The sequence below is a fragment of the Bos mutus genome, chromosome 8 (genome assembly GCF_027580195.1).
Source record: "Bos mutus isolate GX-2022 chromosome 8, NWIPB_WYAK_1.1, whole genome shotgun sequence".
Lineage (NCBI taxonomy): Eukaryota > Metazoa > Chordata > Mammalia > Artiodactyla > Bovidae > Bos > Bos mutus.
This window is the reverse complement of record NC_091624.1, coordinates 67,890,771-68,467,486: the sequence shown is the minus strand read 5'-3', so window position 1 is coordinate 68,467,486 and position 576,716 is coordinate 67,890,771. Positions and strand designations below refer to the sequence as shown.

At 40.5% G+C, this 576,716-nt stretch overlaps 3 protein-coding genes and 2 pseudogenes across 15 annotated transcripts; 2 read left to right on the top strand and 3 right to left on the bottom strand.

Annotated features, from left to right (window-relative positions):
* The first annotated feature begins 628 nt into the window (after nucleotides 1-628).
* On the top strand, nucleotides 629-1,545 carry LOC102277215 (uncharacterized; annotated as a pseudogene).
* Nucleotides 1,546-6,240: 4,695 nt separating this feature from the next.
* KANK1 (KN motif and ankyrin repeat domains 1) lies at nucleotides 6,241-221,211 on the bottom strand. 9 transcript variants are annotated; one of them, XM_070375808.1, is made up of 13 exons: nucleotides 221,083-221,211; nucleotides 144,158-144,283; nucleotides 67,266-67,385; nucleotides 34,734-37,406; nucleotides 23,304-23,495; nucleotides 22,528-22,636; nucleotides 20,835-21,077; nucleotides 19,368-19,455; nucleotides 16,305-16,524; nucleotides 13,904-14,046; nucleotides 10,003-10,203; nucleotides 7,842-7,940; nucleotides 6,241-7,266 (listed from the first exon to the last, which is right to left on the bottom strand). In XM_070375808.1, exons 3-13 carry the CDS (start codon nucleotides 67,300-67,302, stop codon nucleotides 7,204-7,206), a joined length of 4,068 nt encoding a protein of 1,355 aa, XP_070231909.1. In that variant the 5' UTR covers nucleotides 67,303-67,385; nucleotides 144,158-144,283; nucleotides 221,083-221,211; the 3' UTR covers nucleotides 6,241-7,203. The 9 variants fall into 9 exon arrangements, with proteins under 9 accessions (XP_070231909.1, XP_070231914.1, XP_070231910.1 ...); XM_070375813.1 differs by lacking the exon at nucleotides 221,083-221,211 and adding an exon at nucleotides 204,656-204,677; XM_070375809.1 differs by lacking the exon at nucleotides 221,083-221,211 and adding an exon at nucleotides 186,819-186,957.
* A 41,136-nt stretch (nucleotides 221,212-262,347) lies between these two features.
* Nucleotides 262,348-495,617, bottom strand: DOCK8 (dedicator of cytokinesis 8). 4 transcript variants are annotated; one of them, XM_070375802.1, is made up of 48 exons: nucleotides 495,044-495,617; nucleotides 441,763-441,865; nucleotides 428,334-428,509; nucleotides 425,603-425,674; nucleotides 405,895-406,018; nucleotides 401,485-401,697; nucleotides 397,370-397,455; nucleotides 392,166-392,232; nucleotides 389,324-389,473; nucleotides 385,938-386,018; nucleotides 384,435-384,594; nucleotides 382,245-382,375; nucleotides 380,603-380,696; nucleotides 379,712-379,874; nucleotides 348,751-348,868; nucleotides 344,969-345,039; nucleotides 343,775-343,913; nucleotides 343,074-343,175; nucleotides 339,894-339,989; nucleotides 339,014-339,248; nucleotides 335,816-335,980; nucleotides 334,545-334,714; nucleotides 331,800-331,895; nucleotides 327,299-327,394; nucleotides 321,846-321,995; nucleotides 319,895-320,008; nucleotides 315,627-315,782; nucleotides 313,644-313,783; nucleotides 308,127-308,296; nucleotides 304,477-304,619; nucleotides 302,313-302,495; nucleotides 301,843-301,975; nucleotides 300,826-300,913; nucleotides 297,010-297,106; nucleotides 294,847-294,981; nucleotides 293,703-293,855; nucleotides 292,494-292,652; nucleotides 291,774-291,874; nucleotides 290,825-291,017; nucleotides 286,159-286,302; nucleotides 284,611-284,742; nucleotides 284,020-284,154; nucleotides 282,305-282,394; nucleotides 280,039-280,275; nucleotides 277,435-277,578; nucleotides 276,094-276,200; nucleotides 266,454-266,624; nucleotides 262,348-266,079 (listed from the first exon to the last, which is right to left on the bottom strand). In XM_070375802.1, the coding sequence occupies exons 1-48, from the start codon at nucleotides 495,094-495,096 to the stop codon at nucleotides 266,019-266,021; spliced, it is 6,297 nt and encodes a 2,098-aa protein (XP_070231903.1). In that variant the 5' UTR covers nucleotides 495,097-495,617; the 3' UTR covers nucleotides 262,348-266,018. The 4 variants fall into 4 exon arrangements, with proteins under 4 accessions (XP_070231903.1, XP_070231904.1, XP_070231906.1 ...); XM_070375803.1 differs by lacking the exon at nucleotides 495,044-495,617 and adding an exon at nucleotides 484,181-484,199; XM_070375805.1 differs by lacking the exon at nucleotides 441,763-441,865.
* On the bottom strand, nucleotides 360,378-361,200 carry LOC102277786 (tetraspanin-3 pseudogene; annotated as a pseudogene).
* Nucleotides 495,618-522,760: 27,143 nt separating the features above from the next.
* ZNG1A (Zn regulated GTPase metalloprotein activator 1A) lies at nucleotides 522,761-574,910 on the top strand. 2 transcript variants are annotated; one of them, XM_070375801.1, is made up of 16 exons: nucleotides 522,761-523,025; nucleotides 526,935-527,021; nucleotides 529,035-529,131; nucleotides 530,619-530,710; nucleotides 536,994-537,053; nucleotides 538,215-538,252; nucleotides 543,998-544,044; nucleotides 546,301-546,387; nucleotides 547,605-547,649; nucleotides 556,257-556,313; nucleotides 559,080-559,131; nucleotides 564,868-564,936; nucleotides 565,039-565,104; nucleotides 567,211-567,340; nucleotides 568,460-568,602; nucleotides 574,429-574,910. In XM_070375801.1, the coding sequence occupies exons 1-15, from the start codon at nucleotides 522,863-522,865 to the stop codon at nucleotides 568,564-568,566; spliced, it is 1,197 nt and encodes a 398-aa protein (XP_070231902.1). In that variant the 5' UTR covers nucleotides 522,761-522,862; the 3' UTR covers nucleotides 568,567-568,602; nucleotides 574,429-574,910. The 2 variants fall into 2 exon arrangements, with proteins under 2 accessions (XP_070231902.1, XP_005900076.1); XM_005900014.3 differs by lacking the exon at nucleotides 574,429-574,910 and having other exon boundaries at nucleotides 568,460-574,351.
* Nucleotides 574,911-576,716: the final 1,806 nt, after the last annotated feature.

The window sequence follows — 576,716 nt, the reverse complement described above, 5'->3', positions numbered from 1 at the left end:
CTTTATAAACACTCAATATTATTATACAAGCTGTAGAAACAAAGAGTTGCCACTAGATAATAGTGGCATAGCTTTGCAAAATTCCTTTTCAAATTGGGGAGCTAAAGTTCCACACATGGAACAGGCTAAAAGATTTAAATCACAGGAAAATGCAAACAAACAAAGGAAATCCCACAAAGATTAGAGAGTGCAGACACTCAGGTGTCCCATCCAGCAGGCACTGTGGCTGAGATAAGGGGAGGTCCACTTCTAACACTTCTTTCCTTGAGCAGTGGTTCTCAAAAGTGTGGTCTCCAGACCAGCAGCATCAGTATCACCTGGGAACTTCTTGGAAATGCCAGTTCCTGGGCCTCTTCCAAGACCTACTGAATCAGAAACTCCGGGTAGGGCCCAACAGTCTGTGTTGTTACGATCCCTCCTGGGGATTCTGATGTGTGATCAAGTTTGAGAAATGCAAGTTTTTAAGACACAGTAAGTCTCACAAGATAGATAGGAAAGGGTTTTCCTTCCCAAAGAGATTGAGTCCTTAGTACCCAAAGACATCTCAGTAGTGGGTTACCTTCTCTCCTGTGCATCAAGGATGGTCCTGTACTGAGCATCCTTGGAAAACTAAGAAAGAGCCAAATAGTCTCCTGTGTTCTGTGATTCAGCCCCCAATGACACTGTCCCTGCTGTCCACACGTCAGCTGCTAAGCCCTTTGGCTACAGCAGCACCCTTCCTGGCAGCAATTTCAATATCAGTAAAGAAAAGCTAAGTTATGCTGTGGTAACAAATTGCGGCCTAACGTCCCTAACTTAATGTCATCAAGATTAATTGTACTGTCCATAATACACCTGTAACACAGGTCAGCACTGGACCGCTACTCCCTGCAGTCCCTGGGGGAGCCAGGCTGATTTCCATCTGCACACTTGATTCCATGACCACCATGATGGGGAAAAAGAGGAGCTGCACACTGGCTTTGAAAGCTCCCATCAGGAACGGACACGTCATGTCATTTCCACTGATGTTTCATGGGCAAGTCACACGGTCACGCCTACTGTCAAAAGTGGGAGGGCAGTACCCAGAAAAACAACTGGAGGAACTGAAAACCATCCAAATGACTCCTGTTGCAGGTTACATGCTTGGGTCACAATACTCATTGTGCGCGAAGCTGCATACCGACATAAAAGAAGCCGCAGGGGCCTCCTTCTTCTGCCGCTTGTGTGCTCATTCTGTGCGGACGCGGTGCCTCTTTTGTGAAGCGGCAGCTAGGACCCCAGCGCTCACCATGGTGGGTGAAAAGCCCAAGGAAGGAGTCAAGGCTGAGGACAATGATCACATTAATTTGAAGGTGGTGGGGAAGGATGGTTCTGTGGTGAGTTTAAGAGGCATACATCACTTAGTAAACTAACAAAAGCCTACTGTGAACGACAGGGCTTGTCAATGAGGCAGATCAGATTCCAGTTTGACAGCCAATCAGTGAAACAGGCATAACTGCACAGCTGGAGATGGAAGATGAAGATACAATGGATGTGTTCCAGTAGCAGACAGGAGGTATCTACTAAAAAGGGAACCTGCTACTTTACTCCAGAATTCTCTTCTCCCAGACCAAGAAGACATTCTCAATGAGAAAACTGCAATTTGGCTCCACCACATCCTGACGACTACAGTAATAGTTTCTCTCTCCTTTCATTTCCCCTTCCTCATTCCTTTATTGTACATAAAGTAACTGGTGTATGTGTACAAGCATATTTCATTTTTTAACTAAATGGCCAATGGTATGTTTTGATCGACACAAAACAGAGACGGGATGGGGAAAAATACTGATTCCGTGAAAATTCCCCCTTTTCTCCATTAGTGGGATGCTCATCAGCTCTTATCTTTATATTCCAGTAAGTTATTTTGCTCTCTGCTACTGCTGCTCTGCTAAGTCGCTTCAGTCGTGTCCGACTCTGTGCGACCCCACAGACAGCAGCCCACCAGGCTCTGCCGTCCCTGGGATTCTCCAGGCAAGAACACTGGAGTGGGTTGCCATTTCCTTCTCCAATGCATGAAAGTGAAAAGTGAAAGTGAAGTCGCTCAGTTGTTCCCGACTCTTAGCGACCCCATGGACTGCAGCCTACCAGGCTCCTCTGTCCATGGATTTTCCAGGCAAGAGTGTTTAACAAAAAAAACGAACAACGTAAAAATTCTTGCATACCTTGTTCGATTGGAGAATTTTAATGTTTTTCATTTATCATTGTAAAACCAAGGACAATTTTATAACTTTTTTGTATGTAGCTGATACATGTAGGGCAATCAGTCTTTAAGCAGGGATAAATTCCTCTAAAAGAAATGAATCCTAGATAGCTTTCCCTTCAAGTCAAGCATCTTTTTTAAATAAACTCATTTACAAAAAAAAAAAAAAAACTGGCAGGAACTGGCAGGGCAGAGTTCTCAGTCTTACATTCACTATTTCTTTGTTCCTACTGACCTTCAAACAAAATCAATATCTTGGATTGGTTGGTGCAGGATTTCAAACCTGGCCTAGCGGCGCGGTGCTGTTCTGCCGTTGGGTGAGACGCGGAGGGAAGTAGAAGGCCGCCCGGGTGGGGCCAGGCGGACCCGAAATTAAAAAAAAAAAAAAAAATCAATATCTTTTTTTCCCAAGAATATCTTAATTCATAAAATGTTTTTATTTTTTAATAAAAAATATTAAAGTTAATATACCCAAAGGAAAGTGCATAAATCATGAGTATACAGCCTGACGAACGATCATAAAGCTGACCCTAACAGATCAGCTACATAAGGCTAGGAGCAAGCTTGCTGTCGGGGGTGCCCAGCCCCTCTCAGGCCTCTCCTTCCCCTTTCTAATGGGAACACCCCTCGGACTTCCAACACTCATTCATTCAACTCGGATTTATCAGCCAGGGACCGGAACTCTTCAGTCCTGGCAGGTGCTACAAACCCAAGCAGGAAAGCTGATCTTATCAATCTTCCTGTCAGAGGGCTGGCTTTTCCGGGGAGGGACATATTTCAGACAGGGTTTGGTGGCGTGTGTTGGGAGGAGAACTCTCTGAACTTTCTGAGACCCTTATTGATGTGTTGCCTTTATTACCTATTTAAGCACATTCAGCATTTCATAACAGAGCAGATGGAGTCAGAGCCAGAATCTCTTTGCTGCCTGACACATGAGAAGTAAGTGGCCCGCCCTGCTGGCATGAGGTCCCGGACAGCCAGTATTGAGCTGTCCCTGGAACCCCTGGGCAAAGCAGCTCCTGCCCACCTGCAGCTCAGGGGTTTTCTCTTCCTCCCCTTCATAGTGGTTCTAGGGCTGGGTTAACTGGATCTGAGTTGGGGAATGGGGAACAAATGTTTTTCCCCAGGTATAAGAATGCCATTTGGTCTTAGGAATATTTTTTATGCAGCTTCTATTATCTGAAAGTTAGGGATATGGTGCCCATTCCCTTGCCTACGAAATCAATAGTCTTGATGGAGAGGCAGAGGACAGCTGGTTTCCTAAAATGCCAGCCCTTCCTCAAATGTCCTCAAAATTAGGCTACACCGGTATTTTGCCTTCCAGCTTCTCTACAAAATCCTTGCCAGAATTCAGGCCAGGTATCTCAGGGACACCATGACAAGTGCTGACTCACTCCATCTTTCACCCTTAAAGAGCTGATGTGACTTCCCAACTCCTCCCCATAGGAAGTAGCCAGGCCTTTGGTGGGGAGGGAGAGCAAGCCTACGCAGCTCTGGAACACTGTGACCAGCAGTTCAGCCACATCCCTTCAACAAAATGTACTTTAAATATATTTTTATGATCAGCTGGGTTCTAAATTACAGCCATGCTGAATAAGAAGAGAGTAAACATATGATTAGTAATTTCCGTATGGCAGAAAGCACCGAACAGTCTCCGGCTAAGGCCCAGGGCTCAACAAGAACTGTTTTTTCAGTAAAAAAGAATATAGAAAATGGCCTTTGTTCCAAAGTCAAAGCAACAGGCCATGACCTTCTCTTTCCTGTATGGTAATAGTCTTCCTTCACGAGGAAGTGGGGAAGGAAAGAAAAGATGAAGTTAGGAAAATGCTCCAAGAGCTGTCCGCCTGCTTAACTTCCATCACTCACTCATGTACAGAGCCACCTCCTCCTCCTATACCATAAACACAGAAAACAGATTCTGGGCAGCCCTGATCCCTGGCCGTCTGGTAATGACTATTCCAGGAGATGCAGAAACGTCACTGAACGTGGAAGAATGCCACACGAAGACTACTCACCAAAGATAAATGATTCAATGTCAGGTTTCTTGTTTGGCTATAGCTCTCCCCACCCCACCTAACTTGTTTGGAAAAGAGCATATGAATAGCATCCCATAATTCAGGAATGATAACATTCTCAGTGTGGACCAGTGGCCACACTGGGGAACACCTAGGATGCTTTGGTAACAGTGCAGATTCTCAGACCTTAAGAATTGGAATGCTCAGGGTGGGGCCCAGAATTTGTATTTTCATCAGCTCCTTCAGGAAATTCTTATGCATGCTGTGAACCGATTACACAAAAGCCTAAACAAAAATAAAACTGTCTCTACTTGCAGCAGGCTCCCTGGACCCCAAAAGGACTTAAATCATTAGGATTTAAAGAAATGTTATTTCCTTTGAGGGGAAAAAAATAGCAGTTTTCTTACCTGATTCTATCTGCAAGAGCTGTTATATATCTGCAGTATTTCATTATTATTAATACAAAAGTCCGGGATAAAATTCTTCTCATTAGCATACTGGTAACTTATGGGAAGGTCCAGTACTTCATGTATTCTGGGGACTACTGCCAAGAGCAAGGCCTCCTCCCCCCATAGTAAGTGCAGGATTTAGTCCGTTTAGTCATGATGGTGGAGGACAAGGGGTCAGTTTTGTTTTTTTTTCCAACACTACAGTCTCAAGTTTCCTGCTGCTTTATACCTTTTGTCTTAGGGAGGATTCCAGGTTAGTCTCCACATTTCTAGGGCAAGGATGTTCAGGGAATTGGCTGTCACTTAAAGGGTAAGCCTTCTCTTCACTTAAGCTGGACAATACACTGAGGAGTCTCCAGCCCTCTGTTGCCCTCGCTTGGGGACTGTGCCCAAGTGTCCTGCCACAAATCCCTTTATGGAATGGTGCCTCCATAAATTGCAGCTGTCCCAATGGGGGAAGTCAGGCTGGTTTTATAGTGTGCCAAGATCCCAAGATAAAAAGCATTCTAAGTGCCCAGAGCTAGCAGGCAAACAAGGCAGAAGCCAGCATATGTTACCCAGAAGTTAGCTCCATAAATACCTCCTTCCAGATACAACAAGCACTCATTTTCTTCTGCAAAACTCAGCACAAGAAGTCAAATGCAGCACGCAGATGTAGGAATTCATTTTCTTACGCATGGAAGGTATGAGTGCCTTCTCATATGAGTGTTCTCAAGTGAAACAAAAGAAAATTCTGAGGACTGCAAACCACCTGAGATCTTCCTTGCTCAGAAGGCGTGTCATGCTGTTAAGGGGCAGAAAACTCACAGCCCCATTTCTCCTCAAACACCAACTCTTCCACTTTTAATTTATTGTCCTATTTCAGGTCTGAGGGAACTTGGGTTTGAATAACTATCTGAAATGAAATTTAGCACAGATCCCAGAGCAAGCAGGTCCATCAAGGGAGGGAAAGGGGTGCTCACGACTCCAAGCAGCTGTGCTGTCACCTTCCTGGTTCAGTGCCGCATCTCCAGTACACCCGGGCTCTCACAAATGGCACCGCTTAAGGTTCACCACCAGCAACTGTGCCAAAACACAGTTACATTTTGGCTGCCATGCTTCTTCATTTCATATGAGATCATTCCCTTCACCTTTTACAAAGTACCTGAAAACAGGTGCTGCTAAGCCAACAGCATGCTGGAATAACGTGTGTATAGTTTCATCTTTCCTTCCTCATCCCTGCAGGTTTCAACCAGTCACCCAGCAGCTGCCCCCCAAACTAGAGTCAAGGACCAGTGCTTCCGCACCGGAGAAGAGTTAGCTTAGGAGTTAATTGTGAGGTTACCTGTCTGATGAACTGTCTGCCTAATTAGGTCTTAAGTCTGAGACTCCTGCCGTGCAACCTGAGTAATGAGCAGAGCTGGAGATGGAGTCATGTGCTTGGAGGCGTCTCCTTTTGCTGGAGCCTAAGACGAGTGGACAGGGCACTCACCCTCCGCCCATCAGCTTTCGCTGCCGCTGCTGTAAGTCAAAAGGATCAGGGAAGACAGCTGTCAGAAATGAAGCAGGGACAAGTAAAAGAGCTTAATGAAATTTTATTTTGAAAATATGGCAAGAGTCTAAGGCACTTCAAACATTTAAATACATGTAAGACCAAAGTAAATGTGACATGGGATAAAGGAATCCATAAATACATGGAGAACTACACTATGTTTCTCTAGAGGCCAATGGATAGCCAATTTCTCTAACATAATTCAACTTTCATCATTAGACACAGAATTGTGCAATTATTAATAAAAATACAGCAACATTACATGTCATTCTTCATGTCTTCAGTTACTATGGAATATAAAAGTTCAAAATACTGTGTCAATTTTATATAGATACCCTTTGTATAAAATGTCATATAATACAGCCACCTAGATAAAACCAACTCAATAGACTTCCTTTTGTTAAGTTTTATACTTTTTGAGAATCCCACCTTTTATTTTTAAAACCAGAAACCTACCAGCCCAGGCCCGATTCATTCATGATCAAAGTCATCTCAACTTCCTTATTTTAAAATAATAAAGACAAAAGGAAAATCAACAAAACCATCCTGGAATGGAGCTTTCAAAGAGCTTTCCAGTGGGTCCACATTTAGTAAATATAAATACTTGTGGAAAAGCTTTAAAAACACCATGCCAGTGAGAACTTGATACTTTTCAGCAGTGGTGGGGGTGTGGAGAGCAGGAACAGAAGTAACAGAAGTTGCCCACTCAGGTCAGGTTACAATTTCCTACAACTGTACATAACGGAGCAGAGACTCAACAGCAAGTGTGCCCTACACAGAGGGAAGATGGCCAGAAGGGAGGCGTGTGTGCCCTGCCAGAAATCTCTTGCTGGCTCAGCTCCCACTGGCAGCTCCAGCCTTCAGCCCCCGGTTTTCTGTGTTCTGTTTGCTGGTGAGCTCAGGCACAATGTACATTCAGTATCTGTCAGCCCAACAGGAACAATTAGCAGCTTAGCGGTGGCATGTAAATGGACGGCTATTTGCACACAATCAGTCAAACGACCCTCGGTGGGTGGGACCAGGAGATGTCTTCCTTCCAAGTCTAGGGGTGCCCTAGAGACCAGGAAAGGAGAAAAAAAAAACTGGGGGTTAGTCAGTGACCTCATGTAGATCTGTCCTCTGTGACACAGGAACTCTGTGAACACCACGCATGAGCCAGAGCGAGGAGGGCTGGCACCCCATACACGGTCCTCCAGCGGGAGCCGCTCTCAGGCCAGCAGGCTTGGCAGAGCCACCTCCAGCTGTCCTGGGAAGTCAACTTCCTGCTGAGAGGGAACCCTCAGCCCTCAGGACCACGGGCTGCTGCTCACTGTCAACTTTAAGAAAGATGCCAGGAAGGCAATGTGTATTCATGGGCTCAAGATGTGCCATTTGGATAACTCTGTCCAGACTAAACCCTTCCTGTGAGGGTGTGAGGACAAGCAGGCATCCAGCCTCAGCGGTGCTAACCATTAGCACTCCTGGCCCTCTGGGTGGGGCAAAAATGATGAATTCTTACACTCCAGACTCAAACTTTGGTTTTCAGAATCGTCATGAAACCTGCATGTCCTGTCAATTCCCCAAGGAAGGGGGCCAGCTAGTCTGGTGGCTTTCAGCCTGCGTATGAACGCCAAGTGCACAACACTGACCGGAGACGGGGCTTTGGCGAAGTTGACGTGGGCGTACAGCAGGACAGCAATGTCCTTGTGTCCGGCTTCCAGGGCTATCGAGAGTGCGGTGCTGCCATCCTGGAGACGAGATGAAAACAAACCAAGTCGGGCTTCTCAAACTTCCAGGTAGCCAAAAGCTAACAGCACCAGTCCCTCTCAACTGGGTAAGGCTCCCCAGTCTAGCTGTTTGTTCAGCTCTTTAGGAAACCTTCTGGACCTCTTAGGTGCCAAGCCTAAAGGACGTTAGGATGACAGAGGCACAACCCCTACCCTGCCCTCAGATAGGGATCAGCCCGTTGCCAGTGTCATCACCTCATGATGGTCAGTGTGTATGTCTGCACACAGGGGAGTCTCAACAAAAACAGGCTGCCCAGGAAGGGTTCTAATTCACCCATCTAGCCTACCGGCAGGGGGGCAATAGGCAAAGGCAGGGATAGAAACGTTAACTTTTTTTTCTTTTTATAATTACAAATGAGCCATCAAGCAGCGTGATGTCTGTTGATTGCCCTGCAATTTGCCAAGAATCTCTTAGCTTTCCTCTTGGGGAAGGAGTTGGTCCTGTAGCCCTAACCACCCTTGTAGAATGCTCCAAGTCACACCTACATTTAAGCACTGAATCCTGTTGCCTTGCAGGAATATATCTTATGGATATACAAGAGGAAACACTAAATATGGGAAACAAAATGTTCAGTTAGGATTCCATTAAAATGCAGGAATTTAGATGGATATAAAGATGTATCAAGACAAAAACAGTATACTAGACATCAAGTATACCTTAACCAAAAGTAATTAACAATAATAAAAAGACAAAATATGGCACAACTTATTTTCCTTTTAGTCCTGGGATAAGGATTCCCTTTTGGTCACCAGCGGCAGGGAACAATCTGTGTGTGGTTTGAGCCTTAGGGTCCTCCCTCCCACTCTGAATTCTGGGAGTTACTTTTCTTCCAGAGGCCAGCTGGATACCCTCTTGCTCCTTGAAGGATAAGGAAGTAAGCAGGGGACCAGGATTTCTGGAAGTCACTGCGGCTCGATGGCCTCTTATTACAAGATCTACAAGCTGTTCTTTGCTGAGAGTAGAAGTAAAAGCAAACAATCAAGGCACATGAAACACAGACTGCTCTTAAGGAAAGAGAAGCTGGAAGCTGGCCCTCCTCTGCAATGGAGCGAAGGGAATCTGGTGCAACCGCAGCTCACGTGCTCCCGGGGAGGTCACTGCAACCGCAGAGGCCAGTCAGTCCTTCCTGCCAGTGAATGCCTGTACTGACTGGCTCTTCCTGCTGGTGTGGGCCTACAAGGATCTCAAGTGTAGCGCAAAGGAGAATGTTTTCCCTCTAATCTCTTAGTGTCTGGGGCCAATGGAAGCCCTGGTTTCAACCTGTGCTCGAGAGAGATAAACTTTCAAAAAGAGAACCAACCCAGCCAGTCCTCTGGGACCTGGCCCTCTGAATCTTGTCACCACCCAAATGTTAGTTCCTGCACCATGACCTATTGGTTCTCTTCCTCTTTGGTCTGGAGACACCCAGATCAGCAGCTTTCCTCAGAATTTTTTCCAGTTTTCCAGTCAAGGGGTTATCTGGGAATGGGAAAGTTTGGGAACTGGGAGAGGAAGGAGATGAGAGTGACAATGATGGGAACAGCCCGAGAAGGAGTGGGAAAATGTGCTGAAAACAAGCCAAGACAGTCTGGATCCCCTAGCTGATGAAAGGTCACAAATTATTCACTCGGATGGGCCCCAGTGAAGGGTTTCCAAGTGGACCAGGGGCGGGGGGTGGGGCTGGTCCTCTTCTTTCAGGTCACCTGGCAGTTACCCACACCAAATTCGCTTCTGTATTATGAATCTGTTTATCTCCCTTCAGTACACTGGTTCTCGTACATGCCCATCACCTTCTTCCTTTTATAAATTTTGGAGTGAGGCCTATTTCTCTTTCTGTCCTTGGCTTCAGTTAATGGGAATATTAGTTTGTACACAGAAGATGCTGCCAAGCTGGGCTGTGAAGGGAAGTGGCCTGGATGACAACACAAATCCCTGAGGAGGATAAAGGAGGATTTGCTCTCTCCCCTGGTCAAGCAGCACTGCCTCTCCCCCAAGTCCCTGCATGTCACTGGCCTGGAGGCCCCACCAGCGAAGACAGCTTACGTTGTCCTCCAGGTGGCCACTGCAGCCTGGCTGGGCCAGCAGCAGCTTGACGATCTCCACGTGCCCGTGCTCACTGGCACACATAAGGGCGGTGGAGCCCTCGTCGTCCTGAATGTTGACATCAGCCCCGCAGGCCAGCAGGCCCTTCACCATGTCGATCCGCCCGTGACTGACTGCCAGCATGAGGGCCGTCTGTCCTGCCTGTGAGGAGAAATGACAGCGGACTTGAGAAGCACGTGGTGGGTTGGCAGGGTGTGACCCACAGTGCGGCTGTGCTGGGGGAAGGGAAGCAGGGAGAAAGATAATGGGAAAGCATTGACAGGGAATTACTTGGGGCTGGGTGGTGGCAAAAAAAAAAAAGATCAAAGGCAAACCACTTCAGTATTCTTGCCTTGAGAACCCCATGAACAGTATGAAAAGGCAAAATGATAGGATACTGAAAGAGAAACTCCCCAGGTCAGTAGGTGCCCAATATGCTACTGGAGATCAGTGGAGAAATAACTACAGAAAGAATGAAGGGATGGAGCCAAAGCAAAAACAATACCCAGCTGTGGATGTGACTGGTGATAGAAGCAAGGTCTGATGCTGTAAAGAGCAATACTGCATAGGAACCTGGAATGTCAGGTCCATGAATCAAGGCAAATTGCAAGTGGTCAAACAAGAGATGGCAAGAGGGAATGTTGATATTCTAGGAATCAGTGAACTGAAATGGACTGGAATGGGTGAATTTAACTCAGATGACCATTATACCTACTACTGCGGGCAGGAATCCCTCAGAAGAAATGGAGTAGCCATCATGGTCAACAAAAGAGTCCGAAATGCAGTACTTGGACGCAATCTCAAAAACGACAGAATGATCTCTGTTCGTTTTCTAGGCAAACCATTCAGTATCACAGTAATCCAAGTCTATGCCCCAACCAGTAATGCTGAAGAAGCTGAAGTTGAACGGTTCTATGAAGACCTACAAGACCTTTTAGAACTAACACCCAAAAAAGATGTCCTTTTCATTATAGGGGATTGGAATGCAAAAGTAGGAAGTCAAGAAACACCTGGAGTAACAGGCAAATTTGGCCTTGGAATACGGAATGAAGCAGGGCAAAGACTAACAGAGTTTTGCCAAGAAAATGCACTGGTCATAGTAAACACTGTCTTCCAACAACACAAGAGAAGACTCTATACATGGACATCACCAGATGGTCAACACGGAAATCAGACTGATTATATTCTTTGCAGCCAAAGATGGAGAAGCTCTATACTGTCAGCAAAAACAAGACCAGGAGCTGACTGTGGCTCAGACTATGAACTCCTGATTGCCAAATTCAGACTTAAATTGAAGAAAGTAGGGAAAACCACTAGACCATTCAGGTATAACCTAAATCAAATCCCTTATGATTATACAGTGGAAGTAAGAAATAGATTTAAGGGCCTAGATCTGATAGAGTACCTGATGAACTATGGAATGAAGTTCGTGACATTGTACAGGAGACAGGGATCAAGACCATTCCCATGGAAAAGAAATGCAAAAAAGCAAAATGGCTGTCTGGGGAGGCCTTACAAATAGCTGTGAAAAGAAGAGAAACAAAAAGCAAAGGAGAAAAGGAAAGACATAAACATATGAATGCAGAGTTCCAAAGAATAGCAAGAAGAGATAAGAAAGCCTTCTTCAGCGATCAATGCAAAGAAATAGAGGAAAACAACAGAATGGGAAAGACTAGGGATCTCTTCAAGAAAATCAGAGATACCAAAGGAACATTTCATGCAAAGATGGGCTCGATAAAGGACAGAAATGGTATGGACCTAACAGAAGCAGAAGATATTAAGAAGAGATGGCAAGAATACACAGAAGAACTGTACCAAAAAGATCTTCACGACCCAGATAATCACGATGGTGTGATCACTGACCTAGAGCCAGACATCCTGGAAGTCAAGTGGGCCTTAGAAAGCATCACTACGAACAAAACTAGTGGAGGTGATGGAATTCCAGTTGAGCTCTTCCAAATCCTGAAAGATGATGCTGTGAAAGTGCTGCACTCAAAATGCCAGCAAATTTGGAAAACTCAGCAGTGGCCACAGGAATGGAGAAGGTCAGTTTCCATTCCAATCTCAAAGAAAGGCAATGCCAAAGAATGCTCAAACTACCGCACAATTGCACTCATCTCACACGCTAGTAAAGTAATGCTCAAAATTCTCCAAGCCAGGCTTCAGCAATATGTGAACCGTGAACTTCCTGATGTTCAAGCTGGTTTTAGAAAAGGCAGAGGAACCAGAGATCAAATTGCCAACATCCACTGGATCATGGAAAAAGCAAGAGAGTTCCAGAAAAACATCTATTTCTGCTTTACTGACTATGCCAAAACCTTTGACTGTGCAGATCACAATAAACTGTGGAAAATTCTGAAAGAGATGGGAATACCAGACCACCTGACCTGCCTCTTGAGAAATTTGTATGCAGGTCAGGAAGCAACAGTTAGAACTGGACATGGAACAACAGACTGGTTCCAAATAGGAAAAGGAGTTCGTCAAGGCTGTATATTGTCACCCTGTTTATTTAACTTCTATGCAGAGTACATCATGAGAAACGCTGGACTGCAAGAAACACAAGCTGGAATCAAGATTGCCGGGAGAAATATCAATAACCTCAGATATGCAGATGACACCACCCTTATGGCAGAAAGTGAAGAGGAACTCAAAAGCCTCTTGATGAAAGTGAAAGTGGAGAGTGAAAAAGTTGGCTTAAAGCTCAACATTCAGAAAACAAAGATCATGGCATCTGGTCCCATCACTTCATGGGAAATAGATGGGGAAACAGTGGAAACAGTGTCAGACTTTATTTTTCTGGGCTCCAACATCACTGCATATGGTGACTGCAGCCATGAAATTAAAAGACGATTACTCCTTGGAAGGAAAGTTATGACCAACCTAGATAGCATATTCAAAAGCAGAGATATTACTTTGCCAACAAAGGTTCGTCTAGTCAAGGCTATGGTTTTTCCTGTGGTCATGTATGGATGTGAGAGTTGGACTGTGAAGAAAGCTGAGCACCGAAGAACTGATGCTTTTGAACTGTAGTGTTGGAGAAGACTCTTGAGAATCCCTTGGACTGCAAGGAGATCCAACCAGTCCATTCTGAAGGAGATCAGCCCTGGGATTTCTTTGGAAGGAATGATGCTAAAGTTGAAACTCCAGTACTTTGGCCACCTCATGCGAAGAGTTGACTCACTGGAAAAGACTCTGATGCTGGGAGGGATTGGGGGCAAGAGGAGAAGCGAACGACAGAGGATGAGATGGCTGGATGGCATCACTGACTCGATGGACGTGAGTCTGGGTGAACTCCGGGAGTTGGTGATGGACAGGGAGGCCTGGCGTGCTGGGATTCACGGGGTCGCAAAGAGTCAGACACGACTGAGCGACTGATCTGATTTGGGTGGTGGCAGTCATGGAGAAACTCACTTCTTGTGAACTATGAGATCATAAGACCCTAAAGTCATGAGTCAGTTTTCCCTTTGGCTTGGAGGGTCCATCTCATGATAATAAGGAGCTGGGAAGTTTAGAAGATGGTCACAAGTCAACTGTGATCACACCTGGGTGAGGGGCCCTGTGCAGGCAGGAAGACACTGTGATCTGGAGACAGTCAGGGAGCAGTGGCCACTGGGTAGATGGTGGGAATTCCCAGTCACTCACAGGCAGGGTGACCCAGGATTCACGTGCACATGGCTTCAAACAGACGCAATGCAAGGCAGAGAAGGGAGAAGTTTCCACTGTGTGGTTAAGCTGGCGTTTCATGGGTGTGTTTGGTCATCAAGCACATGGACTGTGCTCAGTGGTTAGGAGCATGGCGGGGGCACTTGTGCAGGTCACAGCTATGCCAGCTAGCACAGAACCTGCAAGTAAGTGCACTCACCTGGCTGGCTTTGGCGTTCACATCCCCACAGGCGAAGAGCTCTTCCACGACTTGCATGTCCTTCTCTGCTTCCACGGCAGCGAGGGCTGCCAGCATGATGGGGGTGTACCCTGCCTTATTCTGGTGATCCACGTTACACACGTCTGCAAAAACATGAGTCTCTTGAGGCAAGAACCAGTCTTCCAACAGCATCAGTTGCCCTCCTGAACTGAAGGTGTGGAGTATGGGAGAGCCCAGTAAAATGGCCTCCAGCAGTCAAAGTCCCAGAGTGAGTCAGAAGGAAATGTGAGAGATGTTTTCATACTAAACCAAAGAAAAAGTTTTTTTCTAGGTCATGAGAAATGACAGCAAGCTTTCACAGCCCCTCTTGTTTGCAAATAGCGGTTGAACTACAACAGCTTGGAAGTCTGGGAGGCTGTTCCAAGTAATGGTTGCTTTGAAGAATACAATATAATGTGGAATCTAGACATTAATCTCTGTCTAGAAAATCACCATTTTGGAGTGAAGAAGGTGATCAGACTATAAGGGAAAGAAGGATTTGTAGAGGCTTATGTAGGAACACTGAATATGGTGTTCCCCACTCATAAACCACTGCTCACTCTGAGACCCTGAGCTTGATGCTCTCATGTATGACCCTTCAAATTAGAATCCAATCATATGACACCCAGCTCTAAGAATTGTGGTCTGACAGCAACTTTAGTTAAATCCCGTACAAACTGTCAGGGACTCCTAGACTCAATAAACCAGAACTTATCTAGTCCTGTAATTCTTAAGGAGTCTTCAGGGCTTAAATTAGGCTTCCCAGGTGGCTCAGTGGTAAAGAATCCATCTGTCAGTGCAGGAGACGCAGGAGCTAGAGTTTGATCCCTGGGGTCAGGAAGATCCCCTGGAGGAAGAAATGGCAAACCACTCCAGTATTCTTGCCCAGAAAAGTCCATGGACAGAGGACCCTGGCAGGCTACAGTTCACAGGGTTGCAAAGAGTCAGACATGACTAAGCATATACACACACAGGGCCTAAATTATCCTGCAGGCATCCTTAAGTTCCTTCAGCACTTTCTAATAAAATGAAAGGAATGGGAAGTGCAGGCAAGAAACTTTTTATGTGAGACCAGATACAATTAAAGTGCTTAGGGTGTTTCTGTCATTGAGACTGAGAAGAGACTGTATGGTGAAAAAGTTTTTAAGTTCTAAACAACTGCATACTAGGGACATAATGGTATTTACAACAGTGTGTATTTTTTAACAGAGAAAAGGAAAAAGAAAAGAAAAAAGCTGTCTGATGGAGAATCGGGTGAACAGACATGCTCTTCGAGGCACCTTACTATCTCTGGCATTCGGCTCTTTGCTGATGTTGCTAGTATCCTAGATTTACAAACATTCTTTATGGAGCCGCAATCTCAGTCTATAAAGGTGAGCATTATAAAAAGTGAAGTAAACCCAGAAAAGTGATTAACCAAAGCCATCCAACAATGGAACTAAAATAACTTAGTTTACCAAAATATCCTGCCCATGCAAAACTTCCAAGGGCAGATTAAACTGTTACTTTCAGGAGCAATCCTGAAATCCTGTTCTTAACTTTCCCGGATATTATCCACTTCTCTGTTTAAACAGTAACCTGCGCTGAGAGTATCATCAGCTCTGTTTATAGTCTGGAAAGTCTGAAGGACTTTCCTCTGGGAAGGAGGCTTGGAATTCCTTCCTTTAAACTGGAAACAGTTTTATCCTAACATGACCCTTAAATTGGGAACAATCAAACTTAGAAAAAAAGATAGATTTGTTTGGTCTCTTCTCTGCATTAATCTAATGTTCCCAAAACAAAGCAGAAAAAAATTGGGACAGTTGGGTCAAGAAGCAGAATGGGAAAACCGGACAATTGCATTGCATATTCTAAATCAGATGTTCACACTGCGTTCTCACTCATCAGAGTGAGGTACTGTGGATTCTGTATCCATCAAATTAGAAGTAAAAATACGTATTTCAAAAAGAAATAAAGTGACTTGTAGACTCAAGGTATTGATAATAGGGCTGTTCCATTTGAACAAAAAGTTGAAAGCTCCCTATTTCTCAAGGGGACCCTTCTATGTAACACCCCATTACTCCATGTTTAATACATCCATTGGCTACATTCTCGAATGGAATGTGAGGCATGTGTGTTACCGAGGATACATCTTGCTGAACTGCACCACCGAATATCCTCAATGGCACCTTCCAAAACAGATCTGGAATCTGCTTCAAGCCTCCCATGAATGACTCAAGAATGAGATTCTTACCGTCTCATGGGGCAAAGCAATGTAAAGGCTTTTAGAAGGGTCACCAAACTGAGGAGTGGGTCGGCTAGCTCCTTCGAGATGAGTCACAACCTGAGTCTGTTGGAGGAGAGAAAGGGACTGCTAGTGTACCCGCGTCCAAGAGCATCTTCACGATCTCGAAGTTGGAGTGGGACACGCTGTAATGCAGGGCGGTGTTGCCGTTGCCGTCCGCCATGTTGATGACGTGACGCAGGACTTCCGGTGAGATGGCCTCAAAGGCGGCTATGTAGTCCCCCACCATGGCCGGGATGGCCGACTTCTGGCTGGACACGCGGAACCACTCGTGCTGGAGGGTGTTCAGACAGAACCGCTGCCAAGACACCAAGCAGTTGGCCATTAGCAGTTCTATTTATAGACCTTTCTGAGACCTAGCTGAAAGCCCAAGAAATCAGGCCTTTTATAGTCAAAGTACATGCAGATAGACTTTGGTCTCAAAGAACAATAAAACCCAGAGCCCTCAGAGAAGCCTCAAATTCCAAACTGAAGTATACCTTCTGATTTGCACACACGCACATGTTCTAAATTCTATATCATCGTGCAAGAATTACACCAGGATGCTAAAATTCTAATTCTGCTAGCGATGAGCTGTTCAAAGCTGGGGAAGATACTTACTCTGTACCTCAGTTTCTTCATCTGAAAAATGGGCTAATAAAAATACCTTTCCTTCACCATGTTTGTGATGACAAATGAGGTAATACATGTTAAGTCACTTAGGCCAGGGTCCATTTATTATTGAAATATTAATATTATGTAGGGAGGTTGGCCTTGAAAATGATTTTCATAGTAATCAGGACAGGAGAAATCATTTGACACAATTAGGTTGCCTCCTTCCTGTCCAGTCCAACTTCAACTCCTTCAACATCCATCTCCACAGCACTGGGCTGGAGACCATAACCATGAAGGCAACCTGATTCTTACTACATCCCAAATAAAAATGTTCAACCACAGAAAGAGAATAAAAAGCAAATTACTTTTTGCTGAAACAAATTACTTTTTCCCATCAGGACATCTGCATCTGGTCATCAGCCCCACTTGCCTTCCCTTAGGCTGTGGACACATGAAATTGGCATTTCATAGTTTGGGTCACTTGAATGAAAAGGGTCCTGACCAGCAAAGAATTCATCTAATTTTTCTTTTCTTCTGTTCACTCACATATTCAGATTTCAATTCCTCTGGATACCTCACACAGAAGGAAGGGGAATTATATCATCTGGTTGTCAAACTCTGTTATAACTACATATTCAGTGTCCTGATATGGTTACATGGCCTTGGCGTTGCGATCATTCACATTTGGAACTTTTCATAGCACAGTACTTTAAACATGTCTTTACTGAATGAATATTCAGTTAACAAAAAAATGGACCAATCCTGGGGTGTGTGCTAAGAATATGCTTGACAACTGGGGCCCCAGAAATGTTAAGTCCTCCCTGAGGATCACATAACCTAGTATTATAGGTAAAGTCCCTGGTGGCTCAGTGGTAAAGAATCCACCTGCCAATGCAGGAGACACAGGTTCGATCCCTGGGTCAGGAAGATTCCCTGGAGAAGGAAATGGCATTCCAGGGAAATTCTCATTCCAGGGAAATCCCATGAATAGAGGAGTCTGGGGGGCTATAGTCCATGGGGTCACAAGAGTCCGACAAGACTTAGTGACTAAACAGCAATAACAATGGGGAAGGTAAAAGTAAAAGTATATAACAGCCATAAAATCTGGGGTCTGAAAGCATCAGTTTTAAGTTCAGGTTAAACCTAGTGGGAAATATTAACAGTGCAGCGACCTTTCCTGGTTTTATTATTTGTGACCAAGGTACAGACAGGCACTTAGTCTATACTGATAAGAGTTCAACATGTACATAAATGTCCCCCTAAGCTGGGGACTTCATTTAGTATTTCCTTCTGTAAACATCACTGCTATGCTCCTTTTTCAGTACAATATTTGAAGGTCAAGATTCAGCTGGCTCTGATAAATTTAAGTTTCTAAAGCAATATAAACAGATGTGAAAAGACAGCATAATTTTCAAAAATGATGCCATATAACAAGGTAACACGATTTAGTTGGGATGAAAAAAAACCATGGGATGAGAACTGAAGACAGGTATCATCCATTCCAAGCACTAACTAGCAGCTACTTATAATCTTTAGGGCCTCAGTTAAAGCGGGATAGACCAGGATAGTGTCCTGGTGGGAACACGTATGTCCTTCTCCTGTGCTAGCCATCACCAATTTTTCTTCAGATTGTGTTTGTTATGTGAGGAAAACTATTTGCCTTTCCAGCATTAGGTAATTCCCTAAGTCTCTTCCATCTTAACATTTTGGTTTCATAACTCTACAACTTTGTGAGACCTATGAATCAACTTGTCTCATCAGCTGCAGACTTTGATTATTTAGCATAAAACTTCACATTAAATCTTCCACTAATATGCTAAGATTCAAATGAACATTACTATCTAGAATAACATGAAATGCTATACCTTCTCAATGCACTGAATTCAAGTGTCTACCAGAAGGCTGGTCTAACCTATGAAAGAAGCTGCAAATCTAAACATCCCTAGAGCAACACACCTGGCAAGAACATCTGATTCACCATGGCCATGGAAATATTTATCTGTCCTATGTTATGCTACTCATGCTCCTTAAGGCAAAACTGTCTACCTCTTTGCCGCAGGCATCTAAATCTCTCAAGCTGTGAGAGGCCAACAAGTGCAGTTATTTCTAGGTTTAAAAATAGTGACTGACTGCATTCCACATCAGAGCATAATACACAGTTTCATAATTGGAAGGAATGCTGACCTCGGCTCAGATAGGTTTCTCTTAAAAACACAGGCTAACTTAAAAAATTCCAGGACTCTGCTCCCTGGATCACAAGGTTCTGTAAGCAGCCGGACATGCAGAAAGATGACAAATGGCTGCAATTAGCCCTCCTTTCCATATGCAAGTATCTGCCTCGCAGATGCTCAGCCCCCAAGAAAAGTACAGGCTGGAGAAAGAAGATCTGAAGTCAGGCCTGAGGGAGACATTCACAGGGTCGTCCGGCACACAGGGCAGCAGGATGGTCACTCTGCCCACGCACTAGGAACAGTCTGGGGGGGGAAAGAGTGCAGGCAACAACAGCCCAGGGCCTGCCGAGAGATAGGGTCTATAGGTCAAACTCACCATATCCTTGCTGGTCAAAGCTTTGGGGTCATTTATATTATTTTTCAGTAAGTTGCATGCAGACAACATCTTTTCACTTAATTCATATCTAGAAAGGGGGAAAAATAGAAGAAAGAGAGCTCAAGACTGACTACAGAAGGAAAGGCATCTTTACCTCAAACTCTATAACCCTTTACAAGACCAGGAGCCCTAAGTCAACCTCAGCAGGTTGTGGTGGCGCTAGGTGCCTGCCTGGGAGAGTCCAGATGCCCGAGGTTGGATGCTACATACAGAGCCAAGGCCTCCAGCTAGAGCTCTGGCCTTATTTCATGAGGGTAGCTTTCAGTTTCACCACTTTGGCTTGTGTGGCATTATGGAGATTTTCCACTGCTTTGGTTCTAAGTTCTTAAACATATTTTTACTCTTGAGGGGTTGAGGAGATCTGAATTACCACACACCCACTACGCTGACCAGTAAACCACACATGTGAAATCACATTTGGTGACTCAGGAAGGGTTTGTTTAACCCACATGAAAACATGAACTTAAAAGTCAGATGACATATGGCATATAAAGTATACCTCAATAAAGCTTTAAAAAAAAATAACATATATCAAAATATGGAGCCATTTGAAAATACTTGAAGTATAAAGACACTTACCTTGTGTTAATGCAGTTAAATACTCATTTGCCAAATTAGTTTTCTGAAATGTTCTAGTTATACTTCACATGGTGAAAAAACATACTGAAATTTCCATCTGTTCTGTTCTCTCCTGTTCTATAAGCATTGATTCCACGTTTGCTAAGGCTTTAAAATTGGCTACACTTTTAGTACATGTTTTAGCCAACCAGAGTGTTTGATATTTCAGCTGCTGTTTATGACAGTCCCAAAGCCATTCTTGTGGTGATCCCAATCACTCAATAAGCAACAAACTATGGGCATGTGACTGATCACATCATCTCTACAGTAACTGTGACCTTTGGTTGAGGCCAAAAACTGTTCCTCTCATATAATACCAGTACAGACCCATAATATCAGTAAGGACACCTGTATAAGGATAAATGGGTAACGGTAAAATCTGAAACTCTAAAACGTGAAATGTGTTGGTTACAAAAAATTCCAATATGGCTTTAAGTATAATTGAGGTTGTTAAAACAATGGAAGCTTTAGTGGTGCTTAAGGGTTTGGTGGATGGTGCCTCCACATCCAAAGTGAGATATTAAACAGTTGAAGAAACAAAGGTGAACAGATACCAAGCCCTTCTCTTTGCTACCATAAGAGATCTAGCAGATTATTACTTCTGCACTTGTATCTACTAGCATCAGGACAAGAAGTACACACCTCTAAGGACCAGGTAAAGTTTAGCGCTTTGTTGGAGACTGGAAAAATCTATTAAGATTCAACTGCACAATCTGCACAACCAGACAATTCTACTGCCAAAGTACACCAAACGTGGCAAGGGTCGGGGAGGGGGAGGATGTACCACACCTCTCTCTGATTTCCACCTTCTCAGGTTCGCATTCTGGAACCTGCATTTCATCTTCCACCCTGGTGGACGTGAAACCTTCCACATTAACTGCGTGGTGGCCTTCTGCCATTCCCCGAGTGTCTTCATCCTCCTCTTCCTCCTCCTCTTCCTCGGGAGGATACTCAGGGACATCACACTCGTCATCTGACTCGGAAGAAGAGCTTTCATCTGAGCTGGAATCATCACTGGAAGTGGTTTCATACCTAGGTGGCAATTGGGAGTTCAGGAGATGCGAGGTGCGCCCATGAAGACCCAGTGACAGAAATGTTTATGAAGGGAAAGCTGCTAAATGACTCCAGAAATTTCACCAGTGGTTTTTAGACCCTGCACTTAGAAGTTTGGAGTAAGGTCTACTTAGAAATCTGGTGGTTTTGAATGGGTTATCACTTAAAAGGGATAACCAAGGTTGCTGAGCAGTATCAGATAACCACTTGTAGAAAATAGTATGTATATATATAGCACCTCTGCTGCTGCTAAGTCGCTTCAGTCGTGTCCGACTCTATGCAACCCTGTAGACGGCAGCCCACCAGGCTCCCCCGTCCCTGAGATTCTCCAGGCAAGAACACTGGAATGGATTGCCATTTCCTTCTCTAATGTGTGAAAGTGAAAGTGAAGTCGCTCAGTCCTGTCCGACTCTTAGCGACCCCATGGACTGCAGCCCACCAGGCTCCTCCGTCCATGGGATTTTCCAGGCAAGAGTACTGGAGTGGGGTGCCACTGCCTTCTCCATATAGCACCTCTAGCTTAGTGTAAATCAAAGGAAATTTATTTTATGGAAACCAATTCTGCGGTTGTTCATCTTTCCTGTTCCTTTTCTTTCCCCTTTTCATTCTTCCTATTTTGTACCTTTAATTCTCCCATTGTCCAAGGTGAACAGATTATGTAAGTAACCAACAGTTCCTCTGGTACACGCTCTCCAAACTGTGGGACACATTACCCAATAAAACGCTAATGACTTGGAAAGCAGACACCACTAAGTTAAACCTTTGTGGCACGCTTTACTATAAATATTATCTCAACTAACTCTGCACTATTGTTTCTTGTTGAGCCCATGTATGGATTAATAGGATTAACTGCTTTGATTCAACTGTAGGAGGACAAACAGGCTTGACTATTTATTTACCTGGGCCAATTACAAGAGAAGGAATAAAACAACTAAAACACATTCCATTTAGAAAATGAAGAAGAGATGGCATGGCGAGGTTACTCTTCGGGCAAGAGGCCCTACTATTTTGTTTGTAAGCCTGGAGAGCCAAGCACAACAACCCGTTCTGAAGGAGTGGATGACTATCCCTGGCTCACGGAGCAATGCTCTCAGTCTTTGTCTGTTGCTCAGTCCTGCCACAGGTAAGTTACAAGCTGTCCAACAATGTAGGCAACCTGCTGCCTGCTGCTTTCCTTGAAGACCATTTGTTTCACATCAAAGGTGAGAGGATGTAAATTACTCAGCTTCATCAGGTATCCTTTCAAGAGCGAAATATCCTTACAGAGAGCAAGAGAGGAGAGAGGCCCAAATGCACCTTTATGAGGAGGGAATCTTCTGTCACCCTATACGGCAGCATCCTAGACTAGCACCTTTAAATAGGACTTGGGTAGACAGGAGGCAAAGGAAACAGACCACGTATCAACACTAGTAGCTCCATCTTTCCTTACCCTCCATTAATGCCAACAAACTGAAGATTCTTTTTTGCTCCATTTGAATCTTTGTTGGCATCTTTCTTCTTCATGATGGACTTCAGCGTACTTTCATTATTTGTACATACTGTGGAGAAGTGAATCATGGTGATCAAAATTAATATAATTCATACCCATATAAGTAAGTGAATAGGTATTCTTTATGTACATTCATTTTTTATTTATGTAACTAGAGATCTTGGCATGTATATATGAGAAACTTGTCCAAAATCCACTGGAAAATTGTGTGCATGCAAAGAAAATAATTCAAAGTTCCATTAATAACATTCTTTAAATGCAGAAAAAAAAAAAATCCATTAGTCCTTCCAGACATAACAAAAGCAGTGACAACTAGCATCTATATCAGGCTTTACTGTTTATAAAGTGATATCATATCTCACTTGATCCTCAAAAACCATCTAGGCACTAAGATAGGGATTATTATTAGTCGTTTTTTTTTTTTCAGTTGAGATAAACCTAGAAAAATTTATACCTGCCAGACAGGTATAAATGAAACAGTGAAATGCTGTTTAAAATATTTTGTAATTTGCAACATCAGATGAGTTTTCTTAAGGGGACCTCATTTCTCAAGGGGACTTTCTTTGATAATCTTAAGAGATATTCTAGGCCTACTTCCTAACAACTGTGTAATCATTTTTCCAGGTCAATTTATAAGAAACACGGGCATTAGACTGGAACGCTGACAACTCTGGTCTGTGCTGATGCTGAGAAGGGTTGTGAGTGAGGAAAGTTACCATAGAGGCCAGCGGCTATCTGGTCGTCTGTCAGATTCACTGGAGACAGCATGCTTTCCTGGGTGGGGAAGGTATCCTGGCTGCCGATGGGCTTCCCTTCCGTGGTCCCCGCCTCCTGCAGGGATGTCTGTGAGTTTAATGGCCCTCCTGACTGAAGGCCTCCACACTTACAGGTGTATTCCAAATTACTGCCTGTGAGGAAGGAGAAGGGTGTACAAATGTGTGATGCTAGGACCAGATAAAATGCGCTAAATGGCTTTAAAAACAATTCTTGCAATTCATCATTTTCTCAAGCACTTTTCCGGTGTTTTCTTTCTGCATAATTAGCACTACTATCCAAGCCATCTAAAAATCAAACCCCCAAGGCCTTCTTGACTCTGATCTCTTCCCTTTGACCATATCCGGGTCGGTCCTTCTAACTCCGCAGTGCCTCTCTTCTGTCTGTTCTGGTGCTGCCACCTTACCTTACACTGGACTACCAGTGTAGCATCCTGACTGTCCCTCTTCCTTCACATTTACCCCTCTCCCCACTCAGCTCAAATCCCATCCTTATTCCAGCTCAAACGCAACTTGAAAAACCTCAAAATCTCTCTACCACTCAGAAAACATAGTTCATGCTATCAATACTTAGCCAGATATTCTAACATCTGCCATTTGGCACTAGCTTACCTCTCCAGGGTTATTTCCCACTACACCTGTGGTCTTTTTGGGGTGCATCCCAGCAGGCGGAACTCCTCCCAGTGTAGAAAGTGGGGTCTCCTCTTTTCTCACAAGCACACCTGCCTCAGTTTACTCTCTTCTGCCTGGTGCTGCTCCTTCCCTATGCTCCCTCACATGGACAACCCTCCCATTACTTCCTCTTCCAAGCCTTACCTCATCTCCCCACTGGAAACTAACTCTCCTTCCTCTGAACTCTCAAGGCCCGTCTTTAAGACTCTCCTACAAGATCTATAATACAAGGTACTAGCTGATTCCTTAGACTCCCTTCTTGTCTGTAAATATTTTAAGGGCCTACAAAACTAATTTAATCAACTTTGTTTCTCTCACTCATCTTCTAGATTGCTTTTACTTATGTTAGGTACTTAATATCTGTTCACTGATGAAGCAGAAAAATTGAATTATTATTATATAATTTATATATATATATATATAGGTATAGCACAGAATTTGTGGGCTTCCCAGCTGGTGCTAGTTGTAAAGAACCCACCTGCCAATGCAGGAGACATAAGAAACAGGTTTGATCCCTGGGTTGGGAAGATCCCCTGGTGGAGGAAATGGCACCCCACTCCAGTATTCTTGCCTAGAGAATCCCATGGACAGAAGAGCCTCGTGGGCTACAGTCCATAGGGTCGCAAAGGGTCAGACATGACTGACGTGACTAAGCACGCACACACACACACACACACATAGAATTTTCTACGTGGCTGACATTTCCTAATTCTGTTCATCAACAGCACAGTGCTTCCTCCTTTAGTTCTGTAGGCACTGGGACCTCTCTGGTGCTTTCTTCACAAATCCACCTCCCAACTCAGCATGGACAGAGAGTACTGAATGCAGCCCTTCCAATAATGTTCAACTGCCCCACGACCCGATGTGACCCTTGACAGAGATTAAGAAATGTCTCCAGTGCCTTTTCAGGCTCCAAAATCACTGTGGATGGTGACTGCAGCCATGAAATTAAAAGATGCTTGCTCCTTGGAAAGAAAGCTCTGACAAACCTAGATAGCATATTAAAAAGCAGAGACATCACATCACTGACAAAGGTCCGTCCAGTCAAAGCTATGATTTTTCCACTAGTCATGTATGGATGTTAAGAGTGGGGCTATAAAGAAGGCTGAGGGCTGAAGAACTGATTCTTTTGAACTGTGGCGCTGGAGAAGACTCTTGAGAGTCTCTTGGACAGCAACTAATCAATCTTAAAGGAAATCAACCCTGAATATTCACTGGAAGAAATGATGCTGAAGCTGAAGCTCCAATACTTTGGCTAGCCAAAGCAAAGAGCCGAGTCATTGGAAAAGACCCTGATGCTGGGAAAGATTTAAGGCAAAAGGAGAAGAGGGTGACAGAGAATGAGATGGTGCGATAACATCAATGACTCAATGGACATGAGTTTGAGCAAACTCAGGGAGACAGTGAAGGAGAGGGAAGCCTGGTGTGCTGCAGTCCATGTGGTCACCAAGAGTCAGACATGACTTGTCCACCAAACAACAGCAACAACCAGTGCCTTTGCTTACTTTAAGTAAACAAAGCAGGGCATTTATCTTCATTCCTCCTTTTCCAACTTCATTCATCATTACTTCGAAATTACTACAGTAACCTCCGAAGAGTCTCAACAGTTAATCCTCAAGTGCCAAAACACTCCCTAGAGAAACACCTTCACTAGGCACTTCCCCATTCAAGAACCAACAATGAGTTTTACAATGCAAATACATTAACAGTTTTATTGTTATGAAACCTTAAACAGTCACAAAAGTAGAGAATGGTATAATAAATCCCTGTTTCCATCACTAGCTTCAATAATGATCAGCTATCTGGTTTCATCTATACTGCCTCCAGCCATTCACAATGATTCTTCTGAAGCAAAAGGTGAAGATCCTATCACTTTCATTCATAAATATTTCAGTATATATTCCTAAAACATTCTTAAAAAATAAGCATAAAGCTAAAACCATCAAATCTAAAAAAAAAAAGATAATTTGAAATTATTATATATCTGGTCAGTATTCAAATTTCTGCAGTGATCTCTTAATGTTTTTTAATAGTGTTTGAATCAGAACCTCAGTCCTATATTTCCATTGGTTACTATGGCTTTTAAGTCTTTTAATCCATAGTTCTCTTTCCTTCTAAACACAGCTTTAAAAATACTTTTTAAATTGACATATAATTTATATAAAATAAAATGAACAGAATTTCAGTGTAGAGTTTGATGAATTTTGGTAAATATGCATGTGTGTGTGAGCACCTCCCTAATTTAGCCACAGAACATTTCTGACAACCCAGTAAATGCACACTTCCCACCAGCTGCCCTTTTCTAGATAATCTTCCCACTGGAGGCAACCACTCCTCTTCTCCAGAACTTGGTTTTGTAAACTAGGGCTTTTAAAAGCTCCTCTAGTCAAGGTCCACCTTCTCAAGCAGGTGCCTGAGGATCCTTCACGGTGAACAAGGACAGCTACTTCTTGCCTGGGGTAGTTAAACTGCTCAACAACTCTACCCTCTACTCACTCAGAGTGGTCTGGTGACTGAGTTACTCCCACCTCTCTGCCCTTCCTTACTAGGCTGTCTTAACAGGCCTGGAATTTCAGCTTCCTTTACCAGCAGAATTCCACTCATTCTTTTCAAGGGTTGGCGTCATTTCGATTTCCTGTAATACATCCTGCCCTCTGTTCCCTTGGTCTTATACATCCCTTCTGTGAGAATGTAAGCTCCCTGAAGTCCCTCCGTGCTACATTATGTGTCCTCTGCAGTGCTCTGAACAGTGCTGGATAATTGAAAGACTTCAGTAAGTGCCTGTGTAATTCAACAGAAAGTCACAGGGACTCTGTTAAGTCTAATGAGCAAGGCAAAGAACAATGATAAATGATAATAAGTTCTCACTAGCTGGGTCAGAGGAAATTTGTCACCTTTATTGTCAGAAAATGTTTTTCAGATTGTGTTGAAACTCTGGCTGCTCTTGAGTGACCCAGAAACAATTGCCTGATCTTGATAAAGACCCATTGTTTTTAGTGGGCATAGATAAGATGACACACACACCAGCTTTAAGACTGACAAATGACTGCTGTGTTCAAGTAAAACACATGAAAAGTGCAGCCAAAAAAGTCAAAACTAAAGTGGCCAACAAAATTCAATGGTCTCAACCTGGTTGCCCTTAGAATGCCTGAGTTGGGTGTAAGATACAATCAACTATATCTGCAGATGGATCCAGTATTAGTGGTTTTTAAAGTTCTGCAAGTGAGACTTCGCTCAGTGGCGAGGAATCACCTGCCAACGCAGTAGACACAGGTTTGATCCCTTGTCTGGGGGAATCCCGTATGCCGCGGAGCACCTAAGTCCATGTGCCACAACTATCAAGCCTGTGCTCCGGGGTGGGGGATAGGGGGGTGGTCTGTAACTACGGAAGCCTGCGAGCCCTAGAGTCCATGCTCCACAGCAAGAGAGGCTATCACAACCAGAAGCCTGTGTGCTGCAGCTGGGGAGTGGCCCTTACTCACCACAACTAGAGAAAAGCCCACTCAGCAACAAAGACCCAGCATAGCCAAAAATAAATGAATAAATAAAAAATTTTTTTAAAGTTCTGCAAGTGATTCTAATGTGCAGCCAGGATTACGAACCAGTGAATTAAATTAACCAATCAAAAATTTGCTGAAAACAATGTAAAACTTGACTGTGGTAAACAAGAGTTTAGACTTTCCTTTAAGAAGAGCCAACTCATTGGAAAAGACTCCGATCCTAGGAAAGACTGAAGGCAAAGGAGAAGGGGGTGGCAGGGGATGAGATAGTTAGCTAGCATCACCAACTCAATGGACATGATTTTAAGCAAATTCTGGGAGATAGTGAAGGACAGGGAAGCCTGGCGTGCTGCAGTTTATGGGGTCACAAAGAGTCAGATACAACTTAGCAACTGAACAACAAAAACTCCATGTGAATTATCAGGAATTGTTGGTGGTTTAGTTAGCAGTCCTGGACCACTAATGGTAGAAGTCCATGACTAACAGTAAACGCCATGCAAACAGTAAGGGTTAACAACAGGAACAGTCACCGAACACCTTCAGAACTCTGGTACACCGCCCACGCTGCTCAAAATTCCACAGTGGGCAACAGTTGTGCAGGTACCACTGGGGAGTCAGTGAACAGGGGAGGGGCAACTGCAGTCTTCGGTCATTAACTCAAGCTTATAATGGCCATAAATGCCAGTAAAGCATGAGCTCTGTTTTACAACTTGACCAGATTAGTGATAACTAAGACACAGCAAATGACAGAAATCTCAATGTTTCAGAAAATAACAGCATCCTCAAAGCATTAATCTAATTCTAAAGTACATTTAGCATTTAATATATGGATAATTTTACTACAAGCTAAGGCAAACTGTAATGAAAAATAAGAACTTTTTTTCTTATGTTTTTGACTTTAGAAATGTTAAAGCTATATGCATGCTAAGTCGCTTCAGTCGTGTCCAACTCTCCATGACCCCATGGACTGGGGCCCGCCAGGCTCCTCTGTCCATGGGATTCTCCCGGCAAGAATACTGGAGTGGGATTGCCATGTCCTCCTCCAGGGGATCTTCCCAACCCAGGGATTGAACCTGAGCCTCTTATATCTCCTGCATTGGCAGGCGGGTTCTTTATCACTAGAGCCACTTTTATATATTTTAAAAAACCAATGAAAAACAGAGACAGAGAAGCTTTTAAAGAAATCACCTCCTACAGTCTCCTCTGTGATATTTATCTGTCTAGAACGGGTATTAGTTGTTGGCACATAGCAAATATGTTTCTAAATTTGTTAGAAAATTGGCTTTTATAAATAAAATGGATTTTAAAAGTTGCTTTGTTCACATATTGTAGCTCTTCTGGCATGCTAACTCATATTTTTATTTATAATGCCAAGTACTTTCTGAAAACACAACTATGAACAGTGTGGCCAACTATTTAATTATGTTATTGTGCCAGATTTTCAGTTAAACATTTGATTTGATTTTTAAAGAACATCTAGCTTACTTGTCAAAAAGAAGTAGGACTGAAATTTCTGAATCATAATGGAGGCCATTCATTTAGGCATTTTCTCAAAGTGTAACTAAGAATTCAAATGGGTCTAAAATAACACTTCTATTTTTTCCATAAGGAAAATGGCTTGAGCACAAATGTACCCTTTTCAGTCTACATGTTAGTTTGGGGAACAGACAGTAGAGATTATTCATGAAGGATCGCCTTCACTGGTACACATTGCTTTTGAGTGGAAAGTATGTAGCTTTGATGGAGGAGACAGGACAATCCCTTTCTGTCTGTAGGCTCATCGCTCAGAGCTCTCCTTGAGTACCCATGCTTGTGGCCACCAACATGAAGTCACTAAATGGTGAGAACTGCAGTGTAATAATTTCTAGGGCCATTTTAGTATTTTCCTGAGAGGTACCAGATAGCTGTCATGAATGTAAAAATGAGTATTTGGAAATTAAAATGCTAAAGTGTATCAAGAATCAGATGCTCCCTCACCACAACCCCACCCACATTTAATTACACACCAATCCAAGACTTGACCCAGAAAACCCACACTGACAGGCTGCATTAACTAAAAATTGGGTTAAGCCAATGTGCTCTTGTGTTCTTCCAGATACAGCTAACGTTGTCCTCTCTATCCTAAGCTCATCTTCTCCCTAAACCTCAGAGAACTTAACAGAAGCTGAATTCTTCAAGCACTTTTATTTTCACATTATTCGGTGGCTAACATATACCTCCACAGGTTATCATTCATATTTCTGGTATATGTGTTTTTGCTTACCAACTGGATTGCAAGTTCAAGGCTTACACCACTCTCTCTCTCTGTTTCAGTACCACACTTTGCATACAGTTGACAATGAATTCGTAGCTATCAACTGATCTGAATAGAGATGAGGACAGAGCAAACTTTAAATATGTTTACTGAAATACAAATGACCTGCTGATTGAAGGAAGAACCAGTGATTGTAACCATCAACTATTACCAACAATTCCCTTCATCATTTATGAATGGACATCCAGGAACTAAATGCCACTTCTGTTCTTAAAAACCACCTATCTCTATGCTTTAGCCAGAAATGAACTGCATACTTCACAGATTCATTCAGAGTAGAAGTGTCAAAGTAAACTTGCATCTTTTCCCAGAGTGCATATACTTATTTCACTAATACTCGTCTAAAATGATAAAGCATCAGTTTCTCTTTTAAGAAATTATTTTCAAACAAGAGTCAACTGAAGGGCTCATAAAGGGGGTGGACTGATTTTAAACCTTTATAAAAGATTTTTCTCAGAGCTGAAGTGTTTTTCCCAAGGTCAGTAACAGATGTCCTAGATCTGTAATTTCAATCTGGGCGTTTTGGGGGCGGGGTGGGGACAGTCAGCTATCCCTTTTCAGAGTCTGATAAAAATTATGCACTTTCTTTACAAAAATTCCAAACACAAAACTATTTCATGAAGCTATGGAGCCCAGATTAATAGCACTCATTTTAAGGCTGTTTATTCCATAATATTTCCCAGAAATAGGACCTGAGTGTGCCTTACTGAGTGGTAGCAGTGGGTGGCAGCAGAAAATCATGAATTTGGGGAAAAAATGTTCCTCAGATGAATCTGATGGGCAGTCTGGTGAAGAGCTAATTTTATAGAGTAATTCTGCTGAAAGGGCCCCATGCAAGAAAAATCTAAACCTACCCTCTCAAGACACAGGAGGACATGGTAGCCCAATACCGCTCACCCCAGGTGTGACTGCAAGTTCTTGGGCAACCAGTACCAGACATCAGCTCTCTGACCTCTGGGTCAGAAGACTTTCACACACACACACACAATGTTCCAGAAACATTTGGTTTGGATTATTCAATGCTCTTATAGCATTACTAAAAGCAAATTGTGATTTTTAAAGAGAGGTACTGGGACCAGTAAATGGTATATGATTTGAATTAAGGAAACTAACCAGAAACGGTATTTTGTAACGACCTTATTTTCCCTGTTTTTGCTTTGGCTTGGATGTCTGTCTACAAAATTGCTTTCACAGTTACGGGAATGACTTCAAGTTCATAAATTTTTTTCTTTAGCAAACCCAAGATAACTAAGAGTACAAATATGGAAGTTGATTTAAAAAGCAGTTCTTTTATTTGAGTATGAGAGATGAATTTTCTATAAATCATGTGGCAGGCAGTTAAGTTCCACAGTTATAGATAGTTCTGTTTGTTATTTGCTCAGAGACAGTCACATATTTTTAGAGTATTTGTAACTGCAAGTCATTTGTCTAGAATATTCTCTCTCCTTCTCTCCTCACAGGTAAAAAAAAAAAGAAAGAAAGAAAAAGTAATCCACTTCTCAAAACAAAACAATCCAGTTAATTCACAGAAAGAATAACCATGTTTTTCCCGAGGTTTCTGAGAAACTTATTTCCTCTTAACCTTTTAATTCCACGAAAGAAAATATTAAATACATTAAAAGTACTTTACAGATCATCTTTGATTACCATCAAATTCAGATGCATCAAAACTGTGACATTACCTCTCAAATTCTGAAAAAAATGTCTGTGATGTTTCATGTGAAAAATACATAGGCCATATATGATTCAAATATCAAAAAATGATGTCTCTGAAATATAGAATTGCACCCCTGAACATACCAAACACAAGGGTTTACCCCATGACAGCATGAGGGAGGCTCTCAGTATTTTGTGTTCTTCTGAACTGTTAACTTGTTATAAGCACATATTCCAGTTATAACTTCAAGAAACTGAACAGGAGTGCAAGGCATTATTATCGTGCTGTTAAAATAATGCTATTTTGGATATTAAAAAGTGATACCTTCTGATCTTCAACCCTTGGAAAACTGAAGAGGATTCTCTGGGCTTGGTACTAATATATACCTAGTTTAATTTGGAGCTTCATTTTGAGCTTTGACACAGATTACGGAGAATCTGAATTGAAAATTTATTCTACTCTTTTTGTGTTTTCTCATTGCTGTAGTTCTTTATCTTGATAAAAGTGTTACCTGGAGAGGTGTAACAATGGGGGGCAGGGGAAGGCGATGGCTAGGCAGAATTATGAAGACAAAAATCTGCATTAAACACAAAAGACTATTCATAGCATGTCTGTTTGGCAGTTTGTTCTAGACCTACCTTTCCATTTTTGTAAGTATGGAAAACAGTTAACAGCAAGGACAGCCAGCATTTACACTTTGTGCTGCAGACTATTCCAAACGCTTCATTCATACTGATTCACTAAAGATTCAGTTCAACCCTGTGAGGGAACAAAGACAACCTGTCCTAGTGCTGAGAAGGAACTTGAACCCAGAACACCTGGCTTTGGAGCCCAAAAGTAAATTCTTTAAACTAAAATACTAGGTTCCCATAAGTGATCATTTATATACAGAAATGTATTCTAGACTGTACATGAGCAATGTTCTCTAGTGTTCAGGGTGCACAATAAGGTGGACACACTTTCACTCTTCACAGCCTGTATGTTGAGATCTCTACCCTATCAAGCCGCTTTCATTTTCACCCCATACAACACACACCAGATAATAAAATTTTACTTCTCTAGGTTAAGTTCCCAACCAAATTCCTTCATTAGAACTTTAAAGCAAAATACAAATGTGATGCGAATTACAGAAATACTTTAAAGTTGTTCTTGCGTGCTCCAAGAGGGAGCTGCCACTATGATCAAATAAGTGCTATAAAAAATATTTATGTTTTGTTCATGAATGTTGTAGGTTTCCTGCATTTTAGCTGATTAATTAGGTGTTCATGTGCAGGGTCAGATCTAAACATTGATGTCTGGAATGTCAGGGTGACTGGAAATAGACCAAAAAACACTGCAACACAGCCAGACAAAACCTCCACCCGAGTCTTGATGCTCCGGGTATCAGGCGGATTACACCAACGATACAGCTGAATATTTCTGGCAAGAATGTGAAATAGAAACCCTGGTTTGGGGAGGAGGGAGGAAGCCTAGCAGGAAAACGCTCTTAGAATGGATGATGTGCTGTACCATCTGTGTCTGGAGGTATTTAAGAGTCTCATTTTTGACTTCAACATCTGACATCATGATTTTTAAAAAGCAGTGGAAACAGACATATTATTAGTTACTTAAGACCTTGCTTTAGTTCACACATCATTTTAATCCCTTTAACTAAAATGACTCCCTATATATTCATTAGACTCTTGATTCTAAAAGGCAAAAATCTGTTATACATCAGCTGTCACTGTCATGTTCATTTTTTCTTCCACAATAAGCTATCTGTTTCACAGCACAGTTACTAAAAAATGAACATTAATTCATGTTTGCGGGTGAAACCTCAGAAGATATAAAAATAATCTATTTTGAAAAAACCGTGAAAAAAAAAAATCTATTTAGTCTATGTTAACCATTGCCTTTTTGGCTATCGAGGGAAACAAAGAATTTGAAATTTTTGTTAACTTATATTTAAGTCTCTGCTGCATGTTTTCACATAAATTTAATGCACACCATACCAATCATTTAAAGCATTTTAATTCATTTTATGTGTAGCACTTGGCTAGAGCAGAGTGTGTGCTTTTAGTAACTCTGCAAACCTCACACTACTGTTTAGCATGTCAACAAAAGAAACCAGACTGGCACGCTAGCAGCACTACCCCAAGGATAACAAAGGTCCCTGTGCTCACTGTAAGCCAGTGATGAACACACTGACAATCTTATGGGATGGATGTCCTTTGAATGACCATTTCACAATGAAGTATAAAGAAGGATGACATTCCTTCCCTAAGTCACATTGGTTCACGAGAGGTGAAGAGCCAGGAATGGAACTCAGTGGTAGGATGATAATATGCACAATGAGAACCACATGCAACTGACAAGAGAGCTCATTTTAGTGCGGCTCACAGGGAAATAGCATGTGTCAATTTCTTCATTATAAACTTCAATTTAAAGAAAAGCAAGGGTGAACAGGAATCCCAATGAACAAGGGAAAATATGAGAAAGACAAAAAATGTAAGTCTCTAACAAAAGAAACAGTGTTGGAAAGGCCTCCCTTCTCTCAAGAGTTCTGGCTCCCTGTCAGAGGCCTTCCTGGACCATCCTGTCTCCAGCAGTCCCCACCTCTCCACCATCACTCACTGTTTCTCTAAGTGGAGTTCTTTTCTTCATAACATGTACCACTTCCCAACATATTTAAGTATATTTTTATTGCCTGTGCCCCAACTGGAATAATGTAAGCACTATGAGAACAGGACCCCATATCTATACTTAAAACAGAGCAGGAATTCAATCATTATTTGCTGAATTAATGAATTTGCATGAATTGACAGAGTCTCTCTCCCCTAAAAGTTTTAGTTAAAAACACTTCATACCGGTATTTTTTTTATTGATCGTATACAGGTAATTGTGGTTGAAAACAGTGCAGGCTGCCCTGTGTAAAATCAGCAAGTAAATAACTAAAAGACAGCTATCAAACTAGCAGCCTCAGAAGACAGCCCCTAAGCCAGGCAACACAACTTGGCTTTTCTTCTTCTAGTCTTAGTCCTCAGCCGGGAAACAAAAACTACCAGAGAATGAGAATCAGCAGAGCTGTTTATGGGTTTAGATTCTTGGTTTTCGTTCTACCTATTACCATTCTAAAGTTTTCTCCATGGTTCAAAATATTGGCTCCAGCAGTTAAAAAAAAAAAAATCTCTCCTAGATTTCCACTGTCCCCACCTTCCCTCACTCCTAGGTCCTTCAGAAGTACCACCTACCTGTTTCCTTACCCAAGCTGGTTTTCAGGAAGTCAGGGTGCCTGAGCTCTTCAAGGCTTGCAGACTTCATGACAGAGTTGATTGATGATAAGGTGCTGATGAGCTGGGAGTTGAGGGAGCCAATCTGTGACTGAGGTTCCCCAAAAGCTTCTGCCAGTTCACTGTAGTTCTCAGCCAGCAGCGCCTGCTGTTCCGCCAGCAGCTTCTGGACACGCTCGATGTAGTGATCCAAGCCTGTCTCCATCCCAGACAGTGCCTGGGGCTGGGGGCTCTCCATGAACTCTCCTACAGGCTCGTCCCCAACACCTACACTCCTCCGGCTGCCTGTCGGCCCCACAGTCAACTGGGGAGGACCACATGCTATGGTCCTCATTTTGAGGCCAACCAGATAGTTGTCGTTAATACTGATCTGCCCCACGCCTGACTCTTTGGTCTTCACAGCTGATGGCCTGTCAAACCCAGCGTTGCCAGAGAGCACCGTCCCCACTCCGATGGACCGCATCTTGGTGGAGCTGACGTCCTTGACCCGGCCTTCTCCCACGGCTACTGTCCGCATCTCCACAGTGTGGGTGCTGGTCTGCTTGTCCACAGTGCTAAGGGAAGTGTTGGTAAAGGATTCTGTGAGAGTGGCCACCTCAGTGTTGGTGAACTGGCTCACCTGTTCTACAACTGTGCTGGTGTGCTGGCTCACAGTTCGAGGCACTGCCATGACGGCAGCTTCCACCTGGCTGACAGCCTCTGTGTTCACGCTTCGAGAGGTGCACTCCTTTGGAGAACAGACGGTCACATCAACAGAGCAATCTCCACAGCCAATGGAGCGCACTTCTTTGAGATTCAGGTTGGTCCTGAGGAGTGCCAGGTCATTCACGGACTCCTCCGTGTTGCTGCCGGTTTCACAGACACTGATGTCCATACCTACGCTCTTGTCACACATTTCCACCGAACGCCCAATACATCTGTCATGCATTTCCACCCTTTCCTTAACAATCCACCAATTCATGGGCAGCTCAGGCCCCACCTCTTTATTCTCATGATCGGGCTGGCAGGAGATGCCTACACTACTTGTCTGCACGCATGTCCCCACACATGTGTCAACCACATCCACGTGACTGCCAGCCATTTGGTCTCTGGTGGGTACCACCGCCTCCACCATCTTGCTGAAAACAAGCGGCTGGGCCATCATGGCTTTATCAACTTTTTTCCTCGAGCCAGCAGCTTGCAGCTCTTGCTTGAGTTTAGTCATCTCCCGGTCATGGGTGGTTTCTTTAAGCTGTACTTCCAGGCGATAGATCTTATCCTTTAAGGCTTCTATGGTTTGCTGTTGCAGCTCAATTTCTTTGTCAGCTTCAGTAGTCACTCCAAGCATGGCTTCTGTCACACTGACCCCAGAATTCCTTGTCTCAGTGACCATGCCAACGGCGGCATCCTTACAGGACCTGGCGCCCCTGCAGTACACAACAATGTCATTCATGTCCTCATCGGCGCCCACAGCCACAGACCGGAACTCTTGAGGCTGACACTCCCCATTCCCCCTGAGCTCTGAGGAGGCCTCATAGCTGCTGTCCTGGATCTTCTGCTCCAGGGCCTGCATGTCTGCTGTGAGCTGCCGGAATTCCTTTATCCTCTGGGTGCTCTGCTCCACGCTCTCCATTTCTTCCTCCTCATAGTCAATGTATAATTCCCCACCACTCCTCCGGGTCCTGGACAGCTGTTCCAGCTGGGATGCATTCCCAGCACTGTAAGACCGCTTTCTCACACCACAGACATCGTTCTGGGATGCCGCTCTTTGGTTTTTCAGCTGTGAAGCCAACTGTCTTTTCTCCTCTTGCAGGACAGAGATCTTCACCTGGAGCACAGGGATGGTTCGCACCTGCTCTTCTAGCTCCTTCAGGCGCTTCAAGGCAATGGCCATCTGCTCACGGATGTGTTGCAAGTGCATGGGGCTCACGTTGGTCACTGGTGTGGAGATCCCTGAGCTCAGGGGGCTGTGACGGATGGAGCTCCCCATGGAGGAGGTGGTGGCAGCAGCTGGGGCATAGCCACCATAATCCCCATTGCCTTGGTATCCATTCTGAAGCTGGGGCATGGTGGGATTGTGGTTTCCAGAACCCAGAAAGGAGGAAAGGGAGCTGGTGGAGCCCATGCCTCCAAAACTGGCCAGCCTGGGCCTTCGGAACTCACCAGGTGCCACCTGCATGGTGACTCTCTCCTGCTCAAGTCTTCTCCGGGTCTCCATCAGTGTCTTGGTGACATGAAGGTTGTGTTTTGGGAGTTGTGGTGATGGTGGTGGCAGCTGTCGGCTTTCTGGGATGGTAAGAAAAGTAGGAGAGGTCTCCAGAGGGGCAGGTGGCTTTGAGATTGGGGTTGATGTAACTTGGCTTCGGCCTAGGAGGAATCTGGGGCACTGCCTGTTGTCATCACTGTTGGAGGATGAGAGGGATTCAGTAGAAGTCCACACGCCGTGCTGGCCAGGTGCAGCCCTGGAGTCTGGGCATGGCCCAGATGGCTTCCGTCTCTTCTGGATGTTCACTTTCTTGATGGTGTTTCCTTTCTGTATGTCATCCACGTATTTGAGGAAATCTAAGTCTAGTTGGTAACCATAGGGGGTCTCCACAAAATAGGGATCTTTTTGTTCCCTGTCTTGTTCTCCATTCAGAATATCATCTGCTTTGCCTAAGAGAGAAAGAGGGGAGATTATTATAATGTCATTAACACATACAATGATAAAAACTAGTATTTGTGTATGTTGTAGCACGGTAAGCAAATATGATTTAAGAGCTGACAAATCTATGTTCTAATCCTGAATCTACAACTTAACAAATGGGTGTTAACAAACCTCTCAGAACTTCAGTTCACCTCTGAGTAAAATGGAAATACAAGTATTTAAATCATAAGGCTGTTAAAAATGATTTTTAAGAGCCAGGCACATAGTAAGTCCTTACCAAGTACTTTGAGTTTTTTAAAGAATCATTGAAGACTTGAAAGCATTTTCAAGTAGATAATTTCATTTTCTGTCTACAGTCTTTTGAAGTATAGCAGTCACTAAGACGGCTATTTTATAAAGTGTACTCTGAGGCAGAGAAAGTGAGAAGTCTTAAAATAACGGAACAAGTCAGTGGAGAGCCAGGAAGCCTGGACATGAGTTTGCCCACCTACTGCTCTTTTGGAAACTACACAGTCTTTCTAAACCATGGCTGAGGTACTGCAGAGCCTGACCACCCCTACAAGATCATCATTTGCCTAGACACTTTCCTTGTAGAGAATGCTGGGGCACATGGGACAGTGAGTGACTAACTCCAGCAGCAAGGGGGCAAGAACAGTCTGTGGATAGACTTCAACTATATTCTGTGGCTTCCTATTTAAAAACAAAACAATCTCTATCCCAACAGAGGAGGAGAAGTTGTTTTTGTTTTTTTTTCCCCCCTTTGACTTCTTCTGGACAAAACATCCACTATTTCAAGAATACCTTGTTTTGTATTTGTGATGGATCCAAATAGATGCAAAAGGAGAATGAAAATAAGGGCAAACTTATACTCCAAACACTGGATCATATGGCATTCGATAAACGCTACTTCTGGCTAAACCAAATGGTTAGAAAAGGAAACATGAAACATTCAAGGCATAGATCTTGCTGCTGACCTGAGCTATGCATTCCAAACTGAAAACCAAGGTTGTTTTTGTTTACATTGTAGGATTAAGCAATGAGTTTTCCTAGAGTCATGATAACAAGATCTGCATCTGAGTGTTACGGGAAGGATCCCAAAGTAGTGGCTTAAAATGCAAGCCATCAGTACCCCTACCTCTAGTGTTAGTTGCTCAGTGCTGTCCGACTGTTTGTGACCCCATGGACTGTAGCCCACCAAGCTCCTTTGTCCATGGAATTCTCCAGGCAAGAATACTGGAGTGGGTAGCCACTCCCTTCTCCAGGGGATCTTCCTGACCCAGGGATCCAAGCCTGATCCCCTGTATCACAGGCAGATTCTCCACCTTCTGAGCCAGGAGGGAAGCCCTATGGCTACTCCTATCCTGGGCATAAAAGCCCACCTGCCTGCTGTCAAGGCCCAGGTACTTGCAGCAATTTGGATTGCTGGTATGTGCTTCCCACACTCAACAGTGCCGAATGTGACACCCCACAGTGTTAATGCTCTCAACAAACCTTTTGCCTACATCTGCCCGCTTCCCTCTAAAATGCTGGAAAGAAAAGTACAAAAAAGAAAACTGCCAGAGACAGGAATAAAAAGTACCCTTTGTATCGTCATTTAAAACGCCATTAAGTTGTTCTAGCTGTTAAAATTTGTGAATAAGATTTCAATTCTAAGGCACGTGGATAAAGAATTCTATTGGAAAGAGGTGCTCAGCAGAAAACATTTTCTGACCTAAGGCGCTGATGAGGAGCGCGGCGTCGGAAAACTTGTGCTCCAGCTAAGAGAACGTGTCTTCTTTCTTTCCTTTTTAACTCTACAAGGACAACATGCTCACTCAAAGTATGCAGCCAGACCTGTTTCCAGTGCTGTCTGAAACTCCATAAGCAAAGAAAAACTGCAGGCTCGGGACAGGTAGATTCTAAGCTGGGCTGGCCCAGACCCTTGAGGCCAGCGCTCCCTGCTGCCGGCCGCGGCCGGGGACTGGGCCCCGGGGGGAGCCCCTGCCCTCCCCCCGCCTGCTGGTCGCACACCTACCGGGCGCCCGCTGCGCTCTCGCCGGCTGGCCTGCCGCACTCCAGCTCGCGGGCCCAGGCTCTCCACCCTTCAGAGAAGGAGGGCGGACACCGGGAGACTCGGCGGCGGGCCGGGCGCACACGCCATAGGCCGGGGCCGCACCAATGAGCTCTCAGTGGCCCGGCGACCCCACCCCCGCACACTGAGCGGCTCTGTCCCGCGTTCGCACTGCAAGCAGGAAGCCCGGAGCTTTCGAGAGCGTGTGTTCCTCTTGCCAGTTCTGCCAAGAGTCAAAATAAAGCCGGCAGTTTAAACGTCTCCACAGAGAGACTCTGTCTCTGTCGCACCGGTCCCTTCCTCGTGAAAGAGTGTGTGTTCTGCTGTGGCAACTAGCGGCCTCGGCTCTGGGCCACCTGAACAAGTCGGGACACAAAGGGCCCCACTGTTCACGGCGGGGCCTCGGCACCGCCCCCCCGCCGCGCGCACGGGTTCCCAGCGCCAGGCTCTGCACACCAGAGTTATCCTTGAACAGTGATCATCTCCACTGAGCCTAGGACTGAACGTTTCTTTAAAAAAAAAACTTTTTAAAAACCACCTTGCTTAAAAAAAAAAAAAACCACCTTGCTTAAAAAAACAAACTATGCTGTACACACATATATAAATACAGTACAGTAGTATAAAATTGTAAAGCAACAATATTTCAATTTTAAAAAGAACACGAAAAGGAATTTAAAAAAATATTATGCACAAACCATTTAAAGAAAAAGTCACTCATATCTCACCACCTAGTGGCAATTTTTAGTATTTTGGTATAGCTCTTGTTTTTCTGTGTATGTCTTAACAGCTAATTTTCCCACTTAAGCGTTTTCCTTAGGAAAGGTTAATTTTAGTTTATTACTCTTCAAAACTTTAAAAATGCATTAACGTCAAGGTTTAGAAAACAAAATGTCACACTTTCCAGAGAAATTCAACCGACTTATCTTTAGTTATTTCTGTAGTTCAGGCAAGGTACAGGTCACGCTGAATTATCCCCAGATGAACTTTGGACTTCTAAATCTGGGAACCAAGGGAGGTTAGAATTTAACTGTGTTGAGCTTGATTATTTCCTAATAGTGTTCGATTCAGATTCTCCCGAGGACTTGTAATCCAAATTTCATTCTCTAGCAACTAAAAAGGAAGATGTATTTCTCAAGGTGTCATTTTTCCAAACAATTCTTCACAGTACAAATTATTCTACTGTTAAGTAAAGATACCTAGTGTCATGATTATTTTATTTTCTGCTTTCCAATCTACCTTTACATACATTAACACAAACAGGGCACTTACAGTGCCCTGATTTCCCAACTTTTTCATGTGTTTGTCTTATCTCTCTGTACTAGACTAAAAGCAACAAATTTAATTTTTAAAAGCTCCTTCCTTGCTCTCCCTTCCAACCACACACATGAATTAACAAGATGCTATGAATAAAGATGGTTTATAATGTTTACTGAAGTAATAACTGAATATACAGTATAACCAAGATCTCTGAAAAACATTTAAATACTCTGTAGTCTGAAGTTGCTTGTTCTATATTAGTGTTAAGGACATTTCTTATTATGATGCTGTTTTAGTATTTATCTTTAGGTTCTGGAATCATGGGTGATTTTAATGTTTTTTCACTGGTTTAAAAAAATTTTTTACAGCATATAGGTATTCATCTTTTAAAAATATGATTATAAGTCACTGTTCTGAATACTGAAATAATACACTGGAATGTACTGAAATAAACTCCAAGATAGCTCATATGGCAGAGGAATGTATGGGGCAGTCATAGCAAAGATAACCAAATGCTCCTCAGTATGTGCTACCTCACCCTTCCACATGAACTGGACTCCCTTTGTTTAATTGGGCAAATATAAACACAGTATTTCCCCAGCTTCTATCGCTGTTAGTATGTCCATAAGCAGATTTGTCATGCAACAATCCCCAGACGCCTCCCTTACAAGACACAGGACTAGTTCTTGGACATCCTTTCTCTTTGTTTCTTCTTCTGTCCTGCTGTCTAGAATGCAGATATAATGACTGGAACAGTAGCTGCTACTTTGGACTTGAGATCACACTGAGGGATGGAGGAACAAGGTGCTTGAAGGAACCTGGGTCTATAAGAGCTTTGTGGATCAGAGCACTATACTACTCCTGGAAAACTTACCTCCCTCTACACATTTATGTGAATTTATATTTAATTTTGTTAGCTATTGTTTGCTTGGAGTTCCTGTTACTGAGAGCTAAATTGAACTCTAATGGATACAGTACTCTTTAACCAGTGTTGTCTTCTCCCCCTCACAAAAAGAAAAAAAAAAATAATGAGAAAGAAAATTAGGACCAGATCTTGAAAAGAAAAATGTTTAATAATAAACTGGGGAGATATTACATTAAAACTTTTTCATCACAAAAAAATTGATACATTCAAGAATAATTAAGGAAGTGTAAAAACAAAGTGAAAAAAAGTCTCTAAATGGGTTATTAAGGAGACTGTTAATGCCTAAAAAAGCCCTTTTGGACTAACAGAGCTTATATGAAGCCAGAAACCACTGGCTGTTATCTGCAACTGGAATCCGGAAAGTAACAGCTTCCAGTTAAACAGTCTGGAATCAGAGGGGTGTCCCTGGTGTTTACAAGAATTTTCTGAATGTCTGGAAATCCAGAGGTAGAGACTGTTCCTGGCACCACCTCTACCTTCATTATATAGCATTTATTGAAAGCTTAATTGGGTGCAGAAAATGGTCCTATTCAGTGGAAAGAGTAGGAGGAAGGATTTATAAGAAATAAAAGGAGGTACAGTCTAGATGTGAGATAAATGCCAAACACCTGAAACATAACACTAAGTTAGGTCAGTTACAAAAGTATATTATCAACAAGAACAATCTGATGATATATGAAAAAATGATTAATACTGGAGTTAACCAGGAGATGAATTCTGAAGACAAGGTAAGTGATGACAGAGTAAAATGCAAAGAGGGGTTGATGAGCCAGGTAAGAGTCTAGTAGTGCAAGGAAAGAGGAGGCTAGAAGAGAGGGGGGTGACCTAGTACAGAAGGGGATACTGCACTGGGTCCTGGAGCAGGGGAATCTCATCACTGAGAGGTCGCACACCAGGCCATGTGCTAGGGACTGAAACAATCAACAAGGAGTGTCTTCACAGCTGTGTGGATTAGACCAAGGTAGGGAAAGAGATTAAATTCCAGGGGACCAGTTAAAATGTTATAGTACCCAAATGTGATGTGAGGACCAAATAAAAAAAAATGACACATATATGTTTACCTTATATGTATAGTTAATACTGATTCTTGAAAGACAATTTTAGTAACACCTCTCTCTCCCCCTCCCCCTTTCCTGCCTTTTCCAGTTATTACTGTCTTCCAAGTACTGTTGTAGGAGCTGGGGGACACAGAGTAGACAAAGGAGACAAGGTCCCCCGTTCTCACAACGCTCAGTCCAGTGTAGGGGGCAGGGGGAGGGCGCTCAGGGGAGTGCATGGAAAAAGAAAGAAAAGGCAAGGCAGAAGCAGAGCGAAGAGGCAGAACCACCAAAATTTATATTTGTGTGTTGGCCTAAGTGGATGGGCTTTAATAGTGCTCTACGTGGCTCTTCAGGGTTGACCTACTTCCTAGACACCAAAGGTCAGAGTCCCTCTTGCATCTTCTATCCCCTAACCCAGTTTGCACAGTTTGCAAACTGGGGAAACCAAACACCAAATGTGACAGCACCAACTGGAGACAGCTTCCTAAGTCCAGACCAGATCCCAAAGTATTCAGAGAAAAGCTGAAAACAACAAACTGATGGTAATTCTACTCTTTATATACTCACCAGCTATAAAACTAGTGCTCTGTGACAGAGCTAGTGCACAGACTCAAGAACAATTCGAAATGTTCCTTGCAATTTTTCTGCATTAACAAAGTGAAATTGAGATTTGGCTGTTTCAAAAGTCATTTCGTTTAGATTCATGACATATTATATGGTTTCAACTTTTCAAAGAAGCTAAATTTAATGTCCAAATAATATTTGGTTTGGGAAGACATAAAAAGTAATGTAGTGGCCAGGAGGTAGAAGATTAGAAGGTAAGAAACTAGTCTGGGAGTACTAACCTGCTAGTGGTGTTTCTTAACTGGGGGTGATTTTGCCCCCTGGGAGATATTTGGCAAACTCTAGAGACGCAATGGCACCCCACTCCAGTACTCTTGCCTGGAAAATCCCATGGACGGAGGAGCCTGGTAGGCTGCAGACCATTGGGTCGCGAAGAGTCGGACACGACTGAAGCGACTTTACTTTCACTTTCCCCTTTCATGCATTGGAGAAGGAAATGGCAACCCCCTCCAGTGTTCTTGCCTGGAGAATCACAGGGACAGGGGAGCCTGGTGGGCCACCGTCTATGGGGTCGCACAGAGTCAGACACGACTGAAGCGACTCAGCAGCAGCAGCAGCAGAGACAATTTTGCTTGTCACAACTAGAAGAAGGGGGTGCTCCTGGCTTCTAGTGGGTAGAGGCCAGGATGCTGCTAACAGCCTACAATGCTCAGGACAGTCCTACCTTCCTCTACAAAGAATTACCCGGTCCAAAAGGTCAGTACAGTCAGCCCTCTGAATTTGTGGATACGAAACCTATAGACAGAGACTGTCGACTGTGCCATGTCATTTTATACAAGGGACTGGAGCACCAGTGGTTCTGCTGTCCCTGAGGGTCTTGGAATCAATCTCCTGAGGATACTAAGGGCAGACTGTGCTGTTGAGGCTGAGAGTGCCTCTACTAAAGACGCTGAGCAGGAGCAAAACATTCATATAGCAACTGAAAATTTGACTATATAAGCTGTGTTCTTCAAGTCTTCCATTTTTCAGCAGGACCACAGCATCATGCTTAAGTGACAGGGTAATAAAAATGCCAATTTTGAGCCAGAAACCAGTAAATACTTTTCTATACACCCTACCACAGTGAGCCATTCTTTACTCTGAGTAAAAAGAACTGGAGGTTTACGAAATAATACGTCCTGGTGGACTTTTAAATGGGCAAAACTTTGATATTATTACTCTATCTATTAATTAGGATACAAAGACTTCTTTGTCCTGGTTTCACCACTGCATACTCTAGGCCCAATTACTGACTAGTGGTGCCATGAAAAATAATTGCACCCATGTGCCAACACTCTTTTATGTTTTTCTTCAGCAGATATTCTACCTGACTATTGAAACTGAAGAACTCTGCTAATTCCTATTACTGTATTGTCCCCTCTCACATGAAGCATGAAGATTTTTGCTTAAAGAGCTGAGTCAGTCCCCAAGAAGCACATAATTAAACACAGATTCCCATACTTAAAAGCAGCAGAGTGCAAGCATCCTGCTGTTTAAAGCAGTCAAAAAGACTCAACATCAGCTGAGGCTGAGAGGCAGGGAAGAAAAGCAGTAGGATCAACTCTGAGATGAACTTGATGAGAGAGAAGTTCTCATGGAGTTAATTACTCAGAGTATGAAAGTAATTGAGTTAGCAAATCAACTCTCCCTGGCATGGAGCAGGGGACGGAGAAGACAATGATGTGGAACAGCTCCTTCTAGACAGGTTTAACAGGAAAAGTTCTGATGACACTGTTCAAATTAAGACTGAGATCCAAGGAGCTTCTCATACCAAAATCTACGGGAAACCCTATTTGTTAGAGAATACACAATGAAAAGCATAACAATGTAAGTGTTCCTTCTGTTTTTTTCCAAGAGTGTATGGCCAATGAGATTTTTCTCTTGCTCTTCCAATTACCAAAGAATTGTTTTTCTGTCTGCATTTTTCCCTTATCCATCCAATCATTCATTCAAATGATAAGCACCTATTAGAAGTCAGGGCTGGTTCTATAAAGCCTGAATTCCTGTTCTGTGAAGTTTATATTACCTACTTGATTTCACCTAGACTTCTCTTGGGTTGTAGCTGCTTTAAACGGCTACTCAAATATGCTTTCTTCAAATAAAATGACAACATGAAGGAAAGCAAAAGTGGCTGCCAGAAGTTCATGGGAAATACCAGCTCAACATAACTCAGTTTTACAGGCTTGGTTTGTTTATATGACTAAGTTATAATGTGCTGTTGTTTCTTATATCTGGAACTCTTCACTACTGCTTCTGGCTTCTTCCCCTACATCTTCAGATCTCCTCACAGCTGTTCTTATCTCTGCGTTTGTAACTTGTCCCCACACACATTCCGCTGTCTCCCATCACTGCTCCTTTTCATCCTGGTCCCACATTCCAGGTCTACCTGTCCCCACACCCCAGAGACGGAATGTTGACCTAGGGAAGCTGCAATTGTCAGGCTGAAAGATGGGTTTATTCTTTCATTCAGTAGGTATTTATTAAGAACCTACCATGCAGCAAACACTGCTAGGAGTAAATCAAAAGGGACAGAGAGCCTACCTGGATAGAACTTGTGAACTCTAGGAAACAAAGGATGCATAAAAAACTAACAACTATGATAAGTGCTGTGAGACTAAAGTCCAGGAGGTATGTGAGGACAGAGCAGGAACCCCCACCTGGGCTGGGCATAGAGAGTGTTCTGCCAGGGTGCTGTATTTGAGGGGTCCACTGGGCTAAGTGTGTGCGTGTTTGTGGGGGTTGAGGGATATTTGCCAGGGAGACCAAGATGGGAGAAATTCTAGGTGGAGAAAACAGTGTATGTGAAACCTGCCACTTTTAGGAACTGAGAAGAGCTTTGCATGATAAAGAGAACACGAAGTGAGGCAGAGAGGGGACCAAGCCCCCGTCACAGAGGTCCCTGTGCGTCAGGTTTGTAGTTCTCAAGTGCGTCAGGGAGCTACTGAACACAGGAGTAAAACGGTGAGACTTGTATCTTAGCAAGACTGCTCTGGCTAGATGCTGAAGTATGTATTAAAATTCTCTTCAGCAATCTCCATTCAGTTTCCACAGACTGTTCATGTCCCTATGAATTTTTCTTGTGGTATCGCAAATTCCTTTGCATTGCGTGAGTTTTAATTACTGAACTAGGTAATAAGTGTTAGCCTTAGTGTTAAAACAAGGAGAACTTAAAAGCCTGCCTGTGTTTGGGGGCAGTCTGTGGCCCACGTCTCCCCCCTAAGCTGTTCAGCGGGAAACAGAGAAGGCCTGACGTATCTCAACTCCTCTGGGCAGAGCTGCAGACAGGGATTGGGTTTTTGTATTCATCCTCTGGGGCTCTATCCTTGACCTCATTCTGCTAATAAGAAAGAAAATATTTTCTTTAAACCAATGGATGACTCACTGTAGAGAAAAATGATGGGATTTCCTTTTCAGAAGGTGATTTAAGTACAATAAATCTAATCTGGGAGGGACAGATGGGTGGCATGAGTGAGGGCAGGAAGAAAGAAGAGAGGACATTTTAGGGAATGCAGGCCCTGATTGAGCTTGTTGAGATGCAGAGCACAAACTTGCTCCATATTTGAAACTAAAATGGGCACAGCAGGGGCCAAAGATGTCTGTGAAGCAAAGCTGGCTGACCCTGGCAGCCAGCAAGCGTCCTGGGTCCGCAAGTGTCCAAGCGGAGGAGAGAGGGACAGATGGGCGGCATGCTAGTGCAGACCTGCAGTGCTCCCAGCTTCAGCCCCTGATTCTCTGCCCACGCTGATCAGGGGCTGAGTTACCCAAGGGAAGGCTAAAGATAGAGAATACGGTCTGGGAGAATGTAAGCAATACATCCTGAAAATTCAAGACTTCTACCCACCACGAGGTCTCTGACAAGCTGAATTAATTTCACATCAGCTGCCCTCTAACCACCTGAGTGCTCTCTCTGCCTGCCTGACAAGGATCTTGCTGCAGGGGACCCCTATTGTTTGAACTCAGACAGCAGGTTCTACCTACTCCTTATTTATCTCAGTTGTCAGCACACATCAGAGTAGCTATTTAAAGAGTGTCAGGGGTCTAGTTAGCTCCCAAACTCACTTTTGGGTTCTACTGTCCAAACCTGGGATAATTTGGGCATCAAAATAATAGGATTAATGATAGTAGCAGATGACAGTCCACTGAATAAATCAGGTATCTATGAGTCCATAATGCCATAAGAAATATATAACAGAGTTCCAACTTACAGTTCAATAAATAAAGAGTTATGAAAACAGTAAATCACCATTTAACAACCATTGTAACAGTACGTGACTCAAGCAGGAATCAACGGATGCTGAATCTAGTGTGTACAGACTTCCTACTGAAGAACAGGAATTTTGGCCTCAGGATGCCTCACACAAAACAGCTTTCGATCACTAAGGAGAAAATGGTGATACTGTGGAGCAGAAAGCTGATCAAGAACCATGTGGACTAGGTGATAAAGGCTACAATCACAAGTCCCTGAGGCCCTGCTCTGAGAAAGCACAGGATCAGTCCTCCTGGGTTTCTGCTTGGAAGGTATGGCCTAAATCTGGACATGTCAACAGATTTACCTGAAAGACATCGCACAAAAAGGACAGGTCCCTATCTTTCTTTAGGCCATGCCACACAGCTTGCAGGATCTTAGTTCCCCAACTGGGGACTGAAATCAGGACTCTGGTAGTGGAAGCATGTAGTCCTAACCACTGAACTGCCAGGGAATCCCCAGGTCTCTCCTTTTAAAACTGTCAAGGTCATCAAAGAAAGGCTAAGAGCTATTTCAGATTGAAGGAGATTAAAGAGATATGACAAAAGCATGTCTTTATATATATACCCACACATACAAGTACATGTATACATACAGAAAGAGACGAAGCAAATATGGCAAAATATTAACCACTTGAGAATCTGAAGGTAGGTGAAGGAGGCAAGAGAGTTCTTTCATGAATTTTCTCTAAGTTGAAATTATTTCAAAATAAATTACATAAATGTAGATGATGATAACCTTCCTCTACTTGTGCCTCCAGTGTCTCTGGGGTACGTGAGAGCAGTCAGCCAGTCACCGGGGAGCACAGCCAATCTGCTGCTGCTCATATGCAAACAGAGCAATCTGTTTTTTATCAAGACTAATGTCTCTGCGCTCCTATATTACATATTCTTTGAGGAATTTTACATTTGTTTGAGGTATCCCTGGAAACTTGCAGGGACTTCTCAAATATTAATCTTGCAGATTGGTTGCCAAGAGCCCCATTACAGAAAACAGAGTTCCAAAGTTCATTTCTGTCGCATTAAAAGTCTTCAACAATTTGGCCCAATCCAGCACTTCCCAGTCCCCAACCCCTCTTCCTCCCAGAACCTCAACATACCAAGGCACTTTCAAGCCTCTCTGCCTTCGTTCACTCTGTTCCCTCTTCTGAGCATGCCCTTCCCCAGACTCTTCCACTGATCACAACTGGGGCCCAACCCCAAATTTCCCATCATTTGCAGAGTCTTCTCTTATTCCTAATTGCTCTGTCCTGGGAAGAAATGGTCACCTTCTCCCCTCCATCCTCCTGGAACACTTTGTTAACACACTGACCTGTGCTATGAGTACCAGGCACATGCCTGTCTTACCCCCCAGACTGCAGGTGTGCTGGGGGACAGAAACCAATTAATACTTATTTTTCTATCCCTCAAGGCCTAGCACAGTGCTTGGCACATAGCATGCTCAGTATTTGCTGAAATGAAAAGCCTCATGCCTAGGCATGTACCATTTAGTTAAGTCTGGGAGGAAGAGCTGTAGTGATTAAAATCAGATACTCTGGGACCACAGTGCCTGGGTTTGAAACCTGGCGCTGCCACTTTCTGTTGGCAAGTTAGATTCTACTCCAACTATATAACTGGGAAAATAATAGACCTGCTTCACAGTGTTATTGTGGAGCACTCAGAGTTAGGTCTGTGGTCTATTATTATTTACTATTATTGGATCACCCTCCAGTGTTTGGTGAAGCATACACTCCTGGAATACTAGTCCAGAACTCCTCTCTTCCACCCTGCTTTTTTCCTCCCTGCCCATGGAGCTAGGGTTTGAGGTGTCTGTGATATTTTTCAAAATCAAATAAATGAGTCTGCTAAAATCTTGAGGTCTACCTGGTTTCTGCTGGCTGAAGGAGATGCTGGCTGGGCCCTGCAGCGGAGGTGCATGTGTCTGTGTGTGCACACCAGGGCTCAGGGTGAGTGGAGTGTGGATGCTGGTGAAGTATAGAGAGAGCCCTACTCCAGTATCAATTATACATAGGGAGGAGGTAATATAAAACAAAAGCAAAAGCAGACAGACTTCTCCAACCTTTAAAAATATAACCAAGAGGAAATATTTTCTTCTTACAATATCAAACCAGTTAACCCTAAAGAAAATCAACCCTGAATATTCATTGGAAGGACTGATGCTGAAGCTGATCTCTAATACTTTGGGTACCTGATGAGAAGAGCCGACTCACTGAAAAAGACCCTGATGCTGGGAAAGAATGAGGGCAGGAGAAGAAGGGGACAACAGAGGACAAGATGGTTGGATGGCATGACTGACTCAATGAACATGAGTTGGAGCAAACTCAGGGAGACGGTGAAGGACAGGGAAGCCTGGCATGCTGCAGTCCATGGGGTGGCAAAGAGTTGGACACAACTGAACAACAACAACAACACAATAAGAGGACAAAGGTAAGCACTGATCTTTATGAACTATCCTATTCTCTCTCTAGTTAGGTCATAAGAGCAGAACATTTTTTAACACACTATGCACAGATGTGCATTGTAGAACCACTGAATGCACTTCCATGCAGTTGTCCAGATTGGGGAGATGGTATGATTTTTTCATAAAACAAGTACAGGAGCTATAAATACTTCTGAGTTCACAGACCAGCAATGGGCAGCAAGGGTCTGGAATCACACATGCAGCAACAAGGTCTGTATGTATAAAATGAGAATGTTGGTGTAACTCAATGATTTCCAAAGGTTGCGTCCAGACCACGACCCTCTCACTATACTTCACACAAAGTTCCATAACATCACCTGCTAAGTGATCAAGTGAAGAAAGGAATTAACTGAAGCAGCTGTCAGGCCAGATGAACTCAGGCAGATGGAGCCAGGGGCCTTGCTCTCTAGAGCCCCCTCCATTTGCAGCACTTTCCAGCTTCAAGGTAACAGCTAACACAACCTAACAATCCCCAAAGGCAGCTTCCTTTTGCTGTATCATCAGTCCCACCCTGGGTAGGTCTTAGGAGTTTCGAAGCCAGGCTGCAGGTGAGCAGTGAGAGGAAAGAAAATGGAAAGGGTCACAGTTCCTGAAAATGGAGGACACATTGCAGCAAGGAGGCGTGTGACATTACAGAGGCCATGAGGGTCACACAATGGCCCTCTTCTCCAGTGCTCAGTGCCAAATGGAAGATGCAGCAGCTCTACCCAGAATCTGTCTCCTAATAGTTGAGATGCCTGGGCTCTTTAGGGCTTGTTCTCACAGCCTCAGCAGTGCTGTCTTCTCATGTCCACCATCTGATTTGAAGACTGAACTGCTGAACTAGAGCCTAAATTTATCACGCATGCACAGAAGGGAACTAGCTTGGGGACTAAATGCTGTTTTCCAAACTTTCTTCAAAAATAACACACTGCTCTAAGCGTACATAGGAAATGTGCCAGTTCAGAGGATAATTCTGTGAAAAGCAGAGAACCAGCACTAGGTTCCCAAAGCTAGGGAACTTTGGGACAGAAAGGCTTTTCTAACAAAACATTATGCCTTTTGGCGAGGTGGGAGAGGCTAGCCCTTATTTTGTTTTACCATGTTTACATAAGAAAAAGAAACCAACTTCAAGGCACACTGAGCAGCTCATTAGAAAAACAGCTGAAAACAAATGACCAAAAATGGAGTTAACAACAAGAAAGGAAACTCTGGGAGTTAAGCAAGCCAAGAACTCAAACCTTAGCATATATATATAAATGCAACCTCTCATTCCCATGACAATGACATCTTTATGTTAGAGCCATGGCTAAAGCTGAAACTGTCACTGAACCAAAAATCCAGGACTGAGTTATTCTTTCCAGTCTGTAAGAAAAGCAAATATTTTTCATAACATACAGAGCTTGAGTTTATATTTCACCAACCCCCACCCACACGTCACACTCTCCTCTGTTTTTATTTTTTGGGGATTTTCTTACTTACCCACCCAGAAACAAAATAACTGATTTTCAGCCAGCAGGAAGCCAAGTCTTGGGCCCACTTCCCTCAGCGTTATAGGGCCTGCACACGTTAGCAGGCAAAGAGCCCAGGAGCTGCCGCAGAGCATTTATTTATACCCATTTGGAATTTCCTGACTAACAGCCTGCTGGCCATGGGGTTTAATTCCAGGACTCTCGGCCTCAGTGAGACAGCAAAAACTACCGACGAACAGAACCACTACAAGGGTCTCAGCAACACAGAGGTGAAGACAGGTCTCTCCCAGGCTCCTTCCAGTTTTTCAAACAAACTATGCTCATATTCCTCAGACACATGAAATGCTGCCCTAGAAATGCAGCTGTAATACCTGCTAACTCTTGGAAGAACACAGACAGAAAGGCAGCAAATGTTTCCTCATTCTTCCTGCTGACTTGGTCCCTCCTCCTCTAAACCAGCCAGGGCTGAGAAAAGCTCCCAGTCACGACCTGAGCCAGTGCGCAGGGCTGGACTATGGAGGAAATGATTCAGTGCTATGCTGAACCCAGGATCAGCTGGAAGCGAGTGATTCCTTTTCTTGATTCATTCTTATTTATTGCAACATGCAATTTGAAGGCTAAAAACACTCACATTGGTAAACCACAGACCCAAACCTTTTTTTTTTTTCTTCTTCATAGTTCCTTAAAAATTTTATCCCAACTGGATCATATGACTTTCAAAGACACAGAATTAGTTCCCGAACAAGTGCATTCTGTTTTAGGGGGATAATGTTTTTAAGTGATGTTTTGTTTCTGTTTTAAAAATCTAGTAAGAATCATCTGTCCCTCTAATGGTTTAAATTCATCACCTAAAAAAAGAGAGAGAAAAAGTCCTTTTAAATCTGTTCTTCACCTGTGTGCCTAAGTACACTGGGTAAATGTGACTGATTCTAGTGGAATAAGATTGACTGAACTCTACAGGGCAAACAAGCAAAGCCAGTTCTAAACAGTAAAATGGAGATTAACAAAGATTAAGGAGGACTCTAAAGGGCCCATTTTAAAGAATTCAAAACAGAGGACAGCTATGAGGAGAGAGGCAGTTTTACAAGAATCCCCTGGATCTGCAGTGTCTAACTGGTTCACCTTAGTGCTGGCACACATCTCACCGCACTCCACTTAATACGTTACTCCACCCTCTGCTCCACCTGGTACACTTTTTGAAACAGACATTTTCCTGTGTGAAGCTACAAAGATCAAACTTTTTAAGATGACGTGGGACTCATCTGGGCTTGTTTTACACCAAATAAACTGATTCAAAGAGAAATAACAAACTAATAAAGAACAAAGTTTCAAGTGCCAGATACTTTGAAATAGAGGATCAAAAAAATTCCAAATTATTTTTTGTTTTTATCCAACAACACCTACATTTAGACTAATTTCCCCCTTGTTTCTGGACTTTATAATTTGTTGAGGTATTTACATACCATAAAATTCACCCATTTTAAGTGTACAGTTTTTGATGAGTTTTAGTTAATATATACAGTTATTTACCCATCTCCACAATTCAGTTTTAGAAAACATTCATCATCCTAAAATTTCCTTAGGATTATTTTATCATTTAGAAGAGAAAATTTCTCCTCTGTGCTTCTGAAAAAATTTTGTTATTATTTAGTTACATTATATATTCCAAACTAAGTATTAATATCAAAAGACTTGTTCTTAAGAATTAAACTGAGGAAGACAAAAGCATCTGAATGCAGTATTCCTTTCCCGGAAGGAAAAAAATTCGGCTAAATTTTTATTTTATAAATATTGTGTTCTGGTAAGAACAGAGCTTATTCTGGAAAGCAGTTGAATATAATTATTTTGTCTGTGTGCTTCTATGAAGCCAAGGTCTAACAGAAAAAGTCACTGTATGCAAATAAACATCTAGTCCTTTATCAAGGACAATTTGGGTGGTGGCTCAGATGGTAAAGCATCTGCCCACAATGCGGGAGACCCGGGTTCGATTCCTGGGTCGGGAAGATCCCCGGAGAAGGAAATGGCAACCTACTCCAGTACTCTTGCCTAGATAATTCCATGGATGGAGGAGCCTGGTGGGCTATAGTCCATGGGGTTGCAAAGAGTCAGAGATGACTGAGCAACTTCACTTTCACTTTATCAAGGATGACACAGGTTGGGATGCGAGAAGAATTAAAAATAGGAGCTCCTTCTGCCTGAAAAGCATCAGTTGTAAAGGTTCCCACTGTCGGGAGAAAGACACACCTGTCTGTCTCTACTCTACCTTAATTTATATACAAAAGAAGCCACCGAATGTGATCTGGGAGGATGAAGATGTACTCAGGGTTTTTCCTCTGATAGCTGGGCAGTAGCCAGCAAAAGTGACTCCCTGTGAGAAGGGAAATGGGCTGCAGACAAAGGTTTCTATGACACCATGCTGGCGGGCAGTGTCCCAATGGTCCTTCTCCCTGGATGGTGGTGCAGGATGGTAGCCAAGCATATCGGTACCCACAGTACTTCTGATGCTTATGTAATAGGCTAACTGCATCAAGACTCTTCTCCCAGAGAGCCTGACCCCTAGTCTAGAGATAAAACCAAAGCTAAATGAACTACTGAGTAGTAACAACGGATTACATTTTGGACAACTTAAGGTGCGTATTTCCTGACACAGCCTGAATTCACCTTCCTCCCCTAGTGTGTTCCTTTTCTCCTTGTTACCAACTTCTTAACCCTTTGAGTCTCAAAGACAAAGCACAAATGTGCGTGAATCGTCAGTTTCATAAAGCCCTCCTTACACGCATCCTTCCCCACTGTACAGCACTGTTCCAAAGGCTTGGTACATCTATGAACTCATCTCATCTTCAAGACAACCCTATGAGGAAGCTTATGTCATCCATGCTGCTGCTCCACTGATACATTAATATGACACAGTACTGGACAGCGATGCACTCTTCCCTGTAGCCCTGAGAGGGCAAAGAATAGTGTGTTGGGGGGGAGGGAGCTGACATTTCCGAAGGGTGGGGAAGAGAAAGAACATGCTACTTCTACACTTTTGCTTGTTCCTTCCTCTTCTGGTGTGTCACCACCTGCTTCTCAATTTTTGCAGACAAAAATTCTCCCAGTTTGCAAAGACCAACTAAATAAAGTATCAGTTCTGTTGGAAGCTGTCCCTTATCCTAATGTGGGGTCACCTCTTCCATCCAGGCTTTCAGTGAAGCATGCTTTCTCCTCTATATGATTCGTGCACACATCTGACATCCCTACAAACTTATGGGAGCCCCTGTCTTCTTCATTCAACCAGTGTTGTGCCCCCGGCACTGCAGGTGCCCAGGGCCCATTTGCTCAATGTGATTCCTTCCAGAGGAGCCACACTTTAAGTGTTTGTTTCCTTTTAAAGAACTGTATGATAATGTCAAGGACTCTGAGCCCATGCCCTCATTTCACAGCTGAAGTAAGACTCTGGGCCAGGGGGGCGACAATGCTAACATCAGCTCTGCCAATCAAGGGGAAGTGCCAAGGCTGGAAGCTGTCAGAGCGGACACCCACCATGCCTCAAGTTCGCCACCCTGCTGCACAGTCAAAGCACCTGGGGCTGTTTCCAAAAATGCTGAGTTGTCCCCCCATCTCCACCCCGATGAATCAGAATCCCCAGGGTGGGGCCAGGGGGATTAGCAGTTTAGAAGCTTCACAGAGGAGTCTGTGCCACGGCCAGGGATGAGAACCTCAGCTGTGAACTTTGTAGCTCTTAAGTGTGTCCTTCATCTTGGCTTAAAGGAAGCCGACAGCCAAAATGGGGGCAGCCCCTTAAGTAATTCAAGTAGCCTCAGGGTCAGATCACAAGTTCAAAAACCTTTAGCATCCAGGTTAACAATGGAAAGGATGGAGTTTGGAGGGGTTTGGGAGAGACTAGAAGGCAAGTGTCTTCTCCAGTTGACTATGGCCCTGTGGAAGTATACACTCGTGATCCAGAAAGACGTTTCAAGAGTTGAAGAAACTGGAATTTTCATATGAAATTATTTAATGTAAAAATCTTGGCCATTAATTCAAATTAAAACAAGACCTTGGGTTTGTCAAATAGAATGCACTCCCAAGCCTCAGTTTAATACCAAGCAAGGACTTCACCATATCCATTTGGGATCCAATCTCATCCTGTTTCTGTCCCTTTCCTTCTCCCATTTTCCAGGTGGCCAACTGTTTTCCCCCTCTCATTTGAAATTGCTAGAGTCCTTGTTGAAACACATTGAATACAAAGACAACAACCAAAACAAGAGCCTAGGATCCCTACTGCCATTTCTCTCACAGGTAATCTTAATGTGCAAAAAGACCTATAAGTCTTTATCCTAAAAAGAGACAGGTTGATAGCAAGGTGCTCTGCTATCATGCTCGTGGAGGGCCTGCATTATTTCTGCTATATTTGAGACTTCCCCTCAACCCCTAAAGAATTCAAATACCTTGTTATGCTGTGTAATCCTTTCCTGCCAGACTGGTGAAGGGATGTGACACTAAAACCTGGGTGTCTAAGAGAACTGCAATGACTGAGAAAGTGTATGCAGTTTCTTTCCTCATCACCAAGGCTCCTTCTCCACCCACCTCCATCTTAGCCCGAGGGGGCTGACAGGACCTGAAGGGGATTACAAGGTTAGGACAGGTCTAGCAAGGACTTACAGCTCTTTCTCATCATAGGTGTGGACAGCATTGGGTGTTGGAAGAGGACTCCTCCTTTAGCTGCCTGGATTAGAAGGATCTGCATTTAAAACTTATTATCAGGGAGATTTTCCAAGGAGAGGCCACAATCAACATGAAAAGGGTGTGCCCCAGCGGAGGTGTGTGATTCCAGTTGGGAAAGTGAAATTAGGAAGAGGATGCTATGTATGATGGGCCTAATCTAAAAGACCAAAAAAGGATCTTGTCTTTGTTAAACCTGACCTAACAAAGTGCATTTCCCCAAACATATTTAAGGCTTAAATCTGGAGTCACACTGAATTTCTACATGTTAGGCTTTCTTTATGGTCTGGGTTGCCTCATGATTATTAATTTCATCAAATTTAAACTAGAGACTTTCTCACAATATATTTTCTTCCAAGGTTTGAAATCAACATTTTAAAAAGCCAAATGACATAGTGAACTGGGGCTTGAAACTAAAAGATTTAAAACTTTAAATGAAATTGCCACAGAGACTATAAAGTCTGTAAAATGATGAAGCAGCAAGGACAGTTTATTTCCGTCCGTCTAAAAGAGGTGATAGATCTGCAGAGACCTTTTCCAAACAATTGCGGGTGAGAAAGAAGGTAGACCAATGGCCATACTCCCACCTTAGAGGTTACCAGCTCAGGTTCTCATCCAGTTTCAACCAGTCCACCAAACCGGAGCAGCTAATAAGCAAAAGGAATTGATTGGAGCCCCTCCTCACTCTGGTTGGATTGTTAACAGAGAAAGAAACAGAGAGGTCAAGGGAGCTAGAAAAAGCTTCCCAAACAGCCTCTGACAATATTCCTCTCTGGATGACCACGTCATACCTGAACCCAAGGCATTTAACAGACAATACCATTTTAAGCCTACCTTAGGGGACACGATGAAGAAAATGAAGATCCTATTAACTTTCACTTAGATGTGAGGTATGGGGAGGAAGAATGCAAGTGAGTATGTGTGACACAGTGAAAACCACCTGTTCATGACAGGGCACTACCCAGGTGAACAAGCTGGGAGAAGATTGCCCAGCATATGACAATTTAAGAATGGCAACTGGCAGGGCTCAACTTCACCTCACAGATTCCTAAGCAGGCACTGTGCCTGTATCTTACTATTAGCTGCCCAGTGTTAAGGCAGCACCATGGAGGTGGGCTGTAAACCTTTGTTGGTTGAACATTGGCTATTTTGGGTATAATGCAAGACACGACGGGCATACCATCATACCAAGATGAAGATGACATGAATCCTGCCTCTTAAGACCTCAAAGGTACAGATGAGTGAGACACAACCACAACTCTTACATAAAAGAGAGTGATGGCGACTATTTAACAGGATACAAAGCTCTCCAGAAATAAAGAAGAGGAAGGGGTGAATTCACATTGGGAGTATCTGAGGACACTTATTGAAAGAGGTGTGACAGAAAGCAGGACTTGAAGCATAAGAAGGGTTCATATGAACAAATATGAGAAAGACAGCCAGGTCAAAAGAACAGTGCTTTGGGCAACTCCACTAAGAGGGGAACAGGGTAGGTAGCAGCTGGGATGGCAGAAAAGCCTCTGCTTCTTTCACATGACTTTGGACGGAGCTATTCTCTTACTACCTGGAGTCAGAGAGGCCTGGGAAGGCCAACCGTGATTTCTGCAGGCACCATGACTGAAGAAACAGAAATAGACTATGACTTGTCAAAATAGGACTTCCCTGGTGGCTCAGATGGTAAAGCATCTGTCTACAGTGTGAGAGACCTGGGTTCGATCCCTGGGTTGGGAAGATTACCTGGAGAAGGAAAGGCAACCCACTACAGTACCCTTGCCTTGAAAATCCCATGGATGGAGGAACTTGCTGCAGGCTACTATCCATGGGGTGGCAAAGCGTGGGGAATGACTGAGCAACTTCACTTTCTTTCACTTTGTCAAAATAAGGCCAAACACAAAGGCTCTGAGTGCAGAGCAGAAAACAGAGATTAAAGTTACTGAAAGCTAAAATGTTTGGAGAGACAGAAAAAATAACAAAAGTATTAGAAAGCTCAAAGATCCTTAATCTTGTCAGCTATCCTTAATAAAACAAAATCACAAAGTAGTGAGAATAAGGCCAAAGACAGACCAACTTTCACAGAACCCCAGTGTTGGTCCTTACCAAAGAAGGGAAACAGGCGCCCTCTGCCAAGTGTATTTCTGTATAGTCATACAAAAGTGAGCTACTGAATGAATGAACTGACTGAACTGAATTATTTCTACTGAGCTTTGTATCATTCTTTCCAGTAATTCCCAAACCATACCATGTTCATTTCAATTGACCATGATTTGGAAAGCCTACCTTTTCATCATCAAAATGTATAGAGGATAGAAAACCAAAGGATAATACCCTAGAGGAAAAGCCTCCAGATCTAAGCCCCCTTTACCTTTCTGGAAACTTTTCTGTCTTGGATTTCTTCGTTTAAAATCAGTATCCTGGGGTGGTGTAAGTTCCAGAGGCTGTTTTCTAGTGCCCAAATTAATGTCGGAGCACCACCTTCAGAGAATCCGCAGCTCGTTATATCAGCACGTAGAAGGCGATACTCACAATTACTGGGATTCCTTACAGGACAGGATGACAGGTAACCGACCACAGAGCTAATGATGGGATATGACCGTTTCCCCTCACACTGCCAAACAGCTGTCTCTGTGCCAGAGCTGAAAGCTGTGTAAAGTGTGGTGCTAATGGAAAAATCTGGTGGCACAGGGCTTCAGAATTTTGCAATCTTTTCCTGTAAGCTGCATTGTTGGAATGGTTTGACATGAGAACCATTCCCTCCTCCCTGACTGGTCTATGGACTTCCAGGTCTCCACCCTGCTGTGCTATAAAAATCAGTGTATCATCCGGCTGACTCACCACCTGAAGAGGCGGAGTACTGGCTAGGGGACATGCTGCATGAAGCCAGTAGGTACTTCAACCTGCGCCTCCAGGTCACGGGAAGACAAATCAGTCTTTGTTTCACAGTGGGAGGGAACATACCAAATGGGCCGCCTCAAAAAACATTTCCAGGGGGTGGTCCTGATTTGAATGAAGCATCCTGGTCAATCAGTCTGAAATGCTAGGGAAAAGGAAAGTTTCTTGGTGGATACTCTCTCTGACTATCCACCAAGATGAGGAGGACACTGATGAGGAGGACAGAGAGCAGAGGGAGAGGGAACTTTTTATGTTTTAGTTAGAAGACTGTAAGAACTGATGTGTGTGACTAAGGCTTTAAAGATATTAAGCAGCTGGGCTTATGAATTATTAGAAATATCCCCTCTGTCACTCACTTATATTTCTAATCTAGGAATATTCTCCCCTTTTCTTTCAGGAGACTCTTAAATGTGCCTGCTGTATAGAACACTTGAAATGCCTTCAGCTAACATGTTGATGCAAGAAAAAGGGGACTCAGGAATTTTGGCAGTACAAGCTGAATCAATGTTTTCACAAAGTTATTTGCAAAGTTGATGGAACTTATCAACTAAACCAAATATTGTGAGACTAAATTCAGAAAATCCCATGACTAGCACTTGATTTTATCTAACAGAGATCATGTCCAAAATGCATAGGATCCCTTGGAGAGAGAACTATTCCCTCAGATAAAACCACAAAAAAGGAACTGAAATAAACTTAGGACTTGTGACTAATAAAAAGAGCTATAAATAATAAAACTGCTTCATAAACCATTACTCTAGCATCAGCTCCTCTAAATAAAGGTTTATATGATGAAATGTAGTCATGTCCACAACCTCTTATCCAGCTGATAGAAATGTCACAAACTACTCAAATCTGGCTTGTCACAAACAAGACAGTGTAAGAGTACAAAGATTTAACTTTCAGAATAAGAACAAATCCCATGAATCCAACAATTTGTTTCTTGGCCCAGTTCTTCCTCATGTCTATAGTTCTGCTTTTCATCCTGTTGGTTAGAAAAGCCTTCTAATATTATAGAATATTATTTAATCTTCATTTTTAGCCATGGCTTTCTCCAAGAACTACTAGGATTAGAAATCTGGTCTCTATTTTAAAAGATCCTCAAAACAGCTACATACTTATTTTTAAGCTGTGAGATCACTCGTCCATATAGAATGGCCAGATGAGATCACTGATGCTATATATACAAATGGGCTGCATATTTCAAACACTTCTCTTGTTTTCAGCCTTAATAAAGAACTGCAACCCAAAAGCAGAACCAGGCTTATCCTCTAAAACATGAACATACTTTTCCTAAAGCATATGGAAATGAGTAAATCAGTTATAGAACACTCCAAAAATATCTAACAGGGCAGCCAAGACAGGAAAAACAGAATCATCACTTTTTTTGGACTTAGAACTTCTACAACTGTTTGAATGAATTGTATCAAGGCTCATTTGCCGGTTGGATCTTCTTTGAGGTTTTTATTAGAGAAGGCCACTCAATGTCATTTTAAAATACACTGCCAGAAAAGAGCAAGAATGCATTATTTCTGTGAATGTGAGAACACCACTAATTATTTTTCATGCCAGATAAAATTAAACAGCCTTTGACAGAAAAGGTCTCCAAAGCAGAAAGTGAGCTTTAGTCACTCATTTCCCTCCAAACGCATTCAAACCTTTCTTAGAAATTACACAAAGAAGATGAACAAGAATTATCCCGGACACAGGAAGAAGGAGGGCTCAACTAGCCCACTCAAAGTTCTTCCAGAAAGAGGGGAAGTGTATAATCAGAAACAAATGCCGATACTCACGATGAGAAGCTGGCGGGTGAGCAGGGCACAGAATATTCAAATCCCCATAGAAGGGCTGTTGTAATCCTGTGCCTCCCTATGCAATCTCCAAAAGATAGCAAGAGCTCAAGTTCTTAACATAGCGAAAACTCCCTGTTGGGATTTTGTGCTTTTTTCTTTCTTGCTGGCACCCATGGAGCACCTGGGCAGAAATCGACAACGGAAGGGTACCTTTGCTCAAGACCTAGGACTAGCAGGAGCCCGAATTCTACTCTTCCTACACCCAAGTAGGCTGGTACTTGCTGGGAGATAAGTCATCCTTCCTTGGCTTAGCTGGAGAGCTAATCGCCTGTCTGAAATCTGATGCTTAACCCATTATGACTCGCTCACGGTTTAAAGCAAAAATCTTATGAGGTAAAGCTGGCTACAGCTTAAGACCAAAGCCTTGAAAGTTTATAAAACAGGCAAGCCCTGACAAAGGAGGGACTCTTCAGAGCCTCTTTGGGGCGGGATGAATTCTGGGGTTCTGATTAACCAGACAATTAAGACTCTAAAACCCAGGGTCTGTGTTTGTAGGTGGTCTTGGCATTTTAACACTTAACGAAATTCAAATGTAAATACTTCTTACTTAAAAAAATTACTATCTTCCCAAACGCCATCAGTATAAGAAAATACATTATTTCACTTAGAAATTCAGTGTGGAATTAGCCTTCAGTTAACTAACAACTAACAGTTTCATTTGAAGTCGAAATGATAATCTAATTAAATCCAGTTATTAAACACATCAAATAAAGGGTGAAACTGCATGAGGTACTAAATATACGAATATTTTATATATATATATATATATAGTATTAGAATACACTTGTTCATTTGGCTCTACAGAACAATCACACTAAGGGAAAAAAATGACCCCTGTCAGGACAGACATGTTATTTATAATCATTCTACTTTTGGGTTTTATGTAGTTTTCTGAAATATATACTTTCCCATTGATCTGTTTAATTAGATCTTCATAGATACTACACTTCTGATTTTTAATGTCAACAGAATGCCTCAAACAAAGAAAAATGACTCTCTACTTTCAATTTCTGGGTTAGCCATGGGGGCAAGCCATGTTTTGCCATCTGAACATAAAAGGGAGATTGAACAGAAGAGATCAAAATCCTGGCTGGCTCTTACATATGTTTTTATGTTGGGCAATTCTGTTACCCTCTCAGCTCTTCTGATAACCACTGAACATATCACTTAAGGGAAAATGCATTTAATCCTCTTACAGATTACATCAGGAGACCCCGGAAGGTCAAGAAGGGTACCCACAAATTAAAGCAGCCCCAGTTTCTCTTCAGCTCACCCTCTGTCTTTGGTATAATACAAACACAGAGGTCAGGCCTGACTCACCACCACAAACACACCACCTCTGCCATGCTCTGCGACATTCTTTACAGACGGTCTCAGAAACACCAGGGCCCCTCCAGCCAGACCAGTCAGTGCAAATCGGTCTTGTTCTTGACAAACAGCATTCATATCTCTGCTGTCAGGTTCATCGCAGTGGGCTCAGAGTTCTGTTTGAGAAATGCTCCTGCCCAGAAAAAATATTTACACAACAGAGAGTAGGCTGCACTGCACCACAGCCGTCTGCCTTCTTTGCCACGAGACTTTGACTCTCTCTGATTGACCAGGTCTTATCTGTGGCCTTTGTACTTCATTTAACATCAGCATGGAGACAAAACTTGGAGCCAAATAACTGATGAGGTAACAAGATTTTATGAAAGTTATTTAAACATTTTAAATTAAATATTTTTATGAAAGTTATTTAATTTAAAATGACAACCAAATGGTTAATGCAGTTCAGTAAGTATATTGAATGAGTAAATATGTATCTGTCTGGGAAAATATACATATGTCTAGGCTGTGAAAGAGAATACCAAGAGGGGAGAAACTATAATAGACTAGCAAAGGCAAGTATTAGAAAAAATACAAATGGTGATGGCAAGCATAAAAAGTCATTCACTAAGGCTCATATACCTATTTCATTTAACTGTCAGACACAAGACAATAATTCAGTTCTTTCCCCAACATCCCAGCATCTGACAGAGCCTGGCGCATGGCACCTAAGCAGGTGTTTATTAGATCATGACAGAGATAGCAGGACAAGGAGGATGGTGATTTCTCCTGACTTCTGACCAGCACTTTACATCTTAAAAAGTGTTTTGACGGTTATTGTTTTATTTTTTCTTCTTAACAATCCTGTAAAGAAGGTAGGACGAGTATTATTATCTTTATCTGACAAATGAGCCACTTGTTATTTGGCTTCTAAAGAGACTCTAAACTCTAATTAAAGTTTCACAACATTAATTAGTGTTTACAGAGGCATCAATCAGTACACTGTTTACAACACGATGGGAAAACTTGGGAAAAAGCAGACTGTCCCTATCCCTAAATTCTGCAGAAATACACCAATTTTTCTAACCAATGACTCCCATTTACTTCCTACTTGGCTATAAAAAAAGAGAACAGTTAGTCATGAGCAATTTATGATATTCATACTTCATTACATTAACAAATGACATTAGTGTACTCTTAGTAATACCATAATAAAATACTTTAAATTAATGAAAACAAAACTGGACCAATCAACAGAAGTAGGATGAAGGATCTGGTGAAAAAGACATAAAATTATGACAAACAATTGATAATGAGGGGGTGGGCGGTAAGAAGGAAGATGAAATCTGGAAGGGCTTTACAAGTAAGTTTGCCAGGTTTAGCAAATAAGAGGACACCCACTTAAATCTGAATTTCAGATAAACAAAGGGTTCTTTAATAGTGTAGGAATGACTCTCTTTCATCTGGATACTCTGTTCCCAAGGAGACTTCAACTTCCACTAGAATGTAAGATTCCTAAAGGCAGGGTTTCTGCATATTTTGTTCCCTGCTCTATCCCCAGGGCTCAGAACAATGTTTGGCACATTTTAAGTGCTCAATACATGCCATGTACTGGTAAAGTTTATTTCTTAGGCTTAGATGGTATGTACATGAGTGCCTGTTATATAACCTTTACATTAATTTTTTATGTCTGAAATGTACAGTAATACATTTTACAAGTTACAGTATTAATTAACCACTCTTATAGGGGGAGGGGGTTGGGGGATGGAGTGGGAGTTTGGCACAAGTAGATGCAAATTATTATATATAGACTAGATAAACAAGGTCCTGCTGTATAGCACAGGGAATTATAGTTAATATCCTATGATAAATCATAATGGAAAAGAATATAAAAAAAGAATGTACATATAGGCATAACTGAATCACTTTGCTGTACCAGAAATTAACATTGTAAATAAACTATGTGTTAGTTGCTCGGTCATGTCTGACTCTGTGCAACCCCATGGACCTTAGCCCACCAGGCTCCTGTGTCCATGGGATTTCCCAGGCAAGAATATTGGAGTGGGTTGGCATTCCCTTCTCCAGGGGATCTTCTCAACCCAGGAATCAAACCTGGGTCTCCTGCAGTACAGGCAGATTCTTTGCCATCTGAGTCACTAGGGAAGCCTACTTCAATTTTAAAAAAATCAATGCTTTTTACCCAATCTAACTGAAGGACTCAGTGGGGAATGAGAGTGTAAAATGGCTTGTGAATGGTCCCTTATCCAATTTAAACTCTAGACAGGGACGTGAACATGGGATAATCAGTCTTCAGGTGTGTCTGGCAGCAAGGGCACAGTGTAACCAGGTTGTGCTTTTCTCAGTTGTCTTATTTTGCATCTGCTACATTCCTCAGACCATGAAAAGTGTTTCTTTTGCCAGTGTTCTGACTCCATCGTCACATGGGATTTCTGCTCATGTTCTGAGGAGCCCAAAGCAGTGATTTTTCAGGGGGAGGGGGTAGGAAGGGAGACCTCTTTGGGGCATAACACATTTAGGGGAAGTACAGTTTAAGAAATCATATTTAATATTACCCTTTATTTTTGAAAATGAATAAAACATATATTTACTTCATACTTAACACTTCTACTAAACTATCCAAATAATGTAGTTTTTTTCTCATGGGAAAGATCAGTCACCAGCCTTCTGTTCCAGGTACCTGTCTGCAATAACAAGTCATACCCTGACACCCCAGAAGTCACAAATCAGAGAGTTTTTCTTTGCTTTCAGACTCAGTCCTTAGACCTGTTAGGCAGGCTACCAAGTGAGGAAGGAAGGTTATAACTGTATCATCAGACTTTAAGAACATAGAAAAGTGATACTCCAAGACAAATCAAGTTGGAAAGGGAATTAGGGTCACTTGGGGTAAGTATCTAAACCCCTGAATATAGAATTCTGCCAGAGATACCAGAGGGTTTTGAAGAACAACTTCAAGCCCCCTTCCTCTGAGTGTGTGGAAACAATTAGGGGCAGGAGAAGGAAAGGAGATGATAGCATCACAGGGGTACTGAAACTCACTCAAAACTCTCAAGAAACTTCAGTGTTTCAATTTCTGCCCTTATCAAATATTTGACTAGAGAAACAATAATCCTGACTTTTCTTTCTTCACTTAGGTAAGTTACTGAGCTTCTCTGTGCCATGACACAGGGGTAGCAGCGGTGGTGGTGGCAGTGATGATAACACATACTCTCACAGGACTGCAGTGATGATTAAGCATAATAATGCAGGCAAAGCATCTTGGGTACCATGGTAACACTAAGAGTTCATTAAATGTTAGGTATTGTCATTCACATTATTGATAGCAATCCTGAGCAGAATCTATAAAAGTCCTGAGAAGTCGAGCAGCAGAAAGGACAGGAAGAAGAATGAACAGATTAAGATCAGTTGTTCCATAATTAACAATTGAGTTTATTTGGGTTTGATCTGGGGCAAGCTGTAGCATCTTGTTAGAGGAGATGCTTGTAGCTGGGGTTGCTGACACAGAAAGTCTCATAGGGGGTGAGTGGGCCCATTTCAGAGGTGTACTCCTTCTCCTCCTGATGTTTTACAGCTTACACAACACTTGTAGGCATGTTTCTGATGCTCTCATTGGTTCTAGCCCTGCAGGTTGACATACTTATTGATGTTTTACACATGGAGAAATGGTCCTGCCCCATAATTCATGGTTAATGTAGGAGATGGGTCTCCTGACTCCAACCCTACATTCTCTCCATTACCAGTGCACAGAGACAGCAGCACGAGGACCTTGCACTCAAGTGCTCCACAAGAATTCCCACATATACAATTACTGCTCTCACACGTTCCACTATTTGGCAGACAACTTAGATGAAGAATGAGTACTTGGAGTAACACTTTGGAGAGGTTGTCATCTCCTGCCATATACAGTCTCATACTTTTCTCAGTGTTTGTCCTACAAATTTCTCCAAAATCTTATATAAACAATACAAATTATAGATATGCAAGATATATAGGCTTCTAAGATAATCAAGTAAGAATCAGAATACAAATCTTTACGATTCACAATATCTATAGCTTACTGTATATTTCTTTTTGGATAAGTTAAAGAATGAATATACCCTTCTCTTATCCCACTCCCCCACTGTTGGGCAAAATCAAACAAAAGCTGCTTGGGAGTGGATACTGCTGTTGCTAAGTCACTTCAGTCGTGTCCAACTCTGTGCAACCCCATAGACGGCAGCCCATTAGGCTCCTCTGTCCCTGGGATTCTCCAGGCAAGAACACTGGAGTGGGTCGCCATTTCCTTCTCCAATGCAGGAAAGTGAAAAGTCAAAGTGAAGTCGCTCAGTAGTGTCCGACTCTTCTCGACCCCATGGACTGCAGGCTCCTCCATCCATGGGATTTTCCAGGCAAGAGTACTGGAGTGGGTTGCCACTGCCTTCTCTGGGAATGGATACTAAGGACTGGTTTTAAGCATTCAGACTCAGCTCCTCTCTCATTGTTTGATCCCTCATAAAGAAGTGCAAGAGAAGTATACATTATTCTTGCATTAGCATTCAGGATTTTACATGTATCTTTTAACACTCCAATAGAGTTACCTTAGATAATAATTTACCTAACTGATTTTTGTAAATAAAAACTCTAAAGATAAAAGCAGATTCTGCAAGAGATTAAACAACAACAAAAACTTTAATGGACAGAAACTGCTTTGAAATTCTAGTTATCTAGGCAACTTATTCGGAGAAAGCAATGGCACCCCACTCCAGTACTCTTGCTTGGCTGCAATCCATGGGGTTGCAAAGAGTCAGACACGACTGAGCGACCTCACTTTCACCTTTCACTTTCATGCATTGGAGAAGGAAATGGCAACCCACTCTGGTGTTCTTGCCTGGAGAATCCTAGGGATGGCTGAGCCTGGCGGGCTGCCGTCTATAGGGTCGCACAGAGTCGGACACGACTGAAGCGACTTAGCAGCAGGCAACTTATTATGATTTATCCATTATTTAAAAAGAAGCAACTTGGTCTGAGCAAAGACACACACTAATGCACACACACATATACACACACACTCCAGAACATGGAGTTACCTGAGGCACAGCCGTTAACCTTCGTGGTGTGAGCCATGCTGGCTTGAATCCAATGATAGATCCAGAAAGGAGTGAGGACTCATGCAAATTTTATGCATCAAGTTCCCAAATGCATTCAACCTGAAACAATAAAGAGAGCCCCATCAAAATGGGTCATTTAAAAATATGTATAAATGCAAAGTCTTAGCTTTCTGTTTATAAAGATGACTGCCTATGGACAGAGCAAATCAGAAAAGCAGGGAGAGGCAGCCTGTGGAGCAAGGTGGTGACTGCCCTGTATCTGGCCACTGGATGTTTAGAGTGACGCACCCACAGATGCACCCATGGACAGGGACTGAAAGCAGGTCTCTAAACACAATACTTCTATGGGAGATAAAATAGATTCTCCAGAAATGTGACTTTTTGAGGAAGGTGTCCTTCAAATATAAATATGTATCATTTCACAAACTATTTATGGCTTTTAAACTTATCTTCCTTTCCAAATTTTGCTTCAACAGTTTCATTTTCTCAATTGCAATTTCAAAGCAGTTGTTGCACCAAATGTTCACATTTTTAAAAAAGATTAATTTCATGTGAATTCTCTTGTAAGATCTCAAGTTTTTCACTGATCCAGTCTTTTAAAACTTAAATCTGATCCAGGCAGTCCTCGTCTTAAAAAAAAAAAAAATCTGCTCTGTTCTGTTGGATAAACTTCAAATGACTTAGCATGACATGCAGTTTCGAAACATCAGGGTTTATGTTAGGCAACATATTTCTTATTTTATATTGATTTTCTACTTTAAAGTTAACTGAGATTACTACAAAACATTACAATCACAAAATTTAAAACAAAAAGAAAAAAAGCCCATTGCTCCAACCTTTGCTTCTGCAAAATACCTTTTGAAAAATATTGGTAAGGAAAGCAACAAAGGTACAGACAGGAATATTCCATTTCTTCCACTGTGCCCAAATTCTCACTCTAGACCAACAAAATCTGAAGAAATTGAGCTTAACGAATTCCAAGCTGAGAGATAAAGTGTAACTGAGAGACCTACATAAGCTCTTCCAAACAGGAGAATTCTAAAATAATAACATATCCATATATCCTGTATCCTAATGCAGTTATTGATGTCATTTAAGACCTGTTAATAATACAGTAAAGTACTCAAAGTATGTTGATTAAAAAAACTATTGTCATAACCTATTTTGTTAAAAATACATATGTACATATTTATACATCTCTTTAAAACAATTAGAAATAAATACACCAAAACAGTCATTGTGGTTGCCCTTCAGTGATGCAATTATCCATGATTTTAGCTCCTTCATTACTTTTGTAATAGTAATTATTTATAAAAGAGACATTAGATACTTCCTGTCAACTTGGTTTTGTTTGCTTTAAAATGAACTGGAGAAAGAAAAAAGCATTTTAAAATGCTATGCAAAAGGCAACTATCAAGCCACGGTCATGGAGATTATAAGAGGTCAGAAACATAAGTAAACAAAAAGAAGGAAAGGGGAATCGGCTAACCCCTTTGATCACACAGGGTGAGAATTCCTTACTGCTTAGCTGGGGATCTTTTCTTCACTGTCTGAATGGGTCTGCACTATAGTTCAAAGCTGCAGCTCAGTGCACTCTGAGGGACCTTCTACAGGCTGCTTCTGACAGGCATGCTCCCTTGTGTGGCTTTTCTAGCTACAGTTGAGTACTGCTCAGCTTGCCCGCAGAGACTCAATTCTCACTCTTCCTCTGGGAGGCCTCCTTGCTCCCTGTTGGTCCCCAGTTTCTATCTGGCAGCTCACCAAGAGGACAGGACAGCTCTAATCTCTCTGACTATGAGGTCATCACTTGACATTCTGTTGAAAATAGGCCCTGGTTCAGGTCCATGGCACTGAACTTGGAGAGTCGGAGCTCCGACTCTTTAGGGATAAAGAGTGAGCATTATGTCTGACAAATGTAGCTTTGTTAATAAAATAAGGTGGGCACTGGGAGAACTGAAGGAGGAGTGGGGTGATGAGAGGGCAAAAGGAAGAAGCCCAGCTTCTGGAATTATTCAAGTAATTATACTTTTAAAAGCCAACAATAGCTAAAACTGTCTACTGGTCTCAGTCGAGTCCTGTGTGTGTGTTTGTGCGTGTGTGTATTCTTCCTTCATAATGGCTTATAAATACCACCATTTAAACTCTTGAGGGAAAACTGAAGGCAAGAAGAAACATGCTGCTTGTGTTATGGGTGAATGAAGTATGTGTCAAGGTGTTTGGATGGATATGTGCCCAGAATCTTCAGAGTCAAGCTTCATGAACTTTGGTCCAAGGTCCTCTCCTGTTCTTGAACATCTTTCACCTGGCAGAAGATCTTTATCTCAGATCCAAACTGGTCTCTCCCACCCTCCCCCAAACTGAACAATAAAATCAAAATAAGGACAAAGCCTCAAATTAGGAACCACAGGCATATCACTGGTAAAATAACAAGACATTCCTGTCACTGGGTGTGGATCCTGGCAGTATCTGTGCAGAAACAAGTTTTATATTGTGTTATCGATCTTTCCCAGTTATTGTTCATGCCTGACAGGTGGCTTCAAACTGTGAGGACTCGGTCTTCTTAATGATATGCAGATTCTTATATCACTGCATTGTATAAACAATGAAAGGTTTGGCTGTGATCCATTCTCTGTTCCAGATCAATAAACTGCTTCTTTTCTCTGTCAGAGAAGACTGCAAACCAGTAAATCTTAACTAGTACAACAGTGGCTTGGTTTTGCTGGCTAAGAAAAAGCACTTCTTTGAAGGGATTTAGAAAAATACACCCACAAAGAAAATAATTTGCCTTCTTGCCTGTTTATTTAAAGAGACTGATTTGCATTGAATAACAGCTCCCCAAGTATGGTGCCGAAAATAATGTCGATGCATGAATTAACTTCATAGACGTATTAGTTTAATATGAAACAGATATGAAAAAGAGCTCACTTGATGTTTTATAAGAACATCAGTGAAAACAAATAAGCAAAATTGAAACTTGTGCACTCTAAGCCAGTACTGCCAACCAATCAAATGCCAATGCCCTGGTTACAACCAAGATTATGATGGTGATGGTCACAACACTGATGACAATGCTGATGACCACCAGTGCTGATCAAGCACTTACATTAGTTACTGAAATCTAAAATGTCATCTACTCTGAAGTGTACCATTAAGTGCCATTGGTAAAAAAAGATGTTGCTAATTAAATGCTAATAAAATGCTCCGAAAAATTACATTAATTGTAAGATATATCCTCATTTGAGAAGTGTTAAAACATGCATCTTGAAATTGGTGAAATAATGTTATCTTTAAGGCACTTTTAAAGAACTTAACAGTTATTACATTAATTAAACCTTACAACAATCCTATGAAGTACCAACATCCTCTCTCTACATTTTACAGATAGGAACCTGAGGTTTAGAATTTGCTGAGGTCACATAGCTGGTGAATGAAAGAGCTACATTTTAGAGCTAAGGAATTCACCTACAGCTCATATGCCATGCTTTGTGATTAGTGACTTAAGAGTGAGAGCATGATTGCCCTAAGAAGTAAGAACTCACATGCATAGCGTAAAGTCCCTTTCAAGGAGTTACCTAAGGGATGTATATGCTTACTGCAAGGATGCTTTGTTTTAATCCCTTTTAGGTAGAAAGTTGTGTTTCAGAATTTTATGTAATATTGGTTTCAAAGCAATTACATTTCAAACTTTATTCTTTCAGATTAAATGTTTAAGAGCTTGAGGAGGTACCTCCTCAATATACCATGGTATACTCAATATACCCTGACACACAGGGTATATTTTAGCACTTATTGGTCATAATCTCTTCCAGACTCCACAAGATATCAATCTTGATTATTAATATTGATTCATTAGACTTTGCCATGAATGCCATTTGACAATTTCAAAAAATTCAGTGCTTAAGAAATTTTCCACCACTGAAAACAGGTGGGAGATTCTCAATGGAACTGTAGGAGTTTTTAAAAAATGGATAGGATAAAGGTAGTATAACTGGAATAAGAAACTTGCTGCTCAAAATGACAATTATGAAATGGGAAATAACCATTTTGATGTGCAAATTCTAGAATGTCTTTTATAACATAATGTTTTATAATTTATAAAGTTACAGAAGCAATATAAAGAATTTGACTTAAAATCTGGAAAAGACAAAACATGCCAAAAAATGACAATTTACTATTTGACAATCCTAATGTTGTCATTGTTACCATCTGAGACTCTTCAATATATTGACTATATGCATATTTTAATTACTTCAACATGCTTTTAAAGACCTACACCATCCTAGAATCTGAACCAGTCACCATTTTGTTTCCATTTCAGAGACATAAGATAAACTATCTTATGTTGGTGGCGGCGCAGCACAGGAGCTACCCCACGTCTGAGGTCAGCAGCAGCGGCCGAGAGGAGCTACCCCATGTCCAAGGTCAGCAGCAGCAGCTGAGAGGAGCCACCCCACGTCCAAGGTCAGGGGTGGCGGCCACGAGGAGATACCACAGGTCCAAGGTAAGGAGCAGTGGCTGGGCTTTGCTGGAAAGCTGTGAAGAGATACCCCACATCCAAGGTAAGAGAAACCCAAGTAAGATGGTAAGTGCTGAAAGAGGGCATCAGAGGGCAGACTGAAACCACAATCACAGACAACTAGCCAATCTGATCACACAGACCACAGCCTTGTCTAACTCAATGAAATTAAGCCATGTCATGTGGGGCCATCCAAGAAGGATGGGTCATGGTGGAGAGGTCTGAGAGAATGTGGTCCACTGGAGAAGGGAATGGCAAACCACTTCAGTATTCTTGCCTTCAGAACCCCATGAACAGTATGAAAAGGCAAAAAGATAGGATACTGAAAGAGGAACTCCCCAGGTCGGTAGGTGCCCAATATGCTACTGGAGATCAGTGGAGAAATAACTCCAGAAAGAATGAAGGGATGGAGCCAAAGCAAAAAACAACACCCAGCTATGGATGTGACTGGTGATAGAAGCAGGGTCTGATGCTGTAAAGAGCAATAGTGCATAGGAACCTGGAATGTTAGGTCCATGAATCAAGGCAAATTGGAAGTGGTCAAATAGGAGATGGCAAGAGTTAACATCGACATTCTAGGAATCAGTGAACTAAGATGGACTGGAATGAAGGAACTTAACTCAGATGACCATTATATCAACTACTGTGGGCAGAAATCCCTTAGAAGAAATGGAGTAGCCATCATAGTCAACAAAAGAGTCCAAAATGCAGTACTTGGCTACACTCTCAAAAACGACAGAATGATCTTTGTTTCCAAGGCAAACCATTCAATATCACGGTAATCCAAGTCTATGCCCTGACCGGTAACAATGAAGAAGCTGAAGTTGAACGATTCTATGAAGACCTACAAGATCTTTTAGAACTAATACCCCCCAAAAATGTCCTTTTCATTATTGGGGACTGGAATGCAAAAGTAGGAAGTCAAGAAACACCTGGAGTAACAGGCAAAATTGGCGTTGGGGTACAAAATGAAACAAGGCAAAGGCTAGTAGAGTTTTGCCAAGAGAACGCACTGGTTGTAGCAAATACCCTCTTCCAACAACACAAGAGAAGACTCTACACATGGACATCACCGCTCAACACCGAAATCAGACTGATTATATTCTTTGCAGCCGAAGATGGAGAAATTCTATACAGTCGGCAAAAATAAGACCGGGAGCTGACTGTGGCTCAGACCATGAACTCCTTATTGCCAAATTCAGACTTAAACTGAAGAAAGTGGGGAAAACCACTAGACCATTCAGGTATGACCTGAATCAAATCCCTTCTGATTATACAGTGGAAGTGAGAAATAGATTTAAGGGACTAGATCTGATAGAGTACCTGATGAACTATGGATGGAGGTTCATGACACTGTACAGGAGACAGGAATCAAGATTATCCCCAAGCATAAGGAATGCAAAAAAGCAAAATGGCTGTTAGAGGTGGGCTTACAAATAGCTGTGAAAAGAAGAGAAGCGAAAACAAAGGATAAAAGGAAAGATATAAGCATCTGAATGCAGAGTTCCAAAGAATAGCAAGGAGAGATAAGAAAGCCTTCCTCAGCGACCAATGCAAAGAAATAGAGGAAAACAATAGAATGGGAAAGACTAGAGATCACTTCAAGAAAACTAGAGATACCAAAGGACTATTTCATGCAGAGATGGGCTCAATAAAGGACAGAAATGGTATGGACCTGACAGAAGTAGAAGATATTAAGAAGAGGTGGCAAGAATACACAGAAGAACTATACAAAAGAGATCTTCACAACCCAGATAATCATGATGATGTGATCACTCACCTAGAGCCAGACATCCTGGAATGTGAAGTCAAGTGGGCCTTAGGAAGCATCACTATGAACAAAGTTAGTGAAGGCAATGGAATTCCAGTTGAGCTATTTCAAACCCTAAAAGAGGATGCTGTGAAAGTGCTGCACTCAATATGCCAGCAAATTTGGAAAACTCAGCAGTGGCCACAGGACTGGAAAAGGTCAGTTTTCAGTCCAATCCCAAAGAAAGGCAACGCCAAAGAATGCTCAAACTACTGCACAATTGCACTCATCTCACACGCTAGCAAAGTAATGCTCAAAATTCTCCAAGCCAGGCTTCAGCAACACATGAACCGTGAACTTCCGATGTTCAAGCTGGTTTTAGGAAAGGCCGAGGAACCAGAGATCAAATTGCCAACATCCGCTGGATCACTGAAAAAGCAAAGGAGTTCCAGAAAAACATCTATTTCTGCTTTATTGACTATGTCAAAGCCTTGACTGTGTGGATCACAATAAACTGTGGAAAATTCTGAAAGAGATGGGAACACCAGACCACCTGACCTGCCTCTTGAGAAATCTGTATGCAGGTCAGGAAGCAACACTTAGAACTGGACATGGAACAACAGACTGGTTCCAAACAGGAAAAGGAGAATGTCAAGGCTATATATTGTCCCCCTGTTTACTTAACTTCTATGCAGAGTACATCATGAGAAACGCTGGGCTGGAAGAAGCACAAGCTGGAATCAAGACTGCTGGGAGAAATATCAATAACCTCAGATATGCAGATGACACCACCCTTATGGCAGAAAGTGAAGAAGAGCTAAAAGTGAAAGAGAAAAGTGAAAAAGTTGCTTAAAGTTCAACATTCAGAAAACTAAGATCATGGCATCTGGTCCCATCACTTCATGGCAAATAGATGGGGAAACAGTGGAAACAAGTGGTGACTTTATCTTTTTGGGCTCCCAAATCACTGCAAGTGGTGACTGCAGCCATGAAATTAAAAGACACTTACTCCTTGGAGGAAAGTTATGACCAACCTAGACAGCATATTAAAAAGCAAGGACATGACTTTGTCAACAAAGGTCTGTCTAGTCATGGCTATGGTTTTTCCAGTAGTCATGTATCGATGTGAGAGTTGGACTATAAAGAGGGCTGAGCGCCAAAGAATTGATGTTTTTGAACTGTGGTATTGGAGAACTCTTGAGAGTCCCTTGGACTGCAAGGAGATCCAACCAGTCCATCCTACGGGAAATCGGTCCTGGGTATTCATTGGAAGAACTGATGTTGAAGGTGAAACTCCACTATTTTGGCCACCTGATGTGAAGAGCTGACTTGTTTGAAAAGACCCTGATGCTGGGAAAGATTGAGGGCAGGAGGAGAAGGGGACAACAGAGGATGAGATGGTTGGAGGGCATCACCGAGTCAATGGACATGAGTTTGAGTAAACTCCGGGAGTTGGTGATGGACAGGGAGGCCTGGTGTGCTGTGGTTCATGGGGTCGCAAAGAGTCGGATATGACTGAGTGACTGAACTGAACTGAACATGCTAAGATTTGCTTCTTTAGGTACAAAAGTGGATATATCCAGCTCTTTCACAGACTCTCTCCCATCCACATCCTCTCTATATCACAAAAGTACATCGTCATCTTTCCAAGAGTATGTGTAAGGAAATGCCTCCAATGAAGGGGTTAAAACCATCTTGGAGCCTGCAGATGCCTCAGAGCCCTGCATGGCTCTGCTCCAGCTGGGTTGCTGGGAATCACACAGCTTACGCAACACTTAGAAGTAATGATGGCAAATTTTCTTTCTAGGAAATTTTCTGTGATGGAAATTTATCAGCTCATAACCTAGGCTAAAACCAGGTACTTCCCTGCAAAAAAAAAAAAAAAAAAAAAAAAGACAGTCTGAAGAAGAGTAGACCAATGAAAATTAGAATTATTAAAGTTTGTTTAAAGTTTACCACCTTCACATTTTTTACTTTAGAGGGAAGTAATGTTATGACGCAGGACAGGCAGGGATGTGAAATGGTATTTATTGAGTGCATTGGTTCACCTCTAATGGGGTTTAGGGAAAACAGACCATAGCAGAATCCTAAACCTTGATGTTATAAATAGTCTATATTAGTGAAGCCTTGCTCTTACTTAGGAAGCATCTCTCCTAGTGGTAGATTATGAGTTAAAGTATCAGTGCTTTTGCTTATTCAAATATTAAAGAATCAAACCAATTACAGATATAAGAGAATTAGTTTGGTACAGTTTGAAAGGCTTTTCCTTCATTTCCTATTTAAATTATTTAAAATGTGCAGCTCTTTATTTACTGCTGTAGCAGATATTTTCCCTTTAATTCCTTCTGGATTTTTATGTGATAGTCTCTGTAATTACTTTTGAATTGATCAATATTGTTAATAACAAGTTCAAGGGTACCTGGACTAAATAAAAGGGGATCACAACACATTCTTAAGATTCTTATCTTCCAAAGAGTAGGTATCCAAGTGTGGTTCCCAGACCAGCAGCAAAGCATGACCTTCTGGGACCTACTTAGAAATGCAAAGTCTCAGGCCACTCCAGACCTCCTGAATCATTAGCGCTAGGGTGGACCTTAAGTCAATGAGGACTTTAAAGCCAATTAGTAACATAATATAAATGATCTTATTTTTAAGTAGTTTGCTTAGGCTTTTTATTACCTTTAATGAGAGGTAGGTCAGGGCTCCTTCAGTTATAATATCATGGGGAAAGGACACTGGATCTGGACCTTCCAGGAACAGTTTATTCAGACCAGTCCTTTGATTTTAATTTTCAAAAAAATTTTATTTTCTAATCTTTAGAGCAGAAAGGTTCAGCCATGCTACACAGAAACTTTCCAGATATTCTTGTATTTTCCCCAGAAGATACAAGCTTATTTAAGGGAAACTTAAAAGAGGTCAAGTGCCTAGATCAGAAGGTACTTTATAATTTGCTGCCTGACAAAAGTTCCCCAAAAGTTAAACTGTGTTATCAATACAACACGTGCACTTCAACTGAAAATGGTTATGGGAAAAGCTGGAACCAGAAACGGAATCCGGAGATGTAAAAAGACAGCACTAGCATCCAGTGTACCTCATTCACAGTCAAGTTCAAGTTGCTCTAAACAGGCCATTCAAGCTATTCCAGTAAGGCTGGAATACTGCTATCCTTCAGCTGAAATAAATCTCATTTATGCTTTTATCTTTTTAATATAGATTCAGAACATTCTCTGCTATTTTATTGTCTCAGGCTTTCCAGCTGGGACAAGCAGACTGCTTTCATGACTGTGCAAAAATCTAGCTGATGTTCATCTACCCATGCTTGAGGGCAAATTCTAGTTGATGCAGGGTGGGGGCGTTGGCATCTGCCATGGAGATTTCATTTAAAACTGGGAAATGGCTGAGAATCCCTGTTTCCTGCTGGTGTTCCATTCTACTGAGAGATGCTCTGGGTAACAGCAGTGTGGTGACAGCCTGACGGGTCTCAGGTCACACCCAGGAGGAAGATCTTTGTCCTCTTGTCAGCAATGGGAACTGTGGACTCCTGGGGTTATTCCCACCAATTTCAAATAGGGAGAAGCCACAGATGCTCCTTTTAGTGCCAATTCAGAAGCCATCAATCACCTAACACTTCTGCCACATTCAGCTGGGAAATGCAGCAGGCTAAGGGAAGCCGACTCCATGACAAAGACTTAAAACCCTTTCTCCTCATCTAAGGTCCTGCCTCTTCCTTCTTGAGCATCTCCATTCCCCCTTCTAAAAGACTCTGACAGCAATGTCTCAACTCTACCACGCTAGGAAAAGTACCAGAGCATGGAACCTGCCAGAGAAAAGGCTTCACTCCTCACCTAGGGCAGAAAGGTTGGGCTCAAGCCAAAAACAAACTGAAGCCATGTACCAAGAAGTCTGGCTCACAAAGTGTGCAATTTGGCAGCACTTTGGAGCCAAATGCCATCAGCTTCTGAAATGAGGGCCTTGGGGCATGACTGAACACTTAGGCTTCTGGGTGATAACACCAATTGGGCAGAGTCTGAGACAATGAGGTAGTGAGCAAGATCCTAAATTCAGAAAGACAGGAAACAATGAGATCCAGACTTGCAGGATAAAAGACCCGATAGTATATGTCTATCACACTAAAGCAGAGTTAACTCACAAACATTAGTTTAGAAACAAAAACAAAAATTTCTAGCTGTCAAGGGAAGAGAAAAGTTCACTAATGACACAATAGCTTTATTTTTAATTTAAAATGTCCGGCAACTGTGTTTTTATTTGTTCTACACTATTAAAAAAAAATGACGTTTGTATTGATGGACATTTACATGTGTTGGTCAATATTTTCTAAGCCCCTTGCTACTCCAAGTGTGGTACCCAGGTCAAGAGCAGCAGCATCTATGTGACTTCTTTAAAAAAGTAGAATCTTGGATCCCACTGAAGACATACTGAATCAGAATCGGCATCCTAAGACACAGCCCAGGTGATTCGTACACACACTGCGGTGGGAGAGGCACTGGCTTAGCCCTATTTTCCCCATCAGGCCTCATGCTTCTGAACAGGGTACCTTGTATCCCAAGGGACCCCCCAGGTGGTTCATAGCCTTGGTTGGTCACTGGAATTACTATCCAGGTCCAAGTACATGACCGGTAGTTATGTGGTGATATGGTATTACATTATATGCTAATAATTATCCATGAAGTACTCTGTGGTTGGGGCCCAGGCAGAAGTATTTTTTAAGGCTCCCTTAGGCAATGCCAATGTGCTATGTTTGAGTCACTGGTCTATTTCAGTGGTTCTCAAAGTGTGGCCCCAGACCAGCTGTATTACCAGGGAACTTCACAGAAGTGCACATTTCTTTCTTCCTACCCTCCTTCCAGCCCCTGCTTTACTCACAGTCACACACACGCGTGCATGTACCAAGACTGTAACTGTCTTTACAGAAAGAGAACTCAATAAAACCTCAGAGTTCTCAAAAGGCAGCTGTTCTAGTGTCTCTTTTACACAATTTATTGAACACCTGAAATAAAAATGTTTTACAAAGATGGCATAAAAACCACTTAAAATGAGAATGAAGACAGACAGATACATGTCTAGGCGCTGAGGGGATCATAGGGTCAAACATGCAATGGATGGGGGAACAGCGGCTGAATGGTAGGTAAATTCTACTGTCCCCTGGTGATCTGCGGGGTGTTTACCTGATAGCAATGGTAGTTCCCCAAGTCTGGAAATGCAGCATCCCAACACTCCCCAGAGATTCTGCTTCAGTGAGTCTGGAATGGAGTTGAAATGTATATCCTTCACACACATCCAAGTAATTCTTGTTATCAGAAACGGTTGGAAAACACACTGCCTTATAGACTCCCACTCCCTAGGTCACTGTTTCTCAAAGTGTGACCCTGGACCAGCCATGCCAGCATCACCTGGGAACAAGAAATACATATCCTTGGGCCCACCCCAGACCACTGAATCAGAAAGTCCTCAGGTGGGTCCAGTGGTCAGCATGTTAACAACTCCTCCAGCTGATGTGAAAATCATGGCACCAGGCTATTTTCAAAACCCTAAAGTATTGTAAGTGGAAACTGCCTGCTCTTTTTCAGACATGTAGGTTTTGGTGAGAAGTTCTAGCCTCATCTTGGGCCCTGCCTGTGTCTTTCTCATGGAAGGGACTGTTCTCTTCCAAAGAACAGCACTGAAGACAGTCTTTGGTTGTCATCATAAATTATTCACCTGGACAGGAATAGAGCAGAGTGCACCACCAGAATGAAAGCAGTTATGCTAGTGTGGTAGGAGATTTTAAAAATATCATAAAATTTCACTTTTATTGGAAAGACAATCCAACAGTAACAGGAAACAAAACAAGTGGCTAATGTGGTGAGATGGCTGGATCTTCCTAGTTCCTGTCCTTTCTTTCTCTCTTTCCAGACTGTTGTTCTATCAAGAAACATGTTTAATGCGTATATATGGAACTTAGAAAGATCGTTAACGATGACCCTATAATGCAAGACAGCAAAAGAGACACAGATATAAAGAACAGACTTTTGGACGCTATGGGAGAAGGCAAGGGTGGGATGATTTGAGAGAATAGCATGAAACATGTATATTACCATATGTGAAATAGATCATCAGTCCAAGTTCAGTACACGAAACAGGGCACTCAAAGCCAGTGCACTGGGACAACCCAGAGGGATGGGATGGGGAGGGAGGTGGGAGGGGCATTCGGGATGTACACCCATGGCTGATTCATGTCAATGTATGGCAAAAACCACCACAATATTGTAAAGTAATCAGTCTCCAATTAAAATAATCAATTAATTAAAAAAAAAGAAACATGTTTAACACAAAGGTATGAAAACCAGTTCATAGTCTTACTGTGTTCAAATGCAAGAGAACTTACTTGAAAACGTCGGGAACACAAGATAACATTGACAATAAAGCGACAAGTCTCAGAGATCTTTTGGAACCCGTAAACCAAATGCAAAGTTTTATGGTTTCTAGCAAACCTACATTGCTCAAGAGAGAGGTTCTGAGGCTTTATGAGGCATCCCAAAGAGGCCGGGACCCAAGGAACCTCAGGAAGCCCTGAATTTCCATATATTTCACAGGACACAGATCTGGACAAAAGGTCTAACAAGTTAATGTCCTAAGTTACAAGAGAAAACTGATCCCCTTACCTAGAAACCTCTTTTCCTCTGGCCTTTAAAGCTGCTTGTGAGAACTGGGGACTCATCCACAATAGCAGAATTCGGGCATAAACAAAATAGCAGCCCAAGACAAAGAGCCTGGGAACTGTGTCTTCATCTCGACTTGGCCTGGAAATACCTCCAGGGCTATGAGAAAGTTACTTATACACTCTAGACCTCCAGTTCTTCATAGCTGGACTTGGACAGCCCTACAGACACTTCCAGACCTGACAGACTTTCAGTAATTCTGTTCTAAATCCTGGCCCAAGGGGGCACATGAGGCTCCCCAGGGCCGACATTGCCAGGCTGCAGGGGACCTTGTGCATAGGTCAGCAGGACAGGGATCTTGTCTCACAGGCCCGCACGGCCTCCAAAGTTCCTCCTGGCACAGTAATGGCCAAAGAACTCCTGCCAATCAACATCAAAGGGTGGCTGCAACAGCAGGGCTCTCATTTCTCCTCCAATTCAGTCCCAGAGTGGTTGCTTTTTTCTGCAATTTTCAAATTAAGTTATCTTCCCCCTCCTCAATGTAATAGTACTAAATTTCCAACAATAAAAGTTTAAGAGAGAAAGGGGGAAATCAGCTGTAATTTCATTACTATCAACCTTTTGCTATATAGTTTCCCAGTTCTTCTCTGTGCTCACATACACATGGGTGTACTTAGGTATTTTTCTCCAAATATGTTATTTCATTTCTTTTAACATTATTCACATATTTTACAGGTTCAGTTCAGTCGCTCAGTCATGTCCAACTCTTTACAATCCCATGGGCTGCACCACTCCAGGCCTCCTTGTTCATCACCAATTCCAGGAGTTTACTCAAACTCATGTCCATTGAGTCAGTGATGCCATCCAACCATCTCATCCTCTGTCATCCCCTTCTCCTCCCGCTTTCAATCATTCCCAGCATCAGGGTCTTTTCCAATGAGTCAGCTCTTTGCATCAGGTAGCCAAAGTGTTGGAGTTCCAGCTTCAACATCAGTCCTTCCAATGAATATTCAGGACAAATTTCCTTAAGGATTGACTAGTTGGATCTCCTTGCAGTCTAAGGGACTCTCAAGAGTCTTCTCCAATACCACAGTTCAAAAGCATCAATTCTTCGGTGCTCAGCTTTCTTTATAGTCCAACTCTCACATCTATACATTACTACTGGAAAAACCATAAGCCTTGCTAGATGGACCTTTGTTGGCAAAGTAATGTCTCTGCTTTTTAATATGCTATCTAGGTTGGTCATAACTTTTCTCCCAAGGAGTAAAGGTCTTCTAATTTCATCAATGCAGTCACCATCTGCAGTGATTTTGGAGCCCCCTAAAATAAAGTCTGACACTGTTTCCATTGTTTCTCCATCTATTTGCCATGACGTGATGGGACCAGATACCATGATCTTAAGTTTTCTGAATGTTGAGCTTTAAGCCAACTTTTTCACTCTCCTCTTTCACTTTTATCAAGAGGCTTTTTAGTTCCTCTTCACTTTCTGCCATAAGGGTGGTGTCCTCTGCATATCTGAGGTTATTGATATTTCTCCTGGTAATCTTGATTCCAGCTTGTGCTTCATCCAGCCCAGCATTTCTCATGATGTACTCTGCATATAAGTTAAATAAGCAGGGTGACAATATACAGCCTTGACGTTCTTTTCCTATTTGGAACCAGCCTGTTGTTCCATGTCCAGTTCTAACTGTTGTTTCCTGACCTGCATACAGATTTCTCAAGAGGCAGGTCAGGTGGTCTGGTGTTCCCATCTCTTTCAGAATTTTCCACAGTTTATTGTGATCCACACAGTCAAAGGCTTTGGCATAGTCAATAAAGCAGAAATAGATGTTTTTCTGGAACTCTCTTGCTTTTTCAATGATCCAGTGGATGTTGACAATTTGATGTCTGGTTCCTCTGCCTTTTCTAAATCCAGCTTGAACATCTGGAAGTTCACAGTTCACATATTGCTGAAGCCTGGCTTGGAGAATTTTGAGAATTAATTTACTAGTGTGTGAGATGAGTGCAATTGTGCAGTAGTTTGAGTATTCTTTGGCACTGCCTTTCTTTGGGATTGGAATGAAAGCTGACCTTTTCCAGTCCTGTGGCCACTGCTGAGTTTTCCAAATTTGCTGGCATATTGAGTGCAGCACTTTCACAGCATCCTCTTTTAGGATTTGAAATAGCTCAACTGGAATTCCATCACCTCCACTAGCTTTGTTCATAGTGATGCTTTCTAAGTCCCACTTGACTTCGCATTCCAGGATGTCTGGCTCCAAGATTAATATCCTGGAGAAGGGAACAGCTATCCACTCCTGTATTCTGGCCCAGAGAATTCCATGGACTGTATGGGGTCACAGAGTCAAAGACGACTAAGTAACTTACACACACACACACCCCTATTAATATATCTCCTCTTTTGATATCTGCATAGCATCCTCTTTCATATTTATGCTATATTTTATTTGACCTTTATTTTTGAGTATTCAGATTCTAATTTTTTCATATTACAAACTCTTTAAGGAACATATTTTTACATACAGCTTTGTGTATTTATTCAATAATTTGCTGTGAATCAATTCCAAGAAGTAGATTTGTGAGAAGAAAAGAATGAGCCTGCACATTCTGATGGATAATGTCAGGCTGCCCTGCAGAAAGGTGCCAATTAAAACTCTCACCAAAACTCTGTGGGAGGGTCAATGAAACTGGACTCCATGCTGACCTAAGTTTATTGTTTTCAGTACAGCAACACACCCTTAAGTCAGTGTATTTAAAATCTCTCTGAATACAATTAATATGTTTTCACTAAGTCTGTATTTAATACAGCAATTTTAGTTGCTCAATATGGAATTGTATGTTCATTCTTCATCCTTGGCTCAGAGTGATTTATATTTAATAAAACTCAACACTGTCTCTGAGAGTAAATTTATAGAAAAAATGAATTCTTTCATCCAGAAGTCTGAGGATGAGAAATGCCTGATTACCACATGATATAGGGCTTGGTATGTAACCAATTAGTCAGAACAGAGATGAGAATAAATTCCAGACTTCTGTCCTAAGACTGAAGGGGTCATGATGTTGAGAGAACACAGTTACGGCTGGACCCAAAGTATCTTCTAGAACAATTAGATACCTCTCAGAAGAGGTATCTAATGCACACACATCCCCAAAACAAATAACAGAGAGAATGCTGTTAAAGCAGAGAAGAAAGTTCTAGCTATTGCTGGAACAGTGAGACCAGATTCCTTAAATTACCATTATGGAGCAAAAATTTATACAACCAATTACAGGTTAACATAAAAAAACTTCTGAAGTTATGAAACAAAAGTAGACTTTTTAAAAGAAAGAGAACCAGGAATATGGGGGGAAATACAAAATTTATATGTACTAACAACATTTATTTTGGAGGTGAACTTACAAAAATAAAACCATAGTGTTAAAGACACATGTATATATTATATATAGTGTTGTATGATCATAAAACTCTTAGTTACTATGCTTTACAATAGAAAGGGCTCTGAAAAAAACCACCTAAATCCTTCTTTTGTAGATGAAGGACATTTTGTAAAATAATAGAAGTTAAATAGCCAGAATATAGTCAAACAAACTAGGCAGTAGAGGTCTGTGTCTTTATTTAGAGAAGTGAGGAATGGCAGAGTTGTGCTTTTTTTTAAGGTTTCAAAGGTAGTTACTATTTTTTTAAGGTTTCAAAGGTGTTCACTATTTGTATTTTTTATTTGCTTTGCATTTGCTTTTAACCTAACCTAGCAAATTTGCAGTGAACTTGATCAAACTGCCATGCTTTGACGATCCTGGGATTGCATATACTAAAACAGTAAAGTATCCTCTTGATCTATTTTTTAAAAATTGAAGTATAGTTGATTTACAAGGTTGTGTTAGCTTCAGGTGTACTTTTTCAGATTCTTTTCCATTACAAGTTATCACAAGATATTGAATATAGTTCCTGTGCTATATATATATATATATATATATATACATATACATACACACACACACACACACACAGTAGGTCCTGCTGTCTATCTCCCCTTGACTTAAAAAAAAAGTATTTATTTCTTTATTTTTGGCTGTGCTGGATCTTTGTTGCTGCACAGGCTTTTTTTCTAGTTATGGCAAGCGGGGCCTACTCTCTAGTTGCGGTGTGCAAGCTTCTCATTGTGGTGGTTTCTCTTGTTGCGGAGCACAGGCTCTAGGCTGCATGGACTTCAGCAGCTGTGGCATGTGGCTCAGTGGTTGTAGCTCCCAGACTCTAGAGCACAGGCTCAGAAGTCGTAGCACACGGGTTTAGCTGCTCTGTGGCATATGGGTTCTTCACAGATCAGGGATTGAACCTGTGTCTCTTGCATTGGCAGGTGAATTTACCACTACCAAAGAAGCCCTTCCCTTGACCTTTATTTAAAAATTCATATTAATGCTGGCAGGAAGAGACAAGGAGTATCATTCCATTACGATAGGGATTGCAAGTAGACACACAAAGTGGCACCTTTCTCTTTGTAGAATTCTCTATTTTGGACCTTTCGCTCCAACTTTCACACTGTAAAAGGGGAGGAGGCTGTGGCAGAGAGGCTGCAACATGGGCCCATCCCTCTAAGCTGAATCTTTAATTCAGAGAGCCATACAGGTGGGGAAGGGGCGGTAGACATGTTTTACAACCCCACTGGTTGGCTGCTGTGGGTGAATAATGGTCAAAAACTAGATCAATACCATCTTAATGCATATGTTCACACTGAAGTAAAAACCTTGAGGGGCCTTTAAAGGAATGTCAGCCTTCAAGCTCCAACAAGCCATACCTGAGTGAGAACCTTTCAAGTGCCAAAGCTGCTATTCTGAGTCTGGGTGAACAAACACATGCTCTAGTCTTAACAGCTCACTAGAACCCTGCTGTGATATGAACTGATAATCAGACACAATACAGTGACTTAAATCTCTAAGTTGCATTTCACGATATTACTGGACCAAGTCCACACTCTGAGATCAGTTGCCGCAGATCTTTACAATTCCACTAATTTTCAGGTGCCTTCCTCATTTTTTCTTATGCCTTGAGCCAAGGTGGCCATATAACATATGATCCAGATTGGAACATTTTTAAGAATGCTAAAATGATAAAGAGATGGGATGCTAGGACAACAGGCATAACCTAGGACTATCTCAGGAAAACTGGAACATATAATATTCCTACCTGTAAAGAAGTAACAGAAACAAAAAGTGGGAGGGAAAGGAAAAACAATAAATAGAAACACTGGGTGACTGCTATAAAGACATGCTAGAAACCAACTACAAAATGGCATCTTATACATTTCTCACTGCCATGGGGTTCATTCAATACATCCTTATTAATAAGATACAGTAAAAACGCACTATGAGTGCTAACAAAGGTTGATAGTAATGTGTGATGTCAAAAGAAGCTATGTTATTTCCAATAACCCTTCGCATAAACGCCAATGAAATAATTTCTAGAATGCAAGGCTCCTAACAATACAATCTCCAAACACTCTCCTGGGAATGAATCACATTTGACATGCATTGTTTCTCTCACTTTACCCAGAGTTTCATAAGTGGGTTATCTAAATGGTTTCAGTATTAAAATTCTCCCAGCTTCTATTTTTAAACCAAACATGACAACAAACGCGTCCACACTTCACAATTTTACAATGCTTTCACATGCATTATCTTAGCTAAGCTTTCAAATAGCTTTGTGAGATACCTTCTCCTGTAACAGATAAGAAAACTAAAGCTCTGAGAACTGAGCTGCATGCACGACTTACTGTGCAAGTGCAATGATTATGTTATCCTCGTTTTCTGAGCATCTGACATTCAAAGCCTAGGACAGCTGGTATTCTAAACTATTTTTAATTAATTAAAACTCCTTTTTTGAATGAATGAATAAATTCCATAAGAAAAGGAATTGGTCCATATTTATTCCTGCATCTATGATCTCATTTTATGACCCAGAGAAGGCAAATCTAGTATATATACAGAATTTTTTTAAAGAAAAGGGGGATGTAAATAAAGATGAAAGGAACAAAGAATTTACTAAGTAGCTAATACATCTTAAAGGAGAAGGAATATACAGAAATGGTGATCTCTAATAGGTAGTAGATGAGCTTGGTGAAAGTGAAAGTTGTTCTGCTGCTGCTGCTAAGTCACCTCAGTCGTCTCCGACTCTGCGCGACCCCAGAGACGGCAGCCCACCAGGCTCCCCCGTCCCTGGGATTCTCCAGGCAAGAACACTGGAGTGGGTTGCCATTTCCTTCTCCAATGCATGAAAGTGAAAAGTCAAAGTGAAGTCGCTCAGTCGTGTCCGACTCTTAGCGACCCCATGGACTGCAGCCTACCAGGTTCCTCCGTCCATGGGATTTTCCAGTGTCCAACTCTTTGTGACCCCACGGACTATACAGTCCATGGAATTCTCCAGGCCAGAATACTGGAGTGGGTAGCCTTTCCCTTCTCCAGGGAATCTTCCCAACCCAGGGATCAAACCCAGGTGTCCCACATTGCAGGTGGATTCTTTACCAGCTGAGCCAACAGGGAAGCCCAAGAATACTGGAGTGGGTAGAATATCCCTTCTCTAGTGGATCTTCCCAACCCAGGAATTGAACTGGGGTCCCCTGCATTGCAGGCAGATTCTTTAAATCCAGAAGGCTGAAATGTACTAGAGCAACTATGGATAACACTTTCCCCAAACTACCCACTGAAGGTCTTGGATTGGAGCTGGTGTTTCATGTCTCTGCTGTATATAAGTATGGCCAAAAGAAGTGAGGTCTTTCAGCGCCTTTACTATTTGTTCTTTTGAGTCAACAAGGAAAAAGTAGCTTGGAACAAAAGAGACCCTGGCAAGAACTTTTCCTTCCAACACTTTCCTTTCAGTGTTTTTCCTCACTTGACACCATGGGTGCACACAACTATATTGAGTTTTCTCCTCAAACCACTCCCTTAAAGCAAATTGGAATGATTTTTTTTTTTTTAAGTACATGCATGTGTGTATGCTCAGTCATGTCCAACTCTTTGCTACTCCATGGACTGTAAGACCTCCAGGTTCCTCTGATTTTCCAGGCAAGACTACTGGAGTGGGTTACCATTTCCTTCTCCAGGGAATCTTCTGACCCAGAGATCAAACCCGCATCTCCTACATTGGCAGGAGGGTTCATTACCACTGAGCCACCTGAAAGTCGTGTCTGACTCTATGTGACCACAGGGACTGTAGCCTTCCAGGTTCCTCTGTCCATGAAATTCTCCAGGCAAGAATACTGGAGTGGGTTGCAATTCCCTCCTCCAGTGGATCTTCCCCACCCAGGGACTGAACCTGGGTCTCCTGCAGTGGCAGGCAGATTCTTTACCATCTGACCTACCAGGGAAGCCCCTGTGCCACTTGAGAAACCTTAAAAAAAAATAGTGAGGATTAAATATACATTTAATGGAGAAAGATTAAAGAAACTGAAACACTACACTTTTTTTTCCTGTAACTTTCATTAGTTTAAGATCTGGTCAGTGCTAAAGGTAGATAATTATAATAGAGTAATTAAGTTTCATGGAAAGGCAGAGAAAAAAAAACAAAGAGGTATGAAGTGATAGTTCTTAAATTTCAGCTTCTGTAACTGTTTATCTTATTTCAATAATATAATAAAAGTACATAGCATACTTATAATACCAGTTCAGTACAGTTCAGTTGCTCAGTCGTGTCCGACTCTTTGCAACCCCATGAATCGCAGCACGCCAGGCCTCCCTGTCCATCACTCCCAGACTTCACCCAGACTCACGTCCATCGAGTCAGTGATGCCATCCAGCCATCTCATCCTCTGCCATCCCCTTCTCCTCCTGCCCCCAATCCCTCCCAGCATCAGAGTCTTTCCCAATGAGTCAACTCTTCGCATGAGCTGGCCAAACTACTGGACTTTCAGCTTCAGCATCATTCCTTCCAAAGAAATCCCAGGGCTGATCTCCTTCAGAATGGACTGGTTGGATCTCCTTGCAGTCCAAGGGACTCTCAAGAGTCTTGTCCAACACCACAGTTCAAAAGCATCAATTCTTTGGTGCTCAGCCTTCTTCACAGTCCAACTCTCACATCTATACATGACCACCGGAAAAACCATAGCCTTGACTAGACGAACCTTTGTTGGCAAAGTAATGTCTCTGCTTTTGAATATGCTATCTAGGTTGGTCATAACTTTCCTTCCAAGGAGTAAGCGTCTTTTAACTTCATGGCTGCAATCACCATCTGCAGTGATTTTGGAGCCCAGAAAAATACCAAGAAATATCATAAAATATCAGTATGTAATGAGATATCTACCCAGAGCTTACTTGTCTAGCCACTCTGGAAAACTAATGAGAACAGTTTCTGGAAAACTAATGAGAACAGAAAATAATCAAAGACGTAAACTATAAGTAAAATAATATCTATGAACTTAGCTTAACAGAGATTCCAAACCCATGGCCAATTTACTCTTCTTTCATATGTTCTAAATACCTTGAAGAAAAGTTATGACCAACCTAGATAGCATATTCAAAAGCAGAGACATAATTTTGCCAACAAAGGTCCATCTAGTCAAGGCTATGGTTTTCCCAGTGGTCATATATGGATGTGAGAGTTGGACTGTGAAGAAAGCTGAATGCCGAAGACTTGATGCTTTTGAACTGTGGTGTTGGAGAAGACTCTTGAGAGTCCCTTGGACTGCAAGGAGATCCAACCAGTCCATTCTGAAGGAGATCAGCCCTGGGATTTCTTTGGAGGGAATGATGCTGAAGCTGAAACTCCAGTACTTTGGCCACCTCATGCGAAGAGTTGACTCATTGGAAAAGACTCTGATGCTGGGAGGTATTGGGGGCAGGAGGAGAAGGGGACGACAGAGGATGAGATGGCTGGATGGCATCACTGACTTGATGGACGTGAGTCTGAGTGAACTCTGGGAGTTGGTGATGGACAGGGAGGCCTGGTGTGCTGCGATTCATGGGGTCACAGAGAGTCGGACATAACTGAGCGACTGAACTGAACTGAAAAATTAAATTTGGTTGTTTGGGTACCATATCCCCAGTAGAAGGTCTGTACAGTCAAAGCTATTGTTTTTCCAGTATTCATGTATGGATGTGAGAGTTGGACTATGAAGAAGGTGGAGTGCCGAAGAACTGATGCTCTCAAATTGTGGTGCTAGAGAAGACTCTTGAGAGTCTCGTGGACTGCAAGGAGATCAAACCAGTCAATCCTATAGGAAATCAACCCTGAATATTCATAGAAGGATTTCTGCTGAACTGAAGCTCCAATATTTTGGCTATCTGATGTGAAGAGCCAACTAACTGGAAAAGACCCTGATGCTAGGAAAGATGGAAAGCAAAAGAAAAAGGGGGCAGCAGAGGATGAGACGAGCAGACAGCATCACCAACTCAATGGACATGAATTTGAGCAAACTCTGGAAAATAGTGGAGGACAGAGGAGCCTGGTGTACTGCAGTCTATGGCATGGCAAAGAGTCATACATGACTTAGCAACTGAACAACAACTCCCTAGTAGCCCTGAAACTGAAACTCCAGTTTCTGGTCTGATTATAAAGTCATGGGGATTGCTTGAGAAAGTTGTAGTAACTCAAAGGCAAATTCCTACAGCAAGAGAAGAGAGTTTAAAATAATGTTTAAAAAGCTGAAATGTTGGAGCAAACATCCCTATAAGCTGTATGTTTCCTGGGGACAATAATCTTATTATAAGCATAGACCTAACTTTCTGTAAGAACCTTAAATTTTGTTCTATATATTGTTTAAGAAAGTCTGTAAGAAATGCTCTAAGTTCTTTGGCTATGTTTTTCTCTTTAAAAAAATTAAAGATATAATTCACATGCAGTAAAATTCACTCTGAAGTTTTAGTATACAGCTTTGCAAGTTTGGACAAACATGTGGTCGCTTAATTCCCATCACAATCAAGATACAGGTTAGTTCTATGACCCGGACAAATTCCTCTATGCCCTTCTGTAGTTAATCCCTTCTTCACCCCTGTCCTCTGGCAACAACTGATCTGCTTTCCAGTTTCTATAGTTTTGGCTTTTCTAGAACGTCATATGAACAGAATTGTGCATAATTTTTTAAAATGTCTGTACGGATATAATCAATTTCATAAAATTTTCAAACCAAAATGGTTCAAGTGAGAGAGGGACAGAGAAGATATAATTTGAGGGACAAATTCAGAGCCACTGGGAATGCTCAGCTCTCCAGAATAGAATATTCTCTGGTGAAGGAGCACAACCTATATTTTTACCAAAATATTTTTAACATAATGCCTGGGGATACTTGTATTTTCCAAAGATGTGTGTAACTGTCTAGTTAGATACCCTACACAAACTTAGAAAGACATGAAAGTAAAACCAAAGGTCAAGCAATGACAGTATTAGATGCTGTTCTGCTCTGAACAGTTAGCTCCAGGAGTCTACCAGCATGCTTTTGGTTCTCTTGTTATCCTCATGTAGTCTAGACTAGTATTAAGCACACAGTAAACACTAACAAACGCTTGTTGGAAAAAAACATTTAGTTTCGTGGCCAAGCCAGATCATTAAGGCCAAAAATTAATTTGTGATCAAATCACAAAATAATGCTTGCCCTTGTTTCAGTTGCATAAACCAATGTGTATATTATTAGTTTTTAAACAATAGAGATTTCATTTCTTAATAATCAGTGAAATAAGAGAGGTCACATTTTTAACTTTAGGCCTAATTCTTAAACTCCTAAAAGTTTCAGAGTAGTCCTTTTTACCCGGGTCAATGGTAATACTTTTCTGAAAACAGCAGTACAGACATAAAAAGCATGGGTACTTACCATCTTAAATTGAAAGCACAGTGAGTATACATCAATTCAAAAATCTGTGCTTTGTTTAACTGATTTCCCAGAAGACAATACATAACTCAGTGTGTTAGGTCAGGATTCACTCTACTTCTGTTACAGAAGTTAAAAAGACCAGCCTTACCACAGACACTGAATGGAGAAGAACCAATCCTGGTAAAGAATGATGCATTTTTTATGTAATGACACAGCAAAGACTGCACTAAAATATACATTTTCCCACATACAAAACAAATCAAAGCTAAACCTAGTTCATGTATGTTAAAAATCCTTTGCTATTAAACCAGATTATTATGGGAGAAATCTCCTAGAATCTGAAACAGAATTTTGCATGGACAATAAACAAAAAAATGTATTGCAAAATGATCTTATGCTGCAAAAGAAGCATTTAAAGAGTTAACTAATGTTGAGAGTTGTCTTTAAAATGATGAAGAGCAGATCTTAAAACAAGGTAATAGCTATTTTAAGGTAGTAGTTTTGAAAAGCCTGTGAAAGTTACGGACCTTTTAACCAGAAGATGCACATATGTACACACAGAGACACATCTAAATGAGATTTCAAAAGGAGACGGAGGGCTGTCTCCCTATCCTCAACGGATCCAAAGTTCAAAACTTTTGTTTTAAAGTATAGTGAAAGTGGAAGTCGTTCAGTCGTGTCCAGCTCTTTGCAACCCCATGGACTATACAGTCTATGGAATTCTCCAGGCCAGAATACTGAAGTGGGTAGCCTTTCCCTTCTCCAGGGGATCTTCCCAACCCAGGGATCAAACCCAGGTCTCCTGCATTGCAGACAGATTCTTTACCAGCTGAGCCACAAGGGAAGCCCCTTAACGTATAAGATCTTTCCAAATTGTGATCTAACCAGACACTTTAAAATGACCATTACTTTGCTCTTTTTCTGTTTCCAAATAGGTTTTCCTCTTTTTTTCATTTTGTTTATAAAAAGGTTCATAACATATTAAACATGGAGCTATAAAGTAGAAGAAAAAAAATGATAAATTTACTCAGTTGGAAATATACATTAGGTTTTCCCAGGTGGCTCAGTAATAAGTAAAGAAACTGCCTGCCAATGCAGGAGATGCAGGAGACATGGGTTCGATTCTTGGGTTTGGAATATTCCCTGGAGGATGAAATGGAAACTGACTCCAGTATTCTTGCCTGGGAAATCCCATGGACAGAGGAGCCTGGTGGTCTTTGGTCCATGGGGTTGCAAAGAGTTGGACACGAGTCAGCTACTGAGCACAGCACACACAAACCCACATTAAAAAAATCTTCCAGAACACTAGGGATACTTACCCTCATCATCACTCCAACACTGGGTTAGGAGAGGCAAAGGCTCCAAGGAAAGGTATAGAAATAAAACTCAAAATACTAAAAGGAAGTACTAATTTCTTTCATTGATAGTAGAAGCTAAATAGATGGAAGAGGAAAAAAAAGATGACAAGTACCTATTTACTGTGAATGACACAGAAAGAAATTAATTTGCCTTTAGAAATTCAATTACATTTCAAATGAGAATTACCTGTCACATAAATTCTTGTCTAGCTTGAATTTTTCTCCCTCTCAAAGATGGCAAATTCTATCAGCTGGTCACTCACGGAGCCACAAACCATCCCTCAGTTCTTGTGGCTGAGTGTGCCCATGAGACAGGAATTTGGGGTAGGAAATTTACAAAAGCACTGCTGAGATTAGCAAAAATCAAACACCTGTTCAAAAACCAGACCTGCCACTAAATTCCACTCTCCAATTTTCAGTTTGCTGAAATCTAAGTCAATTCACAAGTGTTACTGTAAAAATGCTTGTTTTTTAAGGTTTGAGAGGATAAGGAAATGAGTCTTCGCATGTTACCCTCAGAGTAGGCTGTTTTCTCCCACTACTTTTAAAAAGCACAGAGTGGCATGAGGATGTCTCCTTCCAAGTTCCTTAGGTGCAAAGCCATTTGCTTTAAAATTCTTTGGAATTCCAATGCTCAGAACACCCTGTACATTGCTTTGTTTATGTGTTTATGATAGTGGTGGTGATGATCTTATTAGCTGTTTCACAGAACAATCCGTTTGGAAAAGGCAGAAAGAATACTAACAAAAAGAGAGGATTATCAAGATGCATGCTCTTCTTTACATCCAATAACCAAAGTAAACATGTGATAAGGTGGATTTTAGTGCAGGAAACAACAGTTAGGTAAAGGACTTTCACTTGTTTATCTGATAAAAACAGAGTAAATACACACAAGCCCAGACTACCTCTAACCATGCTACACACAGCTAACTGCATTAATTATCACTTTCATGGGGAAATCACATTTCTTACAGATGAATTTCTCACCACTGCAGGTCTTTCCCCCACATAGGGAAAATGTTTTCCAGGTTTGGAGTATCACTGATGGTAAATGAAAATTTGATTTGGGCTAGCAACATGGCTCTTGCCTACATCTATTTAAAAACTGACAATAAAATGGAGCACTCTCTTTCAAAATTTCACTGCAACCTAGGCAGACATTTAAAAATGTTGATGTGTGTTCTAAAAAGGTTTTCCATTCAAACAGACATCATCTGCCTGAGCAGTTAGGACAAAGCTGAATATTCAAGAGTCTAATACTTTACAAAGCATAAGATTTGGGATGAGAGATTTGGGGTTCCCTAACTCAGGTGTGGAATTATTCTAAAATAAAGCTATGTACAATGAAGACTTTACCTAGAGCCTGAGACAGACAGGCAGGTGTGTGTGCACGCATACATACACAAACACAGGAAGGCAGAAGGGAATGGCACTGCTTGGTAAAATCATCCAAGATCAGCAGATGGAAAGAAGATGGGCTCTTGAGAAACTTACTGCAAATGATAAGAATGAGAGAAAATTAAAATGGAGACACATATTCAAGTAAAATATGGTGGAATATAATCCTAGACAAAGTAAAAGCTCAGCTTGCAAACACCTGATGAAGCCTGGTGAAACAACCTGTTTAGCATCAGATCTCTGAGGGAAAAGTACATCTTTCAGAGTGTTTCTGTGGCTGAGCCTGGTGGGCTACAGTCCATGGGGTCACAAAGAGTAGGACACGACTTAGCAACTGAGCACACACATGGGACTCCTTTAGGAACGTAGGACTTACACGGAGATATGTTTTTGTATGTACTATGCATTTTATGATGTTTTTAAGTCATCAGCCTTGTTTAGGTGAATGTATTAAAATACACAAAAATAAATGCAGTTAAATCCATTTGTACTGCCGTAGGTTACAAAGAGTAATAGGTCCTAAATTGTTGACCTTGTTATGTCCCTTTGCTCTCTGGCCCCAGCAGTGGCATAGTCAAATTGACTGGCAGGAAGAAGAACCATCCTGTGGAGGAGTCAGAAGGAAATTTCAACACTCAAATGATTCGAGGATCAAAGGAAATCTATGGAAGAGAACTGTAGGGAACCAAGTGCTTCAATGGCAGAAATCAAACTCACCAAGTTTAAGACAACAAAGCTAGGCTCTCCCGAAAGGATGGACAACTTTCGTTTGCCCAGAACTTGGGAGCAGAGAACCAAAACATTCTTTGCCAAATATTCTGCCTCAAGTTGACAATACACATTGGGACACTTCACAGAGCTGGTGCCAACAAGGTAATTTGAGCACCAATGGTGAGGAACCATTTATCTGAGATTCTATCACTATGCTTATCCTGAGCAAAATCAGAGCATCCCTGACACAGCAGCTATAGTTACATCCCTGACAAGCTATAGTTCCCTCCTGGAAATGCAAGACGGTGGCCCAGAAGGCAAAACCTCAGGAAGGTATAGGAGAAGAGAGCTCCTCTGTCTATGGGATTTTCCAGGCAAGAGTACTGGAGTGGGTTGCCATTTCCTTTTCCAGAGGATCTTCCCAACCCAGGGATCGAACCCAGGTCTCCCACATTGTAGGCAGATGCTTTACCAGCTGAGCCACCAGGGAAGTCGAAGAGAGAACAGAGGTAGTTAATATGGAACAGGTGATTTCAGCCAAGGAAGTTTTATAACTCCACAGGTAAGAAAAATAGCAGGAGCAGGGAGCTATATGAGTGAACTCACTGCCCCTCCTTTCCCATTCATTCAGTCAAATCTTGTTTGAAATCAGCCTCTGACACAGAAGGTGTTTGTCTACATTTCATGTCACGTTGGACAGGTCAGGGTTCCAGGGAGTGAGATGAGACCTATCTTTCTTCATGGCACTGGTCTGCCAAAAGAATCCCTGGAACTGCAAGAATCTATGATACATCATGAAAGTATTCAGATGTTTTAGAAGTTGATGAAAAGCCTCAGATAATTACAGTGTCAGTGAAAAAGAACGACAACAGTACACTTTTTGGATGAGCAATGTCTTAGTCTACCACTAACGATGGAGACCATGTAGCTAAATTAATTTGCCCCTCAATGTCTGCTCTACTCATACCTTAATCATTATTTTTGATAAGAACCCCTGGATCTTCAAAATTTCAGTTTCCCCAACAGTGACTGCTGCTACATAAGCTAGGATGTAAAACAGTGGACATTCCATAGGGCTTACAGAGTATGAAGCTGACAAGCAATGCTCAGGATCTGGGAAAAACTACTCTCTTGATAGAAAACGACTGAGCTCCAATTCTTCATTACTGCCCTGAATGATGTGGAACAGAAGGGAAATGAGATGCTTATGATCCAGGTGAGGAAAGGGAAGAGGGAAGGTGGATACTAAGCAAACAGAAATAAGCACCTAGCTTGGATGGTTAGATGTGCAAATAATGAGAAACAAGAAGACATGGCAACTATCTGGTACAAGAACACTGATAAGTCTGAAATTATTCTGATAATAGTCACCAAGGATTTGGTGTATGGCTATCTAAGAGCAATTCCTCACTGTCTCCTGGGAAATTCCTGAATCTCATTTTATGAAAACAGACTGGGCTCTATTCCAGACCAACTGACACTTAAATACAACAATTTAAGTGTATATTGGAGTAAATACTCCAATAATTCTGATGCATTGGGTTGGCCAAAATGTTCATTTGGGTTTTTCCATAAGATGGTATGGAAAACCAGAATTAACATTTTGGCCAACCCAAGACAGTGAAGACAGAATCACTGAGAGTATTAAAAAAACGGTCAAACTCAGAACTAAGCCTCTATGTACCACGCATAGGTGGTTCAGGGGAAAAGAATCTGGCCGCCAATGCAGGTGACACAGAAGACACGAGTTTGATCCCTGGGTCAGGAAGATCTCCTGGAGGAGGCAATGGCAACCTACTTCAGTATTCTTGCCTGGGAAATCCCATGGACAGAGGAGCCTAGCAGGCTACAGTCCATGGGGGTCACAAAGAGTCAAACACGACTGAGTGACTGAGCACACACCATGCAGAAACTGAGTTTATGATTCCTTATAAAAGGGCTAAAAAGGAATGTGAATGAATGAATGAAGAGAGAATATTAATAAATTGTTAATGCTATTTTTACTTTTTATTGGTTGACTAACATGGAATTCTTACTTTCTAATAATAAAAGGGAGGAATATTCTATTCTAAAGACCAGGGCTTCCCTGGTAGCTCAGTCAGTAAAGAACCTGCCTGTAGTGCAGGAAACCCAGGTTCGATCCCTGGGTGGGGAAGATCCCCTGGAAAAGGAAATGGCAAACCACTCTAATATCCTTGCCTGGAAAAGCCCCTGGACAGAGGAGCCTGGTGGGCTGCAGTTCATGTGGTTGCAAAGAGTTGGGCCGACTGAATGAACTAACACTGGTCTCAAAGGAGCTTATTATGAACAAACTGTAACAACATTTCCTTCTGTGGGTTATACTGGTCTTAATATTTGGGGTAAAGAGTTTGCATAAATAAATTCATGATCTCTGGTTCTCTGAAAAGTATAGTAGGGAACAAAGAGAAGAGCAGACATGCCCAAGGACCTCCGAATCTCGTCAGAGATGTGACCTTCTTCATAAAGGTGCCAAATGATCAGAACAGAGAGTGGGCAAGGAAAGTTCCATGGAGCAGAGGAGCTGGGAGAAGGGGATACCTAGGGGATGGAGAGAAAGAGAGCAGGTTTACTGACAGCCAGCCACAGGCTTTGTAAGGGTCACCATGGGAGGCCAAGATATCTACGGGTGGGGTTGGGGAGGGGGGCTATACAGTGAGAAATATGGAGGCCTGTAGTCCTGATGACTGACTCTCCCCATCTGTTCTCCCTAGGTTGGTTACCATAGTAGCATCATTCCCCTTGGCAGTAACTGGTTTGGGAAAGGACATGTGACTCAATTCTGGTCAGAGGGATTTAAGGAGACATTCTCTAGGAAACTTCTGAGAAAAGTTTCCTCAATCCTAAAGGAAATACACAGTGCTGGTCTGGATGTGGTGCTCGGCACTTCTGCAGCCATTCTGCCACCAAGCAGAGGATAAACCAGCAGACGGTGAATAACAGTGAGATGACATTAACAGACTGGGCTTCTGATATCACTGGGCTACTGAACCAACCTCAAAAGCTGCTCTCTGGACTTAAGTTATGAAAAAGATAACATTTTCTTATTGTATAAGGCAGTTTGATTTGGGGTTTTCTTGGGTTAAACACACCTAAAACATATTCCAACATGAGCACTAGAAAAATGAGCTAGAATGAACTTTTGGGGGTCCCCAGACCAGGTTCAGCAATATGGATTTTTCAAGATGGGCAAAGAGAATTTATTAATTAGGAGTGGCACAGCTGGTACTAAGCTTGTATGGCAGGAAAAAGTATAACAAGTATTATTATTTTATTAATACCCATAAATCTTTCATTTCTTTATTTTCTTATGGGACAGAAAAATGAGTGTGTAAAAAAAGTCAAGATTGGTTACAAAATGGTACAGAAACTCATAATATGTGGAAAGAAAAGTCTGTTTTCTCTCATCATATTTGCTTTGCTAAAATACTTACTTTCATTATATTCTTTAATGAGGCACCAAGACAGCTTCCCTGTGGTAATCAATTCTAAGTTAAACCCTCTATGTAGCTTATAAGAAAGGAAATGCCCCCCAGTCTCATCACACACAGACAGTCAATGTGTAGATACAGAATTATGAAAAGTCCCATTTGAAAGGAAGGCTGTGCTTTGTGCCCTAAAGGTTGCTACACTTGCATTTGAAAGTAGAAGTTATTAAAAAAACAAAAATGATAAACTGCTTTATTTTGCATGAAACCTCCATCTGCACCAGTTATAGTATATATAATAAGTAATTATCTTCTCCTAGTAATTATCTTCTCTAGCCAGTTTTAAAATATTTTCCATTCAACTTTCCTTTTAAGATTAACAGTATAATTAATAAGCCATTGATTCTTTTAACTTCTCTTAGAACCTCAAGGGGAAGCACAATTATCTAGACAATCACATGTTGTGGCTATATCATCCCAGAGATCAAAGTGCTGCAGTATGGAATTTCAGCAACATTTCTGGCCAAGAAAGTCTGGCTGCTGATATCTGATGGTAAAGGAAAGTATTAAATCTGACTTCAACAGAAGTTTGATGCCATTTTGTACGACTTGACCAACTGACAGTCATCTTAAAGTGAGGGTCATGTGCCCCTCCTTTTCATTCAAATCTTTATTAGGTGTTGTACAAAAAAGATCTTCATGACTCAGATAATCATGATGGTGTGATCACTCACCTAGAGCCAGACATTCAGGAATGTGAAGTCAAGTGGTCTTAGAAAGCATCACTATTAACAAAGCTAGTGGAGGTGATGGAATTCCAGTTGAGCTGTTTCAAATCCTGAAAGATGATGGTGTGAAAATGTTGCACTCAATATGCCAGCAAATTTGGAAAACTCAGCAGTGGCCACAGGACTGGAAAAGGTCAGTTTTCAGTCCAATCCCAAAGAAAGGCAATGCCAAAGAATGCTCAAACTACCGCACAATTGCACTCATCTCACATGCTGGTAAAGTAATGCTCAAAATTCTCCAAGCCAGGCTTCAGCAACACATGAACTGTGAACTTCCAGATGTTCAACTGGTTTTAGGAAAGGCCGAGGAACCAGAGATCAAATTGCCAACATCTGCTGGATCATGGAAAAAGCAAGAGAGTTCCAGAAAAACATCTATTTCTGCTTTATTCACTATGCCAAAGCCTTTGACTGTGTGGATCACAATTAACTATGGACAATTCTGAAAGACATGGGCATACCAGACCACGTGACCTGCCTCTTGAGAAACCTATATGCAGGTCAGGAAGTAACAGTTAGAACTGGACATGGAACAACAGACTGGTTCCACATAGGAAAAGGACTACATCAAGGCTGTATATTGTCACCCTGCTTATTTAACTTATATGCGGAGTACATCATGAGAAATGCTGGGCTGGAAAAAGTACAAGCTGGAATCAAGATTGCTGGGAGAAATATCAATAACCTCAGATATGCAGATGACACCACCCTTATGGCAGAAAGTGAAGAAGAACTAAAGAGCCTCCTGATAAAAGTGAAAGAGGAGACTGAAAAAGTTGGCTTAAAGCTCAACATTCAGAAAACGAAGATCATGGCATCTGGTCCCGTCACCTCATGGCAAATAGAAGGGGAAACAGTGTCAGACTTTATTTCGGGGGGCTCCAAAATCACTGCAGATGGTGACTGCAGCCATGAAATTAAAAGACGCTTACTCCTTGGAAGGAAAGTTATGACCAACCTAGATAGCATATTCAAAAGCAGAGACATTACTTTGCCAACAAAGGTCCATCTAGTCAAGGCTATGGTTTTTCCAGTGGTCACGTATGGATGTGAGAGTTGGACTGTGAGAAAGCTGAGTGCCGAAGAATTGATGCTTTTGAACTGTGGTATTGGAGAAGACTCTTGAGAGTCCCTTGGACTGCAAGGAGATCCAACCAGTCCATTCTAAAGGAGATCAGCCCTGGGATTTCTTTGGAAGGAATGATGCTAAAGCTGAAACTCCAGTACTTTGGCCACCTCATGCGAAGAGTTGACTCACTGGAAAAGACTCTGATGCTGGGAGGGATTGGGGGCAGGAGGAGAAGGGGACGACAGAGGATGAGATGGCTGGATGGCATCGCTGACTCGATGGATGTGAGTCTGAGTGAACTCCGGGAGTTGGTGATGGACAGGGAGGCCTGGCGTGCTGCGATTCATGGGGTCGCAAAGAGTCCGACACGACTGAGCAACTGAACTGAACTGAAGGTGCTGGTCCTAGGGAGGCAGGGATCAATGATATTGCCCTTGAACTCACAGAACACAGAGTAATGGAAGGAAGTTATTACAACATACTGTAATTTAACTGTATGTTAAATACCGATCCTATTAACATGAGCTGGGATGTACAGAAACACAAAGGAATGGCAGATTACCCAAACTGGAATGTGGGGAAGGGTTATCAGAGGACGTTACTCTTGAAAGGAATTTTAAAGATGAGTAAGTTGTTGGCCCTGAAGGGGAGAATGTGTAGTCTTCAAAGAAGACATATAGCAGATGCAAAGGCAGGAAGATTCCAAAGGGGTGTGTATGAGGGAGTTGTGGGAAAGTAAATATGCAGGGCTTCCAATCTGGCTCACCTGGTTAGGAATCAGCCTGTAATGTGAAAGACCTGGGTTTGACCCCTGGGTTGGGAAGATCCTCCAGAGAAGGGAAAGGCTACACACTCCAGTATTCTTGCCTGGAGAATTCTATGGGCTATACAGTCCAACGGGTCACAAAGAAATATTTGAGGGCTGGAGATGACTAAGGGCTTTGTATGCTAAGCTGTGAGGATTACAATAAACTATGTAAAATTCTGAAATAGATGGGAATATCAGACCACCTGACCTGCCTCTTGAGAAATCTGTATGCCGGTCAGGAAGCAACAGTTAGAACTGGACATGGAACAACAGACTGGTTCCAAATAGGAAAAGGAGTACGTCAAGGCTGTAAATTGTCACCCTGCTTATTTAACTTATATGCGGAGTACATCATGAGAAACTCTGGGCTGGATGAAGCACAAGCTGGAATCAAGACTGCCAGGAGAAATATCAATAACCTCAGATACACAGATGACACCACCCTTATGGCAGAAACTGAAGAACTAAAGGGCCTCGTGATGAAAGTGAAAGAGGAGGGTAAAAAAGTTGTCTTAAAGCTCAACATTCAGAAAACTAAGATCACGGCATCTGGTCCCATCACTTCGTGGCAAATAGATGGAGAAACAGTAGAAACAGTGGCTAAGTTTATCTTTTAGGGCTCCAAAATCACTGCAGGTGGTAACTGCAGCCATAAAATTAAAAAACACTTACTCCTTGGAAGGAAAGTTATGATCAACCTAGATAGCATATTAAAAAGCAGAGACTTTACTTTGCCAACAAAGGTCCATCCATCTCATCATGTATGGATGTAATAGTTGGACGATAAAGAAAGCTGAGCACTGAAGACTTGATACTTTTGAACTGTGGTGTTGGAGAAGACCCTTGCAAGTCCCTTGGACTGCAAGGAGGCCCTACCAGTCCATCCTAAAGGAGATCAGTCCTGGGTGTTCATTGGAAGGACTGATACTGAAGCAGAAACTCCAATACTTTGGCCACCTGATATATAGAGCTGACTCATTTGAAAAGACCCAGATGCTGGAAAAGATTGTAGGCAGGAGGAGAAGGGGACAACAGAGGATGAGATCGTTGGATGGTATCACCAACTCAATGGACATGAGTTTGGGTAAACCGTGGGAGCTGGTGATGGACAGGGAGGTCTGGCGTGCTGCAGTCCATGGGGTCGCAAAGAGTCAGACAAGACTGAGCAACTGAACTGAACTGAACTGAAGCCAAGCTAAGGAGTTTGGATTTTATTTTGAAAGCAGTGGGAATCACTCAAAGTCATCTAAGCTCCAAAGCCACAGGTTTGGGTTGGTTTCCGGAACTGCTACTCTGGCTGACATGAGGAAAATGACCTGGTGAGTGGAGGAGGAACGTGAGAGCAAGGAGACAGAGTCTTAGTAGTTGTTCATCCTGAAGTGTGAACAGCATAACTTTCATAGATAATTCTGTTTGCTGGGCATAAATTGCCCTATATGTTTAACCAGTTTTTAAGTCAACTTATGAATTCAAGTCTTCTGTCTCAAAAGCAAAGGAGTAAGAAAATATCTGTGGGTGGGTGGGATGCAAACATGCTAACAGTGAACAGAAACAGCAACAGCAGATACATATCCTCCTAGAACTGCTTGTACCAACGCAGCTGTTCCCATCAATCAGTCATATGCTAACCCTGGCTTTTTTTTTTTCCCCCAAATTTATTTGTTTTAATTGGAGGCTAATTTCTTTACAATATTGTAGTGGTTTTTGCCATTCATTGACATGAATCAGCCATGGGTGTACATGTGTTCCCCATCCTGAACCCCTTTCCTACGTCCCTCCCCATCCCATCCCTCAGGGTCATCAAAGTGCACTGGCCCTGAGCATCCTGTCTCATGCATCAAACCTGGACTGGTGATCTATTTCACATTTGGTAATATACATGTTTTAATGCTATTCTCTCAAATCATTCCACCCTCGCCTTCTCCCACAGAGTCCAAAAGTCTGTTCTTTGTATTTGTGTCTGTTTTGCTGTCTTGCATCTAGGGTCATCGTTACCATCTTTCTAAATTCCATATATATGTGTTAGTATACTGTATTGGTGTTTTTCTTTCTGACTTACTTCGCTCTGTATAATAGGCTCCAGTTTCATCCACCTCATTAGAACTGATTCAAATGTGTTCTTTTTAATAGCTGAGTCGTATTCCATTGTGTATATGTACCACAGCTTTCTTATCCATTCATCTGCTGATGGACATCTAGGTTGCTTCCATGTCCTGGCTATTGTAAACAGTGCTGCGATGAACACTGGGGTGCATGTGTCTCTTTCTATTCTGGTTTCCTCGGTGTGTATGCCCAGCAGTGAGATTGCTGGGTTGTATCGCAGTTCTATTTCCAGTTTTTTAAGGAATCTCCACACTGTTCTCCATAGTGGCTATACTAGTTTGCATTCCCAACAACAGTGTAAGAGGGTTCCCTTTTCTCCACACCCTCTCCAGCATTTATTGCTTGTAGATTTTTGGATCACAGCCATTCTGACCGGCATGAAATGGTACCTCATTGTCGTTTTGATTTGCACTTCTCTGATCATGAGTGATGTTGAGCATCTTTTCATGTGTTTCTTAGCCATCTGTATATCTTCTTTGGAGAAATGTCTGTTTAGTTCTTTGGCACATTTTTTGATTGGGTTGTTTATTTTTTTGGTATTGAGCTGCATGAGCTGCTTGTATGTTTTTGAGATTAATTATTTGTCAGTTGCTTCATTTGCTATTATTTTCTCCCATTCTGAAGGCTATCTTTTCACCTTGCTTATGGTTTCCTTCTTGTGCAAAAGCTTTTAAGTTTAGTTAGGTCCCATTTGTTTATTTTTGCTTTTATTTCCATTGCTCTAGGGGGTGTGACCCTGCCTTTTTGTTAAGACAACAATCAGGTCTTGACTAAGTTTTCTGTAGCCTCTCTCATTTCCCTTTGTTGATGTTCCACAGTAAGCTCATCTTTGCTTTCAATTAATTACCTTTATTCTTATCATTATCTCCTTTCTTCTTAAATTGAGCACTCATGTTCCACTAAGAGATGAGCTAATATATGCACAGTGCCTAGTACAGGGCCTGACATATAAAGGGTATGAAGTAAATAAACTATTATTATTTTCTGCTGTTTACTGCACTTTTATCTCCCCTAGTATAAGCCTTGGGAGTCCCTGAGCCCAGTTCTCTTATATTTGGACTATAAACTGCAACTCTGAAACACTGTTTCTCTAGTGAGAATTCAGTAGTGTTGTTCTGGACCTTCACTGGGAAAAAGAAGATTCAGTATTTGTTATTTATATTTGCTTCATAGACCAATGCATTTTCTCTCAAGACATGTGTCTGGATATTTATGACTTGTTTGTCTATGATGTGCCTTACAGGAACCACAAGGATAGTTAAGTTACTGAATCATAAAATGTCATTGCTTTTCCTAGCAACTCATCTGAGCAGATGGCAAATAACTATTTTTACGGCTTGTTTCTCTATTACATGTAGAAATATTTATTAACATTGTATTTCTGTTGCATGTGTGCAACCAAGTTAGGCAGCTGCCAGGAAGGCTGGGGGAAGGGAGAGTGAATGGTCATACATTCAGGGTTTTGTCTGAGCAGGTGAGCAAGCCTCACCTGGGGGATGGGAAGCAAGGAACACCCACTAATTCCTCTGAAGTAAAAAAGATGTTAAGCAAGGCAACACCAACAGTCACCCAGAGTTGCTCTCACCACATAAGGCTATATTTCATTAAACCTGAGATGTCACCATCACAAAATGAACAGTATTTTATGTACCACTGAGAAATCAAAAGCACTTAAGTGGGGAATTGAACAGACACAGGAGTCCTACATGAAGCTGGGGCACCGAAAGGCCAGAGAAGTAAGCCTGCCACACATTAAGAGATGGCAATGAGAACCTGGAACTGCGTGGAGGGAAGGGGGACCTTCCCAAGGATTTGGGAAGCCCATACGTGGGTAGGCTTGCATCCTGAATTCCCACCACCAGTTTGGTCTGAATAGCCTCAGGCAGAGACTCTCATGCCTGGTCTGTTTGGCAGTTCCCAGTGACTGGCAGAGGCAAACTCTCAGAAAGACATGAATTTCACTGGCAATTATAAGATGCATCCCAATCTCAGATATATTAATGCATAAAACTAGGTACACCGAGGAACAGAAATACAGAAATGCTCACCTACAGTGAGGCCCATCCCAGGCATTATTTGGAGTCTGGAGTGGAGAATAAGGAAACCCAGGAAGAGGGCAAGACAGAAACCAAAGTTCAAAAAGCCAGTTATCCAGTAGGTAGCCTCATGCAGGAAATGAAAGCACACGGGAGACAGGCAGGGCGCCCAGATTTCTGGAGCCAGAAACAGGTCTGCACAAGTGGGCTGGGCCTGGGGCTAAGCCTCTCTCCACTTGTTTCTCTGGCTTTCAGAGCTGGGACAGAACCTCTCCCAGCTTTACTTACTTAGCAATAAAATGCAGAAAATACTTTCTACAGAATCACTGAAGAAATGGAACAAGCAACTGCATTTTATAAGTATTTCATATACTATTAAAAAACACTGTGACAATAAAAATTATGCTTATTATTCTTGATATAAATATTTTAAATGCTCTTTTAGTCAGACTTTGTGATTTCTACTTTATTAATATAATTTTCATTTAGCAGACGGCTGTGTATAGGTCAGGCACTTAATAAGTCCTTATTAACTAAACAAATAAACACTACTAATTTTGGCCCAAACCTTACTCCGCCCTAAATTTCTGAGGTACCACCACTACTGAAAACACAAAGGGGAGAAAAGACAAAACACCTGACCCCCGCCTCAGTCTAGAGCATGATGTATTTATGCTTAAATAAGTACACAGATCCTACACATCCACCCTTGGTCTCCCTGAAAGTCACATCACAACAAAATCAAAATATTAGCAGGGATGAAGTGCAGGGATGAGACCAACAGACTGAAGGCAGATTCCAGGAGGCAACATTACAATGGACTCAGATGGATGGAAGATAGGCAGCTTCAGTATGGGAGGGCTGTTCCATTACTGGCCAAAAGACCCTCAGCATCACCAAAGAGTATCTTTGACAAAAGGGACCAATGTCTTGTGGCATTTGCTAGTCAAGCTTATTAACAGAGATCAATAGGGAAAGGAGGTCCTTGCCAAGGCACATGCTTGAAATGGGAGGGGAAAGAAAGTACTAGGCTGGATAAGAAACTTGAGGTGAAAGATGAGGGCCTCCATTTCCAACCTGAGTGGACCTGGGTATTCTAAGCAGATGCTGTGGATGAGGGAGAACAGGAGGGAAGGGAGACTTGGGTTTATCCAGGCTCTGTCCTCATCTATCACATGCCTCTGAACTTGGCCATCAAATGAGGAGTAAGACAGGATGCTCTATGGCACAATCTGTCTCTCACACTTTGTGATTTCAGATGCTGTTAATTAAGAAATCTCTTGCTCACTCTACTCTTTGGCCAGGAGTAAAGGGAAGAGTGCTAAGGAGAGAACAAATCAAATAAATAGGAATGAACAAAGACAAAATTGGTGGCTACAGAGAACAGTAGAAGGGGTAAGCTGGTAAGAAAAGATACTGGGAAATACTGCTGTACACACAAAGAATAAAAGAGATTAAAGGGAAGGTTCAAAAAGTTGAATAAAATGCAGGGAAATTTTTGAAGTAATTTAAGGGTGGTTTCAGGATGAAGATTATAATTTGGAACAATGGAGAGTGGGCTGAAGTTGGGAAACGACTTGAGTGATCAGAGAGATGAGCAGTCTAGAAAGAGGGCCAAGTTCTCAAAGTCTTCAAGTATACAGTATGTTCCCCAGGCCAACCCACTCAGGAGACTGATCGTTTTAAAGTATGAGTCCATGTTTGGCAAAAAAGGCTTGAAACTTCTCTTCATTGATTTTATTCTGAACATTTGTTTGAGTATCTCTCAGGATATTTCTTTGGTGGTTATTTAGTTAACAAATCAGGGAAAGGCAAAGACCTATTCAAAATTTTTAAAAAGTGATTAAACAATTTTGAGTTCTGGTCTTTTCTAGACATTCTGTACAGAAGCAGGGATACAGAAATATAGACCTTTGACAATGGATAATTATCAGGAAGATTCAGCACACGTTTCCTGTGGATAAAAAGAGAAAAGACAAAAACACGGAGGCCTGGCACTTTCCCAGAAATAAACAATTTTTCTGGGAAACTTGGACATAAGGTTTATTTTACCTAGGTCAGACTGCTAGCCAACATTTTTGTTGGACTCAAGTTCTTAAAGATTTAAATGTTTCCTATTCTCAACCTTTGGCTTACAGCTAAATACTTAACAGTTCTTATCTGGGGGCCCCACTTGATAAGAACTTGGGAAAATGCACTAAAAATATGTCTTAATAAATCTTTCTCACGATAGGAGCAGTCTTTTTCCTCTTTGAGGAAATCTGGCTCTTATTGCTAATCTGCAGGAATCTGCTACTGAAGAAGGGTGCTGTAGGCTTGTGGGGTCTGCTCTGGACATTAACAACCTTAACTGCCTTTCAGACCCCAGAGCATCTTATAAATGTGGATTTCTCTGACATTTACATTAGGCTGCACTGCCATTTTATTTAGAAATAAATTTAGAAATCAAGGAATAAAAAAGTTAAATAGTCTGCTCAAGGGCATAAGCAAGTCCATGTCAAGATTTCAATTTTAAACTAAAGACTGGGTTTATGCCTCTTGTATTTAGAGGCAGAGTCTCTTTGGTGGTTTATTGAGGAAGTTTTAAGTTGCACTTTTAAAGGAGATAAAAATGCTTTTGTTTAGTGCAACTTTTAGGATGCTTCTCTGCAGCTCTCCAGGTGCATACTAGATTCATTTGAAATTTAAGTAATCATTTACGCATTTATCACTTGCTCCCATTGGATTTTAAGCTTCTTCCAGGACAAGACCCAGGCCTTACTCACCCTCACAGCCATCTTTCACCATGCCTAGAGCAGTGCCCCATCACAGCCTTAGGGGCCACGAGTGAAGAGGTTCACAGATGACTGTCTTCTTTTTGCTCCAAGGGAAGTCTTTTACAGAGGTTGAAAATACAAGTCATCAATTCCAAATAAATTTTATCAGGTTCCAGGAACTGCTCTACTGGTTCAAGTCAGACTACTCCTTTATCCCCTTCTTTTCCTCCCTTGTAAAGTGCCAAGACACAGCACAGCAACAAAAGTGGTCACAGCAAACTGTGTGGTATAAACTTAAGGAAGGGTTGAAAACAATTTTAGTGAAAAATATACTTCATATTAAAAGAAAAAAACTGAGTAAATTTCATTTTTGAAAATCCTGATTCAATATTTCTCTGAATATCATGCAAAGTTTGCATTTTCTCTCCCTTTCTAAATAAGCAGCTTATGTACAGGCTACCAAGGATGCAGAGCAGTGCATAATTAAGTCCAAAACCCCCATTATATAGTCTGAGCTCCCTCAGTAAGAATCTATGAATAACTAAACATCTGCACTTGGGCAAACCACTTACCTCTTATACACTCTTTTTCTTTTAAACCTTGAGGGACTATTGAGAAAATTAGTACTTCAATTTACACAACACTTCGAAGTATGAAATTTTATACAGCCCTATATATTTGTACAATGAGAATGAGTGGTAGAAGAGATTTTTACTGCTGTTATTGTCCAAAAATAACCATTCAATAATTCAGTGGAATTCTAGAATTATTTTTATCTTTCTCTATTTTTCTATATTGATGACATTTGTTAGTTTGTCATTTGTTTTGTCAAATGTATTGTTTCTTACCAAGCCAATAGTTTTATCTTCTTTAATACAGATTTTTGAGTAGTAAAAATGGAGGAAATGGATTTTAGACAAATTAAGAATTTCATGACAGTAAAAAAAAAGTGCTGAGAGGATCCATGGGTACATGGATTCATGCTAGGTTTGCTCAAATGTGTGAGAGACAGAGCCTCAGTAACCAAGCAGAACTCTTGGGGGACTGGTAAATTGTCAAATGGATACAAGCTTTGAGGCTGGGAGTCCTGAGTTTTAAGTGTCAACTCTGCCACTAGTTGGCGTGGGACTCTTGTCAGATAGTTTAACCTCACTGTGGTTTCCTTGTCTGCAAGAGGGACTCACTCACACACACACACACACACACACACACACACACACCACACACCATACACACAGGAGTGACAATAACACAGTAAAGCAGTTTAATCTGGGCAGTTAAGGTATGGGTTTCAATTAGTGCCTCCAGGGTAGTAGGCAGGTAAGTGAATGTGCCAGAAAGGTGCAAAGCTGCCTGGTGGTGACAACAGCACCCGTCCGTTTAGGCACAGGAAGCTGGTCAGAGTATCTGATCTGGCTTCACTTTACTGGGACAAGTCACCTTCCCTCTATATCTGTGTCCTTAAGTGTTGGTGGCACTGTGGTTGTCTTTCTACTTCCTGGACTTATTTTGAAAATTAAATAAGATAAACACAAAAACAACTTGAAAGTAAAAACAAAAACAAACTTAGAAGTATTCTGAAATTATTTCAGCACTGTAGCCCTTAAAGTTTAGATAAGCCAGATGGGAGAAAATAAATCAAAGAATTTGATCTAAGTGTCAACTCTGATAAATCAAATGACTACTACTTTTCAATCTGGAATAGGATCAATTTTTTTAAAAAAGCACATTGTGCACAATGATGTTAAAGTGTGAGATCATATATACAGCACCAAGTACCCAGGGGATGTTCAGCAAATGAAAGTGGCTTGCACAGAAGCAGAAGCCTGGGCCTCCTAGAGCATTTAAAACACCATGTGGTAACTGGATGTCCACCCTCTTGCATCTTCCACCAGGATGTGTGTGAGCTTCTAGACTGCACAGGTGGTTTCATGGGTTGGGGGTGAGGCCTGGGAGAGTGTATTTTAAAAATCCAACTCACTGCAGATTTTGATGGTGTATAGCCAGGGTTTAGACCCACTAACCTAATCCAATATGGTAATCTCCGTCTTCCTCAGAACTAAAGAGGTAAGATATTAACAAATCATCTTTCCATTCTGGTGAGAGGGAACAATCAATAATAAGACTAATTTTTACTGGGTACAGAATTGTGCAAATCCCTGTTGCATGCTGAGAGGATTCAGGAAACCTATTCATGACTGACAAAAGACAGGTACACCTAGAAAACCTCTTCCAAAAATCTTTCTGAACTTCTCTTGTAGGCTTTCTCTTCAAACGGTTAAGGAGCTCCAGTATTAGCTTCAGGAGCTTTGGAATGATCAAAAAGTCAATGAATCCAACAGGTAAGTTTATAGCTGTAATCTGCCTGTTTCATCCAAGATAGCCTTTCATTTATTCTTGTCATGGGCTTCCTAAGGCAGTTTTGGGGATTTGTTCTTATATTCTCATTCTCTCTCTCAATATCTCTTTTTCCAAGAGGCTTAAGCTACACCAGAGGTCCTCAAGACAAGCCAAAGCCTTCTGGCAGAGCGTCCAAACTGTATCCCCTTCACTGGTAAGGGCACAGTCCACACATGAGAGTCAGTGTAAGATGCCACATGGGTTATGTGCATGTTGAGCCAGTGAGAGCAAATGAGAGAGCAGACAGGGCTGGCAAGTGGGTTCTGAGTTGTGCTTGCTCTGCTTAGAGGAGAGGGCAACTCATGATCTTGATGAGAGAAACAGAAAGAAAATGTCAACAGTAGCTGGAAGAATGAATGTTTATTAGTCATGGGAAAGGAGGAAGTGGATGATCATGAAGTTTCAGACTCTACATCTCTAATTGCCCAGAATCTGAGCTCCTTGAAGATTTAGAAACAGAGTAGATTCACCAGTACTAGATCATTCTAAGGCCTTTAAGTCTACTTTCTTTTCCCCTCCAGTAATGGGCCACAGGGATGTTAGAAAACCCTGTGTGGATTCAGATTGTTTTTTGACATGATGTCTTGAGAATCTCCATACTGCTAAGTCAGTATGAAACTCAAACCTGACTTGAGTGCGTGTGGGGGCTTTCCATACACATGTTCAATAAGGTCAGTAATGCTTCATAAAGCTCACGTATAATGATCTAATTCTGGCAGAGCTAATACAAAGAGTTCAAAATTAATTTATCTTTGATAGCACTTATTAACCATTTACCCTGATAACTTTATCTGATATCCATCAACTGTTCAGTTATTCTTTTTATCAGATGAAACCCAAAAGTACAATTCTTAGCTCTAATACATGACTTTACTCAAAGGGTGAAAATGGACTTCAATGAAGGAGCTTGAAAACCAGAGAGACAATTAAACATCTTAGATTTCTGGTATTGAGTATTCTGAAATTATTTCGGCAGTTTAGCCCTTAAATAAAAGTTTAGATAAGCCAGATGGGAGAAGAGCAAATTAGAGAATTTGACCCAAGAGTCAACTCATAAATCAAATGATTACTACTTTTCAATCTAGAATATGATCAATTCAGTTATGTCAAGACAAAAACTGTCAACAGGACTGTAGTCACTGAAAATAAAGAAATGCTACTTTTTATTGCTGATTCTACTCTATCCCAACTTTTCTTTTTCTTGCACATTATTACCTGTTGCTTAAGGTGACCCACAATATCTGGTTTTAGATGATGGATTGTTAAAGAGTTAGTGTCCTATTCCAAGAAAGGCTGGGAAAAGAATGGGATGTGGTTAATGACACTGAATAACACAGAGTAAGAGCATTTCAGAAGATACCAGCGGCTGAACAAAGTCTTGTGGCTTGCCCAGACCTGAACCAGGCAACTGAGAATGTTAACAGAAGAATTTAAACCAGCTAAACATACCTGGAGAAACACTCCCACCTGAGGAAAATCTAGATTTTAAAGTATTTTTAAATTATAGCAAAGAACTAAAATTTTAATTAAAAACTTTTAATATGGGAATATATTATATATAAACCCTCTGAAAACTACAGTAATGCTAACTTGAGAAAATCTGTGTTCTGTAAACTGTATGTACCTAACAATTTACAGGCAAGATTCCTTGTGGATCATTAAATATCTTTATCCACTCTGTCCCTAGCTGAATGCTGGAAAGCTATTATGATTACATAGCAGTTCATCTGATTATAAAAGAATGGCATATTTAGCTATTCTGACTTAATGCCAGCTCTTCTTTCTGTAAATACACTTTTTCAAAGTTTAAGGCAACTTGTGTGTTCAATTGCTCGGTTGAGTCCAGCTCTTTGTGACCCCATGGACTGTAGCCCATCAGGCTCCTCTGTCCATGGAATTCTCCAGGTGAGGATACTCGAGTGGTAGATCTTCCTGACAAAGCGACTGAACCTGGGTCTCCAGCATTGCAGGCGAATTCTTTATTGTCTGAGCTTCCAGGGAAGCCCTAACTGGGCCCATCCAAATCTGATGCTATGCAAAGGGTAAATTATGCCTAGCATCTGTCCTGAGGTAGAAGTTGTTAGGATAACAACTCATTGCTGATTTAGTTTTATTTTACCTGTTTTCTCCTGTCCTACCTTCCACTCAACTAGATAAAAAAGACTAAGCATTGAGATGCCTCTAAGTACTGTATGGCTTGAAAAACTACATTTATAAAAACAATTTTTGAGGCATGAGATGATACCTATCCCAAGCCTCTCAACCTCCCCTACTCCTTTAAGACAAGTATGGACTATGAAGAAAGAACTGAAGATTTGGCCCTACAGAGGACTTTCAAATGACCTCAGTATGTGCTTCTTTAAAAAGAGTGGCTTACACTTAGTTATGGCTTATAGTTTTTTTCTCCTAAGGGTGCTATGGATTGTCACCAATAGATAGTAAATGTAAGTTCAGAAAATGTTAAGTTCACATTTAAAAACATTTTCTTAATTTACAAGTTACCCAAATAAACAATATTAATTCCCTGCTTCTTTCCTCCAACAACTTTATTCTCTATTTTAAGGCTGTAGGTAAGTTTGTTCAAACTACTAGAAGGAGGAGATTGTACTTGGAATAACAGGGTGGAGCCAGTTCTGCCTCAGGACAGACATGAGATGGTAGGAGCCAGAAGAGAAAAGGCAGTCTCCCCACCCAGTATGTACAAGGCTTTCCTACTGAATCAAAGCTTCTCTTCCCAGATGACAAATTTGAGTCTTACTGTTGAAGATTTTTTTTTTTTCCCATTGAGCAAGCTTCCTTATTCATAATCATTCAAAAAATTATTTCATGGACGTGAAGAAGTGAATTAGGTATCTAAAAGTGAACATGTTTTCTTTAAAACTGAAGTCTTTGCTTATAAAGAAATTATGTCCTAATAAATATTTTCACAAGGAGACAATACCATTTTCCTGCATTAAAAATGTGGACCTGTTGGAATTCCCTGGCAGTCCGGTGCTTAGAACTCGGAGCTTTCACTGGTCAGGAGAACTAAAATGCTGCAAGCTGTGTGGCATGGCCAAAAAAAAAAAAAAGTGATCTGGAAGTGAGAATACTCAATCTTTTCTCAGTGAATGCCTCAGATCTACACCACACAGGATCTAGATCTAGAACTGTCTAATGTATTCTTGGAAATACTGTTCTTTATCCAAAGTAAGCTAACCACAGTAGTATTAGCAGAAATAATCTTCAGGAGGAAGTCTAGTGTGCAGGGTAGACAACAGGGGGCAGGTGGGCCATATGTATCCTTTGGTAACTGCCCACCATAAGTGTGGTGTCCAGAGGGTGGTTCCATAAATACTGTTGACTGACAACACCCAGGATTCATTCCTTCCTCCACTCTGCCCACACCCTCTTTCCATGAGATATTCCATTCTATAAATATGTTTTCTTTTTGACAACAAAAGTGATAAGCCTTAAGTGGAGCTTATTCCTGAGAGAAACTTAAGCATGAAAAGAGGAAAACAGAACAAGCAGTGCACAGCGTGTATAGGTGTGTGTCAGGAATTGGCTTGCTGATCTGAGCTTATGCCAACGAAGATAAGTGTGCAGCAGCACCCTATCTGCCTAAATTGGCAGTGGGAAAAATTCAGTCTGAGAAGCAATTTTTCCTATCAGCCCATTTTGCGAGTACCTCCTCCCACAGCCAAATGAAAGAAGAGTAGCTGGCTCCCTATCACCGTGGAGCAGCTGAAAAGGTGACACTGGGCTCTTCCTTGCAGGCAGGCTTCTGGCCAAGAGGAAAAGTATCTTCTCAGACTAAACAGATACACCCAGGTGAGCAAGGGCTGCTGTTTTTTAAAAAATTAGTAAGAAAGTAAAAACCAGGATATTAGACATTTGCCATTCCTCACTTCTTTCTCCTTCCCTCTAACTGATTCCATTTTCTTTTTGAAGACAAAGGACACATCTGGCTTTGAAATATAAATGTCCGACAGCAAAGCTGATAGGTGACAGCTGTTGGATACAAATTGTTAAGCTAAGCCACTGATAACATCAAACCATCTCATTTCCTGAGACAGATTAACATTACTTTGATGCTAGAAATGATATCTGAACAAATACAGAGGACCTAAAAGTTATCCCCACTTACTGAACACATTTTTCACCCTATCATTTCATCGTTATCCCATAGCTAGTCCAGAATCACTGTCAGCCACTCCTGCGTGTTTCTTGTGAAAAAGCACACTCACTGCCACCCAATATGCTTGCAGCTACTATGGACAGCACCCTGTCCATTGCCCGGAGGAAAAAGGAAAGAGGAAACAGAAAAACTCTCTTTCCTGTGAGGTGTAGAAATGAGATCCTGCACGTTCAGTTACATTTTCCTCCTTTTCCACGTCTTCAGTATTTAAAGAGATGTGAGATCACATTTAACTTTCCAAAGGCTGATGATACTGCCATCTAGTGAACACAGTCATCATACCAGAAAGACAAAAAGGTAAGTGCTCATGGGCCCATTATTTCTCAAGTACAGTTCAGGAAGTATAATAACCAACCTATTTTAATCTCATAAGTATCACTTATTATAACATTTTAAAAGAGGGGAAAAGGTACTAAAAGAAGGTTTGCAGTCTATGTATTATTCTTTGTATTATCAGCACAACAGGGGCCTAGAAGCAAACGCTACTTTCCTGTAACGCACAGAAGCCCTGCACTTCCTCCAGCAGTGAGGGCTATGGCTGCACTTATGATCAGCACTTTGTTGATGGCGTAGCCCGCTAATCCATGTGTGGTGAGTACCTGTGCTTTTTTTGAGTAACTAGCTTATTGAATCCTAAAGACCCTGAGGCATGGATCTGGTCACAATTCTTTCCTTGCCTTGGCTGCTGGACAGCACAGAGTTAATCAACCTATGTCTAGTGTATTTACAAGCCCTTACACAATACATGTTCTATCTTCATCCCTCATTTCCTCTTCTGACTATTTCCCTCTGTCTGAGTAGCCTCACCCACTAATCATTAATTTCATTTTGTATATTCTTAAATCACCATAAATTCTTTTCTGAAAGACTGAGTACATACAAACGAAATCCATTCTTGTCATTTGTTATGTGTATGATGCCACAGTGGGAACCCTGATCATATAACCATAAATATATGGAAGACAAGTGTCATAGGTCATGGTGATTCCTGCCTTGTGTGGGTCCCCTTTCCACTTGTTAACTCCTCATTAGAAGAACAGCTGATGGTCAAAACCAGGATTCAGAGTTATTTCTCACTTACAATCACGGTCTTCTACATATTCCAGTATGGCCTCAGAAGACATCATCATCTTAGGGTGAAGGTTAAATTCATCCTTAGGATTTCATGTTAAATTTCTGCAGCTTCTTCACCTTAAGGGACTGCTTTTTCATTTTCCATCTGACAAATTCATTGACTATCACTGCTTTTATACCTTGTCCTATTTCTAAATACCTCTGGAGAAGGAAATGGCACCCACTTGGAGATAAGTCTAGAAACCCAGTTTAACATTACTGGAAACTAAAGTACCGAGTCAGTAAGGAACTTGGCCAGGTTAGCAGAACTCTTCGTTCAGTGACAATTATCTGAGACTTACTAAAAGATTCCTTAGTTTGCCTATTGTTTTTACAGGTAATAAGCTTGGACCAGGCACAATACTAGCAAATGGAATGCTGGGGACTGACAGCTAACAGCCCCACAGGCCAAAAACCACCATGCATGTCAGGTCAACCTTCCATATGAAATGAGGATGGAGACATGGCTGACAGGCAGAGTAATAAGGCAACCTAATTACACTCAGTCTGGAGTAGCAAAATGAGCACATACAGGACAGAGAGGACCTATTTTAGAGAAAAATAATTGTGAATAATTCAAGGAAACAACCAAAGTGCATTATTCTTCTACGGACTCATGGAATTAACATTTCTGTGAAGAATGATCTTATGCATGGGCTTCTTTCTCTTTGCTCAGCCACAATTCCCAGAAAAGTGGGAAAGACTACACATCTGATCTCTGCTGGTAGGTCTAGAAGATGAAACCAAACAGACACTCAGGTCACAGACTTGCAGCCGAAAGCGTGTTCTTCCCTTAGTGTACCAGAACTGTCTCCACTGGCCCTCCTGGCTTTTCAAGCCTAGCCATCACTCCGGGGCCTGGAGTGTACACTTCCTCTTTTATCTAGAAGGATTCTTCAGTGACCTTTAAACCCAGGAAAGCTCAGGCCTGCTGGTTCCAGCTACCTCTTGATAGGGTCAAGGGGGGATGGAAATCACTTAACATTACCTGATACAGGAGACTGTACTTTGTCAACCAGCTACTATAGTAAACCAACACTTCACACTGCTGTGTCTTGCCCAAAGAAGGAACTGCTTCTTGGATTCCATTTTTCAAATCATATATATATATAAAAAAACACAGTACTTTATTTTTAAACTACACAGTATATCATCACTCTTTCCATATCATTCCATTCATCACTACTATCTTTTCTCATTCAATATGACCTGTGCTTAAGGGCTCACTTGGAATGGGACTGAGGTCCCACAGAGAATTTGTATTTTATATACTTCTACACCATGCTCATTTATTAGGATGATCATGCATTTATAATCAAAAGAGTCTTTGATAAATAGAAACTCTAGCCAAATCAAACCTTTAGCCTTGTTATTCTTGTGAATTTATCACAAAGAAATAATTTATAATGGCCTGAAGAAGTACCAAAGACTACATACAATCCACATTTTTAACTTTAGGAAGATGGTTTATAGATTATGGTAATTTAATATTATTAAATACTATTTATTGTTATAATTGTAAAGGCTTTGTAAATGAATGGAAATCTGTACCATCTTAGGTAAAAGTAGTACTCCAAATACACCACATAACTAAAATGTAAACTAAATGTATGTAAGAAAGATGAAATGTTATATTAGAGTAGTAGAATTTATATATAATTTAAAATATTTCACTGATTTTCTTTAACAAATAAATATAAAATACCTGCTACACAGTGGTTCGAGGAAAATTAATTTTACCATAGTTACAGACTAAGATACTGACCTACATCTCCTTTATTTAGAGTTACCTTCATTGGAATTTACAAGCCTTCCTAAATTTTGCTGAAGTTCACTAAAGAAGTTCCAATGACTTAAAAGATAAAACATAGTAGCAGAATCAAGGTCTACAGGGTCTCTCTAAAATGGACTTGAGGTAGGGATTAGAAATTTAAGGAATTCTTAAAATTTACAAACAAATCCATTTAAAATATAAGTCATAAACCTACCAAAGTTCTTTCTAAATAAAAATACTTCAATGGTATCACAAAAACATCATAATGATTAGTTTAATAACATATAAATTTTTTCTAGTCAAACCCAACTATTAGGTGTGGATAGTCTTTTTAAAACATTTTTATTGTTTCAACTGACTTTCCAAAGCCTTAGGGGTCAAGTTTTCTCCCCTTCAGATTCTCAGAACATAAGGATTTTCAGTGATCTTTCAGAATCTCAAGTCCCAGTAGGTAGATGGACAAGAAGGAACAGCAGGAGGCCAGTGGTGACCCAGAAAGCTACCAAGAAGTGTGAGTACGTGCTCATGTGTTGCTTCCCATGCTTCCATCCAAGAAAATGCTGTATCGAAACGATGGGTATGAATGCATCCATTATGCATTATCACCACTGCCTTATCCCACTCATAGACTCAATACTGGCTCAGCTCACCTCCCTTGGCGACAATCTGGACTGTCAACTAGGGTGGAGGCTCTTAAGTAACTTTACGAGTTGGCTTCATCTAGGTAGCTTCTCAGGTGTGTTTCAAGGGTCACACCATAAAAACTGACAACATTTTGTGAACAATGTGTCAGGTCTGTTTATCCCCTTGGTTTGAAGAAGGACAGACTGACCAAATCAGCCCAGCCTAGGTAATGACTACATTACTCTGAGGTAGAGATTGCAGATACAGCCCACCCTTGTGATCCTCAACTCACTTACAGTTTGCACATGCAAATACCCTCAAGTTAACTATCTTCATCTCAGATGCTCTAAGATAATCACCTTTTCCCAATATAACACTGTGCTGCAATTCATGGAGTCGCAAAGTGTCGGACATGACTGAGCAACTGAACTGTACTGAATATAGCATTGTTCAATAGAGATTTTTTTAAAAGCCAAAATATTTCTTTTAGGTCTTAAAGAGAATACACAAATACTAATAAAGGATAGTTGACCTATTTATTGACATAGAATGTGAAACATATCAAATGAGTCATTTATGTTGTAACTCTCAAAGTTTTATACTCTTTACTTCAAAGATTCCATGGTATTAGATACATCACATAGCTACACACATACACATTGAAATTTTCAAAGGGTGAACAAATGATGTATACTATGTACAACTAAGGATAGCAGAAACATGAAAAAGGAGTTGCTATGGTGCTTCCCAGCAACCAGCCTAATTTCAATACCACATCTATCCCAGTGCTTTTTTCTTTGCCTAAAAGTCCTTGCCACCTTACCAAGTGCTTCCCTCCAAGCACAGGAAGTTAAGAGAGCAAGGAAAGGGAGAAGTTACAGACATCCTTATAGCCCTGGAAGTAAACATTTCTAGAACTCTACTTCTGGGTTGGGTGAAGAAAGTAAGGCCGGCCCTTCTGGACTGGGGTGAGGCAGGTATGTGCAGCTGATCCTGGAACTGGGTGGAAGCAGGAATCTGCACAAGAACCAACAAGTTCACAGGAGAGGCAGCGACTGAACGTGTGTTTAGCAGTCTTCACCATCTGTTTTCAAGTGGATTAAGATTTGCCAAATTTAACGTTAGTGCCATCCTGAATGACCCAACAGCATGCAAAGGGATTAAGGAAGGTGAAAGAGGGTATCATTTACTGATGACCAGTCTAAGAGTCAGTTTTAAAGAATGATCCATGAAAAACTCCTAAACTGGAATTTCACTCCCATCCCCAAAGTTTTTCCTAAGGATAAAACACTTAAAAATCCGTGTTTGTTTTCTACATTTGTGATTCTACTTCTGTTGTGTAAATAAGTTCATCTGTACTCCCTTCTTTTTAGATTCCAGAAAACAAACTTATGGTTACCAGGTGATAATGGGGAAGACAGATAAACTGCGAGGCTGGGATTGACACACACACACTACGATATATAAAACAACTAACTAATAAGGACCTACTGTACAGCACAGGGAACTCTACTCAATATTCTGTAATGGCCAATATGGGAAAAGAATCTAGACAAGAGTGGATATATGTATAACTGAGTCACTTTGCTATACAACTGAAACACAACATTGTAAATCAACTATACCTCCAATACATTTTTTTTTAAAGCTACTAAGGAAAAAAAATAAAAATAAAAATCTGAATGGATGATTATGCTTTACCAGTTTCTTCAGGGAGAGGGGGGCCCAGGGAGGCCTCCTTCCCTAGCTCCTTCTTTGCCCTATAGCTGTGCTCAACCTGGACCAACCTGGACCAACTGGATCAACCCACTCACTTCCTGGGTAAACATGATCCTGTTTTTTTTTTTTTTAAACTTAGAATTTTCTTATAGCATGTCATCCACAGCTATTCATTTTTTTTTAATCTCCTCACCTCTCCAGCTGCAGAGAAGGGATGTGTGTGTGCATGTGCATATAATATATATTTACATAAATATAAATATGCATATATTTCTTAGTGTTTATGTTCTTTCACTTCTTTATCCCTTTGTCCAGGCTGATCACCTTACCTACCATAGGAGGGCTTCTTTGTTTTTCTCTCACTCCTTGAAGCCCAGTGTAGATATTTCCTCCTCTAGGAAGCCTTTCCTGATTTCCTCACCTCACCCCACGATAAATGCCCCTTTCTAGTGCTTTCATAGTGCTCTATGCATAACTTCAAAGGGCTTAACATACTGTTAAGATTTTGTTTTTACTGCCTTTTTTTTTTTTGGTTCTTTCTTCAATTAATCCATTAGTTTCTTTGGGGGATGGAGTCTTCTATTTCTTTACTCCAGCACTGACCCATATAGCAAATAATAACTACCTAAAAATCCTTGCTCCATGCTTGAATGAGTTCCACTTTGCTCATATACATGTTGTTGGTAACTGCCCGTATTTTATGCAAAATGGCATACTTAAATGCCTCCCTTTCATCACTTGGAAATCAGATATTATTTCCCTCATGAGATTGCCCTATAGAATCACTGATAGGGAAGATTAAAAAGTGATTAACAGGAGGAGTTCAAGTTCTAGTCTCATACTTTCTATACGCAGCATCTCTTTGAAAACATTTTAACCATAAACTTACAGTACATACACGTTACAAAATATATTTAAAACACATCCTTATAGCAAGACATTTTGTAGTGAAATGTCTTTTAGACTCTTCAGCAGATGGACCTGATGTGCTCCAACCACAATACTGTGAAATTGCTTACTTCACTGCATAGAGTACAGTTTTCCCATGTGTGCCATTCTCACTGCTATTCATTCTTCAGGTTGTTGTTAGCCACTAAGTCGGGTCTGACTCTTTTGCGACCCCATGGACTAGCCTGCTGGGCTCCCCTGTCCATGGGATTTTGCAGGCAAGAATATTGGAGTGGGTTGCCATTTCCCACTCATTCTTCAAGACCCCAAAGCAAATGCCACTCTTCCATGGAGGCTTCCTCAATCAAACTAGACAGAAAGCATCCTCTAAAGCATCCTCTAGTCTCCTACAGTGTTCTTTGCCTTATTTGTCTTTGTATCATCCACCACAGCATGATGTCATGTATGTATATGAGCATATCCAACAGATGCTCAACAACTACCATAGCAACAATGGCCCTTTACAGTTCTTTGTATGTATGATAGACAAAAATGAGAAACAGACTAAATATTCAGCATCAGGGGGACAGCTTAGCAAGAACCATGGCACATAGCACAACAGCATATTATGTTCCTAAAATATGACTTCTGTCCATTTATGAAAACATGCACATAAAATAATGCTGTGTAGAAAAAATACACAAACAGAATATGAATGGTGGTCCAGTTTTTTTAATTTCTGGGTATACATTTACCAGGCAATTTTAAGTTAAATAAACTTGACATTAATTCATGTTATTTTTTGTTTACATTCATATTATATCACATGACACTCATCTTAAATTCTTCTGCATTTAATATGTAGCCAGGGTGGTCTCACTACCTTAGAAATTATCAAAAGCATCCCCAGTGACCAATGCCTAAGAATCCTCTTAAGTGCTTTAATACTGCTTCAAGTCCAAATTCTCAACAGACTTAGAGGAGCTTTACTTGTTATTCAGTAGCTGCTATGAAATACACCCTATCTGAAACCATCAAACCAAGTCATACAAAAAGCCAACTCAAAGCTAACCTCTGTACCCTTGGCTATGTTAAGAGCAAGGGATTCAGTCAGTATGAGTGTTAGGGCAAGCCATGGAGACCAAAAAAAAACAAAGAAAAAAGGATGAGAACCAAGAGGGAGGGTGTCTGTCATTCCATCACTGCCCGCTATCTGGGCCTTCCCCTTCCAGGGACTGCATGCAGCATGGACGGCAGGGCTCACTCTCCGTCCATGCACACCTGAACTCACTGCACTGGGTCACGAGTCCAAATATTCTAAAATAAGGAAATTCTAATGACAAAAATACATTTCATGTCAAATATTTGACTTTAGGGAGTCAGACCTCAGTGTTCTACTTACATCAGTTCTTCCCAAGTTTTAAGAGTCTGCAAATGGCACATACTTGATTTTAACAATCTTTTCCCTACATTTCATTTTCTAAGTCACTTCCTTAGGTGTCACTTAAAATAGAAGGCAGTAGTAATAAGATACTTCCCATCTCTGATAAAAAACGGACCTGGACTAATTTCTTCTTCCCAACATGGTAATGTCTTCAATAGTTTTTTAGTACAATGACAAGAACTTTCTCTGAAAGATTAGTTGTGAGTGGGTGGTTCTACTGTCTGCCTCAGATGCACATATAGTAAACATAAAATGCTCTGACAATTTCATTTCCTAGTGGAAGTGTCACTCACATGAAAGTCACATGACTTTTTCTATACAAATCCAATAGTCAAACAGAATCTTTTAGTGTTTCCTTGTGATTGCTGTGTTTATGCTATCCTTCACTTCTCTTTTTAGCCTAAGAAGGAAATTTTCAGACTACATAAGCCGGATAGCTCCTTCACATCCCAACCCATCCATCACAGCAAAATCCTTTAATATCTTAAGTCCAACATCTACAACCATACTTGTCCAGAATCTGTAAGGCAGGTTTTTAATGATATGGCAGATGAAAACCCATCCTCCTCCTTTTCTCAAGACCATTTTCTTCCAAAAGAATATCTCATCATGAGCTCAGTGTCATCAGATGCTCACACCTTAGCAATTTAGGAAGGGTAACTGTACATGGGGCTGAAGTTAGGGCTTTTTACTTATCCCAGGTATGTTCCCAGTTGCATCATTCTGCCAGGCTTCCTGAATGCAAACTGTACACCACTAATGGGTGTGGGGTGAAGGCACGGGCATTCGTACCAAAGGTCAAGGCAGTCACAACTGATTTATATTTATAGTCCACACACGGCCATATTTAGTGCTTCATTTTGTCTGCCATTAAATACAATACTCTTCCAGTTTGAAGCAGGAGTCTACTCACAGGAAAGAAAGTCAGTCTAAGAGAAAAGTTATGTTAAGGTTCAAGAAAAAGTATGATTGTATCATCTGGGAGCAATATAACTTTCCTCATACCTAGTATTTTATATCTAGGAACCAAAGGCCTGACAATAGCTAAGCCCAAAGGAAAAAAACCCTAATATTAAAAAATCATTTAAAAAATCCTGGCACAAAGACAGAAATATAGATCAATGGAACAAAATAGAAAGCCCAGAGATAAATCCACGCACCTATGGACACCTTATCTTTGACAAAGAAGGCAAGAATAAACAATGGAGAAAAGACAATCTCTTTAACAAGTGGTGCTGGGAAAACTGGTCAACCACTTGTAAAAGAATGAAACTAGAGCACTTTCTAACACCATACACAAAAATAAATTCAAAATGGATTAAAGATCTAAACTTAAGACCAGAAACTATAAAACTCCTAGAGGAGAACATAGGCAAAACACTCTCTGACATAAATCACAGCAGGATCCTCTATGACCCACCTCCCAGAATATTGGAAATAAAAGCAAAAATAAACAAATGGGACCTAATTAAAATTAAAAGCTTCTGCACAACAAAGGAAACTATAAGCAAGGTGAAAAGACAGCCTTCAGAATGGGAGAAAATAATAGCAAATGAAGCAACTGACAAAGAATTAACCTCAAAAATATACAAGCAACTCCTGCACTCAATTCCAGAAAAATAAATGACCCAATCAAACAGTGGGCCAAAGACCTAAACAGACATTTCTCCAAAGAAGACATACAGATGGCTAACAAACACATGAAAAGATGCTCAACATCACTCATTATCAGAAAAATGCAAATCAAAACCACAATGAGGTACCATTTCACGCCAGTCAGAATGGCTGCGATCCAAAAGTCTACAAGCAATAAATGCTGGAGAGGGTGTGGAGAAAAGGGAACCCTCTTACACTGTTGGTGGGAATGCAAACTAGTATAGCCACTATGGAGAACAGTGTGGAGATTCCTTAAAAAACTGGAAATAGAACTGCGATACAACCCAGCAATCTCACTGCTGGGCATACACACCGAGGAAACCAGAATTGAAACAGACACGTGTACCCCAATGTTCATTGCAGCACTGTTTATAATAGCCAGGACATGGAAGCAACCTAGACGTCCATCAGCAGATGAATGGATAAGAAAGCAGTGGTACATATACACAATGGAGTATTACTCAGCCATTAAAAAGAATACATTTGAATCAGTTCTAATGAGGTGGATGAAACTGGAGCCTATTATACAGAGTGAAGTAAGCCAAAAAGAAAAACACCAATACAGTATACTAACACATATATATGGAATTTAGAAAGATGGTAACGATAACCCTGTATGCAAGACAGCAAAAGAGACACAGATGTATAGAACAGTCTTTTGGACTCTGTGGGAGAGGGCGAGGGTGAGATGATTTGGGAGAATGGCATTGAAACATGTAAAATATCATCTGTGAAATGAATCGCCAGTCCAGGTTTGATGCATGATACAGGATGCTCGGGGCTGGTGCACTGGGATGACCCAAAGGGATGGTATAGGGAGGGAGGTGGGAGGGGGGTTCAGGATGGGGAACACATGTACACCTGTGGTAGATTCATGTTGATGTATGGAAAAACCAATACAATATTGTAATTAGCCTCCAACGAAAATAAATTTATATTAAAAAATAAATAAAAGGAAAAAAAACATTGAAACAAAACAAAAAATCCTTTGAAGTATTTTAGAATATAAAAATACTTTGAAGGAAAGGCAATCATAGAGACATTCTCATCTTTATTGACATGAAGATAGCCACAGTATATACTATGTGGAATAAGCAGTGAACTCAGACAAAATTCAGACCATTCTCTGGCTAAATGTGCAATCCTGGATAAGTCATTTAACCTGCCAAGCACTGAGTTCCATTTCTAAAAAATTAGGAGGTTAATGCAAAGAAATAGAGGAAAACAATAGAATGGGAAAGACTAGAGATCTCTTCAAGAAAATCAGAGATACCAAAGGAACATTTCATGTAAAGATGGGCTCGATAAAGGGCAGAAATGGTATGGACCTAACAGAAGCAGAAGATATTAAGAAGAGATGGCAAGAATACACAGAAGAAATGTACAAAAAAGAGCTTCACGACCCAGATAATCACGATGGTGTGATCACTGACCTAGAGCCAGACATCCTGGAATGTGAAGTCAAGTGGGCCTTAGAAAGCATCACTACTAACAAAGCTAGTGGAGGTGATAGAATTCCAGTTGAGCTATTTCAAATCCTGAAAGAGGATGCTGTGAAAGTGCTGCACTCAATATGCCAGCAAATTTGGAACACTCAGCAGTGGCCACAGGACTGGAAAAGGTCAGTTTTCATTCCAATCCCAAAGAAAGGCAATGCCAAAGAATGCTCAAACTACCACACAATTGCACTCATCTCATATGCTAGTAAAGTAATGCTCAAAATTCTCCAAGCCACCCTTCAGCAATATGTGAATCGTGAACTTCCTGAGGTTCAAGCTGGTTTTAGAAAAGGCAGAGGAACCAGAGATCAAATTGCCAACATCCGCTGGATCATAGAAAAAGCAAGAGAGTTTCAGAAAAACATCTATTTCTGCTTTATTGACTAGGCCAAAGCCTTTGACTGTGTGGATCACAATAAACTGTGGAAAATTCTGAAAGAGATGGGAATACCTGACCACCTGATCTGCCTCTTGAGAAATTTGTATGCAGGTCAGGAAGCAACAGTTAGAACTGGACATGGAACAAGAGACTGGTTCCAAATAGGAAAAGGAGTTCGTCAAGGCTGTATATTGTCACCCTGTTTATTTAACTTCTATGCAGAGTACATCATGAGAAACGCTGGACTGCAAGAAACACAAGCTGGAATCAAGATTGCAGGGAGAAATATCAATAACCTCAGATATGCAGATGACACCACCTTTATGGCAGGAAGTGAAGAGGAACTCAAAAGCCTCTTGATGAAAGTGAAAGTGGAGAGTGAAAAAGTTGGCTTAAAGCTCAACAGATCTTAAAGATCTTCAGAAAATGAAGATCATGGCATCCAGTCCCATCACTTCATGGGAAATAGATGAGGAAACAGTGGAAACAGTGTCAGACTTTATTTTTCTGGGCTCCAAGATCACTGCAGATGGTGACTGCAGCCATGAAATTAAAAGACGCTTACTCCTTGGAAGGAAAGTTATGACCAACCTAGATAGCATATTCAAAAGCAGAGACATTACTTTGCCAACAAAGGTCTGCCTAGACAAGGCTATGGTTTTTCCTGTGGTCATGTATGGATGTGAGAGTTGGACTGTGAAGCAGGCTGAGCGCCGAAGAACTGATGCTTTTGAACTGTGGTGTTGGAGAAGACTCTTGAGACTCCCTTGGGCTGCAAGGAGATCCAACCAGTCCATTCTGAAGGAGATCAGCCCTGGGATTTCTTTGGAAGGAATGATGCTAAAGCTGAAACTCCAGTACTTTGGCCAGCTCATGCGAAGAGTTGATTCATTGGAAAAGACTCTGATGCTGGGAGGGATTGGGGGCAAGAGGAGAAGGGGACGACAGAGGATGAGATGGCTGGATGGCATCACCGACTCGATGGACGTGAGTCTGAGTGAACTCCAGGAGTTGGTGATGGACAGGGAGGCCTGGTGTGCTGCGATTCACGGGGTCGCAAAGAGTTGGACACGACTGGGCAACTCATCTGATCTGGTTAGGATAAAATGAGATGATATTTGCAAACTCCCCAACACAATGTCTGGTATACGGTGCCTATTTAATAAATTATTATAATTAGCTTCATCATCATTATTTATCATGTCTCCAGGAAAGAGTTGGAATAAAGAACCCAAATAATCAGAACAATACTTGTTTGGTACTTTGAATATTACCTCTAACTTTAACCTTAAACATATCTATCAACTGTACCCCAAAGTCAAGATTCTATAGGATGAGAAGGTTTTTTTGCTGAAATATAGGGCCAATGACACTCCACCTGCTTCCTCAACCATGACTTAATGTAAAACAAAAGCATGTATGGAAAGTTTAAAACAATTTTGGAAATTTTAAAAGAGAAAAATTTTAAGTGCATTTTCTCTTTTTAATTAAAATAGAACACATTAATACTAACATAATAAATAAAATATTTCTCTGTTGTAGATGAGGGAAAGGAAAAGAGAATGATGATTGATGTAGGAACTATTCAGAATAAGCAACTACTAAATGTTAATGTGGTGTCTCTCCACATAACTAATTACAGGCACCAGGAACAAGTCTCAAACTACTAACCTTTAAACTGGATGCAAGACACCCAACCTATTCTTTGTAAATTCTTTTGGCTGATTGACCATACAATGATTAGTTATCAAAGCTACTTCAAGCTCACTTATGGCTGCAAAGATAATTTATACATTTAAATGTCAAGATATAGCCAGGTATATTTTCAAAACATTGTAACACTAGGCTTAATTTACCAGCTAAGGATTGTACCATATTATACCTAATCCTACTCTCAAATTAAAGTATATCAGAAGTGGGAACAATATGGAAATTTCTTACAAAATGCCAAAGCCAAGAGGAAAATGTACCTGAAGAATTCACCTTTTAAAATTATGATATAAACTTGATTCTTGTTGAAAAAGGAACCAGAGACACTTTCTCTCTACATAAGAAACAGTGGTAAAACCCACGAACGAATTTTGAAGTAGAGCAAAATGCTTAGGAAGATCATTATCACTGTAGACAAACATATTTGCAACTATTATCATCTCAATCATCACACATAAAATATGCCTTGAATTATGCTTTGTTTTCACAGAAACTTCTAGCCAAAAGAGTTTGGATATAATAACAGAAATACAGAGGACCAAAAATTATTCTGATTACTTTAAAATACGGAATGGACGGAAAATGGAGTCAAAAATCCAGAGAAACTGATACTATGTAACCACTCACTAAAAACCACATCACTTTTGCTGTATTCTTCCCCTAAAAGCATACTGCTACTACTGCTAAGTCACTTCAGTCGTGTCCGACTCTGTGTGACCCCATAGACGGCAGCCCACCAGGCTCCCCCATCCCTGGGACTCTCCAGGCAAGAACATTGGAGTGGGTTGCCACTTCCTTCTCCAATGCATGAAAGTGAAAAGGGAAAGGGAAGTTGCTCAGTTGTGTCTGACTCTTAGCGACCCCATGGACTGCTGCCTACCAGGCTCCTCCATCCATGGGGTTTTCCAGGCAAAAGTACTGGAGTGGGATGCCACTGCCTTACATAACCTCAAAGTAAACATCAGAAAAGCTCAAATTCATAGTGGCACCCCACTTCAGTACTCTTGCCTGGAAAATCCTATGGATGGAGAAGGCTGGTGGGCTGCAGTCCATGGGGTCGCTAAGAGTCAGAAACGACTGAGTGACTTCACTTTCACTTTGCACTTTCATGCATTGGAGAGGGAAATGGCAACGCACTCCAGTGTTCTTGCCTGGAGAGTCCCAAGGATGGGGGAGCCTGGTGGGCTGCCGTCTATGGGGCCGCACAGAGTCGGACACGACTGAAGCAACTTAGCAGTAGCAGTTAGCACTGCTCAAAAATATTAGTAGCAAGATCATGAAAGACAAGGAAAGGCTGAGGAACTGTCACAAAGTATAGAAATCTAAAGAGACAGAAAAACTGCATTTAGTTTTTCCTGGATCCTGGAACAGAAAAAGGACATTAGTATAAAACTGTATGTAATGCTAATAAGGTCTGTAGTTGAGCTAAAAGTATCTTATCAACTTAAAATTTCCTGATAACTGATAAGAACACTATGGTTATGTAAGATGTTAACATTAGGGGAATCTGGCTGAAGGGTATACATGAACTCTGTATTATCTTTTGCAACTTTTCTTCAAGTCTAAAATTTGAGAATAAAATAATTTTTATTATTTCAAAATAAAAATGTTTTTTAAAAAAACATATGGTTGAGGAAAGCAACTGTTGTATCCTTACTTCTCGCTTCCATTTGGTTTTCTTTACTTTGAGCATATTTTTTTATGAAAGCATATTCTTTTATGAAAAAAAAAGTATATTCCTCTGCTTTACCTAGTTAACCACAGACAAGCATAGAAAGGTATGAGGTAAGATTCAGTGTGAAAAAATATCACAGTGACCTTCCCCCAAAATGAATATGGTCTGCTTTCTGGAGTTTAGCTAAGCTTTTCAGTTAGTCCAGAACAAAACAAAGTCTAACTTTAGAACATGTTAGCAAATTCCCAAAGTGGTCCTTCTTGGATGGCCAAACAAGAAAATACTAGGTGTTCAAAGAATCTGTCAACCAGGCAAAAGATCTTTTGGCATAAAATTCAAAGATATTTAAGAGTGACTGCCAGCAATGGGTCACTTTTAAAGAAAGATATGTTAGGAGTGGGGTGGGGTGTACAAAAGGCAAAAGAGAGAAAAGCTCAAGAGGTGTATATGTGCTACTAGCTGCTTCCTTACCTGACAACAGTAAACTGGACTGACAGTGAATCTTAAAACACCTTGTTCACAAATCTCACAAACATACCAAAAAGGATTTTATTACTTGCATTCTATTTAGATTACTACATTTATTAGTATATTACATGGGTTAGTCACACTCTTTCCTCCTCTTTCCCTCAAACATTTAATTACTCATTGTGATGCTCTTAGATAACATTAAATAGCATCTATGCCCACAGTAGATAGGCACTTAAAAACAAAAACAAGATCACTTACTGTCCATCAAAAGATATATGCACTTTTTTTGCCTAAGTAATTTTATTTACAGGAATTTACCTTAAAGATATACTCATACAAGTATACACTGACGAAGGTAAAGATTGTTATTTTTTTGCAATGTTTAGAACAGAAAAAAACTGAAAACACACTAAATTCTCATTAAAATATAACTTTTAAACAAAACAGTACAAAAAGGTACTCTGCAGCATTTAAGAAGAATAAGGTCCATCTAGATGTACTGACAAAGAATGTATTCATAATCTATATTAAGTAAAATAAGTTAAAATGTAAACAAAATATAAGTCTACAAAAAAGTGAATATGTGTATATATATTATATATATATGTATATTGTATATATAATATATGAAAGGATGTATACCAAACTTAAGAAGAATCACTCTAGGAAAACATCTGTAGAGACAGGGGGGTTCTTAACTAATTTTTAAAATAACTAGTGGAGATCATTCTTTTACCTTTAAATTTTAAAAACGTAAAAATAATGTATAAGCAGTTGTGTTTCTATACATCGAGAACAAACAATCTAATTGAAAAAAACAAGAAAACGATTTATGATTGTATCCAAAGAATAAAATACTTAAGGATAAATTTAATGGAGACAAAAGACTTACACACTGAAAACTACAAAACACTGCTGAAAGAAAATAAGGAAGACCCATATAAATAGAAAGATATCCTATGTTCATGAATTAGAAGACTTAACACTGCTAAGATGACAACACTATCCCATATCATCTACAGATTCAACACAATTCCTATCAAAATTCTCCTTTTCTCCAGAAACGGTAAAGCTGATTCTTAAATTCATATGGAAATAAAAGGGGATCCTGAATAGCTAAAATGGTACCGAAGGAGAAAAACAAAGTTGGAGGACTCACATTTTCCCAATTTCATCTTACTACAAAGCTACAGTAATCAGAACAGTGTAGTATTGGAATAAGATTAGGTATATAAATCAATGGAGCAGAACTAAGAGTGCAGAAACAAACTCTTACACACATGGCCAACTGGTTTTTCAAGAGGATGCAAAGATTCTTCAATGTAGAAAGATAAACTCTTCAATAAATATGCTGAGACAATCAGATATTCATACACAAAAGAATCCAGTTGGATTCTCTATTGCACACAGTATGAAAAATTAACTCAAAATGGATTAATGTTCTAAATATAACAGATAAAAGCATAAAATACTTAAAAGAAAATAAAAAGGTGAATCTTTCTGACTTTGGATTAGGAAGCAATGGACTCTTAGATGTGACCCCAAAAGCATGTCCAACAAAGGAAAAATAAAGATCCTTGAGCTCTTTCAAAAAAAAAAAAAACTTTTGTGCAAAGGACATTATCAAGACACTCCTGGGCATATATCTGGAGAAAAACATGATCCAAAAGGATACATGCACCCCAATGTTCACTGCAGGACCGTTTACAACAGCCAAGACATGGAAGCAACCTAAATGTCCATCGACAGATGAACAGACAAAGATGTGGTACATATGTACAATGGAATATTACTCGGCCATTAAAAAGAATGTTATAATGCCATTTGCAGCAACATGGATGGACCTAGAGATTGCCATACTGAGTGAAATAAGTGAGAGAGAGGAGAAAAACTATATGATGTTCCTTATATGTGGAATCTAAAAAGAAATGATATAAATGAACTCACAAAACAGAAAGAGACTCATGGGAAGGGCAAGTTAGGGAGTTTGGGATGGATAGGTGAACACTGCTATATTTAAAATGGATAATCAATAAGAACCAATTGTATAGCACATGGAACTCTGTTTAATTTAATGTGGCAGCCTGGATGGGAAGGGGGTTTGGGGGAGAATAGATACGTGTATATGTATGGCTGAGTCCCTTCAGTGTTCACCTGAAACTATCACAACATTGTTTGTTAACAGGTTATACCCCAATACAAAATAATTTTTTAAAAAAGTGAAAAGACAACCTAAAGAATGGGAGAAAATATTTGTAAACTATATATCTGGAAAGGGTCTAATATCCAGAATGTAAAACAATTCTTACGACTCAACAATAAAAACAACGCAGTGTTAAATGGGCAAAGGACTTGAACAAACACTTCTCCAAAGAAGATATGCAAATGGCCAATAAGCACATGAAAAGATGATCAACATCATTAGTTACTAGGGAAATATAAATCAAAACCATAATGAAATAGCACTTCGTCTTAAAAATGGCTATAATTTTTTTTAATAAAGGAAAAATAAGTGTTGGCAAGGATGGAGAGAAATACGAACTTTAAGCATTGCGGGTGGGAATATAAATGGTTCAGCTGTTACAGAAAACAGTTTGGCAGTTTTTCAAAAAAGTTACACAGAATTACCATACAACCAAGCAATTCTACCTCTAGGTATATACCTCCAAAACTGAAAACAGGAACTCAAATACTTATGCACCCGTGTTCACAGCAGTGTTAGAACAATGAAAAGGCAGAAAAACTCAAATGTCCATCAATGGTGAATGGATAAACAAACTGTGACATATCCATACAGTAGAATATATTATTCAGTCATAAAATGGCTGATACATGCTACAATCTGGATGAGCCTCAAAAACACACTAAGTGAAAAAAGCTGACACATAAGGTCACATAATGTATAACACTTACATGATATATCCAGAATCATGACATAACAGAGACAGCACAGAAGGGGCTGCCAGGAGCAGTGGCAGGAGGGAACAGGGAGTTACTGCTTAATACATCTAGGGGTTTTTTTTGAGGTAATAGAATGCTTTGGAACTAGAGAGAGATGGCTGCTGCATAACACTCTGAATGTGATAAATGCCACTGAATTGTTCATTTTTAAATGGTTCCTTTTTTGTTGGTGGTGTTATGTGAATTTCATCTCATTAACAATAAATACAACTTTAGAAATAATGTACAGGTAAGATCAAAACACCATTGCCACTGAGTTACTTTACCCTGGAAGAGTAAGACTGATACCCGTGTGGAAGGGCATTTTCGACACGCAGATGCCTCTCTGTGGAACACTCTAGATAAAGGACTGTCACCAGGGAGAAGAAAACATACTGAAAACCAGGGACTGTAGGTAAGCACTGTCCCCGGGGCAGCGAAATGATCCACTGCCTGAGACACAGCCTGGTTCAAGTTAGGATAAGGGCTGAGAGGACAGATGGCCCCAGATACCTTCAGTCTCTCTTCTCTCCAAACAATCTATAACGATGAACTTCTAAGAAGTACCACCCTCCTTTACAGGTGAGGAAACTGAACCACAGCTTAGACACAGGACGCTGGGGATGAACCTGGAAAAGACGTAACTGATTTGGTATAAAAGCTTCTTGTTATCATTTTACCAAGTTCTAGAAATCAGCATTTCTCCTATTCTTTCAGTACAAATATTCTCACTAGTAATCTATTTGGAAAAACACTCTAAACCAGCAGTAGAATCGCTTTGCAGTTGATTCTCTGGTACTTCTTTTTGTGGTGGGAAATCCCCTTCAGAGTGCATTCACACCAGAAAAAGTAATATCCTTTTAGTTACTTGTTTTCTGGGTCACATTAATCAACTCTTAGTTAATCCTTCTCAACAGGTATCAACAACTGCATTTTACTTTAAGCTATTTGCTTTGGCCATTTCATGTGATCATTAGGATACAAGAAGGCAGCTTCTCATAACTTCTTAAAATCAAACTGTTTCTGTAACAAGAAAGAGTGATATGAGAACTTTTATATCTTTGTCAATTCTCTTAATTTGGAATAAACAAATTATCATCAATACAAAGTGGCTAAATTAAAAGATTTTTTTAATATGTTAGAGGAGGCTGGAATAAAAATGACACGGAATATTAACTCTCCAGACTTGTACTTCAGTTTTCTCAAAATTTTCCACATTTTAATGGTCATTATTAAATATTAAAAAAGATTGCTGGGAGAAATATCAATAACCTCAGATATGCAGATGACACCACCCTTATGGCAGAAAATGAAGAGGAACTGAAGAGCCTTTTGATGAAGATGATAGAGAGTGAGAAAGTTGGCTTAAAACTCAACATTCAGAAAACTAAGATCATGGCATCTGGTTCCATCACTTCATGGCAAATAAATGGGGAAACAATGGAACCAGTGACAGACTTTATTTTCTTGAGTTCCAAAATCACTGCAGATGATGACTGCAGCCATGAAATTAAAAGATGCTTGCTCCTTGGAAGAAAATCTATGACAAACCTAGACAGTATACTAAAACACAAAGACATTACTTTTCTGACAAAGGTCCATATCAGTTTAGTTTAGCTCATTTCAGTTGCTCAGTCATGTCTGACTCTTTGTGACCCCATGGACTGCAGCACACCAGGCTTCCCTGTACATCACCAACTCCCGGAGCTGACTGGGTCTTTTCCAATGAATCAGTTGGCCAAAGTATTGGAGTTTCAGCTTCACCATCAGCCCTTTCAAAGAATATTCAGGACAGATTTCCTTTAGGATTGACTGGTTTTATCTCCTTGCAGGTCTGTATAGTCAAAACCATGGTTTTTCTAAGTAGTCATGCACAGATGTGCGAGTTGGACCATAAAGAAGGCTGAGTGCCAAAGAACTGATGCTTTTGAACTGTGGTGCTGGAGAAGACTCTTTGAGAGTCCCTTGGACTGCAAGCAGACCAAACCAGTCAATCCTAAAGTAAATCAGTCCTGAATATTCATTGGAAGGACTGATGCTAAAGCTGAAGCTCCAGTACTTTGGCCACCTGATGCAAGGAGCCGATTCACTGTAAAAGACCCTGATGCTTAGAAAGACTGAGGGCAGGAGAAGGGGACAACAGAGGATGAGATGGTTGGATGGCATCTCTGACTCAACAGACATGAGTTTGAGCAAACTCTGGGAGATGGTGAAGGATAGGGAAGCCTGGTGTGCTGCAGTCCATGGAGTCACAAAGAGTCAAACATGACTGAGCGACTGAACAACAACAATAAATTTCTAAAATTGTGGAAACTAACAGTTATTACCCCATTCAATATATTTGAATATCCAAAAATTTCTACACTTGTAGATTTGAGTTATTTCTCTACTTCAGCTCATTGGACCTCAAGATATTCTACAAAATGTAAACAATCTCAAGCTTATTAACATTTTAAGATTTTAAAGTGTTTCTGCTTCTCTTCAATCCATGGCAGAACTGGTTCCCATCATTTTATCAAGAGTTCCTGAAATGAGAACTCTGTGTTAAGGTGGAGGATTTAGAGACTTACAAAGTCAAAAAGAAATCATAACTCCTACATTTTTAATCATCCATCCTCCTGGTGTATGATTTACCCCATAATTCCCACAAGAAAATGAAGAAAGTTTTGAAGAACGAGTTATTCTCAAAGTAAATCTTACAGTCAGCCTCTGTCAATCATGTTAGCCTTTTCCCCTGGTTAGCCATTCTCCACCTCCTGCCAGAAAACTACACCACTATTTAATTGCTTTGTGACTTCACATTTTATTAAGAGGCAGAAAAACATAAAGAGCTAAAACAAGGAGATAAGCCCACTGCCGTAAATTGTCCCCTTAAGCAATGAAACTTGCCTCTCTAGTGTAATAAGGTGGGCACTGTGGAAAAACCCCGACAAGTGCAATTCTGCATAAGTCCAGAGCCCCCATCACTTACAGAAACCCTTATAGTTCTCTGGACTGCAGTGCCATAGATCAGAACCTAGGGCAGCCAACTTGCATGCTTTCGAATGCCAGTGTGAAGGGCATAGCCCAGTGAGTCAATTGCTCTCCACTCTACTCCACCTCAAATTTATTTTCTGTTCTCATGGACCAAAAAAAGGGTGGGGGGCAGAAGAGAAAGAAGAGAGACAAAGTTGTAAAAAAAAAATGCAACCTGAGAGCATGCCATCTGCCATCCTGTTTCCCCGGAAATCAAACTACTTGTTACGTAACTCAGTGCAATAGTTAAATGTTCACCCTCGTGAACTCTGAAGAATTTTTTCCTTTCCTACTTTACTGGCTTTCCTGTAAGTCTCCATTCCTTCCTCTGTAGTGAGATGGGTATCATTATCAGATCACACCACATTCCTGAATGTGCCCTAGTCCCTAACCTCTGGAAGATTATATCCAGTGACTCCCACAAATTAAGTAAGCCTTGGTATTTAAAGCCCTGAGAAAATACCAACTAGTAACTTCTCTAGGATGCTGCCAGCCAGAACACAAAGGGTTCAAGTGTTTTTAAAGCCCACTGATGTGTAGAAGAAAGTGGGTTTAAGACAGTTTTCAGGAAAAGCATGCAAGTATATGAGTGGTGTATATGTGTGTGTGTGTATAAACATCTAATATATTTAGTAAGCATTAAAAAAGTCAGAAAAGGTATACAATAAACTCAGCAGTGGTTATATTAAGGTATGGGATCAGAAGCTGGGATGCAAGAGTCATTTTTTTTTCTGTATAAATGCTTTATGGCTTGAATATATGCCAATGGATATGTATTATTTCTGTAACTGATTTTAAAAGCTAAAATATGGAAGAGAATGGTGACTAAAAAAAGAAAAAGAATGGTGACTAATCTTTTGAAACCAAAAATCAAAATACATGTTCTACCAAAGCATTTCTGTCCCTCATTTAAGTGCAAGAGGCAGTTAACTAAAAGTAATTTAGTCACTGGAAAATTGAAGTTTCCAGGTTTCAATAGTTGGGTGTTTTTTTTGTTTGTTTGTTTGTTTGTTTTTAAGGTTGACATAGTATCTAAAACATGACTGTCAAAATTTCAAGATTGTCAAAATTGTCAAAAAAAAATTCAGGTTTCATAAGGTTGTTGTTGTTGTTCAGTCGCCCAGTTGTGTCTGACTCTTTGCTACCACAAGGACTGCAGCATGCCAGGCCTCCCTGTCCCTCACCATCTCGAGTTCGCCCAAGTTCATGTTCATTGCATTGGTGATGCCATCCAGCCATCTCATCCTCTGATGCCCTCTTCTCCTTCTGCCCTCAATCTTTCCCAGTATCAGGGACTTTTCCAATGAGTCGCCTGTTCACATCAGATGAACAAAATACTGGAGTTTCAGCTTCAGCATCAGTCCTTCCAACAAGTATTCAGGATTGATTTTCCTTAAGATTCACTAGTTTAATCTTCTTGCTCTCCAAGGGACTTTCAGGAGTTTTCTCCAGCACCACAACTCAAAGGCATCAATTGTTTGGCATTCTGTCTTCTTTCTGGTCCAACTCTCACAACTGTACTTGACCACTGGAAAGACCATAGCTTTGACTATACCGACCTTTGTCAGCAGAGTAATGTCTCTGCTTTTCAACACTCTGTCTAGGTTTGTTATCGCTTTCCTGCCAAGAAGCAATTGTCTTCTGATTTCATGGCTGCAGTCTACATCCACAGTGATTTTGGAGCCCAAGAAGAGGAAATCTGTCACTACTTTCACCTTTTCCCCTTCTATTTGCCATGCAGTAATGGGGCCAGATGCCATGATCTTAATTTTTTTAATATTTAGTCTAAAGTCAGCTCTTTCACTCTCCTCCTTTACCCTCATCAAGAGGCTCTTTAGTTCCTCTTCACTTTCTATCATTAGAGTGGTATCAACTACACATCTGAGGTTGTTGATGTTTCTCCCACCTATCTTGATTCCAGCTTGTAACTCATCCAGCCTGCCATTTCTCATCATGTGCTCAGCGTATAGGTTAAACAGGGTGACAGCAGACAGCCCTGTTGTACTCCTTTCTCGATCCTGAACCAATCAGTTGTTCTATACAGGGTTCTAACTGTTGCTTCTTGACCCGCATACAGGTTTCTCAGGAGACAGGTAAGATGGTCTGGTATTCTATTCTCTCTAAGAGCTTTCCACCATTTGTCATGATCTACACAGACAAAGGCTTTAGCATAGTTGATGAAACAAAGAAGGATGTTTTTCTGAAATTCCCTTGCTTCTATAATCCAGTGAATGTTGACAATTTGATCTCTAGTTCCTCTTCCTTTTCTAAACCCAGCTTGGACATCTGGAAGTTCTTGGTTCACATAATGCTGAAGCTTAGCATGCAAGATTTTAAGCATGACCTTACTAGCATGGGAGATGAGTGCAATTGTCCAGTGGTTAGCACATTCTTTGGTACTACCCTTCCTGGGGACTGGGATGAGGATTGACCTTTTCCAGTCCTGTGACCACTGCTGGGTCTTCCAGATTTGCTGACATAATAATGCAAACCCTTGATGGCATCCTCCTTTAGGGATTTGAATAGTTCTGCTGGAATTTCATTGCATCCACTAGCTTTATGAACAGCAGTGCTTCTTAAGGCCCTCTTGACTTCCCACTCCAGAATGTCTGGCTCTGGGTGACTAACCACATCATCATAGTAATCTGGTTCATTAAGATCTTTTTTAATACAGTTCTTCCATGTATTCTTTCCATCTCTTCTTGATCTCCCCAGCATCTACTACGTCTCTACCATTTTTATCCTTTATTCTGTCCATCTTTGGGTGGAATGCTCCCTTGATGTTTCCAATATTCCTGAAAAGAACTCAAGTTTTTCCCCTTTTGTTGTTTTCTTCTATTATCAAACATGGCTCATTGAAGAAGGCATTCTTGTCTCTTCTAGCTATTCTTTGAAACTCTGTATTTAATTGGATATACCTTTCCCTGTCTCCCTTGATTTTCACTTCTCTTCATTCTTACGCTATTCGTAAAGCCTCCTCAGATAACCACATTCATAACGTAAGATATTGAGCAAATAGAATAAGTCCCTAAATTGGCAACATTATGTCTTCCTTCCTCTTGGAAATTAGGCCATGGTGGGTGTCCCTCCTGATGGTGGGCCAGCACACTCAGGAGGAATTTGGCTTAAGTCAATGAATAGTTTGTATTTACTTTTTGAAAAAGGACTACCCAAGAAGAAAAAAAACAAAGGCAAGAAATAAAAAACAACATCGGAGTCCCTAAGGACTATAGTTTGGGGTGGACCTCTCTTTGAAAGAATTACAAAAATTGCAATTGGCTACTCTTTAGGGAAAAAATTAATTTTCGTTCATATCTCAAGTTATACTTCTAATAGTTTCATACAGATGAAATATTTTAAAATGTGAAACAGAGCTATAAAAACTACAATAAGAAAATACAGGTAGATTTCTATGCAATCTTGTAGTTAGAGATGTTGCTATTCATTCGGTCATTCTACAAACACTATGTGCTAATAAGCATTAGAGACCCAGTAGATCACACAGACATAATTCCTGTCCTGATGGGAGTCACAGGCTAGAAGGGGAAATAGGAAAAAGAAAATAAATGAAAAGTAACTGCATATTGATGTATGCCTAAAGGGGAAAATCCTGCAGAATTATGACATTGAGAATACTAGAGGGAAAGACCAGTGCTGAATAGGAAAGCATTCTGCCTCAGGTGAAACGTAAGGTGAAGCCTGAAGAAAGAGGACTATGACAACAGCTAACCACTCATATTGTTGTTCAGGCAAGGTTGAGCTTTGGACTTCCCAGGTGGTTCAGTGGTAAAGAATCCACCTGCCAATGCAAGAGACACAGGTTCAATTCTTGGGTGGGGGACAGCCCCTGGAGAAAGAAATGGCAACCCACTCCAGTATTCTTGCCTAGAAAATCCCATGGACAGAGAAGCTTGGTGGGCTACAGCCCCATAGGGTTGCAAAGAGTCGGACATGACTTAGCGACTAAACAATAACCCACTCATGTTCACTCTATGAATAAGGTAGTTTTCTAAGAGCTGTGCATGAATTAACCCACTTAATCCTCTTCAACAAGGCGAGTTAGATACTGTTACAGTGATGACTCCCATGTTACAGGTGAGGACAAGGAGAAGCAGCTTGCCCAAAGATGCAGAACTAGTGAACATGGAAGGCAGGTGAACCCCAGCAGCATGCTCTGGAGCTCTTCTTCTTGAAACTGGCTCTCTAGAGGAAGAGTCTGCCATAAGGAAGGTACATGAGTACACGTGTGTGTACAAGCACATGTTCCAAGCAAAGGAACAGCACCTGCAGAATAGTGGGAGCAGGAAAGAGGTTGACATGCTCCATGAATTGAAAGAAAGCCAATGTGGTGGGAACATGGTGTTCAAATATGAGTGACAGCGGTGAGATCAGACAGCAGGCAAAGCTGGATCACGCCAGGTCTTGCAGGCCATGGTTAGGAGAATGCCACGACTGGCTTAGGCGGGGCTGGGTCAAGATGTGATTACACTTAACAGAGATCACTCTGCTATGTGAAGAACAGACTATGAGGGAACAATACCAAGGCCTTCTTGCTTCATAATGTGGAACCACAGAAAAAAAGATTCAAACCATATAAAATTAAATACTTACTTTAAAAAAAAAAACTGTACAAAATTCAAAGGCAAAGGAGACAGACATCTATAATATTTTTTACATTTAAAGATAGTTTACAATAAAAAGATTTGCAAATTAGCAACACAAAAAGAAAAAGTCCCTTTGGAGAAATGTGCAAGGAACATGAACGGAATATTCACAAAAGAAGAAATACAAATGGCTTATAAATATATGATAAATGTTCACTTGTGCATACAACTGGAAAAGATTTTTTTAATTCTGTGATCTAATGTTAAGAAGAATCTAGGAAAAGAAAACACTTATATACTGTCAGTAGATTATAAACTGGTTGTTTTCCAGGTAATATAGAACAAAAACCTCTTTCTTGACTTTATATTAAGAATAATTAAGGGTAGCCTCAAATTATAGTTAGGGGGACATGCACTGACACATGTCTAGAGGGAGATATTTTAAGTACATACATTCCCTAAACCACACTCTTTATCTACCTTTAATAATTATGCAGCAATGACACTGATATGGAGAGAAGTTTCCAAGGTTGCATATTTGTATTTAAATTTTTTATGTAAGCATATACACACAGAAAAACCTCTGGAAGAATAGGGATTTAATGACGGTAGGACTATGCATTTGCTTTTTATTTTTTTTTATTTTATATTTTCATACAGGTTTTAAAGGTTACACTCTAATTTAGTTATTACAAATATTGGTTCTATCCCCCATGTTGTACAATACATCCATGTAGCCTATACTACACACAAGGCTTTGTATGCATACACACAAAGTGTATCTTTGTTTGCATTGCCCACTCCTTCACCTCTACATTGCCCTTCCTCCCTGCTTTAGTAACCACTAATCTGTTCTCTATATCTGTGAGTCTGCTTTTTTTTTTTTTTTTGCTATATTCACTAGTTTGCTGTATTTTTTTAGTGATATAGGTGATAATGGCTTTTAACACCTATGAGTGCTCAGTCTCTCAGTCATGTCTGACTTTTTGCTACACTAGGCAAGAACACTGGAGTGGGTTGCCATTTCCTCTTCCAGGGGATCTTCCTGACCCAGGGACTGAACCTGCATCTCCTGCACTGGCAGGCAGGTTCTTTACTGCTGAGCCTCCGGGGAAGCCCTTGTAGGAGACACAGGGGACACGAGTTCGATCCTTGGATAGGGAAGATCCCCTGGAGGAGGAAGTAGCAACCCACTCCAGTATTCATACCTGGAGAATCCCATGGACAGAGAAGCCTGGTCGCTATAGTCCATAGGGTCACAGAGTTAGCCATGACTGAGCACACATGCATTTACTTACTTACACAACTGATACAGTACTTATCTTTCTCTGTCTGACTTATTTCCCTTAGCAGAATGCCCTCAGATTCATCAACACTGCTGCAAATGGCAAAATGTCATTCTTTTAACTGAGTAGTATTCCATTGTGTGTGTATATATATATACAACACCTTTATCCATTCATTTGTTGATGTATATTTAGGTTCCTTCCACATCTTGGCAAGTGTAAATAATGCTCTGCTGTGAACACTGGGGAACAAGTATCTTTTTGAATTTGTGTTTTTGGTTGGTGTTCGTATTTTTTTATATACCCATGAGTGGAATATGGTAGTTCTATTTTGAGAAACTTCCTTATTGTTTTTCATAGTGACTGCTTAAGATGGTTCCCTTTCCTGCAAACTCTCAACAACATGTGTGATTTGTGTTCTTTTTGATGACAGTCATTCTGACAAGTGTGAGGTGACAGCTCACTATGGCTTTGATTTGCATTTCCCCAACGACTAGTGATGTTAGGTCATCTTTTTATGTGCCTGATGGCCAACGGTGTTCCTCTTTGGAAAAATGCCTATTCAGTCCTCTGCCCATTTTTTAATCAGGTTGTTTTCTTGATGTTGAGTTGTATGAACTGTTTATGAATGTTGCATATTAATCCCTACGTAGTCATATCATTTGCAAACATTTTCTCCCCTTCAGTAGGTTGTCTTTTCGTTTTGTCAATGGTTACCTTTGGTGTGCAAAGGCAATAAGTTTAATTAGGTCCCATTTGCTTACTTTTGCTCTCACTCCCTTTGCCTTAGAAGACAGAGGTGTCTATCCTCTGTCTCTTCCTTCTCTCCTCCCTGCTTGCTGCAAAGAAGGGGCCTCCTCTGGCCAGGTGCTCAGCTAGCCCATGGTCCTGCAGTCCTGGCCCCTTCAATTCCCTGCTCTCTTCTTGACCTCAATACCCATGCCCCTTCCCTTCCCTCCTCCCTCCTCCCTGGGTCCCTGCCTTCCTTCCAATATGTCCTTACCCTACTCTGCTGCCTCCTCCCATGGCATCCCTCTTTGCTCCTTCCCTTCCCGGTATGTTTCCACCCCTGGGCAGGTGTCCATCTGTACCTCTTCGGCCTATCACTGTGTCCTGTAGCATCAAGAGTACAGATTTACAGTCAGAGGCCTGGAGCACACACTCAGCTCTGCCAGAGTCCGCTTCCATGACCTCAAGTGAACAACTCTCTTAATTCCTCCAAGTCAATTTCTTCCTCTGTAAAACAAGGTTAATGATACCTGCTCCACCTCCCTCAATTATGTTTGAGGATCAAGCAAGATAATGCATGTAAAAGTGCTCTGTGAGGTTATAAAGCACTTTAACATTCTAGTTATTCCTGTTACTTCTCTCCCCTCAATATCCTGACCGTGCATCATCAAGGGAGCCTGACCTTCAGGCTGCTCATGATGTTAACATGTAATAACAATGTCAGCATCTGCAGTTTCTGCTGTAAATTACTAATTCAGTAATGATCACATTTAATTTAAAACAAGTACAGTTGACCCTTGAACAACATGGGAGTTAGGGGTGCCAACCCTCCACACAATCAAACATCTATAGTCGGCCCTCCATCCATGTCTGCCTTCCTCAGAATACAGAGTTCCACATCTGCAGGTTCAATTAGCTACAGATCATACAGTACTGTAGTATTTACTACTGAAAAAATCTGTGCACCCATGCAGTTCGAACCCATGTAGTTCAAGGGTCAACTGCATATAATCTATGGTTTTTTAGTTACATGAGCATGGACTTTTGGAAGATAACAGCAGTAGTCAACAATTACTGAGCTCAAACCAGGAGTCATGCACTTGTTCTAAAATTGCTGATCAATTGTTCAGTTGTGTCTGCCTCTTTGCAACCCCAAGCACCACCCCAGGACAAGGCTTTATTATTATTTCCACTTTTTGATGGGGAAACTGAGGCAGAGCAATACTGCCATGATTTGAACCCAGGCATCTAGCTCTACAGTCCATGCTTTTATCCACTGTCCTGCAATGCCTTTAATGACTAAGTGAGGTCTACAGTGGAGGGAGAGAAACCAGTCAGGAGGCTAAGGCTCGAAAGGATTAGAGATAAGAAGATGGACCTCACCTGCACTCTTTTAAAAAGGCAAATGAAATTATTCATTTGCCAACTACCTATGTTGTTGAGGACTTAGGGTCATCAGGTACTTCCATATTCTGCTGGTGGGAATATAAACTCCCACAACCTTTTGAGAAGGCAACTAGCAGAATGCATCAAACACCTGAGGGATTCCTTCCCACACCGTGGGCTGACTCAACAATGCCACTTCCAGCAATCCGCCCTAGACAGACAATCATGGACGTGCATAAAAGATGTTATTACAATGTTGTTTCTGAAACTGGGTAAAACAACTAAATGTCCAACAAAAGGAGATGAGGTAGAGAAACCATTATATACCAATATAAATGAACACCTTCTAATGTGAAATGATGCTGTAGAAAAGAAGGTAAAGCACATTGTCAAGGGAAAAAAGCATGTAAAAAAGCCTGTTGGTATGGGCTTTGGCATCTGACTGGTTCAAGTTCTGAGTAGGTTCACCAGTTTTCTGAACATGGCAAATTATTTAATTTTTCTGAGCCTCAACTTTCTCGTGTACAGATGGGGATAAGAAAAGCACCAACCTCACAGGGTTGTGAGAATTAATAAAGTAATGTATATAAAGTGGTTGGTACAGAGCCTGGTATGGAGTAAGCCTGTGATAAATGTTTCTCATTTGCAAAAATATCAAAAGTTAACACATATGACACACACACCCCATTACAAATATTTGTAAAAACAAGTATTATAAATAATGTAGTAAAGTTTTAACACTGGTTATCTCTGGAAGTAACAGATTTTTTTCTTTTAAGTTCTCTGTATTTTCTAAACTTTCTTTATTTGAACAAAGCAAGCAATATATTAACATTTAAGTATCTTCATTTTTTCAAGTAGCCTTAACAATAAATATTCCTTTAAATCTATTAAGTTTCTCTAGTATAACCCAGTCTATGCATATTGTGTTTAAGGAAATGGGGTACTTTTATTGATTTAATCTGAAGAGTAATACATTTCCCCCTTTATTTTTCAAACAGCTTGCTCATATTTCATTATATAAAAGTCTTTTCTGCACTCATATATTTTCAGATTAAGAGCACCCTGAAGGGATTATTAGAGCATAAAAGCTAGAAGAAAAGAATAGATTAATGTCTCTTAAAAAGCAAAGTTAAAGAAGAAAAACATGACAACTTCATGATAGTTACATGGGAAAAAAGTATACCTTACCTTAAATATGTAAGGCCAGAAATTACTGCAATAAATATCTCAACTCCATGGACAATTTCTTAGTGTGGTCAAAAGATGGAAGTAATTCAATAGTTCAGCAGTCCATCCAGTACAGCGACAATCATTCTGAAAGAAAAAAAGAGTCTCATTGTGGGAAATGTGATGGAGCAATACTCCTTTCCAATAGGAGAGGGGAATCAATTACTAAAGACAGTTATGTGGTTTATTATGATTAAGGCATTTTCTGGTTGCAGGTGGAAGTGGCAGACCAGAAGTAAAAAAGCCTAGGATATCATCATACCTCCTTTCCTTTAGGAAGAAGCTAGTCACTAGCTCTTGGGTGTCTCACCATCAGTTCACTTCTACTTCATGTGCTTCTCTTCATGTATCCATCAATATGTACATAAATCAGCTCACAAATACCATCACTTTTTATATTTGGTATCTTTGTCATTTCAGAATCAGACTAGCCCATAAGAAATACACGGCCTTTCTCTGAAAATCAGCTCCACGGAGGACCTTCACTGCAAACCGCAGTTCCCCTGGATTAAAACTCTGGGACTGCTTTCATGTCATCCCCTCCATCACTGGCCATGCCAGTATCAGTCCACCCCCACTTTCCCTTCAATGTCCTACTGCTCTCTACTCTTTCACTCCTATGCCTGGTACCTCAATGGGAAAGAATCTTCCTGCCAAGGCAGGAGATGCGGATTTGATCCCTGAGTCGGGATGATGCCCTGAAGAAGGAAATGGCAACCCACTCCAGTATTCTTGCCTGGGAAATCCCAAGGACAGAGGACCCTGGCGGGCTACAGTCCATGGGATCACAAAAGATTTGGATATGATTGAGTGTGACTAAACAACAATAAAACATGCCTCCACTAATACCAAATTCTTTGGCACCCCACCTGTTTACAACAGCAGCCTCTAACCTGGCCTCTCTCTGCAGATCATTACCTATCCAGCTGCTTTCATTCCATTACTTGGGTAACCTTGGATAGTCCCCTATCTTCTGGGTCTCAGTTTTCCTGAGTGTAAAATCAGGAACTGATTTCAACATTCTCCATCCTCATTGTGCTTTGAAGTCAGACGTGTTCAATTCTGGCCTAAGTACTCTAAAAACTCAGACACACTGTATTTCCTCAGAGCTCATTTATTATACATAAGATGGGGATGATATCATCTACCTCTAAGGTTGCTGTAAGAATAAGAACTATGCGATCTAGCACCTGACATACAGCAGGTACAGCAGATATTAGTCACCCCACCCCACCTTACAGGATACCTCCAACTCTGAAGTTCTTTGTTCTTCTCATCTCCAAATCTAGCATTCTATTACATCCACATCTCTTATATCCACAGTCGTAATACATTTCTCTTCCATTAAATGTAAACTCCTTTGCTGGCTTTCAGGTTCCTTCATAATCTGGCTCTACTTTATCTTATCATCCTCCAGCTTCCAACAAACACCTTCTGTCCTAGGCAGGTAAGTCTTGTTACGTTTCAAAGAACACATACTCCTATGCCCTGCTTTTGCAACTATCATCCCCCACACAGGACACAGCTTTTCTTATTCCCTCTGTGAAGCCCATCTCAAGTTCACAGACTCAGAGATCCCACCTTCCAGATAATTTAACCCTCACAGTTTCTCAGTGGAACTGGCCATTGTTTTGAGTTTATTGAGCTTAGCTCTCCAACTGGAAAGTGACTATTTTGATTTTTTAAACTTGTTTTTCATTTTGGCATGGACTACATCAAAGCTTTTACAAATATGGTTTTTGGTTTGTTTTTTTTTTTTTTTTGCATCATCTCTACAAATGCTCGTTGAAATTTATAAGCCTTTGTGCCTTGACCTAAGATTCTCTTATTAATTCCGCTATTTTTGTTGTATGGAAGGAGCTTATTCCATCATCAGTAAGTAGACCATTCGTAGGCAACCTGGGGTCTTTTCATAGAGCCAGAGATGACTTCTAAGTGTCTCCAGTGTGTGTAGATTTTGAGTCCAAGCAAACATATTCTAATTCCAAAAACCATTTTATGACCCAAACTCTTAGCAGCAGCAGGAATGACTCACAGTGAGGAAAGACTAGCTGCTAAACTTTTACCTCAAAAAAGATGAAGCCCTAGGAAAGTGAAGCTTCTAAGGGGAACTAGAAGACACAGTAAAGGTTCAAGGGAGATGGAGGAAGATGAGCCAATGAAAAAGATAGAATGGTTATAGAGGCAGGAGAATAACTGTTACAGAGGCAGAGAGGCACATCAGCCCAAAGAAAGACAAGTGACCTCAAATGCTGTGTATGGAGACCAACAAGATGTCCCTGGATGGAACAATTACTAGGGAGGTCACTGGGCACCCCTGAGGACAGTTTTCAATAGGGCTGGTTCAGGATGCAGACGGAAAAGGATTGAGAAGAAGCTGGGCGAGCAAATGGAAACAAGGAGAGACTTTCCTGTCAAGAATTGTGGTTATCAAGCCAAAGGGGTTATGCTGGTCATTTTCTACCCTGAAGTTTACTTAACAGTCTGATAAAAACGCTCATTCTTATTTCCTTGCTCTATGCCTTTCCATATACACAGAGCTTGGCTACTGAAAATAATTTAATGCAAATCCTTTCAGACTCTCTCTCCTGACACCACTCTTGTGTGCCTGATTTTGGTTCTCTAAGAAACCTTAGAGAACCATTCAACAGCTATATGCTATCAAGTCTGAATGTCTAAATTTTATTTTCCTGCTCAAGATAAATGATAGTTATTCATTTAACAAAGAAAAGGCAATGTATCAGATACACTGAAATGTATCAGATCAACACAGCAAAAGTCCAGATTCAGGTCAAATATCATATGACTTACCTTTGGGTAACCTACATAATACATGCTAACTTGTCAAAAAGATAACTTTAAATATTTCTTTCTTTAAGGGTCTTTACCAAAAGTTTATAAAAATCAAATATGAATAACAAAGAAAATTTAAGCACTATTAGCATTTTTTACTCTCCTTCTATTTTGATATGATGATTTCACATTTATAAACATAATAATTAAATGTGTAAGCATATTAAATTTTTATTAAAAGTGAATTCTAGGCATTATTTTGTAACCTGCTTTTCCCATTTATTTTTATATTGATGGAAGTGTTGTCACTTATTAGCCTCTTATGCCTTCAGTTTTAATGACTGTACAATCATCAATTTTAATAAACCTCTCTGAAGCATTTAAGTCACTTTCAATTTTTTAATATGTAGATAATACTAAGATGGATATCCTCAAACACACCACTAAGTACTTGCTAGGGAGAAAGTCATGGGTCAAACATATGAAAAAATATGCATTTGATATTATTGATAGCTTGTCCTATAGAATGTTTCATTCAATATGTGTTTGAGTGGCATATGCCGCTGCTGCTGCTGCTGCTAAGTCGCTTCAGTCATGTCCAACTCTGTGCGACCCCAAAGACAGCAGCCCACCAGGCTCCCCGTCCCTGGGATTCTCCAGGCAAGAACACTGGAGTGGGTTGCCATTTCCTTCTCCAATGCATGAAAGTGAAAAGTGAAAGTGAAGTCGCTCAGTCATGTCCGACTCTTAGTGACCCCATGGACTGTAGCCCACCAGGCTCCTCTGTCCATGGGATTTTCCAGGCAAGAGTATTGGAGTGGGGTGCCACTGCCCTCTCCGGAGTGGTATACTGAGTAGCATATAAGTGGTATACTTCTCTACACTCCTTCTAAACATGGGTAGTATTAATTCTTAAATTATCCTATCTTACAGATTCCATAAGTTCCCTATTATTAACATATCTCTGAGGTTGAACATTTTTTACTTTTTTGCACTTCTTGTATATGTCCTTTGTTTTTCTGCTACAGTGTCCCCCTTATTTACTTGTATCATCTCTTCATCTATGAAGGCTATTATTAGCTTGGTACTTTAATAATACAGAGAACATGGTATACTAATTGGGAACCTTTGGGTATCAGGAACAAAACCAATTCCAGTCTCTTTGAACCAGAAAGGATTTCTATCACAGGATACAGAGGTGTTCTTATATGAGGATGAACTCTGATATAAGTATTGCAAATAGTTTCAGTTTTTAACTGTATCTCTAAAATGGTCCACCAGTTCACTGGTCTACTTCAAGAATTAAAGAAAATGCAAGTAAAGTCATGAATGTAAGCAATTATTGTTAAAACAAACATAAACTCAAAAAACGCTATTTCTTACCAAACCCTTACTAAGGTGCCTTATTCTTTTGATTCTTACAATGAGCCCATTAGGCAAGTGTTATCATTCCTCTCTTACAGATGAGCTGAATTAAGCATGTATAGTTAGTAAAGTTATAATCAGATATTTATTTAACAAACGAGCTTTGCACTGATGCTAAAAAAAAAAAGAGTTGATAACAGAATTATTCTCAGCTGTATTTTTAATAACATTTCTTAAAAGTCATCTCAGGAACTACTCCGGCCCCTATACCAACAGTAAACCAGGTTACTAATTTCTGCAGCATCTATTCTTTTAAATTTCACATTAGTAATCTCTCTTCTCCTTCCTCTATGATGTGTCTTTACTAATAAGTGCTATTCTGGCAACAAAATAAACAATTCTGTTTAGGAACTAAGGCCACTTCTTTAGTTACTACCAACTGAACCCCGTGACACACACTTTACTTTCTAACATTCCAAACGCTCTTAAAGGTGCTTCAGTTGCTTATAGGCTAGTGATGTCTGCAGTAACAGCACATACCTGAACCTATGCTTTTGTCAGCATGGAAGCAGCACTGTGCTGTATAAATATTTTATGGACAGCTTGTACTGAAATTCTAGATGAGAAGGCATTCACAGATTCTATGTAATATGCTGATTGCTCAAGACCACACATTTTTTATTAATGCTTTGTGCAAGCTTTGCCATTTTCTATGGCATTCCCCTTGATTTAATCTTAAGTATATCCTTCCAAAATATTTTTATTTTTTAATGCATTAGTTGTGCTGTGGCCAAAGCAGTGTCTAAAATAATGGCAAAAGGAAAGCATATGATCACTGAAACTGGATGCACTCACAATTAGTCTAGTCACTGAGAACTCTGAGGGCAAAAGTACATATATGTGAGCCAGGGAGACAAGTTTCTCTGAAGGAATATTAACAGAACTAAATTATCCACTGCCAGAAAAGGGAATCTCTCCCCCACCCTTTTATAAACTCACTAAAGATTTATAGAAATGCTTACTCATTTGAAGGCTATTCTGGCCTTCCCAGGTGGCACTAGTGGTAGAGAATCTGCCTGCCAATGCAAGACATAAGAGACTCAGTTTCAACCCCTGGGTTGGGAAGATGCCCTGAAGGAGGGCATGGCCACCTACTCCAGTGCTCCTGCCTGGAGGACCCTGTGGACAGAGAAGCCTGGCAGGCTACAATCCATAGGGTCACACAGAGTTGGACAGGACTGAAGCGACTTGGCACTGGGCTTCCCAGGTGGCGCAGTGGAAAAGAATCTGCCTGCCAACACAGAAGACACAAGAGACACGGGTTCAATCCCTGGGTCAGGGTGATCCCCTAGAGAAGGAAATGGCAACCCACTCCAGTATTCTTGCCTGGAAAATTTCATGGACAAAGGAGCCTGGCAGGCTACAGTCCATGGGGTCACAAAGAGTTGGATGGAACTGACCACACACACGCGCACACCTCTAGAATACACAGGTTTACAAAATATGGTTTTGGAAACATTCAAGCAACAACAAATGCCTACAACTCCTGCCATTTAGGGGCAGGTACACCACCCATACATTAGCAAGCATGAGGAGAGTGGGGCTATGCCCACAGGTGACTCTCCTGAGTGACTGCAGAGGAGGCAGAGCCACCACCTGCCTTCCGCAGCCAGCACCTGGATAGTTATTGCCTCTAGGGCATGAGGCGTCCTCAATGTTTTTCTCTCCGATCTCTCCTCATTCACATGAGGAGGGGGCTCTGGCTTTCCCGCTTCAGGAAGGCTGTGGTTGGGCTTCCTTAAGGAAAAAAGGGTTTGAGAAGAGAGAAACACCACCACCACCACCATCTTCCTTCATATTAAGAGGAGATTCTTGGAGGAGAATGACTGTGGGACTCAGATCAGCAGAAGATCATACCTATTCCCTTGCAGCATCCTCAGATGTGCCAGAGCCCCCAAAGCCTGACCAGATACTGACTGAGCTTAGTCTCCCAGCTGTGACAAAGCATTCTCCCCAGCCTCAAACATGGCCAAGAAGCAGCGAGGACCAGTATCAATAGATGACCCAGGCTGCTTTCCTGACCTCATGAATTATAGTAAGAATCTGGAACCTTGGCACAACCCTGGGAGAGTGGTGTAGGAAAGAGATAAAAGTCTAATGAAGGTTACTTTCCTGCTACCTTAAGGGAGCAGAAGCTTACAGTCAATACTAAATGGATTCAGGAAAATGCACTATTTCTTGCACTCTTAAGTATGTGGACTAAGAGTGATTTCCAATTCAAATTAACAACTGAGTGAGGATATGAGGAAGAAGGGTTAAGATCTAGTAACCTACATGTTTTTCTGATAATATTAGTTTAACTTCGTTGGCTTTCACCAGTGGATCAGAATGTTATTCAGAATAAAGAATGCTTTTAGAGATTCGTGTGGTTTTTGCTTTATGCAGGCATTCCACCAAGAACATCTGGCCTCGCTCAACACCCCTGCTGTTTAAAGGGTCTGCACTAACAGAGATAGGGGGCTCCAGAGGCATCTGCTGCTGATAGCCATGAGGCCTCATGGAGTGTAGTCACTTTGGAAAATTCGCTGCAATTCATGATCCTGATTCAGAGTCTGGCCCAAGGTTTTTTAGGTTCAATATTCAGATTTTCTTGGAGCCAAAGATAATTACTCCCCCAGAGCGGGGTTAATGAATAAACCCACAGCAATATGTTAATGGTATGTGTGTGGGGGAATGCTTTTGTCCCCTCTATGCAAACTACTCCCTTCTGTGGAATGTTCTGAGCCAGCCACAGGGTCAGAGGCGGGCCTCCCATGTCGTCTCCCAGTGCACACACACGTCACCAGCCATGGATCATTGCACCACTTAAAGACATCAGACCCAGGCTGGGCCAAACTGTTCTCCTCTGGGGCTTGGAAACGGGGGCTGAGGAGCTGCCAGCCAGGCTCTGGAGGCAGGTCGATCTGTGAACAGCACCACAGACAGAGCCGGTCTGTAGCAGAAAGGTGAAGATAAAGCTGAGGGCAATAGAGCCAACATAGTCTTTGAAATTCCTTGTGCTTTCCTGTTTTTTGATTCCAGCTTGTCTCTGAGGATCCTGGATTCTTTGGAGTACTTCTGTATCCTGATAAAGTGCTTCCTAAATCAGTTTTACTCCTTGTAGTCGAAGATTCCCAACTGAATACCAATCTTCCCCTGATACCAGGTTATTAAGCCAACAATGGGGTGTGCTGGGTGAGCACTGAATCAGACCAGAGGGAAGTAGACCCAGGGTGGGGTGGGGAGTGGAGGGGAGTGACGGCAGAGTACAGTCCAGGCCCTCAACTAGAAACACCTCCCTACTGACTAGATCTCTCATCCCTCCATTTCAGTGTTTCCCCTCTGCCACATTGTGCCTCACTGAATTTTTCCAGGGTTGCAGGCTTAATACTTGAATACATTAAAAAAAATACATATTCAAACCTATATATGATCAATTTTTCCTATTTTCAGCAGCAGACATTTTATTAAATCAAGATGTAACAGTAAAACTCTAAGAGTTATGAGTGTGCTCTGCTCTCAGGGTCCACCCTTTGTACAGGCTTGATATCTTAAAGATGAAATTTTTAGCATAGCTTGGGTCAACATTTCAAATAAAATTAAATATTATATACATAGGTGAGAGAAAACAGTTGTCAGAATATTATGTTTTCTGACAGAGAACTGGTAGGGTCTGGAATAATTTCTCCCATGAACATCTTAAGTACAGCTTCTTGAAATGATAAAGAATAGTTCTGTTTGGCAATGATCATTTTATTTTCAATTGTCATCCTTGATTTCTCCTTAAGAACTTGCATCGATGTTATGACAATGTATAAATCTAGCTGCTTATACATGTATTTTTACATTAACAATGATTCAAACTGTGATACAATCTGGGGGAAAAATGAAATATATATATATATAAAGTTTTAAGGGAGAAGGCAATGGCACCCCACTCCAGTACTCTTGCCTGGAAAATCCCATGGATGGAGGAGCCTGGTAGGCTGCAGTCCATGGGGTCGCTAAGAGTCGGTCGGACATGACTGAGCAACTTCACTTTCACTTTTCACTTTCATGCATTGGAGAAGGAAATGGCAACCCACTCCAGTGTTCTTGCCTGGAGAATCCCAGGGACGGGCTGCCGTCTCTGGGGTAGCACAGAGTCGGACACGACTGAAGCGACTTAGCAGCAGCAGCAGTAGCATAAAGTTTTAAAAATACTGTATGTAGAGGGCTTAAGAAAAAAGCTTTGCTCTTTTAAGATTAATCAATCAGAAATGAAATATCTAACTGCTATCCATGTAAATTATATTGGTAATATACATAACTTTGTTACCCTCCATTGCTTGGCAAAAGCAAAAAAAGAAAAAAACATGCATAGGGAATAAGGATCATTCAGTCATCCAAAGCAACTTCCTTACTTGGCATCTATATTTATGAAGTAGGAAGAGTATTTCCACTTAAAGCAAAGAAAACAAAAGTGTGATGGCCTTTTGTTGTTTGTTGGTTTTTATGATCAGATCAGAAAGTGAGCGCCTCTCTGATGGGATAACCACCTGGCTCAATTCTGCCCTTTAAACCATAAGCCCCAGGATGGAAAGCTCTATACCATCCAGTATTTCTCTCTCTTTCTTTCAGTTTTCCGTGAAGGAAGGGAACACATCTGTGGGTGACCTGGGGATGTGGTGGCAGGAAGGCCCCCTTGCTGGACTCTGCACAAGGGAAGGGTGTGTAAGCAGGCAGTCATCAGCAGTCTGCTCTTAGATGCTCTGAAGGATGCCACATTATCTTCAGTGTGCCCTTATCCCCAAACTTCAAATGTGAATCATCTTTACTACCCCAGAAAATTGTAACAGAAGGTACCATTTTAAAAAACCAAACACCTACTCCTCTTGCCCAAAACCAGGAGTTCTCAAATGTTAGCATAAATAGCAATCACTTGGGGATTATTAAAGTACAGGTTGCTAGCCCCACCTTCAGAGTTTCTGATTCAGTAGGTCTGGGGCAGGAGGATGGTTGCTGCTGCTGAGATGGGGAAAGGTGACAATTTGAGAACAACTGCCTTCACCAAATCGAAGTCTGTTGGGCAGGGACACAAACTCTTCAGGAGATGACACAATCATGCACAGTATCAACAGTTGTTTACCAAGTTCCTTACCTTAGGTTAAGGGAACATAATGCTTTATAAGAAAAACAAAGTCCTTCCTCCCCTCCTCCCAACATGCCTGAAGTAAAACTGCTGTCCCAGGAAGAAGCACCAAGTTCAGAAAGAAGCTTTCTACTTCTTGAACACAAATGGCATGCTCTGTGAGCCAATGCACAGCTCCTCAAATGAAAGGGATTATCAACTCTCAGCTATCATCAAAGAACCAAAGCAAATAGCTGAGACTGAGATTACAACTAAAAGATAAGTACCAATGAGGTAGGAGGAACGTACTAATGGCACACACATGACTGGGGTAAGGACTGAATGTAGGAGATCTCATGGAAAGCCCCTTTAGTGCATGGCATAGCAGAGGCAACCCAGGTATTTGTTCCTCTTCCACCTCCTTACTACCCTCTCTGCACCTTGCAGACAGGTTCTGAAAGGCTGCTAAGGTCATCTATTCTGGAGCCTCCAGGGAGGCTGCCCCACTGCTTCCTACCTGAGGTGCATCACCTCAGCAACCCCAAGTGTTTAAACTACATAAACAATTATGGAAAGACTGTATCAAGCCAGTGGTTCTCAAAGTTCAGAGTGCATCACAAGTATGAGGACGGCCTTTAAAAAGCACAAAATGCAGGAGTCCCACTCTTGAGATTAATTCAGTAGGTCTGGGGTGAACCCTAAAACAATCTCTCAGATGTGAACGATGCTGGTTCAGGATCACACTATGAGAATCATTTGTTAAACTTAGTCCTTGCTTACATAAAACAGAAGTCTTTCCTTACACAAATGACTGAGAATATGGATGATGTCATCATGTGACTTATTTCAGGCAAGTACTGTACTACCTTGTGATTTAACTCTCCATATGTAGATTGGAGAAGGCGATGGCACCCCACTCCAGTACTCTTGCCAGGAAAATCCCATGGACGGAGGAGCCTGGTAGGCTGCAGTCCATGGGGTCGCTAAGAGTCGGACACGACAGAGCGACTTCACTTTCCCTTTTCACTTTCATGCATTGGAGAAGGAAATGGCAACCCACTCCAGTGTTCTTGCCTGGAGAATCCCAGGGACGAAGGAGCCTGGTGGGCTGCCGTTCATGGGGTCACACAGAGTCGGACACGACTGAAGTGACTTAGCAGCATGTAGATTGAGATTACCCTCTCCATAATATTGTAAATCTGATGGAAAGTTTTTACTGAATAATTTTAAGGATGTTACCAAGTATCCACTGTTTTTTTTTAATAATACTTTTGACTGTTTTAACTGAAATCATTTGTAACATTTAAGACAAGTATCTGATACCCCTCAATCACCAGAAAAGATGGGAGACCTCTTTATCCTTGAAAAAGATAAAGCCTAGCAAATATAAGCCTTTCTCAAACTTCAGAATACTCTGAGAAGATCATTTTGATTCTTCCTTATGAAAAAAAGAAACACTCAATCAGGTTCCACAGGGTTCAAATTTCTTAAATATATATATGCTTTAAAAAGAGAGGATATGTTCAATAAAGCACTAAAAAATATAAAGGCTTCCTCCAATTGAGAACAGGATGGTACAGGTGTTCATTTCAACCTGGTGGTCCACTGTTTCAAGTTGAAACATATAAGTGCAGGCCATCAATCTTGGGAAGAAAAAGCAGGAATCAAGGCCCATTTCCCCAGAGTGACCCAGTCAACTGGGTCAGGCAGTAGAGTATGCCAAGGAAATGTTCTCAAACTTCATTAATTACTAGAGCCCAGGCTCTGGTATTTCAGCACAGACAGCTGGTGCCCTGCCCACTCACCCTCCTTATGCTCCTTAGCTTTTATGGAATGTTACAGATAGAGAACTCCTGTCTTCTTTCCCAAGAGAGGAGTGGGTCTGCGGTGGGCCTTTCAAATATTTGCAGTCACAGGGCCAAGGCGAGATGCTGCTAATGATGCATCAGTGATTCCTTCTTCTGTAGGATAAGATGACTCCTTTCACTATGAAGACAGACCTAGGTTACCTTGGCAAACATCCTGGAAGCACAGAGCAGAAGTGGATGGGCAGAGCCCCATTAATCTCGCTGTCTGACCCCTATCAGTAACTCCTAGCTTTCTACTCTGAGCCTCTAATTATAGCTAACTGAACTGATAAAAATAAGAAGTGTGTTGTTCCTCTAAAGTCAACATTAACCTATAAACATATAACAGATAAAATTTAATATAAACATAATAGTTGACATTTTTTTAATATTAGACTGCTTAATAGTCTAAGTGTGTACATATTGCCATTACCTTGTAATGTTACAAGATGGACTTTCTCCCATCCATCACACTGATTACAAGGAGGTAATTCTTCACCTTTTCATTCAGAACTTGTAAAAGTAAACAACTATCAATTTAAGGGTGAGGGCTGAGTTAGAGAACACTGTTAATTATTTTGACATTTTCTTTAAAAATAAAAGCAAAATGATGCTTTTTTACTTCCCCGGTGGTCCAGGGGCTGAGAATCCCTGCCAATGCAGGGGAAGCGGGTTCAATCCCTGGTCTGGGAAGATCCCACATGCTGTGGGGCAGCTAAGCCTATGAACCACAACTACGGGGCCTGTGCTCTGCAACAAGAGAAGTCACAGTGAGAAGTCCGCACACCACAACCAGAGAGTAGCCCCCACTCGCAGCAACTAGAGAAGGCCTGTGTGTGGCTACCAAGACCCAGTGTAATCAAAAATAATAAACTAAAATTAAAAAAACAATGCCTTTGACTTCTGTAATCCCTTCTACCCTCACTACCTTTCTTTTCCCACTGATAATGACTTCTGTTATTTCTGACATAAAGAAAAAAAAATCCCAGTTTCTATTTATTAGATAAATGTAGAGACTGACCAATTACAGCAGCAGCACGTCAGCATCATGAATCCTGAAAGTCAGACTCTCTTCAACCCAGCCAGTAATTAAAATTAGCTCAAATATTTTTCTGCAAACATCCTGAAAAGTAAAGCTAGGTTCCTGCTAAACCTAATCTCTACTGTATTAGGTCATATATTATGGCAATGTTTGATAAGACTGCAAAGTATGAAAAAGTAATTCAGGAAGAAATCTGCTGTTTGCTTTAGCTCAGCGAGAAATCACCCTGTTCCAGCCCAAGGAAATCATATTTCAGAAATTTTCTCAAGACAGAAAGATGTATCATTCTCCCAGAAATAGCCACTGTTGTCTGATCACTTAAAATGATGCAAAGAATGCACTGGCATATAAAAAATTCCTGCTTGACATATATGCTCTTTAAAAAAGTATATGGATAAACAACAAGCTCCTACTGTGCAGCACATGGTACTATTAATATATTCAATATCTTGTGATAAACCATCATGGAAAAGAATGTATATGGATAACAGTCACTTTACTATATAGCAGAAATCAACACAACATTGTAAATCAACTATACTTCAATAAAATTTTTAAAAGCATAAATGTTTTTAATCACTGTTTTTTTTTTTTTTTTTTTACCATTACAAGCTAAAGGTATATATCGGAAAATGGAAGGAAAACATTGACTTTCCAGTTCCAACCTGTTTTAAATGGAAATACATGAATAAAGGAAAATGTCTATTTCCTGGGTGGAATAGCAGACACATATACCCAACTACAACAATCCCAGATTCTTTTGCACACAGAACCAAAAAGAAAATGGGAGGAACAGCACTTGGTGAATTTAGGACTTAATTTTATGAGACAGGAAGCTGATGAACAAAATCTGAATCTTTACCAAATACTTATTTAAGCATTTTCCTATGAAATTTTCCATATTTCTTTGCATTGACTTTCAAACAAAATTAGTTGCACTTAATTAATCTCTATGTGTCTAAGCTTCTCAGCTAAGACTATGCTTCAATAGCATTTAAGCATCCATTAAAAAATGGAATTGTGATTTCTCCATTTTCATTTCTAATTTTATTGATTTGATTCTTCTCCCTTGCTAACGGTTTGTCTATTTTATTTATCTTCTCAAAGAACAAGCATTTAGTTTTGTTGATTTTTGCTATAATCTCCTTTTTTCTTTTTCATTTATTTCTGCTCTGATTTTCTTTCTTTCCTTCCTTCCTTCTAATTTTGGGGTTCTTTCTTCTTTTTCTACTTGCTTTAGGTGTAAAGTTAGATTGTTTATTTGATGTTTCTCTTGTTTCTTGAGGTAGGCTTGTATTGCTATGAACCTCCCTCTTAGCACAGCTTTTACTGAATCCCACAGGTTTTGGGTTGTTGTGTTTTCATTTTCATTTGTTTCTAAGCATATTTTTATTTCCTGTTGATTCCTTCCATGATTTGTTGGTTATTCAGAAGCGTTTTGTTTAGCCTCCATACATTTGTATTTTCAATAGTTTTTTTTCCTGTAGGTGACATCTAATCTTACCACACCATGATCAGAAAAGATACTTGAAATTATTTCAATTTTTAAAAATTTACCAAGGCTAGATTTACTGTCCAGGATATGAGCTATCCTGGAGAATGTTCTGTGTGCACTTGAGAAAAAGGTGAAATCCATTGTTTTGGGGTGAAATGCCTTATAGATATCAATTAGGTCTAACTGGTCCATTGTATCATTTAAAGCTGTGTTTCCTTGCTAATTTTCTGTTCAGTTGATCTAGCCATAGGTTTGAGTGGCTAATTCATGTCAATGTATGGCAAAAACCATCACAATATTTTAAAGTAATTAGCCTCCAATTAAAATAAATTAATTAAAAAAACAGAATTGTGTTAAGTCTCTAAGTGTAAATTTAAAGGATATAAGTGCCTGGAAACCAGAGCACATAACCTGGTCATTGTTTTCATGCTAAAAATGTGTTCCTGTAATATTTTTTTTTTATTTAAAAGCAAAGCATAGCTATTTCCTTATTAATTTTTTTAAGCAACCTACTTTTCTTTAACTTGTGATCTTATTTGCTAAATCTTAAGCAATGCATTCCTGGCTAAGGCTTTTTATTTTATTATTATATTTCCCCAGTGTTCATAATTTTATTTTGAGGAGGGCTCCAACATTACAATAAATCCATTAACACCTGTTGCCAAAATAAAACTAGGTAACTTCTGCATTGCCACAACCTCTAGCAATTGTCAACAATCCCTCCAGTGAAGCTTTTCTTTGGCTCTGGCATGTACACAGCTGTATCAAGTGTTGCTGTTTGCCTTGGTAACAATGCCTTTTCTTGTGGAGAAGACATATGACACCACCTTGTTACTCGAAATACCCACAGCAGAGTTGGTGCAGGATGGATGGAACACCACAGCTGGGTGGAAAGGATGTAGAACCACACATCTGGGTTAGGTCTACATCCAGACAGGCACTCACACACCACAACAGGAGTGTAAATTTTTCCATTTTGAAAAGAAATCAATTTGGCAAAATGCATCAAGTGTCTTTAGAGTGGTTCCAGTCATTTTATTTATACATATATATATATATATATATACACACTCACATATTAATAATTTCTGACCCATTCATTTTGCTTCTACTTATATATGCTAAGGGGACAATATTCAAGAAAATTCCTCAGATTTAGGCAAAAATATATTCACTGCTCCCCTACTGTAACAGTAAAAAGTCAAAAACTTTAATTATTGCTAAATTATTATGCAGACATTAAACATGTTTATGAAGTCTCGTGATTAATATAGGGAGTCTTAAATAACTATTAAATTCACATATATATATCCCTCAAACTTTCAAAATACAAATGTTCAAATACTTAGTATACATGACAATTAGTATAAGTTATTGGAGGCAGATAGTTTTAAAACGGAAAGTAAGTCTCCAATGCTCAGTTTCCAAAATAAATAGTGTGAAGCAGGATGTGTTCAGATTTTATCAAATTAGTCCTGCCTTTTATGATGATGACAGTTTCTCTAACAGTCAGTTTAATTTTCTAGTCAGAGTATCTCAGGGACAAAGTCAAGGTCACAGATTAGGTTTCTAGGGTCCTGAGTCTTGATTTCTTTCCATATCACAGGCTGTACACCCAGCTGGGCCCGCTGGGAAACAGTGCAGCCAGACTGGGAGACTCAGTTATCTCAAACTGTTAACCATGATAGGAAAACACCCAAGGCTTCATATTCAGGGCATGTTAAAGACATCACATTTTCATGGTGGTAAAAATACAGCAAAAACTTTTAAAATTAAGTCTAAGCTAACACTACAGAGATACAGCTTTCCTAAATGTCCATATATATACACATATATTTATAGATCTATAAGTATACATATGAAGAATTCAACACATTCTGCAAAGCGGCAAGGACAGATCATACTCCAAGCAGATTACAACAAAATCATCACAGAATTAAAAAACAAGCATTTAAACAAAAACTCAATACATGAATAAAAAGAAACTATTCTCCTAAATAACTGTTTCAAACAAATATAAATCCTAATATGAGACTGTTTTGAAAATAACAAAATGACTTAGAGTGGGAAAGGCATAGAATAAATAAAAACAGGAACTCTACTGATTAAGTCCTATGAGATCTGGTCAAGGTGAACAGAGAGATAAATACAAGCCTTAAGTAATCAAAATAAGTGGACTACATCTCCAAATGAGGAAAAATACTCATTTGTTAAAAGTTACAAAACAAAATACTTCAGGAACAAATGCATTAAACAGAAAATAACAGAAATAGTAAATCCAAGAGCTTGTTTAAAAATCCAGAGGTAATGGAGAAGAAAATGGCAACCCACTCCAGTGTTCTTGCCTGGAAAATCCCAGGGATGGGGGAGCCTGATGGGCTGCCATCTATGGGGTCGCACAAGAGTCGGACATGACTGAAGTGACTTAGCAGCAGTACCCATATTATCAAATCCTGTTACACACATCTCACCTACCCAGTTACTAAAGGCTGGCTGAGCCCCTGGTTCGAGGTGCTGTAACGAATAGTTGACTGACACCTAAGTACGTGACATCTGGTGCTCTTCCCGTCATGTGCCAAGTTCTTAATTCCATCAAAATATCACCAGCCTTATTTGTGTTTAATAAGACATGGTTCAGCTCTTACTCAGCCAATGAGACACACATTCCCTGGTATTTTTCCTGTAAATTAATAGTTGGCTTCAGAGAACTACTTTTTCCTGTGAAGATCATTGCTGGAGTCCTGTCTACATCTTGCTTGCTTCTAGCAACCTACCCTCCCCGGCCCCCAGGACCTGTTTTGTAAATCCTGGCCCCTGAGTGCCCACTGCCTTAGGCATGGCATCTTTGCTGTCTGCTATCTTCCTATTGTGTTGTATGGACTCATGTGTCCTTCATTGCCTCAGTTTCTTTCCTTGTCAAGTTTAGACAGCCCTCTAGCAGATCTTGTTTCCAGCCAGATCAAGCCCCTCTCCTAGCTAAGGCCTGACTTCATCCATTCATTCTTTTTGAAAATATTATAAAGTTACACATGCAAAACAGACAAATCAATGAAACAATAGGCCAGAAGCAGAGCCTGTTCTAAGATGGAGGTGTTTTTTAAAGGGAATCACAAGTCAGTGGAAAAGATTGTACAGGATTGTGCAATAAATGATGTTGGACTGGGGAAAAAAAAAAATGCAGAGGTAAATCTCTTTTAAGTCTACACAGAAGTGAGTACAATTAGAGACAAGGTAAGTACTATGACACACTGAAGGAATATAAGTGAGATAATGATAAACAATACAGAAGTATGAAGTTATGCTTTTCAAAGTGCAGTTGACATAATAGAGGGGCAGCAGGAGGCCTGGCAGAGAGGGCAAATAGTTGCAAATGCAGACTGAGAAGAGATCTCTCCCTACCAGCCTCCCAACACCCCACAGTGGAGTGGATCCAGGGTGGAGCACTACAGCTGGGTACAGAAGCACTGGAACCATCTGTCCCAACCCCAGGGGCTAGGTCTACAGGGAGACAGGCATTCACATACTGCCATGAAGTGGACAATGGTCCCCTTTTTTAAAGAAACTGGTTGGGCAAAAAGTATCAAGCAGTTACAGTTTTAAAAATAAATATTTCTAACTTCTGATCCTGCAATTTTGCATCTAATAATACACACTAATAAAATGTTTAAAAATAAAATAACCCACAGGCTTAGGCACAAATACATTCAATGCCCCACTATTTTAACAGAAAAGCATCAGAAACCTAAATTATTATTCAGACTTTAATATATCCATGAAAACATTAAAATGAGAACATCCTTCATCTATAAAGTTACATGAAAATGGGAATAAAGTTGAGATTATACAAAAATATATACAAAGGAAGGACTGACTGGAAGGAAAATACATCAACATTTTAATAGCATTTGCCCTTGGTCTAAAAACAGCCTTAAGAGACTGATTTTTAAAACCTCTGATGCTTAAATGTGGCGAGAATGAATAAGATAATGCATGTTAAAATGCTTATCACCATACCGGGCACAGAGTTCCTTAAGAGAAACGTAAGTGATCCACATGTAGGATCACCTTCTACCTCACACCTGATCAGTTTGTGCCTTTAGTCAAAACTGATCTTTGTTTAACTTCTAACCTTTGTTTAAAGTGGGAACAATCATAGTTATCTGATAGGGGCCATGAAGATGAAATGAAACAGAGAATGCAAACTGCTGAACTCAGGTATTCAACAAATGTTAGTATTCTCTCTTCTCTTTTTAGGAGACTATAAATTTTGTTTATGCTAGACAGTTCTGAGGGAGTTTAAAAAATTGACTCTAAATTCAATACTACTTAGTCAGTTAAAAAACATTTGCAGGAACATACTCAAATAAGGTCTGGCTCCAAAAAGCTCATGTACTGCTCCAGGTGGCAAACAGGCTTTAAAATGGAGCAACACTGACCTAAAGTTCTCCAAGGAAGCGACCCAGAATGCCACTTTTCAAAAGAAAACATTCTCATGGATGTATAAATAGGTTTAACATTCCCAACCATGGCTTCATTTATATGCTACTTCCAAACTAGGAAATGCTGCAAAAAATTTCCCTGTTGATTCCAACCTACTCAGAAGCGACTTAGAAGAAACGAGTTGTGTTCTGTAGAAGAAACCTTTAACCTAAACCTGTCTGCATGAGGCTGAATGGAGGTAATCATGAAACCATTCTTTCCCAATCCAGTAGTACAATAAGTTAATTCTTAAACACAGAGCTGCTACCATTTTCTCCCCACTAGTAACTAGACAGGAAAACTAGATGGATGCGGCGGGGGATGGAGGGGCGGGGAGAGCTTTATAGGACTAAATGGTCTCCAGCTCTTTGGTTTACTTAAGTTACAAAACTTTGACTAATAAGCCTTTGTTCAGTCATTCAATTGTGTCCAACTCTTTGTGACCTCATGGACTGCAGCACTCCATGATTCCCTGTCCTTCACCATCTACCGGAGCTTGCTCAAACTCATGTCCATTGAATTGATGATGCCATCCAACCATCTCATCCTCTGTTGTCCCCTTCTACTCCTTCCTTCAATCTTTCCCAGCATCAGGGACTTTTCTAATGAATTGGCTCTTTGTATCAGGTGGCCAAAGTACTGGAGCTTCAGCTTCAGCATCAGACCTTCCAATGAACACTCAGGATTGATTTTCTTTAGGACTGACTGCTTTGATTTCCTTGCAGTCCAAGGGACTCTCAAGAGTCTTCCCTAACACCACAGTTCAAAAGCAGCAATCCTTTGGCAGTCAGCCTTCCTTATGGTCCAACTCTCACATCCATACTTGACTACTGGAAAAACCATAGCTTTGACGAGACAGACCTTTGTCGGCAAAGTAGTGTCTCTGCTTTTTAATATGCTGTCTAAGTTTGTCATAGATTTTCTTCCAAGGAGCAAGGCTTTTTAACTTCATGGCTACAGTGATTTTGGAGCCCCTCAAAATAAAGTCTGTCACTGTTTGCATTGTTTCCTCCTCTATTTGCCATGAAGTGATGGGACCAGGTGCCATGATCTTCATTTTTTGAATGCTGAGTTTTAAGCCAGCTTTTTCACTTTCCTCTTTCACCTTCATCAAGAGGCTCTTTAGTTCCTCTTCGCTTTCTCCCATAAGGGTGGTGTCATCTGAGTTTATTGATATTTCTCCCAGCAATCTTGATTCTAGCTTGTGCTTCTTCCAGCCCAGCGTTTCTCATGATGTGCTCTGCATATAAGTTAAATAAGCAGCTTGACAATATACATCCTTGACATACTCCTTTCCCAATTTTGAACCAATCTGTTGTTCCATGTCCGGTTCTGACTGTTGCTTCTTGACTGCATACAGGTTTCTCAGGAGGCAGGTAAGGTGGTCTGGCATTCCCATCTCTTTAAGAATTTCCCAAAGTTTATTGTGATCCACACAGTCAAAGGCTTTAGCATAGTCAATGAAGCAGATGTTTTTCTGGAATTCTCTTGCTTTTTTATGATTCAGCAGATGTTGGCAACTTGATGTCTGGTTCCTCTGCCTTTTCTAAATCCAGTTTGAACATCTGGAGGCTCTCAGTTCACATACTGTTGAAGCCTGGCTTGGAGAATTTTGAGCATTACTTTGCTAGTGTGTGAGATGAGTGCAACTGTGTGGTAGTTTGAACATTCTTTGGCATTGCCTTTCTTTGGGATTGGAATGAAAACTGACCTTTTCCAGCCCTGTGGACACTGCTGAGTTTTCCAAATTTGCTGGCATATTGAGTGAAGCACTTTCACAGCATCATCTTTTAGAATCTGAAATAGTTCAGTTGGTATTCCATCACCTCCACTAGCTTTATTCATAGTGATGCTTCCTAAGGCCAACTTGACTTTGCACTCCAGGATGTCTGGCTCTAGGTGAGGAATCACACCATCGTGGTTATCTGGATCATTAAGATCTTTTTATGCATAGTTTTTCTGTGTATTCTTGCCACCTCTTCTTAATATCTTCTGCTTCGTTTAGGCCCTTACCCTTTCTGCCCTAATTTATGTGCCAATCTTTACATGAAATGTTCCCTTGGTATCTCTAATTTTCTTGAAGAGATCTCTACTCTTTCCAATTCTATTGTTTTTCCTCTTTTTTTTGCATTGTTCACTTAGAAAGGCTTTATTTTCTCTCCTTGCTATTCTTTGGAACTATGCATTCAGATGGATATATCTTTCCTTTTCTCCTTTGACTTTTGTTTCTCTTCTTTTCTCAGCTATTTGTAAGGCCTCCTCAGACGACCATGTTGCCTTTTTGCATATCTTTTTCTTAGGGGTGGTTCTGATCACCACCTCCTGCACAATGTTATGAACCTCTGTCCATAGTTCTTCAGGCACTCTATCAGTTCTAATCCCTTGAATCTATTTGTCACTTCCACTATATAATCATAAGGGATTTGATTTAGGTTATATCTGAATTGTCTAGTGGTTTTTCCCTACTTTTTTCAATTTAAGTCTGAATTTAGCAATATGGAGTTCATGATCTGAGCCACAGTCAGCTCCCAATCTTGTTTTTGTTGACTGTATAGAGCTCCTCCATCTTTGGCTGCAAATAATATAATCAATCTGACACTGATTATCGGGTGATGACCATCGGGTGATGTCCATGTGTAGAGTCGTCTCTTGTGTTGTTGGAAGAGGGTGTGTTCTATGACCAGTGCATTCTATTGGCAAAACTCTTAGCCTTTGTCCTGCTTCATTTTGTACTCCAAGACCAAACTTGCCTGTTATTCCAGGTATCTCTTGACTTCCTATTTTTGCATTCCAGTCCCCTATGATGAAAACGACATCTCTTTTTGGTGTTAATTTTAGAAGGTCTTGTAGGGCTTCCCTGGTAGCTCAGAGGCTAAAGCATCTGCCTGCAATGTGGGAGACCAGGGTTCAATCCCTGAGTTGGGAAGATCCTCTGGAGAAGGAAATGGCAACCCACTCCAGTACTCTTGCCTGGAAAATCCCATGGACGGAGGAGCCTGGTAGGCTACAGTTCATGGGGTCACAAAGAGTTGGACATGACTGAGTGACTTAACTTTCACTTTCTTTTCTAGAAGGTCTTGTAGGTCTTCATAGAACCATTCAACTTCAGCTTCTTTGGTATTAGTGGTTGGGGAATAGACTTGGATTACTGTGATACTGAATGGTTTGCCTAGGAAATGAACCAAGATCATTCTGTCATTTTTGAGATTGCACCCAATCTGAATGCACTGCATTCAGACTCTCGTGTTGACTATGAGGGGTACTCCATTTCTTCTAAGGGATTCTTGCCCACAGTAGTAGATAAAACGGTCATCTGAATTAAATTTCCCCCTTCCAGTCCATTTTAGTTCACTGATTCCTAAAATGTCAATGTTCACTCTTGGTATCTCCTGTTTGGTCTAGTAAGCCTAGTGGTCTTCAAAAGGATATAGGAGTGGACTTGCAAAGGGAAAACAGAGGATGTCAGATTTTAGTGTTTCTTTTAGGCCCACAGGCATAATTGTGTAAGGGTGAGGCCAGTATGCCTTGCTGCCTGAGCAACCACATTTGTGCCAAGTGACTCTGTCTCCCACTTGCTCATCACCTATGAGTACCCCATACCAGTCGGGTATTTACACCACTTTTTGTGATCAAACAAGCTACCAGGATTGAACTGAATTTGTTGGGTCAGAGACCCTCAACATTTCTGAACCACAGACTAATCTGAGATTCTGATAGGAAAAAAAGTAGTGAGGGTGGAGGGAACCTCTGCCAAACAAAGCATACATAAACAGATAATTCTGGATTCAGTTTCACTGACACTTCTCACCTAAAGCCCAAAGGATAGATACTGGTGGTGATTCTACTTCCTATTTGAAAATACAGAAACATATGTATACTCAAGCAATTCTAAAATGACAGATTATATGTTTCAACAATGCACAAGGTACTTACGAGGTTTACTCACACGTTTCAATACCTTATTATTAGTGGCAATGAGAGAAGTCCCATCAGAAATAAAACAGCACATTCTCAAACACAATGCATGGAACTGACACAGACAGAATATCACTCCAGTTACACAATAGCTATTCAGAGCTCTCAGTTAATGGAATATTCACAGTTTGAGACTGAACACAATGCACAAAGAATAGAAACATAGACAAAGTTGCCATATTAGGGGCGTGGATAAGATAATTAGTTTCTGAGCAACAGAGACTTTAGTAAGGGTTTTATATAAAATAAACAAAATTAGTTTCTATTAATGATCAGTATATAAAGTCTGACAAAATACTTCATCAGTTTGCTTTAAACAGTTTTATATGACAGAGCTAAGCTATTCAGACTTGTTTTGCATTTTCTCTTAAACAACCAAAAAAAGTACTTGTTGTAATTCCTTCTACATGTGATTAGATATTACCTGAAATTATAGTATCTGGCTGTCAGAATGATCTGCGAATCAATGCATCTGTTTCCCAATTTGTAAGATATGAACAATAATACTTTTTCCACAAAGATGGGAAGTACATCTTTTCAAGGAAAAAAAAATGTTTGTCTATGTCAGTTCAGCCTATATTCCACAATAATTGTCTTGCATTCATTCAATAATTATGTGAGTTGCAATTATGAGTCAAACATTAAAAAGATGAAATTCAGTTCTGTCCGACTCTTTGCAACCCCATGGACTGTAGTCTACCAGGCTCCTTTGTCCATGGGATTTTCCAGACAAGAGTACTGAAGTGGGTTGCCATTTCCTTCGCCAGGGGATCTTCCCAACCCAGGGATCAAACCCAGGACTCCCACATTGTAGACAGAGGCTTTACCGTCTGAACCACCAGGGAAGTCTATTAAGCAAAATCAGACCCCATTTCTTTCTTGACGAAGCTTATTCACTCCTTCAACCATTAGAAAGATTTAGGTTGAAAATTCTACTAGCTGATAGTGACAGCTAATATTTGTATAACATTTTAAAGTACTATCCTATGTATCATCTCATGCAATCTTCATGATAACTCTTTGAGAAGAATTGATAATTGATAATTACTCATCACATTTTACAGGTTAAGAAACTAAGGCTTAGGAGTCCAAGTGGCTTATCCCCAGCAGTGCAGCTGGAATCCACTGCTCTAATGATATCAAAACACCACCTCATATCACTGGAGTTGGGTTGTGGGTGATGAGAATCAAACATGTGCTAGATCATTATTAGGAATGTAATCTATAGCAGCTTTTTGCCTGTTTCCATCCTTTCAAGAAGCAGAAATTACTAGCTCTGGTAGTGTGTAGAAAACGTAGTTCATTTCATTTGGGAAAGCCTGACTTTCCTTTTTTTTAAATTTTTTAATTATTATTATTTACTTTACAATATTGCATTGGTTTTGCCATACATCAACATGCATCCGCCATGGATGTACACGTGTTCCCCATCCTGAACCCCCCTCCCACCTCCCTCCCCATATCATCCCTTTGGGTCATCCCAGTGCACCAGCCCCAAGCCTCCTGTATCCTTCATGGAACCTGGACTGGCGATTCGTTTCTTATATGATATTATACATGTTTCAATGCCATTCTCCCAAATCATCCGCCCCCCCCGCCCCCACCACAGAGTCCAAAAGACTGTTCTATACATCTGTGTCTCTTTTGCTGTCTCGCATACAGGGTTGTCATTACCATCTTTCTAAATTCCACATATATGCGTTAGTATACTATATTGGTGTTTTTCTTTTTGGCTTACTTCACTCTGTATAATAGGCTCCAGTTTCATCCACCTCATTAGAACTGATTCAAATGTATTCTTTTTAATGGCTGAGTAATACTCCATTGTGTATATGTACCACAGCTTGCTTATCCATTCATCTGCTGATGGACATCTAGGTTGCTTCCATGTCCTGGCTATTATAAACAGTGCTGTGATGAACATTGGGGTACACGTGTCTCTTTCCCTTCTGGTTTCCTCAGTGTGTATGCCCAGCAGTGGGATTGCTGGATCATAAGGCAGTTCTATTTCCAGTTTTTTAAGGAATCTCCACACTGTTCTCCATCGTGGCTATACTAGTTTACATTCCCACCAACAGTGTAAGAGGGTTCCCTTTTCTCCACACCCTCTTCAGCATTTATTATTTGTAGACTTTTGGATCGCAGCCATTCTGACTGGCGTGAAATGGCACCTCATTATGATTTTGATTTGCATTTCTCTGATAATGAGTGATGTTGAGCATCTTTTCATGTGTTTGTTAGCCATCTGTATGTCTTCTTTGGAGAAATGTCTATTTAGTTCTTTGGCCCATTTTTTGATTGGGTCGTTTATTTTTCTGGAATTGAGCTGCTGGAGTTGCTTGTATATTTTTGAGATTAGTTAGTTGTTTGTCAGTTGCTTCATTTGCTATTATTTTCTCCCATTCTGAAGGCTGACTTTTCTAAGTTATAAAAAAACATTAATTTGCCAGAAGTCACAGTCATGGAGCCTCACGGCTGAGTTGCAGCCTGATACACAGCTCCATTCACTGACTGATTCCTACAATCTTGTGTGTGTGTATGTGTGTGTGATTTGTTTTATTGTAATATTTGCTTTACTGTGGTGGTCTGAAACTGAACCTGCAATATGTCTGAGATATGCCTGTATGTATGCACGTGTATGTGTATGGATATATATATGTATGCATATATACACACACATATGTGTGTATGTGCTTACTAGATCAGTCATGTCTGACTCTTGGTGACCCCTTGGACTGTAGCCCGCCAGGGTCCTCTTGTCCATGGGGATTCTCCAGGCAAGAATACTAGAGTGGGTTGCCATGCCCTCTTTCAGGGGATCTTCCCAACCCAGGGATCGAACCCAGGTCTCCCACATTGCAGGTGGATTCTTTACCATCTGAGCCACCAGGGAAGCCCAAGAATACTGGAGTGGGTAGCTTATCCCTTCTCCAGGGGATCTTCCCCACCCAGGAATCGAACTAGGGTCTGCTGCATTGCAGGCAGATTCTTCACCAGCTGAGCTACCCAGGAAGTCATATACATATACATACATACATACATACATATATATTTTTTTCACAATATATTTTAAATTTTACTTTCGAATTATCAAGTCAGTATTCTTTTAACTTTATTCACATATTTAACTTTATCCACATATTTATTTTAAACTTTATCCACTTATTTTCCTGCAACTTTCTGCTTCCTTCTGTGATCATTTTCCTTCTGCCCAAAGAATCGCCTTTACTTTTTTATTTTCTCTACAATCCTATTTGATTGCAGAAACCTTCCACAATATTTTCCTTATAGATTCTTAACAATGAGTTTGCTACAACAGTATAACTGACATGATAAGACTAAAAAATCACATCTCTAGATAAAATAATCATCTGGTGATATGTAAAAACTTTCATGGTATTTTTCAAGGGTTGCAGATCATGGTCCAACATACAACCTACTGCCAAAATCCCTTCTACAACATCTCTGATTTGGGGTGGAGGAGGGCAGTCCAAATTCTTTAGTATGTCCAGTTCTACTGGTAAGACAATTTGGCAATAAGTATCCAAAGCTGTAAAAATATAAAACGACTAACTCAGACCCAATTATTCCATTTCTGAGAATTTGTCCTAAAGAATTAACCTGACAAGCACACAGTGAGGAGACTATCCCAAAGATGTTCACTGCAGTGTCGTTATTTATGATATTAAAAAACTGGAAAGAATCAAAATGACTATCAGTAAGGGATGATTTCAATAATACAGGAGTGTATTCATATAATGGAATGCTATGCTCCTATTAGAAATATAATACAGATATATAACATGAAACGATACACACGCTATATCCAGTGAAAAGGCATTTACTGAATAGTATAATCCCCATCTTACCTATGTATACACAGAAAAAAATCTTGATTTAACTGACAAAGAAAGGAATCATCTTCTGTGCCTATTCAAAAGTTCTAACTCTGCTCCCTCAGGCTGAAAATTAACTTTGCTCTCCTTTTCACTTAACAGCCTTTCAAATGTTCCTGGCAGTGCACTGTTTCTAGTCCATTTACCTCCCTGGTTTGCCCTCTGAAAATGTGGAGCTCAGAACTGAACACAAGCCCTCAGAGGCATCCTGACCAAAGCAGAAAACAATGGGATGATTATCTTCTTTGTTCTGAGAGCTGTGACACTAAATCTGTTGGAGATGGCCAACTATGTCAAATGGCTGGCTAAAACCTAAATCTCTTTAAGGAGAGCTGCTATTGATCCAGGTCTCTCCAATTCATAGGCACACAACTCGCCCCTGCCCCCTCCATCCAGATATCAGGAAGTTGCATTCAGTAGAGCTTAGTTGTGTATTCGCTCATGTTGATGGTCTTTAGCTTTTGAGAACCCTTTTCTATTCCAATTTCTGACAATCCATTGCTCAGCTTCCCTCCCAACTCTGCAACACAGATTTGACCCACCATTCTTTATCAAAGATCACTTTTTTCAAACCACAACACCAAGTCATTTTGGAAGGGCTATTTAAACATTTATAATAATTTAAAATACTTTTATATTAAAACAAATACAGGTAAGTTAAAATGTGAAATACAGAGTGGATTGATCTTTGTGAAAAGACAGGAAACAAAAGAGAAGGAACTCTTTCAAGGAAAAGAACTAAATTGGAAGCCTAGCCAACAAAGGTACAAAAGTAAACAAAAAAAAAAAAAGAAAGAAAAGTAAACAAGTAAAACTAAAACTATGCTGGAAAGTCATGACACAGGGAAGTAGCCAGAGAGAAAGCACCAAATGGGTTAGGAACTTAATTTGAGTAAGTAAAGTAATTGGATAAATGATTGAATTATCTTAATGGAACAAGGACATTAAATTTTAAAATCCCACCTTGGATCATTGGAGTAATGAAAAACAGCTATTAAAAAGGAAAACCTAATAGTCACAGTGTCTAATTTATTTCATTTTCTAAAGCTTAGTTTTCTAAGTATCTTTTTATACATCATGGCACCTTAATCATTATAACTTTAAAGTGATCTTGGGTATATTTATATTTTATCTTATCAAAGGGACCAAAGTGAATAAGACTAAAATACCATGTAAGGTAAATAACACTGATGCAACTATTTCTACCTCTTGTGTTCTTATCTAGATCATTCAACATACTCAGAATCCTTTGTTTTTTCTTGCAAAAAGAAAATGAAAGTAGTAGTGCAATTTATCAGGATGATAGCTAATAGTACAGATTATTTACTAAGCACTCTACAACCACATGAAGTTGATAACATGATTATACCTACTTCATAGATGTGGAAACAGACTTCATGGTTAAATGATATTATAGTATTAGAGTCATGTCTAGTAACTGGCAGCACTGGGACTCTAAAATTGGCATGGCGGACCCTACAACTTCTCTTTCTATAGCACATACAAATTTTTATATGGGCAATATCTATTCCTTAATCTAAACTAAGGAAATTAAATAAGATAAGCTAAATAATAAATAAACTTTAATATGCCTCAAGATTTTTTTGAGGTTCATTATCGGATGTGGCTCCAAAATTTCCCTTCCTCCTCAAAATAAGGCTTTAAAAAATGTGTCTGTATTCAGTTACAACTTTTGGTTTCTTCTTCTAAATAAAACAGATTCCAGAGAAAGAAGAAATAAGAATGCAACCTACCACCCCTTTCCCGTCATCAACTCTGAAGTAATATTTTCATTAGAGTAGAAAGATTAAAAAGTAGTTTTCTTAAGTATAGCTCTGTAAAGTTTAAGGATTACTTTAAATACGACCAATGATGTTTGTCTATATACAAATTAATGATGTTATTACAGCATCATGAAGTTAAAAGTTTTTTTGTTTTTATTTTAGAAGGATTTGTCAGCATCTTTATCACCACTAAAAGGTACTTTTAACTTTTCAAAGGAATATTTTCCTAATTGTATTTTGAGAAACACATTTTCAAAAACATTCACACATTGGAACACACATTTCTTGTTAAATCAAATATTTCATATTCCAGTACAAGTCTGGACTTATCAAATCTGAAAGAATTTCCAAAGGCTTTCCAAACCAGCCTATGTGATTTAATATCCAGCCAAATAGGAATCTTAAACTTTTGGGTTACTGCAGCTAATTCTCAGTCACTGCAAGGAAAGAAGAAATCCAGCAAAGCTTCTGACACCAAAACATCCCAGAGTAAGGTCAATTCCCATAACATGCAAATTAGAATATTTTACCTAATTGGATTCAGAATCCTGATTTATGTTTATTCATTTGACTCATTTAATTTAGCAGTATGGGCAACTATGTCATATATCTAGCACAATGGAAGAGTTCAATCATTCTAGATTCACACAGTATGTACCTGGCATGTCTAAGTTATATGTTGTCAAGACAAGTGTTGCAGGAAGAAGAGGCAGATCACCTACTGTTCTCCCAGTAATGGGGATAACATGGAGTCACTGTCCCACCCATGACCCTGGTGGACATCAGAATAACGCTTTATCATCTGAGCCACCAGGGAAGCTATGGATAGAACTATAAACCAACTGTCTTGTGTTTCCTGAGTTGGTTTACACGGGTGTCTTTTAATTATGTCATTAACTTTTTTCTACCTTTCCCGAAGATTGGGGTCTCCAGAACAGTGTAAGTGATATTCTATTCCTAGATCTATCAACACCTCTTGAGTTACAGCAGCTTTAAAGGTGGAGCATTATTGCTCTGAACTTTAGACTTTAAGATCCCACTTATATCATAAGAAGTCAGTACAGTAAGATTTTGCCCATTCACTAACCTCCGGCTTTAGTGGATACTGTTTTTGATGTGAAAATAGGTGACAGTCATTGAGCTTGATAAAGATAGGAAGAGCATTTTGTGCTCAACCCACAGTTTTTCCATCAGTCCACACACTAGGATTTACAGTTTGTTCCATTAGAAAGAGCTGGTTCCATATTCATGAAAACAGAGGCCTGGAGAATGGTACGGGGACAGAAATAATGCTGATGTAATTAGATGGGTCAATAGCTTGCCCCTGAGAAGGACATTTCCTAGTCTCAGACTGCATCCACAGCCCAAAGCAGAATGTTATTCTGATGTCCACCAGCAATGTGGGAGATCTGGGTTTGATCCCTGGGTCGGGAAGATCCCCTGGAGAAGGCAATGGCACCCCACTCCAGTACTCTTGCCTGGAAAATTCCATGGATGGAGGAGCCTGGTGGGCTACAGTCCATGGGGTTGCAAAGAGTCGGACATGACTGAGCAACTTGACTTTCTTTCTTCTTTCTTTCTATACCATTCTTGAAGTATGGTCCCCAGATCATCAGCAGCAGCAGCATCACCTGGGAACTTGTCTCAGACAAATCCCTGACCTCCTGAATCAGCAAGTCTGGGGACGGGGTCCAGCAATCTGCGATTTTTAAAAAATGTTTATTGGAGTATAGTTGCTTTACAATGTGTTAATTTCTGCTGTATAGCAAAGTGAATGTATGTATACACATATATATAGTCCTTCTTTTTTGGATTTCCTTCCCATTTAGTTCACTCCAGAGCATTGAGTAGACTTCCCTTTGCTATACAGTAGGTTCTCATTTGGAGAAGGCAATGGCACCCCACTCCAGTACTCTTGCCTGGAAAATCCCATGGATGGAGGATCCCATGGATGGAGGAGCCTGGTAGGCTGCAGTCCATGGGGTCGCTAGTAGTCGGACACGACTGAGTGACTTCACTTTCACTTTTCACTTTCATGCATTGGAGAAGGAAATGGCAACCCACTCCAGTGTTCTTGCCTGGAGAGTCCCAGGGACGGGGGAGCCTGGTGGGCTGCCGTCTATGGGGTCGCACAGAGTCGGACACGACTGACGCGACTTAGCAGCAGCTGCAGCAGCAGCAGGTTCTCATTAGTTATCTGTTTTATACATAGTATCAGTAGTGTATCTATGTCAGTCTCACTCTTCCAATTCATCCCCCTTCTCCCACTTGGTGTTCATATATTTGTTCTCTCTGTTTGTATCTCTATTTCTGCTTTGCAAATAGATTCATCTGTAGTAGTTTTCCAGAATCCACATATATATGGTAATGGCAACCCACTCCAGTACTCTTGCCTGGAAAATCCCATGGATGGAGAAGCCTGGTAGGCTGCAGTCCACGGGGTCGCTAAGAGTCGGACATGACTGAGCGACTTCACTTTCACTTTTCACTTTCATGCATTGGAGAAGGAAATGGCAACCCACTCCAGTGTTCTTGCCTGGAGAATCCCAGGGATGGGGGAGCCTGGTGGGCTGCTGTCTTTGGGGTCACACAGAGCCGGACACGACTGAAGCGACTTAGCAGCAGCATATGGTATTTGTTCTTCTCTTTCTTACTTCCTTCATCCTATATGACAGCATCTAGGTCCAATCCATGTCTCTGCATACAGCAAAAATTTCATTTCCTTTTTAGGGCTGAATAATATTCCATTATATATATGAACCACATCTTCTTTATCTGTTCCTACTGATGGGCACTTAGGTTGTTTCCATGTCCTCGCTATTGTAAACAATGCTGCAATAAACAGTAGGCCCCATGTATCTTTTGGAATTATGGTTTTCTCTAGGTATATGCCCTGGAGTGGGATTGCTGGGTCATATGGCAGTCCTTTTTTAGCTTTTTAAGGAATCCCCATACTATTCTCCATATATTAAAATTCAGATTGCAACCCTCTTACACTGTTGGTAGCAATCTGAGTTTTTAGATCCCTAAGGGGATCAGATGAGCATTACTATCTGAGAATCATTGCTATAAATGATATTTTTAAAATAATCATTCACTGAGATTATACGTGGGTTTAATTTCCATTATAACCACTTAGAGTAATTTACTGATCTTCCCAAATTCCTATAAAATAAATTCAAAGGGAAGCTCTGAATTTACCAAAAGTTCAGGGTAAAAGTAATAAATGTCAAATTTACCAACAGTTCCTATTTCTTTTTTATTATGTGGTCTCTAGAAAAAAATCCTCACTATAGTTAAGAAAATACTTCATTACATTAATCAAATTTACTGAATCCTCTATACTTCTCTGGTTCCCCAATACATGAGTTGACTCCCAATTACTGCCCAAAACAAACTTGACCCTGAAACCAGAATTGCATGGGGCTTCAGAGCAAGGGCCTGAGTTCCTCTCAGATGTCACTTTCCACCTGGGTGCTCCCAAAAAACTCAGTCACTTTAAGCCTCAAATTTCCCAAATGTGAAAAATGAAAATTACGGTATGATCTTCATCATGGGGAAGTAGTCAAAATAAAAAACATTTAAAACATATAGCCTGGCAAAAAGCAGCTCTCAACACACAATAGTAATTTTATCATTATCAGCTAACAGAACTATTCAATATTAAATACTTCTGAACATGCTTAATTCTTAAAGTAGAAGATGTAAACATCTAAATAATTTCCTACGGGAAAGCACCTGAAAGGTGATTTTTTTAAAATAAAGACAACAAAGTTACAATAGCATTTCATTCCTAACAAAGGATCCCATGATAGAAAAACAGCTCATTCTGTAATAGAAGGAATGTACGCAGTATCTAACCGCAAATACCCTGATCAAGAGAAAACATTTCAAAATATTTTCTTTAAAGATCTCTAAGCTGTTACAGGGGGTAAAGCCAAGGCATAGTACAGACGTGAGCAGATTAGTCAAGAATGTGATTGGATGAATTAATGAAATTACATTTTGGCACGGCTGAAGTAGAAGGCTGGCAAAATTCCAGGTTTCTGCTGGTTCATTCAAATGAGTACTCCCCCTTTCTTTTTGCAGCTGATAACTTAATATTAAAACAGATTTTTTACTGTAATTAAAAAATCAGTGCACGCTCAGTTGCGTCAGTCATATTCAACTCTTTGCAACCCCATGGACTGTATCCCATCAAGCTCCTCTGTCCATGGGATTTCCCAGGCAAGAATACTGGAGTGGGTTGCCATTTCCTGCTCCAGGGGATCTTCCTGACCCACAGATCAAACTCACGTCTCCTATATTTGCAGGTGGGTTCTTTAGAAGCCAAGTGTTTCAGAGGAAAAGCATGTCTAATCTTGAGTAGCTTTTATTTTACTTAGTACTTTGACCTCTATCTCTGTTATTAAGATTCACCTATTGTTTTCTTCCTGTCTGTCCTTGTTTTTTGGTGTCTTTTCCTTGTCCAGTTGTATAAAAGGGTAATTCTCTCTTTACAGAATGAGCTGGGAAACTTTTTTTTTTTTCTCATATTCCAAAACATTTTTAGAGCACAGAAATTGTTTCTTGATAGTTTCATGGAAATGCCCCGCAGACCATCTGGGCCTGTTTTCAGGCAGTCTTAACCTTTGCTGATGCCACGTTGATGCACAGCTGGAACACAGACCCCTACAAGTTATCTTCCTTTTCTCTTAGGCAGTTCTCTGTCAAAAGAAATGTTACCTAAGAATCTTTTAAGTATGTTCTTGGATGACATGAACATCATTACCAAATATCATTTAACAAGCAATGATGATGTCTTTATCTTCCTGGTATCAACTAGGAACTGCCACCCTGTTCATGTTAGGTTCATCTACTTCCTTCAGTTCTCTACTCTGCTCTCCTCTCTAGCCTCTCATCCTCTTTCCAGCTTTCCTTTACTCTCTCCCACTCAACTTTCTCAAGATGTGAAACATGGCACTCACGCAGAAAGATGTCTGGATTTAAAGTGAAGACTTGCAGAGCTACATTACTTTGGAGAAACTGTTAAATATATGGCAGGAGATTATTCTGGAGTATGGGAATAGGGGAAAGGGGGCTAAAGAAAGCTAAAAGACAGTTCAGGGAAAGAATGGGGGGAAAAAAAAAAAGGTGGATAAAATGGAAGTGTTGGGGAAGAGAAGGTTACAGGGCCTTTTCCTTACAACTAAACCTCTCCCTGCCATAACCCCAGGACCTACAGTTGACCTACAGCTTGTATGTCCTCTCAGGCTGCCAGCCATTGCCTCTCACTTCTAAGACAATATAATTCTGTAAAGGAGTCCAGGTTATTTTCTATTCAGGGTTTTTTGAGAAGATGGCTTATGTGTTCTTGCTGCTCAGTGTGAAGATATATACTGTTAAAGATCTGCATTCAGGCTTATGCACAGATATGGAGAGGAAAGGGTGGCTTGCACCATCTTTTTAAAATAATGAGTGGTTTTTGGTAATAAACACCCTAATGGCTACCATAAAACCTAGTTAAAGACCAGAGCTTCTCTTTAGAATTATCAATATCTAAAAGATACTACATATTACAAACCTCTGGATGAACCAACCAACGGATTATCAACTTATTTATCCCACCTGCACTGTTTTTTCCCCCCCATAGGCAATTGTTATTCTGAGTATCTGCATCTAATCCAGTGGTACTGAGACCACGGACATACCAGACATGCCCACATCAGAAAGCAAGTCCTTCTTTTGTGTCCTTAACTGCACAGTACTGTATAGAGTACATTAGTACAGTACCTTTATTTCAAGCCCAGGATGTCCGGAAACATGTGTAAAAAGCAGCAGCATACAGCCGAATGTTAGTTGGGTACTAAGGCTAACTTTGTTGGACTCATGAACAAATTGGACTCACAAGTGTACTCTCAGAATGGAACTCATTCATATGTAGGAGACATCCTAACGAGACAAGTCTACAACTCAGAAAAGGGCCATCATCTGCTACCATGATCTTGTACCTATAGCCTCCAGAACTGTGTGAAATATATTTCTGTCATTCACAAAAAAGAAAAAAAAAGAAAGCAAGTCTTTGCTACAAAAGGCCTCAGTTATTGTGGAGGGAAAAGACCAAAACCCACCAAGGTGGTTTTCCCTAGGGAACCTCTTGACCCCCCCCCCCCCAGGACTCTGTGCATACAATCACCCAACTCCAATTAAGGACTGTTCTGCCCTTTAGAAGCTATCAGAAGATGAAAGCAGCCCCAGGAAGAACCCTGTTCCCTTCCTTCAGACAGACAATAGGCAGCCACCTGCTCGGGGATTTATTCACCAACTTCCGAGTTCCTATGTCATAGAGTCACCACAGCTTGTGCCCCAGAGGACAGGGAGAAGAAAGAAACAAACAAGCCAGGTGGCTGGGGCAGAAGGAGAAGTCAAACCCCTACAGTGCAGCCTGGGGCTTGTGAAAGCCAGGATGCTCCCCATCTCAAGCTGTGTGCTGAGACAGATGTTTGAGTGGTAATAGGAGAAGGAAAAACAAGTTTTTTATTCTAAAGGAGAAACGGACAAACATGAAACAGAGCCTGCCTTGAAACACTGTGGGGCTTTCCTCTATCAAGCTAGCTCAATTCTGCCACAAACACCGTGGCAATTTTCTTCACTAATACACTTTAAATGAACTAAGTCAGCCACAGAATGAGGCGTTATCACTATGTACTCAGTAAAGCACGCTTTTCCCACAGGACTGAGTGGAGCGTTAGGAAGGCAACTGGCCTGTAGTCACACCTGCAGGAAGTTGGGGGAAGAGCTTGCAGAATAGTTTTAACAGGGCATTCTCCAGTCCCTCTATAAGGTTTTGGAATAACACTCCTGGACGAACTATTAAAGTAATAGAGAAGAAATAAAATCAGAAGAAAAGATAAAACACCCAAAACTCACATATGCCTCCTTCCTCTCTGCTGTCCTACGGAAGAAATACAAAAAATCTTGGGGGAAAAAAAAAAAAACTTCTTTGGAATTAGTGATGGAATTAAAATGAAAAAAATTAATTTTACACAATTAATTTATATAGTCTTATCTATAACTTCATGCAATGTCTAATTTTTAACCAGACTATGAAATCCCTGCCATTTATATATTCATACTCACTTCCCTCTTATTTTTATTGTATAAATATAAAATGTTCATTATGAAACTTTAAAAAATCCCAATCAGAAAGAAATTTCAAATTATAATGCCAAAAGAAATTTTACCACTGTTAATACTTTAGGATATCCATTATATTTATTTTTATGCAAATGTATATATATAAATACATGTGAGTTAATTGGTGGGGTATATTTGTTTATAAAAATTTCTTCATACTACATCTATTGGATTATTTCTCATAATGTCTGTCTGTTTAGATAAATATAGATTTGTTCACTTTTCTTCTCCAACATTCTCGGGAAATATCTTTGCTATTTATTATGAAAGTTGTCACAGAAAGCAAGCAGAGGCATCTATACCTGCTGCCGAGGGTTTAACAGCCAAAGAAGTACCAAGTTCACCTGCAATGATCACAAAGTCAGGGATCCACCATATATCATTCACAAAGCTTTGGAAAGCACTCCTGGGTTAATAACTAAATAACATAAAGATCATGAACTCCTTATTGCCAAATTCAGACTTAAATTGAAGAAAGTAGGGAAAATCACTAGACCATTCAGGTATGACCTAAATCAAATCCCTTACAATTATACAGTGGAATACAGAAATAGATTTAAGGGACTAGATCTGATAGGCAGAATGCCTGATGAACTATGGATGGAGGTTTGTGGCATTGTACAGGAGACAGGGATCAAGACCATCCCCAAGAAAAAGAAATGCAAAACAGCAAAATGGCTGTCTGAGGAGGCCTTATAAATAGCTGTGAAAAGAAGAGAAGCAAAAAGCAAAGGAGAAAAGGAAAGATATACACATTTGAATCCAGAGTTCCAAAGAACAGCAAGGAGAGATAAGAAAGTCTTCCTCAGTGATCAATGCAAAGAAATAGAGGAAAACAATAGAATGGGAAAGACTAAAGGTTTCTTCAAGAAAATTAGAGATACCAAGAGAACATTTCGTGCAAAGATGGGCTCAATAAAGGACAGAAATGGTATGGACCTAACAGAAGCAGAAGATAGTAAGAGGTGGCAAGAATACACAGAAGAACTGTACATAAAAGATCTTCACGACCCAGATAATCATGATGGTGTGATCACTCACCTAGAGCCAGACATCCAGGAATGTGAAGTCAAATGGGCCTTAGGAAGCATCACTATGAACAAAGCTAGTGGAGGTGATGGAATTCCAGTTGAGCTATTTCAAATCCTGAAAGAGGATGCTGTGAAAGTGTTGCACTGAACATGCCAGCAAATTTGGAAAACTCAGCAGTGGCCACAGGACTGGAAAAGGTCAGTTTTCATCCCAATCGCAAAGAAAGGCAATGCCAAAGAATGCTCAAACTACCGCACAATTGCACTCATCTCACACACTAGTAAAGTAATGCTCAAAATTCTCCAAGCCAGGCTTCAGCAATACGTGAACCGAGAACTTCCAGGTGTTCAAGCTGATTTTAGAAAAGGCAGAGGAACCAGAGATCAAATTGCTAACATCCCCCAGATCATTGAAAAGCAAAAGAGTTCCAGAAAAACATCTATTTCTGCTTTATTGACTGTGCCAAAGCCTTTGACTGCCGGGATCACAATAAACTGTGGAAAATTCTGAAAGAGATGGGAATACCAGACTACCTGAACTGCCTCTTGAGAAATCTGTATGCAGGTCAGGAAGTAACAGTTAGAACTGGACATGGAACAACAGACTGGTTCCAAATAGGAAAAGGAGTACGTCAAGGCTGTATATCATCACCCTGCTTATTTAAACTTAAATGCAGAGTACATCATGAGAAGCGCTGGGCTGGAGGAAGCACAAGCTGGAATCAAGATTGCCAGGAGAAATGTCAATAACGATATGCAGATGACACCACCCTTATGGCAGAAAGTGAAGAATAACTAAAGAGCCTCTTGATGAAAGTGAAAGAGGAGAGTGAAAAATTTGCTTAAAGTTCAACATTCAGAAAACTAAGATCATGGCAACCGGTCCCATCACTTCACAGAAAATAGATGCGGAAACAGTGGAAACAGTGGCTGACTTTATTTTTTGGAGCCCCAAAATCACTGCAGATGGTGATTGCAGCCATGAAATTAAGAGACGCTTACTCCTTGGAAGGAAAGTTATGACCAACTGAGACAGCATATTAAAAAGCAAAGACATTACTTTGCCAATAAAGGTTTGTCTAGTCAAGGTTATGGTTTTTCCAGTGGTCATGTATGGATGTGAGAGTTGGACTATATATAAAGAAAGCTGAGACCCAAAGAATTGATGCTTTTGAACTGTGGTGTTGGAGAAGACTCTTGAGACTCCCTTGGACTGAAAGGAGATCCAACTAGTCTATCCTAGAGGAGATCAGTCCTGAGTATTCATTGGAAGAACTGATGTTGAAGCTGAAACTCCAACACTTTGGCCGCCTGATGCGAAGAGCTGACTCATTGGAAAAGACCCTGATGCTGGGAAAGATTGAAGGCAGGAGGAGAAGGGAATGACAGAGGATGAGATGGTTGTATGGCATCACCGACTCAATGGACATGAGTTTGAGTAGACTCTGGGAGTTGGTGATGGACAGGGAGGCCTGGCATGCTGTGGTCCATGGGGTTGTGAAGAGTCGTACACGACTGACCAACTGAACTGAACTTAACATAGAGAAGGAGCTGGCATTCTTTCCCAGAGAATCTTCTGCTGGTTGTCTGAACTGAAAAAAACTTCCCCAATAATCATTTTCACTGAGGCTCGCAATATGGTAGAAAGACTACTGATATTATGAAGGTATAAGGCTTCCCTGCTGGCTCAGATGGTAAAGAATCCACGTGCAATGCAGGAGACCTGGGCTTAATCCCTAGGTTGGGAAGATTCCCTGGAGAATGGAATGGCAACCTGCTCTGCCTAGAGAATTCCATGGACAGATGAGCCTGGTAGGCTCCAGTCCATGGCATCACAAAGAGTCAGACATGACTGAGCAACTAACACAGGGATTATCTTAATTGCTTTTCCTTATTTATCCATAAAAATATTCTTTCCTCCATCAAAATACCAATGACATTTTTCACAGTACAAGTAATTCTAAATTTTACAAGGAAATATAAAAGACCCCAAAGAGCCAAAACCATCTTAAGAAGAACAAAGCTGGAGAGATCACAATCCCTGGTTTAAAACTATATACTATAAAGCTACAGGCATCAAAAACAATACGGTACTGACACAAAGTGTCACAGAGACACAGATCAGTGATACAGAACAGAGAGCCCAGAAATGAGCCCACACTTATATGGGCAATTAACCTACAACAAAGGAGCCGGGAATATACAATGGGGAAAGGATAGCCTCTTCAATAAATGGTGTTGGCAGAACTGGACAGCTACCTGCAAAGGAATCGAACTGGACTACTTTCTCATACCACCATCTATAGAAATAAACTCAAAATGGATTAAAGACCTACATGTAAGATCTGAACTCACAAAATTTGTAGAAGAAAAAATAGGCAATCTGCTCTCTGACTGCAGTTTTAGCAGTTTTTGTTTGGATACATTTCCTTAGGCAAGGGCGGGGTGGAGGGGGGGGAGAAAATAAATAAATGGGACTACATGAAACTAAAAAGCTTTTGCTTAGTAAAGCAAACTGTCAATAAAATGAAAAGCCAACTTGAATGAGAGAAGAAATTTGTCAAGAATATATCTGACAGGGGATTAATGTCTAAAATATACAAAAAACTTGGCATCAAAAAAAAAAGAACCCAACTGATAAATGAACAGAAGTTCTGGACAGACCTTTTTTTCAAAAGAAAACATACAGCTGCCCAACAGACATGTGGAAAGATGCTCAACAACACTAATATCAGTGAAATACAAATCAAAATCACAAGGAGCTATCACCTCACACCTGCCAGAATGACTATTATCAAAAAGACAACAAATAATGTGTTGGAGAAGATGTAGAGAAAAAAGAATCCTTGTGAATTGTTAATGGAAATAACTTCCCTGGTGGCTCAGACGGTAAAGTGTCTGCCTGAAATGCGGGAGACCTGGGTTCGATTCCTGGATCAGGAAGATCCCCTGGAGAAGGAAATGGCATCCACTGCAGCAGTCTTGCCTGGAAAATCCCATGGACAGAGGAGCCTGATAGGCTACAGTCCATGGGGTCGCAAAGAGTCGGACACGAGTGACTTCACTTCACTTCACTTCACTTTAACCACTATGGAAAACACTAATTCCTCAAAACCTTAAAAACAAAAATACCACATGACCTAGCAATTCAACTCTTGGATATTTATCCAAAGAAAATAAGAACACTATAGAAAAGATGTATACATCACTATGTTCACTGCAGCATTATTTTACCATTGCCAAGATACGGAAGCAACCTAAGTGCCCATCAATAGATGAATGGATAAAAAGGATGTGGAATGTATATATACAATGGAATTTTGCTCAACCATAAAAAAGAATGAAATCCTGCCATCTGCCACAAGATGGATGGACTTAAGAGGGTATTATGCTAAATGCAATAAGTCAGAGAAAGACAAAAATTGTGTGATCTCAATTATATGTGGAATTTAAAAAACGAAACAAATGAACAAACTTAACTAAACAAAAAGAGTCACAGATACAGAGAACAAACATGTGGTTGCCAGAGGAAAGTAGTGGAGAGGGAGATTAAGAGGTACATACTTTCAGTTACAAAATAAATGAGTCACAGGTATAAAATGTACAGTGTAGGGAATATAGTATATAATATCATAATATCTTTGTATGGTAACAGATCATTAGACATATGGTGATCATTTTGAAAAGTAAAGAAATGTGAAGTCACTATGTTGTACACCAGGAACTAGCATGTGAATTATACTTCAACAGCAAACAAATTCACCAAAAGAGATCAGGCTTGTGACTACCAGAGGTGGGGTTGGGGGTTGGGGGGTGTGTGGGGAGGAGGCTGGATGAAGGTAGTCAAAAGGTATGAAATTCCAGTTATAAGATAAATAAGTAGGAGGGATATAATGTACAACATGATAAATATAATTAACTCTGCTGTGCATTATATATGAAAGCTGTTAACAGAGTAAATCCTAAGAGTTCTCATCACAAGGAAATATACATTTTTTTCCTATTTCTTTAATGTATCTATGTGAGATGACAGATGTTCACTAACCTTACTGTGATAATCATTTCATCATTTATATAGGTCAAATCATTATGCTATGTATCTTAAATATATAAAATTCTGTGTGTCAATTATATCTCAAGAAAACTGAAAGTATTTAAAAAATTCTCTCAAGAAATTATAACAAATTTTTAGTACCTTAATAAAAGAATTTGGCAAAATCAAAGATACATGAGAAATAGTTTTCTTAACTATACATAACCACATGCTATTGAAGTTATGAAGATAGATTATGAATTTCATAGTATGCTGCTGCTGCTATGTCATAGTGTGGAGAACTTTAAAAACAGGATAAATGTTTATCAATATTTCCTACAGTTCTGACTAGGGAAAAAATTTAAAAATGTGAAGTGATCTCGAACTGTTAATCTTAACTATACGACCAGAGTTTGCCATATTGGAAATAAGATTTACATCAATATTCTTTAGCCTAAAACTTCCCACTTTCTCCCCACCACCACTTTGCCCTTTCACAATATTGTAGACTTCGTTAGGCTATAAATGCAGATATAAGAAAAGCATGGTTTACCATTTATATATGGCATTCACCATACAGTAAGAGAATTTTATCATTAGCCTTATCTTTTTAAATTATATGAAAAATCAATTTTACAGGGAGGGGCCTAAAATAAGCCTCTACATATAATAATTAATTCAGAAGCAACATGTCCACAACCAAGACATATCTTGCATTCAACATGGCAGTTCATTTTAATTCACCTCCGCTACCAGTATTTTAAAATTAAGATGTTTCCTGTTCTTAACCCTTATATTCTCACGGTCTTGCACACTCTTTGCCAAAACTTAATATTAAGCTTGTTTTCATTCTTCCAAGGGCTTTAGAATCACCCACTTTTGCAGGGTAAAATATTTCTGAAAACGGAAAAGGTAATTTAGTTCATCAAACTTACCCAGGATTCCCCAAGGCTGTTCTGTGAATTCAAATGCTTTCCCATTGACAACACGTTACAGTAGATTTTCTTGTTCATTGGACCCAGGACACTGGCAGCCTCAGGTTAGAGGGGCTCACAACATTTAGCCAGCAACCTTTTTGTACTGAGTAAAACACAGATTATCAAATGAGCAGCCTACATGTCTGAGGGACTCAGGCTGCAATCTGAGAAGGCTGAAAAAGGACACCGAGAGAGAGCTGCTAATTAATTCTTCTCCTCATCAGCCAGCCCCAAATGCTTCAGACAGCAACTGGTCTGGGAACACAGTTTTGACATCGTCAAGATAATGACTTGATTTGTTCCCAAAACGCTGGAAGAGCTGCCGCAACCCTATCTGGTGAGAACCATTTGTACTCTTTTCTTCCCAAAGCCAGAACCAAGTCTTGCTTCTAAAGACAAGAAACACTTCCTGTCTTTTCTTCAAGCTTGACAGTCAATGGGCTGACTGACAGTGCATTAAAGCTTTATCAACCTGACACTGAATTATGGGCTACTTTAGATTAGCTAAAGCAATATCCGTCCCTGGGTTGCCAAAACAGAATTTCCTGACCAACGGTATTAAAATACAGACATCTTACAATGTGCCAGGAAACAGAATTTAGGACACAAGGTTACCTCACATTAGAGTATTTATTAGGGGGTGGGTGGTGGATAGTGAAAATGACTAAAGAAAAAAAAAAAAGCCGGTGAAAAGCTACAGTGTGCTAAACAGCAGCATCCCTGGCCTCTGCCTACTGGGCGATAGTCCCTCCCATCCCTCCAGGTTCAACTGTAACAACCAAAAATATCTTCGAGGGCCCCATGCACAAGGGGTGCAGTTTGCATACTAAACACAGGCACCAGCTACGGCTGTATATAGGAACTGACGTCTCACTCATCACCCACTCGGGACTGCCTCCACCCACAGGGGCACAGTTTTTCCCAAAGGCCTCAAAGGCTCCACCCATACCAGCAGAAGCACTGTATCAACACATGCTGTTTCTCCTTTCTCACTTCCCACCCACTCCTCCACCCTCTCTGCTCCGGGCCCAGCAGCCATCAAGCTTCTCAAACTGTTCCTGCTGCCAAAGCCATCACATACGACCCACTTCTTGTGGCTCCACAGGATCAGACACCAGTAACTATGCCTTCCTTGAAGTGCACTCTTGAGGGCTTCCTCTGACCTTCCTGACCATCCCTCCAGAGTCTCCTTTGCAGGCTGCCCTTCAGGGTTTAGCCCTCAGCCCTCTCCTCCCCACCCAACCCAGTGGTCATTACCTCACAGCTGCAACGACAATCCATATGGGGGAGATTCACAGAATGCAACTCACTGTGCTCTTCCTCTTTTTCCTGAACTTTAAATTCATATTTAAGCTGACATCTCCCTTTTGATGTCCTATAGCCCCCAGAACTCAATCCAAACTCACTGTCCTCCAGCACAAACCTCCTAGGAGTCATCTCACCTGGTAGCAGCTGGTTTTCTCAGAAGGCTGGGCACTGTACTTCACTCTTCCTCCCCAGTCACCTCTGAAACCTCCACTCTGCCCATCCTGCTCCCACCCCTTGGCCCCTGCCCTTGCCCAGACTAAGACTTCTCCTACCTGGGTATCACTACAGGTGACTCAGTTCTCTGGCCATCCTCACATCCCCCAAGCCGGAGGGAACTTTCCAACCTGTCCTTCTAGTTACATCATTCAACAGCTTAAAACTCTATAATAATTTGCCACTCTTGAGATAGATTTCAATTTCTTAACATGGTCTGCCAGGCCCTTTATAACCTGTCTCCCCATGCCACACCCTCCCATACCCAACTATACCCTCCAATCTGAAATCACAAACTAAACTCACTTTGCTTCTGAAATACAGGATGTTCTCCCCCTCTAGCTGGAACAGCTTCTTGCCCAAGTCCACCACTTCACCTGGCTAACCCCACCTCACCCAACAGGTTTCCACTTAAACTCCTCTGACCCCCACGTCCCACTAAAGTTTCTGGTTTCAAGTGCCCGTGATAGCCTGTTCTTCCCCTATCAGAGCACTGACTCTGCTTATTTGCCTGATTGCCCAACTAAACATGCTGTTCCTCTTCTTTTCACCACTCACCAGCTTCAACCTCGCTTAGTCCTCCCATACAGTATTGGCTGGTCCCTCTGTTAATTGCTAATCTCAAATCTGTTATGACTCATCATCAAAGGTGAATATAAGTAGTAAAATTACAGAATGCCCCTCTCTGTACCAGAAACTATAGTGATAAACACACATATATGAAATGGAACTAATCCTCAAGGGGGGAAAAAAAAACACATCAAAGTGGGCAAACAGCGTAATACGAAATGTTCTGTTTACCAAGCAATAGATCTACAAATGCAAATAAATAAAGGCAGCTTGAAAAAACAGGTGGTTAAGAGATGTGAAATGGAGAAATCATCAGGATGAAGCAGAGAGAGTCTGTAGCCTCCTTCTAGAGAGAAGGATTTGGACTTAGATTTTGAAGGTGGTGAAGGGCAAACTGACAGGCATAGAAATTAACTAAAGAAATGTCAACTTTTGCAACCATCCCAACTCTGTAAAATCAGCTGGCTATATCATGTTATAAACTGCCCCATGCTAGTTTCTGGTAGCACTGAGAGCACGATATGGGATAGTCACTCTCTGGTGGCCTGAGAACTGTAAGGCACAGAGATCTGTGCTGATTCTCCCTCCATAAAAGCAGCAGTGAGTTCAACTTTCTCAAATACCCTGCTGCTGCTAAGTCACTTCAGTTGTGTCCGACTCTGTGCAACCCCATAGACGGCAGCCCACCAGGCTCCCCCATCCCTGGGATTCTCCTGGCAAGAACACTGGAGTGGGTTGCCATTGCCTTCTCCAATGTATGAAAGTGAAAAGTGAAAGTGAAGTCACTCAGTCGTGTCCAACTCTTTGCGACCCCATGGGCTGCAGCCTACCAGGCTCCTCCGTCCATGGGATTTTCCAGGCAAGAGTACTAGAGTGGGGTGCCATTGCCTTCTCCGTCTCGAATACACAATTGGACAGAAATACTAATAAATAGGTTGGGTAAAAATTTACTTCTTGTTACCTCTCATAAAATTTACATACGTGACATTTTAAAATTGGAAAATTTTCAAACAATAACCTTTACATATCATTTATGAAGTCAAAGTGAAAGTGTTAGTTGTTCAGTTGTGTCCAAATCTATCATGACCCCGCGGATTGTAGCTGGCCAAGATCCTCCATCCATGGAATTCTCAAGGCAAGAATACTGGAGTAGGTAGCCATTCCCTTCTCCTGGGGATCTTCCCTACCCAGGGACTGAACCTACATCTCTGGCATTGCAGGTAGTTTCTTTACCATCTGGGCCACCAGGGAAGCCCCACTTAAGAAGTTAGATGTCTTACAAACATGCTTTCATATGATTATTATGGCCATCTTCTGAGAGAAGCAGTATTATTCCCACTTTACAAATGGGAGAGCTGAGGCTGTGATCAGAACAGACAGAATTCTCTTAAATCGGACCCCAAACCCTATGTTCTAAGCTGACTCTCAACATAAGTAACTGAGCAAGAAGTAGCTTTTGCCAAATAGCAACTGATGGCAGAAATCCACCTGTTTGAAAAGGAACCTTTACAGTTATCTATAAGTCAGCAATGTTCCAACTCAAACTAGTTTCTGTCAGTTTAGTTTTTTAAATGGCTGTAGTCTGAGGCAAAACGTGCCTCTTAGGTACTTTTCAGACTCTTTTGTCAATCACGGAGTAACCTTTACTGAAAAGCTTTAAGTTCTCCTCCTTCCCAGAGGGCTGAGAAAAACCCAGAACACTTAAGAATTTGTGTCACTCTTAAATATGCAACTTTAAAAAAAAGAGAGAGGTCCTAGGCTCCTTGGACTTTGAATGGCCTCCTGGTAAGTTGCCTAGGAGAAGACCACATCTATCGAGCAGGTATTACATGCCAAACACGTTGCAACACCGTCTTTCTAAAATTCAGAAACTCTAAATTGGGTACTACTGTTACTTCCATTTTATAGATGGGGAAGCAGAGGCTGAGAAGACCAGAGCCTGTGTTCTTTCCACTCTCTACATCACGCAGGCTTTGCCACTACCTGGCAAACACTGCTCTCAACAGCTCTGCTCTGAGACAAAAAGAGATGAATACGTTAACAAGGGTGGCAGGAAGAAATCCACTCCATAGATGCGCCTATTAAGGGCAAGGTGTTATGTTGAGCGAGAAACTAAAAGGACTGAAAACCTCACAGAGATTGTCTATGTGTTAAAGACACAGCCAAATCAGTGAAAAATAGAAAACAATCCCTCTAAAGTCTCTCAAGGCTCAGCACTACTGACATTGTGGGTTGAGTAACTGTCTGTAGTGGGAGCTGTTCTGTACATTGTAGGGTGTTAGAAGCATCCCTGGCCTCTACCCACTTGATTCCCCTGAATCATTAGAATAAAAAACTTCTCCAGACATTGCCAAAAGCCCACTATGGTGCAAATTCACCCCCCACCCATACTGCTTGAAAACCACTGCTCTAATGAGATAGGTGTTGAAATCCACAGAAATAACTGGCTGCTTCAGGGCCTTATCTGCATTAAATGCAAGTCTTTTTTAACATAGTAAGACACAAGCCAACAAATGCAGAACTATCTTAGAAGAAAAAAAAAAAAAAAAGAATCCCCCTCAAATTACTCCTTCATAAAGGACATTAGTAGCACTTGAGACAATGTTTACATTCTCTCAGACCTGTGATTTGTTGAAAAATTAATTTATCCTATCTATGCTTTGATCTTTGAGCAAATTATTTCCTGAGACAAGATTTAACTTGTGAGTGCCCTAGAGGCTAAGCAGCTGTCAGAGGGGAAGTGGCATCAAATTCCAGGTGGCAAGCAGAGAGGGGGCCTCCCATCCACCCAAGCAGACCCTGCTCAGAAACACACCAAGTGCCTCCGAGGGGTCCAATTTTCCCATGGAAGATTAGAGGTTCAAACTACAATGCAGCTGAGCTCTGTCTTCAAAGAAGAAACAGCCTATTAAGACATGGGTCTATTTTATATATAAGCACTAGTATTTCCATTATGAAAGCCTTTTTTGTTGTTTTGTTTTAGTTTTAGTTCTTAATTTCACAATAAGGAAGACAGTCAAAACTCAAGTGGTCTCCCTGCTTCTATCCCTCCTTTTTACTAGAAGAGGTAAGGGGGAAGCTTCCAGTCTTCCAAGAGCTTTTGCTCATCTCAGACCTGTCCTGCAAGGTGCATGCTGTCAGCCAGATGGAACTCATGAGCCCTGAATAAAATATTTGTTGTAATAAAAACCACATGCTTGACCTATAGGAATGCTGGCTGCAAACTAAGACCAGAGTTAACTGTGTAATCTGTTCATACTGTGCCTTCTATAGTAGGCAGGATAATCAACCCCCAGACACAAAGATGTCCAAGTCCTCATTCCCAGATCTATGACTCTATGATACGTTACATAGCAAAAAAGGACTTTGAAGATGTGATTATAGTTAAGGACCTTTGAGGATAGGAGACGTCCTTGGGTTATCCATATGGTCCAGTGTAATCATGAATCCCTAAAAGCAGAGAGCGTTTTCTGGCTGTGGTCAGAGAGAGAGAGCAGTAGCAGCAGGAAAAACTCAAAGCATGAAAGGGATGCAACTCACTGATGTGGCTCTGAAGATGGAGGAATGGGGTCATGAGCCAAAGAATACAGGTGGCCTCAAGAAGATGGAAACAACAGATTCTCTCCCAGAACTAGCCCTGCCCACCCATTGATTTGATTTTAGTGAGACCTGTGTTGACCTTGTGACCTACAGAACTGTAAGATAATACATTTGTGTTGTTTTACACACTAAACTTGTGGATTTTATTATAGCAAGGTTAGAAAAATGAATACAGATTTTGGTACCTGGAAGTGGGGTGCTGCTAGAACAGATCTAGAAATATGGAAGTGGCTTTAGATTTGAGCAGTGAGTGGAGCCTGGAAGCCTTCTGGAGAGGACGGTAGAGAAAGTCTAGATTGCCTTGGACAGACCTGTTTGTGGACATATAGATGTTTGTTACTGATTGCTAAGGAGGACTCAGAAAGAAGTGAAGACCGTAGAAGAGAAAGCATAAATCACCTTAGAGAGATATACCTAAATGGTCAAGAGCAGAGGAAATCACAAACACCACCATATACCATACTGCCTACTGTGGTCTCAGAAACTGAAGCCCCAGATGGGGGGAGGCCCCTGACAAACTGGGGACACCTCTGCCACCCAGAAGCTTCACTGGACAGACCATCTCACTCTGCAATGCACAAGGCCATTGTCCTCGGAACACTGCTACATCCCAGCCATCTGACCTGGGGCAAACGACCTCTCTGACCTGCATGCAGCGATAATGCACCCATCTCGCAGGACTGTTCTGGGGATTAAATGAGGTCATGCACAGAAAGTCCTTGGTGTGGTGCTGAGTGCAGAGTAGGCACTCCAAAGTATGAGCTATTTTTCTGACCCCGTCTAGAGGGGAAAACAACTGGACAGGAATATATCCTTCCTTTCTCCCACAGAAAAGTCTTCCCTAGAGAATACTTAGGGCCTAAGCATGAAAGAAGAAAACAGAGGCAAACATGGATGCTCAGGAAGCCAGTGCTCCTATAAACCAAAGGCAAGGTTTGAGGACTCAATAGGGCTATTACAAAAAGCAAGGGACAGATGGACTGAGGGCTGGGGAAACTGCCCAAGGAAGCAGAGAAAGACAGAAAGGAGGTTGAGTTGTTCCTGCTGGTGACTCTGTTACTGGAAACTTGCCAGCTGCAGTCTGAGAACACTGGGCAGAGATACTGTGCCATCGCCAGTGCCAACTTGGACAGGAAGTGATGCTGCTGGATCCCACGGTCGAGAGGCAAGCAGGAGGGGGTGAAAGAGGCACCCTTAAAGAAAGGCATCATTTTTAATTCTCCTGCCTGGCTTCCTACCTCAGCCTCCCCTCTTCATCCATGAAATTATAAAACACAACAAAAATTAAAAGACCACAGTTATTCATATAGGGGTAAGACAAAGCAAAATTTTATAGAAACTCATAGAATTTTCTACTGAGAAAAGCTTTTTTTCCTATTGTAAGTTTTTGTTTGTTTGTTTTGTTTTTTAGTTTTGGAGCTTTCATAAAGTTTCTGGGACAAGACATCACTGGGAAGAAAAGAGGCCCTAAAAGCATTTGAATATCTCTTTCTGTCTCTGTACCCTTGATGGTAAATTACAGTAGTTCATTCCCCAAGTGGAGAAGGCAATGGCACCCCACTCCAGTACTCTTGCCTGGAAAATCCCATGGACGGAGGAGCCTGGTGGGCTGCAATCCATGGGGTCACTAAGAGTCAGATACGACTTCACTTTCACTTTTCACTTTCATGCATTGGAGAAGGAAATGGCAACCCACTCCAGTGTTCTTGCTTGGAGAATCCCAGGGATGGGAGAGCCTGGTGGCTGCCATCTATGGGGTCGCTCAGAGTTGGACACGACTGAAGCGACTTAGCAGCAGCAGCAGCAGCATTCCCCAAGATTAACAGTCAATAGTTAAATGTCTGCCAGCAGGCTACTGCATAACTAAAGGGGGGAGGGGAATTCACCTTAGGAATTATTATGACAAAACCAGCACGCAAAGAACTAAATCATTCTCCACTAGTATGTTTATAAAACAGAATATATACATCTGCCAACACAGTCAGCATTTTCTGCCTAAGAGCAGCATTTTCTGCCTTTCTTTTCCTCAAAAAAAATCTCCTGGTGCCTGTTGAGAAGACATCACATCTTACATTACTTTGTTGGCAGTAAAATTCACAGCCTCCCTGGCAATGTAATTAAGGCACACATTTTTATGACCGAAGCACATGTACCCACTGAACACAATAATGCTTTCAAAAAGAACAAACAAGCTTCAAAAGTTCTTCCAACAAGCCCATTGTTTGGGATTTACAAGCTGGAGAAACATACATTTCTACATTACATTTTCTGAATTTCCACCAGTTGGGTAGCTCTAAAGGCTCATTCTTCATACTCCCACTATGATTATTCAGGCCCTTTCCCAGTTAACCCAAACAGGCAGTTATCAAGGCGGATGTATCATCTGGGTGCATATGACAACAGGGCTGGGTCTTTTTATGCCCCCCTTTCTCTGCTCCCCATGCTGCACATCTCTCCTGAACCTTGTGGGTAAACAAAGAGTGGGAAAAGGACTGGGCGACGTATCCCTCTCCTTCTGTGAACCCAAATCTGTGAGCGCTGGGCGTGTCAGCCAATCTCCAGAGCCTCCTAAAAGGCTGATGTGGGCGCACAGTGACTTTGTTTTGCTTTTCGCAAGCCTGGAGACAGGAGGCATGGCTTGGAGACAGTTAGATAATGAACTTAGCCACTGAAAACAAATTCCAGACTGCTTTTTGAACAGCAAAACAACATAATGGGTAGGAACCGTTCCAAGTTCACATGACCTTTGCATCTGCCTCACTTAGTTCATCAGGAACTAGGAATGACACCCTGGTTTTGATCGACTGTGCCAAAAACCAGCCTCTGTTATCCCTGACTTCTCACTAGGCAGTCAATCAGGATAGTCCAGACATCCAAACATGATCAAGGAAAAACTATTTGGGATTCAAATAAGTCAAATAACTCAGACTGGAAGATCAAGTATTTTGAAGGTTAAAATATATATGTATATAAAACTTTCCATTTTATATGTTTCTTTCAGGGCCATAAGAGGTTTCATATAACACTTTAAATCCTATGCGTTATCTCATCTGTTCTTACAAAGATCCTAGTAACTGTCTCCATGTCCATTCTTCAGATGAACAAAGTGAGAAAGGAGAAACTTGGAAAGGTTAAACAACACGCCCAAGTCACAAATCCGCAGACCTAAACTCTGATCCTAAATTCACACTCTTAACTCAGGATTAACGTCTATGATACACCGTTATGAGCAGCAGATTCTTAAAACAGCTATGATTCGTCCAAACTGTCCTGCAGGTTCAACGAATTTTACTGACAATATTAATTATTGTCTCCTTTTTTCAACAATCTTTATTCCTATGTTATGAAAACCTCACATACCCATCTTTGCCTCTGACTGGCCATCAGTCACAGTATCTTCTTGGCACTGGCTTCAAAGCAATGCAAATATTCACAAGCGCCTTTCTTGTCAAAGAGTTACCATCACTGCAGGACAAAATCCAATTTCAAAACGTTCTGACCAGCAACCACACAGTGCCAGACACTCCACCATCTTCAGAAAGTTACCTAGGGACTCTGCTCACAGCTACCTTCCTGCCCCCTCCTACGGCTGTGTACACAAGCTTTATCATAACCACAATGGCCAGTTTTGCTTTCTGGCTAAGAGAAACAATATGCACAGTTGACCGAGATGCTACCATGGGTAAGGAAATCTCTGATCTACTCTAGAAAACTGCAAGTACATTTCTTCATAATAAACTCAAGCAGTTTTACCCACTTCCAAGATGTTTTAAAACCAGTGATTAAGAGTGAATTTTAATCATAGGCTTAACCAGCAAATTGTATGCTCAAGCCAAGTAGCTTGGTGAAGACTTTCAAATAAGAAATGTTTAGCTTCTGAGTATCAGCTATATATCTAAACATAAAACAAAACAACTGGAAAGTAGCATAGTTGTTGTCACGGGGAGTGGAGGGGAATTAAGGAGTTAGTATTTAGTGGGTTTCTGTTTGGGAAGATGAAAATATTCTGGAGATGGATGCTGGTGACGGCTGCACAGCCATGTGAATATACTTAATACCACTGGATTGTACACTTAAAAATGATATTAAAAAAACATAAAACAAACAGGAAAACGTATGCTAGCATTCAAGTGACTGCTTCTTTTTTGAAATTTCTCACTTATAAAGGGAAATGAGGCTACAGCAGCACCTTTTAAAACAAACCTCTGGAAGACCCTGGGCCCACTCCAGGCATTACAGGGAAGATTTTAAACCCAAGTTTTAGGTCCAGAGTTCCTAAAGGGAGAGGAGCACTCTCAAATTACTGTTCAATCTATACACACTGTAATGTCTAAATGAAGCCAAAGTTTCCTGAGAGTCCTCTGAGGAGAGGACTGACCACGGGGGCTCGGAACAGCTCACTCATCAGTTTACAGTCCTGTTATGGACTAAACATCTGTGTACCCTCCAGACTCACACGCTGAAGCCCTACTCTCCAGTGTGACTGTATCTGGAGAGGGGCCTCTAAGAAGTAATTAGGTTTAGATGTAGTCCTGAGGGGGAGCACCATGATGGGATTAGTGTCCCTTCAAGAAGAGGAAGAGGCCAGAGCCCTTCCTCCTTCCACACAAGAGGACACTGCAAGAACACAGCCTTCCACAAGCCAGAAAGTGGGCTCTCACCAGAACCCAACCACGAGGCACCTTGATTGGGCCCCCCACCTTTCAGAACTGTGACAATGTCTCTTAAGTAACTCAGTCTGCAGTATTTTGTTACAGCAGTCTGAGCTAAGACAAGTCTACTTCATAATATATCTGTGCTTGCACCCATAGTCAATGTTTTAAACTCATTAAAACAGTTTCTGAAATGCTTCACTCATGAGTATGCATTACACCTCAGGTGGCCACCTAAACAAGTTCTCTTCTTTCTCACTGTCACAATATTAATATGGCAGCAGTCTGGCTCACACAGACACACACAGAGAAGTGGCAACTGTTTTTTCCATTTTACAGTCTATTCGGAGCAACACTGAGGAGAGGTGCCAAAAGGCTGTCATGGTTCAGAATGAAAAGGTCTCCGGTTCACTGAGTCTCTTTTCTCATCTCAGATGGATAAAGGCTTTTCACTGGAGGAAAATCACCAATGTGACTTGCACTACAGCTGACTACTGATCATGTATTTTCATCACCTGAGAATGAACTAAGCTCATCTCAAACGACTTAGTGTTCCCACAATCAAGTCTCTTCAACTCTCAAAGCTGAGTTTTGCTGTGCAATTGTTGACCTATGTAATCACTTTTTTTCTCTCCCTCAAGGCTAAATATTCTGATGTGTAAGCCAGTTTTGATGCCAAAGGTGAATAATTAAGTACCTCTTACCCTTGTTTTGGCATCCTGCTTCCTACTCATTGGAAAAAATAAAGCAAGCTTTGAGTTAGAAAACTATGACCTTACCTAGGGTGGTGTACTTCTTTTTACACTATATAAAATTCTGATTGGTTTCCTTTAAAATTTACATAATTCAAGCGTTAGTGAAAAATTGATGATTAACATCAACAATAAAATAAAAATAAAAATTTAATCTTCCCTAATACAAAAATATGTTGGAAAACTTTTAACAATTAGAATAATGTTACAAATAAAATACAAATAGCTCAGCAGAGCCACAGAACAGAAACAGACACAAAAGCATATGGGATTTTGTATATTGTAAAGGTAGGTAGCATCTGCAATCAAAAAAAGAGAAAGAAAAATGAATTATTAATAAATACTGGGAAAACCAGCAGCCATCTGAAAAAGGTAAACCTGACATCCCTACTTCCTAAAATAAATTTAAGATGGATTAATAATTTAATTATAAAAATGGAAACCACAGAAGTACTAGGAAAAACCCAGGTAGAATATATAAAAATATATATTTTATAAAATACAGAAAGATATATGTTATATAAATATATATTTTATAAAACATACAAAAATATATATTTTAGACTGGAGAAGACTTTTTTCCCTTTATGGCATTCAATTCAAAGGCTTTCAAACAAGCAGTTGGTAAATTCACCTACCTGAAGAAATGCAACATAATCCAAGTCCAAAAAATGAAATAAACTGTGAACAACTCCAATTCTTATTACCAAAAAAGGTCCTATTTCCTTCATAAATAAAGTGTCACAACTTGAAAACTAACAGCCCAGTAGCAAAGGATAAAATAGTTCACAGAAAGGTAAACACAAATGGCTTTTCTAGACTCATAAAAAGATATTCAACTCTTAAGACAAAGGCACATTAAAACCACATGAAATACCATTTTTCACTTATCAAACTGCCAGAGATTAAGCAGTTTCATAACATAATATGTTGGCACAGATGTGGGAAAAGGTACTTTCATACCTTGCTGGTGATAATTATACATAGTAGCACAATTTTTATGGAAGACATTTGGGGCAATATTTATTACAATTATGTATGTGCGTGCTCAGTCGTTGTCTGACGCTTTGCAACCCCACAGACTGTAGTTAGTTAGGCTCCTCTGTTCATGGAATTTTCCAGGCAAGAATGCTGGAGTGGGTTGCCATTTCCTTCTCCAGGGGATCTTCCCAACCCAGGGACTGAACCTGCATCTCCTGTGTTTCTGGCACTCCTGTGTCTCTTTACCACTGCACCACCACAAATCCTTTCACTAATTCCATATTCAGAATTTGTCACATGTGAACAAAACAATGTTTATGCAAAATTATCTCTTGCACCATTGTTACAAACAGCAAAATCAATAGGAAATAGAGTCAACAAAACCCAGAGTATCTGTAAAAAGAAATACTATGCTGTTGTGTTTAAAACTATAAAAATATAGGAGAAATTGTACCTACACCACGGAATCTCCAGGTATGATTACATGAAAAAAGAAGGTGCATAACAAAATGTAAAGAATGGTATAATTTGTGACTTTAAAGGGGAAGAGAATACGAGAATAAACCCATATTCGATTTTATATACAGACAGAGTACTTCTGAAAGGAATGGCACTGACTGTCTCTGAGGAGGGAATGTGGTGGCCAGGCAGGAACTGAGAGGCTTTTCACTTTGCTCTTTTAGGAGGAGCCTGGTGGGCTATATATAGCCCATGGGGTCACAAAGAGTTAGATATGACTGAGCGACAGCACACACACTCTCCTTTAAATTTGAGTCATGCATTATCCACTTGAAAATTACTTTTTAATTCAATACAATGGTCGTAAGTAAAGCTGAAGAATTCAACCCAACATTGAAAAAAAATAGACAAAGATCTAGGAGAAAAAGGTAAGAAAATTGAAAGGACTGCTCCAGAAGATCAATATTTCAATCAAGAAAAATTCAATCAAGAGAAAAAGTTATCAAAGGTAATTCAAGAAATTTTCCAATAATTGAAAAACATAAGTTTCTAGATTGGGAAGGCAATTCTGTGTCCAGAAAATTTAATGAAAATAGATCAATGAGACTACCTCGGACAACCAGCTGAGCCACAAGTGAAAAGTGAAGTCACTCAGTCGCGTCCAACTCTTTGTGACCCCGTGGACTGTAGCCCACCAGGCTCCTCCGTCCATGGGATTCTCCAGGCAAGAATACTGGAGTAGGTTGCCATTTCCTTCTCCAGGGGATCTTCCTGACCCAGGGATTGAACCCAGGTCTCCAGCATTGCAGGCAGACGCTTTAACCTCTGAGCTACCAGGGAAGCCCATAAAAGACACTAAAAACTTTCAAAGAGAAGAAAGGGAAAAGTTCCAGCTTTCATAAAAGGCTGGAATTTTTGCAAGAAATCTTGTCAGTTATGAAGGAAAAGATTTCCAAACCAGAAAAGTACATTTAGCTAAACTATCAAGAGTGTGGGAGTTAGGTGGTATGACTTAAAGACATGCCAAATTTCATGAAAATGTATCTCCCATGTAAATCTTCTCAGAAGCTGCTGGCTAATGCCCTCCACCAAGAGAAGAGACCAAGAGACACCACAAGGAAAGGACACATCATGGGATCCAGGAAACAGGAATAAGGGCCATCTCCGGGCTGATAGGCACACTTCATAAGGAATGCCTTCAGAAGGAAAGGATCAGACAGCTATCCTGAGGTCTTTAAACATAAAGAAGAAGGTTGGGCTTCAATCTGGGTGTGAATCAGTGAGAGGTACATAAATCTAACCATTCTTAACTCTGGGTGAGAAAAAGGTGTATTTGAGGAAGGAAATGTCATTTGAATGACACATCTTAGTTATGAACGATTTTCACAGTCACTATAATCTAAATGTTATATATTAATCAAATTAAGCAACTAGGTTTACATTAGGAAGATTTTAGAAAAGACTCCATGGGAGATATTATGAGTTACAGTTTCATCTTCCACAGTATGAAGACAGGAAACAATACTCAAATTCAGATTTTAAAAAATCAAGAAATGACAGAATAAGCATATTTTCTCAAAACACTGTCATTTTCACAGTCACAAGTATCACCATTTTCAACAACATTAGGAGAAAAACAGATTTCTAAGTAGTTTTCTGTAAGGAGAAGGAATCAGGGGAGAAAAATAGGGCAGAGGGGCTTCTATTTTCATTTACAGGCCTTACAGGGTAATTTAACTTTTTAAAGTATATATACACAAACATACAAAACATTGACATTTTCCATAGAGCCAATATTCATGTTTTGTTTTTTTTAAACACATGAGACTCAATGATGGGCTAATCTGCATTACCAATGTAATAAAATCCACATTTCAAATAGCATCTAAGAACAACCTATGGTTTTTAGGTGACTGGTGCTGGTACTGTTCACCAACTCCAATCTGAGGCTTGGGGACATGGGCATCCCCAGGTTGACCCATTCATTAGGAGAATGCCTCAGACACAAGGTCAGATGGATAGACTCTTTGAAGGTGTTCCCAGTACTCTTGTGATTTCCATTACCTCATTCTTATGAGAGGTGAAGTTAAGGATGTGTGTGGGTTTGAATGCAAGACTTGATTAAAAGCAACTTGAATAGGAAACTGAACTGATTTGTAAGAAACAATGGCTTTAGGTAATCAGATTTTTTAAATAAATGGAAACTACTGATCCTCTGAGTGACAAACTCAATTTGTTGAAAAAAACAAAAACACCAGTTGTGGGCTTTCCCAGTGGATCAGTGGTAAAGAATCTGCCTGCCAATGCAGGAGACACAGGTTTGATCCTTGATCCAGGAAGAATCCACATGTCTCAGAGCAACTAAGCCCATGTGCCTCAACTATTGAGCTTGTGCTTTGGAGCCTGGGAGCCATAACTACTGAGCTCACCTGCCTCAGTTACTGAAACCTATGTACCCTAGAGCTCGTGATCTGCAGCAAGAGAAGCCACCACAATGAGAAGCCCCTGAACCGCAATGAAAATGCAACTAGAGAAGAGCCCACATGGCAGCGAAGACGTGACACAGCCGAAAATAAATACATAAAATTTAAAAATTACATATGAAAAAACATTGTGTGGTTACTAAAAGAGTCACTGCAAAATTCCCATTTTCAGTTCTAATGCTTAATTAGCAGCCACAGGAGCAGGGAAATTGGCACAAGCCTTGAGGCTTACACTCCTAGATCACGTGGCTAACATCACCACACGCCTGCTTAAATAAAAGTACATTTACTAGAATTATTAACTCACATTTGACCAACTCATGAATGTGATGTTTTGCAGATTTTTTTAAGCATCTTTGTGACAGAACTTGCTCAAATTGAAAAGAGGTTTCTCTAAAAATTTCAAGCAAAACTGAAGTTCTAGGAAGACACTTAGGCCTATGGCTTTAGACACCCCTAAAACAACTCTCATTTTAAAAGCACATGCTAGGGCATCAGTTAGGTATCCAGACTGAACAGCCTTCTGTTAATTTAATCCTCCCTGGTTTTAGCCAACAATTCCTCTTATCGAACTGGAGCAAGAAATTGCTCAAATTTTCTGTCAGAAATAAAGGCCCTTGGGTTTAAGAAGCAAGAATTTGGGATTGACTAGCCTAAGAAGTGCTGCAATTCATGGGGTCGCAAAGAGTTGGACACAACTGAGCAACTGAACTGAACTGACTGAGCCTAAGAAGTAGACAATGGTAGTTTACAAGTACATTAATATCTGTATAAGTACAATTCAATCAAATAAAAGCCTATGAAGAGATAACATAATCAAAATTGCTGTTTCAGAATACTGACCAAACCAGTAAGCACACTGCCTGAAACAATCATGACAACCTGGATGAAAACTCAAAAGAAAATCAGCTATAAGCTAAGACAAACAACTCTCTGATAAACTGTGACTTCTTTGTAGAACAGAAAAGAATTCTTACACACCGATTACTCTAAAGGTTACTTGAATGGTCTAACAATAAAAGGCATAGTTCTTCTCCAAAAATAAAGAAAAAGAACTACAAAGCAACTTATCAACAAATGAAAGCTAGTAGTAGTAGTGTTAGTCGCTCAGTCCTGTCCGGCTCTTGCGATCCCATGGACTTAGCCCACCAGGCTCCTCTGTCCATGGGATTCTCCAGGCAAGAATACTGGAGTGGGTTGCCATTCGCTTCTCCAGATCTTCCTGTACCAAGGATCCAACCTGAGTCTCCTGTATTGTAAGCAGATTCTTTACCATCTGAACTACAGGGAGGGGAGACAGAAAAGGAGGGAAATGATTGTTATTATTTTACCTATATATTGAAACACAGAATCACTATTAAAGTTAAGCATAAAACTTAGTTCCTGGCATCCTGGGAGCCAAAGCATAAATGGAAACTGGATGAGGTACACAACTTTCATGACTGGGAAAAAAAAGTCCCAGTTCATCAGAGAAATACTGTAAACACTTTTCAAACAGAGAACTAAAACATACACTTCCTCCTTGGAGGGATTCTGAATGGCACAGCAAATCCTCATCAGTAGTTTATTCAACAATAAAGATGTATTGGGGAATGTAAATTGGTACAGCCACTATGGAGAACGGTATGAAGATTCCTTAAAAAACTAAAAAGAGAACTACCATAAGACCCTCAATCCTACTCCTGGGCACTTATCTGGAGAAAAACAGGATCTGAAAGGATTCATGCACCCCAATGTTCACTGCAGCACTGTTTACAATAGCCAACACACAGAAGCAACCTAAATGTCCATCAACAGAGGAATGGATAAAGAGTATGTGGTACATACATACAATGACATGTTACTCAGTCATTAAAAAGAAAGAATGCTATTTGCTATGACCTAGAGATTGTCATACTGTGTGCAGTCAGTGAAAGAGAACTATCATATGATATCCCTTATATTCAGAATCTAAAAAGAAATGATACAAATGAACGAAACAGATTTAGAGAACGCATTTACAGGATTGGGGGAGGGACTAGTTAGGGAGTTTGGGATTGAAAGGTACACACCACTATATCTAAAATGGATAACCAACAAGGTCCTACTGTATAGAACAGGGAATTCTGCTCAACCCTTATGTGGCAGCCTGGATGGGAGGGGAGTTTGGGGGAGAATGGATACATGTATATATACCACTGAGTCACTCTGCTGTGCAGAAGAAACTATCACAATACAAAATAAAAAGTTTTAGAGACCTCCTTGGTGGTCCACTGGTTAAGACTTCACCTTCCAGTGCAAGGGATATGGGTTTGATCCCTAGTCTGGAAGCTAAGATTCCACTTGCCTTGGGGCCAGAAAACCCAAAACACAAAGAACAGAAACAATATTGTAACAAATTCAATAAAGACTTACCAAAAAAAAAAAAAAAAATCCATTAAATGCTTTCTACATTTTCAGGCTCTGTTCTGGAAGTCTGATATATATCAGCCAATGAATCAGATAAAGATCCCTGCCCTGGGGAAGCCCATAACCTACGGCAGTAGATGGACAGTAACCATCCTAGGTAAAGTTAGTATGCTATAGGGGAAAGAAAAGGAAGAGCTAGGCAAAGAGGGTCAAGAGAAGGCAGATTATAATCTGAACAGTTAACGTACTGAGATGGTGCCATCTGAGCAGGACTCAGCATGAACAAGCACAGAGATAAGAAGAGCAGCCTGTGCAAAGGCCCTGAGGGCAAGTACGTAGGCATCCCTGAGGAAGAACAAAGAGCTGCCGCTGCTGAGCACAGGAGCAGGAAGAGTGCTGGAAAGGATGCTAGAGGGTAACCAGGGGCCAAGAGGTCAAGAATGCCACGGGGTTCACTGAAAAAACTTCTCTTACAGAAACAGGAAGCCAAGAAAGGGTTTGAGGAGAAAAGTGTCTCATCTGACTTCTGTTTTTAAGGGACCACTGTTGAAGCAGGGAGACCAGTCGTGAGGCTGCTGCAGTAATCTAGGGAGGAGAGAATGATGGCAGTGGAAAAGGGGGAAGAGGCGACAGGTTCTGGATATATTTCTAAGGTGGAGAGGAAAGAACAGAGGGCAAACACAGCCACAGTTTGGGGGTATTTACCATCTATCAAGGAAGACTGTGATAAGAATGAGTTTGGGGGGAAACCAGGAATTCCATTTCAGCCCTGCCAAGCTTGAGGTGGCTATCAGACATCCAGGTGGGAACACCAGGAGGCAGTTGGACATGTAAGTGTAATGTTGGGAAAAGAAGTCACAGCTGGAGAAATGAATGTGAGAATAATCGGAATATGGATGATACCTAAAGCTTTGAGGCTGGATGAGATCACCAAGGGAGCAGATGTCTAGAAAAAGAATCAAGGATTGAGCCCTAACCATCCGTGCAGCACCCCCACACACACACCTTTCCAAAATCATAGCTATGAAGAACTGGCAAAGATAACTGAAAAGGAGTGGCAAGTAAGCCAGGAGTAGAACTAGCAAATGTACAAAAAAGTTTAACATGAGCATACTTTATATTATCCATCAACAACAGCAAAGTTGTATCATCAAGTCAGAGTTCAAGGGAGGCACTTTCAAGGCGAAGCTACCGCACTGCAGTCCAGAGTTTTGGCCAATTCTGCATGATTACTACAATCCGTACACACCAGTGGAGAGTAACGAAGGATAAGCCAGGACAGGTCAGGGGCAGGAGGTCAGGACAACACAGGCAGACAGGCACTGTGAGCCCAAGGAGAATATCAGAGTTCGGAGAGTAAGCTGGATGAGAAGCCAGAGTAGCTTGTTGGGAAACACCAACTTCAACCCCCCAAATTAGCCTGCAGTCCCTTCTTGACCCGTCCCTGCAGAAGTGTCTATTACATTGTTTTCATTCTGCCAGTTCAATCCAACTCTTGGTCCTGGGCCTGGAAATCAGATCCCATGGCACATCAGGAGCCCCTTCCTCATTATCAAAAGGCCAGAAAGAGTTTCGCCCTGAGTGCAAGTGACAGAGACCCCAGGAATCCCCTAAGCACACACATCTGCTTGTGAGAACAATAAAGGGGACAAAGAGCACCGAAAGGGGTGTTCTCCCCACCCTACTCCACCTCCTCTTCCTTCCTCTCTCTCTCTGCGAACTTCATATAAGTAGGCCCTCTTAAAATGTTTAACTGTACCAAGTAAACATAATATATGTGTTTATATACAACCTTGTTCCAAAAAGGGCATCAGGCAACCTTCAAAACTAGACTAACTTACCTTAATTTTAAAAACAGAAAAAAAAAAAAAATGAGAACAAGGGAAAAAAGAGTGGAGCAGTAAATGAGGCATCCACCAGTTAGCAAAAATGACTATCATGAAGTTCTACACGGCAGTTTAACAGTGCGATATATACTTGAAGAAAGCAATAAGGAAACTGCATCTCTTACAAGAGTCACAGTGTTCAGTCAAATATTCTTCCAAGCAAAGTCCCAGCACCGCCTGATAGGGAGACCTAGGACAGCTTTTCCAATGGTTCTTCAGCAAAAGGCTGTTGAGAGACACAAAAGAGCTCATATGTGTGAGAGGTTCCTGTGGCGTTTCTTAAACTCTTCACTATCCCTCGATACAAGCAAAGGACATCACATATATGATTCATTAAAAGACATTAGAAGTTAAAGAAAAGTGCAGCATTCCAAGAACCCAGTGCTCTGATGGAACTGGCGTGTAAGATTCTTTAGAATTTCATCGATGAGCCCTAGTTCTGTTTTCATGAGCAGCTGGGGCAGGCAAATGCTTAGGAAGAACCCCAGAGTGCAACAGTCAATGTCACCAATCAAGGATCCACTTACTATAAAAGTCAGCCAAGCAGAAGAAATCTCAGCATTCGCATAAAAATTACAGAAACTATCCAAGATTCTTGCCTCAACAGATTGCCCCCAACTTCATGCAAAGGCTGTGAGGGTAAACATGTAGGAATGAGCAAGCTTCCCCAACTCTGAAAGAGCTCTGAATTTCTCCACCATGTAGATGGTGAATAGACAACCAAGGCACTGAAGTTCTGCATCTCGCAATAAGTACGGTTATAATTTGCCTTCTTTCTTTAAAGGATTCTGATTTTATATTTTTTAAATAAGACAGAAATTTCACTTGTGAGAGAATATTTACTAAGCCCCAACAAATTTTAGTTTTGCCAAAAGGCCCCTTCTCTACTCTTCTTTTGACAGAACCATCTGCCTTTAATTGACTAGCAAGACCATATCAATACAGATAAACAAAAAACAATGACCAATAAGACAGCAGTAGTACATGGAAAATTAAGAAATAAAAGTCCAGAAAGTAAAAGAGTCATTTCTAGATTAAAATATAGATCGAGACCCTTGAAAAACCATGAGTGGAAAGTTACCAAACTGTGGGTATAGCTCTGCAGTTCATAAAAGATTCATCAGTCCCAAGCAAAAACTAGACTTGTTTCCCAGATCTAGACAGATTTCTGAAGCATAACCTTTTCAAAAATACAGATTTAGTCAATTCCGAAAGCCATTCCTAAATCAGCATCCTGGCTGTTAAACTTCTTTGAATTAAACACAGTTTTCCACTATGGTAGATTCTGTTGTTGTTTCAGTTATTTGCTGTCCTCCCCATAAGAGGATTACACCTCCTGTGCCATGTGACTTACAGAGGCTCCAGATGGAAGAATTAATTACACGTCCTACCCTATTGTTAGCAGGCTTAGCCATGTGACTTGTTTCAACAAACTGGATGTGACTGGAAGTAGCATATACGCAGAAGCAGTAATAGTCATGAATGGACTAGTCGTTTCCTTTCTTGCCCTCATGAGACTATGTCCCAGACTGTGCGGTAGCTCCACAGGCCTGGATCTAGAGCAAAGACCAGCCTTGGAGCAGAGCCAGAGCTGTCATGTAATGTGAACAAGAAATTAAAATATGTTGTTTTAAGCCATTAAGCATCATCTACTCTTAGACATGAAACCAATGCTTCCTTTAAAAAAATGTTTTAAGGCTCAATGAAATATTAATACTCAGAGCAGCCTAATAAAGGCAGATGAACAAGTAGGTTTTAGTGCCAATGAATTTTCATGCTAACCATCTGCATAAGAATACAATAAACTGAAAATAACACTCTGGCTTTTTTAAAGTTTTTACCTTATAAATATGTGCTTTAGGGGGAAGCGGAAAACTTAAGTTACTTGTTTGACCTTTAGAAGATCTTGTTGAAAACAATAGTAGGTTCAAAGAAGATAAGGTTCAAACAGCTCACCCTTCCCCAGGTATGTAATTAATCTCTAACTGATGTGGGGATAAAACAAGAATCAAGGTTATAAACGTAACTGGCATACCAGTCTCCTTGCAAAACAAGGAAATGTAACTGCCTAATATTTTATGGTATGTAGAAACCATTCTTTTCAAAGTCTAGGTCAGATTCATTTTAATTTTTAGTATTAGTCCCTACCTGGAAATCGTAACTCATCAGATATAAGATTTGATGATGCAAATAATTTTTCAAATGATCAATTAGGATAGAACTTAATGAAAATTATTAGATGTCTCTATTTTTTTTTCTAAAAGCCAAAGAAAAATAATGCCCAAAGTTAATATTCCTCTCATAGTTATTCTGATAAAAATATATATGAATTCACCTAAAAACTTAATTTCTGAAGGAAAAATATTCAACACCACCTCTTACAAATTTGTGATGAGGTCCTGGCAAGCTACAAGTCCAGAGAAACTCAGAACATGTACTAAGACTAAGCTGACAAGGTGTCATATTCATAGGTTATAGTAAGAGTCTGTTTAATTGGGAGGAAACAAGTGGGGGAAAAAAAGAAAGAAAAAAAAGGCACACTAAGAAGGTGCCTAATGAAAAGTGAAGGGTAATTCTAAAAAACCCCATTCAGGAATAAACCATTTTCTTCCCACATACATTTCCCCTTTTTGAAAAATCCACCCAGCCTCAGCCTTGGCTGTTCTGTGTTTTCTGTGTGATCCCAGACGCTGACCACAGCTGACAGGACCACACAACAGTTCCCATTCTCAGAGGGGAAAAGGAGGCCTAGGCAAAGCTGATCCACCAGGAATGAGAGAGAGCTAAGAAGAGAGGACCATATGGTACAAAAACTTAGGCTTGAAATGGGATGTCATGATACGCAAGGACTGTAGTGCCATTCTCTACCCAAACGTGAGTTGAAGCAGAGAAAGATGATCTACAGAAAAAAGCCAAAGAATGGTAAAAATGCTAGCGACAAGACATCAGGAGTGTTCAAAAGAAACCATAACTTCCAGCTCTAACTTCCCAATTCCCAGGAAGACCGGCTGGCTATCATGCACTTGAATTTCCACTGGATTCCTTCCAAGAAATTCCTTATTGGATTGGTTGCTATTTGTTTGTTTGTTTTGGTCAAACTTCTTATTGCTGATGCCGGTTTGTTAAAGCCAGTATAAATGAGTTTCTCTTTTATGCAGCCAATAAGCCTTACTACTTTGTTTTAATTTTTGATTTATTTGTAAATGTTTGATCTTAATAAACTTTTTAAAGAATAACACATAAAGTACATAAATCTTAAATATTTATCATGATGAATTTTTTCACGAACGAATATATCCAAATCATCACCACCCCTAGGTCCCTCACCAGCCAGTACATCCTTATACCGACTTCTGTCACCATCGAGTATTTTTGCCTCTCTTTTGATATTCATATAAATGAAATCATACAATATGTATACTAATTTCTGAATTCCTTTACTCAATATCTATGAGATTCATCAAGTTTTGTGTAGCAGTAATTTGGTTTTTTACTGCTGTGTTGTATTTCAATGCATAATCATACCACAAATATTTATTCAATACCTGGCTTGTTTCTATTATGTTTCTATCATTCCATTATAAACATTCTTGTAAATCCTTCTGGTGCACATAAGCACTCACTCCTGTTGGGTATACATATTTGGGAGTATAATTACTGAGTAACAGGATACAAGTTTGTTCAGTTTTATAGATAAGTAAAAGCTTCCCAAAGTAGTTAAACCAATTTACGTATCTATCAGCAGTGTATGAGAGTTTAAGCTTTTCTATATCTTCATTTGGTTGTTAGGAATTTTTTTATTTTAGCCATTTGGGTAGGTTTGTATTGGTATTTTATAATAGTTTTAATTTGTATTTTTCTGATGACTGATAATACAGAATGCCCTTCTGCTCATTTTCTAAATTATATTTTCACTTTTTCTTATTAATGTGTAACTGTTCTTTACATATTCTGAACAAGTTTCTTCTTGGATATATGATATGACTAATATCTTCTACTTCATGACTTGCCTTTTTACTCTCAATTTGTACTGTGGAATGAAAGTTATTAATTGTAAAGAACATGAGAACAGACAACAGTACATGTTGCTGTAAGAAACAGATCAAATCCGCTCCATCCATTAAGACACTGGAAAGACTAGAGATCTCTTCAAGAAAATAAGAGATACCAAGGGAACATTTCATGCAAAGATGGGCTGGATAAAGGACAGAAATGGTATGGACCTAACAGAAGCAGAAGATATTAAGAAGAGATGGCAAGAATACACAGAAGAACTGTACAAAAAAGATCTTCACGACCCAGATAATCACGATGGTGTGATCACTGACCTAGAGCCAGACATCCTGGAAAGTGAAGTCAAGTGGGCCTTAGAAAGCATCACTACAAACAAAGCTAGTGGAGGTGATGGAATTCCAGTTGAGCTATTTCAAATCCTGAAAGATGATGCTGTGAAAGTGCTGCACTCAATATGCCAGCAAATTTGGAAAACTCAGCAGTGGCCACAGGACTGGAAAAGGTCAGTTTTCATTCCAATCCCAAAGAAAGGCAATGCCAAAGAATACTCAAACTACCGCACAACTGCACTCATCTCACACACTAGTAAAGTAATGCTCAAAATTCTCCAAGCCAGGCTTCGCAATATGTGAACCATGAACTTCCTGAGGTTCAAGCTGGTTTTAGAAAAGGCAGAGGAACCAGAGATCAAATTGCCAACATCTGCTGGATCACAGAAAAAGCAAGAGAGTTCCAGAAAAACATCTATTTCTGCTTTATTGACTATGCCAAAGCCTTTGACTGTGTGGATCACAATAAACTGTGGAAAATTCTGAAAGAGATGGGCATACCAGACCACCTGATCTGCCTCTTGAGAAATCTGTACGCAGGTCAAGAAGCAACAGTTAGAACTGGCCATGGAACAACAGACTGGTTCCAAATAGGAAAAGGAGTACGTCAAGGATGTATATTGTCACCCTGCTTATTTAACTTCTATGCAGAGTACATCATGAGAAATGCTGGACTGGAAGAAACACAAGCTGGAATCAAGATTGCCGGGAGAAATATCAATAACCTCAGATATGCAGATGACACCACCCTTATGGCAGAAAGTGAAGAGGAACTCAAAAGCCTCTTGATGAAAGTGAAAGTGGAGAGTGAAAAAGTTGGCTTAAAGCTCAACATTCAGAAAACGAAGATCATGGCATCTGGTCCCATCACTTCATGGGAAATAGATGGGGAAACAGTGGAAACAGTGTCAGACTTTATTTTTGGGGGGCTCCAACATCACTGCAGATGGTGACTGCAGCCATGAAATTAAAAGACACTTACTCCTTGGAAGGAAAGTTATGACCAACCTAGATAGCATATTCAAGAGCAGAGACATTACTTTGCCAACAAAGGTTTGTCTAGTCAAGGCTATGGTTTTTCCTGTGGTCACGTATGGATGTGAGAGTTGAACTGTGAAGAAGGCTGAGCGCAGAAGAATTGATGCTTTTGAACTGTGGTGTTGGAGAAGACTCTTGAGAGTCCCTTGGACTGCAAGGAGATCCAACCAGTCCATTCTGAAGGAGATCAGCCCTGGGATTTCTTTGGAAGGAATGATGCTAAAGCTGAAACTCCAGTACTTTGGCCACTTCATTCGAAGAGTTGACTCATTGGAAAAGACTCTAATGCTGGGAGGGATTGGGGGCAGGAGGAGAAGGGGACGACAGAGGATGAGATGGCTGGATGGCATCACTGACTCGATGGACGTGAGTCTGAGTGAACTCCGGGAGTTGGTGATGGACAGGGAGGCCTGGCGTGCTGCGATTCATGGGGTCTCAAAGAGTCAGACATGACTGAGCTACTGATCTGATCTGATCTGATCTGATGCATCATACCCTGGAAACACTTTTATGAATGGTGAATGGCTTTCACCACCAGCCCTTAAAAGTCTAGCAGTATCTTTCCATCACTACTCAACAGAATTATTGGTCCAGACTACTTCCCAGAAGAGATGTTCAGAGCACAGACTTACGGTACCAAGAACATATCACTTCTCTCCCCATCCCAGTGCCCCCGGAGAAAAATATCCTAACCTCAACAATTTCCCAGCAATTACCAGGAATTATATTATCCTAAACAGCCTATGAAAGCTTCCTTGGCCTGGGACAGCAAATGGAGCAACAGTTTTCTCCAATGATCATATTTCAAGAGAGCTTGGGTAGCTCTCACACATCTATTACCTCATTGATCCTCTCAGCTCCTCTGTGCAGGACCTCTCATTATCTCCATGGTATAAGCAGAAAGGTTATTTTGCTCAGCCAAAATTGTGGAAGAACTTGCAGAGAAGGGAGAAGGGTGGTGGCACTTAATGGCACTGGGGTTTCCTACTGGACCCAGAGCCCTGAGTCCTCCTCTCCCCTTTTTTTTTTTTTTTTGGTCACTGGGTACTGACACTTTTAACTTCTGTGAGGTGCAGGAGTAGGGGGGCAGGGAGGGCCTGGTGTTGATCTGGTATGCAGCTTCTCATTGTGGTGGCTTCTCTTGGGGAGCACAGACGAAGGTGCGTGAGCTTCAGCAGCTGCAGCACACACACTCAGAAGTTATGGCACACACACTTAGCTGCTCCACAGTGTGTGCGATCTTCCCAGTCCAGAGGTCAAACCTGCGTCCCTGGCACTGGCAGGCAGATTCTTATGCACTGCACCACCAGGGAAGTCCATTCCTCTGCCTTGTTACTAGCTCCCAAGGTTCTTCTCTGATCTACTCAGTGCGAGCTGGGATCACAATCCTTTCTCTGTTTCTCTGGTCATAAGCAAACAAAATAGCTCTTTTGAGATTTTTTTTTTGTCCCAGGGAGATATACAGTCAGGAAATACTATATCCTAAATGTTCCTTCCTTTATCTTCCCTCTCTTCTCTATCCTCCTTCTCCCTCCTCCAGTCAAGACACACTTAAACACCTAGGCATGATTATATTACTCTTCCTTTTCAGACACACAGAGGCAAAAACAAAACACATGCATGGCAAGAAGTAGCAGACTTGAGGCTCTAGAGTCCAAGCTCCTCACCATTGCACTATATTGAATCGGGTCCCATCAATGTGACCTATCCAGAAATAAAGGTTAGGAGAAGGGAAAGGAAAGGCTGCCCTGGGTCACTGAGGGTCATGGAGGAAAAAGGAGATGCTCAGAAAGAGACAGTTTCTATGGATTCAGTACCTCCAATCTTGCCTGGGATCCAGGCTAAAATACAGATATTGACATGTGAAGAATAGCCTGAAGTCAGGACTCAAATCAGGTCAAATAACTGGCAAGCACAGTTATTTGGCTAACTTGGATGAGAGGCCAGAGGTAGATTCACAACACACCTTTTCTTTGAAAGTTCCCAGGAAAAGGATTCGTGAACTATATGAACTTCAAGCCCTTAAGTGGTATTTCCTTTTTTTGCTAGCATAGGTGAAAGGGCAGGAAAGTGACTGATTTTTTTTCACTGCACTAAAGCTATTTTATTGAATCTTTAAGGGCTCACTGAGTCCTCAAGGTCTTCTTACCCATTTTTGACTTCAAAAGATGAACCCTTGGCAGACTCTGCCCCAAAACAGGCAAAATTGAGCCCAGACACAGTAGCTCTTTATTTCTGAGTGAGAGATAGTTTGGTTCTCTAGAAGGTGTGAAAAAAAAAACAAACACAAAAAACCTGTATGAGCACAAGGGATTTCACCAAAAGAAAACAAAGTCTTTCCAATTAGCTTTTCCTGGTTTCCAAACAGTAGCCTTTTGTTTCCTGAGGTTGGCTAAAAGAAACCTTAAAAACAAACAAAAGAAACAGTTCTCTTTCTCTATTAGCCTAAAAATTGATTAAAAAAAAAAAAAAAAAACCTCTCTAAAAAGGTCCATGAAATGTGGGGAAGATAAGTTACAGTAAGTACCTTCATGTCTCTAAGTTCATACACACAAAAGGTGTATGTGAAAGAGGAGCACTGGAGAATCAACACCTGACTCACATACACACCTGGCTGCTGCTGCTGCTAAGTCGCTTCAGTCGTGTCCGACTCTGTGTGACCCCAAAGATGGCAGCCCATCAGGCTCCCCCGTCCCTGGGATTCTCCAGGCAAGAACACTGGAGTGGGCTGCCATTTCCTTCTCCAACACACCTGGCAGGTGGGGTCAAATCTTATTAGGAGAAATCTCTTTATAACCAAACTGTTTAAATTTCAACAGATAGAAGCATGAAATTCCTGATCATCTACAGGATAGGTTACTATTCAGTGTGCACCTAAAACCACTATAAAAATTAATGAACTGGTACCCTTGTGCAGATCCGGCAGCCCTAGTATGTCACTGATGAAACTATACACATTCATTCAACATATACTGTTGAGTGCTGACAAAGCATAACTTGGCTACTCCACAAAAAGCCCCTTTTGTTCCTCAAGGCAGTGTCTCCACACTGTCTGCCACCCACACAGTTGTCATTCCCAACGTGGAAAACAATTCTCAGACTCCAGTCTGAGAGCAGTCACAACTGCTCGCCTTTCCAGTCCCTCCAGTAAAAACATACCAGAACACAAGTAAGTTCACATGACTTCATTCGAGGACTAACCTTGAATTCTCTCAGCATTAAAAAAAAAACTAAACAATATACACAAACTTTCAAAGCAGTGAACTATTTGAGTTGCTTCTCTCAATTGTTAGTGAAACCTTGCCAAGGCTGACAAACTTTGAGTTGTAGTAAGTAAACCCCAATCTTTTCTCTCCCAGCCTCCTCTCCTTGATAGGGATTCAGCCAACTCTCCTCCCACTCCTGAATCATAACTTAGAAAGGAGATCAAAGGGTGATGTTTCCGGAGGCAGAGAAATCTTCTTCTGCCCTCAAGGTCAGAAGCCAGCATTCTCCAAATACCCTTCAGGTTATGCCGCACAAGATTCAACCCTGCCAGAAAGAAACCAAACAGTAGCCACAAATACCTTAAAAGTATTTAAGAACAACAGTGTCTATCCCTTGGTCAGTATTACCCCTAGTAATATTTAAGGGAAGACAGAACGTTGAATAAGTTCAGAACTAGGCTGCATTCTAAAAGAGGCATACAATCCTTAAAAACAAACAATTGGGAAGATAAAACAGATGCCCTAAAGAGAAGAAGGATGAAATTTCAAAAGGCCAACAGAAAATAAATCAAAACAAACTCAAGCCCACCAAGTCATATGTTAAATTTCATTGAAACTACTTACTTCATTTTTAAAGAAATGGCAAAAACTTTCAGCATGGACACTGAAGCTTTAGAGTATCCAATTTATCCTTGTGTTGACAACCCCTGTTTTTCCTTAAAAAAAAAAATGCACCAAGAACTCAAATCTTCTTTTATATTTTCATGTGGAAATCTAATTCCTGGCCAACTACAGAGCATGACTCAGGCAAATCCCCTATAAAAATGTCACAGTGAATGGCAAAAATCAATAGATTGATTTTACAAACTAGAAAAGTTGAAAGATTAAGACAACATGAACAAAATTTCAGTCTTTCTATACACCAAATACTTTTATTCTCAGAACCAGTAGAGTTTATTCACAAACTTTCATTTTTTAAACTTTTATTAGTAGTAAATCTCTTGAGCAGTATCTCCCACCAGTTAAAAGAAAAAACTCACAAGAAATGAATTATACAGCAAGGAGAAACAGAAAAGCTGGACTGGTTTAAAAAACTGATACAAAGTCTCAATTAATTCTTTAGCTGGCCTGACTTTTCTATCTCACTATGCTGTAAAACAAAAAGAATAATGAACCATCTTTGAGGTGCTCATCTTCATAAGTCATCTGGGGAATTCAATAACACTCATTTACCTGAATAGCTAAAAGAGGAGAACAGACAATAACAAGCACTGGCAAGAATGCAGAGCAACTAGGACTCACGTAAACTGTTGGAAAGGTAATTAATAGAACCACTCTGGCAGTGTCGGCTACAGTAAACTGCATGCCTCAGCAATTCCACTCCTAGGTACTTATCCTATCAGAAATGTATACATATGTTCATGAGAAAACATGCACAAAGTCGTTCATAATAACAGTGTTCATATTAGTCCAAAAATAGAAACAACTCACTGTATATCTCCAGTAGGATGGATAAACAGTAGAATATTCACACAATGGGACACAATAAGAAATGAAAATAAACAACCCATAGCCATATGAAACAGCATGGATCAATCTTACAAATATGACACGGAGAGAAGCCAGACACAATAAAGTATTTGCTCTGTGACTCTATATGTATAAGAAAAAAATCTGACAAAAGTAATCAATGATATTAGAAGGATACCCTTTGGGCTAGAATAGTGAATCAAAGGGACTATAATACAAAGATGATCAGCTTGGGTCTATGGCTCTATGGGAAGGCAGGCAAGGGAGTATCTGGTAGAAAAGTGAGTCAAAACATCACATAATATGGACAATTCCAGCCCCTAAAAAAAGCTGCTCTTAAACCAGCAATTTTTATAGCAAAGAGCAATTCTGTTAAGAGGAATACAAAAAAAGAGAGGTACTGGAGACAGAGAGGGAAAGGCATGGGGAGAGGAGGAAGGATGAATAAATTCAGGATGAATAAATTTGATTTCTACCTATGCTCTAATTATTTTTTCATATTTTCCCTAAGATCAAAGGGTAAACAAGTCAGAATTACCAATAGAAATCAGAACAAAATAACCAAAAATGCAATGCAATCAACAAATTTAAGTTTTTGCCTCTAATCAAGCCAAAAATTACATAAACTATCAAAAGGAGTCTTAACTTCAATGCATTAAATGGAAACCAACAAGAATAGAAGTTCCTTTTGTATGCTTCTCAAGGGATTAGATAATTATAAAAATGTATTAGTATGTCTCCTGAGACTTTAAGCCCCATTGATCAATTCCATTAACTGAAGTGTTTTTTGTTTTGTTTTGTTTTTTTTCTGGCTGTGCTGCAAAGCTTGCAGGATCTTAGTTCAATCAGGGATTGAACCCAGGCCCCAGCAATGAAAGTGCCGAGTTCTAACCACTGGACCACCAGGGAGTTCCCCAAATGAATTTTTTTAAAAGGGGAAAAAAAAAAAAAAAACCACCCTACAACAGAACTACAGGGTTCCTGACACTGTCTGAAATATATCTCTTTCCAATTAACTGATTGCTTCCATAACGAAAGAAACATGAGGATACTTAATTTCTGACAGGCTTTTCTGATGTATATACCTGTACACTAATAGTTAACAGTGTATCTATTACAAGATTCTTCATCAATGAGACTATCATTTGCTTCCAGCATTCATACTTTAAATGCAAAGCTGAAGGAAGGAAAAGGCAAAAGATTATCTGAGTTTAGAAGCCAAAGAGAGAAAATTAAAATTGCTGTATTGTATCACCTGCTCTGCTTATGCAGACTACATGCTAACAGGCAATTCACACATCTAGTAGCTGGTGTGTTTTCATAAGAGCCTCACTGTCAGGCATCCTCCATTCAAGACAGTTCTGTTGTTCTCTTTCACTGCCCTTTCCAATACACACGCACATACACACACACACACTCCAACAAACATGAGCTTGCCACCTCTCCACAGCCTTATCGAGTGTGGAATGCTTTATTTAAAATTACACAGGTAACTGAAAAAGGAGAACTAAAATTAATAAGATAAAAATAATAGGGTACCTAATAAATAATGGGAAGCAAAGGGGAAAGGAAAAAAAGAGAGGTGGGAGGTAATACAAATTCCACTCCTTCCTTAGCAGGGAGTTAATAGCTATAGTTAAATTTGTGAACTCAAGTGTAGACTGTGGCAGCTTAAAAAGCAAGCTACACATTCTTTGACACTCTTCCCACCAAGTGGCTAGTCTAGATCCCCTCCTCTTCAGTCTGAGCAGGCTTAGTGACTGACCCAATCAACAGTTTGGTGAAAAGGAAGTTATGTAACTTCTGAGATTCGTCATAAAAGGCCAAGGAGATTCTAACTGGTTCACTTGAGGTACTCATAGCTCAAGTTAATTGTATGTGTCCACCTGGAGGGTGTTTTGGGATTAGATTAACATTTCAATTGCATTCTGGGTAAAGCAGATTGCTCTCCATAATATGGGTGGGCCTCACCCAATCAGTTGAAGGGTTGAATAGGACAAAAAAGCATGGCCTCCCTGAGCAAGAAGGAATTCTCCAGCAGACTGCCTCTAGTCTTCATCTGCAACATCAGCTGTCCTGGAGGCTGCTGGTTCACACCACAGATTTTGGAATCACCAACCTCCATAATCATGAGCCAATTGCTTATAATAAATCTTTCTATAAATACATGCACATCCTATTGGTCTGATTCTCTTTAGACCCTGATTAATATCTGGGGAAAGCTGGTGGCCATGTAAGTAGTGCAACTACCTGGGGCCACCATGCTGAAGTTGCCACGTGTAGGTATTCCAGTCAACAATCAATGCCACGCCCAGTCTTCCAGCCAGCCTTGCCAAGGCACATGGCAGGAAAGTAAAGCCTTCCTGGACCTTCCAGCCCAGCCAACTGACCAGCTGCATGATACAGAGAGATTCCAGTCAATGCCTCAGGAGGAGGAGAAGCCAGCCCCTACCTGCATCCTCGATCCATGGAACACATAATACTATAAAACAACTGTCTAATAAGCCACTAAATTTTAAGTTCAATGATAACCACCAAAAGAACTAAAAACAGAAATAGTTTACGGTTATCACACTGGAGAAGAGACTGTAGCTGAGCTGGGATCAGAAAGGAGTAAAGGGTTTTAGTTTTCATTTTAAACACTGTTTTGTTATCTGCATTATTCTTATTATGTACAGATATTCCTATAGAAATTCAAACAATTTTAAATTAAAGAAACAACAGCAGCAAATATGTTTAGCACTTACTGTGTACCAAATTTCAATGTGCTCTCTGTGCTATGTTTTAACTAATTTAATACTCAAAATAACCCCATGAGGGGAGTGCTTTTATCATCTCTTTTTAATAGATGGGAAATTGAGACACAGAGAGATTCAGTAACTGTATGAAAGGTCACACAGCAAGCAGCAGCACCTAGACTCAAACTAGCCAGTCTGGATCCAGAGCTACAACATTTCCACAAAGACTACTAGGCTGGTTCGGCAGTCACAAAGTCATTAGACGAAGGGCACAATCTGAAATTGCCATTCACCTGGGTTTCCAAGCATGTGACTAACAATGCTATCATGTGTCAAGCGCTGCTGGACTTCCTTGCTTCTTCAAAGGCTATGAGCTAAACTGAAATGCCTTTTACTCTAGTCCCCACCTGTACACATTCTTCAAGGTTCAATCTCCCTAAACATCACCCAAATCTCTCTCCTCAGTGTTAATTTCCCCTATATTTCCAGTGAGCCATTTTATCAGATATTTCCATCTTTCTGCCTCCAATTCAATTTTGTATCTTTACATCTCCCCATCTGCTATGAACCAAATGAGGGTCTTCAACTCTGAATTCCCCCACCAGGGCCTTGCATAAAATAAAAATGTAATTATCACTTATTAAAGCTCACTGACATTCGTTTATTCTAAATGAAAGTTAGTGGAGCAGCCTTAACCTTAGAGAAATTTTCACTGAATTTTATTTGAGAGGAAAGAGGGAAGAGAGGGGTTAAGCACAATTCTACTCCTCAGTATATACCCTAAACACAAATTTGTGTTGTATATCAAGTCATACAATACAATGTTCAAGTCACACTATTCCCCATGGACAAAATTTGGAAACTAATCAAATGCCCATCAACCCTAGAATGGATAAACTGTGGCACAGTCACAATGAAACACTGGACAGCAATGATAATGACTGACTACAGCCACATGCAACAACATGACAAAGTATCACAAACATAATTTTGAGTGAAAGAAGCCAGATACCAAAACCAAAACAAACAAGAAAACCACATAAACATACTATATGATCCCATGTATATAGATCACGAGGATAGGCAAAACTAACCTATGGTTGAGACAGTAGTTACCTCTGGGAAGAGTGTATGACTGGAGGAAAAAAGCATGGCAATGCTCTGTATCTTTATCTCAGTGCTGGTTATAAGTTTATGCTCACTTCGTGAACATTCATCAAATTATACACTTAAGATGTATATGTTTCTTACAGTTCAACTTTAAGAATTACTTTACAAGATGCATAAGCCAAGCCACCATGTAGCAGGCATAAAACACCTTGTAACATTTGAAACCAACTTGGCTTAATTTGATTTGAGGGCAGAAGAGAAGTACAGTGGTTGTTGCTTCAACTCTGTTCACTGAAACATGATTTTTAGAACGTGCACAAATAGTCCAACAGAATGCCTAAGTGAACTGTTTGAAATTTCTCACTGAGATCCCCTTTGCTGCTTCTGAAATGTGCTCACTCTTCTCCATTTTAACACACTTCAGCTCCCACAAGTACTCCCCTTTCAGGCTTTCTCCAATTCTTGCCTCAATTTCTTGAATTACCTCCTACTAGACCCTTTCCCATCCTCTTCCTCAGACCAGGAGTAAATGCATGAGCACAGTAGCTCAGGGCCTATTTGAGAGCAGATGCTCTCTCACTGGCTTCCGTGATGGTTCAGCAGGTAAAGAATGGGCCTGCAACGCAGGAGACATAGGAGATGTGGATTCTCAGCACTCATGCAGGCAGGCACCTTCTCACCAAATCAATCCAAGTCTCAATGTAACCATCCTAGTGGCTATTTGCCTGTGGTTTCTTTCTTTAGGGACAGTGGATACTTTAAAACTATTTTTAAATCTAGAGTCCTTTTTTTCCCCCTAACACCTCCCCCCAAAACAAACATACACATAGCACTCACATGTGCCACAGTGATTTGTGGACTTGGCAAATCTAAAGTGCAGAAAGTGTGCCCCACCTACAGGGATAAAATGCAGTCCTAATTTGTGTGTTTTTAAAAGAGGCAATTATTCCTCTACTGGAAGCCTCTCCTTTATCCTTAGATACTGTAATCTCCAGAGGACAATGTCCAGAGGACAACCCATTCTTAATTTTTCTTCCACTGCTTCAGCAGCAGCACCTTTTCCCAAATCTACTAACTGAAAAAGGACTGAAGTTAATAATCTGTCCGTTTTCTCATTCAGTTTCCATCTTGAGAAAGCTTCACCTTAGAATGAGAGTGGGAGGCTGGGGGAAGGGGAGTGGGGAATAACTGATTAATGCGGAGGGCTACTTCGGCAGGTGATGAAAATGTTCTGGAATTAGACAGTAGGGATGCCTGCACAACTCTGTGAATATACTAAAAAAAAAAAAAGTAAATTATACAATTTGGGTAAACTTATGGCACATTTATTATGTATCAACTTTTAAAATAAATAAAATGTGGGAAAGCCCAACTTTTCTGTAGAGAAAGTTGGATGAAGCGAGCAAATAGCAGATGGACAGCTAAGTACCACCTAAAAACCAAGCTGAATAAATTCACGTAATTAAAAATGAGGAAACTAGCCCTGACTTTCCATTCAGCTCACAGATGGATGGGATGAAGCTGGGGCAAGAAAGTGCACAATTACAGAACTGGGTGGTTAACTTTCCTTGTTGGTCTCCGAGCGTCTGTCTTGATATAATACTTCATTAATTAATTCGACGAGACGAACCTCAGCAGAGACCATGTGCAGACAGCGAGCGCTGGGGGACGCCACAGATTGTTTCTAAGGCTCACTAGACAAACCCCTCTCCAAGCCACCCCGGCGCAGCACAGTTCTTGCTGACTTGCAGGACCCGCCGCGAAGAGTTGCCTCGGAGTTCCACACGGACCGGGTGGAGAAGAACGGTCAAGGGGAGGACGCTGCTGGGGCCATGGGAAGGGGGAGGAAGGCGAGTTGAGGGTCCAAGTCTGCTTAAGGGCGCTCGCAGCCTCCCTCGACGACCACCAGAAGCCCCTGGAGACTCCAGAAACCCACGCTGTCCCGGCGGGGTTCGACTGGCCTCAGGCCCAGGGCGCCCACACCCCTCCCCCACCCCCCGGCCCCGGCAACCTCGGCCGGAGCCATCTCCGAGTCGGTTGAGGGCGACCGAGGCCACCTGCCGCTCCGCCGATGAGGAAGAAAGTGGTCGACCGCCACTCCCTCCAGCGGAGCCGAGCCGAAAACTTCTCGGGGAGACGCCTCGGAGAGCTCTCTCACTCGATCCCGGACTAATGAAAGGGCCCCAGGGGCACCCAGGGCCGTGCTTCCCGACCCGGGACGCGTCCGCACCCTCCCGCCTCCTGGCCCGGCTCGGACTTTCCCGCTGACCCCGAGCCGGGCGCGCAGCACTCCCCTTCCAAAAACCCCCGAGCCCCTCCGCCACAGTGTGCAGAACCCCGCGAGTTGCGGGGCCGCAGGAACCTCTCGGACCCCATCCCTAGGCCCGTCCTGAGGCCGCTAGGGTAACCCGGCAAGAGAGAGCCTGCGGGGGGCTGCCCTCCGCCACCGCCACGGCCGCCGTGCGCCCCGGCGCGCCCCAAGCTGGCCTGACTGGGCGTGGAGACCAACAGGGGCAGGGTCGGAGCCCCACGCCCCCGGCCAACCCGCCCGGAAAGGTGGCGCAACGCAGCCCTCAGCTCCACTCACCTCCAGCAGCTCCTCTCAACCTGCCGCGCGCGCCGGCGGCTCGCTGCCTCGCCCGCGGCTCCCGGACCTCGGAGAAGGGGGCGGGGCGCAGGGGGCGGAGCCGGCCCCCGGCTAGCGAGCGCCAGAATTAAACCCCGAACGTACCAGCGCTCAGCTGCTACCGCAAAGGCAAGGAAGCCGGGGAGACCCGCAAGCCTCCGACTCCCGGCGGGAAACGGCTGCGGCTGCGTCCCGCAGCGGGACGGAGGGACAGCTCCGGCCTGCAAAACCCCAGACGGCTCCCGGGACCTCAAGGAACCCCGGCTCTCGGCGGCCCTCTCTTTGTACCCGCGCGAGCCGGCCGGCGGGCAGACTCCAGTGCGCCTGCGCGCCGATCAGACTCCACCAGGCCCACGGAGCACCTTCGCTCACCTCCACCGCTTCACCCCGGTCCGCTGGCTTCTGCCCCGCAAGCAGCAGGCAGAGCCGCTCCTTCCGCCCCGGCACGCTCCTGCGGCAGCTGTGTGTTTACTTTCTTTCCCCGAGGGAGAGGAAAAAATCCATCCCCAGTGAGACGTGCGTCAGTTCGATTCTATCAGTTCTTACCCGGAGGGGTACCTGGCCGCGGGAGGCTGGCACTGTTAACACGCCGGCTTAGCACCCTTTACTGGCCCCTCCCTCCTCACCGCTAAAGAAATTGATTAGGGACTGTCAGCTTGTTTCCTGGCCCCTGGTGACAGCGGGATTCTGGAGCATGCAGGGATCTGGTTTTCTGCAAGTGCCTGAGCTGGACGAGCCGTGTCTTCCGTGCGTTCGCGCCGGCTAGGCTGCAGGACCGAGTCCTCAGTGAAAAGGAGAGAATGCACGTCCAAAAGGGTGTAGGTGTTCTGAGGACTTCAAATAAGACGCAGTGCCTGGGTAGGCAGCTTAGAAGCGAACTAGGAAGTCAGACACTCTCAATCCGTAGCAAATTAAGCGGGTGCAAGGGAGGCTGTGACTTGAGTCTTCTTTCAAATTGAAGATGGTTTGAATAAACAGGACGGGAGGACCAACAAATATTACCAAGAAACACTAATGCCAGCTCTCCAATCACTGATTTTTCTTAAGCTCGGGGCGGGGCAGTTCACCCACTAAGGTCTCCAGCGCAGCACACCTCCCAGAGGGGCTTTCAGTTCAGTCGCTCAGTCCTGTCCTACTCTTTGCGACCCCATGAATCGCTGCACGCCAGGCCTCCCTGTCCATCACCAACTCCCGGAGTTCACCCAGACTCAACGTCCATCGAGTCAGTGATGCCATCCAGCCATCTCATCCTCTGTCGTCCCCTTCTCCTCCTGCCCCCAATCCCTCCCAGCATCAGAGTCTTTTCCAATGAGTCAACTCTTCGCATGAGCTGGCCAAAGTACTGGAGTTTCAGCTTTAGCATCATTCCCTACAAAGAAATCCCAGGGCTGATCTCCTTCAGAATGGACTGGTTGAATCTCCTTGCAGTCCAAGGGACTCTCAAGAGTCTTCTCCAACACCACAGTTCAAAAGCATCAATTCTTTGGTGCTCAGCCTGCTTCACAGTCCAACTCTCACATCCATACATGACTACAGGAAAAACCAGAGCCTTGACTAGACGAACCTTTGTTGGCAAAGTAATGTCTCTGCTTTTGAATATGCTATCTAGGTTGGTCATAACTTTCCTTCCAAGGAATAAGCGTCTTTTAATTTCATGGCTGCAGTCACCATCTGCAGTGATTTTGGAGCCTAAAAAAAGAAAGTCTGACACTGTTTCCACTGTTTCCCCATCTATTTCCCATGAAGTGGTGGGACCGGATGCCATGATCTTCATTTTCTGAATGTTGAGCTTTAAGCCAACTTTTTCACTCTCCACTTTCACTTTCATCAAGAGGCTTTTGAGTTCCTCTTTCACTTTCTGCCATAAGGGTGGTGTCATCTGCATATCTGAGGTTATTGATATTTCTCCTGGCAATCTTGATTCCAGCTTGTATTTCTTCCAGTCCAGCATTTCTCATGATGTACTCTGCATAGAAGTTAAATAAGCAGGGTGACAATATACAGCCTTGATGTACTCCTTTTCCTATTTGGAACCAGTCTGTTGTTTCATGTCCAGTTCTAACTGTTGCTTCCTGACCTGCATACAGATTTCTCAAGAGGCAGATCAGGTGGTCTGGTATGCCCATCTCTTTCAGAATTTTCCACAGTTTATTGTGATCCACACAGTCAAAGGCTTTGGCATAGTCAATAAAGCAGAAATAGATGTTTTTCTGGAACTTTCTTGCTTTAGGCAGTCACAATATTTTTGCAAGTAGGTTAAAGCAAAGAGTTATCACAAGATGCTAGCCTCTGGGGAGAAGAGGCTGTGAAATCCCTATGTGTTCACAGCAAAGCACACCTGCAGATTCCTGAAACCAATGGCCCCTGCCTGTGAAGAAGATAAGCTCAGCTCAAGAAGATAAGGACAGCTCAAAGATACATGGAGGCAGGAAATCTCACTTAAAAAGCTCAGACCCTTTGCAAGCTCACCAGATGACAGTAAACAAACTCTTCCCCTTCTCCTTGACCTCCGTTTCTTCATCTGTAGAATAGGCTATATGGATTCAATAGATCTTCTTTAAAATCCCCCCTCCCCCAAATGTCTATGATTCTATATAAACAATACTTTTATTGTTTATTGTTTTATTGAGATGGTTGGATGGCATCACCGACTGGATGGACATGAGTTTGAGCAAGCTCCAGGAGTTAGTGATGGACAGGGAAATCTGGCTTGCTGCAGTCCATGGGGTCACAAAGAATCAGACACGACTGAGCCACTGAACTGAATTGAAACAATACTTATTCAAGGGGGGTCCTGCATACACAGAGGATGCCATCCATCCTTTTTTTCTCCTTGCTTACATTTACTCAGTAAACATTTATTTCATAGGCCCTATTGACTCAGTGGTAAAGAATCTGCCTGCCAATCCAGGAGACACAGGTTGATCCCTGGATGCTTGAAGATCCCCTGGAGAAGGAAACGGCAAGCCACTCCAGTATTCGTTCCTAGGAAATCCCATGGACAGAGGAGCCTGCTGCTGCTGCTGCTGCTAAGTTGCTTCAGTCGTGTCCGACTCTGTGCGACCCCACAGACGGCAGCCCACCAGGCTCCGCCGTCCCTGGGATTCTCCAGGCAAGAACACTGGAGTGGGTTGCCATTTCCTTCTCCAATGCATGAAAGTGAAAAGTGAAAGTGAAGTCGCTCAGTTGTGTCTGACTCTAGCGACCCCATGGACTGCAGCCTAACAGGCTCCTCCATCCATGGGATTTTCCAGGCAAAAGTACTGGAGTAGGGTACCACTGCCTTCTTCACAAAGGAGCCTGGTGGGCTACAATCCATGGGGTTTGTAAAATGGGGTCACAAAGAGTCAGACAGACTGAGTGACTGAACAACAACAAATAAAGATTAATCAATCAAAAGTATGGCATGTGTGCTAAGTCGGTTCAGTTGCATTCGACTCTTTGTGACGCCATGGACTGCAGCCTGCCAGGCTCCCCTGCCATGGAATTCTCCAGGCAAGAATACTGGAGTGGGTTGCCATTTCGTGCTCAAGGGGATCTTCCCACTCAGGGACTGAATCCACGTCTCCTATGTCTCCTGCACTGGCAGGTGGGTTCTTTACCACTAGCACCACCTAGGAAGTCCCCCAAAGTATGGCAGATTCTGAACTTTTAGTGGGTTTATATTTGAAGTTTTCTTTATTTTTAGTCATTTTTCTATTGAGATGCAATTCACATAGCATAAAATTTGCTCTTAAAGTGTATAATTTCGTGATTTTGAATATATTTAGTTATGCGACCATCACCACTATCTGATTCCAGAACTTTCATCATTTTCAATAACAAACTCCATACTCATTAGCAGTCACTCCTCACCCACCCTGTTAGCCCCAAGCCACCACTAATCTATTTTCCGTCTCTATGAATTTGCCTATTCTGGACATTTCATATAAATAGAAACATGTAACATGTAGCCTTTGGGTTTGGCTTCTTAAACTTAACATTTGCAGGGGTCAACCAAGTTGTCACATGTATTAGTACTTCATTCCTTTTTATAGTTGAATAATCTTCCACTGTATGGATAAAACCACATTATGTTTATCCATTCATACATTGAGGGGCATTTTGGATTGTTTCCACTTCTTGGCTCTTAAGAATAATGCTACTAAGACATTTGTGTACAATTTTTTGTGTAAACACATCTGTTCATTTCTCTTGGGTGTATGTCTAGGAGTAGAATTTCTTGGCTAAACGTTTTGAGGAACTAATACACTTTTCCAAAGTGGCTGTACTATTTTACATTCCTACTATGAGGGTTCTAATTTCTCCAAATCCTTACTGACTGTTGTCATATATGTATGGTAGGTGGTAGTTCAAGATTTTAATTTGCATTTCCCTAATGACTAGTAATGTTGAGCATCTCTTCATATCCTTATCAAGGCCGTTTGTATATCTTCTTTGGAGAAATATCTATTCAAATACTTTGTTCATTTTAAAATTGGGTTATGTGTCTTTTTACTGGTGGTCTTTATAAGAGGTCTTATATCTGATAAGTAACATTAGTCCTTTATCTGATATATATATATACGTATATATATATATATATTTTTGTAAATATTTCCTCCTATTATGTGGCTTATCTTTTCACTTTCTTGATAGTGTCCTTTGAAGCACATATGTTTTTGACAGTCATATTTTTACAATACAAAATAACATAGCTAACACATAACACTTAAGAGTTTTCTAGACTATAAAAGTGATTCATACCCATTATAAGAAAAAAATTAGAAAAATATAAAAAAATAAAGAAAAATAACAATTGCTTATGGCTGTGTCCTAGATTGGGCCTTCTGTGGTGGCTCAGTGGTAAAGAATCTGCCTGCCAACGTAAGAGACAGGGGTTTGATCCCAGGGTCGGGAATATTCCCTGGAGAAGGAAATGGCAACCCACTCTAGTATTCTTGCCTGGGAAATCCTGTGAACAGAGGAGCCTGGTGGGCTACAGTCCATGGGGTCGCAAAAGAGTCAGACACAACTTAGTGTCTAAACAATAATAACTATCCTAGATATAGCCACTGTTAAGATTATAGCAAGTTTCCTTCAGGGCCTTTCTAACCCTCATTATTTATTTATTTGATATCACCCTCAATAGCATCATGTGGCCCCGTGCTCTATACTTGTGGTCACATTGAGAACTGTCTTACTGGCAGCATCTCCATGTTCAGACCTGTCTCCTCTCCCACCTTTCCCATTAAAACCAATTTGTCCTGTGCCTATTCCCTCAGGATTCAGTTAAGGTAATCTAGTGTATTGATAATGAACATGATGATTATACACACTTGGCAACTAAGGAACATCTGCTCTAGTTCTGAGATATATTCTATCAGACCACTTACATTGTGGCCTTTCGTGTAATGGGTCACCTGCCATATACTAAGAACTATGTGCAAGTACCAGCAGCCAACTCTAACCTCCCTGAGCCTCCAGCTCCTTGTCCAGATAATGGGAGAATACCTACTGTGCCTGCTTCACCAAGCTACAGTAAGGATCAAACCTCACAGAATGAGTTGGGTCAGAATGGACCCTTGATATGCTGCAGGTAAGAATCTGGCACCTTAAGTGTCCCATACACTCAGGCCCAATAATGTACATGGCAGCAAGGAGAGATATCAGGAGAGAATGAGGAAGACATGGGAGGTCACCAAAGTTTGTTAAGACTTTGGTAAGGTCACCAAAGTTTACCAAATCTTAGGGGCAGGTAGAACTGGGACAGGCTCTGGAAGTAATTTCCTAATATTCATCTTCATCTCCCCCAACTTCAATTATTTTCTTTACAGTGGATATATACCATAGTTAGCATCAAGATATTTATTTAAGTTTTTGTCATCCTCAAATCTTTTACAGAGATGTGAAGAAGGGTTTTCTGCTGTCTTCATGCCACAGTGTTAAAGTCAAGGTGGCAAGAACGTTTGTGTGTGCATATGTGTGTGTGTATGTGTAAGAGAGAGAATGCATGCACAATCCTGAGCACAAGTGAGTCTCCCTCAAAGGGCAGGTGAGCTGCGGGGCAGCGGACTGTACCACTAAGACAGTGGATTCACCACCTGCAGATACTTTTCCAAGAAGGAAACTTCTTGGAAGTTTCCTCACCCTTACCCAAGGTCTGACTGCCACTCAGGAGTCTTCTTTTTAAGGAACATTTATTAATATTACAAAACCCTAGTCTCTGAATCACAATCTGGAAGACTTATCTTCTGCCAGTGGCTCTGTGGTTTCCTCTTCCAAAAGAGAGCTTCAGCTTCTGTGGCTGGAGAAAGCTAAAATAGAGAAGCAGAAGGGAATGGCCCATACAGCTGGCTTCTGCTTCTCTCTATATCCCAAAACTCATAACTCACATTTCACTAGTTGGTTTGCTGCTTAGTTAAAAACCTTACAAAGCTTATGAAATAAATGTAAAATAATCTAATTGCCGACTGTCATCAGAAAACACATAAGCCAATGATTATCTAAATCTAGAAAGAAAAGCGGAGAAGGCAATGGCACCCCACTCCACTACTCTTGCCTGGAAAATCCCATGGGCAAAGGAGCCTGGTAGGCTGTAGTCCATGGGGTCGCTAAGAGTCGGACATGACTGAGCGACTTCACTTTCACTTTTCACTTTCCTGCATTGGAGAAGGAAATGGCAACCCACTCCAGTGTTCTTGCCTGGAGAGTCCCAGGGACGGAGGAGCCTGGTGGGCTGCTGTCTATGGGGTCGCATAGAGTCGGACACGACTGAAGCGATTTAGCAGCAGCAGCAGCAGAAAGAAAATAAGGTCTCATTTATTTCAACCTGTAATGGTTCCTGGAAATGACTGCTTGAAAGGTAAAGGACTCATCATCAACTTACTTGCTTTTGTTATTTTACAAAGCAAGTTAGGGTTCAGTTTGCAGTAGGCTGAAGCCCTTTGTGAATATGTTTTATATGTTACAGAAGGACTTAACCCTAGTTCAGGAAATTTAAGCTAACAGCAATCTGTATTCATAATGATAATCATTATATCATTGTTACTATTATAAAATATTTACAGAGCATTCAAAGGTGTATGACGTTGTCCTAGGATGCTAAGTAGAGGGATTATATGTACAAGCCTATCCCCTGCAGAACCACTATATTTAGAACAATTATTTATTTAACAGATATTTACTGAGGGTCTACTGTGCCCAAAGGATTGTGTTAATTTTTATAAAAGACACAAAGATGAAGAATCCCAAGAGACTATCTGACATTTTGGGGTGTTGACACACACACTGAATTAACTGTAATATAATAATAGACTTTGGCTTGAAAGATATAAATATTAATAATGTAAGTATTATAGCTACTATAATACTTATACTTAATTTATTTATAATATACAATACTTATAGTAATATAGCATTATTATATTTAAACATTTTAGTAATTGATAGCACTTATTAAGAACTTGCTTATCCACATACAGATGGCTAATAAACTCAAGAAAAGATGCTCAACATTGCTCATTATTAGAGAAATGCAGATCAAAACTACAATGAAGTATCACCTCATACCAGTCAGAATGGCCATCATCAAAAAACCTACAATCAATAAATGCTGGATAGGGTGTGGAAAAAGGGAACCCTCTTGCACTGTTGGTGGGAATGCAAATTGACACAGCCACCATGGAGAACAGTATGGAAATTCCTTAAAAAAAAACTAGGAATTAAACTATCATATGAGCCAACAATCCCACTACTGGGCATGTACCCTGAGGAAATCATAATCGAAAAAGGCACATGTACCCCAGTGTTCACTGTAGCACTATTTACAATAACTAGGACATGGAAGCAACCTAGATGTCCATTGACAGATGAATGGATAAAGAAGTTATGGTATATATACACAATGGACTATTCAGTTCAGTTCAGTCGCTCAGTCATGTCCGACTCTTTGCGACCCCATGAATCACAGCACGCCAGGCCTCCCTGTCCATCACCAACTCCTGGAGTTCACCCAGACTCACGTCCATCAAGTCAGTGATGCCATCCAGCCATCTCATCCTCTGTCATCCCCTTCTCCTCCTGCCCCCAATCCCTCCCAGCATCAGAGTCTTTTCCAATGAGTCAACTCTTCACATAAGGTGGCCAAAGTACTGGAGTTTCAGCTTCAGCATCATTCCCTACAAAGAAATCCCAGGGCCGATCTCCTTCAGAATGGACTGGTTGAATCTCCTTGCAGTCCAAGGGACTCTCAAGAGTCTTCTCCAACACCACAGTTCAAAAGCATCAATTCTTCTGCGCTCAGCCTTCTTCACAGTCCAACTCTCACATCCATACATGACCACAGGAAAAACCACAGCCTTGACTAGATGGACCTTTGTTGGCAAAGTAATATCTCTGCTTTTGAATATGCTATCTAGGTTGGTCATAACTCTCCTTCCAAGGAGTAAGCATCTTTTAATTTCATGGCTGCAGTCACCATCTGCAGTGATTTTGGAGCCTAAAAAAAGAAAGTCTGACACTGTTTCCACTGTTTCCCCATCTATTTCCCATGAAGTGGTGGGACCGGATGCCATGATCTTCATTTTCTGAATGTTGAGCTTTAAGCCAACTTTTTCACTCTCCACTTTCACTTTCATCAAGAGGCTTTTGAGTTCCTCTTCACTTTCTGCCGTAAGGGTGGTGTCATCTGCATATCTGAGGTTATTGATATTTCTCCCAGCAATCTTGATTCCAGCTTGTATTTCTTCCAGTCCAGCATTTCTCATGATGTACTCTGCATAGAAGTTAAATAAGCAGGGTGACAATATACAGCCTTGACGTACTCCTTTTCCTATTTGGAACCAGTCTGTTTTTCCATGTCCAGTTCTAACTGTTGCTTCCTGACCTGCATACAGATTTCTCAAGAGGCAGGTCAGGTGGTCTGATATTCCCATCTCTTTCAGAATTTTCCACAGTTTATTGTGATCCACACAGTCAAAGGCTTTGGCATAGTCAATAAAGCAGAAATAGATGTTTTTCTGGAACTCTCTTGCTTTTTCCATGATCCAGTGGATGTTGGCAATTTGATCTCTGGTTCCTCTGCCTTTTCTAAAACCAGCTTGAACATCTGGAAGTTCAGGGCTCACATATTGCTAAAGCCTGGCTTGGAGAATTTCGAGCATTATTTTACTAACATGTGAGATGAGTGCAGTTGTGCGGTAGTTTGAGCATTCTTTGGCATTGCCTTTCTTTGGGATTGGAATGAAAACTGACCTTTTCCAGTCCTGTGGCCACTGCTGAGTTTTCCAAATTTGCTGGCATATTGAGTGCAGCACTTTCACAGCATCATCTTTCAGGATTTGAAATAGCTCAACTGGAATTCCATCACCTCCACTAGCTTTGTTCGTAGTGATGCTTTCTAAGGCCCACTTGACTTCACATTCCAGAATGTCTGGCTCTAGATGAGTGATCACACCATCGTGATTATCTGGGTCTTGACTATTACTCAGTCATAAAAAGGAACACATTTGAGTCAGTACTAATGAGCTGGATTAAACTAGAGCCTATTATATAGAGTGAACTAAGAAAGAGAAAGACAAATATCATATAACAACGCATAGAGATGGAATCTAGGAAGATGGTACTGATGAACCTGTCTTCAAGGAAGCTGTGGAGATGCAGACATAAGGGAGTGGATTTATGGACAGGGGGTGGGGAGGAAGAACTGAGAGAGTACTGAAACATATGCATTACCATGTGTAAAATTATTATGTTGGTGAAAAAGTAAATTTGATTTTGCATTGTTGAACATTGCAATTTGATATTAGAATACATTCTTCAATAAATGTGGTTATGTCATTAAAAAAAAAAAGAACTTGCTTCTCCTGTGAGATAGACATGATTATTATTCACAATTTACAGAAATGAAGATGGAACTTTAGAGAGGTTCAGATATCTGCAGGAAGCCACCACAGTGCTCTGTTGTGGGGGCAGGACTCTCACCCAGGTTGCAGGAGTGCAGAGCCAGGTCTCAGCACTGATCATTCCAGCTAGGACAGCACGTGCATTACATTGTTTTGTTTTGCTTTTGCAACCATGTTAGCGATAAACTTTGAGTTGAGTCACTGTCACTGAAGCCTTTTCTCCTTTGGCAAGGAAACCCTGAGCCAGTGACCTTTTGACCTTGACCTCATAGCACCATTCTCTAACCCTGGAGTTTTCAGACAACTGAGCTCTCTTTTGAGCCTGGGAGACTTCTTATCAGACAGACTTTTAATGGAAGATAAAAATGAAGTTTCTGTGAGTGAAGCTGACAGGAAGGGGAGACTTGCATGGGTGGTAGGGGCATTGGGGATGGGGAAGGAAGGAAGGAGGCTGCCCCACATTCAACTGAAGATAATCACAGCTGAATCTTAATCAGGAGTGCTGATGTCAACACAACCTCAGTCTCATCTTTAAAGAAGTGTTAACTTTCCCCCTCCTCCCACTGGTGAGGCTGCATCTCAAGCCTCATCAGGTTCCTGCACATTAACTAGACTGACAGTCATGAGCCTGATGAGGTTTTAGAATTAATCCGGTTTAATGTTTCTGGATATATTAAGTATAGTTCCCTTCAATCACAAATTATTTTTTAAATGTTAAAGATGGCTTGCCTACCTGGAGGTCCTCAAAACCCTGTAAGGAATGTGGGTGAAGTCAGAGCTTAAGGACCAGAAGCAACCAAGTTGAAGAAATGATGACTCCCCACTTACAGGATCTGGTTACGTAAGAGCCTTCTAATGAATGGTGTATTCAAAAGGAGACCTGGGATGTGTAATATCTGCTGGATTTCAACAAAGACGGGCTTAGTCAACTTCACAGTTGTAGAGCCTGACAAAGCACAGCCAAAGAAGGGGAGGAGAATGGTTAAAGTGAAGGAGGCGGACACAGAGTCTGGGGACAATAGCTTTCGTTCATGAGGATCCTCTCCAAAATTCTGCTTTGAGACTTGGAGAGAAGTTTTTATTGTCTCCTGTCATTCCTATACTTCAGCAGGAAAAACATCTAGTTCTAGAAACCTATTATTATTGTCTTCACAAACAGTTCACTCAGCTCCTTTGCACTCACCATCATAGGCCAGCATAAAGGGCAGCTCACTTATTTAGCCAGCGCTTGTCTTCAATATCTGTTTGTAGTGTGTGTGCCTCAGGAGGACTTGCCCCCTCTGTCTTGTCTCTTATGTATCTAAGAGCAGGGACTTAGTCTATTTAACTCTCAGTCATTGCTTAGCTAACTGGCTCCATTTTTATAGTGCCAGATATTATTTTAACAGTTGAAATGAACTCAAATGTCCTGCAATAGGGGATATTTGAGAGGATGTGACACAGCCACAGGGAGGAATGCTATATAGACAGTAAAAATGCTAAGAATGTGGCAATCTATTGCTATGTGAAGTGATTCTGAGGGGAAAAATCAAATATAAAGAGGAGTGTATTAATAACATGTAAAAAATAGACGTTCGTAAACTATCAAGGATCAGTGGTAGTCTCTAAAGATCAAAAGTGATAGAAAAATGACAAAAATTGGGTTAGTTCCAATAAATTCTATATTTTCAAAAGTTAATTAAAACATATATGTATAGGTATATTTGTATACATACACAAAACAAAACTGCTATACGTATATGCATATGTGTATGTTTCAATTAACCTTAAATATAAGGGCTTCCCTGGTGGTTCAGGTGGTAAAGAGTCTGCCTGCAATGCAGGAGACCCAGGTTCAATCCCTGGGTCAGGAAGATCCCTTGGAGAAGGAAATGGCAACCCACTCCAGTATTCTTGCATGGGGAATTCCATGGACAGAGGGGCCTGGTGGGCTACAGTCCACAGGGTTGCAAAGAGTCAGACACAACTGAGCAACTAATACTTTCACTTATATACATATATGTATATGCTATGCTATGCTAAGTCACTTCAGTCGTGTCCGACTCTGTGCGACCCCATAGACAGCAACCCACCAGGCTCCCCCATCCCTGGGATTCTCCAGGCAAGAACACTGGAGTGGGTTGCCATTTTCTTCTCCAGTGCATGAAAGTGAAAAGTGGAAGTGAAGTCGCTCAGTCGTGTCCGACTCCTAGCGACCCCATGGACTGCAGCCCACCAGGCTCCTCCATCCATGGGATTTTCCAGGCAAGAGTACTGGAGTGGGGTGCCACTGCCTTCTCCGCATATATGTACATGTTTTAAGAGGCACCCCCCATGACATCCACACAATAAGAAACTGAGGCCTTTTGCCGACAGCCATATGAGTCAGAGCCTTCTTGGAAGTGGACCTGGTCAAGGGTTCAGATGACAGCAGTTCTCCCTGGCATTTTGTAACTTCACAAGAGACCCTGAGCCAGAACCATCCTAACCTACTCAGGTTTTACAAATTAAGAACCATCTTTCTAGGTAAGTAGTTGAGGATTTCCCTGCAGTCAAAGTAAATAAGCTAAGACTCTAAATTGGAAGCTGGGTTCATGGAGAACTTTATCATGATTAAGAGAGTAACAGTTGCCTAGTCCTCTCTCCTCCCCTTTGCCGTCTCTCCACTCCAGCCAAACTAGCCTTGTTCTCGGAGCACTCCAGGCGTGCTGCCCCTTCAGGTCCTTTGTGCTTGATGTCCCTCTTCTACTCCCCTAGAGCAGCCTGGCTCCTGCCATCACCTCCTTTTCGCAAATATCACCTTCTCAGAGAGGCCCACTGTTCCCACACTGTTTAAAATTGGCCACTCTATCCCATCACTTAGCCCCGTTGTCCTTCCTTGTTCTTCTCCTATGACACTTATCACCATCTGCAATCTACAGAATTTACTGATGCGGTATGCTCATATTTCTCTCCCGATCCCAGAATACAAGCTCCTCAAAGACAAGGATGACTGTTTTGTTCACTGACTCCCACATTGTTCAGTGAGGATCTCTAGCACAACAGTGTCTGGTACAGAGTATATGTTCAAAAATAAATGTGTGTTGGATAAATGAATAAATAGCAATAGGGAGCACAAAACATGAAGATGCTATCAGAGCAGTTCAGTTGAAAATATAATGGTCAATTTATTTTCCAGCCATACCTCTTTAAATTTAATTTTGAAATTATCTACAGATTTTGCCCAAATAGATGGTTCTAGAGAAAACTGCTTTCTGTTCATGGACGTTTTACATTTATCACCATGTGTGTTTATTTTGTAACCAGAGTAGATGTATTAGAAGTCTCTAGAAACAAAAAAGTTCTAAAAACAGAAGATACTTTTAACCTAGAACACAAATAAACTAGGTCAGGATTGAAGTATTTCCACTGTCCAAGTGATAACCTATCCCTCTGTCTAGTGACCCTATAAAACCTGGAGATCAGGCAAATATTTACCTTACCTTTCACATTAGACAAAGTCAGTTAAGCAAATGACATTTCATAATGAATGAAATAAAAGAACTTCCTTCCTATATTTATTCTGGATAATCTATTAATTTTTAGTATGTTTTGTTCCCCCAGACATAGCGCTATTGTTTGACAGAAGGTCAGCATTCATTCTAACTTTTCCCAGTTCTACATAGGACTATTAACTATAATCTTGGTCATTTCAGAATGCCAGCTTACTAGTTGCCATTATATTCAGTAAAAGTCTCATTGATACTGAGTTTTGTTTCTTCAAACCAACTAAACATACCAACTATAGTAATAACAGCTAACCTTTATTAGGTACTCGCCAAGTGCCAGCCATCCTGCCTAAATGATCTCTAACACTTTCAGCAACTCTACAGGAGAAATACTATAGTTTCGATGCACAGTGAAGTTAAGCAATTTGTCAAGATCACGCAATCAGGGCAGAGACTCAAACCAATATTTCTGTCTGATTTCCAAATCTGGGCCAGTTTCAAGGTACCACTCTCTGGCCCTATCAGCTGAAACAGTAGACTTACCTGCTTATCTAGGTAACAACCAAATATTGCAGGGCATTATATTTACACTAAATTTTTTTCATTATTTATCTGAAAATCAAATTTAACTGGATGTCTTATATTTTTCTGATCCATAGTCAGATGCATTTTTTACTGTACCCCTGGCGCCCCCTCTGGATGTCATGTACTTTTATTTGCTAAATCTGGCAACATGTGGAAGGAACTTTGGGAATTAAGTTTTGTGCTTCTTAGGAGTGTGTGACAAAATGATCGGGAAGGCTTTTTCAATATTTCTACACAGGTTCTACCCCATATTGCTAGGATTCTAGAGTGAACTCAGGCCTATTTGTTTATTAAAAACATGTATTGATTGAGTTCCTACCCTGTGCCAGGTACATCTCTAAACTTTGGAAACACAGCAAAGAAACAAGACAAAAACTCTACCTTTGAGGATCTTTCCTGGTGACACCACAGCTCACCCCTGTTATGAAACTATGGTCAGGATTTCCCTGGTGGTCCAGTGGTTAAGAATCTGTCTTCCAATGCAGGGGATGTGGGTTTGATCCCTGGTCAGGGAAGTAAGATTCCCACATGCCCTGGGGCATCTGTGGAGCCCACGCACCAGAACTAGAGAGAAGCTGTGTGCCACAACGAAAGATCCCACGTACTGAAGACACTTCCAAAAATAAATAAATATTTTTTTAAAAGAAAAAGAAACAATGGGTCAAGCAGCTTCATTTTTGAGGCCCAGAACAGTGCCATGATGGCTCAAGATCACTGACAGAGGAGGAACTGGGGATCAAGTCTCCTCACTCCTAGTCTAGGACTTTTAAAACTCTCTGCTGACTGTATGTCCTCAATTTTTCCAATACTCCCTTTTCAGTATTCTATTATCCCTAAAATTACAGTCTTTGATAAGCAAAATATGGTCCCAGAAGCAAAATATGGTCCCAGAAATTACATCATCCTTAAATACTTAATAATAAATAAACTTAATAATAATTAATAAAATAATAAATAAATAAATACTTAATACTATATACTTAATACTGCTTGAGACTCATTTGAAACCATAACACCAAGATGATAGGTGTCAACAGATATCAGTAATAGAGAACCATGATCCCAAATGAAAGTGGTGTCCTAACGGATGCTTCACTGTCTGTGTGCAGCATTTTTCATAGGCATTGACTTATGCATCCTCCCAATAACCCTGGGAATGAGACAGGAAAGATGTTACTGTAACTATTCGTGTATCCAAGTTCAAACAACCCATAAATGGCCAAAAACAGGGCTCAAAATCAGGTTTTTCATTCTCCAAGTTGGAATAAAATAATCTGAAGGTGAATGAGAACTTGGGGTTGTTTCATTCTTTCTTCTTCCAGCTTTCTTCTTCCAGGCAGTAAAGGCTGAAGACACTTCCTGCAGCTGGTGAGGCTCTAAGCTCTCTGCCTACTCCAAAGCCTCTCCCTCCCTAGGAGCACTGCCCTCCTCTCCTCTCAGGCTCCACATCCCCACCAGATGGGACAGCGTGAACATAGACCATTTATGGCAAAACACAAAAACAGAACTTCAACTGAAACGCACACAAGTTACTAAGATTCACATGCCAGCGCATCCCCAATTTGCAGGAATTTGTGGAGCAGAATGATCAGTTTAGTACTGAGTTCAAAGGGAGTTATGGCCTTGCTGGACCATTTCCTTATAAGATAACTGAAATCATGCTGGGCCACAGAAGAAGCAACCTGGAGATGAGAGCTTGGGAAAGTGGGGCCTAGGTTTGATGGGAAGATGTTGACTCCTTGTCACATTTGCATGAGTCCCCAAAGTAGGCACATCCTTTTTTAGGGAGTGAATTGCAAATTCCACAAGAATTAGAAAATTAAAACTGGCAGAGGTTACTGACAGCTGTGCCTCACTGAGCCTTATGTGCAAGCTGCATCTTGCGGTGAGGGATCACTAGCCGGGCATTTAGAACCCAATTCTAAACCACCTCCATCATTTGAAGACTGCTCAGACTTGCCCAGGATAACTGTCCAATTTCCACCGCCATCAGTTCCTCCAAATCACACTGGCAGCCTCCAGCAAACCCATACCATTGTTTTCCAATTATTTACCACTCCCTTTATGCTCTCCAGTGCCCTACTGATGACTTGCTGATTTTAACAATGATATTAAAACTTGAAACTTCTGTTTTAAGATCCAAGTTAGTCTTGGATCTTAAAACCTGAGATCCAAGTCAGTCTTAAGTACTGGAATGTGTGTGTGCTCAATCGCTTTTGTCATGTCCATGTCCACTCTTTGCGACCCCACGGACGGTAGCCCGCCAGGCTCCTCTGTCCATGGAATTCTCCAGGCAAGAATACTGGAATGGGTAGCTATTCCTTCCTCCAGGGGATCTTCCTGACTTAGAAATCAAACCCATATCTCCTGCATTGCAAGCAGATTCTTTACCGTGAGCTACCAGGGAAGCCCAAGTACTGGTATAGATTTTATTTAAACACAAATGCATCTGAGGTTTCTGCAAAAGCAGCCTCCTAAACCACTCTTTCTGTCTTTAATCCCCCTGCCCCATCCTCCCAACCATCCTATATGCACACACCCTGTTGAATTTTCTAAAAGATCATCTTTATCCTGGCATTCTCCTACATAAAAGTAAACTCATTCTCCTATGGACTGATAAAAATAAAAGCCTTCCATGGTACTGCATTACAAATAATAATGCTTATACACCAGATAATCCTTGTCCAATCACATGACAAGTAAGGATCAACTGAGATAATGTGTGTGAAAACATTAAAGAATATAGTATGTTGTTACATTTATATAGCATTTCAGAGCTTTTGAAGTACTTCACATGTTTCATGTGGTTTCAAAAAATCAGAGAAGACAAATTTCTGTCACTTTTCATATGTATATTTGTTTCTAGAAGAAAGCTGCTAAATTTCAAGTCTTTCACTTTTTTGTCAATCAACTGATATGAAATATAAAATTTCATGTTAAATTCTGATATTAAATATCAATTACTGTATCATTATCAATTGAAATTCATAAAACAGCACAAAGATTTTTATCATCAAAAGTCCCTAAAATAAAACTTTTGCCAAAATTAATCCTTATTTGCAATATGTATTGAGAAGAACAGAACAAAATTGTAAGAAGCACAAAAGTCTATGGGTTCTTGAAATCAGGTGGATAAAAATTGTTTTATGTAACTTAACAGCATATAAACTATGGAAAAACGTGGGGGTTTTGTTTGCTTTTTATTTTAATAATGGATAAAATTTAAGTTCCGAAAAAAAAGGTAGTGCCTCTGCATGAAAAATCAATGCAACTCTGATTAAAAGCTGATGTTAGGTTAATTTTAATTTACAAGAGACATCATAGAGCACTGATTAAGAGCATGGCTCCTGTGGGCAGCATGGCTGCATTCAGGTCCTGCTTCTGCTACTTACTCACAAGCTGTATGACCTTGAACAAGTTACTTAACCTCTTTAGACCTCAATTTCCTCTTCTATAAAATGGGAATAGTAACAGTACCTACCCAGAGAGTGCTTGTGAAGATGAAGTGATTTAATATTTACACAATGCTTAGAATATATATTAAACACCTTATAAAAGGCAATGGCAATGTTGATGATGATGATGATAATGGTGATGATTGAGGAGGAAAGACAGAACCAAATTCAGGGTTACACAGAGTCAAGGACTTGTTCAGGTTCTGCTATTGTGCCCTGACTACCTTTGTAGGCCTGAATCCTCATTTGAAAAATGGCTCTTTAGTCATAGGTAAAACAATTCTGGAATTACAACAGATCTGAAGGTGGGCATTCCTTTCTGAATATCCACTTAATAAAGGTTTCAACTTTAGTCATTAGAGTCTGGTCAACTGTTTTTGGAGTCAGTTAAGGATTTTTCTCTTTGCAAAAGATGGAAAACTATGAAGCAAATTGGCTTATGACACATGGGAACTTGTTGGTTCATACGACTTGAAAGTCCAGGGGAAGGACTGGTTTCAGACTGGCCTAGATCAGTCTCAACCAGTGACGTCAGGACCCAGTTTCTCCCCATCCCTTAGTTCTCCCTTCCGTAGTTATTGCTTCATGCTCAGGTTCTGTGTGATGGCACCTTATAGCTCCAGATGCTGGTCATCATTACTGCAAACAGGGCCAGCGCAAAGGAATGTGGGAACCTCCTCAAACTCCTCAGCTAACATCTCCTGATGATTGCAAATGGGCCTGAAATAGTTTGAGAATTATGGAAAAGTTCTAACATTTGACTGTTCTGATGGTTACTCTATAAATTTACTAAAAAATCATTGAATTATATACTTCAAAAGGGTGAATTTCATGGTATATAAGTTACACTTCAGTAGAACAGACTTTCCTTTTATCTCTTTGGCTCTGATAGTGTCACACACCCATTTCTGAATCTACCACCAGGTCAGAGAAATGTGATGCTCAGGGTGGCCCGGCCTGAATACCACACCCATATGCTGAAGATAGGGCTAAAGTCAGTTACATCCAAAGCAAAGGGACTGAGGGTGCAGAGAGAGTGGTTTCCCAGTTGAAAACTGGGTTAATGGATTTTGTTGCCTAAGACCCAAGGACCAAAGTTAATCTAGGACCAGTCCAGGCTTTCAGGGTCTCTCTGAACTCAAACTTGGGCCCGTCATGAGCCAAGCCACAGACACATGCCTGTCTTGTGAGGCTTAACTTTTGTTCTTCTTGACTTTTCCATGACAAGTGCCAAGGTGGGATGATGAATCACACATGCTGGATTCTCATTCTTAGAAATGAGAGATGTCCCCATTTAAGCCCAGAAAGCCCTTCTCTTGGGGCTCAACACCCATCATTTCCTGCCATGTGGACTGAGCATGGGTGCTGCCCAGTGCCCACTGAGGCCATTGCAATCTGGCGACACGGGAGGAGTCCTGTGTCACTTCTCTCTGCCCCGCTCGGTGAGCCATCAGCCCCATGCTCCCTGGGAACAACCAGAAACAAATCCTCCACTCTTTTTTTTTGTCATTTTACACCCTTTATCTCACTTCTCTCTCTTTCAGACTTGATTCTCAATGCTTGTGACTGTGGGTCCAAAGGAGGGATGAGGTAATGGATTAGAATGAACTGGATGGCTCTGGATTAAGTGATCTTCCAGGGCATAGGACCAGCCAGTGCTTGAGGCTCTTCTTTGTGGAAGAACAGCAAAATCAGACAAAAGTCAACACATCTGAAGCGCTTACTCGGTGGAGGCACTGAGCTGAGTGGCCTGCATCCACGGTGCTTTTATTCCTCACAACTGCCGCAAAGGGTAGATCATCTTAGCCACATAGATGGGAGCAAACTGACTCAGAGGAGTAAATTTAGGCCTCGGAGGAAGTCAGAGGAGTGCTGGGCTTGAAGTGCTGTCTGCCTGTAAGGTGGGCATCTTTAGCCACTTGAAGCTACCTATCTGCTTCTAACCAGTCTGGCTGTGGCCTGCAGCCCCCCTTCACTGTCATGGCCAGTGTCCTTGAACCCCTTGGAAGGGGAAGTGGCTGCTGGCAGCTCACCTGTGCAGAAGCAGAGGAGAGGCCCCAGGGGTGCACGCTGACAGCCCACCAGCTGCATAGGTACACAGATGGGCCTGTCTGGCCAGCAGCACATTGTCAGTGTTGTTATTTTTAAGGAATTGGATGACCTCCACGGGGCAGGTAAAATTCACACCAGATTTCAGCACTCCTTACAGAGGCAAACCAGTTGCTTCACACCTGCAGGTTAGCTGTCTGGCTCTGAACAGCATTTGCCTTTAAACTTTGGAAAGCGCTAACAAGTTGTCAGAAGTGCCTGCCCAGGCCCCTCTTCTATACTGTGCTGTCAGGAGGTCTGCGTGGGAAGCAGGAAGAACATCTTTCCTGTTTGCATAAGAAACCATAAACTTCAGCCTCCTTCTGGATCAATGAGTCTTCTAGGTGTAGGACTAGGGACATAGCCATCATTGCATTCCACTTATAGTTTGCCATATAGTATAGTGCATATACGGTACACAATAGTGATTCAATTATACATTTATATATATATACACACATTATTTTTCTTAGCTTGATTTTAAATATAACAACAACTGTCTAATCATAGGTGGTGAATTTACATGGCTGACATCCTTTATCAGAACTCAGAACTCCAGCATTTATACAAATAACTACCAGGCTGGCTTATAAAATTTTAAAGCTAGTAGTATAACTTGACAAAATGATGGTTTTGCTATGTGCTTATATGTATCTTGAGAGAAATTAATTAAAGGAGATAAAGAAAGCAGTTGAAGCTGCTGGATGGTTGGAATTATCTGAGTAAGTGTGATCTTGACCTTAATGAATTAACAAGCTTCTTGCTCTAAGTATTTAATTAATTTTAAACCACATTTGATTTAGAAATCATTAACATTTAATTTATGGTCTAGTGTTCAATTAAAATCATCTCTACAATTATGTGCAGGCACTAGATCCTATTCTTGCATCGACTATGTTACTCTTCAGTCACCGACTACGGCTAAGGAGTCAGCTCCCCTCAGATCATCAGGTATTGTATCCTGGAGGTGGTGACCCGTGCTCTAGGGGCTGGGGTTGAGGCCTCAATGGTGGTTTTTTTTTTTTTTTAAGTGTCCCAGGTGATGCTAGGCTTCCCTGGTGGCTCAGTTTGTAAAGACAGTGAAAGAGTCGCTCAGTTCTGTCTGACTCTTTGAGACCCCACGGTTTGTCCATGGGATTCTCTAGGCAAGCACACTGGAGTGAGTTGCCACTCCCTTCTGCAGGGGATCTTCCTGACTTGGTGATCGAACCCAGGTCTCCTGCATTGCAGGCAGACTCTTTACCATCTGAGCTACCAGGGAAGGCCAGTTTGTAAAAGATTCTGCCTGCAATGCAGGGGACCTGGGTTCGATCCCTGGGAAGGGAAGATCCCCTGGAGAAGGAAATGGCAACCCACTCTAATATTCTTGCCTGGGAAATCCCATGGACAGAGGAACCTGGCAGGCTACAGTCCATGGGGTCGCTAGAGTCAGACACATCTTAGCAACTAAAGCTAACCTACCCAGGTGATGCTAATGTGGTGAGAAGACTGCAGGATTTGGAGAACTGGTGATACAAATTTCCATATCAAGTGGATGCCTTGTTTGGGAGGTGGTGGACGCTGCCATCTAATAGTAGGCCAGCAGGCGTCTCTGGAAGTGGAGTGCATGTTTACACATCCACGGTAATGGTACAGGAACAGGAAAGTTGTACTTTGTGATGGTTAACCGTTTACTCAGTTTCTGGAGACAGAGGTGCTGTGTTGGGATCTGTGTTTCTCATTGATTGGATGACTTGGGGCAACTTATTTTACTCCCCTGAGGTTCAATTTACTCATCACTAAAGCCAGGATAATTAAAGACTGCACCTTAGAGGTTGTTGTGAGGAGCAAGTGACAGCGTGCATACATTGAGCTCAGCACAGGTTTTGGCACCTTCTGGGCAATTAGTCACTGTGAGCTACCGCTGGCAATGAACACAGCACCAAGGGCCTGCTATAAACACTGCTGCTGCTGCTAAGTCGCTTCAGTCGTGTCCGACTCTGTGCGACCCCATAGACAGCAGCCCACCAGGCTGCCCCATCCCTGGGGTTCTCCAGGGAAGAACACTGGAGTGGGTTGACATTTCCTTCTCCAATCGTTTCAAAGACAAATCCAAATTCTTAAAAGGGTTTCTGCCTCCTCACTTCTGATCCGCAAGGTTTTAGATTTACCCTCTTTACTTGAACTCATTTGCTTTGGCTTAGCATCAGGGGTAACTGTTCAACACGTGGCTGGTTAGCCTGTTGACAGTCTGCAAACAGGCAGTGGAGCTGGGGTGTGCAACAGGCAATACAAGGAAAGTTCTAAGGGCTCCAGCTGCAGGCAGTGGCCCAGCTAAGGGAACTGGGACCCCAGGAAGAGCCTTCAGATCCTAGTGAGGGATAAGTTGGAGCTTGGGGAGGAGCAGGGCCCAGCCTCAGAGGAGAATACTAGGATCCAAGGACCTTCCTTCTATACTCTCCCCACTCTCTGCCCACCTTCTTGCCTTTTGGCTTTTGCCTGGGGGCAGGAGGAGGGGTTGTTCTCACCACCTAACAACTCTCTACTCTCCATTTATCTTAATGTTGTTTACCATTTTATGCTCAAATCAAGCCTTGGATATTCTGTGCCTCTTTGAGGACCAATCTAGATGACCAATCTGGCAATACTTCCTCTGAGTGGCTATAGGGCTTTGTAGTTGTGCCTGGAACTGTTAGTTGACTTTGCATGAACATGTGCTGAGTGCTTAGTCACTCAGTCATGTCCAGCTCTTTGCGACCCCATGTACTGTAGCTCGCCAGGCTCCTCTGTCCTTGGGGATTCTCCAGGCAAGAACACTGGAGTGGATTGCCATGCCCTCCTCCACGGGATCTTCCTGACCCAGGGAATGAACCCAGGTCTCCCACATCACAGGCAGATTCTTTACTGTCTGAGCCACCAGGGGATATGTATGAGCATTTCTTGTTTAAAAAGCATTTTTGAGTTCTAGAGGTTGGAGACCATATTTTACACTACTAAGCAACCCCTCCTCCTCTTACCACAAATGTTGACATAAGTGTTTGGCTCTTAGATAAAAGGGCATTCTTTCCACATACAACAGAACCCAGAAGTCAAAGAAGGCTCAAAGATCTTTTAGTCCAGGAGTAGCAACCTGTCCTCTTGACCCACAGGCTAAATCCTGTAGATATGAGTTATTTGCCCAGGCCAATGCTTTAAAAATTTCACACAATTTATCAGCCAGATCTCTAAAGACATTTGAGTCTGTGAGCCTTAATCTGAGTCCAGATCTCCAAATTCTTGAATCTTTTCCCCCTATGACATCTCTAGTATGTGGCTCTCCTTGCCTATTCTCCTGGAAGAATGCTTCCAGAATTCTTTCTGAGCAAAAGTCATGACTTAGAGTTGCCAACTGAAATTAACCTGCTACAAATTAACTACTTTAAATTCTTGGTAGCTCACTGTCAACTGCTGAGGCCATTTCCCATTCCCAAGCACTCTCTCTAGACTGGTATAGCCTTTTAGATACATTTTCCAGCCTGTTCTTCAGGAAACTTACAGGTAACTTAACTTTGTTCTGCAACCCTGGTCATCTTAAAATGACCTTGGCAAATAACCCTCTTCACTCTTGCAAAATACTGGCTGTATGTGTCCATCCAGCCTTTTTTTACTTAAGACTGAATTTTCTTCATCATCTTGCAATAACTATATCTGTCTAGCTCATCTGATTGTGGGTGCATTGAGAGTCTTGGATGCAACAGCATCTCAGAGGGCTACAATTTGAGGATGGGAGAGATCTAAGTAGATCTTATCTACCATGCCCCGTTAGGCCCAGAGGTTTTCATGGCCTCTTGCTTAACAGAGGTTAGCTCAAGCCTGAATGCACAGGAATGCAATCCCAGCAATTATTTACCAGATGGAATGTGTTCTTTTTGTGTGTTTCTCTCTGTCTTAAGGGAACTCTGTCAAAGGTTTTGGTTCTAGTTTTGACAGGTGGATTGCAAACCTGTTATAACCTGATGAGCAGGAAGAAATTCCATATTTTTGTTTTCAGGAAAAATAATTTCTACATGAAGAATTTATACATCTGGAGAACTAGGTATATAATAAATCACTGTTAACACCAATTATACTTACTGGGAGCCCAGTTATTTTCTTGCAAGTAGAGACAGGAAGATGTGGTATTGGCTTCTGAACACAATATTGTCAAGAACCTCCTTGTGGGAAAGCCAAAGTTTGGGAAGCAAGGAGTGGCTATGGTGGGGGAGATGGAAGATCACTAGGATTTTTCTCTTTTCTTCGAGCTGGAGTCTTCACAAAAACCTAATACATTTTTATCCTGTGCAGCTTTTCTTATATACTTTTAGAAAGTATTATCCTTTGCAATTTGTGCTGAACCATCGATCTTAATCGAGATGAAAGTTCTCAAGTCAGTATCCCTTAGTAACTGAATCACCTTAAGCCTTTCCTTCCCACTTGGAAAATGTGGCCAAAGGACATGAACTTGTGTGTCTAGCCTCATGGCACACATGAATTCTCTTCTCTTGCAAGTAAAAAGTCTCAAAGAAAAGGAAGTCTAAACACAAATGACTTAACTAGTATAATTTCAAACAGCAAAAATAATTAGAAACAATCTAAATGTTAAAACAATAGGTTGGGAGACTTCCCTGCTGGCCCAGTGGCTAACGCCCCACACTCCCAATGCGGGGGTCCTGGGCTTGATCCCTGGTGAGGGAACTAGACCCCACATGCCACAACTAAAAATTTGCATGTTGCAACTAAAGATCCCACATGCCGCCATGAAGACAGAAGATTCAACATCCCTCCACTACAGTCGAATAAATAAACAACAAAAGCCCACAATAGGTTTTTCAAGTTATTTATGGGTTGTAGATATTAATTACCCTTCTTCTATTAACAGATTCTACCTTCCCCCTTCTGCCTACTACAGAAGTAGAAAATCAACTCAGAAAGGGCCACTGCATCCCTTCTGTTTCGTCATAGTTGGTCTAGGATGGACACATGATCTAATCCAGGTCAAAGGTTTTCCCTTAGATTTTTCTGCAGAAAAGACTTTGTCCTCCCTTGTTGAAAGTTGCATGATTGACCCCCACATTTGCAGATTTGTGGCCCCCATCATGTGGAGAAGTCTGGAAAGAGACAAACAGTGGAGAACTCTTGTGACCTCAAGCTCCTGGCCCCCAACACTCAGCTTCTCAGGGCTTCCTGATTCTTGCAGTTCAGAAAGCAAGCCCTATATTTTTTTCATTAAATTTCCCTTGTTGGAGTTGGCTTTCTGCTGTTTGCAACTGCAAAAGTTTTAACTAACAGCTTATGCATTTATTAGCATTAATAATTAGGAGGACCACAGAGCAGCATAGAAAAGTGATTTCGATGAATTTTACAAACAGCATCATATAAAATTATGTGAATAGTATGATCACAGCTATTTAAAATAATTGTACATACACAAAATAACCAGAAAAGAAATACCTGAAGATGTAATGGATGTTTAGCATGGTAGAGTTATGGTTGATTTTTTCCCCTTCATATAATGGGGCAAAAAATTTATCAAACTACATTCAGTGTACAAAGTAAATGTAGCTTATTTGTTTTCTACAAGTGACCAAATCCTCATCATTGGGTTCCTTTATATTGACCACTAACTGTATCTTAGTCTCTCTGTTAAGGAAAAGCTTTTACGGAGTTGCTTTGTTTTTGTTTGAAGGTAAATTGCTGCTCTTGTATTGTGTCCTGCCCTCCTTTCCAAGAGGTGCCTTAGTGCATGGCAGGGGCAGGTGTTTAAGGCAACAGGAGCGAGTGAGTTTTAGACGTGTACACCTGTGATCAGGGTTGGTGTCATGAACTACTTGTGCCCCCACCCCAAATTCATATGTTGAAGCCCTAACTCCCCAGTGTACTGGTATATGGAGATGCAGCCTTTAAAATGTAATTGTGGTTAGGGCTTCTCTGGTGGTTTAGTGGATAGGAGTCCACCTGCCAAAGCAGGGGACATGGGTTCAATTCCTGGTCCTGGAAGATTCTGTAAGCCATGAGCAACTAATCCTGTGTGCCACAACAACTGAGCCTGCGTGCTGTTGTGACTGAAGCCTGGGTGCTAGAGCCCATGCTCCACAACAAGAGGAGCCACCACAACGAGAAGCCCACGCGCTGAGACTGGAGAGTAGCCCCCGCTCTCTGCAAGTACCGAAAGCCCGTGCACAGCAGTGAAGACCCAGCACAAACAAAGATAAATGTAAAATAACTAAAAATTAAGTAAAAATAAAATTATTTTTAAAAAGCAATTAAGTTTAGATGAGGTAAGATGGGTGGGGCTTGTCCCACCCATCATGGGTGTAGTGGCCTTATAAGAATAAGGGACCTCGCTGACTCTCTCTGCATGCACAAACCAAGGAAAGACATGTGAACACACAGTGGGAAGACTGCCATCTACAAGCCAGGACAGGAGTTCTCACCAGGGACTGAGTCAGTTGATAACCTTGATCCTGGACTTCCCAGCTTCTAGAACTGTCAGAAAATAACTGTGCTGTGTAAGCCATCCAGTCTGTGGTGTTTTGTTATGGTAGCCTAACCTGAGACTGTTGCACTGGCATTTTTAGTAACATCTCTGGGTACCTGGCTGATTGCACTGTTGATCCTTGTGCTTGGGGAAGTTGTGGCCCTATCTAGCTCAGTCAGGCCTGGAGGGTCTTCCCTTATGACTTTCTCCCAGTTGCAGACAAAAAAAGATGTTGCCTGTCACTTCAGTAAACAAAGAATTCTCCATGCCATCAAGTTATCAGGCACTATAGCTGATCCTGACAGTGCGCCCTGGGGGAAATTCAGGATGGAGAAAAATAGGGTAATGGCCCTAGATAGTTAAGATGCATATCTGAGGGATAATTTCATGAGCCCAGAATCTTGTGTCTTCCCATAGAAAAGCACTAAAATCATTAACTTGAGATGTGTGTGTGTGTGTGATTAGCAGTAATCTGCATGTTGTGTTTTGATTTCAGCACGACTCTTTTAGATCTTGGCTCCTCCCTTACCTCTTCAGAGTAATTCCTTAGAACTACCTGAGAGTCTGTCTCCTGGGCTATAGTCCTTAGTGAGCTCCCTGAATAAAACATAACTTGCAATTTGTAGGCTGTGTGTTTTTCTGCAGTTGACACAGCCTCAGATGACCCGGTGTCTCAGCCACATCCCTCACCTGGTCATGGCTTAGGCTGGTCAGTGAGCCCAACCTTGTAGTTCTTAACAAGTTAGGCATTCCACTGTACCACTGTTGATGTCATTTATGATGTCATGATCGTGGTGGCCACCAACACCGCACGCCCCTGGATCTCTTTTAACAGTTACAGATAGTTGTTTGGCTAATGGTTGGTACTGCATTTATCTAGCAATGTTGACAATTTTATCACAAGTGCTATTTCCACAGTGCTTAATGTTTTTCTGCTGCTTTCCATCTCAGGATATCTCATAAGGGCTTTGATGATCAGGGAAGAGGCAGGAGGTACCACTTTCATCTGGACTGACTGTTCACTGTAAGCCTTACTCTTTCAGGTACTGGTTGGCTTGAGAATGTCTTTATCCTTTTAAAAGACTGGGCGGCCAATCTTGAAGGCCAGGGCAGATATGGCACCAATTTCCCCATCAGTGCACCCCAGGTTTATGGTTGAGGTTGAACTTGGAAGCACAGTGAAGATGAGTGATGTCTGATGAATCCAAATATGAGATATTAGGAAAAAGTTGCATCTTGGATTCTTTCGAATGTTGAAAGTCTCATTCTGTACTTTCATTCTCGTCTCTTGTACATATTGGTGGGGGCCACTTGTGTGAGGGTCCCTTGGCTGAGTTTCAGGAGGAGCAGAGTGTAGTTCCCTTGTTTTTTCAGGGTGGCTCCCTTCCCTCAGTTTATCTACCACCTGTGTGATTTCAGCCTTGAATGGATAAGCCAGGACACATGTGAATCATTTTTCCTCCTCTGACCTCTATCTTACCTTTTGCTGGAAAACTCTTAGTTTGTACAGGAAAAACAACCCATGTTTTCTGTGCAGCAAGAACAACTCTTTTGTCAAATCTCAGTTCTCTGTACCCTTGGCTAAGAGCTCAGGTCTAATCTTCTGACTCTTGATATTGTTAACGGGAATGATAGGAATTTATAAAGTCCTTTTCTTTTTCTACAACCTCTGACTTGTAAAGACTGTTTTCCCAGAAACTCAAATCTGAAAGTCAAAAGCTGTACTTAAACATTTTTTTCTTTTTGCATTCCTGCTATAAAAAAATCTCAATCATCCCTGAAGCATAGCCATACCTCAACTCATCAGGGGGAATGTCATTCACAGAGTATAAAAGAGAATAATGTATCTAAATATATTATTATTATATTTTTTCAGACTTTTCATGATGTCGTTTACTTTTTCACTTATGACCCAAACTCCCTGGCAACCCCTTCCAAAACTAAAAAATAGAATAATAATATTGTTTATTGAATGCTTGCATGCATGCTAAGTCGCTTCAGTCATGTCCGACTCTTTGCAACCCTTCGGACCCCACCAGGCTCCTCTGTCCATAGGATTCCCAGGAAAGGATACTGGAGTGGGTTGCCATGCCCTCCTCCAGGGGATCTTCCCAACCCAGGGATCAAACCCATGTCTCCTATGTCTCCTGCATTTGCAGGTGGGTTCTTAACCACTAGAGCCACCTGGGAAGCCCACTGAATGCTTAACGTTAGCCAATAACCCTATAGCTGTTCATATCTTCAGGGAACAGATGAAAAACTGAGGCTTAGAAAGGTGGCTTGTACAATCTAACAGAGCTAATTTGGAGGAAAAAATGTTAAAAAACTCATTTCTGTTTTTTTTTTGCTTTAACTTACTTTGGCTCAAAAGTCGAACATTTATTCTGATACTGTAAGTATAAAACTTTAAAAGACAAAAAGGAAAAAAAATTGATTAAACACTGCTTAGAAAATAGTAAGTCCTCAAAAGGAAGGCAATAGGTATTATTTATTAATATTATTTCTATTGATGTCCCAGGAGATAGCATCTTATTATACACAGATGAAAATCCACTGTGGTTAAAATCTTGGTACAATTTGATATTTCCACAGGTGAGCAAGAAAGTAAGTGAAGTGCTTTGGGAAGGCAGGAGCTCCTGGCTGAGATGGGAACACGGGGTTGGCCTTCTTTTCTCTTGGATGGGACTCCAGGAGACTTGGACTCTTGCTCAGGCTTGGCCAACAAGGTGGGGAGGCCACGGAAGGTCCTCTCTATGGTTTAGTTTCCTCATCCATAAAATGAGGGGTTTGGATATTAAGCTGGTGCTGAGGTTTCTCCTAATATTAGGGATCCCGGGAATCTCATCAGAGATGGGCAAGTCTAGACGGCCCGAGTGCGGCACTGTCACCCTGACACCAAAGTCTCTCGGCCTTTTGTCCTCTGATCTCTCCTGTGCTCCACCCCAGTTCAGGGCAGGAAGCTGAAGGAATGTGGTGACAGAGAAAAGGGGGATGATAAGCGAGAGGGAACAACAAAATGGCAGATGATGGAGGAGTGGGCAGAAACTAGACACACACACATCCAGAGAAAAAACTTGGAGGAAAAAGAGGAGTCAAAGGACGCCTGTGTTTACCATCTTTTGCTCAGCAAATAAAACAACAGCTGAAATGTATGCAGTCCTTGCTGTAGGCCTGGCCCCTCGTTAAATGTGTCACATGGGTTATCTTATCTCATTTAGTCCTCACGCATCTCATTTTATAGACAGGTGAGACTAAGGCTTACAAAGTTCATCAGTTTGCCCAACATCTCTTAGACCATTTGGGCTACTATAAGAAAATAATATGGCTACTACACCGTAGACAGGGTAGTTTGTAAACAACAGAAACGGATTTCTCACAGTCTGGAGGCTAGAGGTCCAAGATCAAGGTGCAGGACAGACTCAGTATCTGGTGAGGACCCTTGTCCAGCTGCAGCTTGCGTACTTCTCACTGTATCCTCACACTGCAGAAAGAGCGTAAGAGAGCTCGGGCCCCTTTTATAAGGACACTAATCATACTCACGATGGCTTCATGATCATGATCTAACCAGCTCCCAAATGCCCCAACCTCTGAATACTATCGCATTGGGGGTTTGAGTTTCAACATATGAATGGTGGGGTGGGGGGACACAAACATTCAGCCCATTGCAATCACTAATGAGTAAGAGGCAGGACTAGGAATTGAACGTTGGTGTCTTAGATTCCAAAGCTGTACTCGTAAACACTAATCCACATTTCTCCTCTGTGCTAGGGAATGTCACTATTTCACTTAAGGCTGACTTAGCACTTAATCTTGATCTCATGGCTGACCTAGCATGATGAGTTCACCACCCACGGGCAGATTTCAACAGTCAGTCAGGCACCTACCTACATATTTACTCACCCCTTGATGACATTCAAGAAGGCTTGGCAAAGAAAATTCAAAACAGTGAATAACATAAATAGAAAGTCTTTTTTTGTTAGATGCCATCACATATGGACAGCTGTTTCACCTCCTTGATTAACCCTAGCTTAATCTAAGGTTGAAATGAACTCTTGTTCCTTCAGATACAAGATCATTGCCTGGACGCATTCCCAGATGACCACAGATGCCTGAGGTTTGTTGGGGGATAATACACATAGATAAGTGGTGACTACTCCTAGGTAACCATATCATACTTTCTTAATATCATCTCTATCAGAAAACCAGAGTAAGCCTCATTTCAGGATATCTCTAGGTCCCCAAGGATCATAAGGATTATGGTAGAAGATAGAGGTGTCATGTGATGGTGCCCCATTGGGTGTCTTTCACATGTGATCATTTCCCAACATTTCAACTGTGAGGAAACTTTGGAAAGACTGTATCAGATCCCTACCCAAAAGTCTCTGAGAGAGACTACCCTGGCAGTGCAGTGGTTAAGATTTTGCCTTCCAATGCAGGGGATGCAAGTTCAATCCCTGTTAAGGGAGCTAAGATCCCATGTGCCTCTTGGCCAAAAAACCAAAACATAAAACAGAAGCAGTACTATAACAAATTCAATAAAGACTTTAAAAAGTCGCTGAGGTCCATACACTTTTTTTGTTTACTTTTGGGGATATTATACAGATCTTGGAACCAATCAGGTTCAAATTCTAGGCTTTTGCCATTTATTGACTTGGGGCCAGTCCCCTGCCATGGAACTGCAGGAGCCTGTCCTGTCAACAGGAATCACACCCCAGTCTATGTTATGGTCAGGTGAGCCAGCACATAAAAGCCCCAGGGTAGGACCTGGAGCACAGCAGGTGCTCAGTCACTGTGCAGCCTCTTGCCTCCTGCTTCAGTGTCTCCTGCTGTATAACAAACCACTCTCAGGAAGTGGACTAGTTAACTTTACTCAAATAACAACCAGATTATTTGCTTATGGTTCTGCTATCTAGGTTGGTCTCACCCAGAGTCACTCATACACTCCTGAATCCCCTCAGGAGGCTCAATTAGTCCTGGATATCCAGCACAGCTTCACTCCCATGTCAGACATCTTTGGATAGAACAGCTGGGACCTGCTAGGGACCTCTGTTTCCATGAGGTCACTCCATCAGGATGGTTAGCAGGGGCCAGCTTCATAAGGTGCAACATATGTAGTCACACAGGGCCCCACACCCAGAAGGACCCCTGCTTGGCTTAATTCTCTGTTGCCACTGCCTTGAAATTCTGAATACTTAAAAATGAGAGACCCTGCATTACCATTTTACACTAGGTCCTACAAATTATGTAGACAGGACTTGTAGCCATACTTCTTTCCTCAAAGGCTCCAAGCTCCAAGGGGTTGAAAGAAGAAGCTGGAAGCTTCTTAAGACTTAGGCCAAAACTCACACAGTGTCACTTCCCTGCATTCCAAGCTACAGCAACTCACAAGGCCATGCTGACTCAGGGGAGGAGCAGAAAGTCTCGGTGGCCATCCACATCACCTTGCTTCCTTTTTGCAGCGTTCTTATGAGCAGACAGGTCCTGACAGAGCTTGTTTGGTGCTAAGAAGCAGAAACCCACTCAAGTTTCCTCATAAAAAAGAGGGATAGATGGTAAGGAGCCAGAAATCTCCCAGGGAGAGGGGTAGCCACACCTCAGGGAAGTGGAAATGACAGTTCGAAACTCAGGGCCTGAGGCTATGGCTTGCCTCTCAGGGATCACACCGGTTTCCTCGGTGAGTCAGCCGTGGTCTGAGGGGAGAACCTGGTCACTCAGAAGAGCCAACTGTCCCTTCCAGGGACTGTGGGCTGGGCGGACTCTCAGCAAGAGGACAGTGGAGAAAGTGTGCCACGTAACTTGACAGAACATTTTACCAGCTATTTATGAAGTGCCAATAATTATTCAGACTTTCCTAGTGGTTCCGTGGATAAAGAATCCGCCTGCAATGCAGGAGATCCAGGTTCAATCCCTAGGTTAGGAGGATCCCCTGGAGAAGGAAATGGCAACTCATACCAGTATTCTAGCCTAGAAAATCCCATGGACAGGCTGGCGGGCTACAGTCCATGAGGTTGCAAAGAGTTGTACACAACCGAGCAACTAAACCACTAATAACTATGAGCAAGACCATGACTGGGCCTAGGGGGATAAAATTTGGCCCTAGAGGACCACTTCTTTTCAGTCACATAAAGGAATTTCTTACTACTTTTTCCTGAAGCAAAGGAGGAGGAGGGTGTGGGGATATTTCTTTTTATTATTCCTTGGGCCCTGGAAGTCAGTTCTGTTCCTTGTTGGGTGGTTCATCTGACATCAAGTGGCAAGGCCCACCTACAAGGGAGGTTTGGAAGGATGCATTCTCTTTTTGGAAGAATGTCAATTAGCCTCAGAGAACAGCTGAGTGATGATGAACCAGAAATTGTGACTTTTCCTGACTTGATTCTGTCCCACCTCAGGGAAGATGGCTGACTTGGGCTCTCAGAAGAAGGGATTCCTACATGGACAGCCCATCTCTTGAACGCTCTCCTCAGAGTGCTCCCTATCCCACCTCTCCTATTTCACCCCCAATAGTTCCTTCTTTCACACCCTCATCTAAAGTATTCATCCCTTTCTCAGGAAACCCCACCTACTTCCCCTCATACATACTGACCTTCCTCTGTTGGTGTTTTTTGGTAAAATCCAATGTTGATGGCCTATGCTGGTGCTGGGGTTTTCCTGTGCCCAGTTTTCTTGGCTCTGAAAGACAAGGTTCGGTCTAGTTGGTGAAGAAGACATTGGTGGGGGTCAGATCCCAGGGCAGTTTCCACCACTGACAGCTGTGGGAGATAGTTTTCATTCATTACCTAAAAAACAAGCAACTTCAACCAAGTGAACTTAAAAATTTCCCAGTAACAACACACTCTACTTTTATTTGAAGAAATGATCTTTTTCTCTATTAACCTGACTTTGACTAGCTCCTTGAAAACAGTAAACTTGGCATTATTTAGTTGGAGAATTAAAATTTTCTGGCCTCTAGGAGAAGGCAATGGCAACCCACTCCAGTACGCTTGCCTGGAAAATCCCATGGGCAGAGGAGCCTGGTGGGCTGCAGTCCATAGGGTCGTGAAGAGTGAGACATGACTGAGCAACTTCACTTTCACTTTTCACTTTTATGCATTGGAGAAGGAAATAGCAACCCACTCCAGTGTTCTTGCCTGGAGAATCCCAGGGACGGGGGAGCCTGGTGGGCTGCCGTCTCTGGAGTTGCACAGAGTCGGACATGACTGAAGCGACTTAGCAGCAGCAGCAGTTCTTTTTTAATTAAAAAAATTTTTATTGAAGGATAAATTCTCACACACTAGCAAAGTAATGCTCAAAATTCTCCAAGCCAGGCTTCAATAGTACATGAACTGTGAACTTCAAGATGTTCAGCTGGATTTAGAAAAGGCAGAGGAACCAGAGATCAAATTGTCAACATCTGTTGGATCATTGAAAAAGCAAGAGTTCCAGAAAAACATCTACTTCTGCTTCATTGACTATGCCAAAGCCTTTGACTGTGTGGATCACAACAAACTGGAGAATCCTTAAAGAGATGGGAATACCAGACCACCTGACCTGCCTCCTAAGAAATCTGTATGCAGGTCAAGAAGCAACAGTTAGAACTGGACATGGAACAACAGACTGGTTCCAAATCGGGAAAGGAGTACATCAAGGCTGTATATTGTCACCCTGCTTATTTAACTTATATTCAGAGTACATCATGAGAAATGCTGGGCTGGATGAAGCACAAGCTGGAATCAAGATTGCCGGGAGAAATATCAATAACCTCAGATATGCAGATGACACCACCCTTATGGCAGAAAGTGAAGAAGATCTGAAGAGCCTCTTGATGAAAGTGAAGGAGGAAAGTGAAAATGTTGGCTTAAAACTCAACAATCAGAAAACTAAGATCATGGCATCTGGTCCCATCACTTCATGGCAAATAGATGGGGAAACAATGGAAACAGTGACAGGCTTTACTTTTGGGGGCTCCAAAATCACTGCAGATGGTGACCGCAGCCATGAAATTAAAAGAAGCTTACTCCTTGGAAAAAAAGTTATGATTAACCTCGATAGCATATTCAAAAGCAGAGACATTACTTTGCCAACCAAGGTCCGTCTAGTCAAGGCTATGGTTTTCCAGTGGTCATGAATGGATGTGAGAGTTGGACTATAAAGAAAGCTGAGCGCCAAAGAATTAATGCTTTTGAACTGTGGTGTTGGAGAAGACTCTTGAGAGTCTCTTGGACATCAAGGAGATCCAACCAGTCCCTTCTAAAGGAAAACAGTCCTGAATACTCATTGGAATTTTCATCTTGAGCTGAAACTCCAATACTTTGGCCACCTGATGCGAAGGGCTGACTCATTGGAGAAGACCCTGATGCTGGGAAAGATTGAAGGTGGGAGGAGAAGGGATGACAGAGGATGAGATGGTTGGATGGCATCACCAACTCAATGGATATGAGTTTGAGTAAACTTTGGGAGTTGATGATGGACAGGAAGCCTGGTGTGCTGCAGTCCATGGGGTCGCAGAGTCAGACATGACTGAGCAACTGCACTGAACTGAACTGGTTTACAGAATTTTGTTGTTTTCTGTCAAACCTCAACATGAATCAGCCATAGGAATACATATGTCCCCTCCCTTTTAAGCCTCCCTCCTGTCTTCCTCCCCATCCCACCCCTCTAGGTTGATACAGAGCCCTGTTTGAGTTTCCTGAGCCATAAAGCAAGTTCCCGTTGGCTATGTGTTTTACATATGGTAATATAAGTTTCCATATTACTCTTTCCTACATCTCACCCTCTCCTCCCCTCTCTCAATGTCCATAAGTCTATTCTCTATGTCTGTTTCTCCATTGCTGTCCTGTAAATAAATTCTTCAGTACCATTTTTCTAGATTCTGTATATATGCATTAGAATATGATATTTCTCTTTCTTTATGACTTACTTCACTCTGCAGAGTAGGTTCTAGGTTCATACACATCATTAGAACTGACTCAAATGCATTCCTTTTTATGGCTGAGTACTATTCCTTTGTGTATATGTAGCACAATTTCTTTATCCATTCATCTGTCAATGGACATCTACATTGCTTCCATGTTCTAGCTATCGTAAGTAGTGCTGCAATGAACAATAGGATACATGTATCTTTTTCAATTTTGGTCTCCTCAGGGTGTATGGCTAGGAGTCATATGGTAGTTTTATTCCTAGCATTTTAAGGAATCTCCATACGGTCTTCCATAGTGACTGTATCAATTTACATTCCCACCAACAGTGCAGGAGCATTCCCTTCTCCACACCCTCTCCAGCATTTGTTGTTTGTAGACTTTTTGATGAGGGCCATTCTGACCAGTGTGAGGTGATATCTCATTGTAATTTTGATTTGCATTTCTCTAGTAATGAGTGATGTTGAGCATCTTTTCATGTGTTTGTTAGCCATCTGTATGTCTTCTTTGGAGAAATGTCTGTTTAGGTATTTTCCCCACTTTTTGATTGGGTTGTTTTTCTGGTAATGAGTTGTATGAGCTGTTTGTATATTTTGGAAATTAATCCTTTGCCAGTTGTTTCATTTGCTATTATTTTCTCCCATTCTGAGGGTTGTCTTTTCACTTTGCTTATAGTTTCTTTTGCTGTGTGAAAGCTTTTAAGTTTAATCAGGTCCTCCTTGTTTACTTTTGCTTTTATTTCCATTACTCTAGGAGGTGGGTCATAGAGGACCTTGCTTTGATTTATGTCATCAAGTGTTCTGCCTATGTTTTCCTCTAGGAGTTTTATAGTTTCTGGTCTTATATTTAGGTCTTTAACCCATTTTGAGTTTATTTTTGTGTCTGGTGTTAGGAAGTGTTCTAATTTCATTCTTTTACATGCGGCTGTCCAGTTTTCCCAGCACCATCTATTGAAGAGGCTGTCTTTGCCCCATTGTATATCCTTGCCTCCTTTGTCAAAAATAAGGTACCCATAGGTGCGTGGGTTTATTTCTGGGCTTTCTGTCTTGTTCCATTGGTCTATGTTTCTGTTTTTGTGGCATGTACTTTATATGATAAGAATCATCCAAGGACTAGGCATAGGTCCGTCTTTACTACCCAGCAGCTGGTGTCTATTTGAATAAGAACTTCATGATCATCGATCTCTTCACTGATCAAAGGGATAAGTCCTAGTCTCAAGGAACTTCCAGTCAAGTGGAAGGGATAGTCTTACACTCAGAAAAAAAAAAAAAAAACAGAGAGGGAGGGGGCAATGAGGGATGGTGAAAAAGCAGAAACAAGTATGGGTGGGGATTACCCTGCAGCTGGGTTCCAAGCTGGAGCTCAGGCATAATGGAGGGTTGGGACCCTTTCAAACTGCGACCATAGCTGTTTGCACACAAGTGCCCAGCAGGAGTTAAGACAGAGGCTGTGTCATGTCTCCGTAGTCGCAGGAAAGCCTGCCCAGCTTACTCTCTCCACTGTATGGGCTTGCCGAAAGATTCAGAGTTCAGGCAGGTGGAAACTAGTCTAGGCCAGGTGGAGGGTCTGCTCAGGAGACTTGACTAGACACCCTCACTCCCAACACACGCTTCCTCCCACCCTTTCAACCCCAGTACGCATTTAGCTGCACCTTCTGGGTTCCTCCAGCTGGAGGGGGCCTGGGAAGGAGCCCACTTTCCGCTATTACTTTACTTGATTCCCATTTTGAATTCTTTATCCTGCAGCTTCACAATTCATGAGTAAAAAGGTAGCTGGGCCTCCAAGAATCCCCCCTTGATACTGTGCAGCATCTCCCCTTCCCAAATTTTTAGCTACTCACTGCCAGATGGCCTGAAGCGCCTTTCTGCTCCTGATGTCATCAAGAAGACACCCAACATGTGCGCACACACAGCAAAACCTCCTGGGCGGGGCTTGATTTCTCTAAGCCATATTTTTAAAAATTATTCATTTATTTTATTTTTGGCTATGCTGGGTCATCCTTGCAGTGTGTGGGCTTTCTCTAGTGATGGTGAGCAGGGGGGATACTCTGTAGTTGTGGGTGCTCAGGTTTCTTATTGTGGTGGCTTCTCTTGTTGCAGAGCACAGGCTCTTGGCACACGGGCTTCAGAAACTGCAGCTTTCACTAGTTGCGGCACACAGGCTTAGTTGCTCCAGGGCATGTGGGATCTTCCCAGATGAGGGATTGAACTGTGTCCCCTGCGTTGGCAGGTGGATTATTATCCACTGTTGTTTTTGTTGCTCAGTTGCTAAGTCATGTCTGACTCTTCGCAGCACCATGGGCTGAAGCACCAGGGAAGTCCTCTAAGTGGTATGTAAACAGCTGTTTTGCTGGGGTGTCTTGTATTCAGTTTTCTGTGGATTAGGACCATTAAGTTTCCTAATCAGCTGCTGGGCTCCATGCAATCCTCTTTAGAAACCTTTTGCTTGATATGTGTCTGATGACGTCTGTGTTTAGCTGCAAAGTGGAGCCAATGGAGTGGAGCAAGCAGACTAACACTGGGCTTCTAAACAAGCAATGTCAGCTTGTGCTCTGCTGCTTCAGTTGTCTCCGACTCTTTGCAACCCCATGGACTGTAGCCTGCCAGGCTCCTCTGTCCATGGGATTCTCCAGGCAAGAATACTGGAGTGGGTTGCCATTTCCTTCTCCAATGTCAGCTTATTCACTGCAGATTTGTCCTGGCTGCCAAGTCCTCTCTTTCTTCTCTCTTCCTATCAGGGAAACTTGCCACTCAGTAGCTTTGTTTCAAGCGGAAGTTGGCGTGATTTGATACCCTCAGGGAGTGCTTACAGGCTGGGGGACACAGGTGGGCTATTGGAATCCTTGTATTTACCTTCTAGAGGAATGCACTGGAAACAGGAGGAGAAGTGAAGCCAGGTTGGATTGGGTTTCCAAGCGCCCCTGTGTACCCCCTAGGTTCCACCAATACCCTTTCTTCTTCCACCCTGAGGGCCCTTGCTGTTGGCCTTGGCCAGATCATGTAAACCGGCACTGCAAGTTGAATAGACTAGGCATTTATTTTCTGATAAATCAGGTCTCTGTCCTGCCTGCACTTTGGCCTGCTTTTGATAAATGTTTCCAGCAGTGAATACAACATGTGTAAACTTTCTAGATGTGTCGATTATAAATAGTGTTTCCTTACATTTGGGGCAGCACTTTCGAGTTTCCAAAACACGTTTCCATACAGTAATTGTCTCACTGGATTTCCTCAATAGGATGAAAGAAGATGGAGCAATGCATCCCTATTTTGCAGTGAAAAAACCTGAAACTTGGAGAGGTATAGTGACTTGGCAGTTGCAGGAGTAGAAAGTAGAAGAGTAAGAAAGTAGAACTTCTGCTCCTTGCTGCAGAAACCTTTGACAGTCATGTAGTCTTTCTTTTTTCAAATCTCACTAATCACCCTAGTAATCTTGTTGGATAACAGAACAATTTGTTCATCCATGCCATGTTCTCTTATTGCATAAAGGAAATGATAAGGGACAAGAGAACTGATTTCTCAGTTGTATCCTTTAGAGCTCTGCCACCATGTCAATCACTCCCTTATCCAGGCTACCAGTGATTTGCCACCTTCCAATATATGGGAAAAATGGCAAAGGTGAAAATCATTAAGCTACTAAGCTAACGCCACAGAGATCATCATGAGAGCAGGAACTGCGCTGGACTCAGTAGCATCATTTGAGAGAGAGCTCTGCCTCCCCAAGATGTGCGGGAGCGTCAAGGCCTTAAGGATCAGGAATGTGGACTGACTGCTCTCCATATGGTCTTCAACTGAGGCTATGCTGAACTTCCTCTAGTCATACTACGGCAGAAAACATAGCGACCATCAGAGCTTTGGTTTTTTAACCAGGCGCTGTGATTCCTATTAAGGATAAGGTCTAAGGTGATTTAAGGGAAAATGGCAGAAAAGGGGGGGAAACCCTCTTAATTCTTGCCCATGCATTCATAATAGATAAAGTCAAGAGGGAATAGAAGGCTATTCCTCAGGGGTGAGTTGACCCTAATTGTCTTCCCTGTTTGGTGCTTTTTGCCCAGAGATGCAGAAAAGGAACAGTCTGACAGAAATCATCGCTGATGGCCACCTTCATTCAGTTGTTGTTTGGTTGCTAAGTTGTGTCTGGCTCTTTGCAACCCCATGGACTGCAGCATGACAGGCTCCCCTGTCCTCCACTATCTCTCGGAGATTATCCAGATTCATGTCCATTGAGTCAGTGATGCTATCTGACCGTCTCATCCTCTGCCATCCCCTCCTCCTTTTGCCTCCTATCTTTCTCAGCATCAGGGTCTTTTCCAATTAGTTGGCTCTTCACGTCCGGTAGTCAAAGTAATGGAGCTTCAGCTTCAGCATCAGTCCTTCCAATGAAAAATAAAGGTTGATTTCCTTTAGGACTGACATCACTTACAAACATTTTTTGAGCACCCATGATGGGCCAGGCTCTGAGCATACTATGATGAAAGACATAGTTTTGATGCTTGACTTTTTCCATTCAAACCTAATTTACTCCATTTCCCTTTTGCTCTCACTTTTCTCCCAATGTCCCTCCCAGCTGTTTTGATTCCTGGTCATTTGCATCATTTTTGGCAAGACATTCTAGAGGATCAATTCCTGATGTAGCAAAACTGCCCACATCCATCTGTCCTACTCCCCACTCTTTCAGGATAGGGTTAGCTCTTGGTCCTCCTTCAGGTACTGTTTATCCCCTTGCATCTCCCCTCCTAGAGAAGGTGCTTCTAGGTCAATGGTTGTGAACATGAAATGAAATAAGCTGTACTCCTGATTGCCAGACAAGTTTAAGTTTCTTCTTCTGAATGCATTTACCTTAAAGCAAATATCCTGCGGGCTTCCTTCATAGCTCAGTTGGTAACGAATCTGCCTGCAGTGCAGGAGACCCGGTTCGATCCCTTGGTTGGAAAGGTCTCCTGGAGAAGGAAATGGCAACCCACTCCAATATTCTTGCCTGGAGAATCCCATGGACAGAGGAGTCTAGCAGGCTACAGTCCGTGGAGTCGCAAGAGTCGGACACAACTTAGCGACTAAAGAGAAAGAAATGTTCTGCAGGGAGAATGCTTTGTTGTGGTTCTTTCCCTCTTTCTTCCTGGTTCCCTGAGAAACCGCTAGTCTCTCTATCAGTGGCCTTGTGGTTGGAGTTGATATTCATTCTGCTTCTGCTGTGAGGGGAGACCTTGCTCAGCTTAAGCCACTCCGATCAGAGTGAACCCAAAGACTTTGCCTCGGAATCCTGGAACACAAAATCTCTTTTCTTTGTGGAGCTTAGTTGTGTGAGGTTGTGAGGCTCACAATTGCCTTTTTCATGATGGATAAGCCTGGAATTTTCAGGGAGCACTGCTGAAAGCCTGAGGATGGAGCCAAAGAAGAGAAATTAAGAGATGAAAGATGGGCCCAGGACATGGGGTATGGGTCTTGAATCCAGATGGGTCTGAACCAATTCTACATCTGAGTTAATCTATTGAGTGAGCCAATTAACTCCACTATCCCCTTAGAAAACACTGATTCGAGTTTGGTTTTCTGTCCGTTACAAAAGATTGCCAGCTAAGTACTATCCTTAGGCTAAGGCTTCCTAAATGGGGTGCCATGGTGTACCTGTTAGCTGAGTTATAGATATTACTTGAGCATGATGACCCCAGCCCGTGGGAGGGGCTCAGAACAGCCAGAGTGCCAGGGATGGTCATCTCTGGAAGCAAGTAGCTTTGTGCATTTACCCCAGTGAGACAACAAATACAAATTTTTAATGTGCCCCGTTATGGTGATTTTAGAATATGTTCAAAAATTTTATAAGACTGCTCCATTCCAAAGGTAGAGCCTGCTACTCCTCTCCTTGAAAGTGAACTGAACTTTGTGACTTGCTTCTGAAAACTAGAATATGGCAGACATGAGGGAGTATGATTTCTGAGACTAGGTCACAAAGGACACTGCCACTTTTGGCTTGCTTCTGAACTGCTCATTCTGGGGGGAAGTCGGTGAGTACCCACGCAGAAGGGGTTGAGGTCCACAGGCAGAAGAACTGAGGCCTCCCATCAATGACCAGCATCAACTCTCTAAAGTTATGAATGAGCCACCTTGGAACAGAATCCTCCAGCTTCAGTCAAACCTTCAGATGGCCAGTGTCTTGATTGCAACCTCCCATGCAAGACCGTAAGTCACGCTGCCCATCTAAACTGATCTAATCCACTGGAACTGCCTCAGGTGTCGTTTGCTGCTGTGTTACATTAACGAGTTTAGGGGCTGGCTGGCTGTTACATTATGCCTTAGTAGATAACATTTACACCCAAAATGTGGAAAAGATTGAGAAACACTGCTTTAAATCCAAAAAAGAGTACACTGGTTACTGCAGACATACACAGCAATATATGAGAAACTTTAGTTTTAGTCTTTTTTTTTTTTTTTTGCAAAATACTTAGTTAGTAGCAGCATTACAACATTTGAGATAACAAGCATTTAAAAATACATTTAAAGCAAAACAAAAGCTCCCTGTCTTTGCAAACATACTTGCAAACACAATTATCAGTGACAGCTCTAAAAGTTTTTGCTTTTATAACTAATGTATTGTTATGGAAAGGACTTCTTAGTGAATAGCATTATGGCATTTAAGACAAACCCAATCAGGTCTACTCAATAAATTCAGGTTTCACTTTCCTGAGATTCTTAAGAGCTGGTGACAGTTGCACTCAACACCTTGTTACAGGAAAGGAGGCATGAAGCTAATCAGAAGGTTTCTCCCATAAGCTTGTATAGAAGTTTGCAAAGTAAAATCAAATGGGCTATCACCGCATAGCAGCTTTCTCTAACTTTCAGGACACAAAAGGCCTAATCTGCTTTACTCTTAGGAATGTCTGAAATGCTTCTTTCTTAATCCCCTATTTAGGATACATAATCATTGGAGAAGGAAATGGCAACCCACTCTAGTTTTCTTGCCATGAGAATCCCATGGGCAGAGGAGCCTGGCAGGCTGCAGTCCATGGGGTCACAAAGAGTCGGACACGACTGAGCGACTATCACTCATCATCATCAATCAGAGGACCAACGTGCAAGTTCTTTGTTTGCCATTACTCAGGTCAGTGCAGTGCCTCCACTTCACTTATAACCATTACAGAAAGAACAACTCCCCTGGAGTAGGAAATAATAACTCACTTCAGTATTCTTGCTTGGAAACTCCATGGACAGAAGCATCTGACAGGCTACAGTCCACAGGGTCGCAAGGAGTCAGAAACAACAGAGCACACCCCCACAGAACAACTAAACTATCTGGAGCTGAGAAAAGAGCGAGGGTTAGTTCAAGAAGAGTGTGAGTTAAACCAGTGTGACGAGTTCATACTCGCCAGCTCTACCAGCTTCACTTCTAGGTAAGCCCGTGGGCTCGCAGTCAGAATTTTTTTCTTACTCTAGACACTATTCCTATTTTGCCATTCTATGATCTGAGCACACAGATCAGAGGCATCATATCATAAAATTTGAGAGTTTCTAGAATTGTACCATCCAATATAGTAGCCACTAGTCACATCTGGCTACGAGCACCTGAAATGTGGCTGAACTTAAAACTGAGATTAGGTGTAAAGTATAAAATCTGTTAAGTATAAAATACATACATACAAATTTTGAAGGCTTAGTATGAAAAAAGGAATGTAAAATACCTTGTCAATAATTTTTATATTGAGTACATATTGATAATATTTTGTATATATTGGTTAAATGAAATGTATTGTGAAAATTAATGTCACTTGTTTCTTTTCCTGATTTTTTAATGTAGCTACCAGAAAATTTAAAATAACATATGCAGCTCATATTATATTTCTATTGGACAGTGCTGGTCTAGAAGCAGGCCTACTCACAGTCATTCATTTAATTATTCAACATATGTTTATTAAGTGTCTTTTGTGTGTTGAGTTCTAGGCCAGGAGACAGGAATGCAACAGTGAACACAAGTTTTTGTACCTATGAAACGTGTGGTACCCACTGTAGCACAAGAGAGACTGAAAGTGAAAGCTACTACTACTGCTACTAAGTCTCTTCAGTTGTGTCCGACTCTGTGCGACCCCATAGACGGCAGCCCACCAGGCTCTCCCATCCCTGGGATTCTCCAGGCAAGAACACTGGAGTGGGTTGCCATTTCCTTCTCCAATGCATGAAAGTGAAAAGTGAAAGTGAAGTCGCTCAGTCGTGTCTGACTCTTCACGACCCCATGGACTGCAGGCTACCAGGCTCCTCCGTCCATGGGATTTTCCAGGCAAGAGCACTGGAGTGGGGTGCCATTGCTTTCTCTGGAAAGTGAGAGCAGGGGACATTTAATCTGGAATATTTTAGGTCACAGGATTTTAGGACCCTTAGAGTTAAAAGCCAGCTCTACATGACTTAGCACCTAACCCTTATTATATCTTCTGAAGGCACTATATAATTGGAGTTGATAAAAATGGCCACTCTCGAGTCACTGAGAAAAGTTTATATTCCACACTGCCTCTTGTAGTCTGCGGAGCATTATGGCTACAGCCATACAGATGCTCTTCCTCACTAACCCGAGGGGCTCTGGAGGGCAGTGACAATGTTCTTTGACCTTGATCTCACCCAGTGTCTCCCACACAGAAAATACTAAACAACGCATGGAACTAAAGCATGTCATATGTACTCATTTAAGAAAACAATTAAATACATCATATACTTTAGGAAGAGTTCTTCCCCAAATGGCTAAAGAACAAAAGGTCTGCCATGTAAACTAGTTAAGTTTCAGTAATTAAAAGAAAAATGTCCTCTTTCAGAATATAAATTCATGCATACCTGATGATATAAATGAAAAAGTTCTGTGATATCCAAACAAAATTCTCTCTCATGACCACCAAGACTAAATATTATATATGAGGTGTGAGTGACCCTGGATAGCAGTTTGACCAAGGCCATAATTAGGCATCTTTCTTCTTCTCTGAAATGCTTTACCAAAGAGTTGTGAGTTGTCAAAATCAAAAAAGACAAGTGGTAAAAGGAAACATTTTGCTTGCAATTCTTATTATGTTTTCAGTACCAGTCAAGGTAATCAGTCATATTAAAAAATATATAATTTAATTATCAAATAATAACTTTGTTCATCTTTGTCCAAAGAATCCAAAGCTGAATATATTCTCTAGCTGATGTACACATGCTGATGGACAGCTCAATGTTCAGAAATGAAAGCAGAAGTATTATTCTTTTATAAAAATAAACTTGGTCCCAGAGAACAGAATAAAAAGTGATACAAGAGTGAGTGTAAGAAAAAAAAAAAGCCAAGCTTTAGAGAATTGTTTCGATGTTAGTAAATGCAGCATCTACAACTTTGAGCGGGTCACTCAGAGTACCATTTATCTCCTCCATCAGTGCTGGAGTGTGCACCTCTCTAACGTGTGTTAAATTAACAACGTAACAGAACAAGAAAGCAAAAATAACTGTACAACAATGAGTCCACCGTTACCAAAGGGAAGCAAGTCCACAAATAATCGATCCCCGGATTTCCAGCCTTCATGATCTTAAGATTTCTAGTAGGCCCTCCCCTCACAGATTCATTGGAATGTTTGTACTCCAACAAGCTCAGCTTTTTCCCATAAAAAGGGGATGGGACAAGTTCACTCTGAATAGGTCGGTGGACAACTTTTTCATTTTCCCTTGAGCAATTTGGATTTATCTAAATACAGGTTAAATTAAAAAACAGATGGGAGGAAGTCATCCCTTGGCTAGGCAGTGCCTGACCACTCAGCAGGAGATGTTATTTATGCCTTGTTTTGTACAATTATGTGAAAAAGCACGCCTTAACAAATAACACAGGCACCCCTGATGAACCAGCCTCCAGCATCTCCATCTGCCAAATGTCTGAAGTCTGGTCGCACCCTATTTGCGTATAACTCCCACGGTCACTTGGGTCCCAAAGCTTTCAGAGTACATCCGCTCAGGGAGTGTGTGGTGTGTCCTGTGTGGCAAATATCCTGTTTTAGGCACCAGCGGGTCCTTCTCCAGGGTCACAGAGCCTCCAGTCTTCCTGGGTGAGGATAGTTTTTCTTAGCTGCCCTGTGACAACTGGGTTTCACATTTCCTGAAACTAGATCTGTGGAAGGAGTCTCTGAAATTAAGGAGGGAAGAGAACAGAAGAAAGAAAGATCAGTTAGCCTTTTAAAGAGAGGGAGGGGGAAAATCATTCACTAGAAAAGGACATCTGTCACGGGGAACTCAGTAAATAAGTAAGCAAGGGGAAGTGCGGCCATGCCTTTGCACTATGCCAGGAGAAACCCAGGCAATAATTAGGCCCTGGGAAGATGCTGGCAGAAGGCCACACGGAGGGGCCCCGAGAGGTCAAGGAGAAGGCGCAGGAGGATCGGGACGCCAGCAGGGCAGACAGATCACGCTCGGGCATCTTCTCTGATTCCAGGGCCCGCGCCCACCCCCAGGGGCTCTGCAGTTCTGACTGTCCTTTACCCTGCCCTGCCTTCTTCTTACCTCTTTTGACTGTCAACTCTGAATATTGGCTTGTAGAGTTCCGGAATTTTCCGCTCGATCATTGGTCGGAGGTTCTCTCTCAGCTTGTTATAGTTCTTCTTGAGTTCCTGCTGATACTCCCTCTGATCTGCCGTGATGAGACGTTTGTTTTTCTCTACGGCTTCCCCGCATCTGAGAAGCAAAATCAGGGGGGAGAAAAGGAGGTTGTATTTCAAAGAAATTTGTATATTTAACTCAGACAGGTATGCTGTAACCATAACGACCTCCAGTGAAGAACTACGACATGGAAAGCTTAACTAACTCGCCTCAGGTCACAAAGTCAATAAACCGCAAAGCCAGCTCCAGAGTCTGTCTCCCATGCGGGATGTTACATACCAAAGAAGAAAATTATCTTACTTAAACATAACGAAGCCTTTCCTTTCCTTTTATACTGTTTTACCCAAGGGAACTTACTATCAACAAACCTTGAAGGGACAACACAATGGTTGAAACTTAGCTGACATGCAATGACTAGTAGAATTGATGCTTTGGAATTGTGGTGCTGAAGAAGACTCTTGAGAGAGAGTCCCTTGGACTGCAAGGAGATCAAACCAGTCAACCCTAAAGGAAATCAACTCTGAATATTCATTGGAAGGACTGATGCTGAAGTTGAAGCTCTAATACTTTGGCCACCTGATGCAAAGAGCCAACTAATTGAAAAAGACCCTGATGCTGGGAAAGACTGAGAGTAGGAGGAGAAGGAGGTGACAGAGGTGATTGGATGGCATCATCGACTCAATGGACATGAATGTGAGCAGACTCTGGGAGATGGTGAAGGACAGGGAAGCCTGGCATGCTGTAGTCCATGGGTCGCAAAGAGTTGGACATGACTTAGTGACTGAACTACAACGACGATTAGTATGATTCAGGTGCATTGGATTCCCATGATCAACATGATTTAAACTGTTTTCCTAATAGTGGTGCTTGATTTGGGTAGTGTTATTGGGGATACCTGGGCCTCCCTGGTGACTCAGTGGTAAAGAACTTCCCTGCCAATGCAGGAGATGTGGGTTCAATCCCTGGTAGGGAAGATCCCCTGGAGAAAGAAATGGAAACCCACTCCAGTATTCTTGCCTGGGAAATCCCATGAACAGAGGAGGCTGGAGGGCTACAGTCTATGGGGTAACAAACAATGGGACATGACTTAGCAACTGAACAGCAACAACAAGGATACCCAAGCCTTGCTATCAAATCCTCCCTATTAGCACTGAACACATGTTCAGGATGACAAAGTAATCAGGTGGCATGTAGCTGTGGGGCAGGGGAAAGCCACCTGGCCTGAGCAACATTAAACCTATGGACAAAGCTTCATCATGGAATCAGGCTGCTTTAGAAGAAAGGTTTGATTCAATGCACCCTAGAAGCCTTCTGCAACTGGATTTTCACCTATTTTTTAAGTCTGACATTAATTGAAGCAAATTGTAGTATACCCAAGGTTGTATATCAAAGGTTTCAGGGAAGAGGTAGGAAGGGGAGGTATATAGTCTTTGAATCCTGAGAAATCTACATCACCCCTTATTATTTTTTTTTATTGCCCCTTAACTAACAATTATGAGCTACCACCATGTGTAAAATGAAATCAGTTTCAAGGCCCAGTTTTGTAACCTTGGCAGATGAGAGGCCTGTAGAAGTGAATTGCTAACTTGGGGATGGGCTACTCTGCAAACTTCAGAAGTAACTACACTCTCTACGATCTTTGTTATCAGAAGACATAATATCTACAGATACACATAGTGTTTTAAAAAGACAAATATATTAATAGGTAGAATGAAAAAGACTCATATTTGTATAAAGTAACTTTATGTTTTAACAAATTTTATAACAAAGTATTTCATAGATGTTATCTGTATTTCTTTCTTCCATCTGGATTATAATCTCTAGGTTTTCCTACTAAAATTAAAATAATTTTCATTATGTTAATTTAAATTCATAAATGAAAGAGAGCCATGAATTAAATTTCCCTCCTAGAGAAGAGCCAGATCTCTCGGGAAATGTATACAGGATCATATAAGTACATTACAAATAATTTTTTCAATGGTCTTATCTGTAACACTTTTATTAGGTCCACAAACATCTCAACTGTGCAGCCAGTGACACCACTGTTCCAGATGGCCCCCTCCTTTGCTGTTCACTTTGTTGACAAGTTCACTGAACACAAGCATTTTCTTACAGTCAATGTGCTGGGGTTTTTCAGCAGAGTCCTACAAAAACCAGACTGATGGGGACTAGAAAGGACAGGAAGTTGTGCTTTCAGAACACTGTTCCTGGTTTTTTGGGGAGTAACTCTCATAGGCCTCTAACTAAGGAGTCAGATGTTTTTTCTACAGAGAGGGTGGCCATGAGCCCTCACCCACTGGATCTCTTGCCCTCCCTCCTCTGCAATGCTCCTTCAGCACAGCTCACCCATCAGTCGCTAAGTATGACAAAAAATTGCTAATTGCTTCATCAACATCCATTCCCTGTCTTCCTTAACAACAGAACTCTAGGTGGTAAACCTGGGCTTCCCTGATGGCTCAGACATAAGGAATCCACCCAAATGTGGGAGACCTGGGTTCAATCCTTGGGTTGGGAGGATCCCCTGCAGGAAGGCACAGTAACCCACTCCAGTATTCTTGCCTGGAGAATCTCCATGGACAGAGAAGCTTGGCAGGCTACGTCCACGGGATCACAAAGAGTTGGACAAAACTGAGCGGCTATGCACATACACAGGTGGTATACGCACCTGGAAAACTCCATTCCCTAGCCTCCTTTATAAAAAGGGATGTCTGATGAGATATAAAATGAAGTCACTAGGAAAGCTCTTAAAAGGAGTGTAGATGTTTGCTCTTTCCTTATTTCTATTCCTGAAATGAACAGGATGTGATTGTGATTGCCAGAGCCTTAGCAGCCATTTTGTGACTATGAGGATAGATACACTAAAACCAGGACAGCAGAGCAAAAGAATGGGAAGAGCCAGGATCTCTGATGACTTTATGTGACTAACACACAGCTGTGGGATGGCTATCTCTGATCTTATTTTATATGAGAGAAAAATAAGTTTCTATCTTAAGTCACTCTTACTTCCTTTCTCTGTTACTAGCAACTGAATGTAGTGCCTAGAGAGAACTGCACTGCATAATAGTTAAAAGGACAGACTCTGGAACTGGAGTACTCACCTCTGAATCTTGCTTTGCAACTTATTGTCTTATTAGGCAAGTTACTTATGCATTCCATGCCTTAGTTTCTTCACTTGGGACATGATGGTGATAATAGCCTACCTCATAAATTTTTATAAAGGTTAAATGAATTAAATATATAAAATGCTTAGCATGTGTAGAAATTATTTGTTCTGTGTGAGAATGAGGATGTACTTTTAGAGATTTTATATTCCGGTCCATTTTTTTCACAGTTGATGAGACTAAGATGCAGAGATCAAGTAACCTGTCCAGAGTCACACACCTTTGGAGACAAAAAACATGGATGCAAATCCAAGATCCTCATGCTCCCAGGCCAACGTCTTGTCAGCCCTATCATGTGTTATGGTACAAACCTTACAGAGGCAGATGAGTCATTGGTAGATAATATCCACATTTAACTCAGATTAATTCTCTTTCCTACTCAAATAGATCCAATTTCTATTTGCTCTGTAATTTTATATTTATCAGTCACTTCATATGTGCCAAGTCCTATTCTAAGCTCTATGAACTGACTCTCTTTGTTTTGATACTAACTTTAAGAGGTTGTTACTATTTTATTCCCGTTTTATAGCTTGGGAAACTGAGGTTGGGTAACTGGCCCAAGGTCACAAAGCTAGTTAAGGCAGAGTGGATATTTAAGGCCAGGTGACTGGGCTCAAGAGCCCACAATCCTGACCCCAACACCACAAATGCTGCCTAGGAAAGACCCTGGCTCTTCCAGCTAGAAGCCAGGCATATGGTTTTGGTCTCAAGTTGGAACTGTTCTCTCTGGAGTCCCAATTTGTGGTATTCTGCTTTTCTCATCTTCCCAGTAACACTTTAGCAAGTTCCACCTGAGCTGCTGCAATGAGGGAAGAATCTGACAGAGATGCTGAAGATCAGATTGGCTCCCTGATCTCCCATGACTGGAGTGACACATATGTTCCAGGCCCTTTGAGGGAAGGAAGGATTATTTGGGGGCAAGGTGCTAAAAGAACATCAAGCCTTTTTGCAGGAGGAGCTTCAGAAGATATGAGGGTCCTGTGGGCAGAGCCACCTCAGCTGAACACCTCCCTGTGGCTTTCTCCAACCCCGTCTCCAGCATTTTCTCCCTCCCAGCCTGACCTCTACCAAACCCCAGACCCCAAGGGAAGCCTGTCTCACTGGCAGACTAGTCTAATTCCTGATTCTGCCACTTAGCTGCTGTGTGACCTTGGGCTAATCACAGTCTCCTTCAACCTCGTTTCTTTCATCTATACAGTGGGTTTATGGGGATGAAATGGTCTTGGTGTTTGAAGACCTGGCTGGGTGGCTGCCAGCAGGGAGTCCTGGGCAGCCAGTGTGGCCTGCTTCTCCTAGGGCGAAGAGCAGGTAACGGTCCAACAGAAGACACAGTTCTGGGCGTCCGCATCACACAGATGGGGAGGCACGTGTGAAGGTACAGGGCGCTGTGGGGGCGGGGGGCGCACCCCAGGGCAGAAGGGGCAGCTGCGGCTGGATCTACCCGTGTTCCCAAGCCCCCCTACCCACCTCGGATGGGCTGCCCCAGAGGGGCCCATGAAGTGCCTCCCTTGGGTAAGCCACAGTGGCCCTGTCTCCTCCTCTTAAGGGGCAAGATTGGGACTATGGGCTTGGGAATATGTCCAACCTTGAGTCCGATGCCCGGAAGCAGATTCTGAGGGCCTTCTGCAACATCCCAGAACCCAGGCGGGGGTGGGGTCCAAAGAGGTGTGTGTGTGTGTGTGTGCGCGTGTGCGCGTGCGCATGTGCACACGTGTGCTGCTCTCCTCGGCTCTCAGTTTTCTGTCAAACCTCCTACACCCACTGAGACAGGTCTCTGTGACCCTGGAAAAGGGACACAAGTCCTTCAAACATTCCCACCACAGACCTGCTCCGGAGCAGCCTCTCATGATATTTAAGGCTTTGTTTTCCCACCAAATACTCAGATCACTTTTCACCAACTGTTTCTTTTATCACCCACACTGCACAGTTGCTTTTCTTTTGGCCACTTGGACAAATTCACTCTCCTTCCTCTTCACAGACCAGAAGTCCTTTTAAGACTCTATGACCATTTGTGCAGTGAGACTCTATTGATGTATCTGAGACAATATCCCTTAAAGGCAATCTGGGACTGGTGTCATTGAGTCCTGCTATCTTTTCTTTAAATATAAAAGTAAATTTAAAAACCATTTAGTCTTTATAGGAATAAGAAAGTGTACATGTTATGGACTGAAGGGCTGTGTCCCCTCCAAAACCACATGTTGAAGCCCTGACCCACATGTGATGTGATTTGGAGGTAGGGCCTTTAGGAGGAATGAAGGTTAAAATTAGGCTGTAAGGGTGGGACCCATATGATGGAATTAATGCCCTCATAGAAAGAGACCAGAGAACTGTCTGCTGCTTCTCTCTACCATGTAAGGATACAGTGAGAAGATGGTTAAGACAGCAAGAGGGAGAACCTCGACTGAATCTGCTGGCCCCTTAATCTTGGTCTCTCAGCCTCTGCCACTGTGAGAAATAAATGTCTGTTGTGTAGCTACTCAATCTGGGATAATTTGTTATAGCGGCTTAAGCTAAGAAATACAAGAAGAAAAATTAAAAATACAGACTGGCACAGATTTCAGTGTTTTAAATGGTCTGCATGCTCTGGGGAGCAAAGGAGGGATACAGAATGCTGTACCTCTCCATCCTGGCTTCTGAAACCCGGAGATGATTCAGAAGGGGGTCAGGGCCCCAGCTTGGCAACCATCTGGAGAGCTCCATCTGGAGACTGGCTGGATGAGCATCAGCCGCAGCAGGTCAGCCTGCCAGGTTCCTTACCGCTCCAGCCAGTCTGTCACAGCTGAGTCAGAAAGGCCACCTCCCAGCAGTGGGACCCAGGTGCAGTACAACCGGGAGCGTACATTTCCGCTATTAGCAGTCAGCATCGGAAGGCTTACTGATAGGGGGCTTCCCTGGTGGCTCAGACGGTACACGGTCTGCCTGCAATGTGGGAGATCTGGGTTCAATCCCTGGGTTGGGAGGATCCCCGGGAGAGGGCAATGGCTACCCACTCCAGTATTCTTGCCTGGAGAACTCTATGGACAGAGGAGTCTGGTGGGCTACAGTCTGTGGAGTCACAGAGAGTCAGATACGACTGAGCAACTAACACTTTTTCACTTTTCCAGGCTCATTTATGTTCACCTTGGAAATCTGGGCTTACTGATATATCTATGGCCCAAGCCTGCTGTGAAGCTGGTGCTCACTCAAGGCAAACCCAGGAACACTTTCATGCCCAAACATTTCCCACTCCCGTGTCACCTCTGCAGACAGCCGAGTTGGGGAAGAAAATACACTGGTACAGACAACCTGAGCGAACAGTTTCTCTATTCATTGCAGAGCCGCAGCTTGCTGACTGGACTTGAGAAGCAATTAAGCCATGGAGGAAAGGAAGGTTTCCTCAGCTGCTACTTGTGTTGAAGGTATAAGTTACAGATCATCAAACTCACCCTTGTAAATGTACAGTTTGATGAGTTTAATCATCATTTATGTATTAAACTGTAAATGTATAGTTTAATATGGTTATGCAACCTTCCCCACAGTCTTGCCCACTACTTTTGATCCATGTAAAATAAAGTGGAAAGAAAGTCACTGTCCTCTGACTTTGACAGTGAAGTAGTGAGCAGAAGTACTGTATCGCCTGTGGCCTTGTCTCATTTGTACTAGGACTTCGCTTCGGCACACATGTAGTGTGGTGCCTGGTACAAAGTGTGGGCTCAATAACTGTTGAATGAATGAACTGGCATCTACAGTTGTTAAAAAGTGTAAAAGTAATGGCATGTTCACTGTTTTAAAGGGAGGAAAGGGGAGAAAAATGCTGAGTGACAACAGGCAGGACCTGATGGATGGAGCCCTTGGGGAGGGAGAGGGGAGGAGAAAATGTGAGATGGGGGCAATCAAGCAACCTCTACATCTTTACAGTCTCTGCTCAAAGTTCAGTTCCATCAGCCGCTTTAGCAGCACCTGGAAGCTTGTTAGAAATGCAGAGTCTCAGGCCCACCCCAGAACCACTGAATCAGAGTCTGCATTTTAACAAGATTCCCAGGTCATCTGTTTGCACAGCAAATGTTTGAAAAGCACCGACAGATGTTCTTGAGGCTTTCCCAGAACAAGGCGGCAGCCCACCCAGCACAGGGGAAGGACTACAGCTTGGTTTCCCATAGGAATCACTGGAAGGGTCGGAGAATAACATTTTAAATGGTGGATTTGACTTTGGAAAGCAACCAGTTTTGCAGGCCATCTGGGGAGAAAGATAACTTCACCAGCAAAAGTCTAATACATGACTTTGCTAGAGGATCGTCCCTAAGAAAATTCATCTCCTTTTGTGTATCTGGCCTGGGACTGGTTTGACTCAGCCCTGGTTCTCTTTGTAGTCACTTGTCCTCAGGCTGGGAGCTAATTAGAAATGCTTGTTCAGTAGATTTATAAGGACATTTTAACTAAGAAACAGAAAATCGCTTCTCTTAGCAAGCTTCCTTTTACATTTTATATTCTATTCAGAGACTTCTTTATTTAGCAATACCACTGTCTTCCCAGGCTCTCTCCTCCCTGTGCTGGCGTGCCCACAGAACGCACTGCTCTTGCCAGCTCAGAGGAGCCCAGAAGCACCAAGGACACCCCTGCCTCTGCGTCTTGTGCTCCTGTCGGTCCCTTTACCAGTAATAGCTCCATCTTCCCGTTGTCCTCTTCCTACCACCTACATACTCAAGACAAGGTGTCAGTAATGTTATCCCATAAAGCCTTCCCCAGTCACTCCAGCCTGCAACCGACTCTTCTCTTCTGAACTCCGTAACCTTGTATTTCTTGCACTCTCCACAGTTCTTAGCACAAGCTGCATAGCTTTGCTGTTTAGCCAAATAAAAATCCTCTTGTCAGGAGCTGAGGAATACCCAGCTCCTGCATTCCCACAACTACTATCACACCTGAGTCCCACTGTGTGTGCTCATTGACCATTTCACAGGTCCTTGCAGAGGTCCAGAGAGGCCCAGGTCACTGTCACCATCAGGAGCCTTTCACCATAACTCACTGTTAAACTAAGATTGACTGTTTTTTTTTATTTACTTTTTTGGCTACACTGCATGGCTTGTGGGATTTTAGTTCCCTGCCCAGGGATTGAACCTGCATCCTCAGCAATGAAAGCACAGAACCTTATCCGCTGGTTTGCTGAGGAATCCCCCCATAGCTCATTTTAAATGAAAATATGTGGGAAATATATTATTCTTTAAACATTCTCCCAATATTCTTCTAGGCTTTTGTTTTATGAAAATGCAGTATTTACTGAAGAATATCTAGTTTTGGTATAATGTCAAAATTGCTAGGAAATACAGGAAGCAATTAAAATATAAAACAATAAATATAATTTCTGTATGTGTATGTATGTACGCATATATGGATGCGTGCATACACATATACACAGCCACACACACACACACCCCTATTACTAAGCAGTTGTGATTCGCTGTAGGACAAAGAATGTCTCCTTTATACATAGCAAATTTATGTTCGCCTCACTAAAGCCTGTGAAGGAGGAAAACCTCGCCTGACAGCATTCTGGTGAGTTTTCACTGAATTCAGCAAGCTTTAACTTTTAGCCTCCTTTACCCCATCTGCCAAACAAAGATATTCCTATACTTTACATGCTGCTCTAAGGTTCTGCACTGGTCTGCACTGCAGCAGCTTGCAAGACTGCCCCAAGACTCACTTCCTATCTAGGCTCAACAGGCTGCGCTGGCAGCCAGCTCCACTGCAGAATTCAAGAGTGGAGATGAGGCTTGTCTGCCAGTGGGAACTGCCATCGCAACGACAGCTTTGTAAACTTCCAGTTACAGAGTCTTGACTCTCTCAGTTTGAGGCAGTGTCTTACATTTCTAAAAATCAGTTATTGTATGATGGGAAATTACAAAGACTGCCAATGCCAGGAAATCTCAGGCTCTAATGCACTGTGGAATATCAGCAAACTGAAGGGAGTGTGGGCTCTTTGGATTCAGAAGACCTGGTGTGAACTCAACTCTGCTACTGACTGGCTGTGTGACCTTAAGTCAATCATCTCCCATCTCTGACCCTCCATTTCCTCTTTTGTAAAATGAAGACTTACTCTATTTACACTGTGACTGTGGGGCACGTGAGAGACGATAAACGTGAAAGCACCGTGCAGTTTGTTAGTTACTAGTGCAAGTCGTGTTGCTCTGCAGAGGCCTCAGACTAAGCACGCATCCGAATCATCTGGAGCATTGTTAAAATACAGGTTGCTGGGCCCCATCTCTGGAAATTCTTACTCAGTGTGTCTGACTGGTATCTGAGAATCTGCCTCGCTAGCAAATTTCTCAAGGGATGCAGAAGCTGCTGGCCTGGGAACCACACTTTGAGAACGACAGCTCTACTGAACTCCCAGTCATTTCCCCTCTTACCGCATTATGAATTCCTTAAAGCATAATCTCAACTTGTTGTGATGCCGATAAAGTTTTGGGTCAGCTGGAATTTCAGCCAAAAATACTTGGGCTACTTCCAGTGGTCCCTGATAGAAAAAAGTGAAAAACATTACTGATGTTGGAAAGAAAGTGAAATTACTTGGGAGAACATGTTGGAGCAACTTCTTAGTTTGAACGTTTAATTTTGTAGTTAGTTAAACTGAAACAAAAAATCAAGGAAGGTCTTGAACTTAGGAAAATGTTGATTCCCTAGGAAGAGTCTACAGATTTAGGAGAATATTCAAAAGCATAAATGTATTTCCTTAATCAAATGCTATTAATAATAGATTTTCCTTCATATATAAAGGTAATATACTACATCAAATGGTATATGATTAGAGTTGCTTTCCTGAAAATAGGGATTGTCTTGATCCATCCATTCATATTCATTTGTCTAGCTGCCCTAGTGGCAAGCACCATCTTGTGTAATTTCTGGCTTGAGTCAGAGATATGCAAATTATATGCATAATCCACATGGTTGTGGGCTTATAAAGTCTTCCATTTTCATTAAAAGATTGGGAATTACAAAAAAGCAAAAGCTTCTTAATATTTTCTGATCTTGGAAATGTAATGAATACCATTTCTGTCACTTTGATATTCTCTGGGCACAGAATTTTTGCAGGGGAGTTCAGCTGTGCAGGGTGAGGAAAGGGTCATGATACTCATTGAGTTTTGAGTGTGAAGGTGTGTAGATTTAGTTCTGAAATTAAAGAAGCACACTGGACAGAGAGAACTGTTAGAACTCCCTCCATCTGAGGCTGGATCAGTTCCATGGTGAGACTGGAGTTAGAATTCTAATGAATCTGAGAAGACTCAGTCCGTTTTGAAGAGGCCCAAGAAGCAGGGTTCCCGGTCACTCCTGCTTTGCAGTGCTCCTGATGTACTGGTTTCATCTGACTGACGTAGGAGGTTGATGTTCTAGACCCTTTCCTTTCTCTCCTATGGAATTCTTAAGATTCATCTCAAGCCCTGCAACAACTCTGCCTAAAGTGGAGATGACTAAGCACTCCACTTGGATCATATGCCAGAACTGGCCCCAGCTGAAGACTTCTCCAAGGAAATGGTACTGCTGAGACATGGGCCACTCAGCTCTAGGATTTCTTACCTACCTTTGGTTGTTACATGAAGCTGAAGAGACCTCAGGTGTTCAGTCTAAGTTTAAGAACACTTTTGGCATGTTGATCAGACTTCTCATTGACTTCAAGGAAGGAGGGTGCAGACATATAATGAAAATCAAAATAACGAGAACCAGAGGAGCTGCCACCAGCTAGTTTTGCTTACCTGATTGACAGTAGCTCCAACAGAGCCTTGCAGCACCATCTGAAGCATCTTGGCATCAGGAGGCTCCTGGTTAATGGCAACTGCTAATTGCAGAGTCTTCTTTTTCATATCTTCAATGGCAACTTCAATTGGTGTCAAAACAAACTGAACGTGAGACATAAATGTAGGGAAGGTCATTGTCGGGTCTTATAAGCCATGAGCAAGCATGGTGCTATGACAAAGAGAACACTTGGGTTTGAAGCATCAGTGAAGGCTTTCAGAGCAATTTAGAATAATCTTGACAGGTTAAGACGAAGGAAGAGTCTAACATTTCTTGAGTACTTATTATGTACTGGAAGCTTTACATACATTTATCATTTACTTTTTAAAACAACCTCCTGTTCTCTCTACTTTACAATCAAAGAAGGATTTGTAAGGTGAAGTGCCACAAAATGACACCAGTCATAAGTGGGGAGGTCAGATTTTGACCACAATAATATCCACATTCAAAATCCATGTTTCTTATACACTGTTAGGTTTCCTTTCCTATTGTTGAACAAGTTACTTTACTTAAAATTGGGAAAGCACAGTAATCAAGACTTTCTTCTCCACAATAACACAAGATTTTTGCATCATGTGTGCTTTCTCTAAAAAATCACTTTGAAGGTGAATTCTTGATAAACAGAATTGTGTTCAGGGTCAATCTAGTTGTTAAGTTCTGTTGGTTTGGAGTATGGTGTAAATGTTATTGGTGGAGTCATGTCCCCTCCAAATTCAGGTGTTCAAGTCCTAGACCCCAGTACTTCAGAATGTGACTTTAACTGAGATAGGGTCTTTACAGGGGTAATCAAGTTCAAAGGAAGTCATTAGGATGGGCCTAAGCCAACATGACTTACATGTCCATCTAAGAAGAAATCTGGACACATGGATATGCACAGGGGGAAGATGATGTAAGAAACACAGAGAGAAGGCAGCCATCTGCAAGCTAAGGAAAGAGGTCTGGAACAGAACTTTCCCTTATGTCTTTCAGAAGGAACCAATTCTTCCAGTGCCTTGATTTTTGACTTCTGGTCACCGGAACTATTAGACAATTAATTTCTGTTTCTAAGCCACCCAATCTGTGGTACTTTGTTATATTAGCCTTAACAAACTAACCTACTGACATTCTTGGAGGAACTACAAATGGCCAAGAAAAATTGTGAGGACTCATTACTGAGACCATGATTTTATTTCTGTGCTGTACCAACCTGTCCCAGTGCTCAGAAGTCTAAAAGAGTAAGAAATACAGCAGATGCCTTAAGTGAACCTTCTCTTAGGCAAGTCATCAGTTTCGGCTTTCTTTGCCCTCTGTGAAACCCATACTGTGATGTGGTTGCTGAACACATGAGCGGGCGGGCAGCTCTCCAGGAAGCTCGGTCCCTGTGCTCCTGCACAAGGAGGTGTGTTATTCACCACAGTTCATTTGTGTTTGTTCACCAACTTGCTTACGCCTGTCATACTTGTTATTTTAATGACCTAATCTAATTCAGTAATGCATAAACTGGTGAACTATGGGTGTGGAAAGAAGAGTGGTTTCTATGAAAACCAAGCTAATGCTTGGGCAAGACATTGTGAAACTGAGTTGCTATAAAGATTCCTGTCTTATTAGGTGTGCTCAAGACAACGGTCAAAAGCTACGGGCAGAAAAAAAAAAAGTCATAAAATCTAGAAGCATTCTGCTCTCACGCTGTTTTCCATAGTTCTTTAAGCTCTCACTCTGCTTTGCAGAAACCAAAACTGAACACATGGACATTGCATCATGGGTGAGGTTTATACAAGAAAGACAATGCTGAATTGTGATCAGCCAACCCTAAATCACAGGCAAGGCAGTGACTCTACACAAAATGAATGACAAATTAATGCACATGTACGTCTTTTAAACTAAAAGAAAATGCTTATGTCTAATTTTCAGCAATTCTGCAGCTTGAGACATTTTCTTGATCCATGAATTTGAGGTCTTTTGCTACACATGGAACCAGAAGAGAGAGAGAAAGAGGTCTTTCCTGTATCAACGTTTAGATAGGGAAACTGATGAAGGTAAGTGCCTCGTGCACTCGTCACAGGGGGATGCTGGGACTAGAAGACAACTGATCCCCTGTCTAACTGGCATGGTGCCCTCCTACAGCTCAACATCAACTCCTTGGGGCTACTCACTTGCTGTTCCTGTCTCTGATAATTAACAACACAATGCTGTTGGAATCACCTGAAGCTTTCAAATATGTAAAAATTTAAATAAAATCTTTAAAATTTTGATATTTCATGTAATTTAACATTAAAATATAAATACAAAGTAAATGTTACAATTGTGTACATATATTTCCATTAAAGATATAACTTTAAAATAGAATATACTTAAATATCAAGTGTGCTATAAAGCATGCAGTTGCCTAAATGGGATTCCCAGCCACCATGACAGTGAGAGGATAACCACCTTAATAATACTTCAAAGGCATCCCTTTTTAGATTTTTATGTGAGTCTGCCGTGAAGGAGCATGAAGGCAGCCTGTGTGTCATCCTGGGAGGAGACCCAGGCCCACTGGCTCAGCCACGGCCACCGTCCAAGCCCGTTCCCCCCAGTGCCTTCACCTCCTCCTTCTGGGCGACACTGATCCTGGTCTTGATGTAGGGGAAGGCGTGCAGGGTGGTCAGGATGGTGTTCCGCCGGTACTGCTCATGGAGCTCGCCCCGAGGCCGGCCCTCCAGGGTGAAGGGGGTGGTGTACATGAACCTCCGCAGGTTGAAGTTCTTCTCAAAGTAGGTTAGCCTGTCTTTCATCTCATACTCATCAAAGTAGGGCTCCACGAAAGTGATCTGTATGTAGGCCTGAGTGGGGAAAGGGAAGGATGAGCTGGTCTGCACATGACCACCCAGGGCACACTGGGGGGGCCCGCGGTACAGAGAGAGGTAGTACCGCCCCTCTGTGCTCACAAAGCTGAGAGAACTAGGGGAGACATGAGCTGTTAGCCATCCTTCCTCTCCACCCCTGAGGAGATGAGAGACAGGACTGGGAGAAGGCGAAGGGAGGGTGAAGTCAGGTCCACAAGCTGACCCTCCTAGCAGAGCTCATGACCCAACTGAAACTTGGTGTGAGAATTTGCAAACTGCTATTCAGAAGAAGCAAAACTTGGCTTTTTTTCAGAACAACCATGCTTATTAGAATGGCCAAACTAAAGAAACTGACAATACCAAGGGCTGACAAGGATAGGGAGCTGCTGGAGCTTTCATACACTGATGGTGGGAATGTACAATGGCACAGCCACCTTACGAAACAGACTGGCAGTTTCTCATACTGTTGAATTATATTCATCATATGACCCAGCAACCCCACTTTGGTGTGTGTGCCAACAGAAATGAAAACTTGTGTTTATATTAAACCCTGGACTCAAATGTCTATAGCAGCACTATACATAATAGACAAAAAATAGGAACAACCCAAGTGTCCCTCAAGTGGGGAATGGATAAACAAACTCTGGTACACCCATACAACAGAATACTACTCAGTAGTAAAATGGAATGAACCATTACAATATGGGTGAATCACAAATGCAGCGTGCTAAGTGAAAGAAGTCAGACTCAAAAGGCTGTATGCTGCTGAGTCGCTTTAGTCGTGTCCGTGTGAGACCCCATAGACGGCAGCCCACCAGGCTCTCCCGTCCCTGGGATTCTCCAGGCAAGAACACTGGAGTGGGGTGCCATTTCCTTCTCCAGTGCAGGAAAGTGAAAAGTGAAAGTGAAGTCGCTCAGTCGTGTCTGACTCTTCGCGACCCCATGGACTGTAGCCCACCAGGCTCCTCCGTCCATGGGATTTTCCAGGCAACAGTACTGGAGTGGGGTGCCATTGTCTTCTCTGAAAAGGCTGTATAATTCCATTTATTTATTGTATGATTCTATTTATATGGCATTCTGGAAAAAACAAAACTACAAAGGTAGAATATAGATTAATGACTTTCAGGGGCTAAAAACAGAGGGAGGGGATGCCTACAAAGAGGCATGGGGAAATAAATATTTGGAATAAATATATGGAACTTATCTCTTGATTTAAAATTCATAGAGATACACACAAAAAAGGGAATTTTATAGCATATATTTAATTTTAAAATGTATGCACATACACATGCACCCATACCAACACACTATGAAGAAGAGGGCAAGCTCCTGCAGGACTGAGCCTTAGCTGGCGGAGTCTGACACTAACTCTGCATACTGAGCATCAGAATTGCACTGTGGTACACCCAGCTGGGGGTGAGACAGAATACACCCTCATATGAAAAGTGAGGAAACTGAAGTCCAAGCCCTTTTCATCATTCCTCCAACAGCACAATGACCCTGTATTTGGCTGAAAAGAATGCGTCCACCAAATGCGTCTGTGAGAAGTTTGTATCTTTTCAACATACTTTAAACTGAGGATTCAAAGTTTTAATAGAAGGGCAGTAAAGAAGTGATTAGAAGTGCAAGTTTAAGGATCACAGACCCCAAGTTTGAATACTGGCTTTGACACTTGCATGATCTTGGAAGTTGCTTACCTATTCTAGATCTTACTTTTCTCAGCTGTAAAATGGGAATAACAATATTTACATCAAAGAGCTGTAGGAGGATGAAATGCAACAGTGTATGTAAAGGGTCTAATACAGTGTCAGGCATACAGCTGGTCTTTAATAAATGGTGGCTCCTATTAAGATCCCTGCCATTGAGTATGGTTTAAGACTTAACCGTTAAACCGTAAACAAAACAAAACAAAAATCTGGTTGCATGGAAATGACGTGGAGTCCAGACAGAGGAGGTCATCTTATGTTTTGGGGGTAGAACAAAGGGAATCAGAGCCTGATGGCTATTTTTTGCAATATTCCCATACCTTGTTAGGGTCCAACTTGGTTTTGTCCACAGGAGCAGAGTCTTTTATCACTTCTACAAATTCTGCACCAAAACATTGACTATAAAATGCCTAGGCAAGAGAAACCAACAGATTATAAAGGTTATTTTAACATGCTGCAACTCTTTGTCTCTAGAAGCGGAATAAGTTTGGAACAAGTGTATGGTACAATGTGCTCTCTGAATTATTTAAAGTCCCTCCGAGCTAATGAGGCAAGTTCAGCATTTCCTGAGACAAAAATAAAAATAAAAGGAAGTCCAGCATTTGCAAACTGATCTGTACTTCCATATAAAATGTATGCTTGACATCTAATTTAACAGCATCATCTATTTCCAGAAGATGCTCTGGGGAATAGAACTATTTACTTCTCGCCTTTTGTACCCTAGGAACATGGAGGTCACGAGGCTTCCCACAGTGTGACAAACCAGTCACAGGAAGGTAAAATATAGGCTTCTAGTTCTAAACTGGAAACATATTAGGAAACCAAGTGGCCTGGGGTCAACTGCTAGTTCCTCTCATGAGCTGAAAAACTTTGCGCAAGTCACCCATTCACTTTGAACCATGGCTTCGTTGGGTCAAGTAAGGATTAAAGCCTCTTGTCTCTTTTGGCATGAATGGATAGTATCAATATAAGGAGCAATTTGACAACAAAAGTGTTTTAAGTTTGACAGTCATGAAAGGACATAAATTCAAAGCAATAGCAAGAAAGCAAAAAGCGAATTTCCAGTTAATTGTCATCAGCATTTCAGGGGACCCAGTTATTCAGCTTGAGATGATTTTGCTCAGGGGGCACCCCATGACTTTCCTCCTGAGTTCTTAGTGCCTAGCCCTTTCCATGTCTGTTTCTTTCTTTCTCTCTTTTCTCTAGGTTGTTTCTCCCTTTCTCCAGCTTTTCCTCCAAGAACATCCTGCTCTCTTCTGCTACATTCTTGATCAAATGTAAACAGCAGGTTGGATTGCAGCTGCCAGAACATGGGATTAGGTGCTGATTCTGATTATCCAGAGAGGGGTGCTCCTTGGATCAACAGGAAGAGTTCACTGTGCCCAGGACACAGTGGGCCCACAGTCGAGCACCTCCAAATCATAAGTCGGAATGTTGCTTGGTAACACCAAAAAGACGACCACAGAATTTTCTAGGGGAAATTTGATAATTTTGCCAGATGACTTTAAAGTCAAGATGATAAACTCCAAGCTGAAAAACTATTACTGAAATTTGGAAAGGTTTACAAGAAAGCACATGACATTGACTTGGATATTCTTGAAAATATTCACCATATAAATTTGCAAACTTGGAAGAGTATGGGGCTTCCCAGGTGGCATTAGTGGTAAAGGACCTGCCTCCCAACGCAAGAGACTTAAGAGACTCGAGTTCGATCCCTGGGTTAGGAAGATCTATGGAGGAGGATATGCACTCCAGTATTCTTGCCTGGAGAATCCCACGGACACAGGAGTCTGGTGGGCTACAGTCCAAGAAGTTGCAGAGTCAGATGTGACTAAGAGTTAGCATGCACACAGGCATCCTTACCTTACTTTATCTCATGATTTCACCTAGTATCTTGCTTTTATACAGGTAATGTGGGGAACTTTATATATGGATCAATGATGAATGTATGACTCTTAGTTTTGTTGTAATGACCCATTACAACTTGCTTTTTGTAAAGTGTACAATGTTAATCACCCAGAATCACTTGTCTTACCTCTAGTCTGTGAGAGATCTCAGGAAGCTTGGTAATTGCAGGCTCTTTGTAAACGAATTCCTTCTCATCCAAATCCCCAAATTTGGATCCATAGAAACCAACTCGGAAGTAGGTTCCAAACATCCTCTTATGACCCTGATGGACAGAATAAGAAAACCTCTCCTTAGTTTTGTAATTCATGAGGATCCATTGGGTTGCAAAGGGCAGGAGTCTTTTATTGTTGGGTTACAAGGCATTTTATTCCTATGGGAAATACAAACAATTAACACCTTTAAAAAAATTGATGTTTATAGAACAAACTTGGGAATTAATAACAACAACAACAAAAAAACCCACGAAAGAGTTCTAGGATTTCTTTTAAGTGAATTTAAGAGATTTTCACATTCCTGGTTGCAAAGTAATTCAACTGCCTTCTTTCACAGTTTGCATGACAGTCCTCTATTTGCAGCCCTTTTCCATTTGATAGGAGAGAGCTACAGTACTGATGTCCGTCAGGCCAGTCACTCCCTAGAGAGGAAGAAGGTCTCAGCATCTCTGAGACAGTCACCTGCTATCAGACCATTGCACTTGTTAGTCAGGATCCTCAGCTACCTTGCTAATGATGCTGTCAAAGGCCTTCTGCAGCTTTTCATGGGTGGAGGTCAGCTTCCGGAAGTCTCGATGAGCTTCCAGGATGGGGATGACCAGCTTGTAGACTTCATTAACCGTCTCGTACAGTCCTCCCTTGGAAAGAGGAGGAAAAAAATTGAAGAGAATTTAATCCACTGGGCACTAGGGAATGGATTTATTATTGGCATCATAATATCTTACAGTGCAGGAATAAACTCTTGAGTATATTTGGGATGGTTGTAGCATTCAAACTGAACTAGACACATGCTAAGTGGTCCTATCTGATAATGTTAAGTTGGAAAAAGGGGTTTCCTGGAGAAAAAATAGGACAGGAGAATGGCAGCAGGGACTAAGAACAATTTAGGAAGACAATCTTGGGCATCATATAGCCAGATGGGGGTCCTCATATATGCAGATGTTCACTGAATGCCTGAGAATACTTAAGAGTCTAACTAGCTGGTTTTCTTGAATTTCAGGAAAAACAAAGTATCCTGGATGTTATCTGGATTCTGAAAGGGAAAGCTGAAAAACAGAAGATAATTAAAACAACAATTAAAATACATAGGCTGTAGGTGGAAACTTGGAAATGAAAAGTAGAGAAGAATGAAAAATATTAGGATGAAAACAAATTGGATCAGCTAAATTGAGTGAAGTATTAAATATTTACTTTGCTTAAAATTTGAGGGAGTAGGGAAATTATGAAAATGAACAACAGACTTTCTTTCCTGACCTGAAACTCAGTAACTTAATCTATACATTTTTTTCCTTTAATTTGGAGTATTTAGACCCAGACTGGGCTTCCCAGGTGGCTCAGTGGTGAAGAATAATCTTCAATGCAGGAGACATAGGTTCAATCCCTGGGTCGGGAAGATCCCTTGGAAGAGGGAATGGCAATCCACTCCAATATTCTTGCCTGGGAAATCCCATGGACAGCAGAGCCTGGAGGGCTACAGTCCATGGGGTCTCAAAAGAGTTGGACATGACTGAACAACAACAACAGACCCAGATTAGGTTAGTGAGGGGAGTGTCTGTGGTTTCCACTCCTACATTTCTCTGAGCTGTCTGTGGTCTGTGACAATCCTGAGGATTACTCAGCTGTCAGGAAAACTCTTGTCTATTATTTTTCTCTTCTCCCAGAGGCTCCACCCCAGGAGTTCTCTCAAGGAGAGTAAATGAGAGAATGAGAACATGCCTTGTGATTTATTGTGTAAGCCTGGGCAAGCCATTTCACCTTGCTGTGGCTTAGTTTCCACCTCTATTAAATGGAAATAATACTGTGAAACTGCTGCCCAGCTAATGAGCATGTAGTGAAAGCCAGAATATTGCAGTGATGAAAGGCTTTCTCACCTCCCTGAGAGCTGAGCCAATTTACATACATCAAAGTCCTCCGGCCCCTCCCATGCCCTGTGCATCCCTGCACGTGGTGTCGTCATGAAGTGGGACTGACTGGCTGGGCACTAAAACCCACACACAGGGCACACACTGAAGTTCAGGCTGACTGCGGCGACCCAGAGGGTGGTGTGTACTGACCGTGCTGAAGAGCTCGGCCGCCTGCTCCAGTAGGCCCACCAGGCCACTCTCCGTGAAGTACCGGCCGGAGCACACCCCGTCCTCATCAGGTGACAGGGTGTCATCAGAGACGGCAGACTCCTCCAGTACGTTGGAAGAAATATTCTGTAAGAGAACGCAGTGTGAGCCTGGAGAATTGGGGAACCCGACTAACAAGGCACCACAGGAGTCCATAGTAGGGATGAGGAAGCCATCACTCCGACAGCGTCACCTTGTATGATTGTAAAAGGTCTGTAATTCCATCTAGAACAGCCTCTGGCTGCCACTCATTTTGAAAGAACACATAGAACCACTGGCCTTCAAAACTCAAGATTTTTTTTTCTTTTTAACCATTGGCAGATACAGAAAGGGCACTTACCGCAACGTAACAACAGCTGAGTTGCTTTAGAGAAAGGACCCTAAGGGACATTCAGCAGGGACTGAGGTTTTTAAAATTAACTTTTTAAAAAGTTAATTAGACTCCTTGTTTCACCAGCTGAGTGAAACTCTAAAGTACTTGCTACTACTGACTTGGCTTGTAGGTGAACAGTCATAATATCACATGACAATTGCAAATGAGAAGGCCTTCTTTATGGGAATCTTTATGACAATGCAGAAGTTACTGGTTTTTTTCTCCCCTCAAACATTTTGTTCCTTTCTATACACTTTTATTTTTACATAAACCATAAAGCTGAAAGTCTCTCGTAGAGAATGCAGTGATCAGGGCCAGGGCTAGGGTGAGCAAGGTGAAAACCCCAGGTCATACATTTAGGAAACACTCACTCTCAGGGTTCTGTAAGATATGACCTGGAACACGCTGGACCCTGAGAGCGAGTGCTTCCTTAAATTCTGCACTTCACATGACTTGCTCACCTCACCCCAGTTCTGGCTCTGGCAGGGACTCTCATACTTTTGACAGCCCAGGAATCATTTTCTTCAGTCTGTCTCACGGATATAGAAAAAATGCACATGGTACATTAAAAAAACTGGAAACCTTTGTAGCTTAGGGCTGGCAAACAGGTAGCACGCATGCTATTTCTTCATATGTCTAGACTCGTAGCAGACAGAACTAATTAATTATAGTACTCTTTTTCCTGAAGCTTTTTTCAAAATTCCTCTCAGTATGGTACTCCAATCAACCACTATCAATTGACCAGGGTTGGCTACTGAAGTAAAATCTGTCTGCCTCTTGTTGGCCTGGCTAGCATGATTGAGTGACTCATCCTGAGCGTCAAGGAAGAGAGAGTTGTTCCAGTCCTGTGTCTTCTGATAAGGTAGTTTTTGGAATACAGGAGACTCTCAGAACCTCTTGTGACAGTCTTTTTTCTATGATGTTTCTAAACTAGAAATAACAGAAGGTCCAAGAGATTTCGTTGAAAAAATCTAATGACCCAAGAAACGAATACCATTAGTACTGGATGCAATTGTCCACGTGTAGAGGAATATAGCTGCAGTTATGCAGTCTTATTAGCCAGAGAAGGCGATGGCACCCCACTCTAGTACTCTTGCCTGGAAAATCCCATGGATGGAGGAGCCTGGTGGGCTGCAGTCCATGGGGTCTCAAGAGTCGGACACGACTGAGCGACTTCACTTTCACTTTTCACTTTCCTGCATTGGAGAAGGAAATGGCAACCCACTCCAGTGTTCTTGCCTGGAGAATCCCAGGGACAGAGGAGCCTAGTAGGCTGCCATCTATGGGGTCGCACAGAGTCGGACACGACTGAAGCGACTTAGCAGCAGCAGCAGCAGCAGCAATCTTATCAGCCGTAGTCAGAGGAAAAAGATTCTGGGCAGATTTTTCTGGCTTCAGAATCAGGGAGGTAAAAGTAACATCAGTATCTAAGAATGTAGACATATCTACATTTGTGGAATAAATATTGCACTCTGGGGCACAGAGTCAACGATCTCAGCTCCTTGGAATTCAGTGGCCTCAGGGTTATTATTTTCCTTGCACAGATTTATTTATCTCCAGTTTATAATTCCTTTCCAAAATTTCAATTTTACTGGAGCAGAACAAAGTTGAAAACTAAAGCACACAGCATTTAAGGAATCAACACTGAACATCTGTTGTTAATGCTGCCCAAAATTCCTTCATCCTTCTGTAAAGTAAAGCCTCCAGGGAAACCATCCATAACTCCAGGTGTGGACCTCAACTCTGGTCCAGCCAATCATAGCATTCCATGTCTCTGGCCACTATGATTGGTTCAGAGATGAGCACAAGACCCGGTCAGAACCAACAGATGCACTGAGACTGTCTCTGCAACTTCTGGAAATAAAGGCATTTCTCTATTCTCCTGGACTTGAACCTAGGGAGATGTAAACAAATATTTGTCCATGAGTGTGGGAAGCCGGTAAAGAAAAAAGCTGAGCTGACATAACAGAAAGCAGAGCCTGGAAGTGATGATGATACTGAGGTCTGATGACATTGTTTGGGCCCCTAGGTCCAGTTTGGCAGGTGCTACTCCAGACTCATCTCTCTCATGTAAGCTGATAAATTCCATTTCTACCTTAGGTCAGTCTGGGTTAGGTTTTCTGCCATGTGCAAGCACACATTTCCTAAAAGATTTGCTATGTCTCATTCAAGAGAAAGGAGACTTGGTTCATAAGCATCAGCATAATTTGGCTTCTCTTCTCACCATGTTCTGTGTGTTGAAGACCTCACTCTTCACAATTCCTTCCCCTTCCCCTTCCTTGTCTTTCTGAACATTCCATGGCCCCCAAGCTGGGTCACATGATAAATGCTCACAGTTTCTTGTACCTCTTTATTACAGCAGGTATCATAATTGTAATTGAATAAAAAATGGAAGAATTAGCTATATGATCTCACTTTCTGGCTGGAATGTAAAGTCCGTGAGGACAAAATAAATGCTCAATATCACCTAAAAGAATGAATGAGTGAATAAAGATCTATGAAAAAGTAGAGCTATATGCCCCCACATAGGGACAACATGGGAGTTTTTCTGTTGTTTCTAGAATAACTATTCTACTCACCTTGGTATGACTTTCTATAAGCAATAGAATTCTAGGTGAAATAAGAATTGCAAGGCTTACTAAACATGAAACAATAATTAAATGCCATTAATATTTAAGTGATGAATATAAAATAAAATACAGTAAGTGGGAAAAAGGCATTAAAGTTTATAAGTAATAGTTTAGTTAATGAAACAAGACAAAAGGATGATATAATTCCACATTAAGTGGTAAGCCCAAAGATTTCTGGGAACTGCAAGAGTAGTACTTATATTTTTCCTTGCTAATATCAAATGGTCAAAATTAATTTGGCCAAAAAATATATATATCTAAAATTGGTTTTTATACCTTTCTTCATTATTGTATGATTCAAAATCAGGTGTGATATTTTTATGCTTTTGGGGTAAGAATTAAATTTTTGGCTTTTTATAATGAACATTTCTGAATTGAGAATAAAATTTATTTGCTGAGAATGAAATGACAAATAGTATTGGTATTGAAGACCATAAGAAAGGAGGAATTAATAATATGAGGCAATACCCAGATTGCCTGGTGAACAGTATCCAGGAAATCAGAAACTCCTGGCTCTGCCAACAGCAGTTTCTGTGTCTTACTTTCTAAGCCTGGGAAAGCTACTTTGAATTATCTCCTCTTTCTGGTTCACACAGCATCACAAAACTGAATTGAAGAGCAACAATGAGAATAAAGCCTTTTATAAAATCAGTCCCGTAAATTCAAACAGGAATAATCCAAACGCTTGTAAACAACTCTGTGAGTGCCTTGAAAAGGGCTCTCTTTCTGTACTATGTTGTTACAGGTTTCAGGAATGGTCATTTCTATGGATTAGGCCTCTAAAAGTACCCATAAAATTTTTGTTTCCTCTAAAGACTGTTTAAAGTACTCACCAAAAACAGTCCAAGTGACCACTGAGCATTGCAACCTGAACCAACTTTCAGACCTAGCAGACAATTTCCCATTGCTAACTATGGGTAATATTCAGCTTATCCTAAGACAGTATTGATTCAGCCCTTTTTTCCTTCCCAGGTCAGTTTGGTTCTTTCTCAATTTTAGATTAGAGAGGAAGATGTTAAACAGTTGGGGAGTGTAATCAAAGGAATGGGCCTGGATGGGAATAATTTCTCCAATATTTGGAAAAAATGCTTTCACATTTGTCAGTATACTGTGCCAGTTACAAGTCTTTGAGAAAGAGTTTAAATGACCTTAGAAAAGTTGCTCTCTCAATTTATCTGTGCAGCAGGAGTAATAATATCTGCTCTATTTGTCTGTTTCACTGGTTGACGGAGAAGGTCAAATGAAATCATGGATATGAAAGTATTTAGGAATGTCAAAATGCCTATCAAATCTATATTTACTGTAAATAATAATTTAAAAAAAACCCGAGACGGTAAAGCTATTAGAAGAGGCAAATGTAATACACTAAAGCAGGTCTTCTCAACCTTGGCAATATTGATATTTGGGGGCCAGATAATTTTTTTGTGGTGGGAGCTGTCCTATGTATTGTAGGGTGTTTAGCAGCATCCCTGGCTTATACCTATTAAATGCCACTAGTACCCACCCTCCCGCCCTCAGTTGTAACAACCAAAAATATTTTCAGAGGTTGGCAAATGCCCCCAGATGAGAGCCACTGCACCAAAGGAAAAGGTGAACCTGCCCCCACCTGAAAGCTGACGCTGCCCACGGGCAGATAGCTGTGGTCCTCCAGCATGCTCAGATATTCGGCCACCAAAGCAGCTGCATGGACCAGGCACATGGCGGCCTCCGTGTAGCACTTCCTCTTGGTGTGTTTCTCTGCCATGTTCTGGAGCCAGGTCAGCCGCAGATCAGGAGAGGCCTGGTAACTCTTGGCAATTCTGAAGATGGGTTTCGAAAGTTTCAAAGACAACAGGTTAGTGATACTGTTTTTCTATTGGGTATGGACACTTTTTTCCCTTGAGAGTTTTGCCTGCATGTTCAGAAAATAAGAGAAAAGGCAAACATGTATAAGTCCAACTGTTTGAATTTCATGTCTAGGGTGTGTAGGACCCTAAGAATGTATCATTTAGTTAAAGATTTATGGGGGAAGAAAAGACCTGATAAAATGATGTCTATTTGAATGGAGCACTAGTAACTTTTCTTTCTTTACTTTCCTTTATTTCAAAATAATGACGGAAGACAAAAAGTACTACCCTTCTTACGACATCATGTCAGAACAATTTTGTCTTTGTAAGTAGTTTCTCCTAAAACAAGGATTACAAAGCAAAAATTTAAACTACAGAGTAAAATATGATTTCTAAATGAAATTTACATGCATGTCTGAATGTAAGTGGAAAAAATTTCAGATATAATTCACGTAACAGTTGATAGTTCTTTTCTCTCATTCTATGGTAAGTAGAAAATAATGTTAAAAATATACACCTCCCTTTAAATCAGGGAACTGTTTCTGAAAACATGTACATGAATCAACACCCTCCAAATGATGATTTTCTACCAATTTCTAAGTACAGTTCTGGATGTCAGCCAAATTAGTGTAGCGACATTTCCTATGATAATTATATTCATAAAAACTCCATAGTGGCAAACCCTTGATATTTAAGTAACACACTTTTGATTTTATCAGAAAAGTTTACCTGTACATGAGATCCATAAGCATCTCAGGATCTTCCTGAAATTCCCTCATTTTCACTGTGTCATATAAGATGCTATTCAGATTGCAGAGAAGTTCTTCCACCTGGAAGAAAAAAAGTGTATACCCCAAACAAGCTTAGCATTGTAGTCCATGGTAACAAAAAGTGAGGACTGCACGGAGAGTCCAAGGGGCAGTCATGAGCAGGCTTTGCTAAGACAGGAGAGATCACAGGTGGAGGGAAGTCTAGACTGCATCCTCTTTGACCTTCATCTTTGCAGGTCCAGGCACTGCCACAGCCTATACGTGAGTTGGCCTTTGACATCCATGTATTAGTCCTGAATCCTTATACTATCTTCCCTCTCCAATACTCTTTTGGTGAAATTAGTTTCAGTTCTTTGTAACATGTAAGCCTTCAACTGTACTCTGGACATCAGGGCTTTTTATAACAACCAGGAGGCAGCTTAGGACCTCAGCTTAGGTTCCATATAATGCGTATGACAATACTTTGCATAATTATCTGTATCATATGACATAATTATATTTAATAAAAAGTTATATAATATATAAAATATATTATGTTATATATCTTATACACACACATATATATGTATGTTTGTGTGTGTATATATATATGTATATGTATGTGTGTACACACACACAGAGGTTTAAAACTGGCTGACCCCAGACCCACGTATGAGACAAAGCATGCTCTTCGGTCTACCTGCATGGGAAAAGGAGTGGTCTGCATGGCTGTGTCCTCTTCTGCGTAGGCCAAAATTGTCCTCAAGGATCTTCTCAGGTATTCCTCATTAAAGTCTTGTGCTTTTCCCACCAAAGATGCCAGAGACATGGTTACTTGCATCTTTACTCTTGCAAAGTTCTGAGTCAGGGAAAAAATGGTGGAACAAACAAGAAGCAGTCAGCTAGGAGATAACTGGAGGAGGTAGAGCCAGACAGCAATAACTGTCTAGTGTTTCCTTTACCCAAGCTCAATCATTTCCTTTTTTCCCAATGAAATGTGAGCCATACTTTGCTCATGATTCATATTGTTGTTTAAATGGTTTAAATGGGTATTGCTCTGACATAAATCTGTCAGCTCCCTTTAAATTTTCATTGAGCACTGGGCCAGCTCTGTGCAGTAACGCCGAAAGGTTCCTACACAGCTGGGTTACAGAATGTCTCCTTTCGTGCCAAGATTCCTCTTCTTGGAACTTTATTTAAACTTCAAAGAGGAGCAGAATCTACATGGGCAAGATTTCTGAGATTTCTGGACTCTGGGTAGGCAGTGACGTTCTGTTTCTCTTTTCCTTCTAGGCCCATGGAAAAATATGGTGATTCCAAGGGGCTCTGATAAATGTCCTAAAGGCTTTTCAATAGCTATACCTAATACATTCTGAGGACCCTGCCTTTCTTCCATGGACCAAATTATCTTTGAATATAGTTGAACACGCTCATTAACATGACCACAAATGTAAACTGCAAAACAGCACACCAAAATCTAGACCAACTAAGACTGTGCTGTAATAAGGCTGAATTCCAAAGGCTACTAAGCTTCAGTGAACACTTAGGCATAGATGATAGTGATCATTTCAAATTCTCTTCCACAGGTCATTCTGGCACCAGTCAATCAGAATGTGGAAATAAGAGAAGCTCTTCCAAAGTCCTAATTCTGTTGTATTTTTCACCGACAGATGACAACCTTGAATCTACACACAGCCATTCATTTCTTATGGAAACACACTGATGGAAAACACTGCTTTCATCAGTCTTAATAATTTACTTCCAGATGGAAATTCAGAAAAAAGCTGCTATCCATCTACATGTCCATTGTTCCCTTCACACAGGGCAGAAGTCAACTGCAATAGTGCACACTTTTCCTCTACCAGTGCTTTGCACTGACTCTTGATCCTAGGTCCCCTTGAGCACTTACGCTGGTGGCTCCAAAGCTGAACCTCATGAGGAGGTAGAGAGTGGCGCAGGCTTGGCTGCGGGTGATGTCCATGCTGCTGCTGCAGTGGTGCAGCACTCGCTGACACAGGTCTGCACACTGCTCCACTTCCTCCTCAAACAACAAGTCGCCAAACTAGGAGAGACGCAGCGGCATTAGACATCACTTGGCACATTCATACCCTTTCTGGACCAGATGCCTGTTGAGATATGTAAATGTCTGCTTGGACAAGCAAAGCCCAGAAGAGTTAATGCACTGCTTCATAAAGATAATGAGTTACTTGAGTCAGAAGATGAACTAAAGCAATGGAGTTGACTTGATCTCATTAGGAACTGCTTACAAAGAGCAAGGCTACATAATTATCTGCATGATTAGCCAGGCTGCATTCCCTGGTGAAGTCATAGCTCTGAAGGAATTATTCCATGTTTCCCTGGAAATTATTGGTGACTAAGAGCAAATGATCCCGACAGGTAAGAGCAGAGATAGTCCACTTTATTTCGGCTGTGCCTCATGGCTTATGGGATCTTAAGTTTCCCAACCAGGGATCGAAATACTGAAAATGCAGAGTCTTAACCACTGGACCACCAGGGAAGCCCCAGGAGTCCACTTTCTAAATGTAAAAGATACCAGGTAGAGGTCAACAACCAAGATTTTCAATAAAGGGATTGGGGGGTGGGGAGTGTGGAGCACAGAAATCTGCAATACACCATTTTACTTTAGGAAAATCTATATTCTTCAGGCTATGAGAAATTTATTTTTAAACTTTCTGGCATTTTATGATGTGACATTTTGTAAGACTCACTAATGGGAGTCATGCAGAGGAACTGAATCTCATTCACGTAAGACATTAATGAAAAAAAGGTGAAAAACAAATCTGCTCAATTGATTTCCACTCTCATGTCTTCAGTGAGTGGGCCCACATTTCTAATGTGAGAGGCACTGGTGAGTCTCACAGAATCAGTGTATCTGCTTCCTTCCTAACGAGACTTAAGACTTTTACCCCAGTGTCACTTAATGCAATGGTGGTCTGCGGGTTTTCGTGCACCTGAAGCAAGAAATGTGAAGCTAGACTGATGAGAATCTTAACTCTTAATAAAAAGTAAGAGAATAAGCATCCCATGTTTACCTTGGCAATGAGAGCACGGAGTGTCGCAAAGCAGTGAGTTAGGTATGTGGTGCTCTGATCACAGCTCAGAGAATTCACAAGGACTCTTAGCACGCCTCCCAGAAGGCTGTCTTTACAGTCCAGAGCCGAGCTCGCCTGGGGGAAGAGAAGAACAGCATCGATGAATCCCTGTGCTATGCCCGTGAACTGAGAGGGGAAGACAAAAGTAGGTACTTTTGGCAATTAGCACAGTGACGCTGACATTTCATCTCTTGGTCTATGATCTTAAGGGTTTGAGAAAGTACCCTGCATACAGTCCATCACCAGGAGTGCTGAAGCCCTATTTCCACATGACTTTATTCCAAAACTCCCAACTGATTTGGAATTTACACCTTATTCCAGGCTGCTAACTCTAGCTATAAAGCACACCTTCCCCTCATCCTGGGTGAGCTTTTGGAAAGGTCTTTTTCCTTGTATACAAGGCACAGCTTTCCTTGTGGGCCTCCCAGGGGTTGCCTGTGGCAGTGGATGTTCCTAAAGAGAAGCTTATTCATCACCTGCAGCAGGACTAATACCACCAATGTCAATAACAGTTTTCAACTGCCTTTGAAAACTGCAAGTACATTTTGAGCACCGATGTTAAGAAGACAGCACTCAAAGCAGTATTGTATAAAGATATAATTTTCCTGTGGTCATGTATGGATGTGAGAGTTGGACTGTAAGAAGGCTGAGCGCCGAAGACTTGATGCTTTTGAACTGTGGTGTTGGAGAAGACTCTTGAGAGTCCCTTGGACTGCAAGGAGATCCAACCAGTCCATTCTGAAGGAGATCAGCCCTGGGATTTCTTTGGAAGGAATGATGCTAAAGCTGAAACTCCAGTACTTTGGCCAGCTCATGCGAAGAGTTGACTCATTAGAAAAGACTCTGATGCTGGGAGGGATTGGGGGCAAGAGGAGAAGGGGACCGACAGAGGATGAGATGGCTGGATGGCATCACTGACTCGATGGACGTGAGTCTGAGTGAATTCGGGAGTTGGTGATGGACAGGGAGGCCTGGCGTGCTGCGATTCATGGGGTCGCAAAGAGTCGGACATGACTGAGCGACTGATCTGATCTATCAAAGATACCATATACTTTTTGTCTTTATTTTTATACAATAATTACATTTTAAGAGACAAAAGTTGGATTACTAAGGTTCAACTGTGTTTTGATGATATTTCCTTTTCTGGCCCTAGAAACAATACTGGATCCATTCTAATAAATGATTTTTCATTGGAAACATGTACGGACTCATTTTTGAGGTTAAACTAAAAACGTTATCACCTAGATGTCTTGAGAATTTCTGGAAACATTCACTTAGAAGATGAAATTAGTATGGTGAACTACATTACTGTAAAGTTCACAGTGATATAATACTTTTCTACAGCAGGGTTGGCAAATTCTTGGTACAGATTATTTTTCTTCATTAATTTGTGTCCAAAACAGACATCATTAATCACACTTTGCCCTCTTTTTACTTCGTCCAGTCATAATCTTAGCTCCCATACAGACATCAACCATAATTCAAAGGCGGTTGACCTAGCAAAAAAACAAACACGAAAACCTACCTACCACAACTATTATAGGTATTGAATTATAAGCCCACCACTCACATTATAATCTTTGCATACGCTCAAGCAGATTTAACTATGAGGGTCAGTCTGTCAAGCACCTAAGTCTTTCCAAGTGAACATCAAGTCAATGCATCCAGAAGAATGTCCTGTTTGAGTATTTCTGGAATTTCTAAGGTGGATGCTATTGTAAGTAGCTTTCACTACTGTAAATAGTCTTGCAATGTCACTTCCTTTATCTGGCTTCCCTTGTGGCTCCGCTGGTAAAGAATCCACCTACAATGCGGGAGACCTGGGTTTGATCCCTGGGTCAGGAAGATTCCCTGGAGAAGGAAAAGGTTATCCACTCCAGTATTCTGGCCTGGAGAATTCCAAGGACTGCACAGTTCACAGGGGCACAAAGAATCGGACGCAACTGAGTGATTTACTTTCATTGTAACTAGTAAACTTCCTGACTTCATTAAACAAAAAGCATTTTCTATCACGCTTATTTTTCACAATTTTCTATACAGGATTCTTATTAAATTCCAGTGGACATATTCATGTTGAACAGATCAGGTGTTTGTTGTCCTCACCTGGATAATGTTTTCCTGCATATCAAGGATGATTAAATTTGCTTCTGTAGCCAGATTGCCACTGATCAAGGCTTCTTGATCTAACTCTGCCTTTGTTCTAAGAAACAAAAAGAGGTCAAATTAAAGTGCACATCAAATCTGGTCATCTCCTGATGATGGTAATCCACATGCCAAGTGTAAAGAAATCTTCTGAAGAGTCAATCTAGGAGTGAAAACAAAGCAGCTGGTCACTGGCAACTTGTGTAATTGGAGCCTGGTTAAACGATTTTCTAGGTAGAGGCTCCAGGCCATTCTCATCCCCACTATTATGAAGAATGATGACAATTATAAAAATAACAAATGGGTAGAAGAGCAATTATTGGTTATTACTAGCAATTAGGCCAGCCAATCAGATTGTTGCTTAAAGCTTGAGGGTCATTCTTGCATTTCACCTGTGAGAATCATCTCCCAACCTGAGCCAAGAAGCCCCTGCAACAAGCTAGAGGACGCAAGACTGGGTTTGATGTGAATTTGGCTAATCACAATGCTGCTGGATTAGGAAAGGATGATGTTTCAGAAGCGGTCAGGGAAGAGTCAGTGTCTTGACTTTCCAAAGACTACTTTGGGGTTGCACAGTCAAGTACGGGCCTTTTGTCCTTTTCCAATGGAAGCAAGGCTGCATTCCTGTCAGGCACACAATCTAACTTCCTGCTGGATGTCAGTGGTTATTACCCACTAGGGAATGGGAAATTACCTAGTGGAACTTTTCTATTAGGTTCTTTTTTTAAGGAATCAGAGCATTTTATGTATTAATTCATCCATTCTCATAAATTTCAAGTGAAGCTAGAAAGAGAGATTTCATATCTTCAAATTTAGTGGCCAGGAAAGGGAAGTGTGAAGAACTGACTTTCTCAAGACGTCCCAGTGCTGAAGTGTTGCCACAGGGGCTAAGGCATCCTGATATAAGCTCAAAAGTCTTGGTCCAAGATCATCCCTTAGCTGTGCTCGAGTCCCTTCACCCAATGATGGGGGCATTGCTGTTGCTTATGTTCCATCAAGGACTCAGAATTGACACTTTCTATGTTTTAAATGTTTTCATGCCTAGAATAGGCTCTGTGGTCCCAAGCTGCTCTATATTTTTTCCTCATTCTCCAAATGACAATATTTATGTAAAATAAGTGAAACAGAAAAGCTTCTTTTTATTAATTCACTGGTAGGTTTAGATTTAGAGCAAAGCTATTTAACAGAAACATAATGGGGGGTTACTTGTGTCATTTTATATTTTGTAGTAGCCACACAGGTGAAATTAATGTTAATATTTTTATTTAACCCAATATATCAAAAATATTGCTGATGTGTAATCACAATAAAATTTATTAATGAGATATTTTACATTCTTTTACCTGTGCTAAGTTCAATATCTGACATGTATATTTTCACTTACTGCACTACCATGGCTACTGTACTAGACAGTGCAGATCTAGCGTGACCTAATCTGGGTTTTTTTTTTCCAAATTTTTCAATTGTGGCAAAATACACACAACATAAAATTTACCACCTTAACCATTTTTAAGTGTACAGTTAAGTGGTCCCAAGTATACTCATATTGTACAACTATCATCACCACTAATATGGATTTAAAAAGCCTATCAGCTATTTCTTGAAAACAATGGTTCTCAAATCTGACTTCACAAGAATCAAATGGGGCTTTCACCACATACTGTTTTCTGAGTAACATTGCTGGAGATCCTGAATTAACTGACCTGAGGTACATCTGAGCACTGGGGGCTACTAAAGCTCCCCAGGCAATTTTAATGTACAGCTGGGTTGAAAATGACTGCTCTAAAAGAAACAGAGCCAAAATCATTGAATAGTGATCTAAAAGAAGGTGAAAGATACCACTGGTATAATTACAAAAGTTTTTCAAAACAGCTAACTTGCACGGTTACAATTTACTACGGTTTCTCTTTTAAAAAATCACCCATGAAGATGATCAGAAGTGAATCATTACCTCCGGCAACAAACAGCCCAAAGCGCAGCTCAGGGCTGACTTGACCTGGAGGGGTTTGGTGTGCCCTGTGTGGAAAGCCTCAGTACTGTGCTGTTTCTGTGACAAAAGGGGAAGATTTCCCCAAACATCCACTTACACAGCCCAGGCAATCGTGCTTTCTGTTTGGCTCTTCTTTTAATCTCATGGAGTAGATGGCCTAACTGCCTAAGCAGTTCTGTGTTAATTAACTACATGCAATAGTTCTTTAATTTGTGTGTGTGATGGTGGTGGGGGGCGGGGTGGTGTTCAATGCCTAAATTAAAACGTACAGACTCTCAGAATCAATAGTTTATAAATCAGTTCAGGGAACTTAGAACAAGCACAAAATACCCAAAGCAAATGGATATGATTCCTAAGAGCAACAACTGGGCTATACAAGCAACACATATAATTAAAATATTTATCTCCTTAATGTTTTAAAATAAACTTGACTTCCAAAAGTCCCATAAATGAACCAGAATGATCCATTCTTGTGATAACAACAAAGATAGCAACATATTTATTTATAAAAAAACACTGCTACTCAAGCCCACCTCATCTCCCACCCCTCCTTATAACAGATGTTTTATATACCATGGGGATACCCTGCGTATGCCTTGTCAAGTGTATGCATGTGGGGAGGGGTTGTCTTAAGCCATATGATGTTTCAGCAGTGAACCCCAGGATTCATTAAGCTACCTCTTGCTAAGAGGAACAGCAGATACTAATATGTGCTATCTATTCAGACAATTTAGTTTGAGCCCTCATAGGTCCAAATTGTTGTGTATACTACAATATGGATATAGCATATATTGCAATCCAAGCAGGTTTTTCTTCTTTTACTTTAGCATTATTTTCTGATAATAATATATCATAATACACATTCATTGTAGGAAATACAGAAAAGTATAAAAAGGAAAACATCCTTCACAAACATTCTCAACACAAAGAAAATCGTGGTTAATGTTTTGGTAAATTTCCTTCCAGTCTTTAAAAAATATATCTACTATGTGTAGAGATTTAAAATTATACTCTTAAAACAAATGTCTACTCTGCTTTGTTCACTTAACATTGAATCAAAAGCATTTCCCATATCATTAAAATGATTTGGAAACATTTAAATGCCAACCTAATATTTCATTATCTATTTCCCTATTAGCATTTAGAATGTTTCAATTTTGTGTGGGTCTTCCCTGGTGGCTTGGCAATAAAGAATCTGCCTGCCAATGTAGGCACACTGAGACTTGGGAGACACAAGAGACTCAGGTTTGATCCCTGGCTCAGGAAGATCCCCTGGAGAAGGAAATAGCAACCCCCTGCAGTATTCTTGCCTGGGAAATCCCATGGACAGAGGAACCTGGCAGGCTACAGTCCATGTGGTTGCAAAGAGTTGAACAAGACTTAGTGACTAAACAACAATTAAAAAAATTTTTTTTATGTAATGCTGACATAAATATCCCTGAATATACATCTTTGTACACATTTGTAGAGTGGAAATATGGATTGAAATGATGTGGTCCTGGGTACCCTGTCCTGACTCATCAGCAGTTTTTGTTAAGCTAGCTGAGATTGCTAAACATTAGTTTTCTTTAAATGCTTATTAATGTGATAAATGTTTAAGAGCTGGATATCATAACTCTTTATATCATTGATTATCCTGGAACCCTGGATGAACTAAATGTATACAGATAATGATGTTTCACTTTCTTACCCTTGGAAGGATGTAGTTGTTTCAGTAACACAAGTAGCCTGGGAAAAATCATTTTGAACTTTAGGTAAAAGTGGCACAAAGTTGCTGAGTGACTTACTTATCTAGCTTCTCATTAGCTTGCCGCCAGTGTGTCTGCTCTTTCCTCCATCTCAAATTTTCATTTAGGCCTGGAAATCGGTCATTCCCTAGGAGTTAAGAAATGCACAACAGGAATTTGATTAGCAGTAGTAGCAAGATAACCAGAAGTTTTGTAACAAGCTCAACTGAAGGGACTCAGTGCTGTTTCTCCAGATAATTAGAATCCATGCTGGTGCTGGTGGGAGGCCAAACTCATAACCAAATCTGGGATGGGTTAGTCTGCTCTTTGATCGACAGGCCAGACCTCAGAAGCCTTTCTGGAGTGTTGGCAAGCACATCTCCCATGGACACAGGGTTTCAGTGAAATCAGGGTTTCTCCCCATATTATTTATTTATGAAGAGTGCTGGTGTTGAAAAAGGGTGCTCAACCACCCCTGAGAAGCTCAGCTCCTTCCAAGTTCCCTGCCACCGCGTCCCACTGAAGAGCAGGAACCATCACTTTGTTTTCCTTGAGCACAATGGATAAGGCTGATATGCCCTAAAGAGAAGAACTCAGCCTTCTGGAGATCACTCTCAGACTGTGGGGTAGGACCCTCTAAGACCACCGCAGGAGGGGACTGGACCTATTCTAGTAAACCCTGCATGACTTGGGGAAATGATCTTGGAACCAGAACTATAAGTAGGACTATCTACATAGACTCTTCAAATATCCCAGGGAGAAATGAGGGAGACACCATTCATCATCCCACGACTCATATTCTTGGATGGGATCTTTTACCACCAGTAAGTTTTAAACAGAAGATGCCATCTGAGGACATTTTCAGGGCTCCTGTGATCTCAGGAAAGGAGCTTTCCCTTAGAGGAATGTGGCTAACATCACATACATCGTGCGCCGAATCCCAGAATCTGCTTGTCTCTATTATCACACGTGTTAAGAAAGTGGTGGTGTCTATTCATCATGTGGGGAGGACGCTCCTTCCCACAAAGGGTACCAAACTCTGCTGACAGAGAGCAGGGAAGGGCTGACCCAACACACCTGGAGTCCGGCAGCGCCGCATCATCTCCCCTCGGGCCCCTTCCCCACGGAGCAAAGCCTCTTCCAGCCTGGCCTTGACATCCCTCGACTTCTGCAGAACTTGGGTACTGACTTTGTCAGAACTCTGTTTTCCCTGGACAGGACAGAGGCAGGAGGACATTAAGTTTGGGGAGCTCTCTGTTCACGGGGAGAATCCTAAAGACAGAACACCCATGGTGACATCAGCCAGTTTGGACATATGCTACAAAGACACCCTGTTCTGGGGGATCCTCTGGCTGAAATTCTGTCAATGGGAATGACATTCTCTCTGAAGAAGACAGAGATCCTTTCCTGGTGGAATTATCATATCTAGATAGGATACAGATATGCAAATAGGTTATAGACTTAAATACAGAAATAAGACAAAATTAAGGATGCTGCCATTGCCCAAACAGAGGGGGAACAGTGACAAGACAGAACTTGAGAGATACCTTGTATTCAAAACATGAGACACAGATGAAAAGGAGATCTAAAATCCTGTTTAGCTGCATGGATGGCAGGTCGGCGATCCACTTCCTAAGGAGGGTCTGGTCAGCATTTTTCATGATCCACAGGAAGCAGATCATGAGGTTTCGGGTCGTGTCAGCATTCAGCATGTTGTACTGCTTGTAGGGCTGGAAGGAGGCAGATTGGGAGATGGATGCAAGGGAAGAGGTTGAGCATCAGACATAACGAAAGGAATGCTGATTTCTTAATACACAGTGTCTGTACTTCTTCCTGGGCTGGGGTCTGTTTAGGGGAACTCTGCCTTCTCCTGGCAGTGGAAGCTGTATTCTTTGAGCTGAGCTGCTGGGAAAAGGGGCTGGTCCAGGGCAGTATTCTAACCAGGCTTTCAGCCACATAATTGTGGACACCCTCTGTTCAGGAGCTGGAGAAGGCAATGGCACCCCACTCCAGTACTCTTGCCTGGAAAATCCCATGGACGGAGGAGCCTGGTAGGCTGCAGTCTATGGGGTCACTAAGAGTCCGACACGACTGAGCAACTTCACTTTCACTTTTCACTTTCATGCAATGGAGAAGGAAATGGCAACCCACTCCAGTGTTCTTGCCTGGAAAATCCCAGGGACGGGGGAGGCTGGTGGGCTGCCGTCTATGGGGTCTCACAGAGTCGGACACAACTGAAGTGACGCAGCAGCAGCAGTCTGTTTCAGGAGCAGTGTGGTCTGGTGGTCTGCCCTGGACCTTGACCATGCCCTCCCCCCACCCAATCTCAGTAATCCACAAGGGCTTCCAAGCTGCTAAAATCAAGTATATCTCCTTCACACCGGAAACTGCAGGGTTGGATTTATAGCAGATAACTACCCTGCCTTGGTTCCCAAAATACCCTAACTATTCAAGATTTAGCTTCTTTGTCAGAGTCCAAAGTATAAGGGTCATGAACTGCTCAGCAAATGAATCAAATACATAATTCAGTGGAGTCCTTTAGAACAGAGCTTCAACCACAATTTATGTTTTCCTGGGGACAGGGTGTGGGGCTCAGGCTATTTGCTCTCATGCTTTGGCCACAGTGTTCATTTTAGAGTGCTGAGCACACTCTCTGTCACTCATCCAAACAACACAAAGGACAACATGTGATTCACGCGGCGCAGCTAATACCCAACTGAACGTAGGAGTGAAGCTGCAGAGAGGTGTTAGTTCATATGTGAGGGGAATGGTCGGTTTGAATGTGGAGGATAGGGCTTACGAAGTTACTTTAACATTAGTTTTTCTGAGTATGACCACAAGAAGTAATATTTTTAAATGTATTATAACTTCATAGGAAATATCTTCTAAGAGGTGAACCTTGGACTTTTGAGTTTCTGTTGGAGACAAACAAGAATGTAAAAGGCACATACCACCTGAAGCAGCCAATTTTGGTAAGACAGATATTAGAAAGGTAGAGGAGGTCAGAAAGTACATCATATTTGTTCAGCTGTAGGATGAGTAATGTCAACTATCCATGTCTTTTCTTTTTCCCCTCCTGGCCTTCAACTCTTATGGGTGTGTGTTAGAGGGTGGCGGGGCGGAGGGAGGGGGGTGGAATTGGGGAGTGCTAAAGGGAAGAGAAGGCAGTCACTCAGCAAAGCAGAATTATAGGTTGAGAGGCTGTCTTCCCAGGAAAGAACTGGGTTGAGTTCTTTGCAGATATGAATGTTACACTGAAATGCAAACTTAAATTAAGCAAGAGAATGCAGCTCTGTCTTGGCAAAGGGATTGTCAAAGCTCAGCAAGGAACAGAGGTAGATTCCACAGAGTGCAAGCCTCCCACCTGAGGGATCCTTGGTTTGATCTCCTTTGCAATATTTCAGATTTTCCAAGTTCATCTTTCTTGGTTTTCCAAACCTTGAACTTAACACTACTGAAATTGCCTGAAATTTGTTCTGTGAGGCTCTTGCTGTTGTCAGAATCCTGTCTGGCTCTGTGTTACCTCCCCTTTGTCATTTTCCTTCTCAACTACTAGCCTCACACAATTTCTTCCAGCATTGAGCAATAAGGCAGAAATCTCATTGCCTGCTCTATCCTGGGTTCTGGCAGGTGAATTTAGGAACACATCCATTAATAGATGGGAAAAGACTCAAAACAAAAAATAAACAGGAGAAATGTGGACCAACATACCAGGGAAGACAACATTGTTCCACTTGTCTTCAAATTAAAATTTCCAGCTATAGCCAATGCCACATTCTGATTAATTGCACTGGTCCCTTCTTGTTCTTCATCTGAGCCATTGGCACGATTTTTTCCACCTCGAGCTTCTGCAGCTGCAATCAAAATATTATTGACCTTACTACATGATCCAGCAATTATGCTTCCTAGTATTTACCCAAAGGAGTTGAAAACTGATGTCCACACAAAAATCTGCACACAGATGCTTACAGCAGCTTTATTCATAATTGCTACAACTTGGAAGTAACCTAGATGTCCTTCAATAGGTGAATGGATAAAAAACTGTGGCACATTCAGACAATAAAATATTATTCAGTGCTAAAAAGAAATGAGCTATTAACCCATGAAAAATCATGGATTAAACTTAAATGCATATTACTAAGTGAAAGAAGTCCATCTGGAAAGGCAAAACTATGGAGACAGGAAAAAGTTCCCCCCTCCTTTTCTCACTTGTACCCATACATCTGTTCCCTATGTCTGTGTCTCTATTTCTGCCTTGCAAACAGGATCAATTATACCATTTTTTCTAGATTCTACATACATGTGTTAACATACAATATTTGTTTTTCTCTTTCTGACTTAATTCACTTTGTATGACAGTCTCTAGGCTCACCCACATCTCCACAAATGACTCAATTTCATTCCTTTTTATGGCCAAGTAATATTCCATTTATATATGTACTACATCTTCTTTATCCATTCGTCTACTGATGGACATCTAGGTTGCTTCCACGTCTGGCTGTTGTAAATAGTGCTGCTATGAACATTAGGGTGCATGTATCTTTTTGAAATAGTTTTCTCTGGGAATATGCTTAGTAGAGGGATTTCAGCATAGTAATTTTAAACCTGACATTTAGCACTATTTATCTGTTACCATCTATAGTGAAAAGCAGGCAGTCTAATAAAAGAGACAAAATGTCCCCCACAAGATTAGGCTAGAAATTAAGTTTTCAAACTGTGAAAACAAAAAATTTCAAAGCTTTCATAATACTTTTCTATAATATGGTATTTTTACTTCATTTATATATTTCAAATAATGGCCAAATAGAAAGGAATACAAAGTTACAGAATTAAATAATTATCTTATAGAGTAATAAGCCATTATTACAAATTCAGCAATAATTTATTAGATTTTGAATGTCTGAAATAAATGTTAATTTATTATACCCATGTAATATATTTATATTTATACATAGGTATAGATGTATGCAAACAAAATAGGGACCCACAATTTAAAAGGTTTATTTTTATGACCATGATAAATTACACATAGAAAGTATTTGTTTAAGTAGTTCTGAGGAAAATGTGTTAAAACATGTATGACTGATCCATTAAAAACTCATAATTTTATAGACCTGTCAACATTATAGTTTCTTGACTTTCAATTTTTCAGAAAAATAGCCATGTGAACAGATTTTCCCCTGCCAAACTTGTAAAAACAGAACTCAATTTTTAAAAAAATGATAATTCACTATTGTTCTTAAGTCAATAGAATTTTTAAGCACAGAGTGAAATGAAGAACACGTGGCAATTATTCAAGACCTGATAACATTATCAGGATTACTTTGAGGATACATTCTCATTTTTCCTAAATGTGCATAGGCTCATGGTTACAAGAAAAAGAGAGGAGAGAAGGATAGAAATATTTGCTGCCAAGATGCTTTCATAGAAGTTCTCTCATTTCCTCTTTATCAAAACCCTAAGATATAGACATTGCTATCACATTTTTACAGCCGAGGAAAGGAATGGAAGGCATTAAATGGTTGAGGAAATTTCCAAAGGTCACATACTGTATAAATGGGCTGGAATTTGAATTCTGTTGTATTTTTTAAAAAATATTATACTCTTAGTTTATTAATCAAAAGATTTCATATCTAATAAATATACTATATTATCTTTAATAATAGAATATTTACACTGTTTTCCCACTTGTTAGCTACATCACGACTATAAAGTTCAGTGCATACATAAAGAAATCATTGAGATTTAAAAGACCAAGTGCTCTAGAAGGGTGGGAAGGGGCAGGAGGTGGGAGGGAGGTTAAAAGGGAGGGGACATATGTATACCTATGGCTGATTCATGCTGCTGTATGGCAGAGGCCAGCACAGTATTGTGAAGCAATTTTCCTTCAATTAAATAACTAATTTTGAAAAAAAAAAAAAAAAAAAATAAGGTTTGTAGTTAAAAAGATATAATGCTACTGTTCGCTTAATAGACCACAATACAGAGAAAGCATAACTTTCATATGTACTGGGAACCAAAAAAAACCCACAAACAAACAAGTGCTAAAAAGTTATGATCCAAAGTGGCTGATTTGGAAAATTTTAATCAACAATGAAACTTTGGATAATGTGTGTTAACGTGATTCCCTTGCTTTGGGAACAAACAAATAACAGATCCTCAAATGAAACTTTCTTGAAATGTCCGTGCAAAATTCTACAAGGGATCTGCAAAGCCATACTCTGAATTGCACCTTTAAATTCTGAAGACAACTATCTTCTCCGTTTGCCCTTTACTCAGGCACTGCTACAGGAAGCTCTGTGCATCTTACCAAGCAGCCAGCTCATCTGGTGGGCTAAGATAGCTTCCGTAACTTCCCTGCCCATTTTCCCCCTCATTTTATGAGCTAAATGATTGTCACCACAAGGAGTTTAGAAATGATTGTCACACAGGACATTTTGCTTTTGGAGGAAGCAGGAAACCATGATAGTTCTAAGGTTCCAAGCATGATTCCTTACAAGGATTCTATACTTAACCACGAGTCAGTTAGAAGAATAGCACCTCCCTTCGCTGAGGAAAAAGCAAAAAGTACCCTGAAGCAGTCAGCAGTGTGTGTGTGAGTGTGTGTGTGTGTGTGTGTGTGTGTGTGTGTGTGTGTGTGTGTGTGTGTGTGTGTGTGTGTGTGTGTGTATGTTAGGGGAAGGACAGGCAGATGGGAAGGACAGGCAGATGGGATTTGTCTTTCTCAGGTCTCAGATAAGATGCTGTTTTTGAGTGAGGGTGGTTTTGTTTGTCTACATTCCCTAATCCACACAGTAACATGCAAATAAACTCAGGAGGTGCCTTTTAACAATTGATGCTTTCCTCTGGTGGCCAAGTGGGAGATACTGAATTCCAACCTTAATGAGCTTTTTAGTGCTAAAGGCAAAATTCCTCTGCCATAACAGCATTTCCTAATAGTGTCAGACAACATGATATATATATTTTTTGGCATGGTACAAATGTTTAGACTCATTTGAGTCTGCTTCTTTCCTTAAGTGCTCATAAAATAAAAGAGAAGAAACACTTTATTTCAAGACGTCAGACCACAGATCACTAAAAGGAGTAATTCTGTTATTTTCTCATCCTTTGTGGTGTACGGTCTTTAGTGTTTATGTACCAACAGACCAATGAATGAATGAATGAGCAAACAATTAAAAAAAAACACATATACATGTGGCTTAAAAAATACACTTACCAGGGCCTATGTTTGAAAAGGTTTGGAAAGCAGTGGTAGTGGGAAGGGCTCACACTAGCATATCAGCCCTGGAGCCAGCAATTTTAGTGGTGAATCTGGCAGGAACCCCCATCAATCCAAAGAAGGAAACAGAAGGCATCATTACCTGTAAAGTCATAGAGCTGTGGCAAAGCATCCAAAATGATACCAACCAAAGGCAGGTAGAGGGCAGCAACTTTGACCTTCACCTCTGGTTTAACACAACGCGGGTCCAGGTCGTGAGAACTCAGCAGGCTGTGGATGGCACTGACAGCTTTCCTTTGTACTTTGATGATCCTGTTGGCACAACACAAAAAGCCAAAGGCCATAGTGAAGCAAGGTTGACCAGAATGCTCCTAAACAACGAGGTGATGATATGAAAACCAAGCAAAGTAGGGTTGAGGTGTACAGAATCCAGAGACAAGCTGCTTGTGGTCTAGTCCTGGCTCTGCTGTTAGCACAATGTTTAAAGTTCACCATGTTGTAGAATCAGTACTTCACCCCTTTTTATCATTGAATAATATTCCATCACATTTTATTTAGCTAAATAAATATTTAGCTAAATAAATACTGTGTTTATAAATCTTATAAATAATAAGATTACCCTTATGATTTCATCTAAGAGTTTTATGGTTTTAACACTTACATTTAGCTAAATAAATAATATTCCAATCACATTTTATTTAGCTAAAGTGAAAGTCACTCAATCATGTCCAACTCTTTGTGACCCCATGGACTATACAGTCCATGGAATTCTCCAGACCAGAATACTGGAGTGAGTAGCCATTCCTGGCTCCAGGGGATCTTCCCAACTCAGGGATCAAACCCAGGTATCCTGCATTGCAGGCATATTCTTTATCATCTGAGTCACCAGGGAAGCCTAAGAATACTGGAGTAGGTAGCCTGTCTCTTCTCCAGTGGATATTCCTGACCTAGGAATTGAACCGGGGACTTCTGCATTGCAGGCGGATTCTTTACCAGCTGGCTACATTTTATTTATGTAATTCATCAACTGACGGACATTCGGGTTGTTTCTACTTTTTGGCTATGATGAATTATGAACACTGCTGTGAATATTTGTATAAGTTTTTATGTAGGTATAGGTTTTTTATTTCTCTTAGACATCTACCACAGGGCAGAATTATTGGATCATATGGCAACTCTGTATTTAATCTTTAGAGGAACTACATCATTTTACATTCCCACCAGCAGTTCTATCTTCTCTTTGCCAACATTTGTTATTATCTGTCTTCTGTATTATAGCCAGGTGCTAAGAGCTGACTATGATCTGCTCCCCTCAAATTCTTATGTTGAAACCTAATCCCTTATGTGATAGTGTTTGGAGGTGGGGCTTTTAGGGGGTGCTTTAGGTCATGACATCAGCGCCCTCATGAATGGAATTAGTGCCTTTATACAAAAGACTGCAGAGAGCTCACTTAACCCTTTCTGCCACAGGGGAACACAGCAAGAAGATGCCCATCTGTGAACTAGGGAGTGAGTCCTCACCAAACACTAAATCTGTCAGCTCCTTGACTTTGAACTTCTCAGTCTCCAGAACTGTGAAAAATAAATTTCTGTGCTTTATAAGCCACCTAATCTATTTTTGTTAGAGCAGCCCAAAGGAACAAAGACAGAGGAGTATTTAACTGGTTTTGATAAACATTTCCCTGATGGATAATTATGTTGAAAACTTTTTCATGGGCTTATTGGTCATATTTTCATTGGAAAAATGTCTGTTCTGATCCTTTGCTCTTTAAAAAATTGAGTTATTTGTTCTTTTATTATTGAGCTGTAAGACATAAAAAATATATTTTAGACATAAATCCCTTATTAGATCAATGATTTACAAATATTTTCTCCTATTCTGCTTGCTGTCCTTTTCCTTTATTAATGATGTCCTCTAAAGGACAGAAGTTTTAATTTTAATGGAGTCTAACTTACCTCTTTTTCTCTTTTGCTGGGTTTATTTTTGATGTTAGATTTAAGAAACCATTGCCTAATCAAATTTCTTGAAGATTACCCTTACGATTTCATCTAAGAGTTTTATGGTTTTAACACTTACATTTAGGTCTTTGATATACTTTAACTCTTGTATATGGTGTGAGATAGGGGTCCACTTTCCTTCTTTTGAATGTGGACATCCAGTTTTCCCAGTTTTCTTGAAAACACTACTCTTTCACCACTGATTGTTTTGCACTCTCATTGAAAAATCATTTGACTATAAATGTAAGGATTCATTTCTAGACTCAATTTAATTTCATTAATTTATACATCTATCTTTAGATCAGAACCACATAGTCTTGATTAATTTTGCTTTGTATCAAGTTTTGAAGTGGGATGTGTGAGTTCTCCAGTTTTGTTCTTTTTTTTCAAGATTGTTTTGGTTATATTGGAGTCCCTTGAATTTTCAAATGCATTTTAGTATCAGCTTGTCAATTTCTGTAAGGGCCAGCTGGAATGTTGAGAGGAATTGTACTGAATTTGTACATCAACTTGGAGACTATTGCCATCTTAACAATGTTAAATTTTATGATCCATGAATATGTCATGTCCCTCCATTTATTTAGATCTATTTCTTTCTAAGGTGTTTTGCAGTGAACAAGTCTTAAACTTCTTCTGTTAAATTTATTCCTAAGAATTTTATTCTTTTGATGCTACTTTAAGTGGAATATTTTTAAAATTTTTATATTGCTCATGGAAGGAGTATAGAAATACAATTAATTTTTGTATATTGATCTTGTATCCTGCAATCTTGCTGAACTCATTTATTACCTTTAATGGCTTTTTTAGTGGGAACTTTAGGATTTTCTATAAACAAATCATGTCACCTGTGAACAGAGACAGCTTTACTTCTTCCTTTCCAACATGGATGCCATGGGTAGAACTTCCAGTAAAATGTTGAACAGAAGAAGAAAGAGTGGACATTTTTGTTTTGCTCCTGACCTCGTAAGGAAAGTATTCAATCTTTCACCAATAAGTATGATATTAGCTGTGGGTTTTTCATAGATGCCTTTATCAGGTTGAGGAAATTCTCACATATTCCTACAGAGTTTGTGGAGTGTTTTCCAGAGGTACTAGATTTTGTCAGATGCTTTTTATTCTTCTATTGTAATGACTGAGTGGGGTTTTCGTCCTTTATTATATCAATTGACCTTCAGATGCTAAACCAATCTTGCATTCCTAGAATAAATCCTACTTAGCCTTGGTGTACAATGGCTCCACTCCACTCCACTACTCTTGCCTGGAAAATCCCTGGAAGGCTGCAGTCCTTGGGGTCGCTGAGGGTCAGACACGACTGAGCGACTTCACTTTCACTTTTTACTTTCATGCATTGGAGAAGGAAATGGCAACCGACTCCAGTGTTCGTGCCTGGGGAATCCCAGGGACGGGAAAGCCTGGTGGGCTGCTGTCTATGGGGTTGCACAGAGTTGGACACGACTGAAGCGACTTAGCAGCAGCCTTGATGTATAACCTTTTAATATATGTTGTTTAGTTCAGTCTGCCAATATTTTATTGAGGATATTTACATCTATATTCATATTGGTCTGCAGTTTTCTTGTGATATCTTTATCTGCTTTGCCATCAAGGTAATGCTGGCTTCATAGAATGAGTTGGAGGTGTCCTTTCTTCTATTTTTTGGATTTAGTGACGTATGGATGTGTGGACACCCTCAGGTAAGAAGGGTTCCACAGCGATCCCTTAGAATCTAGAGCTATGGCTCCTTTCAGGAGTTCAGCTGTTGAGATGTGTACCACTGGCCCTGTGCCTCAGATGGGTGGGTGTTGGTGAGACTATTAATTGCTTTGGCAGCCAAAGGAAGAACTGATCAAAAGGATGTATTGTCAGAAAATAAATTGTTTCTGAGACTTCTGCTCATATATAAAGCCCATGATGGTATTTTTAATGACTCTCCAGGAGAATAACTGACAACCCAACAATCAGGAATTATTGTTTTGCCAAAGGAGTGACGCTCTTAATTAGTTACCCTTTGGGGGGTAGAAAAGGTACCGTGTGTGTGTGTGTGTGTGTGTGTGTGTGTGTGTGTGTGTGTGTGTGAGAAAAATAGACCTATCTGATTAAACATAATTACATGATGATCTCTGAACATACTCTACTCTCTTACTAGTAAAATAATAGCAACAATCTTATGAGGAATCAAAACAGACGCAAAGCCTGGTTGCTTAGACGTTTCACTAGAAGAGAAATGGAAAACAGAGACTACCACTCATGTAGATACTAAAGCGTATCATGCTTTCAGAAATCATGGAAATCTCTGCTATCAAAGGACAATCACGATAAAGTATGCGTGCATGTGTGTGTGTGAAGGCAATTTTCTTTCTGCACAAGCCTCCTTCTCAGCACATTCTCAGCTTATGTGTCAAGGCACTTCGTGTTGCTGTGGAAATTCATGTTAGCTATAGGGTAGAAAATTCCACTGAGAAAATTGGGAGGAGTTTGATGAAACTGAAGCCTTGGAAAACGAAGCTAAGGATATTCTTGGTGACTGAATTTCTGGAAGGGGGCAGAATTCAGAGCTGAGAACATCAGACTTCCCACCATGACCTGCTGGGAGGTAGAGACCTACCATCCCTTAAGCATTATCAGTATGGACAAAGCATTTGGGACACATTTGTTACTGAAGTTACATAAACTTGTGCTCTTGTAATTGTTTCATACAGAGATGTCCTATTTTTGTCACAAAATTATAAATACTTTGAGAAAACTTTAGAATCTTGAATTAGACAACAATCTATAACATACAGCAATGCTGCCATTAATCAGCACATTCTATTTCAGAAACTTCTTGAACAGAGGGAGGAAGAAGGTAGGCATTGTAGGAGTAGGTTTTCAGGCAGAGAGCTAATGTGGTACAAGAGGCTGGGCCCTAGGGAAGGACTCTGGAGACCACGGTCTCTAGACTTGAGTCTGCTGTGTAACTTTGGGCAAGTTCCTTCAATTCCATGGGCCTAACCTGAACACTAAAAGGGCTGAATCTAGATTATTTTCCAATCCTAACACTCCTTGGATTTAAGCCCCTGTCAGCAGTGTGCCAAGTGGCATCTGGCTGCTGCCTCTGTGCATACAGGTCACCCAAGGTACACCTTAAAAACAGCTTTGTTTCTAAGCAGCTCACTAACCAAGCATCCCGGGGAACCCTAGTAGAATTGGTAAAGTGAAAGTGTTAGTCGCTTGGTTGTGCTGCTCAGTTATGTCCAATTCTTTGGGACCCCATGGACTGTAGCCTGCCAGGCTCCTCTGTCCATGGGATTCTCCAGGCAAGAATACTGGAGTGGGTTGCCATTTCCTTCTCCAGGGGATCTTACTGACCCAAGGATCGAACTGGGCCTCCTACACTGCAGGCAGATTCTTTACAGTCTGAGCCACTGGAGGCCTTGGTAGAATTGGCAACTTCCTCATAATGAATAAGCGGTTGAAAAGAGCTATTTTATGGTTACTCTCCATCCCTCATGCCTTTCCACGTTCCTATTGGCACCACTTTCTAAAAACGTGGCTGCTTCTATTCCTTGGAACTGGTGAATGGTGGAGTTTTTCACCAAGGAAGATAAGTCAGAGTGCAAAAATTTGGTAAGGAGCATCCTTTTTTTTTTTGCTTTCTGTTCCACTATAAATGTTTGAGACATACCCTTCCCCTTCAGCATCCAGGGCAGCGGCCAGCTCGGTGAAGAGAAGCCCGGTGAGGAAGTGCTGCTGGCGGTACTCCGGTGTCAGGTCGAACATGCTAGCAATCTTCTGGTCCTGGAAACTGGAGCAGGAGCTGGAGTTCTATAGAAATGTAAGGGGCAGTTTTCTGAGTAACAAGAACTAGAATTAACACCATGATGGCGAGGATGCATCAAGCATATGCTACCAGCCAGGCTCTGTAGGCACAATGCAGTGAAGCAGTTACTGCTCACGTCCCTACGTGTCAGATGAAGAAACTGGGACTTAGAGTGTCCACTCTGCTCAACTAGCGAAGAAGACTAAAATCCTAGGGTCACATCTGGATAGGGAAATGGGGATTCTACCCCATGTTATGGCTCTGAGCTGGTGATTCCTCTATAACAGACTACCACCTTTATTTAAGGTTCCTGTTTACACTTCTGAATATGATTTACCTACATTGCCTGAATTTTGCTGGCCTGGAAACCAGAAGCAGCATCAGGCAGGGAAATGTCACATTTACCAGTCCTGGCCAATACCTGTGTTCTTATCTTAGGGCGTACTTCATATGTCACTAAGAGGCTACAAATGTCTCTAGCCAGCCTTTCCAGTTTGGTGATGCTGGGAGGTGGTCAGAAGGGGAATATGGGGGAGGACGAGGGGCAGAGCTGGCAGGTGTGGAACAGCTGCTTGTAAGTCAGCTCTTCCCCAGTTCACAGGAAGATGGTCATGCGGTGCACATCTGAATCTGAATGTCATCTGGCATGAATAGCTAAGATTTTTAAAAGAATTATTAAGATAAGCCTCCTCCTTTGTGCTAGGATCAAAGACGATGCATCTGAAAGAAAACCTAAAAAGAAGAAATCTTGCCTGCTATTCTGAGCTACTGATTTGTTCCCTATATATGGAATATGACTATTAAACAGCAGTACTTTATAAAGTTTTTCTACAGAACACCAGTCCCACAAACCAACGGAGGAAAAAAAAGATTTCCAGAGTCCAGTCATTTTGGGAAGTACTGCTTATCATTCACCTCCTCCTCCTCCTTCCTTTGCCACCCCAGGGGCATTGTAATTTATATAAACAAGTTAGAGACTCTTGAATGGCCTATTGCAAAGAAACCTTTTAACACAGTGTTTCTAAAATGGATTTGTCTTCAGAATTCTATATTTGTATAATACCTCCTAACATCCTGTGAAATGTGGGGCCCACCAAACCTAACCTGCATAATACTGATCTACAAAAAGAGACTGGCCATGCTGTCAAAGCCTCATTTCTAAATATTAATACAAGTGTTACTCTTCTGTGCTGATTAAGAAAAAGAATTTTTAGAAATATACTCTATAAAACAGACCATTTGATTATTTTACAAGGAGATATTTTTAGTGTTTCAAGAGCTACATTTTCGAGAATATGATTCAAGGTGGAATCATTTTATACTTAATTTCATTCTATATCAGAATCAGCAGAAAGTTCTAGGATCATTCAAAGATACAATACAGTATCCATGTTAAAAACTACTACTAGATCATTTGGGAATCAATATAAAGGAAACTAACTGTAATTTCATAAATTTTATGAAAGGAAGGTTTCATAAGGTTTAGGAAAAGGGAAGTGAGCAAAGGAGACTGTCAAGCTAAAGTAAAGACTGTCAGCAAAAGATCTGTGATTTTTCTATGAATTAGACATTTTTCATAGTGCATATAGATTTTGTGCTCTTCTGGCCTCAGCAGGGACCCTTGAACCCAGACAGAAAACAATCACATAGCTTGTAAATGATTAGTTAGATGAAATAACTTTGGGTAGCACACGTATGTGTATCTGGATTAACACATACAATGTGTATCAATTGGTTTGAATAACTCAATTTTTCTTCTAATTAAGAAGACCAATCTGTATAGGAATAAATGACTAAGCCAAGCTAATTCAACAAAATAGCTTAAACACTTTCCAGTTAGCTGATTACCTGGGAAGATATGGAGGGACAGGGAGATGCTGGAGCAGTATCCGCATTCATAAAGAAGAGGTTCAGATTGAGGTAATGCTCATGGCTGCAGAGAATTCTCAGGAACTCCAGCCTCATGGAAATGAGCGTTGGAAGGTTGTTGAGCTTGGCTGACAGCTGGTAAGAAAATGAGGAGGGAAAAGAGGTTTTATTCTATGGTGAATGGAGTTGAGGTTGACAGACACAAAATTATCTTTTCTCCCCAGATTACAGAAATCAGTGGAATAAAAATGAGTGGGACAGGGCAACAGATGGCAAGCTCTGCATTATGGGAAGGTCCAGTAAGTTTTCATCCATTGTCATTGTTTAGTCACTAAGTCATGTCTGACTCTTTAGCAACCCCATAGACTGTAGCCCTCCAGTCTCCTCTGATCATGGAATTTCCCAAGCAAGAATACTGGAGTGGGTTGCCACTTCCTACTTCAATGGATCTTCCTGACCCAGGGACCGAACTTGTGTCTCCTGCATTGCAGGTGGATTCTTTACCACTGAGCCACTTTACTGTTCTTTTTAGGATTCCAGTCTAACAGCTGGCCATAATGAGAATGCTTGCCTCAACCCAACCCTCATTAAATCTCTAATATGATGGATGGCAAGCTCATGCCTAAAATAATCTGGAGGTATGTCTTCGCTGTAACAATAAAATTTCACAAAAATCCTACCGTGTCTGAGAAACTAAAGGAAAGGAGTTGACCCCACATGCGGCCACACAAAACTAATGAAATGGGCCTGGATGACTTGCATGCCACAAGTGCTCTCTGTGGTTTCTAATTAAAGGCCGCACTGGTAAGCTTTCAAACCAGTCCCTAGATGAAAGAATCAAATTACTTACGAAAGTATGTAGTCCCCGCGTAAAAGCCAAGGAGTTTGCCCCAACGTGGGAGAAGGGGAAGTGAAGGAGAAAGAGAAAGCTGGGAGAATTTTCAGGAAAAATCTTTTCAAACAAACCAACTGTGAAAAAAGCAATGAAAAGCTGGCAAATATGACAGTCTGGAAGAGACCCCTTGCTTCCCTCAGGCAGGCTGACATCTGAAGGACTGAGACGCTACGGGCAGTGACAAAGTAAGCAAAGAAGGGCTTGAGGGACATTCTGTGCTGTGCGTGCTTAGCTGTGTCTGACTCTATGTGGCTCCATGGACTGTAGCCCACCCGGCGCCTCTGTCCACGGGGATTCTCCAGGCAAGAATACTGGAGTGGGTTGCCATTTCCTTCTCCAGGGGATGTTCCCGACCCAGGGATCAAACCCAGGTCTCCTACATTGCAGGCGGATTCTTTACTGTCTGAGCCACCAGGGATGGAGCTTCAACCTCAGGATATCACCACAAGGACTCTGCTGGCCCAGCACAGGATGCCAAGCATTTCACCCTTACAAATGGCCATGCTTCCTCTTCATGCACTTTAAGAGCAGTTTTATAAACTATATAATTTAAATGAGCACATATTTTAAACCATTTTAGGAAAAAAACATTGTGTTATGGCATTTTACCTATAGAATCTGTAGTTAGTAGACATTTATTGGAAAAAAAATGAATGCACTATGTACTATAGAAAAAATAGAATATATGACTTCTGTGTATGAACCTTTATCAGAACCCATACTCTTATCAATGTGTATTACTGGCTGATTTTGAACAGGGACATCAGCAAATTATACTAATTAAAACTCAGTTTTATGCCCTTCACTCAATGGCCACTCAAGAGTTGTTGGGTCAAGCCTGCTATCAGAACTTGAAAGCACAAGATACCTGCATTTGAAAGAAGGCCACATTGTGGGCATCTTTCATAAGTCCCTTGAAACTTCAATGAAGACAAAAATTTCAAAAATAATTTTAGCAATGTTTAAGAAAGAGTAAAGAGCAGTTTGGGCTTCCCAGATGGCACTAATAGTAAAGATCCCACCTGTCAATGCAGGAGATGTAAGACACTTTTGATCCCTGGGTCGGGAAGATCCCCTGGAGGAAGGCGTGGCAACCCACTCCAGCATTCTTGCCTGAAGAATCTGATGGACAGAGGAGCCTAGAGGGCTACAGTCCCTCTAGGGCTGTGTAAAGCCATGGGGCCACAAAGAGTCAGACAGGACTGAGGTGACTTAGCATGCACACAGGCAAGGTGCATCCTGTGTGCAAACATCCTTTGCAAAGGTCAGGGCCCAAAGCTGTTGCCTCGGTGGCCCAATTTTCACAACCATCTTTCTAAGTCAGTTCAGCTGTAATTTCTCACCCTTGAGATCTGACCAAATTCCTCACCCCTCATGTTCCCCAGGTGGTTCTGATCACCCTAACATGCCTTCAGCAAGAATCCTGTTAGGTTAGTTTGACCAGAATTCTCCCTTTACCCCTGATTTTTCTCTTAGTAGTTTTTCATCCACTTACTACTCTTACCCTGTTCCTTGGCTATAAATTGGCATTTTTCCTTCTGTATTCAGAGTTGAATGCAATCTCTTTCCCCTACTGAAATATCCAATGCAGTGGTCCTTATACCTATCACAATGGTCCTGAATAGAGTCTGCTTTACAGTTTAACAAGTGTCATGGATACATTTTTTTATACCAGAGGCGAACTCTGGGCTTACAGTGGTATTCCAGTCCTTTCTTTCCATATATTCAACATCAAGTTTTGAAAAACAGATTAACTCGTGTTTGCAATTCATCCAATGATCTGCCATCCTAAACACCTAAGAGTGACGGCAAAGGGAAATGGCACCTTCCTCCACCACCTCCTCCCACCATTCTGGTAGGACAGGGCCAGAAGATCCAAGCAGGGGCAGGAGGTCAGGCTATACAAGATGTTCCTGCTCTGGTACTTCTGATATTTCCTTAGGATTCTTTGTAAGCCATCTTCCTTATTAGGAGTCTCTTTAGAACAGTCATGGTCTTTTTAGCAAGGGAGGGGAGATCCTTTTATTTTGCAAATGAGGAAATGAGACTCAAAGAAGTTGAATGACTTATTTATGGTCACTAAGGGATTAACTACTAAGGGATTAACTACTAATAACTAAGAGAGTTATTAGTTCTGGTGGAACAGAATGATTAACTCATTGTACCTTGAGTAAAGCAGCCATGGCTCTTTCTTCCCTGGAAAAGTTGCAATATTAACTCCTCTAAACTTCAGCTTTATCATATGCAAAATGTTGACAATAACACCTTGCAAGAATCAAGAGAGATGATTTCTGTAATGTGAACACAGAGCTTTGTCCATAGGAAGAAACTAAGGGTAGTGACAGTGGTGCTGATGGTGAAGGTGGTGGGTGGTGATGCTGGTGGCAGTGACAGTAATGGTGGTCCTAAAACACAGGAATACGAAAGAAAAGGAGCAGCAACAGTAACTGCTACTTATATTTCTATTATTGGGATAGTTTGAGAGAAGAGTGAACAAAAGTAGGATTCCATTTGAAAAATCTGGGGAGACAGCACTGATACGCTCTTTAATTACAAAATACAGTCAACCCTCTATATCCACAGTTTCTGCATCTGTGAGACAACCAACTGAGGACTGAAACTATTTGGAAAAAAAATTCCAGAACATTCCAAAAAAGCAAAACTTGATTTTGCACAGGCAACTAGTTACACCGCATTTACATTATGTTTGATATTATAAGCAATCCATAGATGACTTAAAGTATATGGGAAGATGTGTGTAAATTATGTGCAAATTCTACACTATTTTATTGAAGGGATTTGAGCATCCACAAATGTTGATATCCTTGGGGGTTCTGGGAAGGGTCTTAAAACTAATACCCTGCAGGTATACCAGATGACAATATTTGCTTTTTGCTCAGTGAAATTCAGTCTCTTTGACTGATTTTACTAGAGTTCTTTAATGTTAGAATTTCACAACTGCAATTTAATTAATTACCCTAATGTGTGAAAAGAGACCTCATACTTTCAATTATATACCTGGTCAAAAACTGAATCCCACAGTCATGTAATTCTGTTAAATGCTAAACTGAAGAAAGCAGTTTGTATCACTAATAAGTCTCAATGCCCATGGACCTTGTTGGCCCTTCTGTGCTGGTTTGGTAAATGCTCCAGGAATCTGCACAAACTAGTTTGTCTACCAAAGTTCAAGGCACAAAACAAATGACTTGAAGAATGTACCACAAAACCCAGAATGTACAGGAGTCAAACTGTCTCACTTGGCAATGAACGAGGGAGCACGCCATGGCAATAAGCGTCACGTCAGATAGGAAGGAACCAGGAGCAACAGGGCTAGGTCTGAGGGAACACTCACCTGGTTGCAATAATGTTTGATGAGGTTAAACACAAAGCCACGATCCATGAGTGAGAGGAGGTCATACAAGAAGAAAGCCAGGCTAATGTTGATCTTTTCGGCCTGTTCAGTTTCCTTAAAAACAAGCATATTGATACAAACACCCCCATCATTTGCTAGTAAACCTTGGGGCCCTGGAGGGGGGCGGAATTTGGGAGAGGCAGGTCATATCTTTTCAGCCAGTGTCCCTCTGGAAGATTCTGAGCAAAGCAGGTAACCCTGCAAAACTACAGCGATATACTTTAGAAACTAATTGATGTCGTGAGTGTTGAATGAAGTAATTCCTTACCTACTGTTAGTATTTAGGTATATTTGCTTCTAGGTGTTTTTTCCTATGTGCATATTTATCTGTATATAATTGAGTTTATTCTCTGTATACAATAGGGTCCTGAATTTATTCATTCAACCATTATATTATGAACATTTTCCTACACTCTGGTTTCTCATATTTTCTTAAATTTCTTTATATTGCTTTACTATAATTTGATTCTGCTAATGACTGTTTTAGCAAAAGTAATTTGAAATGTATTTACTATCTTGAATGAGACAGATTCTTAATTTGAAAGGATTGTTGCAGAAAATGTAATCAAGATTAAAAAAATCGGTTTTTACTTAAGGAATTTTTTTCTCCAATTAGACAGCATTCCTAGCCTAAGAGAGGGCAGAGTCATACACAGTAGAGTGAACTCTTGCATGAATTGAGGCCAGGGTTTAGTTTTTACTACTTCTCAGTGCTCATATTTATGAGGGATTTTACAGCACTTCAGAGCAATCAGGGATTCACTTTTTCATGTTTATGCCCTCTATTCTCAGAATGATAAATCAATTTGCTCTGAACTATTGAAAATATGATTTGAAATGTTTTCCTCTTGTTATGATGAGAAGTTTGCAAATTCAGGCCACGCTGACCAGCCACTGGCATGGGTGGAGACTTGGTAAAGAAGTTTCCACAGCTACCATGGAGTGGCAAGCCCTCATGCTCTTAGCATCCTCCACCTGGACCACTACTTAAGTATCTGTCTGAATATGCTGGGCTTGGAGTCTTCAGTCTTGACTTGGCTGCTAGCTGTGTTGACTTTTGGAAAATTTATCAACCTCACTGTGCCTCATTTTTCATGCCTGCCAAAATGAGACACCATTGCCAATCTCATAAAGTCTGCCATAAGAAATGACCAAGTGGAAGTTTCTTCTCCTCAGTACAGAGCAGCAAACAAATTCTTCATAATGATAAAGGTATTAATAATGATCATTGCTGCTTCAAATTTTATAGAGTTTCTAATTTGGCTTCAAATTTTAGAATTTTGTTTTATTTCATTTTACTTTTTTTTTTTTTACTTTCTACTTTGAAATAATTTCAAATTTACAGAAAAGGAGCAAGAATAGTTAAAGGAACTCCTCTAATTAGACTCATCAGTGCTGGGTATTTTGCTATATTTGCTTTATCATTCTCTCTTCATGTTCAGTTTTTTGTTTTTTTTTCTGAACCATTTGAGAGTAGGTTACAAATATCATAAAACTTCAGGGTATATTTGCTAAGAACAAAAATATTCCCTCTCATAGTGTGTTGATACAATAATTTAAACTGCTTTAATTCCACATTATAATTTCATTTTGTACAAGCTCCATTCGGTTTGTGGGATCTTAGTTCCCCAACCAGGGATTGAACCCGGGCCCTTGACAGTGAAAGCCAAGAGTCCTAACCACTGGACCTCTAGGGAAATCCCCACATTGTAATTTTCGACAGCAATGCTCCAGCCCCACCACAAGGTGCTTTCCAGTATAACAAAGTGAATTTAGTTGTCATGTACAGTTAGTTACATTTTAATTACTGTTTATTTTTCTTTGATTATGAAAATAATATATGCCGAGGGTAAAAAATTTCAGACAGTGAAGAGTAAAATGACACAGTTACCTTCTGAGGTTTTACTAAAAGGGCTGCAATCTCCGAGGTGACCACATTAACAATAGTAGTTATGTCATCTTTGAAACGGTCAGAAAAACGAGTCCTCCGAAAATTGTCCCGCTTGTCCATGTTATGTACATACTGGGCCATGCTTTTCACCTACAGAGAAGATGGGGGAAATGTCAACATGGAAACTGGTGACCTGCTTGTACACTATGGAAAAAGGGGAAAGCCTGGAAGAAAAGCTCATTAACAATGGACTTTCTAACACTTTATCTGTGCTGGTGGTTGGTTGCCCATGCAGGCTCTGGTCTGAAAATTGCTCCTGACACCCTGATGGTTACCATGGCAGCAGGAGGCGGGAAGGGTGCCCTCTTCCTGACCCCAAGTCAGGGGGCTCCCTTCTTGATGCTGACAAAGCCAGGGAGCTTAATTCTTCAGCTGCAGTGTCACAAGACTCCCCTTCTCTCAACTGGGAAGGCAGACCTGGACTGCGCCCCGCCCCGCCAGGACCACTGCAGCACCGTCCTACCACGGCACACAACTTCACAGGAAAAGGAACTGTTTATGACACTGTTTCTGATGTAAACTGAAGTCATTTCTGTCTCTGAAACTATAGTGAGAAGAAGACAGAAATGTCCTTCTTATGTCAGCTTCAAGTAGAACGGGAGAAAAGTTTTTCCAAAAACAATTCTATAGTATGCAGGCTGGAAACTTAACCACTATTTGGAACACTGTCTCTAGGAGAAATTACGTTGTGAGTTTTATAAAACTAGCTTGCTAAATATACATATGCAAATATTTATACAATTATATATTTAAAATACATATTTAATGTATATGTAGTTTAAATAAAAACCTATATATCAATCAGTGATAGCCTGCATTATGACTAGGACAACACCAGCTCAATGCCTACCACAATTTTAAATCAACATCATGCTTATTTTTTTGGACTTCTTCCTGGGCCAGGAGATTCCTGGGTCAATACGGTCCGTTTGATAGAGTCTGAGGTTGTATCCTGTCCTTGTTGGAAACTCTCAGAGCTATTAGAAACAGCTGGATGGGAAAGGCTGGGAGATGGAATGGTTGGGTGTCTGCCCCTTCTATAAATGTGTCCATGATAGTCTGAGAGACACTGCAAAAACAAATGGCCCCGGAATGTTAAACTGTCCACACTTGCCTCAAGGTGACCCCCTAGGTCAGGACTGGAAGGAGAGGGGACAAAGACAGTGTGTGGGAAAATGACTTTCACTCCTCAGAGCACTGGGCTTCCCTGGTGGCTCAGATGATAAAGAATCTGCCTGCAGTGCAGGATACCTGGGTGTGAACCTTGGGTTGGGAAGATCTCTTGGAGAAGGGAATGGCTAACCCACTCCAGTATTCTCGTCTAGAGAATTCCATGGACAGAGGAGCCTGGTGGGCTACAGTCTATGCGGCTGCAAAGAGTCGGACATGACTGAATGATTAATACTTTCACCTTTCTAAGAGCTCTAATAGCAGATTTCTGTTTCTAAGAAGCCAGGGCTGGCAATTTTCTTTAGTACTGAGATAAACAGAGATTAAAAAAAAAAGAAACAAACAATCAAAAAAACCAAAAAAAAAAAGGTAAACTATGAAGCCAAAGCAGATAGATAGGTAAATATGTTTTAAGACAATGCCATAGCCAGCTTGGGGAAGACCTAAAAATCTAAAATCCTAAAGCCCAGGGTAAGAACCCCAGTTTCTTCTCACAGTAGAGTCCTTTTTGGCTCAGGACACAGGGGCGTGTCTGTACCCCACAGAGTTACAAATCCTCAGTGGAGGACCTGAATGAGACGTAGGAACTGGACCTAATTTTTGTCCCACAAAGTACCTCTCTCGCTATGATCCTGACTAAGGACCGAGGAAGACAAGCCCCTTTGTTGGGGGCCACCTGCTCCTGATTCCCCACTGCCTAACCCACCCCAGTCTTGGGTTTTTAGCACTCACTGTTGTGTTTGGCTCCTGCCTGCTGAGTTTGGCCATTCTACAACCAAATAGATAATCCTCACAATACCATACTTCCTGTCAGCTACTTGCCAACTACTGTGTCATTTGCATCTCCAGAGAGAAACACACATTAGAAACAGTAGTGGATTCGTGGTCATTATTTGTGGTGTGGGTTAAGGCAGGAAGATATTTTCCTCCATATGGGCCTCTGTGACCCATTCAAAGCAGGGATACTAAGAAACCCTTGGTGTAGACTTTGGGGTAAAGCAGTCACCATTTACCTCTGTGTCCCCAAAGTCTGGCTCAGCAGTTTCTGGAAGCATGGGGATTTATTCATTAGCAACTGTGAAATCTGCCCAAGGATTGTTTTCAACAGCTCTGATGATGCCAAAGTGGTTGTTCATTAGCACGTGGGCATTAATATAACTAAAGAGTGTTAAATCGCCTAGGTAGTTGGCTAAACCCAAGGAGGTTGTAGTTCCTTTCTCTTCAGGCTTCTTGGGAAAACAGCTGTTTTGGTGTTGAAACACCTTTTCATGCATCTGTAAGGCAACTGCATAAGCAACGTGTGGAGGACTGGGCACCCAGTCTGAATCCAAGATCAGTTTCCTTGCAAAGTCTGGCTGGGGCTGCAACTTTTCCATCTGCCTCCACCCTAGCTCCTTTTCTTGCCCTTCTCTGTCTACCTCTGAGCCCTAGGAAGCTGATCTCTACAGACTACATCATTCAGGACTCCTTGAACTTGGGCTTCTGCTTTTTTTTGGCTTCACCATGAAGCTTGCAGGATCTTAATTCCCCAACTAGGCACTGAACCCAGGGCCACAACAGTGAAAGCTCAGAGTCCTGACCACTAGACTGCCAGGGAATTCCCAACATGAAACATCTTTGAATCGAGATACTGCTTTCCTTTGGGACTCTCTTCTAAATGAAAAATCTGTTGGTCGTTCAGTTGTTTCTGACTCTTTGTGACCCCATGGACTACAGCCTGCCAGGTTCCTCTGTCCATGGAATTCTCAGGCAAGAATACTGGAGTGGTAGCCACTCCCTTCTCCAGGGGATCTTCCCTTCTCCCAGGGATTCAACCTGGGTCTCCTGCATTGCACACAGATTCTTTACCATCTGAGCCATCAGGGAGATTCTATAATATCAAAATGAGCTTTTGCTTCATGTCTTTCAAAATTTGCAGTATGGAAGATCAACTCAGTTGAAGATTATTTGTATGAATTATCTATAGATGGATTATGAGCAGAGTAAATCTTTATGGAGAAACTTGATGGTGGGTGGGATGGGTACAACGAAGCAGGATGTACTGGGCATGGTAGTGGTGGTTTTGATTCTTTTCTTCCCTCAAGGGTTTATGGCCAGTCTTTTCCTGCCAAAGCACAAAGCTTGTGTCTCACTGCTAATGCTGCTGCTCCAAGACTTGTGAGCTGCAGCCATCCACCTGAATCAGCTTGGCTTTTAGAATGCAAATTCCTGGTGCTAGTTGCACATAAAGACCCTTAGCTCTGTTCAGGCCTCACAGGGCAGAGGCAGTGTGGATTAGTGGATCTTCAGCGTGCTTGGAAGGCACTTGGGTAGACTCCCCGCTTGGAAGGCACTTGCACCATCAGCTCCCTGTTCCTCATCGCAGTCAGTATTCTAGGGAGGGGTCCAGATCTGCGTGATTCTCATTAAGCACCCACAGGTGATTCTGCTGCAGGCATCTGGCATTGTGCTCTGAAAAGACATCGCTAGCAATACTTTTTTCCAGTGAGGGGTGGGAAATTGGTGGAACTCTAAGGCAGGGCAGGGATCCCCAACCTCTGGGACCTAATGCCTGATGATCTGAGGTGGAGCTCATGTAATAATAGGAGAAATAACGTGCACAGTAAGTGTAATGCATCCTGAAACCACCTGCCCTCACCTCTGGTCCATGGAAAAACTCTCTTCCACAGAACTGGTCCCAGGTGCCAAAAAGGCTGGGGACTGCTGCTCTAGCGGGTCTGAACCCTTGATGTGCTTCTGCTGCAGGGGCCTGACTTCTTTTCAACTCTACTGCACATTACTTCCCATTTTCTCAACAATGTATGCTTTGTTTCTTTTGACCTTTTTGTTCTCTATGTCCTGTTCCATGTTCATAGAGAACATGTCTTGTTCTCTATGTTCAGTATTGTCCTCTTTCACCTGGGCTTGAACTTACACAGATAAACTAGAGCTCAGGTGAAAATCCTACCATCTTTCTCTTAAAAAAAATTATCCACTTAAAAACAGTGTCACAGAGGAAAAACATCCAGTCAATGTGAAGCTAACGCTATTACTAAATTTCAATCCACTTTATCCTCTGGATTGTCTGTGTGTGTATTTTTGTGTAGTTAGTGTCTGTGTTTTCATACTTTTTCATTTAAGCTAATTTCACAATGCATCTCTATTTATAAACATTGACAAAATGCTTATTCTTGTGGCTTTATGGTAAAATCCTTTCACTTCCAGTATAAAATAGGTATTACTATTATTCTTTTCATTTTTAAATTAAAAAGTATGTTATACCATTTGATTTTCTGCTAAAGAACAGATGGAAGTTGCAGGTAAACGTATCTACAAGTTTCATTTCTCCCCTCAATGAGTATTAGTCGGTGCTTGTATGATGTCAAGCCATGTTCTGCATCTAAAGATAGAATAATGAAGAAGATAGACCCAAATCCTAGCAATCCAATAGGCAAGAGAGAAAAACAGATTGTGATAAGCACTAAGAAGGAAATAAAGAGGGTGTTTAAAAAGAGAGGAATAGAGTGGCAGACATATTAAGCTATGAGGAAGTCTGCAAAGGCCTCTTAGACATTAAAGCTGAGACCTAAAGAGAAGACCCGCTCCCCGACCCCCCGCCTCCACAGTGTGTACGTGTGCAGGAGATGAGGGAAGTGAAAGGTAGGGAGTGGGGAGAGCATCTTAAAAAGGCTCTGAGACTGAAAAAGCCTCAGCATCTTCAAAGGACCTAACTGGAAACAATGTGGCTGAATGAGGGGGGAGTGGTCTTAAGACAAGGTTAGAGATGAAGGGAAGCAGAATCATCCAAGGGCTTTTTAGGCCATGAGAAAAATGTGCACTTTATTTCCGGTACTCTGAAACTGAAACGTTTTAAAGAGGAAAGTGTCATTATCTGGTAACACTGAGTTGCCCTATACAGACTGGATGGGCAGAGGGCAAAAATGAGTGTATGTGGGCAAAGAGGATGTGCTTGCAGGCACGATGGCAGCTTGAGCAGACGGGGAGTGGTAAAGATGGGGAGATGTGGCAGGTGCAGGCACATTTTCAAGGCAGAATCAGTAAAGTTTGGTGGAAGGTGGATGAAGGGGTAAGAGAGAGTTAACACTGAAAGAATGAGCCCAGGTTTTCTGCAGGAGCAATTCAGTAGAGAAGATGTCAGTTCCTTCTACAGGGAACCTCACTGTCTGTCTAAATGTGCTGTTCGTGCCCTGTTGAGCACAGATATACACGTGCAAGAATCTCACCAGAAGCTCAAAGAAGAACCAGGAGTACTTGAAGACTGTTTCTTTCACCATTCCAGTGCTGACCACCATCTGTAGGGCAAGCTCCTCATGGAAATGCTGGACAACAAACACAAAAACATTATATGTATGTAATGACAGTCTGTATTAGGTGTTTTATTTGCCAACTTTCCTTTTTCCCAATTGTAATAGTCTGTTAGTATTGATGCATTTGTCCCAGATGTCTTAGACCACTGTGGATAGTAAAGTCAATGCTGAAATAATCTGAGACTGGAGGGCATTTTAAGCAGGCAGAAGGCTGGTGGTGGTACTGTACTGGAGAGCTAGACTAGAAGGAATGGCCTCATCAGGGAAACGAAGCTTCTATGGGGGAAGCATTCATGGGCAGCAGTTGGAACTGGGGCTGTCTGTCATCTTTCTCCCAGGTTCCACTGTAAACCCTCTGCGTGACCATGTGTAAAGCATTCCTCTCCTAACCCCGAGTTTTCTCATATATAAACTCGATTGGTAGCAGTGGTTCTCAGACTTGAATGTGCATCAGAATCCCCTGGAGGGCTTGCTAAGAAACAGATTGCTGAGCCCACCTCCAGAGTTTCAGATTCAGCAGGTCTGGAATAGGGCCTGAGGTTACGTGCTGGGAACCTCGATTAGAGAAACACTGTCAAGATGGTAACTCCACTCCTTCCAGAGAGAACAATTTTTGTTTTTATAATCCATCTATGGCTTTGTGGGAAATGAAATGAGTTCAGTTTATGAGTAGTGGTGGTGAAGTCACTAAGTCATGTCCGACTCTCGTGACCCCATGGACTGTAGCCCACCAGGCTCTTCTGTCCATGAGATTCTCCAGGCAAGAACACTGGAGTGGGTTGCCATTTCCTTCTCCAGGGGATCTTCCTGGCCCAGGAATTGAACCTGGGTCTCCTGCACTGCAGGCAGAGCTACAAGGGACGTCTTCTTAGTAGATCATCTGTGTTAAAAGGTATAGAGGTAGCAGCTTGAATTCTCTGTTTCTAAACTTCTGTGTCCCAGGGTCTGATGCTCCACTTTATGTCTACACTTCTCACCAAGTCATGAGACTGCTCATCTGACTGCAAATGTAGTAGTGATTTTTTACACCTTTTGCATCTTCCCTATTCCCTAGTTTATCTGGATACTTGTTAATACTCTTGACAACAGCTTTGATGTCAAACAAGGTTAACAATAAAGGTGAGGCAACCAACCCATGTCAGTTTGCCTGTCATTTCACTAAGCCACAAATGTTTCCAGGCCATCAAGCCATCAGTCACTATGAAGGAGCAGACAGTGCACCCGGAGGGGAAGTCAGGATGGAGAAAGACAGGATACTGACTCTAGATAGTAAAGGTGCATATCTAAGGAATAATTTCAATGAGCCCAGACTCTTGTAGCTTCCCATATATAGAAAAACACTAAAATCATTAACTCAAGATGTCTAGTTTTTGTGAACATCTTTTGATGTGCAACTACATGTTTTTGGTTTTTTTTTCCAGTAAAACCTCCTATAAATCCTGGCTCTTTCCTTGACTCTTTGAAATAGTCCCTCAGAGATAACTGAGAGACTGTTTTCCAGGGTTCAGTCTTCAATAATGTCCCCCAATAAAACATAACTCTCAAATTTTAGGTTGTGCATTTTTTTACCAGTCAACACTATCCTGGCCTTAAAATGGAAAGCCCTGCATCCCAAGGACCCCCCAAGACCCAGGAAAACTGGGATAGCTGGTTACTCTAACTGATGGCAAAAATGACATCTGAGCATTTTCTGTGGATTTCATTTATCTTAAACCATAAAATGTAGAATAAACACAGATGAACTCATTTTTTTAAATTGCTCAGTGGGTAAGAAAGCTGAAACTACTTGAATACCCTAATATCACATCCTAGGGTAATGGCATATGTGAAAATAAAGTTTTAAAGTCAACACTCAGAGTAAAAATTAATTAGAGCAAAGCTTACCCTTGATAAACCTTTAAATTACCCACACTGTATGGTAAGTATGCAACACAGTTTACTGATTCTTAAGTACAGTAAAATTGAAGAGTTACTCACATAAACTAAAAGGAGACAAACAGAAAGTTCTCTGTGCAGATGTCTGGGTATTTGAACTGACGACATCCCTGGATGATTAATGGGGACACATGGAGAATGCTAAAGTGTTTCTGCTTGTCATTGGCCCCACTTCATTCTGTTGAGTGAGTCAAGCCTTTACAATTTTAATACATATGAAAACATGTTGAGACTTTAGGGAAGTTCCTCCTCTTGGGAGAGGTGCAGGGCTGCATGTTAATCTAGCAGGTGGTCTAAGCTCGCCTGTGATATAACTCAGCTATACCCGGATCTTCCCATTGTAAGAAAGAGACGCTCCACGAGCTTCAAAGGTAACTGCCGGAAAATAGGTCAGTTTGACCGCCAGAGTCTTATGGCAAGAGGAGATTAGAGGACGATAAGCTGCTTCTTAAAGTAATTTATGTTGCTTACCAGGCAACATTATTACAAGAACACCTTGCTCTGGAGGTTACAGAAAATAGCCAAGCAGCTAAACCCTGTTTGCTGAGCAACTAAGGAGACATACTGGCTAGACCTCCCCCTGAAATGAAATGATTCTCTGCTGGTCACTGAAATGACCAGAAACAAAATCAAAACAAATTAATTGCTCCCAGAAGAAATCAGGCCCTGCCTGAAGAAAACAGGTGTAGGCAAATCATGGTCCTTAAGAAGGAAAATAGTACTTGTAACCAGTCTCCGCAAAGCCCAAAGCTAAGGTTTAGAGTAAGTGACATATTTATTTTCAACACTTCATACATCTTCTTTCACTTCTTCTTTTAGAATTAACTCCTGATACCTCCTTCCAGACAAGCGGGGCCCAGATTTGTGCCAAGTCTGCAGCACCGGACCTTCCAGGGCCTCCCCATGCCTGATCTTTCCCCCACCTAGGCCAAAGTGAGCTGTGCTGAGGCTCATTCCCTTGGGGCCTGTTGAATACACATATTTCCCTGTGAGCTTCTGCAAAGAGTTTCCTGTATTAGCCTTCTTTTTTTTATTTTTTTATATTAGCCTTCTAATCAGCATATTTACATTTTTATAAGGGTCTTGAAAGACACTCAAGGCATTAACTTAAGTAGTGACTAAATTGGTGAGACCCTTGGATACCAGGCAGAGGTGAAAACTTGGGGCAGACAGGTTTTTTTTTTATTCCCCACCCTTAGATCACACAACATGTGACAACTGAAGAATTCTATTAATATAAAGAGACCTGGTGAGCGGTTTAACAGCTTGTCAAGTCTCTGAATTCATAGGTAAGGCTGATTAGAAAGAATTACAAGGAAGCTTTTCATGTCTGATACAGTATTGAAATGCTCATGCTCAGTCGTGTCTGATTCTTTGTGACTCTATGGACTATAGCCTGCCAGGCTCCTCTGTCCATGGGATTTTCCCAGGAAGAATACTGGAGTGGGTTGCCGGTGAAATAAATGATACCTAGTTACTGCCTTCACTGTGTTGAGGATGAACTGTCCCCACTTCTCCTTTTACTAAAAAAGAAGCTAACACAGTATGGTTCCTGGAGTAGCATCAGCTGGGAACTTGTCAGAAATGTAAACCCTTGGACCTTATTTTCAGTTCAGTTCAGTCGCTCAGTTGTGTCCAACTCTTTGCGACCCCATGAATCGCAGCACGCCAGGCCTCCCTGTCCATCACCAACTCCCGGAGTTCACTCAGACTCACGTCCAGCGAGTCAGTGATGCCATCCAGCCATCTCATCCTCTGTCGTCCCCTTCTCCTCCTGCCCCCAATCCCTCCTAGCATCAGAGTCTTTTCCAATGAGTCAACTCTTTGCACAAGGTGGCCAAAGTACTGGAGATTCAGCTTTAGCATCAGTCCTCCCAAAGAAATCCCAGGGCTGATCTCCTTTAGGATGGACTGGTTGGATCTCCTTGCAGTCCAAGGGACTCTCAAGAGTCTTCTCCAACACCACAGTTCAAAAGCATCAATTCTTCGGCACTCAGCTTTCCTCACAGTCCAACTCTCACATCCATACATGACCACTGGAAAAACCACAGCCTTGACTAGACGGACCTTTGTTGGTAAAGTAATGTCTCTGCTTTTGAATACGCTATCTAGGTTGGTCATAACTTTCCTTCCAAGGAGTAAGCATTTTAATTTCACGGCTGCAATCACCATCTGCAGTGATTTTGGACCCTACTTTAGATCTACTGAATCAGAAACTCTAGGGGCCAGCAGTCAGTTTTAACAAACCACCCAAGTACTTCTGACGCACAGTAAGTTGGAAAACCACTGAGTTAGGAGGTAATTGGGTGGTGAAAAATGGGGATCTGGAACAGGGCTGCCAAAGTGTGTGTGTGTGTATGTGTGTGTGTGTGTGTGTGTGTTCGGTGTGTACATTAGAAGGGCAGGAACAAGGAAGGAGAGTACTATTTTTAATAACAGTGAGAAGGTGGGCAACGTATCCTCACATGGCCCTGTTCGGTACCTTTTTGCTGACTGGCCTGGGGGCTGTTGTTGAACTTGGAGCATCACTATTGCTGGAGCAATAGTAAGACATCCGGTTGCAGCTGCGATCAGCAATCTGAAATACACAACCATGACTCCACAGTCAACCCACAGTGGTCCTCAGAAAGATGAGCCAATGGCCTGGAAATCAGCTTAGAATTCATTGTTAATGTATTTTTTTTTTCTGGTTACAAAGGTAAAACAATTGCCAAAAATAAACATAAAACAAAGCAAATAAGGTAAAGTATACCTAACTCTACTTGCTCTGGAGATATTCACTGTTAGCTGGTATGGAGCCACCTAGCGTCACATCCTAGTTAAGAAACAGTCCCTTCAACTAAGTCTCTGACTTAACTCGAAGAGAAGGGGAAAAATATGTGTGGGAACAGTGCCTCTCTGTGGGTTAACATGGTACTGTTCCCAGTCTCCTCGACACTATTTAATAATTTGTCAAAAAAAAAAAAAACACACTTCTGAAAGGAAGATGAGGCTTGATTCTTCTAGACAAAATTTTCTCCCCTCACTACCAAATAATTTAAAAACTGTTAACCCATTCCACAGAGAAATTAAAAATCTTCACTTTCATTAAAGGAAACTGTAAAAATCAAATCTGTCAGTAACAGGTGCTATCCGCTTCTCCCCTAGGCAATCTGAAGTGATATTGCCTAAAGGGGACTTAGATGTGAAACTGAACCAGGGTGCGCTGGCAAATGCTTAACAACCAGCTCTCAGAGGGGAGGGGCTGATCTGTAGAATTTGCCAATTACTGTGCTGTGAATGCTTCCGTCATGCCTGATTTCAAGTTAACAAGACATTACTGAATATGGGGTTGGGAAGAGATACGCAGTAGCAAACCAACCATATAGTATTTCCACTGCACAGAAACAACAGACATAAATAACCTCGAAAATACAGATAACAATAAAATATAGTAAAATACTTATGAAGGGATGAGATTTGAGTACTCCCTTGTAAAAACGGAATAATTTCAGATTTATGGACAAGTTGCAGATGTTGCACAGAAAGTTCTTGGATACCCTTCGTCAAATTCCTCTTATGTTATATCTTACATAACTATGGTATATTTGTCAAAATTAAGAGATTAGCATTGCACATTAACTGTTAACTAAACCATAGGCTTTATTCAAATTTCACCAATTTTTCCACTTGTGTCCTGTTCTGTTCCAGAAGACCACAATGCATTTAGATTACCTTTGTTTTTCATATAACTTATGTGTTAATTGATACAATTTAATTTTTAATAATGTCTGTGTTTAACAACTGGTTCAGAAAATTCCTGGAAATTTAACAATTAGTTCTCAGAAACTGATATGAACCAGCTCTAGCACATCCTTGCATTTATTCGGTATATCAAAAAGGGTATTTCACACGATTTCATAAGATATAACCTATATATCATCAGAATCTCTAGGAGTGAATCTGTAGATGATTCTTACATTTATCCAGGGTTCAGAACCTCTGCAGAGCCAAGGAAAATCAGGCTCAAGGCAGGAACAGACTTGCCCATGACCACAGGCTGGAGTGCGATCAGATCGAGACCCAACCCTGGTCTCCAGATTTTCTGTCTCACAACATACTGTCTCAAGTGCGTGTCTCAAGGGAAATGATGTCAAAACCTAAAGAGTTTGATTTATCTTCATCAGAGAAAATGACTTTATTCTAAAAGACTAGCCACCCTGAGGTCACAGATAACTGGAAAGAAAATTAGATTAAGAATTCATGGCAGTTTTGTACATACATGAAAAACCACTTTATTATACATTTTAATGGGATGAATTTTTTAGTATGTGAATTGTATCACAATTAAAACAAATTTCAAATGAGAGGCATTCTACAAAATACCTGACCAGTATGCCTCAAAACTGTCAAAAACAAGGAAAATCTAAGAAAGTGTCATAACCTAAAGGAGCTAAGGAGATATCACTACAAGATATAATGTGGTATCCTAGGTGCGATAGAATAGAATAGAAACAATACATTCAGGAAAAACTAAGAATATCTGAATAAAACATTAATTTTAGGTAATAATATGTTACATGTGTTTCATTAATTGTGACAAATGTGCTATTTTAATGTAAAATATTAATAACCAGAAAACTATTGAGCACACAAAAATTTTCAGTTATATATAGATGCAATTCTATATATCCCAAACTTTTATAAAATAAAAAGTTTATGAAAAAAAATAATTCATGAAAGGAAAACAATCTAGGGCAACTCACTGACCCTCTCAGGATCTCAATTTTTGTTTACAAAACTTGGCTTTGATCTTTGGGGTTCTTACATGGGATAATCAATCTATGGATGTTAATAAATCTGAAAGGCAGGTATTAAAAAATAACACAAAAAAATGAAAAAAAAAAAAAAAAACCTTTCTAGGCATCAAAAACAGTTAAAACTCATTTTTTCCCTGAAAATAAAACTCAAGGTATTCACAGATGCCATGGGGCTAAACCAGCTATGCTCAAGAAACTTCCCACCAAAGTCCACTAACTCTGCTCAGACCCCCAAATGCCAGTCTTGCCTCTATATCTTTCAGAATGGTCTCAGTAATTTCAAAATAAAAGAATTTTAATAACTTGAAAGCTGTGCATTTGACCAAGACAGTAGGCAGCAGGAGTGGTTGATTTTGTGTTGTCTCTCCAGGTGTTAGTCAGAAGTTAAATAGCCTACGTCTCAGTCCAGGGCTTGACACCTGCCTTACCTTTGAAGACATGATGCTCTTAACTTCCTCATCTGCTGCACAGTGTGGCCCCGCAAGGTCTGGGTTACTGCTGCTCATCACCCGGGCCTGCAGCAGCTTCGAACTCACAGCTGCAGCAGATGTGCGTCCATACGTGTGGTAGCGAGGGTCTGGGAGGACAGTGGGGCCACCTGCAACCCACCAGGTACAGATGTGTCAACACAAAGGGATCAGAGTCACTTACTGGATTTGAGGAGGAACCAAGGAGGGATGGGGTAGATAGTAGAGCAGACACTCAACAGATTAGGTCTTGGAATTAGAGTCTTATCAGCAAATACCTAAGGGAGACAATTTTGGGGGGAAAGACAGGGTGTAAGGCAGTGGGTAGAGCTAAGGACTGTGGTAAACTGCGAGCACATGTCTCATCCAAAGACAAGGGCTGCTCCTCAGCTCTGGCTTATTATTTCTCAAGACAAGCTGGAAATGGGGGTATTTTTATTTATTAATATTTTAATGATGACAGATTTATAAGTCTTGCATTTCTGAGATTTGAGAATCCAAGGAACCCTCTGAGTCTTATAAGAATAAGAACACACTATATATAGCAAGGTGTTTCGCCTTTAAGTATTTACATATTCAAAGGTGATTATGTAAGTCTGTGAATATTACAAGTATTTTTAAAAACACTTGAAATTATAGGTTTACTTGAAATGAGGCTACATGGGCTAATAAACATGCCAAGTTCCTTTGTTAGGGCCTGGAATTTTGTTAACTGATTGACGCTACTTTTTATATCATGCTGACCAGATGTTCTGGTTGAGTGGAGAAATGAATTATTTCTGTTTAGTTTGGGAGGAAATGAGAAAAAGGATTTATTTTTTCATAATGTAAAGTTTAGGAGCCATTGCTTACCACTGCTATCAAAGACATATTTTTTCCTTATCATTATTCTCCTAGAATTGTAGGCATCTGTTATTACTTCCCCAGCTCTTACAAAAAGAGATTCTCAGCTGAATTAGAAATTACCAACTGGGTAAAGATCAGTGACGGATTATCAAACAAGCAGAAAAAAATTAGTGCTCAGAGTACAAAAAAAGAGGAGGAAGGCTGATAGAAAGCAAGACAGAAAAATCTAGAAATAAGCTTTCAATTTCAACATTCATGTAAGTTTTTCTCACTCTGAAAAATAAAATTTAACTTCCGGGCTTTTAATTTTATTTGGAATTCTGTAGCAGTGGGGTGGGGTGAGGGCGCCCTGCCCCCCAGCCTCCCACGCCGGGGGGTGACGGTACCTGGCTTGGGCACGTCTCTCTGTGGCTCCGGCAGGCGGAAGACGTAGTGCACGTAAGAGGCCAGCAGGCAGTTCCTCCCGTGCTGGTCCTTGCCCAGGCCCTTGCTGTTGTGCAGACTGTTGGCGGTGACCACCACGGACTCGAAGGCAAACTGAGAGAAGTTGGCTGGGGAACCAAGAGAAAAATGGGTGGCCCCACGGTGGGTCCTTAATGAACTTGAGGTGGAACATTCTTTGGGGACAGTGACAAGGAGTCCTGGCCACTGACCAGCTGAACCAGGCCAGTCAAGATGGTGGCCTGGGGCAGGGTGAGTTGTTTTAGTAAATTCCAGCATGTGGCTCTGCTACTGCAAAGGACTTCACATCTCTCCTTCTGCCAGTGCTGTGGTTTTTCAGGACAAAGATGTGAGCGTGTCCAGATAGCCTCCCCTCTGGAAACCATGCGGTTAATGGGTGCTACTCAGTGGGGACTGCTCTGACATCACCAGTATCATCTAGGATCCTGTTAGAAGTGTAGAATCTCAGGCCCCACCGCAGACCTACTGAGTCAGAATCTGCATTTTAACCAGATGCCCACGTCATTCTTACGCACTCTGGTTTGAGATGGGCTGTTGCACAACACAGATTCTTGGTGCACAGATTAACCTAAAAACTTATGTGTATTATGTCAGTCCCTGGTCCTGTACAAACAATGCTTCACTGTATAGGCTCTGTGTTTAGGAGCTCAAGCCCTCCACAATTTGGCTCCACCCTACTTATTCCACCTGGTACCCTTTCCTGTTCAAATTCAACTTCCTTAAACTAAGGCAGTCTTTATATTGTCCCCATCACATCTGCTTCTCACTTCTGCAATTTTGCTCATGCTGTTGTCCTCATTTAGAAAGCCCATGTTGCTCCCACCAACTAAATCATGCCTACTCTTCAATGCTTGGCACACTCCCATCTCCTTAAGGAAGCCTCTGACTCCACTCAGTCCCGGGATTAATTGACACCATATCACAAGATTCTTAGACTATGTCCAGTGGTAAACTCTGTCTCTCTGATAGGCTGGAAGCCTTTCTAGGGCAAAGTGCATTTCTCATACTTTGTGGTCTCCCCACTGTGCTTTCTATTATGCCTGACACAGGTAAGTTCTGAATAAGTACTTTGAGAATAAGCGCCTTAAACAATTCTGCCTGTTTCAACACCCTAGACTCCCAAATGTCAGCTCAAAATGTGTGTATGAATGTTTTGTCTAGCAGCTGGGGAGGTAGTATACCAAACATGTAGGGGAGGAAAGTAGAAATAAATCCAGGGAAGAAAGAGATGGCCACTCCGCAGGAATCTAGCTGGAGAGGCACCAGCTACACATAAGAGAAGTTACCTGACAACACAGGATGCCTTGTCTATGCAGGTACAGAAGATGCCCTCCAGGATACAATACACCCAGGGATTCAGAGGTCACGCTCTTCCCTAGCTCTGAAAGCTCCCCCGTGTGTCCCAGGCTACACGTTCATTGCTCCCTCCCCACCGACTTACTCCTATCACATGGTCCAGTAGTGTTATTTCCTTCTTTAATGACACTCCCAGAAAGGTGTATTTTGAGACTTTTTTCTGAACCACTTCTTTTGGTGAATCAGACACTCTGGTTCTCTGCTTCTGCCAATCTCATCTCATCTCACTGTTTTCATTTTGGCTTCTCTCCTTTTATCCCTCCTTTAAAGCCATCCTAAACACAGTCTTCTGGGGGGCTCCCTCTTCCTCCCAAATGGATTTTCACCATCCTCCCAACAGTATTCAGCTGTGTTCCTTTGAGGACTTGCGTCCTGTGCTGCTGCTCTTTGCTATATTTTATTGTAAGTCCTATTGATTATTATTGCAAAACCTACAACTCTAAGCACAGTACTGGCAGCATGGAGGATACCCAAAGGTAACTGCTAAGCTGGAAAACACAAAATAATACAAGCCCTGCTGAAAACAGTGGCAAACAAAGACGCCTACAGAAGCCAGTCTATTTCTGAAGCAGTTAGAAAAGCCACTGGACCCAGGCACTACACCATGTTATTTCCAAAGGAAGTCTTACACATTGTATTTAGGGTTCATTTGTTAAAAGTAAGCATTTAAGACGAGCAGTTGCCATGGCTGAGGGGAGGGGAGAATGGGGTGACTGCTCAGGAGCATGGGGTTTCATTTGAGGCTGATGAAAATGGTCTGGAATTAGGTAGTGGTGATAGCTGCATTTGGAGAAGGCAATGGCACCCCACTCCAGTACTCTTGCCTGGAAAATCCCATGGATGGAGGAGCCTGGTAGGCTGCAATCCATGGGGTCGCTGAGAGTCGGACATGACTGAGCGACTTCACTTTCACTTTTCACTTTCATGCAATGGAGAAGGAAATGGCAACCCACTCCAGTGTTCTTGCCTGGAGAATCCCAGGGACAGGGGAGCCGGGTGGGCTGCTGTCTGTGGGGTCGCACAGAGTTGGACACGACTGAAGCAACTTAGCAGCAGTAGCAGCAGCAGATAGTTGCATTACCTAGTGAATATATGAAAAACCACTGAGTTGTGCACTGTAGTGAATTTTATGGTATGACATTAAATCTCAATAAAAAATGGATCACACCACACTGAATTTCAATTTACAGTATTCCTTTACTTCCATTTAATCTGTGTTATCTTATTTCTTTAAAACACTGGATTCCCTTGTTGTCAAATCAGCAAAAAATAGTTCAGAGATAAAAGGAATCCATCAGTTACTTCGGGTGTGCTCAATTGTGTCTGACTCTGTGACCTCATGGACTATGGCCCGCCAGGCTCCTCTGTCCAGGGGATTTCCCAGGCAAGAATACTGGAGTCAGTAGCCATTCCCTCCTTCAGGGGATCTTCCCAACCCAGGGACTGAGCCTGAGTCTCCTGCATCTCCTGCACTGCAGGCAAATTCTTCACTGATGAGCCATCGGGGAAGCCCCCACCAATTACTAAGAATGGAATTTAAAGGACTGCCTTCAGTCATTCAACACATTTATTTTTTTTAAAAAATCTATAACTTTAAGCATCCTATATTAATGTTTCTTTTTTCAAACACCCAGGGAGTCTCAAAAAAAACAGCAGTGGACTTTGTCTCCTCTGGACTCACAGCCTCGATAGATCCCATTGGCCCTGCTCCCATGTTTCTAAAATAAGGCACTGCCTGTCTCTTCCCAGCCCCCCAAACCTCCTACCTGGCTGACCAGCGATGACCATGGGCTGCACAAACAGCTGGAAGAGCTTGTCCAGCACCAGATGCAGGAAGAGCACAAGGGGCTCTAGGCGGGAGGAGTTTAGGCAGATGATGCTGAGCTTCAGCTCATGTTCCAGTGCCGATTCACTGATCTTCTGGTCCAGCACACGGATGGGGAAGGTCACCTGGCTCTCCAGAGAGTGGCAGAGGGTGAAGAACTTCTCTAGATGGTTGTCCTGGGAAGGCAGATGGCAGGCCTTGTGGGTCTCATCCCATCAACCCTCACCGGTGGATTCATAAACACAATCAAATAGCAACTTCTAGGAAGAACCACTCATCTAGTGATTCAGAGCAGGAGGTCTAAGACATGGATGTTTCAGACCTAGGTTATGTATGACTTCTTCACAGAGTGGTGTGCATAACATAGATCCTCTCTATAATTATTAACTTAAGAAACATTAATTTGTACTCTGACCTGTTTATAGGCAAGGGCAAATACACCGGGCAAACACAATGCCAAAATAAGGGCCTAAGCCGATGCAAAACTCAGTCAGTGGCAGGAAAAGAAGGGAAAGTAGAACTGAAAAAAATGCTGGAGGAAAAATGGCAGCGTTACAGACAGAAACATCTGACAGTGCAGGTACCAGGCTGCTTCGAAAATTTTATAAGGTCTTTATTTCTTTCAACATTAAATAAAACCTAACAGGTTTTCAATTTCCCACACAGAACTAAAAGGTCTTTTTTTTTTTTTTTTGGTTTTATCCGTGCACAAAGCTTTTCATTGATCTTTCATTGACCTGTCCTTAGGAGTCTCTCTGCTGCACCCCATCTTCATTATTAGTCTTTTGCTCTGATTTAAACTTGACCTTGATGTTCCTTACCTGGGTGTGAACAGAAGAAACAGCTTGCACTTCAATATTGAATACTCCCTTATGTCCTTCAGCCCATTTAATGGGAGGATTCTGTGAAGGGACTTTCTGTATTAAAAGGGAAAAATAAAAGCCGTTCAATTCCCTTTTCTCATTACTAACAAGGAGAGTAAAGTGACCTGGCAATAGATATCAGGGTTATACAAATATAAAAATTCCTGGAAAACACAACTTGGCCTTAGAGTTAGGAGCCCTGGATTCAAGTTCAGTTCTATACCAAACTAATTATTTTTACTTTGACAAGTCAGTGAGACTCTCTGAGACTTTGTTTTCTCATGCTGAAAGGAGAGGTTTGAAGTGAGTGATCTGTCAAATTTAAGTGTCCATCAGCAGATGGTAATCCTGATTCTAAGAATTAAAGTAATATCCTAATGATTTCTCTATTAATCAGGACAATGCCAGAACAAAGTGTAGAATAAAAGGCATGAAATTTTAATGCTTTTGAGTGACTGCAGTTTTGTTCCCTTTTAACAAAATGTATCTGAGTAGCAGTCCTTCTAGGCTCCGGCTTTAATTACTCAAAATGACTTTTTATACCATTCATATGTCAATAGCCCCGCAGTCCTGCGAGACCATTTCTTGCCTTAAAATCCTGAGGGAATTGTCATCTTACATCACTGAGGGAAGAGGGCCCACGCTCACCCAGCCATGTGAGTGCGGGTTTTGTGTCTCTTGCATTTTAATGAAAGGGTGCATGCTGTACTTGCAAGGGTAGGACGTATGCATGGGTTGGGGACCTCTGGACACATCTCAGAGAGAGTCACAAACTGGGGTCCAAAGCTTGATCCAGCCCGCAGACAAGTGCTGTTTGGCCCAGTGTTGGAAACTTTGTTGAATTAGTAGCCAAACATTTGAAAATCAGACAAATTCACATGAAAGCCTGCTTTTCTAACATCTTTTGAGAACTGGAAGATATGAAGACATTGGTCTTGCATCCCAGCATGGTCTGATCTGAAGAGCAGAGGGACCTTGAATGGGAAGACAGTCTCCAACATGAACAAATTCCACCAGGAACTGGCATTCGTTAAAGAGTCTGACTCCTGTGGACACTGGAGTTTGCAGTAAGCTAAAGCAATACAGGGACTTCCCAGGTGGTTCAGTGGTAAAGAATCTGTCTGCCAATGCAGAGGACATGGGTTCAATCCCTGTAAAAGGAAATGGCAACCCACTCTGGTATTCTTGCCTGGGAAATCCCATGGACAGAGCAGACTGGTGGGCTACAGTTCACAGGGTCGCAAAAGAGTCAGACATGACTTGGTGACTAAACAACAAAAACAAAAAGCAATACTGACCATTAAAAATATAATATGAGCCATCTATGTCACTTAAAATTTTCTAGTAGCCATATTTTAAAATATATTTAATGTGAAAATAATTTTAATACTAGTGTCACTGAACCCAGTACAGCCTAAAGATTATGGTTTCAACATGTAATCAATATACAGAATGATGGATGAGATATTATACATTCTTTTTCTTCTATTAAGTCTTTGAAACCTAGTTTGCATTTTTATATTTATAGCACATTCAATTTGGACAAATCACATTTTGAACAGCCTCATGCGGCTAGTAGCAACTATACTGGACAGTACGGGTCTAAAGGATATTAGGAGATGCTGAGGGCATATTGATAGATAGCTTAGGGCAAGTAGGGAAAAGAACTAGTATTTACTTAAGCATTGCTTGATATCCATGATCTCATTTAATGTTCAGAGCAACTTTGTAGGCAGATATGGGCTAGATTTCATCTTTTTACCCCAGAGAGGGTAAGCAATTCACCCATGTTCACACTAGGGCATGGCAGAATCTGAGTTTTGAATAGAGATTTATCTGTCTCCAAATCCAGGTTTGTTTGGCATCATTAAAAAGATAATTGGGCATTCTAGGAAGTTAGAATGTACAGCTTGATGTTGAAAAGATGGTTTTGAGGACTTCAACAAGGGGCTGTATGTCCAAATCATAAAAAGCAATTAGGGAATGCCTGTGAATACATTCAGGAGACCAGTTTTGATCTAAAGAGGGAATATGCCTATGGCCCAGAGCAAAGGAAGCTTCTCTCTCTGGGGGGAAAAAAGGAAAACATAAAATGGGATAGCCTGGGGATGGGTGCTGTGCAGTCAGAGTAGGGAAGAAAGTTGACTCTAAATTTGGAACAAAATTCAAATTCCTCGGAAATTCTTCAACTTGAAATATGCAAGGAAAACAAAAGAGATGAAGAGGAACCTATAGATTAAGAGTCTTAAAAGACATGTATGTCAACCAATAGCAATGTATGGAGTTTATTTGGATCCTGATACATAAACAAACAAACTCTAAAAAAAAATGACATTAATGAGATAATTGGAAGTTTGATCACTGACTGGATATTTGAGAATATTAATGAAATACTGTTAATTTTTAAGGTATGACAATGGTACTGTGATAGTTAAAAAAAAATCCCTTACCTTTTAAGGTAAAATACTGAAATATTTGTACAGGAAATGAAATGATGTCTGGTATTTGCTTCAAAATAATTCTTATTGATGTAAACCCACACCAACCAGACTGAGAAGCATGAGAGCTGGTGCTGGTGCAGGCAGAACGGAGCATTCACTGGGCTCCTTTGAACGAATGGACTGCAGCTGAGTGTGTGGGCAAAAGAGGCAGCACAGGAAACAGGAGGGAAAGACTGTTGACACTGGTATCTTTAGAGGAATAAGAGCCCCAATATCCACCTGAGGACTGTAACAACTGACCCGGAGGAGAAACTGATAGAATCTAGCATGGGAACCTTTTATAAGGACGGGAGCTGAGAGTGACCGTTAGCAAAGTGGACTGTATTTGCTTCCCTTTTAAAATACACTATTCTGAAAATCCCTCTGCTATAGATAATATAAGGTACAATGCTGCCTTGAATTTATCAAACATTCTGAATTGGTAATAATTTAAATGAATGAGGTTGTAAAGTCAGTTATTTCTCCCATCCTATCAGAACAATGTGCTCTCTGAAGACCTCCTGTGCTGACAGATGACAGCTGCCCAAAATGCACTGAGCATCCTTGGTCATGTATAAAGAAATGGGAAGTGGGTCTGGAAAGGTGGTCCAAGACCATGGCTGGACAGGAAACAGCTGATGGCCAGCCTGCTGGTTACCTCTGCAGAATGCATAGAGTAGTTGGGTGGCAGCTTTTCCAAGGCAACTGGGAGACAGTAGGATCCAGTTTGAAGACGTTCATTTAAGAGAATTGGCAGCCACTGAAACAGATGATGTAAAGAATAAAATGGTATTTATCACAGCAGATAATTCTGGCAATTTGTCTAGCTCACAATAATCAAATGCAACTAAATGATGATTAGATATTGACCAGGGCTCTTTTGGGCAGTAATTTCTGTCAAGTTCTTTGCATTTTAAATTCCTAGAGAGCTCCTGAGATGGTATTATCAATGATTCACTGCTTTCAGAGCCAAACTAGTAGCATTTTTTTCTTTAAGGCTAATGTTTGTGTGTGTCTAAACATCAAGGTTCAGTTTATCTTTTATATATTTTAAATAAATAACTCTTTCTCCTTGGAGGAAAAAGTTATTTTTATATGTGAAGCACGCACACACACACACACACACACACACTTTGGAAATAATGCACATTGTAATGCTTTTTTATAAATGAGTATTCTTTCAGTATCGATCACCTACTACCTTTCATTCCTGAAACTGTCATTTGCTAAGTCAAGTCATCTCCGCTCTGCTACTTCTAACAGGAAAAAAGCAAGTGAAGAGAATAGTTGCTTATCTCTGCAGGTACTCTGGACACACCAGCAACCACAGTGTGAATTTGCCAGTTGAAAACAACTCACTGAATATCCCAGGAGACTTTCTACTGAGTTTCCTTGCTTCTGCTGACAGCTGATATGATAGAAGGTGAACAGGAGGTGGTGATTTACTGTAAGCTTAGCAGGGAGCTTAATTTTCACTTCTTCATAGAAGTCAGGAGACCTGTTTCAAAAATACATCATACATGAATAACTTTTAGCAAGAATGATGGCTGCTCTGACTATAAATTGTAACATCATGGACCCTCTGCCCCTCAGGATTTGCCTGCTTGGTGTTTCACTCTTCATTTTACATCAGCCTGCTCCTAGCTGAAAGTCCTTGAGATCAAGCTTATGTCACTGGATACACTTCACTTACATAAGGCTGCTCACAAACTAAAAGCTTTGTCAGGAAAAAAAAAAATCCCTGCATAAAATAGAAAAATCCAACAACTTAATTTGGACAAGGGATGAAGTGTAGAGTCCTGCTCTAACCTCCTTTTCTATTTCTACCGCAAGAACAGGGTATGACACTCAGCTGGCACTCGACAAAAATTTGGGGAAAACAAATGAAGGATGCAGGAAGGAAAGGGGACCTGATTTTACTGAATTATGAAGTCCAGGAGTTTACTAACAGCTTCATGTCCATTACTCATTTAACCCTCATCTCAGTCCAAGAGGATAGGTTCAGAAAAGTACTTAAATGGGCCAAGGTTACCAGGCTGGGGTCAAATCCAAGTCCGTCTGGTCCCAAAAATGTGAGTAACAGTTAAGACATTATTCTGTGACTCAATTTACCCACATAAAAATGAGTGTTCCATTTCTCCTTTGGTCAACTTAAATCTTAAAGCAGGTAGAGGCATAGTGTGGAGTGGTGTATAGAAAACAAGGAGACACAGCAAGGACTGGATTTTGCTTCTGGCCCCTCCAGTGTCTCAAAGCTAAGCAGGACACTTTTTTCTTTATGTAACAGCATAAAACCTCTCAGTATCACACTAGGCGAAAGTTTCCAGAAAAGTCAAAACAGTATTAGGTTCTTGAAGACACATTCTCCCAATCACAGTTACTGGCAAAAACTGTCCGTCTGCAACACAGAATCAGGGAACTGGCATGGGCCATCTCTGTCCCTTAGTCCCTGAATTTTAAAAACTGGTAGGAGGAATCACCTAGAAGATTCAGAAAATCAAGGAGATAATGAAACAAGCTTGGCATATGTTTAGAACTGGGAAATACACTTACTTGTTATGGTATGTAACAGCTGTGTATACTTCCTGAAGAAATTCAGGGCCATTGGATTTTCCAAAGATGACCTGTTTGCCAGTACAGAAAGTGTCAAATTAACTGTGATATTTGAGTAAATCAAATCAACAATCATCCCAGTGGGATGCTCTGGTCTCATCAGATCAGATCAGTCGCTCAGTCATGTCCGACTCTTCAAAACCCCATGAATCGCAGCACGCCAGGCCTCCCTGTCCATCACCAACTCCCAGAGTTCACCCAGACTCACGTCCATCGAGTCAGTGATGCCATCCAGCCATCTCATCCTCTGTCGTCCCCTTCTCCTCCTGCCCCCAGTCCCTCCCAGCATCAGGGTCTTTTCCAATGAGTAAACCCTTCGCATGAGGTGGCCAAAGTACTGGAGTTTCAGCTTTAGCATCAGTCCTTCCAAAGAAATCCCAGGGCCGATCTCCTTCAGAACGGACTGGTTGGATCTCCTTGCAGTCCAAGGGACTCTCAAGAGTCTTCTCCAACACCACAGTTCAAAAGCATCAATTCTTCGGTGCTCAGCTTTCTTCACAGTCCAACTCTCACATCCATACATGACTACAGGAAAAACCATAGCCTTGACTAGACGGACCTTTGTTGGCAAAGTAATGTCTCTGCTTTTGAATATGCTATCTAGGTTGGTCATAACTTTCCTTCCAAGGAGTAAGCATCTTTTAATTTCATGGCTGCAGTCACCATCTGCAGTGGTTTTGGAGCCCAGAAAAATAAAGTCTGACACTGTTTCCACTGTTTCCCCATCTATTTCCCATGAAGTGGTGGGACCGGATGCCATGATCTTCGTTTTCTGAATGTTGAGCTTTAAGCCAACTTTTCACTCTCCTCTTTCACTTTCATCAAGAGGCTTTTGAGTTTCTCTTCACTTTCTGCCATAAGGGTGGTGTCATCTGAATATCTGAGGTTATTGATATTTCTCCTGGCAATCTTGATTCCAGTTTGTGTTTCTTCCAGGCCAGCGTTTCTCATGATGTACTCTGCATGTAAGTTAAATAAACAGGGTGACAATATACAGCCTTGATGAACTCCTTTTCCTATTTGGAACCAGTCTGTTGTTCCATGTCCGGGTCTAACTGTTGCTTCCTGACCTGCATACAGATTTCTCAAGAGGCAGATCAGGTGGTCTGGTATTCCCATCTCTTTCAGAATTTTCTATAGTTTATTGTGATCCACACAGTCAAAGGCTTTGGCATAGTCAATAAAGCAGAAATAGATGTTTTTCTGGAACTCTCTTGCCTTTTCTATGATCCAGCGGATGTTGGCAATTGGATCTCTGGTTCCTCTGCCTTTTCTAAAACCAGCTTGAACATCAGGAAGTTCACGATTCACATATTGCTGAAGCCTGGCTTGGAGAATTTTGAGCATTACTTTACTAGCGTGTGAGATGAGTGCAATTGTGCAGTAGTTTGAGCATTCTTTGGCATTGCCTTTCTTTGGGATTGGGATGAAAACTGACCTTTTCCAGTCCTGTGGCCACTGCTGAGTTTTCCAAATTTGCTGGCATATTGAGTGCGGCACTTTCACAGCATCATCTTTCAGGATTTGAAATACCTCAACTGGAATTCCATCACCTCCACTGGCTTTGTTCGTAGTGATGCTTTCTAAGGCCCACTTGACTTCACATTCCAGATGTCTGGCTCTAGGTCAGTGATCACACCATTGTGATTCTGTGGGTCGTGAAGATCTTTTTTGTACAGTTCTTCTGTGTATTCTTGCCATCTCTTCTTAATATCTTCTGCTTCTGTTAGGTCCATACCATTTCTGTCCTTTATCGAGCTCATCTTTGCATGAAATGTTCCTTTGGTATCTCTGATTTTCTTGAAGAGATCCCTAGTCTTTCCCATTCTGTTGTTTTCCTCTATTTCTTTGCATTGATGGCTGAGGAAGGCTTTCTTATCTCTTCTTGCTATTCTTTGGAACTCTGCATTCAGATGTTTATATCTTTCCTTTTCTCCTTTGCTTTTCACTTCCCTTCTTTTCACAGCTATTTGTAAGGCCTCCCTAGGCAGCCATTTTGCTTTTTTGCATTTCTTTTCTATGGGAATGGTCTTGATCCCATTAAGAGCGCTGAGTTCTACATGTGACCCAACTGATGCAGAAGAACTGGCTACAAAAATAAATTGAGACCTCAGGGGGCTACATCAGTGACTGAGGGCCACAGGCTTGTGAGACTAGAAAGCCAGTGCTCTCTCCATTTGCCTCTCCACCTAGAGGTCTGTACTACAGGGCAATGTCAAAGGGTTGCATCCTCAGTGAGATCCCTTTTCCAGCCTCTTTTCCCTGGTTGCTTTGGTCATTAGGATCTTCACTGGCCACATATTTATGCTATTTAGAAAGACTCCTCTTTGGACACACATTAGCCCAAAAGGCCCATGACTTCACAAGTGGACTCACTTTTTGAAGAGCCTTCCCTTCTAGATGCAATAATGTCCATGCCAGGCCCCAGAGCTTGATGAGTGGTGAACAGGCTGGAGTCTGGCCCCTACTTGTCTCTGGCTGGGAACCCTGGCTACCATCAGGATCTGCAGAGTTGTACCCGGCAGCCCTGATAGACTTGCCAGGGGTGAGAGCAGTGAGAACTAGGGGAGTCTTCCTCCTAGGGTTTCCTCCCCACAACCATTGCAAGAAGATATGTTGTGCTGGGAAGGTAGGTGGGACATTAAAATATGGTTTACTGAATCACTTTACTGTATATATTGCAAACATTGGTACAACACTGTAAATCAACTATACTTCAATTTAAAACAATCTGGCCATTAAAAATTAATTAATTAAAATATGGTTTTATGAAAAGTGAATATTTGAAGAATGGGAGCACTGGAAAAAATGTCAATAGAATTCTATGACTTAAAACAGTAATAGCTAACCACCATTTCATTTATAGGCAGCTGGTTAAAAAAAACACAAATTCTGGGGTTTGGGGCTCCTTAGGGGACACTGCATTACATATTATTATTTGATTTATCTTTTACCTCAGGATGAAGATCCATTCCTAGAAGGTGTTGAGATGGTGTATTTTTATTGTTACTAGGCATCACTTTTTTTTTCAAATCTCTAGATGTGGACTCAGAGAAGGCAATGACACCCCACTCCAGTACTCTTGCCTGGAAAATCCCATGGACGCAGGAGCCTGGTGGGCTGCAGTCCATGGGGTCGCGAAGAGTTGGACACGGCTCAGCGACTTCCCTTTCACTTTTCACTTTCATTCATCGGAGAAGGAAATGGCAGCCCACTCCAGTGTTCTTGCCTGGAGAATCCCAGGGACGGGGGAGCCTCGTGGGCTGCCGTCTACGGGGTCGCACAGAGTCGGACACGACTGAAGCGACTTAGCGGCAAATGTGGACTGGGGCTTGAGGAGATGTGTAGCACAGCGTACAACTGGAAGTACGGCAGACACGGCCGACTCCCTGGGCCGGGCTCTCTACTTCCTATGCTGTAAGGATGGTTGGAACAAAGTCGTGATATTTTTCAGTCCTCTAAAATGATACGCGTTTCCGAATTTCACAGCTCACTGTGGAGTAAGTTTCGACTTAGGCTGACCCGGATTCCCTATCAGTATCCTGGCATCAGTATCCTGGAACCAGTAATGGACCAGCCACAAAGTGCTCTGCACACCCTCAGTGGTACTGGCCTGAATCAACACATACTGTAGCCTGACCAGCCCTGGATTTTGTCTGTGTGAACTGACAAGGAAGTTCAGCCCACCCTGCTTAGAGGCAAATGTTTATTCCCCTCCTTACTGGCATAGCACTGCTGGCATCCTCTCCACACATAAACTGGATTTTGATTGTGATGTTCCGGGCAGATGCTAGTTTGTTAGCAAAGTTCAGCCTCTGTGGGTAGACATACAGAAGGTTTCTGGAAAAGAAAAGATGAGGAGCCAATCAGTAAGATCTAGAGTCTATTTTAACCAAGTTGTTCAGGGGATGCTGAAGTCTGCACTCATAAGGTGACTGTTCTGAAGGAGATTTTCCTCTCAGAAGTGAACTACCTTTGCAGAATAAATGCATTATTGTTGATTCTTCGTCTTCAACTGCAGTGATCTGATAATAACCAACACTGTTCTCTGTTTTGCTACACAGACAGAGGTGTCTGCTGCAGCTGAGAAAGTCCTGGAATGTGGAAATCCGCCCAGAGGTAACTATATGTCTGATACAAAGATAAGAAAACAAAAAGGTTCCGCTCATTTTAAAAAGAAATCATGGCCACAGGCAATGGCCTAATTTCATTTCTCCTTTCTAATCCCACGTAGCACTTTTCTAAAAAAGAATCTTAATTGGGCTGCACCAGGCTACATGCAGTATCTTAGTTTCCAGACCAGGGATTGAACCTGTGCCCCCTGGTTCAAGTGGAAGAGCAGTCTTAACCACTGGGCGACCAGGGAAGTACCCACAGTTTCAACTTTTTATTGTCATGACATATTACACTGGTTTAACTTTCTTTTCTTTTCTAAGATGACAGTTCATCTAAGCCCAATTAGCTATGTAACATAATAATACAACACTATGAATAATATACTCATCCATTCAACAACTATAGGACAAATACTAGGCTGACTATAACTTTGTATATTTTTTCTTTCTATTTGCATTAGTACTACTATAATCCACTAAAAAGTAAGCTCCATGAGGGCAGAGATTTTTATCTGATGTTTTTGATTCACTGATGTATTCCCAGCACTACACTGGTGCCTGGGACACAGTAGGTGCTAAAAAAATTACTTGTTGAACAAAAGAATGAATGTATATACATTCAATTAATCATATTCCTGACTTTAAGAAACAACAGCGGTACTAATATTTATAAGTATCATTAATATTTATCCACAGACTGGTTTCAAATAGGAAAAGGAGTACGTCAAGAATGTATATTGTCACCCTGCTTATTTAACTTATATGCAGAGTACATCATGAAAAACGCTAGGCTGGAAGAAGCACAAGCTGGAATCAAGATTGCCAGAAGAAATATCAATAACCTCAGATATGCAGATGACACCACCCTTATGGCAGAAAGTGAAGAGGAACTAAAAAGCCTCTTGATGAAAGTGAAAGAGGAGAGTGAAAAAGTTGAAAGCTCAACATTCAGAAAACTAAGAACATGGCATCTGGTCCCATCACTTCATGGGAAATAGATGGGGAAACAGTGGAAACAGCATCAGACTTTATTATATTTTGGGGCTCCAAAATCACTGCAGATGGTAATTGCAGCCATGAAATTAAAAGACGCTTATTTCTTGGAAGGAAAGTTATGACCAACCTAAATAGCATATTCAAAAGCAGAGACATTACTTTGCCAACAAAGGTCCGTCTAGTCAAGGCTATGGTTTTTCCAGTGGTCATGTATGGATGTGAGAGTTGGACTGTGAAGAAAGCTCAGTGCCGAAGAATTGATGTTTTTGAACTGTGGTGTTAGAGAAGACTCTTGAGAGTCCCTTGGACTGCAAGGAGATTCAACCAGTCCATCCTAAAGGAGATCAGTCCTGGGTGTTCATTGGAAGGACTGATGCTAAAGCTGAAACTCCAATACTTTGACCACCTCATGCGAAGAGCTAACTCACTGGAAAAGACTCTGATGCTGTGAGTGATTAGGGGCAGGAGTAGAAGGGGACGACAGAGGATGAGATGGCTGGATGGCATCACCGACTCGATGGACATGAGTTTGAGTGAACTCCGGGAGTTGGTGATGGACAGGGAGGCCTGGTGTGCTGCAGTTCATGGGGTCGCAAAGAGTCGGATGTGACTGAGCGACTGAACTGAACTGAACTGAATATTTATCCTAAGACGGGTAGTTTCTTTAATTTTCAAAATTATCCTATAGATAGATACTATTTTCATGGCAACACCCCCACAACACAAATGAAAAAAAAAATGATATAGTTAGGAAACGGCAATCAAGAGCTGAAGTCAGGCACTCTGGATACAGAGTCACTCTGTTAACCTTATTCAAGCTCTATTCTTGTCAGATAAGGCTGCCATTAAATAAAATGATAAGAATGGCCTTTTCAGACTATTCATGACATCTCTCAGGCAAGCTTGCCTTAATTCTCGGGATCTCATTAACAGCTGAGCGTCAACAGTACACCAAAGGCTGATTTGACTGTGTCATGCTGGGAAAGTCTCCTGTCTTCCTCACTCTTGGTCCACGATTCTAAATCCTAATTACACATTCTCCCCAAAAGGACATATTCTGGCCCCAAAGGCTTCAGATGACAAAACAACCTTTGTGTGAACTAGATTATCAAGAGAACAGTGATCAAGAAGGAGGACCAAGTGACCAGATTTTTCCCTCTGTGAATAAAGGTTCTCATGATACTTTACAAGGGTTTGCATATTAATCCATACCAGAGCTTCTCAGCCTCACCACTACTGACATTTTGGACTGGATAGTTTCTTGTCATGGGGAGTTTCCTGCACATTGTCGGATGTTTAGCAGCATCCCTGGCCTCTACCCACTAGATGTTAGTAGTATCTCCCCTCTACTCAGCTGTGATGAGTAAAAATGTCTCCAGACATTGCCACATGTCCCCAGGAGTGGCAAAGTCACCCTCACTTGAGAACCACTGACCTATACATGTGAATTTTGCATTACAAATCTATATAACTATGCTGGCAAATTTCCTATCTTTAACAGATATAATCAGTGCATCTAGTGGGTCCATACTCACATGTAAAGGGTTTCCATTGGAAAAGTATAAAGTCAATACTCAAGAATTAGGCAGAAGAAAATTTTTAATGTTTGATTTATGATGTCAGAGGTAGTCAGGGACTGAAAAACCAAAAGACAAAGACTTGACTGACACTGTTGTTCAGTTCTATCCTCTTCATGATAACCTCCCCCTTGTGGGTGTGCATTGTGTGTGTGCACGAATGCAAGCAAATAGTCTTCTGGACCAATATTTACATAAATCCATGAATTTACCCCATGGATCTTTCTTGCTACAACAGTATCAACAGTGACAACACTAATAACCACAACCCTGCAAAGTCTCAAGGACTAGGCTAGTGAACCTCCGTCTGATGGACACGCAGATGAGAAACTGAGGCCCTGAGAGGTAAAGTGACAGTTCACTCCATGAATTAGCCTCCAAGTGGGCACAGAGTCCAGTTCGGCGCTGACTCTACAATGGCTGTCTCAGGGATGCCTTGCAAATCTTGCTCAGTCACACTGAGGGACCCCACCTTCGATGCAGGCAGATGGAGCTGAACTTCAGAGGCCATCAGGAAGGGTCACAGATTAGTAATGAAGGCAGAAGGCAGTTCATGGTTGGCAACACAGGTGTCCATGTGGCTTATACACTCCTCTCTGCTTGCTCTCGGTCATCTCCGCGGCCACCACACCCACCAGCAGAGCCAATGTTTACTGAGTGGCCGTGTGGGGAGTGGTTAAGGGCTCTGAAGTCAGACTTGGGCAAGCTGCTTAGCCTTTCCAAAGCCTTTCCTAAGCTAACCCCAGTGGGGTTAGTAATTGCACCCACTTCCTAGGGCCATAGGGAATGTTAATGAAGAAGAACTTAGTGATAGCGAGGTGATGAGTATTATTTCCACAGAGCTAAAGTGAGATACCCACCCCAACCTACACCCTCCGCTCCAGATTATCCTCATTTCTCACCTGGATTTCCACAGTGCTTTCTGCATTGCTTTCTCTTCTAGATTTGCCCCATTCACTGGACTCCTTATATGTTGGTTAGAAGGATCTTTCCAAAGTGTAAAACGGATGATGTCAGGCGCCTACAAGAGTTCCTAAACGTCTTCTCATGGGCCTACAAGATCTGGCCCTTGGCAATTTCTCTGATGTTACCAGGCATCACTTTCCCACACTGGCCTTCTTTAAGGCCCAGAATATTTCAAACTCATTCTCACCTTGGGGGTTCCTATACCTGCAGTTTTCTCTGCCTAGAAGGGCGTCTCCTGGTTCTCTAACTGACTCATTCCTTCTCATCTCTGGGGTTTTACCTCACATGTCAGATCCTCAAAGAGGTCGTTCTCCCATCCTACTTAATTGGGCCACTCCGTTCACATATTTTCTCTCTTTTATAATTATATGATGATCATACATACATATGCTTACAAAAATAATTGATTATGAATAATGATTATGAAAATACATGATTATGAAAATAATATATGTATCCATTCTCTTCAATCTTGAATACTTGCAAAAGTACAGAAAAGTAGAAAGAATAAAACAACAACAATTTGATATCCCAACACAAAATTACTGACAAGGTTAGCATATGTCCTTCTAGTCTTTTCCCCTCTATATGTTAAATATTTTATCTACATATTTATACACAAAACTTTAAAAAAAATTTTGTTGTCATTTAACACTGTTCAGTTATGATCATTTTCTGGTGTCACTAAACATTTGCTTTTTGGCCATACCACATGGCATGTGGGATCTTAGTTCCCCAACCAGGGATCGAATCTCACGCCTGCACTGGAAGGCAGAGTCTTCACCACTGGACTGCCAGGGAAGTCATTAAATAGTTTCAATAAACATGATTTTAATGGATGTATATTATCCCATATTATGAATGTGCCATCATTTCCACAGTCTCAAAAAATAAGCAGTAAGATTATTTCCTTTTCTTTTTTTCAATTCTAAAGTTAGAATGAACACTTTCTATATCTTGCCTCTCTGCAATTCAGGAAGAATCCCTTTTAATTCTAAATAGTTCAGTTTCTTCATCTTTAAATTAATTGAAAAGATACCAATCAACCTTTCTTTATGCTGTGCTAGAAGAAATAATGAGCCAGAGTTCATAAAAATGCTTTGAAGTAGAGAGATGAAAGGGTCTGTGTAAATCACAATGGAAAAGCCCAGCAAGCCTGGATAAGCAAGTCAGCTGTCAGCACACTTGTCTCCTACATCCCAAGCCAGGGCACCACCTACCTGTCCTACACGTCTCCCAACACCAGTCGACAGTTTTGCACGTGGCTTCCAAAGGGGTTGCTGGCCCCTACATTCAAACATCATTATCATGGGCACTCAGCATTCTGCCCTGTATGAATGTACTTTCTGCAGAATACAGAGCAGGAAAGAAACATCCAGAGAATTTAGTCCACATTCCTTTTCTGTCGACCAGAGACTGACTAACCCAGAGAGGTTAAATGATTTTGCCTAAGAATTTTTTTAAGAATATGCATTTCCCAAGGATCATCATAATTCTAACTGGCAAGAATGCTAAGTGATATGGTTTGTTAAATCTGCATGATTTCTAAGAAATGAATGTAAGAAAATAAGTGTTTTCTCTTGGAAGGAAAGATCTACCTACAGGGTGAGTAATCCACAGAGCCTCAACCAGATAAGAATAATTATCAATAAACTGATAAACAGCCTCATACATTTTATATATGGTAAATTATAAGTGTGTGTGTGTGAGTTGCTCAGTTGTGTCTGACTCTTCGCAACCCCATGGACTGTAGCTTGCCCGGCTCCTTTGTCTACGGAATTCTCCAGGCAAGAATACCACAGTAGGTAGCCATTCCCTTCTCCAGGGGATGTTCCCAACCCAGGAATCAAACCCAGGTCTCCCGCATTGCAGGCAGATTTTTATGGTCTGAGCCACCAGGGAAGACCGAGAATTACATTATCTAATGATTTTTGAGAATGTCAACTATAACTGAACTAGGAATCCCTTGTTACTGCAAAGTTATTTCAGAAGTTTTAGTAACTACAGGCCTGATGTAAGTGTAGGCATTTAGTATAATCTCATCTTTTCCCAAATGTGGGCAAAAAGCCTTCTCTTCAGTCAGGTGCATCACAGCACAGAAGGGGACGTTTAGTATTCATCAACAATTTTCTTTCCAAAGCCACTTCAGATGGCTTCTCTTGATTATAAACTATTTTAGAAACTTCAAATTCTTTCCATTGATTCAGCAACAGCCCCTCAACTTATTTTTAAACTGTTGGCATTGAGCAGCTCCAGGAAGTCAGAAGTTAACTTGTGGAATCTGACCATTATTAGATCCAATTGTTGACAAAACTCTCTCTGCTCTTTATGGTTTTGGGATCATCCTCTATTTCTTTTGCTGAAAACAGGTTAACTCAAGGGACCTTGACGTCTTTGAAAGCCACAATGCCAAAAACATCACTTTGGTTTCTCCTCCGTTTAGCCTATCCTTCATCCAGTGCAAGGAAACAAAGAGAAAAGCTGCCCTACAAAACAGAAAAACAAACTATGGAATGGAAGAAAATATTTACAAATGATACAGCTGACAAGGGAATTATCTCCAAAATATACATACAGCTCATATAACTAAAAAAAAAAAAACAACCTAATAAAAAAATGGGCAGAAGATCGAAACAGACATTTCTTCAAAAAAGACATACAGATGGCCAATAGGCACATAAAAAGATGCTGCTGCTGCTGCTAAGTCACTTCAGTCGTGTCCAACTCTGTGCGACGCCATAGACAGCAGCCCATCAGGCTCCCCATCCCTGGGATTCTCTAGGCCTAGAAAACTGGCGTGGGTAGCCATTTCCTTCTCCAATGCATAAAAGTGAAAAGTGAAAGTGAAGTCGCTCAGTCATGCCTGACTCTTAGCAACCCCATGGACTGCAGCCTACCAGGCTTCTCTGTCCATGGGATTTTCCAGGCAAGAGTACTGGAGTGGGTTGCCATTGCCTTCTCCTGAAAAGATGCTATACAATGCTAATTATTCAGTTCAGTTCAGTTCAGCTGCTCAGTCGTGTCCGACTTTTTGCGACCCCATGAACTGCAGCATGCCAGGCCTCCCTGTCCATCACCAACTCCCGGAGTTCACTCAAACTCATGTCCATCAAATTGGTGATGCCATCCAGCTATCTCATCCTCTGTCGTCCCCTTCTCCTCCTGCCCCCAGTCCCTCCAGCATCAGGGTCTTTTCCAACGAGTCAACTCTTTGCATGAGGTGGCCAAAGTACTGGAGTTTTAGCTTTAGCATCAGTCCTTCCAAAGAAATCCCAGGACTGATCTCCTTTAGGATGGACTGGTTGGATCTCCTTGCAGTCCAAGGGACTCTCAAGAGTCTTCTCCAACACCACAATTCAAAACCATCAATTCTTCGGCGCTCAGCCTTCTTCACAGTCCAACTCTCACATCCATACATGACCACTGGAAAAACCATAGCCTTGACTAGATGAACCTTGGTTGGCAAAGTAATGCCTCTGCTTTTCAATATGCTATCTAGGTTGGTCATAACTTTCCTTCCAAGGAGGCTTTTAATTTCATGGCTGCAATCACCATCTGCAGTGATTTTGGAGCCCCAAAAATAAAGTCTGACACTGTTTCCACTGTTTCCCCATCTATTTCTCATGAAGTGATGGGACCAGATGCCATGATCTTAGTTTTCTGAGCTTTAAGCCAACTTTTTCACTCTCCTCTTTCACTTTCATCAAGAGGCTTTTTAGTTCCTCTTCACTTTCTGCCATAAGGGTGATGTCATCTGCATATCTGAGGTTATTGATATTTCTCCCGGCAATCTTGATTCCAGCTTGTGCTTCTTCCAGCCCAGGTTTCTCATGATGTACTCTGCATATAAGTTAAATAAGCAGGGTGATAATATACAGCCTTGACGTACTCCTTTCCCAATTTGGAACCAGTCTGTTGTTCCATGTCCAGTTCTAACTGTTGCTTCCTGACCTGCATATAGGTTTCTCAAGAGGCAGGTCAGGTGGTCTGGTATCCCCATCTCTTGAAGAATTTTCCACAGTTTATTGTGATCCACACAGTCAAAGGCTTTGGCATAGTCAATAAAGCAGAAATAGATGTTTTTCTGGAACTCTCTTGCTTTTCCCATGATCCAACGGATGTTGGCAACTGGATCTCTGGTTCCTCTGCCTTTTCTAAAACCAGCTTGAACATCTGGAAGTTCACAGTTTACGTATTGCTGAAGCCTGGCTTGGAGAATTTTGAGCATTACTTTACTAGCACATGAGATGAGTGCAATTGTGCGGTAGTCTGATGCTTTGGCATTGCCTTTCTTTGGGACTGGAATGAAAACAGACCTTTTCCAGTCCTGTGGCCACTGCTGAGTTTTCCAAATTTGCTGGCATAATGAGTGTAGCACTTTCACAGCATCATCTTTCAGGATTTGAAATAACTCAACTGGAATTCCATCACCTCCACTGGCTTTGTTCGTAGTGATGCTTTCTAAGGCCCACTTAACTTCACATTCCAGGATGTCTGGCTCTAGGTCAGTGATCACACCATTGTGATTATCTTGGTCATGAAGATCTTTTTTGTACAGTTCTTCTGTGTATTCTTGCCATCTCTTCTTAATATCTTCTGCTTCTATTAGGTCCATACCATTTCTGTCCTTTATCAAGCCCATCTTTGCATGAAATGTTCCCCTGGTATCTCTAATTTTCTTGAAGAGATCTCTAGTCTTTCCCATTCTGTTGTTTTCCTCTATTTCTTTGCATTGATGGCTGAGGAAGGCTTTCTTATCTCTTCTTGCTATTCTTTGGAACTCTGCATTCAGATGTTTATATCTTTCCTTTTCTCCTTTGTTTTCGCTTCTCTTCTTTTCACAGCTATTTGTAAGGCCTCCCCAGAAAGCCATTTTGCTTTTTTGCATTTCTTTTCCATGGGGATGGTCTTGATCCCTGTCTGCTGTACAATATCAGGAACCTCTGTCCATAGTTCATCAGGCACTCTATGTATCAGATCTAGTCCCTTAAATCTATTTCTCACTTCCACTGTATAATCATAAGGGATTTGATTTAGGTCATACCTGAATGGTCTAGTGGTTTTCCCTACTTTCTTCAATTTAAGTCTGAATTTGGCAATAAGGAGGGAAACACAAATCAAAACTACAATGAAGCACCACCTCACACCTGTCAGAATGGTCATCATCAAAAAGTTTACAAATAACAAATGCTGGAGAGGGTATGGAGCAAAAGGAACCCTTCTACACTGTTGGTGGGAATGTATATTGGTACAGCCACTAGGGAGAACAGCATAGAAGTTTCTTTAAAAACCAAAAATAGAGCTACCAGATGATCCTGCAGTCCAACTCCTGGGCAAATATATGGAGAAAACCATAATTCAAAAAGATACCATGCACCCCAATGTTCATTGCAGCACTATTTACAACAAGACATGGAAGCAACCTAAATGTTCATTGACAGATAATGGATAATGATATAACCTAAGCTGCTTTTATATCAGGGAAGGTGAGCTTGTATGATTAGTGATCCTCATCAGGTAAGATTCTGAGTGAGACTATCCTTTTTAAAAAACTACAAAATGGAGCTGCCCTGGTGGCTCTGTCACAAAGAATTCACCTGCCAATGCAGAGGATACAGGTTTGATCCCTGACCTGGGAAGATCCCACATGCCGAGGAGCAACTAAGTCCGTGGGCCACAACTCCTGAGCTGTGCTCCAGAGCCCAGCAACTGCATCTCCTGAGCCCACATGCCACAAGCACTGCAGCCCGAGTGCCCTGGAGCTTGTGCGCCACAAGAGAAGCCGCCATGCAAAGCCTGCACGCCACAACTAGAGAGCAGCCCCCACTCACCGTGACTAGGGAAGAACCCACGCACAGCCAAAGTAAATACAGTTATCTTAAAAGCAAACAAAACTACCAAATGGTCTACAGATAGAAGGTGGACAAGTCAATTTCCTCACCTTTTCATTACATAAAAAGGCTGGAGTTAAGTCTCAAATGCAATGAAACTCAAGAAGAACTTAGAAAATTGCAAGATATGATACAAATGAAGATTCTTTTCCTATCAAGACTATAAATGTAAAACAGCTAGTGGACTTTACAGTGCAACCTTAAACACGCTGCAGGGCAGTGAGATCTTAAAACATGTCACTTAACGAATGGATCGATTTCTCTGGGTTTCTCTCTCCATCTTTCAATTGATGTCTCTCATGTATCTCTTGGTGGTGCTCACTTTCTCCCTCTCTCTCCTCTCTCTCTTTCTGTCTTTAATCCATGTATGTGTCTCTGACTCTCTTTCAGTGTCCCTCAGTTTCTCTCTTTCTGTGTCTTTCTGATACACCCTCTCTCATCCTTTTATCTCCCTCACAATCTCTCAGAAAATGGCAAAATGCTCCTGCTGTAGGGGCACTCCTTCAGTTTCACTGAGTCACTAAAATCCATTTTCTTCTGAGTTTGCAAGCGTTTGATGATTTCTCACCCTGGGCTGGGCCTCGGTTGTAGGCAGGATGATAGACACAGAGCCTAAGATTTATGAACGTCTCAGAATTCTACAAAAATGTCTGAGACCCACAAAAATGATTAACTCCAAAATATAAAAAGTAAAACCTCAAAACAAAAATTAATGAATTTTAAATTAAAATTAAATGCTTACCAAATGCAACATTTTATCAGTTGACAGTAACTCTACTGAGTTTAACAATAAGCAAAAAAATCCCCCCCCTAATTTTGCAGGTTGTTATAAAATTACACATTGGGTATATGTAATTAATATAGAAATGGATACATCTTAATATGTTTTAATTGCCAACAAAGGTCTGTATAGTCAAAGTTATGATTATTCCAGTAGTCATGTATGGATGTGAGAATTGGACCATAAAGAAGGTTGAGTGCTGAAGAATTGATACTTTTTTTTTTTTTGAGGGGGTGATACAGAGTTTATTGAATTAGATTTTTCTATTTACAACTGAGATCACATCTACATACTATTTTGCTAGTCTACATGGGTACATTATTTCTAACAAGTTTAGACTTATGATGAATGGGCTCAATCATACAAAAATACACGCACACACTCACACTAATTGTTTTAAAACAGTAGTGCATACATTATACTCCTCCTATAAAGCCAGCTTTGATTAAAAACCGCTAGTTTCAAAGATCAGTCTGATTTTGAAGATGAACCAAGATACACGAGGTATGATTCTAAAATCTATCTTAGCCATTTTGTACAGTTGCTATCTTACAGGACTATAGTATATATTTTTAAAAAGGACACTGATGAGGGGCACTATCTGGTATTAACTTTAACCAGACAGCTGACTGCCTGCTCCTCCCCCCCAAAACCTTTGGCCAAGAGTTCTCCACTGTGAAGACTGAAAGGACCTGGTGATACTACAGCAGCAGTCCCATTATGCTTGGAGGTGACAGAAGCAGGGTCACGTCAACCTTTAATTCTACCACACTACACAACTCACAAATGGTTCTGAGATTAGAACATTTACCACCGTACTCAAAACACTTACAGACATGGAGAGTCAGCTAAAACAAAGGGAAAAAAAAAGTCATAGGTGGGTAGGTAAGAAGGTAGACAAATGAAGAGTCAAGCTGCTCCGTCCAACACCTGTGCATGTGTGCTTTAACTAAACGAACTCAGGAGACCAGTAGCAGTGGACCTGCTCAATCCCCCTTCCAAATCAGAACAAGACTAATAAGCTCGGGCTTGAGTTTCCTACTATGCATAGGCTCCGCCGGTGACGAGGAGCTCATAAGCAGGACCTCTATTCCTTCTGCACAACACGATACAGGCACACAGCATGCCCAGCAGCTGAATAGCTGCAAATGCCAATGCTGCCCAGATAACATGCATCTTGATTTCTTGTAGCTTCTTCACAACTAGAGCCTTACACCCCTCAGCATAGAGATCAGAGGGGTTGGCCAGACTGCCGTTACAGCTGCTGGCTGTCTCTCTGCAACAACTAACATGGATGCTCTGGTTTTTGGTTTCTTTGAACCAGTCTGTATTTTCCCAGTCTGAATAGTTGTGAATTCCACAACAGTGCAGCTGTCTCTGAACATAGTCAATGGCCCGGCTAGCAGCATCAGGGTTGGTTCCATTGTAGGTCTTATATACCTTCTGAATGCTGCGATCAACTTCATTTTCCACCTTTGCTCTGTAAACATATCCCAAAACCACAACAACAACTTCTGTGACAAAAACCAAGAGTAGGAGGATGACAAACGTGGCAAGTCCACAGTGGCTTTCCCGGATTGGGGCACAGCAACCAATTAGCCCAATAATGAAGAGCAGGGCCCCGACAGCTATGATCACCACAGCAGGGATGAGAGTGTACACATCTTCAAAGAAGTGGTCATAGTCGTCGTGAGTGATGAAGACATAGGCTCCAACATAGCATAAAATGCCAGCGGCTCCCCAGAAGATGAGGTTGAGAAACACCAGCACGGTCTTGGAGGAGGTGATGCCACACTGGCCCATGGTGCCGGCGGTCCGCTGCGGCCCTGCTCGGCGAGGCGAGCGAGGTGGCAATGGCGACGGCGCCTCCCCGCAGGGAAGTGCACGGCCTGTGAGGCATTCACCGCAGCCCCCGGCACCGTCGCGCACCCAGAATTGATACTTTTAAACCGTGGTGCTGGAGGAGACTCTTGAGAGTCCCTTGGACTGCAAGGAGATCAAACCAGTCAATCCCAAAGGAAATCAACCCTGAATATTCACTGGAAGGACTGCTGCTAAAGCTGAAGCTAAATTACTCTGGCCACCTGATGTGAGCATCCGACTCACTGGAAAAGACCCTGATGCTGGGAAAGACTGAAGGTAGAAGGAGACAGGGTGGCAGAGGATGAGATGGTTAACTAGCATCACCAACTCAATGGACTTGAATTTGAGCAAACTCCAGGAGAGAGTGGAGGACAGAGAAGTCGGGCATACTGAACTCCATGGGGCCACAAAGAGCCAGACACGACTTAGTGACTGAGAAACAACAGCAACACAGGTGCTTTGAGAAGTCCTAAAAGGAACATGGCTGTTGAAATGGGAGAAAGGATGAATAAAATATCAGATAAATTGGTTTTTCTGTTTTATTAGTTTTCTTATAGCTAGAGACACAAGTGTTGGTTTAATAGCAGGCCGTTAGCAATATGCACTGACTGAAATAGATGGGATAGTAAATTGGAACCTACCTCTCTTGATGCAACACTACTGAAACAGCTTTTGATATAAAAAGCTCTCCAGGTTTCTAAATAAACACTTTCAACCTAACTACTTTGGCAATTTCAAAGTAATTTCTTTTTCTTTCCCTGGTGTTTTAAAAGTCTCCCTCTCTAACCATTTTTGCAAAGACAGAGCCAAAGAATTGGTAAACTATTTGCTGAAGTGGAAATGTAGCAAACCAATTGTATGAATAAGATGCCCTCATTCAAAAACTACAGAAAAAGGCGAGTGGCTCTTACTTCTTTTAAGCAACAGACTTTGAGTTGAGCAGAATGAAATTCAAATGCCTACTAATATAAGTAATGTCTTGTAGTTATCTGATGTCTTTTATTCAAGCATTCCAAAGAAAAAGCAAATCTAGAGATACTACTTTGAGCTATCTATCCAAAGTAGAAGCCGGAGAGGTGGTTTTGTATATCACTCACATTTCACTGCCAGAAAAATGTATTTTAGATGTAACAGCAAAAGTAGCTAACAACACGTATTTCTTGCTACATGCAGGCACCATTCTAACAGTAGCTAACAGTACCAATGACAGTACTGCTATTTAGCCTCTTTAGGCAGATGGTAAAACTGAGGCCCAGAGACGCTGTACAACCTGTGCAAGGCGACACGGCTGGCAAAAGGCACAGCGCAATTCAAATCCAGGCGCCCCGAAGCTCATACTAGATCCAGTGCCCATAGCCACTGCTGCTTCTAAGAACAGTAAACAGTTTCTTTGGTCAACAATGAGGCTCACCAGAACTTTATCATAAGGTGGTCTTTTATTAAATGGTTTACAGGCACTAAGGAATGCTTCCCCAAGAAAATTATAAGAGTTTTTTTTTTTTATTTAAAATAAAAGCTTAAAAAGTTTAAAATAACTTAAGGATGAGAGTGAGTACTGTCCCTTAAGGTGTTAGATAGAGGTTTTGGTATTTTAAATACATTGAGTGCAAATGAAGTTGGAAATCTCAGAGTTTAGCACTTGGTATATTCTCCAAATTTTCCTTTCACCCAGAAATTTTATATCTTGTTATATAATCTCTGTAATCTGCCTCACATACTTTTTTTTACCATGAGAATGTTTATAAATACATGCATAAAAATAAAATATTTGCTATGTCCTCTCTTGTCATTCCATGGTCTCATGCCATTAATTTATGTTTATTCCTATTTCTAATACTCTATAGTTTAGATGAAAGCACAAACTCACAAAGGAATCAGTGAAGAATGGAAAGGAGAAGAAAACGCCTACTGTGTAGGGTAAAGGGAACATTCCACCTTCAGAAATCAGAGCAAGAGAAATAGAATGTACAACTTGTTGTAGGACACCAGCCAGAGTCCACACAAGGCTGCCTGCCTCAGCACAAGAATGGAAGGGGACTCTGGGAATGAGTCACAACTGTTCCTCAGTCACCTCTGTGCTCCGCGGGCTAGGCTGCAATGTCTTGTATAAACGCTGGTATTGTATTCTGAACACTGGGGACCTCTACCTCTCACCTCCACAAAAAGCAAATGCAGTTAAGAAGCCAGAGACAAAATGTTACCATATTGTTTAGAAACACTACAATGATCCAACACGCTCTCTCCACACTCGTCATGTTAAATTAGTACACTCAAAAACAAATCGAATGAGAGAGAGAGAAACAGAAAACAACAGCAAACTCTAGGACTTGTCATTACACCACTGTTAAAGACTTACAGCAGGGGCGGGGAGGAACTGTCGACACTTTCTCATGGATGGACTACAATTTGAACATCAAATATGAGGTCTTTGTATAGAATACCTATTACAACTACAAAGAATCCGTCTTTGAACTTGAACTAACTAAATGTTCACAGCTCCTATATTTCAGACTACCTTTTCTATTACATCAATCCTCATCCCTTCTTTTTTTCCCCCATCCCTTCTTTTATGAGATAGATTAAAAGTTGCTCTTTAGTGAGAGCTTGGTAAGCCAGTATTCTTATAAAATAAAGCAGGACCTCAAGCTGGGACAAAGAGAATGCTACCTTTTAGAAAGAGTTAAAAGCATCTGAGCTCTCCATTACTTGTTGAGAAAAAGTTCATTTGGTTTTCAATCACAAAAGACCTAAAGGGAAAGTTGGGATATTTATGGTCTTAGGTTTTATCTAGATGAGGTTCCCAATGAAAAGAATCACAAATACCCAAGCATTTGAAACATGCTGGAGAAAACTGACTGCTTTAAGAACAAAATATATCTCCCTCCAACTTTGCTTGAAACGTTTTTTTAAAGATATTTTGTCTAGCTGAAATTTTACCAGTTAAGATATCCATGTTACCAAATACTTTTTTTGAAACTCTGCTTAGCAGATTGAACATATTATGTGGTTTATATATCATTCACTCTCACTTTAGTATGAATTAGTTTACTCAGTTTCTGCTCTTCTTACAAAAAGGTTAGATTTATGGACTGTAGTGTGAGTGGAGAAAGGAAATAAAAAGGACGACAGGAGATTTCCCTGGTGGTCCGGTTCAGGCTCCTTGCTTCTGATGCAGAGGGCATGAGTTTGATCCCTGGCTGGGGAACTATAACCCCATATGTCACACACACACACACACACACACACACACAGACAAAGGATTCAGTTCAGTTCAGTTGCTCAGTCGTGTCTGACTTTTTGCCACCCCATGAATCGCAGCACGCCAGGCCTCCCTGTCCATCACCAACTCCTGGAGTTCACTCAGACTCAAGTCCAGCGAGTCAGTGATGCCATCCAGCCATCTTCCTCTGTTGTCCCCTTCTCCTCCTGCCCCCAATCCCTCCCAGCATCAGAGTCTTTTCCAATGAGTCAACTCTTCGCATGAGGTGGCCAAAGTACTGGAGTTTCAGCTTTAGCATCATTCCTTCCAAAGAAATCCCAGGGCTGATCTCCTTCAGAATGGACTAGTTGGATCTCCTTGCAGTCCAAGGGACTCTCAAGAGTCTTCTCCAACACAATTCAAAAGCATCAATTCTTCGGCGCTCAGCCTTCTTCACAGTCCAATTCTCATATCCATGCATGACCACTGGAAAAACCATAGCCTTGACTAGATGGTCCTTTGTTGGCAAAGTAATGTCTCTGCTTTGAATATGCTATCTAGGTTGGTCATAACTTTCCTTCCAAGGAGTAAGCATCTTTTAATTTCATGGCTGCAGTCACCATCTGCAGTTATCTTGGAGCCCAGAAAAATAAAGTCTGACACTGTTTCCACTGTTTCCCCATCTATTTCCCATGAAGTCATGGGACCAGATGCCATGATCTTCATTTTCTGAATGTGGAGCTTTAAGCCAACTTTTTCACTCTCCTCTCTCACTTTCATCAAGAGGCTTTTTAGTCCCTCTTCACTTTCTGCCATAAGGGTGGTGTCATCTGCATATCTGAGGTTATCGATATTTCTCCCAGCATTTTGATTCCAGCTTGTGTTTCTTCCAGTCCAGCATTTCTCATGATGTACTCTGCATATAAGTTAAATAAGCAGGGTGACAATATACAGCCTTGACATACTCCTTTCCCAATTTGGAACCAGTCTGTTGTTCCATGTCCAGTTCTAACTGCTGCTTCCTGACCTGCATACAGATTTCTCAAGAGGCAGGTCAGGTGGTCTGGTGTTCCCATCTCTTTCAGAATTTTCCACAGTTTATTGTGATCCACACAGTCAAGGCTTTGACATAGTCAATAAAGCAGAAATAGATGTTTTTCTGGAACTCCTTTGCTTTTTCAGTGATCCAGCGGATGTTGGCAATTTGATCTCTGGTTCCTCGGCCTTTCCTAAAACCAGCTTGAACATCGGAAGTTCACGGTTCATGTGTTGCTAAAGCCTGGCTTGGAGAATTTTGAGCATTACTTCACTAGCGTGTGAGATGAGTGCAATTGTGCGGTAGTTTGAGCATTCTTTGGCATTGCCTTTCTTTGGGATTGGAATGAAAACTGACCTTTTCCAGTCCTGTGGCCACTGCTGAGTGTTCCAAATTTGCTGACATATTGAGTGCAGCACTTTCACAGCATCATCTTTCAGGATGTGAAATAGTTCCACTGGAATTCCATCACCTCCACTAGCTTTGTTCGTAGTGATGCTTTCTAAGGCCCACTTGACTTCACATTCGAGGATGTCTGGCTCTAGGTCAGTGATCGCACCATCATGATTATCTGGGTTGTGAAGATCTTTTTTGTACAGTTCTTCTGTGTATTCTTGCCACCTCTTCTTAATATCTTCTGCTTCTGTTAGGATTGTGGGGTAATTATTAACCATGAGACACTGCTTTGGAGAAGACCCTCGGTTGCTTTGGGTGTGAAGGAGAGTGACAAAGTAAGGGGAAGCTGGGCAAGTTCTCAAATCCAGATTTTTTATCCCAAAATTTGTTCTATAACCTCCTTAAACTTGACACTGACAATATAGTCAAAATGTTCACTGGATAACTGCAGCTCTTCCAACTCCCAGCTAACACCATAGAATGTGGTTTTAAGGTCTATGTTATTTGTATACTCTTTGTAAGTCTCACTTAGGGAGGGCTCAGAAATTTGTTAAATAGGTTAAGCTTCAGTTGGTTTAGTAGAACACTGTTTTCAGTGGGTTTCTTTTTGGATGAAAAGAAAATACATTACATTATTTTTTTATTTAAATTAATGTAATATAATACTTTACATTAATTCTACACAAGCAGAGATTGGAACTACTTTAGCAATATACATTTCAGGTATCTTGAAAAACTCTCCCTTCCACAGCTATATTTTGCATTTCACTCAGAAAATTTATATAAATTATACATATATATACATACATGCATATAAATAGATGTTTCAGAGGTGAGTCGGTGGTGGGTGTAAGGGGGTGTGGGGTAGGTAAGGTGCTACATGATGGGAAACAGGATAAATGACCCCATTCCTTAAAATTGGGTTGGCCAAAAAATTTGGGTTCTTTCTGTACCATCTTACAGAACAACCAGAACGAAATTTTTGGCTAACCCAATATATACAGCTTAGGGTTTTTTCCCTACTACTCTGAATCTAAGACAACTTGGGAAACCTGCTTTAACCTGGGTGAAAAAAAAAGAAAACAAAACACGTCGTCCCACATAACAGGCTTGTTTCTTTGGAGGGTGTGTTAGTGAGGGCTGGGGATGGGGACTCCTCTCACCTTAGAGGGTGTGTGAAGAAGCAGTTAATTTTCTATAGGGAGCATGTACTGCAGATGTCCTAGAAATACACCAGGCTGATGGGAACACTCTCCACAGGGAGCCTGGTCCTCAGCATTGGAGGAAGTAAACCACTTTCCCTCACCCACCTTCCCACCTCCCCACACTCCTTCAAATTCATACAACTGGAGTGCCTCAACTTTTGGTAGCTTGGTTAAGAACTCTGGTGAAGTGAAGTGAAGACACTCAGTCATGTCCAACTCTTTGCGACCCCATGAACTGTAGCCTACAAGGCTCCTCTGTCCATGGAATTTTCCAGGCAAGAGTACTGGAGTGGGTTGCCATTTCCTCCTCCAGGGGATCTTCCCGACCCAGGGATCGAACCCAGGTCTCCCGCATTGCGGGTGGATGCTTTACCATCTGAGTCACTAGGGAAGCAGTTCCTGATGATGCCTGACCCCTGCTGCTCTTACTCTCCAAAGTTCCCTCCCCTTGAGTGTGGGCTGGACCTAAGTGACTCATTTCTAACTAGAAACTTTTCTAATCTACTAATCTAAGCGAGATTACATTACAAAAAGACTCTAGCTGTATATTCTTACTCTCTCTTGCTTATTCTGAAGCCATCAATGTTGTGAGCTGCTCTACTGAGAAACCAATATAGCAAGGAATTCAAGGGGATCTCTTGCCAACAGCTAGTGAGGACTTAAGGCCCTTAGCTTAACAAACCAAGAGGAACCGAATACTGTTGTCAACTACAAATTGGCACTTGCCAAGATGGTTGCCAACGACAACAACAAGGGCATTCACCATCTGCCTCTGCGGAGACTAAACCTGCACTGCTGAAGCTGTTGACCTTCAACACCCGCTGAGGGAGTTCAGGGTGGAGTAAGGCACTCTGTGCTCCAGGCAATCTGGTGGGACATGTCTTTAGATAGATGTTTTAGGAACAGATTTTATGATCCCAATCCTTGCATCTCCTCATATCTAGAAAAGCACTAAATCCCTTCATGGTGACATCAGATCCTAGCAACAAACTTTTTGTAAAATGAATGCTTAATGGTATTCACTCCCCCTTCACAAAACCTTGTGCACTGACTTTCCCCCACTGCCGCTTTGGAGCAGTCTCTCAGAGCTATCTGAGGTGCTGCCTCCAGGGCTGCAGTCCTCATTTTGCCCCAAATAAAACTTAACCCACAACTCTCAAGTTGTTCATCGTTTTTTTAGTGGACACTGTCAACAACCTCATGAATGAGCTCAGAAGTAAATTCTCCCCTTGCTGACCCCTGGGGTGATCCCAACTTTGACTAACATCTTGACCATGGCCTTTTGAGAGCCCTGGGTCAGAGGCACTCAGCTAAAACACATCTGGATAAAACACAGAAGCTGTGAGATAGCAGCTGTCTGTTGTTTCATGCTGCAAAGTTTCAGTTAAGTAGCAATAAGTAACTAATATGAGTATGTACATTTTTTAAAAGCATGTTAGGTATTCACTGATATTTAAACATGAGATTCCTTTAAAAATGCTTTACCTTATAACATTTCTGTCTCTTAGCTGTACCTCAGGGTTATTATTGCTTCTCTATGGGATATAATGTCATGACTACCTTGAGAAAATAATCTTAAGAGCAAAGTAGCCTCCATGGAGCCCATCCAATTACTAACTATAGAACCTTGAGCATTTAAAAATATATAAATAATTTTTCTTCAGTTCTCATTTTGATTCTGTTCACTGAATTAATTAATGTTTCTTAAAGAGGCTGTGACAGATCAAATAAAAGTGAAGAAGAATGTTAAAAAGTACCTACCACAAATACCTTCCTTTTCCCTTGAAACATAAAATTTTAATGAAAGTTTCCCCCAAACAAAACAAACATTTCAACAATATTTGGCTTTGTGAGAGACTTAAAATTTAAGTTTAAAGATACCATTTTGATGCCAACTCTGGGTTACATTTTTAAAAAGGCCATGAGGCAGAACTGTCATGTGGAAAGCTAACATGAACCAACCTGCATGTTCTTTTGAGAGGCAGAGGGAGCACATTTTTTCCAGGCTTTGCAAATAGTTTCCTAAAACAAATCTGCCAACTGACAAAAATTCATACACATATAAGAAAATTTCCAAGTTTTTCTGTTGCTGAAACTGAATTTCTTTCTTTTGGTTTGAGGCAGAACCTGTATTAGTTCCCTACTTATTAAAAAAAGAAAGCCAATGAATAAATCAATACTATTGTTTAAAATGCCTGATTTTAATATTGGCAGATGTCTTGGTTCATGTTGAAGAAAATATTGGAATTGAAGGAAACAGCAGGACTACTAAGAAATAAATTGTTCAGATGCCCCCAACGACTTCTAGAAACATATCCCTGCTTTGGGTACTTAGTGAGGGAGAAGGCTTGTCTGGGTTTTGGAGGTGGGAGAACCTGCAAGATCTCAGGTGCCTGCAGGACAAAGTTGCACATGTGTCTTTCCATACATCAACTCAGCTGTGAGCCATTCCGGTGTCTTCAGGAGGCTGAGGTTTGCCTCCAAGGAGAGGTAGTCATTCCTCCTCTTTGTCTCTCAGCACCAAGAATTGTGCCTGGCATATGGTAGGGACTCAAAAATACTGGTTAGATGATTGCATCATCTTTACTCATAGGGTGAGAAGTACTGCTTAGGTGGCAAGATTTTCAAAGGACAGGTAGCCTGCTCTATGGCAGAGGGTGAGGAAAGAGGAGGGGAAGGGTTCTTGCTCCCACGCTCATACCAGGGTGACAAGTCCACCAGGAGCTGTGCCTGCTCCCAGACCAGTTGGAGGGTTGAGTAACAGTTGTTGTTACAAACTTCACTTCTCCCTGACTTAGAAACAGAAACAGGCAGTGCTTTGTCAGCTGCTGGCTTGGGATACACAAGGGTTTCATGCTAGAGTTGGTTTCATTTCAACTAAACTTTGGGAGAAGACATTAGAGAGCATACCACAGAAGATGTATCCTGCTTGGGACTCTCGTGCCCAGAGCCTGAAATTAATCTAATGTTGTAAGTCACTCACACTTCAATTTGGAAAAGGATGTTCTAAAGTCCAGAAGGGAGAGGATATATGTATACGTATGCCTTTTCATTTTGCCATACAGTAGAAACTTTACAACAGTGTAAAGCAACTATACTCCAATAAAAATTAATTTTTAAAAAGCATGTTCCTTTGTTAAATACATAAATAAAAATAAAAAATGTAATTCCAGAAGAAGATGAAAAAGGGTCTTTGAGATGGTCTTATTATTAAATATATAATTATTAGCCTAGGCATGGAAATCTCTTAAAAATAATTAAAATGAGCCATTAAGTTGAGGAACTCAACTTCACTCAACTTTTATCTTCACTAAACTGTAATATTTATATTTTCACATGGTTCTTAGTTTACATTTTACATGGTTCTTAGTTTACATTCTGAAGGCTGTCAAACAAAGAACATTAAAGAGGTGAGGTGGAATAGCACAGTTTTGAAAGCTCTATAACCTTTCTGGATTTTAGGCCAGTGGAAAAATCAAATTCATTTTTTAATTATAAAAGGTACATGGCATGTGACTGATAAGCCCTGGTTTTTAAAAACATTACCTTCTTACACTGTCAAAACTCAGCCGTTCCCTACTCATTGCTCTATTTCACTTTGTGCTGTGGGACCAGCCTGAACTGCCCTCACCCAAAACCCCAGGGCATTCTGGCTCTGCAGAGGCCAAGGGCAGACTGTCTGAGACCTTAAAACCACAGGACATACATCACTGGAGAGACGGCCAAGCACTGCATGGGAAGAGTGGCTCTATAAAGTACACAGGAAAGTGAGAACAAACAATGAAAAACTGAACCGTGGAGAAGATTCCTCCCTCCCCCAAACGGCAAAAGAAATAAGATGGAACAATTCCCCGAAGGATGGCCCATCAGAAGACAAGCCACTTCAAAGAGCTAATTTTAAAATAATAATTAAAAAAACTGACAGAAGCAGGGAAATCAAAGAAAGAAGGCTTTTTGAATTTTAGGAAGATGCTTCTAATCTAGGCTAACTATTCACCATCATCAAAAGCAGGCCCAGGTTCATTGTCCTTTCATCACCCTTTCTCTGCTGCTTCTGCTCCCACCAACCTTACCCTCCCACCCCAGGTGAAAACAGGATGCTTCATGAAGCTTCCTGCTGAAATCTATGTAAGGGATCACTGGGGGAGAAAAGAAATGACATTCATGCCAAGTGAATGAACAGAGCAGGACTTTTTGTTAGGACAGTTGTTTACAGGCAGTAACACTAAAGCATGATGGACTCAAAGTGAATGAGTATAAACTATAGATTAACGGGTGCGCCCCTGCTGGTTCAGTGGTAAAAAAAAATCCACCTGCCAAGGCAGGACACACACGTTCGATCCCTGATCAGGGAAAATTGCACATGTCTTGCGGCAATTAAGTCCGTGCGCCACAACTACTGAGCCTGAACTCTAGAGTCTAGGAGCTGCAACCACCGAAGCCTGCACGCCCTAGCGCCCGGGCTCCGTGACTAGAGTAGCCACCGCAATGAGAAGCACTGCAGCTAGAGAGTGGCCCCCACTTGCTGCAACTAGAGAAAAGCCTGCTTAGCACAGCAATGAAGACCAAGCACAGCCATAAATAAATACATTATATAAGATAGTGAGAGGTTGTGACTCATGGAATCAATGACATCAGTGTACACAGAACCTCCTTAACACTATTTCATTACTGATGATGGACCCACATTCTTTTATTTTTATATCTGAAGCGGGGAGGGGAGGATGTGTAAGTATGGATGTAAGGATGTGTAAGTAATGAACAGTACAACCCCCAAATGAGATTTTACTCTCTCTATACCACAGGGTATATTTCTGCAGCCTCCGACCCAGCACATCTTTCAACAAAGTGCCAGATTTCTAAGGTATGACTTATGATGAAAGAAGCTGACAGGGTTAAGAGAAAATTCTTTGCAAAAAGTGCCAACAGTGATGTCTTGTGACACTGGAATACTTTCCCAGTTTTTCTTGGCCCTACGCTTCAAGGGCAAAAAATAAAATGCCTGTTTTCCTTTAATAAACCATGACTCCATCTGCTTTGAAATGGAAAAGATACTAGGTGGGTCTCAATCTAGAAAGTGAGTAAATTCTGCCCTCAAGTGGCTAAATGTTGTACTGCAAAGAGACCGTGGCAAAACCTGCTGCTGCTGCTGCTAAGTCGCATCAGTCCTGTCCGACTCTGTGCGACCCCAGAGACCAGGCTCCCCCGTCCCTGGGATTCTCCAGGCAAGAACACTGGAGTGGGTTGCCATTTCCTTCTCCAATGCATGAAAGTGAGAAGTGAAAGTGAAATCGCTCAGTCCTGTCAGACTCTTAGCGACCCCATGGACTGTAGCCTACCAGGCTCCTCCATCCATGGGATTTTCCAGGCAAGAGTACTGGAGTGGGGTGCCATTGCCTTCTCCGGGCAAAACCTGACATGGTTGCTAAGTAATCTTAGGTAATCAGTTCCCTCAGGGGGTGTTTTCATTCTTCTAAAAAGGATGACTGAATTTTAGAGCAAAGCATCAGAAAAGTGGGGATTGTGCTCCTGACTTATTATTGAGACCAACTTGCCAGAGAAAAGTGTGGGAATTTAATTATCTGGATAATTTTGGCACCAGGAATTCACTTAATTCAAATGATTAGATTTTGCCTGGGCTGTCACCACTACTTCTTTAAGAAAGTGTTTCTTTATAATAAGATTTGTGTTTCATAAACAACTGCCTTCTAAGTCTAGAAAAATCAAGGATTCGGTTTTGGGGCTGTCTTACAGCTAAAACGGGGTTAGACATTTCTTTAAAGGGTGAAGGGCTTCCCTGGTGGCTCAGACAATAAAGAATCTGCCTGCACTGTGATATACCAGGGTTTGATCCTTGGGTTGGGAAGATCCCGTGGAGAAGGGAATGTCAAACCACTCCAGTATCCCTGCCCAGAGAATTCCATGGACAGAGAAGCCTGGTGGGCCACAGTCCATGGGGTCGCAAAGAGTCGCACATAACTAAGTGATTAACACTTTCACTTCACTTTAAAGGGTGAAAAGTAGGAATTTATACAATAAATACATTTGCACATGTGTGAAAGTTTATATGAGGTTCTTCATTGTAACATCATTTATAATGTTAAAATATCAACAGCAGCTTAGATCCTCATTAGTCTGGGGTTAAATGAATCCTGATACACCCATATGATGAGACTTAGTTGCAGGCATAAAAAAAGCACAAGGTTATTCTCTATTCGGAAAAGGCAATGGCACCCCACTCCAGCACTCTTGCCTGGAAAATCCCATGGACGGAGAAGCCTGGTGGGCTGCAGTCCATGGGGTCGAGAAGAGTCGGACACGACTGAGCGACTTCCCTTTCACTTTTCACTTTCCTGCATTGGAGAAGGAAATGGCAATCCACTCCAGTGTTCTTGCCTGGAGAATCCTAGGGACAGGGGAGCCTGGTGGGCTGCCGTCTATGGGGTAGCACAGAGTCGGACATGACTGAAGCGACTTAGCAGCAGCAGCAGCATTCTCTATTCATATAGAAGTACTCTCCATAATACAGTGTTCAGTGAGAAATCAAAGTGTGAAAATTATGTTATACTTGCATTCTGAGAGGAAAAATGCAGGGTTGTACTAGCTTATACATACATAGCTTATTTCTGGAAGGATAAACAAGAAACTGATTTTTTAAATGGCTGTTTCCAATTGCCAAAAATAGAATTGAGCTGTGATGTGTACATAATTTTCACATGTTTTGTTCACTAGTATTTCTCCAGTGTCTAGACAAGGGCCTGGAACACTGAAGGGATTCAATAATATTTGTGGAAAAAACGAATAAAATCAAACATATATACATATACACACACACACAGACACACACACACAGACTATCGCCAAGGAGGGGAATTGTACAGCTGGAGGTCAAGCATGGTAGAGAGAATTTTCATTGTGCTTTCATGTACTTTTAAAATATTGAACTATTAGAATAGGTTACCTATTCCAAGGTAAAATTCAAACAACTAAAGAAACAAATAAGGATGGGGAGTTATTATCTGGAATAGTTATTTAAGTAAGGCATTGTTTTGATGGTGATTTAGACAGGGTCAATCACATCATAAAACTATGAATCACTGATTAGCAATAACCTTGGAATACTTACAGCATATGAGGAGCATTAAACCATAAAAAAAAACTGTCCTCACAGGGAGAGGTTTTCTGGGTGTTGCAAATTCCTTACAGAGAGGTACTTGCTCTTTGCCAAAGCCATCTACCTGGGGTCCAGGCACATGCTTTCAAGGTCAGGAGGATTAAGTTGCAAGGAGCCCTCCCTCAGTTCCCAGTGATTTGATTCACTGGGGGCCTCTGGATGGCTCCAAGAAGCAGAAGAATTCATTAAGAGTGACCATGAAAGGGAGGGAGGAGAGGCGTTGATTCTCAAAGAAGGGGTTACACCCTTAAGGCCTTCCCCAGACCTCCTGGATGGGAGTCTCCAGGTAGGGCTGGACACCTGCATTTCTATAAAGCTCTACAAACTAACTCTAAGGCACATTACCCTTCTGCCCCCCACCCCCAAGACTGAAAAGATCCACTCCGGACAGAGACACAACTGGGCTCAGATTGGACAAAATGAAGTTCCTCTCAAGGATGCCATCATCCATTCCTTGACTCCTTCCTAAATACCTCACCCAGAATTACTTCTCATTTCTTCCTTTCCTTAGAAATGCTATTCACTAAATTTTAACTCTAGTTCGTCATTCAAGACCAGTTTGCACATTTATCCTATGCCATTCTATTTTGCCCCGTAGGATGCAAGCCTGGGAGCATTCCTCAGAATGCCACTGTGATTCGGGAGGCACCTCCCTGTTAGACCAGAGAGCAGGCGAGCTTTGAGAATGCAGACTTGTAGTCCGAGAATATTCAGCTAAAAAGGAGGCAGCCTGAAAACAGCTAATTATCCATCAAAGAAATCATGTTCTAACTGATATGCTTGTTCTCAGCAAGCACAGTCCTCCACAGCGAGTCTGATAATTGGATAAAAAGACCTCAGAGGCTCTTGGGGGCTGGGATGAGAGATGAAAACACACTTTATGTGGATTTCTCTAATGTAATCACCAGTTACAGGGACAGCAAGGAACTTAACAAGCTCATTACAACCTCAGCGCCTGTGATCTCCCCACAAACCCCTGTAACAGCCAGAGGATAAAACTCCCTTAAAGCCCTCGCGGGGCCTTGGCCTCAAGCCGCAGGGTTTTTATCCTGCCCCCATCAGCAGGCAGCTGGCGTCTCCCGTTACCAGCTGCTGGCCCACATGGAAAATAAGCCAGGAGTTGGTTTCAGACGTGTTCTTAGCCTAACAACCAGTATTTTCTTAATCTGGGCATGGAGAAAAGAATGCCAAACTCAGAGTTGGCTAATCCTGTTTATAAACCTAATTTTTCCAGCTGTTCCTGCTCTGCTTTCAGAATGACTGTCCTTTTTGTGATTTTTGAAAAAGCTCTGGTGAGGGTCTGCTTCGGGACAGGCTTGTCTGACCCACAGAGGTTGCCCATGGCACTGCGGAAGCCCCAGCCCCTGGTCTAGGAGATGCTGGCCATTCCTGGAATGGGTACTTTTGGCTCTAGAAGCTCATCTCTTCCTCAGAGCAAGTGTTTGTTTTATGCGTGATCAACCCTCCTTGGTTCATGGGGATGCTTCCACAGCCGGGCCCAGTTCTTTTATAACTGGTCTGTCAATAGATTATTTCTCAAAGCAATCTGCATCAGAGAGGGGCAGCAGGGCAGCAGCCACAGAGAATACAGCGTGAATGGTGGCGCCCATAGCGGGCAACACTGTGACCCTGACTGAGGGTACCTGGAGGGGCAGGGCTGTTAAAAGAGGCACTTAGAGAGGTCGGAGGACAGGGAGCCTGAGGGCAAGAAGGCAGCTCAGTCTATCCCAGACCAATTTTATTTGAGGCTCCATGGCAGCTACTCCTTTAAGAGAGGTAAAGAACCTGAGTTCTATTCATATGATATTAAGCAGAAACCCTAACCACCTGAGAATCCTGTAAAATGTGAGTCTAGCCACAACTCACACTTAAGGCCAGACACCTGCCATGCGTCCATGTAATAGCTCCCCCCCACTCAAGGGGGCTCTGAAGTTCATGCAAAAGGTACACAAATTGGAAAGCTGAATCCTGGCTTTGTCACTGTAGGCATTCCTTGCTTGGTCCAATACATATATATATTCTCTACCAGTGTAGATCAAATTTTTATGTGAAGCCATATTTCAAATTTATGAGGTGAATCCACTATCAAACAAAGAATTATTCCCAAATTGATCTGCTTGGTAAATTTGAATTTTCATTTATTTGATTTCCTTTAAGGGATACAAAAACAACTGGAATTACAGACATGGCGACAGCAAGATCAATAGGAAAAGCTACCCTACCTACCATACTCTTGGATAACATCCAGAAAAACAGGAATTGCCATCCCTACTGAAATAATTTTGGAAAATTCTTAAAGAGAGAAGAATACCAAACCACTTTACCTGTCTCCTAACAAACCTGTATGCAGGTCAGGAAGCAACAGTTCAAAGCTTACATGGAACCTTACACAGAACCTTACATGGAACAACTGGTTCAAAATCGGGAAAGGAGTATGACAAGGCTATATATTGTCACCTTGCTTATTTAACTTATATGTAGAGTACCTCATGTGAAATGCCAGGTGGATGAATCACAGGCTAGAATCAAGATTGCCAGGAGAAATATCAACAACCTCATATATGCAGATGATACATCCTAAATCACAAGCTAGAATCAAGATTGCCAGGAGAAATATCAACAACCTCATATATGCAGATGATACATCCTAACAGCAGAAAGCGAAGAGGAACTAAAGGGCCTCTAGATGAAGGTGAAAGAGGAGAGCAAAAAAAACTGGCTTAAAACTCAGCATTCAGAAAACTAAGATCATGGCATTCCGTCCCATCACTTCCTGGGAAATAGAAGAGGAAAAAGTGGAAGCAGTGACAGATTTTATTTTCATGGGCTCCAAAATTACAGTGGATGGTGACTGCAGCCGTGAAATTAAATGACGCTTGCTCCTTGGAAGAAAAGCTATGACAAACCTAGACAGCATATTTAAAAGCAGAGACATCACTTTGCTGACTAAGGTCTGTATAGTCAAAGCTATGGTTTTTCCAATAGTCATGTATGGATGTGAGAGTTGGACTATAAAGAAGGCCAAGTGTCAAAGAATTGATGTTTTTGAATTGTGGTGCTGGAGAAGACTCTTGAGAGTCCCTTGGCCCTCAAGATCAAACCAGTCAATCCTAAAGGAAATCAACCCCAAGTATTCACTGAATAGACTGATGCTGAAGTTCCATTACTTTGACCACCTGATGCAAAGAGCTGACTCACTGAAAAAGACCCTGATGCTGGGGAAGATTGAAGGCAAAAGTAGACGAGGCGGCAGAGGATGAGATGGTTAGACAGCATCACCAACACAATGGATATGAATTTGAGCAAACTCAGGGAGATAGCAAAAGACAAGGAAGCCTGATGTGCTGCAGTCCATGGGGTCAGAGTCAGACACGACTTAGCGACTGATTGACCACCACCAACTGAAATAATAGTCTTGGGAGAGGTAAGACTTTACACCACACCTGCTACTGATATCATAATGTAAAGAGGTTTAGAGACCTTTGTCTGAAAGGAGACTTTGATTTAAAGAGGAGGGGACAGAAAAGTCATGAGGTTACAGTTTCAACAAAAATGAGATGAGGTCACTAAGGGTAAACTGAGTCAGCTTCCCAGTTTGACTTGGGTTCAGATCTGACTTGAGTCTCTCATTTCTGTTTTGTGAAATGGGAGTGGTGATGGAAGAAAGGGAAGAATTATTCTAGGATGGGGTTACTGTCAAGACCAACCTAATCAAAACCAGTACAAAGCATATGTAGACTAAAGAAACACTAAAAATTTAACAACAGCATGAGAAATTCAGACAAGATGCTCTCTCAGTTCTTTAACATTTTCACATAGTAAGATTCTGAGCCAAGTTTACCATAAACTCTCCTTCCTTAAACAAGATATAAAATATGGTGGTGTGGGAGCCAAAAGAAGACCAAAGCTAAAGAGATGTATTGTGTTCTATCTCCTGAACAGAGACCTGGTTTTTAATGGGGTGGCTTTGGCATTTCCACAGTGCACAGAATAGCTAAAGAATATTCACTTTGCACTTGTGGGTCTGTTTCTCATGATGCCAAGTTGGGTCCAGAGTAATCCGTTCAGACTTGTCCTCCTCGGCACTCCTACATTTCTGAATCAGTAGGTGCACTAATGCATTCCGAGTCCTGCTGTGATGTAATTAAGGATAATGTTTGCAGCACGGAGTACAGAGAGTTGTAAATGTCTCCCAGGGGTGATTAAATGCTGAGGGGAAGTTGAATAACTATAGAATTCATTGGGTGCAAGTTCATTCCAATGGCAGGAGCATTCTGTTTGCCAGTTATAGGACAGGTTTCTAAAAAGATACACACAGCATCCATAAGCAAACATCCTCATCTCCCTCTAGGGAATGGAGAACAGAAACTACTGCATCCCAGGAATGCTTATCTATCTAGGAGCAAGACTTGGGAATCAGAACTCTCTTACACTGCAGGCATGACTGCTAACTGACACAACTTTGGAAACAAGCGGTAGGGTAAATAAAACTGAAAGTACATATTACTGTGATCCAATAATTAGGGAAGTTTTCATATACGTGCACAGAGACACAAAGACAACAATTCTCACTGCACAGTGTTTACAAGAGCCCAACACTGAAAAAAATATCAATACAAAAATAGGAAATAGATAAAAATATGACCTCTTTACAGAAAGGAACACTATATAGTAGTTTAAAACAATGACGAAACAAAAACACACAAAACTACGAAATGTCATTTCTAGTGGAGAAAATGTACTTATTACAATATTCTTCTCTTTGTTAAAAAAAATCTTCTCAAAATAAAAGTATATGAGCAGCAATACTTCTGGCAGATGGATGCTGACAAGCTCCCTCTGAGCCCCCATGTGAAAGACCTCCGAGAAACTGAAGCAACCTAACCTTTTGGACCTTTACTGCCTTAGCTCCATGCCATCCAATATGGTAGCCACTAGCCACATGTAGCTACTTGAATTTGAATTCAAATTAATTAAAGTTAAATAAAATGATAATTTTAGTTCCTACACTGCAGTGGGTACATTTCAAAAGCTGAATGGCCACGTGTGGCTAGTGGCTACCATATAGAACATGTCTATCGTTCCTCTAAAGTCTACTGACAGAGCGGATCTTGAGCTAAAAACCTGTCTTTCAGATAACCTGAACTCTTTTAGTCATTACTCTTTCCCCAATATATCCTTCTGCCCATGAGAAAACCAAGGTAATAATTTAGGAGGATTTTTTTTGTTTGTTTCTAGAAGGAATATGTCCACTATAATTCTATATTTCAATTATGACTGAACTAACATTTTCTTGTGAAAAAAAAAAATTGAGATAAATCATCTTTAGAAAGTGATCCAGCCATTATCTGTAATTTTGTAAGCATCATATTTCATTTCCCCAAAACTTAGCAAGTAGGAAAATAGATCAAAGAATGATGAAAGTGTTACCAAACAAGACTCAAAATTGTAGTTCAGTGGATTTCCAAGAGCCTTTATTCTTACCTGTACACAGTATGAGGGACATATACTTCTCGGATTGGAAATTCCAGTATCTCTTTGTGTGGGCGTCCCCGGTTTTCAGGAAAGGGCCTCACTGGCAGCATTTCAGGAGTCAGACAGCAATTGATGGTCTCTGGAGCCAGAGATATCTCCAGTTTGAGCAAGCCTAAATTTGGGAAGAAAATAGGTCTGTCTTAGTGAAGACATCATATACAAAGGATCAAGAAAGACTGCTATACTATATTTCTTTTATGAAAATTAGGATAAGTTGTACAAGTATGAGAATTTTGGCATGCTCAGATTATTTCCTATAGTTTGAGAAAAAGCATGTCATGACGATTTTTGAGATTTGGTTTCTAGAACTTAAAAAAGCAAGAAATTGTAAAAATGAGTAAGAACATTAGAGGATCTCTAAAGTCCCTTCTAGAACTACCACACCATAAGTGCATAATTCACTAATTTCTCTTCATCACAAGCACTAAAAATTGGTGATTTTCACAGTGGGTTCCCTGGTACCCCCAGGGAGCTGCAGAAGTGCCTCAGGGGCTGTCAGGCTGAGAATAAGGAGGGTACACCCTCACCTTCCACCAAGGCACTTCACTGTTTTCTTATGCTAAGAGTTCCATACAATATGATAAAAGAGGCTTCTCTGTTCACACAGTTATCTGATTTTCTGAGTGAGCAATCAAATATAAAGCATGATGTTTATTTATTTATTAAACAACCCTTTAATAAAATACAAAGCATTAACAGATTTGCCCCCCGGAACTAGACCTTAACTCCTAATGCAAAATCCTATATTTCACTTGACAAAAAAACTGCAGCATTACGTGAATAAAGTGCCTAGTTCTAAATAGCTTTGGCATCAGAGAGGATAAAGACAGCCATTCACACCTGGAATTGACTTGACTCTTCTCTGTAGGGATGAAGATCTTTTGTAGTCAGCTAAAAACTTGAATAAGTCTTCATCACTGAGGCGATCTCCTTCCTGCCAAGAGAGAAGTCAGGCTTAGTGTAGATGCATCACGGACTCCTGGGGTTGGGACCAAGGATTTCTCAGAAAATTTTTATTTTTAAGTTTTATTGTAACATGTCTTTCATAGATATAAGGCAACTCTGAAACCATTAGTCATCCTCTTGTCAAATATTATTTCTCTACCACTCCCATCTCACCCTGGCTCTTCAGTCCTCCTGGGGACCGGTCTTTTACTGTAATTGTGAGGACCATCGAGGATCTAGGCCAAAAGCTCCTCCCCATATAACTCAACCCACTGATACTTGTTTACTCCATGGAACAGAACAGAGTAAGTTTATATCTTTCTTCAAAGATCTGAAGATGGAGAGAGCATCTTTCTATCTTTTCCCTCATGTCTTTCATATATCAAATATCCTCATATTTTCCGCATTTGTTTTGGCTAAGAAAGGTAAACATAAACACTACCCTCCATGTGCCTGCATGGGACAGGCATGCTGCCAAGGGATATGTGTGCCCAAGTTCCATGCTAACCCTTAGAGCAGCCCAGTAAGGAAGGTAGGTAGGTAGGTGTGTCCTATTCCTAAGTACAGATGAGAAAACTCTGACTTAGTTATGCCAAGTACCTTGCCCCCCAAGGCAACACAGTTGTGAATATTCCCCCAATAGAAATCCTTTCAGTTCCCTGTGAGCTCCATCATGAGGCATGGCATGCAGAAACCTCAGTATTTCTTCTGCACTTCAGTTAACATAACCCCTTGTTTACATAACCCCTTGACATGTCCCAAGAGAACAGCTTGAGCTTCGGAACATTTTCCAAAACAGAGTCAAACTAAGTATAAGTCAAGTTGTGTTTTGGGTACTAAAATACATATCACGTAAAATTTACCATTTTTGAGTGCAAACAATCTCCAGAATACTTGGAGTTTGCAAAACTGAAACTCTATCCCCATTAAACAACTCCCATTACCCCTTCCTGTAGCCCCCTAGTCACCCTCATTCTACTTTCTGTCGTTCCACTTTCTGTCTCTATGAATTTGATGACACTAGGAAGTTCTTCATCCTTTAAGTAGTCTCAAAAGTTTCTGAGCTAACAAAGAATATAATCTATAATGGTCATACTCAGTGAGGAAGTAGGCATGTGGAGAAAGCCTGCACTTGGAAAAGGGGTGAGATGGACAACTTCCAGGCCAAGAAACCCTGAACCAAAAGGGAAATGGATATTTTAGCCAGACTGTTTTCATAGCCTAATAAATGAATTGACCATGACAGTTCAAATAGGATAGTTTGTATTAATGGGAACCGATCTTTCTCTTAATTAAAAGAGCTAACATTCACTTAGCACTTGCTATATCCCAGGCACTCTGGGAAGCACTTTACATGTCTCGTCCTCTCAACCCCCAACAGCCACAAGAAGCAAGTGCCATCAGCCCTGTCTTGTAGATAATTAGTGAGGATGAGTAACTCATCCTCTTAGTCACTATATATACTATTGCTTTGGGCTCCTGCCCTCATGCCATTATGGGGAGACCATTCCAGACACACTGTAACATGAAGAGATACCTGCTTGAAAAAGCTGTTAATGGTTAAAGTCTTGAAGTTGGATCCAACCCCATTTTCCTCCAAGGAGAAGGCTCTTTCAGAAAGTCTTCGAGATTGGGACAAAGTTCTCCGCTCACCCGCAGAGCCTTTCCCTTTAAGGAAAACACTTGTCATTCAAAAGTTTGCCTTCCTGTTTGAATACATAACAGTTATTAACTTTACCATATCTAAGGTATGTTGACACTCACTGAATGACAACACTGAACATGGCCATTCTTGCTTTGAATAATAGTTTCCCTCCCCTTGTCCTGGTTCTTAGACCCTACCCCCCTACCTCCTCTGTGCAGCCCCTAATCTTCCTCTGATCATAGTGAGAGCCCAGGAGCTACTGCAGTGCCCTCCCAGGTGGAGATCAGGGTAGCTGGAGTCCAGAACTGCAGCCAGAACAGAGTCTGGCTAAATAATAAGCTTTATTTAGTCAACAGTCTTTAGTTCTGTTTTATAAGTATATTTACATTCCATTGGGAGACATGTGTACTCCAATGCCCCTGAAGGCATTTGGGATTGTGACCCAAACACACTATGTAAGCCTAAGCACATTCTGGATCTGAGCTTTCTTCTGCTCTTGCAGTGTGGGCCCGGCAGCAGAGCTGAGTTTCTGCCTAGGCTGACCTGCCCAACGGCAATTAGAATGGAGTCACACCCAAATCTGAACTCTTTTACAGTCTGCTTGAGTACTTTTTACCCACTTTGGAGATTTGGGTGAAGATCTTGTTGCTTTTACACTCCAAAACTCAGGGGTTCTGTTGTGAATGGTCAAAGTGCCTAGAACTCTAATGGTCCAACCCTGTCTTTGCACATTCTCTTACCCTGAATTCTTGTCATGATGCTGAACTGGAGCTTCCTGTTACCACTGAGCCCCCTAAACTTGCCACGCTGCTCAGGATTACACATGGCATCTTTGGTTGCTTCTTAAGAATCAGTCTCTGTAGTCAGGTTAATTTCTCCTTGCTTGGAAATGACTGAGGATCCAGCAAGCTCTGTGCCTTAACTATCTAGTTGAAAGGTGTTCTTTTCTATGAAGAACTCTTTTGAATAAGGCTACCTGGGTCTACATAGAAAGTGGCATTAAAAAAAAAAAAAAACCTACATATATTGTGGTGTGATGATCAGGATGGATGAAAATAGAGCTTGTTTTGAAATAACCCAGGAGTTTGACTGGTAATTATGCATGAATAACTCCAGGAGAGCAGCAATACAATCCCTTTCCCACCACTCCTCTGCTAAAGGCAACATTTTGGAAGTGGCAACACTAAGGGATGGATGAGAAATGTCCCGAGAAATGTCCCAAAAATGTGAGTGGAGACATAAATATTTTCTAGATACAAAGACATTTTAAAAAGCAGGAACTCTGCACTAGGTGAGGGGAGATATGCTTGAGAACTCTGTAACCCTTTTCAATAGTTCCAAACCCAAACTGTTGAGGAAGCTCGTAATTCAGATGAAGGGTTAGGTAATGAAAAAGAGAAATATGCTAAATGAATCAGAACAGTAACTAAATATTATTTTGGCATCCACTTTTTTTTCATTGCTTTTGGTAAAACAAACTTTAAGGAACTAAAATTTTACTGAAAAAACAGTTGTACTTTTAGAAGCCCTTGCTCTTCTTATATTTAGGAGCCAACTACAGTACCTTTGTTTAACTCACCATAGACTGTATTATTATATTTTCTTGTTTTTTCAAGGATTTGCTTTTAAAAAGTAAATTAACTTTTTTTTTTTTTTTCCTTTCTTCAGACAAGTGTTATCATATTATAATGACAAGGTTGACAAATATGAATCTCCTAAACCCACATACATTAAATATCACAAATGGGGCCAGAGGCATTACGAATAACATTTAAGTATTGGATAAAACTGTAAAAGCAAAACAAAACCCAGAATCTAACTTTTTAAAGCGTCTAACTGTACAGAAAATTCCAACCAAAAATCTTACTATATTTCAATTCCACAAAGTAATGATAATTGTCTTGGGGATCACTGCCCAATCAAGCATTTGTATTCCGGTTCTGATTGTGTTTCATCCTATTCACCTGCTTCTCCCTCCCCACTCCCCCACCTTACTGCACCCCTACTCCCACCAATCAGCAGCTGACCTCACGGCTGGTACACTGGGGAGCCCTTCCCTTCACACACAGTTGAAAAGCTTACCAACCATGGACTCCACATCGGTTACCTCCCTGTCCAGGGTAGAGACACTGAAGAAACTTGCTAAGCTTATGGGAGCCCAAGCAAAGGGCATCCGGTATTTCCCCAAACGTTGGCAGAAGGATTCAGCTTGAAGTTTTAGTTTTTCAATCTTGTCTTTACTCTAGCAGAAAATGAAAGAGACAGCAGAAACAGACAGTAAGACACTAGCATCAGGTCAACTGCCTCTGCCATGGATCTGACAGCCATCTCCAAAACCCCCATTCTACTGATTAAAGAGTGAATAGGCAGAAAAGTGGCAAACTGAGGCCAGAAGTGCCACTGATGAAACACATAATAGAAAAGGGGGAATTTAAAGAAAGGTAAAGAAAGGCTGCATTAACTATTGAATACATTTTCAGCTAAACCAACAAAAAACTCCCCACAGTCTTGGGCTTGTTATACCAGCTTATCAATAAGAACCTTTTTTAGGGGTTAGCTACATTGGATTCATATAAAGAAATCTGGGGATGAAAAGTTCTGTACATCACCTCTCAAGCCCTTAAGACAGCCTTGTTTTCCAAAGATGCCTTGGAAGAGTCCAGAGACATCTGTAAGGGCTTCTCACAACTTCCTTATTAGGTTGACAACACCTTTAAGGTATTCATTTTAATTTCAGATTTAAAAAAAGTATCTTGAGTTCAATAAATCTTAACTTGAATCTTACTTATGAGTCTGCAGTAGGATACTATTGAAAGTGAAAACAAAGTGAAATTGTTAGTCACTCAGTCATGTCCAACTCTTTGCAACCCCATGAACTATAACCTGCCAGGCTTTTCTGTTCATGGGATTCTCCAGGCAAGAATACTGGAGTGGGCAGCCATTCCCTTTCCCAGAGGATCTTCCCAACCCAGGGATCGAATCTGGGTCTCCTGCATTGCAGATGGATTCTTTACTGTCTGAGAAGGGATGCTGTCAGGCAAGTCTTATTTCCCAAAAGGCCATGTTTTAAAAATTGTATTAGAAACTTTTGGAAATGGGTACTGAGAAGAGATGTCCTTTTCATAGGCTCAATACCTATGTTGTACTAATAAATTTCTGATGTATGGCAGTCTCAGATAATTTTTAAATAGTCATACCAGAAAGGGCAGTGGCCCATGCTGTAATGAGGCTAAGAGAGTTCTGGCAGTGTACAGTTTTGGGGTGTCTGTGGCCCTCTTAACCAACTGAGTTGGAGCCTCAGAACCAAGGCAACAGGAAGTGTCTTTGTCCTGGTCAAGTTCTGTAATTAGACACTGGTGTGTACATCATCACATGTGGACTTTGTTGAGTTTAACAATTTATTTCTTTAAAAAGTTATCATCATTGATCATTTTCCCTTCCTTATTTTGTTTTAATATAATTGATTAGTGCTTCATATAGGGACACATTATGGACTAAACTCCATTAACTATTTTGTGGAAGACTTTTGAAAGATATCTGCTTCTTCTAAAATGTTACCAATTAGCAACAGTCAAAATAGCATACCTTTCCACCATCACTTTCTTTGATAACCATGTAGGGTTCTGCACAGTCTCCAATCTCTCCCTGCTGAAGGACTTTTTCAATCTACCAACAAAAATAATATTAAAACAAAGGACATGAATTAATCCATTCATGGGGATCCATCCATATTTTGCAACCATCAAAATAGTGCTTTATGACAGTATCTAATGACATCAAAAGATGTCCACAATATATGTTTTTTATTTTAAAAATTAGTATGAAGAGTAGTATACAGTTTTATAAAAAAGAAAATCATAAAAGCGTATAAAAGGGATGAGAGTAGATACACAGCAAATGTTAACAGTAGTTATCTTTGTATGGTGGGATTATGTACTATATTTTCTTCCTATTGCTTATGTGTATTCTCTGTTTTTAAACAATAAACATGTATTATGCCTACAATAAAAAATGCAATAAAAGTTATTTTATAATACAAAACCCATAAGACATATGTAGGAAGTGAATAGCTCATTTTCTTTATTATTACTTACAATGTAAAAAAGAGATATGACCTCTGTAAAAGTTAGGTTGGGGACTAAAACCTTCCACTAAATGAATAAATGAACAGAATAAATTATCTGTAATCATTTCCTTTGTATTTCCTATTATGGCTGCGTCTCTGGATTTAAGAGACTTGGAGAGGAACTTGAAAGCAGGAGGATGGTGCAGCTTTTCACTTTGCTAACTGGCTGGTAACATGAATGGATGCTACCACCATCAAGCATTTTCTTCCAACTACCTTAAGATGGGGAGGGAAGTGGGAGGGGGGTTCAGGATGGGGAACACATGTACACCCATGGGGGTTCATGTCAATGTATGGCAAAAACAATACAATATTGTAAAGTGATTAGCCTACAATTAAAATAAATAAATTTACATGAAAAAAAGAAAAAAAGAAAAGCAGAAATTTAAAATTGCCTAACTCTCTGTTCAAAAAAATTTAACTTAGACGTGGAAGTAAAAAACAAGTGGATTTAGTCCCATTTGTCTGTATCTTTAGCTGAGACAATCCTTGAAGAAGAAATTTAGGTCAATATATCCTAAAAGGCACACATTCTTAACAGGCATTGTCAGTTAGGTAAAAAGTATTTAAACCAGAAATACCCTGGTGATGGAGGGGTGTTTTGTGAAGTTTCAAAGGAAGTGGCATGGGGCTGTTTAGTGAACATCTGTATCAGGAAGACTGCAAGCAGGAAGTCTCTCTTCTCAAAGAAGAACATAAAATCCCCTTCCCATTGCCATAGCTTGAAGACAAGGCTGATCCTCCTGAGAGACATGCCAGGCTGAGACCATGGACATTTAACACGTGAGATAAAGACTGACCCGTGTTCCTATTAGTCAGTGATCATTCACCTATCATTCAAATAAATATTTGCTGAGTCCCTTCTACAGGGTAATTGTTAGGGAGACAAGGTGGTGAACGTGATAGACCTGAGCCCTATTCTCCTCAAGTTCATGGTCAGGAGCTTATAAAGAAAATTAGAAAGAAAGAAGCTAATTTTTCCATGAGGTCAAGGAATTAAAATGTGGTCTTTAAAATGAACTTTGAACAGAGACAAAGAATCTTTTAACTGGGACACTGAAGCAAAAAACTGGAATGCTATGACTTCACATGTATAGTGTGGCACAAGAGAGGGGTCTCCAGAATTTGGAAGTAGGAGAATCCACATTTGAGACCAGCAGACACTATTCTCTTCACCGAGTTGGGCAAGGCTAACTCCAGGTACTTTGTGAGTCAAAGCTGCACCCTGATATGACAGGTTACTATATGGTCCTTCATGATTGATGTGTAAAAGAGATGCATGAGTCCGCATAACCATGGCAGGTAGGCGATGGGGCATATCAGAATTGCCTGGGGATTTATTGGAGGTAAAGAGCCCTATTTAGAGGGAAAGAAGCAACAACTGTGGTTTACTGTAAAGAAAAACAAATCAGAAGAAAACTAGGGACTCTTACTGGACAGATTTAAATTTCTTAACTCTACCCAGACAATTTAGAGAATGCTTATCATTGCCAAATGAATACATCTATACATTGAAAAATTTTGGAATACATTTAATAAGCAATAGTCACCCACAGGTAACCACTGATATTTAGTATACTACCTACCATGGGTTAGCCAAAATAAAGTCATCCTCTGAGAAGTGGAGTTGGAAGTAAAATTTGGATCTATAGAACTAGTGTTGGCTTCTTTGATTTCTCAGGCTGGAGAGAATTTACAAATCAACTCCAAGTTGAAAGGCTGCTAGAATGCATTTAAGCTAATTTTCCTGTATGTCTAAGTAATACTGCAATGAAAAGTATACATATTAAGTTTAATAACAACATATGTGTCTTTTCAGCAACAGAATTTTAACTATATTTTCCAAAAACTTACACAAGTTCCCTTCAAACTATAATGACCTTCAGAATCTTTTCAAAATGGTGTAAATGGAGAAAGAAAGGAAATACATCTGTCACTTAAGTGACTTCAATATCACCTGAACTTTTTGGAATCTGTATGCTACTCCCATGTGATCAAGGAGGAATCAATGAGATTATGTACACAAAACACTATGCTAACTAGACAATGTCCCAAACCTAGAATTCTGGGTGTACATGAAATCAAAACATCTGAACTTTGTTTAATTTGAGGGTAAAGAGTCAATGAGACTAATTATTTGGCTTAAGGCAGGTAAAATACTCAATGTGTGCCATTAACTTCTAACCAGCCATTTGGAGTGTAGACAAAGTCTCTGGCCTTCTTACAGTGGTAAAGAGCACAACCTAGAATGAAAGGTCCTTCCACTTAGCACTGCCTACAATGGTGATAAAAACAGGAAGAGTGAAGCTTGGAAACTAAAACCCACATCTCAAACTGTCAGAGCCTAGATATTTGCAGGCATTTAACTCTGGGTCTTTACAAAATCATGAACATGATTAGGAGACTCTGTCCAAGATTTTCTCCACAGCAGCCTCCCAGAGCTGGATAGCCGAGGGGGCTTTCCTTGTTAGGAGGAAGGGTGCTCATCCATACCAGGCTTTATTCTGTAGTCACATCTACTCATTGAGGGAGGTGTTATTATCCCAATTTAACAGATGGGGAAACTAAGTCTCAGAAAGGTTAGGTAATTGCCCAAAGTCATATAGGTGCTAAGTAGCAAAGCCAGGACTGAAACCTAGGACTGTATGACTTCAAAATTCAGAGTCATTCCAGCATCCGACACAATTTGCTTGAAAAGGAAAAGGAGGACAGTTGAGAGGGAAACAAAGTGAATCTCACAGAGGACATGTAATACTTTCTGACACCTCTTTCACCCTAAACAGGCACTGGGACTAATGCAACAATGAGAACATCAGAATGTGCAAATCAGACTGTATCGAACCACCTTGGCTACTAGGTAGATGTCCGAGGATGGGTAGGTGACTGAGAACACCGCAGATCTTGCTTGACTGGATGAGGCAACAGAGGGCGTGTGAGCACGCAGAAATCCTTTAAACTGGTCAGAGTTCAGGTCACAGTGAAAATTTTCTGAGATCTGTAAACGAGCGGCAAAATGAAAAAATGAGTTACAGTTGTTCTCATGGTCTAAACATATTTAAAAAAAAAAAAAAGAGTGAAGAAGCCCCACCAAATTTCACGAGAAGTAAGTGTAATCATAGACATGGTTTATGATCAGTGGTTGCTGGAAAATCTGATACATATTTTGTCATAGTCTCTAGGTATTTTTGAGTCATTTGAGAGATGTTCTTTGAAACATTTAAATTTTTATTATCCCACCAATATCTCCTGAATACAGTGATGTGCCAGGTACTGCACTGAAGAAAATCAGGGCATTACTTGGGCTCCCAATTAGCTTACACTCAAGAAGGAGGGAAAAGGCAAATATGTACTAACTACAGTGACCACACTGTAGGAGAGAAGGAAATGGCAACCCACTCCAGTGTTCTTGCCTGGAGAATCCCAGGGATGGGGGAGCCTGGTGGGCTCTTGTCTATGGGGTCGCACAGAGTCGCACACTACTGAGGCGACTTAGCAGCAGCAGCAGCACAGTGACCACACTCAGAGGAAAAAGCATTGTGTAAATTCCTGAGGGTGAGAGGTCATATCCAGTGGGGCAGATGGGGAATGCTTTCCAAGGGGGAGGTGAGTGAGATGGATAGGCCTTGGAAGAAGATTCCACCAGGCAGAGCTGGAGGGTGACAGGTACCAGGAAGAGAGCACAGCACAGATGTCTCAGCAGCTGGAAAATCTGCAGTGACTTTAGTTAATACTGAGAAATCCAGCTTCACTCTGCCTAGGCTCTCGAGGGAAAGAAAGCAGGTGAGAGCCATACTGAAGAAAACCAGGTATGGAAGGTGAAGAGTTTGTTTTTAATGTTTCAGGTAGTGAGGATCCATTAAAGATTTTGAGCAAGAGTGTGACATGATGAGAGCTCCATGGATGGCACACTCATGTTGGACGAGCGGTCCAAATAGTACAGTGTTACTTAAGAACCCTCGCAGAATTGGTTTTCCCTTCACCACTAATAGATTTACAGCCAAGAAGAGGCTCCCAGGCAGAGACTGCATTTACCAGCTCCCTTGCAGTTAGGAGTAAGCATATGTGTGTGTTTGTATATGTGTGTGTGTGTGTGTGTGTGTGTGTGTGTGTGTGCATGCACTCACTTGTGTCTGACTGTATGTGACCCCATGGACTGTAACCCATCAGGTTCCTCTGTCCATGAGATTTCCCAGGCAAGAATACTAGAGCAGGTTGTCATTTCCTACTCCAGGGGATCTTCTTGACCGAGGGATCAAACCCACGTCTCTTGTATCTCCTGCACTGGCAGGTGGATTCTTTACCACTGCGCCTCCTGGGAAGCCTGTAACTAGATTCTCTCCAATCTAGATACAGAACTGTGAGCAGGAGCAGTGATGGGTCAAACTTCCAGGCTTCAACTCTACCCACCTCCACCCTCTGCTATCTTTCCCCCTTTTCTGGGAGCTGCAGTGGCAGTGACAAGAATGATTTGCGAGAACACATACCAAAGATGCCAGCTTGGGTTCCTGAATGACTGAGTGGAGCAAACCACTGTTGACCCTGTGCCCCTGCCCCTACCCTGGACTGTTAGTTATTTCTTTGGCAGCTTTGGGTCTTAGATGCAGTACGCTGGATCTTTGTTGCATCAAGCGAGATCTTCCCTCGTGATGCACAGGGGCGGGCTTAGTTGCTCTGGGGCAAGTGAGACTTTAGTTCTCCAACCGGGAATCAAACCTGAGTCCCCTGCACTGCAAGGTGGATTCTTAACTACTGCACCACTAGGAAAATCCCTGGATTGTTAAGAAACAAACAACAGAAAGTTCTCCTTCCTTAAGCCACAAGTTCTCCATATGTGGCCTCCTGACCAACAGCTTCAGCATCACCTGGGGACCTGTTAGAAATGCAAGTTCTCAGGCCCCACTAGATTTACTGCATCAGAAACTCTGGCATTGGGCCCAGCAACTGTTTTAACAAGCCCTCCAGGGGATTCTGATGCCTGTACAAATTTGAGAACTACAGTTTTAAACCACTGAATATGTGTGTGTGTGTCTGTGGTGGGTTCTCCTGTTTTAGCAGTTAACCTATCCTGACTAATACAAATCTTCATAATTATTAATATTTACTTAAAAATACACAACACACTTCTTAAATACTGAGTGGTTATAGTATTTGAGCAAGGGGGCAGAAGTGTCTCCCCTGGTTTTGCTATTTCTGTCCTTCTTTAGGAGTTACAAAATGACTAAACATTAAAACACTCATGGAAAAGTCTTTTCAATTAAAAGCATGTTATACTTGGTGAGGACTCTACCCAATGGCAAATTTAGACTTTTATTGCACCAGATGCCTTCCATTCACAATAAAATGCAAAAACTCCCAAACTCAGGAAACATTACATGCACTGAGCTTGTTATAGCCGTGTATAAATTGCTTTGCTTTATGTGTAACCCCATATGTCACTATATCAGTTCTCTGATTCAGCCAGGCTATCAACTTTTCCTTCAAGATTCTTCAAGGAACATAAACGACAAACATTTCCAGGTCACGTCTTTAAAAACTGCAAAGGCAATAGAACTGGACATATCAAAGGTCATTTGCTTTCAAATCTAATGTGTTTTTACTGCATAGAAATGATATTTAAAGAAATGAACCCAAAGATTCCATGAACAATATACGATGCCCTCAGGGCTGAGTTATTTTTGTTTACTTACCTTTTTCCTTTCTTTAACATCATAGAGGGCAATGCTGGCAAACAGGGGCTCAATTTCTATCTCAAACCTGTCAGAGAAAGAGAGAAAAGTCTATATGGATTTAACTTTGATAATTTTGAGATTTTTGAAAATGCCAAGATACATAATCTGGTTAAAAATGTAAGTAGTTTCCAGAAGTATTTGGGTAGCTCCACGCATATGAGAATCATATGAGAATATTAATAGAGCAATATGAGAGGTTCATAGAAAATTCCTAATCATTTGAGATCATGAAAGTGCTTGCTGGTGGCCCTGCAACAGAGAGCATGTGGAACAGATTCTCCATCTGATCCCACATGGCACTTCTTACTGTTGTAGCTGCTGGGTTTTCAGAGGATTGAGTGTGTCTTAGCTAAAGGTCTTGTTTACAGTTTACATTTTACTGCCAGAATAGGTAGCTCTTATTATTCAGTTTTAAGGGCTACGGCTTTCAGCTCGTACAAAAAGAAAAGTTAAGTTGCTTTTCTTTAGATTTATAGTGGGACCTGCCAGAAGGAAATAAGGTTACGATGTGTGTGAATGTCTGGTCCTTCCATTGCCAGGGGAGCTTCTGAACTGAGGTGGAGACAGGGAGCTGAGCACAGCTGATCAACACTGAGGTGTGAGGGTCCAATGAGAGCTAGAACGAGCAGCTCTCATACTGGCCCTAATGGCCAATGCCCCCAGAAATGGTGGGCTGAAGACAAGAGAAGGCAACCCCAAGCACAACCCTGCTTGCTATAGGATGCACATGGAACAGACATGCACTTTCTAAATGTTTCAGGTTAACATACAGGGCTTCCCTGCTGGCTCAGACGGTAAATTGTCTACCTGCAATGCAGAAAACCCGGGTCTGATCCCTAGGTCGGGAAGATCCCCTAGAGAAGGAAATGTCAATCCACTCCAGTACTCTTGCCTAGAAAATCCAATGGATGGAGGAACCTGGTGGGCTACAGTCCATGGGTCACACAGAGTCGGACACAACTGAGCAACTTTACTTCACTAACAACCTATGATGCTGCCAGCTAAGAGCCCTAGTAGTCAGGCCCTGGACCACCACCACTGCAGAAGTCACGCAAATTAGGTCAAATTCTGTTTTCAAATGTATGTGAGAGAATGGATTTATCACAGCTTTGTCTAAAAAGAGAATTTTTTACAGAATATGTGGACAAAGGTAACCAGACAAAAGAGTTGGTCAAATGACACCTTGGAAGTGAGACAGTGGGCACGATAGAAGAGCCACAGACACTGAGTCAGAGAGACCTGGACTCTCTCCCCTCTCCCAGTCTGGCTAATTTTGGAATCTTCATTGGGTTACTGACTTTCCCCAGTTTCACTTACTTGTAAAATGAGGAAAGGATACTTATTCTTCCCATTTCCTAGGATTGTTGTAAGGACTGTGAAAGACAGTATGTGTGAACATACTTTATAAACAATGTCAAGGAACATCGTTATTCACAGTAGCCAAAAGGTGGAACCAAACTCAGGTGTCCATCAAAGATGAGTGAATTAATAGAATATGGTATGTGCATACAACAGAACATTATTCAGTCTTAAAAAGAAAGGAAATTCTGACACATCCTACCATATGGACAAATGTTGAAGAAACTGTGTAAGTGAGATATACCAGTCACTAAAGGCCAAACACTGTATAATTCCACTCCCATAAGGGAATGGTGGAAGAGAGAAATGGGAGTTATTGTTTAGTGGGTATAAAATTCCAGTTTGGGTAAGTGACAAGAATTATGGAGATGGATGGTGGCAATAGCTGTACAACAATGTGAATGTATTTACTGCCACTGAAATACTAGTGAAAAATGGATATGACAGCAAATTTTATGTTATCTGTATTTTACCACAAATAAAATTTAACATTATCATTTAATATTTTTTTTACTACATATCATTAACATAATTTTTACTATTCATATTTAAACATTCCAGGTTTACCTATAAGAACTTGCTTTCGTTTGTCCAGTTTATTTAAAGTAGTGAAAGATACATCTCCCCTCTTGCAGGTATATGTTGGTACGAATACAATTTAAGACACTGGAGCAGGTCAAAGACTGAGAAAACACTACAGTTCTCTTTAATTTCTGCTTTGGCAGTTTGGGGAAAATATCATTATAAACTACACTTCACAAATTTCGTCAGGAGAAATCCAAGTGACATGATTACTTTTTTAACAATAGTCTTAGTGGCCATGTCTTCCCATCTGTGAGAAGAGCTGCCATTTACTTAGAGAAAACACCTAGGAGGCCGAGTATCAAGCATCAGAGGATAGAATTCCTCCAATCCCAAAGAGCAGAGTTACTGCAGCCAACAGTGGCCTGATGCACTTCCTGTGGGAGTGGGTGAGAGACTCAGACAATAGGGTGGATTTCCTGAATGATGAATGCAGAGGGGGATGGAAGAGCCACTTCCACTTAGTCCTCCTGCTGAAGGGCTAAGAGTTTTCCCCAGCTGGGTCAGATCCCAGGGACCAGCGTTTGCCCTTATGTACCCACTGCTCAACACAAAGCTGGCTTATTGGCTGCTCATCTCTGTACAAGACAAAAAGTCCTAACTCCCCCACCAACTGGTAGCATTGACTCTAGGAGAGTGCTACAACACCAAGAGAGCCCCACAACTGTGTAAGCAGTCATGCTGGCTTGTGTTCTGAGGAGAGGAATTGGGGAGGCTCCACATTAGAATCGGAAATTTACAGCACGTAGGAACTTTGGGATGATCTGGTCTAACTACTTTACTTATAAGAACTCAAAATTCCAGAGAAGTCCCCAGGCTGAAATACAGTCTTGAATCCAAAATCCAAGTGCCCTAACGGCAAACCAAGTGCTGCCTAAGAGATTCATGAATTGACTTCAACAGATGGATGACTTTCCTAATAGGGTATGAAAAATTTTTATGCCTACATAGTTTTGCCTAGGTAGAGCATCATGGAAAAAGCAAGAGAGTTTCAGAAAAACATCTACTTCTGCTTTATTGACTCTGCCAAAGCCTTTGACTGTGTGGATCACAACAAACAGTGGAAAATTCTTCAAGAGATGGGAATACCAGACCATCTGACCTGCCTCCTGAGAAATCTGTATGCAGGTCAAGAAGCAACAGTTAGAACTGGCCTTGGAACAACAGACTGGTTCCAAATAGGAAAAGGAGTACGTCAAAGCTGTATATTGTCACACTGCTTATTTAACTTATATGCAGAGTACATCAGGAGAAATGCTGGGCTGGATGAAGCACAAGCTGGAATCAAGACTGCTGGGAAAAATATCAATAACCTCAGATATGCAGATGACACCACCCTTATGGCAGAAAGAGAAGAAGAAATAAAGAGCCTCTAGATGAAAATGAAAGAAAAGAGTGAAAAAGGTGGCTTTACTCAACATTCAGAAAACTAAGATCATGACATCTGGTCCCATTGTTTCATGTCAAATGATGGGGAAACAATGGAAACAGTGAGAGACTTTATATTTTTGGACTCCAAAATCACTGCAGATGGTGACTGCAGCCATGAAATTAAAAGATGCTTGCTCCTTGAAAGAAAAGCTATGACCAACCTAGACAGCATATTAAAAATCAAAGACATTACTTTGTCAACAAAGGTCTGTCTAGTTAAAGCCATGGTTTTTCCAGTAGTCATGTACAGATGAGAGACTTGGACTATAAAGAAAGCTGAGTGCCAGAGAATTGAGGCTTTTGAACTGTGGTGTTGGAAAAGACTCTTGAGAGTCCCTTGGACTGCAAGGAGATCCAACCAGTCCATCCTAAAGGAAATCATTCCTGAATATTCATTGGAAGGATTGATGCTGAAGCTGAAACTCCAATACTTTGGCCACCTGATGCGAAGAACTGACTCATTTGAAAAGACCATAATGCTGGGAAAGATTGAAGGCAGGAGGAGAAGGGGATGACAGGATGAGATGGTTGGATGGCAACACCGACGCTATGGACGTGAGTTTGGATAAGCTCAAGGAGTTGGCAATGGATAGGGAAGCCTGGAGTGCTGTAATCCATGGGGTCGCAAAGAGTCAGACACGACAGAGCAATGGACTGAACTGAACTGAACTGAGAGCAGTTACAACTCAATATTTTCAAAAGTGCCTATCATCTGAAAAAGTGGAAGAACTAATTCTCTAAAGCAATCGTCTATAAAGAGGAAAGAGAGGCATGCCGGCACTCCAGGGTTAGGCAAGACAATCCACTGGAACTCAGGAAGAAATACTATAGTTTATTTTAATTGATTGAGTTCATCCTTCAAAATGTTTCACTTATGCTTGTTTTGTAACACATATAATATTTAATACACAAGTACAAAATTAATACACATATAGAAGATGTGTGACTTTTAAATACAATTAAAAAGCTAAAAAAGAATTGCTTTCAAGCAAACGTGACATATGAGATGAATCCAGACTTCAGACATGTGCTGTTTGAAATATGTGTTACCGAAGAAGGAAATGAGAAAATATTTAACAAACCAGGAAATCATGCAGAAAAATCTGGATTTCTAGTTTCTCTTTAAAAAAAAAATCAGACAACTGATCAAAATGGGTCAGTTCATTTGGACGGCAAGAGTTGGCCCAAGCTAGTAGTGAGCACCCCCAGAGGATAGTTTGCTACAGTCCCACTACACTCTAATGTCCTCTGGCACTGAAACTGAGTTTTAGTTGCATTTTTCATTGTGTTTTAATAATGGTATGTTGGGAAATACATATAAATCTCTAAGAATAAAAAGTATCTAACTTGTAGCATTTTCTGATTTCAATATTGTAAATATTTCTACCATTCTACCATGGCTAATTTCAAACTACCAATGTGACTTCACTGAATAAAGAGCTGGGAAGAGAAGCATACACTGAGCTCTCAGAAGTTAGAGTGGACTTCAGCACACCACTGGCTTTTACTGCTATTTTTCTTAACGCAGGACATTTCGCTCAATTAATTACCTAGACATCTAACCTTAGTGTTCGTCTTCCTTTTCATAGTAGAATGACGGTCAAAGGCCTGGCAGGAATATAATCTGGGGCTACCTGATTCTGAACTCTGGTCTTTCTACTACTTCACAGCTGCCCACTATTAAAAGTGTGTTGGGGTCCTCCCCGACTCAAGCTCTGATGAGAAAGACAGTTTGTATCTGAAAGGCAAGACAGATCTCAGTCGAGTAGGTAGTGTTTGCTGATACTTACTTCAGGGTCAGCAACTTAACCAATATTCTGTTTCCCAGATGTTCCTTGGGACATTCTGGTACCGGACGTATTTCCACAGCATCCTCCTATTATTAACCACATTGTAAAAGAAATCAGTAGTGAATTCCCATGAAATCAGTAGTGAATTAATCAGCAGTTAACCAAGGGAAGGGAAGACTGCTATCTACCATGCAAGACAAGCTGCATTTGCTTTATTTCTAATCACAGAATAATACATTAACTTTTATAAGAGTTTATTATCCAACCCCCATGCTTCAAAGTCAGCATTTACAGCAAAGATTTTTCTCCTTTCAGACAACCAAACATTTAAGACAAAGAGACCAAAAGAGGAAGGAAGGAAATGTGAACATAGATAAGGCTTAGTAACATCCACCAGATGGCATTGCAAAATCTTACACCTATTGTTGACTTTTTTTTTTTTTTTTGCTGGCTTTAAGGACACAATCAGAATATTTCTCCTGCTGAGGGCTTTACCAGTAAATATGTGAGTTTCAGACTTGAGATCTGAATCAGAAAATTTCACCTAAAGCTGTAAACCATTAATACTGTAATACAGTGGCTTTCGTGGTTCACAGTTTCCTTAAAGAGATGATAGAGATTTGGGGCTGAATTTATAGGTTCTAAATAGACATGTCCAGCTAGAACTTGATAAAGTTCTAAGAATTGAAAAGCTTAGTAATGACACGTTAAGAGATATGTCTGTCTATTTCACGACATAGGGACTGAAGAGTTAAAGGGAAGTATCAAGTATACGTACAGCTGATTCACTTTGCTATATAGCAAAAACTAATGCAACGTTGTGAAGCACCTATACTCCAAGGAAAATTAATTAAAAATTCAAATGTGAACTATCACAGTATCTTAATTATAGTCATAGATGCAAAGACTGACAGTGCAAGTCATCCTGAGAACTTTAATTCCTGCTCTTGTGGTGGGTACACAAACTCTGATGAATGGTCTGCAGCTCACAAGTGTCCAACAAATAGGTCCATGTCTAATTATATTTTTTAAATTTATTCTTAATTGAAGCATAATTGTTTTACAATGTTGTGTTGGTTTCTGCCTTACGACATGAAGCGGCTATAGTATACACGTGTCCACTCCTTCTGGAACCTCCCTCCCACCCCACCACCCCAACCCTCTAGTTCATCACAGAGCACCAAGTTGAGCTCCCGGTATTACACAGTAACTTCCCACTAGCTCTCTATTGTACATATGGTAATGTATATGTTTCTGTGCTACTCTCTCTCAATTCCTGGGCTATAAATGACATCCCGAATACCCGATAGCAACCAGAAGAATTTTTCTAAATAGCAATACAGTCATCTTCTTATTAAATCTGTGCCCAGTTTGGTGGAATACTCCCAAGTGTAAACTCACCACCACTCTAACTTTCAATTCCCTTTGTGTTAAACAGTTTGGTGGGTGGAACTGCTGAGTTGTTTCAGAGGAGGTGCTGTTCTGATGCCCACACTGAGGTGAAGGCCCTCAGAGCAAGCTGGAACTTTCAGGGTGATCAGGACAGACACATCTGAAAGGTAAGGGGCCCCTTATTGGAAAACAGCCTCACTATAAAAACATTCTGCTTTTGGTGTGGATTCAAAACTTTGGTATACTTTTAAAAGGCTCTTCATTTGGAAAATTGTAAGCATATACAAAAGTAGAGAAAATACTGTAATGGATCATACGCAACCATCATCTAGCTTCAACAATTTTGACTTATGGGCAATTTGGTCTCATCCCTGGGTCAGGAAGGTTCTCCAGTGTTCTTGCCTGGAGAATCCCATGGACAGAGGAGCCTGGTGAGCTACTACAGTCCATGAGGTCTCAAAGAGTTGGACAGGACTGAAACAGCTTAACATAGCACACAGCATGTACTCTCACTTACTACTCCCCCACTCAGTGTTGGATCGCTCAGAACAAGGCCACAGAGATCATATAATTTCATCAGTGAGCACTTCAGTAGAGACCTCTAAAAGATAAGGACTTTTAAAAACATATACTATAATGCTACTATTAATTTTTAAAAATAATTTCCTATTTTAATGAAATATGTAGTCAGCTCCAAACTTCCCCAACTGTCTGTTTTTTTATAGTTAGTTTCTTAATTCAGGTTCCAAACAAGGTCTATATGTTCATATGTTTCCCAAGTCTCCTCTAAACTATGTGAATTTCTTGCACTTTTACAGTTATCTGATATAAAAATGAATTGTCAATGAAGCAGAAGTCATGGACACCTCTTGTTTTCCTCTTCCTGGGAGAAAACAGAGAGATACTTACAGTGAGAAAGAGAGAGGATCACAAGAGAGAAAGGGATAATATGAGAGATGAGGTTCTTCTGTCAGCAGACCCAGTGGAACCTGAGGCCAACTCCACATCTCCCTGCTTGAGATTTCATTACAAGCCAATAAGTCTCCACTTTAAAAAAAAATTAGTTGTTTTTAGTTGGGTTCTATCACTTGCAACCTAGAGGAGTCCTAGTGCAAACTCCCCTATGATCTGGAGAATAGCACACCTCTCTTAGGGACCAGCATATGCCTTTTACAGAATCAGAGTGAATCAGGGAAAGAACTCGCCTCATAGAAGCTTGGTGGTTGAATTCTAGTTTTGCCTCCCCTGTACACTCAGTTGTAATTTGGATATAATAGTTCACCTCTCTTCTAATTTTCTTCACAAGGACATAAAGTAATAATAATATAAAATAATTTCATGAATGTGTTGTCCAAAATAAAATCAGCATTTGTAGTCATTTCATAGTAGGTAAGAAAGTTATCCCTTTTTTCTACAGGACTTTCTTTGGAGAAAGTACAAGTTATAAGAGCAAATGTAATTTTTGTGTGTATAACTTCAGCACATTCAAGGGCCAGTATAGAAGCTGTCAAGTATTTTAGACTTTCCAATTTCCAAATATCCTATACACTAATCACAAAGAATCCTCTCGTTAGTAAAGCAGGCCGCATTAGGATGTCTGCTAGATCATAACTTTTAGTCTCAACTGAGTTTCTGCACCGTTTAGAGACCATAAAACACAATTCCTTCAAAATGGTCTATGATTCATCCTTGTAATCAAGCCTGGATATCCTCCCATTTAATCTAGTGAAAGAGATTTTAATGAGCTGATGTCTCACTGTAAGTCTCCTCCTCACCCCTTAACTGTTTCTTCTCTTCTGGTATTCATTCTGGGTCATTATTACCTATTGGCACCTCCATCAGGGAACTGGGAGGAAGAGGAATGTGAAGGTCGTATCAGTCAGATATAATATTTCTTGACAAATTTGGTAAAAAGTTCTAAATCTATAGGTGGAAACTGAGAGTTACAAGATGTGACTGTTTATGTCATCTTTGGATTTACATTAGGTATAGTCATATATAGATAAACAGTTAAACATAAAACTTGGAGTTAATGTGTTGTGATCCCCTTCTATAATTCAATCTGCCTGCTGAATCATGAACAAGTTATTTAACCTCTCTGATTCTTACTTTGCAATATGAAGGATGGGGATGATAACACTGTCCATATTATTCATATCTAATCTTCCTCATTCAGAAGAGGATTTGAGCCCTTCTGACAATGAAAAATGAGGATTTGAGGCCACTGCAAAAAAAATAAATAGATGATAAAACCAAGGTAGTTGGAAAATATGGATGAGAAAAAAATAAAGCTAAAGCAAACTCAGGACACTAGTAAGTAAGCCACCAGACTTGGTAGGGTGTGTGCTCAGTTGCTAAGTTGTATCTGACTCTTTGCGACCCCAAGGACTGTAGCCCACCAGGTTCCTCTGTCCATTGGATTCTCCAGGCAAGAATATTGGAGTGGACTGCCATGCCCTCCTCCAGGGGATCTTCCTGACTCACAGATCAAACCTGAGCCTCCTGAATTGCAGGTAGATTTTTACCACTGATCCACGAGGGTATGACTGATGAGTAATTTGCTCTGTTGTTACACAGGCTTGCCTTCCTGAAATACACAGCCCAGAAATCACACAATTAAGCATCCCGACATTGCTATACAATAATGACAAGCAATAGTATTTTCCTGGGAGGCTCTCTGTGTCTTCACTGAAATTCTCCAGTGTGGAGACAGTCATACCCACCTCATCCACTGATGGATAAAGGGCAAAGAGCTCGGCCTGCCGATTGGTCCTCCGGGCCTCCTCATTCTGCTTCTCGAAGTCCTCAGCGCTCACTTGTTGTACAAGGTTTTCCAGCCTCGGGTCAGGCTGCAGGCTGCGGAGGTCGAAGTCACAGGCGGTGCTGGGACCTTTCCCAGAGACATCACACAGCACGCTCAGGTGGCGGGGACCTGCCTGTAAGAAAAAGACATGGCTTCATGAGAGAGATCATGGGCTTCAAATGAGAACTAAAGGGTCTGGGATGTCTCAAGATGGCTCCAACGGGGGAACTGCAGAATCAGGCCTCAAGGAGTCTCTGACAAGAATCACATCATAGCTTCCTGGACTGAATATCCTAAATTTAGATGTCTCTCTCCTGCCTGGAAGCAGGTGATTAACTCATCAGATGTAGATACACCCATTCTTGAGGAAAAGTTTGACAATAATTCTGTAGTGCTATTAGTTTGAGGGGGTGTTCTTTTCTGGAGATTGGGAGCCAAGCCTCCTATGAACCATACACATGTCTCGTGCTTAAGCAGAACAGAACTGGAATAAGGTGTTAAAAAAAGTGGGGGGGCGGGGAGAGACTGGACTGGGGAATAAAGAGACTTCATGCTAATCTCAACTCCAGAACTTGGCTTTCAAAACTGGAAAATAAGATGATCTGTGAGGAGCGTTCCAAATTAAACTTTATATAAACTCCAAAGCATGTTTCCAAAGACAGAAATGTGGGCATGGGAACACTTTCCTACAGGACTTTAGTAACAGTTACAGGAATAAGTACCAGAGGGGGAAAAAAAACACTTGCTATTTCAGCAGTATTCACTCAGCTGCAGCATGCTTGAAAAAAATTTCAGTCAAAAAGAGGATGCTTTATTCCATTAGAAATGTCTTGGAAATTGTGAACTGGATGCCCAACTCGAGACCTGGCAAAAAATATAAAACCAAAAGCAATAATATGTTGTAAGAACATAGATAGATCTATTACAAATATCTGTAAAATATATGGTAAAATGTTATTTTCAAAGTACTATTAAATGGACTGTGCAATAACTCTGTAAAACAGTTTTGGTCCTGCACAGCAATGAAGACCTGGTACAGGAAAAAATAAACAAAAACAAAATTATTAAAAAAATTTTTTGGTGATATCTGTCTACCTCATAAAAGTCCTACTCTCCTAGGTCATAAATTTTATGTAAACTGACTGTGTTAACAATCACATTCACACACAATATTAACCAATATTAATATTTAAGTTATTAAAAATTTTGTTCATCTTAGAATTTATAAGATTCTTGGGAAAATTAATTGGGTTACCCAAGACTCTTTAAAAGGATCAACATCTATATCTGTCTCCAGAATTTATTTAAAGGCCACAACTGGACAAGTAAGCAAAGGTGTGAGGACAAGAGTATCTCTGGAACACTGCTTGTAGTAACAAAATAATAAAAACAACCTAAGCATCCCCCCAAAAAAGAAAGTTTTGAGATTAAGAGATTTTGGAACTTTCATACAATAGAATGTTATTCAGCCTTTAAACAAAAAGAAGAACATGCTGTCATTAGAAGAGAAAGATGATCATAGTATATTTCCTTGTTAATAAGAAAAAAAAGTTAAATAATATTATATAATCAAATTTTTATGAAATATATTTGTACTACGGAGTCATATCATATATATATATGTGTGTGTGTATATATATATATATATATATATAAAATTATGTAAATTCAGGCATTTGACTTCACAATTCCACTCAAAAAGGTTCCTAAGAATGACTGAAAGGGGAAGATGCTGCCTGTCTGACCATCTCTCCACGACGAGTATTAGTTTAATACTTAAAAACACACACTTTTGTACAACCTGCCTCTGAAACCCAGCCAATGACTCGGTGTGCTGGAGGAGTGAGGAATGGGTGTGCTGCTCATGCACCTTTTGAAGCCACCCTTTATACTCTGCTCTGTGATGCTGGGTCTGCGTTTAGCAAATCCTGTTTCTGCTTTGCTACTTCCCCCTTTAGGTTCTGCATGGCTGGGGGAGGGAGAAGGGACTGGCTGCTTCCTCTCTGCCTGCAGGTCTCATCTTGGTTGTGGCAGTTGCTTCTAGTTTTCTGTTTCTTCCAGCACTTCCAGAAAAACCCTCATCTTACCTTCCTTGGAGGTACCAGCATCAACTGGGCAATTCTTTCTCCCAGGAGGTCTGAGTCCAGACTCTCAGCCCTTGTGAGGTCTTTCCTCTGATGACACCACTGGCTAGGCTATGCCCCCTCCTCAGGTATTTGAGTGCCAGCTCTGAGGCCTCTCTTCTGAGCTTGCAGGTTCTGATAACTCCAAGCTCCTCCCACTAGACCCATGGTTCTCAAACACAGTCCTGGGACCAGCAGTATCAGCATTTCCTAGGATATGCTCATGAGAAATGCAAATTCTCAAGTCCCCGCTCCGGCTGCGGTGAAACAGAAACCCTGGAGTGTGGCCAGCAATCTGTGTTCAAACAAGCCCTTCAGGGGGATTCCAATGACACTCAGGTTTGAGACTCACTGCCACAGACCCCAGCCCTAGAGAGGTGTGCTGTTTCTTGCAGTTACAATTTCTGTAAGACTTCAATTTTTCTTTTTGGTTCTCTCAGTCCTCAAAAATACGTTCGACTAATTTCCTATGTAAAATTTCTTCAGAGGAAATATCTAGTGTGGTTTCTGTCTGACTGAAACAAGGGAACAATTTAGTTGGTCATCTGCATGATGAAAGCAGAATTCAGTCAAAATTACCAATGAAAACCCCCTGAAATTTCCCATAGAGGATGGCATAAAGATATTCCACGTTTCAGTAAGCCCATCAGATTCAGCTCTAGAATTGATGCCTGATTTCGCTGCAGAGATAAGTAGTCAGCCTGGCTGTAGTTTGAAATAGGTATTATCTAAAACCTCTAGTCATATTCAGCATGGTGAGATGCTTGTGTTATGAGGGCACCTGAAAGCTGAAAACTGGTTTAGAAGTCCTGTGCAAACTTGGACACATTTCTTTCCTCTATGCTTTATTTTTTTTAACCTATAAAATGGACAGACTGGACCAGAGCACTGGCTTTTAAAATCTTTTGTAAATTGTGGTAAGTATACATGTAATATAAAAATTTCATCATTTTTTTAGTGTACAGCTCAGTAATGTTAAGTGCATTTATATCGTTGTGCAACCAGTCTCCAGAACTCTTCGTTTTGTAAAACAGAAACTCTATACCCATTAAATAAAAACTCCTTATTCCTACCTCTCCACAGCCTCTGGCAACTACCATTTTAACTTTATACATCTATGAATCTGATTAGTCCAGGTACCTCATATAAATGGAATCATACAGTATTGATTCTTTTGTAACTGGCTTATTTCACTTAGTGTAACGTCTTCAAAGTTCATCCATGTCACAGAATATGTGTCAGAACTTCCCCCCTTTTTAAGGCTGAATAACTACTCCACTGTGACTTCCCAAGTGCTGCTAGGGGTAAAGAACTTGCCTGCCAATGCAGGAGACCTAAGTAATGGGGGTTCAATCCCTGGATCAGGAAGATCTCCTGGAGGAGGGCATGGCACCCACTCCACTGCCTGTTCTTGCCTGGAAAATCCCATGGACAGAGGAGCCTGGTGGGCTACGGTCCATAGGGTCACAAAGCGTCGAACATGACTGAAGCCACTTAGCACACACACGCAGTGCTCCATTGTATGGATATGCTGCATTTAGTTGATCTCTTCATTTGTCCATGGACACTTAGTTGTTTCCACCTTTTGGCTACTGTGAATAATGCTGCTATGAAAACAGGTGTATAGAGTACTGACTTTTAAATTGTAACTACTTTGTAATGGTAATAATAATAATAACCGCATTCACTGGACACACAGTGTGAGCTGGCACTGTCTTAAATGCTTCACACATATTAACTCATTTAATACTCAAACAACTTCACCAGTTGTGTACTTTTATCATCCTCGTTTTCCAGGGGAAGAAATTGAAGACCAGAGAGTTGAGTTATCCTGTCTGAGGTTAGAGTAGGTATGTGGTAGAATCACAGAGAGCCAGGCAGTCTGCCCCAGGGTGGAGCTTTCAATCACACTGCAGGCTGCCTGAGGCGTGGGGGCACCCCTGAGTACCTGCCAGAATCATTACAGGGATGGGCCCAAATCCCCCCCCTCAAGTTAGAGCCCCTCCACTTTTATCTACTTTTATTTGAACACCAATTTATATAGCTACAAACAAGCGTGAAAAAAATATCACTGACTAAATGGTAGAGCTCCTTCTATTCTAATATTCTATGAGTCTAGCCTTTTTATTAGTTTTTAAAAAAATCAACAGCATGCCATGGCAGAACAGTCCAGTAACCTGGCAACCGTGTTTGTTGATAGGAAATACCTGAGCGCTGGGTTCACTGCACTCCAAGGTTTCTGACTCAAACGTCTGTTTCTGAAGCGTCTTGTGAAAATCTTTTCGGGATCCAGTCTTTTTAAAGCTGCAAACCTCTGAGCTTCCTTGGTTTCTTTCATTGTTGTTATTAAATAAGAGACAGAAGGAGGGAGAGGGAGAGAGAGAGGCAAAATCATTAGTCTAAAAATAAAAGTAATGGCTTAAGTGCAGACCCATCATGCTTCTGAAAGATCTTGCAAAGAGAGGACCAATTGTAATTCTTCTCATCTAATTGTGTACCAGGACTAACACAAGGCTCTGTTGTAAAGAGATACAAACTTGCCTCCTCGCTGGCTCACTATTAAAGACAGGAGTGGCCTGGGAAAATGCCACTTCAGAGGTGTGGTCATTTCAGCTGTGGGGCATTTGGCTCCAAGCTGAAGCTGAACTATGACCCCAGTGGAAGAGGCTGGAATAAATCTAGCAAAGTGCAGAAGCAGGGAATAAAGGTCATTTGAAGATAAAAATAGAGGAAAACATTTAATCTTCAAATCAATGTTCTTAGTAAAGAATAAAAAGGGCAGGACATGGTTAACAAAAATAGAATTAAATGATCTATGTACCGAAAATCTTTGCTACCTCCTCAATTGCTACTCCATGCATGTCATTACAGTTGTTTTAATAAGTGTTGCTAATATTATATGATATAACATATATGGAATGTAAAATATAATACAAATCAATCTATATACAAAACAAAAACAGATTCACAGGCATAGAAAAACATAGTTACTAAAAAGGGGAAAGGGGGAAGGAATAAGTTAGGAGCATGGGGTTAACAAACTATTACATATAAAATAGATAAGCAACAAGGATTTACTGTATAGCACAGGAAATTGTACTTAATATCTTATAATCACCTATAATGAAAAATATTCTGAAACATACATATATAAATAGATATACATATATAACTGAATTATTTTGCTATACACTTGAAGCTAACACACTATTGTAAATCAACTACACTTCAATTTTTTTAAAAATGTGTTGCTATGGAAAGGGTTTAATGTAATGTCTAGCACTGTCATTGGAGTGTCATTGGAGTGTCAAGAAGTTAGACCATTACAAAAAGGGCAACAGATATAAGTTGTCAAATAATAACTATAGAAACCAACATGTGCATTCCCTATTTCTATGACTCAAAGCCTTCTTGGAAAACATGCTGCAAACTCAACCACACAAACATGCACCCGTCTTGTTTGATTTCCCACACTGTTAGAAAACCATTGAGGAAGCTGCTAAAGGGATGTAAAACGAGGTTAGGATTTATTACACAGATCAAACAGAAGACAGACAAAGCAGGAAATGTAAGAGAGCTACTAGCAATAATCCAAATACAGTTTATAACTCTCTGGGAGGGGTGAAATGTTGGGTTATGCACAGGGGCACAGAGCAAGTATTCAATACTAAGCGAAAGGAGTCAGGAAAAAAATAAAAAGATAACTGCGTGATTCCATTTACATGACATTCTGGAAGAGGAAAAGTTATAGAGACAGAAAAGAGATCAGTGGCTGCCAGAGTCTGGGGGTTAAGACAGTGACCGCAAGAGGCCTGGGGCAGTTTAGGGGGGCGGGTACTGGTACTGTTCTGTGTCTTGATTGTAATAGTGGTTAACAACTGTATGCATCTGTCAAAACTCACAGAACTGTAATCTAAAAAGCATGAATTACAAGTACCTCAAAATCAATGGACAGAAATTTAGGATTATGCCTAACATTGATTAGGATACTATTTACACTTAATACTCATTAAACATAAGGTCTGATACTTTGCTATGGTTTATTATATTGCTTTACAGAATGATGGGTTTTGTTGAGCAGGAGTAAATGGATTCAAGTTCTGGCTCCACAGTTTACAAGCTCTATGACCTAGGCTAAATTACTCTATTTTTTTGTGTCTCAATTTTGTTATCAGAATAATAGGAATTAAACTAATACCTATTTCATCAGTTCTATTGCATGCAATAAATACATTCACATGTGTAAAATAGAAAATTTCTTGGCTTATGGCAATAATTCAATAAATATCTGCAACTACTTGATGTTTATTAAATGGTATTAGAGAACATCATTCAATTGTCCCTGTCAACTGACAAAGAATCTAAACTAGACCAATAAATAAGATATTATAAGCAAAGGGAAAAAAGGGTACAACTCAGTGTTGTTGAAGATATCCTTTAACACAATGGTCCATGGTACATTTTACAGGATAGGCACTACAATGCATATATTCATGGAATAAAGATAAGATTTGAAAAAGCTTAAGAATTCTATTTTAGGGCTATTCTAGTTCCAATTCAACCAATCCAAAATATTCCTTTCATTCTGAGGACTTCAGAAAAAGCACTTATATCAGTATGTCAGAGGAATGAACCCAAAATTATCTCATGTTTTAAGGCATCACAGGGAAAAAAACGACTTTTCTCTGGAGGACCATACTTAATGAAGCCACTTAGTTTCTATGGACGTGCCTTTGTTATCCATAACCATATAGTCAAACACTGATTTAGTTGCTCTTTTATTCCTCAATTATCTCCTTGCTGATATTACATTTCTCTGTAATATCTAGGGATAGTCTTTTATGTCCTTGCTATCTATGATAATGGCTTTGAATCCCACTTAGGGGGCAGGGGAGTGGAGTAATGGCCATTTGTGTTCCTTCCCACTCTCATAATGCTATAGGACATTTGCCACTCAGGTTCTATAATTGAGACTTTTAAATCAGACAAATAGTGTGTTCATGAAGGATAGGGGAAACTTCTAGATTTTTAATGTATTAGGGAAAGATGAAATTGCACAGAAGCACAAAATTCATGGTTTCCTTTTGAGAGAAATATATTTTCCTACTTGAAATGTTTGTCTGTGTTACTTAGACTGGAATTATGCCTTTGATAATTTCATTCTACCTTTATACTGTCTATAGCACAAAGTTTACTGTAGCCACTCTAAAAATCATGCTTTTTCTCTTCATGACTTTTGAAAATGATCAATAAATCTAATGAATAGACAGTGCCATGGCTGCATGCTTATCTCATCTTATTCCCATATATTTTGATAATTTTGTATGGATTGCTGTTTACTGCCATCCTTTGGGTCACAGTAAATATTTTAATCATTATTTCCTCTGTAATTTTCTTTAAGGAACTAAAGAGAGAATAACTTAAGAATGTGTTTGGTGTCTTGGTGGAGAGTGGAGCTCTCAAGTAATTAAACTTGTTTACATGCTATTTATTCTTGGTCTATTATCCATAGTGAAACATTTGATGAGTGTTATGAGCAGCATCATAAAAGCCCTTAGACTTTGTCTTTCATCCTGGGTGATTAAGGTAATTCTGAAGGAAGGTCATGCTCAAGGAGAGCTGGGATATCAAGGAATGGGGTATCATCTGTTTTATTACTCCATATTTTACTCCCAGTGAACTGGTAAACAATTATAATTCAAACACATCAGTGCATATAATTCAGTTACTCCCAAAACACCATAAAAATGTCTCCCTGATCAATAATTGCTTATTATGACATGCATTTCTTATGCTGGCTGTCAAGGTGCTTAGCTATTTGCTTTCTGAAAGTATGGAAAGCCACCCAGGCTCATCAGCCTCTACAGTTACAAACAGCAATCCAGCTGTGGAAATCACTGAGCCACTCTTGACCTGTTATGCGCAGATTCCCCATCCCCACAAATCCACTCCCATGAAAGCCCAATCCACAGGCCAGCCCTTGCACCCGCCTTCCCTGACCTGGCCAGAACTAAATGCTTCCTTCTGTGAATTTTCAAAGCATGTTGCTTGTACTTCTCGTACAAGCTTACATCATGCTCTATATCACAGTCTAATTACTTGTCTAAATTTTTACCTCCCCTGCTAAATATGTGCTCTTCCTCACTAGACTATAACTTCACCAAAGACATAGATTCCTTTGAGCTAGGATTCCTGGGTATTCCTCAGGAGGTATTTTCTAAACCTTTGTTGAATGGGAGAACAAATGAAACTCTAACAAGCAAATAGTCATATCATACTCCTCTCACACAAGGGTTTTCAAATCTCTCAGACTCACTGTCATCTTTCTCTATAACAAATATTTAATAATGCCATCTTTATAACTCAACTTTTATTTTTATAAGTCAATAAAAATGTCCCAGCTGTTATTTATTGAGAAATAAAAGAAACATAATGCATAAAACAGCATGTGTGTAAATATGCAAATGCTTGGACATGAGTGCACCAGAGAATATAATGAAATAGCTGTTTGCACCTGTGGCAAGAATTGTTGTCAACAGAACACCTGCAAAACCAATACAGACATGCTGTACGGGTGACTCAAACGCCACCAAGCAGCATTGCTGGCAGTAATGTGATTTTCTAAAACGGGGGGAAACTCTTGTAGAGCTCTAACCAGCATGAAGCTTAATTTCCCCTATGTTTACATGAAAGCTGTTTCCTTGGAAAATTCAGCTCAAAAGTATTTGTAAGAAGGCATGCAGGCTCAGCTCAGATATTTACAGACTGGACTTCCACGGGCCTGAAAGTCCAGAAAGACATGTGATCGTTGTGTTGGATGCTGAATTTGGGACAATCCTTCACTGTGTGTGATGTCCAATGCACTTCAGGGTGTGAAACGCAGTAGTCCACCCCAGTCATTGAGATGATAAAAAACAGAAACCTTAACTACCCTCATTGAGAGCCACTGCTACTAACACATCAGAAAACTGGAATTTCCAATTCCAATTTAAATCATAAGTTTTAGCAACACACCTGGGAAAGGAAATCCACAAAGACTTCCTGGAAGGGGTGAAATGGAACAAGTTTAACCAGGAAAACAGCTGCATGCAGGTGTTTGTTTAGGGGGAGAATTCTAGTGGTGAAATCCTAAAGTGAATGCTTTTCAGAGTTCTACTTTCAGTTTTGGTAAGAAAGTAAATGTCCCATATAGAAATAACATAGTTCAGCAGAAATAGGGATGTTCAGTTCAGTTCAGTTCAGTTGCTCAGTCGTGTCCGACTCTTCACAACCCCATGAATCGCAGCACGCCAGGCCTCCCTGTCCATCACCAACTCCCGGAGTTCACTCAGACTCACGTCCATCAAGTCAGTGATGCCATCCAGCCATCTCATCCTCTGTCATCCCCTTCTCCTCCCACCCCCAATCCCTCCCAGCATCAGAGTCTTTTCCAATGAGTCAACTCTTTGCATGAGGTGGCCAAAGTACTGGAGCTTCAGCTTCAGCATCATTCCCTCCAAAGAAATCCAGGGCTAATCTCCTTCAGAATGGACTGGCTGGATCTCCTTGCAGTCAAAGGGACTCTCAAGAGTCTTCTCCAACACCAAGTTCAAAAGCATCAGTTCTTCGGCACTCAGCCTTCTTCACAGTCCAACTCTCACATCTATACACGACCACAGGAAAAACCATAGCCTTGACTAGACGAACCTTTGTTGGCAAAGTAATGTCTCTGCTTTTGAATATGCTATCTAGGTTGGTCATAACTTTCCTTCCAAGGAGTAAGTGTCTTTTAATTTTATGGCTGCAGTCACCATCTGCAGTGATTTTGGAGCCCAGAAAAATAAAGTCTGACACTGTTTCCCCATCTATTTCCCATGAAGTCATGGGACCGGATGCCGTGATCTTCATTTTCTGAATGTTGAGCTTTAAGCCAACTTTTCACTCTACACTTTCACTTTCATCAAGAGGCTTTTTGGTTCCTCTTCACTTTCTGCCATAAGGGTGGTGTCATCTGCATATCTGACGTTATTGATATTTCTCCCGACAATCTTGATTCCAGCTTGTGTTTCTTCCACTCCAGCATTTCTCATGATGTACTCTGCATATAAGTTAAATAAGCAGGGTGACAATATACATCCTTGACGTACTCCTTTTCCTATTTGGAACCAGTCTGTTGTTCCATGTCCAGTTCTAACTGTTGCTTTCTGACCTGCATACAGATTTCTCAATAGACAGGTCAGGTGGTCTGGTATTCCCATCTCTTGAAGAATTTTCCAGTTTATTGTGATTCACACATCAAAAGCTTTGGCATAGTCAATAAAGCAGAAATAGATGTTTTTCTGGAACTCTCTTGCTTTTTCCATGATCCAGCACATGTTGGCAATTTGATCTTTGGTTCCTCTGCCTTTTCTAAAAGCAACTTGAACATCAGGAAGTTCACGGTTCATGTATTGCTGAAGCCTGGCTTGGAGAATTTTGAGCATTACTTTACTAGCATGTGAGATGAGTGCAATTGTGCGGTAGTTTGAGCATTCTTTGGCATTGCCTTTCTTTGGGATTGGAATGAAAACGGACCTTTTCCAGTCCTGTGGCCACTGCTGAGTGTTACAAATTTGCTGGCATATTGAGTGCAGCACTTTCACAGCATCATCTTTCAGGATTTGAAATAGCTCAACTGCAATTCCATCACCTCCACTAGCTTTAGGAGATTTTAAATTCAACATATCCACAAATTAAGGGTATTTAGAACTATAGTATGTGCACTGGTATTGCATCTAATGGTATTATCATTGATGCTAATACAGCTATCATTTCTTGGACTAGTGATTGTCTTAGAGATTGTCTTAGACTAGTGATTGTCTGTTGAGATTCCTTAGAAACTGATCCTGAGACAAGGACTCAAGTGCACGTGATTTTTGAGAGTGTGCACTTTTGGAAAAGAAAAGCCTATAAGGGAGATGGGGAACTCTTACAGGAGTCAACTAAGGAAGCAGGCTCAGATAAATTCTTGGCATTATACACAGGGTACTCTGGAATGTTCACATTGCAAAGTTGTCCTACTATCCCACTTTGAGGCAAGAAATGGGACTATGATACCCCTTGTACCAGTGCTGTTGTGCCAGTCGGGCACTGCTTATTACCAACCAACCCAAAGTGGGAGGTTAGGGGCTGAGAGGCAGAGTTAATTGCTCAAATGTCTTTGGGCACAACAGCTCCTATATACTCAAAGCAGCTGTGAAATAAATGCACAAGATGGCAAAGGGGACATACTAACGATCTTTATTACAATGCCAGGCACCTAACATATATTAATTTCCTTTAGTTTTGAAACAATTTTGAATTTATAGAAAAATTGAAAATATACTAGAAAAGCCTTTTCCCTCTCCCAATCCATTTGAGAGTAAGTAGTTGACCTAATTCTCCATTACCCCTGAATACTTTAGTGTGTCATTTCTACAAACAGGGGCTTCCCAGGTGGCACTGAGAATAGAGTCCACTGACCAATACAGGAGATGCAGGAGACTCAAGAGACTCAGGTTCCATCCCTGGATTGGGAAGATTCCCCTAGAGGATCCAGTATCCAACCTGCTCCAGTATTCTTCCTACCTTGCCATGAATAGGTATTCTTGCCACCTTGCCATGGCAAGAAGAGGTATTCTTGCATGGAAAATTCCATGGACAGAGGAGCCTGGTAGACTACAGTCCAGAAACTGAGCATATATAAACAAGGGCATTATCCATCATAATTAGTATGCAACCACCACATTCAGGAAATTAACATTGACACATTCAGTTCAGTTCAGTTCACTTCAGTCGCTCAGTTGTGTCCAACTCTTTGCGACCCCATGAATCACAGCACGCCACCACCTAATCTTCAGACCTCATTCAGCTTTCACTGAATGTGAAATGCCTTTTAGAGCAAAAGGATCTTATCCAAAGTCATGCACATCATATGCCTTTAGTCTTATTTACTGTGGAACAGTTCCTCAGTGTTTCCTTGACTTTTATGACCTTGAAATTTTAGGCCTGTTATATTTTAGAAACTCCCTCCACTTGGGTTTGATTATTGTAAATGCTTCATGCCTCATCAAGCTTTCAGCTTATTTATTTGTATCATTACAGATTCATAGTTTCCTATTTTATTCAACATATCCTACTCCATTTCTATTATTACTTATTTTGGTGCTCTAATCGTCCTTAATTTGACCAGGGTGAATCCCTTCAGCTGCTCTTACGTCTTCTTCACATGCCCCCAGCAGGCACTGATCACATCCTACTTTCCACCTGAAGACATTCCAAGGTGATCTTCCTTTTTTTCCCCTCAAATCTGGTATCAGTCATTTCTCCAAGAAACTGTGATTCTTTTTAGTGGAAAATGATTCTTAGGAGCCAAGATGTTGGTGTTGGGTGTGCTTATTGCTATGGAAGTATTGATCCTCCTATGTCTTTTCAGTGAACAGAGTTAAGTAGGGAGGGTATGTGTGTGTGATTACGCATGTGTGGGCTGAAAGCCAGGAATTCATGTTGATCCTTGCAATCTCAATCTGACATCACAGTATCCATTCTAGTTTTCTTCCTTCCCATATTTTTAACTCACTTCTAAGGCAGTGAAAAATCTGCCACCTACTGTCCCTAATACGTATCACTGCCCTTATATGTAACCACTGCCAACATCAGCCCCTCCCCCATCCAGCTGCCTCCCTAAAATTCTGACTCTGCCACCCTGCACCAGGGTTGTCCCTGTGATGTGACGTCCTCTCCAGTCTATGCTGACGCTTAGTGCCAGGCAACACTCCCGGCCCACGAGGACATCCTTGACTGGACTCTGACCCCTCAAGGTGGGCTTCTCCACGTGTGTGCTCCCCTCATTCCACTCAGAACGTCTGTTCTGCTACCACATGCCAGGCTGCCCCAGGCTCACACACCTTCCTCACACCACGTAGGTTCTGGTTCTCTGTGTCCGACAGGCCTCCTAAATGTGTGCCCTCCTCACCCTGTCTGGCCTTCAGCTCATTATTCCGGCCCTCCTCAGCTCATCTTTATCCTGAGGCAGGGATGGCTAACTTGTTCTCATGGTTTTCACACCAAATTGTACAACAAAGGAGAGGAAAGAAAGAGAAAAGGGTATAGGAAGGGAAAGAGGAAAAAGAAGAAAAGGAACATGCATTGTTTTCCGATCCTTACGCAGGCTTTCAAAGTGAGCAACATTTTCCCCAGCATTTCACACTTGAGGAAACTGTGGTTCAGAGAGACTAGCTCACTTGCCCAGGGTCTCATAGCCATTACATAAGGAGCCAGCATCTGGACCCAAGTCCCAGACTCTATGGTCCAGATTCTGTGGACTCCACCACACTATCCCTAAAGAGAACGCTCTCAAAATATGTTTAGTCTTTGGATTGTCCCCATATGTGTTAACAGTAGTATGTGAAAAAGGAGAAGGCAATGGCACCTCACTCCAGTACTCTTGCCTGGCAAATCCCATGGATGGAGGAGCCTGGTGGGCTGCAGTCCATGGGGTCGCTAAGAGTCGGACACGACTAAGCAATTTCACTTTCATGCATTGGAGAAGGAAATGGTAACCCACTCCAGTGTTTTTGCCTGGAGAATCCCAGGGACAGGGTAGCCTGGTGGGCTGCCGTCTATGGGGTCGCACAGAGTCGGACACAACTGAAGCGACCTAGCAGCAGCGGCAGCAGTATTTGAAAAAAAGGAACACAGTTCTCTGGAGAAGGAATAGACTGTGTTCCTTTCATGAGAATGAGTCTTTCTACCACTTGGCTACTTCTCTGTCTCTTCTTGTCTGCAAATAGGTTCAACAGGAACATGGCTTTCTTTGGCTCAGATGCCCGGGTTGGGTAATGAGGCTGGCACTCTGGTAGCTGGTGGCACTCAGCCATCAGTCTCACTACCTACTTCATGGTGGTTTCTGCCTTCTGTGGCTGGCACTTCTGAAATGAGTCATCTTTACATGCTTGCCAACCCTTGGCGTCTCCTCTCCAGCCAGCTTTACCCGTGCTGCCACCCGGCAGCTCTGCAACCTTCTGAGACGTTAAAATGGGGAAGTAGATGCTAAATCTAGAATGAGGAAGGGGAGCATGGTTTGCTCTGGTTTCAAATCCACAGCCATGGAATACACCTAGTCTTCATGCTTTCATCCCCAAACCCTGAGGGCTGGCACAGACACAGGGTTAGAGTAGAAATGTTGTGAAATGAATTTTTAACACTATTCTGTACCTCATTTTTTTTTTAATGCCCATTTTTTATGTCTTTGGGGATTCATGTAAAGGACTTCAGAAAACATTCTAACAAAACCAAGGACAGAAAAGAAAGCATCCACTTACATAAAATAGCAAAAGAACAACAGCCAAGAAGTCTCATTTCTCCTAGATTTAAGTTTCTTTTGAGGATAAAATCTGATATGAATTTCTTCAGATATAGTATACAAAGTCTTTACCTTTAAATCATAGATATAACTCTTTATCTTTAAATCTGAGGGAAATGTCCTAGAATTCACCTCATGGCCATGCCCATACCTGATGGAGAACAGAGGCACAGAGAGAGATGACGTGAGAAAGGTGGAGGGCAGGCGCATGTCTGTAATTATGTGTGTGCTGGGGAGGGGATTTGTGGGGGTTCACTCACAAGTAAACGTTTTTGGAAATAAGTTGTGTATTTTATGAAACAATAAAGAAAGCTAAAGCAGATATAGTTCTGGTCTCCAAGGCTACCACACATAAGGTCTTAAACTAGGTTGTTTCCTGATTTTTATTTCTGTGGCCCATGCAAGTTTCCCCATGAAGAAGCGTGACACTGAATCTATGACATCAACATCCTCTAAGGTGCACATGTCCTAAGAAAGACAAAGGGCAAGCGTGAACTATGAATTTTAATTCACTGTTTTCTTTCCACCTTAGAACAAATTAATGTTAGTTAATTCCTTTCGAATTTTTCCCCTTAAAATTTGATTTCTCAGGAAAAACATTCACTAATTCAGTGTGCTGTCATTTAGGGCAGTGTAATCTTAGGAAGCAACTTAGAATTTGCCTGTATTTTCCACTATTTTGAGTTGGGTGGTTTTGTGCCAGGACATTAGATCATATGAAACTTTTTATTTGAATCACGAGGGACAGTCCCCTAAGGATTTCATACACTAGAAAAGCCTACCCAACCAGCTTACACATACATGTTGCTGAATCTATTTATATTGGCGAGAACAACTTTGAAAAATCTAGCAAGTTTATGAAATCCCATATGAGGCTGTCTCTCAAAAATCTGTTAGAAAGTAGAAAATAAATATTATAAAATGGAGCTTGCTGCTGCTGATGCTGCTAGGTCACTTCAGTTGTGTCCGACTCTGTGCGACCCCATAGACGGCAGCCCACCAGGTTCCCCCATCCCTGGGATGGAGCTTAGTCACATGTAAATCTACTCTGTTTTTATCACTACCATTTGCATACTTAAAGCAAACTAGAACCAAAATCATTTTCATTAAATTTTCAAAGAGTCACTTCTTATGAAATATTGCTTGAAAAGGTCTCCACAAAGCATCCTGCACTGTTGGTGGGGCCACTGTGAAAAACAGGATAGAAGCTTCTTTAAGAACTGATAACAGAACTACCATATGATCCAGCAATCCCATTCCTGGGCATATACTTGGAGAAAACTCTAATTTGAAAAGATACATACACCCTATATTCACTGCAGCACTATTTACAATAGCTAAAATATGCATGCTCTTTGGAAGAAAAGCTATGACCAACCTAGACAGCATACTGAAAAGCAAAGACATTACCTTGCCAAAAAGGTCCGTCTAGGCAAAGCTATGGTTTTTCCAGTGGTCATATATGGATGTGAGAATTGGACTATAAAGAAAGCTGAGCGCAGAAGAATCGATGCTTTTAAACTGTGGTGTTGGAGAAGACTCTTGAGTCTCTTGGACTGCAAGGACATCCAACCAGTCCATCCTAAAGGAAACCAGTCCTAACTATTCATTGGAAGGATTGATGCTGAAGCTGAAACTGCAATATTTGGCCACCTGATGAGAAGAAATGACTCACTTGAAAAGACCCTGATGCTGGGAAAGATTGAAGGCGGGAGGAGAAGGGGACAACAGAGGATGAGATGGTTGGATGGCATCACTGACTCGACATGAGTTTGAGTAAACTCCGGATGTTGGCTATGGATAGGGAAGCCTGGCGTGCTGCAGTCCATGGGGTCACAAAGAGTCGGACATGACTGAGCGACTGAACCAAACTGAACTGACATTCTTTGCAGTCAAAAATGGAAAAGCTCTATACTATCAGCAAAAACAAGTCTGAGACCTGACTGTGGCTCAGATAATGAACTCCTTATTGTCAAATTCAGATTTAAATTGAAGAAAGTAGGGAAAACCACTAGACCATTCAGGTATGACATAAATCTAATCCCTTATGATTATACAGTGGAAGTGACAAATAGATTTGAAGGGATTAGATCTGACAGAGTGCCTGAAGAACTATGGACAGAGGTTTGTGACATTGTACAGGAGGCAGTGATCAAGACCATCCCCAAGAAAAAGAAAGGCAAAGTGGTTGTCTGAGGAGCCCTTACAAACAGCTATGAAAAGTAGAGAATCAAAAGGCAAAGGAAAAAAGGGCGTATGGTAGATGTATATTTAAATGGGATTTTAGGATGAGTAAGAGAAGAAAACTCCATGATAGAAAACAATCTTATTAAAGTGAGTATAATAGCTTCTAGTATTCTTGCCTGGAGAATCCTGTGAACAGAGGAGCCTGGTGGGCTGCTGTCCATGGGGTCGCACAGAGTTGGACACAACTGAAATGACTTAGCATGCATGCATGCACTGGAGAAGGAATGGCAACCCACTCCAGTGCTCTTGCCTGGAGAATCCCAGGGACGGAGGAGCCTGTGGGCTGCCATCTATGGGGCTGCACAGAGTTGGACACGACTGAAGCGACTTAATAGCAGCAGCAGCAGCAGCAACAGCTTCCAGTTTAAAAACAATAACTAGAATAAGATTACAGGAATTTAAGTTTTAGTTTAATCAATAATATCCAGCATTGGCAAGGATATGGGGAGAAAGGGCAGTTTCATGTCCAGTTGGTGATGGAATAAATTAACACAATTTTTCTGGAGAAGAATTTGGAAGTACTTACTAGACTATATGATTCCATTTCTACCTTCAGAAATATTCACACATGTGTAGAGGCAAATGTGAATGGATTTTCATTATGGTATCATTTATATCATGAAAAATGGAGACAACTGCAGTGTCTAACAACAGAAAAGAAGTCAATAATTTATGGTATATTCCTTCACACCTGGAATGCCAGGCAGCGTTTTAAAAGAAAGGGATAGATAGGTCTTTGATATGGGAAGATGCCAAATACATTATTGAAAACAATCATGCATGTATGTAAAATATGTATGTGTGTTTATATTTGGCATATATAAATATTTATATAAAATACAAGTATTCATATGTGTTTGTGAGGAGATCAAAAGAGGATCTGGAAGGCTACCCAATGATCTCCATGCAGTTTAGAGTCAGTAGGAAAAAAACAAAAAACTCTCCAAAACAGAGAACAGAGTGGTGGAGGCTTAGGGGCAAAAGGAAGATGAAATGAGTAAAGGTGATCAACCATATGGTAATGGATAGAAACCAATTTTTTTGGTAGTAGGCATACTGTAGCATACATAGAAATATAACATTGTATATGTAAAACATACAATGTTATAGACTAATGTTACTTCAATAAAAATAAATCTGAGAAAAAGTTTTAAAAAGAAGAGTGAGTTGAAGAGGACAGGAAGCAAGCGATTAGTGAGGCAAGAGACTAGTATTTTACTTTGTACACTCCTTATTGCTTGATTTCTTTCTACTTAGTACACTCCTTATTGCTTGGTTTCTTTCAAAACAGGCACACACTACTTGACACATAAAATAACAAATTCAAATGAAAGCTCATTAATCACCAATTAACAACTGGTCAGCAACCATTATGTGACTTTCTCGAACTTCCCAGCCTATGAAGACACAGAAAAATGGAAACTCACCAAAACAGAAAACTTAATGCCTAAGTGTAGACAGAATTTCTGTGGATCCAATGAAGCTAGTAGAAGGATGTACCACACTTTGTCTCCCCAAAGGGGAACACAGAGGAGAGCATTTTGTACTTTCCTTCTTGCCAGTCCCTAAATAGTCAATGTCTATAATAATAGTCAGAAATCTAAATTCTCCTTCTTCATTGTAGTGGTTTATCTACGAAGCCACTCACAGGTTTCACCTGGTTTTACTGACATCACCAGAACCACCACCTTCCTTGCCTTTCTCTTTCTGCCATCAAATCTGCAACCGTATAGAAACAACTCACAGAAAACAAGCAGCCTAAAACATATGTAGACTTAGGAGATGAAGGGCATCTGGCAATAATGTACTGGATGCTCCTTGCAAATAAAGTATTATGGATACACATGAGGGCAGAATGATCTTGGGAGGGGTGTGTGCTAGGAATTATAGCCTTTATGTTAGAGTATCAGATTTAGCGTACCAAAGGGTCAAATAGTAGAAAAGGATGCTTTCTCAGCAAAACACTAGTCAAAGCTTTCCAGAAACTGACAATGAGTTTCAAAGTTGCATATTTCAACCTGTCCATTAGCGAATTTCTGGGAAACAAACTGGTCCACTAGCCAAATGTGAAGATAACAGGGCCAATGACAAGTCTCATCTTTTATATGTTGCCAAACATAATGTTAAAACAGATATTGCTTTGTTTTGTGAAAATAAAAAGATACAAAACTTGAATAAATAAATGAATAATTACTGTTCCTACAGAAGAGATAAAAACAAGTGGAGACACACAAGGGAACAGAAGCAATAATCAAAGGGGCTAATTATCTAGATTAACAGTTTAATTCAAAATTCTTAGTAAATAATATTAGGTTTGTGGATTAAACTTAAGCATGACAGCAAAAATATAAACAATTAGGAAACTTAATATAGATTTAATTAATAAATAATTTTGAATGTTAAAAAAAGTATTCTTGGGTAAGGAATTTGTATTATATGAAAGACAAAGAGTTAATGTTTTAGCAAATGAAAGCAGTCCTAAAGATAAACATGATCAGACAAAAACATTAATAGAGATACATGAATTTAATGAATAAGCAGAGCACCAAGGAAAACTTACAAATGGTCAGCAAATTTACAGAAAAAAGATACCAAATCTAAATAACCAAAGAAATGCAAATAAAAGACTACCTTTTCACAAATAAAATTAGAAATTTGTGACAAGAAAACATCCAATATTCTTGAGGATTCATACATATATTGTTAATAATCTCTCTGATATCTTATTCCCAAATCCTTAAATTTGTGCATACACTTAAGCACAGAAACTTCTCTTATAGGAATTTATTCCAAAGGAAAAAAATTACAACTAAACACAACAATGTTGCTCTGCTGGGTATAACACTGAAAAACAGGGAATCATCTAAACACAAAAATTGGTTAAATAAATCTTTGTATCTACGTATATTATACAATTATTAAAAACTGTGTTGAAGAAAATATTTAATAGCAAAGAGCTAATTATCACTTACTGCAAAGACTGAAAAAGCATGCTGCAAATAATAATCTGACTTAAGTTTTATATAAATATAAACAAAGAAATATGATTCAAAGGTAACACACCAAATGTTAATGACGGTTATCTGTCTATAGTGAAATTGAGTTTTTTTGTTTCCCTATGATCTCTAAAATTTTTACAATGAGTATTCTAAGAAGAGTCCTTTAAGTTTGTTCAAGATAGAGAAAAAAAATTCCAATGGGAATTGCCATGAAGAATGAAAAAGCGCACTGTCCCAAACAGAAAATAAAAACCAAATGCAGCAAAATGGATCTTTCTATTTATTGTCCCTTCTCAGATTTTTTTAGAACCTTCATATCCAGAAAGTATCTCTAATTATAACATTTAAAAGCATGAGAACAACTTGTTCTGAAATCTTTTATTTATTATCAGCAAAGTATAATCTTATCTGACTGCCCAGCAAACTTGGTTTTCCATTCACTTTAGAATAGACGATAGATTAACATCTTTCTCTTAATTACTTCATACAAGCAAAGCTTTCTATTTGTCAGCTACTGAAAATAGTATGCATACTGACATTACTCCAAAACACATCAGCACAAATTCAATGGCACCCTTCCAGGAGCTGGATAAAACCCGGTCTCCAAAGTCTTTCATCGTTTACCCCACAGAACAAAAATTCTTACTGGAGTATTAGAGAGGTGAGGAAATAAGAATTTCAAATTACTTATGTGTTGTTACAGGTTCTCTGATGTTTCTCTAGCCGGGTGAGTGGAGTATGCCCCCTATTGCTGACTCTTCCCAGCCAGCACCCTAACATGTATACACAAACACACTGAGAATTCTAGTGTGGGTAGATGTTTCTCATTAGAGGCAACTGTCAAGGTCACTGGCATGGAGACATAAAGCTCAGGACAATATCAAAGAACATCTGATGAACACAAGAGAGAAGGACCTTTTTTACTAGAAAGTGAAAGTATCAGTCACTCAGTCATGTCTGACTCTTTGCGACCCTATAGACTGTAGCTCACCAGGCTCCTCTGTCCATCAGACTTTCTAGGTAAGAATACTGGAGAGGATTGTCATTCCCTTCTCCAGGGGATCTTCTCAACTCAGGGATCAAACCCAGGTCTCCTGCATTGCAGGCAGCTTCTTTATTGACTGAGCCAACAGTGACTAGAAGACAAGTAATTTATTTCTTGGTCACAAATTTAAATGTTACCTTTAAATCTGAGGTCAAATTTTGATTCATTAACCCCTGCAACCCCCCAAAATTCATCAGAGCAGAAACAAAAGAACTCTATTCTTTGTGTTTAAAAAGTAACTTTCTCCTTCAATTCAGTTCAGTTCAGTCGCTCAGTAGGGTCCGACTCTTTGCATCCCCATGAACCTCAGCACACCAGGCCTCCCTGTCCATCACCAACTCCTGGAGTCCACCCAAACCCATGTCCATCGAGTCGATGATGCCATCCAACCATCTCCTCCTCTGTCATGCCCTTCTCCTCCTGCCCTCAATCTTTCCCAGCATCAGGGTCTTTTCCAATGAGTCAGCTCTTAGCATCAGGTAGCCAGAGTATTGCAGTTTCAGCCTCAACATCAGTCCTTCTAATGAACACGCAGGACTGATCTCCTTTAGGATGGACTGGTTGGATCTCCTTGCAGTCCAACAGACAAACAATTCTAGAGACTCTCAAGAGTCTTCTCCAACACCACAGTTCAAAAGCACCAATTCTTCGGCGCTCAGCTTTCTTTACAGTACAACTCTCACATCCATACATGACTACTGGAAAAACTACAGACTTGACTAGACGGACCTTTGTTGGCAAAGTAATGTCTCTGCTTTTTAATATGCTGTCTCAGTTCAGTTCAGTTCCGTACCTCAGTCGTGTCCGACTCTTTGCGACTCCATGAATCGCAGCACGCCAGGCCTCCCTGTCCATCACCAACTCCTGGAGTTCACTCAGACTCACGTCCATCGAGTCAGTGATGCCATCCAGCCATCTCATCCTCTGTCGTCCCCTTCTCCTCTTGCCTCCAATCCCTCCCAGCATCAGAGTCTTTTTCAATGAGTCAACTCTTCGAATCAGGTGGCCAAAGTACTGGAGTTTCAGCTTTAGCATCATTCCTTCCAAAGAAATCCCAGGGCTGATCTCCTTCAGAATGGACTGGTTGGATCTCCCTGTAGTCCAAGGGACTCTCAAGAGTGGGTTGGTCATAACTTTCTTTCCAAGGAGTAGGCGTCTTTTAATTTCATTGCTGCAATCACCATCTGCAGTGATTTGGGAGCCCAGAAAAATAAAATCAGCTACTGTTTCCACTGTTTCCCCATCTATCTGCCATGAAGTGATGGGACCAGATGCCATGATCTTAATTTTCTGAATGTTGAGCTTTAAGCCAACTTTTTCACTCTACTCTTTCACTTTTAGTAAGAAGCTCTTTAGTTCTTCTTCACTTTCTGCCATAAGGGTGGTGTCATCTGCTTATTGAGGTAATTGATATTTCTCCCAGCAATCTTGATTCCAGCTTGTGCTTCATCCAGCCTAGCGTTTCTCAAGATGTATTCTGCATATAAGTTAAATAAGCAGGGTGACAATATAGAGCCTTGACGTACTCCTTTTCCTATTTGGAACCAGTCTGTTGTTCTATGGCCAGTTCTAACTGTTGCTTCCAAACCTGCATACAGGTTTCTCAAGAGGCAGGTCAGGTGGTCTGGTATGCCCATCTCTTTCAGAATTGTCCATAGTTTATTGTGATCCACACAGTCAAAGGCTTTGGCATAGTCAATAAAGCAGAAATAGATGTTTTTCTGGAACTCTTTTGCTTTTTCCATGATCCAGCAGATGTTGGCAATTTGATCTCTGGATCCTCTGACTTTTCTAAAACCAGCTTAAACATCTGGAAGTTCACAGTTCACATATTGCTGAAGCCTCGCTTGGAGAATTTTGAGCATTACTTTACTAGCGTGTGAGATGAGTGCAATTGTGCAGTAGTTTGAGCATTCTTTGGCATTGCCTTTCTTTGGGATTGGAATGAAAATGGACCTTTTCCAGTCCTGTGGCCACTGCTGAGTTTTCCAAATTTGCTGGCATATTGAGTGCAGCACTTTCACAGCATCATCTTTCAGGATTTGGAAGAGCTCAACTGGAATTCCGTCACCTCCACTAACTTTGTTCGTAGTTCTAAGGCCCACTTGACTTCACATTCCAGGATGTCTGGCTCTAGGTCAGTGATCACACCATCGTGATTATGTGGGTCGTGAAGATCTTTTTTGTACAGTTCTTCTGTGTATTCTTGCCACCTCTTCTTAATCTCTTCTGCTTCTGTTAGGTCCCTACCATTTCTGTCCTTTATCAATAGGTGAGTGGATAAATAAAACTATGAGTAAATCCATGCAGTGGAATATTATCCAGCAAAAAACAAAATGAGCTATCAAGTCACAAAAAGACATAGAAGGACATGGAAGAAACATAAGTGGTTGCCAGGCAGGAATGACCAGATGGCACACAGGGGATTTTTAGGGCAGTGAAACAATTCAGGATGATACTCCAGTGGCAGATAAACCTCATTATACATTTGTCAAAACCACAGAACGTACAACATAAAAAATAAGCCTTATCATAGACTATGGAATTTAGTTAATAATAATGTATCAACACTGGCTCATCAATTGTATCAAATGTTCCATACTTAGGTAAAATTCTATCAAGGAAGGATAAATTAGTCAGAGAAAGTTGCACAATAAAAATTTGATTTGACCTTTTATCCACAGGTAGGATTTGGAAGATAGATGAAAGAAGAGACGGCATGCCCAGAGGGGAGACAGCAAGAGCAGAGGTGTGGGGGAAGGACTGAGTTGGTCACATGGTGCAATGGCGAGAAAGAGGTCAGCCCAGAGAAAGGATAGGGCTCCAGGAGTTAGGTGATATTAGTTTCAGTAGATAGAGTGGAGCCAGATTGTTAAATCCTTGAAAGGCAAGCAGGTGGTGTTTATATTTGATACAGCAGAAAATAGGATGCCTTATAAGGTATTTGACCAGGAGAGTGATACAAAATATAGTCAAATACTCACTATTAATGGATATTGTATTTGCAAATTTACCTTTATGGTAAAATTTATTTGTAATCTCCAAAATCAATGGTCATGGCCATTTAAGGACAAAAAAAAAATCCTAATATGTTAAAAATAAAGGGAAATGTGTAAGACATGGTATATGAGAATTCTCAGTATTTCTAATCAATTTTCTTATAAGCCTAAACTTTTTTTTAAAGTTTAATTTTTTTAAAGTTATTTAAAAAGCTAACAATATAAAGTAAATATACAAGTGAAGAGGGAAAAAAATGAACTTACTTCCGATTCACAATTAGCCACTCCCGAATATAGGTCTGAACACAGTCCCTGACGTGTGGGTCGAGTTCAACCCTAGTGAGACGGAAAAAACATAAAACAAGTTATCACCAGATAAAAACAATGAAGCAATCCTTTATCATAACCAAGGACAGCAGCATGATTTCAAAGCTGTATCAACTGAGAATGGGAAGGGTGTTGTTTTCCAATCCTTTCAAGTATCTGAAATATTCCTAAGGCAGTAACATTTTTACCTTGATGAGACAAACATGTTGGCATTTTATGCTTTGTGTGTTTTCTTTATTACAGAGAACCGTGTTAGACTGTACCTATCCCTGAAGGCATTCTGACACAAGACAGGTAGAGCTAGCTGTAATCACATAGAAAACAGAAGAATAAGTATAAACACCAATCTGTCCCAAGGGTGATCTGGGCATATTTTTTGCTCATGTGTAACCCTGTTAGGACACGCATGTTTTTCTTTCTGGAAGTCCATGAAAGAGGAGTTGTCTTGTGTTTTCAGGAGCTGACGGGCCCTGGCTTTGGTTGGTGATTATTAAGTCGGGTGGCTTTTGTCTACTGGTATAGAGTGAGTCGTGAGATAGACTCTTGGAATACTTCAGAGTCTGGAAATTAGAAATCATGAATTCCCCACAATAGCAAAGGTGGTTTTTTTTGTTTTGTTTTGTGTTGTTTTGCTGTTCTTCCAAATGTGTTGGTACTATAGATAAACAGGTCTAAATGCTCTAAATTATAATTTTCCGGTTTGTAGAAAGATGGACAGTACCTGCCTTGTGGACTGCCTGCTAGTTTTAGATGGAATACTGTAAACGTCAGATGTGTGGTCTCCGGGCCCTAAGTACCCACACCCCAGCCCATTCCTTATTCCTTATGTGACCCTGGGCCCGTCACCGAGCCCTTCTCAGTCTCCTCATCATACGTGGTGGCAGTAATCACGCAGTGCTCCTTGGGAGAGCTGTGACGAAGATGAAGTCTGTGAGGCTCTGAGATGAGCGTCTGGCACATAGTGAGACCTCCCTGTGACAGGTCACATTCGTGTGCCATTCCTTCTGCACGAGACACTAGGGCAATCCCTCTATGTGTATTAATTCAGTATCAGTCAGCTCCACAGAGCAGGCACTAACATTATTCTCATTTTGCAGAGGGAGGAGATGAAAACATCTTGCTCAAAGTCACTCAGCAAGTGGAAGAACAGGGACTTGACCCAGGCTGTTCACTTAGGAGTGTAGGCTTACACCCACTACACTATCACACCTCAACAGCAAGTTCCTAGGTAGGCAAGTGGGTTCAACAGGAGTCAGCTGCTGTTTGCTCTGATGATGGTGATACTTTCCTGGGCTTTAATTATACACCAGACTTTTGGGCAACGATTGAAACAGTAGAGATTGTGAAAGCCATCAGACAGATAATGTGTTAGTTATCAATTCTGGTGACAGGGCAGTATTATGCTCAAAAACTGAGCATAATTATCTCTTCTATCAAATTTCAAAAAAAGAATCCTTCTACATGTAAACTGATTGTATTTTAAACAGGCTTTCCCCAGATTCTGATCTCTTTTGAAGACAACCATATATTTTACACAAAAAAACAAAACTGAATGATTCTCTACCAAAGGTAACAATTATAGATGTTACCAATGTGAAAGTCACATCTGAACAAATGGACTGACAACAGGGAAGAACGTTTCCCAAGGATCACCATGATTTTGTTTTCTGGGAAGTGAGTGTCTTCAAAATGTTAAGAGCCGAGAATGTGGTCAGCTCTTCTATGTGAATGAGAACTATCTAAACAAAGAATAAAGGGTCAAAACAATACCATGTCATTGTCATCCAACTTCCTAAACGGTGATGAAATAAAGTCCAAACTAAAACTGAAATATCCCCGAGTAATGAGGGCAGTGGCCTGTTTCATGGTATCCTTTCCAGGACTTTTTGGGAAAGAAGAGAAGGTTGAAAATGTCCAGGAGGATGTGAATCTTAATCTGCTTTAGAAAATGAATGCAAATAAAAGCTCATCCTAAACCTCCAAAGAGACACTGCTTTCTACACTATGGACATAAAGATGTTACATCTAAAAATAATTCCATCGTTTGATACCAATGCCTACACCTGTAACCACATGGATTAACCCACTGGAGAAACTCAACCCTAAGTAGCTATTCACTTATTCACACTACAGAGCTTTCCCCATTGTTTTTCCACTTGACAAAACTTGCTTCAAAAGCAGGAACTTTGCCTTATTCATCTTTTTATCCCTGTTCTCAGCACACAGGAGATGCTCAAGAAAAGTGGATTGAACTTACTTTTGTGACTTGATCCAGTCTCATATATGGGAAGCAATTAAAATGCTTCTGAATGGAAGCAGTTCAATGATTATTATTTTCGGAAACTGAGATCTCCTGAGGTCTCACTGAGCTGACATCTGGGAAGTCTGGGTCTAGAATCTGTGCTCTTCACTTCTTCTTAAGCAGTCCATTTTGTCCCACTGCAGTCCTTTAACTGACTTAGACCCCAAGTGGCTTTTCAAAGCCTTTGGTCAAACCAATTCAAAAACTATCCACCTGGAAGTGATAGTACCATAGAAGTTATCCTGCACATCTTGATAGATCTGAGTAATGTCACTTGTAAGAAAGTCCAGAATTAGGGTATCTCCCCCTTACCACAAACAGTCACGACAGGCATAATCCCATCCACATTTTCAGAAAACAATTTACCCTTCCTCCGGCAAAGAGGGCTGCAAAGTTCGACATTCCTTCGGCGTGAACGCCACATCCAAGTCGTCCTCGGAGAAGTCTCCCAGCTCCTGGGCAAGCTCCACATCCAGGCTGTTCAGGTGTGTCATCAGAAGCCCTTCGAAGTCCACTGGCTCCACTGGGTCATAGAACTGAGGCTGGGGGCAGCGAAAGGACAAGGACGTTCCCACACGGTTTGGGATAAAAGTGCTAAGGTGACAGCAGATGCATGCCTTGCCCTCGCTCTCCTCCCAGCTAAGTGGGGCTGATGTCAAACACAGAAGCGGTGATATGGAAAGGAAAAGAAACGCAGCGTGGAGAGTCAAGTCAGAACACGGTGAGTAATTAAAATCACACCCCAAGGCAGAATTTTTCTCTGTTTAATTGCATCTTGATGAGGATTCCTAAGGAGATCCAAAATGAAATCACAAGGTTTTGCTGCATTTTTATAATTTCTCTTGCCAAAGCACTCTGAGGCCACGTTTACCCAAATATAGTGAAGCAGCGAACTGGAGGCAATTTTCTAGAAATTCAGGTAAACTCAACTCAGAGTATTCAGGTAAACTCAACTCAGAGTATTCAGGTACAGTGTTTTATTTGGCCCAAGTCATCCTCTACATTGATTCTTGAAACCACTTCATTCGTAATCACAGCCCACAGTGAACCAGCCTGGGTGGCTGGGACACTCCAAGGCAGTGATTTCCAAATACCGCTGGGCTGCCTGGTGCCGGCAGGGAAAAGCTGTCACTGACTGACTGCAGTTAATGAGCAAACTAAGGACAACGGGCTAAGTATTCGGAAGGCTAAATGCACCTGCTTTAAAAGGATTGTTTTTTGGGGTTTTAGTGTTGATTTTTGTTTTGGTGTTTGCTTTTTTGTTTGTTCTTCTATTATATCCTTCCACAGTGGGGAGGGGGCGGGGAAGAAATGTTAAAAATAGATGGTAATTTAAAAATTAACTTTCCTCAGGTGATAAAAGAAAAATGCATGAAAGTGTTAGTCTCTCAGTCACATCCAACTTTTTTCAACCCCCTGGACTGTAACCCACCAGGCTCCTCTGCCCATGGGATTCTCCAGGAAGGAATACTGGAATACCCCAGATGTTCCCTTTTGCAAGGGATCTTCCCAACCCAGGGATTGAACCCAGGTCTCCCACATTGCAGGCTGATTCTTTACCCTCTGAGCCACCAGAAAAAGTTGGCAATTCCACAAATATTTTTTCTACCTTGTGAAACTCACTTAGACTTAGGAAACCACTGCCTTAATGGAATAAAGATAATTTAGATCAAGTTGACGTGTGTAGTAGTGGTATAAGTAGTGGTAATAACAACAGCAATAGCAGCAGCTCCGTGGTGTTCATTTATGGCAGACAATTTGGAGTCATCAGTCCAGCAAACACCCCAGATTCTTGACTTGTACTGTCTCGCTCTGAAACAAGGACAGATCCAAAGAAAGTGCTGACAAAACCGGTTTTTCATCATCCTGAAACCATACACCAGACTAGATGTAAGGCTCTAGGTTGGAGAAGAGGAACAAAGTGTCATGGAAGAGGCAAGAAGATTAGAGAATGTAAGTGTGGCTTGCCCCGTCTCCTCTCACCTCTGTGTCCCTGGTGGTGGTGGAGACGTGAGTGACACAGGGAAGAGTGAGGGCAAAGCTGACAAGGGAGCAAACACAGGGCTTCCTTGTCTGAGATTCTTGAAGGGCTGGCTCACATAATGCCCTATGGCAGCTGGATCAAAGAGGGCCGAAGAGAAGGGAACAGGAAGTCCTTCACTAGGAGAGCGCAAAGACACTCCCCTGGCAGCCCAAGGCTCTATGAGGCATGACTGGGGACAGAGAAGTCTCCCTGGGCTCTGACTGGGGACCTGGAGGTCACTAAGAAGAGGAGCACAGGTTTTAGAGTGGGCCTCTCCAAATGAATCAGCTAGGGCCAGCAACAGGCAGGCTCAGAGAGCCTGGGGTCAGCCTATGCAGAAGCAGGTGGGGACAGAGTTTGCAAAAAGACACTGTTGACATCCGCCAGGGGGAACAACAGGCACTATACATGCACGGAACCAAAAAAAATCTACTGTAGACTGTCATGAGACCAACCCCCAAAAAGAAAGCAGACTTTCCCACTCCCTACCACAACATGGCACAGAGTTCAGGGAAAGGGACTGAAATGACTTCACCTTGAAATGAAGAGGCTGCACTGTTTGCATACTTCACCTTATTACTGTTAAATTTACACCCCTGAACTAGAAGTTGTTGAGCACTACGTGCCAAGAAGTTGTCATTCTAGACATTATCTCATTTAATCCTCACCAGAACTCTGTAAGGTTTTACTTTACAGATGAGGACACTGAAGGCTAGAAATTTAAGAATTCACCCAGGCATGACTGCATAGCTGGGAAGTAGTCACTGTGGAATTCAAATCTAGGCAGACTCCTAATTTTGCTTTCTCTTGCAGGTTCTCCATGGAACCTAGATTTCCAGAAATAACTAAAACATGAGACAGCAGTAAGTGTGTTTAGAAGACAGTGAAAAATCCATTTATTTCCACCCACAAGCTCTACTCTGAACTTCTCATGAGATTGGCTCCTCAAATTAATAATCATGAAGTAATTCATTAAAATAATACTAAATGTTAAATTTACCATAAGGAATATCAATTATTTAAGCAGAGGCATTGAAAAGATACACTGAAAAATTACACTGAAGCAAAATTTGCAGCAATGTAGATACTAGCGCTGCTGCTGCTGTTAAGTCACTTCAGTCATGTCCGACTCTGTGCCACCCCATAGACGGCAGCCCACCAGGCTTCCCCGTCCCTGGGATTCTCCAGGCAAGAACACTGGAGTGGGCTGCCATTTCCTTCTCCAATGCATGAAAGTGAAAAGTGAAAGTGAAGTCGCTCAGTCGTGTCCGACTCCTAGCGACCCTGTGGACTGCAGCCCACCAGGCTCCTCTGTCCATGGGATTTTCCAGGCAAGAGTACTGGAGTGGGGTGCCATTGCCTAACTAGTAAGTAGAAGCCTCCAAAAAGAAATGGCATTTGTGTGAAATCATCAGAGAGAAAAAAAATTTAGGTCCAGTCTAAGTATTATAATTGTCACATCCCTAAAATTTTAAAGGGCTTCCCTGGTGGCTCAGACAGTAAAGAATCTGCCTGCAATATGGGAAACCCAGGTTTGATCCCTGGATTGGGAAGATATTATGGAGAAGGGAATGGCAACCCACTCTAGTATTTTTGCCTTGAGAATTCCATGGACAGAGGAGCCTGGCAGGCTACAGTCCATGGGATCACAGAGTTAGACACTGGAAGACTGAGCAACTAATACTTTCTCACTTTTTAAAATTCAAAGTCACAAGGATTAGAAAAAAAGCCTGGCTGATAATGGCACCTATCACCTATTGGACAGGCTGCCCAAGAGCCAGGGAAAAAGGACAGCTGACTTCCTCATTCAGCAATTACTTGCTGAACATCTACTAAATGCATGTCACTGGGGGACTTACCTGGTGGTCCAGTGTCACTCCCAATGCAAAAGGCCCGTGTTTGATCCCTGGTTGGGGAACTAGATCTCGCATGCTGCAACTAGAAGGGCCCAAGTGTCACAACTAAGACCCAGTGCAGCCGAATAAATAATCAATAGAGACAAATATTTTAAAAAAATAAACAAACACAAGTCACTGAGCTGGCCCTTATGGAGCTGCTCTTTCTACAGATCTTGAGTCGACTGTGGGACAGGGAAGTCTGACACTTTCTCACATATAAAATAATGCTATCTTTGGAGGGGGGAGCTATGAAAAAGTATATAGTATCATCATTGAACACTGTGTGGCCAATGTGCCAAATGCAATATGCACAATTGATCATAATACTTCAGGACTGAAGAGACTATAAAAATAAGCCATAATGATAGAATTACTGAGCATTAGTCTAACACTACACACAGCCACCATTAAATAACTAGTCACCCTACACTTTCTATGCTGAAACTAACAAGGGAGGAAACTGTTGTTTCAAAGATGAGATAAACTAGCCCTGCTGTTGGCAAGTGAGTGGAGATGCCAGCTACTGTTAACTAGGCCTCTGAGCAAGTTGCTCCTCTTGCATATTCAAATAATAAACAGGAACCAAAAGAGATTTCTGTTCTCCAAGTTATCTGAAGTCAATCTCAAGAGTGAGTTTTATATATTATGAAGCAATCAACACATACCCACATACACAATGCTATTTAGGTATAAACAAATATTGAGGAGATTTACAGTGGTATTGTGTTTCACTGGGCTGAAGTTTGGGAATGGAGTGGGGCGGGGGAGCGGGGGATGTTCTAAGATCAGTCCCTCAGCCTCTTGGGAGAATAAAAGTCAAACATGAAAATTTATTGTTTTTGTTTTCTCTGCTACTGAGTTATATGTGACCTTCTAATCAGTGGAGACTCAGACTAGTTTGAATGGTCCAAAGTACTTATCCAAGGAATTATCATTTGTTAAAATAATGTATGAAAAAAACCTAAATAATCAAAATAAAAACAAAACAAAAGAATAACTTAAGATAGCAAATTATCCTAAATCAGACTTTGACTGCAATGGCTTTGTGATGTGTCAACTTGGCTCAGCAGAACTACATTCCTCCAGATTCCCTTCCTAGTATTTTTCCAGGTGTGGTGGGCTACAAGGGTGTTCTCTTGCCAGAACTGGAGGACAGAAGGGAGGCTGCAGTTATTCGGTAGCATACACATACCTACTGATACAATCAACACCATTTGAAGTGCTGCTGTAATGTGACATTACAGACATTACAGACTTAAATTAATCAAAAGGGAGATTAGCCTGGGTGGCCTGACTTAACCAGTTGGATGCCTTTTCAAAGAGGTTGGAGGCTCTCTGGAATTTCCAGGGCTTTAAGCTTTAGATCTCACCCATGGAGTTCCAGCTTGTTATGATCTTGTCTTCCTGATTGCCCTGTGGACCTCAGGCTTGCTTGGCCAGCCACCACCAGTGGCTAAGCCAATGCCCTGTAATCAATTCCTTATCATACGTGAAGATAAATCCTCTACCAGCTCCACTGCTCCAGTTGAATCCAGACTAATACACCTACTTTCACTCCTTCAACATATACTCACTGGTGTCCTAAGCAGTCCAGCAGTAGGCCAAGGAGACACAGTCAATGCCCTCAATCAATTTTCAACACTCCTCTAGTGAAGATTTGTGCAGTCTTTCTTTCTAGCTATTTTTTTTTTTCCTCAGAGGTCTGATCAACAGAAGACTAGAATACACAAAAATAGTATAAATACTTTAAAGGCTTAAATTATTCACAAATATTCATTTTTTAAATGAAGAGGGTCTGAATTTTTCTTTGTCCTTTAATGTACATCAATGGCTAGTTCTCCTGACATGGGGTACGATTCAACTTGAAACTGAAAATTTCTACAGCACCAGAACCATGTCTGTTGAAAATTAATCTATGTAGCCATAGCACAGCAGTCAACACCCTGACAGAAGATTAAAATGACAAATCTGGACATTATCTCACAAATAAGGATAATGAAAAACAGAGAGGTTAAATGACTTGGCCCAAGTCACACAGGTAATCATAAGGATGTACGTGTGTGTAATCAGCCATATCCAACTCTTTCCACCCCACAGACTGCAGCCCACCAGGCTCCTCTGTCCATGGGATTTCCCAGCAAGAATACTGAAACTGTTTGCCAATTCCTCCTCCAAGGGATCTTCCCAACCCAGGTTTTGAACTGGTGTTTCTTGCATCTGCTGCACTGGCAGGCAGATTCTTTACCACTGCACCACCCAGAAAGGACCACAAGGGACCGGGTACTTTGTCACAGCTTGAGGGAAACTTCATGCCCGTTGGCTGGGGGTAGGGGAGGAGGCATGATGCTTCTAGGTGCCTTGTCCTTGTACCATCAGGCATGTTTATCCCTATGGTGCTGCTGCTGCTAAGTCACTTCAGTCCTGTCCGACTCTGTGTGACCCCATAGACGGCAGCCCACCAGGCTCCCCTGTCCCTGGGATTCTCCAGGCAAGAACACTGGAGTGGGTTGCCATTTCCTTCTCCGATGCATGAAAGTGAAAAGTGAAAGTGAAGTCGCTCAGTCGTGTCCGACCCTCAGCGACCCCATGGACTGTAGCCTACAGGCTCCTCTGTCCATGGGATTTTCCAGGCAGGAATACTGGAGTGGAGTGCCATTGACTGGTCCTCAAACTGACTTGGCTGTTCATGAGAGACAAGCCTTGGTCAGTGTCACCCAAGACCTTCACGTCGCCAAATTCAATGGCTGTTGCTCATTCCTGGTTTATCTACAGCACTGGACAGTTAATCACTCTCTCCTTGAAGCACTTTCTTCACCTGGAGAGGGACAAACTGTCCTAGTGTATCCCAAGTTCTGCAAGTCCATGTACCAGGAAACCCCTCAGTCCAGCAAACTGGAGCAGACACTTGGTCACTCCACCTCTGGGACACCACTTTTTCTAGGTTCTCCTTTCGCTTTGCAGTGCCCTCAGGTTGCGTCCTAAAAGAGCTTCTCTCCCCAGTCTGAATTTACTCCCATATGATGTCATCTATGTCCATGACTTTAAATAATTTTTTTTTTCTTTTTAAAACTATAGGTATGTATCTGTAGCCTCAATCTTTGTCCTGACATTCAGGTTGATTTTTCCAATTGTACTTCAACATCACTCTCTGGTAATCTAACAGGGCCTCTCAAACATAACAAATTCAAAATTACTTAATTTTCTTGCTGATCTGCTCTTCTTATATCCTTCAAGTCTCTGCATCTCAGCAAGCGGCAATTCCATTCCACCAGCTGTACAGGGGAAAATCTTTTGGGTCAATGTCGATTTCTCTCTCTCTCACATCGTACATATTATCTATCAGAAAATCCCATCCACTTTACTTTTGAAATCTATCTAGGATCCAACAACTTCTCACCTTTTCTACTGCGACTACCCATTTCCAAAGCACTGCCATCATTTTTCCTGAGTTATTGTGTCAATTTCCTAACTGCCCTCCCCACCTATGTGGAATCTATCTCCACATAGCAGCAAGAATGATCTTTATAAAAAAGAACCTTATAAGCAATCTTTATAATAAAAATGCAAATTGTGCTAAGCCAGCACTTCCAATAATAAATTCCCATTTCAATCCAAGTAAGGGCCAAAATTCTTCTAGAGGCCTATGACTCAGCCTTGATTCTTCTACCATCTCATCTCCTACTGCCCTCTCTGCTTAGCCCATTGTCTGCATCCTGACTGTTCCTGCAGCATGCCACGTGCTCTTGCTTTGGGACTTTGAATGTGCTGTTTCTTCTAAATCGAATACTCTTCCTTCAAATACTTGTCAAGTTCATTCATAATTCTTCCCAAGCGTCTCCTTTCTAGACCTGCAGCCCCTCGCAGACCACTCAATCCAAAATAGTCCCCTCTTCTGTGTCACTCTCTATTCCCTATCCATGTTTCATTCTTTAAGCACTTACTATCCCTCGATATACTCTACATTCACTTATTTGTCTATGTCTCTCATTCTAGAATGCAAGCTCATGAAGACAGACGCTTTGTTACATTCACTATTGTAACCCCAGCTCCTAGAGCAATTCCTGGCACAGAGTGAGACCTATATATATTTCCTGAATGAATGAATACCTAAAGCAATCCTCTTGGCTCTTCTACTATCTTGAAGTAAACAGAGCATAAGGCAGTAAAGTTCTCCGGCTTCAATATCTCAAAGCACTTCATGGCTTAGATTAAGGAACACTTCTCTGCTTCCACCAGTGGCAATCTTCCACCGATGCCACTGCACAGAAGATACTGACATGCCACAACGGACATCAATCTAATCTTACCAAGACTGGTTTGATTCCTGTGCTTTACAATGACAGTAATGAAACTCATGCTCTGCATGCAGGGTGGCATTCATTTGACCTTCCATTGTGAATGTCCGTGAAAATTATAATGACATCTTCATTTTCCATCATGTCCCCTCCAGTTAAATCACTGAAACCTAAGGACAGCCCAACTTCTGGAAAGATGAAGCACAAAGGAAAAATAAAAGAAGATCACCATGTTCATCAGGTGATCCATCATTTAGATTATCCTTGGTAACAGAACAAAAAGGTTGCTTGATTACATAGAAACTTAAACATGTAACAAAAATGAGTATGAGACCTCCTTTTTTTCCTTCATAACTGTTATATGCAAGCACGTCGTGTAACCATGGTGTTTTCGTTTATATCCAGGATGTGGCTTTCTACATCCTTCTCTTTAGCAAGAACTGTTCTGGCCCAGCTGATTCATTCCATTTTACTTCACAATTTTTCTATTCTCATTTTTAAAAATAAGATTTTCCCTCTATAAAAATGTAGGTTAAGTTATTAACTATGCACATAGTGTCTCAAATTCTTTCTAAGTTAGGGCAAAGATGACCTACCTTTCTACTCTTGTATATTTCACTCTCCTTTCTACTTTGAATAATCAGAAAAAAATGGTTTTAATATTTTATGGATTCTTCTTAATGAAGACACTAATACATAGTTTTTTGCTTTTATAGGTGATTGGCATCAGGGGGTATGCAACCTATTTACATGCCCACGGCACAGGACTATTAAGAGTGTCACAAAAGACCCAGGGTAAGTCTGCATCATTGCATTTTGTCTATAAAACCAAATCTAAATGGTAGATCCTCTTCATATTAAAAAATGCAAAATTTTTATTTGTTTTATCTACTTTGAAAATGTATGTATACACAATCATCACAGCTAACATTTACAATTAGAGTTAAAAAAACAAAAACCCAATAACACTACACACACACACACACACACACAAATACCCACAAAATCAAACACGTCCTTCCTCTCATTTGATTTATCAGATTTATGACAGAATCCACTATAGGCATATAAAAGTATATCTACAGGATCAGCAAGTAGCCTTCACTTACTCACTTTCTGAAATGCAGAGCAGCCAGGACACAAAAGGAACTCTGCCTTTCTTATGTTCCTCCTCCTATCAACATCTGGACTACTGCTATGTATATAGGTTCTTTAAATGATCCTCAATCTGGACCACATGTAAAGTCCCAGGGAACTTTAAAATAATGATATTTGGGATTCTGCTGTAATTGTTCTATGAGAGGACACAGGTGTGTTTCTAAAGGTCTCAGGTGATTCTAATTAGAGCCAGGGTTGCGAACCTTCCTCTAAATCTTCTCAGCCTCCCACTTCAAGCCTTTACTTCTTTTTTTTTTTTATCTTAGATCTTTCTCTCCTCAGAATACCTACCATACTCAAAGCCAGTTTGGATTCTCTATTTTATCTGCCCTCCCAAATATATCATAAGGTCCTTCGAAGGCAAAAGCATCTCCTATTCATCTTCTGGAAATCTCCCACAGTGTCTCCATAGTGCCAAATACATAGACAGCAGCATTAGCCTCTATTTACACAGAATCTGTTTTATCCTTCTGTATTAACCCTAATAGGGGTAGCATTACTATGCCCAGAGTGCAAGTGAAGAAACTGAGGCCCTAGTCAAGGTTAAGTAACTTGCCCCCTAAGTGATAGTTATACTCCACCCCGGATCCACCTGACTGCAAGTTCCTGCCTCTTGCAAAACAACAAGAAGCTTATAATTGATTGGGTTTTAGATAATGTCAATTTCTAAAAAGCACATAAAAAGCTATGCAACGTCACTAATTATTAGAGAAATGCAATCAAAACCAAAATGAGCTATCACCTCACACAGGTCAGAATGGCCATTATCAAAAAACGTACAAACAATAAATGGCTGGAGAAGGTGCGGAGAAAAGGGAACCTTCCTACTCTGTTGGTAGGAATGTAAATTTGTACAACCACTATGGAAAACAGTATGGAGGTTCCTTAAGAAAAAAACCAAAACTATCATATGATTCAACAAACCCATTCCTGGGCATGTATCTGGGGAAACCATACTTCAAAAAGATACAGGCACTCCAATGTTCACTGCAGCACATTTACAATAACCAAGACATGGAAGCAACCTAAATGTCCATCAACAGAGGAAGGGATAAAAATGTGGTACACATAATGGAATATTGCTTAGCCATAAAGAAATGAAATAATGCTACTTGAAGCAACATGGATGGATCTAGAGATGATCATACCAAATGAAGTAAGTCAGACAAAGACAAACATATGATACCACTTATATATGGAATCTTAAAAAATGATAGAAATGAACTTATTTACAAAGCAGACACAGACTCACAGACTTTGAAAACAAACTTAGGGTTACTAAAGGGGCAAGGGGGTGGAGGAGAGATAAATTAGGAGTTTAGGATTAACATGTGTATATATAGTAATACACACTACTATATATAAAACAGAAAGTCAGCAAGGACCTACTGTATACCGGGAACTCTACCAAATATTCTATAATAACCTATATGAGGAAAGAATCTGAAAAAGAATGGATACATGTATAACTGAATCACTTTGTTGTACACTTGAAACTAGCACAGCATTGTAAATCAACTCTACTCCACTATAAAATAAACATTAAATTTTAAAAATATAATAAATAACTTGGTGCCAATTCAATACTCTTAAAAATTAAACAATTATTTATATCAGCATGTGGGGTTGTTGAAATGGTGGTTCCATAAACAAAGGTAAGGGAAATAAAAGTCAAAATGCACTTAGTCAAATTTTTCAATCATCTAAAATCTTACAATGAACAGTCTATGGCTTCTCATTTAAGAAGAGCTGCTTCAGGTTGAGAATCTTTAGGTGATAAACTATTCCTCTGCCTTTCCAGAAATAAATCTCCCTGAAATGTCTCATTATCTTTCTATGAAATGGAAATAATTTCTTAAGGAAAAGGGCAATTATCATGTAAGTGGGTGATTTTTGCTGGAGGAGCCTTCATTCAGAAAGATGACTCAAGGGAAAGAACAGCCACTTCATTCCGATAGTACGACAGGACCAGCAGGTAAACATTAGGGTGATCGGATTTTTCTGAGCAGGCCATGCATTTAAAAAACAAAAGATTAATCACAGGCAGATTTTGGCCCTCTCCTGCCATCTGCTCATCACACAGTTAACCAGAAGAAACAGGGTCTGCATACTGTGCTAAAGCTGAAGTAGAGACCTGGGGGAGAATATTCAGAAGACTAAAATGGAATTAAGCAGGAAAAACACGTTTTAAAGGCTATTCATTTGCAAATAGAATCAGGTAGAAATTATACATGACTCATGTATAGTTAAACATTTTTGCTATTTCTCTGAGATCTTCTATTAGAAAACGAGTAGTTAAGCCACACGTTAATCCTACCACCTAGCTAATGAAATAACTCATCCAAATTCACGTTTGTCAAAACCTAGTGATGAGGAGGCGTAACTGCCAAGAGAACGCCTGCAAATAGGAAACAACTTTTTAAAGTTTGTGACTTTAAAAAAATTTCTCCTGAAGAAATTTCAGGCTGCAGGTGGTGTGTAGCTAAGGAGTTAAAGTCTGTGAGCTAAACTTCCTTAAAGCCTCTTAATAGTGAGGTCCACACTATTTCTCAAGGCAGCTACTGCAGAAAGCTGTAATCTAAATTTACAGAGAAGCAAAGAACCAAACCCCACATCCCCCACCTTGTTTAAGATTTAAAACTGTATCCAGTCACTTTTTAACTGCATTTGTATATTCTATAAGACAATTTAGGTCAGAAATTTAAAAAAGATTTGTTTAAATGAAATATATATCAGCACCAGTGAAACCAAAAAGCATACCAAATTTATCTTAAAGTGTATCTAATACATCATGGATGTTATGCACTTGATATGCTTTTATTATAATCTGTGACTTTGAAACAGAAAAAGTACAACTAAAAAGGGCAGTTGAACATGCTACCGAAGTCATAAATAGATTTTTTTTAAAGCACTGTCATTGCAAATTATCTTTTGCAGTAAAAGGTGCTGTACATTTTTTAGCACTACTATTTCATCAGTGACATAACCCACAAATTATCCTGCTGAAAGAATCACAAATCCCTCCAGCAAACATACCTTTGAAAGATACACAGTTACACGGCGTGGAAATTGCCACAGGAGACAAGATGGCGGCTACAGGAAACTGAGCGGCAGGTTACCAAATTTCTAAGAGCAGAAGTGGTTTTGAAGTAATAAGTGAGAAAGAAAAAATAACCTAACCTCCTCAAGATAACCACTAGTACAATCCAGAAAGTGGGGCCCTGCTGTGTGTGAGGAAGTGAGTACACTGGAGGCTGCAGCTCTCTCACAAAGGAAGTGAATGCTCACTTCTGGTTTTACCAACCAACTCATTTAAGTTAGATTTAACCCACTGGTCACGTCTGGCATTTGTGAATGCTCACTTCTGGTTTTACCAACCAACTCATTTAAGTTAGATTTAACCCACTGGTCACGTCTGGCATTTACTCCTCAAATAATATAACATATGTACACACACTCAACAACTGGTGTTAGTATAAAAACGTGGGCAATCTTCAACTTAAAAGATGGGGGGGGGTGTTCTAAAAATTAAGGTCCATACTGTCTGACTGCAATGATACAAAGTTCCAGAGAAAGCAAAATCATGATGACATAAGTGGATTGGTGATTGCCTAGTGCTGCTGGCTGGGGATTGCCAGGGAAGACCCACAGAAAGGGGCACAGCAGGGTTATTTAGGGTAAAACATTCTATATCTTGACTATACAAAGTAACTATAAACTGGCCAAATTCCTCAAACTGTACACCTTCAAATGAGTGAATTTATTGTAAGTAAATTACAATAAAGTTATTCCAAAAAAGTACTTTAAAAGCTTAAGGTTCATAACTTGACTTTTCAGATTGTGGAATAATTTTTGTTCCCCCAATGAAAGCATGTTACAAATGGTGATTAAGTTTCCAGGCTAATCCTTCCTTTCCCCAAAATGTGAATCATAATTTGGGTGAAACCAAGTAGCCTGGGAAGTCCACTGAGTCCAGAAACTACAGAATTAGGTTTGCTTTGCACTTTAAGCCCTAGTTGATGGAAGGAGGGGCTTCCCTGTGGTTCAGCAGTAAAGAACCCACCTGCAATGCAGGAGCCACAGGAGGCTCAAGTTGGATCCCTGGGTTGGGAAGATCCCTTGGCAGAGGGCATAGTGACCCACTCTTGTATGCTTGCCTGGAGAATCCCATTGACAGAGGAGCCTGGCAGGTTACAGTCCATAGAGCCACAAAGAGTCAGACATGACTGAAACGACTGGCATGCACGCAGACCAAGGGAGAGAGGGAAAGTGATGTCAAAAAGTAGACTCAGGATTAGGAACTGGTGGTTGGTGATGTAAGGCAGAGGTGGGAAAATCTTAGAAGACTTAGGAAGCATAAGCATAAGCTGGGCACTTCTGCCCTTGATCAGTCTCTAAGCAAACCTGTAACTCATACTTACTAGTTGAAGAGAGGGGAAGCCAGAGGTACTTATGCTTTGTCGATGGTACTGGCCAAGGTTTGGTGGGAGGGTAAACTGTTTCCTTATTTCCGCAGAAGAATACCTTGGGTTAAAACAGAAAAATCTAAATGAAGTGGTTATTTTAAAGCATCACTGCAATTATAGATGCAATCTCTGATATCACGTTAGAAGACTGATTCCTTAGCTGGGTGACTGGCAGAACTTACTAAAATGTCCTCAGTGGCCTCTGGGTGGACACTAGAGCTTTAGGGTGATCATATACTCCCTTGAGAAGTTCACAGAAGCCAGGAGGCCTGCAGACAGGGCACTTGCCCAATACTGGAAGGATGATGGCTTCTCAGGTGCGCTAGTGGTACAGAACCCGCCTGCCAACGTGGGAGATGTAAGAGACCCCGGTTGGATCCCTGGGTCGGGAAGATCCCCTGGAGGAGGACATGGCAACCCACTCCAGTATTCTTGCCTGGAGAATCCCATGAACAGAGGAGCCTGGCAGGCTACAGCCCAAAGAGTCGCCAAGAGTGGGACACGGCTGAAGCGACTCAGCATGCAGGCACGCACTGAAGGATGAAAGCACAAGTAGGAAAAAAAGTTTGGAGCCCAAACAAAAGACCCAGCGCGCTTGGCTCCTTCTTCCCAGGCCATTCAGAGGCACAGTCTCCGTGTGAGGACATCTGGCCTCAGACGACAGTCCTTTAAGCCCAGAGTCACCATTTTGAACCAGTCACTCTCCTTTCAGCGGTGGAGCACTTCCGGTCGCTGCTTGCTATCACGGAAAATGCCAGAGAACTGCTTTACGGACATCTCTACCTCCCCACAGGCACCTTAGGTGCTCCCTGGAATTGAAAGGGCTGTATTTGTTCCAAACTGCTCCAAGTGAGTGACCCTTCAAGTCAGTGGAAGTGACCCTGCTGAGCCCCCAGACAACATCCCTGCAGCCAGAAGGAGCACAGGCTAGTCCTGCTCCACCATCCACACCCACTGGCGTGTGGCACTGACCAGCAATAACCCGGACAACAAACAGGTTGGCTTTCTTTTATTATTAGTATTATCAAATTAAAGAAATTATTTTCTTCTTTTTAAGAATATGTATTTGTCTGTGTCAGGTCTTGGTTGCAGCATGAGGCATCTTCGTCGTGTATGTGGTATTTCTCTTTGCAGCTTAGTTGCCCCCCTGGGCATTTTGGGATCTTAGTTCCTGGATCAGAGATCAAACCTGTGTTCCCTTCATTGCAAGACAGTTTCTTAATCACTGGGCAAGTTCTGAGCAACTTGACTTTTGTGTGGGAAAAGTCAAAGCGTTCATTCATTAGTCATTTGTAACTTGGAACACATTTTCTCATTGTCAGCCTTTGGTGGCTGGATTCTAAGGCTAGTTTATAAAAGTGTATTTAAACCACAATGAGGCCACTATAGAAAATAACTAGAAACTAACATTATTGAAGACCAAATGAAAACCTATATTTGCAATATGCTATACATCCAACATAGAGATATATACACATTAAAAATTATAATTTAACATATTTAAATATTATAAAAAATCTTATTATATTTTCTCCATTATAAAGTATGTTAGGACATAATTATTAATTTTCCTCCATGATGAGGTTTCTGACATGATCTGCTTGGGCCCCAATCTCAGCAATGTGGTGCATCTAGAGAGGCAAGAAACTTGTCCTGATCCCACCTGTGGCATCCATTTTCCCAACCCAAGAGTGCCTCAGTTTCCTTTCAGGGTTGACACCCTCATGTTGTACAGGTACAACTACAAATCAAAGGGATGGACATGTAACCCAATACAAGACAATTCTCTCTCCTTCCCGGAATCCTGAATGATGAATGGAAAGACAAAATGTGGTATATCATACATGGAATATTATTCAGCAACAAAAAAAGTAGTGATATATACCACGATATCGATGAACCTTGAGAACATAACATTCAGTCAAAGAAGCTAAACCAAAATACCACATATAGTATAACTTCTTATATGAAATGTCCAGAATAAGCAAATCTATAGAGACAGAAAGTAGATGAGTGCCTAGGGCTGGGAGGATTGAAGACAAATGGGGAGTGACTGCTATTGGGAATGGGGTTTCTTTTAGGGGTGATGAAAACATTCTAAAATTAATTGTAGTAATGGATGCTCAACTCTGTGAATATACTGAAAACAAGTGATTCATACATGTTAAATATGTGAATTGTGTGCCATCTGAATAATTTCTAAATAAAGATGAGGGATAACAGATACAAGTATATGTGTTTGTGTGTGAGAGAGAGAGAGTGAGTGAGTGCTCTACAGAGACAAGAGTGAAGCCAAGGATTTAGCATGATAACCAAGAATGGAGGAAAACTTTGATTTTGATCTACAGTGCTCAACAGGCTGATTTTCATTACAAATTCAACAGTCACCAATTTCTAAAAACAATCAAGAAATCCAAAACAAAAGGCCCATCTTTCATAAACAACACTGCATCTTGTTTTTCTGCACAGGGACCCAAACCAGTAGAGCAATCACTTATTTGCTTATTTCAGAAGGTGGCCATAGTCACAAAGGGTGGAGAGAACTAAGCAAAGGTCCTTTTCTGTTTCGGAGCTGACTTTTCACACGTAAGACTGACAAACTGACCCTGTGACTTCTGCTTCCAGGTCCTCCCCAACAGGCTTCTCAAATAATGAGTTTTAGTTTTCTGGCCGTTCTAAAGTCCTTCCTGTCATAGACCAGAGAGGTCCACCTGAATATCTGAAAACCTTCATGAAAGAAAGTGGCATCGTGAGAGAATTACACAATGGTGGGAGGGACAGGTTCTTGCTTTCATTTTGAAGTAAAACTGGTTGTCCAACAAAGGCCCAATAATTTTTTCATCATGCCATCACAATGTGCTTGCTCCGCAACCCAACATAAACAGCTGGTGTTCCTGCTGCAATCCTCCACTTCAGAGCTATGCAACTGATTTTGTTCCCTGACACATCAAGCCTGCCCCAATCCTATTTCCTGTCTCTACAAAAGGCAATTAAACCTGTCCCTTCAAAACTGTCAAATAAGGAGATGAACTGTTTGTCCTGAAAATTATAACAGTGAACTTTCCCACACAGAAAGGAACTGCTTCGTGTTCACTTAAAGAATTTCCAAATAAAATAGTTCTGGAGAGGCCCTGTGCACATTTAAACTAGCAAAAATAAGCTGGGATAATAATATGTTGGCCCAGCTATGGGAAAACCCCTGTGGGTTCTATATTGGTTCAGTGTCTCTGGAAGATAATACTGTAACAGGTGACAAGAGCTCCAAAACTTGTTACTCTTTCACCTAATCAATCGCACCTGGGGAACATACTCCCTGGAATTCATACAAAAATACAATTTGAACAGAAATGAGCATAAGAACTCTGTATATGATAGCAAATAATTGAAAATAACCAACATTATTGTGGAGAACATTACGGTGAACACTGACTATGTAACAGGATAAAATACAAGTAATGTTATTTGACCATTTAAATATTTGTATAGAAATGTACATAAAGAAGTAAGTTACAAGTAAAAAGTAACATGAGGAACTGAATACAAATATTCAACAACATGTGTACAAATAAATATCCCAGAATGTTCAGAAATCTTTTTAGTAGTTATATAAAAGGAGTTTAATAACTACCCCAATTCAGCTTTTTCTTCTATAAAGTTGCTTAAGGTCATCGTTTAAAAAAAAGAGTATACACATATAAAGTGTCATGCAGGCTTAGATGTACTACTGGGTTTTTTTTTAAAGTTATGTAAACATTAGCTATTACGTTTACTAATATGGAACAAAAAATAAGAGAACCCAACCAAGGAAAGAGCTCATACAGGTATGATGTCCATCCATGTATTATGTGGGGGTTTTATTTCCTCTGCATTTGAGACTCAGATCAAATTCAATATGTCTAAGATAATTTTTAGGATGCTAGATTTATATTATATTTCCTTGATGAGCTAAGATACCTTTCTTCTAATAACTTGAACTGCTTTATAAATATTATCTTCTTTATTTTCACAAATATCAATCAATACCCCTGATCTGGGGTCAGAATGGTGAAATCAAGTGGGTAGCAAAGCTGCATGTTTTTATTCAGATTGACACATTGTTGTGTTATATACAGCTGGGACTGAGTATGAGCAGAATTAATGATTGAGCAGAGCTTGTTAAATGTGACCTACATGGTTCGATCCCTGCGTTGGGAAGATGCCCTGGAGGAGGGCCCGGCAACCCCACTCCAGTATTCTTGCCACGAGAATCCCCGTGGACAGAAGAGCCTGGCTGGCCACAGTCCACGTGTTCGCAGAGTTGGACACGACTGAGCAACTAAGCACACTTCACAGCATGGACCATTTGCACCAAATCATCAGCTGCTTAATAAAAATGCAGATTCTTAGACCCCCACCCCAGTCTTGAATCAACATGTCTCCTGGTGTGGCCTGGAAAAATAAATTTTTAATCAGGAACTTCAGGTGATTTTTATGTCCCAGAAAGCCTAAGATTCACTGCTGTGCAAGCCTATGAGAGAGTGGTTGGTTGATTCATTAATTCATAAAACACTGAGGGCATACACAGTGCCAGACTCTCTGTCAAGTGCTAGGGAGTGAAGTCCAATAAGATACCGTTGCTGCTCCTGGATACAATACGATATGCATATTGTGCAGGAATGTACACAGTGCTTTGTGAGCAAAGAGGAGAGTTAATAATTCAGCCGTGGAATACTTAGGAATGCTTCCTGTTCCAGGAAAAGGAAACTTTGGGATCATATTTTGAAGAAAAAAAAGAAGTCAGTAGGAATAGGACTGATGGGGGAAAAAAACAATGCATTTCAAGCATTTTTAACATTTTTTAATATTTCATGACATTAGGTTTCTATACTCCTACTTCAAGTATTTTAACCACTGGGTTACCCTGTTATTCTTAACAAGAGGCATAGCTAGAAGAGCAAAGAAAAAGAGTCTGAACTCAGTGACTTGGTCCTGAGCTTTGCCATTTGCCAGCTGTTCTGTTTTCAACTACATCAGTTAACCAAGCTGGGTCTTCGTTTCATTACTCGGGAAATGAAGGGGCTGGGCTATATGATCTCCTGGGCACCTTTCCAGCTCTAACTGGCAAAGATGCCTAAGACTTTCCAAGCGGAACAATGAGCACTGTCATCTACATCAGCAGCTGTGCTAGGAAACTGAACAGCTCCAGAAGGCTTCTCTCTGGCTTTCATACCAAAAGGAAAATTCTTTCACTCTATCCCTGTATGGCCAGCAGCCAAAAAGGTTGGAAGGATTTTTATAAGTGATGAAAAAAAAAGAAAACCCAACCTTGTCTGTAAGTATTTAAAGAGGTTTAGGATTTTCCTGAATCTGACATGTTTTAAACAACAGTGAAAGGACTGGGATAAAGACAAGCTAACATATAATTTACTCTGAGTTTACATATAGTTACGCTTCAGTTCAGCTCAGTTCAGTTCAGTCGCTCAGTCTTGTCCAACTCTTTGGGACCCCATGGACTGCAGCACGCCAGGCCTCCCCGTCCATCACCAACTCCCAGAGTTTACTCAAACTCGTGTCCATTGAGTCGGTGATGCCATCCAACCATCTCATCCCCTGCTGTCCCCTTCTCCTCCCGCCTTCAATCTTCCCCAGCATCAGGGTCTTTTCCAGTGAGTCAGTTCTTCATATCAGGTGGCCTAAGTAATGGAGTTTCAGCCTCAGAATCAGTCCTTCCAATAAATATTCAGGACTGATTTCCCTTAGGATGGACTGGTTGGATCTCTTCTGTCCAAAGGACTCTGAAGAGTCTTATCCAACACCACAGTTCAAAAGCATCAATTCTGCAGTCTCAGCTTTCTTTATAGACCAACTCTAACATCTATGCGTGACTACTGGAAAAACAGCTTTGACTAGATGGACCTTTCTTGTCAAAGTAATGTCTCTGCTTTTTAATATGCTATCTAGGTTGGTCATAACTTTTCTTCCAAGGAGCAAGGGTCTTTTAATTTCATGGCTGCAGTCACCATCTGCAGTGATTTTGGAGCTCAAAAAGATAAAGTCTGTCACTGTTTCCACTGTTTCCCCATCTAATTGCCATGAAGTGATGGGACCAGATGCCATGATCTTCGTTTTCTGAATGTTGAGCTTTAAGCCAACTTTTTCACTCTCCTCTTTAACTTTCATCAAGAGGCCCTTTAGTTCTTTACTTTCTGCCATAAGGGTGGTGTCATCTGCATATCTGAGGTTATTGATATTTCTCCTGGCAGTCTTGATTCCAGCTTGTGCTTCGTTCAGTACAGCATTTTGCATGATGTACCCTGCATATAAGTTAAATAAGTAGGGTGACAATATACAGCCTTGACATATTACTTTCCCTATGTGGAACCAGTCTATTGTTCCATATCCAGTTCTAACTGTTGCTTCCTGACGTGCATACAGATTCCTCAGGAAGCAGGACAGATAGTCTGGTATTCCCATCTCTTTCAGAATTTTCCACAGTTTACTATGATCCACAAAGGCTTTGGCATAGTCAATAAAGCAGAAGTAGATGTTTTTCTGGAACTCTCTGGCTTTTTTCATGATCCAGTGGATGTTCACAACTTGATCTCTGGTTCCTCTGCCTTTTCTAAAACCAGCTTGAACATCTGGAAGTTCATGGTTCACGTATTGCTGAAGCCTGGCTTGGAGAATTTTGAGCATTACTTTACTAGCACGTGAGATGAGTGCAATTGTGCGGTAGTTTGAGCATTCTTTGGCATTGCCTTTCTTTGGGACTGGAATGAAAACGGACCTTTTCTAGTCCTGTGGCCACTACTGAGTTTTCCAAATTTGCTGGCATATTGAGTGCAGCACTTTCACAGCATCATCTTTCAGGATTTGGAATAGCTCAACTGGAATTCCATCACTTCCACTAGCTTTGTTCGTAGTGATGCTTTCCGAGGCCCATTTGACTTCACATTCCAGGATGTCTGGCTCTATGTGAGTGATCACACCATAGTGATTATCTGGGTCGTGAAGATCTTTTTTGTACAGTTCTTCTGTGTATTCTTGCCACCTCCTTTTAGTATCTTCTGCTTATTAGGTCCATACCATTTCTGTCCTTTATCAAGCCCATCTTTGCATGAAATGTGCCTTTGGTATCTCTGATTTTCTTGAAGAGATCTCTAGTCTTTCCCATTCTGTTGTTTTCCTCTATGTCTTTGCATTGATCGCTGAAGAAGGCTTTCTTATCTCTTCTTGCTATTCTTTGGAACTCTGCATTCAGATGCTTATATCTTTCCTTTTCTCCTTTGCTTTTTCCTTCTCTTCTTTTCACAGCTATTTGTAAGGCCTCCCCAGACAGCCATTTTGCTTTTTTGCATTTCTTTTCCATTGGGATAGTCTTGATCCCTGTCTCCTGTACAATGTCATGAACCTCAGTCCATAGTTCATCAGGCACTCTATCAGATCTAGTCCCTTAAATCTATTTCTCACTTCCACTGCATAATCATAAGGGATTTGATTTAGGTCATACCTGAATGGTCTAGTGGTTTTCCCTACTTTCTTCAATTTAAGTCTGAATTTGGCAATAAGGAGTTCATGATCTGAGCCACAGTCAGCTCCCAGTCTTGTTTTTGTTGAGTGAATAGAGCTTCTCCATCTTTAGCTGCAAAGAATATAGTCACTTTGATTTCAGTGTTAACCATCTGGTGATGTCCATGTGTAGAGTCTTCTCTTGTGTTGTTGGAAGAGGGTGTTTACTATGACCAGTGCACTTTCTTGGCAAAACTCTGTTAGCCTTTGCCCTGCTTCATTCCGTATTCCAAGGCCAAATTTGCCCGTTACTCCAGGTGTTTCTTGACTTCCTACTTTTGCATTCCAGTCCCCTATGATGAAAAGGACATCTTTTGGGGGTGTTAGTTCTAGAAGGTCTTGTAGGTCTTCATAGAACCATTCAACTTCAGCTTCTTCAGCATTACTGGTTGGGGCATAGACTTGGATTACTGTGATATTGAATGGTTTGCCTTGGAAACGAACAGAGATCATTCTGTCATTTTTGAGGCTGCATCCAAGTACTGCATTTCAGACTCTTTTGTTGACCATGATGGCTACTCCATTTCTTCTAAGGGATTCTTGCCCACAATAGTACATATAATGGTCATCTGAGTTAAATTCACCCATTCCAGTCCATTTTAGTTTGCTGATTCCTAGAATGTCGACGGAGAAGGCAATGGCACCCCACTCTAGCCTTTTGCCTAGAAAATCCCATGGACAGAGGAGCCTGGTAGGCTGCAGTCCATGGGGACACTAGAGTCGGACACGACTAAGCGACTTCACTTTCACTTTTCACTTTCATGCATTGGAGAAGGAAATGGCAACCCACTCCAGTGTTCTTGCCTGGAGAATCCCAGGGACGGGGCAGCCTCGTGGGCTGCCGTCTATGGGGTCACACAGAGTTGGACACAACTGAAATGACTTAGCAGCAGCAGCAGAATGTCAACGTTCATTCTTGCCATCTCTTGTTTGACCACTTCCAATTTGCCTTGATTCATGAACCTAACATTCCAGGTTCCTATGCAACATTGCTCTTTACAGCATCGGACCTTGCTTCTATCACCAGTCACATCCACAACTGGGTATTGTTTTGCTTTGGCTCCATCCCTTCATTCTTTCTGGAGTTATTTCTCCACTGATCTCCTGAAGCATATTGGGCACCTATCGACCTGGGGAGTTCCTCTTTCAGTATCCTATCATTTTGCCTTTTCATACTGTTCATGGGGTTCTCAAGGCAAGAATACTGAAGTGGTTTGCCATTCCCTTCTCCAGTGGAACACATTCTGTCAGACCTCTCCATCATGAAACTGGGTCTTGTTCTGATGGGCAGGGCTGTGCTCAGTAAATCTTTAATTTAATTTTCTGTTGAAGGGCGGGGCTGTGTTCCCTCCATGTTATTTGACCTGAGGCCAAACTCTGGTGGAGGTAATGAAGATAACCGCGACCTCCTTCAAAAGGTCCCATGCAGGCACTGCCTCACTCAGTGACCCCGACCCTCAGCAGGCCAACGCCAACCCACGCCTCTGCAAGAGACTCCTGGACACTCACAGGAAGTCTGGGTCAGTCTCTTGTATGGTCACCGCTCCTTTCTCCTGGGTCTAGTGCACACAGGGTTCTGTTTGTGCCCTTGCAGTGTCTGTTTCCCCAGTCCTGTGTAAGTTCTGGTGGCTCTATGGTGGGTTAATGGTGACCTCCTCCAAGAGGGCCACTGCAGGTCTACTGCACCCAGAGCCTCTGCCCCCACAGCAGTCCAGTGCTGACTCGTACCTCCTCAGGAGACACCCAAACACAGTACTTTCTCAGTCTCTGGGTCCTGGTGGGCACAAGGTATGTTTGAGCCCTCTAAGCGTCTCTGCTGAGTATAGAGTTTGATTCTAAATGCAATTTTGCCCCTCCTACCATCTTGGTGGGGTTTCTCCTTTGCCCTTGGATGTGGGATATCTCCATAGTTATTCTTGGTAACTAACAACTGACTATAAAACACTCAACAACTACAAAGTGTAAAGTACACAGCTGGTAATAAATAATAATTAGAGACATTAGTGGGTGGCATATATACGGATGTAGTCACAAACACAGAGTATAATTAAACCTTGCCGAATAGCCATTTTTCAGGACTGGAAATGATTTACACCAAATAAATGGTGAAAGAATGTCCCTCCCCAAAGTTCCTGAAGTATAAGGTTAGGGCACTGTCATATAAAAACAATAATAAAGCTTTTAAAATTTGTTGTATGTATGTAGGAAAAACTAGCTTTGAGTGATGTAAATAACACATAGCTGGATCACAGTTCAGGGCATGGATAAAGTCTGATAGCACTAAGCTAGCACAGAGTGAGAAATTCCTGGAACTGACCCTACAAAAATGATCTAAGGCTTTTTCTGAGATGTATCCTCAGATACTTTCAGTGAAGCATACCTTTAAATTTGAAAGGTTACAAAATTAATTTCTGTAACAAATTTTATATGTATATAATATATAATGTTATAACATATATAATATATAGATAGATATATTATATATTACATATATATTAATAATATTATACATATTATTTATATCTATGTATACATCTATCTCCATCCTTGCATATACATAAATGCATACATTTTGAATAATGAATTCCTCAGAAGTCCATCAGTCTGAGGCTTTAAAATAAATATTTCAAGCTTTAGAGTTTCTCATATTTTCCCCCTCTTCTCATAGACATGCCATAAATGTACAACTTCTGCAAAGATGATTCAACAGGTGGAAACAGGACTACAAAGAGAAGTCTGCCCCTATTAACAAGTTGTGGAACTTAAGTTTCTTCCTCACAGGGGAGTCCCAGATCCCTTTCACTCGGAAAATTCCTCTGAATACAGAAGAATATTTATTAGATGACTAGTGTTTGGGGATTCCTGCAGCAAGCCTAAAGAAGAAGGATCACTCACTGTCTTCAGCGATTCTCCAAAGGATCTCCTCCCCATAGTCCCCAGATATCACCTTGTAAGTTAGTTTCTCTCCTGCATTAACACCACCTACTAGTGAGGGAGCATAGTCACTGAAAAAAACACCTGTAAATACTGAGTGTTTTTTATTTGTAGCTGTTGGCTAAAAGGGGGGTGTTCCCCAGAAAAATGTGCTGAGATATAAAGAAACAGATCTAACACAGGTAAATTTAAGTTCTCAAAGAGGAAAGACATAACAGGAGCAGAAGTAATATTTAAAGAAATATTGTTGAGAAAAATAACCAAGACATGGATTTGTAAAGCTCTACAAACTTCCATCACAGCAATACAGAGAAAATTAAACCATCATAGTAAAAGCTGAAGATCAAAGAGAAGTTGTAAGTACTCTTAAAAACATCTGGGAAAAAGACATGTAATATTTTACATTAATTATTGAAATGTAATAATAAAACTAATAACTGACTTATCAACTGAAAAAGTAAAGTCCAAAACCAATCTTTAAGGTGTTGAAGGAAAACAACTACCAAAATAGAATTTTCTACCCAGTGAAAATATCCTTCATAAATAAAGGATAAGACTTCATCAGATAAAAACTGAGAGAATTTATTACCAACAGAGTCATACTCAAAGAAATAGTGAAGAGAGTTCTTCAGACAGAAGGAAAGTAGTCCCAGCTGGAGGCACAGAAGTGCTGAAAGCAACGAAATACATCAAAAGGGTAAATAAGTGAGTAAATCTAAATAATAGTGACTATAAAACAAAATGATAATAATATGGAATTTTCAATATACATAGAATTAAAATATACAGCAATTACACAAAATGGGGTTCATATGTTCTAAGGTTCTTATACTGTGTGCAAAATGATTAAAATACTAATATTAGAATTTTAATAAGTCATGTATGTAGTGTTGTAATCCTATGGAAACAAGAGACTAGGTTAAAAAATAGAAAAAAAAAAAAAAAAAACCAAAGTAGGAGTGTACATTTAAACTCAAATAAAGACTTGAACATAGGACCTGAAACCATAAAGCTCCTGAAGAAAACATTGTAATAAGCTCTGAGACATAGGTCTTGGTGATGTCTTTTTGAATCTGACTCCAAATGCAAAAGCAACAAAAGCAAAAATAAACAAGTGGAGCTATATCAAACCAAAAAGCTTCTGCACAATAAAGGAAACAATCAACAAAATGAAAAGGCAACTTGATGAGAGAAAATATTTGCAAATCATATATATGATAAGAGGTTAATATCCAAAAATATATAAATAACTCAAACAACTCAACAACAACAAAAACAAATAATCTGATTTTTAAATGGGCAGAAGATCTGAATAGATGTTTTTCCAAAAAAGAAAGGTACGTGAAAAAGTGCTCAACATCCTTAATCATCAGGGAAATGCATATCAACCACAATGAGACAGCACCTCACAGCCATTAGAATGGCTATAATCAAAAAGACGAAAATAAGAAGCATTGGTGAGGATGCGGAGAAAAGGGAACCCTTGTGTGCACTGGTAGTGGGAAATTCATGCAGCTGTTGTGGAAAACAGTATGGAGTTTCCTCAAAAAGTTAAAACTATAGAGGTGCTATATGATCCAGCAATTCCACTTCTGGGTATTCATCCAAAGAAAATGAAAACACTAATCCCAAAGGATAAGTAAACGCCATTTTCACCACAGCATTATTTACAACAGCCAAGATACGGACACAACTAAGATTATATCAATGGATAAATGATTAATGAAATTAAACAGGAATATTATTCAGCCACAAAAAAGAATGAAATCTTGCCAATTGTGACAACATGGATAGACTTCAAAGGCCTTATGCTAGATGAAATAACTCAGAAAGAAAGACAAATACCACAGGATCTCTCTTATATGTAGAATCTAAAACAAGCAAAAACTCCATTACAACCAAGTTCATAGATAATACAAAACAGATTAGTGGTTGACAGTGGGCGTGGGGATGGAAGAAATGGGCGAAGCAGGTCAAAGGTTAAAAGAACAGGACATCATACCCAGTTTCAAAGTATAGCAATATAAAAGGGACATCTACTTTAGAATTTTACCTAGGATTCATCTTGCTTATTTCTGAAAACCAGGAAAGAAACTGAAAACTATAATGATTTATAACATAGTGAGACTTTTATGTATAATGATCTCACTCCTCAAAATGACCTAGGGAAATAAGTAGAATAGCTTAATTATTTTAAGATCCACCAATGTTATAGTGTGTATTAATAGTTCCTTCCCCTTTATTATAGAGAAATATTTCATTTGCATAACTATACCACAATTTGTTTATCCACTTGTTGATGGACATTTGAGTTATTTCCAGATTTTGGCTATTACAAAGCTGTGGAAATCTTTATATGGACATATGCTTACATTTCTCTTGGGTAAATGCCTAGATGAACTGTTTACAAAGTAGTAGGAAAAAGTTATGCAAAAATAGCCAAGAAAAAGCTTGTGCAACTATAGCAGCTGTTATTGTTGTTTAATTGCTAAGTTGTAGCTGACTCTTTTATGACCTCATCAACTGTAGCCAGCCAGGCTCCTCTGTCCATGGGATTTCCCAGGTAAGAATACTGGAGTGGGTTGCCATTTCCTTCTCCAGGGGATCTTCCTGACCTAGGAATCGAATCAATGTCTCCTGCATTGCAGGCAGATTCTTTACCAACTGAGCTACCAGGGAAGACTATCACCATAGTACCAGACAAAAAGAACTTTAGGGGTAGACACATAACTACAAAGAGGACATTTCCTAAATGATCAAGTATCAATTCATCAGAAAGATATAGCAATTCTAAATATATATATACAAAATAATAAAGGCTCAAAATGTATATAGCAAGAACTGCAGAAGAGGAACAGTATCAAATCCTCAATTATAGTGAAAAACTTTTAACATACCTCATTCAGTAAGCAATATATTTTTTAAAATTAGGGATATATGGGATTTGAACATGATAAACAAACTTGATATGATTAACTTACATAGAAAACACAACTTCTAGTGACAAAGTACACATCCGTTTTGTGTACAATGAACAATTTACCAAAATTGACCATATAATGGGCCATAAAGCAAATCTTAACAAATTTCAAAAGTGAGAAATCATATATAGAGCAGGTAGTCTGACAGTGGTGTGGAATTAAACTAGAAGTCAACAAAAACATGCTAGTTTTGTAAGTATTTTCTTATTCTTGCCAATGGCAGAATATTAAGCATCATATTCTTTATGTTTGTGCACATAGGTTGAATAAATGGATTTTTAAAACTGATTAAAAACTAAAGAAAAAAAGAAAAATCATATATAATATCTAGACATAGTAATAGTTATCAACTATTCCATTTTTGAGTATGTAGTATTTTCTTATTTTAAATATAAAAAGTATTAAAAAGAACACTGCAAAATATCTCCATCCTAATTTTGTCTGCCAGTTATGCAGGTTCCCTCCCCACAGACAATCTATATAAGTTTCTTGGGTACCTTTTGTGCACATGGAGTATACACACAACACATGTACATATGCTTTCCTTCATTTTCTTTACACAATGAGAACAGAATACTTGAGATTCATCTATGTTGTAATGTGTACCAATAGTTCATCCCTTTTTTGATGAAGCATTACATCATATGGATATACTACAACCTGTTTATCCATTCACTAGTGATCAGCATTATGCTTTTTTCCCCCTAATAAATAAGAACGTAAGAATGCCCTCATTCTTTTTGCAGTTGTATATGTATTCTATTATACAGATGGGAAATGATTTCTCAACTAGTGTCTTTTATGTATTTTTGTTGTTTCTAATTTTTTTTAATTGAGATACAACTGACATATAAAATTATATTAGTTTCAGGTATATAACATAATGATTCAGTGTTTGTAAATATTGTGAAGTGATTGCCACAATAAGTAGATAACATTTGTCACCGTATATAGTTACAAAATCTTTTTCTTATGATGAGAACTTTTAAGATCTATTCTCTTAGCAACTTTCAAATATGCAACACAGTATTATTAACTATAGTCACTATACTGTGCATTACATCCCCATGACTTATTTATTTTAAAACTGGAAGTCTGTACCTTTTGACTCCCTTCACCAATTTTGCTCACTCCCCACCCTCTGCCTCTGGTAATTACCAATCTGTTTTCTGTATCTATGAGTTTGTTTGGTTTAGGTTCTACATATAGATAAGATCTGGCTCCCCTGGTAACTCAGTAAAGAATCTACCTGCAATGCAGGAGACCCTGATTTGATTTCTAGGCTGGGAAGATCCCCTGGAGAAGGAAATGGCAACCTACTCCAGTATTCTTGCCTGGGAAATCCCATGGACAGAAGAGGCTGGTAGACTACAGTCCATGGTGCTGCAAAAGAGCTGAACACGATTTAGAGACTAAACTACCATAGGTGAGATCATATGGTATTTTTTGTCCTCTGACTTACTTCACTTAACATAATGCCCTCAAGATCCGTCTGTGTAGTCAGTCACAAATGGCAGCATGTAAAAAAATTTTTGAGGGACTTCCATACTGTGTTCCAAATTGGCTGTACCAATTTACATCCTGTGCTGTCCCTATACTTTTGCCAGCGCAAATGATGCTCAATAAATTGCACATTTGTTAATTTATACATTTATAAGTATATCTCTGGAATAAAGTCCTACAAGTGGAACTGTTGGGTCAAAGGATTTGTGTTTGTCCTTCTTAGTATTTTACCAATACTTGAGCCAGCAATGAAAGAATATACAAAATAGTTTCATCAAATTTAAGAGTCAATGAACTAATTGGCTATTCTGCCTATGGTTATCTGTAACTACCCTGTAGAGTCAAGATCTGTTTGCATTATTAAACAAAACCAAGATCTTCACTGAGGAGCTTTTCTGCCTTTTGTGGGCAGGAAGCTGTCATCTAATGAAGTTAATCCCTTCGTTTACAGGGCAACTGTAAAGTTCAGGGCTCTAAGGTTGATTACCTCCCATCAGACTGAAGATTTGATCTATATATACTGAGATTGTGGTCTCAATGAAAAGGACTCAAAGTTGGCAGTTGGATAATCAGTCTGATGCAGAACTATGAGAGGTCAGGTGGCAGATGTAAATTTGGTCAGGTTTGAGCTAGGGGTTGTTTTCCCAGCAGGGGTGAGAGCCCTATACCTCTCCACCTATGGTTTCTCACTCATTTCCCTAGCAACCCATCACACAGATGGCTGTACGTGGTACCTGCAGTGATGTGGTCAGAAACTGCGGTCCTAGAGCAAAGCCATACAACCTTGCTAGAGAGCAACTGAACCAACTGCTATTTGAGTCCTCTTCGGGGAGTCTACTCTGAGAAAACCCAGGTCACAAGAGCTCCCAATAAGCCAGTCATAAAGGATTCTCAAAGCAGTGTCTGAACACAGAAGAACTTATGGAACAAAATTTTGCAAACTCATGAAATAAAAATAGGTTTCTAAATGCTGAGAAAAACATCCTAATTATTAGGACTGTGGAAAGATGACACAGCTTTTTAGTGAGAACAGAAAAACCATGCTGCTATTTATAAGTGTTTACATTATGCCTGGCCCTGCACTGAGCACTGATGCGTGCCATCCCACTGAATCCTCACATCAACACTCTAAACTGAGTTTATCAGGGCTTGAAATGTCTGGGAGTCAGGATTTGAACCCAAGGCTATCTGACTCCAAAGACTGTGCTCTTAGTCACTATGATTACATAAGCTCAAAAAAAAATGTATTTAAATTTAAGTGCACTATTTAAAAATATACAGAAGAAAAACCACTAGAAGGAAATAGTATTCACAGTTGTATTAGAGAGGCAGGATAATAAAAGTTTTACCCCCTCATTTTTTCTTTTTCCAAATTGTTTATGCTATGGTTGCCATAATCTTATAACAAATCATGTACACACACACACGTATTTTTAACCTCCCGTGTGTCAACTTTCTGAGTACTTTAAATTCTTTTGCTGAGACACACAGGAATGAGTCTAAATTATCTTAAGAGTCTCTTGAGGGCCCCCTTAATCATTATTTTGCTTCTGAGCCTCTTGCAATTTATAAATAAAACTGTGTCAGTATATTTTGAGCCCTTGTATCCACTCCTGATCATCTGGATTCAATTAATCTCAACAAATCTTTTTGGGTGCTGTTAAAAGCACCTCATTTCTCCACTCTGATCTGTGATTTATCTAAGTTATTTGTCCCAGCTCCTTCAGTAAGACCCTGACAGCCTTCTGGACTCTGCTACCCATGTAACTGCAACTGTGAAGTACAAACGCCTTTTACTGTACGATAAAATGGGGTGATTTTAACACCTTCCTTTTTTGTGAGTTTCTCACACAAAGCTAAGTGGAATTTAGCTTAATTTATTGAGGTGACTGAGAAAATTTTGGTTTACCCTTGAACACAGCCTCAACCTATGCCACACAAACGGACGGTAAGACTGGTTGTATCTTCTTGCATGCCCTATATCACAATGGTTCTCAAAGTGTGATCCCCAGAACAAAAACATAACATTCCTCTGGAATCCGTTAGAAACGCACCTTCTTGGGCCTCACTCCAGGCCTGTGCTGTGCTTAGTCACTCAGCTGCATCCAACTCTTTGCAGCCCCACAGACTGTAACCCACCAGGCTCCTCTGTCCATGGGGAGTCTCCAGGCAAGAATACTGGACTGGGTAGCCTATCCCTTCTATAGGGGATCTTCCTGACCCAGGAATCAAACTGGGGCCTCCTGCATTGCAGGTGGATTCTTTCCCAGCTGAGCTATCAGGGAAGCCCCCACTCCAGGCCTACTGAATGCTAAACTCTGCGGTGGGGTCCAGAAGTCTATGTTTTAACAAGCCCTCCAGGTGATTCTGACTGCTCTCATGTCTGAGAATCTCAGGTCTATGGTAGCAGACAAATCCCAGCTCTACCTGCTAGCTTCCCCTCAGACCTTGGACTTGGCCATGTGATCATCCTTCTTGACGCTTCCCAGGTGGCTCTAGCGGTAAAGAACCTGTCTGCCAATGCTGGAGACATAAGAGACGTGGCTTGATCCCTGGGTTGGGAAGATCCTCTGGAGGAGGGCACGGCAACCCACTCCAGTATTCTTGCCTGGAGAATTCCATGAACAGAGGAGCCTGGTGCACTAGTCAATGGGGTCGCAAAGGGTCAGACACAAATGAAGCAACTTAGCATGCACACACCCTTCCTTGGTCTATCTAACTCTGCCTAGCTGGTTAATTTGAAGATCAAGATTCTGATAGACATTCATTTAATGATGCTTAAATATCTACCCGATCAGATTTAACTAAAATATGCCGCTTTATACAAATTGTTATTGCACCCCAAAATAACCACCTCTCCCAGTCCCTTCTTCCTCTGAGCCCAACCATCTGCTCAAAATTTATTTTAGATTGGAGGATGGGAACAGTGCTCCTTAAATCAAAGAAACTACACTGTTCCTAAGTTACTAAGCTATTAAGAGTGAACTACTGTTTACATTAGGAAAAAGCTCTGAAGTGAGGGGCAGTGGAGACTAGGAAGGGAAAGATTCCGGAGAAAGAGCAAGGTGAGAAGAGATGCAAAATGAAGAAAATGTCTTGGTTGAAAAGAATAGAAAGGAAAGATGAGGTGTAAGCCCAGAAGTCTGACACTGATTTATTCTTTCAGCAAATATTTGTTGAGCACCTACTGCTCAAGGTTCTACAGAGACGAAAGCAGATAAAACTCTCTGCTGTTAGGAAGCCGACTTTTGAAAATTTTTATTTCTTTTTTAATTGAAGGATAATTGCTTTACGGAATTTTGTTGGTTTCTGCCAAATATCAACATGAATCAGCCAAGGTATACATATGTCCCCTCCCTCTTGAACCTCCCTCCCATCTCCCTCCCCGTCCCACCCCTGTAGGTTGTTACAGAGCCCCTTTTTGAGTTCCCTGAGCCATACAGCAAATTCCCATTGGCTATCTATTTTACATATGGTAATGTAAGTTTCCATGTTACTCCATACATCTCACCCTCTCCTTCCTCCCCCAACCCAGGTCTGTAAGCCTGTTCTGTATGTCTGTGTCTCCATTGCTGCCCTGCAAAAAATTTCATCAGTACTATCTTTCTAGATTCAATATATATGCGTTAGTATATGATATTTTTCTTTCTCTTTCTGACTTCTTCACTCTGTGTAATAGGCTCTAGGTTCATCCACCTCATTAGAACTGACTCAAATGCATTCCTTTTTATGGCTGAGTAATATTCCATTGTATATATGTACCACAGCTTCTTTATCCATTCATCTATCGACGGATATCTAGGTTGGGAAGCTAACATTTGAATGTGCAATGATGTCTGAGCTTCTGCACCATTAGTGGGTCCCAAGCATTGCCCTATTCAGTGATTTTTCAGCTCATGTTTCTACTAGGTTCATGACAGTAGGTGTCTGAGGCAAGGCAATCTTTGGGTGCCTTTGTGGGAGGGGAAGAGATGGCCAAAGTGAGGGGAAATTGTTTCAAAAGGGAAGGTAATCAGACTCCTTTCAACTAAGTAAATTCAAATTTAGCCTCTTAGAGAGCAAAGGAGGTTTCTGAATTTTATTTCTAAGTTCCTAGTATCACATACATTCTACAAATCCAAATCTGTCCTCATAACCTCTTCCCATGTCCAGAAAAGGACACTGAATTAGAGAAGAATTGGGTAACTGGATCAAGTTCTGATGCAGAGGCTGTTCAGACCTAAAAAGTCAAGTCTTCCTCTCCCAGTTTTTTTTTTTTTTTTGCCAAATGGGCATATTTACATTCACTTAGCTTTAGCACTCGTCCTGTTCCAGAAGCGAGGCCCAGTCTTCTGCCAATATTTCCCAGGAAACCACCATGTCTTTTATCACTTTTGCAAATATTCTTTCCTGCTGGTCTCAGAAAGAGACTCATTTGGGGACTCTGTCCACTATTTGCATAAAAATCCTAAAGCTATATCCTTAATAAAATTCCTATCCAGTTATAAAAATAAGTTCCTTTACGAACTTGTGGTTGCCTGTACACACTGCTATATGTAAAATGGATAAACAACAAGGACCTACTGTATACCACATGGAATTCTGTTCCGTTTTCTGCGGCAGCCTGGATGGGAGGGGGGTTCAGGAGAGGATGGATACATCTGTATGTATGGCTGAGTCCCTCTGCTGTTCAACTGAAACTATCACAACATTGTTAATCAGTTATACCCCAATACAAAATAAAAAGTTTAAGTAAAAAAAAAAATAAATTCCTTTATTAATCCCTTACTAAAATGTTGGGCATGTTAGTGTGATATACACAGAAGTAAAAGTCCCTTAAATCACTTCCTAATAATTGTGAGCATACTCTGTGCACTAAACAGTTACCCAAGGTGATGGTTATTAGAGTAGTTGCTTTGTCAAAATTGCAAAGCCTGAGTTATAGACCAAGAAATAGTTCAAGTCAAGAATACTGGCTAAAAATACTAGATCTAGCTCATCTAATTTTGGGGAAGGAGAGGTTTCTTTTTTCTTTTTTGGCTGTTCCATGTGGCATGTGGGATCTTAGTTCCCCAACCAGGAACTGAATCCACTCCCCTTGCAGCGGAAGTGTGGAACCCTAACCATTGCACCACCAGGGAACTCCTGAGAACAGGTTCCTTATGTGGTACTTCCCCCGTGTGCAATATTAGAAAAATGATACCGTACTTACTGAATGAAAGTACAGCAAAAAACTTACACTATTGGGTATATTCTTAATACTGAGAAGTAAGAACAGACTAGAGAACATGCACAGTAAGGTTACGAGAACTTTTTTTAAAGAGACAGTGGTAAAAAGTAAGGATTGTATATAAAGAAATTTCCTTCTTCCTCCATTAATTGATGATTCTTTCTTATTACTCATTTTAAAATCAAAACAGTTCAAAGAGTCTCAAAGTAATTATAAAGATGACCTTAACACATTCTGTTTAGATGCTTAGAAAATTATGCAAAATATTTATAATTAGGCCCATATATGAACCTTTCCTTTTATGTAGTGAGATTTTTTTTTCTTTTTTAGAAAATTTTAATATGAAACCTTCTGATATTCAAGTTAATACCATAACAACAAGGATAACGTGACCAAATTTTGAACACCTCCTTTGCTATCTCTGTCCTGCAATCCTTTTCCTTCCAACTGTGAGTCTCAAATTTGAGTATACATAAGAATCAGTCAGGAAACTGGTCAATAGTGTAGGTGTCTGGGCGTCATCTGTGTCAGAGCTGGCTAGAATCTGCACTTTCAACAGCCACAAAGGTTCCAGAGCTGTCCATCTAAGCACACTTGAGAACAAGCAATGACCTCAAAGACAATGGGAAACCTAGATGTTAAAACAACCTTAAAATCTCAGGTAACGATACCTATTTGGTGCTCACTTGGATGGAACTAGGAGGAAAATGTGTATCTATGCGGTCCAGTCTGTAATTTCCCACTTCCTCCAGCAGGGGAATGATTTATATACAAGGCAGTAAAGTCAAGGTTCCCCAGATAATCTAAGTAAATATTTTCCCTCTCACTCGTGTAAACAAGTTCAGGTGGTTTTAGGTTATAAAAGTTAAGAAGGAGAAGGGAGGAAAGATGGAAAAGAAGAATTACAGGGTCTGAATAATTACAGGGTCTGCTTCAGAAGGCATTTACTCAGCTAATCCAGAATACTGTCTAGTAACCTAATAGTAAGAGTTTGGAATTATTAATTTTCTGGCCTCATACTTTCTGCAGAGTCCATGAGCATTTAGAAAGATGGTCTTGTTCAGAAATCGTAATCCATACCAAATGATGGAGTGGAACTGCATCTCTCAGTAAGATTTTGATGACCAAATTCTTCTCCAGTCATCTGTGTGCCTACCAAGGGTTTGAAGATTCTGCTCTGCATCTGCCTATTACGTTAATAAGTATCTTACTATTGATATCATGGCTCCTATTAGACTGTTCTCCTATACAGGTTCTAATGAAAAAGCACTTTCCTAAAAACAGCCTTACTTTTGGCCTTCTACAAGGGAAAAACTCTTAGTTTTAGCTTCCTGAAGTTCTAGAACACTTTATGTTTTAAGAGCTTCTTGCATTTGAACACATCTCAAAATCCTGGCCACACCCAGCCTCTTTGCTCAAAGCATCAGTATGTACTTACAATTCCTAAAAGTGTTTGAATGCCTTTGTACCAGGTGACTGCACAAAATATACTAGGGGTAAGTTACAATATAGCAATTAAAAGGAATGAGATTTTGGAAACAAAAAAACCTAAAACAAGTTTGTGACATGAAGCCCTCATACCTAGTGGAGGTACCCCATGATGGGCACAGGGCCAAATTCACACACCCCATCCTGTGGCATCCGTTTTGGTCAAGGGCAATATGTTTCCATAAGAAGGCTGCTGAACATGTATCCACCTCTGACAGTATCTTATTTTGGCAAAACTTTTAGAGCTTTACTAGGCTCTCCTTCCCCATCCAGAGCCTCACTGCCTATGAAGTAGGCAAGACCAGTCAACAACACTCAGGGAGGTAGTTAAGGGACAAGTCAGCAAAGAGCAAAGTTAAGCTACTACCTAAAGCTAACAAGCCTTGTAAGAGGAAAAGCTCAGCTGAGAACTCAATTCTCTTAATGCTCCAGAAAGTAGATTATGGTCTTTCTCTTCTTAAGAAAGTTGCTTTAAGGAGGCACAAGACAACAGGCAGACACCAGGGTGCTACGATTTAAAGGGGTCAAAAATCCCTGACCAACTGTAACTTGCTGTGCTTGTAACTTCTGCCACTCTAAAGCATTACAGGAAGTGTTTCACTGTAGTCGCTTGAGAGAATAATATGTAAGCGAAACCTACTATGGTGGCTCAGCGATAAACAATCCGCCTGCAATGCAGGAGATGCAGGAGATGCTTGTTTGATCCCTGGGTCGGGAAGATCCCCTGGTGGAGGGCATGGCAACCCACTCCAGTATTCTTGCCTGAAGAATCCCATGGACAGAGAAGCCTGGCAGGCTACAGTCCATAGCATTACACAGAGCTGGACATGACTGAAGTGACTTAGCACACACGCACCAAACCTACTGTGACGTCAGGTCACTGTATCAGTTTAATCTATTTCCAGTCTCTCATACAGGGACACTGAAGAAATGGAGCCAGACCATCCCATGGTTAGCTTAGGGGTCTGAAGGAGATACGAGTCCCACAAAGCAATGGTGGGAATGGGAGTCCACTCTTCTTCCAAGAGGGATGGACAGTAGAGAAGCTATAATCAAGCTTTCAAGGCTAGTCTCAGACATGCATCTTAAATCAAACCTTTGTCTCAGGGACAGAACAAACACACGTGCCTTGGGACACTCTAGGACCAATTTCGTCCATTTTCCAGTATTCCTTAGATTAGGAAATAACAAATTAGTTTAAATGCATGTTGCATGTTGCTAGGAATAAAAGTCAACAATAAAACTTGTCCTAATTTTCCCAAGGAAGTCTACATAGGAATTTTTTAATAAAAAATATTTAATAAGAAGTTTACCTTCAATATCCTTATGCTAACTTGCATAGTAATAATTTTCCAACAAGTGATAACCTTGATTCAAATCCTGCTTCATCACCTAATAATTGTGTGATCTTTGGCAAATTAGTTGACCTTGCTGAACATGGTGGTGTAGACAGAGGTACAGAGACACACAAAGAGGAGGCCAAAAGAAGAAGTTGTAAAGCAGTAGAAGCCACAGGTGAGCAGAAGCCATGAAATGAAAAAAAAAAAAAATGTTGGTAGTTCTAGCAGAGGAGGAAGGAGGAACAGGTAGAGAAGAGGAGGAAAGAAGGACACCTGAGTCCCAAACCTGTCAGGCTATAAGAAATGCCATCGCAGGTTGTAGGAATTCAGCCCTTGTTTGGCTCCATAGCTGGGTATCTTGTGCAGTGAGCAACCTGAACAGCCTTATGTGGAGGTCCTAGGCCCATGCCTAATAGTAGGGATTGGCACTAATCTAGGCAAAGCTGAGACCACAGACCTATCTGGAGAAGTGAGGGACTACTTGGCTTCAGGCCATCACAGGAGTGCACACCTAGTGTTACTAGACATCTGAATTTTCATACGAAATCTGCAGTTTGTAAGTATTGGCTAGGGGAAAAAAACAACTTCCCTTGGGCAAGCAGACCTAATGTGCGGGCTAAAAACCAATAGTTTTCCTTACTTTGTGTTGTATCCTTAAAGGAATTCACCATTAACAGGTATCCTGGTCCTTCACCATTACCAGAGGTAATTAGTATCCATAATCCTTGTAACCTGGAGAAGCCTACAACTACAACTATTATTGCTACAATTATAAGGCTAGCTCACAATTATTTGGTGCTTGCTGTTTGACAGGGACTGTTTTAATTAGCCCAGTTAATGCTCCAACAACCCTAGGAGGTAGGTGTTATCTTCACTTTACAAATTAGGAAACTGAGGCCAACAACGGTTAAGTAACTTGCATAAGATAATTGCTGTAAGGGTTAAATTTCTGGCTTTTTCCTGTTCCAGCAGCTTAGCAATGGAAAACCCAGCATGTGTAGGCTTTCTGAAGAAGGGTTATTAAACTTTACCCTGACTACTGAAGAGAACAGGTTTTAGCTTGCCACTGAGACTTTGAACCCAGCTCCACTATCATTAATCCTTCCACAAGTAAGTAGTTTTGGAATATGTTCCAAACATAATTCAAATGCCCATATTAGCAGTGGGTAAAAGAGTTAAGAGCAATTTCTGAAGGTTGACTTTTCATTAACTATGATTCTCTTTTTTTGTGCAGAGCTGTCTCTTCACATTTCACCAAGGAACAAATCTCGAGCACAATACAAGTGAAGTCCTTTGAAATCCAAAATCTGTTCACGCACCAAATGTTTTATGGTGGGGTGATGTGGGATGGAGAAGGCAAAAGTCGTACTGAAATAGAATTGTCATTCAAGTTTTCATTCAGGATCTTTCCTCATCAGATGTTTCATATACAATCTTGACGAGCATTTTCCATTCAACTCCTCACTTCTTCCTAGAAACTTGCTCAACTAAGTTCTATCAGAGAAGAAAACCTTCCCTTCATCCTCAAGCTCCCTATCTCTCCTCATCCCCTGACCACCCAGCCTTCCCTTCCTCCAGTCCCTCCCATCCTTAATCCAGGCTTCCGTGCAGAAGCTGTCTTTGATACATTGGGCAGCTAGTGACCTCTTTCCATGCTGTTCTAAGTTGACCTTTCTTTTCATCACACACTTCCCCATCCTTCGTGAAGCCCCTCCCTGGAATTACACACATACCATCAACCCTCCTAGCCAACAGTCCTTACTTTTTAAAATTGGTTTTCCTCCCCTTTATGTCCTTTCAGTTCAGTTCAGTTCAGTTCAGTTGCTCAGTCGTGTCCAACTCTTTGCGACCCCATGAATCGCAGCACGCCAGATGTTGTTAATTCCCAACCGATAGTATTTGAATAAATTTGGGATTGAGAGGAGAAGAATCAGCAGCTGCTCCAGGTAAGTAAATCTTATTCCTCAAACACAAGGAAGCATTTAAATTGAAAGAAAAAAAGGGGAGAGTCCCAACAATGAAAACCCCAGTATTATGGGGATATTAGGGGATTCTGTTGTGATGAGTCTACTGTGAATATTATCTGCAAAGTAGATAGATTATTATAAATGGTCTTTTCCTCAAATGAAATCAGTTGTTTGTTTCATTCCTTCAAGGGACAATGTCAAAGCCATTGAACTCAAAATTGCCCAGTTTAATAATTTGGCCCACATAGAAAATTTTTCCCTAAAGAATGCAGAAAAGAATTTCTATAAAGCAATTATTTTATCCTCTTTTGCCCAACTGAAACCAGTAGTGCATGAGCCATGGCTGTTTCCTGTCAGTTTAATAATAAACAATACAGCCCTTTCTTGCTCTCTCATCTTGAACCACACATGCTCCTAAAGATATGGTAAATGCTTGTGTCAGGACATAATGACAACTTAAAAGATCCTTGGTGTGTGGGATACAGTCAAGGAGATCAGATGGTCACAAGCCATGACTCCTGCTTACAAAGCCTGTGGTTTAAAATAACAGAGAGGATCATATGCCAATAGCAACTTTATCGAGTTTTCGGGGTGTAACAAATTCTTTCGATGCTACAATTAAATAGTACATCCTTAGAAAAATCCACCTGCCAAACAGGAGACATGGGTTTTATCCCTGAGTCGGGAAGATCCCCTGGAGAAAGAAATGGCAACCCATTCTAGTATTCTTGCCTGGGAAACCCCATGGACAGAGGAGCCTGGCGGACTACAGTTCACAAGGTCGCAAAAGAATCAGACACAACTTAGTGACTAAAGGGCAACAGCAGCAGCATCCTTAGAAAACCCAAAAATGGCCTGGTAGATGTGATACACTCTGGCCAACCAGGAACAGAGAAGAAAGGTTTGATGTTATACATTAAGTTTTTGAAGGGAAATTTATTGAGGCTGTCAGATTGGTGCTGACAGTACAGAAAACATCACTGACTGGTCTTTTTTCATTTACCTTTGTGGATGGCAGTCAGAGGCAGGCTAAGCCTTGGATGGTGACTTATCTGTGTACAGCTTTAAAGAGGCTACTGTTGAAGAGTAAATATCAGCACAACAAATTTAGGATGTGAATACTCTGGTGGAGGCAGTTCTCTCCCCAGAAGTCATTAGTTCAGTTCAGTTCAGTCGCTCAGTCGTGTCTGACTCTTTGCGACCCCATGGATCACACCCCCTGCAGCACACCAGGATTCCCTGTCCATCACCAACTCCTAGAGTTCTCTCAAACTCATGTCCATTGAGTCGGTGATGCCATCCAACCATCTCATTCTCTGTCGTCCCCTTCTCCTCTTGCCTCCAACCTTTCCCAGCATCAGGGTCTTTTCAAATGAGTCAGTTCTTCACATCAGGTGGCCAAAGTATTGGAGTGTCATCTCAGCATCAGTCCTTCCAATGAATAGTCAGGACTGATCTCCTTTAGGATGGACTGGTTGGATCTCCTTGCAGTCCAAGTGACTCTCAAGAGTCTTCTTGAACACCACAGTTCAAAAGTATCAATTCTTTGGTGCTCAGCTTTCTTTATAGTCCAAATCTCACATCTGTATATGACTACTGGAAGTCATGTCTTAGGGCTATTTCTGGACATGAAAATTTGCCATTTCCTGGCACTGGCCTAAGAAGCTGGCAACTTCCCAGCAGTCCTTTGCCTCTACCTTCGCCTCACCCTGCGAGGTGCCCAGTAAGGCAAGTGTTTACAGCAGTGACAATAGATACAAACACAAGCAGGTACAAAGAGAGAAACGAGAAGCTGGGGCATTGGGTCCAAGTTGGGAGGGTCTGAGCTCCCTGTCCCCTGCCTGGCCTGGGGGCATAAACTGCATTCAGTTTTGCTCTCACCTCACTCTGTCCTCTCAAATGAAGTAATGGTATCAGGCCACAAATTCTCTTCCACGAGATTATGATGTTTCTGGAAAGTCCCATTTTCCAGAGTTAGTTCTGCTTTGGCTCAAGCATGACCCTGCATTTGGTAAGAACTTTATCTCAGTGAAAATGCAACTAATTCTATGAGCAATAACCCACTATATGCTCACCAGCCGCGAACCAATTCATGTTGAAGAATGGGCTGGCTGAGTGGTGGTTTTGAAGATGGTTGAGTTAGAAGAAAGGCAGGTACACAAAGACAGAGCCCTTGCAGGCTATGTCTGGATCACAATCCAAGAACATGGGAGCCAAGGAGGGATGAATAGGAAGGTGGAGAATCTAAATCAACATCACTTATGTTTCAGTTTTCCTCAGACCCTGTAACTGAATCAGAGAAAAGAGAAAAAATAAAAGAGCCACTTGACATTAAGTGGTATTTCTTTGAAAGGAAGAAATGTAATATTGACCAAGTACATCTGGTAATGAGTCAGGTCACAAGATGATAGAAAGGATGATGTTAGTGTTTTGTCTAAGGCATAGGTCAAAAAGAGAAAAAAAAAAAAAAAAAAGAGTGTAGGGAAAAACAAGACAGCCAGGAGAACCGAGGGCTCCCTTCTGGGGCTCTAGAGACAGAAGGCCGAGGGGAGAGGGAGTGTGGCAGCAGGTCACATCTCAGGGTTGGCATCCCCAATAAAAGTCACCTCAAGTAAGGCCCCACCCCACCAGAGTACTTCAAAGTCAAGTGTTGGTGTTAGTCGGTCAGTCATGTCTGACTCTGCAACCCATGGACAGTAGCCCACCAGGCTCCTCTGTCCATGGAGTTCTTCAGGCAAGAATACTGGAGTGGGCAGCCATTCCCTTCTCCAGAGTCACCAGGGAACAAGGTTCTTTTTCTCGAAGGTCCTGAAGAACCTCAACACAAAGTCTGCACAGATTGCTTGTTTGACTCTGTTTTCTTCCTTTTTGTTTTTAATTTATAGAGGATCAGTAAAGAACTTTTTAATATACTTCATGTGGAGGAAACAGAATGGAATTAGAAATACTTTAGTTTACTTATTAACATCAATATTATCAACAGAATTTAAGCTGGAAATATTTATTTCCCCCAGAGACTGCCACACTTTTGAAACAAAGATTTCTCTGCCATAAAACTAGTAGGAATATTTTTAAAATGACAAACACCAAAAAAGATCTCCTGTCAAAAATACCCTTCTTGATGAAAAGATTAGAAAATTTGTGTAAATTCTACAGGTTCAGTAACTTGCCATATTTGATTAATTTTCAAAATGTGGAAACATTGAAAAGGTACAAAATAGCAATTCATAATCTATTTCTGCAGCTGACAAACAGACATTAAAAGTAAACAGCAAATTCAAATTAATCATGTGCTAAATAAGGAAATATACTTCTTTCATACATCAGGTATGAATGACAACATATGCCCTATTATACTCTATTTTGGCTGTAAGTATAAAATATTTTTACTGTCAAAGGGAAAATATTCAGGTCACATAAAACCTTTTAAATATTCAATATTCATATGTGATTTTCAATGCCAGTTAGGAGACTCTAAATTGAAACCTCAAAGAGAAAAAGTACTGGTAAATTTCACTTTTCCTATGATACCATCATCTAGTTTACCTAACTTTCTTGGACTTGTTGAAGGTCTTATTTAAAAACTGATAAATTACTTGTGAATTACATACCCACAATCTCTGGATTCGACAGCAAGACCACTTAGAAAAGTGGAATCATTTTATAGGCATATTGTAAAGCTTTCAAATTTGCCCCTCCTTCCACCATAAGAAATAATCCCTTAAGTATTCCTACAGTCCATTTCCTCTGCCTCTCCTGCCCTGTCATATAAAAAACAGGTACAAAAAAATCACATTTTTTGTGTGTTCTTTTTAGTTGTTTTGTTTGCTTGCCAAAATTATCTGAATGATCACCTTAAAGTCCTATATCACTTGGTCTAGTGAATTTGCAGTTTTAACATCTATATCTTAGTGCTATACAACATGTGTTGGATGGCATTTCTACTCTGCCAATGATCTGGAATTGTGCAGGGTTAGAGAGATTTGGGGAAATGCCTGATACTTTGCACAGGTATTTCAATTTATCAGTTTCTTCCTTTCATCAGCAATACAGCAAATGCAGCAAGCCTACGGTAGGGAGTAGGACAGAGGTCAGCCTCACTGGAGTCCTACGGACAGAACCCTTCAGCTTCTTCACTGTTTTTCAAGATGCCTAGTGATTTCATCAGGAGAGGTGTAGTATGAATACTCTGAGAGCTGCCTATTTTAAAAAAAGCAAGTATCCTGAAAGGCTAAAGAACCCATGCTGTTAACTGAAGATGGCCTACCATGCTGTACATGTCAGGCTGGGTGAGGCCTTAGCAGCCTAGGACGTGAAGTCAGCAATCAGAAAAGCAGCCTCAGAAGGTGTGTGACCTCGAATGATAACCTGATGTAGGCAAAACAAATGGCCAGCAGTCAGAAAACCCAGGTGTCCTATGACTCCTAGAGGTCTGTACCCTGCACTGAGAGCCCTTCCATCAGCTCCCTGGGAGGGATGCACCTGCCCCTAAGAACTCCGTGAGACAGTAGCCAGTCACCTTCCAAATTCACTGGCCCACATGTCATGACCAACCACAGCTGGACCAGGAAGAAAACACCAGTAGGGTCTTCAGGGGCTATGGTAGGGAAGCACTGCCAATAATTTTGGGCTTCAAACTTCCACAGCTGGGAGCAAACATTAGACTTGAGAAGAGTGGTAGAATTCTATGAAGGAATGTTGCAGACCTAGGGAAGGCTGGCCACAGAAATTAGTTTATTAATTCTTTAATAAATATTTATTAAATATCTACTATTTGGAATTGTGTGTGTGTGTGTGTTAGTCACTCGGTCGTATCTGACCCTTTGTGACCCCATGGACTGGAGGCTGCCAGACTACTCTGTCCATGGAATTCTCCAGGCAAGAATACTAGAGTGGGTTGCCATTTTCTTCTCCAGGGGATCTTCCCAACCCAGGGATCGAACTCAGGTCTCCTGCAAGGCAGATTCTTGATGTTCTGAGCCACCACATATGGTAGGTGTTATGCTAAGCTCTGGGTTTCCCAGGTGGTGCTAGTGGTAAAGAACCTGCCTGCTGATGAAAGAGACACAAGAGACGCAAGTTCAATCCCTGGGTCAGGAAGATCCCCTAGGGAAGGGAATGGTAACCCACTCCATTATTCTTGTCTAGAGAATCTCATGGACAGAGGAGCCTGGAGGGTACAGTCCACAAGGTTGCAAAGAGTTGGACACAGTGACTTAGAATGCACTCATGCATGCTAAGCTCTAAACACTGGAAAGTTAGCAAAACTTACCCTCCTGAAGCCTCCAGTCCACGAGGGGCAGGTGGGGAGGCAGGGGACATGAAATAAGCAATCCCACAAATTTAGGATTACAAATGGTGATACATGCTGGCAAGAGGAACAGAGTGCTCTGTGTGTCTGAAAAGGAGAGACTGTGATGTACCGTGCATTTCTCTCTGTGGATAGTGATGAAAAAACTTTGGAAGCTAATATTCAAGACCAAGACTGGAGTAGTAGGTACCACAGATCATCTCTGAGGATGGATGACAGAATTGTGGAGAGAAAGGGGGTCCTTTCTAGAGGGTAGGATGGCAAACACTTTTGCTGTCAGAGTCATCTGGTTTTGGGCAACAAGATAAATGAAATAACTCCATCCTTTTCTATATGTCACACCAAAACAGAGAGAGGTCTCCCAACACCTCCCAGCATCCCAAACATTCTCTCTTCCACCTGAAAATCAAATATCATGCATTATGCCACTGAGCTGGTTAAGCCCTTGAGGCTGGGCAGCCACTTTTAATGGATTGTATCTAGTTTTGATAATGTGGAGGAGGCAGAAAATAAATAAATAAATAACCTTTAGTTTGAAAATGCATCTGTGTTCACAGCTAAATTGAGAGAAAAATCAAGTTGTTTTGGACTACTCTAAGATAGAAAAAAACAAACAAACTCATAAGACCATATTCAAGCTGTGATGAAGAGACACCAGCACAGAATTTGCAGATGCTGTAAGGCTACCTCTAGTTCTATTTAGAGTGGACACAGTCCATCTCTCTTGAAAGTTAATCCTCTGACCCGTCCGAGGTGAAATGAAACATATTACGGCATATGGAAAAAACAATCGTGACATATTCCATGGCAAGGCCATGATGAAAACTTATTTCAGTGAGAAAGCTGGTTAGTTGGCAGTAGCAAGCAGCAAGTGGTTAAGAACGTGGTTTTGGTTTCAGCTAGACCTACGTTTCTACAGCTTACCACTTACATTCTTGGGTAAACTGTATAACCTCACTCAGCCTCAATTTCCAAATCTACATCCTAGAGATAATAAAAACATCTTTAACCTTTTAGGCTGTTATGAGAATTATACAAGTAACACATGTGAAGGACATGGTAAAAAAATATTCAAAAAATGCAAGAATTCATTTTTTTAAATAGTGATCATTAATCATATTGTGTCTATTTCTTTCCTTCTGATGTGACAGGAAATACACCACTGATTTCTCAGTTTCCAATGGACAGTCTTCCTCTGGCAATGAAAACAAATTATACAGTTGATCTGTCCACTTCTTCACAGTTAAACAGAATTTCAAAAAATATATATATAGTTAGTTAGTTGCTATCATTTTTTATAGGTATGGGTCTCAAATTTGTTCTGGAACCTGGCATTCATCCATTTGAGTGGATTTAGTATGGTAAGCATTTATTTAAAAAAAAATAAAACAAGGACTTCACTAGTGGTCCAGTGGCTGGGAATCTGTGCTCCCAGTGTGGGGGCTGGGCTTCAATCCCCCGTTGGGGAGCTGGATCCCACATGCCAAGGCTGAAGGATCCCACATGCTGTAACTAAAAGAATCTGCATGCCCCAATGAAGATCAAAGATTCCAAGTGCCAAACTAAGACCCTTAGCAGCCAAATAAATAAATACTTTAAAAGTGATGTTAACTCTGAAAGGGATTGTAGAAATCATCTATCATAACTCTGTCTTGAAGAAACTGAGAACCAAAAAGATGAAATGTATGCGTTTTCTAAGCCCCAGTGGAGTGTGCAGCCCCTCAAGACAGCTCTCTTCTGGCAAAATAAAACCTGAATTACCAGGACTACTTGGTATGAAGACTAAGGCTATCCTCCTCTGTGGAGGAGGAGCAATTGCTATTTAAGTTTGCTCAGAAAACAAAACAATGTTTTAAAAATGTACCTACCCCTTCCTTTAATATGGAATAAATAATGTACTTATTTCCTAATCTCAAAAGAGAATTCAATTATTTATATCAAATCATTTTCCCTTTTCTAAAAGAGAAGAGGAAAGAGAAATGAACATTTATCAAATACCTGTGTTGGAGAAAACTCTTGAGAGTCCTTTGGACTGCAAGGAGATCAAACCAGTCAATCCTAAAGTAAATCAATCCTGAATATTCATTAGAAGGACTGATGGTGAAACTGAAGCTCCAATACTTTGGCCACCTGATGCAAAGAGCTGACTCTCTGCATCAGGTTACTATGCACTATGTGCCTGGCACATAGTAACTGCTCAAAAAATATTTGTCACATGAATGGATAGATGAATGAATAAATTGGTTATTTGTGAATTAATAAGGAGATATACAAAAAAGATCTTCTATACAAACTATACAAAAAAGATCTTCATGACCCAGATAACCACAGTGGTGTGATCACTCACTCAGAGCCAGACATACTGGAATGTGAAGTGGGCTTTATGAAGCATCACTATGAAAAAAGCTAGTGGAGGTGATGGAATTCCAGGTGAGCTATTTCAAATTCTAAAAGATGATGCTATGAAAGTGCACTGCACTCAATATGCCAGCAAATTTGGAAAACTCAGTAGTGGCCACAGGACTAGAAAAGGTCAGTTTTCATTCCAATCCCAAAGAAGGACAATGCCAAAGAATGTTCAAACTACCGCACAATTGCACTCATCCCACACGCTAGCAAGGTAATGCTCAAAATTCTCCAAGCCAGGCTTCAAGACTACATGAACCATGAACTTCCAGATGTTCAAGCTGGATTTAGAAAAGGCAGAGGAACCAGAGATCAAATTGCCAACATTCGCTGGATCATTGAAAAAGCAAGAGAGTTCCAGAAAAACATCTATTTCTGCTTTATTGACTATGCCAAAGCCTTTGACTGTGTGGATCACAACAAACTGTGAAAAATTCTAAAAGAGATGGAAATACCAGACCACCTTACCTGCCTCCTGAGAAATCTGTATGCAGGGCAACAAGCAACAGTTAGAACCGGACAAGGAACAACAGACTTGTTCAAAATTGGGAAAGAAGTATGTCAAGGCTGTATATTGTCACCCTCCTTGTTTAATTTATATACAGGGTACATCATGCGAAATGCCCGGCTGGATGAAGCACAAGCTGGAATCAAGATTGCCAGGAAAAATATCAGTAACTTCAGATATGCAGATGACACCACCCTTATGGCAGAAAGAACTAAAGAGCCTCTTGATGAAAGTGAAAGAAGAAAATTAAAAAACTTAAAACTTAACGTTGGCTTAAAAGTCATCATTCAGAATTCAGAAAACTAAGATCATGGCATCTGGTCCCATCACTTCATGGCAAATAGATGAGGAAACAATGGAAACAGTGACAGACTTAATCTGGGGGGCTCCGAAATCACTGCAGATGGTGACTGCAGCCATGAAATTAAAAGACGCTTGCTCCCTGGAAGAAAATCTATGACCAACATAGACAGCATATTAAAAAGCAGAGACACTACTTTACTGACAAAGGTCTGTCTAGTCAAAGCTATGGTTTTTCCAGTAGTCATGTATGGATGTGAGAGTTGGACTATAAAGAAAGCTGAGTGCAGAAAAATTGATGCTTTTGAACTGTGGTATTGGAGAAGACTCTTGAGAGTCCCTTGGACTGCAAGGAGATCCAACCAGTCCATCCTAAAGGACATCAGTCCTGAATATCATTGGAAGGACTGGTGCTGAAGCTGAAAGTCCAATACTTTGGCCACCTGATGCAAAGAACTGACTCACTAGAAAAGACCCTCATGCTGGGAAAGATTGAGGGCAGGAGGAGAAGGGAATGACAGAGGATGAGATGGTTAGATGGCCTCAACTGACTCCATGGATATGAGTTTGAGTAAGTTCCAGGAATTGGTGATGGACAGTGAAGCCTGGCGTGCTGCAGTCCATGGGGTCGCAAAGAGTCGGTCATAGCTGAGCAACTGAACTGAACTGAAGGAGATATAATAGAAAATTAAATATCAGGTAAATGTAAATAATACATAACTGGCAATAAGAAATAATTTGTATGTAACAAATTCATAGTTTTTCTAGGTGATCTTACATTTCTGTATAATTTTTACTCTTCAATAAAATACACATTTCACTGACTTAAAAGGGATACTTTATTGATTCCTGGTTATAGCTGGAAATGTTAGTAAATTTATGAAGATAGCCTCTAAAAGGACCAAGATTATCCAGAGAAGCATTTATTTTTAAAAACTGAGGCCACAAGGAAACCTAACGAATTAATAGTATTTGTCCAAATCAAATTTACCTTTAGTTTCACTGACTGAACCATAATAATGGTTTCAGTTCAGTTCAGTTCTGAGGTTAATTTTAATTTTTATGTAATTTATAAAATATTGACCTTACCAGTTTATACTTATTTGAAAACAAATCATCTTTCAATAACCTTCCCCAAGAATTAAGGCAAAGTTCAGGGATGCCATTTTTTTCAAATATTTTTAAATTTCTTTTTAAAGACAGATATCACACAAAACCTCCGAGAAGGACAACAGTATAAAGGAAGTATTTATGTATTTTTCTCTGTGTGTGTCTCTCTTTCCATATGGAGTTTTATATATATATCAATGAATATATTTGAGTCTGGGATTCCATCTCTAGCAATTATCATAAGGGATCATTAAAAATGTAAGTAAATTTAAGTGCATAAATTTACTTAGTGAAGTGATATTTCTAGTGGTGAATAACTGGAAATAAGTATAGATAAAAAGAGAATTAGTTAAATTATGAACTAGCCTTACAATGGCATGTTATGCATTCATTCAGAAGTGTACTATAAAAATATTCAGTGATATGAAAAATTGCTTATGATATAGTTTTAAATAAAAAGCAGTATATAAGCATGCTTCTAATTTTATAGAAAATATGCATGTATGTGTATATGTATGCAAACTATATAGATCAAGCTATTAAAAGTGATTATAGGTTAAAAAACTGGAAATAATTTTTTTGCTTATCTGAACTTCTGCTTTTTCTGTAATTCACATATATAGCTTTTGTAATAAAAAGACTATTTCATTTTAGAAAAGGATAGGAAACATGTTTATGGGTTACCAATCTCTAAGTATAATTGCTGTTTTTCAGGATGAATCATTTCTTCTGAATGGTTCTACTTTTTCAACATTTACTTTCTTTTCCATCTCACATATAAACATTCCTGGTGATCACATGACATGCATTACCTAAATTACTCTAACAAATTCCCTCTGTAATCTTACATAACTGCCAACATTTTCTATAAAAGTTATTTTGGGAAAAAGTACATATATATGCATGTATGCTTTAGGGGCACTAGCTTTGCAAATGAGATTAAAACCTTTCCTTACATTGTTGTGTCTGTTTTTAACATTTCTCCATCTCTCATTTCCAGTGTATTTTACTTGTCCATATTTGCTTTTAGTTTTCTTTTTTAAGACCCTATGTGACCAAGTGTGAGACCCTGTGTCAGGTCTGTGACATATGTTACTTCATTGAGTAATTACAGAAACATGGCACTTATTCCCATTTTATAGGTATTTCATTAATAAGTGTTCAGTGGTCTTTAATTTATGGAGCAGTTTTAGAGATATAACTTCATTTGACCCTATTGATATTGCTATTATTAATATTTATATCTTACAAATAAGAAAACTAAGACTCAGGGAAGTTAACGAACTTTTGGAAGATGCTCCTGCTGAGAATCGGTAGAGTTGGGATAGGAATCAGACTTGTTTGCCTCCTCAAATCCCTACTTCAAGGTTTAACCTGTTTTCTCTCTGCAGTGTAAGCCCTGTGGGTTGTTAATATTAGTAGTACACTATTAGCATGAATAAGGAAGACGGATTTCACAGATTACTAAAACATTAAAAGGCAAATAAACAAAAGAACTCAACCAACTCAAAGGGAAGCAGTCACAAAAAGTAAAGTGACTCAGTTTCTCATCAAAGTTCTGTCACAGAGGGTAGGGTGGACTATGGTATCATTACTCCTCAGTAGGAGTGCAGTGTTTTATAATGCCTCTTTCTCTAACATCCGAAACATCTTGTTTCCTCTCAAATGAAATATTCATTCTAACCATGTCACTCAAAAGCTTTAAAAAATATCTTCATCTTGTGGTTTTTCCTAAAATGTTTTAGAGCTGATTGTTCTCAGAAAAGGAAAAAACAACGACAGGCTGAGCAACTTGGCTCCTGTCAGCCTTCAGAGTTTTCAAAGTGTTCAGTTGCACATGACGTTTCTGGTGGCCTTGACTGCAATTAGATTTTAATTTTGTAGTTTAACTTTCACCTACCTGCCTCACAGGATAATTGTACCCTGCATTCCTATTGCCTTCTGGAATTTCAGGTGTTTCAGCATATGCTTTTGGAGTTTGCTTCCCTTAGAACTTCCACATCCATGCTGTGACTGTGACCACAGGGCTCTTATCTATCCACCAACTGCACAGTGCACACAGCAAACAAGCCTAGACATGCTTCTTGACATTTTGGTAACGGCTCCTCCTTTGTGACTGGGACCCTGTGGCAGAGACGTCTAACTGACCCCCAAAGAACATGTCCCCTTTCACAGTGATGATCTGTTGCTGTTAAGTGGCTGCCAGACAAGAACTATATTCCTCAGTCCTTTCTGCACGTCAGTGGACTTGTAAGTAGTCCTCATCAATGGGATGTAAGAGGAAGTACTATGGAGTTGAGGTATTAAAGAACTGGAGGCACAGTCTTTCACTCTTTCTTCTTCCTGGTCAACAGCTGATGATACCAGAAAAATCTAAAAGTCCCAAGATGGCAGAGCCGTAAGGTGGAAGCAGCCTGGGTCCCTGAGTCACTGCTTGGAGGAGAGCCTCCTGACCTGCATCAGACGATGACATGAGTATGAAGTAAGATTCTGCTGGGTTAATCCACTGAGATCTTGGGATTACTTGTTAGAACAGCCAATTTAATACTAGACCTATAAGCCTGGATATCCCTCCTCATTACGTCAGGGAATTAGAGGAGCTTGAACCTGCTGGAGGTTCAAGGGGTGGAGGCTGCATGTTGCCATAATGGAAATTCTGTCACTCATATGTACCCACAGCAATTTCTGGGAGCAATGGCAGAGACCATTAAGTCGCCCATCAATAGACATTATCCCCTTCCTTCTAACTCAAGCCTAGTTTTGTTGGAGGTGGTAATGTGCTGGACTGATAAAAACTTACATTTGCCAAACTCACTTGTAAGTAGAAGTAACACAGATATGATCAAGGAGGTATATAGTAAATGTCATTGTGTGAGTTTCTGAAAAAAGAACAGTTATCTGATATGCCTCATTGGCCTTTCCCCACTTCCTGTCTTCAATATTCTTTCAATGTGGAACAGTTTCAAGAGCCATATTCTGGCCATGAGAATGAGAGTCACACAGTAAGGATGATGGGACAAAAAAAACACAAGGAATCTGGGTCTCCAATGGTATCTTGGGCTATCACACCAAGCCTAGACTGCCAACCACTGGAATTCTCCTTATTCAACAAAAATAAATAAACCCCTAATTTATCTAAGCCACTGTTTAGTGGGTTGTCTATTTGTTGTAGCAGCTAAAAAGCAATCCTAACTTATACAAGAGCGAACCTCCTAAAACAGGCCATGGCACATACCTGACAGGTTGATGTCTCTGCCTCTCTGCTCCATCCTTTTCTTCTACTCACTTTAATTCTTTCCAACCCAGAACTTACACAGGACCAGAGCAATCACTGAATTTCTAAGCCTGTTTGGTATCTCTTTGGATAAAGAGCTCATTGGCCATTTTCCTCATCATTTAATTTAGCCTCAAATCCTATTCCTTTGAATGCCACAGAGCAATTTTCAAGCACCTTCTTTCCCTGATATCCTCAAACTGCTGCTTCATCTCTGGACCATAGAGCTCTGCAATCTGGGCTCCATCAGTGTAATTAAGGGATTTAAGAGAAACCGAAGAAATTATTAAGTCCATTCACCTGCCTCCAGGCAAGGCTGTGGTTACTTCTTCCAGACATACAGCTGTCTTCCATGGGCCAAAAAAGTCTCTCACAAAGCATGACTCACTGTTAACTCTGAAGGAGTCAGTTTAATCTTTTCTCAGCTTCTCTGCCAGTGAAATGGGTATCATGATCTGAACGGAGAATGACAAGACCTTTAGCTTAAATATGTGAGGTTTGAAATGGGATATGATCACCTTCTTTGTTGGGTATTGTAATAGATTAAAGTGGAAAAATATTTTGCAGCTCCCCCCATCAAGAGACTGAGTCTGTTTCCCTGTTCCTTGAAGGTGGGCTGCCTTCTAACTTGCTTTGACCAAGGAATGTGGTGTCTAAGTGTTGTTGTATGAACGCTAGAATAAGCTTCAAGGAATCTTGCAGCTTCCACCTTCATCCTCTGAGAATGTTCCCTTCACTATGTAAGGAATATGCAGCAGACTGCTGAAGGAAAAGAGACCACATACAGAGGGACAGCCAGCACCGCCGCCCCGCAAGGCTCTGGACTTGTGAGTAAGGCCATTTTAGACGCTCCAGCTTCAGTCCTGCCATCAGGGAATTGCAGCCACATGAATGAGCACAGCAGGACCAACAAAACCGCCCCACCGAGCCCAACCCAAATGGCAAACCCATAGCATCATGAGAAATACTAAACTGCTGTTGTTTTAAGTGACTTAACTTTGGGGTACTCTATTAGTTTCCTAGGGCAGCCATTAACAAATTGTCTTAAGCCTGGTGGCCTAAAACAACAGAAATTTATTCTCACACTGCTCTGGGGGCCAGAGGTCCAAAATCAATGTGTGAGCGGGACCTGCTCCCTCTGAAGGCTCAAGGGAAGAATTCTTCCTTGGCTCTTGTAGCCTCTGGTGGTTGCTGGCAGACCATGGTGTTCCTTGGCTTATGGTGGCGTAACTCCAATCTCTTCCTGTCTTCACATGGCCTCCTCTCCCTGTATCCCTGTGGCTCCGTGTCTCTTCCCATAAGGACACCAGTGATTGGATTTAGGGTTTACCCTAATCCACTGTGACCTCATCTTAACTTGATTATATCTACAGTGACTTTATTTCCAAAATAAGATGATGTTCATGGACACCAAGACTTAGGAATCTTTTGTGGGGACACAATTCAACCCACAACACATGGTTTGTTAAACAGCAAAATGTAACTAATATTGGTACTCTATTCTACAATTTTTTTGTACTTCAGACACATGAAGATAAATATAAAGAAAATAAAATAGAAAGGATTAACATGTTCTTAAAGATAATATATATCAATGACAACAAGTTTACAAAGTTCTCAGGAAGAAAGTATCTAAGTAGACTATTTTAATTGCTGTTAGTGTCAAGCAAAGTTTATGATATATTAGACAGTACTGGGTGAGTATCTTTATCCACATGTAAAACTTATTTTATGGGGTGGAAAAACATGTGCTTTCCCTCTAAGATCCAAGAGTCCTCTGTTAGCACTGTGCACAATATTTCTGTAAAAGTCAAAGCCACGCTAGAGCCTCTGTTACCGCTGCTCCACTTCTCCCCTGCCTGATCCAAACTTTTGGAAGGAGTGGTCTCCGCCAGCTTCCTCCATTTCCTCTGCATTGACTCCCTCCCTAACCTGTGAAGTCTGACTTCCTTCCCCACAACTACACTAAAACTGCTGTCTCAGAGGTTCACAGTGACCATCGTCATGGCAAATTCGATGGCTTTCTTTGTCCTCCTAATTTGGCATCTGACCTGTTTAACTGCCTCATTAGCTCCCTTTTCTAATACCAACCCAGACTGCCACATCTTGGCCAAATGCTTCCTCCTCTCTGTGCAGCTCTTCTCTTACACAAACTTTCAGTGATTCCCGAGGCCCATTTCTTTCCTCTTCCCACTCTACTTTCCTACTTAGCAAATGTGTCTGTTCTCCATTCTCATCCTCACCTCACTGATGACTTTCTACGTAATAGTTTCCATCCTGACCTATCATTCAAGCCTTAAGCTTTAATCTCAAGCCACTCGTTAGACATTTTCTATATGTTATGCTCATCTGTATTAGTTAGGGTAGATTTGGTTTTGCTGTGATAACAAATAATCCAAATACCTTAGTGGCTTATAAAAACAAGGACTTCCAGAGAGCCACTGTAGCTCTGCTCTGTTTCTACTCCAGGACATGGTAAAGAATCCGCCTGCCAATGAAGGAGACTCAAGAGACGTGGGTTCAAGCTCTGGGTCAAGAAGATCCCCTGGAGTAGGAAATGGCAACCCACTCCAGTATTCTGGCCTAGAATATTGCATGGACAGAGGAGCCTGGAGGGATATAGTCCCTGGAGTGGCAAAAAGTTGGCCATGACTGAGCACACACATACCTACCAGGACACAACCTGACAGATGAGCCTTTGTCTAGAACAATGCTGGTTGTACAGAATAGGAAGAGATGCTATAACAAAGGGCTGGCCAGCTCTGAAAGCTCACCGCAAAGTGACCACACCAAATTCTGTAAGGTAAAAAGGAAAATCCTCTGGCAGGGAGACAGAGCAAATACATAGAAATGTGAAATCTACTATAGCCTGTTAAACAAAAACTCTACAAGAGAAGTACAGAGTCATCCTAACACTAACTGAAATTTCTAATTTTCATAATTTCTCATTGGCATCATCTGTATCCAATTTTCCTAGAATATAAATCTTGGTGTTGTTATCTCTTTTATAAAATTTACCTTTCCCAATTACAAAAACACTCTTTGAAGAAAACTTGTAAAATACACATATATAAATAAAATATATTTGTAAATTTTACATGTATATATAAAATACAAATACACATGTCACATACAAGGAAACAAAAATCATTAATAATCCTAACACCCAGGTATTCAACACTTATCACAAGTTGGCACATGTCCTGTTCATATCCCTATCACATATATCAATCTATTTAATCTCTGTAGGGAGATATACACATTTTGCCATAAAAATGATATCACATTACACATTTAGCTTTGTGGCTATTAAAAAATTCATCAAGATAACTCTAATGTCTTCTTCCTCACCCCACCCCACCCCCGATTATTTTAAAATAGCATCTACAGGGCAATGACTTGCAAATTTAAATATCAGCTTTGACCTTTTCCCTGAACCTCAGATTCCTGAATAAAACTACCTAGTAGGTAATTTCAGTTGAATTTGTAATATGAATCTTAGACTTGGTACGTCCCCAACTAAACTCATGATTCAGCCTGAAAGCTTGTTCCTCATCCAGTCTTTTTATCTGTTAAAAGCATCAATATCCATCAATATTCATTTTTTCCTCTCACTGTCCTCCACGCCACATCCAATACATCAACTCAATCTCCGAAATACATCGCAGAGCTTTCGGCTTCTCTCCCTCTCTCTTCTCAGCTCCCCAGTCCTGCCACCATCCCCTTTCCCCTGGGCCCTGTGCTACCTCCTACCTGCTCACCTTGCTTCTGCTCTCCACTTCTCTAAGGGAGCCAAACTGACCTTCTAAACACAGAGGTCAATCACAATGTGCCTGTGTTCCCAAAACCTTCCCATCGCACTTGGAATAACATTTAAACATCTTGCTTGGCTCCTAAGGGCTTCTTACGATGTTGTTTCTGCCTCCTTTTCTCTTCATTTCTCCCACTCTCCCCTCTGCCCCCACCTGCCGCTCAGTCTATCCGTACACACTGGCTGTCTTTTCTCCCAACACATCAGCCCTACTTTTGCCCTGGGTGTGGCATTTGCTAACTCCCCTGCCTGATCCAGGCCTGTAGGTCATCTCCTCAGGTATGCCTTCCTTGACCATTCTAAGGTACCCATACACCTGACATGGCCCTTTTACATTCTCTTCATAGCACCTGTTTTATCTGTTATTTCCTGGTTTATTTGTTTATTATCTTCCCATTATAAAATGACTTCTTTCAGACAAGAACCTTGTCAGCTTATTCACTGCTCTATCCTCACCTCTTAAAACACACACCAGCCAGACATAGTGTCAACTACAGTCAATATTCACGAAATGAGCGAATGAATATTTAGTTGTTTCTCAAGTCCAGCTGATCGCCCTTGAAGTATCTGTAGACACAGACCCCTTTCTTTCCATGCTCATTGCCCCAACCTAATCCCAGACATCCCCTCCCATCAGAATGACTGTGGCTGCCTCCCTTTCCCTCTCATGGAGCCCCTCTTACCCCTTCTTCCCACTCTACCAGTTTCAGCTGTCAATCCTCACCCTGTCCTTCAGGGCCTGGCTGAAGCCTTACCTCCTAACCCTCAAGGACTGCTACACCTTCCTTCCTTCCCTTCTGAGTTATGTCAACATTCCATTCCTGCCCTTAACCCTTACCAGGCCACACAATTAAGCTCCATCTCCAGTTTTCACTTATGTTAATTGGCTCATTCCAGCTGAATTCTGAAGGCAAAAACTTGTTGGGTCGGGGGTTTGAGGGGATTTGTCTCTCATAATGCCTAGAGTAAGTCATGGTCAATCAAAAAATTCATGTGAGCCGAATGAAATTATTGGGTACACAACAAGATACAACGAGCAAACTGGAGTCATAAATACTACTATATATAAAATACTAATAATAACTGACTGTATAACACAGGGAGCTCTACTAAATACTCTGTAATGGCTTATATGGGAAAAGAATCTAAAAAAGAGTGGATATATGTATGTGTATAACTGATTCTTTTGCTGTACAGCAGAAACTAACATTGTAAATCAACTATACTCCAGTAAAAATTAATTTAAAAAAACAGGCAAGTTGAAGATCGCTTCTAAAGGGATGCTATGAGAACAGGTATCAAAGAGTGAAACACCAGTAGGTAAAGCAAACCAGATAGAAGGTCAACAGGAAGAGAACAGATGGCCAGCATTGCCTTGAAGCAACATATATGTTATGTAGCAGGATAAAGTGCATTTTTAGTGGACTTTGAACCCGAGGCTGTTCTCCTAGCCTAAGGGAAAGAGGATGGTCATTCTGGTGTAAATTACTGCATGAGGACTAGCACTCCTCCTTCTGCTGCTGCTAAGTCGCTTCAGTCGTGTCCAGCTCTGTGCGACTCCATAGAGGGCAGCCCAGTGGGCTCCTCTGTCCCTGGGATTCTCCAGGCAAGAATACTGGAGTGGGTTGCCATTTCCCTCTCCAATGTATGAAAGTGAAAAGTGAAAGTGAAGTCACTCAGTCGTGTCTGACCCTCAGCGACCCCATGGACTGCAGCCTACCAGGCTCCTCCGTCCATGGGATTTTCCAGGCAAGAGTACTGGAGTGGGGTGCCATTGCCTTCTCCGTAGCACTCCTTGCTGCTAAGTCACTTCAGTTGTGTCTGACTCTGTGCGACCCCATAGATGGCAGCCCACCAGGCTCCCCCATCCCTGGGATTCTCCAGGCAAGAACACTGGAGTGGGTTGCCATTTCCTTCTCCAATGCAAGAAAGTGAAAAGTAAAAGTGAAGTCACTCAGTCGAATCCGACTCTTCGCGACCCCATGGACTGCAGCCTACCAGGCTCCTCTGTACATGGGATTTGCCAGGCAAGAGTATTGGAGTGGGGTGCCCCTGCCTTCTCCGTGGGCAACTCTAATTTGCCTCCCTAACAACCAGGGCCTCAGGGTGGTAACTTCTTGGTGAGACTCCAACTTCTCCTGAGTGTTCAGAGTACACAGCACAGAACTGACTGTAGAGAACACAAACAGTTCCATCCAAGAAGGTGTCTGCTCCGTCCTGAGAGTTGCCCCTGTGAAACCACAAGGCAAAGGAGAGACTTGGAGAAAAGCCTTTCTACTCCAAGGACATTCTTCTCAGTTTGTCTAAGTTGAAGTATGAGACAATAGAGGAACTACATCTCCCTGATCAAATGGGAGAATCCAGCCCAACCATTCTGTTCTACCAAGGCCCAACTGGGGCCTTGGGAAGGGAAAGGCTACCCACTCTAGTATTCTGGCCTGGAAAATTCCATGGACTGTATGTATAGTCCATGGGTCGCAAACAGTCAGAGATGACTGAGCAACTTTCACTCACAAGTAGCCCCATAAAGATTTTTGAGGAAATATCATACCCTCTTGCTACCTTCCCTAATCAACTGTCCAGGCAATGAGAAGATTTCTTTATTCTGTGCTTTTAAAACCATGTAATTAAAAATAAATATGTTATCAACTTCATTGCTTATTTGAGGTCAAATGCAAATCATAGGTACATTCATCTGATGGAGAAAAAAAGGTTTTTGAAAAATTTCCTGGTCACTGCAGGAAATGAGTAATGTGACTGTAATGTAAGGGGTGATTGAAAAACATTACCAGAGTGTATACATCTAAATAACTATTGTTCTTTATAAATTTACACAAGAAGTGCCATGTGATTTATTCAGATAGAGCTGTTTCCTGTAATCACTTTTGAAAGTCCTCCTTGCAATAGCTTTCAGAGCCATTTGAAAGTAATCTAAAAACACGGCTCCATTTAACTCAATCGAATATTACTTAATTTAACAGACTTGCTTAAATGCTAATGATTGTGGCTTATTCCAGAAACTACATAATATATTATTTATTGTTATGTACAAACAAACACACACACACATATACACTAAGCGTACAACCTGGAGATAATCCTGGCCTCTGAAGGAGAAGGGAGAACAGAACTGGAGAACACAATACCGGAGGACTTCAAATTTATCTGTAATGTTCTAGTTTTTCATTTAAAAATATCTAAAACAAAAAGAACCAAATGTTAACGTGTGTTAAATCTGGTCAGTGGGCCCTTAGGTACTTGCTATATTATCACCTATATAGTCTTTATTTTTGAAACATTTTAAACAAGAAAAAAATAGATTCCCTGTCAAAGGGAAAAGATTTTATACAACCGAGTTTATTTTTTAAAATAAATATACTCCATTCTCTGAGCAGAATCCTAAAAGGATTTTCAAAATGTTTTGGAGAATGCTAGTATCGTTAGAATAAATGGCACATCCCTAAAGAGGCCCACTTTGAAGGCACAACACCCAGATGAAGGGTTAGGAGGCAAAGGACAGCTCCATCTTTTTCTGATCCATATTGTGAGTTACTGTTTTGTTCTTTGCCAGCAATATCATGACTTGCTTGGCTCTGTATTACCAAGGCCCAGCACAGCACTTGGAACATAGTGACCCTCAATAGCTGGAGTGAGTAAATGAATGAAAGAATGAACGATCAAACTAACCAACCTAGGATTTACAAGCCTACTAACTTATTGTGCATCAGAAAGTCAAGAGATAGGAGGAAGAAGAAGGGGGTGATTATTTACAGTTCTGCATTTCTCAATCTAGTTCCTCTTTAGCCTAATCTTCTGCTATTTTAACATTTGGCTTCTCACAGGGAAGAACAGTTAAAATTATCAGTTGTATAATGAGAATGATAGGAGAACTCCTGAAGCCTTCTGAAGTTTCTGAGCAGAGTGATACTAACATGTTGTAAGCCCCAAATCCAATCCTAGAGGAAGAGGAAACTCCCAAAGCATGAAAGAAGTCCCTGTCTCTATACTGTGATCCAAGGGAAAACACATCCAGTGAGCTATGTCAGGGGCTTCCCTTGTGGCTCAGCTGGTAAAGAATCTGCCTGCAATGCAGGAGACCTAGGTTCCATCCCTGGGTTGGGAAGATCCCCTGGAGAAGGGAAAGTCTACCCACTCCAATATATTTGTGAGGAACACAGACCTTGATTTTCTATTTGTTACTTCCTTTAAAATCGCTAGTTTATGTAAAGGATGGGTAAATGGAATTAGATCGTTAAGAAAAGTAAAAGTAAATGAAAGTGTGGCCAACTAGAGTCTCAAAAAGAAGCAAGAAGAACTAAGTTGCTAGAACACTCTACCTTTACAATTAATCCACCTATTCTCTGTACAAAAAGAATCTCTCACAGAAAGCGAGAAAGACAGAGATTAAAACCGTCAATAGTTATACATAAGGCAAAGGAAAAAGGAGAAATGCACAACTATTTTAATCCCTAAAGAATGACTTCAGAGGTCATACAGGGATCTGGGAGAGAAACTGAACAGGAAAAGGTAAGACATATTAAGGAGAAAGGGTCAAGATTTCTAATAAAGATTTAAAGGAATGATAAAACCAGGCAGGGGTGTGAATGTGAGGAAATGAGAGCTTGTAGGGCCAGTGGCAGGAATGTAAAGAGGTATTACTGAACTGGGAAACAACTCAGTCATGTGTATCAAACGTCTGAAAAACATTTCTTTCCTTTGAGCAAGGAATCTCACTTCTAGAAATGTGAAGGAAGTACTTGCACTAACACATAAAGATGTATGCATAAAGCTATTCATCAAGCTATGTACATTATTGTAAAAACTTGGAAAGCATCTTAAAACCCAATCATAGAGAATTAATTCAATAAATCACTGCATACTAATCAACACAATTTTACACAGCCTATGTAAACTATAATGTAGCCCTACATGGATGAAGAGTCGCTCATATTTAAATTTAAAAATACAGCATAAAACAGGATGTGCAGTATGATCTTATTTTTGTAAAAATGGAAAGATGCATTGACACATCCAAATATTAACAGCTGTAACTAAAACAAATTTTTGCTTGTTGTACTTTCTTACTTTTAATGATGAACACAGATGAAAGAACAGAACAAAGATAAAACACTGGTTCTACCATTGCCATTTCTGATTTTCTAATCCTGCCTTTGATCTGAACACAGTGGGACACGATATAATGATCTTATACCCTAGGCCAACTTTACCAATTTATTTGATTTCACTGAACCCTGCATACAGATGTCTTCCTATATATTTTCAGAGATATTATTCTGTTTTTATTCTATGTACCCCAAACAGCAAAGTGTACTACTATAGTGCAAACTCTAGAAGCACAGGAACTACGCATAACCACAGTGTATAAACTCTTGTATTTTCCTGGAGCCTAGAGAACCTTTGTTGGAGAAGGCGATGGCACCCCACTTCAGTACTCTTGCCTGGAAAATCCCATGGATAGAGGAGCCTGGTAGGCTGCAGTCCATGGGGTCGCGAAGAGTTGGACACGACTGAGTGACTTCCCTTTCACTTTTCACTTTCATGCATTGGAGAAGGAAATGGCAACCCACTCCAGTATTCTTGCCTGGAGAATCCCAGGGATGGGGGAGCCTGGTGGGCTGCCATTTATGGGGTCGCACAGAGTCGGACACAACTGAAGTGACTTAGCAGCAGCAGAGAACCTTTGTATCTACTGACTGGTAACAAATCAGACTGAACATTTGTGGAAACAGGGATAGCACATTCCTGTTGCTTTAGCCACTTATTATTGACCACAACAGCAATAAGCACCTGGTGTACACCACTGAAAAGAATTAAGCACTCTTTTATCTTAGCATTCTCCAGCAAGAACTCTGGGTATTGTTACATCCCTGCCTGTTAGGAGGAGGGAAGGTTGAGGTGTTTTTAACATTATCTCACTCCATCACTAGCTCTGTGTGGAAAGCAGAAATGGGAGACCTGGTTCCCTGAGCTCTCCCTCTCTTCCTAGGTAACCACATGATGTAATTATATTTTCTTTTCTATGCTAAAGTAATCATTGGCTCTATACATACATGTGAATTGTCAGAGCTCAAAAAACTCTAATTGAAAAGTTCACCCTGGCAGAAGGTTCTTTCAATTGTACTAGATTCCTAAAGTTCATGTGGGGCTTTTCCAAGAATCTGGAAAAAAAAAAAAAACAAACAGTGATTCTGAATGTGAAAGACCAAAATTCTAAGTGTAATTGCCTGAAGCCTCTTCTCATGGTCTTTGGTCTAGAACACATCAGACAAATGCAGTAATTCCTGAAAGCAACCACACCGTGCTATATGCCATCTCTAGTAAAAGAATAGCACTATTCCATTGCAAACATGCATTTAGACATTTGAATACATGTATTTTAATGCTTGCATCATTTTTACGGACAAAATCAGCAAACACTTCTCAGGAACAATGCAATATCTTCTTCCTGTTCTGGTCTTTATGCCAAAAGTTATTGAAATTGTTCTTTTTTCACGTAAGTATAGTTGATTTACAATATCATATTAGTTTCAGGTGTATAGCACAGTGATTCAGTTATGTATATATACATATATATATATTCTTTTCCAGATTCTTTTCCATTGTAGGTTATTACAAAATATTGAGTATAGTTCCTTGCGCTATATGGTAGATCCTTGTTGGTTATCTATTTTATATATAATAGTGTGTATGTGTTAATCCCAACCTCCTAATTTAGCCCTCCTCCCTTTCCCTTTTGATAACCATAAATTTGTTTTCCATGTCTGTGGGTCTGTTTCATTTGTATCTTTTTGTTTTAGGATTGTTAGAATTATCTTTTATTAGGATTGTTCCTGAAAGCAATATGTCTTTTTGGATGCTTGGTTTTATCTTCCATAAAATCACTCTCTAATGATTCTTATCATACATCACATTTTGCTCCTTTTCTATAATGATGAAATAAAGTTATACAAAGTCCAGATGATAATAGGCACATAGAAAGTAGTCAATAAATATTACTTTAAAATAATAAAATTTTAAAATTTTAAATTACTTTAAAATTTAAAATAAAATTGAGATGACAGCATGGTAGATGGGGTAAAGGGAGAGGATTCTGCAGCAAAGCTGCCTGCATCTGTCTCCTAGCTCTGCCCTTAGCTGTGTGTGACTTTGAACGGTTTTCATTACTCCTTTGTACTCAGTTTCTCCATTTCTAAAATGGAGACAGTAATTGTTCTTACCTCACAGGGGTGAATAAGTTATGACATGTAGAGACTGCCATACAGTAACCATTATATAAGCATAAGCCATTATTATTTATCCTTTCAACTGAATGTCCAAAGGATCATTAATGTTTTTTCTGCATTCTGCACTTCTTTTCTCTTTACCCAAGGTCCTTTACTTTAATATTTGATCTAGTTCTGTATCCATTCTGTGTTTGAAAGAATCTAAGATTTTGTTTAATGAATTTTCAGAAGAGTAATAATAATTTTTATAATACATAAAAGCCCTAAATGCTACTAAGAAAAAAAGGGTAGTTGGTGAGACTTGGCACTCATACAAGGACTGTATCACGACACTGAATGCAGAAGTGCCTGAAATCCCCAATGCAAACATTATTATGAATTGCCTAATTCAGATCTAGTCTTTCCTTTGTGCACAGGAAGTCAGTGACAATTAAACTGAAATGAACGCAAACATCTAACACTTATAAGAAACTGAATCTAAGCTCAGAAAAATTCAGTGGTGGATCTTTTCTCTTGGATCTCCCTAAACTGTGGGTTCTAGAGAAATGTTCGACTGTTCTAAGTCACACAACCACATCATACAATTATACTTGGTGCTCAAAAGGAAACACAAAATGGCCTATGATGATTTCTAACACATGGAAATTTAGGCTTCATAAGAATATGAGAGCAGGCTTCCCTGGTGGCTCAGTGGTAAAGAATCCTCCTGCCAATACAGGAGACAGGAGTTCGACCCCTGTTCCAGGAAGATTCCATATGCCATGGAGCAATTAAGCCCATGCACCACAATTATTGAGCCCATGGTCTAGAGCCTGAGAGCCACAACTACTGAGCCTACGTGCCCCAGCTATTGAAGCCAAGGTGCTCTGGAGCCCCGTTCTCCAATACAACAAAAGAAGCCATCACAATGAGAAGCCGGAGCACCACAGCTGAGGAGTAGCCCCCGCTCGCTGCCACAACTAGAGAAAAGTCTGTGCAGCAACGAAGACCCAGCACAGCCAAAAATAAATATTAATTAATTAATTTTGAAAAAAAAATATGAAATAGCCAGGGCAATCACAGAGGAACAGGCACTAGCGGACATTCCCAGGTTTCTCCTTTGCTTTGGCCCTGTCCCTAGACTGAACAATGCTGCTTGCAGGAAATTACAGAATTTGGGAACAGTGGGGATCATTCCTTTCCTACTGTGAGGTAGTGTGCTCACTCTTTTTTGAGGCTGGTGTGGGCAGAACAAGCTCTTTACAAGTAAAAATTTTAATATATCAGATTTGGATATTTCCTTGATAGGAAACACATTGATTTTACCCCCACAAACATTTTTTAATGGCAGTTTGTATCATTCGGGGTAGAGAGATGAAAAAATATGAACCCATGCTGAATGTACTAATGGCCATATTTCAACACTGCCTTACTTTTATAAGTTGATTTATTTTAAAAAATAGTACATAGGCATGCAAGAGAAAATATTTTCTTTTTCAACTTCAAAATTGCAGAACATCACATTGTTGGTTTATTTACATATTAAACACTGATTAGAACAATTTGCAATGCTGCTACTGAATTGATGTGTTTTTAAAAATCAATTCCTTGTTTGCTTTTAAAGGAAATTCTTAAGAATTTCAAAATGGCACATGACCAGTTAAGAATACTTTAGAGCACTTTAGCTCTGCCTCTGCTGTCTGCATGGCCTTGAACAAATTATATGGCCTTGTGCAACTACATCTCCAAGCTTCATCTGCCTATTTTATAGGAGACTTCAGGTGAGTCTCATAGGGTTTTTGTAAGAATCTAATGATATAATAATGATATAATATAATATATAATATAAAATGATACAATCTGTTAAGCACATAACACAGTGTATGGGACATAGTAAATGAACAAAAAGTGGTACATTTTAATACTATGTTAATAATACTACATATGTCTGTATTAATCCACTGCATCGAACATTAATTTCTGCCAAGCTCCTTAGCATAACTCTTTACCCAATATACAAAATGCTTCCAAAGGGAAAACTGAACCCCCCCCCCAAACAGGAATATCCAATCCTTATTCTTGCCTGAGTATTAGGGAGCCTTTGATATTTTATTTAACTTAAGCGGGGCTCTTCTTGCTCAGATCCATCACACATTCTGTTTCACAAGGTGTGTCTGGCATTCTCAGCACAGAGATGGGAGCCATTTGAGAGAGAACATCCACCCCAAGGCAACTCCAACCTGCCACTGGCATCATCACACCTAGCCCAAAGGAATCTCTGCACAGGAAGTTCTCCAGCTTCAGCTTTCCTTCCTAACTTTTTAAGATCTTAAAGATAGTGGCAACGGAGATGATGATGACAATGATAAAACTGACAGTAATGTGGATGAGGATAGCAAACATTTATTTAACATTGATTCTGAGCCAGGCACTACAAGCACTTTGTATATATTATTTCACTTAATCCTCTCAACAGTCACACAAGGTAGGTACTAGGAGTGTCCCCATTCCACAGACACTAACTCAAAGTGTAGAGGCGTTAAATATTAATAGCATGTCCAGTCTGAAACAGAGCCAATCAGCAAGCAGATCTGATTCCACCCAGGGCCTTTACTCTTAACCCTCAGACTACACCAACCCCTCGGCTGCTTTAGAGACTGCCTGTGCTCAGACGGTAAACCGTCTGCCTACAATGCGGGAGACTTGGGTTCGATCCCTGGGTCGAGAAGATCCCCTGGAGAAGGAAATGGCAACCCACTCCAGTAGTCTTGCCTGGAAAATCCCATGGACGGAGAAGCCTGGTAGGCTACAGTCCATGGGGTTACAAAGAGTCGGACACGACTGAGCCACTTCACTATCCTTTGTAGTGATTAGCACCGGTCCTACAGTTCTCCTTAGATTAACTGCACCCGTCCGACAGAAATCTTTCTGTCAGAGTTACACCACCTGACCTAAAATTCACAGAGACAGAACAGCAGCAGCTATAGCAAGTGGTACATCCATCAGGAACTTCAGTTTGATCCCCCTCAGCCCCTAAACGAATTGCCCCTCCTGAGTGGCAACAGGCATGAAACCTAATGGAGAAAAACTGGCCACAAGGAAATATACTTTGTGACCTTTGACTACCTTTAATACAACATTAATACACAGTACACAATACTAATTAACTACCTTAAAGATGAAGAAATAGTAAGGTAAAAGAAATGGTTTGCTCACAGCTACACAACAGGTGGAAATAAAATGCCTAATAAAGCTCAACATGCCCTCCGCAAGTCCTTACCACCTTATTTTTCTGGGCTTCCAATTCCTGGTCGTTCAAACCTCTTCAAAGTCTAGCAGCACAAAAATGGACTGTGGAACCAGCCTTTCACAGGCTCGGCTCAAAGACTAACTAATCCTAGCCCCGTGAGGGCCGTAAAATAATAAGTTGACCCTTCGGGATGAATTTCATATTATCTTTTAACCAGACAGTCTAGATTTCTCAGGGCATGACAAAAATGTCTTCAAACACTTGTCAGCAAATTTCAGTGGAGGGAAAAAAAAAAAAAAAACTGCAGTTAAAGCACCTCTGGTGAGAACTTTGAGCAGTAAATATGCTTACATTTAGTTTGTGCAATTTTTATTATGAATTGGATGGTGGGTTAGATCTATGTCCTTCTTTACTGGAGCGCTAGAAATGTAAAAATGTCAGCCACAGGCCATTCCTTTCTTGTTTATTTAAATGGAGAATTTTTTAAAAATCACTTTTTCCACTTCATGGCTCCTTTGGACCAGAGAATAAAAATAGCGATGTCGGTAGGAGCCAAACTTCTTTTCTGGAAAAATAAAAAGAGAGGGGAAAGAGCCCTCCTCAGAATAACCCAAGTCTTGAAGCAGCTGCCTGAGCAAAACTCGCCTCATTTTACTCACTTCTCTCGCCCCTTCTCAGGGCAGCCTCAAAAGGAGGAGCAGTTTACAAGAAACTCGGCGGCGGGCCCTGCACTGCTAACCCCGCGCCCTTCGCACTACCCGGCCCGGCCACCTGTCAACCCCGAGGCGGCGCGGGCGAGGCGGGGTTGGGGAGGTGGCTCCGGGTAGAGACGCTGGAGACTGAGGGCTACCAGCAGGACTGAGCTCAGCTTTCGGGCCACTGCGCTCAGTGGCCCCACTACAGCCGCCTGGGGGCTCCGGGCCCCACCGGGTCTCGGGGGCGCCGCCGGCTGACTCCCAGGGACCCTGAGGGCGTCGTCCTCAACCCCACCCCCACACCTCGGAGCAGCCGGGACGCTACGCTCCATCGCCCGCGGCTGTGCGGCAGCGAGTCCGCTGCGGGGCGCGTCTCACCTGTTGATCTTGAGCGCGAAGGCACGGCGCTCTGCGCTCGGCAGCGTGGCCATGGCGCGCCGGCGGCTCGTAGGCCTTTAGGGTCGCAGGATGCGCACAGCCGGGCCCCCGCACTCCGCAGAGCCGCTGCAGCGCATGCCGCTCTGGACGCGAGCCTCATCTGTCAGTCGCGGCTGGAAACTTCCGTATTTCCACCTTCAGCGCTGAAATCACCCCGGGGGAGGGCCCAACATCAGAGCTGCGGCGGCCAGCTGGGCCACACGGCACCCGGCCTGACTCGCAGGGAGCGGCGCGCGAGGAGGGTGTGGACCCACCGCGGAACTGCCCTCCGGATGCTTGCACCACCGGCGCGCTCTTCCCCGGGGCCCAGACCTCAGGCAGAAAGGAGCGCAGGCGGATGACCCGGTGACCACTGAGCGAGGCCGGAAACTCCATCTGCCCTAAGCTGTGAGGCTGCCAGGGCCTGTGGGCAAGAGCTGGGAACCCGCGCCTTCCGCCCCGCAAAATTGGCGAGGTCGGGAAACCAACCCTGGAATTCTTTGCGCTAGGCCTTATTAAGTATCTACACCATGCCCCGGGGGGAAAGCAACTTAAAAGAAAAAAAAGTTGGTAGAAACTTCGAGATACATACCAACTTTTGCAAACGATATATCCGACATCCTTATTGGGGTGACTTAAATAAATGTAATAATCCATGCAAGGAATAAACAATTTTTTAAATAACTGGAGGTAAGTGCTTTTCTCTGGGGGAACGGTCCACAGCGCTTTCCTGTGGTTCAAGAGTATGCTGCAGCACTGTTTATTTCTGCTGCATACTGAGAAGTGTACTAAGAAGTTCAACCCCAAACTCAAGAAAGAAGTCAGAAAGTCCCAGTGCTTACTGGAGTGGAAAAGTCCATGCTTACCGACTTGCCCTAAGGTTTACTGTACTAGAGCACTCCCTATATAATGCCTCTGTTTGCCAGCTGACGCTTAAAAAAATCCAAAAGCGAGATATGTTTGGTTCAGAACTGCACTGCAGTCCAGTGTGGTAGCCACTAGCCATATGTGGCTATGGACCATTTGCAATTGCGGTTATTCTGAATTGGGATGTGCTGAGTGTGTAAAATACATACCGAATTTTGAAGACAGTGCAGAAAAAATGATGCAGACCATCCTGTCACTGATTTTTACGTTGATCACATGGCAAAATGATACTTAGCATATATTATTAGGTAAATACAAAATTTCATTTGTTTTCCCCTCTTTAGAATGTGGCTCTCATTAAAGAAAATTTTAAATTGCACATTAGCTCACATTATATCCTTATTTGATAGTGCTGGTCCAATAGTCCCTAGTTTGCCACCTAATATTAAAATGCCTGGAAACTGAATTCTATATCTTGCCTACCATCTTTTTTTCTCTGGTTTCAGCTTCTCAGGTAGTATAATAATTCTTCAGAGCTGTTATATCCTATCCCCTTCAGACATCAATGCCTATAAGAACTGTATAAGACAAAGATAATAAGTCTAACATTACATAGACTATGAAGTGAGATCCAAAGGGAAAGAAGGTTTTTGAAATGTGGAGTTTCTGACTTTCAAAATTCTCCCAGGTATGTTTACCACACTGGAATTTATAAGCAAAGATTTATGTAGAAAAATACTAACAGAACAATTCAAGTACCTCTTCAAACTGGGAACAAATAAATGATTTGTATAAAATTGTTTTACTCTGGAATCTTCAGTCCACTGTGTACTAAATCAGCCTTTTGGATGGGCTTCTCTGTTTCTGTGTGTTTGTGACATATAGAGCAAAATATATTGATGTGCACACAAAGATAAAGTATAATAGAAATATCTCAGATTTTCAGAATTTGCAGTTAAGGAAACCTTTTGTGTGTGGAGAGGAAGAAATCTTAAAATCTCCCATCTTATGTCAGCTCATGCTACATTCAGGTCATTGACCTTGGTGTTTGGTACACAATTATGAAAAGTAAGGTCAGCATGATTATCCTCCAACATATTAATTCCCTGGTTAGAAATGATGGCTAGAAATTACTCCAAATTTAATAGCCTTCTAGTTTTTCACCATGAATGTGTCATCCACTAAATTACGCAAATGCCTATTTTTAAATTTTATCTCCTCTTGGGTACAGTCACAAATTGATGGCAAATTTGAAAAATACTATAGAACCTTGCTTCCCTTTCTCACTCTTCCCGATTTCCCTCTAGGGCTTCTCTCCTACTTGCTACTCTCTTGAAAATCAACCTACTCTGGAAGGCCTCCTTCTCTCCATACTGTATAACCTCTCTTGACCTTCCTCTTTCTCTGCATCTTTGCATCATTTGGTTTTGTTTCTCACCTTTATAAAATTCCTCCCTTCTATGACAGACTTTATACCAATGATCTCAAATTCTCCTATAGTTTTCCCCATATCTTCTTCTTACCTCTCCAGAAAGCCACTGTCTTTCTTTACATTGCATCTTACTTATTTCTTACAACAAATAATTAAATAACACTTATCTTGTACTAGGGCCTATTTCAAACTTTTTACAAATATTAATTAACTGATAACAACCCTTAATTAATAACATTATCTCACTTTGTGAATGGAGAAACCAAGGCTAAGAGAGGTTAAGTGACTGGAGCAAGATCACAGACTATTACAGGGCATTTCCAGCCCTAAAGGGTTGCCTGTCTCCCAGATTTTTCCACTCAAATATCTCCAAACTCCACAGATACAAAACAGGAACTCTCCATCTTCTCTGCTCAATTGTACAAATTTGCTATCCCTCCATAATCACTCATTTCTGTCGGAGGCACTATTTTCCACTTGCCATTTAAACGCCTTGGCATCATTTAATGGAGAGTAAAGCATGGATTCTGGGTTCTGGCTTCAGGTTTTCACTAACTATGTAATCCTGAGCAAGTCACACCCTGTTTGGATTACAGAGTTCTTGGTCATAGAATGACCCCATCTCCTCACCTCTTTATAATGTGTCAGCTCTAACTTACTCTTCTTTACCCTTCACATCTAATCGGCTAACTAAGCCTGCCATTTGCTCTGTATAAACTTCACTGCTTTATTGTTCTCACTGCTTCCATTCTGACCCACCCTTATAACAAACAAAAATAAGATTTTAAGTGGTTCCTTGCCTCTATCTTCTCCTTATTCCAATCCAACTGACTCTACTGCTATATTAATTTTATTAAAATACTTGTTTCGTCATATTTCTTCCTTTCTCAATTAACTTTGGTGGCTTCCAATAGCCTCTATGACCAAGTGTGACTTTCTTCAACTGACTTATTTTGGTTTCTCCACTTCGTGTAACTAATGCTATCCCTTGCCTCTGCTGTTTATTCGCTAAATTGTGTTCAACTCTTCTGCAAGCCCACGGACTAGCTTGCCAAGCTCCTCTTCCATGGGACTTTCTAGGCAAGAATACTAAAGTAAGTTGCCATTTCCCTCTCCAGGGGATCTTCCCAACCCAGAGATCAAACCCAACTCTTCCGCTTGGCAGGAAGATTCTTTACCGTTGAGCCACTATCCGTTACCTCTGTTGAAGCAAGGAAGACCTTCAACTACAGAAATCAGTGTTCTTACTGCCTGGAACCCCCTTTACTTACATCATTCTTCTTGCCATCCTCACCAGAAATCATATGCAGTCTCTCTGGATTCTTTAAAGTTTGAGTTAAGTTGTCAAGGTCCACTTCTGCCTAAAGGAGCATTTCATTCAGTCTGACAGCACCCTTTGTTTAGTTGAATACATCATTACCAGTAAATAGCAGGTCATTACCAGGTCGTTCCACAGTCTAGTGGGCTGCAAAGTCCGCAGGTCTATACAGAAAAGGGTGGCATTTGTACATTTCATTCCATATCACCCAAGCCATTCAAGACCTCCGTTAGCTTTCACTCAAATATCACCTTCTGTGACCATCTACTTAACATTGCAATGCCTTTTCCCTAGCTCTTTTTCCAACTTCCATTTTTCTCCATAGCACTTGTTACTATCTGACATACTGCATATTTTATTTATTTGCAACTTTATTATCTCTCATGCTTGTAGAATATAATTTCCATGAGGGCAGGGATTTTTATTCCTTTCTATATCTCTATTATCTGCAGTAATGCCTGGTACAATGTAAATGTTCAAAAAATTCTTGTGGAATAAATGAATGAAGAGTTGATCCAGTATTGAACATAGAGTGGACATTTAATAAATATTTGTCAAATTGAATTTGAATGGGAGTGGCTAAATTCATGTGCCTTTCAGGAGGAAGTTAGAGCCTTTTTTACGCTCTTGAATTTTTTGGTTGTACCTTTTTATGAATATATTACAGCTCTGTTTTGTGTTTATTTCTTGAGTTGAGAAATCAAACTAGCACATGGATTATTGCTAGCAAGTCAGTCTCTTTACTGTCCTCTTGTAATTGAGGACAGATACAGAAAGACTTGTGTGCTAGCATTTAAATCTAGCCATGGTGCAAATATTAGAATTTGGAACTTCTAACTTTCTCCACCTCATTCCTTGTGTTATCAAAAGAAATCTGCAAATATGAAAAGAATAAAACTAAGAAACTCTTCGTTAATATGTACATATTAGTCCCTCTCCTCACAGCTTCACTTTTCATGGTTTCAGTTACCCTCAGTCAACCACAGTCTGAAAATATAAAAGGAAAAGTTCAAGAAATAAGCATGTTTTAAAATGCACACTGCTCTGAGTATCATGATGAAATCTGCCGCTGCCCTGCTCCTTCCCACCTCAACCATGAATCATCCCTTTGTTCAGTGTATTCCCCGTAGTCACTTGGCAACTCTCTTGGTTATCATATGCAGTATCACAGTGCCTGTGTTCAAGCTTCGCTTTTTACTTACTAACAGTCACAAAGTGCAAGAAGAGCTATCTGGAATTTGGCTATGCTGAAGAGAAGCCACAAAGTGCTGCTTTTAAGTCAAAAGGTGAAAGTTCTTAATAAGGAAAGAAAAAAAATCACGTGTTGAGGTTGTAAGATCTGTGGTAAGAACGAATATTCTATCCATAAGATTGTGAAAAAGGAAAAAGAAATTCACACTAGTTTTGCTGTCACACTTTAAACTACTAAAGTTATGACCACAGTACACGATATGTGCTTATGAATATGAAAACTCCATTAAATTTGTGCAAAAAGTAGGAGACCGCATTCACATAACTCATTGTAGTACGTTGCTATAATCATTATATTTTATTGTTAGTCATAATTAATCTCTGACTTGCCTAATTTATAAATTAAACTATCATAGTATGTATGTTTAGGGAAAATAGTATAGGTATAGTTCAATACTATCCACAGATTCAGGCACCTACTGAGGGTCTGGGAACATATCCCCTTTGGATAAGGGGGAACTACTGTATACACACACACATATATGTATATATGTATCTTATGCGATTATGTTACTATATATAAGTATTTTAAGTATAAATTAGGCCATATTCTAATATACAATGCTATTTCATCAATAGGAAATATTCATGCTATAGCATTTTATAACTAGAAAGAAGGACCTTGGATTAATTTGTGAATGATTGAATGAATCCTCTCATCATTTATGTACCTTCCTTTAATTCCCAAAATATTTATCAAGTGGTTCCCACATGTCAGTTCTGAACTAAATGCTACTAAGGGCAAAACCATTAACATACTTGCTCTGTGACTTCCCAGAACTCATGATCTAGCAGCAAGATACATGTTACCAAGGAAAGAAGAGGCTTGAGTTCCGTGGGACAATCAGGAATGTTTTGCTGCACAAAACTCTGTGAGAGCGAGGAAGCACAAACAGGAAATGATTTATTCTGGTGGAGAGGGTGTTGGCAGAGAAATCAATGCTGAGGAAGAATGACTTTACTGACCCAGTGACATGGGAACTGGTCTTAAATGACAAGTAAGCATTCACCACGCAGAGAAGAGCGCATTCAGGATATTCCAAACAGAAGAAACATGGCATGCAAAGGCAGGGAGCCAGGAGACACCACTGCCCACCCGGGGAATTAAAAGTATAATGGAGCCCAGACAGTGCAGACTGAAGAGGCAAGAAATGAAACTTGGAAGGTGGGCAGGACCTGAGTGTGAGGGTCCTGGCAAAGAATTCAGACTTTATCCCAAAGCCCATGAAACCAGCTACCATGTGACTGCCATTTCTATAAATGCCATTGTCTCTTAGGGGATACCTCGTGCCTCCTGGCAATCCATGGTAAGGACTATCCAGTAGAACATAGACAAAAGGTGGTAAGGATTCCGGCTCCCAGGTCTGGCACTGCCATCCCCATCTTCCTCAACCTGAGCAAAAGCACACTGGACACTACGGAAGAAATAAATATTTCTTTACAGCAAGTTTTAGGCAATTTTCCCAAAGTCATCTTACCTGGAGAGAGGAAGGATTTATGGGGGAGGGAGATTAAATAAGATGAAGCACATAAACAACAGAACATACTGCTGGTTGTTCAGTACATGCTCTCAGAACATGTGGATGGTAATTTTATTATTATTTGACATTTGTGCTGCTTTGGAGCCATATAAATTGGGCTTTTCCACCAGTTTTATTGTAAGAAAACTGACATACAGTACTGTATACTTTTAAGGTATACAACATAATGATTTGACTTATATCATAAAATACTTATCAGAATAGGTTTAGTGGATATTCCTCATCTCATATAAATACAACATTAAAACTGTTTTTTACTTACTATTATTTCTTCAAGTAGATTCCCAAAAGTGGAAATTATTAGGTCAAAAGTCAGAAACTCATGCCAAAAGAGCCTGCGTGTAATCATGAGGAACCAGTAGACACACTTACGTTGAAGGACATTCTACTAAACAACGGCCAATCTTTTTTCAGAAATGTCAGTGCCACAAAAGACAAAAGCGGAGGAACTGGTACAGCTTACAAGAGACTAAACAGACAGAGCAATTCAAAGCAGTGAGGGACACAGAAGTGGATCACGGATGAAGAAAAGGATACATAAAGAAAACTACTCAGCAACTGGTAAGATCTGCCAACTGACTCTGTATTTGGTAATATTGTATCAAAATTACATTTTCTAAATTTGATACTTACACCATGGTTGTATAAGAGAATAAAGAAAATATTCTTATTCTTAGGAGATATATACTGAAGTATTTATGGTAAAGGGGCAGAATGGTGTGACATCTGGAACTTATTCTTAGATGGTCATCAATAATGATAATGATAATGTTTATAATACCAAAATAAAATTGAAAATAACAAAATAAATAGTCAATCTAGATGCAGAGTAGAAGTTTCTGCTTTGTAAATCTAAAAAGTTTTCAAAATAAAAAGTTAAAAATACAAATAAAAATTACAGCCATAATTTTGGCTTTAAGTTTATGCCAAATTATCAGCAATGTGTGAGACTCTTTCAATATACCTTCACTAATACTGGTATTCACTTTTAATTTTCACAAGTTTACTCAACTAAAAATAAATTTTAAAATACTTTATGTGTTTATTAAGTGAGCTGAATATTTTCCCATATTATTTCATTATATAGTTGTATTTTTCTTGTGTGTCTATTTGTATTTTGTCCCACTTGCCTATGAAAAACCCTTAGAGTTTTTCTTGCTGATTTGTATCCCCATGGAAAAGAAATGCAAAAAAGCAAAATGACTGTCTGGGGAGGCCTTACAAATAGCTGTAAAAAGAAGAGAAGCGAAAAGCAAAGGAGAAAAGAAAAGATATAAGCATCTGAATGCAGAGTTCCAAAGAGTAGCAAGAAGAGATAAGAAAACCTTCTCAGAATGGGAAAGACTAGAGATCTCTTCAAGAAAATCAGAGATACCAAAGGAACATTTCATGCAAAGATGGGCTGGATAAAGGACAGAAATGGTATGGACCTAACAGAAGCAGAAGATATTAAGAAGAGATGGCAAGAATACACAGAAGAACTGTACAAAAAAGATCTTCACGACCCAGATAATCATGATGGTGTGATCACTGACCTAGAGCCAGACATCCTGGAATGTGAAGTCAAGTGGGCCTTGGAAAGCATCACTACGAACAAAGCCAGTGGAGGTGATGGAATTCCAGTTGAGCTCTTTCAAATCCTGAAAGATGATGCTGTGAAAGTGGTGCAGTCAATATGCCAGCAAATTTGGAAAACTCAGCAGTGGCCACAGGACTGGAAAAGGTCAGTTTTCATCCCAATCCCAAAGAAAGGCAATGCCAAAGAATGCTCAAACTACCGCACAATTGAACTCATCTCACATGCTAGTAAAGTAATGCTCAAATTTCTCCAAGCCAGGCTTCAGCAATATGTGAACCGTTAACTTCCAGATGTTCAAGCTGGTTTTAGAAAAGGCAGAGGTACCAGAGATCAAATTGCCAACATCCACTGGACCAGGGAAAAAGCAAGAGAGTTCCAGAAAAACATCTATTTCTGCTTTATTGACTATGCCAAAGCCTTTGACTGTGTGGATCACAATAAACTGTGGAAAATTCTTCAAGAGATGGGAATACCAGACCACCTGATCTGCCTCTTGAGAAATTTGTATGCAGGTCAGGAAGCAACAGTTAGAACTGGACATGGAACAACAGACTGGTTCCAAATAGGAAAAGGAGTACGTCAAGGCTATATATTGTCACCCTGCTTATTTAACTTATATGCAGAGTACATCATGAGAAACGCTGGACTGGAAGAAACACAAGCTGGAATCAAGATTGCCGGGAGAACTATCAATAACCTCAGATATGCAGATGACACCATCCTTATGGCAGAAAGTGAAGACGAACTAAAAAGCCTCTTGATGAAAGTGACAGAGGAGAGAGAAAAAATTGGCTTAAAGCTCCACATTCAGAAAATGAAGATCATGGCATCTGGTCCCATCACTTCATGGGAAATAGATGGGGAAATAGTGGAAACAGTGTCAGACTTTATTTTTCTGGGCCCCCAAATCACTGCAGATGGTGACTGCAGCCATGAAATTAAAAGACGCTTACTCCTTGAAAGGAAAGTTATGACCAACCTAGATAGCATATTCAAAAGCAGAGACATTACTTTGCCAACTAAGGTTCGTCTAGTCAAGGCTATGGTTTTTCCAGTGGTCATGTATGGATGTGAGAGTTGGACTGTGAAGAAGGCTGAGCGCCGAAGAATTGATGCTTTTGAACTGTGGTGTTGGAGAAGACTCTTGAGAGTCCCTTGGACTGCAAGGAGATCCAACCAGTCCATTCTGAAGGAGATCAGTCCTGGGTGTTCATTGGAAAGAATGATGCTAAAGCTGAAACTCCAATACTTTGGCCATCTCATGCGAAGAGTTGACTCATTGGAAAAGACTCTGATGCTGGGAGGGATTGGGGGCAGGAGGAGAAGGAGATGACAGAGGATGAGATGGCTGGATGGCATCAGTGACTCGATGAACATAAGTCTGAGTGAACTCCGAGAGTTGGTGATAGACAGGGAGGCCTGGTGTGCTGCGATTCATGGGGTCGCAAAGAGTCGGACATGACTGAGTGACTGATCTTATCTGATCTGATCTACCCTTTTGAGTAATCTCTACCCTTTTGGAGGGTATCTCCAATAGGAGGGTATCTCTCTTTAAGTAACTGTGATCTCCCTAAACACCTTGAGTCATTTGGAGAAAAACAGAAACCACACAAGTTTATAGATTTTCAGAAAATTTGTTGCCCATTGATGCCTGTCAGCACCAGACCAAAGTTTGTATGCACTTTTGAAATACTTTTTTCCCATTTCAGTGTTTAGAATCCTGACATGGTTCTCTTTCCAGGACCAGATCATTGTTCAGCAATAAACTTTTTAAAAACTCAGTGCTTTAAAAAAAATCATGAAATCACTGTGTTGTATACTAATGCTGCTAAGTCACTTCAGTCGTGTCCGACTCTGTGTGATCCCATAGATGGCAGCCCACCAGACTCCCCCGTCCCTGGGATTCTCCAGGCAAGAACACTGGAGTGGGTTGCCATTTCCTTCTCCAATGCATGAAAGTGAAAAGTGAAAGAAAAGTCGCTCAGTTGTGTCCAACTCTTCGTGACCCCATGGACTGCAGCCCACCAGGCTCCTCCGTCCATGGGATTTTCCAGGCAAGAGTACTGGAGTGGGGTGCCATTGCCTTCTCCACTATGTTGTATACTTGACATTTATATGATAGTGTACATCAACTATACATCAATAACAAAATAAAGAAAAATAAATCCTGAGTATACAAATGTAAATGTCCTAGTAACCCATTTAGTGAATGTATGACTGGTAAATGGAATCAAAACACATCTCTATTATGGTTCCCCACTGCCTCTCAAAGTGCATTCAGTGAGGATAATTCTTGCCAATCACATATGGGAACATGGGTAGGTTCCATGACTTTTCCTCTTAGGTCAATGTTCTTAGGTGCAAACATAGTTTCAGTCTGAAGCCAAAATGTCTAGCCCAAGATTCTGATCAAAATTCCACCTTTTCTTTAATGGCAAATATTCCCCCAGCTGGGCAGGGCTTGAGCCTAGCAGCCTGCAGCAGCAAAGGTGGGGAAGGATGCATGGCTAGTTTCTTCTCTCCACTTTAATACCCTTTTTCTTTTCTTCTCCTACTCCAGCTGGCTCGCCAGTTTCTGACCCTTGGGGTTGGAGGAATGATAAATAAGAAAATTTTTAGTATTCAAAGCTGACTCTTTTCTGGGGACTTTCTTAGGTCCTTTGGAAAATTGCTTTCCTGGAGGCCTCTCTTCTATAGGTCATGTTACCTGTTTTGCACATTTCTATGCCTGTTGTTCACTTGTGACTCCTTTGCAGCTCCCCTCCAATATCCTTCTGCTAGGGTTCTTCACTCTCTAAGTGATCCTACTTGACAGCACCCCAAATGACTCTTGGTTGGATCTTTTCCATGTGGCCCACATCTGATCCATTGAAACTGCTTTCATCCACTGAAATGACTTACCTGGTGGTCCAATGGTTAAGAATCTGCTTTCCAGTGCAGGACGTGAGTTCCATCCCTGGTCAGGGAACTAAGGCCCTGCATGCTGCAGGGCACATAGAGAAAGCCTCTCTGCCACAGTGAAAGGCCATGTACCACAACAAAGACCCAGTGCAGCTCCCCATGCCCCGCCAACACACCAACAATGTGAAAAGATAATCCACAGAATGGGAGGAAATTAAATGTTTTTTAAAGAAATAAAAGAAGCTGCTTATAAACTCTTGGTTTGACTATCCTGGATGATCCCAACACAACCTCTATCTTTGTTCCCCAGGCCACTTTAATGTCCTTGGGCAGGAATCAGGCAGTGTTACTTGTGTCTCCCAGCCACAATAAAATTGTCATTTCAAGCTCTGAAATGTGTCTTGGAAGCCCTGGAAGGGAGTGGCAGTCCTTCATTTATGTCTCCTGTCCCCACAGGCAGAAATAGGAACTCTCTTTGGCTAAATAGTCTCAAAAAAATAAATAAATAAATAAAAAATCCTGTGGGATCCAAGAATTACTGAAATGGTTCTCAGAATTTCCTTGGTAAATTCTGCATGTGGTGTTCTGGCTGTGGAATATCTTATTTGTTGTATTTGTTTATCCCAGTAGAACTTGTATTTCAACATCGTGTTACTAGAGTTTTAGATATTCTGCCACATTTAGGAAGGCCATAGGTCAGGGCGCTCTCTTCCCTAGATTATAAGCTCTTGGATACTGGGGTAGGTTATTGAAAAATGCCACAGTTGATGCTTTATTTTACCGGTAATTATCTCAATGTATAATAGACCATTTATTCTCATTATTGTGTGGCAATGCTATGAATATATCTGGGAAATTAGTATCTGGTCAATGACACTAGTCATGTCACCTGGATAAGATGACTACTGCCACTGTTCTCAGGAGCCTATAGTTTAGTGTAGTTGAGAGATAAGTAAATAAATAATTTCTAGAAAGGGTTCTCACTGGTTTAATAAGGCAAGCAGGATTCTATATATGTTACAAGAGCACACAAAAGACACCAAATTGATCCTTGGAAAGTCATGGAATCTTCTCCAAGGAAGTGATGTGTAAGGTGGATAAGAAGGGTGGAAAGGCTGAAGCAACTGGATGCCATTCACTCACATACAGCATATAGTATGGGAATTGCATCAGAAATGGAGAAGAGAACATCATTAAATGACCCAGGGACATGTAAATGAACATTCAAGAAGTCCAGAAATAAATCATCATCAAGATAGTATAGTGGGGTGAAAGGGGGTCAGGACACAGGCTCACTCGGATTTAAACCCTGGCTTTACCACTTAATAGGTATGTGAAGCTGAACAAACCCTTTAACTTTTCAGAGCCTCAATTTTCCACTGTGCAAAATGGGAACAGTAATGTGGGCATTGTAAGGTTGCAGGGAGGATTAAATGGGATAATGCACGTAAAAGTGCCTAGCTCAGGGCCTAGCACATACTGAGCACTCAAAATTCAGAGGCAGTGTTATTTTGGAAGAAAATCAGGGATTGGGGGAGGATCATTACTCCCAACCAAAGCCAGGAAGATAGAAAGTTTTTTCAGATTCCTTTGGTTAGAATTAAAGCTAGTAGAATTAGTTTCCTTTTCAGTTGACAAATGAACCAAAAATGTGAATAAACTTGTGGTTGCTCAGATAAAAGCATGACTCAGAGCTCTAATTTCTGTTCCATGGACACGTTTGTCAACCAGATAGTGGATGTGGGGATGGCCAGTAGCAAAATTTAAAGCAGACCTGTTTGTCTTCAAACACTCCTGAGCCAGCTTTTAATTCCCTTGTGAAAATGTAAAACTGACTTCTAATTTGGGGTAATCAATCAAATATACACATTTACTTTGGCTTTTTCTTGAAACCCAGTAAAATGACAGCAAAGGAATTGCTTTTTAAGGCAGAAACCTACAATGATAATGAGATTAGGAGGGACAACAGGAACAATGAGATTTGAGATTTAGAAGCCATAAAAACAAGAGGTATCCAGTTTAAGAGACCCAAGAAAGATGACCCCTTAACTTGCCTCGGAAAGAGCTAGAAAGTACCTGATTACATCAAAGAGCTCCCCAAAGACTGGGAATACCTGGTACTTCCATAAATGTGGATAAAGTTGGGATTAAAAACAGGAGGATTGGTTTGTAAATGAGTTTAAGATGTGGTTAGATCCGTAGATCCTCTGTTCAGCTAGATAACTGTCCCTCTCCAGCCAGGCAGGGGCTGGATAAGATAAAATAGGATTACTTTTTAGCGAAGACGTGGCACATTTGGGGATGAGATTCAATACCATAAACAGAAACATTTATTAAACATTTATAGCCCAGTAAAGCCCCAAGTATTTTACCTCTGTTCTAATTTCAGAGCACCACGGTAATTTCTCTGGGTCATCTGACCACCTTGAGAGAAAGACATCAAGTCTTATGGCCCAGCCAGAGAACTTGAAGCTGAAGCTGACAGTCTACAAGGCTCACCCATGGGGTCAGAACTCCTAAGAAGCCTTTTTCGTACCTCACTCCTAAATGTGAATAGACCACCACCGATTGTCAGACATCCAAGGAAAACCAACTTGAAAGGTAGAGACCAAAACAAACAAACAAAAAGCAATGTGGAAGAAACCAAGCCTGTGAACAGGTCAAAAAACTATTATAAATATCCATAGAGAGATAAGAGGTGATACTGACCCCATGAAACAAGAGCATTATATTATTTTTTAAAGGAACATTAAGGGAATAAAAAAGGGGACCCAAGGACTAGCAGAATAAAAAATTCAAAAAAACCTTTGAATAATTAAGTTGAGCAAATCTCAATATAGATAGTAGAGCAAAAAGACAGAATTAGAAAATGAGTGTAAAAAAATAAAAAGAAAGAAAGAAAGTTATAGGACCATAAGATCAACAGCTGTATGAGAGGAATCCCACAAAGAGAGACAGGGAAAAATATAGGGAAGGAAATCAACAATAAAATAATCCTAGAAAATTCAAGGAAAGGACATGAGTTTGCAGATTGTAAGAACCACTGAGTGCCCAGATAATAAATGGAATTAGACCCACTTGAAAGCATATTATCATGCAGTTTTAAAACACTGATGTATTCATTTGCTAGGTCTGTCATAACAAGATACCACAAACTGAGTAGCTTAGATAAAAGAATTTTATTCTCACACTTTTAGAGGTTGGAAGTCCAAGAACAAAGTGTCACAAGACCCAGAATAGTTTTTGTGAAAATATGAAGGTAAAGGAATACCTGATTCTTTTGAAGATATCAAAAGAATATTTAGACAAGTGTTTAAGAGTTGAGATAAAACAGTGATAGGTACACAATAGTAAGCAAACAAAACTATAAGAACAACAACCAAAAAAAGTATTAATTTCAGGGAAAATGAAAAGTTGAAAGAAAGAAAAGCATATTCATAGGATTCCCTGAGAGTTTTCTGTAAATATCATGTATACAGTCATAATAATATTTAAATAAATATTAATCTAGCCAATGTTGGAAAAGACCCTGATGTTGGCAAAGATTGAAGGCAAAAGAAGAGAGTGTCAGAGGATGAGATTGTTGGGTAGCATCACTGACTTAACAGACAACAAACTCCGGGAGATAGCGGAGGACAGGGAAGTCTGGTGTGCTGCAGTCCATGGAGTTGCAAGGAGTCGGACACGACTTAGCAACTGAACAACAGTCAACATAAACACATTGAAAGAGTGGGGAGATAGAAATAGTGTCTGTATAAGGTGTAGGTGAAGGAAGAAAAAAAGTTAAAATTTCCTATATAAAAATCTGTGGTTATGTGAAAAAAATCAATCTGTACACTCAAGATTAGTGAGCTTTATTCTGTTAGTTCTGGCTCAACTAAAAAAAAATCCAACAATCTTGTTCAAATTTCAATTTAGGAGAGCAAACTTAAATGCCCAATGGGGCTGGGCAAGGAGCTTAAATGAGAGAAGCAGTCTTGGTAAGTTTGAGTAAGAAATTGGTGGGATGTGCCAGACTGAAGTGCCTTGCTCTCACAGGGCTCTGTTCCTCAAGTGGACTGCCACTACTTAGCTCTAGCTATGGAAACGTGAGCCTTGTATCACAAGATTTAAGGATTTTTCAAGAAAAGCCAGATACGTAAATTTTACAAATGGAAACGTCCAGGTTTTTAAAACATTACTTAACACAGAACACATGGGCTTCTCTTGTGGCTGAGTGGTAAAGAATTCCCTGCCAAGCAGGAGAGGCAGGTTTGATCCCAGGGTCGAGAAGATCCTCTGGAGAAGGAAATGGCAACTCACTCTAGTATTCTTGTCCAGGAAATCTCATGGACAGAGCCTAGCAGGCTATAGTCTATGGGGTCACAAAGAGTTAGACATGACTGAGGGATTAAACAGCAACAACACAAAAAACATAACTGTGAGCTATATCTGGTCTATACACTGCCAGCTGGCATGTCAAAACGGATGGAGCTTTTTCATACTCACTTGGAGGGTGTGTGAAAGACATAACAACCCTGAAATTATATTGCACTGAGTTAATTAAGTTGGCTCTGATGAAAACACTTTTAAACAGTAAACCAAGGAAGGAAGACCTATAACACCAACAAAACCTCTGGACCTTAACATTTTTCCAAGTCATGTTGATGTGATAGGATCAAAATTCCTGAACACTTGTAAGATACCAAATATTGTACCTTTGACTTATTCAGAGAGGGATTTAATTGGGAAGAATTTTATGAATTAATAGAAGATCTAAGGCATCTAGATCTTTTAACTCCTACTAAAACACAAACTTTCCAAAGGCTATTTTTGATTTGGTGTCAATGAATGACTCATCATTTCTCTTGATTCTCAGGCTGATCAGTGGTCCTGTGTCAAATACCAAATAATGTGTTAGACTTAAGATTTCTCCTTCCTCAACTGCCCTTGTGCAGACAAGGATTCAAGCAAATAAATGATGAGAAAATGATTAGTATATTATATAAACAAAGATAGAAAACAGATCAATGGCTATTTGAAGCACAAGGTGGAGAGAAGATTGATTATAGACAGACACAAAGGAATTTTGGGGGATGATGGAAGTGTTCTAAAACTAGATTTTGGTGATTGTTGTACAACTGGAAAAATGCATCAAAACTATTGAATTGTACACTTAAAATGAGTGAATTTTATGCTAGGTAAATTATACCCTAATAAAGCTGTAATTTAAAAAGAGAATAATGGATGATAAAATTGGTGGTAAAGTACAAGTATGATGAAAAGCATGGTCTTTTACATAGTCTCAAAGTATCACCCTCTAGGTACTTATCAACCACAACGGGGAAAATAGTAACTTTATGGTGGAGAAATCTGGCAGACACTACTTTTAATAAATGATCAGAGTTAATTAACATCACCAGTAAAGGGACAAGTGGATATCACGTGCCTTCTGAAGTGATACACAGAAAAGGATACAACATGTGGTGTTGCCAAACCAAAACACATAACCTGAATTTAATCCCGACAGGGTATATGACAAACCCAAGTTGCTGCTGCTGCTAAGTCACTTCATTCGTGTCCAACTCTGTGCGACCTCATAGACAGCAGCCCACCAGGCTCCTCTGTCCCTGGGATTCTCCAGGCAAGAACACTGGAGTGGGTTGCCATTTCCTTCTCCAATGCACGCATGTATGCTAAGTCACTTCAGTCGTGTCCGACTCTGTGCGACCCTATGGACAGCAGCCCACCAGGCTCCTCCATCCACAGGGTTCTCTAGGCAAGAATACCGGAGTGGGTTGCCATTTCCTTTTCCAATCCAAGTTGAGGGACATTCTTAAAAAAACTGACAAGCACTCTTCCAGAGTTTCAAGTTCATAAATGACAGACTAAGCAATACCCCTGATTATAGTAGGAGATGTGACAGCAAAGTGCTATGTGAGAGCCTGTGCTGGATCCTGGTCAGGAAACAGATGTTAGTGGGACAGCTAGCAATATTTGAATAAGGTCTGTAGATTAGTTAATAGCATTGTGTCAGTGTTAATTTCCTGCTTTTGATAATTGCAGTGGGATTGTGTGAGGTATTAAAATTAGGGAAAATAGGATGAAGGGTGTATGTGTAAATCTCTGTACTATTTTTGTAACTTTTAAAGTTATTTTGAAGTAGTTTCAAAATCAAAAGTTTAAAGGTTTGGTTCAGTTCAGTTCAGTTGCTCAGTCGTGTCCGACTCTTTGTGACCCCATGAATTGCAGCACGCCAGGCCTCCCTGTTCAACACCAACTCCGGGAGTTCACTCAAACTCACGTCCATAGAGTCAGTGATGCCATCTAGCCATCTCATCCTCTGTTGTCCCCTTCTCCTCCTGCCCCCAATCCCTCCCAGCATCAGAGTCTTTTCCAATGAGTCAGCTCTTCGCATGAGGTGGCCAAAGTACTGGAGTTTCAGCTTTAGCATCATTCCTTCCAAAGAACACCCCGGACTGATCTTCTTCAGAATGGACTGGTTGGATCTCCTTGCAGTCCAAGGGACTCTCAAGAGTCTTCTCCAACACCACAGTTCAAAAGCATCAATTCTTCGGCACTCAGCCTTCTTCACAGAAGGTTAAAATGATATTTTTACCTTTCAGCTGGGAAAATGGCAATGGGTTGATGAGAAATTCATGGTGAAGTAGTGACGAAAGTTTTACCCATTGCTCAGAAAGCGCTAAGGATGAAAACAAGTTTATGTAGAGATGTTTTTAAATGAAGAACTACAACTGAATATTATTATATTAACCGTTTTCTTTCCTGATCCTTCATTCCTAGTGAAACGATGCTAATTCTGTACTTTTCTTTTTCTACTTAAGAATATATCTTTTTAGTGACTCCTGTGTTAGTGAAATAAAACATTTTAAAACCTAAAAACTTGATTCTTCTTTGCTTACTATTAAAAGAGAAATTATGGGTCACAATGATATTTGAAGCGAAACTTGGAAAGGCAGAATCTTATTGACCCAAGAGTTTTTAGAACTCAGAGTACTCTTCTGGTTACTATTCTGTTCAGTTAAGAAAATAAAGAGAATGCTTTACATTCTGCTGACCATGGAAGCACAATGAACAAGCAGTTAGTGCCAGGTAGGGCAAAGGTCTATGTGGGCACTGTAGCTGTTATGATATATCATTATGTATGTTCCATTTCTGCTACATGCATTATAAAATTACATATACATGTATGTGTGTGTTTGTGATTAAGAGTATGGTCTTTATTTTTTAATTTTAAATTTTATTTAATTTTTTGTTGAAGTATAGTTAATTTATACTTTGTGTTAGTTTCAAGTGTACACCAAAGTGATTCAGTTATATATATTATTTTTCAGACTCTTTTCCTCTATAGGTTATTACAAAATATTGAGTATAGTTTTTTGTGCTATACAATAGGTCCTTGTCGGTTATCTACTTTATATATGAAAGTGAAAGGAAGAAAGAAAGTGAAAGTCGCTTAGTCGTGTCTGACTCTTTGCGACCCCATGGACTATACAGTCCATGGAATTCTCCAGGCCAGAATACTGGAGTGGATAGCCTTATATATATATAGTAGTGTGTATATGTTAATTCCTGTTATATTAAATAACTTCTCTTCAATGTTCACTTAAAAAGAGCAAGTAGCTCTCCAGGTGAATCAATTGTTAACTTCAATGCTTTTATCTCCCAGGAATGTTACCTTCAACTTTAAAGCATGCAAAGACCATAAAGTTATAAACATGTTTGTTAAAGAAAATCATAATTGGTTATTTAATCTATAGAATATAAGTGTTATGGGAGATTGTTGTTGTTTAGTCACTACGTGTCTGATTCTCTGCTACTCCAGGGACTGCAGCATGCCAGGCTCCTCTGTCCTCCACTATCTCCTGGAATTTGCTCAAATTCATGTTCATTCATTCAGTGATCTAATCCTCTGTCATCCCCTTCTCCTCCTGCCTTCAATCATTCCCAGACTTAGGGTCTTTTCCAATGAACTGGCTCTTCAAATCAGGTGGCCAAAATCTTGGAGTTTCAGCTTCAGCATCAGTCCTTCCAATGAATATTCAGGGTCGATTTCCTATAGGATTGACTGGTTTGATCTTCTTTCTGGCTCCAGGACTCTCAAGAGTCTTCTCCAGCATCACAGTTTGAAAGCATCAGTTCTTTGGTGCTCAGTCTTCTTTATGGACCAACTCTCACATCCATACATGACTACTAGAAAAACCATGGTTTTGAATACATGGACCTTTGTTGGCAAAGAGATGCCTCTGCTTTTTAATGCTGTATAGGATTATCATAACTTTCCTTCCAAGGAGCAGGTGTCTTTTAATTTCATGGTTGCAGTTGCCATCTGCTATGATTTTGGAGCCCAAGAAAATAAAATGTCACTGTTTCCACTTTGTCCCCATCTACTTGACCTGATGTGATGGGACCAGATACCATGATCTAAGTTTTTTGAATGCTGAGTTTCAAGCCAGCTTTTTCACTCTCCTCTTTCAGTTTCATCAAGAGGCTCTTTATGTCCTCTTAACTTGTTCCCAACTTTATTTCCTCTTAACTTTAGAGTGGTATCACCTGCACATCTGAAGTTCTTGGTTCTCCCAGCAAACTTGATTCCAGCTTGATTCCAAACTTGATTCATCCAGCCCAGAATTTTGCATGATGTATTTTGCATATAAATTAAATCAGCAGGGTGACAATATCCAGCCTTGTCATACTCCTTTCTCAATTTTGAATCAGTCTGTTCCATGTATGGTTCTAACTGTTGCTTCTTGACCCGCATACAGGTTTCTCGGGTCATAAGTAAGGTGGTCTGGTACTCCCATCTCTTTAAGAATTTTTCAAACAGTTTGTTGTGATCCTGAGAGTCAAAGGCTTCGGTGTAGTCAATGAAGCAGTAGTAGATGTTTTTTCTAGAATTCCTTTGCTTCCTCTAAGATACAATGAATGTTGGCAATTTGATCTCTGGTTTCTCTGCCTCTTCAAAACCCAGCTTGTACATCTGGAATTTCTTGGTTCACATATTGCTGGAGCCTAGCTTGAAGGATTTTGTGCACAACCTTGCTAGCATGTGAACTGAGTACACTTGTATGGTAGTTTGAACATTCTTTGGCATTGCCCATATGAGAGATTAAATTTGTTCAATTCAGCTATACATGAATTTACTACACTTATGATCAGAAATCCATCATTTATAGAATAGATTCTCCTGTTAATCAGAATGCTTCATTCGGACTTTTTTTTCTCTTGGGGGCTTTTCAAAATAAAGGTGATTCTAACAGTTTCATACATAAATATGGTGCAAAACGTTATAGTATTCCAATGTATGAATGACCCAAATTTGTTTAGCTACTTCCTTACTGGTGGATAGTTAGGATTTTTCCAACATTTTACCTACAACACACTTGCCATAAATGTCATAAATGTCTGTATATATGTAGGACAAATTTCTATCCATAGAATTTCTAGGTCAAAAAGCATATAAAATTAATATTTTGATAGATATTTTACATTTTGCCTGTCATAAAAACACTGTTGATATTTATCTTATTTAAAAATGTCTAGTTTCTGTGTTAAAAATTATAGATGCTTTTTGTCTTTTGTAACCAGCAATATGATACAAAGATGTATTTACAAATAAAATGTAACCATTTATCTCTTTCCCCATTGGCCCCCCATGCTCTTACAGTGATATGTATTCTTCCAAACATATTGCATAGACGTCAGCATACACATACATATATACATAAGTACAGTCTCATATATACATGCACTATCTGAATTTTTTCTAATTAGAATACATTCACATGTTATTTATATTACTTTAAAGACAATTAAACAAAACTCTCTATTGGTTAGAATTTGTTTCAGTGGCGGGAAGAGAAATTTAAACACCACATAAGTTCATTTTCCTCTCCTGCAGCTCCACACCAGGGCGTGGATGCTTCAAGGTCCCTGCTCCTGCACATCTCTGGGGTGTGGCTCCCATTCTCTGTAACCAAGAAGCACTCCAGTCACCCCTGCTGTCTCCCAGACAGCAAGAGAAAGAAGAAATGAAAGACACAAAGTTTCACAAAACTGCCACACATCACTTCTCATCCAGTCCAGGAGCCAGAACTTCATCACAGGATCATAATTAGCCACAAGGTAGACCAGGAAGGGTAGTCTTTATCCTAGGAGATTATGTACCTAGCTTAAAAGTCAGGCATTCTGATATTATTACAGAAGAAGAGGAGTCATACAGTAATAATTCAGAAAATTTCAAATTATTATACACATAAGTTTGGAAGGACCACTGAAATAAAGGTAGCCTGCAGAAGGAGTAAGTGTGCTGAAGAATGCTGATGTGAAGGAGGTTCCTAAAGAAAGATGATGTGACTGAGACAGAAATATGGAAGTGGCTGGGTGGCTTGAAAATATTTGCTGCTACATATTTGGAGCAGCCTGCAGTCTCCTTGGAAGGAAAGTTATGGCCAAACTAGATAGCATATTCAAAAGCAGAGACATTACTTTGCCAACAAAGGTCCGTCTAGTCAAGGCTATGGTTTTTCCAGTGGTCATGTATGGATGTGAGAGTTGGACTGTGAAGAAAGCTGAGCACCGAAGAATTGATGCTTTTGAACTGTGGTGTTGGAGAAGACTCTTGAGAGTCCCTTGGACTGCAACAAGATCCAAACAGTCCATTCTAAAGAGATCAGCCCTGGGTGTTTATTGGAAGAACTAATGCTAAAGCTGAAACTCCAGTACTTTGGCCACCTCATGGGAAGAGTTGACTCATTGGAAAAGACTCTGATGCTGGGAGGGATTGGGGGCAGGAGGAGAAGGGGATGACAGAGGATGAGATGGCTGGATGGCATCACCGACTCGATGGACATGAGTTTGAGTGAACTCCGGGAGCTGGTGATGGACAGGGAGGCCTGGTGTGCTGCGATTCATGGGGTCGCAAAGAGTTGGACACGACTGAGCGACTGAACTGAACTGAACAGTGAGATTCAAGGGAAGAGCAAAAACATTAAAATAACAAGAGGAAAGTGAGTAAGTCAGTCTAAAGAAAGTTCATGAATCTTCCTCCACAAATGAAATCGTAGTGCCTAATTGAGAGAAAGAACTGTGGGACTCAAAATACATTGATCCTGAAACCAGGAAGCCCTGGCTTTGCTGAGAGCACAGTATTTCAGTTAAGAGCAAGTAAACACTCTTTGAGGAAATTTGGAGAAGTAAGAGAGGAAGAATGGGAATCTTCCACTTTTGTTTCTGTGTCTTTTATTTACATTTAAGCAGTCATGAGCAGGTGCCTGTGGCTTTTGGCATATACTTTTTTAAAACCATAAAAGTTAGAAAGTGAAACTTAAAGCCACAACTGTCACTTTTAAATTTCTATTGAGAAGAGATGAGGATATTATTTAAACTGTCTCCTAAACCATTACAATATAAATCACTGTTCATTTTTTTAAGTATTTCTCAATGCCCACTCCTTACCTGATAGTATATTTTGGAAAGAACTGTGCACCAATCAAGTTGGGCAACTTGTAGGCTTTGAATAGTGTTTTTTTCTTTTTTTTAAATTTTGTGGGAACCTAATTTACAAGTGACTGGACTGTAAATAGACTATAAACTAAGCCTTAAAAGTAGCCTAGTTTAACAGACTAAGCTAACGAATTCAAATAATATTACTGACAGCCTTTGAAATGAAAATCACACTCCCTTAAAACACAGAAATTATCCTGTATCACCTGCCAGTCACCTTCAATATTTTGTGGAAGGAATATTATTTCATGTCCTTAAAGTGGTTTTATGTCATAACAGGACTACATGATACTTGAATATTGTTATTCTGTCCTAACTCGGGCAGTCACAAGAATAAAAACCACAGGTGTCTGGCCTTTCAGAGATATTCCCAAGTTGCTAATGAAAAATAGCAAATAAATCAATACATATAAGAATTTAAGAAATATTTTGTTTATTTATTTACTAACCACAACTAGATAAGAGGAACTGGGCTAATTTTGAAATTCTCCTCAGTTTCCTTTTCTCTGAGCTGCTCACTGCTGTGTTCTTTCCTTTGCAGGAAGTTGCAAAATTGAGAGGGAAAAAAAATACCAAGTTGGCATTATTTTTAGCTGTCCTCTGATTTGGACGTAGCTACAGTCCTTACTTTTTTCGTGGCAACCGTCATAACTATTCAAAAGAAGAAAAATAAGGTAAAACGGAGAAGTATGGAATTATGACAAAAGACACATGGTACAAAACTGAGCTGCTGCAATCCAGACAGTGTGAGAGCTTGTCTACTTGCTGTGTGCCAACAGAGGGCTCCTACCACAATGCAGAGACTCAGGTGCTGCCTGCATTGGGTCTCCTGAAGGCCAGGTATTGGCGCCCCTAGAGAAACAGTTTAAGCTTCTCGGCTTCAGACCTTTCTCTGAATATAAGTATGGTACTATACTATGGTGGGCTTCCCTGGTGGCTCAGACAGTAATCAATCTGCCTGCAATGCAGGAGACTAGGGTTTGACCCCTGGATCAGGAAGATCCCCAGGAAAAGGGAATGGTGATCCACTCCAGTATTCTTGCCTGAAGAACCCCATAAACAAAGGAGTCTGGTGGGCTACAGTCCATGGGGTTGCAAAGAGTCAGACACGACTGAGCAACTAAGGACACACACACACACACACTCACTATACAATGGTACCTAACCCTTTGGGGACAGGGGTGGTTGCAATGAGGAATGATTTACAAGTTGAGTTTAAAATAGCAGGGGTGATCTGTTTTTGCAAAATTTCATTTAATTCAGCTTAACAAGGCAGTGCATATTAAATTGTTTTTGTTGCTATTGTTCAGTCACCCAGTCGTTTCAGACACTTTGCATATTAGATTAGCAGTTGGCAAACTATGGCTTGCTGCCGCTTTTTGTGCAGACTGCAAGCTCAGAGTGATTTTTATATTTTTTGTAGATTGAAAAATTAAAAGAATGCTATTTCATGACATGAAAATTATATGAGTTTCAGATTTTAAAATTCGTGGACATTTGTTTTCTCTCTTATACGTATCTGTATAACACGCTTGAATTCCTCCGTTGACTGTAAAGCCTTAAATACTTACTGCCTGGCCCTTTATAGAAAAAGTTTGCAGATCCCTGGTTTAGAAGAGCACAGAACTTAGTGTCAGGAAGGTCTGACTGTGCAGTAGGACTGCCATTTACTGAAGGTAGACTGAGCAAGATATCTAACTTTTCTAAGCCTCAGTTTCCTTGCTTATAAGGGTATAGAAATTATATTTAACTTGCTGAGTTAAATGAGATAATACATTTGATATATTTAACATAATGCCTACCACTCAGTAAGGGATCCACACATTATCATTGCTGTTGTTTTACCATAACAACTGTGATTAAATAAAATTGCAAAAATGAGGAATTTTAAAGTTAACATTAGAATAGACTGTAATAGATTGCAGAATAGAAGAGATTGTATTGAAGATTCTACAATATTATACTTAGGACATTTTAAAAGCTTACTTTAAAAGGTATTTTGAATTAAATAACAATGTCTCACTCAAAATAGAATGGATAAAATTGGTAGGTCCTGTTAAAATAGAAGGAAATGCCAACCCACTTCAGTATTCTTGCCTGGGAAATCCCATAGGCAGAGGAGCCCATAGTGTCCCTAAAGAGTCAGACACGGCTTAGCAACTGAAAAACAACAAAAAGCAGTCAAACTCAGATACGCAAGAAGAGCTGAAATCAAAAGCCTTATAACTAAGTCAAAACCCTTACCTCTTCAGGCACACGCTTCCTAACATCTGGCCAGGTACTAGAGTCAGAAAAGAAAGTGGTAGAACTCTATAGAATTCTTGAAGAGACATCTTGCTGAAGAGTGTTATGGAGAAAGACTAAAGGAAAACTTTCCAGCTCTGATCTTTATACTCATACCAAAGTATGTCTCAATTGTGAAATCACAACAAATGATAACTCTACTCAGAAGGCCAGGACTGAAACTGCTGGAGGCAAGACTGCAGGCAGTGCTTCTACACAAACACACACTTGCCCCACCACATTTTGATACATGTAGGAGTCTTTCAATTCATTTAAAAAATATTTTTATTTATTTATCATAGCTCTATGACCAGGGATTGAATCCAGACCCACCTGCATTGGAAGTTCAGAGTCCTAACCACAGGACAGCCAGGGAATTCCCAGAAGCCTTTTTAAAACAGCAGCTCTACTAGGGTAAAATCCATATACAGAACAAAGCATTTAATGGGTACAACCCAGTGGTTTATAGTGTATTCAGAGAATTGTGCTACCATGTCCAACAAGCAATTTTAGATCATTTTCATCACCTCCAAAATGTGCCCATTAGCAGTCACTGCCTTCAGTCCCCTGGTGTCTGGTAACAACTAATTAATTTTGTTTCTATAGGTGTGCCTATCTGGACATTTCAAGTACAGGGAGTGAAACAATGTGTGGTGTTTTGTGAATGCCTTCTTTCACTCAGCATAATGTTTCTGAGGTTCATTCATCTTGCAGCAGGGTGTGCATGCTAAGTCCCTTCAGTCATGTCCGACTCTTTTTAACCCTATGGACTGTAGCCCACCAGGCTCCTCTCTCTGTGGGATTCTCCAGGCAAGAATACTGGAGTGGGTTGCCATGCCCTCCTCCAGGGGATCTTCCCAACCCAGGGATCAAACTTGTGTCTCTTATGTCTTCTGCCTTGGCAGGCAGGTTCTTTACCACTAGAGCCAATTGGGAAGTCCCTTGTAGCAGGTATCAGTACTTTATTTCTGTTCATTGTGAGATAATTTTCTATTATATGGGTATATCATTTTGTTTATTCATTCATCAGCTGATGGACATTTTGAGCTGTATAAAACTCTTTTTGCTCTGACTGAAGCTACAGACTGTTACATCATACTTGTCCATCATCTTACTGAGTTGCTATAGGGCACAGGTTCCTCCTGGTGAGAGATAAGAGATGTTAGTGTAACATTCAGCCAGAGTCATGGAAGGGAATCTGCAAGAACTTGCCTGAGGAGTACTTAAGAGAAGATGATCAGGGTTGTAACAGTTTTTTTCTGTTCAGGAAGCAATGCTGAAGGGTCACTCAATGCAGTTCATAAGGGCAAAACCTGAAAATGACTGATAGGAAATGCATAAATAAATTGCTGACGAGTCATGTAACAATATAATACAACAGTGGAGTTGAAAAATCAGCTAACCCTAGAATATCATATGAAATTCAAAGACAAGAAAAAATTAAACAACATATTGTTTAAGTACATATTTATATAAGTGATAGAACCAAAAAGAAAAGAGGAAAAAAGTCAGCCATGATCAATTCATAGTAGTGATTACTATCTCAGAGGAGAAGCAGAGCATTAGACTAGGAGACAGTCACATGAATAGATGTCCTTCTTGGTACTGTTCTGGGGTTAGAAGTGATGTCAAAGGCGTTCATTGCAAATATACATAAATATATATGTAAATATAAAGGAGGGCTATTGCAGACTTCAAAAGATGCACAACCTAAAAGTAGAGAATTATGTTTAATTCATGAGGACTTAAGCTTGGGAGCACCAGGAAGATCCCCTGGAGTAGGAAATGGCAGCCCACTACAGTATTCTTGCCTGGAGAATCCCATGGACAGAGGAGCCTGGCAAGTTGAGGTCCATAGGGTCTCAAAGAGTTGGACACAACTGAAGCAACTTAGCATACAAAAAAATTTAGTGATTTTTCTTTGTGTGTGAAGTTGCAAGAGTCTGGGCTTAATTAAATTTTTCCTTTGATATATACCTTAACTAACTAGGGCCAGTATCCTGTTTTCCTCCTTGAATCCCCTTAGGGTGCACTGCTGGGGTAGGTACAGAGGTTAATGACTTGATGTCTGCAAAAACCTTTGTTTACTGATAGGGCAGGTGGCATTCTTCATCCAGACTATCTATGCATTATTGATGACAGTGCCAGGCACTGAAGAATGTATGAATAAATGAATTCAGGGTGTGTTAGTTGCTCAGTCCTGTCTGGCTCTTTTGAACTCCACAGACTACAGCCCGCCAGATTTGTCTGTCCATGGAATTCTCCAGGCAAGAATACTGGAATGGGTAGCCATTCCCTTCTCCAGGGTATCTTCCTGACCCAGGGATTGAACTCAGGTCTCCTGCATTGCAGGCAGATTTTTTATGGTCTGAGACACCAAGGAAGCTTGAACTCAGGGTAATTGAGACCAAATTTTAAAAAATGAGATGATAAATAAAAGTAATGCACGTACACAGTAAAAAATTGGATAAAGATAAAACCTGCAATTATAAAATAGAAAAAAGTTTCACTGGTTCAGGTAGAAAAATTGCAATTACCTTTGTGCTGTTATAGCTTCCCATTCTCCTAACACATGTATACCTGTGGCGGATTCATTTTGATATTTGGCAAAACTAATACAATTATGTAAAGTTTAAAAAAAAAAAAGAATCCAACAACAACAACAACAACAAAAAATTTTTTAATGATACTAAGAAATGTCAAGTTGATGTAGCCTATTCCCTGTGGGAGCTGTTTAGGACGGGCTACTCTTCAGATTCCAACTGCCCTGGTCTCAAGGCCTCAGCCCTGCCACTGACCGTCCATTAGCTATAAAGGCTGCAGTCTCACACAGACACGATGTCAGGTATGGCCCTGACAATTCCGCCCACGTTCATAGAACACGCCCGAGGGGCGTGCCCAGTGCCCGTAGGGGCGTGTCTAAAAGGCGTGGCGGTCCTGAGCCCGAGCCCAGGTAACTGGGGGCGGTTTCGGGAGGCGCCACGCGTCGCGAAGTGATGACGTCAAGCGCGCGCCTCGCGTTCTGCGTGCGCAGCTGCGGGTTGTGGGGGGTCTTGATCCCAGGTCCTGAGTGTGGGGAGAGGTGAGCTGTGGTGTTTGCAAGATGTCTCGTGCTGTTGACTCTGCGGATGAGGAAGAGGAGCAGGCGGAAGAGGATTGTCCTGAATTGGTCCCCATTGAGGCGAAGCAAAGAGAGGTGAAGGAGGAGGAGGAAAAGTCTGGCCCCGGCGCTAAGATCCCAGTCACAATTATCACCGGGTATTTAGGTAACTAACCATCCCGGTCAGAAAGTTCAGTGAGCGCTATTCTGGGATTTGGGGGCTGATGGAGCCTCTTCTCCTTAGGCATCCGGGCCTTCTGACCGAAGGCCAGTGTCTCTGAGGTAGGGGCTGGGTCAGTTGCTCCCCGTACGGGATTCTTCTCACCTGAAGGGTTAATGATGCTCAGACCCCTCCGCGTTAGGGTCACATTTATCAACTGAGGTTGAAAATTAGCCTCGCATTTTTAAAACTAGTTCTAGCTTTGCAGTGTGAAGCACGGACCCGCCCCTCATTATGCATGTGACCCCTAACAAGTTGCATTTCTGAAGTTCACTGCCTCACTTGAAAATGGAAATACCAGTCACCTGTCTCAGTTTGCTTTTCTCTTATGCTTAGTGGGGCAAGAAACACATGTTTTGTAAGTAGGTTCCCATTAAAGATGTCCTTTCTGAAAACGCCCAAGGGCCCTTCCTCAGTATATTCCCGTCTCCACCAGCCAGTTTCTTCTTGCCTTTCGTGTAAAATACTCTTTATCGCAGCCTTTTTTTTTTTTTTTTTGTCTGTTTGTAACGTACTGTCGGAGAAAGAGTAAGAATAAAATTACTGTGCCCTCCGAGACTATATTTCTCAAACTTAAGGGCTTTTCAGGAGTTCATGGGGTCACTTAATTCGTAACTTTGTAAACAGAGTAGTTTCCTGAAGGACGGGATATGTGCTTACACTAGGAGTACTTTATTGGAAAAGTTTGAGAAGTATCATTTTAAAACTACAGTTAAATAGAAGGGCTAGAATAAATACCATATTAAAAGTGTAGGGAAAGGAAGTGAAATGAAATATTTAAAGTGAAATGATCTGGGGAAAAGAGTATCATTTCTAGATGCTGCTGCTGCTGCTGCTAAGTCGCTTCAGTCGTGTCCGACTCTGTGTGACCCCATAGACGGCAGCCCACCAGGCGTCCCCGGGATTCTCCAGGCAAGAACACTGGAGTGGGTTGCCATTTCCTTTTCCAATGCATGAAAGTGAAAAGTGAAAGGGAAGTCGCTCAGTCGTGTCCGACTCTTAGCGACCCCAAGAGACAAGTATAAACTTGGTGCACCTGAGGGCCTTTTACATAAAAACGGGAATTAAATCACTGGCATGACTCGGTCTCTCTCTCTTTTGCTTTGCAGACTTAAGTTTATTTTCATTTTTACTCAGGGTTAATTTTATAAAGGAGTTTATTTATTAGTAAAGGAATTTCCCCAGTGTTATTCAGATGCAGCTTCACTGTGAAGTTGAGCAGATTTTTGTTCTGAAACAATATAGTTTAGACTTGTTTTCCCCACCTTCCCCATTTTGCTCACTGGTAGATCAGAAGAGCATTGCAGATAATCGTCTGAAGCTTAGTTGTGAGGCCTCATGCCACCAACTTCGTTGCTGAATCTAGTAGATGGTTTCCCTGCTTATTGTTGAGCATTTTTGTTCCCTTGGTTTCTACCACATTTTACTTCTGATTTTCCCTCTACTTTTCTGGCTTCCCCTTAAAAATTTTTTTAATCCCTCCTCTGTCCTCTCTATTAACTTCATACCCAGGTGATTTGTATTTTGATGTTTCATAGACATGTCAAACTCTGCATGTCCAAAACTTCATGTTAGCATCCCGTCATGAATGATGGTTGCTTCTGTGATCCTAACCATTTGGAATATTATAAAAGCTTCCTAACTAGTGTTAAGTCATATTGCCTTTTAATATGTTCTCTGTATTTTACCCTTAATGATCTTTATGTATGTCAATCTGATTTTGTCAGACCCTTCAGCAGTTTATATTTGGGTTAAAGTTCAAATTCCTTGACATGAGTTTATAATCTTGCTCTTGACAACCTCTTTAGCCTAAGAAACTGTGGCCCAGAACTACTTCTACTTCTAAAAAGAGCAAGTGTTTTGGCCCCAGGAAGACATTCTTCTTACTGTTAGTTCTCTGGCTAGATGTCCCTCTTAGGTGCTCCATGACATCTTGTACATCTATTGACTATATGATCCTGTGGCATGGTTGCCTCTTTACTGATCTGAATTCCCCCTCTTTCTCCCACTTCCCTTAATGTTTCTAAACTTCATGAAGATAGAGACAGTTTGTTATGTCTTGTGCATGTTTCACTAAGGCTCAGTATAAAATCTGGTCCATAGCGGACTTGAGTGCTTGAACTGTGTCTTAGTATCTTTTGCTTCCTGATAAGATGGCTCAGCAGTAAAGAACCCTCAATGAAGGAGATGCAGGTTCGATCCCTGGGTCAGGAATATCCCCTGGAGTAGGAAATGGCAACCCACTCCAGTATTCTTGCCTGGAAAAGTCCGTGAACAGAGTTGGATGTGACTGAGCACAAACACATAGTTATTTATAAAGCACTAGTAATTCTACAGGGAGAAGGCAATGGCACCCCACTCCAGTACTCTTGCCTGGAAACTCCCATGGACAGAGGTGCCTGGTGGGCTGCAGTCCATGGGGTCGCTAAGAGTCAGATACAACTGAGCGACCTTACTTTCACTTTTCACTTTCATGCATTGGAGAAGGAAATGGCAACCCACTCCAGTGTTCTTGCCTGAAGAATCCCAGGGGCAGGGAAGTCTGGTGGGCTGCCGTCTATGGGGTCGCACAGAGTCGGACACGACTGAAGTGACTTGGCAGCAGCAGCAGTAATTCTACAAAGCCCTCCATGGCCACCCCATCCTTTCCATTTTCCCTGCCACTGCTTAGTGCAGTGCTCATGCTCAGGGCCCTTGTCTCACATTTGGATTGGTTTTAAGAATATCCTTATTGCTCTGTGTCCTTAAGATCTGTTCCTTCCATTATGAATATTAACCTTTAGTGATATTGAGCTTCCTAAATCCCTCTGAACACAAGCCTTCCATCCCTTCAACAGCTTTTATACAAATATGGCCCCCAAAGGTTGAAGATATTAATATCCTACTACTCAGTAAATCCCTCCCAATTATACCCTAGAAATCTTGTAAAGTTACTGCAGAAGATGTGTACAACCTATATGCATGTATACAAGTTCTTTTTAGCAACACTGTAATAGCAAAACACTAGAAACAACCCATATGCCCACCAACAGAAAAATATGTAAATAAATTACATGTTTATATAATTGACTACACTACTATCTATATGCAGTTAGGGTTGGTTATTTATCTTTTTTTTTTTTACCCTTCTGTGGACGTTCACAAGACCAATGTTTTTTCCTTCTGCTTGAGCTGAATGTACTTAGGTGTATTATGCCACCTACTGGATAGAGTTAGTGTAGCTATATGAACTTTTCTAATACTGATTATTGTGTCTTTTGTTAATATTTCCTAGGTCCATTTGCCATTGTGTGTGTGTAAAATTAATTTTATAGATTGCTTTAAGCATACTAAAGACAGCCATATAGACATTCTGAATTTATGTGTGGTTAATATAAAAGGTAGGTCTTTATGTGTACATTTTGGGAAGTAAACTATCTATTCTTGGCTAAGAAACACTGTCATCCTGTAAAGGGATTTAAATACTTTATGTTTTATAAACTACATGACTACTTTATTCCCCAGGAACCATTATTTCAATAATTCCTTATTTAATAGAAAATTTAGATAACCTTACATTAATTGTTTAAGTTATATAGAAGACTTCTTTTTTTTGTCGTATGAGGTCAAAGAAAGATATGTAAGCCACCTTATTGGAGTGTTTGTAAATATTTGTAAAATTTTATAAGACATAAAGCATTTTTAATAGTTTTCAAAGCGTACTTTAATCTTTCCCTCTAGAATCTTATATTACCATTGTTAAATAATATTTGAATAACATGCAAATTTTAAAGAGCGTTAGGACTCTTTAAACTTTTTTGTCCATTTAAAATCAGTCTTTTGACTTTTGTTATTTAAAACAAACGTGTTTTATAGGTGCTGGGAAGACAACACTTCTTAACTATATTTTGACAGAGCAACATAGTAAAAGAATAGCAGTGATTTTAAATGAATTTGGGGAAGGTAAGTAAAGTTCAGTAAATGCTGTGCTATAAGAATGTATTGAACAGTTAATTCAGCTGGTGAATTGATACTCCATATGCAGAAATGAAAATGCAAGGTATTATCACGTGAACACATTGCTATGGATAGTTTTGGAAAAATTAGGTTCATTTATGTCAAGTTTTGACTTCCCTGGTTGCTCAGATGGTAAAGCGTCTGTCTACAACGCGGGAGACCTGGGTTCAATCCCTGGGTCGGGAAGATCTCCTGGAGAAGGAAATGGCAATCCACTCCAGTACTTTTGCCTGGAAAATCCCATGGACAGAGGAGCCTGGTAGGCTACAGTCCATTGGGTCTCAAAGAGTCGGACACGACTGAGCGACTTCACTTCATGTCAAGTTTTATTTTGTATGGAGTTGAGATACTGAAATCAGATTGTTTCTATAAAATTTTATTTTGTATGACTTTAGAATTCATACCAGAATTAATTAAATTTTTACATAAATACTCCAGAAGTAAAAATCTAAGGAGATGAAAGAAAATCATTCAGGAAGATTTTTGTACCAATTAGGAAGACCCTTTTGTGCTGACTGTATTGTTTAATTGCAGGTTTTGAAAATATTTGAAAATACTTCTGTCTTATTGAATGTTTATTATTCTGCAAAGCAGTTAAAATAGAAGGCTTAGAAAATAAATATGTGGTCTCCATCCTCAAGCAACTTCACTTATCTGTGAAAATATGTGTATTTAATTTCCAGTTTTTTGTCTTCACTGAACTGTGTTTTAAGAAATTTATACAGCAGTGTTAGACATACTTCTCTGATTACTTTTATAAGTTTTTCTTCTCAGGTCTGAATTTCAATAAAAGTTCACATTTAGCTAAAAAAATATAACTTCATTTGAATTTTTCTTAAATTTTATTTTTTTCAGTTGCAAATTAGTAAAGGAACTAAGTTTATGAAAAGGATGAAGGCTGTTAGTTGAACTTGATTTCTGGTTTTAATAAACTGAAGAGGATTTCAATAAACTAAAGAGTCCTGCCAGACAAAAATAAAAATCATAGTTTTTATTCTAACTTCTTATGAATTGATCTTCTGTTGGACACTGATTACATTTATTATCATTTGTTACTATTTTTCTTCAGTCTTTCTGGATCTTTTTTTTTTTTTTTAACAGCTTTGTCCTTTACAGCATTTACAATACTTTCCTTTTCATTTTATAAATGTTCTCTACACCCTGAGTTCTGTAGCAACCCCTTGCCTAACTAAAACATAAACATAAAATATATATCAGTAAAAAATTATTTAGTTTTTTTCCTTATCATTTGCTTTAATGGATATTTAGAACTTTCCTGGCTTGGGCATGTTTCTTTGTTGGAGGAAAAGTACGATTTTTTAAATCATTCTTATTTGATAACAAACATCTCAGACTGTCATATATACTTTATTTTTTTCTCAAGTAAGCATTGCTAAGAAACATGTGTGTATTTGATTAAAATTTAATTTGTAATTGAGCACATTGGTACCTTGGCCAAGCAAACTTCCTTAAAATGAACTAAGGGTATTTCTCATACAGGGAATGCTGAACAGTCTGTCTAGTAGACACTGAAACAATTTAGAGAAAGAATGAAAAGAAAAAATACGCAAGAGACTGAAAGGCATATGTTAAAAACCAATATATAAACATACTGGTCTATCTAGAGAATTGGCCATGGACAAGAAAGAATGCCTTTAAAATAGCTTTTTTATTTTATTAGGAAATGGGAGCAGTCTAGTAAGAGGCCTAGAGAGGAAGTAGGTAACTTTCATTAATTTTGCAGTTGTCTCTTTAGGGGCTTAAATCTTCTTAAAGAAATAAAAAATAAAATAATCTAGAGTAGTATAGTTTAAAATATTGAGATAGCCTGAACAGAATGAAAGAATACAAATTATGAAATACATTTTTCTGCTTCGAAATCTACTGTACTATTGAGTATCCTCATCTTTGTTTTTGGTTGACGAGTGGACATAATCTAAAGAGTGCTTCCTTTACCAGGAAGTGCAGTGGAGAAATCCTTAGCTGTCAGCCAAGATGGAGAACTCTACGAAGAATGGCTGGAACTTAGAAACGGTTGCCTCTGCTGTTCTGTAAAGTGAGAAATGGATATACTCTGTGCTTGTTGGCTTCTATAAATGTTTATTGCTTATATTTGCAGCTTTGATTTTCTTACATAAATTAACAGAATCTTCATAATCTTCTTCATTGTATTTTCAAATAGAAGATACACCTATTAGGATGCATTTTCTTTTTCTAACAGATGGAAATTGATTAATTTTAATGCTATTTGGTACATTATGGTAGTGTGGTCACTGTGGACTTCTCACGAAGTCCTTTCTAAATTTCTCAATTATTCACATTAATTCAGTTTTAAGAGAGAAATAGCAGGCTTTTGTTTTTCATTTTTAAAATGATCTTATTCATTAAATGCTAAGGATTAAGGAGAAATGTTGTCTCAATTTTAGGTACTTGGAGATTTGTTAGTTGTTTTTGATAATCTTGTTAATTCACAATATAGATCTTCCAGGTGGATATTATTTTGCCTGCTGAACATATAAGGGAATTAAGACTAAAAGACATTATAAGTCTGCATATCTAGTTATTTGAACCAAGGTTAGGATACATTTTCTTAAAGTGTTTCTCATTGTCTTAGCTCTAATACTGTGGTCATTTTATTGAATTTTATTTTTGTTGTTGTTTTTGACATCAAGTTTTAATTAACGATCCCTGTGGTGCACAAAAGTCTCATTTCATGTTTTAAAAATGATTGTTCTGAATTTAGTAAGTTATTGGTCTTATTTCCAAGATTTCAATCTCTAAAAACAATATAAATGACCACAAAAAAGAAAAAACCTCACTTCATGTTCCACCAGTGATAGTTGTTTCAAGGACAGTGAATGTTTTATTCACCAATATAACCACTCTTAGAAAAGGAATGACACATAGTAGTCACTCAAAGTTTGTTGAGCAAATTATGAAAATTAATACCTGTATTGTTGATTTTGTATAGTCCAGTGAATTAAATTTCTTCTAAATCATTTACTATCTTAGATGTTTTGACTGTGAGTCAAGTGTATTATGAAGGCTAAAGCACAACAGGTTTTCTTAGCCACTTAAAATTAAATGTTTTCTTGTGTTTTTAATATTATTAAGAAAAAAGGGAAATTAAAGCCTACCACCCTTATTCAGAACAGAAATAAAAGGTATTTAATTGTTGATATCCCTTTAGCTGTTCTATTAAGCTACTGTAATTCATACATTTTGTCATTGTCTGTATTGATCTTTTTCTTTCATAATGCTATAAAAATAACAGGTTCTGACTTATTTTAGTCCAGTAAATTAAAATTCCCTCTGCTTTTATCTAATATCTTAATACTTGTCAGCATATGTGCATCCATTCCTCTCTGTTCCCCCAAACTGGTGAAACTGGATAGACATGTTAGAAGCTTAGGAGTGAAGTAAATTTTTGCATGCCTAAAGATATGTTTATTCCTGGTTGCTAAATATATTTTTAAATGTTTGTGATGATCACTTTAAAATATTCAGGCAATCAACTGTATGTCATGTTTTGCTATTCCCCAGGGACAATGGCCTTAGAGCTATTGAGAATTTGATGAAGAAGAAAGGGAAATTTGATTACATACTGTTAGAGACCACTGGATTAGCAGATCCTGGTAAGAAATGTCGTTATTAAAAACCAAAACATAGTTCTTAAACATTTTAAAATAAATAAATATACTAGAGAAATATATAAAATGAATATTAAAGCTTTACTCTAGATTAATTTTTTTTTTTATTTAAAGGAGAAAAAATACTGAGTCATGTTTCTTTGGCAGATGAATGACAATCAAAGTATTTGATAATTTTAACATGTTAATAGCATTTCAATTTCTATCAGTTGATTTAGGATTATTGGTAGGAAGAAGAGTTGTTAAAACTTTCAGAAAAATCTAATAAAACATAGAAAAAAAGACATTCTACTTCAGGTATATGTTTAAGGACTTTTGGAGTTAAATCCCAGAAATACTTATTCTCTTAAATTAATTGTTAGCGTTTGGTTTTCTACTACTAAGCTTGAAATCATTTTAATTGTAAATATTATTATAAGGTATGGAGTTAAATCAAGCCTGAAAGTGAAAATTGCTCAGTCATGTCCGGCTCTTTGCGACCCCATGGACTATACAGTTCATGGAATTCTCTAGGCCAGAGTACTGGAGTGGGTAGCCTTTCCCTTCTCCAGGGGATCTTCCCAACCCAGGGATCGAACCCAGGTCTTGCACATTGTAGGCAGATTCTTTACCAGCTGAGCCACAAGGGAAGCCCAAGAATACTGGAGTGGGTAGCCTATCCCTTCTCCAGCAGATCTTTGCGATCCAGGAAGGGAACTGGGGTTTCCTGCATTGCAGGCAGATTCTTGACCAACTGAACTATCAGGGAAACCCTACTGGGCCTTTTTTCTAGTGTGGGATTAGTAATGATTATCTATGAAGTTTTAACTCTGAATGGAATTACATCTAAACTTCCCTGTTGAAAGCTACACAAAGTCTACCTGTTCCTAACCATGGGTTTCTGTTCCTTCTTACCCAAATAACATTTAGGTAACATTTTATTCCTAGTTTGCAGAACATTTAGTTTTGTAAGTCTGACCCATTTCTTTTTTCATCTAAGTCTATGACACTGCACCATAAAATCATATTAAAGAACTAAGGGGTCATAATTGTTTAAAAGGAATACTGGAGTGCACTGAAGGTTCACCATAATCAATTGTTAACTTATTTTGAATTATTACATAATACTATTGTACCTGTGTTTTCAAATTAGGATTGAGTTGGGCTCTTTGGGTCCTTATATTGATACTAGGCATGGATTTTTCATACATTTTCATACATTTCCAAGAGGTCTAACTGATGATAGGACTTGAACCATTACATTGATGTTAAATATTAATTTAAGTCTGGTAAGATAGGGAAATATACTGTGTGCCTTTTTTTGAAATAAAATATCAATGTCTTTTGTTGTAGCCACTGTATAGAGAAAAGTTCTTGTGATTTTGAGAGTAGGTGAATTTACTAAAACACAGTTTGGCTTTTCAGAGGAAGTAAAAGTTAAATAAAAATCTCAGAGAAAGCTTTTGCACAGATTGTAGGTATAAACAGATGAATGTTTCTTCTTTCTTTAAAATAATGAGTTTTATTGTTTGGTTAAAAATGAAACATTGATTATTAAAAAAAAATGCAGTAGTACCTAAGAAAATACAAAGAAGAAAGTTAAAAAGAAAAATGTTGCCCTGTGTCTCATTACTGTAAAATACAAACAGGGAAATTTTATTCCAGGATTTCTCTGTGCCAGGGCTACTTGCTGTGGTATGTTGAATGACAGCATCAGCCTTAGCTGAGAGCTTTGGAAAAATATAGATTCTTGGGTTTCATCTCAGCTCTGTGGAATCAGAATCTCTGAGGGCAGGACCCAGAAATCTGTTTCAATAGGCCCCCTATGTGATTCTCACACATGCGTAAGTTTGGGAGAGCCTGCTCTCTGAGTAAATATGCTGAGGTAATTTTATAAAATAGGATCACATTCTGGGTGCTATTCTTAATAATTATTAATTCACTTTCACTTGAACTTAGAACTTGAAAGAAGTGAAAGAATTGTTGAATGTCAGATAAATACTTCTTCACTGCTAGAGATGTGAGTTGAAAAAATAAAAGATTATAAAGGACATAAATTGGACAAGTTATTTTTTTTAACTACACATTTAAAGTTTCAGGTTAGTATCTATTGACTGTCTGGCATAAAGGATGAGAGAATGAACACATTCCAGGTTCTCCTATCTGGTTTTGGTTCATTGTTTCCTTTGCTATGTTGTCAAGTTTCTAACATTTATATTCTGTTATACTTTGTTTAGTTCTGTTTAAACCATTTCAGTTGTCATTACCAGCACAGTAACTTCTGAGTTCCTGAGTTGATCAGTCTCTTGATTGACTGAACTTCATGATCATGGCTTCCGAGGTGGCACTAGTAGTAAAGAACCCGCCTGCCAATGCAGGTAACATAAGAAACTGCAGTTCGATCCCTGGGTTGAGAAGATCCCCTGGGGAAGGGCATGACAACCCACTCCAGTATTCATGCCCGGAAAATCCCACGCACAGAGGATCCTGGCAGAGATCCTGGCACAGAGGATCCATAGAGTCACAAAGAGTCAGACACGACTGAATCAACTTAGCACACATGTGTGCATACACACATGGTCTGGTAATCTTTTCAAGCTTTCAGTCTTGTATTCCTGGAGATCTTGCATACTTCATTGCTTGAGAATGGTTTTCTTTCTTTTTTTTTTTTTTTTTTTTTAATATTTGAGGGATGACTTGGCTAGGTATAAAATTTTTCTATCACAATTTCTTTCCCTCAGAACTTTGAAAATGTTGTTCTATGATTTCTTAATATTTTGATTGGCTGAGTTTCCTCATCTAATATTTTCTTTTCATTTCACCTGGAAGGATTTGTGAGTGCTGTGTTTGTTGAGTTTCAGTGTTGTTTCCTTTTATGTTTGAGAGTCTGCCTGTTGTTTTCATTCTTGAACCACAAGCTAGCAGGAGATAATATCATTAGAGAACACTTTTCTTCGAACTTTGTGGTCATTATTTTATTATATTGGAGCAATGAATTTTACTATAGAAAAGTCTGATAATTTTTTTAATTGCCTCCCTGAAAGTGACTTGTTTTTTCATTTAAAATGCCTGAAAAAATTTTAATTTGTTTTTTAAATGCAGTAATATAGCCAAGATACATCTCAGGGTCATTCATAATCATATTTTCCTGGAATTACAATATACTCTTTTGTCTGGAGGTTTAGTGCTTCATTTAGGTACTTTTTCCTTTATTACCATGAAGAACTTTTCTGTCAAATTATTGAGTTCTCTTCTTTATGACACCAGTTTTTCTTACATTGAATTTTCATTTGTTCTCCATATTTATTATCTTCTAATTGTCTTGGTTTGCCTTTTGCCTCTGCATTTACTGTAATCATCTCAAATCTTCCTTTTTGTCAGTAATTCTGTTCCCATCAATGTCTGTTGATGTTTTAAATGAATTAATTCATTAAATAATGGTATATTGGCCTTAAGTTTATTTCTTTAGCATTCCAAACTACTTTTTCATATTATTCTGCTTTTTGCTTTAGACCTTGTTGTTTTTTTTTTTTTTTTTTTTACCTCTTGCCTTTAAAAAAAAAAAAATTAGTTGTTTCTTTTTGCCCTTTTAAAAAAATTTTTATCGGCCATGCCATGCAGCTTGGGGGATCTCAGTTCCCTCACCAGGATTGAACCTAGGTTATGGCTAGCAGTGAAAGTGCTAAGTCTTAACCACTGGGCTGCCAGGTAATTCCCTAGCACTTGTTTTTAATTAAGATTATATTGTTTTTATCTTCCTTATTATAAAAAAAAACTCTTGGAAATTTTCTTTTGTTTCTTCAATTATGTTTCCATTCAGAACAGGTTCTTTGCCATTGGTATTCCTCATTTATTTGTTCATTTTTTCCCATTCCTCCTTTTATCTTCTTTTTGCTTCTCCTAAGCTGTAATACATACACATAATTTTTTCACTGTGTTTATGCTTAATGTGGGAGACTCAGAGAACTTCCCTCTACTTAGATGTGGTGTTCATGAATTTTTTAAATACCCTACTCATGTTACCTAAACTTGCTGGTCTCTTGGGCCTCAGTTTGAAAGCTGGGTATTGCTGAGGGATGGGGAAGCAGAGAGAAAAGAAGCGGTTGAGAGAGACAGATGGGCAGTGTGATATTTTAGGCTCTGCTGTCTCACAATACCAAGTGTTCCGCTCTTGTATTAGCTCAAACTACTTGTGGATAGATTTCCCATACCTTTTGTAGGGGCATCCTTGAGCTTCAGACCTCTCTCTCCATTTCGCTTTGAGCCCTGGAAAATGACCTTCTCCCCTGAAAATGTGGAGGCAGAAAATTTTACTCTTGAAATTTCTTTGTTTACCTTTTCCTGTATTGCTTATTTCTCCCTTGGTTCTACTTCTCATGATTTTGGAATAAAATGATAAATATAGGATTTTGTAAACTATTTCTGTATAACTCTTGTTGAGGTTTGGGGTAGGTATAAGAACTATCATAAATCACATAGAACTTTCTATTTCTTATTTTTACTATCATCCAAAAATTATGGCAGGGGATTGTTTATTTGGTTGCTGCTGATAAAATTTGACTTTCAAATTTTTATTTAGTTTATGTTTTATGAGATTTTGAAGAATGGAGATTCTGTAATTTAGCTCAGAGTTTCTTAACTTGGTATAAATGATATTTTGGGTTGGATAATTCTTTATTAGAGGGGACTATCTTGTGCACTGTATGATGTTTACTAGAGTCCCTGGCGTCTACCTACTACATGCCAGCAGCATTCCCATGGTTGAGATGACCAAAAATTTGCCCAGGCATTGCCAAATAATCCCTAAGGAGAAAAATCACCCTGGATTTAGAATCACTGATTAACTGCATTCCCTCGTCTTTATTTCTCCTGTTAAACACCTGCATCCAAATTTTAAGTAGTTCTTTCATGTGTAGCCTGGTAAGTATTAAACCAAAGATACACATTAGGTTTAGAATAAAAGCTCTAATAGTCTTACAGCTCAAATTAATACTATGCAAATGTGAACTATTGGACTTATAAGCTATCTGAATAGAAATCAGTGAATTAAAAAATATTTGTGTACAGTGTTAGGAATTTTACTGAGTGGAAAAATGAATACTTTTAAAAATAATTCACAGTAGATTTACTTTTTCTCCTTCATTAATTAAAATCATGTTGTTAGTCAAGTAAGTGAAGAAAATTTTTATTGGCAATTCAGTTGTTTCCTGTTGAAAAGACTGACACCCTCCGGTTCTAAGCTAAATAATTGTCATGGTAAAGTAATTTCCTTGAAAAGGACAGGCATTGATTCAGCCCCTGTTACTCACAAATCCTATTTCAGTCAAATTGGAAAACTATTAAGTTTTTAGGAAAAAATCAATAGGTATCAGGAAACCATTAGATCTTGTGGCCCTTGCTATATCCTGCATGAGTAATCACTGTAAACAGTTGACAGGTATTTCATTGTTGACACAGAGTGATGCTTGGGAGACCACATCTCATCAGGGTAGGTGGACAGCTTTAGACATTGGAATGAGTTCAGTTATCCTTGTTTTTCCCCATACTCATTCTTTTCGACAGCTCTGTCACTAATAGGGCTCTGATGCTTTGAAAAATCAAATTCTTTCTTTGCTGTCAGTTTTCTTTTTTGTGTGTTGTGGCATACTAATCAGGGTGTGTGGTTTGGTGCTGAACCAGTTTCTATCAAAAATAAGTTTTAATTTCTTATTTAGAAATTATTTTTCCTCAAAACATTCTCTAAATTTTATATACCATACTAATAAATAGTGTAAGGATTTATTAGTAAGACCTTAATTAATTTTGTCATACTTTTATTCTGTAAAACTTAAATTTTTGAAAATTTACAAAAAAATTTGAACAACTGATTTTGGATTTATCTGTATTTGCTTTGTTTTCCTTTAGGGAGATAATTATTTGTGAACTGTATGATTATTTTATTCAGGAGAGAGAAAATAAAAATTAGACCTATGTACATACAGCCATTCTGCTCAAATTATTTGATAATATTTATTGGTAAATTATTATGGCATTGGTAAAAGCTTGATATTGTATTTGTCTGTAATAATACCTGTTCTTTTTTAAATTGAAGTAAAAGAGAGGGCAAGAAATGGATATAAAATAATAAATGGTTCTATATTCCCTTAAGAAGATTGAAAACCCATATTTTATTCATATATGTATTTGCCTGCTAATTCCATTGGGGCAGATTAAATAATTATGGATAGAATTTTGTTTCCTAGTTTGAAGAAATGTTTTTTATTTGATGAGTATTATTATATATTTTCAGGTGCTGTAGCTTCTATGTTTTGGGTTGATGCTGAATTAGGGGTTGATATTTATCTTGATGGTAAGTTTAGAAATGAATTTTTCTTTAAATTTTCAAGTAAAATGTAATGTTAAGATCGTTTTTGTTTATTCATATTATACTTCTAATTCCTTGTATTGATACTCTTTTTAAGCTTGTTCAGTGATGATGATGTCTTTGAACAGATTCTAAAGTCCCAAACAGTATTAGAACTAGATGTCCATTGTAATCTCATCTCCCAGTTTAGTGTTTCCATTAAGGTTTTCCTTTAAAAATACTATGTAGCTTTACTATATTCCCTGATGTTTAATTTATGCAGTTAGTATATAACTTTTTATTTTAAAAAACATATAGTATGAGGATCAAATTTCTACTTTCCTTTTCTCTTGAAGGTAACAGTTAAACAAAGTTCCCTATCCGTTACCCACTAACACTTTTGGGCAGTCTTGTTCATAGGCTTCATTTAAGGCATATTAGAAACTTTCTGAATTAGGCACATATGTCCCCTGAAACATCCCCCACCTTTCTAGAAACCATATTTTCCTAGACTAAGGGGTGAACTTTAAGAATTACTGAAACTGGGCCTCATCATTTGGCCCTAATGCATATGAAATGTAGCTGATTAAATTCCTTAGGCATCATCAAACTCATTCTGTTGTTATCCTTCCAAAGATTATTTAGTATATAAATTCAGAGATTACCCAACTAATTGGTCATTTGGAAATTTAGGTACATATTAGATAAAAGAACTGTGTGAGTTAGATTGGTAAGAGATGTTAGGAATAAGATATTCTAAGATGCCTCAGATTTGTTAAGCAATATTTTAAATAAGAAAAGTTTCATTTTTGATTATGTGAAAGTTAACTGAAGATAAGCTATCTTGTGTGATTTATCACTTTCCGCTTTACATTATGAAATTCATCTCATCATATTTTGGATTGTAAGCTTTTTAAAGGCCAGAGAAATCTTATTTTCTTTTTTATTTAATTTTAAACATTTATTTTTATTATATCCTATCTTGTGCCTTAGAATAGTGCTAAGGACATGTTTGAAATGCATCTACTTACTAATGGAATGGAGTTAAATTGCAATGCTGGCAAGAGGAAAAAAAACAATGTTTTATTGAGTGACATTTGTGAATGGAAATGCATTAAATTTTCATTCTTAAGAGCAAAAATGATTAAAAGATTTATTTCTTTGTAGGTATCATAACTGTTGTAGATTCAAAATATGGATTAAAAGTAAGTTGAAAAATTTCTGTGAGTTACTCATTATTTGTTAAGAGCTAGGTATATGAGGATTGATTATATTGTTTTTTCTATGTTTGTGTCTGTTTGAAATATCCTTAACAAAAATAATTTTCCACTGTAAATATGAAAGATATTGCTTTTTAAAATGGCAGTAATATTATCAGAGAACTGTATATTAAGCCAGTGATTTACATTTTTAATTTAATAGATCATGTTTTGAAAACTTAGCATGAAGAGGAATAAAACAAATATGGTAAAAAAAAAATAGTTTTTTTACGTATCTTGAACAATAGATGAAATTTGTGTTTCATTTAATTATTATTTTGTATTTTTAAGTTAACTGTTTATTTTCTCCTTCTCTGACTTGATGTGATTTAAGTTGAAAGTGTAATATTTATAATAAGAAAAATTTATAGAATCCCTAGAGAAGGAGATTGTACACCACTTCAGTATTCTTGCTTGGAAAATCCTGTGGCCAGAGGAGCCTGGAGGACTTACGGTTGCAAAGAGTCGGACACGACTGAGCGACTTCTCTCTTTCTTTCTTTACAGCACAAAGTTTGGGTGTGTGTAACCCCTCCCTAGGACTCAGCCCCAATATTGATAAGTCTTTCTGTTTGATAGAGGAAATTGAGCTTGATATGAGCATATGAGAGCTTATTTTTCTTGTTAAACTGTTGTCAGACACAAGCTGGAGATGATTGAGTTTTTAAAAAATATAGTGCTTTGCCGTATTTTGAAGAAATCAGGATTTATGCTTAAATCAACTTCAGTTTACAAAATGAAAAATAGTCAGATTTTAAAATGCATATTGCTGTATAAAGTAGTGTTTCTCAACTTTCCAAGTGAGTTATTACTAAAGGCAGAAGAGAATGAAATTATCCTCCATCTCTTGATCTGGTCTGGGAATATGGATAATGCTCAGAGTAGTCATTTCTTAGAAGTTTAAATGTAATGTTTTAAAATTCACATCCATTTTGTGTTCTATCCCACATTATAACTGAATTTCTTAATTTGAACAAGTTTGTTTTTCTTCCAAACCTTCAATAACATTATGATGGCAGGCTTGTTAAATGGGTTACCAGTACCCCTTCATCGGCCCTTCAGTTCCCTCAGGAATGGAGAGACCCTAATTTGTGAAGTTTGGGAAATAATTCCTTTTTAGATGTTAAGTCAAATTTTATTAATAGTCTTAAGAACCAAAGAAAGATCCCAAATATTATAGTTTTACTCTGAAATATTCCAGCTATCCTGAAATCATATTTCTAGTAAAATGTTTACAGAAGAAGCAAAACAAAATGAAAAAAGTCAAAATTCTTCACTGAATGTTTATTAAAGAGCATGTTTGAATCCATCCCCTATATGTTTATTACCAAATTTGGAATATTTACAGGATGGATAGCAGGATTTTTGTTTGTTTGTTTGTTTTGATGGACTTAAAAGTGCTTTGCACCAAATCAAACTTTTTATGTATTTATGTATATTTGGGTGTGGAAAAGAGTTAAATAGAATCTATTATGAGTGTGATAGAAGCCAAAAAAAGCAAAGCAACATTCTGAATAATGCAAACACAATAAACGTTTAACCCCCTGCCACCTTGATAAAACCTCTTAAATTATTAAATCAATATACCTACACAAAACTGACATACTGTCAGGATAATGGAAACTTCAGATTTTCTAAGTCAGGTGCCAAATAAATAACTTTTCCTTTATATAAAGAATTTGCCAACTTGTCCAATTCCTTTGGTTGCAAAGCTTGACCTTAGGAGCTGCTTGTGATTCCGAGAATTCTGAGGCAGTACAAGGAATGACACTTGGATAATGGGCAGCAATTTAAGGGTGTCATGCTTCACAGAGCCAGCCCATCACAAGTAAACCTGAGAAATGGTACCCTGTGGCCAGCCAGCCAAATTGAAACTGAAGTGGTAATTGATATCATGGGCTATCACTCTAATGGGATTGTCACCCATTGATTTGAAATATTCATTTTTTAATCATGGGCAAAGAATTGGACAACTTCAAATGACAGGTCTCTATTCTTAGGACTTGACACCCAGGCTAGTGACATTGTCCTTTTCAGTTCTACGAATGTGACAGCATTTAATGCAATAGAATCAAAGAATGAAGTTACACAGAAAAGGTCAAGTCAGAGGTTTCTTTTTGGTTCTTCTGTTATATTGCTCAAGCTGTTGAAACAATTCAGTCAGTAAACAGTGGCTTAGAAAAGACCAGAAAAATAAATAGACTGACATTATGCAATAATCTTTTTTTAAAAGCTAAAATAGTGTTAGCTATAACCAATCCATTGGAAAGAAATGCTGCTGCTTTTTTTTTTTTTTAGTGTCATCTGACATCTTTGACACTAGATTTCTTTCTACTTTGGTCAAAACAGTGTTTTTTACTTTCTTTCTTTCCTACCAGCCTGTTTCTATTTCTGTAGAAAAGGACACCCTCTAAACCCTTCCTGAAGTTGTATCATACAGTGGTGTTATTTCAAAGGATTTATTTTTATGCTATGCTAAGTTAGAGGGTGGAACCTTAACCTTTTTGATATGTTGGATTACTGCTGCTGCTACTGCTAAGTTGCTTCAGTCGTGTCCGGCTCTGTGCGACCCCATAGACGGCAGCCCAGCAGGCTCCCCTGTTCCTGGGATTCTCCAGGCAAGAACACTGGAGTGGGTTGCCATTTCCTTCTCCAATGCATGAAAGTGAAAAGTGAAAGGGAAGTCGCTCAGTTGTGTCCGACTCTTAGCAACTCCATGGACTACAGCCCACCAGGCTCCTGCATTCATGGGATTTTTCCAGGCAAAAGTACTGGAGTGGGTTGCCATTGCCTTCTCCATATGTTGGATTAAGTACTGCCAAATATTTTTTAATCTTTTCTGATATGTAAGCAAAAGCCAGTCTCTAAGCAGCGATGAGGCATCTGTTGGGGATATACACACATAAAATATTTTGAAAAAAACATTGCAAAAATGTTTTCTTCCTTACCTGTACAGGTAGAGTAGAATGTCACAGTCTCTGTTTTTTAACTTTGTGAATGGGAGTCATCGGACTTAATGACTAATGGTGTAAGTCACTGGAAAATGTCCTTTTGAATTGCAGACACTGGTTTTAGTCTTTTTGCAGTTTGACTTTCGAAGATAAGAAGTTGCATAAAGGACATGTTGAGCTGATAGCCAGAGAAAATAAATGTTAATGTGCATTTATTATTTGTTTATGTTTGTATAGCCTTCATATTTACATAGAACAGGGACATTTATCTCTTCTGCTTTTTTATATGTTTATTACATATCATTCTTAATAGAATTGTACTTATTGGTAGGTTTTTATTTGGGGCACTTTTAATATGTTTGTGCATTTGATGCTTCTTGACTTCCTAGAGATCATAAAACGTTAGTCCAGTCCATGTTAGCTTTGAGTGAAAATTTCTAATCTTTTGAAGATAGATTAGATGCCCCATTAACTTCGAGTGAAAATTTCTGATTTTCTAGAGACTGGATGTATTAAAAACCTGAGTTACTTTGTGAAAATACTATATTATTAGTTATGTTTAGGCACAGAAATTAAAAAAACTCTGATTTTCTTGCTATATCTTTTTCACACTCCTCCGGCTCACAGCTGAAAAGCCCCAAATTCATATGTAAATAAATCTTCCAAAAGATCAAAATATAATATTTTGAAACTATTTCAAAAGTTTAAAAGAATTCAATATTATAGGATCATTCGGAGACAGATGCATTGGTAAAAATGCATCTTTATTAAATAGATTTCCTGCTGACTAGAAGGGGGTTTGTTGCTGCATGTTATGTAGTATTCTTCAGATAACAACATCCACTTATCTATTCAGCATGCATGCTCAGTTTCTTCAGTCATGTCTGACTCTTTGCAACCCTATGGACTGTAGCCTGCCAGTTGAATTTATAGGATTGTACCTAAAGTGGTATCATTTTGCACCTAAAGTGGAATCAGTGCATAATTACTCTAGTTTTAGTTTATACTGGTTTCCCTAAAAATAGAATTTGACAAACTTTTAGGAGAAAAAAAGTTTTTCTCTATAGATTTTACCAAGACTAGTAAATAAAATGATTACCAGTTTGCTCTTAGGTTCCAAACTATCCAAATACCTTAATGCTCTACCTCTTCATGAATTGTAAAACTGACTTGATGAAATAATGTTGAATGTAATTTTAGGTGATCATTATGCATATAATTTTATGCAGTTATTAATGACACTGAGTCGGACACGACTGAGCGACTTCGCTTTCACTTTTCACTTTCATGCATTGGAGAAACAAATGGCATCCCACTCCAGTATTCTTGCCTGGAGAATCCCGGGGATGGAGGAGCCTGGTGGGCTGCCGTCTGTGGGGTCGCAAAGAGTCGGATACGACTGAAGCAACTTAGCAGCAGCATACAAGAATGATTTTATATGACATAAAAAGCTTTCACAAAGGTTTTTAAATTATGTTCATTTTACTTCTGTTGAGCCCTCTTGCAATTTTTGAAAAATCACCCTATGAAAAGGTATCCTGTGATGGTGACAGTGTTAGATTTAGTTTTCTCTTTTATGAAATAAGAATAGTCATTCCCCATAATTGTTATTAGGGATAAATGAGACCATGTTTATAAAAGGACTTAATAATTTGGGGGTTCAATTCAAATACAAAAAATGTTATATAATCAAATTGCCTCTGACATTAGTAGGCAACTTTTTCTTGTGACAGAGAACATCTATTGAAGGTTAAGGTAATGAAGGTGAAACATTTTTTAGAAAACTTTATGACACTGATGACTTTAGGGATATAAATAGGATTTTGAAAAAATAATATGTACTCCCAGAGAGATCAAAACTATCCTGTGGACTTCTCTGTCAAAGTATTTTTTGGTGCTAGCTTGATTTTGGCAAGGTGCAAAATAAAGTTAACTGGAGAGGCCAGATCATTCAAGTGTAGGTTTCAAAATGTTAACCAACTTTTTGCTAAATATAAGACTGTCCTTCTCACAGATCATTTGTTTCTAGGGAATTGGAAGGGCCCAGTACAAGTTCATAATGTGCCTGGTTCTGGGGTAGGGCTAGGAATGGAGGGAAGTTTATTAAAGTAAAATTTTGGTGGTTATCTCTTTTAAAAAAAATAAGTAATAATGAATATTTAGAACAAGGACAGTTTTGTAAAAAGGAAAATGCCTAATTTCTGAACTATAATGTTGTGTGTTTTTATGACATTATTTAAATCTGGAGGGTTTTCCATTTAAGAAAAAGAAGAGGTCAGAGGACAAAATTTAAGCCCTTATACCTCACTTTCCCCTCAAAAAACCCCATAAGTTCACTGTAGGAAAAAATTTACAGGTGAGGAAGAAAGTGGTTTCAGATAGAAAAGTTAATCCTGAATTTGGATATTCAGTAATAGAACTTAATGGACCTTCCTGGTAGCTCAGTTGGTAAAGAATCCACCTGCAGTACAAGAGACTTGTGTTCGATCCCTGGATTGGGAAGATCCCTTGGAGAAGGAAATGGCAACCCACTCCAGTATTCTTGCCTGGGAAATTCTATGGACAGAGGAGCCTGGTGGGCTACAGTCCATGAGGTTGCAAGAGTCGGACCCAACTTGGCGACTAAACCACCAATAGAATTTGAAGTTTTTATTAGAGGTAAGAAGTAAAAATCCTTTGTGTTGACTTTAGGTTGTGTGTGAGACCACAGTAACTTTTGTTCAAATTTTGTTTTTGTTTAGCATTTAGCAGAAGAAAAACCTGATGGACTTATCAATGAAGCTTCTAGGTATTCATTTGTTTAAAGTATTTACTGATTACTGGCTAAATGGAAAAAGGAAATTATTGGTAGGAAAAACAAAACAAACTGAGAAACAAAAACATAATCAAGGAAAATCTTTTTCCTGTGTTTGAATTATTGCTATTTATAATGATCTGATAACTAAAATTTTATTTAAAACTATATTACAGCATAAACTGAGTGCTGAGCCCAGTTGTACTTTGTGAGGAACTTTTAATATGTGAACATTTAAAAATATTTTGTTGTTCTCATATGATTTCTTTGGGATTGAAAATGATTGTTAAACAGAGTTGATTCACTTCCTGCCTTCTTTCATAGTAATTCATTTGACTCAAATGTTCATTGTTATTCAACACAGCAGAGGAACAATACAGAAACAGTTGCAGTTTGACGTTTAGAACATTTTTTGTTTAAATACCTTTATGCTCCTAATTGGGTTCTCTTTAGACTTAGTCTTCAGTGCTTGCTCAGTTGTGTCCTACTCTTTCTGACCCCACGGACTGCAGCCTGCCAGGCTCCTCTGTCCATGAGATTGTCCTGGCGAGAATACTAGAGTGGGTTGCCGTTTCCTCCTCCAGCTGATCTTCCTGACCCAGGAATGGAACCCATGTCTCCTGTGTGTCCTGCATTGGCAGGCTGGTTCTTTACCACTAGCGCCACCTGAGAAGCATTCTCTTTAGACTTATGAATATTTAAATTATTTTGCTGACCCTAAGCATATTCTTGTTAATGGGGAAAGAGTTTGGGAATAGGAATAGTCCCAGGGAAGATCCCCTGGAGAAGGGAAAGGCTACCCACTTGAGTATTCTGGCCTAGAGAATTCCATGAACTATACAGTCCATGGGGTTGCAAAGAGTTGGACATGACTGAGCAACTTTCACTTTCACTTTCAATAGTCCCTGAATATGCTATTGGATTTAAAAGGGAGGTCTCCCTTCCCCAAACCAAGATTTGCTGCAGATGATGCAAGCAGGTGGTTGATTGCCTGTCATTTTGGAATATGGTACTCTGTTGTTTTATAATCCTGGCTAAACACTTCATTTGGTATTTAGCTATGATTCACATTAGACTAAACTTAAATATTTTTGTGACTTTTTCCTTGTTAAAATGCATTTGTTATAGACAATATAAGTAAACCAAATAGAAAATAGCAAAATGGGAATGGCAACCCACTCCAGTATCCTTGCCTGGAGAATTCATGGACAGAGGATCCTGGCAGGCTACACAGTCTGTTGGGTCTCAAAGAGTTGGACATGACTGAGCAACTAACACACACATAGAAACCAAAATAAAGTTAAATACAGAAGCCCTTCAATTTGAAGTTCCGGTTGTCTGTATTTTGACATGTGCACATTCAGTCTTTATTCATATGAAATTTACTTAAATAAAAATGGGATTGTGATGTACCTACTGTTGAAACCTGCTTTTCAGTGAATTAAAGTTGATTTATTTTTGAGAATCTGGTTGTTCTTTAAAAATAATCAGCTATACCATTAGGTAGTGTAAAACCAGTACTGGAAACAGCCTAGTGATTAAACTTTCCTGAAGAATTGAGGAAATTTTAAAGAATCATAGAAAATAGAATTTCTAATCATAGTAAGCTATTTTGTTATCCAGCATCCTGTCAACTGGATTCTTTAACTTAATTTCTGTAGTGTGTCTATCTTATAGAGAAAATACATATTTGTAATGGTGAAGGTAATTATTCAAGATCCTTATATATCTTCTTTAGTGTAGATTTTTTAAAAATGTTAATTAAGAGTCAGACATGACTGAGCAACTGAACTGAACTGAATGTTAAGTGAACTTGTTCTTTGTAATTTCTTTGAAAATTATGGTAACTATTACATGGAATACTTTAATAAGTAGACTGTCCTTGTTCCTACCATATTGGATATCAGAATTATGCATTTCTTTACAGAGAAAATCATGAGTTGAAAATCATCCTAATTGTAAACCATCCTTGATTGTAAACTTTTTGAGGCTTATCTTTGTAGTTTTAGAGTAGCCAGTAAGAACACTTAATAAATATTTTTTGAATGAATAATGTGAAATCTTAATTTATATAGTGATGAATGCAATTCATCCTTATTATTTGAAGAATGATAAGTAGTTTAGGGGTAAATCAAATTATTACATAGAGTACTGTATACTTTTAAATTGCTAATTGATCTGGAGGAGGTGTTTTCTATTTTTCATTTCTTAGCTTTTCTCTTGACATCTGTTCTTTGTTTGCTAATTTAGGCAAGTTGCTTTGGCAGATATCATCATCATCAATAAAACAGACTTGGTTTCAGAAGAGGATTTAAACAAGTTAAGAACAACTATTAGGTACAAAATTAGAAATGTGTATTAAGTACCTGCATATTAAAAATGTACTGTACAGAATATTTTTACTGTAACTCTTGTATAAATTTAAGGTTCAAGATTGACTTGCTTCAGTTGTCACTGAATCACATATTCAGGGAATCACATATTTTGTTGTTGCGTAATAGACTGTTATGTAAATAGTAATAAGTAAAATTGTTTTCCATTGCTTGTAGAATATGCAGTTGAACGTTGTTGCCAGCCTGTACTGTATAGCAATACGAGAAAAGACTTTGACAAAACACTTTGATAAATTATACACTCTTTGGGTTTCTTACCCTCCATTGAACCTCAGACTTGTGACTGACTCAGAATTAGACTTGAACAGTTGGAAGAAAGTAAACATATTTGAGAGGTAATAGCCATCAGATTATAGTAAACATATTTGAGAGGTAATAGCCATCAGATTATAGAGTATATTCAAAAGAGAAGATTAAGACTTTTGTGAATTAGTAGAGTCTTGCCTCACTATCATTGTTTGGGAATTTTTACCCACGAGAACAATAGCAAATGTTGTCAGCAAATAACCCTAAAGGTAATGAAATTGATTGTTTAAATAGATATTATACAGTATACTGAAAAGGATTTAACAAGTATTTTTGGCACCATACAAAGGGAAACATATTTCATTATCTTTGTACCAGAAAGGGAAGGGCTGGCAGAGTAGATAGAGATCTTAGCTAGGGAACTGAAGAGGTTATTCTATTTAAAAAAACAGATGTGTGACTGAAACTGAGGACAGGCTGGGGTCAAAGCCACTTGTAACTAGGTTTTTATTTCTAGCGTGTGTACAGCCATTTCCACCAATGTGTATTGAGGAAAATTAGGTGTCAGTTTAAAAGTTTGATGTATTTACTCATTTCAAGAACTTTAGAATTACTGGCTATTTATGAATCATTTTTTCTAAAGTGAAGGGTCTTTATATAAATACAGAGTAGTCCCTAGTCTGTCAGTTGTGCGGTAGAGTTTTACATACCATCATTGATTGTATAAGTGGAATATACCTGATTTATGATTAGAAGGAAAAAACTAAACTATAAAAAAGGAAGTTTTCTTATTGTTTATTTTTCTCTAGCTGTATGATATATATGCTCACTTCATGTTTCATAAATAATGTGAAGTGGTTTTTTAAAAAGTTAACATTTACTTTTTTACCCTCCTCATTTTTATATTTATTTCAGATCAATAAATGGACTGGGAAAAATTTTAGAAACACAGAGATCAAGGTACTTTTAAAAGCTATTACTAATATTAACAATAAATAATTTTAGTTAAGTAATTGATAACTATGTTTGATTCTAATATAAGAAAGACATGTACATTAAAAAAAAAATGAGACCCAAAATTTTGTTTTAAATGTTCTTTATATATTACTTCAGCATATTTAGTTAATGTGTTCACTTCTCGTTATAACTAACACCTCAGAGCCATGATTATAGTTTGTAACTGTGCCTTTGCTTTAACGAGGAAGAAAGCATAGGATTTTGAACCACTCAGGGAAGTAATTAGTACAGAAATCTGAAAAAGTATACTATTAGGAATCTTACCTTAATTTGAGATGTTTAGATGACTTTTTAATATTTTAAAAACTTTCTTAGTGTTTCATAGTTGCAAAGTAAAACTGTCATGTAAAAATATGAGGAAGCTTTAAGTTCCTGATGCATTCTTTGTAAATATTTTGATTTTGATTTCCTATAGGTTCTTCTTTTTAATTCTTTTCATGCAGATGTGCCTTACTTTATAAAATAGATGTGTTCTTAAAACATCTGTGAAATGGATTTCTGTAGATTGAACTCTTATTTTGCATTGAGTGCTATCATGATTTCAGAAAATTTCTGTGCAGGAGTATTTTTGTTAAGCTTATTTTTTTTTTAGCAAGAATATCTCAGCAGCTGTTAGACCAGCAACATGCAGCCAGCAGCTCTGAGGCTCAGAGCTGGCAGTCTAGTGCCACCTGGTTCTTAATTCAGAGATTCTGTCTTTGCAAGTACTGCAGCAACCTTAGTTGAGTGGCTTGTCTGCTGTGGTAGAGATTAGAGGTGCTGACAGACTACCATAAGTGTTAGGCAGTAACAGCAGCAGCTGCTTCTATGCATATGAACAGCTGGGGAATTAATTTGGTATGCATTCTCAGAAGCCGCTCATCTGTTGGCAGAAGTAGCGGAAGAATGCCCTTAGTGTTAAGTCCTCTACAAGCATATACCACATGTGCTCCCTGCATTTCAGATTACAGTGCAGAATGTCTCTGATAACCTAACTCACACCATGAGCCATTCCTTAGTATCTGTCTTCTTCCTGTTGCATTTTACCATTTTCTTTCTTCTTAAATTTTCTCCTTCCTATAAATAGATGTGATTATGTTGTAATAGATTTATTTGGTTTGTTTTTACAAATGTTGTAAACCAATTTTTTTTAAAGGCCCCTGGATTTATCTTGCTTAATTTTTCTTTTTATTGACTTTAATTTTCAACCTTTATGTCCTGCATAAACATTTCATCTTGAATGGTTTATTTTGTAACAGTTTTGTTGTTTATATAATATTCCTAACATTTGCTCTCTCATTTTTTCAATAAACATGCAGTGATTAAATTTTATTTCAAATGTTTGAATGAACAAGTGAATAACATCTCCTTTTTTCTTCTGTTTCTTCAGTTGGTGTTTGCCAGTGCATCTGAGATATCAGGGGCTTTCTGAAATAGTACTTAAAATTTTTTTAATCCCTTAAGCATTTTGTGGTTGGCAAATGCTTATAATAGTAAAAATAGTAAAACTTATAATAGTATAGCAATTGTAAAACTTATAAACATGTATAGAAAAGGCTTACCTTGAATATTTAGTTAAGGAGTAAGAATGGTATAGTATGTTTTATTGTTGAGACTTAAATTGATTTTGAGGCAAATGAAAATTCTAATGGACTTCAGAAGTATGCGTGGAAGATTACAAGAAGTACCATTCTTTAACAGACTTTTTTTTAATCTTGGAAATTTAAGTGGACTGAACAGAGGAAAACCAAAGTTTAATTGATCGATAATAAGTTAATCAATTCAACGATTTATTGAGCCTTCCACTAGTTGCTATACATTTCGTGGCATATTGACAATTTGAACAGTGTATATGTAAGGTAAAAACTCTGCCTTTAAGAAGATCAGAATATATTAAAAACAAATATATTAAATACTATTTTACAATAGGAATATTAAATACACAGGATCCTATAAGAGTAGGAAGATAGAGGAACAACTTTTCAACTTTTCTTGGTGAAGAGTCAGAAACTTTTAACTCAGCAGGTGATCATTGATCTCAATCTTGAAGAACGAATAGGAGTTTTCCAGATGGACCAGAGTTGTTGTTGTTCAGTCACTCAGTCATGTCCGACTCCTTGTGACTCCATGGACTGTGCCAGGCTTCCCTGTTCTTTACCATCTCCCGGAGCCTGTTCACACCCAAGTCCATTGATTGAGTCAGTGACACCGTCCAACCATCTTGTCCTTTGTCATCCCCTTCTCCTCCTGCCTTCAATCTTTCCCAGCATCACGGTCTTTTCCAGCGAGTCAGCTCTTCGCATCAGGTTGCCAAAGTACTGAAGCTTCAGCTTCAGCATCAGTCCTTCCAATGAATATTCAGGGTTGATTTGTTTAGGATTGATTTGTTTGATCTCCTTGCAATCCAGTGGACTCTCAAGAGTCTTCTCCAGCACTACAGTTCAAAAACGTCAATTCTTCCGTGCTCAGTCTTCTTTATGGTCCAATTCTCACATTCAAGTATGACTACGGGAAAAACAATAGCTTTGACTATATGGACCTTTGTTGGCAAAGAGATGTCTCTGCTTCTTAATGTCATAGATTTGTTATAGCTTTCCTTCCAAAGAGCAAGTGCCTTTTAATTTCATGGCTGCAATCACCATCTGCAGTCATTTTGGAGCCCAAGAAAATAAAATCTGTCACTGTTTCCATTGTTTCCCCATCTATTTGCCATGAAGTGATGGGACTGGATGCCATGATCTTGATTTTTTGGATGTTGAGTTTTAAGCCAGCTTTTTCACTTTCCTCTTTCACTCTCATCAAGAGGCTCTTTTGTTCCTCTTCACGTTCTGCCATAAGTAGTAACATATGCATATCTGAGGGTATTGATATTTCTCCTGGAAATCTTGATTCCAGCTTGTGCCTCATCCAGCCTGGCATTTTGCATGATGTACTCTGCATATAAGGTAAATTAGCCGGGTGACAATATACAGCCTTGATGTACTTCTTTTCCCAATTTTGAACCAGTCCATTGTTCCATGTTCAGTTCTAACTGTTGCTTCTTGACTTGCATACGTATTTCTTGGAATAAAGGTAAGGTGGTCTGGTATTCCCATCTCTTGAAGAATTTTCCACAGTTTGTTGTGATCTTCACAGTTAAATGCTTTAGCATAGTTAATGAAGCAGAAGTAGATGTTTTTTTTGAAATTCTGTTGCTTTTCCTATGACCCAACAGATATTGGCAATTTAATCTCTGGTTCCTCTACCTTTTATAAATCCAGCTTGTACATCTGGAAGTTCTCAGTTCATGTACTGTTGAAGCCTAGCTTGGAGGATTTTGATCATGATCTCGCTAGCATGTGAAATGAGTGCAATTTTGTGGTAGTTTGAACGTTCTTTGGCATTGCCTTTCTTTGGGATTGGAATGAAAACTGACCTTTTCCAGTCCTGTGGCCACTGCTGAATTTTCCAAATTTGCTGGCATATTGAATGCAGCACTTTCACAGTCTCATCTTCTAGGATTTAAAATAGCTCAGATGGAATTCCATCACCTCCACTAGCTTTGTTTGTAGTGATGTTTCCTAAGGCCAACTTGACTTCGCATTCCAGAATGTCTGGCTCTATCTGGGTCATTGAGATCTTTTTTACATAGTTCTTCTGTGTATTCTTGCCACCTCTTCTTAATATCTTCTGCTTCTGTTGCTGCTGCTAAGTCGCTTCAGTCGTGTCTGACTCTGTGTGACCCCATAGATGGCAGCCCACCAGGCTCCCCCGTCCCTGGGATTCTCCAGGCAAGAACACTGAAGTGGGTTGCCGTTGCCTTCTCCTTCTGCTTCTGTTAGGTCTATACAATTTCTGTCCTTTATTGTGCCCATCTTTGCATGAAATATTCCCTTGGTATCTCTGATTTTCTTAAAGAGATCTCTAGTCTTTCCCATTCTATTGTTTTCCTCTATTTATTTGCATTGTTCACTTAGAAAGTCTTTCTTATCTCTCCTTGCTATTCTTTGGAATTCTGCTTTAAATGGGTATATCTTTCCTTTTATCCTTTGCCTTTTGCTTCTCTTATTTCCTCAGCTATTTGTAAGGCTTCTTAAATCATTTTGCTTTTATACATTTCTTTTTGGGGGGCGTGGTTTTGGTCACTGCCTCCTGTACAATGTTACGAACCTCTGTCCATAGTTCTTCAGGCACTCTGTATATCAGATATAATCCCTTGAATCTACTTGTCACTTCCACTGCATAACTGTAAGAGATTTGATTTAGGTCATACCTGAATGGCCTAGTGGTTTTCCTTACTTTCTTCAATTTAAGTCTGAATTTGGCAAAAAGGAGTTCATGATTTGAGCCACAGTCAGCTCCCCATCTTGTTTTACTGACTGTATAGAGCTTCTCCATCTTTGACTGCAAAGAATATAATCAGTCTGATTTCGGTATTGATCATCTGGTGATGTCCATGTTTAGAGTCATCTCTTGTGTTGTTGGAAGAGGGTGTTTGCCAAGAGTGAGTTCTCTTGGCAAAACTCTGTTCGTGGTCCACTGGAGAAGGGAATGGCAAACCACTTTAGCATTCTTGCCTTGAGAATCCCATGAACACTTTGAAATGGACCAGAGTAGTAGTGTCTTTCTCGGCATAAGAAAGATTTTGTATTCCAGGAAGCTGTGAATATTTTAGAATGGACAAAACACATTGTGTTAATATTATGTTGCAGGAGGAAAAGACATATGACTATGGAGATGAAGAAATTACCTCAAAGAGTATTGAATGCCATGACTCATGGTTTGGATTTTCTACTGTAGGCAGCAAGTTATTCATGAAGGATTTTAAAGGCAGTATGACTCTTGTGATATGGTGCTATTCTTGAATATGGTGCTATTCTCCAAGTTAGGAGATTCAGGAAGGAGGAGCAACTTTGGAGTGGGGTTTCCCAGGTGGTTCTAGTGGTAAAGAATCTACCTGCCAGTGCAGGAGACACAAGAGACGTGGGTTTGATTCCTGGGTCAGAAAGATCCCCTAGAGGAGGGCATGGCATCCCAACTTGCCTGGAGAATCTAATGGATAGAAGAGCCTGGCAGGCTACAGTCCATGCAGTGGTAAAGAGTCGGACAGAACTGAAGCAACTTAGGACACACAGCACAGTGAGAGCACTGGGTTTGGTAAAGGGGATTAGTTCCATTCTGTAAACACTGAGTTTGAGATGCCACTTGGGAAGGCATTTGGAAATTTAGCTCTAGAAGTTAAGACTTACTATTAGATGTTATCAACTACTCGTAGATCTGGGATGGTCTGGTGGCTCGTGTGTCTGACTCACTGGACTTTGAAAAGACGATGATACTTCTGCAGTAGGAGCGGAATTCCCTCCCTGAGAGAGCCAGAGCCCTCTTCCTTTTCCATTCTCTTGCTGCTAGTCTTAGGCTACATAAAGCAGTCTTTAGACATAGGGATAATTGAAAGCTCCTCATAGGGAAAAGATTAGGTACTTCTGGCATGATAGCTCAAGAAATTAGGAGAAATTATGAGCTTTGAAACTTTTTTCTTCTTTGTTTGCTTCATTCTGCCATTCAGTTTTTACATGGCAGTAATAGTCTTTTTATTTTTTATTTATTTTTTCTATATTAATGTTTTGGAAAACATCTGCTGTTTTTATCTCTGAAGGGAGAAATTAAATAAAATTTGATGCCATGAAAATTAGTTTTCTAGTTACATGCCTTGGATGAGTGAAGAAATTTGTTTTTTGATGGTGGTACTAAATTTGGGGAAAGTCCATGATAACTTTCATCTGGAACCTCAGACTTTTCTCTTTTCCTCTCCTTTGAGAATCTGGTGAGATACAGTGAAGGACTTTGGTACTTTTTGTTCTCTGTACAATTTATCCTGTCTAGATCTTTTATTGATACCATCTTGTTTGGAAATATCAAAAGAATCTGGGTATAAAGCAGAATTATCTATGTATTCTCAAAAACACTGTTGTGGTGAAAACTATAGATTGTTTAGAAGCTTGTGTTTAGTTTGCCTGAATTTTTATATTCACACAGTTAGCATGTGTAAACTTTTAAAACTTTAAGCTATTTCCTAAGTTAAAGATGACAAACTTGGTGAAAAACTTCATTCACTTGTCACCTGTCAGTATAAATATTTGCTTAACTGTGATGGTATGAAAGGAAATATGTTTAATATTAGGCTTTGGTCTCTTATGTAAATTGATATTCAGAAATTTTTTCATGGAACATTTACTTCTTTGCTTGATTATTTTCCTAATTCTGCTCATCTAGAATGTCAAGAATTTGAAATATTACAGTCTGTTAACATAGAACTTTGGAGTATCCTTCTTTTAATAAGATGGGAATTTGTCTGCCTTGTTTCAGGATAAGGTTCATAATTTAACAGACGCTTGTTGCTACAAGTATGAATATATGACACAATATTGAGAATGAACAAAGCAGACACAGCTCTAAGTTAAAGGAGATGGTTTTTACATGTTTTTATATTTGAAAAAATTTTGACAAAATTTTTCTCAAATGAAGTTTTATTTTCCTTGTCAGAAAATTTAATAAATGTTCAGCATATCCCTGGAGTCTAATTTTGAAACCTGATCTTACTGTTGTCATTTTTCTTCAAACATGTCTTCCTTGTAGCTTTGATTGTGGAGAAATCACTGTCCTTTACTGTTTCATGTTGTTGTTTAGTTGCTCACTCGTGTCCGACTCTTTTGTGACCCCCTGGACTGTGGCCCTCCAGGCTCCTCTGTCCGCTTTTCAGGCAAGAATACTGGAAAGGGTTGCCATTCCCTTCTCCAGAGGATCTTCCCAACCCAGAGATGGAGCTCCCGTCTCTTGCACTGCAGGCAGATTCCTTACTGCTGGGCCACCAGGGAAGCCCTTACTGTTTTATAGGCTGGTATAAAAATTAGAACTCAATCACTATTCTTTATAAATAGGAAAAGGAGTACGTCAAGGCTGTATATTGTCACCATGCTTATTTAACTTATATGCAGAGTACATCATGAGAAACACTAGGCTGGATGAAGCACAAGCTGGAATCAAGATTGCCGGGAGAAATATCAATAACCTCAGATATGCACATGACACCACCCTTATGGCAGAAAGTGGAAAGGAACTAAAGAGCCTCTTGATGAAAGTGAAAGAGGAGAGTGAAAAAGTTGGCTTAAAGCTCAACATTCAGAAAAAAAATATCATGGCATCTGGACCCATCACTTCATGGCAAATAGATGGAGAAACAGTGGAAACAGTGGCAGACTTTATTTTGGGGGGCTCCAAATCACTGCAGATGGTGACTGCAACCTTGAAATAAAAAGACGCTTACTCCTTGGAAGAAAAGTTATGACCAACCTGGACAGCATATTAAAAATCAGAGATGTTACTTTGCCAACAGAGGTCCGTCTAGTCAAGGCTATGGTTTTTCCAGTGGTCAGGTATGGTTGTGAGAGTTGGACTGTGAAGAAAGCTGAGCACCAAAGAACTGATGCTTTTGAACTGTGGTGTGGGAGAAGACTCTTGAGAGTCCCTTGGACTGCAAGGAGATCCAACCAGTCCATCCTAAAGGATCAGTCCTGAATATTCATTGAAAGGGCTGATGTTGAAGCTGAAACTGCAATACTTTGGCCACCTGATACGAAGAGCTGACTCATTTGAAAAGACCCTGATGCTGGGAAAGATTGAAAGTGAGAGGAGAAGGGGATGACAGAGAATGAGATGGTTGGATGGCATCACCGACTCAATGGACATGAGTTTTCGATGGACAGGGAGGCCTGGCATGCTGCAGTCCATGGGATCGCAGAGAGTCGGACACGACTGAGTGACTTAACTGAACTGAACTGAATGCTGATTGTGATATGATAACCTCTTCTGACTTCAATCTCTGCTTTCCTAACAAGGCTTAATTACCACTAAATAATTTTAACAGAAATAATGTTTATGCAAATAGAGCACTAACAGGAAGTTTCAGTCTATATGCAACCCCGTCTGAAGGAAATAAAATCAAACCACTTCTTTGGATGTAGATAAGGGTCCTAGAATAAATATTTATGTCTTGATTATTTGACTGCTTATATTCTTACGCTACTACTCGTTGTATCATGAAAGATGGAGTAAAAGAAATACAGTAATTCCAAAGATAATGTTCCTATACTACTTTGTTCTTTACATTTGTTCAGTTTTGCTCATTTCATCTTTTGAGTAGTAAACTGCTACTTTTGAAAAGTTTAAGCTTTTTACCAGTTTTTTTTTTTGCTATAAAAATCTAGTTTGAAAAGCTCAAGTTTTTAGAACTGAAAAGACAATTTAAGTAAAAACAAACTAAAAAACCCACAACAGTTTATTGAAACAATAATCAAAATAATTTTCTGCCTTGGTCTAAAACCATTGATTCTGTTTTTAAATTTTTATGCATAAATCCCATGGAAATTTTTTACAAAAGCTTTTTTGTTCCTTGCCTGTCATATTATGTGTTTCCCAAAATAGTATATATTAATTAATTTTTATGTCTACATTTCTGGCAAAATAGAGATTGCTTTTCTTTATTAATTATATTTTACAGAATTTAACACTTCACGTTGGTGTTCTTACTTTTAGAGTTGACCTTGCAAAAGTATTAGATCTTCATGCCTTTGACAGTCTCTCTGGAATAAGGTATGTTTCCTGTCCTGTTTTGGTCACTTTTACTTTAATGTATTTTTTTTCCCCTACAGTTATAGGTGTTAAAAGAATGACTTATACATATGCACATTTGATTTATGCTTCCTGTCACATCTTTGATGTTCTAGATCATTCCTAATGATTATGTTCTTGAAAGTTTTGCTAACTGGATGTTTGGAAATCACATGTATTTTCCTACAGAAGTTACAGTGTAAGTGGTACTTAACTTTAGAGATTTGATGTTAATATTTCTTTCCCAACCACTGTGTGTAATTCTCCCTATGAGAAAACACATGAAATACATAGAAAGCTTTAGTTTGGGGTATTCCCTCAAGCACTCCTTTTCCTGTAGCAATGGATCAGTTTCCTATCTCTTTCCCCAGGGAATCATTTTGCTAAGGGAAAGAACAAATAGTTCTTCCCTGGTCATTGATATCTTTTTTTTTTTAACCATCTTTAACCAGTTTTAACTGTACAGTTCATTCAGTAGTGTTAAGTATATTCACATTGTTTGCAATGGATCTACGTTTTCATCTTGCAAAACTGAAACCAGTCTGATGACAACTCCTCATTTTCCTCTCCCTGTAGCCCCTGGTAACTACCACTCTGTCATCTGTTTCTAAGAATTTGATAACTTTAGATACCTCAAATAAGTGAAATCATACAGTATTTGTCTTATTGTGACTAACTTATTTCACTTAGTTTTCAAGGTTCATCTGTTTTGTAGCATGTGACAATAGTGTCTTCCTTTTTAAGACTAAATAATATTCCATTGTATATGTCATTTTTTATTTATCCATTTATTCATTGATAATGACATTTAGGTTGCTTTCACCTCTATTGGCTATTGTGAATAATTCTGCAGTGATCATGGGTTGGGTGTGCAAATACCTTTTCAAGACCCTGCCTTAAATTCTTTGGATATATGCCCAGAACTGAGATTGCTGGATCATATGGTAATTCTATTTTTAATATTTTGAGGAACTATCATATTGTTTTCCATAGCAGCTGCACCATTTTACATTCCCACAAACAGTGCATAAGTGTTCTGATTTTTCCACATCTTTGCCAACACTTGCTATTTTCTGTTGGTTTTGGTAGTAGCTGTCCCAGTGGGCATGAGATACGTTGTGGTTTTGATTTGCATTCTATAACAATTAGATATTGAGCATCTTTTCATTTACTTGTTGGCCATTTGTATATTATGTTTGGAGAAATGTCTGTTCAGATACTTTGCCCATTTTTTATTTGGATTATTATTTTTGTGTGTGTGTGTGGTTGTGTGTGGCTGAAATGTAGGTGTTCTTAAATAATTTAGGTATTAACCCCTTATCAGATGCATGGTTTGCAAATATTTTCTCCCATTTCCTCTGAAGCAGATGAGTCATAGTGAGAGGTATGACTTATGTGAGCGGTAACCTCTCTATACCCAAAGGAAAGGAGCATCCTTATCTCTGAAGATGGAGGGAATCTCAAGGCACAGGCCTTGTTGAGTTTCCCGTAGTTTACCTCACTTGGCTCATCCTCTGTCCTGTCATATCTCCATGGCTTTCCACTCTTCATCAAACCTAGCACAGAAACACCCAGGTTTACCCTTTCTTCAGGTCTTCATTTCACTGTGAAGTTTCCTTTGTCAACCAAAACCCTTATTAAATGAATGTATATGCTTTTCTCTTCTTAATCTTTGTCTAATTTTCAGACCCACCCAGGGACTTGTAGAGGAAAACTTTTTCTTGCCTGTGGAAGTTGTAGGCAGTTATTGTCCAATATTAAATATTAAACACAGGGAAAGAACATAGAATTTTTTCAAAGTTTCCAAGGTAATTTCATTCTACACTTACTGCGTTAGTGATGCTTAAAAGAAATAACTACTTAACATGAAGGCCCTGCTCTAGATAAGGTCTTTGCATAACTTTTCTTTGTGCTTAGATGCTTAACAAGAGAATCCTTTCCTGAGCAACCAGCTGGGAAGGATTTAATTTGACACTGTCCCTACTGAGACCCCCCAAGGAGACTCATTCCCTTCAACAGTTCCTACAAGCCTTTTCTCTTTCCTAAACTTGGTGTTACTAATTTACCCCTCACTGTTCTCCAAGGCAAAACATCTGCAAGGTTTTAAGTCCTTTTCCTCCTTCCAACCTACCCCCATCAGTCTCTGAAGGTATGCTGCAGTTGTTAGGGTTGTAATTTGTTATAGCATATTGATCTTTAGCTCCTTTTATATCAGAACAATGTATTTTTAGGAGTCTTTTAGTATTCTCTCAGCCACTGGTAACTGACTGAATAGAAGGCTTACATTTATGGATACTGTTAATTTTTTTAAAGTAGATACATTCAAGGGAAAACATTGATATGGAAAAAACTTATTCTTCTAATTTTCTTTAGGTTCAAGCATTATTTTCAAGGGGAGAGTAGATGAAATGTTCAGCAGTTGTAAAATGTTTAGATATATTATCCTAGGCCTATATTAGGTCTTTTGGAAATAAGAAACCTATTTAACCACACAAAATAGTTAAGATTAGTTTTTCTCTATATTGTGTGTATATGTATGTATGTCAATGAATGTACATTTTTATGAGAGGTTTGTAAGCAGTCTACTAGCATTTGTCTATTAGAATATGTAAACAGCATGTAAAATTGGAACTATGTAACAGATTTAGCTGTGGAAATTCTCTCTTATTTTGCTTTGTGTCTCTAAGTAATATATAAAGTAAAATGAGAAATATGTTTAGCTCTGAATTTATAATCAGTTATTCTTAGTTTGCAGAAAAAACTTCAACATGTGCCAACAACACAACCTCATCTTGATCAGGTAAAAAAAAAAAATTTTTTTAAATCATCTTTAACTACCTTGTTCTGTTTAGAATTATTAGAACTTTTTTTAAAAAGCATTTTTAAACTGTTTTGATAGTTTTCATAATTTAAATGTTCTTGAGGTCATCTATATCTAGCTTCTTAATAAGTAATAAGAATTCATCAAACCAGAGTTATTTAAAATCTTAAAATCATGCTTTCTGGCTTCTCCATTCTACATGTCAGTCAACATATTTTGATTAGTTCTTTTGATGAGAATTACTATATAAAAGTGGCCTAGAGGTTCTTTATGCAGCCTATTTTCAAGTATATTTAACTAACTGATTAAGGAAAAGTCTGGAATAGACATCCATGGCTTATTTAAATAAAAACTGACTTTGAAAAGGCAGGAAAGATGCTAGAAACAAAATGTATTTTCACTGTACCCACCTTTTTTGAAAGCAACTTGTGTATGGTGGAGCTAGGATAACTTCTTTCTTCCATTTAAACACCGTGAGAAGGGGGCCTGTGAGTGAGTAGTTCGTCTTGCATTCTCTCCTTTTGCTTGAGATTGTCACTAATTTTTTGAATCAATTTTAATAGGGCCATGATAACAGCATACTTACCTGTCTCCACTTTGGCTCATATTTATGGGGAGCTATACTACCACATTTGTGTCATTTTTCTCTGAGAAACTTTTCTTAATAGAATATTCATGACTCATTTTACAACTGAAAGTTCTTATCTTTTAGTCCTCTTCACCTGTTTTGCCTATCCCCCGACCCTTCCCTTTGGCAACCACCAGTCTGTTCTCCGGAGAAGGCAGTGGCACCCCACTCCAGTACTCTTGCCTGGAAAATCCCATGGATGGAGGAGCCTGGTAGGCTGCAGTCCATGGGGTCGCTAAGAGTCGGACATGACTAAGTAACTTCCCTTTCACTTTTCACTTTCATGCATTGGAGAAGGAAATGGCAGCCCACTCCAGTGTTCTTCCCTGGAGAATCCCAGGGACGGGGGAGCCTGGTGGCTGCCCCATGGGCTGCCGTCTCTGGGGTCGCACAGAGTCGGACATGACTGAAGTGACTTAGCAGTAGCGGTCTGTTCTCTGTTATCTATGAGTCTGCTTCTGTTTTGTTATGCATGTTTGTTTGTTTTGCTTTTTGGGTTTCTACATATAAGTGAATTCATGGTATTTATCTTTTTCTGTGTGATTTATTTTACTTAACATAATACTTGTAGGCCCATCCGTACTGTCACAAATGGCAACATTTCAGTCTTTTTATAGTTTTGTAGTATTCTGTTGTGTGTATACATACATATGTGCATGTGTACACACACACACACCCACACACACATCTTTATGCATTCATTTCTTGGTGAACACTTCTGTTTCCATATCTTAGCTATTGTAAATATATAATATTTCAATGAACATTAGGGGGCATATATCTTTTTTGAATTACTGTTTTCATTTTCTTAGAAGTGGAAGTGTTGGACATGACTGGGCTACTGAACAGCAACAAATGGTAGTCCTATTTTTTTGAAGAAGCTTCATTACTGTTTTCCCTAGTGGCTGTGCTAATTTTCATTTCTGCCAATAGTGTGCATGAGAGTTCTGTTTTCCCCACATCTTCACGAACACTTATTATTTGTTGTCTTTTTGAGAATAGCCATTCTGAAAGATGTGAGGTCATATCTTATTGTGATTGATTTGCTTTTCCCTGATGCTTAGTAATGTTGAGCATCTTTTCACATGTCTGTTGGCCATCTGTGTTGTGTGTCTTCCTTGCAAAAATGTCTGTTCAGGTCTTCTGCTCATTTTTGAATCAGATTGTTTGGGTTTTTTGTGATACTGAGTTGTATGATTCTTTATGTATTTTGGATATTAATCATGTATTAGACAAATCAGTTGCAAATTGCCTTTTCATTTTATTGAAGGTTTCTTTTGCTGTGCAAAAATGTTTTAGTTTGATGTAGTTCCATTCTTTATTTTTGTTTTGGTTGCTTTTGTCTAAGGAAATAGATCCAAAAAAATATTGCCAAGACTTATGTCAAAGAGTATAGTGCCTCTGTTTTCCTTTAGGAGTTTTTTGGTTTCAGCTCTTAAATTTAATCTTCTATCCATTTCAAGTTTGTGTTATAAGAAAGTGGGCTAGTTTTATTCTTTTGCCTGTAGCTGCTCTGTTTTTCCATTGCCATTTACTGAAGAGACTATCTTTTCCATGTTGTATATTCTTGCCTCCTTTGTTGTAAATTGATTGGCCGTATGAGTGTGAATTTATTTCTGGGCTCTCTGTTCTATTCCCTTGATCTATGTGTCTCTTTTTGTACCAGTTCCGTAGAGCTTACTATAGCTTTGTAGTATAGTTTATAATCAAGAAATGGGATAGCCCAATCTTTGTCCTTCTTTCTTTTTTTAAAAAGCTCTACAGAAGATTCTGATGTACTTTCCTACTTTAGGTATATCAACATAGGGCAAAGTATAATATAATATTGCAGACCAAGGACTGTGAGATTCAGTAACATGAACAGTCTCATTTGATTTAGTGGATCTGAGGCTTCATGAAAGACAGATCTTTGTTTTGTTTTTTTTAACGTATAGTAAAGCATACATGTTTTTAGTTTGCAAGTCAATGCATCTTTATTTGTATTTGTGCATGTGTATTTGTATGTACACACGAACAGATATCTCTGTAATTCTTACTGAGATCAAGATAAAGATTTCCAAAAGTGTTAAGAGAATTTCTTTCTGCCCCTTCCCAGTCGTTAACCCTTCTTCTTCCAGAGTTATAACTGCTATTCTGATTTATACGCCAACAAGAAACCTTAAACTAGGAGGCTTTTTGGGTTTTGTGTGTTTTTTTTTTTTTTTTTGGACTGGAAGATATAAGGAAAAGAGCAGTCCAGATCTTTAAAAGTGGGAAAGTAACAGTGCTCCAGAAGAGCAGAAGTCCTGATGAATGCTTGGTATTAGAATTTGAGCTAAGGTATTAATTAGGCTTTGATTTGCTAGGCAAAGAGAATTCATTCTGTACTATTGGACAGTGTCCAGTAAGCTAGATTGGAGTGTGGAGTCAGGAGACCAAGCAGGAAGATACTGCAGAAGTCCAAATACCCTGTGATGAGGGCCTGATCTCTGTTATTTACAGGGAGAACAGAAATGGTAGACAGTGAGTACTGTGAAACAGGTTGGCTTGCTTGGATAGCCTTACTAACCGATGGTGAGCAGTACAGAAAGACAGTAGTGATGGGAAACAAGCCTAAATGGACAAAAGGGACCTATTACTAATAATAGAAATAGGGAAATCTAGAAGGCAGATGGATTTGGATCAAAACACCAAATGTTTAGCTGTGTGGCTGGTGGCAGGATATCACAGCAGAGGAGTCACAGGAAAGAAGCTAGAGGAGTAGAAAGTGGAGAGAGAGGTTTTGCATTTAAGCACATTAGGGGGCTTAGTTTTCCAGATAAAAAAGATACGGAAGTTACCGCATGTTCAGTCAGTTCAGTCGCTCAGTCGTGTCCGAGTCTTTGCGACCCCATGAATCGCAGCACACCAGGCCTCCCTGTCCATCACCATCTCCCGGAGTTCACTCAAGCTCACGTCCATCGAGTCAGTGATGCCATCCAGCCATCTCATCCTCTGTTGTTCCCTTCTCCTCCTGCCCCCGATCCCTCCCAGCATCAGGGTCTTTTCCAATGAGTCAACTCTTCGCATGAGGTGGCCAAAGTACTAGAGTTTCAGCGTGTTACTACATGTTAGATATTGTTTGCAAAAGAGTGGGAAACTGAGGGAGATAACCCAGTAGGTTAAAGAACAAACAGACCAAAATCCTAATATTTAAGAGTTATTCCTATTTTTATTTTAGGGACAGTACCTTATTTTGCTTTAGTCTTCTGAATTACTGCTTCAGTTTTCTCCTTCTTTCTGTGTACAGGAAAAGGAGAGTTAATTTTAGATTCAAAATAAACTGGAAAAAGTCTGAAATGGGTAATACCTAGAACATATTATGTATGTCATTAAAGTTTTATCCCTGAATGATGTTTAATGCATTTGTTTTTCATGGATTTCTTGTTCATTCTGATAAAGAGGAACTGGGTTTGAACAGGGAAAGGTAGATGAGAAAACCCAGGTGTCAATCTATGTATACTTATTAATAGAGCCAGGGGTGAACTCTTGAGTTGTGACCCTCATCTTCTGCACTGCACATTTATGGGTTTCATCTTCTTTATTGTTGTTTAATTGCTATGTCTATCTGACTCTTTTGCGACCCATGAACTGTAGCCCACCAGGCTCCTCTGTCCAGTATTCTTTCCAGGCAAGAATACTGGAGTGAATTGCTGTTTGCTTCTCCAGGGAATCTTCATGAGCCAGGGATTGAACCTGTATTGGCAGGTGGATTCTTTACCACTGAGCCACCTCATCTTCTTAGGATTTGTCTAATATGAGAAGAGTTTATTGGTACAGAAAAACATCTGGTTCTAAAATGTCTCTCTCCCTCAAGTCCCATGATGCATTGTCATAGTTTTTAAAACCTTTTTTAGAAATTTCACATTGGAGTTAATTTTATTCTTTAGAAATACCATCATATCTCTAACTTGCCAAAAGCAAAAATCGTTCCTGATACAGTATTGAGTCCTATATTGAGACATTCCCAACATTAAAAGCCAAGTTATCCAACTTGAATAAGATGCATATTAAGCATTTTTAAAGGTTAAATTACTGCTGTCTTTTGAAATTAACAAATTATGTTTCATTTGGCAATCTTTTGCTGTGTATTTTGATATGCTTTATGATTTGCTGTACATTTCTGTATGGATTTTTAGGTGTGATTTGTAATGTTAAGATATGTGTTTCTAGGCAGTTATGCAATGCTGTATATTGGTGTATTCTTTCTGTCTGTTTTAAAGCTTGGCTTGAGCATCTTATCCTCCAAGATGGGGTTTGTGCTTTTGTTGTGTTATGCTTAGCTCTTGTGTATTTTTATCATTAATTTTAAAATTTTGGGTTACTGTGGCAAATGGAGGTTTGGATTTTAATTATGTGCTCAGCTAGAGGAAATCTTAAGCTTCTGATTGCTTAGAGTGGTCAGTGAGAGATTTATCATGATCAGGAGAAAAAATAAATCTCAAAGTTAACATTCTATAAATGTTAATGTCAACCTTCTAAAACTCATTCTCATCTCTTGGAACTCTTCTTCTTTTGGAACATGTTCAGTCAGAGATAAACTGAATCTTTCAATTTGTGTTTATATTTCCCAGAGAACCTTTGCATTTGAGTTTTATTCCTGGCTCTGGGTAGTTTATTTTTTCTGAGCCTCATCCTTCCCAATTTATAAAATGGAAATCATTCTCTTTAATCCACAGTTTGTTGTCATGAGTAAATGATGAGATGAAATAAAATGACTCAGACAAACGTGCCTTATTTAGTGCATAGCTGATACACTCTTTATATTAACCTTCCCTGTAGTGCTGAGAATCTTGTGAAGAATGCATTAAACAATGAGTATCTTTTCATAAGAGTTTCTCTGTGTAAATACTAAACCATTGACTAGCTACAGAATATAGAACGTGGAGTTGCTGATATCAGAAATCAACAATTATGGTGAAAAAGTTATACCTAATACAATTGTTAAGGCAACACATATGTCCATGAATGTTTCCTTACTTTTCATCTTGAAACTTGTGATTAAAAAAAAAAAAATAGATTGACATTATTATTTAAAAAATCATTATTGACTGTCTCTTGATTTACAGAGTATTATTACAGTCACATTTGAAGTACCAGGAAATGCAGAGGAAGAAAGTCTAAATGTTTATATTCAGGTGAATGCACTTTTAACTTATTAATGATTTATCAATTGTTTTGCCATGTAGCTGTTCTTCTGAGCAGTGGTTGATCTTATTAAAATATGTCACTTGATACAGGATCTTCTGTGGGAAAAGAATGTGAGGAACAGGGATGACGCCTGCATGGAGGTCATACGACTGAAGGTGTGGTACACAGTTTACGGTTTCATACTTTCGGGTAAAGTCACTGTCTTGGCTGCTACAAAAGAGCCCCATAGTTAGTCAAAAACACAAGCGCTAGGTTTAGTTCAAATAACCTTTGTGTGTTTTCATTTTTCCTTATTTCCATTTCTGAAAAGAAGCCTTGAAAGTCATTGCATAGTTGCGTAAGAGCATGGTTTATTTGCACAGCTTCACCGGGTGCTGAGCTAAACAGGCTGCATGCCTTGGAACATCCCCCCTTGCTCTCTACTCCAGGCGCTCTGAGCAGTTATCTGGCTAATGAGCTTGACTTGTTGAAATTTCCCTCCCTTTGGCATACAACTTGTGGTCAGTCAGAGAAAATGGAATGTTTTCTTGTGTTACTGTTTCTGAGAGAGCTTCATTAACAGAGGAAAGCTTACCACAGCCGAACCTTATGCTTCGTGGTGCATTTAGCAGACACTAAACATCTGATATACTGTGCAACAAAGTTATGAAGGACTAAAAGAATTCTTGCTCTATATTTGGAAATCCATTCATGTTTATCTGACTTTATTATGTCACACAGGTGTTTTTTCCAGGGAGCTGTGGGTTCTAGGCTGTGTGCTTAACCAATGAGCAGTCTTCTGTTTTCAGAAATGTGCTTAGGGTTTTATTAATGCTATTTATTATCATTACTGTTAGTAACTAGATTCTCTGGTTAGCAGCCAACTTCCTGGGGTCACTAGAGTGACAGGGAAAGTATTTAGATTTCTTTACCTCCTGTGCAGGCTCTACCTGGGTTTGGCACTGCAAAGGAACACAGGTGAATCCCAGTGTACTCCCAGATCATTCCCATGCAGAGGAACTAAGCCAGGTCTGCTGCTTCTCCGTGATTCTGTCCCCATCTGCATTCTATGATCCTAATTGAAAGATCATATTTCATTCTGTAACTGCTTTTATCCCTAGTGAGTATAGGGTGGTTACCTAGAATTAAGCAGTCATATATACCACTCTGTAGAGAGTTCAGTGGCTCATTCTGCACCATCCCAGTTTAGATCTTGTTCTTAGATATGTGACATTTTCTCTGGTTCTTCCTTTCTTTGGTTCTCCTTTTGGCCTTCCTCTCATCACAGCAACACTGGGGCATCTGAGACAACACAGCCTTTCTCTTCATAGAGTTCCTTCTCTTTGCTCTTACAAAGTATTAGTCTTGTAATAATCAGTATGTTTAAAATGTGAACTCTAGTAACAGCTGATACTTCAAAGACTTTATATAAGATTAATGCTTAGGTAATTATTTTCAAAATGTTTATTCTTACGTATTGAAACTCAACTTTAAAAAGTAGAAAACGAAAAAAAAATAATAATAAAAATAAAAAGTAGAAAACGAAACGGCACAAGTAAAGGAAACTGGAAGAACATACACCTAAAATACATGAATATTACCAAAAATACACAGGAATTGTGAGGTGGTAATGACAGTGGTTTGTCTCTTATTATTTTTCAGTATTGTATTATTTTATAATAAATATGTATAACTAATAAATATTATTTCAGAGAAATTGTATCATTCCCATAGGAGCCAGTTTATTAGATAATTTGCTCTTTATTTCTACAAATCAATATAAAGTGGATTTTATTCAGATAAGTAACAATAGTTTTTCTTTTCCTTTATTTCATCATTATCTACTTCATTTAATGCAACTCATTCAAAAACATATTATCATCAAAATCCTTTAATGTCTCAAATTTTCCTACTAAAATGGAAATAAGTATAAAGTCCTTAAAAGTAGAATAATAGGTAGAATTTGATACCTAACATGTTTTATCATTTAGTTGTTTCAGTTTTTCATTGTGATAACACTGAATACACATCTTAATACATATATTAACTTTATCAGTAGAAATAGGGGTTTTTAAAAAAAATTATGTGGAAACATGTTTTAAAAATCGGAGGCCTTAGGAAACTTTAATGCACAAATAACTGGAATTAAGGAATTTTAACAATATGTTCTTTATGATTATGTATTTTAAAAAGAAATAGGGATAATTAATGCATTAACATTGGTGCTCAATTTCTGCTTTTAAATTCAAACTGTGGCTGATTGGCTGTTCTCCTCTGAGCAGGGGCTAGTGTCAATCAAAGACAAACCGCAACAAGTGATTGTCCAGGGTGTCCATGAGCTATATGATCTGGAGGAGACACCAGTGAACTGGGAAGACGACAGTGAGAGAACAAACCGATTGGTCCTTATTGGTAAGTAACAGTTAACTTTTTTTAATTGAAATATAGTTGATTTACAATGTTGTGTTATTTTTAGGCATACGACAAAGTAATTCAGCAAAGTAATGTGTGTGTGTATATATATATATATATGTACATACATATCTTTTTTTTTTTCAAATAGTTTTCCCTTATAGACAGTTAAATTTCTAAAGCAAAAAAAAAAAAAATTAGGGACTTCCCTGGTGGTCCAGTGGTTAAGACTCTGCACTCTCAAACCGTGATCAGAAAACTAGATCCCATGTGCCACAGCTAAGAGTTCCTGCACGCCACAACTAAGACCTAGTACAGCCAAATAAATGAACAAATAAATATTTTTTTAAAAAATGGAGAGAAGGATATAATGGGCTACCTAAGCAGTGTTAGCCAATCTTAACTTCTTTTGTAAATTCAGATAAGCTTGTGGTTAACGTATTTGTGCTAATTATGTGATATCATCATAAGAACTTATTAATTCCTTTGCTTTTTTTTTTAGTAGAAAGCAGAGCTGATTTACTTATTTATTTTTGATTGCACTGAGTCTTTGTTGCTACATGTGGTCTTTCTCTAGTTGTGGCAAGTAGGGGCTGCTCTGTAGTTGCGGTGCGTGGACTTCTCACTGTGGTGGCTTTTCTTGTTTTGGAATATGGGCTCTAGACGAGTGGGCTTCAGTCACTGTGGCTCACAGACTGTAGAGCACTGGCTCAGTAGTTGTGACTTGTAGGCTTAGTTGCTTTGCAGCATGTGGGATCTTGTGAAGGAGGATTGAATCTGTGTGCCCTGCATTGGCAGGCGGATTCTTAACCAGTGGATCATCAGAGAAGTCCTGCCCTTTACTCTTCAGGATCGAACCCAGGTCTACCTGCATTGCAGGCAAACGCTTTACCCTCTGAGCCACCAGGGAAGCTCAAATATTTTTAGAAAAGTGATTAATCCAAATGTCAGCTTGGTTTTCAGGGACTTAATTAGAAAGTTAAGGAAGGACTCACTAATTACTATTGTTTTCATAAATTTCTCAAGATTATCAAGCATTTAATGGTCTAGACTTGATAGGTAAACTGTGTCATTTTAATAAGCATAATATAATCATACCATATTTTGTTCTGTTTACAGGCAGGAATTTAGATAAGGATATTCTTAAACAACTATTTATAGCTACTGTGACTGAAACAGAAAAGCGATGGACAACACATTTCCAAGAAGATCAAGTTTGTCCATAACACTAGAAGTATCGCCAAAAGGACTGGATGATAAAAGTGAGAATAAGTTTCTTGTTGGATGTACTTCAAGCATCTATTTTTTGCATTACTTTTCTTATGAATTACAGTGTATCCTTTAAAATAGTATTTATTTTATAGACTACATAAATACAGTAAATCAATAATATAAAACCCTTGGCATTCATTCAATAAAATGTAATTTCCTATGACTGTTTTTTTGTAGACAGATGATTTGCAAACTTATTTTGGAGTTTACATATGCTGAAATTCTCATCCATGAAAATTTTAATAATAATAGTGGTATCATGTTGATATATGCCAGAAACCAACACAATACTGTAATGCAATCATCCTCCAATTAAAAATAATTTTTTTAATGGTAAAACTTATTTCAACATTATCATTTTCCCTTAGAACTTCAGCTGATTGCTTGGATGTAATTTTATTGATAATAGCAAAAATTTTTAAAAATAAATATGTCACTGTTTTATTAAGGGAAATAAGAGCTTTATTATGGTAGAGACTTGTAAGAAATTACTTGTAATTTCTGAGTCAAAGAAATTATTTGAGACTCTCTCTTATTCTTAGAGTCAGATTCTAAGCCTTACTGGTAGTCACTGTAATGGAAATTCAGCCATTCACTTTGAAATATATTTCAAAGATTTCAATTATAGAACTTTTAATTTTAGAGTTGATTTTACTGCTGGTATTAAATCCATCTTGGGTTTTTTGAACTTCTTTATTTTTCAATGTAAACTAAAAAGTGACAGGGTACTTTAAATATAATTACAGAAAACTTCTGATAATTTAACAGTCTTTATATAAATAGTAGGTGTATAAGTAAGTATATATTGGATTACTTTTCTCCTATTCCTTCTGAAGGCCAGGTCAGCATAACTATATTCAGATAGTAAGAGAAAGGCATGAGGTGAGATTTAAAGAAGAGTTAATAGTTGTTAAATATCAGAAGACTGTCAAAATGACTGAGCATATGCATACCTGTTTCAGAACTTTTTGATAATCTTAGTATCACAAAGATCTTTCCTATGTTTTCTTTTAGGAACTTAATAATTTTAGCTCTTCACATTTAGTACCACAATCCATCTCAAGTTAATTATTCTATTGTTATGTCTTGAAAACTCTTTTCCCCTTTGAATAAGCTTTTTGCACCTTTGCTAAAAATCACCTGTCTGTACGTGTGTGTGTGTGTGTTTCCGTGGACATTATTTTGATTCATTGTCTTTTTTTTCCCCATTGCACCAAAGGGATGTAGAATTTATTTAAGTTAATACTTGAGTTCAAACATGTTATGAATTAACAAATTCATTGAGAGGAGGAACAAAGAGAAACATTTTAGGAAACATTCAAAAGAGAAAGAAGATGAAACTGAGTTATTCCATAACTACTACCATATATGACATGAAGGTTCAGGAAACGTACAATGAAGTTCTCAAAATGTAAAGCAATTATGTTCTAATTAAAAATAAATTTTAAAAATCACAATGAGACTTCCATGGTGCTCCAGTGGTTAGGAATCTGCCTGCCCATGCAGGGAACCTGGGTTCAGTTCCTGGTCTAGGAAGATTCTACATGCCCTGGGCAGCTGGGCCCATGCACCATAGTTACTGAACCCATATGCCACTGCTGAAGCCTGTGGGCTCTAAGAGCCTGTGCTCCGCAACAAGAGAAGCCACCACAATAAGCCACCCCAACTCACTGCAACTAGAGAAAGCCTGCATACATCAATGAAGACCCAGCATAGCCAAAAATAAATAAATAAAAAAATTTTTTAAATCAGAATGATGTTCTGAAATGCTGAAGAATAAAAATTAAAAAAATTATTAAGCTTGTTAGAAAATATGAGAAAAAGAAGGTATGTTATTTTATTGAGAATATATTTCAAACACCTTGAATCATTGTCTTTTTTTTTTATTTTTATGGTACACTGTCCTGGTAACTTTAGCCTTAGAGTAAGTCTATTTCTGCTTTATTGACTATGCCAAAGCCTTTCACTCTGTGCATCACAATAAACTGTGGAAAATTCTAAAAGAGATGGGAATACCAGACTACCTGACCTGCCTCTTGAGAAACCTGTATGCAGGTCAAGAAGCAACAGTTAGAACTGGACATAGAACAACAGACTGGTTCCAGATAGGAAAAGGAGCACATCAAGGCTGTATATTGTCACCCTGCTTATTGGCAACCCACTCCAGTACTCTTGCCTGGCAAATCCCATGGACGGAGGAGCCTGGTAGGCTGCAGTCCATGGGGTCGCTAGGAGTCGGACATGACTGGGCGACTTCACTTCCACTTTTCACTTTCATACATTGGAGAAGGAAATGGCAACCCACTCCAGTGTTCTTGCCTGGAGAATCCCAGGGACAGGGGAGCCTGGTGGGCTGCCGTCTATGGGGTCGCACAGAGTCGGACACGACTGAAGCGACTTAGCAGCAGCAGCAGCAGCAGAAGAGTACACCATGAGAAATGCTGGGCTGGAAGAAGCACAAGCTGGAATCAAGATTGCCAGGAGAAATATGAATAACCTCAGATATGCAGATGACACCACCCTTATGGCAGAAAGTGAAGAGGAACTAAAAAACTTCTTGATGAAGGTGAAAGAGGAGAGTGAAAAAAATGGCTTAAAGCTCAACATTCAGAAAAGGAAGATCATGGCATCTGGTCCCATCACTTCATGGGAAGTAGATGGGGAAACAGTGTCAGACTTTATTTTTGGGGGCTCCAAAATCACTGTAGATGGTGATTGCAGCCATGAAATTAAAAGATGCTTACTCCTTGGAAGGAAAGTTATGACCAACCTGATAGCATATTCAAAAGCAGAGATATTACTTTGCCAACAAAGGTCCATCTAGTCAAGGTATGGTTTTTCCAGTAGTCATGTATGGATGTGAGAGTTGGACTTTGAAGAAAGCTGAGCACCGAAGAATTGATGCTTTTGAATTGTGGTGTTGGAGAAGACTCTTGAGAGTCCCTTGGACTGCAAGGAGGTCCAACCAGTCCATCCTAAAGGAGATCAGTCCTGGGTGTTCATTGGAAGGACTAATGCTGAAGCTGAAACTCTAGTACTTAGGCCACCTCATGCGAAGAATTGACTCATTGGAAAAGACCTTGATGCTGGGAGGGATTGGGGGCAGGAGTAGAAGGGGACGACAGAGGATGATATAGCTGGATGGCATCACTGACTCGATGGACATCAGTTTGGGTAAACTCCGGGAGTTGGACAGGGAGGCCTGGTGGTGCTGTGATTCATGGGGTCGCAAAGAGTCAGACACAACTGAGCAACTGAACTGAAATTGTGAAATTAGGTAGTGTAAATAATCTAAGCTTGTTCTTTTTTTTTTTTTTTTTCCAGAGTTGTTATAGCTATTTTAGATATTTTTGTTTTCAATATAAGTTTTGTCATTAACTTGTCAGTTTCTTCAAAAAGCCTGGTAGGATTTTAACTGGGATTGCGTTTCTATAGTATAATTCGGGAGAATTGTCATATTTTTTAAAAAAATTATTTCTTAAATTGAGGTGAAATTCGCCTTTCACATTGTATTAGGTTCGTGCATACATTGTATTTTCACTTCTGTATACACTGCAGTGTGCTCACCACCAGAAATTTGATTTCCATCCTTCCCCATACAGCTGATCCCCTTCGCCTCTGGTAACCATTGCTCTGCTGTTTGCATCCATGTGTTCATTTTGTTTGGTTTGTTTCGCTCGTTTATTTATTATGTCTGTTTTTTATATTCCACATATGAGTGAAATCCTACAGTGTTTGTCTTTCTGTAACTTATTTCACTTAGCATAGTACCCTCAAGATTCATCCAGGTTGCCAGAGGTGGCTTTTAAGTTGAGAATAGAGTTAAAAGGAGTCATTCATGCAAAGTCAGGGAGCAGTTTCTACACAGAGGGAGCAAGTAGTAGAGACAGCCTTTATGTGGGAACCAGTGTAGCATGCTGGAAAACCATGAAGAAGTTGAGGGTGGTGAAAGGTTAGAAAGCCAGGTATGAGATGGGTATGGGATGGGATTGGAGTTGTAAGCCAGGGCCAGGCCTTTTGCTTCTGCGAAAAAGATTTGGTGTAAAGAGGAAAACATTTGGATTATTCTGAAAGCCCTGGGAAGTGGCTGATGGGTTTTGAGCTGGACAAGTGATGTGGTTGATTGCTGTGGTAAATGAACTAATAGTTTCCTGTTTTTGACATTGAAAACAGTGCTGCAGTGAACATTATGTGTGCCTCTTTGTTTTTATGTGACAGTGTTTCTCTGGAAGAGATGCGTAAGAGTGGAATCACTGGCTTCCAGGATATGCACATTTAAAGTTCTTAATAGATACTGATAGATAAATTGCCTTCCCAACTGGCTATACCTTTCTGCTGTGATACAGGTGTATATGAAAGTACCCATTTTTCCAAACCTAACACATTTTAACCTTTGCCTTTCTGGATGGACTGACATCTTACTGTTTTAATTTAATTTTTTTTTACTGTATTTTTATGTTATTTATATGTTATTTTAAATACATTGTTCTGTTCTTTGTTCTTATTTTTCCCAAAGTGAAATTTTTCATTCATCAGAGACATTACCAGTTTAACCTGTGCTTCAGAGGGCTTTGGAGCCGTCAGTCTATATCTTCAAGAGGCTTTATTTTTATAATGGAAATCTAACTAACAAATTAATAACATGGGCCGCTATTCTGCTACCCATAGAAAATGTTCAGGGTATTATGATTTCAGGGTAATGATAATCATGATTTAGGCATAGCTCATTTGTAACTTTATAGTTTACTGAGTAATATAGGATAAATTACCAAATCTCTCGGAGCCCTTGCTCCCTTATTCATAAAATGGAGATAAAATGCAAATCTCTCTGAATTGTTCCAGGGATTATATTTAAAGCACTCTGAATATAGAGTTTCAGTAAATGTGAATTCTCCTTTTCCAGCAAGATTTGATAAATATTCAAGGTTCTGCACAACTTCTTAAAACAAATGGTTCTTTCCTAGGCCTTTTCCAGCTTTTAGTGAAAGGGCAAGAACATGGGTACTGAATTTAAGATAGCTGGAGGAAGAGTCATTCCAGAGGTGAGGGAAGACCAGGGATTGAAAGGGTCTCTAATTCCTAGATTATGAAGTTTGAAGGGAATTACCAGCAAAATAAAGCTAAAAGGCTTTTAAACATCTGTGGGCTTGGTTGCTGGCTACAAATTGAATAAATATCTCCTTTGGATTAGTAGTATAGGTGGAAACCTGTACTTTTAGATTTCTTTGAAAGGCCTTTCCCAGTTCTAGGAATGCCATACAATGTGGAGGTGATGTTGAAAGAAGTGAATTCTGTCTTTGAATGTCTAGCAGCTTGGCCTACTGTGATGAGAAAGGAGAACAAGATTTGTTTTTTCTCAGAATGTCCTAATATTAGAATCAACCGTAACTTTCAATAACCAAATTGCCTTTAATTTTCATAGTGAAATAGAGAGAAATTAGATATCTGTCTTTTCTGTATTGTAGTTTAGAAAGGTTGGTTTTTCAAAGTAGGATGGATGGTGTTTGTGAAGCCCTGATAGATTTGTTCAGGAAAAAAGCCTATTCAGTGTTAAGAAAAAAGCCTATTCAGTGTTAGGAAAGAAGTAATCTGCCACTATGCAATGGGTCCCGTGTTAAATGTTGCAGTGTTTCATGAGCACAAAGTGAGGCAACACTAAAGAATCGGATGGGACAAAGAGTCACCTCGCCCATGTTTTTTTTTTCCCTTCAAGAATTACTTGCCATAATAAACTTGATTTCTGTTTCCAAAGAACTCAGTTATTTTCCTTTCATTGATACAGCTCTTTATTTTTTACATTGATGTATTTTGTATAGGCTTCCTAGGTGGTTCAGTGGTAAAGAATCCACCTGTGGAGGAGACATGGAGGTGATATTGAAAGAAGTGAATCCGCAATGCAGGAGACATGGGTTCAGTCTCTGGGTTAAGAAGATCCCCGAAGGAGGAAATGGCTTCCCCACTCTAGTGGGATTGCCTGAGAAATCCCGTGGACAGAGGAATCTGGCGGGCTACAATCCACTGGGTCACAAAGAGCCACTGACACAACTGAACAACTAAACAACATTATTTTGTACATCAATTTTATTTAGATATAATTCACAGAAAACTTACCCTTTGAAGTATACAATTCTTGGCTTTAGTATATCCCCAGGTAAAGGAGAAACCATTACAACTATCTAGTTCCAGAACATTTTCATAGCTCTCAGACTATGTATCTGTTAGCAGTTACTCTCCATTTCCCCTGCCCCTATTTCCCAGCAACCACTCATCTACTTTCTGTCCCAATAGGTTTGCCCATTCAGACTCCTTTCACTTACCATAATGTTTTCAAGGTTCATCCATGTTGTAGCATGGATCAACATTTTGTTTCTTTTTATTGCTGAATAAAATTCTATAGACCACATTTTGTTCTACTCATCAGTTGATGGACATTTGAGTTTCTATTTTTTGGCTGCTAGTCCCCTTTCCTCATGTTTACTTTTTGAATAAACTATAATTTTCTGAACAACTTTAGATTTACAGAAAAATTGAGCAGAGCAAAGAGTAGAAGGGAATGCCCATATCTACCCCCCACCCCTTATACTCACACAGTTAACAGCTGGCAGTAGTATGGTACATTTCTTACAATTAGTGAACCAATATTGTTACATTATTATTAACCAAAGTCCAAAAAAAAAAAATGACAGAATGATCTCTGTTCGTTTCCAAGGCTAACCATTCAATATCGCAGTAATCCGTCTATGCTCCAACCAGTAATGCTGAAGAAGCTGAATTTGAACAGTTCTGTGAAGACCTACAAGACCTTCTAAAACTAACACCCAAAAAAGATGTCCTTTTCATTATAGGGGACTGGAATGCAAAAGTAGGAAGTCCAGAGATACCTGGAGTAACAGGCAAATTTGGCCTTGGAGTACAAAATGAAGCAGGGCAAAGGTTAACAGAGTTTTGCCAAGAGAACACACTGGTCATAGCAAACTCTCAGCAACACAAGAGAAGACTCTACACATGGACATCACCAGATGGTCAATACCAAAATCAGATTAATTATATTCTTTGCAGCCACAGATGGAGAGGCTCTATACAGTCAGCAAAAATAAGACCAGATGCTGACTGTGGCTCAGATCATAAACTCCTTATTGCCAAGTTCAAACTTAAATTGAAGAAAGTAGGGAAAACCACTAGACCATTTAGGTATGACCTAAATCAAGTCCTTTATGTCTATACAGTGGAAGTGACAGACTCAAGGGATTAGATCTGATAGAGTGCCTGAAGAACTATGGACAGAGGTTCGTGACGTTGTACAGGAAGCAATGATCAAGACCATCACCACGAAAAATGCAAAAAGGAAAAATGATTGTCTGAAGAAGCCTTAGAAATAGCTGAGAAAAGAAGAGAAGCTAAAGGCAAAGGAGAAAAGGAAAGACCCATTTGAATGCAGAGTTCCAAAGAATGGCAAGGAGAGATAAGAAAGCCTTCCTCAGTGATCAAGGCAAAGAAATTGAGGAAAATAATAGAATGGGAAAGACTAGAGATCTCTTCAAGAAGATTAGAGATACCAAGGGAACATTTCATGCAAAGATGGGCACACTAAAGGACAGAAATTGTATGGACCTAACAGAAGCAGAAGATATTAAGAAGAGGTGGCAAAAATACACAGAAGAACTATACAAAAAAATCTTCATGACCCAGATAACCAGGATGGTGTGATCACTCACCTAGAGCCAGACATCCTGGAATGTGAAATCAAGTGGGCCTTAGGAAGCATCACTATGAACAAAGATAGTGGAGGTAATGGAATTCCAGATGACCTATTTCAAATTCTAAAAGGTGATGCTGTAAAAGTGGTGCACTCGATATGCCAGCAAATTTGGAAAACTCAGCAGTGGCCACAGGACTGGAAAAGGTCAGTTTTCATTCCAATCCCAAAGAAAGGCAATGCCAAAGAATGTTCAGACTACCACACAATTACATTCATCTCACATGCTAGCAAAGTAATGCTCACAATTCTCCAAGCCAGACTTCAACAGTATGTGAGCTGTGAACTTCCAGATGTACAAGCTGGATTTAGAAAAGGCAGAGGAATCAGAGATCAGATTGCCAACAT

Excerpts from the sequence above, each read along its gene's own strand:
- DOCK8 (XM_070375802.1), bottom strand. The coding sequence starts at position 495,096 with ATGGCCACGCTGCCGAGCGCAGAGCGCCGTGCCTTCGCGCTCAAGATC. Across the intron at positions 397,456-401,484 it reads TTTATCCATCAGTGGATGAG|GAGGATGCTGTGGAAATACG; the intron begins GTGGGTATGACT and ends GGTTAATAATAG. Across the intron at positions 382,376-384,434 it reads CGATGTGGAGTCCATGGTTG|GGAAAGGCTCTGCGGGTGAG; the intron begins GTAAGCTTTTCA and ends TTTTCCTTAAAG.
- ZNG1A (XM_070375801.1), top strand. The coding sequence starts at position 522,863 with ATGTCTCGTGCTGTTGACTCTGCGGATGAGGAAGAGGAGCAGGCGGAA. Across the intron at positions 544,045-546,300 it reads CTTATCAATGAAGCTTCTAG|GCAAGTTGCTTTGGCAGATA; the intron begins GTATTCATTTGT and ends TTGCTAATTTAG. Across the intron at positions 564,937-565,038 it reads GTCTAAATGTTTATATTCAG|GATCTTCTGTGGGAAAAGAA; the intron begins GTGAATGCACTT and ends CACTTGATACAG.
- KANK1 (XM_070375806.1), bottom strand. The coding sequence starts at position 51,564 with ATGCTCTGCGGCAGCTCCTGGGCTCTTTGCCTGCTAACGTGTGCAGGC. Across the intron at positions 37,407-51,440 it reads GTTATTTTGTTTCTGGGTGG|GCAAAGCAGATGATATTCTG; the intron begins GTAAGTAAGAAA and ends TTTCTCTCTTAG. Across the intron at positions 19,456-20,834 it reads AAGGTGGAAATCAGAGAGAG|ATATGAATTAAGTGAAAAGA; the intron begins GTGTGGTACATC and ends CCCCCTTTCTAG.